The following is a 576,716-nucleotide window of genomic DNA, read 5'->3' on the forward strand; positions in this document are numbered from 1 at the left end:
CTGCACTGATTCACAGAATTGCAGGGGTTGGAAGGGACCTCAAGATCAAGTCTCACCCCCCCTGCTAAAGCAGGCTCCCTGCAGTAGCTCTCACTGGGAGGAATCCAGATGCCCAGCATGGATTGACTTCTATCTGTGAAGATTTCTTACTTGAGGCTCTTCTTTGGATCTGCACTTTCCGGTCTGTAACAGAAGGCTCAGACAGTGCATGGACTTTGGGACATAATCCTGGTTTCTGGGGACTCAGTACTGAAAATGCCTTTGTGCTGGAGGCAGCCTGTGTTTGGAGGTCAGGAACACCCAGGCCTCTTATTTCATCTGTACTGAGAACTTAAGCTCATTCAAAACTTTCTGGTCTCCTTTCTTTGCTCAAACTCAACCAGTATCTCTAGCAGGTAAATGCGTACTTACTTCTTAAACATATTTGCTTGGCCTATAATTTCTTTGTGCCCCTGCTGTTGCCTTGCTGCCAGCAGCACCCTGTGTCTTGTTGCTGGGAAGCATCAATGCAGATGGAGGGAGAATGGACTCGTGTTGAAGTTACTAAGCTGAGGTGCTTCCAAGGATGAAAAATGGTCTTTGAACAAATGTGGTTTCATCTGACCTTCAGTAAATCTTCTGACTTCAGTTTTCCTCCTGCAAATTAGGTACTGTCAGGGTAAATTTATTGACTATAGGGTGGATGGGAGGAGGGAAAATATAATTATTGAAAGAAAAACAACAAATCCTGCTTCATAGACAGCTCATTTATACTAAGTAGGTCAGGGTTGTTACAAAAACATAGCAGCAGTCACACTTGTGATAGGCTTCAGCTTGTTGAGTACTATCCATTAGCATTTAAGACATCCATCCCCTCTTAATTTTCAATTTTGAAGGCAGGTGACTCACAAAGGACACTTTTTTTTCCCTCCCAGGCTGACATGCTGACCCAGTGTCAGGCAGCAGAAGTGGGGATCCAGGTCCTCCCGTTGCTGAAGGAAGCGCCCAGGAACGAGGCTGCAGGATTAAGGAGGAAGCGGAGGTTTTAATGAAGCAGACTCCATTCTTTGGTGGGGTGAAGGAGGTAAGGGAAGCTCCTGCTGCTTATGTGATTATTGCTAATTACTGTAATTGAACATCCTCATGACAGGAATATTTGGGGCCTGAGGTAAAGCCTGTTTGCTTCCGTTCCTTTTTTCAACTGTCTCGTGGTGCCCTCTCGAGGTAGGAGAGCAGTTCGTTTCATTCACTGTTTAGAGCAGCTGGGATGCGAAGTGGAAGCACAGCCCTTGCTGAAGAAGCTGAGAAATCAGTTTGCTTTGGAAAAAAAAGCATTGCAGTAACTCCACCCAAAAGTTGGTGGGTTTTGGATTCCATTTAAAAGCGCACACTTGATCCCTTTGCCTCCAACTTTTTTGTGAAAGCCAATGTGAAGAAGGGCACAAAAAGCACAGGGGATGTTTCTTTGCAGTACCCTGAGGCCACAAAGGTGTTTCTCCCCTGTGTGAGAGCCAATCACTGCAAAGTTAAAGGCTGCCTGCTTCCATGAAAGCAGGGACACATTTCCCACAACGTGCTCATTTCCCTTGAAGTCTAGGATATGTTTAGGTAGTAAGGGGATCAGAAACCTCGACACATTAGGAAGCCCAGCCTCTGGCTTCAAGTTAAATAAAGGGCACCATGCTTGTGGGAGAAGTCCTTGCATGGCCTGGGAAGCTGAGTGGAGGGATGCAATCACTGCTGTTCGGTGAAGGACTGCAAACTGCAGGCTTCCTGTTAACAGCGATTATCAGATGATTGGGTTGGAAACATCTTTTGCCATGTGACAGCAGATTCTCCTTTCCAAAGGCCTCATCTTAAATCCAACAAGGAGTGAGGATTATCAGTGCCATAGGTCCTTTAGAGTCACTGAATGAATTACGTTTGTTTTGGACTGAGATAGAGTAGAAGCTGAGTGTTTTGGGGCAAGGACACCGTTTGACAGATGAGCATGTTATGGGTGCATGCTGTTTTATCAGTAGGGTGCCGTTCTGCTGAGTGGGATAAATTTCACCTGTGCCCCCTCTGCTGTCACCTTTTCACAGGATCTTTCTGAGTCATTCCAGGCTACTCCCATCTGATATAGATTAGACACAGGAGGTAATTGCTGGCTGTGTTTTGTCAAAGTCCTTTCAGACCTCCTGCCACACCAAATTGTCCCAACAGCAGCACTCACTGGGAAGTCTGTTATGTTCATTGGACCAAAATTGTTTCAGCTGCATCTTTCAGGCCAGATAACCACAGAGGGCTTGAGATGGCCTTGCTTTCAGAACTAGGAGGCAGTGGAGCCTGTGGCTACCAGAGAAGGCAGCTCACACAGATTAGGTGCAAGAAAGTGGGCTGATGAATGCTGCACCTTAGCAAGTGGCATGACACCTTTTCTTCCTCCTGATAGCAAGACAGCTGTGGTCTTCAGAGGCACCTGGGGAACAAGATTTCCTGAAGGGTTTTTTTTGCTCTGATTTTCTATTTTTTGCTTTTACTATAGAAGGCAGACTTCATGGACTACAGCACCTCCTCTGTCCCATCTTTTATGTGCAGCTTAGTTTTGGAGGTTGGAAGGTTTTTCATCCACTGATTTTGTTTTAAAACACGGATATGTTTTAACATTTTTTTTTTTTTTTAAATCCCTACTTCTCATGGATAAATTTTGATGGGAATGGTGGAAAATAAACAACTGCTGAATGACATGCTGAATCTGATAGTACAAATCCCCACTGCAGAGCTGTAAATTGACTCAAAGCTCCTGTTGTGTAGAAAAGAACTCTTGGGCCCAACAAGGGGTAAGATGTTAATAAAACCTTTGTTCACTGTTACAATAGGGACCAGCTAAGTGTGGTTTGGGGTTTCTGCCAAGTTGACCCTGACTTATTCCCATTGTCACAAGTACTGCTAAGAAACCCTTTAATGTGTTATTACGGGTGAAATATGAAAAACAGTTAGTATTTTTCATTTCAAATGCTCTCTTTAAAGCAAAAGTGTTCATTTTAAGAACATCCTTTATTCCCTTTCCCCACTGCTACACTTAATGCTTTAAAGAAAATTCACATTTTGTGTGGCATTAATTTTCTTCTTGTTGGAAAAAAAGTTGCTTATGTGGTCTGAAACTGCCACCATCTTTAATATTGCCAGAGTCTAATTTTCTTTAAGATGAAAGTGCAGGTGTTCTGAGCCCCTAAACACATGCTAACCTGGCTTACTTGATCGTTCCTTTGCCTATGGTCTGTTAGTCAATGCCCAACCATGGTCTCTTGCCCTGTTTTTAGCTCCTTAGGTCAGGATGTAGAGTGCATGTACAGTGTATTCAGATCCATGCACAGTGTTGCAATGGTAATTCAAATAATAATCAAGTTGTGAAAAATAAGACAGTATGCATTTCAATGAGTTAAATTTTTATTTCTCCAGTGAAGAAAGGTAAGAAAAAGAGAGCTTCTGTCTACAATCCTGCCTTTTGTTTGCAACTGCGCTGCTTGGGATTTAGAGGCTGTAGAAGGCAGTATTTAGATGCATCTCCACTAGAGCCAATAGTGGTGTGACGACTAGTGGTATCATCTTGGCAGCCAGGGAGAAAATAAGGGAGGTGGAAGGTCTAACCTGGGTACTCCCTGGTGGTGTCAAGGTGTTTTGGGAACTGAGTCCACAGAGCTCCAGTCATATGTTTAAAAGCAGCCTGATGTCATAGCCACATTTCTTCCAGCCCTCATACCTTTCCTTGCCCTCCATGCCACCCGCTCATCTAAGGAAAGGTGGCATCTAACCAAAACACACTTTTGGTGGTTTCAATTATAAACGCTTACTCCCATTCTCAAAATGTTTCCACTTGTTTTCTTGGCAGGACTTTGAGGATCTCTCTTGAGAGTTCCATTCATGTAGATATGCACAAAATGAATAGTTTATCTCCAGCTCCTGCTGATTTCCATGAATAATTTGTTGTAAAAGCTAAGTTGGACTTCTGCAGTCTTGAGTAACTTTGGAGTACTAGTTTCTAATATTCCAGCCACAGACCTAAGCAGCCTTTCTACTTTTAGAGGCCAAAGCAGCCTCTCTGATCTCCATTTATCTGTAACCACCTTGGAAATTTCTACTCCTTTTCCCTCCTTTTGGGTTCCCCATAAAACCGAAGGCTCCCAACTGGCAGAACATCTCTTCTGAATTAAAGCTTAGACAAAGAAGATTTGATGGAACATGATTTTTACTGTTTCTTCTTCATCTCTCAAAGTGTATGCCAGGAAATACTGTGCTGACATATGAAGGTGGGCAGCTGTCTTACAGGGTGTATTCATACACCCAGTGTCATTGAAGGCAAAGAGAATTGCTTATCTGAGTAATGTCACACATGTGCCTAAGTGATTGCAAAGGACTGAAAGGAGTTGGGAGTAGAAATAATAGCACTACTTCATCTCTCACAGAGCAGCGCCAACAAAATAATGAAGCTGCATGAATAAAGAACCAACATAATAATCGAGCTGTAACCATTTTTGGAAAATTAGCACTTCTTCCATAACAGTAACGGCTGCCAGGAAAATGGAACAAAATATTAACTGTCAGGTTAAGCACACCTTAATCAACATGTGCTGAGTCCCACTGATGTGTCCTCAAAACTGTTACTTAAGTACTTGTTAAAGCCAATTAAATAAACAAAATTTTAAAGCCTAATAGCATAAACCACATAAATAACATAAAAGAGCCATAATGGCTGAATGGGTGAGTGTTTAGCCCTTCCTGATTTAAAACAGTGAAGTGAAAAATGTTGGAGCCCTTGAAGGTGATTTTGAAGACGAGGAAGTGACTGTGCTACACAAACAGCAATCAGAGACAATTAAGAGAACTGGGACAAGTGCCTCATTCTCTCCACAGACTGCATGGGAAATTGCACTTTACATTTCAGTCTCGTTGCATTTAAAATAAGGCCTCCAGCTATGTCATTTTTCAAGTCCAACTCAAATCAAAAGATATTGCTTAAAATCTTCCTATTACTCCAGAAGCGAAAAGAATGATTGTCTATGCTGATGAGCCCAGAAGATTGTCTTGGAAAGACTTTGGCAGTTTTGTCTCCCAGTCCCATTATAATGTTATTACTGCCCCTGACGAAGACTGACAGAGCCTGAATGCCAGAATAAGTACTGGGGTAGTTTAAGGTAGCTGCAGATTTCATGTTGTTTCCCTGCCAGCAGAGAAACTGTGCTGTGCTGTGCATCTATTTTCTTTTGGAGCTTCATCCGATGAAGAATCTTAGACTGCACAGTAACAAAAGAACAGAAAATAAAGGCAAGCTAAAAACAGACCATAAAAAATTGAAAGAATGCAAATAGGGAATTTTGGAAATAATGAAATTAGACATGTCTATATATAATCATAACCTGTATAATTATAACCCTATCTCTAGACAGATCCCTAGCATACACAGCCCTTGGGCAATACCTTCTCAAAATCTTTCTGGTAAGCATGGAAAGATTTCAGTACAAAACGGAGAAGTGTTCTGAAGCAGTCAAGTTGCCTCACTTTGGTAATCATTTTTTTGTGAAGACAGGAGCACACTGAGCTTTCAGAGCTCATATAGCTCCTCTGATTTGTCATAAATTGTGATGCCTAGAAATGAGCACCTCAGCTTTTAAAGGTTCTTAAAGACAGATTGAAGTGACCAGCTTTCCCATGGTGCAAACCATAGAGTCATCTAGGATGTAAAGGACCTGTAAGATCATCAAGTCAAACTACCAGCCTGACCTACCAAGTTCCATCACTACACCATGTCCATCAGTGCCACATCCACACCTCTTAAATACCTCCAGGGATGGGGACTCTGCTACCTCCTTCAGCACCTCATTCCAAAGCTTAACCGCCTGCTCTATGAAGAAAATACTCTTAATGTCCAATCTAAAATTCCCTTGGTGCAACATGAGGCTGTTTCCTCACATCCTGTCACATTACCTGAGAAAAGACCAACATCCTCCTTGCTGCAAACTCCTTTCAGACAGCTCTAGAGCATGATGAGGCCTCCTGTCAACCTCCTCTTCTCCAGAATGAGCAGCCCCAGTTCCCTCAGCTGCTCTGTCTTTTGGATTTAGAGACTTGTGAGACTGAACAACACCAGAGCACAAGTATCATTTATATGTTTATTTTTTAAAGTTGTTTTTTTCCTAATGGAAAAGGCTCTAAAAATAAATTTTAATTAAAATGATAGTTAATGCCAAATATAAAAAATAGTTAATTTTAAAAAAGTTAATTACAAGATTTCTTCACTCAGATACAATCAACTGCATACACCAGGTAGTCTTATAAAACAAGAAAACAAGAACTTAAGTCAATTATTTTCTGATGAAAGATGTAACTTATGCTTTTTTCTATGTAACAATTAAATAAGAGAGAAATTATGGTTGCAGTGATGACCTGGTGCTCGCTCCCTCTGTCCAATGGGTAAGCTACCTCAATCTGAAAAAAAAAGTAATGCCTTGTTGGTCTCTGAGGACTTCAGGGCAAATAAGCTTCTTGAAACTAAGATGGGTTTGGGAAGGAAGTCACTTGTAAATTCTAACAAACCCAGCAACACAGTGGAGTGTCAGAAATCAAGTCCATCTAAATCATCAGTCGTACATGGAGCTATGGAAAAGAGAAATACTGAAAGCCACGTGTCCTGCTCCCAAAAGCATATCCTGGTACCAAGACTCACGATGGACTTCCTAGCAGAAACTTCATCCATTTCAGTGGGACTTCTTTGGAGCATTCAGTTAACAATGGCAAAGCTGAGTCCTAAACTGTTGCTTTAAAACAGCTTTAGGAAAAATATACTTAAAGGCAAATGCTGCTCTCAATAAAATCAGTGGGAGTTTTGTGACTTAATCTGTATGTTATACAATAATAAAACTTTTCTTACATTTTCAGGTACTGCAGATGCCTAACTACTAATCTAAGGAATACATTGATGCACTTAAAGATGATATGTATAAAAAACTGCAGTGTTTATTATTTTATATTCACTAGTGACTGTAGTTCTGCCAATGACTGTCTTTTTCCAAAAGCTGAAGACCATTGGTAGCATAACACCAACCTGAGGTCTCTCTAGCAAGAGGAACAATGCTGTCACGTTAGAGGGACTTGTAGCAAACACTTGCAGTTGCTAAGACTGTCAGTCCAAATCCATGCTGCTTTGTACCCAGGGTAAGGATCGGGCCAACTTAAGTGCTGGCAACACGCCATGCGGACAGATGGACAGATTGGTGAGCAACGCAGAGACCGTGCAGGAGCATCCAGTGTGGATTCTGAAGGCAGCGCTCCCAGCTGGCAGACACCAAACAGCTGGCCGGCCTGAATTTTTTAAAAACAATTTCTGTTTTCGGAAATGTTGCAGTTTGTTTGGTTCTAGGTGACGTAACGTACCAAACAGAACAGGGAGAGGAAGGGGTATTGTTAATTAATGTTGTTAGATTTGGCTTGAGCTGTACAAAAAGAAGGAAATGAAGAGTGGGCATTCCCTCTGGGCCCTGGAGAGAGTGAGAAAGAAGAACAGTAATGGATTTCCCCTTTGCTTTTCCATGTTAGTGCAAAAAAGATCCTGTGCATAGCAAAGAGAGCAGCAGCAGGAGTGCCAAAGCTTCTCGATAGAGCTGGGGAGAGCAAATCTCAGCATGGATTCAGAAGCTGGAATTTATCAGAAACTCACACTTGAGTTTTTTTCTCCAAAGAGGATCATAGTTGAGTAGGGGCACTGTGAAACAGTTTACAGTTGGACCTCTGCCTTATTGCAAGCTGGAAAAAGGAAACTCAACGGTGAAAATATAGTGCAAATGTATTTTGTTTCTGAAGAAAATATCTGAAGAGAGATTCTCTAAATTTAAAACTCTAAATTTAAGCTTTAAGCAGTTTCTTTCTTGGCACACTTAAATTTAGACAGTGAAGTTAAGTCTTTCAACCCCACATGGAAATGGGGCAGGGAGTCTGAGTGATTGGTCCTCACATGCAGAAGCATCCCTTTGTCTTACAATATTTCATCCCTTCTATTTGCAAAATCAATAGTGTCTTCCCAGGCAGATACTTTATCCTGACCACAATGTTCTCTCTTCTAATAGTCAGCCTAATCTGCATGTCAAGCCATAACCTTTAATAAATACTAGCATGGTACAGACTTATTTACTAATCTAAAGTTCATAGAGAAGAAATATGTTTCTGTTAGTGCACTTGTTGTTCTTCTCCCAGAGACTGCTGGTGCTTGTTAATTCGGTGTTGAGATGGGCATGCAGCTGCACTTTACGGGCTTCCACAGATTATGCTTACAAGCTTAATACCAATTATATGCCTACAGTACATTAAATAAAACGATTACATTGAAAGAATATAAAGGGTATGAGGCTGCCAGCCAAACACTGGATTTATACTTTAAAGTAAAACTCTCATCTGCGTACTCCAACAGCACCTCTATACTACCTGAACCAAGTGCTTCCGGTGCTGTTTTAGGACAAGACTTTAGTACATTCCTTCCATCTTCTGCCATCCCCTTATAAAGGTGACGTGCACAGTGCCTAGATGGTGGCTTTGTTGCATTCACGAGGTGTGTCTAATTTGGAACATCACAGGTCTGAGACAGTGGCTGTCAGTGCAGACATTATCTAACTGTTGGTCTCATCTTGGCTTGCAAAGATCAAGAGCCGACCATTGTGCACCACAGCAGAGAGAAACAAAACATTACCATGACCCCAGCTCTAAGCCAATGATGTTACAAAGGGATGAATCTGGGTTTAAGTCTTCCTTGTCTTGTTTAAGGTCACCGATTCTCCCTAAAGAAACAAAACAAAACACACATGCAATAATTAAAAGAATTAACACTGGACCTAGTTTGTGCTGCAAACCAGGATTCCTAAGTGGAAATTTGCCAGATGCTCTCCAACACCAGACACAAAGAAGAGGCATTTTTCTAACTTAAACCTCAGTTTTGCTGTGGGATCAAAGCGCACAATTCTGTCTGTTATTGGTTTATTTCAGAGTGTCAGTATTTGTACTACGGGTTCTGTATCAGAGTTACTTGGAAGAAGCTGTAGAAAATCCTTTTTCTTTCAGGCTGCCGGGCTTTTATTTAGTGGGGAAAGTAACACAAATAATAAAATGCTGGAAGTGCTAGTGGGCTTAGTAAAGAAGATTGAAGGGTTTATATGTCTTTTTCTTTCTTTCTTTCTTCCTTCCTTCCTTTCTTCCTTCCTTCCTTTCTTTCTTCCTTTCTTCCTTCCTTCCTTCCTTCCTTCCTTCCTTCTTTCTTTCTTTCTTTCTTTCTTTCTTTCTTTCTTTCTTTCTTTCTTTCTTTCTTTCTTTCTTTCTTTCTTTCTTTCTTTCTTTCTTTCTTTCTTTCTTTCTTTCTTTCTTCCTTTCTTTAATGGTCCAATTATGTATGACATAGCAGCAACTGGGCTAACAACAGCCATATGATGGAATAGCTTGTAATCCGGTTGTGGGTCTAGCTCCATGAGACAGACTCCAAGTAGATGAGTTTTAAATCTCCTTAGAATTAAGAAGGGTTTGGCAACCAAATTAATTGTTTTGGAAAAATCCTCCTTTATGGATTGTGAAGAGGATAAAAAGGGAAAAAACATGTCATCTGTAGTGGTTAGTCAGATGTTCTTTTGGAGTTACAGCGATTTCCTCTCTAATTCCTCTTCTTGTTGACATTCCCGTTAAAAGAATAATGAGTGCTATGTGAGTTGCCTTAGTGCTGCTCGTCGCTGTGTACATTACGAAATCTTTGCATTAAGCCACCCAAATGGATTGAATCACATTGTAAGGCAGGCATTAAAAACAATTGCACTCGACTGTAAGCACGCATAAAAGCAAAGTATAACTGATACGCTGCCGTGCAAGTGATGATCATTGCTGGTGCACTGTACAGTAGATTGTTTCAAAGAGGTGGTTGCGCCCAGACATCTGAGAGCACTGGTTTAGCAGGATTGGATTATTTTAGTCTTTGGATTTTTAATATTGATGTACTTACCCTTTTCCCAGAGAGGTTGTGATGCTTTGGAACAATGTATCAGATGTATTATTAATACCGCGTTTAAATAACGGGAGGCAATTAAATAATCACTGTGAAGAGCCTCCCAGGTGTATTTCTTTAATATACATTTTGTAGCTATATGGCCCATTCTCACAGAGGCTACGTTACTTAATTAACCAATGCTTTTAAGGTATTTTGGCAAAAATAGATGTGCAAAAAAACAAGATATTATTATTTCACAGGTGGCATAGAAGGAGCTTCATTAAGGCGGCTGGTACTAATAGTCCTTTAATACAGAAAGCCAGAAGATGGTTCTTCACATGGTAAATTAAACAGCAAAATATACCAATTTTGACTTGATTTCTGTCAAGCTAAACTACTCCATGTTCATTTGCTTCGTCTTTAAGCCCTTCCATTCTAGTATTCTCTGGCCCCGGTTACAGAATTGCAGCTTGCTTTTCACCTATCTTCTAACAGTTTAACATAGATGTCTGGGTCCAGTCCATTGTTCCAATTGTATATAGTTTAAAAAGCTCTGCAGTATTTTACTCTTTCCATTATATCTTGGCTTCCCCGAGCGCTCTGCTTGCTGCATTTTGCTTGTACTGGCTCTGTTTTCTAAACCCATTTATGCCTTTTTTTCTGTACACACTTGTTCATTGGGGAGCTTAAATTGACTTCTCTCCATTCTGTTTCCTTAACTAAAAACGCACCATTAAGGTTGATTGAAGTCTTTTGAAAACACTTCATAAAAAATGAAAGGCCATAAGAAATTAGGCTACCAGTGTTTGCAAATACCTGTTTTCAGCCAAATTGATGGAAAGGAATAAGAACTGAAATTTAAAAATGCTACCGATATATATTTGTTTGCTACTTAGTTTTATAGGAATGGAAATAGCATGTGTAAAACATGGTGAGGAATAAAATATTGAGACACGAACAAAATACGCCCTGCAGTAGGCTTTTGTCATGGAAAGCCTTTTCCCAAAAAACCTAAAGCACAGTCCCAAAGAGAGAACGTGTCAGAATTAATTCTTACAGAATCGTTTTTATTTTCAAGTACTCGTCTTTGGAGAAGACTGAAAACTGTTTATTTCTAAGAAAAACATTTGAGCCGTGTAGTAATGTCTTTATCAGCAACAGGAGTTCTTAAGAAATGGCTTTCCAAATGGGAGAGAACAAAAGGCTGATTAGATCAGCAAAACTTGGAGTCTCCTTTTGGCACAAAAACATCTGTGCAGCGCTTGAGGATATTAAGTATGTTTTACATTATGTCACGTAATAAACAAAGCAGCCTCATTTCACACGTCACCCAACAGGAATAAGACATTCCAGAAAGCATGCTGAATTGTCAGGGAAACTTTTATGGACATATGGAAATACGTCTTACTTTCAAAAGAGAAATACCAAGAGGGATTTGCACAAAGTTAAGGGCAAAACAACTGCTTCACAATCAGAAGTGATCGCATTGAAAATGGCAGCTTGCTTGTCAGAGCAGCTGAGATGGCTCCCTCAGCAAGCAAACCAGCCCAGCTGTTTCCAGACTCCCCTAATACTGCTGCTTATCATTAAAGAATGTACACTTCAGAAATTTATAAAGATGTAAAAAAATAATTATTCAATTTTAATGTAGTCTTAGATCATTTCTTTCAGACAACTGACACGCTTTATTTTCAAGATCTATTGCTTCCACGGCTCATCCTCCTTTTAGAAACATATTCGCTCTGACAGTCATCTCACTAACCGGAGATGTCTAAAATTCAGATGTTCAGTATACATCTTATCTTACAGCTTTAATTGATTTTTACCAACAGAAGTCTTAACATGGGAAAAAAACCCCAAGCCTGTAACCCCAACGTCGAACTCAGGTTTGAATTCAAGATCAAACAAACTTGTAATTGAAAGCTGCTTGCAGACCTTGCCCTTAATAGTACAATCTGTTTACGATTTTGCTTCCTTTTTATTTTATTTTCTAAAAGCAACAGAATAAATCCACCAGGCCTCAGATGCAGCCGTGTTTTATGGTGTACGTGAACACAAGTTGTAGCATACTGTATCACTTCCTTGAAGAATTCTCCCGCTAATGGAGGAAAAGAGCAGCGAGATCAACAAGAAAAGTAGCTAAGAACAAGGAGGTCATTCAGAAGCTATGAGTTCTGTAGCAGAGGTACAAGAAAACCCTGTCAGCTTCCATCCCATTAAACAAGCTATGAGCTATGTGTTAGACTCGCTGGGATTACCAGCAAACCCCTACCAAGATGTGTGCTAGCTTTTGCTCACGTCCTCTATCAATTATTTAGTTCCTTTTATGCAAATAATGTTTCATAGAAGCGGTGGAGATCCATAATGGGAAGAAGAGCAACATCCATTTAGAAGAATTAAATGGTAAATGAAAAGTATGACACTTTGCAGACAAAAGCTATTGAAATGGTGCAGCAGCATTACTTCTTAACTGTCTGCATTCATATACAGATGGGGAGATTCAAAGTTTTATTTGCTTTTTTGGTGAACTTTATACAAAATTAAATAAGAAGGCAATAGACAAAGACTCTTGCAATTGCAGTGCTGCCCAGGGGACTGCTGCAGAAGTGAGGCCTCTGTAGCAGATTGGTGTTCTTCAGGTTCTAAGTTTTCATTTTGTATTTTACAGGGAATGTTTGCAACTAGCCTGGGTGCAAATGGTGTTTCTGTGAAAGAGTCTTTACTGTTCTTTAGACTCAAGAGTCAGAAAGGACTAAGGGCTACTCCTACATCTTTCTATCAGGAAAAAACATCCAATTGATTTCAATGCATGTATGGGATGAAAACTGCTCTGCTGCAGCACTACTACAGCTTTTTGGGCCAAACTGACTAAAGGTGCTTGCAGAAGCAATCTGTTCCCATTACTGGAAGTAAACTTGCTGTATGAGACTCAGCAGAGATGCTTCGGGAAGGCTTGCTTTCTTCTGTACAGGATTCTTCCCACAGAAGAGACTGACAAGTAAATGCCGACAATCCTGGGCACATCCATCCAAAGAACTGAGTGTGTCACTACTGAGAGCCTTTAAATCCTTGTCTGGGATTTTACTTGGAAGGTTTATCCCTTTCCTTGTTAGCAACCTAATTATAGCCTTCCTGCTGAATTGTCTGTGGGCTGTGTGACCACTGACGTCTGGATCTGCCTGGTGAGCATGGTGATACCCCACTAATGTCTCTCACAGCAAAGGCTGTGGTGGGGCTGCTTGCCAGGAACATAATGTGTCAGTGGGGGTGAGGAGGGCCTCCATCATCCCGTGTACTCCAACATCATTGAGAGAACCTCATAATAACCATGAGTTTTACACCAGAAAACCAGAGATAATAAGGTTTAAAGCTATAGATGAACAGATATTGGATTGTGGTCTCAAGGCTTTTATCTCCTGCTGCATCCCCTTTGCCATCCTCTGCCACTACTAGTGGTCATTGTGTGCAAAGGAGCATGAATCAAAAGCAAACAAAATGTTATCAAATGTCACAATTTTGGGAGACAAATATAAATGTTAAACATTTCTCACTGCTCCAACCTGTGCTTCTCCCATATAGACATCTCTTCTAAAAGTTTTGTAGCATGAGTGCCCTCTACAGTTACCGTGCTTCTGCATCTCTAAATATACTGTTACTCAAAAAGGATATATATATATTTTCTAAACCAGGAGATCCTGAAAGTGTTTTTAAATGGAGAGCAGTTAGCCCCAAAACCAGAATTATGCCTCCATTATAAAGTGCTGCACTTAAAAATGCCCTGGCAAAAGACAAAAGTGAAATTTTAAATCCCTGAAAGGCATTGAAATTCAAAAGAATATTATGCACATAGATTAGTTCAGACAATGAAAACAAAGTAAAGCTAGAGGGAACACACATGTATTTCTAATTTTATGTTCACCATGTTGTGCTTTTACAGCCTACATAAAGGAGAGCTGTTCATCTCTAACAGGCTGCCAGAACAACGCTCTCCATCTTGGAAGCAGGTGGCATGCCAAAGGATACTTTTGTTCAGGAATAAACAGGGGCTTTTCTATATGGTTTGAATTTACACGGAGCGCACAAGAGCAAAAAGCTGCACTGAGTGATCTCTGAAGAGAGCAAGAAGAGCTCTTTCTCATCCTTTTCCTTCCCACTTCTCTCACTTAAGGCAACTGTTAGGTCTTGCCTTAAAATTTGTTACCGATGTGAGGCTGAGATGGATCTTGTACAGAGATCAGTAACACGAGGCTATGATACCACCACATCTGCATGAGCACCTTCGTTTTCCTTAGCACAGTACTTTTATAATCAGCTCACTGGTGGGAGACCACCTGTTCTGAGTTGTTCCTCCATCTCCATTAGCTGCACATGTGCTCTTCTCTCCTGCTGGCTCACCTTATGGGATGAACTCCTCTGGGTATGAAATGTTTTTCCCTGACAGCACTGCTGTTCCTTTCCTCTGGCTCTCAGGCAGTGACTTTCAGATGCAAGGTGATGCAAGTTGTTTGCACAAAAAATAAACCAGTCACTCTCAGATCCATTACCCAAGAAGTCAGAGCTCCAAATTATACAGAAAACAACAACTGTCTGACTCGGTGGCTGTGCTGCCCTCACAGGCCCTGCTGAGTTCTGCAACACCACCAATAATTTATTTTTGCCTTGTAAAATGCAAGGATAGGACCTACAGCTTTGGCTTATTCAGGTGCAAATCTGCCATAATCCAAACGAAGTGAGAGTCTCCGTTATGCTGAGTACTGGCCGCATATGTTAGCCGCCCTGGTCTAGAAAATCAGCGGTACGACAAAGACACCTTGTGGCTGTCCTGCAAACTACACACGAGACAAAGGAAACGGCAGCCAGACAGGGGATCCAACCACAACCTGAATGTCTACGGTCCGTTAACAGCCTTCGCGCTGCTGCCTGCCGTGTACCTGTAAGTATAACTGACACTAACTGCTCCTTCAGATCACTGAAATGTTGTTTCTGAACAGCAAGACAGTAAATTTGCCAGTATAATCCTTGATCTGATACATATTAATTTTTTTTTTTACAGTTTCCCACCTTTTCAAGAAAATCCATTATAATGTAATCCATGCTACTTTTGCAGTTTAGTAAAAACTGAGCAGTAATTACGATCATGAAGCTCTTGGAAGACAACACTTCTGCATAGTAAAGATGGAGAGAACAGACTATGCTCCATTACTCCAATGCAGATCTGCAGAAATACTGCTGAACTCAGACTTCTTGGCAACTAGATCCAGAAAACTGAATCCAGATTTATACTGGGGTGAGTTAGAACAGAACAAGACAAAGAGATCTCTGAGTCCCACAGGATCCAGACATTCTACATGTGTTTAATTGTTTGCTCCACTGAATGAAATGATTTCATTACTTAATTGCCATTTCATGTCATTCATTATACATTCACAATGACAGCCTTAAAATGGAAATACAAAATGCCACTACTGCAGCACCACTCAAGTCTGTGTAATAATACTGAAGAAAAAGAATTTCCTCTAACTTCTCACATCTTCATGGTTACTATTGACTTTTATGGCCACTTTGGCTGGGAGAGGCTTTTGGTTAATTTCCTTTAAAAAAAGGAGCAATTCAAAACCATGGAGGCTTAAAAAAACCCAAACAAACGAACAAAAAACCCCCTACAGTTTGTATATGAACATGATATCAGTCCCGTCGTGCACTCCCAGGACAATGGGTTTCTTAAGCACAACCAGAAGTTGGCTGAAGTAACTCAGAGACCAATCTCTAAATGCAGATCCAAGATTCTACTGTCTACTGCAGTACCTCCCATTACTGTACAAGTATTTGTAAATCTTGTTGATTTCTGTGGATATGGAGAAAGCTTTTAATTCCGTTCCAGTTGTGATGATGTAAAAACAATACCGACCCAATACGGGGGAGCTGAAAGAGCCCACGAGATAACAGTGTATTGTCTTGTTTTCACTCTCATCTACAAGTAGCTGATGGAGTGGCTGCCTCCTGTTTTCTGCCACCAAAGGATAAAAAGCAATAGTTCTAAAACACAGGTGTTTTCATTTGCATCCAAATGATCTTCTTTTATAATCTCTCCTTGGTGGAATTTGCCTTCTATCAAAATATAAAACTATAATATTTAAAGTCAACACAAAGAAGCCTGGGAGATTTTACTGTTCAGAAAGCTAAGCAAGTCAGATGTTCTGCTGTAAGCAGGGAACTGCAGTGGAGACTGCAATGGTAAAATAAAGTTGTTTTGCATGTTAAGCAGGGATTCAGGCTCCTTGTTTTGTACCTGCTTTCCCTTAACATTTGCAACCAGCTCTCCAAGAATGGGAAAATGCTCATGAAGCAATTCTGCAGTGCAGTGGCTCACTAGCATGACATTCCTATGGGAACATCAGCTATCCTAAAAGATCTCATGTCTGCAAGGTACCTGGAATATTGATGGAACAAAGGGCAGCGGGCTGAAGCAAGATTTATCAATATTAAAAAAATAAAAGTTAAGTAAACATCAGTATACAGTATTTGCTACAGCATTTCATGTACCCTATCTGAGAAGTGCAAAGAGAAGTGCCTGCAGAAGGATCCTAGCAAGTACACATTCAGTGTAGAATACAGTCATGGAGACGCCAGTTTCAAACAAGGCTAGGGGGAATTCTGCACTGCATGGAACAGCCATTGTAATACCATTTCCTCTGACCTGCCTTCTCATCTGTAACATCTGAGTCAGCACAGCACTACCTGATTAAATCAAGTTTATTTAAAGTGTTTCCCTCTAGAGGTTTGGTCATATTGCTCACTGAAATACATTTTCCTTTGGAAACTACTCCTATTGTGTCTGTGCCCATCCAAAAACCAACTGAAGATGGTTGTGTGACAAACATCTCTGGGAACAAGCCCTTAATTAGCTCTCTCTTTCTCAATGGCAAAATATAGCTAATGATTTTTTTTTTCTAGCAAGAAGAAACAGGACCTGTATGACAGTTTTTAGTATAAAAATATATTAAGTATGCTTAAGAAAAATGTCATTTGAGACTAATCTTGCAAAAAAAACCCACCCAAAAACAAACAGCTCACATACTGGTTACATCAAGAGTCACCTCACTCATTTACAGCTGACTTTGATGGGATTCTTTAGGCAGCAAATATTAATCATCAAGATAGAAGTGTCTTAGTGCCAGAGCTGTCCACTTTCTTATAGTGGATAAATGTTTGATATACTAAGAAATGCTGGTGTAACCTACCTGTGTCATTTCATCAGCTGGCAGCAAGTAACAGCAAGATACTGCTGTTTACATAACAATGTTCAGACAGAATTAACCACAGTAACAGCTTCACTCTTGCACTTCTGCTTCCATACTTAATATTCTTAATTACTAAACAAAACTGGGTAACAAATACAAAACAAAACAAAGTTTTGAGCTCGTGGCAGAACAGGATTAAACAGGGATTTGGTAGATACAAGCTTATTTTTATCAGAACTCCCTTTAATAGTCATTGTTTTAGTCATTGTTTAATAGTCATTAAAATAATTTTTAATTGTTTCCTAGGATGTTCTCCTAGGAACATGACAGATGCATTGCAAATTTTATCAGAAGAAAGAGATTAAACACATTTTTGGTGGATCTGGAATCAGAGAAAGAAAACTTGGCACCATTTGTAGAAAAAAGTATTGTTATCTTGTACATCAGTCAAATGAAGAAGGAAGAGAGGTACTTTGGTCCTAACCCCCTCTTAAGAAAGGAAAGAAAAATACACTGTATTTAGAGTTGGTAAGAGTTTTCACCTGCCCACATTTTCTCTGTTGTTCTTACGCAGTTGACTGGTTTGAGAAGTAACACTGTGAGGCACCAAACTGCTTCTAAGATTAGTTGTTGCTCCTTTGGCTTGCCTAAGAGCTCTTTTTACGTGGCTGCTTCGAAGACTGTGTGTTGTAATTGCTGGATTCTCAGGCACACCTGTAACACAAAATGCAGATGGATATTCTCCCTGCGCAGCCTCACTCCAGCTATCAGTCATCAGGAATGGCACTCATTCTTCTGCTTGTAATTTTCCAACCAGATCAGTGAGACATCATTTCCTAGCATAGTTAAAACTCATTTACAGACTGAAATTGATTAACAAATTAAAAGCAATAACATCAAGTCTTTTGGAAGCACTTTTGGAAGATTAGTTCTTCTGACAATGATTCAGGCTGAATCTGAAGATCCATGCTAATGTGAAGAACACCTGACACAGATGTATCACTCCAAAAAACACAAGTTCTCCCAGTTTTGGGAAGGTTATTAGAAACTCTCAGATTGCAGAAACTTTGAGAAATTTGCAAGATCCTCAGGAAAAATAGAAGTATCCATGCTAAAATGCTCTATATGGGCCATATAATATGTAGTTATGAGGGAGTAAAACCACATTAAATGTTCAGGAATGGGAAACGTATTCCTATTTGCTTATGCTTACTTTTATTTGGTTTATTCAGTAGAGGCTCTTCAACTTTATGACCAAATGTAAGATCAAATAAATGATTGATGCTTTCATTCAGATCCACCGTTGAGATCCTGAGGGGAGTGCGTCTTGTAAAATTGTCTGGCAGTGCAGGAAATCCAGAGTCCTTTGTGGAGTTTGCATCTTGGAAATCCTCCACCAGAAAAAGAAAAGAGAGATGAAATGATTAATTATTTTGGTCTTTACAGTAGAATTTCTTTTGCTGTTGTTTTGAAGTAGCATAAACCATCATGGTCAACTTTCTGTGAATAAAGAACTGTAGAATTATTTCTAAATTTACTGTAGTGAGGTTAAGATTTCAGTATTGCACTTTCTAGAAAAGCTTTCAGGTAAACACAGGAGCCATGCCAGCTGTACGCATGAAAAAGCATCTGTGGCTATGAAACCAAAATGCTTGAAACTAAATTGTAAGAACTCGAATAGCAAACCTATCAAGCCCTGAAGTTTTTAGTAAGATGGAAAATAATGCATGTTCAAATTTAAACCAATTACAGGGCATGGGCAACAGATAAAAAATTACCTTTGGAAGGTTCTATATATATATTCAGTAGTTCACAAGTCTCACTTTGTGGTCACCAATTCTTGTAGCAACTGTATGCCAGTCTATGCCAATGTGTTAATTTTGATGGGACTGTATACACCCGAATGGCAACAGCAATTGATTCCCTTCTGTAAATCATCTGTAATTCAGCAGTGAACATTTTAAAAGGAGATTTAATCAATAGCTTGAAAAGAAAAAATAATATTATGTACAGAGTGTTCTGGTGTCTACCTAAAATAGCACTAAAGGAAGTGCTAGTGTTTCTGCTGGGAAAATCTCTTTTGAAGCTTAAGATCAAGAGCGCTTTCTAAGCCTAAACAACGCCATACGGTTTCAATTCTTGCTTTCTAACAAGCACTTTAAAAAGCACAACTAAAATGCAACTGACAAACATGAAAGATCTTTTGTGTTGTTCCACTTGAATGATCTAATGAGAAAATGGCTCAGTTCTGTTGCAGCTAATGAGATATAACATCTTCACTGAACCTAAACATAAAACAGAGATTTCTCTAAAGATAGTCTTCACATTGCTCCTATTGCTTTCTCTTGCTTTGCTCATTCTGCCATGTTTTTATTTAAGTGATATCCATGAAAAGTACAGGTCAGTTTTGAAATAAAACATTTACACATGAAATTACTCAATCCAAAAGTGCTTTGAACTCTTGTATATAAGCATTGTGGCATTAAGTGGGAAAATGTGTTTCTCTGGGACAAGAAGTTACAAAGGTCCTGAGACTCCAAGCAAAGATGTAAATGTAAGCATTCAAAGATCTGTGATAACACACTTGTGACAGATTCATTTTTGAGACAGAACTGTGTACGGGGATTTTAACCTTCCTGGTTTCAGCAGTGACCTACTACCAACGTTAAGGCTGAGATGTGGCAAAATAGTGAAGATGTGACTAACATCAGTATCAAGTAATAGCTTTTACTCTGCTAGTACCTCCAAACCAGTATCATGCTAAAAGGTTCTATTTATAAATGATGTATTAATGCCAAGAAATTTCTGACAAGAGCTAAATAAAGGATAGGTGTGGTTAGACTTGGTTGAGTGTGATGAGAGTATTCTGGCAGTAACAAACTGAAGAAGATATTTGGAGTGGGACAGTTTTGTGGTGTAGGTGCCTACTGGCTGTGCTTCTTGTCTATAAAAAACTGCGCAAAGAGTTTTGAGGAAAAGCTGGCCAGGGTGATGAGAGTAAATCCAGTCTTACTGAAGCTTCTCAGCATCCTTAATAGTTGTGTTTCAAATGTGTAAAAGAATTGTTTCTGTGCTGTGTAAGTATGAAATGGATACATGGAGAGAACTGCCTTGCACAGCAGAGTGGGAACAGACTCCAGATCTCATTACTCTCAGTTGATCCTTCTGTGGAAAAGGCTGGTTAAAATGAATACTGCAGTCTTTTGAGCTGCAAGGAAAGAGTTCTGTTCATCCAACAAATCTCTAGAGAAATGTCATGCTGTGATATAGAAAACACAGATCAGTTGTGCTGACAACAAACTCTTTCAGTGAGCGGAGTTGTAGTGATAAAGAGAACCACAGAGACAAAGAACCTTCTGTTTGTAGGAGACACGTGTTGAGCTAGCCTCCTCTCTGACTCTCTGCTTTGTTATTATTATATTTGGACAACCTAACAGTGAATCCTACCAAAAATCTATGTTCCAGTGTGTTTGTATTGTAAAAGGAGATGAGGCACACCCAATGAATGCAGACAGACTGACAGATGGGTGAGCACGAGAAAATAACGAGTAATAACACTGGTCAGTGTGACAGACAATGGTCGCAGCAGATGCCCAACCGCCATCACGCCTTCTTTTGGTTTCATAGTCAGTGGCAATTTTAGGGCAAGATCTACAGGAGAATAAGTGATGTGAATATTGTCCTAAGAGTTTAAGTAACATTTACTATAAACTTGCTAAGTGCTGGTACTCAGCTTTTACCCTCTCTTCTGCATTTACTGCAATTCCATCTAACACTTGTAGTGCTGGCAGCTGGATGACAAGCAATGAACGGTAGTTCTTCTTGAGATAAACCTGTATAAAGAAAATATAATTTAACTCAGAAATGGGGTCCTCATCCAATAAGACAATCTGATAGTACCTCAGCAACATTACTAAGTGTCTGAACTAAACCTCAGACCAACATTACTCTCCTAGAAACAGAATCCAAACTGGGTATAAATGACCATACATCTCTGAACAATGGTTTTCAACTTCAAGCGACCAATGACTGCATTGGCAAAGTTGCAACCTGAGGGAATGTTTGTACCTTTGCCATCATAGTAGGCAGGACCGCAGCAACTTGTCGTAGCCTTCAGAACACACAAGAATTCAAATGCACTGTGCTCCCTGTAAAGAACTTACTAGGAAGCAGCTTTACACTTTTTTAAGAAGAGGCATTGAGATGTAGGCTGTGCTGGAGACAGAAAGTGCTAGCAATAGTGTTCTATTTTAATAAAAAAGGTTATTGAAAAGAAAAGGTTATATGCTATCTGTAGCGTGGACCATAGTGGCAGATACTGCTACTGCTACCCTGTGAAGTACTTCTCGTTAATGCCACACTGCATAGAAGAGAGCTGAGATCACCATCTCTGTCTCCTTTAGGGAAAGTCTAGATCTCAAATTCTAAAAAGTAGACTCTGGAACAGCAACTTCCCAAGTGAAATTTGTTTGGCTTTTTTCCTCAGAAGAATATAACTATTCTGGCCATTACTGGGTGACATTCAGTTTGCTTGACATGCTCCTGCCTTTTCATCACCCACTGCAGAAACCAGTTAACTTACTGCTCTATATAGCCCTTTGAAGGCTGTCCACTGAAAATAGAATCCATGACTGCACTATGTGTGTTATTCTCCAGCATATACTCTCACCTTCTCTCTTCCATATGTTTCAAGCTGTTGCTTTAGACCACGAAGTGCAGATATATGGTAAAAATACTTAAGCATTTAGAACTTGAGCTTTCAGTCTAATCTTCAAGAGCCTACTTAAGAAAACAAGCATCATGACCTATATTTTCAACTGAAGTTGAAGAACTGAAGAAAGTCACATTTGTTCTCAAACTAAGAATGAAAAATGTATTTTTGTTTCCATTTATGCTTGATGCTACTTTAAAGCTCAGCAGTGCTCAATACATCAAGCTGAGATCCTACAGATTTTCTTCATACATTTGGCCCCACTGAGATGTACTTTGGAAATGAATCCTGTTCTACAGTGTGGCAGTGTTATCTGTCTTCTGTCCCAAAGCTATCTATTCATAAAATCAGAAAGGCTAGAGTTTTCTATACTGTGTTCTAGTAGTTTGCTTTCAGAGAGAAAAAAAGGCAAACCAACAGTTCTACACAGAAGAACAGGAGCATGTCTGGAAAACAAGAAACCTCAAACTTCTTTTCAGGACTTTTTCAAGGGGTGATGTGCTCGACAGCAAAAAAGATTGCTATGGGGCCATTTTAAAAACAAAATCTAAAGTTTCAGAGATCCTTTAACATTCTATGACCTTTCTTCACAGATCTGACCTGCTTTGGAATATTGAAAAGGCAGATAATCTCTGCAATGCACTCATGCAAACACATGCATTTTAAATTTATCTTGCAGCACAATGAAGAATATGCTGAAGAATGAGTGTCTTCTGATCACACTGCTGCACTGACAGGTACCAGTCAGTACAACCATTGTGTACTCTATTAAGTTTTCAAACTTGAAACAATAATAGTAGAATGATCTGTTTAGAGAAAAAAAAATAGTTTCAATAATTGTAAAGGGTAAATACTTAGTGTTTAAGGTGAAATACATATCTCCTTCATGTAGCAGTGACAACCATCATACTCACTGGATTTCCATGCAGTGAGAGCACCTTGAGACCAGGAATAACTTGAAGCTTCTCTAATTCAGATAATTCCTGCCCAAATGTTAACAAAAAATTTTAAAGTTAAAAAATTGTTATGTCAGGAGTTCTCAGAAATCTTGCAGCTGCTGTATATATTTGGGGGAAAATACAGGTAATTTTACTGAGGCAAATCCATAGAAGAAAATGGGATTTTTGTCTGAATGAAGTCTACAACATTTAGTCCATTGAATCTACAGCATTAACAAAAATATAACCTACCTGAATTCTGTTGAATTGAAGAAAGAGTTTCTGTAATTTTACCAAGGGCTTTAAACCATTCAGTTCTCGTATGTGGTTTTTCTCTAGATCAAGCGTCTGAAGACCACTCTGTCCAGCAAGAGAGCCTTGTGAAATTCTTTTAATGCGGTTATGGTCCAGCACCAACTCTTGCAGAAACTGGAGACCTTCAAGTCCTTCAATTTGGCTGATAAAATTTCCTAATATACCAAGAGTAAATGTGTGAAATTTCGTTGCTCAGTAGCTGAGGGAGCTTACAGCCATGGTAAGAATTAAAGATAGGGCATCATTCTCATTGGGCCAAGACCAGAGAAGAGCACCACAAATTCAAGACACAGGTAAGACTGGACATAAGGGAAGTACTGTAAAACACTCGAATTAACGTAAAGAAAAATTATCATCACTTACCCTGCAAAAATAGAAACTTCAGGTTTTTTAGCCTGCTAAGCTGTAGGTAGGCCATGTCAGTAATTCCGTTATGGCCCAGATGAAGAACTTCCAAACTCTGCATTATTGGAGGCAGATTTTCTTCAAACCCTGCATCCCTAAACCAAGAAATTAAGCAAGAATATAACATCATGGTTTTCCTTGGAAAAAAGGAATATTAGCTTTTCCCACTTGAAGAAACAATTACGAAAAGCATGTATAGATGACTGCAGTTTCACTAGAACAGATTTCACAAAAATTACACCTGAACACAGAAGAGAAATCTGATAAGAAATGAAATAAGTCTTCTAGTTGGAGGTAGAACTACTGCATATACTGGGACACAAGTTTTCAGGATCAAGACCGTGGAAATAAAATTTAAAAAGCATTCATTTGTTTACATCAATCTGAGAACAGAGAAAGGAAACAGCTGTAAACTGCAGCTTAATTCATGAAAATATTCATGGTAATCACTGGGTGTATTCTCACAAAGCCGGATGACAGTAGGGCAAAATAAATGAACGGGCTCTATTCCACTCATTTGCTTGTAAAATATTCATTCCTGTTACATCTAATGTGAAAGTACACAGTATGAGCAAATAGATTGGAAAAGAGAAGGAGAAAAAGAGCTCTAATGTTAGCTTTACTACTTCCTTGCAACCCAGCTAATGACACAATGTGCTTAGCAACCTCAATTTTCATAAAAATACCAAATCTTGATAATTACTGAGGAGCTAGTGGTCATTACTTGGTTAAATTCATGCCTCACCAAAGATATGATACCCAAACTGTAGGATAGTTTGTAAAAATAATGTGTTAACATATGCAAATATGTAATATGTATATTTCATGCTTTACACAGGCTTATCCAACAGGCTACAGAAATTAAGCAGAGTGCAGGAGGTGATCCTCCCCCTCTGCTCTGCCCTGGTGGGGCCACATCTGGAGCACTGTGTCCAGTTGTGGACTCCCAGGTTCAAAAAGACAGGGAACTACTGGAGAGAGTGATGGGCTACAAAGATGGATAGGGCCTGGAGCATCTCCCTTCTGGGGAAAGGCTGAGACCTGGGATCGTTCAGCCTGGAGGAGACTGAGAGGGGATCTTATCAGTGCTTATAAATAAATGTCTAAAGTGTGGGGAGTGAAATGGCTCCTTTTTGTGGTGCCCAGGGACAGGATGAGGGGCAGTGGGCACAAACTGGAACACAGGAAGTTCCATATGAACATGAGCTCATATGAACAGAGAACTGGAACAGGCTGCGAACCAATGTTGTGGAGTCTCCTTTTCCAGAGACATTCAAAGCCCACACGGACACTTTCCTCTGCAACCAACTGTAGGGAGCCTGCTTGAGCAGGGGCTTGGACTGGATGATCTCCAGAGGTTCCTTCCAACCACTATGACACTGTGATTCTGTAATTAAGGCCCTTTCTGAGTCTCCAGTTTGTGTGAAAAACGTTCATCTCTCACAAGAGAAAAATGAGCACAAAAATTTGTCATGTTATGATGGAAACTCAAACACCCCGTATCCATGTGTTCTTCTGTCAGTGTTCCTTTCCCACAGAAAATGTGAATCAAATTCATGGTTTCCCACACCCCAGATGTTGAGCATATACAAAAATAAAGATAAGAAGAGTCTGGTGAGCTCTTGAGAAGTATGCACGTAACAAGTAGGTTTTGCAGGATTCTCTGATGCACTGTAAATGTTACTTTCATAAAATTTGACCACTGTGTAGGGGGAACTCTGCATGCTGACTTTGGAAGTCTTTTCTGATATGATAAAACTGAATTTGGCTATGGATGTTTTCTTATACGCAGGAGAAAGTAAATGAATCCTGACAGGTTTCAGAAGTTTTAGTCCTGTGTACAGATGAGAAGTGCAAACTGAAAAGTACTTTGAAAAAGCTCTTTAGAACACATGACCTAATGTAGATGGCAGAAGGAAGAAAGAAGAGGTATAACCATCTCCTTTGGAAAATGAATGACCTATTCTTACTTATGAAATAAGAGAAGGAAAGGAGAATCACAGAAGGGACACACGAGGACCATTGAGTCCAACTCCTGGCTGCACACAGGACCACACAAAATCCAAACCCTATTCAGAGACCACTCTCTGAATTTTAGCTGAACAAACAAAAGCCTTGTTTATGGTCATAAATGGTATTTTATCCTGAACTGGCTGAACAAATTGATTCTAATAAATGTTTGTGATGGCTATCAGAATAATACATAGCACAAGGCAGCCGTATTTTCAGAAATCAGGCTCAAGAGACTGCAATACTATCTATCTCACCATATTCTTCACACTGATAACATTTTGTAGTATAATGTACAAATTAACCTGAAGAATGAAGCACAGAATATCACTGATCAATCTGATAGAAGTACATGACCACGCTGTTCCAGATGAAACCAGCAGCCAGAGGAAGGCAGAAGGTTCCCTTACTCAAAACAAAATCCTTTGTAGAAAGGTGAATAAATGTCAAGGTGTGCCTAGATGTCTGTGTGATCCAAACGATGAGCAACAAAAGACTGGTATTGTTAGTTTGGTGAAGAACTGGCCTGACAACTTGTACCCAAAGAATTTAGGACAGAAAATCCAAGTAGATGATGCCAAACATGTTATAAGTGTGCAAAATGAATACAAAAACCAGTACCCACAGCAGCACAATAAAACACCCAAAACAGAACAGTAAGGAACTTCCAGCTACTGGTTGAAGATATCTCTTCCTTGCTCAGTGGGCTAAAAATGAGACACAAGCATACTTTAAAAGCTTCTGGTACCTTCTTCCTTTGGTATATTCTTGTTGTCCATAACCACTAGAGATCACCTTTCGGTGCAGTTGCTGCCTGTTTGTTAACTCATTTGCAGATTTTTGTCCAGGCAGTATTGATTCAATGTGATTGTAATTCAGACATAGTACCTTACAAAGGAAACACAGTTAATCAAATGAATGCCCCACTGTTGAGACATTAGCAAACCTGCCAATTACACTTTTCTGACTCAGAATTTTCGTTTTTGAGAAACAAAATTGGTCAGTCTAGAATGCTTTAAAATGTCTGGTGCAATTCACTGATTTTTTAGGATCAGTTTTGTGAAATAATAGTGTATACTTGAAACAGTGGTCACAATCAGCTTTTTGCCAATTGATTACTGTTGTTACAAAACCACAAACAGCATATGGAGTGAGATTAAAGATGTATTTTCAATCCGAGGAAATTAGTTTATTATTTTTTCTAAAAACAGAAAAGACTGTCATGAACTCACCTTGACATTGGGAAGGAAGATTAATCCACTGAAAGATGTGAGATTGTTGTTCTGTAAATTCACACTGTTGACACTTCTAAACTGATCTGCCGGCACCAGCTCTACAGCTCTGAATTAAGTAAAGAATATAATTATGGAATCAGAGTACAAGTAATATCAGAAAATAAGATATAAATGATGTACATAGCATGAGCAGATCCCTGATATGCTGGCTTTTTGGTAAGAAAGGTAACATGCTTCTACAAAATAAGCAATCTAATGAAAATCTCAAACGAATCCACAGTTGTCTTTCCCCAGTAGTAAGAAATTAGCTTGATTCTGACACCAAAAGCATGGGCTTGCAACAGTCTGCTCCTTTTGCCTGTACAGCTCATTACTGGAATACCAGCTCCATACCTTTAGGCTGTTTTCATTGCTTTCCAGCAGTGCTGGAGCTGCCACTGCTCAGATGAAGTATTCCCTTCTCCATTTAGCCTTAGGCTGACAGAAGGGAGTTACCAGTTGGCACATTTGGTAAACACTAGTTTTAATTTCAGATTTTCACATTCTAACTGCATCCTAATGCTACTGTTATAAACAGTGCAATTCTGAAAACCACCGCACCTTATGTCAGAGTTTGCCCAATTTAATTCTTGCATTTCTGTGAAGTCTGAATGTCCCAGCCTATCTGCAATCATGTCAGAGGTGAGTTTGCCTCCAAACAAATCTTTTGCACACTCTCCTTCTGCAGGTTCCTGTTAAATGCATTTCAAGGGAAGTCTGCTATATTAATGCAGATCTACAACTATGAGAGTAATTTAAGAAACACAAAAATATTTGCAATTGAAGTAACTTTAAAAGGTGTCATTTTGCCTTAAAAATGTGACCATTTTTCTTACACAACAGACTAGTCTGCCTTCTCTCAGCTGGTTCATAATAAAGAATTTTAAATAATATACACTGATTTCATGGTTGGAGCTGATCATGCTGATGCTCCATACTTACAGTTAAAGTCCCTAGAACTCCAGCAATGTTCTAGGACATTATAGTGGTAGGCACTTCTACAAAAAGAACAAAAAAAGCCAATTTCTATCTCAAAATGACTAAAAATAGATAGAAACAAACAATGGAACATTGCTGAGTACCTGAAAAGGTTACATATGTGATGTCAGTAAGTCCAGTCATCTGGAGCTGGTTTTATAAAAGAATGATTTTAACAAAAAATCTGGTAATAATCTGCATACAGTGTGACTTACTACAGAGATGCCATCTAAAGCATTGAGAGAGGGAAGATGGAATAATACAAATAGTCTGTAGTTATCTTGTTTCCAGACTATTCCATTTCCACTCATGTCCAGAATTATCAGATTAGTTAAACCCTGCGAAGAGCAAAACAAATCTTTTGTTAGTATTACTTTTAAACCACCAGGCTACTCTGTTTTCAGCTATCTCTTAAGTTGTCACCTGCAAGAATCAAAACCAACTGATCACTTAAGATAGTCCAGATATTTTCATTTAGATTAAAAGCATTTTGCACCACCTACAAATAGGCAAATGTACCATCTACAAACAGAGCTCTCAAAGTAAGTGAAAACTATACTAACATGCCCTAGAAAAGCCTTTGTCTTCTCACAAAGTTTTAAGAGTCTTAACATAAATAAGAACCAGGGTCTCAGGCTCCCACTAGTTAGTGTCTGACAGCAGCCAACAAAGTTTGTCATAAATATGGTAGCTGAAATGAAGTGGAACTGCTGCATGTGTGGTTGTGTGACGTGCACAATTATTCCTTGGTTTATAAGCCTTGAGGCCTATGCAGTATATGTGATATTCAACTGCAGAAAGTTTTGAGCCCAGTCTAAGTAGAGGCTTTAGTACCTCCTTCTAAGAGTAAGTGCACTCATCAAAAAAGGCTACTGTGGGGTTCTCATCACTTTAGGTCCAACTGTAAAGCTAGATGGATGCAGCACTCAAAGGCAGAACCTTGAATTGTGCTTTGAAGTATAGCTTCCTCAGTTCCAAGCAGCAAAATATTTCTAACATGCTAAAAACCAAATTAAGCTTTGAAATAGTAAATTCATATTTACCTTTAAATGATATATCTCTTGGCTCATAGAAATACAGTTATAACTTATGTATAATTCTATTAGAGAGTATGTTTTCTTTAAACCAACTAAAGATGTGATCCTGTTGTTCTCAACAGAGATGTAATGAAGATGTGAGAGATTCTCAAACACGTGTCTTCTGAGGCTGGTAAGATGGTTATTATTTACACTGAGTCTTGTAAGTTTGGTGAGCTTTGAAATTCCTTGAAAAACAAACAAGATGTACTTAATATAGTCAGGTGCAACAGAAACAGGTGGCTGATACAGATGGTAAAACAAGTTATAAGGGACACAGTTTGTGTTAATAGGTCCAACTGTAACTATGTCATGACCATTATATCAATTAAATGTAGATAAATATGCCAAATAAAAAGACCCAAAACACTACAACTTATTTTGCTGTAATGTAATTTCTCAATCCCTAACTTCAGTTCAACTAAATATACGCTCAGCAACCAGACATCAAGTTGTTCAATACTGGAAAAGCTCCCACAGTAGCTAGAAAATCAAAACTCACCCTCTATACAATATTTCACTATGACATTTCTATTGAGTCCTTGCTTATAAGCCTGAATTTCCACTACCATGGTAAATGTATTACCATCAAGTGTTGAAATGCAGTTTTCATCTAAAGTGAGTTCTTCGAGGTTAAGACAAGACTCCAGTCCTTCAACTTGTGTGAGATTGTTGTTGCTAAATGATGCCCATCTTAAGTGCTCCAGTTTTTCCAAGTTGGAAATTTTGAAGAGATGTTGGTCATCCAGATTTAAGACAGTGATCTGTAATAAAACTCATTACTAGAATTAAAAGAAACCAGTCAATCAATTTAATTCCACCTATTTATTCTGTGCTTAGGTTCAATGTGTACATTTCCTACTGATATCTATGACAATTTATTAGATGCAGGATGTGACATTTCCTCATTATGTGAAAGAACTGCTAATCTGTAATACAATTTAAAAAAACCTCAGCTTCTCCCTCATAACAGAAGTATGCCAGTTCCAAAATGTATCTTTGCTATTGAAGCAATCTGAGCATAGCCTTTTTTTTTTCCTCTTGCCTGCGTTTGCCTTTAAATAGCTTTGGGTGATTTAAGTCCTTCTGTCAATATATTATTTTAGTGCTTAAGTCTGTTTTACAGGTACTCATTCTAAACCAGGCCTGATTTAGATAGAAATGGAATCCTGATAATGGAAGCAGGATTTCAACATAACACCAGGGGATTGATATTTAAACCTGGATACATAGTCTAGCAAATGCTGAGTCCTGAATCACAGCTTTCATCCTAACTTCATAATACTTCATGCTCTTTCTATACAAAGTATTCTTTTTCTTTCCATGCCAGATTAATACCTCCATTAATTTGCTTGAAGTAGTGTATGGGAACTGCTGCATCATGGCCTGAGCCTCTGATTGATCACCTGAGGTGAGCCATGAGTCAGCCATGGGAGCACAGGTGAAGGCAATTCAAATAAATGCCGGAAGGATGCTCCTGGACCCCATTCAAGAGCTGACTACCAGTGGGGAAGGATCTCCAGAAAGAGATTCCTCCTTTTGGAGTTTTCCAGTGAGCCCAGGACAAGGGAAGCCCTCTATTCTTTTTTGGTGTAATAACCTGCTTAGCCAAACTGTCTTATATATTTCATAATTATAACATCTGTATTCTCATTGATTATACAAGTAGTCTTGGATAGAATCAAGTAAATGTAGGTAGGAATTATCTACTTTGTTGTCCAGGTTGTCAAAGGACTTACTTAAATGGGTGCTGACTTCAGGCACGTGGCATCAAGCTTCCTGTAGACAGGGCTATCAGGGCTATCCATAACCTGTTTGCGTGACTACGGCTCCCCTACTTTCTGATGACACTGCAGTGTGTTAACAAATCATTGTGCAGTGGAGAAACAAAACGACCATAGAGCCTCAATTTTAAAAATCGGATAACACTGTAGGGACCCAAAATATCCAGTGTTGTAAATACAACCTAAAACATTCAGTGTCATTTGTTAATGACTAAAGAACAATTTGGGCTACGTTATTTCCTTTCCCACAATATGTATTTTACCCACTATGAATCCTTTCTCTCTGATATCACAAAAGATAGATGATGTGCTAATGCAGTAACCTTCCCAGCAGTTTCAGTAATTGTGAGTTCCCTAATGCACACAGAATGAAATGCTATGGTTATCAACAGATATGTGCTTTCCTCTAGCTATTCTATATTGTGTTAACAAATTGAACTGACAGAGGAGCTTTTAACCTTTCATACTGAGTGGATTAGCATGATTTCATCTGATGGGTCACAACAGGTTAGGGTGACCTTGGATCTTTTTCCTCTGACTCTTGTGGCTGCCTGTTAGTTCAGTTTCCTGGAAGGAAAAAAGCCTGGTGTGATTGTGCTACCTCTACATCCATCTGTTAGCCTTATCATCACTGCCTTTCAATCTCAGCAGTGACTTTTGGCTCAATCTGTCAGACAAGCAGAACTCTGAAAGATACCAAATTCCTATAAACTCATAAACAGCCAAATAAGAGACATAAATTAATCCTTCCAATGAAGGAAAAGCTACAGTATTGGCTCTGCTACAATGCTAGACACTAGAGAATCCAGGAGAAACTTTTTTCTGAATGGCCTAAGACACTCTGAGAGCTCAGATCAAACTGGGCACTGGGTGTAACAAAACAGTCTCAGTTGTGTTGTAAATGCATCTCTTGTTTAATAGACAAATACTGGTTAGAAGATGGATCTCAAAAAGTAAAAAGTGGGATGATTTGGGCTAAATAAGGAAAAGACTTCTGGTTCTTTAGAACAGAACCTTTACAACGCCCTTTAGAACACCCTTTACAACAAAACAAGAATTACTTGGTGCTAGAAGCCAATTTTTTTTCAGAAACAGGGTAGACATGATAGAGGTAGGAGAGACCTATTTCAAGTAACAGATTCGCTGTTACTTAAAATCCTTATAGAACCACTGAGAATTTCCTGTCAGCACACTGATGTCAGCAATAGAGATAGCTCCGTCTGTGATAGCTTGTAAGTGCACTGCCCTCTAGCAGGGAGTCTTCAAACAGCCCCTCTGAACACTCACAGGACTCGCGTCCCACAGCTGTTTTTGTGTCTGCTTTGCCTATAGAAGGAACCTAGGCTTAATAGTTCAAATATGGTTATCTGTGCTGCAGATCACAAATGTTAGGTGAAATTAACCCTAGTCTGAATGGCTTTACATAAGACTTGCTGTAGCTCGGAGAGATCGTAGTGGTCTGAACGCAGAAATTACTGGTTAATACTTTTTTTTTTTTTTTTCCTGCTTTTTGCATGAAGTCACTGCTTGGTCTTAAAAATCTTTTAATGCTATAAGGAAAACGCACTGCAAAAACTGCAATTGAAATGCCCTCTTCAGGATATCTGGAACCTCCTCCTGTGAGATGTCTGGGGGTGGCTATAATCAGAAACAAGGTAAGTTCTTGTTAGACTTTCAAGTTTTCTGTAATATATTGTAATCAAACAGCATAAAATGTTTAAGATAACAAATGAAAACATAGATTAATCTAAGTGTTGATGTAAGTATATTAAACAGCATCAGCCTTACCATTGAATACCAGTTATGGTCCATCTGTAAATCCACCCTGTTCTTGCTGATTTGAGACAGAATTGTAGCACAAGAAAATACGCTGAGAATGGGGGGCTTTTCTTCATCAGTCCTAGAATATTCCAACAGTGATGTCTAGAGGAAAAAGAAGAAAATATTTTGTTGAGTACATAATAAATTATACCATACACAGTTCACCAGCAGACAGTAAAGGGCATACAAATTTTCTGCTCCTGAAAGGAACAGGTGATATATCAGCAGACATAATAAATCATAGATCTAATAAGTCTAGTGGTTTGGAATACTCCTACAGGTCTTACATATCAAATTTTTGAAGTTTTCAGTATTTATGTACTTCACAGCAGAGAAGGCAGACCTCATTAAATCCCTCTGTATTAACCTTACAGACTTTCCTGGGAAGATATCTGTCCATTTCTTTGCAGGAGGATCTTTCTTAGCTTTCACTGTGAGCAGGCAGTAGCACTCTGACTGTGCTCTGATCATATAAACATTGTGTCAGCATGATATCGAGTTCCAACTAGACAGTCCATGGTGTGTGTTACTTAAGCTCAGCCTAAGGTTCAGGAGTGCTTTGAGATACAGTCCAGAGTTCTTGTGCTCAAGGGTTGGGAGGATGTGCTTCATACCTGTTGTAAAGTACTCTGAAAATTTACCCATTGAAAAGACCTTAAAGCAAGGGATATTTAAAAGAAGCATACAGTACCATTAGCCAGCTATTTTCCCCTCCACTGCATCTATTTGGCAAACACTGTAACTTTCTTGCATCCTGTATTCAGCAGGAATCAGACATGATTGTTTCCAACCCGTGACAAAGCAAAATTCTTGGTAGCAACAGAGATCTTTGTAAGACCTACATTTATTAAGTATCTTCTGATCTACTGATAGGAGCAAAGATAAAACACCTGTCTTCAGGAAAAAAACAAAAAAAAAACAAATGCAATAGAAAACCAAGTGTTCTTTAAAGCATTATCCACAACATCAAACACAGGTGTAGAACTGTTCACATGGCTTTCCTTTTTGGTAGTACTCACTGTAAGTTATAACAAAACAAAATATCACACCTGGTTTATTACTGATGCTTCAATATAGTATAATGCTTCTGCAGCTTCTTCATCAGCAATCAGGACTCCATCTAGGTTAGTGAGAGTCTTGAGTTGGCCAATGACACTTAGCCGGATGCAGGTGGGCTTGAGGAGACAAAAAAAGGTTACTTTTCTGTCTTTTTCTTTTTTTTTTAAATACCAGTACATACCAGGAAGAGATTTCCATTTCTTTTCTGGTTTTATTTTACTGTCAGCTCAGGGACGTTGAGCTCTGCGGTGATCTTCAGCAGAGCCACCACATCATCCCCGCTAATGTAGTTTGCCAGAAACACACAGCACAAGTTACCTTTGGGCCAATTTTGATCATCCTGATTTTATGTGATGCTGATGGAAATAAACTGGTCTGGAGTCACGTGGCTTGCTCAGAATGCTACTAATCTTACAACACTTATTAATATATGAGCTGTATTTACAAGTTCCATATATCAGCTAGAAATATTACAAAGGCAAAGAAAGCTCCAGAGGACATGTGAGGGATGTTTAAAGGATTTAGAAGTGTGACTGAAGCCTCGAGATGTCAACCAAATGTATCCCATAAATAGGGAATATGTTAGACTGCCCACTAGTTTAAAATAATACATGAAACACACGTATCTCACGTGATGAATAACAATGTCTTTGTCTGTGGATGTTCTATCAATATATTCTGATTTCTAAATAACCCAAATGCAGTCTTTTATGAGCTAGCTGGTAGAATGCATCCTCTGAAATGTAATGAGGATTTTCTGCCTTGCTCTGAACTAACTAAACATTCTAGTTGGATGTTGAAGCAGGTATGTGTCAGACACAAGATTTACCACGTTGGCACAAAGTTGATGGTAAAAAAAAATTAGTGAAATTGAAAGTTTAATCTGATAAAAGCTTAAGTAATCACAACAAAGCATCACAGACTGGAACTAGTAGCTTTCACTTCTTTTTATATTTCAACAAGTATTGAAAAGCATCAGTGAAGCTTAAAGGGACCACTGGGTGTCTGAATGGAGTTCTGTTTTCTGTTGGTTTGCTATTCAAAGTATTTAAGAGAAGTATTTTACTCAGAAAGTATTCTGTTTGCCTGAATTTGAATTACAAAATACTCAACTGAGTATTTAAATGACCATTAAAAAAAAGACTAAGTGTTGTTTAGTGCCTTAGACTTGTAAGGGTTAACTGTGTTGATTCTCACTAAGCTATTTAAATAATGTTAAAATGTACTGATTTAAAAGAAATAAAGAGAAACATTTGTTTCAGAAGCTGGTTGGGCAATATCAATGTACAAGTGTCAGTAAAAGGGCTGAGTATTGGCTTTCTCTCCAAAGCTCCAGCCAGCACAGCTGTGCTGCTGCTGAGATGCACACAGTGACAGAGAGACTAAGTGTACGTTAGCTCACTTACTAGCACTTGTTCAGGCTGTGACCACAGAAAAAAAGTGAAGGCTTTGTGAGAACAAAGATGCCATAAAATGTTCACAAAGCTTCTTACACTGGAAGGACCTTGGAATCAATAAGGTGCAGGACCAAATTTTAAGCCTTTATGATGTAATTGTGGACCTGGTTAGAATACTTTCCTAGGAACTTCAAGCACTGAAATCTACCTTACACCATGGGTTGTGTCTGATGTCCAGGCTTTGTAAATTGGGAGTATGTTCACATAAGATGTTAATAACCTCCTTGGACTCTTTCAGCTGATTCCAGCTCAGGTCAAAGAATTGCAGTTTGCTTAAGCCTCTAATGCCCTCAAGAGTGATCACATGGTTATGGCTTGCATCCAAATACTCCAGGTTGGGCTGCAAAACAATACAGGTTTGAAGATAGTCGTGTTGCTAAAAGTACTGCAAAATAAACTTTGGTTAAAGTAATCAGATACTTTGAATCTTTAAATAGACTTAACTGGATCCAATATTCAGGACTTCCCTTGCTCTGTACTGTCTCTGTTGAGGGAAGTCTAGGATGTTCCAGCCGTGTTCCTGTCAAGACTGCAGAGGAGCCATCATCTGGCAGAGCACTCTGGCATGTTATGCCAGGAAGTTTTTGAAAGGGGGAGGGTGCATCTGTGTTCATATCTGGATCCTCCTAAGTGGTAGGAGGTAACCTGGGAACTGGATCCCTGATTCCACATCAGCAAGATGGGAAAGCCCAGAGGTCCTGGTTAGAACTTAAGTGTGTTTAGTTATTCCAGACTAAAGACTACAAAAGCAGCCACGCACTGTATAGCATTTTAAGGCTGAAAATGAATACCTTCCTTAGCATCTTGCTCCAAGACCATTTAGATTTGGCTCTTTCTAATCACCATTACTTTGATAGTTTTTACAATTATTTCACTTGACTTATTAGGAATGAAGAAGGAGAAAAGCAACATGACATGAATCATCAGGTAGCTCAGTGGCAAAGCTGGGGGAGAATTCAGGTACTGCATTCAGTGTTACTACTTATTAAATTGAAATGGCCACTGTGAGGACAGATGTGCGATAAAGTGATAATGCTGTAATACTGTGATTCAAACTGGAGAAAATTGCTGGCTGCTGATAGTACCAGAGCACTCGTGATCTTAGGTTAGCCCCCATTCTTTTGTGATGTACGCTTCCTGCCTCAATCCTGTCTTGTGAGTCCACCCCACATGCAAGAATATTAATGGTTAATCTTAAAACTTAGAAGTTTCTTCTTAAAGAAAAAAAAATAAAAAAACCTTAATTTCTCACCAAATCATAAATATCATTTAAAGAAGCAAAGTCATTAAAGCTGATGATAAGCTTTCGAAGTGTTTTAAATCTAGAGATGTTCTGCAGCTTCTTCAGTCTGTTTCCATGCAAATTCAAGACCTAGGCCAAAAGTACATCAGAAATTATGATTCTATCAGACACGCAGTCAAATTCTGTAGCACTCCAGAGCTGCCTTAAAAATATAAACCTTCAGCTATTGAAGTGCAAATATAAATACCATCCTACTGATAAATCATAAAAAGACTGTAAAAGGTGAATGCAAGCTGACATGTAATATTGAAAGACAACAAAAGGCTATGATTAGTCATTTTTCACTTATTTGAAGAATATTTATTTTCTTCTTCACAAAATAAAGGCAACCAGGGTAAGATGGAAAGACAGTCTACCAGCTTAAGGGAAAAGGGAACGTGAAGAAACTTCAGCAGTTCCCCCTGTTTCTTAAAGAGCAGAATGGGAAGAGTGAGGCCAAGGAGACACAAAATGCAGACCCTTAGGAAAAGGCAAATTAAGAGGACAGTTGCTGGAATTACATTGCAATAAAGGTCTCTGTAAAGTTGGCATTTTTGTTGCACAAAACCAGAACTGCTATTCTCCTTTTTCTTAACAAGTTTTAGAAAAGTATATTATAAAAATCATAAAAATGGGATTGAGAATATAAGCAACAGATTAAAAAAAAAATTACATCAGCTCAGAAACTGGAGTTAAAAATGGGACAGTTGGAAACTATTTCGTAATTAGAAGCATCAAATATTTTTCATTGTTCTTCATCAATTAGGAAGCGGCAGTTGTTCACATTGCATGAAACTGATGGGCAGAGGACCACAAGTTCTACTGATATCAGGTAAACCTAAGCAACGTCAGGATTGAGCTCAAATGGAAACATTAATTTTTAATTTACTGTCTTTGGTTTTTCTCTGGTCAACTTGAACAACAAAGTAACAATTTTGTAATATATTTATTCTACTGAAAAAAGCAAATATTAAAAAAAAAAAAAGCAGTATCTCACCTGTAGCTGACTGTAGATATTGGCCTTAGCTACTGAAAGTATTTTTACTTCATCTAAACAGGTTATCTTAGGCCTCACTTCTACTGATGGTTCCATGTTCAAAACTTCATCATCACGTTGCAAATCATGAGATGGAATAAAAACTTCTGTGCTTCTCTTTCTCTCTTCCACAAATATATTGCATGTCGAAAACAGAGACTTGTCTTTGACCTATGAAGGTACATAAAAAAAAGGCATCTAAGATTTGTAAACTGTCTGCTTTTTACTTAAGTAAGAAATCTAACATTCAGCATCAAACCAGAGAAGTTTGATCAGGGAATTCATAGCAGTGAAGTTAGGAAATCATCTTTCTGTGACACAGATCTGCTAGAAATTAGATTTAAGTTGTCTCATTGCACTACCTGATGATTTTTTATATAGGCCATTATATATCACATATATCTCTGGCTAGAGGCAAAAGAGATACAAATATGGACTGAAGAGTCACAGTAGAGCAGCCTACAACTGAAGCACGGGACCAGGCAGACCATCAGTGAATTCTGCTCTACTCCTTCCTTTCCCCAGAGCTGAATATTCTCATAAACTCTTGTTCATACTCTTTTGTTTCCACCAGACACACACAGTAGCTCAGAGTCTGAAATGACCCTTTTCACCTTGGCAGCAAGTTATGAAGTGAAAGAGCAGCATTGTATGGGTTATATGTAAAAATAAACAGAAGCAATTCTCACTTGAGGAAAACTTGCTTAGGATACCAGGCGAATGAAATATATCTCCTTTCTTCTCTCCCTAAACTTTACAACTCACAATATAAACCAAACAACTAAAAAATCATTTGCTCACTGAATATCTCTTGAAAACGTGATATTTTGCAAAGTCAGTACTGTTGGTTGCACCTTGCATGGTACCTCAGGAAAGAATTCTTACTGATAGTGGGTGTATGTTTCAAGTACATTTCCACTTACTATCAAAACTTAATTAAAGGATTTGTGCTTTCTTTGCTATGCCTTTTACAACTACAAAATAAAAGCTTCTTCCAGCTCCCCCTATGAGTAGAAAGTATCTCACTGACTTCCAAATGAGTTTTATCTGGATCTGATAGAATGGACAGGAAGAGGAGAACCAGACTTAAGCCTGAGCTTGGCAGGTCCTGTGAGCAGGGCAGGCTTTCATTTCACCTATTTGCTTTTTTTCATTTTGATATGTGAAGTTTAAAATTTAACCTCAAATATCACACTAGGAAAAACAAAGGACGTACCAGTGTAACGTACTCAAGGTCAGCGATGTATTCTGGCAGGACCAGGCCATGGTCAAACACAAACCACTCACACTGCCATCCATTGCTGTCACAATTTCTCTGTTCCCAAGAAGCCCACATTTCTAAAGTGGAGGAAATTGAAAAAAATACATTGTTCTTAAGCATTTATTTCAGAATGTTAATAAATCAAAGATATCTCCTTCCATGAAGGTACTTCAGATTTATTCCTTCCTGCTATTAGACTTTCTTTGCCATACAGACTCATAAAAGACTTTAAATTGGCTATCTAATCTCCCACACAGAATGAGTATGTGTCAAATTCCAGCATGAAGATCACTGCTTGTGGAAGACAAACTTAAATCTGGAGATCACAGACTGCTCTCCTGCAACGCTTCTGTTGCTGCACTATCCAAAAGTACTTCATTACATCATGGTGTGATCATCTTCCTAATGATGTTTGTTTTTCTTCCATTCTAAAAAACCAGAAACAAACCCAATTCCTTTATGAAGTGCTGCTCACTTTAAGAACCTGAATGTTTAGAAGGCATATCAAACAGAAGAGGTAAAATTATTGCTCAGTCCCCACTCTGTGTTCTCTTGAAAAGGAAGGGTAAAATGGAATTTATCAATGAGAGGATGCACATCATACAATACAGATTTAAGCTCATTACTCATAACATTGTTTTTCTCAGAAGCATGCTTCTCTTACTGTGGATTAATGGCTAAAATCAGTGTGGCACAGCTCATTTCCACTCTGTGCACCAAATATTTATTCAAAGAGGGATCTTCTGGCTTGTTCTTGTCTTTGAAAACATGTAGTTCAACTAAGCAGAGACTGTTCCAAGGAATGAAACATCTTGATACCCAAAGTGGAAGATGAGTTTAGAAAACAAACGTTACTTTAGCCTTAAATTTTTGCTAACAAACACCTACTAATACATACCATTATCTGAAGGAGATGCACCCCTTTCTAGGCATTTCCATGGCCTGAATACTGAATTAGCTTCTGGATAATTGTCTTGACAGATAGGATTCATTGGACAAACTGGAGCACTGTGGCCAAGGAAAACTTTTGCAATTATCACTGTCCCTAAGTGTGGAGAGAAGACACTTAATGCTTCTAGCTAAGGGAGTGAGGATGGGATAATAAAGCAGTGATGCTTAATGTAATAAGACATCTTTGACTGGTAGATGAATGGTCTAGTAAGTATGTAATACATACATATATATATACGTACACATATAAAATAAACATGGAATCATTACCAACATCTGTGTTTTTCATGAAATAAATAGACTGGCAAAAAACCAAGTATGCATTGAAATACAACTTTTCTAGCTGGCTAGTATGTAAAGTAAGTGAAATCTGAATTACAAGTGATTTAATGAACAGTAGAACCTGGGAGGCAAACTAATCTATGTTTAGCCATAATTCTACAAAATTTGTGAATGCTTGATTATCTTTGAGACTTCTAATTTATTTTTTTTTCAGATTTGGTTGAAGTTTGATCATTCCCAAGCCACGGAAATGACAGTCACACTGCATGACTGCCAAAGCCTTGTCTCTTGGAAACCATCCTACAAAGTATGTTTCCTTTTGGTACCCTGTCCTGTACACAAATTAACCCAACGTATTTGTGCCTTTCTTCACTCTGCCCTTTTCTAGAGCTTCTGGATCATGAAAAGACTAGATACAGCTAATTATTTCTCAGATGAGAACATTTCCCATGGATTCTCAAACTCCTGTCTGCGAATTACTTGCAGTAGGCCAATTCCTTTGTGGAGCTTCCTAATATGCAGAAATGCCACTGGAACAGATTTCCACAAAGTTTCAGAGCTCATTTCAAGCTTACATAAACCAGCTCTTAGCCTTGGACCTATAACATAAAATACAGCAATTATACAAGCCACTCAACATCAGTTTTACATCCTTCCAAATTTTGGATTACCGTGCCTGAATGACTCCTCAGGATCACTCCTGTTATTGCCTTCAGCCTTGGCTTGCTGTTTCAGAAACTCTATTCTGGGACATTCACATATGTTCAGACTGTTACAAAGAAGGACAGCTTCATTCTTCCCAGGCTGCTGCAAAGATTAAAGGCCCAAATATCTTTGACTTAGTCCATCCCATAGAAATGTAAACAAATTGAAGCAGCATGAAAATATACACATGAATTACAATAAGGGATGCCAGGCAGGAAAAGTGAAGAATAAAGAGTAAGAAAATGGTTTATGTTGTTATTTTAACAGAATGAGGGAAACAGACAAGATCTGATTGCTATTATGTGCAGAGCCTGTCCTCCCCTATGCATATATACATGCAATGCACAAATAAGAATCTCAGTGCAGCCTTTGTAAACTAGTACAATGCAAATGATAATAAAGCAAAAGCTGAAAATAGCAAAAAAAATCTGAAGATAAAATCTTGCTGTCCAAAAATTTGATCTTTTCTTGGAGAAAAACAAGAAAGGCAGGCATGCAAAAGGCTGGAAAGAAGAAAAAAAGAGTAACAGAGAAGAGTGATATGCTGCCATGAATTTGTTTTCCTTGAGGTGATTCCCAGAGGTCCCTCCCAACCTCAACCATTCTGTCAGCCTGTGAAAATACTTTTTCTGATCATAATTTTTTACTCATCATGAAATAATGTATTACACTTGTCTGGCTATTTTTTCAGTCTAGTGCTGAAAGGGGTCACTGGGACAGGACTAACAGTTTCAAGGGTTTACGATTGGGCAAACAGCTAGGATCCATGCCAGCAGGGACAAATGGTTAGGCTTAGGTAGCTGGAAGTACCAGAGAAAATACTAATCTTAATCTTAGTGTGTTTAAGGAGAAAAGAGGTGGTGATTTAGTTTTAGGACAAGGCTTGCAAAACAGGACACAGGATGCTGCATTACTCCAACTGAAACTGAAAGAACTGAAAATTCTTGATATGATTTAAAATAGCCCTGATAGGAAGAACAAAATAATATTGTGTTGAAACACATAAAAATGAAAATTCAAAGGTAAATGACTGAAGAAATGATTGAACCAATGTGATCCACGGGCAGCTAATAGAGGTACTGCAGCAGTGACTGTGGAGACCTTCAAGCTAGAACTGCAACAGTACCTGACAAACTAACAGGGACACAAATGAGAAGTGGTGAGTGAGAAGAGATGATGTGCAACAGCAAGAGAAAGGGCAAGGAAAGGACAAGAAGACGGTGAGGAAAAATGGGAAAGTGCTAATCATGGCTTTGCCTGAGATGGCATAAAGATGTGAAGAATGAAGCAGGAGTAAAATGAAGAAATATGATAGGGACAGGAAAGAAACAGGAAACACGAATGAATAGAAAACTGATGAAAAAAGAGGGGAGAAAAGAGCAGCACTTTTCTGACTACTCCCTTTGCTATCCTTTACTTATAGCATTCTTTGTCCATTTCATAGCATACCACACGTGTTTCCATGTCATGAAAGCCATCTTCCAGAATCTGAAGCAGCTGCTTTTCCTTAACTGACCACTCAGGATTAAATACATAAAAGAGATACTCCATCTTCTCTTTGTAGTTTCTTAAGAAGAAAAGACACAGGGAAAGGCTTCAGGTTTTCATTATGCAGTTACAAAAGTAGACAAAATACAAGTATAGCTACTCTAACCAGAGAAAGTTGATACACATTTAGACAACATTTATAAGATGGCAGACTATAACTAATGCAAATTCTATAATATTCACTGTAATCTCAAAATCACTTGCAAGAGAGAATTGTCTTTCCTGAGTCTTTACAACTGGTACAATTAGCCTCTATTTCCTTTACCATATTTTAAAAAGATGTACCTTTTTATTTGCCTCTTGTGATGGTTTTGGCTGGGATGAAGTTAATTTTCTTCATAGAGAAAGGCTGGTGTGATGCTGTGCTTTGGATTTTTGAAGAAAATAGTGGTTATAACTCACCAATGTTTTTAGTGGTTGCTGAAAAGTACTTACACAGAGCCAAGGACTTTTCTGCTTCTTGAGCTGCCCTGCCAGGAAGCAGGCTGGGGGTGCATGAGATGCTGTGAGAAAACACAGCCAGAACAGGCAACCCAGCCTGATGGAAGGGATACCTCACACCATCCGGAGTCATGCTTAGCAGTAAAAACTGGGGCAAAGAAGTGGGGGACATATGGAATGATGGCATTTGTCTTCCCAAGGAAGCGATACACACAGTAAGCCCTCCTTTCCTGGAAGCAGCTGAACTTTTGCCTGCTCATGGGTTAGTAGCAAATGAATTCCTTCTTTTACTTTGCATGTGCATTCATCTTTTGCTTTACATAGAAAACTGCCTTTATCTCAACCTGTGAGTTCTCACACTTCTATTTTTCTGATTCTCACCCTCCTCTCACTTGAGGAGAGTGAGCGAGAGCTGTGTGGAGGGGTTAAAACACAATGCTGCTGCAAGAAAAAAAGTCTTTGATTTGCTGAAGATCTCTACCAGGAAGGTAGTTATAGCATGAGAAGAAAGAAGGTAACACAACATGTGTTAACAGCAGCAAGTACTAAATTATTCCTTTGTCTCCTGACTTCACTGCCCTCCCCTTCCCCCATTTCTCCCTTCACCAAAATGAGCACTAAACCATAAGGTTTCAATCTAAGAACAGTGTTGAGCAAAAAGCATGGGCTGATTCCTACATAACTACATTTTAGGGAAGATTGATGCCACAAATTGCCTGGGATCAATTGGAACGGGCTCTTGCTCATTATGAACAGATCAAACATGGCTAATCCATTCTAGGAGCTAACATACTAGGACAGTTTTCCATGCAGCCTGCAGGATATATTGTACCACCATGATACAGAATACTCTGAGGAGCTTCCTGGAAAGTTCTGTTCTCTCCAGGTAATACGAAAAGAACTCCAAATACTATTGGCTGTACCAGTCTGAGTTCCTCAGGGTGAGAAAAAAGCACAGAAACAATCTGATACCCAGTACGAGCTTAAATAATTTGAGTGATGATCATTTTGTGTTTCCAACTTTACACAAAGGATAGTAAGGGATGAACAAATCTGCTTCACGTTGTATTGAAAAAAAAGATCAAAAGTGTATGAACAGTGGTAAAATTGTAACTTTCACAAATACAGTGACACATCAAGTCTGCAAATTTCTCAGTATTGCAAAGAAAAGAATGGATGCAAGCAGTGATTCATAGCTACAAGTGGACAACCACGTATCCTAAGACACTGAAGACACAGTTTTGGGCAGATAATTACCAATGCTTATGATGAAAACCATGTTTGCATTGTAAGTCTCACACTGATTTGTGAAAGGAAGTGAAATAAGTTAGCACAGTGACATAAATTTCAAAATGAACACTTGCATAAAAAACTGGGCTAATCTGCATGGATACAAATCAACTTTGTGACAGCCTTGACATATCCATATGTTTTCCTGTGGTACAAATGAAATGCAGATGCATATACATCCAAGTGGGCTTTGCTTTGCATTGTTCTTCTCCTTTCAGCTTTCAGGAAGCTAGCCATTCATAACATTTACTGTCCTTTCACAGCCATATTAGGAATAGATAAATTAAGACACAGATTCTAACATCATCAGTCTGAGGTACGTCTCAGGCCTAGTATTTTCTACCAAGCTACTATATGACCAGCAGGTTGAAGGAGATTATTCTTCCCCTCTACTTTTCTCTCAGGAGACCCCATCAGCATTCCCACAACATAAGAAGAACATGGACCAGTTGGAGTGACTCCAGAGGAGTCCATGAAGATGATCAGAGAGCAGAAACACTTCTACGAAGAGAGAATGGGAGAGCTAAGGTGTTCAGGTTGGAGAAGAGAAGGCTCTGTGGAGACCTTATAGCAGCCTTCCTAGCCCCCCAGTAAAGGGGCACTATAAGAAAGCTGGAGAAAGACTTTTTACAAGGGCATGTAGTGATATGACAAGGGGTAAGGGCTTCAAACTAAAAGAAGGTGGATTTAGATGTGACATAAGGAACAAATTTTTCATTGTAACGGTGGTGAGGCAGTGGCACAGGCTGCCCAGAGAAGTTGTGTGTGCTTGTCCCTGGAATTGCTCCAGGCAGTTTCATGTGCCTTTGGGCAAGCTGCTCTGCTGCGAGGTATCCCTGCTCATGACAGGGAGGTTGAAACTAAACGGTCTTTAAGGTCTTTATCTGAGGAAAACTTCTTCATAGTCCTATATTATAGTCCTATATGATGCTTTGCAAAGTCTTTTTACTCTTTGAAATCACAGATTTTAATTTGTGCACATGGCAGTGCTACACTAAATAGCACTTATGCACTTACTCTGCTACACTGAAGGTTTCTTTTTCCAGAAATGTTTGGAGCTTCTCTTCAAATTTCAGCCTTAGGATTTGATTGTGCACCCTAAATGCACGGTTTATTTTCACTCCAATGATATCATATGCTCTGAAATCCCTGCTACAAAATCGTGACTGAATTAGATCACAACAGGAACTAAACCTGAATGTGGAAATACACAGAGGAAACAGCGTTAATATTTTCTTCTTCAGTGCAACCTACATTATTTTATTCTGTTCCCTATTCAAAAGAAAGAATCACAAGCAATACATCTAGCCTGTTTCATTTCATTACAACTTCATTCTCTCAGAGATATAAATCTCTGAGAATAAAGAAATTTACCTAACTTTATTCAAACGCCACATTCAAAGTTAGGCATCAAACATCAACACCTACCCATATGTGATTCACTGTGTTCTTTTCCTCTACTTGCATTCTTGTATCTACAATCTGTTTAAATCCTACTTCACTACACAAATTAGCAGTTCTGCACTTACAAGTGAAGCCATGCATGAAGTGAGCAGTCTGCACAGTTTCCAGCTTAAAACTTGAGAAAGAAGAGGTGGTCCACTGTCTAGCTGGGAGTCTGGGGACTGGAGCTCAGAGTTCTGTTCTACCATCTACCCTGTTCTACCCTGTGCTACACAAGCCAGGTCACTTAAACACCTGGCCCTTGACTCTGCTAAGACTGGCTTCTGTAATTCCATTTGGTACAATACATTTCTTTAACAATTTCCTTGGTGATCAGACTTCTTAAGAAGAAATTCAGTCTAGAAGTGCAGTATCTTCCACAGTTTTTCAATCAGTGGAAAATTTTCTGAAGAACATAGGGCAAAGCTTTTATTATTTGCAATAATCATTCGGACTGTATTTCTCAAAAAGATTTTGTGTTAAGAATACTCATTCAAAAAACCTGAGATTCACTGACCTTCCTACAAGAGCAGTTTATTTCTAAGCAGTAATTTCTAAGCAAAAATATTTACTAATATTTTTAAACCAAAAGATCCTTGGCTTGAGAAAGTAATGCTAAAAATAATTAGAATGCTACTGATGAACAACCTCAAACTGAATCTGTAAGTACAGGGCTACCTGCAGCTCCAACAAACATCCCTGAGCACAATAGGAAGGCAGAGCTGAGGTGGACAAGCTTGGAGTACTCAAGCAGAAAACAGCCCTTGAAATACTGCCAACCTAAATCTGAATCTCTCCTCAAATGAGTTTCAAGGTTACTCATACAAAGATTATGTAAGCACCTTCTAATGCTCCTTCACAATAGAAATCTCTAGGAACATAGAATAAACAGTACTGTCAGTGTTGTTATAAGGTAATAGGGTAATTTTTTCTCTTCTTAAAAGTAATCATTCTTTTGGAGTCAAAGCTTTAGCCTAGTCCACCACTGAGAGGAGATGAAGGAATCAGCTGTCCACAAATGAAGCATAACTGGAACTTTTAGAGTATACTAAGAAGTTTACCAGAGACTATTTGATAAACCTTCTTCAACGTGAATGTTTCCCACTGTTTCCAATTCCAACAACAAGAATTGGACTAACAAGTTAAAACTCTTCTTCTTCTTCTTCATTTCTGTTTGGCAATCTTTTTCAATTCTGCAAAAAAGAAACAAATTTTTTGTCTAAAACAACATACTAAGAACGTGCATAAATTAGTATTGTAACAGAGAGGAGTTAATCTAGCTTTTTAAAAATAGAAATAAAAAGAAATCAATGATTCTACCACTACTGATTTTTAAGAAAAAAATCTAACATCACAAAGAAAATCTTACTATCACAACTGTGGATAGTAAGGTCCTGTACTGACCATGACACCAAGATTCATCAATTCCGTTGTGCTGTAATTTTATGAATTACCTCTTTCAGGGCGAGGTCTTAATTTACTCTTTATTGTTCATAATGATATCAATCCAAATTGCAGTACTAATAAAAAGATGATGGCCTTAGGTTCAGTGTGAGGCACTGGACTGAAATCTGTATGAGTAAAGGCAATATATTTCATAGTATAAGCTCTCCCACTCCATAAATTGTTCCATTCTTGACACAATCAACTGTCTCTCCATCTTTACAAGCAAGCTTTTAAGCTGTACTATCTCAATTTATTATTTTTACCCAAATGCAAAACCTAAATGATTCTTTTGGGCTAGATGCTCTATAGACTCTGTACTACTCTTGCTAATAGGAACAGTCTTGATTGGTCTTAAAAACAAAGCAAGAACTGGCCACACTGAAAGGAGCACAGTATGCCTTAAGTATCCTGCAAAACACCACATAGAGAACAGACAGCTTTCCACTCTTCAGAGAGTCACCTAATTCCTCCTTCATGAAAACTGTAGAGTGAGCTTCGGATCCACAGCGGCATTTAACACCGTGCCCAAGGTATCACTGTTATCTCCACGTGCCCTATTGTGAGAGACCTTCTGCTGGTCATTGACTTTAGAGCAATTTGACACATGAAGCACTGAGCCAGAAATAACAATGACAAGAAAAGGAAATCATTAAAATCACATTGGGATTACAAGCGGAAAGAAAACAAGAAGAAAACAAACCCCACAGTGTTTTGCTAGAAATGTCTACTGTTTAAAGGCCCAGGAATCTTTTCCAAGCACTAGTCAGTATAGATACACATTCCAGTTATTTTTGTTCAAACCTTTTTATGCACCAAGACCGTCAATAACAGAAGTGGCAAAATCTCTCTGCTAGAAATTGGCCTGAATCTAATAACTGAGAACACAAAGAATTGTCACTTTAATGGCATTTGCAATACTCCCAAGTTTGGACCTCATCCAAATTGAATGTGAGAGAGGCTTCAAGTCCTGCTGCTAACTTCCTAACCACCACCACCAACTATACCCAAATATCAATATTGAAAACATTACATTTCTTTTCCTAAAAAATTCATTAAACATACTCATCCAGTTTTCTGTTCCAGAATGTTATTCTTTCCTTCATGGCATTTATTTTTTGTACAAACGCATTTTTAAGGCATGCCTTTTCTGCATCTTCATTATCATAAACTGAATTTTCAGTTGCCAGATTCCTTCTCCTTTGAGATTCACTACTTGCTGTTTTATCCAGCATTTCCATCTTGTCCAGTTCACATTCCAGCTAATAAAAATAACACATCATGATTCTGAGGCAAGAGATTAAGTTAAAGCGTGGCATGAAAATTATCTTAAGTTTTCTTAACACATAAACACTCTAGATGTGCACTAAAATACGTATCTCAAAACATCAAACCAGAAAATTATTTCAATAAATATTAACTCCTGATTAGTGAGTAGAAAATAAATTAATTAGCCAAAGGGACAGCTTTAATCTGAGTAGATGCATATGTTTTTCTTTTGCATCCTGCCCCTACTTGTGTCAATCAGACCACTGTTTTACACAGGCAGGATGGGCTCCTCAGTGTAAGTTCATTATGATGCGTGTCTCAGGAAGGAAAAGGGTTAGGCTGCAGAGTTAGAATGGAACTGCAGCTTTTCTTAAACACTTAATGGCAGGGACCATTTATCTCTCCATGTCTGTCCACTGTATGGCATTATTATAGCAGTGATTACTCACTGCTGAGTGGAATCAAAACTCTTCTCATTATTTCCTGAAGTACATCTTCAGGATTAATCAAGCCACTACGCAGCTGAAATTATCTACAGCAAGACAATGAACTGCATTTCAGTCCTTTGGAATAACACGCAGGGATTTTGGCTTTCATAAAACAGAAAGCAACTCTGTGCATATATTTATTTTAAATAATACTCCCACTGGAGTGTTTAGACAGAGTGAACTATCTGCAGGCATTTATGCTCCAAAGTGCATTAAAAACCTACTAGGAATGTTTACAAATTGCTGTACAGATAATCTGTGATAATGTTCTTTTCTTTTAAGAATCACCATGGATGCACTGATGCAACTGGAATCTGATCCACAATGTACTTATACACTGCTGTCAAAGGAAAGGGAACAGACTAACCAGTTAGAAATCAGAAAAACAAAAATATCAACAAACAAATCCAAAAAACAAACCTAACTTGGGTAAGGGAAAAACAAAAGCAAACAAAAATACCTTTCTAAAATGCAAAAGATACAGCAAGCTGAACACAGAGCTTTCATCAGTGTTCATGGTGTCAACTAGAATAGGCAATAACTGTAATAATCTAGGAACCTGGAATGTGCCTTGCGAACTTCTGGTCTGGATGAACAAAAACAGCAACTCAAAATTCAGTTTACCACATTAAGTGTGTATCCTACCTATCCACTCTGCTGGGTTGCACTTTCATGTTGACTGTGTTCCAGCTAGAAAAGCATTGGCTAAAGCACTCATTTGAGGTTTGAGGCACCGCATTTACATAATTATGAACCTAGAAGAACTGAACTTGGAAATGGATCCCTTGCAACAACTGAAGTCCCAGACACTTTGTAGTTGGCTGCTCTGAAAAAGGACTACCTTTCAGACAGAAATGAACTCCCAGATTATGAAGATTAGTAAAAGCTGATGCACTTTCATGAAATACTTTATTGAATATCAATGAATATAACTTAATGGTGAAAACGAAACTGGAACTGCACAAATTTAAGGATGTGAAAGCCTGATTTTATTTATTTACATTAAGATGTTCCCTTAATTGACTCCATCAGGAAAAATAAAATATAAATAAAATAATTCTTCTCAACAGTCATTGCTACTTGTTTTAAACAATACATCTCTGCTGACATTTCTGGCTATTTAAACTTACTTGTTTTATGTTGGAGCTGAACAACTTTATCTTAGTTTCTGGTAAACTCTGCAGTCTGCTTTTCTTTTCTTTTAGCTCCTCAAGCTTGCCATGGAGCTGTCTCTGAACGCTTTTTACATGCATGTGATAGTATGTTATTTTTTTCATAATTGTAGTCTTTAAAAATTAAAAAAGGAAGTTGTTAATTTGTTATTAAAAAGTTTGAAGTATCACACAGCTTATTCCTGAAGAACACTGCAAAACAAGGCATTACCTTGCAAAACCTTTGCAAATACGTGCATCACATATTCCTTCTGCATTTCTAAATATAATTTTAGCATATTTGGATGTGTTTCTATTTAATCATCAGACATTGGGTGGTGTCTTGCAATGAATATGTTCTCATAACTCAGTTTTTAACAAACAATAACAGTATTTGTATGAACATCCTACAAATGTTGTGTTGTTGCTACAGATTCAACCATGGCTTCATTCCATGATCCTCACTTAGTTCTGGATCTATATCCAGAAATGTTCATAATATCATTAGGAAAATGCTCTCAGTGTTCTGGATAAGCCAAAAAACACTCTTCTCATCTGCGACCACTTGCTGCCATGAACTCTTTTTCTCATGTGGTACAAGCATATTTCCCCCAGTAAAATATTCCGAAGCAAAAGGATGAAGATTCACACACACTATGTATTCCACACTGAAATACACTGTATGACTTCCTCCACTGAGAGGTGAAATCCAGTCACAGGTTTTTTTGTATATTCTTAAGCACAGAACTTTATTTTCTATGATTTAAAGATGCTCTACATGGATAGCAAGACATTTGAAAGTATCTCAATTACAAGATAGCATTTTTTTCCCATAGTCAATTGCATACATTCAGATTTCTGTGAGACAAAAGAACTTATTTCAATACAATATCATACATAAAGAAAAGAGCCCAGAAATTTTAAGACCAAGCCAAAACTCAAAATTTTGACAACCTAATCCAGTCTCGAGCGGTAACGTAAAGCACTCCCCTTAGCTGGTTAAAGCTCAGAGACAACATAAAAATGCATCACCAGTAAAAAAGCCATTCATAAAGTCTGAATTACCTCTGCCAGACTCTTGATATGCTTTTGAGAAACATCATCCATATCCAGCCTTTGAAGCCGTGGTATGTGATACAGCACATGGATGGCATAATTAGAAAGAAGGCAAACAGGGTTGGGTCCATACAGAGGATCATTTAGGGCCAAATCTTTTAAATTAGGTAGTCTTGACAAATTAGTGAGTTCCTGAAAAACAAGGAAAACGCTGTAATAACAACATGCCACTAGGCCTTATTTAAAGAATGGGTATTTCATTACATTTTAGCACAAAGATCAGGTGGGGCTTTAATAACTAAGAGTGTAAATAGAACTAAGAATGCAGTAGGAAAAGGGAGGGAAGAAGAAAAGGAGATACCACAGATACAGTAGTATTAGTGAGGAAGGCCTCGTGCAACATTACAGAACTTTCAAGGTTCACGTAGAGTTGGAAATTCTTTTTTTCTAGGGCTTGCATGAATTTGGGGAAAAAAACAACCCATAAGCAATCAGTGAAAAGCAAAGCAAAAGTTTGAAATGAAGTTCAATCTCTGTGAAGAAGTAATTCTCAAGAAGAGATTGTTTGCTCAGTAGCCTGACTTGGCCTTGCTCGAGCTTAAAAGACAAATGTGAGGTCACTAAACAAAAATGTTTGAAATATTTTCAGTAAAGATAAGATTTAAAGGACTTTAAACATAAGAAATAATGCAAAGAGCCACAAGTCTGAATTACAAAGGGACCAGGTAAATGTCATTATGGGCAGTTCAATATTCCCAATACCCAGATCTAATATCACACAGAAAAGTCAGCTCTCTCCAAGCATCATTCAAAAACAAACAAACACACACAAAAAAACACATCTAAAAGAGATAGGAAGTGTGAACATACCTTGAAGGAAGATAATTTGTTATGAGAGAGGTTTAGTTTTTCAATTTTTGTATTGAAGTCGAAGCAACTTCCTAAAATTAAAGAAATACAAACCACAGTCAAGAAAGCGTAGTTGTCTACTAGAATATCTACATTTTCATCCTTGGGACCAGCTCAATCACAGAATGAAATAAGCACTTCTGTGGGTTTGTTGAACACAAACAAAGAAATCACACACACCTACTGTATTATTTTCCATTTCCACCCAAAGAGAGGAAATAGCATTTGGAAAATTGTTTTATTACCGATAAAGATAAATGAAGAAAAACTTATAGATTCTGTAATATTTGTTTAGAAATGCAGAAACAACTTACACTGCTACTTATAACCAAACAGATTGGATTTAAACTAGAAGCCCTTTATGCTAAAAGCAGTGAAAAAGAAAAATAAACAACATTGATGCCTATCTTCTGTCTTCTTTGACATGGGATTTTTGACATGAATTTTAGGATGTTCAGGGTTGCATATTGGGTGTGACTCTAAATCATGCAAGGTGGTAAGAATTTTTCTATTAGAATGAGAGGAAGATTAAATCAAATACAATAGCAACCAAAATTCTCACACTAGAGATGCCAGACTAAAATTACTTACCTATTTTTGTTATTAAGTTTCCAGCAAAGTTGACCTCTTGCAAATTCTGCAGAGTATGCAAGCCCTGTGAATGTTTTAAACAATACAGTTTTAATCTAATATAGCACTGCAAATGCTGAAGAGCCTGGAGGCCAAGAGGCAGATCATTCAAATGTAAAAATAAATTTGACTGGAGTCTAAACAATGCTACCCTCTGTTGTAAACTATAGCTTTCTTTTGACGTGGAAAGAGAGAATGCATTTTGCCTAGAGGGAAAGAGCTTGGAAAGCTTTGTAAATGATACTGCAATGGAAATAAACCTGGTCCTCCAGCCTTAGTTTCACAGCTGTGTATGAAAAGCTGAACAGATCATGCCTCATGCCATGAGTACTCATTAGCTTTTGGCTGCAGCCCATGTCTTGGCCTCGGGACATCACAGGAATGAATCACTGATGTCAATCATTTGTCTTCATGATGACACTGCAGTTCTTTGCAGAGAGATGCCACTAATATTTGTAGTGTACTCACTAATAAATAATTCCTACCATGTAACACCATAGTGCCTTTACACGTGCTCTCTGTCAGCTCTCCTTCCCTTCTCTATCAGCACACTCAACTTTGATTTCTATTCCTTCCTCATCCTGGCTTTAGAGATTCACAATAACTTGATCCCTGTCAGAATCTCCTTCTACTCTAACTACTTTCAGCTATTTTATCTCGCTATCACTATCTCCTTCTGCCTTGTTTTCATGAACTCTCTCGTGGTAAAGTAGACTGGGCTGTAGCATTCTGTCTTCCTGATGTGAGTCAGGTAATTCAAAATGCTATGCTGTCTTTTGCTAGAAATGAGCATTTATACATTTCTTCTCCTTTTACATGCCCCACTGCTAATGGCAGAAATCTTGCTACTTCTGGACTGAACTCCATCCCAAAGGTCAGAATGAAGAATATTAATTTTGAGGTGAGATAGAAGAAAACATTTTTTTCCTAGGAGATAATTTGACATGTGACAGTCCGAGAAAAACCCAGGATAGAAATTCTTCTGAATAAGTGTTCATCCTTCCAAGACAAGAAAACACATAAAAATTAAACGGCAATCTTTTACATAATGCTGAAATGCAGACAGAAGTCTGCAGTTGTAAGAACACACACACAAAAATCCTTTCCTCATCAGCAGTCACAGAGGTTGGAAAATGGCTCAGTAAGTTAACTCTGCATATGCAGAAAATCATGACAGTCACTCGATTCCAAATAATGTTTCAGCCTTAATTCTGAAGATTAACATTGCCCTTATTATTCTGAAAGTTAGCCTTACTTAATAACATATTTAGATTTCAAACTACTAGTATGCCACGCATTGGACAAATTAGAAGAAAAGAAACTATAACAAAAAGAGCAGACTCACCTCTATGTTTTTGATCTGGTTATTATTCAACCAAAGTACATTCAGCTTTGTTAGGGCTTCCAGATTTTCAATCTTGGAAATTTCATTGCAATAAAGGTAAAGCTTTTCTAAATTTACACATTTTTGTAGACCACTTATTCTCTAAAATAGAAGAAGATGTATTTGCAGCACCAAATAAAATGTCACTCTTTCTGTCAGTACACCACAGAGCATTGCCAAGTAGTTCTGAACAATTTGATACCACATCTTTTGAGAAGAATTATACTAATTTAGAAAGATTTCCATTAACCTAACAAAGAAAGAGTAGCAGCTCATGATAATTATGTGACTTTAAATACAGTGTTATTTTCATGGAAATGTTTATGTTCTAACCAGTTTTCTGGAAAAGGTTTCAATATACCTGCTATGGTTAAAAAATATATAGTTTGAAATAAAAAAATCCAACTGTAGGTTATTAAAAATAATTAAATAGAAATATTTAACAGATAATTAACAAATATTTCAAAAGAGGTAACTTGATCTGCACCTAAAACGTGATTTTGCATGCTTAAATTAAAAGTGCCAGATCCAAACTCCTTTTAAAAGGAGTTCTGCTTGCTCTGCCTCAAACAAACAGAAGTGCTTGAGAAACAAACTTACAGTTATTGTAAAGCTCTGGAAATTGGTTAAAGTTGGCTAGAAAGAAAGTGGATAGTTAACTTACCACTAAACAACATTCAGCAATCCACAGCTCTCTGAGCAACAAGCAGTGCTTCAGGCCTGTAACGTTTTCAATACGTTGCCCAACAAGAGTGAGAGTAGTTAGATTTGGGAAATATTTCATGCCTACAATTCTAGGGTAACCTGAGAAAAACATCTCCAGTGCTGTTGTTTTCAGTCCCTCTTGATCAATGTTCTCATAAGACAATCCATTACATACGCACTGGAAATAAAATGCAACCATTATTTGCTTTATATCCACGGTGTAAAAAATAAGTTATAAAGTACAACATCTTACTGACGTTACAGTACTGCTTAGCATCAGTTCTCTTAAAGCTTCCCATGCATCAAAATGTGTTTGCAATTTGGACCACGTTCAAACAGTTAAATAGCTTTCTTCTGTTCACAAATCACTTTCAAAGTATTCCATGAGTTCTTCTTATCAAACCTCAGAATGCACCTTCATTTTAAAACAAAGTAATTTTCAAATAGGCTAATTTTAATGAAGATTAAAATCCAGAAATCCATAAATTTATCTATAAGCTGGCATATATACACACACATTCACATACAGGTATATGGATGGTAACTTTAGCAGTTTTGTAGCTTTCTACTTCTGAAGTGGTTGCAAATGAAATAATACAAGTTTTGGCCAAAAAGTAAGAAGTTTACATGCAGTTTCATTACAGATGAGATTCAGTTTGAGATTAATGTGTAGGTATCTACATGTGTAGCTATCTACATGTGAAAGTCTTACTCTCATGTTAGTCAAGAGATTTATCCAGTATAGGCAGAGTACCCTGAAAAGTCATTCAGATCACCATGGGAAGTGTTTATATTAACTTGATTATTCTGTAAGTTTCCTTTACAGTACGTGATGTGATACAGCTGACCACACAGCATATCTAGTGCTGTTTCAGAGGACTTAAATGTATCTGGCAGCTGATGTTCAGGTACCTTAAAGCAGATAAAATGACACTAAATGGCGGTATCTATGCAAATGAATCCTATGCTTATTTCCACTGACTGTGATGAGCATATGTAGATCTTTAGACACTTTGAGTGAATGTGGACTGCGACCTCATTTAAAAATTCTAACCAGTTCATGGTGGATGAAGTTTCTAATATTTTATTGGCTGACTCTGCTCATAACAATCTACAAAAATGCATAACTTAGTCAAAGCTACTAGATTTTTTGATGAGACGTATATAACAAGATTATTTTTCTTTCTGTATAAAAATATTCCTGTATAGCACTTCTCAAGAAACAAAGCGAGGAAATGTACCTAAAAAGTAAGTTCTTTGAAGACAACCTCTTAAGAGAGGAGGTCAGACTCAGTGATCTCTAGAGATCCCTTCCAACTTCAATCCAATCCTGTGATTCTGCGAGGTTCTTATTTCTGCATCTTGAATATTAATGCTTTTACCACAGTTATGAAATGTTCAGATCACCATAAGCTCTTATTAGGACGCACCCCATACAACCTTTGGGGCATTCCAGAATGGAGGCTATGCTACAGTGGCATCTCTAGAGAAGCAAAAGTAACTGTGTGTTCCAGCAAGAACACTGATAATTACAAAAGTAGAGAGGAAGATTAAAAAAAGAAATAGAAAAATAACAACAAAACAGATGAACAAAAAGGACCAAATATCTTACCAGCTCTTTAATTATCCCCTCAGGGCTCTGGGTTTGGGTATCACTTTGCATCACTTCTTGAGTTTCCTGCAGTGATAGGTATTTCTTAGAAAAAAAAAAGATAGCAATATTATTAGCTTTGTAGCTACCCATGTAATTTACAGAGGCACGGGATTTCTAAGAAGTTTGTAAAATAATAGTGATAATAAATTGATCTAGAAGATTGCATTCCAGAATCTGTATTTCCAATGCACTCTCAATGGAGATTACAACAGCAGGAAGCTGGAAATGCTTGGAATATCTCAATTTATCACTGGTTTAATGAACATTTTTAGATTCTGTACCATAGCAGAGGGTATTCCAACCTCCATCAGGAAGGATGGGGAATTACACCACTTCTTTCTGCACTGGGCTCAGTTAGTTGCATTTGCACAAATTGTAAAGGTGAGAAAAAAATGTTACAATTACTCTCCGGCATTAATAAATGCTTGTTTGTACATAAAAATATGACTGATTGGCTTTTGTTGTTGCTGTTTTGCTTTGTTTTCTTCTTTTTTTTAGTTTTCCTTTTGAAAGCGCTTAGCACATAGCTCAGACTACATCTTTATCTATCTATATCTCCACTGCTTTTGAATTTAATGACACACAGCCCCTCTGGTGAATGCTTCAGGATAAGAACCGAGATGAAACAGCAGAGGAATTTACACCAGACCCGGATCAGACTTAGGAAGCAAACGGTTTTGTTCCACCCCGCCTACTGAGGGCACAGCTTTGCCAGCATCGCTTCTGGAGCGCTGCCTCCCCGGAGAGCGGAGCGCTTCCCGCCATCAGCGCGTCGCCTAGGAGACCGCGTCGCCCCGCCCATCAGCAGGCCGGCAGCCAATCGGAGGCGTGGGTGCGAGAGGAGGGCGGGCTTCTCTCCGCAGGGGCGTCGGCCATGTTGGTTACGTCAGGGCGCGATGCTCAGCCCGGTATTTCCAGTGACTCCAGTTGAAGAGACCTACTGGAAATGACTTGCTAAAATCAATTAGAAATGTGGGTGTGAGGCAGAATGTGCCCCTCTGACCAAAAGAACTGTGCTCATTGAGCCATTCATTCTATCAGTGTAAGAACAACATGTTGAAATCACTTTTTTTTTTCCTTTTGCATGAAGCGAGGCTGGCTGAGCGCTTTCCAGCGGTAGGATTTCTCAGTAGAAAATGGGGCCCACCGTGAAACGGAGCGAGGGGGTGAGTTTACTGCAGATTGCAAGGGTTTGTGGCAGTGTCTGCATTCACGTTTCTCTCAGTTTTTCGTGAAGAAGAAAATGGCGCAAAATGTTGTTTTGTACTTGCACTGCTGCTTCTTGCCGCAAGGTGTCGCTCCAATGCCACGTAAGCGTTATATGCGTTATAAAGGGTGTTCCCGTGAGCTTTTGGACTTCCCCTGCCTGCACGGGCTACAATTCGCTTTACCAAAGACACGCATTTAGTGGGCTTGTTCCAGCAGAAGTCTAAGGAAACAAATCTATGAGTCTCAGTATGCTCTCCCAAATGAACGTGCTGTAACAAGTGTGTATGGAAGAGCCTTAAATTAAAAAGCAGCTGGTAATGCTGTGAAAACTCTGCACACTTTTCTGTTTCAAAGAAACAACAGTTATCTACTCAGAGCTTTCTCCAAAGAAACTGCAACGTCTTTTTGCTTAAGGGAAAATGTCCTGTTCCCTTTACACTGGATCCTGCAAAGAGAGCACCTTGTTTAGCAAATGACTCCTTTTCTTCTATACTGGCAAAGAATCCAGAGACAGCCCTCTCAGTAAATTAGCTTAGGCTGCTAGGCCAGCTGTTACTATTTTGTGATCTCTCTAATATTTTTTAAATAGTGATTGAAGGATGAAACAGTAAAAGTGGGCACTGCATCCAAACCCAGATATTCACCGGTGTTATCAGTAGCAAATTGCAACAGCTTTCATTTTGGAGAGTACAAGTGAATGACTCACTGTTGGCACTGAGGAAAGCCAAATGATCTAATTTGGGTGCAGGGATTTCTGCTTTACTGGAAGATGCTCCTCTCTTACCAGAAGGGAATAATTACAGAGAATCAACATTTTTGTCCTTTCTAAGTGACTGAATGATCTCAGGGTGACCTGCTCTGGGAATCTACAGTGTGTATGTGATATCCCTAATCTCTCCAACTGCAGCAGACATGCAGGGCAGTATTCCATTATTAATCATGAACTCAGCTCATTAAGAACTAGATAATGTTGCTGCATTTGTTGCATAAAGATGGTAAAACACATATTTGCATATACAGTCCTTTAAAAATGTCTGGCAGCAGTTGTTAGATTTCTCTTTTAATCTGAGGGGTTTTCAAACCTATCATAGTCCGAATTAATCATCTCAAGTGCGTTATCCCTCACCTTCTGCTGCGGCACATTCTGCTCTAATTCTGCTAAAGCCTTTCAATATAATTTCATAGCATAATCAAAGCAAGCGTTTAATTGCTGATGGTGCCCTGCTGCTGTAAATTTACTTTGGGAATTGTCCTTGTAGTTTTGCTGACTACCACAGAAACCTTTGAAACTGATACAGTGAGCCATAAGAACCTGATGAGCGTATTATGGACACGTGTTTCAGCCTATGCCACCTTCTGGTGTTTTTTTGTAGGGTGGTGGTGATTTGAATTCACTGAAGTTGCTGAAAGCGATTTTTACATTTGTTGGTGAAAAAGTCTCTGTCCTTAAAAAAATATTGTTTGCAATCTTTGTACAGCTTTTTGGTTTCTGCTTTGTATTATTGGTATATTTCTGGATTCCATGCGTCATTTATTAATCAAAGTGCTTCCACTACTCTGCAAACCAAGGCATATTTAGATCAAATATTATATTAAGTGCCAAGAGGAAGTGATGATAATCTATATGTAAGCATTTAAAATAGCCTGTTTCTAAAATATAACCTCTACCTTATCTCTGAAGAAACTGTACACACTCTAATTAGCTTTGAGTATTAGGTGAGATAAGCAGTTTGGTTTATTTATTTATTATTTTAGCAATCTAAATATCTCGGTATAAGGCTTGGCTATGTATTTTAAAGTGTTAAAAATAATAGAATCCTTGTTAAGCCATTGGGAAATGTCACCTTTTCAGCTGTAATAGGAGGCAGGTAGATTAGTAGGATATGTGCTGACATCACTTTGAAACATGAAGCGCGTGACACTGATGTCTCCATCTCGTAATGCAGAGCTGTTATTGCTGCTGGGGGTAGAAAAATATTGCTGAAATAAGCCTGAGAAAGGCTTCTAGGATTTGACACGACACTTGTGATGCAGTCACTGTGTTTGCATCAGTGCTGTGAACAGTGAGCACAAATGTGACAGGGGGAGAAGTGCACTTGCTTTTGGCACTGTCAAAAATAGGTGTTACCTGGGGAGCGTGCATCCCAGACTAGTTCCTGTCCGACCTGCAGGATCAAATGGATGAAAGTATGTCATCTCAAGTGTTACAGATAATCCAGAATCGTGGCTTAGGTGCATAATATGGTTTAGTGTTTTACCTAAAATAATTGGCTGAACTTCAGGTGGACAAGGTCATTTCCCAACAGCTCCAGCTGCATCTCCATGTCGCACAGCACATGATGCAGAATGGATGGCCCCTGTTTCCCTGTGGTCCAAGCTTATTTCTTAGGTCAGTAAAGGATAGGAAAAAAAACCTGAGTTATTTTTGATGCCTTAGACTTGGGGATAGTTGAAAGTCTCCTGCAGGGAAGTGAAAAAATAAGGATAATAAAACATCATTAAGAGCAAACAATAGGTAAAGCATTATTTACATATAAAGTTTTATTATTGCAGCAACTTCTACAGCCAGCTCAGAATTGGGTGTTATGCTAGCAGAAGAAGTGAGCTCAGTGTTGATCTATAAAATAGCTGTTGCCTAGTGACTCGTGATCCTGGCACGCTTGCTTTATGCCAACAAAAACCAGCACTGTGCACTAGTAGATACATGCTGACTTTCGTTGTGGTCACTGTCCCAGGGCTCACAGCACCGATCCCAGCACAGACCCGTGAGGAGCACTGCTTGTCACTGATCTCCACCTGGACCTTAAACCACTGGGTATGATTTTGCAACCAGTTCCACATCCATTGGATGGTTCATCCATCAAATCCATGTATTTCCAGTTTAGAGAGGAGTGTTACGTAGGACCCTGCCAATGACTTTACTGAAGTTCAGATGGCTTACATCTCTTGGTCCACTGCTGCAGTTACAGCATCATAGGAGCCATGAGGTTGGTCAGGCAGGACTTGCCCTTGGTGAAGCTATGCTGGTCGCTCTGAACAATAAAACTGGGGCAGTTAGCTGGGTGGGCTGTCTCTACCTGGGAATGGGCTGGGCATTGGTTGGCTGATGATGTCCAATTGTGTTTTGCATTGTTTTACCCCTCTTTCTTCTTAAATGACCTTTATCTTAACCCTCACATTTCCCAGCGTCTCGCCTTCTGATTTTCTTCGCCCCATCCTGCTGGAAACAAAACTGAGTGGGGTTAAACAAATGCTAGGTTCTCATTACTGAATGTCACTGTGTAGACAAGGCAAGAAAAAATAAAAAAGGGCAAAAAAATCCAGTACAAAATACCCAAATACAAACAACATATCATGAAATTTGTACAGTACTGATTAAATAGAGTGTAAATTGGCTTAAAAGCAGACTCCAAAATGGAAAAAACATTTTTATGATTATTAATCAACTTTATGAAACTATGTAATCATTTTATTGGTCATCCAAATGTTATCATAGGTCTCTGCCAGTTATATCTGTAGACAGCACAGACTTGTTGAGTAGTAAATAATAAAATTATGCCTACATTGTGTTTTGAGTTACCTAATTAAGTGGTCACAGTCCAGCAGTGTGCACTTTAATACAGTTAAATGCGAGTGAGCTGCACTTACAGGAGAAAAAAAACCCATGTTCTGAATTAGGAAAGGAATATAGGTTCATCATAACAAGTTGTTTCAGCCTGAGCTCCCATTGTAAGCATAAATAAAGTTAACTACACGATCTGTGGATTTGTCAAAAGGTGATAACAGAAAGTGTGGCAGGGAAGGGGTTTCTCTTTTGTATGCTGTATTGATAAGACAGCTTCTACAATAGTTACATACAGTCAATAAGTATACAGAGGTTAGGATTGGTAAAATCAGTAAGTATATATACAGATGTTAGGCTTAGTAAGATTATCACAGTGGAAAGATAATCAAAAGAAATGAAAATACTCACCAGTGTTGTAGACTCACAGTAAAGTCCCCAAGGAGCAATCTCCAGGGAGAGATCCTTCCTCAGTGGCAGTCAGTCCTTAAATGGGGTGTAGGAGAGGTGCAGCCAGGCTCCACCCCTTCCTGGTAGCACAGCTGAATTGCCTTCACCTGCACTCCCACAGCTGACTCAGTGCTTGCCTCAGGTGGTCATCAGAGGTTCAGGCTGTGATCAGCAGGTCCCATACACTGTGTTATTTAATGTGGCTTTGACCTAGGGGAAGAACATACATATAAACTTGATCGTGTGCTGCCAGCAGACCCTCAGCAATGAAGGGAATGGTAAGAATTCTGGGACGTATTCTGCAGTCACACTGCAGTGCCAGTCAGCAGTCTCTAGGAAATGTGAATTCCCAAAGAACCACAAGAGTAGCACTGGAACATTTTGTCTAATATCTCAGTCAAAATAATTGCTCTAAAAAAGAGCAATAAAATGCAGTGAGGAATTTTCACTACTTTTCCCACTGTGCATCTCTTTTGTCTCTGAAGTACAGGGGAAATTGAAAACCTGTTAGACTGGAAAAAGTGAACTTTCAAGGATGAGATAGTACCTTACTTGGTCTGTCTGAGAGGGATGATGAGAGAAGCATCCTAGGTGTGATATGTGCAAGTCTGAGATAGTTGCATCTAATGACAAAGAGATCTGTTAGCTCTGTACAAGGATACTGCAACACTGATGTACAAAAACATGGATTTGAGCATGTAATGGACTTCCTACACAATCAGCATAAGGGAATCCTAAATATATATATACTTTTCTGTCTCTTATATTTTATCATCAGACTTTTTCTCCTGCATCACAGAAACAAGACTAGTCAAGCACCTTGAGCAGTCACTTACCTCAGCCCTTTGCTGCAAGGCAGGATTTACTCTTTCCAGATCTTTTCTGTGTAGTTTTTGTAACTAGTTTCTAAAAGTCTCCAGTAATGGAAATTCTAACCCCAGAGACTAATAATAAACATTGATCCCTATCAGCAGAGAAGGTTAGCGAGCGCAAGAGAAAATATCAGCATTTAGTAATAGCTCAGTAATACTTTGGTATTATATTACCTTTTAGATTTTGCTGTAGGAGATCAGAAACCTGGAATTTTCTAAAGCTCTGCTGAGTAAGGCAGGAAATTCCATAATTCCTCTTCATAAAAGTTTATATACCTTTATGTAGTGGTAATGCTATGTTACAGCTTGAAGCAGCGATGGAGCACCTGGTTGGAAAGCAGGGCCAACCTGGGGAGCTCAGGTGAGTGCAATGTAGCTCAGTGACCAGAAGGGATGGAGCCAGGATCCACCCCCCTCCCAGACCTCATGTAAGGGTTGGCAGTGGAGGTGAGGTCATCTTGTTGGAGATCCCTGTCTACCTGAGGTCTTCTGAAGGTAAATAGATGATTTATTTTGTTTCCATGCTTGTAGCTGTTGTATTTGAGCAAATCCTTGCTTGCTGCAGCCTGGGGCTTTGCTGTGATTGTACTTACACTGCAGCTGTGAGGAACTGGATGTGTCAATAGAGTCTATAAGGTCTGAGAGGGTAATGGAGCACAGTGGAGTTAAAGACTGCTGTTCTAGAGTGGTGGAGAACAGCAATGGTTGTATGGCAGTAAATGGAAGGAGAACAGAATAATAGGAATCTGGGAAGATCCACAGCAAGAGGAGAAAAGCATGAGAAAAAACAAGGATTTAATTACTTTGTCTACAACAGATGACTAAATCACAGAGAGGTGTATAACATCACAAATGGCATGAAGATGCAAATAGGATCATAGAATGGTCTGGGTTGAGGACCACAATGCTCATCCAGTTCCAACCCCCTGCTATGTGCAGGGCCAACAGAGAGGAGGGAGAAAAGTTGGTTAAGCTGAAGTACACTACTGGCACAAAAGCAAATGGATGTAAACTGTAGGCTTAAAATTAGAATAATTTGTTTCATCCTAAGAGGAGTGAAGGTTTGGAACAGTTTTCCAGTTGAAATAAAAGGGACAGAGCACTGTGTTTTAAAGTGACATTGTATAGTTTACGTGATATTGTTGCCTGAAATAGAAAAGAACTGTGCCTGGCAAGCCAAAGAGTTGGGTATATTTTTGTATTTCAAGCAATTTTATATTACAAGATAAAAATAAGTTTGAGAACATAAACATTTGAAGGGCAGAAGGAGAAAAAGTACTTTCTTGAGAAACGTGAATGTGAAGTGGTTACGTGATATTTACTTAAAAGTACCAATGGATGATTAATTATTTGGGTTGTTTAAATTAAAGCTGAATCAGTAATCAAGGTACTTTCATGATGTGCCTTGTGGCACATCACTGGCAAGTGTAAGGAGCAAATCTGTCTTCATCAGAAGTTATATAAGAAGGATCTGAATGTTCAAACCTGGAGCCCAGTGAGGAAGAAGTGATGCCCTGGAAGACAAATTCTCTTCATCAGGTGCTGTAAAGGAAGAAACAAGTGGCTGCAAGTGATGGCAACTCCTTCCTACTCACCTCACCTTGAAGGCAAGTAATGTCAGGTGCAAGTATTGGTAGGATCTGCGTTGTTGAGAAAAGCCTGCAAGGAAGTGCACATTTCAAGAGGAGCTTCAGGGTGGGCGTTTCCAGCCAGATGGTTCAAAATGTCATGAAAACCTCAGATTATGAAACCAGTTGGCTTTAGCAGAATCATGTAATTAAAGTACTAACCATGCCAGTCACTTTTTAAAAGGTCAGACCTTAGGTATAAGCATTATTCAGTGCAAACTATAACATTTTCTTCTACTTTTATTTTTAATCACCTTACTTTTTTCTCTGAGGATGACTTTTAGATATTAAGCTGTCATCTAAGCTGTGTTTCACTTTGGGCAGAGTGTGGTGTTAGAAATGCCCCATGATTTGTTCCTCTTTCTCAGGCACGTGGAGAAACCTCTTCTATTGTGCAAATGACAAGAATAGTGGAGGCTTTCTGTTAAGTGATGCTGGAACATTGTTTTCAGTGGTGAAAGTGATGGTCTGGAGGACAGAAGACGTGGAAGATGCACTATGACAGAAGAGTGGGTCAAAATATTTTCCTCTTACAAAGCAGTCACTGATGCTTAACTTCAGTGCATCTTTGAAATAGCAGACTGCTTCTTTTGTAGTGTGTTATTGTGGCACCAGGTAACATGCATGTTTTAGTGTCATTAATATACCAATAGGTAATGGGGTTTTTAGAGAAATAGAATGGCTCTTTACTGCAAGATGATGATACAGTTTCTAACTTAATTGCTTGTCTTTCCTGCTCTAGTGGAAAATAAGCTGTGGGAAAGGCACATATATGTGGGAATATAAGCCCTCGGAATGAGTTTTTCTGGTTTCAAAGCAAAGTTTTGAATCCTAACATTTTTAAGGATTAAAATTCCTGTGCATGTCACTGTTTCATTATCTTCAGATCTTCTAATCTACACATTTGACATTTACATTCCTTTTTAAAACAAATATGCAGTAGGGATGTTTAGTATCTTGCTGTGCCCGCTTAAAAATCAGATTTCAAGCTGTTATGCTGTAGTACCAAATTGCTAAAACCACTGATGTTCTGGGCTCTGTTCAAGACCTGTGTATGAATAATTAAGTTTAAAAATACAAGTTCTCATCTTTGTTTTTCATGAACTGACTTGATGTGGTTTTCAATACTGAGAATACCAGAGCTGGACAAAGCCCTGCCAGCAATACTTTCCTACTAAAAACAGAGTTTCAGAATAATGAACAATCTTGTATTGATTCTGCTAAATGTTTCATAAGTGAGCACAAAGGCAATTAAGCTAAGGGATAGCTGCAGGTACAAGATGCTTAGAAAGTTCTGAGAAACTGGAGAAAAAGAAATCACAAGTGAGTCCTCTCTGCTTCCACAAGGCAAACCTCAAGCAATCTCTTCACCTGCTAAATTTTGAAGTCTGTATTGAGCCATATAGTCATCTGTTACGTGTTCACGTCACTTTGATTTCACATTCCTGCCTGGAGAGCCTCAAAGCCATCCATCACCTTCCTCCCTCCCCCCAGTCTCTGACATCTTTCAGAAGCCTCTTTAGAAATTTCACAAGAATCGTGTATGTTAAACCGAAGAATCAATTGTGCCTTTCAGGTTAATTTAGTTGAGAATGGCGTTGTGGAGCAATCTCTCTCCTATGTGCTGTATTGATTGAGATCCCAGAACTCAGAAAGCACCTGCTGCTTGTGATAGATGATAGGATGAGGGGAGCGTGCACTCCTTCCACCACTAGAAGGCCTAGTGATCCTTATGAAGGTTAGTAAGACTTCCAAATCTAAAGCATAGGAAGTATTCAGCTAGTTTCACTTGGCTGAATTTTTCTTTCCATCTCCCTGAGCTGTGCAAAGGGCGAAAGCTCTTTTCCTCTTACAACATCCTTCACTGGCTCTTACACAGGTTTGTTTTCTTATCTATTCCACGTTTTCTTATCTTTACCACATTTGTCTGTAAAGAGCGGATTAGAATTCAGATAAGGAAATTACAATGAATGGGGTGGGTTTTTTTGTTTGTTTGTTTTCCTGTTTGAGCACAATGAGGAGAGATTCTTTATGAGCTATTCTGGGAAACTTTCCCTGTAATGTTGTTTGCAAGTGGCAAAATGCACTTTGTAATCACAAAGGTGAGTGGGAACCTGTAGTTTTCTTTACAAAAACATAACGGTGGCCAAAGCTGTATGCTGATGCGTGTTACAAACTTCTCCAATTCAGTGATTCATCTCAGCATTTTGAGGAAGGATGCGTTTTCTTCATAATCCAGCAGAGGGCCCAGGCCATGATTTCACTGTTTTGGCAGAAGATTGGAGTTACTCAGAGGGGTTGGATTATTCATGGGAAACCAGTAGAGCCCTCTTCCAGTCTGGGTTTTGATTTTTGCAGATGACGAGTTACATTGAGAAGAGAGCATACTACAGGTTCATAAAAACATGTAGTCAGACTTATTTTCCTCTCTACCCATTCCACTGTAAAATGCTGAGAATAAAACTAAGGGTTTTAAGGGTTGTTTATATCAGGGATTAATCCTGCCTGGTTTTGCTTTTTCAGCACTGACATAGGCTAGAGTTTGAGGAACATAGGTTTGTGTTGACTGCAGACATTTAATTCACAAAATAAAGGCTTGGTAAGAATTTGCAGGTTGTTCTGTCCAATTTAGTGACGAGATATACAGAATGAACTACAAAGTGGTTTTGAAATGTAAAGCAGTAATGTTCCCTTTGAAGTACTGATATCAAGTGCTAAATGATATATCAATTAGATGCAAAAACAAATCCCAATCCTGCAGATATTGTAGGAAAACAGCTTATTTGAAGTTGATGGGATTAATTACAAATATAAAATAGAGCCTGGTTCTACAACACTTCTCCTAATGGGAGTTTAATTTCATACTTTTAAATAAAGATTACATTAAAGGCCTCAGAATAGCTCTCTCTTGGCTTCATACTGGCAAGATGCAGTCTCTGCCTGACTCAGCCTTCTGGATCTGTAATGCCCAAATGCCTCAACAGTGTGTTTATCCTTGAGCCACAGGGTACTTCACTTCTCATGTCATCAGTGAGGTGTGTGGGCAGCACCCAGCAGAGGACTAAATTCAGGGTTAAGGCCTAATTGCAGTGCTGTAACACCTAATGTTTAGGTAGGTGGAGCCAGCTCAAAGGGGCAGATAAACACATGCAGCATTTGCTGTCTGTTCAGCCAGGGCAGCTCATGCTCAGGGCACCAGCCCATGAGTGAGCAAGATAACAGCATTTTGCTCGGATAACTTTGCAAGAAATATTTAAATGAGAAATGAGGAGTTCTGAGCCTGATTTTGATTTATGGGTTTGCGTCAGTAGCTGCTGTGAATGTGTTCTTGGTTCTTATTTGTATACAAAGCAAGAAAATTAGATCTGTGCTATAGAAAAATGGAAGCCCAGACAGTATGTTCTTAAATGTAAGACCCAGCCATCAGTGTTTCACTGAGACACTTACTTCAGTGTTCTGTTTGATTATGTCTGTCCTCAGACTTCTTACATTAGCCTTGGTCTCTCAGCTTATCTATTAGCATCTTACTTTTCTGTAACCCAATGGCAAACATAGGTACCATCACTGCAGCTATTATACAGCATTACTGTTTACTAACTGATGAGAACTGCTTGGAGGTTTCTCTGGGCACAAATCATTATATCTGTTAAGAATGTGTTCCCTTTCGCTGCAGTTACATCAATATCTGCATATTGCAGTAGTTCTGGGTTATAGGGGTGATGGATGCACCTATCAGTTGCACTTGAATGTGAAATCTCTGGTGTTTTAAAAGCGGCTTCAGGTTTTTTATCTCCTTTGGTTGACTCTCTGATAGTCTCCATGCCATTCTGAATGCTAAGTGAAAGCATATCTGGCCATTTCTGTTTCTTCCAGCATGCATCTTCAGCCCCTGTGAGTTTCTGGCGACTTTCAGACAGTACATAATCAACACAGTCAGATAAATGCATGTGCTATATCAGCATAAATCAGGGCACAAATGCTAACCTCTAATGGACTTACTGCAGAGCTGTGTAAATGCACAGAGCACTCTGCACAAACAGCTTCTGATGTAATGCAAAGGAACAAATTCATGAAGAAAACTGTTTCTGCTTCCCTGGTCACTGACTGAACCTTTTTTGGTACAAGTCTAAATGTTCTGTGACGGGTGCAGTTCATGGATAGACCTCTAGACCTTTGCTTCACTTTCTTTAACTTCTCCCAAAAGAAATCTGCAAATATTTTTATTTTTGCTTTACTTTTGCTGCCTTGTACTAAAATTATTCTGCACGTGAGGTTTGGGCCACCATATAACCTGTTCAGAACTTGCAGACTATCTTGTCTATCACTCTCCTTTCAGCTGGATCATTAACAGTGACATTAAATAGCATTAGACCCATCAGTGTTAGCCTTTTTTCACTGATAACTGCTCTGCTAAGGCAGCCCTGCTCCATGCAGCTGGAAATCTCTGACAGGACAAATTCTAATGCTGCTGCTTTTAATAACACTGGACTTGGCTCCCATGATGTGGGATGAGCACCATAGATAAGGATTTATGCTTTGGAGGTGCTTGAGAACAATACTTGCAAGAGCATCAGAGATCCTGATGCCACATTGGGATGTACTTCCAAAATAAATAAATAAATAAATAAAATCACCATTTAAGTTCATAGATCCCAAATCTCTTGGTCCAGTGTCCAGGGAATTGTTTCAATAGATATGTATTGTAGAGGTGAGTACGGAGCCTTTCAGATATAACTCTTGGATGGCAACTCATCTACCAAGCCATGCTGAAACCAGGCCACTACTGAACGTACCTTGCATGGCAGAGCTCCCCCTCCTACGCAGCCATCTACTCTGCTCAGCTCTCCTTCCCTGCTAAGAGGTTGGATGTGGGAAGAAAGGGGAGATGGGCTCTGTTGGTCCTCTGCTGGGTTTTCTCGTCTCTGGCACCTGATACATGCACGTGATTTGTGCCTGCTTATATGGCCAGCAACTTTGCTGTTTAAACTCATACCAGTGGATTTCTTTGTAAAATTCTCTTTTTGGTGAAACAGAGGTAATCCTCACTGCTCCCAGAGTGACTGTTGATGTGGAGGGGATGAAGGACTGAGCAGTCAGTCAGGCTTGCCAGCGGAAGGCACCACCTTTAATCACATTTCATTACAGCCAGAGGGCTAGAAACGCTGAAAGCTCTTGCATGGTGTGGGAATTAAAGGGGCAGGCAGGGGTTTGCATACTGCTGTGTGCAGATGTAGCCAGGCAGACCTCAGAGGAACAAACTGTCTGCTGAAGACGGTGAGCTTTGAACAATATGCAGGAAAAATGCTGCTGTTCAGAGTCTGGTATTTTTGACAGTGCACTTACTAGAGGCCCAGCCAAACCAATCTCCTCATTTTGCAGCACGTGGTAATAAATGGCTCTGTCCAGCTGCAGATTTGGACGGTGCACTTGTCTCATCTCTGCAGTTGTTTGTTATAAATGAGAGCATACTGTGTGCAGCAGTTTGTTCAGGAAGGCTGATGGTGTTATATCACTATGCACATTTGTCTTTCCTGGGCTTAACCAGATTTGCTGCTGCCTTGTTGGCACTGGGATGTTTGTGCTTTGAGGAGCCAAACTGCATCTAACATCTAATGCCCACTGGCTGGTGCAGGAGCTTAATTCAGGTTACAAAGCAGAGCAGAGATATGAAACTCCTGGTCTCAGGAGTGCTGTGGGGATGTGGGTGATACTTTGAAGATCTGCAGGAGACTACTGTTTCCAAATGAGCCTGAAGCATTGGCCTTGGCATTTGTAGCAATGGTAGGAGCATGTGAAAAGATCCTTGAAGATGCTGCCTTGCTTTTGCCTCATTTCCAGAGTTTGTGGAGATGGAGAGGGAGAAGGTGTGAAGACAAAAGATCCAAGGGACACCCCAGGGAGGAGAACTGTGCAAGGGCTGCTTGATGCACTGAAGGGTGACAGGTGGCCTTTGTGATGGAGAATGCTATCACCACACATCAGCTTTTCTCCCAGCCCATTTACCTCTCTGTAGTGGCAGTCTTCAGTAGGTTGGCTTGCCCAGCAGAAGTCTGTCGTCATCCTGAAAATATTATCTTGGGATTTCCAGCCTTATCTTGGGAATCCCAATAGCTCTCTGTCTCTTGTAGGATGGGATCCTGATTGTATGCTGGGGAAGGCAATCCATGTGTGCTGGCCAGAACAGCATTGTTGTGCACTCCCAGTGCTGTGCCTGTTTGGAGGCCAGGGTATGGAACATGCATGGAATCTGCAGCGTTGAATTTGAAACCATACATCAGGGGCTACAGTGCCAGAATTTTTTATATGGAATAGAAGGAGGTTGTTTTATCATTTTTTTTTTTCTTTCTTATTTGTTTCAGAAGCCTCTTTCCTTTCTCGTTTTGCTTTTTTCCACTGCAATTCATTTATTCTAAAACCTTGAGAATAATCCTCAAGGAAGGAGAGATGATATTTTCCGTTACTGCATCAGTTGATATCCCTGCCAGCCCCTATACTCTTTGGTGGTAATGTTACATCTGAGACCAAAAAATCCCCTCAAGGTTTAAAGTCACTTTGGCCAAGCAGCATACGTCGACCCCATAGCACAAAGGGCTGTAATGGAAAGAGAAGCAATTTGTGTGTATGTTTGCAGACTTCGTATATTCAAAGAGGTATAATGTTGAAAGGGAAGAGCAAGAGAATTCAGTATCAATGAGCAGAGATAGATGAGCCCTGTGCATGTCATTTTTTCAACACAGTACAGCAAAAACTACAGGGAGCTTTTCTAAATTCACTGAAAATAGAAAGGAATCAGCTTTGTTCATTTGTGCCAAGTATTACTTAACTCATGCTTCTGTTAAGCACACAATTGATCTTCCTGGGAGATCTTAAAAAAAAAAAAAAAGTCTTTAAAATGTGCAGTGACTTAACCTTACACAAGGCATCCTGAGTTATGCTGAGTTCAAGCATGCAGAATGGATCAATCAAGCTTGCAGAATGTCTGTTCAGTTGTTCCTGTTCATTTCTTTTTCATTCATCCTGGCAAAGCAGAACTTTGCCATCAGAAATTTATGTACCACATGTGGAATGGTCAGTGGGAGCCCGGGGTTTGTATCTAGGATCTGAAATTGGACTTGTAGGTTCCCACCCAATGTTACGTGGTAATGAGCAGGGCTGATTGTATTGCATGAGACTGTTCCAGGTCACCTGGGAGCTGCACGTGAGCTGGTGAAATAAAGTCCTGAGTTGTGCTACAGTCGGGATCCCTGAAGCAGAAGCCACTTTTTTGATTTATGTGCTTTTCTCTACTTGTCCCCACTTCTCTTTGATAAGCAGAGCACACAGTCCACACACTCTTCCCTCCACATCTCCTACTATAGCAACACTGTGTTCATGATGGCAGCCCACAGATCATGATAACCTTTTTGGTCTGTAGCAATGAATCATTCTGAGCGTGTGCACACAGTTCTGATGATGCTGAGTTATCAGAAGACCTTTATGACTGCAGATTGCTCACACAGCAAAGCGCTCAGGGCTCAGTGCTTCTCCTGAGCTCTCAAGTTCACTGCCAACTACCACAGAAGGCATCACAGAAACACCCCAGAAAGTGATGGACCCAAAAGAAAACCAGACATTCTGAACAAGGACGTACTTGAAACTTTATAAGAAGAGATGCTTTTGTATACATGCTACATATCATTAACATTATTAATGTTTAATGTCACCAGAATCTTGGCAGAATCACAATCAGGCAATATAACAGGCATAATAGGGTGTATGTCAAAGGGGAAACAATGGATTAGTTAAATTTATCCCTGTTGCTCAGGTGGTGAATTTGGCAGTAAGAACATGATGACTAAAATCATGCTACTGATGTGGAGCAAACGATCTTATATTAATGTAAACAAATAAAGAAAATCCAATAAGCTTGTGCGTGTAAGGCAGCTTGAGCATGGTGGTGGGACATGTTTTTCATTGCTGGCCCATGAAGATGTTGGTAATAATAAATGCTGCACTGTGGATTGCAGGTGAATCAGTGCTCCTAACGAGGGGTTTGGGAGCTGCATGGAAATCACTGGTGAAAGTCAGCAAGGGTATTGCTGAGTACTGCAGGAACACAGACAACAGTGAATCTTTGTCTGTCTTGTCATCTGTTGCATCAAGGAATTTGAAACTGGCATCAAAGATGCATTTTAGGGAATGGATTTGGTGGTGGGCAACCCTGCTCGTGGCAGGGAGTTGGATCCTTGAGGCCCTTTCCAACCGAAGCCATTCTGTGATTATTACCAGGAACTAACTCAAAGTAAAACTGAATTTGGTAGACTGTGCTGTGTGATGTATCCTGTAAATGCTTTAGCAAAGCAGTGACTGGGGAGGAGATTTGCTGATTGCCTTTACCCTCTGGATAGCTGTATTTCAGCCAAGGGGTTTGGAGCCGTTTTCTTCTTGTAGCCCAGATGGTGCTGCATGTTGTGTTAAGACATATGCTGCCCTGAAAGTAAAATGACCTATATAATAATTGCTGATCTAGAAATAGCACGCAAAGCAGACCAAGAGAAGTGGGTTTGATGTTGTCACTTTTCAGTAATTAATTGGATTAGGGAGCTCAAAATGAGAAAGAAATACCTGTACCACAAGTTTCCAAGTTTTCAGGGTAGGCAGAGCCCAGAGAGCCCCCAGGACTGTTTGTGAACAGGTACAGTTGGCAATGGTGTGTTGGCACAAGCTGTCCCACAAGGCACCAGTGTTAACAGGGCAGCTCTGAGACAATCAGCTCAGTTTAGAGCTGCTTCAGAGGTGGATTTATTATTTTTTTTTATTTTTTTTTTTCCAGGGCAATATAACAGTAACATTGTGATTTCCCTTTTTGAAGCCAAATTGTACTGATCTTAGTCTTCAGTAGCTCCACACTAGAAGTATAACATGCAACCCTATCTACAGTAGCACCCTATTATTTACAACCATGCTTTCCACTCAGAGCTCGAGACCACAGAGTTTATCTGAAGTCACAGCAGGCACCTGGCATGAGTGGTGTGGCTGATCCTGAGCATGTTGCTCACACTGACACCTCCGTGCTTTGGTTTCCAGCCTCCCCAAAGGCTGAGGAGCCCATCTGTGGAGGGCCCAGGGGAGCTGGCACTGAATAGCACTGATTCAAGCAGCAGCAGGACGACTCCCAGAAATAGATCCCGGACTGGAGTCAGGAGATTTAGATTGGATGTAAGGAGAAAGTTTTTTACAGTAAGGGTGGTGAAGCACCAGCACAGGTTGCCCAGAGAGGTGGTGGATGCCCCAATGGGGACATTCAAGGTCAAGCTGGACAAGGCTGTGAGCACTTGATGGAGCTGTAGGTGTCCGTGTTCGCTGCAGGGGGGTTGGAGCGTATAGGCTTTAAAGGTTTCTTCTAACATGAACAATTCTATGATTCCTTGAGATTCCTTGAGAAAATAACATGGATGGAGGCTGCTTCTAAGGCTCTTCATCTGGCAGTATGAGCTTACCTTGAATTTCCTCTCCCTTCATATGGAGAGAGTAGAAGCGATAGAAGTGACTTAAGTTTTCAAATCCAGGTGCAAGCATGGCTTCCTGAAGCTGGAGAGGATCTGAAGTGTGGCTGGGGATGCTGTGATGCAAAGAACACAGCAGAACATTGCTGAGGTGAAGTTGTCTGGCTGGAGCAACAGCTCCCCATGTCACAGCTTGACTTTTCATAAGAGTCAGATCCCGAGAATCCTGTTCACAAAATTCCTCTTATTTTTTGACCTGTCAGTGTCAGAGCTCTGTGCAATGCAGGAATGGTCTGATACCACCTGACTGAATCATAGAATTGTTTGAGTGGGAAGGGACCTTTGAAGGCCAACTGGTCCATCTCCCCTGCAGTGAACAGGAACACCCACAGCTCCATCAGGTGCTCAGAGTCCCACCAAGCCTGACCTTGGGTGTCCCCATGGATGAGGCACTCACTGCCTCTCTGGGCAGCCTGTGCCTTACTGCCCTTACCATAAAAGAAACCTTTTCCTTATATCAAATCTCCATCTCTTTTGATTTGAAACCACCCCTCCTTGTCCTGTCACAATTGACTGACTTTGACTTTACTTCCTCTGTAAAATGACAGCATGGGTACAGGTTCCCAGTGCACCTGGGCACAGATCCTGCCCCTGCTGCATCTCTTGCCAATGCTTCTCCCCTTAATTGCAGGGCTCCCTGAACCACCTCTGCTAGCACAGCTTGCTTATGAGAATCAGTAAGAATGAACATACAATAACGGAAAACAGAAAAAAAAAAAAAAAAAAAAAAAAAAAAAGAAGAAGAAGAAACGAGGCACACAGACACCTGCTGTGAGTTTATTTTGACAAGTGTCATTTAGATGCAAGAAGCTGTGATCGTCTCTCCCCGACGTGGCTGCAAGCAGCACGGAGCCAACTGCACAAAGCCGAGCGCCCAGTGGCGGAATGTGGCTTTTTCTGCTCGGCTGGTGGAGATCGGAGGGCATTTGGGGGCTGGTGGGATCGCGTGGCCACGGGGCTGTCTTCCTCCCGGAGGTGTGAGAGGAACCAGCGGCATCCCCGCAGTGGCTGCGCTGTTTTAGCGTGCTCTGCGGGACGCTGTCGCGGGAGGGGATTAAGAGGCGGGGGATGCGCTTGCCTGGAAGGGGTGCGTCCCCGCTGTGCGCGCAGTCCGTGCCTACCCTGCCAAAGCGGTTAAGTGGGGGAGAGCAGCAGCCAGGCTGGCAGATTCCTGCCCTGTGATATGCCAGCCACAGGGTGACGCAAGGGCTGGAAGGCTCCAACTGAACAAGCCATTTTCACCTGCGTAATACGCGCTAGTGGAGATACGGCAACAGCAGCGGCGGCTCCGAGTCCCGCAGCCGGCCAGACCCAGCGCGGCCGCGCAACAGCCAGCCCTCGGCGGCCACTTTCGGTGGCTCCCGCCGCAGCCCGAGAGCCGGAGCCAGCGGCCGCCTGGCAGCAGCATGTCAGCCCCGCCGGACCCCCAGGACCTGATGCTGGCGGGCACCGCGGAGCGCTGGGCTGCGGCCGGGGCGGAGCAGTACGCGGCCGGGGCTGCGCTGCGGGATGGAGACGGGGCTCGGCAGCGGGAGCGGCTGGCGTTCGGCTCCGCCAGGGAGCACCAGCCCGTCGCCATGGCGACCGCATCCCCAGGTAAGAGGCGAGGGGTATCCGCTGATGCTCAACAAAGGGGCCTGGCGACAGCAGCATCCCCTGCCTCTGTCCCCGTCCCTCCCCCTGCTCTTCGCCCAGCCCTGCTGCTCGAAAACACTGCTAGCGAGTTAGCGAGCGCGTAGAACGGAGCGAGCAATAGCGGCCTTTGCAAATTATTTGCTATGGTGGGGGAGGGGGACGCAGGACCCAGCCAAGTTCCCCGAAGCTTTTTACAATTTTCTGGGCAGAGGGAGTCCAGTTTTCAGTCGGACGTTGGAAAGTGTTTGGTTGCAGTTCAACTTGGTGGGGCTCTGTCCTCATTTGGCTCACACCTGTACACATCCAGAGTGATAGATTGCAAAGGAGTTACTTCACATATTCCTTATGTACCTGAAATTCCTGCATGGCCCCGTGATGTTATTTCAGCACACAAATTTTAACGGAGTGACTGTTCTGAAGTGTTATTTTCTTTTCTGCATGCTTTTGGAGATAGCATCGTAATCACAGACTTCTGGATTGCTGTGTTTTCCTCCTGTAGGTGTACCTGACCGAAGGTGCACTTAGCTGAGCCAGGCTGTGTGGGTTCATTAGTTTTCTTCAATTTACTTTGGAGATGTGTTTGATTTCTCTTGGTTTAGGGTTTGTTTCTTCAGTGGGTGTGCCAACAGCAGGTGTGCGTGCGTGAATCAAGCTCAGAGGGCTTTGGCTTCCAGTACGTCCTGATATAAATGTTTTAGGGAAAGCGGCTCTATTTCCTTCTTAGTGATATTTGCCCACTTCCTTTCCCTCTACTGCCCACCTGGGAACTCAGATAACAAATAACTCAGCCCTTGGGACCTGGTGGATCCCATCCAGATTCCTCTTCGCTGGGAAGCAGGTGTTTCCATTATGCAACCTGACAGCATTAAACTTGTGTTGAGTAAGTTGGGGGTCAGGGCTTGGGACGGGAATCGGTCTTGTTATGCAATAGCTGCAGGAGCATTAGGAACTGCGTTTTTGGGCTGAGTCCTTCCTAATCCCCTTCAGTTAATCAGCACAAAGAGTAGCTGGCCGGAATAATCAAGAGTCAGCGTGGCTATATTATTCCACTCCTACTCATCTGGATGATTTTTTCAGGGTTTGAGTGTGCATCTGTGCGCGTGTGTTCTCTTGACATGGATTTTTCCCTGCTGCTTTTCTGTCTGCTTAATGCTACCGAGTTCAGTAGTAAAATGGGATCTAACGCCCATTGGCTGCTGTGGGAAATGTTTTGCTGTTTTGTAGCTGTTTTGTTGCTTTGGGCAGGCAGAAAATCTGCTGATGTGCCGCTCATTCGCTGATCTGAGCCGTAGGTTGTGGAACGTGCCTTTTTGTTGGCAGGGGAAGCAGATGGCATTGTAAGGCTGCTCGGGGCACGAGGCATGTGCGAGGAGCAGGGCAGCGCTGGGGTCCTGAGGTTGGGCTGCTCAATGGTGCAACGACGCGAGGAAGGAGGAAGAGATCATGTGAGCTTTTGTTGCTCACTGATGGATAAAAATATGGCCATGCTGAATCTTAGCACACAGAACAAAAAAGGCTGATCTCTGAAATAGTATAAATCCTAATAAATCGAATGTAGATTCGGGCTTAGAGAATGCAGAATAGAAAGAGTGGAAGAATAAAAGAAAAAGAACAAAAAGGAAAAAATAGAAAGAAAGAGGGAAAAGGAAAAAAAAAAAATGTTCTGCTTTTGGAATCATCTGCAAAGGGACTTTGCATATATTTGTTGGCATTTGTCAAATGGTGGCAAGGTAGAAATAAAGTGAGCAATGCAGACCTTTCCTGACGTTTGCTAGCAGTCAGTCTGATTAGCAACATCTTGAGAGCAGGAATGTGTTTTAAATATTTTTCATTTTGTTTTCCCTGTTTAACAGGTATCTGGTGTGTGTTTGTGCATGTGTGTGTTGTGTGTATGTGTGCCAGACACAGCAGCATCCCAGTCAGTGCAGCCCTGTGCCTGCAGTCTCTATTTGTGGCTGCAGTGCCTACATTTCTGTTCTACGTTACCTACACAGGGAGAAGTGCAGCATTTCACGATTCTCTGTGTGACTAAATGTTCTCAAGTTGCTGAGTAAGAGTTCTGTCATATTGCTGAACGTCTGAAACTGTAAAGTATTTCAGAAAACTCCGTAATTCTGCTGCTTAGAGGGGACTGCTGCATGTTCCTAAATGTAGCATGCATGTAGTGAACCCATGAAGGATACCTGACTCCAGAAAGTACTGTGAACTTAGAACTCTTGCTACTTAGTGGAGCACCTGGGGACAATTCAGGCAAGGAACAAGAGCCAACCTGGCCTGTTTGCTTTCCAAACAACTCCCGACACATCCTATGTCTTTCTCTCCAGCTCTCAGACAAGCCCTTTTTGTAAAGATCACTGTTGTGCTCTGTGAGGCAAGAGAAGGATATGGAGACTGGGAGATTCTCCCAGCATGAGAAGAGATGATGGGAATTTATCACAAGATGCTCAGAAATTTTCGTACACAACCTAAACATTTGCAAACTTTCCCCGACCTGGGCTTTTGTTTTAAGTTTGAAAACCAGCCAGGGATTGTTGAAAGGTTCGGGAATATTTTCAAGCTGGCCTTGGGCCCAGCCTTGAGCCAAGCTGGCTTTGTGTCAAAACCTTGTGAGTGGTTTCTGAATGATGAAAAGCAATGGGTTTCACTGCGTGTTCTCTGGATCAACCAAAATCTGCAGTGATTTGAATTACAGAAGAATATTTCCCACAAAGAGTGGAAAGCTCAGAGATTTTTCAAGCAAAGTCGGGGTAATAAGGAGCTGCAGATCCCACAGCTGCTCCTCCTCCGGCAATGAAGACTGACTCCAGTAGCTTCTGGGCACGGGCAAAGCAGAATTCCTCTTGCTTTTACACTTGGCCTCTAGACTTTGCTGAAAATATTCCACTCCTTCAAACTGCTCCTTCCTGAAGATGAATTTGGTTTAGGGTGAGAGGAGCTTGCAGGCAGCTCTTGCAAGGGCTGGGGAGCTGTTTTGTGCTGATGAAGAAGAGCCCCATATCACCCAACACACCATCTGGTCACAGATTCTGTTATTTATTTTTATACATCAACAGTGATTAAAATTCCTTGAAAAGCATTATTTCCAAAAATATACACAGACTGCCAGGCATTTCCCAGAATAAATAAATAAATGTGGTTTCCTTCAGAGAGATGGCAAAAGGTAAGAAGGGACTCCACCTCCATGGTGCAGCTGCAGGGAGGTGGTGAAGTCTCCATCCCTGGAGATGTTCAAGAACTGTGGAGGTGTGGCACCAAAGGACATGGGCAGTGGGCATGGTGAGGGTGGGTTGACAGTTGGATGTGGTGATCTTAGAGGTCTTTTCCAACCTTAATGATTCTATGATTTTATCCGTGGGATGATTTCCAGGCAGTGGTGGCAGTCCCTTCATCCACATAGCTGAGGTTTGGAGCTGCCAGTGAACCCTGCTTGCTGTTGTTCACACTGGGATGCTCTTTGCCTTCAGCCTGTCACGGCGGTCAGGACGTCCCTGGCCATCGTGTCCCATTCCTCCTCCTTAGAGAAGCCACAGGTGGGATCCAGCTGTACCATGGGAGATGGCATTGAACACCAGGGCAATGCCTATGTGGATGGCAGACAGCACCTATGGGAGCCCTTCTGGAATGGTAGCCAGGGGCTGGCTGGGATCTTCAGGAGTGCCTGGCACAAAAGCCCCATGATTTTGAGACAGAATGCTGCAGATGTGGTATGTGCTAGAAAGGTGAGCTGTCCTAATTCCTGCTGCCCCTTGACAAGGACAAATTCCTCCAAGCTCAGTGTTTGTGCTAAAAGTATTTCTAAAAACCATTTCTAATTCATATCATTTGTAGGGATCAGTTTTGAAAATGTGTGCCAAGCGCATCCATCTATGGGTGGGCCACCAAAATGTGCTGCCAGCCAGGGCTGTGGTGAGCTGCCCCCAGCAGAAGCCTGTGTTCATGCTGATATCCTTCACCTATAAATGCTAATTTTTCTCTGATTTCTGGAAAGAGTGAGTTATTGGTGGCTTTACTGCTCAGCATAAAAGACGATTCTGGTCATTTTCATGCAGATTAAGAGCCCTGGTATTCACCTAAATGGGGAGAAGTGGGTGTGAGCATGAGTGTCTGCACTTCTGTGTTTAGGCACTGATGCTTTGAGCACGACCAAATGCTGAGTAGGTTGCTTTTGCTACCTTCTTTGCCTTCCTAGCCTCCCAAGTATTGCCCCCAAGATCTGCCCTGCCAAACACCCAAGCAAATGTACCGTTCATGGCTGTGTGACTTTAAAGGCTGAGATCCAAAACCCATTGTTTTTTAAAGTTGCTGTAGAAAGAGTTTTGATAGGGTGGATTCACTGACCTAAGCATTTGCCGCAGGGGAGCCTGAGGAGTTGTTCACAAATATGTCCCCAACTGCCAGGCTGTCTTGCTGTGATTTAGCCAACTGAGGATAGATTTAACCTCACTGTGGAAGGATATATATCCATGACAATTTTATTTTTGAAATTGTAGTCCTTCTTGATTCAGACAATTGAATTTCGTATTTTTTACTCTCCTCCCTGGACTGCAACGATGCTGGAATGAGAGTGATGGAGATTGTTTGGTGGAAGTCTCTGTGCAGTCCTTGTTGTTGTGTGAGTGGAAGTAATACCTTGCAGAGAGACAGAAACACTGTGCGTTTCTTCTTGGACCCTTCTTTTCCTGTCATTCTCAGAAAGTTTGACAGAGTGGCCATTTCATCACAGCTCACAGTCAATCATCTAGAAGAAATTCTTGTTGAAATACCACCTTGCTGAAGCAGGAGAGTTCCTCTTGGGCTCTGCAGCATGAGCTCTGCATCTGGGTCTGAAAAGTGCAATTGGAGGAGCATAAGATCTCCAGGCTTGAAATCTGTGCAGCCCCGTTCCCTACAGGGATGTAGGTGACTCCATCCCCATTTGACTTCAGAGCTGCAAATGTGTTGAGGAAGAGGATGAGGCAGATGAAAGAGAGAAGTAACATCAGGGAGGGTGACTCACCTGCCTTCTTTTATTCTTTTTCACTGGGTAATGAAATGTTTTATTTATAGGCTAGGACAGAGGAGGAGAGGCTGGGGAGGAGAAGAGTAGCAACAGGGAGGCTGTGGATGTTCCAGTTGAATTTTGCATGTCGTGCCTTCTGGGGGCTGCATGGCACAGGGTCTCACTGGTATAATGCTCCTTGGGGCTCTTGGGAGCGTGTTCCATGCCACCAGAGACACTGGCCCAACGTGATGCCCAGGACTCCATGATGACCCCATGATGATCAGGACCAGCGTGTGGCTCTGCATCGGGACCTGAGACCTAATAATTTTGTGCACACGTGTTTTACCTCAAATTTGCAGAAATAGCCAAGGAGTTGTGGTTTCACATCATTAACAGGGAATGGAGTTTTTTAAATTGGTCTCTTAAGAGTTTGCCTCACTTTCCCTTCTGAGCAGTCTGTACCTCCAAAATGGGCCAAGAATGCACAGAGCCTTTTCCTTCTTGACATGGCATTTATACCCTTCTGTTTGTTTTTCATGTTCTGTTCTTACTGTCAGATCGGGGCTGCTTGCAAATTTCTGGGGTTTCTTTGTTTTTAGGCTGTCTTAGCAAACTGTAGCTTCAAGTAACGAAGCATTATTTATAATTAGTTTTCCAATTTAAGGGAAGTAATGCGCTGCAGTAGACTGTGCATGATTCAGCACTGAGGAACACACTCCACATTTAGTATTCATGGTTCTGAAGTCACGTCTGCTTTATGGTCACCCCATGCTCTAAGAAACTGCACATCTTCAGCAGTAAGAAAATTTTTGGCATTCACTTGCAAAACTGAACTTGAAATAGTAATAATTGCACGTCCTTGTTTCAATAAAGTACTTAAAACCCTTATAAGATAACGTAGCTGGTTCTTCAGAGACTATTTTGACACCCCTGCCACTAACAGCTACAGCTTTCCCAGCATCTCCTTCATATAGTGGTAACTATGACTCTAAGATTCTATGATCCTGTTCTATGAATCCCAGCCTGGACGTGGTGCCACAGCAAGGAGTTTCCCTGGGTACTGCTGAGATGGAGCCCAGGAGGCTGCGCACTGAAGGATGCTTTCTGTGCTGGGGAAGCTCTGAAGGTCTGCTGAGCTATGCCAGCTGTAGGCTTTGCTGTGCCACTCAGGACATGAGTTACATTCTGGTTTTCAGCAGTGCTGAATTTATGAACTGCATCTGATTTATTGTTCGGAGCTTTGAAGTGCTTGTTAATCACAGCCAGTAAAAAACAAATGTAAGGCACAGCCTTGTCAGGCAGGGAGCCTTCCCAATGCCAGCTGCTGGGAATCTTGTGTTTCTTTCTCTTGACCCATAGGAATTTTTTCCATGCAAATGTGGGTCTGTGTCTTGGTGGCACATGCAGGCACCATCCGTGCAGAGGGGCTGTGGGCAGCCTGAGCTGTTGAAGTTCACAATGAATTTCTTCTGCTGTGCCTGACCCCTTGCATGCTGATCCCGAATGGGGTGCCATTAAAGGAATCAATGGAGAAAAACACTGCAGTCATGCCTTGCAATCAGCAGGGGGCTTTGACCATTTGCAGGTTTAATCCTGCCCCCAGCTTGGAGGTAGCAGGGCTGAAGGAAGGAGTATGTCTGAACCATCAGAGACAGCATTTTGCATACTAGGGAGGTGGGAGACCTTTGCTCCATGTATATCCAGACATGCATATAGCATGCAAAGCAGTTCAGCTTGGCAGTGTTATTATAAAAGCCAGCTGTATCTTGGGCTGCATCAAAAAAAGTATGGCCAGCAGGGCAAGGGAGGGGATCTGCTTCTCTGCTCTGTGTTGTGAGACCTCACCTGGATCACTGCGTCCTGAAGAGGAGTCTTCACTACAGAAGAGGCATGGACCTGTCGGAGTGTGTCTAGAGGAAGGCCACAAAAGTGATCCCAGGGATGGAACACCTCCTTACAAGGAAAGGCTGAGAGCTGGGGCTGTGCAGCCTGGAGAAGGGAAGGCTCCAGGGAGACCTGAGAGCAGCCCCCTGAAGGGGCTTTGAGAACGAAGGGGACAGACTCTTTAGGAGGGTCTGCTGTGACAGGACAAGGGTAAGTGGTTTCAAACTAAAAGAGGGGAGATTTAGACTGGATATAAGGAAAAAGTTTTTTACAATAAGGGTTAACAGCACTGTGGCTGGGATGGGAAGTGATAACCCAAGACATGCAGATGTAGAGAGCACAGCATCTCGTACCTCACTACTAATGTGTGAGGGTGGACTGAATTTCCATAAGCCTTAATTATGTCTTTCCCTTTACGTCCTTAATTCAGAGGCTAAAGAGATGCACTTTCTACTCACGTGTGGGAAAAGCTTTGAGTATCAGAGTATTTTCATTCCTGTTGACTTCAGCAATGAGGTGTAGCACAACGTGCTGGAAATGAAGTGGGCACTTTGGCTGAACAGACGCTGAACCTCTGTGCAGGTGTAGCTGTGGGATGTGCACTGTAACCGTGCATACTGCTGACTTACAGCAGTACGAGGAACATGTGCTCTCCAGCCCTTTTACAAAAATTGTAGAAATGTAGATCCTGATTTTGCTCATCATTTTTTCCTCTGATAGTTGATTTCTCAGGTCTTCCAGGTTATGCCTACAGAAATAATCCGTGATTCTCAGACAGGAATTAATTTGCAGGAGGGATGTTGTGCCTGCAGGAGAAGCTCCAAGGAGATGTGTGAGAGCTGGGAGAAGTCCCAGAGGAGTCAGTCTCTTCTGAACACGTTGTTTGTGAAAGAAACAGGATATGGAGCCTCCATGCAGTAGCTCTGTTTATCGTTTTCACTCATCAGAAGCCATTGTATCAAAATGGCTGGCAAATGACATCTCAGTAAAACAGATGAGATGGGATTTTTGCATACAGTTTTTGCACATTAAACAATGTGGAGTGGATCTTCAGTAGGTGTAGGTGATTCTCTAATTAAAAAGTTTTGTGTGTGTTCAGTGTGGGTACGTAGCATACAGGGCTGAGAAGTCAAGTGAGCAAATTGTTGTTTGTGTGCACAAATGTGGAGCCGTTGCCTGAAAACTGGGTTATTTCTACCTGGGTGAAGTAAGAATAAAACACACAACGGCCTCTGCTGATGCCAGGAAAAAAGGAGTGAAATTCCTGAAATTTAATTTTTTTGAGAATTCCCATCCAGCAACAGATCAGCCTGCAAGAGATATATGGATCAAAATGATAATAAATAAAAATGAGTGAAATCTTAGAAATCAAATGCATACAAATTGCAAATTCTCCCCCAGTCAATTAGTGTGTCTGACATGATAAGGCTACCAGCAGAACTCAGGAATGTATCTTGTCTTCGTTTGGTTTTATAGCAGGGTGGTTACTCCAAATAAACCTACATTATATTTTAAATGGATTAATTCTGCCCTGTAGAATTCTCTGTCCTATTTCAGAATTGCTGTGTTACGCGCTTTTTTCTTTCCCTACCTTAGAAATTAACATTACGGATTACAGAGGATGTTCTGATTAGCTATCACTGTCAGAGCCAGTTGCTGTTTTGGCATCATTTTTTCTTCGATGTCTCTCTGACATTAGCCTCTGTAATTCAGTTGCTGTGTTGCAGAAGTTCAGGTCAGAGCTAAGGAGATAGGCGTGGGGATTTACGCTGTGTGAAATGTGTGCAATCTGCTTTTTACTTTGAGCTTGCTAAACAGACCATGCATAATCCCTGGAATATTTAGTAGATCTGCCAGGCTGTGAAGATGGCATTTGTAATATCCAACTAGCTACATGCACTGTCACATGGTTGTCCATCTCTGTGCATCCAAACTCTATTCAAAAGTGGCCTGAGGACAGAGGGCTGAACTACGTGTGCAAGGAAAATATTTCTCAGTTGGAGATTTTGGAGTTTCTTCCTCTCCCTTCTCCCTCTGATGTTGCGTTATTTTTCTAACCTACTTCAGAGCATCCAGCATACTGCATGTTTTGCAGGTGAATCGTAGATGCACTTATGCATTTCTGCTGTGCAAGTACATTGTCAGCTCATATTTGATAGCCTACCAGCAAACAGGGGTATTTTCCTGGAAGCTTGGGATTCTAGCATCGTTTTCCAAGTGAGAATAATGCAGCCACTGTTAATAAATCAAGCCGGGTCTGAGGATGCCTCACCACTTTCACTGCCTCCTTGATTAGCATTATCCTCAGAGGTATAAATTAAAGAGGAAAATATATAATCTGGGAAGCTTTCCAACATCGTCTTTGAAAATGTGAGCTGTGCTTTGCAGAGATGTCTTTGGTGGAGGAATGCTAATGGCAGTGCTGAAGATGTGTGCTGATTGCACCCAGAAGAGCAGGAAAATGCACAGAATAGCTTCCTTTCTTTTCCCTTTGTCATCAGGATAATTTCTAATGCTGTCTGCACAGGATGAATCTTGTGTTTCTACGCAGTGCTGATCCCAGAAATATGACTTTAGTTGCTCCTTCTCTGCTGCTCGTTCCATTATTCTGACATCCGCATAAAATGTTACATTTTTTCCATCTCAGCCTCCAGATAATTGCCTGCAGTTGCCAGCAGTGAGTGCCCGCAGTCCCTCTGCTTTATTGGTCAAAGCCTGAGCTTCAGCAAGAAGGATTTTGGGGATTTCTTCCAACTTTTCTGTGATCGTGCATGATCAGTTCCCACGAGGTGTCATCTCAGCCAGGTGGTGCTTATGGTGCTTCCATCACCACCAAGAGAAGAGAAGTGTGCTGCAGGATGTGCTGATTGGCAAAAAATATTTCACAAGGAGGGTGTGATTCTAGCAAAGTTCCAGCTGTTCTGAATGGGCTGCAGAGGGATTTTTTAGCATATCAGCAGCATTTTGGAAATGGAAATGGAAATGACACATCTTACAATACTTCCTAAGGAGTTGGTTTTCTCCTTCCCCTAATTGTAACCTGCTTGGGTTTGTAGTATTTACTGAAACTAAGAGTTTAGCAGGTCTGTAGTACTTGGAGCTCTGCTTCATAATGTCTGTGTTTCTGTTTGCTTTCTCTCTGCCAGCTCCCTGCCAACATCATCCTTTGCTTTCCAGGAGACGGTGAAAGCACAGACAGGAGGAAGACTGAGCTAGTGTTCCCCATCCTGGGGAGGTGTGAAGAGCTGAATACCTTTAGTGCTGATTTGCAGGTGAGAAAACTGATGCACAGTGGACAGAAGGATCTGACAAACAGACCCCAGCAGCTCCATCTGAAGTAGCTGTGGGTCTGCTGAGGCTCAGGCAGTGCAGGGCTGCTCCACAGAGGTTCTGCTTCATCATCAGTGACTCGGTTTGTGAGGCTTCTCAGGTTGAGGTTCCAAAAAGTCATTCCTGTCTCCTGAAAAATGTAGGGCAGCTATTTTTACTTAGTTGCATGAAGGTATTTTTTTTTCTACCTTCTTTTCACTTTTAGATTCATGTTAAGGTTTTTTATGTTTTGCAAAGGCATTCATCCTTCCTGCTGAACAGCATAGAGGGAATCCTATAAGTGCCATGCATTATTTGTTGCCTATACCAACACTGCTGAATTATGAGAAGCAATGTATTTCAACTGTTCCAGACATTTTTCCTCTGGAGCTTTTTTTTTCCACAGAAAGGTTTGCTGTTTCCCCTTCATTTGAGATGAAAAGAAAATTGAAAATAATATGAAATATTCCCACAGGACAGAATTTATTTTTCAGTAACTCCACTTCCAGCTAATGTCAGGAAAAACACAAACAATAACAGTCAGTATGTTTAATTTCAGCCCTGCATTTATGACTTATTCTTTGCCATCACTGTCTGAAAAGCAGTACAACTGACACACTTTACTCTCAGCTTGAAAATGCCAATTAAATCTGAGAGCAAATGTTCTACCAGCTAGGATTTGTTAGGACCTAATTAATGCATTTAACAGGAGTGTGCCTTCGGTTCTCTCTTGCTGGTAACATGAAATCACCTTCTGGCCCAGCCCATCTAATGACTGCTGAACTATAATGATATAATCATAGAATCATTAAAGTTGGAAAAGACCTCTAAGATCACCCAAATCAACCCCACCATGCCCATTAAACCATACCCATCATTGCTACATCTCCATGGTTCTTGAACACTTCCAGGGATGGTGACTCCATCACCATGCAGGTTCTTCTCTCTTTATGCCAGATGTCTTTGCCACCATATGGTGCAGAATAAACGAGGCCATCAGCATTCACCAGCCCAGCAACTGCCCGGCATCCTTGGATTCAAAGTGCTTCCTCCCTTACTTGCTTAAAAGTGTGACTTGCATACTGGTGCCAAGCAATGGAAGGAAAGCCAGTGAAGGCAGAAAATCTCTCTTTCTTCTAAAACTCTATACAAACAGACAACAAAACAACTTGAAAGCTGCCTCTTCTCGTTTTGTGTTATTTGGAAAGCAGTGCAAACTCCTCAGTGAGCAGTCAGTGAAATCTTTAGGTGCCATCAGGTTCTTTTCCTAACCTACTATGTGGTGTTGCAAAGACAAATGCTTCCTCAGCTTTGCTGTGCTGTATGTTTTAATCAGTGGTTTTAGATAAAACAAAAGCAAAAACACAATGGTCTGCTGCAGAAATTTTCAACCAATTCCAGCAATTCCAGCCCCGTTTTCCATCAGTGGTTTGAGGTCTCTCTGCTGCACTACGTACAGTTCATGAGACTGTTTTACAGGAGTTGGTTTATGACCTCATCCAGCAGAAAGTTAAGAGGGAGAGGGATATTTGCTCCTGGTGCTTGGGATGAACAGCCAGAAGAAACGAGCTGTGCTGAAAGTCAGCGTAAGCACAAGGACAGAACTGTATAAATTGAACAGGAGGGTTCAAGGGAGGAAAGGAAATTAAAACAGAGAGAAAAAGGAATGTCAAGAGGAAGAAATCCAAACTACTTTCAAACTTGAGGTTTGTGGAGGAAATTAGGTAATGTGATGCTTGCATCAGTAAGGAGTTAAGCTTAGAAACTCAGCGGGTGCCTTCTGCTCTACTTAGAATCATAGAATCATAGAATCACCAAGGTTGGAAAAGACCTAAAAGATCATCCAGTCCAACCGTTCACCTATTACCGATAGCTCCCACTAAACCACGTCCCTCAACACAACATCCAGTCTTTCCTTGAACACCCCCATGGTCGGTGACTCCACCACCTCCCTGGGCAGTCCATTCCAGTGCCTGATCACCCTTTCTGAAAAGTAATACTTCCTAATGTCCAGCTTGAATCTCCCCTGCCATAGCTTGAAACCATTCCCTCTGATCCCTTCTTCCTCATTCAGGAGTTCTGGAGACTTTCCTAGCCACCCCCATCCTATACACACCCTATTGTTTACTTGGATCTATTAGCATAATTTTCCTTAAAAAAGCTTCTGAATTAATTTTACTTTTCCTGTTATTTCCTTTACTCAACTGGAAAGGCATTAAATCCCCATTATTTAATATGTTGCAGCAGGTCCTGGTCTCACTCACCAAATGCTTGGAAACTATGTGGCTTCTTCCCACTCCTACAGCTTGCACTGGAAAACTACAAGAAGACCATGAAGTCTTGGTGTGATCTTTGCCAGTTGTATAAAGGAGCTGAATAAATATGAAGAAGTTCAGCAGGCACAGAGCTTCACAGTAGGATAAACACAGAATGGCAAACCATAGATATCAAAAGGACAGAGGGTACTGAGGGTCACAGGTGTTGTAGGAAGTGATGGCTGAGCCAGCAGTGCATCTTGGTAATGTCATTCAGGTCTTTCTGGACTTTCTTTTGCAGGAGTCTGCAAGCTGTGGTGAGTGATGGCAGCAGGAAATATGGTAATTTCTCCTTTTATCTACACTAATTTCTCCTTTTATTGTCTGTGGTCCCTGTCCTGTTCAAATCAGTTACCCATTGAAAGTGCACACCAACCATGAGTCTCAGAAAAATGGGAATTGCTGATGACTCTGTATTTCAGTGTCTTTTGATGCTTTTTTTTTTTTTTTTTTTGGCTACAAAAGTAGTTTCTGTTTTGCAGGAAAGCCCTGCTTTCCCTGGGGAGTGAAGTGACACCTGTGGACAAACAGCAGTCAGTGTTTTAGGTTGGATAAGCTGAGCAATTTTTGGCTTGATATTAAAAATCTTTGTTATTTCTATAAGCTTGTAAGCAACTGTAGAAAGTGAAGCATGTAGTGCTAGCTGGAAATTAGCACCATATTGTCTGCATCCAAGGAAGCAAGAGTGGAAAAAAGATACAGCGCACTAATTTGATTTCATTAGTATTGTTAAATACATTAAGGTAGATGGAAAATGTAAAGAATAAATCATTGATTTGTAAATGCTGTATGTCAAGCCTGATGGCACCAAAAGCCAGAGCAGCCCATGGATGGAGCATCTGGGGGCAGAACTGGGCAGTTGTGAGTGATAGAAAGTTACTCCCGACACTCCCAACACTCTACAAGTGTGAAAGGAGCTGTGCTGTCATATGCTGGAGTCACCACTGCCCTCTGAAAAAATGGTGAAAATGGTAACAGTGGCAACAGAGAAAAAAATACTGAAATGCAAAATATTTGTTAGTTTCAGTGTTTTCCAAAATAAACCCCAACGTTTGCTTGAAAATAATTTGACAAAAACAGAAAAAGGTTCAGTTTTAATGAAAGGACTTTTCCCAGCCACTTCTTTAAATGAAAGTTACCCAGACCCTCCTAAGGATGAGGAAACAGTCAATGAAAGCAGTTGTGAGCAATGTGGCACCTCTTCCCAATGGTGTTAATAACAGTAAGGAAGCAGCATCTCCTCAGACTGCCTTGCTTACAAATCTGGAAGTGAGTGGTTCCATTTATATTTGGGCTCTGTGGCCTGATCATGAATATTTGAAAAGTGAGCTGTACCGTGTAATTGTAGCCTCTTACACGAGTCACATGATTATTTAATGAGGATCCTTGATTGGAAGAATGAGCAAACACATCTTTTATACATGATTGTGCCAATTTTGGTCCTTATTTTCTCTTGATGCTGATACACACACGTTTTTCATTGGCCTTGGCAGATCTTTTTTTGCTAAAAATGCACTGAAGGAAAATGAGGTATGGATTTAGGTAATATAAAATAATTTAAATGTGGGTAATATCCGCTGATTAATGCTTGTATAATCCCCTCTGTACCAAAATTAGGAAGATAAGACTAAGATTCACTTCTGAGTCAAAAGTGAGTGGCAGCTTTGTGTCCAGTTGTGGAAATGCTATTAAGTGAAGTCAACATCAGCTTCTGGAAAGACCAGTTACTTTCGTAGGCCTGCTGTAGGCTAGAGGTTGGGGGTTTGTGTTCTTTCATGTTTAGGCTTCTCCTGGATGCTAAAGTGGCCATAATTCTCTCAGTGCAAGAGTGGGTGTTGTGGCTGTGATACAGCCACTCCAGCATCACATCCTCTGCCAGTCTCTGGGTCTTATTCTGCATGCAGCTTTAATGGGGAATCACAAGGTCCACCAAACATCAGCATGTAAGGAGACTGATAGTTTTGCCATTGGTGGTACAGAGCTTGTTATGAGTTGTTCACTGAAACATTTTTCATTAGATTTGGGGAAAAAAAGCCTTTCTTTCCTGAAGATCTAATTAAAGCATTTGGTTACAACAAAGTTCCGAAGAACCTTCTCTGAAGGATGTTTTCAATTAATTTTAAGCTACGCTTCATGAATACAGAACATGACACGTGATCTTCCTTTTGTTCAGCAGTGAAGGTTGCTGCTGATGTAAAACAGAGTCAGCAAGCAGGCTGATTGAGAAATAATCTCCATTTTTCACACCGCAAATGCCACTACAGCTGCAGCAATCCAAGATATCCCATCTACTCAATCCCTGCGGCTGAGGAGTTTTTCTAATCTGGTACAAATGTGGGAGTTTATCTGCTTTGTCTGTTTGGGTAGTGACTCCATGGGTACAACACACTTGCCTTCTGTCCTGGCAGGGATTCCACCAACTTTTGATGATTATTTCCCAATTTAAATACATTTTTTACACTCATCTTGGTGACATGAATATTTCCAGAATCCCTCCGCCTATGTGTTTATTTAAATTATTAACAAGTTTCCCTTTGAAATGCTTTTGCCAAACCAGCAACAACCCCTTCAGCCACAAGCATCATGAAAGGCAAATTCTTTCATGATACACAACACTCCTGAAAACACAATGCTGTGTGTTGAATAGATCCACTCACTGACCTATTAAGTAAGAAAAAAAGGAAAGGAATAATGGCATGGAAGTCTGAAGCTGAACATTGATGAGAGAGAAAGGATTGTGGCATGCAAATAGCACACATTTGGCAGAAAAAAAAGAGAGACTGTTTAGGAGAACATCTGGAAGGAGTGGTGCCAGATGGTTTTTGGCTTTTTGATAGGACAAGTATTTTTCTTGGTAGAGTATGAAGACCCAATTTTCATGTTTGCCAATATTTACAGATCTCAGTCTTGATGTGAGGAAGAAAATAAGGTCTCAAATAGCACTCTGTGCGTGCTTAAAATAGGCCTGATATTCTGCATTTTGCTGACTCAACCCAAATAGCCTGAGATTCTGAAGTGCTGGGAACACCCAACTCCTTCTCCAGTTGGTGGCATCTGAGAATGCTACAGCACTACTCCAGAAAGGTTCTTTTTTGTAGAGGAGCAAACTCCAGGCACCCTTGATTAGAAAATTATAGTATAGCAAAGTCTTGCTGAGCAGCTAACAGGATGAAATTGCTGAGATTGCCACAGATTTGAGGCCCGGTCCGATACTGCAGGCTGGGGAGAAGCTGAGAGTAATAGAAGGGAGCAAAGGAGAGAAAAAAGAAATGAAAGTTGGTCTGTGCTGAACGTTTCATTATGAAATGATTGTGACTGCAGATGTACACTTTCCCCCTTCAACCACTATGATAAGCCCAAGACAAAGTTCATTTATTTGAACAGCTCCCTATGTCTTTGTTATGTGGCATCGTATCCATCCTTGAAAAAGTACAGTTAGCAATGAAGGTGTTTTCTGCCTGATGCTTGGGTTTTCTTTCACAAATCAATAATTTTAAACTTTTTAAAACACTCATTAGTGTTGAGCAATGGGTATTTTTCATTTCATTTTATGCAAGATGGAAAAGAACTTTTGTTCAATTTGAAATTTAAATGATGGGGCCTAGGTGAGACTAACGATTAACATTGTTATCCCATGGGGCAAAAATCTGATTTCTATGAAGTTTGCTTAAGTTCTTCTGCCATTTTCTACCTGAGTCCTTTCCCTGAGGTTGCTTCTGAGGATGCTGCAGCCAAGGCAGCACCAGGTGATGCTCCCACTTTTGCAGTGCAAGATACTCCCTCTTATCAGCAACCCTTAGGTGCACCAGTGTGTGTTGGGTAGCTGCATGTGTTCTACCCACAGCGTGTCCCTGGGGTGCCATACATATTATTAAAAAAGACCAAAAAGCTGTTATATGTTGCTGAAAGCAGATCTTTTCCTCCACAGAGCTTGAACAGGAAAAGAATTTTATTGGATTCTGAGGGCTTTAGCAGGGCTTGGGTTGAAGACCTCCAGGGGTCCCTTCCAGCCTGAAATTTTCTGTGATTTTGTGACTCTTAAAGTCTGGGTATCACTTTTTCCTCTGCTTTGCTACTATCTACTATTCTGGACCACTTCCATCTCTTTTCCCATTATAAATATAAGATAATTAGGGCTATTATAAAAGTTGGCTGCTGGCACTCCAGGCACTTCTGCAGTAAGGAAGAGCTTGAATTACAGCTCATTGGGTGTCTTGTAGCTCTGCTGGGAAGGTCTCTCCTCTCTTAATGGTCTACAGGCTGAATTAATGCATTAAAAATATGCATATTTTTGCAGATTAGCCTGATACTGCAGTGGGGCAGCTGCCCACCATCCTGAGTGCTAACGAGTTCAAGAGCTATCTGCACCTCTTTAAAATGAGCATTTGTCTTTCTCCCTCTTTTCTTTATCCTCCAAAGCAACTAGTTGTCAAAATATCTAGTTGGCAGTCTGCTGGCAGCATTTTTCACGGATGGGTGTTGATAACAGGATAAGGGCAAGGTAGTGGTAAAAGTGCTGATGTTTTCTTACACGCTGTGCCATCAGCTCACGGATGGAAAACTCCATTAACACTTGGGAAAGCTTGATTTCTCCAGGGGAAAAGGAGTCTGGCTGCGTATCTGCCTTCTCCAAGGATTCCTTCAGTTGTGCAGTGATTTTCTCCAAGTCCTCAGGGGTGCCACTTCTCTCCTGCTGTGGGTTGGCTTGTTACTTTTTTTCAGTTTAATTTCTGTGAGCATTGCATGCTTCTCCTGCAGCTCTGCTCTCTGTGGGGTTGTTACAACATTTTAGCAAGACGGAAGCGAGATGAAAAGCAATGTTATTTATCTGAGCTGGAAGCTGCTTACATGGGGGGATCTTCACGGCGGTGCGGGTCCCCAAATGTGCAGTGTGGGAACGGTGCAGTGCTGGCTGTCCTTCTGCCTTGCTGCTGTGATGATGCAATGTGTTCTGGGCAATGCAGATGTGTCCCAAGGACAGGCAGGACATTTTCCAGTATCCACTTTGCAAAGGATGACGACATCTGAGAAGGCAGCCAACCTCCAGCTTGTGACAGCAGAAGGTTTGGGAAATAAGGGGAGGCTTCTCAGGAGGTTATGGAGGACTGCACGGGAGGCTGTAGGTCAAGTGGATAATGGGAATTGCATAAAAGCATAGGACCCGGGGATGAAAGCATGGCAGAAAGCACTGCAGTGCTCTGCTACTGGTTTATAGAAGCTACAAGACGTGCAGCCCTGCTCTGTAACATTTCCCTCACGAGTACAGTTGTCCAGAAGTCAAGCTGTGCTCCTGAGCCTTAATTTCCTATGTAACCTAACGCAGTCTGCCCCAAACATAAATGTGCTGTACTGTTTGCCTGCATAAAACTGAGCGTTTTTTAACGGCAAAAACTTTGGGTGGAGTGGAAGAAAACCTATATTTGAATCCTGAGCAGAGTATGAAGACTATCGTTAATCCCCGAACATGTTTTGAAAAGGGGTTTAAATAAAGCAGAAATAGTAACCACAGATATTTACAGCCACATTTGTGTGTAAATAAATCTTTGGTTGTTTCTCCTCTGCAACTGCAGGAAGACCAAGAAATGAGACACATCTCTGCCACCGCAGCAAGTGGGTGATAGGGGTGTCAGCCCCAGACCCTCACTCCTTTAAGGCATTAACATTATTTATTTGAGCTTTCCTATCAAGATTACTCCCTGAGGTCTCCTCTCTGGTTCTTGGAGTTCAGGCTGGCCATGGACTACCCCTCAGGAGTCACCAGAGGCCTTCTGTGCTGCCTAGCCTGTCCTTGGGAAGGGTAGATCTGTTGACTTTTCCCTCCTACATTCCTACTTTGATATTTCCAGGAATTTATTTGGCAGTTGCTTAAAATGCTTTTGGTCCCTCCTTTCCTGCAACACACTATGAGAAATGCTGTTATTCATTTCATACTGTTTATGAGTTACTCTGACTGCTGACCTGTCACAGCAGCAGATTAAGCTGGGGTTGACCTTTCTCTAATCTGCAAATTGAGAAACTTGTCTGATATATCCCTTCGTTATGAAACTGGGATTATTATTCCAACAAGGATAAAATGTGAAGGCCATCAGCTGCTCTGGCTGAGATCCTTACCAGCTGGGAGGAGGAATATGTAAAATTAGCTGGGTGCATTGTAGAATGTTCACCCTCTCTTCTAAGTGCTTTGCTTAAAGCCAGGATGTTCTTTGTTTATATCCTTATGAGGAAAACAAAGCCCCTAGCACTGTGCTCTGTTACCGTAGGAGTTAATATGTGGTTTGGTATCCAGGCCATTTCCAAGGAGATGTGATGTTTACAGGTCATCTCCTATAAGCATCCGAGCTTGTCTTACTTGTAAGCAACCTTGCAGTTCTGTTTTTGTGCCTAGGGTCTGTCTGTCCCTTCATCAGGCTTGATTTTCACTCTCTTTCTTTCCTATGCATCAACTGGAGACTGCTTTATTTGCTCCTGTAGCACTGTGTGCACACAACGATGAGCTGCAGCTGGCAGAGCCCAGTGCCAGACAGCCCTCTTGTCCTCCACCAGCACATCACACCTGGCCCCTTCTGACACCGTGACAGCGTGTCTGAGATGCCTCCCTCTTCTCTCCTTTCCATCTGTCTCTTGGGGGAAAAGCACAAGGAGCTTCGTTACCCGCTGTGACAGGCCAGGGTTACACAGAGGAAAACTCCTTCCATAAAGCAGGTGGGACAAAGAGAGTGAACAAGATACCCTAAAGAGATGTGGGTCAGGCAGTGGTGGAGAGGATGTGTGCCAGGATGAAGAGGTAGCCACCCTCCACAGGCCTGATTCTCAGCTCTTATAAACTAGTAAAGCTTCCATGCAGGAGACCTGGGAACTCAGGAACATTGCTTTATGCTTTGTATTTACTGACGTGTCTACTGAGTGATAAGATATCCTACCCAGATCATGCCATACAACGCTATTTCCCCTGTGGGACTGGATTCAACTGATAGCACGTGCTGTTGAGTAGGATGTTGGGATTGCTCTGTACCAGAGGCATGGTTTGTGTGGATTAGGCTGCCCAGATTGCTGTAGATGCCCCATCCCTGGAGGTGCCCAAGGCCATGCTGAATGGTGCCCTGGGCAGCCTGAGCTGGTGGGGGGCGAGCAGCCCACATGAGGGGTTAGACCTAGATAATCTTTAAGATCTCTTCCAACCTCAGCCATTCTATGATAATTCCATGCTTCTAGCTACTGAACTGTGCAAGGGGATCGTGCTGAATATGGGGGCAAAAGCCCACTGCATCTTGGGGAAGGATGTCCCCGACCCTCTCCCCTGCTCCTGCTCTTGCACAGAGCCAAGGAGAGTTGCAGGTCGGTGCATGGCCATGCCTTGTAGCATGCATGGGGTCACTGGCCAGCTATTGCTACAGGCATCAAAAACATCCTGGTAGAAACAGCAAGAGAATGTTCCCTGCCCATAGTGGGGAAAGCTCCTGCTGGTGTTTGAAAAACACTCTGTGTTTGCCGTAACTTTGCGTTGGCATTTTTCACAACATTTTTCTTGTTGTTTGTTCATAGAAGCTCTAATCTCCAGATATTTATTGCTCAGAAAATGGAAATTCTTTGATCTAGGGCTGTTGAAATCACATGCAGAAACAGCAGAGAAAGGGAGGCTAGAAATCCCTGGAGGAATGGGGACAGACAGGCTTCCCAGGACAATTTCCATTTCATCAGATTGCAATTTTTTTTGTGCTTAGAAGGAAAAAAGCTGTTGGCTGCTAACATTTTTGGAATTCCCTGTGAGCTGCTCCTGTAAAGTTAATGGGAAGTTGCACTTAAGGAAATTTTTGGAATACCTTTTTAGAGGGAAACAATGTTAGATCTGCTGTTTTCCATTCTCTGTTGGGCTGGTTTCCTGCCATTCAGCATAATGGGGTGTAGATAGGAAGGGATGTGTCCCCACGGGCTTATAAACCCAATGACTTTAAAACATGCCCATTGTATAGTTTGCATGGAGCGGGGATTTACAGGAGAATAGGACCCCATGAAGGTCCGTATCAGAAGGCCTGATCATGAAACAAGGGGAGGAATTTTTCTCCCCATTGTTTTTAATTGAAGAATTATATTTTCCAGCGGCAGTTCTGTCAGATCCTTTGCCACTTGCAGTGCACTGGGCTGCTGTACTAAAAAAGGAGATCGGCGAAGTATGTCTTCTGTTGTGTTGTGTTGTGCACCGTACTTTTTGACCACCATTCCTGTTGTGATGGCAGCTTCACTGCAGCTCTGTGGTGCTGGCACTGCTCTCCTCCACACTTTCCACTGCACCCTGCACCTTTGCAGGTGGCAGACCCTGGCCCTGTGCAAGCTGAGGGTTTCCAGAAATGCCTGAAATATGTAGCTAGCAGCTCCTGGCACCTGGGAAATGGTTTTTGTTCTGTGTAGGTAGATGAGTGCTCCTCATCCAGAGGGCTCTGCAGCTGCTTATGGAGAGATTACATCGTTTCCCAAGCCCTGTGCATGTTAGGTAGGTCGCAGAGAGCTCTCACACAAATAATTGCTGGTTTGGAAGCACACAGGTTAGCGGTGTTGCTGACTGATAAAAGCTGCTTGGGGAAAGACAAGCAGCAGCTAAAACTGCACAAACTATTTAACAGCCAGTGCAAAGGAAACGTGAGAATGGAGGGAAGCATGTCTCTGTAAGGTCCTTTGTTGCCCATGCAGTGTGCCTTTTGCCTTTCCCCTTTGCCATCCTGCAAGGAAACCTTGGTTACATGCTAATGCTTAGTGCCAGGCTGCTTTCTGCATTGCCACCAGCAGGAAATTAATCCCTGCTCCGTGCCAACAGTGCATGTGTGGAAGAGCCCCCTGATTTGTTTACTGGGCAGAGACCAAACTGTTAATTGGGAGTCCAGGCTGTCATGGCCACCTAGAAGGGGATCTGGAGGTATGCCTCGTGTTAATTCTGGTGCTGATAGAACCAGTGGAATTACCTGAGCTTAACACAGGAGTCAGGTTGGATATTAGGAATTTTTTTTTCTCAGAAAGACTGATTAGACATTGGCTCAGGCTGCCCAGGGAGGTCGTGGATTCACCATCCCTGGAGTATTCAGGAACCAACTGTGGGGATGTGGCACTGAGGGACATGGCTTAGTGAGCATGGTCGGGGTGGACTGGCTGTTGGACTTGGTGATCTTAGCAGTCTATAAGACAAGCTCTCCATCCACAGAGCAGCTCCTGAATTTATCTGGTGGTGAACAAAACGACGCACAGAGACCATGGCCCTCCAAATGGTGTCTTTGTCTGAAGGGGAGTGCAATGAAGCATGCTGGGTTTTCACTTCTGCTTATTGCTGTCCACCCAGGGAAAGAGCAGCCATAGGTCACAAACCAGTTATGTGCATAGCATTTTCCTGTTTTTTGCAGCCCTGTTACTCATGACTGCTATAATGCAGATAATGTGGCTGCAATAACACATTGCTGGAATGTTTTGCATTTAAACTGTGTTGGTAGTGACATCCACGGGCAGAGGGAAGAGGCCCTCATCAGCAGCACATACAGAAATGAGGTTGAGTTTCTCTCCAGTGAGCAGAGCCCCTCAAACCAGAATCCTTATGCAGTTATGTGAGATTTTATATTCATTTTTACTTGAAATCTTAAGAAACTGTCTCTTGAATAGGATGTTTCGTGCTAGTTCATTCGTCTGTGCATTTCCCTGGCAGGTAGTGTATAAATAGCTCCGAGGCACACGCGATTCACGAGTTCTTTTCAAAATACATTATTGAGTCATCTTAAAGCCTCCTACTGTAGCTCTTTTAAAGATGCACTCATTATTTGAAGTGGAAGATTTATGTCCAAGAAAAAATGGCAAAATCCTGGCTAAAGTTTGTCCTTCCACCAAAGTGCTTTGTTTAAAAAGCAATAAGGAATGAAATTGCATGCGATCCTGCTGGTGAAGTGAGCAGGCAGCATCTGCACGTCCCTGCTGTGGGGATAAAGCCGGGAATAGAAAGCAGGATTCCTTGCTCCCTTGCCTTTTGCCACGTAGGGCAGAGCAAACCAGCCAGACCTCCCGGCTGTTCTCTCCACCTGACCCCGGACACCATTCAGCTCTCAGTAGGTAGGGCAGAATTAGGGCAAGATCCCCAGGGATGGCGGCTGCCAGAGCAGAGCTGGCTCAGAGGGTAGAGCTTGTCTAAATATTGAGTTGAGTGTCCTTTCTCACCTGGAAATGTGGTCCAAAAGAAACTGGGGGATTCGACAGACATGAGCATATGGAAGCCTGCAGGTTGTGACAACAGCTCTGCCATGGCACTGGAGGAATCAGATTTGTCTGCAGAGCATATTCAGATTAACACTGGCTGCCACCAATACCAAAGTAAGCAGAATACCCAAAAAGACCATTTATCTGTTCCACTGCTGTGGAGTGCAGCGTTGGCTGCCTGAGGAGCAATATAACTCAGCTATGTAGAGAAATAGCACAGTTCCTTCAAATGGTGGGAGAGCTCTAAACAGACCAAATTGTAGTTAGCTGCAGTGGGAGCCACCTGAGACACTTCTTCCCTCATCTGAAATTCCTCATGCACAAGATGATCAGGGCTGTCTCACATCTTGCTTTTTTGGTGTGGATGTATCTCTGCACAGTTTTCATAAGATAAGTCAGGGTTTACATCGCACTGAGTCACATCAACACCATATATATGTTTTTTTGGTTCCAAGGTTGTATGTCAGTCTGAAGTAGGACCTGTGACCAGGTTAAGCTCACAGAGGGAGTTTTAATAGGATACTTGGGTGGAATTTCTCTTTCTTTTGTCATCAGAACATGCCTGACTGCTCTGCCCACAGCAGCGCTCTCTTTTGCTAGATGTGTTTTCTTGTACCGTCTCTTCAGAGCATCTCCCAGCGACATGGCATCCAAATCCTGCTTTTGGTAATGACCTGTCATGCCTTTTGGTGTCAAAGGAATACAGTCAAGTCCCCATAAGCCATAAATATCTGTAACTTCCCCTAAAGTTCAGTGTGAACATGAAAAATAGCCTGTGATGTCTGTGACGTGTCATGCACTTTTAGCACACGGTTCTGCTGCCATGAGCTGTGAGTGCAGCCTGAATGAGTCACATATGCCATCAGCACCCTGCTGCTTCCCAGCACATTTTTGAGTGTCCTTGGGACACTCCTGTCACTGCTCTGTCACTGTCGGGGCTAAGCTGGGGCCATAGAGCATCAGGATGCAGCAGTGATGTCCACAGCTCTTGGACTGGGCTGATGCCATAAGTGGGATTGATCTGCTGGAAATCAGACAGCCTGTGCTGTGCTGTAGATGGACAATGACATGCTGACATCTGTTGTCTTGATGGCTGCTGATGTTATGATAAAGTAAAACAGTGTTCCTTCTTGAGAACAAAGTAAACAGACTTGAATCAACCTTTCAGGTTGGATATTAGGAAAAAACTCTTCTTGGAAAAAGTGGTGATGCATTGGAACAGGCTGCTCAGTGATGTGGTGGTCACCATCCCTGGAGGTGTTCAAGAACTGTGGAGATGTGGCACTGAGGGACGTGGTCAGTGGACATGGTGGGGGTGGGTTGGGGTTGGGCTGGATGATTTTAGTGATCTTTTCCAATCTTAATGATTCTATGACTCTGTTACTGAGAAGGCAATAACCAATGTGCTGTGGCAGGTCTCCTACTGAGATGCCCTAATGCATTAGTATACTGCGCCTTGGCTCAGAAATTTACAGAGATCCAAGACTCACCTTCCTGGTGAGTTTCAGTATCCAGGATGGATGAAAATACACTGAACTTCTATCCATGACTGTGGGGGCTCAGAGTGCAGCAGAGATGAGATGCTGATGGCCTTCTCTAGTCGTCACAGTTGGTGGGAAAAAAGAAGATGGAGCTAAAGAGCAAGTGTATTTTGTGGATGGAGATTTACTTGTGGAAGGAAATGCTCCTTCGTGGATTTATATCAGAAGAAGACTTTAGCTCATCTGGTATGGCATCCTGCAGAATTTGTGCTTAAAGATTTTACCTTAAGGTGCTATAATATCATCAAACCCAGTCTGTGGGTATCACCTTGGAAATAACTTCATGTGTTTCTGTGGATGTGCATACTTGAGAGAGATGAGAAACAGAAGAAGCCTTTACATTTCCTTTTGTTTGATGTATTTGAAATAAACAGCTTCTCATTTTGTATGGTTCTTTGGCAATGATCTGGAAGGTCTTTTCCAGCTTAATGATTCTATGATTCTCATACCGATTGCAATTCTGACCAACTTAATAAACAGATGGGGAAGTTAAGTGGGGTGCTCTGAGCTACACACCTCTCGAAACCAGGTGCAGCACGAGCAACACAGGCAGCCTGACCCTATCCCTCTCTTCTGTACCATGCATAGGAACAAAAGTTCACAGAAACTTTTCTTTATTCCCTTCTGCTCTCTGGCTCAAAGCTGGAAATGATTTCACTGCTCTCCTTTCAATGTTTCTTTGACAACTTCTGTGTTTAACAATGAATTGTTTAGGACAGTGGGATAAACCAGCACTTGCAAGGGCTTGATTGAGTTCCAGCTGAGTGCTGAGTGGGACCATCCTTGTGTGCTGGTATGAGAGCAAAGCTTCTCTTCATTTGTACAGAGACAGGCCCTGCAATAGGGATATTTGTTATTCGTAATCTGCTGCTGGTTATTCTTATCATCAGGTGAAGGAGACGACATCATGTAAGTTAATTGTTCTGTTCCACAGCAGCTAATGAATAGTGTACATATTCCCAGCTAACAATTTGCCATAGCTCCACGGGAGAGGGAGTATTAAGTGCTCAGTGACAGCATGCAAATAATGAACATATTTATAGAAAGCAGAACTGGGGGACAACAAAAAGGCCCAGGTGTCTGGATAGGATATTCTCAGTAATAATAAAGGAGATCCAGATTAAAAATGTACATACGCCATTTGGGAACTTGTGAAATTCCCTGCTAGTCAAAAATTTAAGCTTTTTGTAGGTCCTATTGAAACCAGCGGGAGGACATCCCCTGTGGAAGCCATGGCTGTTCAGTGTCTGGTTAAAAGCAATCCATCCATGCAGCTCCCTCCTAAGCAAATCAATTGCTAACAAGTTTCCAGCAAGGCAGTGCTTGATTCTTTTGTCCACCTCTCAGAAAGGCACAGATGCCAGGTGAGCTTGTTCAGAAGATTTCTGGCTTACTGTTATCATAATGAGGGTGTAACATCAGTCAAAGTCAAGGTGTAGTTGAACTTGCTACTCTACAGAGACATAGTAAGAGAGATCCTTCCTCTAAGGTGCAGGCAACTGAAATAGCAAATGGTCCCAATTACACTGGCATGGCTTTTTTGAATTCCCCATTTCTCTTCTGGTGACTGACTCTTGTCTTTGGGGCAAGACCATAGTTTGCTCAGCATTCAGCATGTAGGAGTATAAGACACCATTGGGATGCCTAGAGTTAACAGCAATTCACATAATTAGGAGTTACAATATGTGTGCTAAAATTAATGGATAGTGTGCTTCTGTGCAAGCGCTTGTGTTTTCATACACTTCAGGTCCAAGATGTGCACAAGAGTAGCAGATTACATCTTTAAGAGCATTTACCTTTGGTGACTTGAGAATCAGACTCATCTGTTTGACAAAACAAAACAGTTTGAATGTGTTTTGAACATTGCAGACTTAAAAACATACTAAGAGCATTGTTTTATGGAGATAGGTGAACCTCTCATGTCCTCTTGGCACTGCAGGGCAGAGTGAAATGGGGTGTAATGGTATCTCACCTGCATCAGCAACAATTGCTAATGCTCCATCTCTCCTAATAAACACAGCAGAGCCTTCAGAGAGCTCTTGAAATTCCCACCTTGCTTTTTAGGACATGGGCAAGTCTTTCCAGGCTGATAAAAAGATGTTCACCAAAAGAAGTTGATGGAGAATGGCAGCCATCGACTTCAAGTTGAAGGATAAATGAATTAATTTTATGATTGTTTCTTTCTTTCTAACACCCAAGCAAGAGACATTCCTTGTAGTGACAAAGCCTCGTGTGCTCAACTCTCTTGGCATTACTAACTCACTTCTTTCTATATCCTTAAAAAAAACCTGGAGCAGATATAGCTAATGCTGTGTTGCATCCCACGCACTCGTGTTGCTCCTGCAGTCTGTTGCTTTTTCAGATTCACACACATACATTTGCATTTGCAAGCACCACTATTGCTTTGCAGTAAACACTGCTCTTGCCTCTCTCCTAAGAGGATCCAGATTTCTTGTTCTCACGATGGTGCATTTATTTTTAGGTTTTTATGCTCATTGCTTGGTACACTGGATGTTCTTTGCTTCTACATATAGCTCCTGGTCCTCATCACAGACATTGCATAATAGTGTGAGGACAGTGATGGGGAATGAAGGATATTTGTCTTCTAAAAAATAAGTTTTGTTTTTATTCTCCAGACTCCATTAGTTCCCCACAGGCAGGTCTGTGCTGTGATCTCTTCTCCCATATGGCCAGCTCTGCCTCTTCAGCTCAGGGTGCACTTGTTACGTTGTAGGGATTTGCTGGCATTTGGAAACTGAATAAGAAAAGGATTTTAGTTGTTCAGTCGCTAAAATAAAATTAAAAAAAAAGGAAGAATAAAGATTTCCAGTTCACTTTTATTTAGCAAATGAAAGCACAATGTGGAAGAAGAAAGGGCTGGGAAAGAGATGGGGACATGACCTAGTGGACGTGGTGGTGAGGGGTTGATGGTTGGGCTAGATGATCTTAGTGGTCTTTCCCAACCTTAATGATTCCATGATTCTGTAAGTGGTGTGTGAGTTTCAATCAGATCCAAGACAGGTGAAGGTCTGCCACTGAGTGACACAATCAGAATATCATTCTGTGAAGTTTTACAGCAAGTTCACAGAATCACAGAATGGCCCGGGTTGGAAAGGACCTCAAGGATCATGTATCTCCAACCTCCTGCCACAGGCAGGGCCACCAACCTCCCCATTTCAGTTCAGTGAGGATTGAAAAATCATGCACAGATGAGGAAACGCTTTTATTCTTCCTTCCCCTTCAGCACAATCTTGATGTCATTATTAACACCTCATGTGTACAAACTTGGCTGTCAGAGCTATTTGCCAGAGTCATAGCAGCATTACAGCTGTGCTGGCCTGAGGACACGAGGCAGAACTGGTAAGGAAAGATAACAACTTGTAATCGACCAGCTAATATTGATAGGGAAAACAGACATGCTTCCAGGCACAAATGCCTCCACAAATATCTCCTTCTGTTTGCCAGGGGCCTGACTCCAGCAAATTGGGCATTCAGATGAGGATTTGTAACTTCAGGGCACAAAGTTCCTGCCGACCAGAATAAAAGACCAACTCCTCAAGCTCAGCAAAGGCAGAGAGTGAATGTTACAAGTGAACAGTGCTGTTACATTCCTGGGAAGTAATCCTTTTTCATGATTTTTCAAATCTGGAGCCTGCTTGGGTTCAAATGCCTACCAGAAGCAGACTCAAAAGCAGCCTTTTCCCCCTGTTTTGCTTTAGTAAAGGAAAGGACGATATTTTGGCAATCACTAGGCTTTTCTTAGTCCTGCCAGAAGAGTTGTGTGCATCTTCCATAGCCCCACTGGTATGAGATTTCATGGAGGTCAGGGGTTATCACAGAATAGCAGAAGATCTAGCAAAATACTGCAAGAGACGGCATTATTTAAAAAATAAAATAGCATTTGAATGGTGGTATTGTACATAGCCTGGTGTATACATAAATAGAGTTATAAATACATTTTATGAATGTACTAGCATAATGCCTGCTAAATGAGAGACATGAGTAAGGAGAAAACCAGGCCAAAACGTGATTGCACAGTGGAGGCACTCAAGGACACTGGTTTCAAACACAACCCAACTGCAGAAAGGGTGAGAGGCAGAAAAATGCAATGTCTCACCCTTCCTATATGATTTCTTTTGACTGCAGGTGGTCACACGTGTCTCAGTGCTGGCCACAAGGTCAGCTGTGCCATCGGTGCCTCGCTCAGACCCTTCTCCTCTACCTCTCTCCTATGACTTCTCATAGGAAGGAAGTCATATGCTGGAGCTTGGTTTTTGGTATTTTTGGATGTGGAAAGCAAGAAGGTGATTTGATTTTTGGTGGTATTTCACCCCTTTGTCTATTTTACAATGTTGACCTTCAGAAGAGGATTTTTAGTAGGAGCAGAATCATAGAATCTTAGAATGATAAAGGTTGGAAAAGACCTTTCAGATCATCTAGTGCAGCCATCAGCTCATCCCCCAGCATGTTCACTAAACCATATCCCTCAGTGCCACATCTCTGTGATTCCTGAACACCTCCAGGAATGGTGACTCCATCACTGTCCTGAGCAGCTTGTTCTGTTATTTGACCACTCTTTTGCAGAGGAAACTTTTCCTAATACCCAGCCTGAACCTCCCCTGGCACAACTGAAGGCCAGGAAGACTGAGATTTTCTGGTACTGGGGCTTTATCAGGAAAAGTGAGATCAGCTTGCAACACAGCAAGATTTTATTTGGAAAATATTTAATGTCATTACCTAAAGCCACTGTTTCCCCTCCTGTACAGATGGTGACTCAGCTGGTCTTAGCATGTTGGAGATCAGGGCCTAAATGGAAATTGGACTTAACATGTCCTGCTGTGTCATCTGTCAGCTGGAACTCATGGCTTCTGTAAGCTAACATCTTACCAAAGCATATGCTTGGAGCTGGGCAGAGAGCTCATGTCTGATCCACCACTGGTTTGTTAGGCTTCAGATCGGGATGCTGTTGAGATTGCATGGCACTGGATGATGATTTATAATAGGACAAGTGCCAAAGTCACCAAAAATAGCTAGCTGATGTTTTCAGTGCATTATCTGTGGATTTATGCTGATAGCCAAATACTTTAGCAAACATACTAGTCCCCTTCACCACCTGGCTTGTGGTAGTAAAATCAGGACTCTGGGCTGGCCCAAGCCCTGCAGAGCTGTGCTGCCTTCTGCTCTTATCAGAAGGAGCTGCTCCCTTGATACCTGAATGTCTGACTGCAGAGCTTGTTACTTCCCCACACCACTTGCAGAGCACAGAAGTTTCAAAGCTACAAATTTGGAAAGCATAAAGAGCATCTTAGATCCATTTTTTCCCTTAGTAATTTGCAACATGTAATTTGGTTACATAATAATTTCTCTCAGCCTGAGTTTTTTAGTGGTTAATTAGTCAGGGATTTGGGGGAAAGGATGTGTCTAAACTGTTGAATATGTGCTTCCTGGCCCACAAATTGTTCTATCACGTTGTAGCTGCTGTTTTTGAAAGTCTCAAGAAAGAAAGAAAAAAACTCTTAAAATACTGGAAAAACAAATTATAGTGATTTTGGCTTTAATTTTCTGTACCTTTATTTGGTGACAGAAGGCAGGGAGGGCATGAAAGGCTAATGTGGGTCAGCAAGAAGCAGGGCAGGGCTGGAGGCAACCCACTCTGCAAAGCCTCTTCCATCCAGCCAGAGGGATCTCTTGGCTCAGAGGGGAAACTCAGCTGACAGCAGAGGATATACTCTGACATTACAGCCATCTACAGACACATCTTTCAAGGGATAGCTGCACTTTCAGCCTAGCGTACATTCTGCTGAGAATCTCCCTGTCCTTTTTAAGATACTTTTAATTCTCCTTTCTCTATGCTAAAAGGAGCTATAGAGCATCTTTATCCCTAATACAGATATCACCCAAAGTGCACTTCCAACTTCCAGGCTTCCCTTCTTATTTTTGCCTTCAGACACCAGTGGCATGATGAGTGGGTGCTAATTACGGAAAACTGCATTTCAACAGCAGAGTCTTACTGCTGGTGAATACAGAAAAATTGCTCATTAGAGCAGCATGGTATTTAGTCAGATTGGCTTTCCTAGATATTAACATTCTAGCATTAATGCAGACTGGCAGTGTACTACTTGAATAAAACTATCTTGAGATAACGCACACAGAAGGACTTGTATAACTGCTGTCCATCCTTCAGAGCTTACTAGGCATGGTCCTGCACCTCCATAGCTACGTGAGCTGACACTGCAGCAGCTGTAACCATTAAGGATTCCTCTCTCCTATATGTCCTAGCTGCTTCCTAGTTGCTCCAGCAGGTAACCTAAGTAATATAAAAAGGAACCGTAAATGGTGTAACTGCTCAGGACAACAGAACTCATCAATCTGCAGAGATACCAGGATTTCCTCTGGGCTCCCCTTTGACTTGAACACCAGCTTTTGCTAATTAGCCCAGCTTTATCTAATTAGCACCAGAGTGGGAGAACCTCACTTGGCTGCCTCTCGGGATACGTGTAGGTGAGTGGGGAAGAGTTTTCCTCAACTTGGGAGGGGCTTTGCATGGGATGTCCCTCTTTGTGTCCTGAGTGTGACCTTGTGCTACTGAGCAGTGCCTGCACCAGGTCTCGTTTTGCCCCTGATGTATCTGACCTGCTTCCTTCCTTCCAGTTTATTGTGTGTGTGTGTGTATATATATATACATACACTTTAATATTGGTCATGGTATTTTGTGCCTGGTTTGCCTTGGGAAATAGACTGTGTCCTACATCTGTGTCTATTTTAAGGCTTTGCTCTGTGGTTGCTCCTAGCTGGGGACGTGCCTGGAAGAAGCACTGTTTTCATGGGCAGAGTTGTTGTAAGAGGAAATGCTGGCTGTTTCTGGGAGCCTGTAGCTGTGGCCTGGCTGAGAGATGTTGTGTGTGCAAGCGTGTTTCTAACCCAGGCTACTGTTCTGTCAGAAGTAGTACTCATCTCATCTGAGTTAAGTACTTTAATTTAATTGAACAAGGTCTATTTACAGACAATGGAGAATCAAGTATGTCCAGAAAACAAATTATTGTGTCTTAAATGTTTATGTTGCCAGGAACATTGTTTTCTCCTTCTTGCCTCTGTTCACTTATTTGGGTTTTTGGGGACCAAGAGACATTTCTGCTTATTAATTACAAGAAAAAAAATCTGTCTACAGCAAAGCCATGAGAAGGAATTGGGATTTATCCTTCCTGGTGGTTTGGGTGCTCTTCATAATGCTGCAGAAGCCAACAGAGCAGTGCTGTCTGCATGGTGGTAGATGCTTATATTTATGGATAGCAAACACTGCTGCTTCAATTCAGAATGCATCTGTGCAATTTCCATTCTACTGACGGCATACTCTGTGCAGTGGATCTGTTCTTGTTTTACTTAGTGCTATGTTCTGAGTGATCAGAGGGACTGGAGGACATAAATGAGAGGTTTTTTTTGCCCAGGAGATGGGCAGCCACTTGATGAACCAGGTGTAATCACGAGGAGTCTCTTTGTTTGGGATGACTTTCCTCTAAAATGCTTCTCTTGGTCAAAAGTTCATGGCTTTCCAAGAGCTGGCTGCTTAGTGGGTTAAACCTGACCGAGAAAATGTGCTGTGAGGTTGTTCCAGAGCCAGGTTTGAAGGCTAGAATAAATGCACCTGTAACCAAATGCTTCCTATGCCCACACTGATGCACAAGCCTGTTCTAGGTTTAAGCCAAAGCCCTGGAAATGGTAGGGAAGGATTGTGCTGGTTGTAGCAAGTTTGACCTGGAGGGTGACCAGGTAAACCTCTTGCTCTGAGTTGCACGTTGCCACACTCAGCTGTTCTTAGGCTTTCTTCCAGGGAGGTCCCAGTCCCAGTGCTTGTGAACATGAAGCTTGAGAAAGGGGAGAGTGTTCTCAGTGAAACTGAATTTCCCATTCGCTTTCATGTAATATTTAAGATTTAACCAAAGAGTTATGGTTTATGCAGTAGTAGCGGGGAGTGAATTTTGTATTGATTTAAGAATTAGGCATTTTTAGCTTACTATTTTATTCATCAGAATATGACTTAGCTTCAGTTGGGATGCTGTATACTACTCATTTGCAGTGCTGTACTCATTTTTATTCTTGGCATCGGGCTGGTGAAAGCACTTAATTCATGTCCTGTTTACTCTTCACATCCTTAAATGAGACATCTTAATAGAAGTGTGATGGGGAGCAAAGCTGTGCTCCTCACATCCCTCTCTCCTTCAGGGGTTGATGGCATCTCCAGCTGGGTCAGTACTGGTGGTAGCTCTGGAGATCTTGCACTCACTGGCTGGGAGCCACAGGTCCAATTTTTTGCTACTGAGGTGAAAAGTGTGAAGTTGAGTGAAACCAGTGCTTCAGGCAAGCCTGTGAGACAACAGAGCTGAATTTCAGTTCTGTTCTTATGCTGGTTTATTTATAAGCCATTAAAGATGCATAAAGTGTTTTTTGGAGCAGGCAATGTAGCCGTATCTCCACTTCAAGGGCACGGTCTGACTAGCTGGTTACAGATTCTGCTGGCTTTCCTGCCTACTTTTTTTTTTTTTTAACTGTTGCTGTTTCCCATGTTGGATGTTCTTCTTCCACTGACACCGGAATCAAGCCTTCATAGAGTATGGTTTAGCTAAAGTGATGAGCACCAGAATGTAGGTTTTGCTTTGCCCTAGTCTTAGCAAGGAAATGCACCATGATAAGCTCCCACTGCTCCTGTGCTGAGTGTCCTGTGTGTCATTTTGCACCAGCATTGCTGGAAGCTCTACTCACAATAGAGTTGGCTTAGTCTCCCCTGCTAGCCTTGCAGATGGCCTTGTTTGAATGGTTTGAGCAATACACTGCACGCAGTACTGATGAACCCTGAACCTTCACAAGGCACTCTGCAAATTGGCCTTTTGCAAGATCTTTCTCACCACTCACAGCCAAACGTATGGCATTGGAGAGCTGCTGCAGGGACACCACAGGCAACAGCCAGCAACGGGTCATTTTACCCTTTTAAATATATGAGGATGTGTACAGCAAGCGAAGCACATAAGGCTCTGTCTGTGTTGCAAAGCCATTGTAGTAAGTTACAACAGTGCATAGCATTCTGCTGCAAAACCCCTTGAAGTCTGTGTAATGGCTCCACTGAATTTCAGCAGCCTTTGAATGATGTTTCCCATTTAGAATGGTACTGATCAAAACCTGGTGTTCCAAAGCTATCTTCGGGGGTTGCTTTCACTGCTCTCCTCCTGGTTGTGAACACAGATGCAGCCAGTGTTTAGGTTTCCTTAGAGCTGCTGATGTAAATGAGTGCCTGAGAGCTGGTATTATTCCACTGTCATAGGTCAGGTTAGTGGGTTACCTGGAACTGTGCTGCAGTGATGCAGCCTTGGAGTCTGCATGAGCCCATTCACCCCCACTTCTAAGCTAATGTAACAAAGCTTTTCTTTCTGGAAAAAAATTGTTTTAGTGACTTGTGGCCCAAGCTCAATGCATTGCTCTCTATTGATCTGTTTCAACACAAGAGCAAAGCCCTAAAAGAAAGTTTTTAATTTTAAACCTTGCCTTTTTGAAGCCTTAGAATGGATGCAAACCCCCTACAGTGTAGCTGCAAGAAGTCCTCCCTAAATAAGTGAGCTTAGGAAAAGGGGACTCAGTCCTGCACCACTGCCTTGTAGAGCTAGACAGTGGAATCAAGTGTGCCCTCTGACTGTCTCACTGGTATTATCAGGGACTTTGTGACACCTGGAAATGCATTTGCTAGTTTTGTTGTTCAGACAAAGCCCATTGCTGGCTGATAAGGGTGCTCCTGCCCTGCATTTAACAGAGATGCAACACTGATCCAGCACAGATCATCCCAAGCTGAATTGAAAGAACAGTGCCCTGCTGTTGCTCACAAGTGGCACCTCTTCTAATAATTTCCATGGGAAAATTTTCAAATGTTGAGCATAGGCTTCCTGCCTGCCTGTGGGCTGCACAGAACATCCCAGAGGATCCTGTAGCTAGGATATCTTTGTGCCATTTTGAGGATAATTCCTGCAGAAACCTATTAATTTCTGCCCTGATTTGATCCTGTAGGGGATGGAGGTGACCTGATGAAAGCTTTAGTTAAATGGAAGCTACTCCATCCGGCTTCAGTGAATTTTCTGCTAGGTCTCAAATAGGTAAGTCCTTGCAAACCTGTGATCTCCTTCTTAAAAGTCATGTTAGCCACCACAAGCAAAGGCTGCAAGAGTTGCTTTGGAGGGTGGCGTGGATGAGACAGTGCTGTGACTGCTTTATTTACAGCTCCTCAGTCACAGCAGACAGCAGGTAATTAGAGCAATTCTCTCTGTGAGAGAGAGAGGAAAACCTTGTCAATCAGTGTGTCAGAAAGGCACGATAGGATGTGTCTGATGGGCTCTAGAGAGTGGAGGTGATGCTTTCAGAAAGGGAAGCAGGATGTGTTTGCATCTTGCTGTCATTACAGTTGGAGGAGAAAATACTGCATTACTGGGAATGTATTGAATGGCTGCTAACTGAAACTCAACTTTGTAACTTGGAAGGATGAGGAAGTGAATCAGCCAAAGACTTCTGGGAGTGGAAAAGGCTGAATTTGAACTGCTGTGAAACACAGAAGGCTGAAGGGACTGAGGAATGAAGCAAACATGGTGGTGATGCTTGTGAACAAGGCAAGTGTGGCAGAATTAGCCTACAGGCAAATGGAGGGAGTGCTCTGGCAAGCTATGGAGGAGGTCAGAAGCTTACTCTCTGCAGGTAACCTTATAGAGTTATAGCCTTGTAGAGTTATAGAATCATCAAGATTGGTAAAGACCAATAAGGCCAAGTAGTCCAACTGTCAACCTCTCACCACCATGTTCACTACATCTTTTTTCTTCAAAGAAAACAAAGGTTGCCTTGGGCCTGGAGGCAGTTTCCTTAGTCACTGCAGTGGTTGCATAGATGGTTTCTCAGCTTCTATCAGGTCTGTAGTGGACTGTTTCTGCAAGCTTTTTGCTTAGGGTCCCTCTGTGCCAGAGGTGGATGTGAGCACAGACCAATAGATGCCTCGGAGCATGAGGTACATGGAGAACAGAATTCAGTGTGCGTGGTGATCTCTGGAACAAAAGGGCAGTGAAACTCAAGGGGGAATGCTTTTGTTAAGGCTTGCTGGATGAAGAAACAGACAGAGGGGCCGAGATATCCTCAGAAGAAATGGGGTCTTCAGGATGGCTGAGAATGGACAGGGAAGAGACTGGGAGGAATGATCTATAGAGAGTAATGACCTCAGTTCAGCTGGTGGGTCACAACACTAATGAAGTGCAGGCTTGTGTTCTGGCTCCTTCTGTCTTTTATGTTTACTATGCCATTAAAAGCAGGACCTGAGTGCTCTGTAGAAGTAGTCATTACAGTGCAGATGAAGTCCAGAAAGGTGGAAACACCAACACAGAGGTTGGAAGCAAAAGCAGGGCAACAGAGATAGATGAGGTAGGTGTGTGCTGCAGCTACAGCCAAGAGTGCCACAAAGCATGGAGTGTTTCCCAACTTAGCTTTCCACTGACCTTAGGGCTGAATTTGTCCCAAGTTAGATCACTGTGAAGAAAATGCACTTCTATTCCACGGTTTGAAGTGTGGAACTGAGAGGGTGATAAAACAGCCAGCTGACTTTCTCTTCAAGAGAACTCTTATGTTTGGAGCAGCATCACGTGGCCAATAATTTGCTGCACTCAAACAGCAATACTGCAGCACTTTACAAAAATATAATAAAAAATCACCCTGATGCAGGGCTCATCTGAAGCTCAGGTTGGCGGGATATGGAGCTTGCAGGTCAGTGCAGAGCTTGGCTGCCTGGGAACTCCCTGTCCTCCATGCCTTTGAGCTCTTCAGGTTGGAAGAAGACTAGACTGCTTTGGCACCTTCTGGAGTTTGGGACATGGAAGTGAACAAGAAACACAGCGTGCAACTTGCTGGTTATGGGAGCACTTGGAGGTGGGAGATCTCAGCTAGTGCTGGGGACTTGGGGCTGGATATGGGCTGTGGGTCTTCTGCTGTGGAGGCTGGTGAAATACTTTCCAGTGTGATGGCTCATCCTATTCAACAAGATCTGTCAGTAAACATCACACTGTTCCTCTTTGCCCTCTGGTACAAATGGGATGGAAAGAAGCAGGGTTGGGAGTATGATACTGTACGGCCTCCCCAGGTTTCCAGGTATGTGGTGAAGGTGACACAAGGCAGTGTCCCCTTAGTGTCCCCCTCCAAATCCTGCAGTCTCTAGCCCAAAAGTTGGCAAAGGGGGCTCTTCTACACACCTGGGGCTGTGATGCTGAGATTGTTGGGACCTTTCCCTGAAAATTAGGCTTGTGGCTTTGCCACATCATTTATTAGGCAGTTTTCTTCATTATGAAGCTTTCTAATCTCAAACATGAGCAACTCAGAAACCCTCTGCACCACCTGAGCACTGAGAAAACTGAGCTGCACTGCCAGTCTCTGCAGTACATGGTGCTTATTTATCATTCATGGCGTCATGTTTGTTTTATGACAAATGAACCTAATCACAATCTTCATGGTAGAATACACAGGAAAACACTCAGGGTAACTATAGCTGCAGGTATAGAAAACCAAACTTAATTTAGAAAGGATATACAGGAGCACTCTAAGCAGCTGAAGAATTGAGTTAATATAATAAAAAGATGAAGCTATATATAATTTTTCATGCTGGCACTATAGTCCCATGAGATAGAATGGTGTTCAGATTCTGCAGTAAACTCTTGTTGTGTGCTTAATTCTGAACCAAATCATTATCATTATTTGTTGCTGAAAAGTGCATTCTGGTGTTGGGAATAGTTTTTTTTTTTTTCCCTGATGTTGCAAAGTGGAGGAGGGTAGGAACTGCAGATCATTTATTAATGCTCTGCTCCATTGTGTCTCTAATCTTTAACAGATGGCTGTGGATGCTCTGGCTAAAATTCAGTATGAGTGTGCTGGCTTGCACAGAGCTTCCTATTTCTGTACAGCAGGGCAAGTTCTGGGCGAGGGCACTGAATGTGGTGGTCATCATCCAGAAATGAGGTTCCAGAAACTTCAGAGGATGAGAGTTCATTGCTCCAGCTTGGGAGAAAAAGGGCTGTGCATGCACATGTGTAGAGGTGCTTTGGGTTTTGGTTAGGTTTTGATTCTTTGATGTGGCATTTGTGTGGCCATGTTCGCTGGGAAAACCAACAACTTGCTTGACCATGGCAGTGCTATGTGATTTTTGTGTCACTTTGGTGTTACTGTTTTCTTTCTAATACTAGAACAGGAATTATAATGTTTGAATCAAGAGTCACAGAATCATTGGAAAAGACCATTAAGATCAACCAGTCCAGCTGCCAATCCATCCCCACCATGCCTACTAAGCTGTGACCTTCAGTGCCACTTCTTTGCATTTCTTGAATGTTTTCAGGGATGGTGACTCCAGCACCTCCATAGGCAGCTTGTTCCAATACATCACCACTCTTTCTGAAAAGAAATGTTTGCTAATATCCAACCTGAACCTCTCCTGGTTTGACTTGAAGCCAGTTTACTTCTTGTCCTATCACTGTTATCTGAGAAGCTGACACCCATCTTGCTACAAACTCCTTTCAGGGAGCTGTAGAGTGCAATAAAATCTCCCCTGAACCTCCTCTTCTCAAGACTGAAAAATCTGATTTTTCCCTCAGCTGCTCTCTGTGAGTCTTCTGTGTTCCAGATCCTTGACAGCTTGGTTGCTCTTCTTTGTTCCAGGGCCTTCATATCTTTCTTATGGTAAGGGTCTCAAAACTGAACACAGTACTTGAGGTATGGCCCCACTTGGGCTGAATGCCTTGCTGGCCATCTGGACACACTGCTGGCTCGTGTTCAGCCAAGCGTTGACCCATACCCCCAGGTCCTTTTTTTCCACACAGCTTTTCAGGCATTCTGTCCCAAGCCTGTAGAGAGTGTTGTGGCCAAAGCGCAGGATCCAATGCTCAGTCTTGTTAAAGGTTTTACAATTGACCTGGCCCTGTTGATCTGACCTATCTAGATCCCTCTGTGGGGCCTTCCTACCCCCAGGGAGATTAACGCTTCTTCCCAACTTGGTGTCATCTGCAAACTTACTGTGGATGGGCTCAATTTCTTCATCCAGGTCATCAAGGAAGATATTTAATGGAGATGGGCCCGATATTGACCCCTGGGGATCACCACTGGTGACTGGTTGCCAGCTAGATTTAACTCCATGCACAAAAATTAACCTGCTGCTGTAAGTGTATTTTCACACACTCCCAGCCAAATGAAATAATGATCCAATTAGCCTGCCTTGTGTTGAAGTGCATCAGTGTAGCATCATGTATTCAAAATCACTGTAATGATGTTTCTAAGGAAAAAAGAGAATACGCTTCTTTGAGCGTGGCACCAGGCATCCTAGGCTCTCTGGGAGATTTATTGTAAGAGCTTGAGAGCTTTCCTGAGGAGACAGTAATTTGTTTGCCTCACTAAATGAGAGCTGCAAGGGAGTGATTGTTTCCTATAAATATTTTCAAAGGTCAAAGAGCAATGCTGACAGAAGAATTAACAGATATAGGTTGGCCACAGATAAATGTAGGCTGGAAATGTAGGAGACTCCTAAACACCATGGCATGGCAGAGTTTTCTGGTGAATGCAAGAAGTCAAATAGCCCTATAAGATAGAATTCAGTGTCCTGAAAAGGGCCCTGCAACAAAATGTTCCCCTCTGAGAGAAGGCTCTGGTGATCCAAATATTCCCCTCTTAGAGCTTTACATTTTATTGGAAATTGGCTCCTTTGCCCATGAGGCATCTTTAAAATACATTGTAAACAGCAGACTGCTTTGTGACTGAGCAGTGTGACTCCAAAAGGATCACTCTTTAATTGGAAGGTGCTGAAATAAATGGTGTGGCCTTTCGTCATTTGGTGACCCAACAAAGTGAAGCTGAGAAACACGGTTTAGCCTAGGCCATGGAGATGTATGTCACAGTGGGGCTGGAGAAAGCAAGAGCTTATGGCATGCCACCTTTTTCAATGCAAACCCCACCTTGCACATCTGGGAAGCTTCTTCCCTACTTTCATTAACCCCACTGAGCAGGCTGCTATTCCTTTCCAGCAATGCAGGGGGCTCTGGGCTCCTGCTGAACAAAGGTAGGAAATAGATTAATTTTCAAGAGTGAATAGAAGAGGCCCTCAGCCATTCCCAAGGCTGACAGCAAGCCTGGTCTGAGATATCCAGGTTTCTCCTGCAGCTGTGACATCAAGGCAGAATGTTTGAAATTCTGCAACAGAGACCTCGTTGCTGAATTGCAGTTCAGCATGAATTAGATGACATTCTACCTCCTGACATCTCCCTAAGTCTCTGGTACACAGCCCAGCCTGGTAACTTCATTAAAATATCTCTGCTGCAGTCAGACTGAGTTCTGATTCCAGAGGCTTTGGGAATGATCTGGACTGACTTGAGAAACCTTTTCTTAAGTGAGAATCTTCATCTTCTGATAGAACAGTGAAGGGATTTGGGAGCCTCATGTCACTTTAATGAGCCTCAACTGTTGAGGCACTCAGACATGTGTTGGTGCACGACTGATATTTTTTAGTGTCAGGACTATTAGGAGGATGCATCCTTGTCAGTCCAGCTGCTGTGAGAGCCAGCTGAGTGAGGTCAGATTGCAGATGGATGAGTGTCTTTTCTTCACCTCTCAGGAAAATGAAGCCCCCCATGCCACCTTATAAACTGTAAGGATATACTTCGTATGCTTTCAGGCAAATATGGTTACATGACATGCCATCAGTAAAATATGGCAGCCAAAGGGAGGGAAAAAGGTATGGGTAAACATATTCAAAAGATACTGGCATGAGGTTGTGGACAAAGCTGTTCCTCTGCCTTTTGCATCTGTGTTGCTCCTTGTGCTCTTTGCTGGTCTGGACTGGAAAAGCTTCCTCTCCCTCCGAGGTAAAATGCCTGCAGCTACGCAAGGCTGAGGCCACCACATCCTTGTTCATTTCTAAACATTCTATCTTTTGGGGGCTGTGCACACATCTGAGAATAGCTCCTCACCATAACTTCCTGCCCAGGAGCAGAGTTATTTATTCACTGGGTTTGCTCTGATAGTCTTTCTGTATTTAATCTAAAAAGAGATTTTCTTTGTGCCTGGGAAGTGCCTGGCCCATCCTCCAAAGGCTCTTCATGTGGTTTTATAGATGCTTAAAAATAGTAACCCAGAAACACATGATGGATAAATATGAATGAGGGAAACACAGATTAAATGTAGTAACAATCAGACTACGTACAGACAGGGTATGTGTGTCTTTCTGAGCACTCTTAAAGCTTCTCTTCCCCAGCTTCTTCAATCTTCTTCTTTCTCTACCTGTCTCATCCTTTGTTCTCACTGTTTTTTGTTTTCCTTCCTTTGCATCACTCTTAATTCTTATTCTGCTCTGCTTATCTCAACACATCATTGCCCTTTCCACCCTGCTCCCACACAATTCTGCCTTTTCCATCTCTCCCTGTTCCTCTACCCAGTTCTTAGCTCTGCAATTTTCTCTCTGTTCCGTTCTGCTTCCCTTCTTGGCTGCTTCATCACAAACTAGAGTCTGTACCAGGGATGCTCTGCTGTAGTTTAGCTGCTTGATGCAGAGATGACCCAAACCTACATGAGAGCAAGATGAAAGATGCAGAGACTGAATAAACCGAGCTGGGGGACAGTGTGTTATATCCAGGTGACATCCTGTGGTTAGGATGGAAAAGCCATTTTTGCTGTTCTCTTTGAAGAACTTGGGTGACTCCACTTAGGGACACCCAAAGTAGGGCCAGGAAGGGATTGGGGTCTGACCCTCCCCCAAAGGTGGGGGCCTGATCTGGGGTGCCAGCCTAGCCAGAAATCTCATTGCGATTGCTATTTACATTTGTCTTGGTCTAAAGTAGGCATTGAGTCCTTAAGCCTCTAGCTGATGTATTTAAGTGGATAAAAACCATAAAAATGAAGAGTCTGCCCATATGCCTTAGTGACAGACCTGAATATTTATCCACGTGAAGACCCTTTCACACTGCAGAACAGTGTGAAAAGGCCTCAGGGTAAGTAAAAGCTGAGCCAGCTGCGGTATAAATAGCTGGTTGGAAATACTCTCCATGCAGTTTCTTGTTCCAGACTTCCATCATCTCTTCTGCTTCCAATTTGTAAAGGAACAGAACGCTGTTCATTGTCTTTGGATTATTTCAGATCGAGCTGGGAGCTGTGCAACCCTCAGAAACCCTTTTAATGTTGCATCCCACCAGTGGCTGTGTGCCTGTCTAGTGGCCTTGGAGCAGGAGGAGATGCACCTGAGGCCTGTGCCATTTGGATAAAAAGATGTTTATAAAAGGTTGTGGTGTTGTGTTTTGTCCTTGTGCTCTGGAGCTTAGTGGAAGAATGTGGTGGTGGTGACTTGCATTCCAGAGCAAAGTACAGCCTTTTTCTTCCTCAATGCAATCCTCTTCGTCCATCCTCAGCTCTGTAATGACTTAATTTCACATCCCCTAAGGAATGTGCACTGTTCTAAACTTTAACTACAGAAGAAACATTGATGGTTCTTGTTACTGTATGGGAAATATTCAGAAAAGGTCTTTGGCGACTTTAATTTCTGCAAGGTCATACTGCAAATTCTTGTGGACAACAGTGGAAAGGCACAGATTTTCCTTGTTTGCTTGGGCTAACAAAATTACCCATTGTCTGTGTTTAAATTGGAGCATGTTTCCTTCACTCGCTTGTAGGAAATGTGTAAACCATTTTCTGTGGGGAACCAGGGCCTGTCACAAGTGGGGTGCATGCTGCTTTTTGCACCCCACAGCTCAGTGAGATTGGGAAGGAAGCAGCTTAGATCAGCTGGTGTTGGGAGCGGGGGAATGGAAAGCAGTGCAAGAGAAGATGGCTCACCCCTGCCACGCAGCTCCTTCTAATATATGGGATTTGGGGACAGTGATTTCTAATAATACTCAATACAGTGTTACTATAGCAACTATATGGGGTGGTGAATAATTGAACGGGCTCAAATCCAAAATGCTGGGAGCTAAGAGAGCTCTGAGCATGATTTAGGACTGCCTGCAAACTTGGGTTGCTTGAGTTTTACATCTAAATGGCTGGACTTGGGAAGAAGCTGGGGGAAAGCTAAGAGCTGCTTCTCTGCTCTCTGAAGAGAGCTGTAGCCTATATTATCTAGCTGGTGGTGGGTGGGGAAGATGTCAGCACCCCACAGCGTCGCCCTGCGTGCACTGCTTTGCGTGTGCTTCCATCAGGGTCCACAGTCACAGTTCTTCCCTTCGGTGTTCAAAGTGGCTGTGCTGTAAACCAGATCTATGACATTTAGCTTCAGGTCAGATTACATCGATTTGACCTAGGGTGATTTTTATTGGTTTGTTTTCTTGTTTCACTGAAAAAAATCATTAAAAAAAAAAACAAAACAAAAACAACTCTGTTATAGCTTGATTCCAAGCAGAATGACTTCCCTGTAATTTTCTCTCTTGCCAAACTGAAGTCTCTTATTTAATCAGCAGCTTTCAACTGAAGTGCTGCTGTGCAAGAGGCAGACCTTGGTAGCAGCAGTGCTGGGAGGATGCTGGGGACCTGCTGGCAGGGCAGAGCTGTATGTGCTCCCATTGACACCCATCCATCTATCCATCCCTGCTCATCCACTCCTCTCTGCCAAGAAACGCACCTTAACACGAAGCTTAATTTTATGTCTTGTCTTCAAGCCATTGCTTTCTTCCCATCCCCTAGGACAGTGACTACTTCATTCTCTTCACTTCATGCTGGTACCTGGAGAGTATTTATAGCTTAATCTTGCTCTCCCCATCCCTTCCCCTATTCTGTACAATATACATTTATCTCCTCTATTCCCTTCTCCAGATTGGTCCCTGCCTCCAGGTTCTTACGCCACCAGATTTTTATTTTTATTTTTTTTTTTACCTGCAGCTTCTCAGCATTCTTCTGTGCTTTTCCTCAGTGAAAAAAATCAGAAAATTACCTGCTTGTGGTTCATTCATGGGTTGATGGTTGGACTAGATGATCTTAGTAGTCTTTTCCAAACTTGATGATTTTATGATGTGTGCCAGAGCACACGCTATAGACAAGGATTGGGATTCTCTTCCTGCCCTGCCAATCCTCTCTCCTTTATGTTGCCCCGTTAGTCCATCAGCTCTTATTTTCTATCGTTGTCTGTTCCTGGGCTGCCTCTTTCCTACTCTGTGCCTTGATTCCCTCATTAACACTTTGGCTATTTGATACCAGCTTTCCATACATGTGTTATGAGTTGACTACCAGAGAGGGCTGAGTGCTGAAAATAGAGTGGAAACTGAATTATCCCACAATCACTGCTTTTCTGTTGCTTCTTAACACCAAGCTTGTTGGCAAGGTCAGTAGAAATTTTTTTAGCACAGCCTACTGCTTAATCTTAGCTAGTGATCATGTGCTTCTCTTCCAAATGCCCTTTGGCTCACTCACTGTGGTAGACTCTCAAAATGGGCTTTTCCCAGAAGGTGCATAATGCTTCATTTGCCCTAAAGTCTTCTGGCTTTCCCCTTCTATCTCTTTGAAAAGACAGCAAGAGAGGGGAAAAAAAAAAAAAAAAAAAAAAAAGATAAAGCCTTCTTACCGTACTAACTATTTCTCTTTATCACTGCTTGTAACTTTGACACAAATCTGCAGATGAATCAGCAATATCTGCAGAGCTGTCCTGTCCAGCATTTGATATAAAAGCTGCTTTCTTCTCAGATGAATCGTTTTACCAGGTGTATCTGCTAGAGTGGAAAGGCCCTTGTTCGTGATAGCTGTGCATCTCATGTGTAATTGTCTTCCAAAAGCAGCCGACATTAGAGATTGAAGCAGGAGAACCACTGTGAAGGTCACACATTCATTCTGTGTCATAGAATCACAGAATGGCTTAGGTTGAAACTAAGACGGGAGGTTTAGGTTGGATATTAGGAGGAAGTTTTTCAGCCAGAGGGTGGTGAGGCACTGGAACAGGTTGCCCAGGGAGGTTGTGGATGCCCCATCCCTGGAGGCATTCAAAGCCATGCTGGATGTGGCTCTGGGCAGCCTGGTCTGGTGGTTGGCCACCCTGCACATAGCAGGGGGTTGGAACTGGATGAGCATTGTGCTCCTTTTCAACCCAGGCCATTCTATGATTGGCAGGGAACTTAAAGATTGTTAAGCTGCAATGCCCTGCCATGGTCTGTTTGCCTCCCACCAGCTCAGGCTGCCCAGGGACCCATCCAGCTTGGCCTTGGGCACCTCCAGAGATGGAGCATCCCCAGCTCTCTTGGCAGCCTGTGCGCAGGACCTCATCACTCGCTGAGTAAAGAATTTCTTCCTAACATCTAACATCAATTTTCCCTCTTTTAGTTTAAAGCCATTCCCCTTTATTCTATCACTATTAAACCATGTGAGAAGTTGGTTCCCGTGCAGGAACATCCAGACTTGTAGTATCCATGAATTTTTGGTGTAGCTTCTCTTATCCCCCCAATAGACCAGGATCTGAACCCTTCTCTGCACAGGAACAGGTCAGGATGGAGGCCAAGTGGGGCATTCTCAGGCTTGGCATCTAGGAGCCTTAATGGAGGAAGGGACTCTTTGGAGGAAAACAGACTTTCCTGTGGCTGACAAAGTTAAACTTTTGTTGCGGCTTTCAGTAGAAAATTTGCAGTTGAGGTGTGCAATAACCACTGGAGCTGCTTCTGGATGAACATGTTGTTCAGAAATGGAGCCACAGAGGTGAGCAAGGGGAAAAGCCTCTGCTCCTGCCTTTCCCTGTGGCCTCTGTAGGTACCCAGCAGCCAACTCCTCCTGTGTGGCAGGGGCTTGGGAAAGCTGCACAAACCACTGTGATCTGGGAAGTTATCCCCTCTCTTCATGATGGTAGTGCCAGGACCAACATTTCCATTGAGCTCCTGCCTCCCTCCTGCTTTACCAGCACGTGTTACAGCGAATAGATGGTTTGAATTGAATTTGCTCCACCACAACCTCAGAAGCTTTCAGTAGTGCAGCCTCCACTCTTTAAATCTGTAAAAAACTCTGATTTAGCCACTAACCCTGACTGCAGGGAGCTGGCTCTCCCTGCAGAAAGCAGAGGCATGACTTTGCCAAAGAGATGAAGCTGCCACATAAAGAAAGAGAAGGAGCTTAACCTGGGCCTTCAGGGAAGTGTTCAGTCCCTCTTTGCAGTGCTCTCCAATAACACTTCCACTCTATGTAGAGACTTTAAGCTTGCTGGCTGTTCTCCTGGGTGAGCAAATGTTTTTGATGTCTCCAGTGTCATGTATCCACAGGCAGGAGATTGGGGGGGGGGGGGGGGTGTTTGTAGCTGTATCTGCTGCTCCTGAAGCAGAACAACAGATGGGATGAGACACTGACAATGTCCTTCAGGGAACTGAGATGTCTGGGGAACAGTTCTGCCTCTACTTGGCATAAACTCATCATTTGCAGGAGAAGAGACATGGTGGCAGGTAAATAAAGAAGAGACCTTGAAGGCAAGGACGTTCATAGCATTAGTTATAGCACATCTGGCCGGGTCCTCATTAAGCAGGAGCTGGAGCCAGGAGGTTGATGCTGATTTATGACTATAGTGGCTCTGTCCCATATTCTGCGCTATTGTGAGAGCTTTAACTTTTAGTGTGCTTTTGAAAACTCTTTGATTGACTTTGAGATGCACTCTTGGTGCCCTCACCTTCTAGAAATAGAGGGGAATCACTTAATGTACAAGGAAACCACATTAGTGCTTGGATCAGATCCTGCTGCCTCACCTGCCTCAGCAGAACCTCTGCAATCTGAAGCTGCTCATATATCTTCACTCCTTGATGTTATATATTCTGTGTCCTACTTGAAGCTATACTGTGTCTTTTCTCCTAACACTTCTGCCACTGCCAAAACTAGGATTCACCAAAACATACTGGTCCTCCCATATTGGCATAGGTCAAATCGCAATGGAAAAACTTTGGGTGGAAAACCAAAGATGGGGATTCTGGAGCTTCAGCTCTTCACCTCCATCAACCTCATGCTACCATGTCTTCTGATGTGGATTTCCCTGCTTTTCCTTGGGTATTAGACTTGATTGTGATTTGTGGCCAGTACCATATCATCTCTATGTGGATGACCCATCGCTGGGGGTATTCAGGGCCAGTTGAATGGGCCCTGGGCAGTTTATTCTGTGATTGGCAACAGGGGGTTGGAGCTTGATGATCTTTGAGATCTCTTCCAATGTGAGCCATGCTATGATTCTATTTGCTGGTTCCTAGGGCCTTGTACTTCTCTCCCACTCTTCTTCATGTAGGTACTGCCTTTGTGGAGTTGTTCCTGCCCTGCCCCAGACCTCAGTGGCTCGCAGCTGGTTTTCTCTCTGAATTTCTGTACCTGAGACATTGTTGTAGCTACTCTGCATTGTCACAAAATTAATTTTCCCCTTGAGAGCTCTCAGTGATTTCAGCTGAATGTTGCTGCAGTTGTCGCCCTGTCTCACTGTAAGCTTCACACTGCTGGGGTGCTCCAGGCCTGGGGCACAGTGAGCCAAGCCCAAGTGCTAGCTGATCCTCTCTTCCTTTTTTTGTTCATTTTTAACAGCTGAATTTCCATGAGATGTTGCAGTCAGGCATGTGTGGCACAGAGAGAACTCAGCAATCCTCAAAATGTGTGTATCCCTCCCTTCCTTCAGGACTGACATTTTAGCACCGTTCCTTCCCCAGCAGCAGCTCTTACCTCTTTGCCATCAAGCCCTTCCCACGCGTGAAAGAGCCTGGAGCTGTAGGGCAACGATTTCTGTCCCAGTTTTATCAGGGTGTCAGAGTTGATATTTTTCCCTTTTCCAGGCTGCAGCCATGCCACTGCAGATTGCCTTGCAGCAAGTGAGGGAAGCTGAGTTTGGGGGTGTCTAGGAGCCGGCCAAGGTGGAGCTTGGGGTACGGGGGGTCTCAAAGCAGAGCCACAGGGGGAGGCTGGCAAGGGAAAGGGGGATTCTGCAGGGACATTGAAGGACAGCCTGGACTGGGCTCGGGGAGCCACCAGCCGGTCTGATTTTTGGGTAGCCCTGTGAAAAGCCAGGAATTGGATTTGATAATCCATACAGTTCCCTTCCAACTCAGGCTATTCCATGATTTTATGATTGGGAAGTAGCAGCTGGGGGTGTAAGCAGTCAACAGCTCAAACTCCTCAGTCATGTCTGAAATGGAATTAAAATATCTGAGAATCTGAAAAGGGACTTAGCCAAACACATCCAAATTTTGAGCAACTCCTATGGGTAGGGATCTAAACAGAGTTGGGCTTCATCTCAGATCATTTGGAAAGTGTGATTTAGGTGCAGTCTCATTTAGGGCTTGGAAGATTTATCTGATAAACTCAGTGAAGTTTGATCCTTCCAGGGGAAATGTGAGTCTGGTGAAATGAGAATGGATATTTTCATAAGTGGGGCTTAATAAACCTTAGCAAAGCACATTTGATTGTGTTTTAGGCAGAACTTCAATATCACGGAACCCTACTGACCATCATGTTACCCCTGCTGATACTATCACAGCATCTCACTTTTTATTTCCCTGAAACTGATTTTTGTTAAAAATTAAAAAGGGATGTTTGTATTCTTTTCTGCCGATTATGAAGATCTGGTGCAGCTGTATTTCTAGCAGGAAATGAAATTTTGAAACTTTATGCGAGTTTTTAATTGTTTTTATACTACTCTGAGAGTTCATCTTCTGGTGTTTGTGATGTTTCATGCTGCCCAGACTACAGGGGAAGGTTGTCATGGACCTGATACTGGGTTTTGCTGCCAGGTCAGATTGGAACTCTCTGTAGCACAAAAGCACATGGGGATGGGAACTGCTGACTCACTCACTGTGAGTTCACACTGCATGCCTGCCTGTTGGCTTTGGGGCACCCATCAGATCCAGTGAGCTCTGGGGATGCTTATGGGACTAAGGATATTCAGCATCACCAAACCAAGCCCTGCTCTTCACCAGTAATGTTAGGCTTGGCTTGGTCTGGGGTGCACTGGGTACCCAGAGCAGCAATTCACCAATGTTTGAGAGATGAACTTTGTGTTTGTTTGGGGCAGTGCTGACAGGGAGATGCTTGCTGTTTCAGTGCAGAGTCTACAACAACAAAAGCTACTGTTAATAGCCTGCCAGAACGATGGGGTTGTAGCACAGCACGTCCTGCATTCCCCAGAGTGGATCTGTTTTAATGTTATTAGAAGCTCATCAGTGTTTTTCCTACACATCCCTCCCACAGGCAGGGTTGTAGCACTCAGCAGCTGAGCCAGGGCCTGATCCTCGCTCCCCTGTTCTTTTCAGAAGTCAGAGATTGCTGGGGCAGTAGGATGAGCCCCAGGGCACGGTCTGGGGAAGCTGTGCAGCAGGACCATGTTTCTATATGATACAGTGGGGACCTGATGCTGGCGGTGGAGGGGAGCATCTCAACTGGGATCCCCCAGACCAATGCTCTCCAAAATGCTGGAGGCTCTAGAGGTAGGATCCTGACAGCAATTTGCCTTCATTCCCAGCCCCTGTGCATACTGGATGGTGGGTCAGTAAAGGGTGCTCATCTTCAGCAGCCAAAGCTTTCTGGGAGTTGGGGTCCCAGCACAGAGAGAAGCCTTGGATCTGGTGGCTGGTATGATGGCTTACCAGACAGCCAAGACACTGGGGCTGGAGGCAGCAGGATCTCAAATCCTCTGTAAATTGACTCACAGGAAGAGTTTTATATGCGTCAAAGCATATCACTAATTTGTCTGAGACGGTGCAAGCAGCCCTCTTGCTGCCCTCAGTTGCCCTAGCACATTCAGGAGCCATGCAGTGAACCAGGGGAAACAGAACAGGAGCGTGTATCCTTCTGGTATATGCAGTTTTCTTGTAACATCTATTGTACAAATGAGTACCAAGATGACTTTGAGAAGTTGGCTGTTCTTTTTGCGAATGCTGTGCCCTGCAGAGCTGTATTCTTCCTGCAGCCAATATCAAAGAGAGTTTTGGAGGAAAAGAAGTTGCCAACCTATGAACTGGCTTTGAAAATCCTGAGCTAAAAGAAAGAGCACCATCTCCTGGCAGCTGGGAAGAGCTGGTCCTGCTGCCAGGGCTGCAGGCTCAGAGAAGCTGTATTACAAGCAGCCTGCTGCTCTGTGTGTCAAATATGCAGCATCTGGAGGTAGGATGGCACTGTGCATCAAACCTACAGCATCTGGAGGTAGGACAGCTTAGGGCTGATAGCTGGCTTTGGCTACCAAGAGAAGCTAATCCAGGGGAGGCTGAGAGCTGACTTACTGAAGTTAAATCACCACAGCATGGTAATGCTACACTTGGCAGGGAGATAGATGAGCTCTCAGAAGTTTGGGTTTCACTCGCCATTTAAATTTTCACTCAAGTGTTCAAGCAGTTGTGAGGTTTGCCTGGACACTGGGTTAGAAGTCATGTGTTAGAAGTTCAGGGAGCAGGGCCTTGTAAAACTGAGAGTGTGGCTCCCAAGTGGTACATTCAGATATCCCTGGGGTACCCATGATAGTCATGATCGGGCTGGACAGGACTCTGAGCAACCTGACTTAGCAGTAGATGTCCTTGTTCATTGCAGGGGGGTTGGACCAGATGGCCTTTAAAGGTTACTTCTAACTCAGACAATTCTGTGATTCTACCCAGCTGGTTTCAAGGTTTTGGATGATTTGGCATTACGCTGGGAAATGTCTGTCCCTGCTGCAAGCTACCTTCACCCCTGCTGGGAGCAGTACCAGCCAAGGATGTCTGGAAATCTCTGCAGCATCCCCAAGGTTTGAGGTTGGACTTGTAACCAAGCTCGTTACTTGTGGCTGATGTCAAAATTGCAAAGGTTGGCACAGAAGAGGCCAGGCTGCTTAATAGCTACTTTTATTGTATATGTGGAAGCAAGCAGAAAGATTATAGAATCATATAATTATTAAGGTTGGGAAAGATCTCTAAGAACACGAAGTCCAACCGTCAACCTATCCCCACCATGCCCACTGACCACGTCCTTCAGTGCCACATCTCCTTGTTTCTTGAGCACCTCCAGGGATGGTGACTCCATCACTTCCCTAGGCAGCTGTGCCAGTGTCTGATTGCTCTTTCTGAGAAGAAATTTTTCCACCTATCCAACCTAAAGCATGTATCTGAAACATAAAAATGGAGAGGCTGGAAGCTGAGCTGCTGATATGGGATTTGTAAGCACAACCTATGCAGTCTATCAGAGAGGAAGCCCCAGTGATGACTTACTCTGGTGTCTGAGAGACCCTGCAGTATCACTTAGGCCAGTCACACAGCAGTCCCCTTGTTCATGGGACTTTTTCATTGTTACCTCTGCCTTGTAAATGATCACATTTACAACCCTCACTGCATTGAGGCTGAGGTGGAGCCTTTCTCCTGCTTGCTCTCAGAGTCAACTTGTCAAAAGAATTTTCTGTCTACAGGAATTTGCTGGAGGGCTCTTCTAAATCTGCTCTGCTTTCATCTGGAAAAGGTTATGGAAACCAGGGTTCCTCAAGGTGCAGTTCTTCTCCTTCTTGGTGCAGCTCCAGGCTGTAAAAAGAGTATCATCTAATTAAAGATTAGTTCTCCCTCTTCTCTTTGGAGAAATTAATAACTCTGACCAAGGCACTGACGCACAATAAATACTGAACATCATATGGTGGGGTTGCCAGCTGTTCTACAGACCAAATTCCATGTCCTTCTGCATCCATCTGTCCGTGCCTCAGAAGGTCATCAGAGCTGTATGTGAGGGTGGAGAAAAGCAGGTTAGCATGTAACATATTCACATGACTTCAACTAAGTGAACACCATATTCTGAAGCGATCAATTTGAAGAAGATTGAGCATACTCAAAAAAAACCCATCATTTTCATTTAAATTAGCTCTTTTTCTTGTCTGTTATCCTCACTTCAACTCCTCAACTAACCTAATCCCAACTCCTTCCCATGTGCTGGAGCACTGCAGCTTTCATTGATCCAAGTTGGTCTTCAGCTGCTCGTCTTAAATTAAGAGTTACTGTGTACGAACCCATCATTTCTAACTTATTGTGCTCTGTCAGTTGCTAAACTCAAACGCTGTAGGGGAGGATCTTTGAAGCATTCAGTTACTTATTCTGAGGAAAGAAAGCAATTGTTTTCCAAAAAAAAAAAAAAAAAAAAAAGGGGGGGGGGGAATTTCTTTACAATTGATGAAATTGCATGCGACTTAGTGAGCTCTCACTGTGCTCAGAATGCTGGAATCAGACCTATTACTTCTTCGGGGGTTGCAGGAAGTGCAATGATTTCCCTAGGGCTTGTGTTACAAGCAAACATGACTGCTGTTCCCAGCTCTGAATGGCTTGGCTTTACCTGAACTGGCAGGCAGGTTTTTGGGCATATTTGAGAGACATCCAGTTTTTAAAAAACCCTTTGTAATGAGTGTAACTTCAGAGCTGATCCTGCCATCCGTTACCAGAGCTATTCAAGGCTTCTCCTTCCCACGGATATTGAACTAAATAAACTTAAAATTAGGGAAGGCATTGCTTAATCACTGGGCTCTGAATGCTCCATTCTTCAGCAAAAAACCAGCTCAGCTTCTGCAGGTTTCCATGTCTTTAATAGCCAGCCTAATAGCAATGTATTCACGTTTCCCCACTAAGAGACACTTTTAGCAATGGCTTTCAGTCATTCTCTGTGGAAATAGAGCATTAAGTCCCAGTAATTAGGTGATTTTAGCTGCCTTTGAGCTTTTGGTTCTGCAGTTGCTGTGTGAGTTAGGATCCCTCTGTCCTGCTGCTGCAAACCCTGCTTGCTCATGTGCGCCTGGACTCCAAGGAGAAACGCATGGACCGTTTCACCTTTATCTGCAAAAACACTGCAAAGAAAAAAGAACAGGCTCATGATCAATGAGTCCATTTGAAGTCAGCTCTTGTGGTTTCTGCTTGCTGCTGCTGCTGCATTTTTTGTGAGCACCCAAAGCAGCAAGGGCTGCACTGCCATCCTGAGCTCATCCGTGTTGCTGATGCACTCAGTATCAGCGGGATTTTTTTCTAGTGAATTCACTGGGCTTTGGATCAGGGCCGTGAGGCTCCTGGGGATCAGCTAATGAAAGGGCAGCTCCAAAACTCCATGATTTCGGTAGCCAAGCACAAACAGTCAATTATGAAAGTAGACGTTAGTCAGCAGTTCAACAGCCTGGAACTTGTTGGCATAAACAGTGCGTCAAATAATTTTAGCTAACCAACACATCTGTGAAAATGCAAACCTGTTCATGAGTAATTCTCAAAAAGTAAGTTAGCAGTTCAGCAAGAAAAGTTTTGCAAGAAAATTAGCCTGTCCCTTTTTCGCTTGCTGATCATTTTAGAATTTGCCTTTTTTTTCTTCTTTTTTTTAATACGGCATTCAGGCTTGGGTTCTGAGCACAAGAAAGATGTAGGGCTGTTGGAGTGAGTCCAGAGGAGAGCCGGGAGAATGCTTAGAGGGCTGGAGCACTTCTCCTATGAAGGCAGACTCAGTCCAGACTGAAGCCAGACTGCTTGTCCAGCCTGGAGAAGAGAAGGCTCTGAGAGACCTCGCTGCAGCCTTGGGAGGAGTTTATATAGCACTTTCAGGGTGCTTTTTCTCTCTGTTACCAAGTTTCCCTTTGTGAAAGAGTGCATATGCCTTTCCAGTCTGGGGAAGAGAAATTGTGTGCTGCTTGCAATGAGCAATGCAAAAAACAACAACAACAACAACAACAAAACACAAGGGAGCTGGTTGTCTGCCTTTGTGCAGGGTTTGGGCTGTGCATGTGAAATCCAACAAGTCTGTGATAAAACAGAGCCTATGGTTAGATGCTGAGGAGTGCTGAGGGGAAAAATATGTTGCTCACAGCTCAGTATACAAGCTGCATATACCTCTTGGCAGTCAGACAAAAGTGACTGCGACGTATACTTATAGATGGTGTTGTTGTGTATGTGCAAAGAGGAAAGAAAATAATTGCAAACAGCTCAGGGGCATTTCCACAGACACCTTGCAGCTTCTGACATTGTAGCTGCAGCAGTGTCCCTTTAGTTTGCCTTGTGATTGGTAGCCCAGGACACTGCACGTGTGGAGCGGATCAGGAACTGTGTATCTCTTGGAAAGTGATGAGCAGAGGTTGAAGAAAGCCAGCTGGCCTCTCCAGTGCTGTGTGCACCAGCATGTAAACAGTTAACACTAACAGGCAGCAGATCCTATAGGCATCAGCTTTGTTCCTTTACGTCCTGATCCAGCAGCCCCTATGAACACTTTTCTCCCCTCCTCCAGCTTCCACTGAGGGAATCTTCAAGTTCTGTTGCTAAACTGTGCCCTCTGTTGATGCTGCAGAGTGGCTCCCTTTTATAATTAATTTAGCCACATCCCCAGAAACTTAAAGTACAATAAGGAAATCAAAGGCAGTGCATGGAAATGATGCAGGAGTATGTGTAAAGGTTTCACTGCTTTTATGCTGCTGTGCAACATAGATGATGAACGTGGTGTGGCTTTCTGGTTTTGTTTTTTTTTCATCTGTATTCCACATCATAACATCATGTAGTCTACTGGGTGTTAAAGAATGAATGCTGCAGTTGTGTGGATTGTCAGTATTTCTGGTTTCTTGGTCTCAGAAGAATAAACTACAACTCCCAGAAGTGGTGGTTGTTTTTTTTTTTTTTTTGCAGAAAGTCTGCAAAAGTACATGCTGGTACTTGCCTTCTCACAGTGCTGTTTTATGCATTTACTGCAGGTGTCACGGCCTCATCACACCTCTTTGACTATGGCTCCAGCTCAGCCAATGGGGCTGACAGCTCCTTCTACACCTCCCTGATCTCAGATGTTCACTACACCACTCCCCGGGACAACACCTACTTCACGGGCATTTACCAGCAGGAGAACAGCCCCATCCCCTGCTCAGGCAGCACAGAAGGCTTTAATGCACTGGGGCATCCCGTTCAAGATGTGACTGGGTTTGAGTCCCGTGGCTTGTTTAGCTTGGATTCAGGAATTGAGATGACACCTGCAGAGTCTGCTGAGGTTGACAAAACCTTAGCGGATCCCATGAAAGTGGAAGGTTATAAATACATGGACATAAGTAGACCAGAAGAAATAAAGTACCAAGAAAAACACGATCCAGACTTGGAAGATGAGAGCCCAGATCTTATCGATGAGTACCGAGGATCACCCATCGGATCTGGCCATGCTGCTGAACCTCAGAGGACAGCAGTTTCAGAGGCCACAAAGGTTCCCAAAGAGCAAGACCCACTTGAAGACAAAAGGCTTAGAGACCAGCACAACGCCTCTGTGGTGACAGCTCCTGTCAAGATCACACTCACTGAGACCCCTGGGGCCAGAGAGGCCACCAGCAAAGAGGCGAGTCTCACGCAGCCCCAATCTGGCCTGAAGCCGAGCCATGAAGTGGTACCCACAGTGACAGTGTCAGAGCCAGAAGATGACAGCCCAGGCTCTGTCACACCACCATCCTCTGGCACAGGTAACGCTGTCACCATCGTCTTTTTTGCTGTTCAGCATGTGGTTGTAATGTTAGCTCTGCATTTGTGCAGTCGCTGTGGAATCACTGATGGTAACAAATCTTCGTGGTGGAGGTGTTTCTGCTCTGCTCTTGTAGCTTTTCTCATTGCTGGTGGTCAGCAGGATGCCATCAGGTGTACTGTCAGTTATTTTGGGATCTCCTAGTGATCCCGTCTGACCACACTGCCTCAAGGATGCAGGACCAGAGTGCTGTGAAGGGCTGGGTTATTTTTTTTAGATTTTAATGGATGTTTAATGCCTTTTTGCCCTTGAAAAGCATTGGGTTGAATTGTTAAAAATGAGCACTGTTTTTAGGTGAAAGTGCTGCTCTTGGAAAAAAGCTGATGAGGGAAATGCTGTCATCTCATTTACAGAGGGACGAAGGGCCAATTTCTAATAAAAGCTGCTGATTGCTGGCTTCTACTGCTGGAAGTGGGGGGTGGAGGGCACCAAAATCCCTTATGTTTTCCTATCATCTGATTACTGCAGTGTTGTATAATATCTGTTCCTCATTTCCTACATTATACACTGCCATTCACCGTTAAAACATGGAAGCAGTGTGGCATTTTAAAAAGAAATGAGATTCTCCGTCAGGAAACAGAATTTTCAAACTTGAAATTAAATTTCAGCATCCTGGATCAATATCCTGTTCATTGAAAATGAGTGTCCTCATGCCAGAATGTTCATTTCTTAATGAATTCTAGGAGCATGTCAAAGTGCAGTGGAATTCCCATAAAATGGCAGTTTGGGACTTCTACCCTCACTGACACACTGAGTGAAACTCCTCCAGAACTGTGCACGCATTTGTGCACCTTCAGAAAAGAAGAAAAAAGGAGTCCCCGTCAACTCTAACAGCCTGTGTTAGTTAGAAAATAAATTAGCTTTAAAGCATTCCATTTTTCTTCTTTTATTTGATTGGGTGATATCACACACTACATCTTCAAGTTTTTATCGATTTACGCTTTTTGTACTAAGAAGTAATTAAGAACTTCAGGCACTAATTATTATTTATGCCATCCTTGGCGGCTTTGAAAGGACTGAATGGCTCTAGGTAACTGAATCTCATCGCAGCAGGTGAACAGTATGTGGCTGAGCCTTGTAGTGGCTGAGCCTTGTAGTGGCTGCTCCTTGCCACAGAGGACTCCCTCTTATCAAGGCAAATGTCATGGCTAAGGGCTACAAACTGCCAGATATGAGATGAGTATGTTCTATGAGAGCTATTTTGTTAGAGGAGCTGCAGACACACCAGTGATGTGTTCAAGACTGCTGCTGAGGTGTGTATTGATAGATGTACAAAACAAAGCTGCTTAGGGAGCAGAGAGGGGGTTGTAATTCTTGCCCATCTCTCAGCAGGACACAGTAGAATCGTAAAACATAGAATTCCCAAGGTTGGAAAAGACCTCCAAGATCATCCAGTCCAATCATCCACCTACCACCAATATTCCCCTGCTAAGCCCTTAATACAACATTAAAGGCCAGGCTGGATGGGTCTCTGAGCACCTGCTCAAGCTGTAGGCATCCCTGTTCTTTGAAGGGGAGTTGAAGAAGATGACCTTTAGAGGGCCCTTCCAACTCAAACAATTCTATCATTCTGTGATCTCTGCATCAGTCCTATGAAATGCAAGGGGAAAGCTGCCGTGTGGCAAATGGTAGATGGATGAACCATGGAAGACTGGTGCATTAATTACCACTAATGGAACGGTCAGAAGGCTCAGGAGTCCAATGGGAAAAGCACCCTGTGGTTCATGGCCTATCTGGCCTTGTTCAAAGTTTTGTGGTCTGGGATTCCTGATGGCTGATGCTTGGTGAATGATCAGTGGAAACTTCTTTGAGAAAAGCTGCTGATGTACCTCCTGCTGCAGCCCTCACATCTCATGAACTTTATGTGCAATTTTACTTTCTTTTTAATTTAATTATGAAATTGCATTTGACAAGGAGATCTTTGGGAAAGCAGAACAGGTACAAGCCCTATATGGGATTTCCTTCTCATACGGGATGTGGGCTTTTCCCTGACCTTGGCTGACCAACCAACCTTTTTGTTTTCTTATTTTCGCCAAATATTTATTCTTCCCTGAACAGTAAGATAGAATATGCAGAGAAATGTTATTTAGCCTCAGAGAAAATTTTGTTTCAAATCTTTGGTGACAAGTTGGTCTTTCACTGTTGTGGCAAACAACAGTAATATTAGTGAATATTAATTCACTATAGTGGATCTCATTCTCAAACGTAGCTGAGATAAAAGCAAACAGAATTCACTGTCACCTCCCCAGACTCCAGAAAGTCAACCTCAGAAGTTAGCTTTACATTACTAGTAGCTACACGTAGGCCGTTACAATCATGACTATCAGAAACCTGCTGGTTCCCTGACTCCCAAGTTCCTCATGACTGGTGATTTTCCTGCTACAAATCATGCTGCTGAGCCACTGGCCAAGCTCAGATCACTGTCACCTTTGTGCCTCAGCTTTTCTCCTGCTAACTGATGATAATGATACTGCTTTTATAATATAGGAAATAACCTATGAGGACAAGCTGTGATAACTGTTAGTCACCCCAGATTAAATGGCTTTCTGCCTGTTACCAGCTCTTCTAGAGGGATCCATGCTAGTGTCAAATCTATTGTTTGTTGCCTAAGCAGCCAGAGAATACCACTTTTTATTAATTTTTTTTTTCCATTTTTTTTCTCCCTATCTTTCTGTGCACAGAACCGTCAGGCTCAGAATCACAGGGCAAAGGCAGCCTGTCAGAGGATGAGCTCATCAGTGCCATTAAGGAAGCAAAAGGCTTCTCCTTCGAGACTTCTGAGGTGCAGCAGTCACCAGCCATTTCTGCAGAGAAACAAGAGCAGAAGATGAAGCCTGGGCACCCTGCTGTCCCCTCACCCCTGGATAACGAAGCCAGCAGTGCCGAGTCTGGGGACTCAGAGATCGAACTGGTCTCGGAGGACCCACTGGCTGCCGAGGAGGTGCTGCACTCCAACTACATGACCTTCAGCCACATCGGAGGGCCCCCTCCCTCACCTGCCTCCCCATCCATCCAGTACAGCATCCTGCGAGAGGAGCGGGAGGCTGAGCTCGATAGCGAGCTCATAATTGAATCCTGTGATGCCTCATCGGCCTCTGAAGAGAGCCCAAAGAGGGAGCAGGACTCCCCTCTCATGAAGCCCATGGTAATGGACATTATCAAGGAAGAGAATAGCTCACGTGCCAGCGCCTTGGACTATGAAGCTAGTAAAACAACGGAGAGCAGGATGAACAGGGAGAACCTGGCAGACTCTGCATCCTACCTGAAATGCTCTTTTGTTGCCCCGAAAGTAAGCTCTGAGCCTCCAACATCTGCTGTCAGCACTGAGGAGCTGAAGGAAAGAATAATCCTGAAGAAACCCATTGAAGAAACTGTTGTTAACCAAAGTAAAGTGTCTTCCAAGGACTCTGGGAAAAGAAGCCCCTTGGCTTTGCCTCTACTGCCGTTTTTAAATAAGCAGAAAGGTAAATGTAGATGTTTTCGTAGATTTTTGCAATGCTACTGAGAATTATAAGTTGGAAAAGACCTTTAAGATCACCAAGTCCAATCCCTGTCCATTCCCACCATTCCCACTGACCATGTCTCTCAGTACCACATCTACCCTATTCTTGAACACCTCCAGGGACAGTGATTCCACCACATCCCTGGGCAGCCTTCTAATGCTATTTCTTTACTTCTTTACTACTCTTTCTGAGAAGAAACTTTTCCTAATATCCAACCTGAACTTTCCCTGACACAGCTTAGTGCCATTACCTCTTATCCTATCACTGTTACCTGGGAAGAAGGGGGAGGAGAGGGAAGTGTCTGCTCCTTGCAAGGGAGATATTTGCACTGTTGACCAGGAGATGCTACTGGTATTGGGTAACCACAGCTTGAAGCTGGGTATGGCTATGACAAAGCAGGTATCCCCAGATTTGCAGCAGAAAGGAACGTTGGGGCAGCTCAAGCCTGCTGTGCCCCTGGCAGAGGCTGGCATGCAGAGAGCTGCTGCTTCCCTACAAAACGCTAGATAGAGCTCAGACAACCCCAGTCTCTGCTGCTCAGTGAGCATCTTTTTTGTCCGTCCATACTTGTCTACTGACCACATGATGGCCTGGAGATGTGGCAGGCACATTTGTGGCACACTTACATCTGATTTATCTAGTACTGTGAACTAAGCATGTGAGTATGGTAAGGAAGCAGCCTGAACATGCATAATGTGCTGAGGAGCCTACTGTAAAATCTGCAGAGCAATTAGATATGTTATTACTGATATTCTTAGGGATAATGAATTAATAACATTAATAGGCTGAATAACAAACATCATTATTGCTCCTTAGTATGTTTTCCTACCAGATCTCAGAGCACACAGCATCGCACTGTGTATCTCTTAGTTCTTTTACTGCTCAGTGGGCTCCATCTTTTCTCTCCCCATTCCCAAATTCCCCTTTTGCAAGGCTTTGCCCAGGCCCTGCCCAAGCCCTCAAAACTGCAGGGCTGATTGAATTTCCCTTGCACAGCCTTCCTGCAGTATGTAGGTTGGGTATGGTTTCTGCTGATTCCTGCAATCGCATCAAATGCTCAAAGTTGCACTAGGCAGACAACTCAAGATCTTAGATTTGGGGAAGTACCTGGGCAATACCAGAAGGACAGCTTATTTCACTGTGATGTGGAGTTTTCAGGCCCCAATACAATTTGCAGGGACGTGAACCCTTGTTAACAGATCAGCTTTCCTGGAAAATCCCTCATGCTGCCTTGCAACCTCTCTTTAGAAGAGGTCTGTTTCCTCAGAGAGATTTTTTTCTTCCAGGCCATACAAGTGTCTTTGAACTCAAAGCATAACCCAACACAAAATCCAAAATGCCAAACTTCAGCTGTCTATAGTTCTGCTGAACTCAGTGCACCTACATACATTACAAATCCAGTTTCTCTTGATTTTATTTGGAGTTCTTTGGACTAACTTTTCCCTCTACTTTCTGCCGTTGCAGAAAGTTTAGATGCTAGCAGGGGCTTGTTCCCATGTGACAGTCATAGAAGATCCCTGTGTGCATGACTTTCTTTCCGTATCACAGCATGTCTGTGTTTCCTATCTACATTCCCATAGGTCTGTCGTGCCAGGAAAGTTTTCTCCAGAACAGATATGAGACAGAATCACAGAATCACAGCTAATTACTGCTTGGTGATGCGCAAGTACTGTATTTTAGTTTCTGCTTTTCTCCCTTATGATGCTCAAGGGTCAGAGACAAGGAGAACAAAAACATAAGGTCTACCAAGAAGATTATTGCTAAATCTTGTGTTATTTTTAAAGCAGGTTTCAGGGTAGGAAGAGATGGGATCAAGGTATGAAATGTGAATGATTGCAGTGTCTGGTTTACTCTGCCTTCCTGTCATGGGTATTTGCTCTACAGGTTGCTGTATCTGGGTACCAATTAAATTTATGTGTTGAATATAGAATATGGAACTCTCCTGACCTGGGAAAGAAGAATTTACCCCCTTGCTTATGAACTGACATGAATTCACATGAAACTCTTAAGCTGTTTTTCAGAGGTGAACTGAGGGGGCACATTAAGTGTCCTGGTGGAACCAGAGCATTCCTCTTGTGTCTCCCGAGGCTGCATGACCTTGAAGTGGGATTGGCTGGCAGAAAAATAGCAAGGCAGAGCACATCCAAGGGGACAGTGGATGCCTTTGTAGCACTGACCTGAGATCTTGGCAGAGCTTTTCAACAGAGGCATTAAATACACGCCATATGCCAACTTGGGTTCACACACCAGGCATTTGGCATGGACCACATTCAGCCTAGTGGTAAGAACATAGGGGTATGGCACAGTGCCACTCAATGGAAGTGCAGCAAAATGATGTCATCCAAATCATGAAGAGAATTATCTTAATTATAAGTGTCTATCATAAAGAGGATACCAACATGCAACACTATGTAGACAGAAGACAAAACCTTCCAGAGTTTATGTTACCTCCTTATTTCATGTCACCTTGGTAGTGCTGGTCCACCACCACATGGCACCATTTAGACAGAATGATTTTCGTGATGTTCCTAGAGTCCACGTGGGGACTGACCTCACTGTAGCCATCACAAAGTTCCACCTGAGCTCAGGGCAGTGCAAGCTCAGCATTTCTGAAGCTTAATGGAAAATCAGTGGATCGAATGAAGCTGTTACACTCACATAGCTGTGCTTTTGACACCCAATTTTAGGTATTTCTGTTGCCTTTGGCCTGCTCACAGCCAGGTATATGAAATTTAAAAATAGCCACCAGCTTCATGTCTAAGTATGAACTATTTTGCAGTGTGATACTGTAATTCCATCAAGGCAGAGAGCAGCAAATGGATGTGAGGTTTCTGCAGTGATAACTCAATGTCTCTGCTTAATGTCTGTTGCCATCCAGTGACAATAACAAAAATGGGCATTGACTTCCTACCTCCTTTTTACTGGAGCTGAGTATCACAGGTTGTAATAACAGAGCTAACCCCATGCTGTTAACTGCTAGTCAGATACATTTGCTTTTTTGCACGGTCAGAAAGGTTGCAGTGCTTGACACAGCCCATTCCATCAGGATTTGGAGCCCTTCTGGATGTAGTTTTGTGAGGAGGAGGTTGCCAAGACAATTTCATTTTTGTTTTAAATATTCAAACACAGAGAAGGAAGATCAGATATATTTGTGTTACCAGTAGCCAGAGCAAGGAGTCTGGATGCTCTATGCATTTTATGGCAATTCACTGCAGAAGAAGGGGGACTCCAGCCTGGGGCTGCAGTCATGCTGCAACCCACACACTAGATGGCACAGCTGGTAGGACCCAGGCTCCAAGCAAGGCCTCCAGCCAAGAAACAGAGTCTGATAAAATTCAGCATCTAAAATGCTGATGCCACCCTACTATATACATCCTGATTTCTCTGCCTTTTGAAGGACCATTGTAGTGTTAATCTGGTTAGTCACCTACAAGGGTGACCCCTCATGCCTTCCTGTGTTGTCAAGAGCTGTCACACTGTGGACATGCACAAAGCCACATGTTTTTTTCCCCCTTAATCTCTGTGTCTACCTCTGCTACTGGCTGCAGAGAAGCTGATTTTGCAGTTTCTCAAGACATTGTTTCCCAGCAGAGATCTGTGAGAGTCTTCAAGTTATTGTGAATGGTTTTTGTTCATCAGAACGTAGTCTGCATTGTGTTAGCACATCTCTGCTGTTGAGAGAGCTGCTGGGGAGGCATTTTCCTATGGGAAGGGGATGCTTGCTAGGGTGATTTAGTAATACGAGGCTTGTTTCTCATCTGTGTGCTTCACTAGGCTCTGCAATCAGCATCAATCCAGGCCACGGCTTAAGCATACGGTAATGTTAGTTTAATATTGTAGTGCCATCTGCTGTAAGTGCCTCCACACTCCAGCCCATCTGTTTTGCCTGTTTCAGTTTGCTTTCTATGGGACTCTGATAGCTTTGCATCCTTTGGAAAGTCTCCACTTAGAAAAGGTATGGAAAGAGGGGTGCCTGCCTCGAGCCAGAGCATTTTCACATGTAAAACAACCTAGAGAGGTGAAGGCATGAATCCAGGTCTGGCTTTGCTTCAAAAGCTTGGGTTACATTGGTGAACCTGTTTGTTCTTGCTTCCTCCACAAAATAATTCAGGTGGGAAAGGCACTATGGATGTCTCCAATCTCTTGCTTGAAGCAGCTTGATCACATTGCTCAGGGCCTTGTCTATCAGCCCTTCTGAGCAAAAGCAGATATTTTTGGGATTAGCTGAGACCTATGAATCTAGATTGGTCCTGGAACACTGCCTGGGTGTCAGGAGCTCTGAGCATGCTGCAGGGTGTGATAGAGGGGAGATACCATGACACATGGCTTCATGCAGGGGCTTCACTGAGACCCATCTGGCCCTCAGCCTAGAGGGAGCTCCTGGCAGATGCTTGTGGCTCATTTGGAGAGGACTCTGTTGGCAGATCCTCCACCTGTTCCCAGACACCTGCTGAAAACAGTTGTCATTCCTTTACTTCAGGCTAAACAATTCCAACTTCTTTGGTTTTATCTCTCTAGTCATATTTTTGAGCCATGGGAGCCATTTTGTTGTTCTCTTGGCCCTTTTTTGCCAAAAGTGAGATGCTTCTGAAAGCAAGCTAAAGAGGGTGGAGGCCATCCCTACACTGATAATGGGTTGCATGCCTGTTCTACAGGCTAGGGCTGGGCTTAGGTCCACTGCAACAGTCTAACACTGAGGTCCATGTTTGCAAGAATTATCTTTTCCAGTTTGCTTGGAAATGTCTCTTCAGACTTCTGTTGCGTTTTGTGCCAATCCATCTTTCCCAGCTTGGACTCATTTGAGTCTCTTAATTTTCTGCATGGAAACAATTGTTGCAGGAATTTGTGAAAGGACTGGAGAAGTCCAGTGGAAAAAGGACATTAATCTTGGAGCATTTCTAAGAAATGGAGAACTTGAATGACTTCCTGCTCAGACTGTTGAATGCATGCTTGAGGAATGCACTGCGGGTGTCTCGAGGGGGACTGACATTTTTCGAATGGGTTTTGGAACTTCAGGTCATACTGTCCCCCAAGAACCGTGAGCAGAATTGAATGAAAGAGGTCCTATGCACATGACTTGCAGCTTTTTCAGAAGTCTTCTGCATTTCTTCCCATGAACCGAGCAGCCCGTTTTTCTTTTTTCTCATGGGCTGTCTGGCCTCACAGCCCACTTAGTTCACAAATCTCCACTTACTCTGCTGAGTACAGTCTCAGCTACAGATTGGTGAAATAGCTGGATTGCTGTGCTGAGATGAATGGGATGAGGTTCAACAAGGCCAAGTGCCGGGTCCTGCACTTTGGCCACAACAACCCCATGCAGCGCTGTGGGCTTGGGGCTGAGTGACTGGATGACTGTGAAGAGGAAAGGGACCTGGAGGTGTTGGTTGATGCTCAGTTGAACATGAGCCGACAGTGTGCCCAGGTGGCCAAGAGGGCCAACGGCATCCTAGTCTGCATTAGAAACAGTGTGTCTGGCAGGAGCAGGGAGGTAATCATCGCCCTGTACTCAGCACTGGTGAGGTCGCTCCTTGAGTATTGTGTTCAGTTTTGGGGCCCTCACTGCAAGAAAGTCATGGAGGCCCTGGAATGTGTCCAGAGAAGGGCAATGAAACTGGTGAGGGGTCTGGAGCACAAATCTGAGGAGCGGCTGAAGGAGCTGGCATTGTTTAGTCTGGAGAACAGGAGGCTCAGGGGAGACCTCACTGCACTCTGCAACTGCCTGAAGGGAGGTTGTGATGAGGAAGGGTTTGGCCTCTTCTCCCAGGCAACAAACAGGACCCAAGGAAACGGCCACAAGTTGTGCCAGAGAAGATTTAGGTTAGACATAAAGAAGAACTTTTTCTCTCAGAGGGTGATCAGACACTGGAATGGCCTGCCCAGGGAGGTGGTGGAATGAGGAGCTATGAGGTACGGCTTAGTGCTTGTGGTAGCAATGGTGCTGCGAGGGTGGTTGGACGTGATGATCTTGCAGGTCCTTTCCAACTTTGTGATTCTATGATTCTATGATTCTTTGCACATACACTGCAGCAAGACCTTAGAAATGTCTCAGTAAATCTGATATCCTTCGGGTCTCCACCTTTCATCCATATCTTGAGCATTTTAAGCCATTGCATCTCTGGCATCTGTTCTCTCTTCTGACTTTTGGCTGTGCTCCCTGTATGTTGAGTAAGGCCAAACTTACAGTGTATGAGTGTCAAAGCTTTAACACAGCGGCTGGATGCTCAGAGGTGCTTTTAAAATTAGATGCAGTTTAATGTAGGCAGATAATACATCTTCTCTTGGGACTGCCATCCGCTCTACTGTCCATCTATGAGCGTTTCTATATCAAAGACATGCATGGCAATATCTAAGCCAAGAACAGAGAGTTGCTGGGTATCCGTATACAAACAGGAATCCGCTGAGGACAGATCCAAAGAGTAAAGATGTGTAACAAGTCTAGACTTCTTTCTCCGCAGTCTGGGCTGCACAAGTTCATGGCTTGCTCTGCCTGTGTCCTTGTCCAAGTCTGTGTCCACACCGTGCCAAGCCAAGCACCCAAGGATGGCTCAGTCCTGCTCCTGGGGAAGACTGTAAGGAGACAGCAACCCCGCACATAAGTGATTTTCCATTCCTATGAGGAAACCTCAGTTGCAGAGTTGATCACAGCTGAAGCAAATTTTGTAAGCTCAAATCTTGACATGGTGCCCTTTTCTGTGTCTCTTGGCATCGACAGTGACTCAGCTTTTGGGTAAGGTGATGCTGTTAAGGCCAAGTTGCTTGTTTTTTGTGACTGTACCATTGAGGATCTGATCACAGTGACAGTTCCCCAGATGCCTTGGTACAGCAATGTTTTGCTTGGTTTGGGCTTAATCCTGTAATTCTTCAGATATCAGATAATCCTGAGTAAGGATTTCCCCAGATGTTGTTTTTCAGCTAGCAGATAGCATGAGGTTAAAATTAAAGTATTTGACTATACTGAAGTTCTGGAAAGGGTGTGTGTGATGGGAGCTCTCTGCTGAAAATAAAAGCTGTAGCTGGATATTGATTTTACTGCTGTTTTCCTTTAGCTTCTGAGAGTACATTTCTGATTGGGGTATGATAACAATATTAACTGAAAAATGGATTTTATTTTCTTGGGAAGCTGTTGTGGTCATGTGAATTAGGACTACATAGAAGATATGCAGTGATCCAACAATTCAAAAGATTTGATTTATCCCCCAGAGAAACAGCATCTGGCATTTCTGTTATTTTGACTCTTAACCTTATCTTGATTACCACTTTGTTTTGTTTGTTTTATTATTTTGTTTATTACTGCAGCGATTTTTTTCTTAGCTCTCATCAGTAAAGACTCTTCCCTTCCAAACTGGACCCTAAAGAATAATTTGTCAGGGGAACAGCTCTTGGTGTTGCTGCATCTGGTTGGATGTAAACACTGCTGGGGCTACACATTTCATATAAGTGACCACAATATGGGATAATTTGAAATTGCTTCTTATCTTTTGATTAGCAGGTGCAATAAGGTTGCGGAATTTAAGGAAAAGAACAGCTGCAGGTTTCCAAGCTCTGATAACACCCAGAGCCTGGCTGCTATAAAACCCTGCCTCACGTGGAGTTACTTGGGATCCATAGCAGTGTGAGATCAAAATCCAGAGTCTGGCAGTCCCAGAGGTGCTGTTTTCACAGCAGCTCATTTCTAAGCAGCCACACTCACTGCAGCGCTGTCATCAGAGGCAGGCATTGCACAGACAGTGTTTTCTGCTCTGTCTCTTTGGTGGATAGAGACTGCTCCTTACAGATACAGGTGGAGTTATTGCATACATCCTGATGAAATGCTGATAGCATCGACCAAACACAGCCTGCATCTGGGCAGCCGGAAGGGAGCAGGGCATGAGAGCTCATAGAAAAGCCAGCAGAGATTAATAGCCACCATTTCTGAAGATTACTTTGTCAGCTAATGTACCACTGATTCAAGAGCAGCTATGCTCACTGCTTAGGTTAAGTGCAGAAGCTTTTCCAGGATATGGAAATCACTTCCAAAGAGAAAGGGATGCATTCACTACTTATTTCAGATGCCTGCACTGGAGCTTTGCTGCTGCTGAAAGAGCACACCCACGTGTAACCTCACACAAAAGAACCAAGTTTTCTCCAGCCAGGGAGTTGTAAAGAATAAGATTTAATAGTAGCAATTGTGTTTTCTGAAACAAGCAGTCACCTATACACTTTATTTGTACAGGCAGTTATTGCAGCTGGATGTTATGCGCTGACTGTGCTGCCTGGTGCTCCCAGACAGAGTAATTGCTCATACAAATTAGGTCAGAATTGCGTGGGCAATAATGTTCAACGTTCCAGAGAAACAGCCCTTGCTCCTCTCAGGGAAAGGGTCTGAGTGCTGCAATTTTGGGGAAAGAAAGATGGCTCAGTCCCAGCAATAGCACTATTAGGAGCAGCATGCCTACAGGTTTTGGCCATATTTAGAACGTTGCTTTTCTTAGAGCTGCAGATTGGCAGTGAGGGGCAGCAAAACAGATTTCCAGACAAAGCAAGAAAGGAGATGATAACATCCTCATTTTACAGATGGCTGCTGAAATACATGCATGCTCATCTTAAAGCCCCTTTGCCTGGGAAAGCTGTTGAAAAAGTGACTGTGGTTAACTAATTTATTATGTTATTAATGGATTTGTTGAGTGAGATGAACTGATTTCAGTGCAACAACACCAGGAATATACCACAGAACTGGGAAATGACCCCTCTTTATTTCTGAGTCTATTTCCTGGTTTGCAAAACTGTCTTTATAGCCTGGTTGTTGACCCTTACATCTGCTATATGCCTGTAAGAAATTAGTGGGTGTCCCCATCATTCCAAGCAGCAATGAGCAAGAGCAGCAAGGTAAGAAGAATTTTGAGTAGCACTTCATTTCTATCAAATGGTTAATTCCCACGTATACAGGTGTGTGTCCATATAGCTGTGGCAATGTGCTTTCCACTTGTAGGTTTTGCTCCTCCAGAAGCAGTGAAGGGGAGATTATGCTGGAATGAAGCTTAAAAGAAGAAAAAAGCTAAAGAGCAGTTTTGTGCTTAGTAGTGCTGAATTATTCATAAAGCTGGCCGTCCAAACTGACACTGCAAAGGGAAATAAATGAAGGTGCTGGAGGGAAAATGTCAGGTGACATGTCAGCCAAATGCCTGAGTGTCACAGGTTGCATGGAGAATCTGGCCAAGGATCCCAGCTCCTAAGCGCTGGGTTGCTATCTGCCCTTTGTAAGGGACAGTGAGCATGTTGGCCACGAATTCTGGTGTGACTTCAGTAATGCTTGTGGGCCTGAGTTAGCTCAATTTGTGACCTTTTTTTCCAGGGAAACCTTTTCTTTGAAGGGATTAGCAATGAGTAGGGAATAGTCATCTTACAGCTCTCTGGGACCACGGCTATCCAAGGCCAGAGGCACTGATGGAACAACTGCAGTACAGCAAGTAGAGCCACGAAGTCTGAAAGATTAATTCCTGTGCAACAGAATTGCCAGGTAACAGCCTGAACCAATGGTTGAATACCAGGTGAGAAGTTGTTGCTAACCCAGAGAGCTCAGGTGCAAGCAGTGCACCTGAGTGATCAGAAGGGATGGACTCTAGATCCGCTCCTCCTCACTCTCATTTAAGGGTTAGCAGCCAAGGGAGGAGTATCTCTCTGGATAGAGACTGTTTTCCTCTTGAGTTGTTGCTGGTCATCAGAAGAGATGAGTTAATTTTATTCTTTGTCATCATTTATTGCTCCTAGTGCTTGTATCCTGGTAGAAGGTACTGTCCTTGCCTTCTTTTGTCATGTGTCCTGTCAGCCATATCTCTCCAACGAATCTTTCTTTGTCCTGTTTGAAAGAGCTGCTTTCTGCTTTTCCTGTCCCCTCCTGGTTAAAAATTAACCATGAATTTTGCAGCATCTTTTCTCTGTGCTTTATCTGCAGATGAAATCTCTTAGAATCACAGAATGGCTTAAGTTGGAAGGGACCTCAAGTATCCTTCATTTCCAATCCCTATGCTGTGAATAGCATTGCCAGCCACTAGATTGAGAGATTGAGCACTAGATGAGGTTCCGAAGCTCCATCCAACCTGGCGTCCATCCTTCCTGTTTATTGCCTTACAACTCACAGCAGCAGCTAAGAGGAGTGTCTGGGGTGAGCAGAAACCATCTGACCCATATCTGATGCTACGCTGGGAAGCAGAAAAGATCAGTGTGATAACTGTGAGCTCAGAAGCCTGGCTGTGCAGTAATTAGAGCCCTGCTTGAGGAGCAGAATTTTTCCCTGGTGCTTTTCTGGCTGCCAAGACTTAGAAATCTTGCCTCAGTCACCACGCAAATGGCTCTGCTACATATAGCTGAGCTCTCCTGGGTACTCCCGAAGAAAATGTTCAATGCATTTGGTTCTGTTGTTCTGATTTGCGAATTCCAGCAACTGAGATTTTCTGCTCCAAGTCAGGAGTTATTCGGATGCTTTACTTTGCCCTGTGGGCAAGGGTGAAGTTAAAATTTGCAGTTAACACATCTGAATCAGACCTATATATATATATATATATATATACATACATATATGTGAGTATTAGATACATGTAGAATTCTCTAGATAAGAGCCTCCCATCCACTTCCAGTAAATGCCAAGAAACAGTGTTGACAGGTCTCTGTGGTTGACCCAGGCTGAGTTATCAGCTTGTCCTTGCCAACACTGGCTGGAAAAAAGAGAAGTATAGAATATAGAATCATAAATTATCCCAAGTTGGAAGGGATCCATAAAGATCATCAAGTCTAACTCCTAGAGTTGAAAACAAGGAAACATGTTCTTCCTAAAATACCAAGGTTTGTGTTTTTCTGGGATAAATGTACTCCCAAGGTAAGCTCTGTGTCTCTGTGAAGCCTCCAGAGCATCTGATGTGTGCTGTGTCCTGTTAGTTAGCCAGAGAGTCCCAGTTTTCAGTGTCCCTTCTCGTGGCTGTTTCTCCCCAGAGACTGGGAGAGACCATTTTTCTTAGCTCATTGCAGTTGATTCCCACTGAAGTGAAAGGAGACTTGAAAAATGGAATCACTGCAGAAGAATCTGCCATGCTTTGGGTTTGTGGTTTGGTTGTTGTTGTTTTCTTCTTGAACAAGATTTAACTATGATAGTTGGATCCTTTCCAGGAAGAGGAGATACAACATGCTCTCCGCTGTGGGAAATCCTGCAGGATTTCACTTTTACTGACCAGACTGAAAGGTCTCTAAAATGCCAAGGTACCCTTTGTCTATCTTTTTATCAAGCTGATACAGGAAGGGAGAGTATGTAAATATTTGCTGGAATTGTGTATTGGAGAGCACCCAGGCATCTATGTGTGGTTAATCTGCATTACAAGTGAAGTCAGAGGAATAGCAGGTGACTTTGAAAGGCTGTAGTGCTAGACACCTTTTGTAACACACACAAATCTCATCCTGGCTTCATAAGGAAAAAGAAAGCTCTGGGATGATTATTGCTTTCAGATCTTACTCCAGTGGTGCTGTCTGGAGCCACCATCAGGATCTTGTGTTGGCCAAGATGGACACGTGCAGTAAGATCCTGTCCTAGGAGAGTCTACAGAATGAATTTTGTGCTAAGGTGGATTGTTGAAGGCACAAAACCAGGAAATGGCACCATTTTGTGCTGGCTGAGGTCAGCCCTGGTTTTGATGTTGCCCGTTCTCCTTTTCACTTAGGACACAATAGCTCTGGTGGGAGATGAAGCACAGCCAGTCCATGTCAGCAGATGACACCTCCTGCCACGTACTAAAAATGCTGCTTCTGCTGTATGTTAGAGGAGTGGAAGTACGCAAGGGCTGGAGGACCAAATGGTCTGTTTTAATTATTCATCATTTGCAGTAGCTATTATTATTTAAGATATGCCCTTCTTGGCCTGAAATATTAGCTGCTGACCTATTTCTTTCCTTGGTTGCTACCACCTGACATCCTGCTGCACTCTCTCTGGTAGCAGGCCAGGCCTCCAGTCTTGTCCATCAAGTCCCAATCCACTGCCATCCTTGCAGGAACTGCAGTGACCCTCCTGTAACCATCTGGGCCATCCCTTAAGCTGTTCCTGGCTGTAATTCTACCAAGCTAGTCAGTGCTTTGCTCCTTGTGCTGATCCCAAATGGCTGCTGGGCTTCTCTTGCTCTGCTCCATTGCTTCTCCCCAAGACTGGAACAGCCAGTGTGTGTAACACGTTCAGGGGAAGAGTCCCTGTGGCTGTGCCTGCACACCCACTGTCATCCCCGTTCCTCTTTGAGAAGTGCAGGCCTTCTTTACTCTGCTTTTTAATAACATAGATGCTTTTAATAGTTTACTGCCTTCGCCTTCAGTTCCCTCTCCTTGTCTGTAGTGTGTTTAATGCTTCCTTCTAAGTGATGGCTTTGTCACTTAATCTCATTAAAACTTCTCTTCATTGAACTCCATGTGCTGCTTATCAGACTGTAAGCCTCATCTCCCATTTGTAATTAATTTGTTCTGTGCCTCATACAGTTTGGCATTGTTAGATAATGGCATCAGTCTCAAGGTCATTGACATGCAGCAGGAGGAAAGCACCAGCACTAACTGCCCTAACAGCCTCCATCCTCCTGCCTCCTCCCTTTGCCATACTGTTTGATTTTATTGACAGCTTTCTCCCTCTCCCTCAGCCAGTTTCTGATGTATTTCAGCTGTCTCCTGTCTGGCTTACTGTGACTTTATGAATCAATCTCCTGCATTGCCCAGAGGGAAATGCTTTCCTGATATCCTCCAGACTCATCTGCACTGCTTTGCCCTCTTGCCTTTCGGTTCATTCCTGTTTGGTCCAGTAATTCAGGTGTACTGCTCTTCCTTTGCTGATACATGTAAAACTGGAAGAGATTCATCTTTGTGGACTTATGGTTGGGGATGGGATACAGGAGCCTTTCACCTTTGGGCCATTAAGTGGACACTCGGTGTCTTGCCCAGTGTAGAAATCAATCAGTGCTGTAATTTGATGTCTGTATTGAAATATATTAATAAATTCTGGATCCCCAGTATAGTACAGTATGCTACCACCAGCCAGTTCCTGGTGGGTGGGATGAAAGCACTGATCAAAGGTGAAAAATGGCCCCTTAGTGCTTCTTGCAGATGGGATGTGGGTGCTTAGTGCCAGCCCGTGTAGAGCAGAGTTGGTGGGGTCCTGCCCTGGCTGGTTCTGCTGGCTTGAAACCTGCCTCTAGCAATAAATTTTAAGGTTAGAAAAGGCAAGAATGAGACCTGCAGTGGCACTGCCATTTTCTCATCAGGAATTGTTGATACAGTTATCTGGGGCCTTTGTGGGTTCTTGAAATAGGGTTAGTCTGGGCCAAGGTAAAGCACTTCATTTTCCTGACAGATTTATCTTCACCTCACATTTCATTTACTTGTTTGGATGTAGAATTCAATAGACTTGAGCTGATTTGGCTTATTCTTTCCAGTTCTGCATGTCCTGGAAGCCATCTACTGAACTTAAGTAACAGATCCACACAAAGCTGTCGTTAGGCCACAGGTATCAGTATTCAGTGCAGCACTGATCACAGTATTCAGGCAGCTACACAGAGCAGCTCCAAACCTATTTCCCGGAGTGGGGTGGAGGAAAATTTTGGACACTTAAAACTCAGAATTTGTCGTTCACTTGAGTCTGCAACTATATTTTCTGAATGATAGTTCTTGTAAGTATTTTTTTTTTTTTTGCTTGATATTTAATTAAAAAAAAAAACAAAAAAACACAACTGGTAAGAATATATTTTGGTAGAAGGTAGGCTGCTGTGAAACAGATTTTGTTTCATGGAGGGTGATGAATACCAAAAGGACATTTTGCATTTGCACATGTAATGACTGCATACATTTGGCCCCACTGCTTTCTGTGGAGTCAGTTGAAAGGAAGTAGTCAGATCTGCAGTGCTGTGGGTAAGAGACAGCTCATGGGTAAGGTTCAGCTCCATACTTGAGGATACATGGTAATTACTCCCAGTGAAATGTACCTGGCTCAGAAACAAGAAGACCTGTTTGCAGTGTGCTTGTCAGCTGTTAGGAATTGTGTTTTGTCTGAATGCAGTTATGCCTAGGGCTGCTAGCTAGGAGCAGAAGACTTTGTGGCTATAGTCACATACTCAGTGGTCAGTGGTTTCTGCTCAATGACCATGTTGATGAGACTAACAGAGTGACAGCTTCAGGAGACTTAGTCCAGTGGTCTGAACCAGGTCTACATCAGAATGTATAAACTGTTCCTTCCTAAACCGTCCTCATTTTGGACTCTCTCTGCAATACGCTCCTCCAAACCATGCTGAAAACATCTTTATAATCCATTTATATAACTCCTTTTGTGTGCTGTGCTGCCATTCTTTGGGCTCAGACAATCACTACACCAATGTGATAAACAAAAGAACAAAAATCATTTTATTCAGCACATACTCCGTTCCCTCTGAGAACAAGCTAAAGCTCGTCTTTGTTTAGCTGGAATGTGATTGGACCCCAGACTCCAAAAGCACCATTGTAGCACTAAATATCACCTATCTACTCTCAAAAGTGCTTTTTTAAATTTGGATTTTGTTTTATTTTTAATGATCCATTTGTCTCTTCAGACTCAGGAGCAGTGAAATAACAGTGATTTGCAGCCACAGACTGCCCGCTCCGTCCTCTGCTTCCATGGAAACACATGTTGGATGAGACAGAATCAGGCTTAAAGCAGATGATTTCCAAGTTGTTTGCTTTTTCTTGCAAGGATTAATGGATCTCTTGTTTGTATCAAGCTCTAGGCGAGGAAGATCCCATAAGCACAGGAGGAACTGCCTTTGGAGGGGTAACTTTCAGAGGTGCTGGGCTGGTGTTATTGCCAAGGTTAGAAGCATCCATCCTGTGCACATGGACTTGCCACTTTTCTGCTCTGGTGCTTGAAACAGAGTGAAGAGGGTGGGTTTTAAGCAGGTGTTCTTATGGCCAAGGCTATAAGATGCAATTCCTTTGCATTACCTTCACTTCCTACCCTCAGGAGAGGGAGGTCGTGCTGTTCTCTGCACTTATGCACCTCAAGGGGATCCAAATGGCTCAGTGATACCTCTGTGCACGTACTGGGTGGCCTCTCTTCTCCATTGGTCACAGTAAAACACAGATTATTTGTAATTTGAGGGCAAAATGAGAGAGGAATGGGGAAAGGGCAGGGGCTTACCCAAGTCTGCATGGCACAGGCAGTGCTGCAAGACAGCTCCCATCTCAGCTCCAGGAATCCCATCCATCCTTGGCCTCTTCACAAAACCCCACCCTCAGATGTCAAGAGGCAAAAATAAACATCACTATGTGTCGCCTGCTGGTTCCACGAAATTCCCACTAATCAGAGCCCTTCATGAATTATTTAGCTTTGGGGAAATGTGACAGAAGGATTCTGGCACTAAAGATGTGCAAAATAATGGCTGCTTTTACTTCCCAGCTAATTGGGAACCCAAAATATATTGTGGGGATGGGGGTTCTCCTGCTCTACCCATGGATTCACCACATCTGAGAAGGCTCAGGGTTGTTCCCCTGTGTGTTGGTATGGCCTGGGGGTGTCATGAGTGTTTGGTTGTGGACACTTCCATTGTCCCCTCTGTGCCTCCCTGTGAGCAACCTGTCCCTGTGCATTGTGCCTCGCCTTGCTTTCTGCATGCCCTCCTCCCAAATAAATAGGTCTCAACTGCAGGTTTGCAAGCTGGAGAAAACAAGCAGATGCAGAACAGCGTGGCTATATTTATCTGGAACTCAGAAGCTGCGGTTTGCAGGGATCTTTGATCACTTTGAATGTCAGACTACCTGGAGGGAGAGGAAAAAAAGATGAAAATAAAACAATTGAAAAGCAAGTCTTTTGGAAAAGGAAACAGCTGCTCCTTCCAAAGTGAAGTCTCAGCAGTATCAGATCATATCCACCATGCTTGTGATAGATGAGGTTCATCCAAAACCAAGCACTTGAGTTTGGGATTTGCTTTTCTTTGTTTGAATATACAAAGACTGTGGTTTTCTTGAATTTATTATGATTTCAGTCCCAATGTTTTTGTTCAGAATGAAATGTTTGGTCATTTACAAAGAGGAAGGGGTATTTGGTGGTAACTGTCTCAGCTGGAAAGTTTCATCAAACTCCCAAACTGAAATGCCTTCAAGGTGTGAAAGATGGGGAAGCAACTCAGAAATCCCAGGACACCCCATGCAATGCTCACCCAGTCCTATGTTCGTATTTCCTTTTGGAATTCCTCAGTTTCTGCCAAAGCTAAACCTGTTGCAAGGAAATCCATTATTCATGCATAAAGCACAGTACATTTTTCTTCTGCCCTGCGTTGTTCATGTGCAGTTTATTTACAGGTGTATGGTATTCCCTGAAATTGCTGCTACTCCTGCCATATCCACACAGTATTCATTATTGAAACAGAATGGTTGAACGTGCTGTGATACAAGGGAAGCATTTTTTCTTATTACATTTTGTCCAGTGAGCTTGCATGCTGCTTATTAATTGATACAGAAAGCAAAATAATTCCATTTTGCTCTTAAATATATTCAAATTCAATCTATAGTTCCTACTGCATATTCACACTAAGGTCAGGGAATTATCTTTCATTTGCAGAAGCAATGGGGAAAATGTGGCTTAAGATGTTTAACAGGCGAATCTCGATTCCTTAGCCCTTTTAGTTGGGTTTTCTAAATGTGAAATAGTTTTGCTGATCTATCTTTAATCTTTCGGCCTTGAGAATAGAAAATGAAATTGTCTTTCCTCAGATACTCGACGTCAGCATCCATATCAAGGCTTTCTCATTGTGTGCAGAGAGGGGGTGAGGATACGTGTTATTCAAGTACTTGGAGATTAAGTCTGTTTTTCTAAAAGAAGCCCATTTCCACAAGTTCAAGGGATTTCTCTGGGCTCTGCATTTCTTCCTTCTCTTTTTCCTCATTTTGCACTTCTGTATACAAAATACCTGGTTTTAGGGATGACTGATGCTAAGTCTCTCGTGAGCTGTGGCCCCAGGGTGTGATTTTTTTTCATTGTTTATTTTGCTGATGTGTTGCTAGAAGTTTGCTTCACCTTGCTTATGGGATCTGCTGACCCTGTGCACCATGTGGGGGATGTGTGGAGCAGGTCCAGCACCCCAGTACTCAACCGTGGCTGCTTTCCTCTCTCGCTGCTCTTCCAGATGATATCCTAAATTGTCCCACAAAGCCATTTTCCCTGTGCTTTTCCCCAGCAAACACAATTCTGGCCACTTTCTAGACAACGCTTATGGCACATCATTTCCTGATCTAATTCTTCTGGTTACCCTGGAGGCCTGGAGCAACATCTGAAAATCAGAGAGTTGCTTCACTGGCAAAATATTTCTCTAGCCATTGCTCTGCTGGCTCTCAGCAGAGCCCCACCATGTTCTCTCTTTGTTTCTTTCATCCCACAGCCTTGCACTGACAATTCCTGTCATACCTCTCTATTTTACATCCTCTCTCTTACTCTTTTTTCTTTTTTTTTTCCCCCTAGCACACTACTACTGCACACCTCATTCATCAGCCTTTGTCCCCATGACCAATCTCCACATCCTCTGCAACCTCAGCCAACTGTTTTTCTATGTTAACAGCTGACCCCTCTGCATCCCTCCAGCCTGATAATGGTTTTGAACAACAGCATCTGGGTGAGCACCATCCCTCCCTCTCTTCTGCAGGGTGCCACTTGGTACCCAGATGCTCATATCCACAGAGTGGGCAGCAGCAGGACTGGGAGCAGGCTACAGTGGTGAGCATTCATCAGTGGCACATCAGTGGTCTGCTGCTGTTTCCCAGGGAAAGCTGGGGTTGCCATGACAATTGCATGTTGGTTGAGCTGGTGCTTGCATGGCCACAGCATCTGCACACCTCTGTTTCTAATGCATGGGTGATTCTGTTCCCCAAAGAAAATGGCTTTTTTTGTGGGAAGAGGCTAGGATTTGTTTTGTGCCACTCTGCATCTTTGCCCACTGACTAGGGTCAGGTTCATAGGAGTGATATTGGCTACAGGAGCCAACAGAAATTCTGCAAACCCATTCACCGCCACTCCTGGGTGCCTGTGAGGATGCCAGCCTGATTTAGAGACCGAGTGTCTGACCTCAGGTTGTTGGTTTCATTTGCAGTTGTGTTTGCACAGTTTGTAGTTGTGTTTGCACTTGGATAGAGCATATCAGGCCCTGATTCCCTGGGGGAGAGCCAATGGGATGAACTCTGCTATGGCCACCCCTCTGTCACCAGCCCTGCCTCTGTGAGGAGTATGACCATGCCATACAGCCCTGAGCCTGAAGCAGCACTATTTCACCTGCAAATCATGATGGAGAGACTCCTGGGACAGGGCAGAGGTTGAGCCTAAGGGAAGGGACTTGTGTCCCCTGTGTAAGAACACATAACTTGAAATTTGGAGACAGTTAAGCTTTGGAAGTACCAATGGAGCTTTTGGAATGCCACCCAGAGAGTAAAGGATCTGCAGCTCAGTCAGACCTTGCTTCAAGAATTTGCTGTAAGCATGTTGTTCCCTTGTCTTCTGAGGCTGAAAGCTCCTCTGTCCCCCTCACCTCTACTCAGCACCAGGCAGGATTTCACCATTTCCACAAGCAATGCAATCCAAATGTGTATTCACAACCGTGCTTGACCTCCATTGGTCCAAAAGATAGCAGTAACACTTGCCTGTAACTTGTTTACAAAAATGCATGCAGTTCTTTTGCTTGAGAACAGATGTTGTGCCAGGTGTTGCAGAAAGAAAGCCTTAAAAGCAGATGCTGCCCCAAATTTAAATGAACCCAGAGACCCAAGAGAGAGGATTCCCAAGGTTACATAGGAAGCCTGTGGCAGACACGAGAGCTGAACACAGATCTCTTGAGGCCCAGCCAATGCTGTGGTCTCAGGACTGTCTTCTCTTTTGTCTTCCAGTCCATTAAGACAACCAGTTAATGAAATGGAATTAATAATGCCAGCTGCAGCACCAGCAGTGCTGTAAGGGAGACAAATTTAGAAGCACGGGTTTACAAGCACCAGGCTTGGGAGCAGGGGTAGCCTGTGAGTGGGGAAAGGAACTGCTCCAATGGGGGAATGCAGGTCAGATATAGTTTTAGGGGCTCATCAGCTTCATAATCAAATCTTGAAGGAGAAGTGAAGGCGTACAACTGCCTCCCCCGAAGGAGAGAAATGCCTAATTGTAAGGTTTCAAGCACTTGAAAAATGTAGCCCCTCTGGAAAGAAAGAAAGAGTTTTCTAGGTCAGTGGCAGGAATAGAGCCTTCATTCTTATGATCCTTGTGGTTCAAAAACATTGTTAAATAACCAAGAGAAATTATCCACTTTTGATGAGCCAGGAGTAAATCACAACTGATTCATAATTGTCAGACGTGCTGTCTCCCACATCAATCAGCAAGCTCCTGCAGAGCACCCCTAGGATGGTCAGTGAATACTCACTGAGGGACTGCACATCAGCAGTTCAAACTCCAAAATTGAAAACTTCTTCAAGGAATCATAGAATCCTTAAGGTTGGAAAGACCTCTAAGATCATCTACTCCAAACGTTGACCTATCAACACCATGCCCACTAAATCATGTCCCTCTTCTTCAGAGTTGACCCAAATTGAAGGGTTTCCCTGCAAATGCCTCCTTCACTAGGATTAAAGGAAGGCAACAAGTGCAAAGTGGATTCCACCTGATTCTTTCATTCACTCATTTGACTCATGTCACATGCCTATTGCCTAAGACCTTACAAAAAGCTCAGATTTGGAGTTTAAAAAATGGGTATGAAAAACAGTTGTGCTGAGCAGAGAGTGAAGCAGAAGTTAGAATATTATGTGACATGCTGGGACACAGCACTTCTTTTGTTATGAGTATTATTCAGCTCTAGATGTACATCGTGCCAGTTTGAGACCATGTTGCCTTTTTTACCAGCATACTGATTTCTTTCATGGTATGAAGTGCTGAGAAAAAAAAGGTAATTCATTGCTGCATTACACGTCCTAAGAGAAAACATCAAGGCCTTGGGCATGAGACACAAGGACAAAGCTGTCCAAGGCACCTAGACTGTGAGTAGCAATGGACCTGCAATAGCCATCAGCATCTCAGTGATCCCTATGGGTCCTTTCCAACTCAGGATATATCTCTCAGCTCCTGCCCTTTTCATTTGAGCTGCCTCTGAGCAATTCTGCAGCCCAGAAATGTGTTGAGCAAGAATGAGTGCAAGACAGCAGAGCCAGGATCTGGCCCATCTCATGCTATTGACAGACTCATCACTAAAATGTAATTGCTGGCTGCCCTTGGCTTGGAGTACTCAGGCAAAAATTCCCCATTGCTCTTGAGAGCTTCAAGACATATTAATGCGACTTTTAAAATAGCATCTCCTCTATTTTTGTTGCTAATGCTAAGAACAAATGAGCTAAGGAAAAAAACCCAACAGGCAGTGATCTCCCTTAATGCTATTGTTCCCCTAAGTGCCAAGTGATGGGACTCACAGCACCAGGCTGCAGATCTGGCTGCCCTCAATGTGTCCTGAGCTGCATTGATGTGGAGTGATGCAGAGCTCTGTTGTGTAGAACAGAATCAGTCCGAAGCATCTTCAAAGTCACTGCACTTAGAGCAGAACTGGTGATAATTTTAGCTCTATCTTTGAATATGTCATCGTGAACTATTCTTTGAAATAGTTACTGGTTTCCACCCCTGTCCTCCAGCAGGGTGCTTAGGGACAGCCCTGCAGTTTGGGGTTGTGCCTGATCCTTCTCATGGAAGAACACTGTGGGTGCTTCTGAGCTGTGATGGACTGATGCGTTGATTCACAGAATCACAGAATCACTGAGGTTGGAAAAGATCTACAAGTCATCCAGTGCAACCATCCGCAAATCACCAATAGTACCCACTAAACCATATCCCTCAACACAACGTCCAAAATTCAACTCTATTTACCAAAAACTCCTTAAATGTTGCTAGCTCTGACCTCAGTAGAAATGATGCAGGCAGGCTGGGTCCTGGTGGAAGTCGGGGGAGAGCAGGGTTGGAGAACAGTTCTGGTGTAAGGCTGGTTGCATCAGTGCTGGGTGAGAATGGATGGCAAGAGATGAGGCAAGCAGCAGTACATGGATTACTTGAGGATACCCTCAAGTATGTTAGGAGGACCTGGAACAAACAGGTGACTTTATTTCTGCTGAGTCCTTACACTACACTTCCTACATGGATCATCATCTCCAGCAGAGCTATATAATAGAGCTACAAATACTGCTGAGCCCACTTGGCTTGTGGCTGTACCAATTTCAGGTGACCTCACTGAAACATCTGAAGGTTTGTAATGACCTCAGCAATATCCTGCAGCTAGAGCTTTGCTGTGAACAGTGTTCTGAAGAAAGGAAATTCCACGTACTGCTTTTAATCCTGCTTCAATTCATGACTGGAGAAAAACTCTCCTCCATCTCTGCAAAGTCCTGCAGTTTGTGCCATGAGCTCTGACCTGTGCACCTCTCACTTGTTGTAGATCCAGGCAGGGCCATGTTATTTGTGCCTTCCACTCTGCTTTGCTCCACAAACATTCAGTCAGTGGCTCTGGTTTCATTCTGCTGCAATAGTCCTCACCCTCAGGCTGTTGGTGGCCAGCTGCTTAGTCCTAATGCTGGCTCACATTCCTGGATGTATAATTTAAATTCTCATTGTAGAAATGCTTTTTTAATCAATTGCTATTTTAGCCATTGCAATTTTGTTAAGCTTGATGTGCAAGTCTGGGTTGACACATGTACAGTATAACACTGGTGCCCATGGCGTGGGGCAATCTAACTACGTACAACAGCTCTGAAGAGACACTTTTTGGAAAAGGAAGCAGAAATTGAAGCAGGAAAACTGAGGATATGATTTATTTTGGTGGCTTGGGCAGGGAGGTGGGGACCTGAATTTTGGGGCAAGGAAAATCTCTGCCAGTGAAGGAGAGATCATCGTGAGACCTTCTTCTGTCCAGAGGAAACTATTATTATAGCTCATGGAGAGCTGTGGGGTACAGGTGAGATTTTGTGTCTTCTCACTGCTGTGTTGCTGATGGATCATGTGCAATAGCCCTGAGTTTCAGTGATGTGCTATTTGAGGTCTGTTTGTCTTTTTTCAGGGACTGCAGGATTTGGGAATTTCCTATGTCTGATCTTTTATATAAACTGCTTGTAAATAGCTCATGTAACATGTGTTGGTGCAGAGCTGCATTCAGTGTGCAGGGCTAAAAGCAACAAGAGAGGTATTTTCTGCTTTTGCAAAGGGTCTGAACCAACCAGACCATAGTTAGAAGCCATCCCTTGCCAAGTTGCTCCTTCTTTTCTGAGGCAGGAAGTATGCAAAATCAAGGCTTGTACATTATTGAACATTACTGTATGCAATGACAATTGAAGCCAGTTCTGCACCAATTAGTTAATTATTTCCCTGTTAGGGGACTGCAAATGCTGGATTTAAGCCGAGAGCAAAACTCTCTGTGGATTTCAGAATGATTTAGAAGCACAAACAATAGCTGCTGGCCCTGTAACCCCAGCAGAGCTTCTTAGGTAAAGGTTGAGATCTGACTGTGGTGAGCCACTCTGTAAATTCTGGCTTTCTTCTGTGAGATGAGTTACCTGAGGGAGGGCTGAATGACCTACTACTGCCAGCTGGGGAGATCTGTTAACTCAGGCGTTAAAGACTTGAGGTTTTGGAGCCAAAAAAGCAGAGAGGTTCAAACTCATTTCCCTGTGCTGATGTGTGTGTGACCTGCTGTCTCTGCTTCTGCCTGTTTTCATGTTTAAAAAGAAAAAGAGCACTCACTATAAAATTGCTAAAGGAAAAATATTTAATAAGAAATCATGATCTGAAAGGTTAAACACAGCTGAGAGGTCCCCATCTGGGTTCAGCTGATGTGCTGTACTGTGGGTCACTCTTCAGTGAAATGGAGTGGATTTGGGACAAGGTTTTTATGAGTAATAAAACCTGAAACAGATTGGATGAAGTTAAGGCACTTCATTTAGTATTTTCCACGTACCATGTGGCCATGGCTTGCTATGACATCACTGCAGTTGGGAAACTGAGGCAGGGGCAGCTTGGTTCCTGGGGCAGGAATGTTGGGGCTGGTGTTACAGTCCAGCCGTTGGTGCACTGAGTTACTGCTTTTTCACAAATTATCTCATAAAGTTGCTGTCATACATGGTGTGTGCAGCATTTTGGGCAGTGAGGGGAGGTAGTGCTTGGACCTGCACACCCCAGCAAGGGAGCAGCAGGGGTTGGTGGGAGGGGTGTGGGTGCTCTGCTGTTTTCTGCTGTTTCTAGAATAGTTTTGATGGGGGGGTTGGGGAGCAGAGGATTGCTTTGATGGGACTAGCCTTTGGTTTTCCCCTGCCTGCTCCAAGACCTCACCCAGCCAGGCATAGGGAAGGGAGGCATCAGCACCTGGGGGTGGATGGGGAAGTTTGGCTTTCCCCCCAGAAAACCCCAATAAAACACCCAATTTCATCACTCTCAAGAAATTTCTGGAACACGAATAGTCACAACCATGCAGCCACATAGAAAAACAGTGCTCCCCGCCTCCAACCGCCCCAAATTTGTTTTTATTTCTTTTGCCATCAGGTTGCTTTAACCATTTCAGCAGCTCGGAGCCGCCGAGCGCAAAAGCTTTTGATTTGAAAGGGGACCGCATCCCCTTTTGAAAGGAGCCTGCTCCCTAGGGCAACCACATCACACTGCTGATTTGCTGCAGTGGAGACTGCAGCGCGTACAATATGCCCTCCCCCCTCCGCCCGTGCTGCTTACAGCATCAGTCCGGAGCTGAGCGGGGAGACGGGCGCGATACCCCATAAACCACCCATGCTTGGGAATGCCTGAGTGCTAACGCAGCGCCTCCGACCGCAGCACCGGCCACCCCTCAGCACGCCGAGATGCAAGCCAGTGCCGACTCCACCAAGATGGACTGTCTTTGGAGCAACTGGAAATGTCAGGGTATTATGTCTGTTCGAGTGTTGCATGCTAGAAGGACTGCATGGTAAAGGCAGGATCCGTCCATTTTCGTATTGTTCACCTGCGGGCCTTTGCATGCTTTTTTATTTCCCTTCGTGCAAAGCTTTTATTTGGGGGTTATGTTAAGAAAGGGAGGAAGGACCTTTCATTGTGCTGTTTGAATGCATTTCTCCCATCTCCAGTTGCCTCGCCCTGTGAGCACCCGGGATGCAGCACCTTCATCCCACCTCCAGCCCATTCCCAAGGATCCCTTAGCAGATCACCCTCATCTCAGCATGATTTTTTCCCTTTGGGGCTGTAGGAGAGCCGGGCGATGGGGAATCCGTGCACTGACCAGGGAAAGTGGGGCTGGAGGTGGCGGTGATGTGTGCTGGGTGCATCCTGCCCTGGGCACACCCATGGCCAGGGCTGAGCTGAGCGTCGGCACAAAGAAAACGCAGCTCCGGTGACAGTTCTTTGCTGTAGAGTTGCTGTTTTTGCGTGCTTTATTGCATTTCCCAGCAATCCGCCGAGCCATTTGGGTGAAAATATTGAGGGGGTATGTGTAGGGGAACAATAGCATCTCCGTTTTGGGCTTATTTTCAGTGACATGGAGCGGGTTGGTGCCTGCGCTGGGTGGGGCTGGCACCTTCTGGGGCGCCTCGGCCGGCTCTGCAGCCATTTTTAGTTGGTTTCACCCTTCCCAGCCAGCATCCAGCCTTTGTTTTGCTAAAGGCAAAGCCTCTGTGAGGCTGTGAGCTGGGCAGATCGGGAGAAAAGCATGTGGCAGTCCTGCGGGCAGGCAGGACACATTCAGTTTGAATGTGGTTTTTAATTTTTAGGTGCATGTTTACATTGAATAGAGCGTACATGGTGCTCACAGCGGGGTCCTGGGAGAGAGATTAGAGCATCATCTTGTTAAAGGGACCGGGATGCTGGCAGACAGCTCTGTAAAGGGAGCTGCATGTAACAGGAGCCAGCAGTCCATCCTGAAGTGCTTTTGGGGAGGGCAGGAGGAGACTGACAGACATACAGACGCTGGTTTTCAGGGGCATTTCTGCAGTCTTAATTCGGCACCTTGTATCTGTGGTTTTGAGGGTTTTTTTCATCAGGAATCTGGGAAGTAAACAGATGCACCTGTTCAGTGCCAGCCTGCAGCAGCTAGGGCTTTTCATTCCTTAACACAAGGCTTTCTATAGGATTGTTTTATTCCTTCGGCTCTTATGGGAGAGCCTCACCTAAACCCGAGTCTTTTCATATGAGATTTAAACGTGAGCATCCTTGCGAGGTAGGACTGGGGTTTTTGTTTTTTTGTTTGCTTCATTTCCTAAAAGGTGAAGGATTCTGCTGATATTCCTAAAAACGCTGATGTGCTGAGTCAGGTTGTTGAACCACCTGTATTTAGAGACAGCCAAATTTTTAACCCTTTTTTAGCAGGAAAAAAAAAAAAAAGAATATTTGTTCATAAAGTTGAAAAAGGGGTGACAACAAAAGGCACGCTGCTGTTGTTTAATCAATAATTAATCATGAGTAACAACTGCAGGCTTTCTCTGTTTCTGTGCTTTCCTTTTTGAAATCAAGGGGCAGAAAATTAAATGGCACAACATGACCCATGCTGGTCTGAAACAAAAAGGATCGGAACAAAATTGACGCAGCTGAAATAAATCACTTGCCTCAGTGCCACATCATCTGCATATCTTTCTTGTTCTTGGTTGGTGCTCTCTGCTTTAGAAATGATCCTGCAGAAAACATGAAGTACAGAGCATTATTTCTGCCAGCAAAATTCTTTGATCGCTCCCAGATAAAATAAAAGGAATTTAAAATTCAGAGGAATAAAGACTAAAGACTGATTCAACGATTCTTCTGGTATCTATTATTCATGTACCCTCCGTCTCAACCCAGAACATCAGTTTCATGAAGATCTGGGATTGTATAATTTTGCCAAGTTCATTCTCCATAGAATTATGGTTCCTCCTGAAATCTCTGGAATGTGACTGTGAATGTAATGGATGCAGTCACAGATTTCAATAAATTCTGAGCATCTTTTTACTGAAATTGTGGAAATGAAATGCTGAGGTTAACCTAAGTTTTAATTAATAAAGAGTCAAGCAGCTATATCATTGGTTTGCCCTTACAGAGCTTTAAATTGGTGTAAAATTTCACAGGGGTCTGGAGGAGCTGCAGGGATGCTTGGTGAAGCTTGGCTTTGCCCCACTGAATCTGCGTACTTTCCTTTGGAGGACTGCTGCTAAACACATTTAGAAATATTGCAATAAGTTTTACCAACCCATCCTGCAGGTAAAGCATGCTTGTGTCAATGGTAGATCCTGATACAGCCTTTGAAAAGAGCAAAAGAGCATATCAACCCTGCCAGGCACGTGCTTCTTGCGAAATATTGTCGTGGGTAGGTGGTGCATTGGAAGCAGGCTGGGATTAGCCATCCATAATGCGTGAGTGTGTGGAGAAAGACCTCCAGCTGGGCATGCTGGTGGCTGGTGTCCATGCTGGGGACTCATCCCCACACTGCTCCTCACATGTTTCTCTGGGTTAGGAAGGTCTTGGCAGCTCAGCCTGTTGGGCTCCTTGGTGGTAGCACACTGTTTCTTCTGCATGGCAGCTCCCAGCTGGCCATAAGTGACATGCCTGTTCATTATAAACCAGTGTGGAAAAGGACTGCAGATTTCATCAAATCTGTCCAGCTGCCATAATTCCACTAGAACTGGAGTTAGTGGTTTCTTGACAGCTGTTTCCAGAGAACTAGCTTCCCTTCTTGCCTAATACATCAGCTGGCTTGGTAAGGGTGCTGAGAAGCTGCACTAGCCATTCATGCCAACATTCCCCACTTTAAGAGGGATAAAGAAGTTCAGTGACAGTTATAAGGATGCATGCTATTAACATATAATCTTATTGACAGTTCCGAAGCCTGTCCTGTTACCTCTATTACCATGAAAGCTCATGACAGCCTATCAGTACATTCAGTGCTTTCCTGAAAATATGTGTGTGGAACAGTTGGAATCACCTTGCCTGGCTCAAATGAGCTCTCCGCCAGACCTGTCCCAGATGTTGGATTTTACACTGGACCTTGGTAGAGCTAAAATCTTGGAAATCATCATCTAATGTAACCTCTTTAGCTAATATCTTCAAGAAACTATACTAACTGATGGCGAATTGACATCCTGATTTTGCAGCTGATTTCCTGTGAAATTTGAATTAGGTTTGTCAAAATGTTTTGCCACTTCCAGATTTGCTTTTATTTTTTGTTGCCGCTACATAAATCCAATCAATCCTTCTTCAGGCTCATCCCTTGTTGATGGCAACAGGACTGCAAGATCAAGAGTTTAAAATCAGAGGACAAGCTGTCTTGGGCATGAGCTTCATACTGTTTGGTTGCCAGCTTTCTCAGCAAACGCAGTGATCTAGATGGTATCAAAAGGGAGATTTCAGTAGCTCTATCAAAACAGGAGGCATAAAGAGCATGTTTCATATCTCAATGTAAATCTCTTTTTTTTTTTTTTTTTAGAACAGATAAACAATATTTATTTATTGCCAGAACAAAGAAAATATTCCCCCACGTTAAGATTAAGGTATCCCTTATTATGGAGTAATTTAATCTCCAGCAAGAGGGTGATGATGTGGCAATAGCTGAAGGCAACACTGGAGGACCTTCATCAGGTCTCTGGGAAGATTAACTGTGAGTTTGATGGGGCAGTTTTGATATCAAAGGGGTAATCTCTCCATGTCATATTCTCATAACTAAAATAGATCTGAGACTTAATTTTGAAAATCTGCAGATTTTCAGATGTTTGGATACAGTTAGGAAGGGTCTGGATCTGTTAATTTGGTCCAGGAGCATCTCAGAACAATCTATAGATTTCCATAGCATCATGTGCTTTCAGGAACTGCACTCAGAGACTCTGGTTGGTCCCTTTGTTCTCTGCTCTCTTAAGATTAGAACAACACCACCTTCATAGAAGCTGATAAAGGCAGAGAGTGATGTGGTCTGATGGGCAGGGGATGTGTGGAAGGATGCTTCTTTCTACCTCTAGATCAAATATTGGTCTCAGCTCTCTCATGTAAAAATATAACTACAAAAACAGTAACAACCACAGGAGGCTGAAGGGCTGATTTCTTTATTGTCAACCTTGTTGTGCTTCTGTCTACCCAGACCCAGACTGGTGTCTTACATAAGGCCTTTTTGAGCTCACATAAGGCAATCCTGAGTTTGCAGATGGAGGAGGAGGTGGGCTGGAGAGCATTCCATATCTTTTTCTTTGGTCCTGTTCCTGCTCCAGGTTTCTTCTCAACAGGGTTCAGATTGAGCATTGGAGCTGAGAGATGATAAAGAAGTTAGACTGAGGACAGGAATGTCATGGACTAGGTGTGTAGAAGAGGGTAAGTGTGGAGAGATTCCTCAAGACTGGAGATGAAGAAGGAGGAGAAATGCCTCGTAAAACAACACAAATGCTCTGCCTTGGCTCTGCTGTTGATCACAGCAGTCTTCTGAAGACACCAGACTGCTCATTAAATGTTGTATCCATCTGTATTCTGTTTTAATCAGATCTGTTGTGGGAAGGGGAGCAAAGGCTATGGATCCTCCCCTAGAGAGAGGAGGGAAATCATGTCCCCACACCCTGTGGTTAAAACTGAGAAGTGGCATTTCTTTGAGCAAAAGCAGTATTTACTTCTTTTTGAGGACTCATCTCTAGTAGTCATACTTGTTGACAGATATTGTTGCAGCAATGCTATAAACAAGACTTCCCTTCTTAAATTGGATTTCCTAAGCCTTTCACTGCCAGTAGGCCTGGGAAATGTATTATGAAGTCTCTATTGTATTGCACTGTATACAGAATAAAAGACTTTTTCTCAGTTCTCATTAATAATAATATTGCACAGGGAGTGAAGCTGTACAATCCATTGATTTTACCTCCTAAAAAGGCCCAATGGGACCTCCACTGTTGGGAGGGCAGCTTGATCACATCCATGGGTTTATTAGTATGCTGAAAACATATAACCTTTATTTGATCCTCAAGGTCCATGGCTCTCATCTGAAGGCTGCACACAAGGTTTTTGTGCACACTTTTTGTGCTAACTAAATTCTGCTTGATGGATGCTCATTTTTCACACAGTTTTTGCAGTAGAGGAATAACGTGCAGTATCAGGAGAGAACAGAGATCTTCAGAGAAAGGCAGGGAGAACCTGTGGAAGATGTGTATTAATCAGTGTACACAGCTGATCTTCATTAATTTTCATCTTAAAATGCTTGCTTTGAGGCATGGAATGGGAAGGTCCCATTTTTTAAGTCATGCAGAAATCTGAAGGCAAGAACACATCTCAGCCACAGGTTGGTCAGAATCCCCCATTCTTTCTGTGGAATCTTCTCCCAGGAGCTTTGGGCTGCAGCTGCCCCATATCACAATGTTTCTGGCAACTACAGAAACCACCAGAGCTCAGTTCTCATGGTTTCCACCTGGACTTGAGGAAAAGAGAATCAGGAGCATCATTTCTTGGTCCACCTCAGCCATCTTGAGCTTTACACTGTCTTGTACTGCCCTTCCCAGCCCCAGGTCTTTCTTCTGGCTTTTGTGATGCCACATATCCAGGAGCAGAAACATTTTCTGCTGAAAGTGAGGTGAGTGAGCTTTCAGGCACTGTGCTTAGGAGCAGTTTCTTGCTGTCACAAGCATTGCATGCTGCTGCTGCTGTTATTCATATCTGGGAGGTTACTTTTAATTTACCTTGTAAGCGTTGGTATTTCCTGGCTGTTGATATCGACAGGTAATTGCTTAAATCAGAAAATATACCTTTGTACATCGTTAGTCTGGCAGATGGCCCCAAACAAAGAACTCACATTCATTTAATAAGATGAGATTATACTATGAATTGTAGCTGAGGAACTGCTTGGCACCACTGAAAGCTTTTTCTTTCAATTCATGCTACTTGAGTAAAATTTTACAAGTTCTGCTGTGAGTTAAAAAATACAGACAGGCAACTCTTTCACATAAATAGCTCATCAAATGTGTTTCTGCAAAAAAAACTCTTCAAAGACAGTAGCAGTGACCTGCAGCAGTCTGCAACACTGCTTTCTTAGAGATTGCTGGCGAGTCCCCCATAATAAATACAAAGTCTTTGGAGACTGAGAGTGTTCTGGCAAAACCCAGAGCCCTTTTATAACTTCACAATTGAGCCAGAGCTCTGCTGTGTCGTACTGGAAAGGGCACAAAGTGACTGAGGGAGGGACTCTGCTTGCTCCTTCCAGGAGGCTGAAGGGAGATCATGAAAAGCTGCAGCTGAACTGCTGCTGCATGTTAATGGGCATGGTCAGGACTTAGAGTTGGGGTTTTCAAAACAGAAGAGTTTTGAATGAAACTGAGGCTGATTTCAGCGCCTGTTCTCCAGGACTGTGTTTGCAAATTCTTGCTGAAAAATGTCAGTGCTCTGAAGTTATCATTTCAGCACGCACAAATATACGTTCCTTAGCCAGACAGATTGACCTGCTGTCCGGCTGCATGCACATCACATAGCCACGGGCTCACGTGGCACCAGCCTCCTGCTTCATGCATATTCAGTATGCATTGCTCAGAATCATGCCATTGTCGTGGGTCTGGGCAGTATCACATGTGCCCACACAGCCTACAACAAGCCCAGGTCTTGCAGGACCCTTGCCTGCACCGGGATCCTATGGTGTGATTTTTCACTAAGAATTGACCAAACCATCTAATGGTGATGTCAGGTGTACAGCTTTAGCTCAGCTTGTGCTCGCTGTGTTCCTGCGCACTGGGGATGCTTGTGTGAGCCTGGCGTGTGCAAGGATCGACAGGCAGGGCAGTAAAGTCATGGGGCCAGCAGGTGCTGGAGTGAGCCATGAGGTTCACCTCCCTACACCACTGCCTGCTTGCCTGGAGGCAGGAGTGATGGCTGCTGGACCTGGGCACCATGCAAGGACCTCCACCTGCCTCCTCCTTGCTGAGATTTTCCACCTTTCAGCTGGCATGTATTTTTTCCACGCACATGGGAGAATTTGTGTCAAGTCTAAAAGACACAGGATCCCTCCCTCTCAGGTCTCATTTAGCTGGTGAAAGAGGCCAGCTGCCTCTCATCTCCTTTCTCACATATGCACACAGCCCCAAAACTGTGTCATTTGGCCTCTCTCCATCCCATGGCTGTGCCAAGGCTTTCCTTACCTGATACACCTTAGTAAACCTCATAGCTATCTCAGTAAGGGGCAGCTCGCAAGATACGCACACAAAAACAAATCTCTCTTCAGCCATTCAGCATCTTCCTTGTTGAGAGGAATCAGAAAATGCAGTTTGGCAAATCAACATCTATGCAGCCACCTTCAGTCTTGCAGGAATTGAGGCAGAATATCATAGAAAGAAAGAACTGCTGCTTTTGAGTCTTATCAGCGATCGATATTAATCCAGGGAGCTCCACAGAAATGGGCAGCTGTGGTTTTTGCTCAGCTCTGTTTGCCTATCTACTGCCTACTTGCTAGGTAACATTTTTCACTGGTACTTGGCCTTTTTGTTTCATCTGCAGGTGATAATCCACATACAGCACCCTTGGCCAGTTTACCTATCCATTTAATATCAAGATATTTTGTAACACAGAATTTAAGTATCTCAAAAAGTGAGATTTACATAAATTTCCAAAAGTGTCCTCTGACAGAGAAATTTTTAAGCAGAAAAAGGACAGAGCTGTGAATGAAGCTGCCTGTCCAAATGCTCACTGGTGAAAGCACACCAGTTGCTGTGCTGTGCTGCAGGATTTTGCACTGCCTTCACTGAAAAAACAGAATGAAAAGAAGTAAACACTGTTAAACTTATCTTCTGGATGCCATTTTGTAAGGATGCATTGCAAGATGCACATTCCAACCCTGAGACACTGCAAGCAGCCTTGTGGAGTTCCAGCTGCACGGACACAGCTGTGTCTGCTGCCAACCTCCCTGATGGGAGTGCAAGCCCTGTGCTGTAAGTGCATCTTCAGAGTATCCACCAGTCCATGGTGTTCCTGCAGGAAGGAGATGTGGCCATACAACTGGAGAGCCTCTGCCAGGTCCCCAGTTTACATGCTCACACTCAGCACGTGCCACTGAGTTCCCTGGTCCCTTGATGCAGTCTTTGGATCTCATCACACATGCTCCCAATCATAGATCTGGTGCTCAGGGCTGGCACTTAGAAATATGTAAGAGTCATTATGTTGTGTATATTGACAGATATTATAGTAGGATGGGAATGTTGCATTCAGTAATCCAACAGCAGTTTTGCACTCAAGCCCATTACTTTGAAAAGCAACGCTAATGTGTGTAATAGTAATGAGTAATGGCTCATTGACTCAAGGGAAACATGCAGTGGTGACTCACAGTGTTTTGAGATTAGATGATAAGAACTACAATGTTGGATTAATATGGTTTCTTTTTGCATTTGTGAATTTTCTTTTGACAGATTGGATTTTCCCAGAATTTACTCTTTGTTCAGGTTATTTGACAAATGGCATCTAAGAAATATGCTTGGCTTGTGTTGTGCTCAAGCTGTTCATGAGGACAGTGTGTGAAATTGGAGCTGCTTTGTTTAGATTGTCATGGGCCTGTTCTTTGGCTAGAAGAGTCCTCTTAGAAAGGATTCTCAGTGTAAATAAATTAAATTCACTGTTGTGGACTGAATTCAGTGATCATTTCTTAAAATTTTGATCCTATATTGTCTATTTCTGTTGGTAAGATTGCCTGCTGGAGTACCTAGGATAAATGATGTAAACTGAGTGAAAAGCACCATGCAAAAAAGCCTCCTTTATAAATGTAAAAATATATTGTTGGCAGATGTTTTTTTCCCACTGTTTTATCCTAATACCTCCCATGTATCTAGGCAAGGAAAGAAGAAAGTTTTGTTTTTTTTTTAAATAGTTCTGAGATGATCAGATTTGTAGTAGCAAGAGGAATTACTCTGCATTTTCTGCTTCCATTTGTTTTCTGCCCATGTAAGTGAATGGTTTCCTACCCATGTAATTATTAAGCAGTGGCAAAACCAGGAGTTTTGTTACTTCAGAAGTAACAAAATGACATTGTCAAAACTTTGAATAGTTGAATAGGATATTGGTTTATTGTGGCTAAGCCCAAACTTTCTCATTTGTTTATCAGCAGCCAAAACTTGAAGGCGTTTTGGTCCAGAAGTGGAAAAACAACTAGTTTGGACTAGTTGTTGGACTAGTGATTAAAAAAAAATAAAAATCTAGAGTTTCAGTGTAAAATAGGAACTTCTATTAGCTTTTGTCCTTAACTTTTCTCTGCAAAGTTGTGGCTGAGGACAGACATCCAGCCGCATAAAGTGCAAGGATTCCAGCTAGGCGATCAGTAGCACCACCTCTGAAGTCACTGAGCTGCTTTCAACCAACGAACTTCCCGATGATGTTGGTGTGAAGAGGGGCACCTCTTCTCCCTTCATCCTCCAGTGAAAACCCCAAGCATGGCAGTGGTCTTGAGGCCCTCTTAGCTCCTGCCATTAACACGCTGTTCTTCTCTCCCCAGCTATCAACCTGTTGTACTGGCGCGACATCAAGCAGACAGGGATCGTGTTTGGCAGCCTCCTGTTGCTGCTCTTCTCCCTGACCCAGTTCAGCGTCGTCAGTGTTGTGGCCTACCTGGCCCTCGCCGGCCTCTCGGCCACCATTAGCTTCAGAATCTACAAATCAGTCCTACAGGCCGTGCAGAAGACTGACGAGGGCCATCCCTTCAAGTGAGTGCTTTGTGGTCATGGCTGGGGATCGGGTGTCTTGTGGAAGATCCATTCCTAGTGCCAAGTCACATTTCTTCAGCTGCTGCTCTATAAAATTCTTGCTCACAACAGGGGTTTCCATTGTCCAGAGTCTTGAGAGTCATATTGGCTTAGATTCTAAAGGGGGGTTGGGAGGAGGGGGGATAAAAGTCTGTCAATGCACTTGTCCTCTGAAACGTGGACATTTTTTCCTGGGATGTTTGTTCCAGCTGATCAGGGAAGCTTCATCCTCTGCTGTGCCAATGAGCCCATGAACCAGTTTAGGGAACTGATGTGGCTTCCCAACACACCCTGAAAGATGTTAGTTGGGTTGCTGCTCCCTTGTTTTTACTTGGGACTGAAGATCTGAGCATAGCTTAGTGGGAGTTGTAGGGTAGGCAGAGGGTTGGAGGAGCAAGAAGGGGATGAGTTTGCCTTGGCAGCAATGGTCCCAAAGATGACACATGGCTAGGCAGCAGCACTTGTTCCTCCAGAGGCTGCTAGCTGGAGGAGCCCCCTTCTGCAACAGTAGTGTTGCACAGAAGTTTGTGAGGAACCCTGCCAGTGAGGATTTGCACCCTACTTTAGGAGGCATAGAGAGCCCATCCAGACCAGGATCTGCGTGGGCACAAGGCAAAGCTGTAGTAGGCAGTCCCACTGCAGCACACAGTTGCACAGGCAGACAGGTAATGCAAGGCGAAGGCAGTGTGTGCTGGTGGCTATGTGCCTGCAGGAGGGGGTTACATTGCTCCTGCTACAGAAAAGTGAGGGCTGGGGAGGAGGGGGTGATGGGAATATAGGCATGAGTGTGCATGGTGGTGAACCTGGCCGGATTTCTAACTGCCCTGTGTTTCTGGCAGAGCCTACTTGGATATGGAAATGAATCTCTCACAGGACCAGATTCAGAAATACACAGACTGTCTCCAGCTATACGTCAACAGCACAGTCAAAGAGCTGAGGAGACTCTTTCTCGTTCAGGACCTTGTGGATTCTTTAAAAGTAGGATTGCTTCAAATATTTTTAACCCCTCTCTAGAGGACCAATTTACATTTCAAAGTGCTGTTTCCCATGTTGACACTGTCCTTATAAAACTGAGTTTTGTGCAGCTCCAGATATCAAAGATGCTCTGCTATTTGATTTCCAATCTGCTTCCTTCCAGTAGCTTAGTTAGGGACTCTGCACTTGAAGCTGTTTATCTGTAATACAGGAGTTACAAAAGATGAGGACCAGCTTAGCTCCTGCAGGTCTGGAAGCATCTCTTGTGCTCTCTGTGACCTTGTCACAAAATGGTGTCCTTTCCTTTAATCTTTCTGGTGATCAGGTTTTCCTTACTGTGGACTTTCCTTCTGTGGGGGATTGTCCTCTTTCTTTTCCTGCTGAGACAGATACTTATTTTCAACCTTCACCCAAGTTGATGTTCTCTAGAGCAAAGGGAAGATCATTAAGAGAGCAGACATGGGTTATACTTCTAAATTACTACAGGTTTTTAGAAGAACTTAACCTTCTCCAAGCTCTCAATAGTTTTCAGTCATTGGAATTATCACTTTGCTGTTAGCCACAGGCAGGGGTTTGAATGACCCCTGCCTTCATCAAAACTGGATGCAGAAATCTACCTCTGCCATGCTCAATGTGGGGTCCTAAATGAATGCAGTTAAGCCCAAAATATGCATGAAAGTTCAGGTAGGAGTGTGAGAAGTGGTAAAACTGCAGAAAGGAAAATGGGTTTATACACCCAGAAAAAATACCTAGTTTCTGATCTGCCTTACTTAACAGGTCCCTTTACACATTAAAAAAGGCTAATGTGCCATTATATTAGCTACTTAAGTGAACTCATTTCTTCTTAGCTGACACTGGAGAATGATGTAATGATCTGTTTTTCATTTAGTTTGCAGTACTAATGTGGCTGCTGACTTATGTGGGAGCCCTCTTCAATGGCCTGACTCTTCTGATAATGGGTAAAAATCATCATTTCTTTTAAAATCTATTTTTAATTTCGATTCCCTGGTGATTTCTACTTAGGCAAAATAGCCTCTCTTCATTGTGCCTTCTCCTCACTGTGCCTTCTTCATAGTTAAACCACCAATTTTTATTTTGCCTTGTTCATTATTCCTGTTCCATTATCCATACTGCTAGAATCAATGTGTGTTTTACAGTTTTGCAGCTGCTACGGAAAACCCATATTTGGGAGATTTGAGCAAAGTTAATTTTTAATACAAAGATCCCTGGTGGATCAGCTGACCAAGTGGCACGATACATGTTTGTCGCTGTTTGAAGTAGGTCTCTTCTCTGGAGGAATCTGATCAGCAGGCATTTAACACTGTGCTCTTTTTCTCCTCAGCTGTGGTGTCTATGTTTACTCTCCCTGTTGTATATGACAAGTATCAGGTACGTCTGTGCAGCTCTGCCATGTCAATCTGGTTCTGCCTTGTTAATGCCTCACTGACTTTGTCTCCTCTTGGTCTTTGCAGGCACAGATTGATCAATACTTGGGGCTTGTGCGGACCCACATAAACACTGTTGTGGCAAAGTGAGTTCAGTAGCACACTTGACCTTGCTGTGAGGCTGTGGTATTCTGGGGTGGCTGAGAGCTGGGTGTTCCTGGGGACAACGTGCCCTATCAGTGATGCCCAGATGGTAACATGAAGGAGCTTGCAGTCCTTCCTAGATGAGCATAGGCTGAGGCAGAGCTGTGATCCCGTGTCCTCCTCTCCTTGTTGCAAGGAGCAACACACAAATCTACCTTAAGATGTTGATGCTGGATATTGGGAAAAAAATTTCTCTAGGAGATTAGTACAGCACTGGAGCAGGCTGCCCGGGGAGGTACCAGCACCTCCTTCCTTAGAGGTTTCCAAGGTGCAGCAGGACAGAACTATGGTCAGCCTGACCTGGCGTTGGCAATAGTCCTGCTGCAGTTAGGAGGAGGCTGACTGAAGGCTTCCAGGAGACATTTCCAGCCAGTAGTTCTGCGATTTTGAAAACGCATAGCTTTGGGCAACACTAAAAGGCTATACTTTTTTTTTTTCTGTTTAAGCTTCATTCCTGGCTTCCAGTACACTGTAGCCCACGGTAGGATAACAAAGGGCAGGAGAATATCACTGAGCATGTCCTGTGGTTACATAATCATTGACAACCAGGACATTTACAGTGTGGGGCCTGTAGGAGCGCATGGGCAGGAATCACCTCTATTTCTTGTTAGACTGTAGTCCACCCATCGCCACAACACACTGATCACAACTGCCCCTGGCTAGGACACCAGCTGAGGATCTGCTGGAAAGGAGTTACTGCCTGAACATGCAATTCTTTTTCTTTATTTCTAGGATTCAGGCTAAAATCCCAGGTGCTAAGAGAAAGGCAGAGTAAAGCAGACATCAAGAATCCATCGACTACAGTAATGAATAACTGGGGAATCTGGAGTGAAACAGCTCTGTTCTTACACTTTACTGCAAAATTATCGTTCTTTTATTTCTCAACACCATGATATTAGAAACGTGAAACTCGGAAGCAGTGCTTTTCCCCTGCTGCTTCTGCACTTAGAATATTTGCAATCACTTGTGTCAAGCACTAAAGTATAGCAAAGAGAAAAGTGTACTAGATGTGGTTTTTTGTGTTGCTTATAAAGTGCATGATGGTGAGCGCCTAAATAATATTGACCTTTTTTATTTTATTTTTTTAGTGTTTTTCCTTCTTCTATTGGCATTGCTTCTATAACTTTCAATGTTACATGTGGCTAGGGGCTTTCCTGCTTAGCGCACTGATGCAATAGTTAAAATTGCTTCTACGTCACTGGGTTGCTGGTTGGATTCATCTTTATTAACTATATAGATAGTAGACTGATGTTTTAGTGTTTTCCAGCACAAATAAAATAAACAGTAATCGGTACTTATGGTAATCAGTTTTGTATAACTCCAAAAATACAAAAACAAAACCCAGTACTTTTGTCGTAAGGGATTGACAGGCTGATTTACATGTATGGCAACTGGAAAGTTCCAGCTTGTTAAATTTATTACAATTTGTATTACATTCTCTGTAGTTCCTAATGGACTTAATTATGGACTCTGAATATTTGCACTTATGTACTTGATACCGAATGCAGAAATAAATGTTACTAAATGTAAAAACTCCTCCCTCTCGTTGCCATTGGAATTACTGTGACATCTGCAGTCTGGACAGATACATTCCCTCTCCCTTCCCTTGTGATCCACACGTGCTTTACTTCACAAAATGATGCGTCCCATACAACCACCTGCAGTATGTAGCCTGTCCAGCAGTTTCTCTAGGTCCTTAAACGCTTATCTGAACTTCCTGAATTGAAATCTCTCCTTTGATTTGTTCACTAAGTTCATCTTCACCTCTTACACACAGACACAGTGACATTTGTCCTAGGTCAGGCCGCAGTGGTGGTTGGCTGCGTACAAACTATAACACAAATGTATGGGAGGAGATGGCAGAAAACTGGGCCAGTTATTTCTTGGGAGGGGTCTCAGCTGCCATTATTTTCATTTAAGGTTTATATTTAAATTTTCTTCTTTGCTCTCTTTTAAAAGTACTGGAGCATTTTGAATTGTCACCTGCATAGAGGCACAAACATCTTTTCTCAAGGACAAAAGCAAAAACCTCAGTGTGACATGTGTTGCTTTTGATCAAATGGAATATGTTTGTTTCAGCGTGTGTAGTTTGCAGCCAGGAGTTAAAATTCAACACCTACCCCAGCTTTAGCTGCCTCTTAGGCTTTCCTACAAGTGCATTAAATGGCCAGTCCTGTATTTCTCAGGAGAGTAATATTGACAATTGACCTCATTTACTGTCCCATCCCACTGGTCCAATCACCATGTTCTCTCCAAGCACCAAATGCGTAGTCACACACAAGGCTAACTTCTTTAGTATTGAACTCTAAGCGGGATTTAAATTTGGAAATAAGATAAAAAGAAAACCTTCTAGCGGACACCAAATATTCTTAAGAGTCTAAATCAAGAAAGCCCAACACCCCCATTTTTGTCCCTTCCCTCTCCAGGCCCTATCACTCCAACTGTACCCCTGCAAGCCACGTCTCCCACCCACACTTCTTTACTTTCCCCTCGTCACTGGGCCTTTCCAAACCAGCACCCAAGCTTCCTCGAAGCCCCCCAGCTTCCAATATATGTGTCAGTATCAGTCTGCATGTGAACAAGATGGGATGGGTTCATGTTGTGGGTAGAAACAATTTAGAGGACACTGGATTTCACGTGTTCCATGCTGGAGCTGCCCACAGCCACTGTCACCTTGCTGGGATCACAGCAGGACTTCCCACCATAGCCTTGAAGATGCAAGTATGCAGAAAGCCATCATGCCTGACGCTTCTATAATCCTTGTTAGCAAACCCCTGCTGCATGGTCCTGCTGCACAGCTTGCTGTGGCAGAGGCCCTGTGCACGTTGGGAGTGAAGGCTCGTGAAGATTTCACCTGTATCTTCCATCAACTTTTTCTCCTAAGTTACTGCCTATGAAGAAGGTGTTCAATAGCTGAAGAAGTGCTCTGCTGATGCTTTACGTCACCTGAATACCTGGCTGGGTGCCTTGAAATGAATTCTCCATTGGTGGTTTCACGCAGAACGGGAATGCTCTTGCCTTTAGAATCATGGAATATCCCAAGTTAGAAGGGGACCATAGGGATGATCAGGTCCAACTCCTGGCTCCATGCAGCACCACCCCTGCCTCTCAGTGTACAGCAGTATTTTACTCTTCCTCTAGCCTATGTATTTACCTCTGAGCTGCTGCTGATCTCTTTTACGCTTCCTCTGCTCTTTAATATTAATCTAGTCGGAGTAAGATCCTAAACACATTAGTGTCAGGAAAGCCCTGCAATTTGGAGGAGAGAAGAAAGATACAATATTCTGTGAGCAGCTAATCCAGATAAAGAGAGGCTGTCTTTTTCCCCACAGCCTTTGCCATCTCCCTGCACACGTTCAGATGGCGGCTGGCTCCCATCCCCATCCTGCTGGGTCACAGGCAGGTCGGCTCTTAGCCTGTAAGCTTTTCCTTCTCCATATGGGCACAGGGAAATGCGTGGCAAGCTCCTGTGTTTACCCAGTGCAGCTTTGCAAACAGCAAGTGCTCTGTTTCTCTTCCCAGATCTTAATATTGTCTTTTCTCAGGCAGAGAATTAAAGGCTGCTTCATCAATAATTGTGCATATGAGCTTCCTGGGAAGAAGGGAATGATTGGAGCGAGGCTGCTGGCATGGAGGAAGCTGGTGAGACCGGCTGCTACTGTGGGACATATGGCATTTGGGTGAGGGAGAGATGTTTGCTGATAAGAGTCAATAGCTGCAATGCCTCACAAAATAGGGGAGCAGCCTCTTTCTGCTGGGCTTTCTTGCTGCTCAGCACCTTTACAGGAGAGAGGGGCAAAACCCTGCCCTGCACCAGGACAGGGGAAAGATACGGAGGCTTTGTGGGCAGGCAGACCTTACAACACTCGGGCAAGCCCCTACTGATTGAGATCTGCTCATTTCTGAGTTCCCATCACCTCATTATCCCTTTCATATCTGCTCTGCCTCAGCCCACACGCTTGGGGATGCAGAAGAGACCATGAAAATAAGAGGACAGAAAAGAACTGCAGGAGGAGTCTGTCCACAAGAGCCAAAAGATGAAGTGTGCCTAACATACTTTTATTGCTTTACCCTCCTGTCTGCAGTTGAACGAGCAGCTCAGACTCATTTCTTGTGTTCACTGAATACCAAAGTGATTCACCCTCAAGGCTGCAATTTATGCAGCCTCGTGGCTCTCTTTGTTTAAGCTGTGAAATAATTCAGACCAGTGAAGCTAATCGTTGTTCACTGCAAGGCCATTTTGCACATATTTTCCTTTATGAGGCAGCTGTAAAGAAAAGATTAGTTATGTTTTTATTCTTTTTACAGCCCTGTAATTTAGCCAAAGTGATGTAAAGTAGCCCATAACAATCCGAAAATGTTTATGTTTAATAGATGTGATTTTTACTGATAAAGGGGAAGGGGAAGGGAGGGGAAAAGGGAAGGGAAAGAAATAGGAAAAGGAAGTGGAAAAGGAAAATGAAGAGAAACATCCAGGCAGTGGGATGACTTGAACAGCAGATGTCTTCATACAAAATACTCTTCGCTTGCCAAATTAGACATGAGGCCCACTTTCATTCCTCCTAATTCCACTGATGCTTGTTGGGGAAGGAACATCCACAGCTTTATTAGCTTTTCCAGTTGAAATACAGATCTGTGATGAACTGAGGAAATCAAAACTACCAAAAATTGCACTTTAGGTTTTCATTCCAGCTTAAAAAACATAAGGAGTACAAAATCCTGATGGTTGTAGTGTCACTTCTGAACGCTTTCAGAAATATGTTCAAATTTAAATTCTGACATCAGGATTTAACCAAGATTCTCCCGTAGTCTCAAGTGTTTTACTTCGCCCACTTTGGAACAGCAATCACAAGTCTGTGACTCACATACTGTATCAATAATGCAAATTAAAAGAAAATATTGTGTCTACTGCCATTTAGCCAGAGGTACTCCCACAGCTCTCCAGTCACAAGAGACTTGAGTAAATCTTCCTTTCTCTACAGTGAAATGCTGTGGACTCTGTTGTGCAGGTTGAGCTGAGCTGTTGTAACCCACGTTTTGCGAAAGAAATTGTATGGGAACTGTTGAGTCACAGCCTGAACCACTGATTGAGCACCTGGGGAAAGGACTGGGTCAGCCCTGAGAGCACAAGTGAAGGCAATTCAGCTGTGCGACCAGAAGGAGTGGAGCCTGGCTGCACCTCTCTTAGACCCCATTTAAGGGTTGACTGCCCCTGGGGAAGGATCTCTGGTTGGAGATCTCTCCTTTTGGAGTTTTCTACTGTGAGCTTAGGACACAGGTGAGCATTTCATTTTTGATTGTCTCTTTCCACCGTGATTATCCTTCTAACTGTTAACCACCATCCTAACCGCACCACTCTTCTAACAAACTGTACGTTTGTTAATTGTACAGAAATAAACAAAGTACTACAGTCATGTACCTGGAGTCTCTGATACGGTGCCATGCAAGAAATTACAAGCAAACCACATTAAATGGTGATTAATAGAAGATTTTAAGGAGTTTTTCTGGAGCAGATGGCAACTTATACTGCTAGAGATCAGCAGTGAAGTTTCCCAAATATGAGCAATATTTTGAGTGAAATGACTGAAAAATAAATAAAATACCCTAGATGCAAAGGATGCTAATGAGTATTGGTAAAGATTAAAAGTAATGAAGTATCAGAGGGGACAAATGGGATTCCATGTGGAAAGAACTCAGTAGTCTTGAAGCCCAATAAAAAATGGATGATATTTTGCATCAGAAGTGCAAGAACATGCCGTTGGTTGAGAATAGACAATTCTCTTGTAGGCTAGAAGGTCAGTGGTTGGAAACTGATGAGAAAAACCTAAATGTCCTAATAAAGGGCCAAACAGAGGATGGCTGTAGTGGGGCAGAGAAGTGCTAGTGGGTATCCAAAGGAATTAGGGCCCATCGCAGGAAAGGAGGCTGGAGGAATTTGTTTTTGTTAAATGAAGGCTGGGAAGGGGGATATCCTCGCTCTTTGTATGGTCACTGGGGCTGGACACTGGGAAGGCTGAAATATGTTTAGGCTAGTGCTTAATTAAGATGCTTAATGCTGATGTAGGAAAATAATGATTCTCCAACACTATTCTTATTCTGCTTATTCAGACCTGGTAGCTTTTGCAAGCTGGTGCTGCTTTGTCTGACAACTCTTACCAAAGGGCTGGTCAGGGGTCTGACTTTCCCCATTCAGTGATCAACACAAGAGCTGAATTTATTTCCAACACAAGGCAGCGATAAGTTCCTAGAAGTCTAGGGCTAGAAATCAAAGTACCTTGTAGTTTAAATGCCCCGCTGCAGTTGTAAAACCACCCTAGTTTATGACCTCTCCTTTGCTCACGCTTGTGCTTTTTATGTGCGCGTTTAGCCCCCCCAGTCTTTATTAGGAGTTTGAAAGCAACATCTGCAGATAAAGTCTGACTGAACTAATACCAAACAGACAGAAAGAACAGCTAAAATAATACCTACGAGTGCATAATCGCTTGAAAAGAAATTAATTTCTAGCTTTTCCTCAAGTATAATTTCCAGTTCATGAGTTAAATTCACTGAAAAAATTGAAAACTTGCCCCCAGGACTTTGGCATTATAGAAATCAATTTGTTTACTTGGCCCAGAGGTGCCTGAATTTCAACTGCTGGCCAAGTATCAAACTGCCTTCTCTCTGGAACCATTAAGTTCAGTGAAGCCTGATTCCTGCCCTAAGACTACAAAGGATTTCCAGAAAAAGAAGGCCTTTCCTTTCTTTCTAATGAGGCCTTATTTTGCAATTAGCAATCATAAAACACAGGTGGCTTTTTATTAAGCCAGACACCATAGGTCTTCTAGAAGTCCAAGTCTATAGCTTGGAGTTCTACTAGTCCAAGGAGCACTAAGCTCACCCAGATACTGTTTTTCTGCCTGAAGTGGAATAAAGACGTGGGTCTGCTGATTCTAGGAGATAACTGAGGTACTTGGGAAAAATTTCTTCTTTGAAAGGTGAAGTATTGGCACAGTATTGCCCAAGGAGGTGATGAAGTCACTGTCCCTGGAGGTGTTCAAGAAGAAGGTATGTGTGGTACTGAGGGACATGGTAAGTGGGCACAGTGGGGATGTGTTGATGGTTGGGCTGGATGATCTTCATGGTCTTTTCCAGCATCAGTGATTCTATGATTCTACTTAGTATATTCAACCTGCAGAAGAGCATTACCAGAAGTTTGCTACAGCCTACAAGGTAGCAACAGTGACATACAGAGTTAACAGCAAGTCACTTAATACAGGGTAGCACCTGGCAATTTCCAGAGCAGTTTCTTACTGACCCAGAGGTGAAGGATGCCACTACCTTTGCTGATTGTCCCTTGCTGAGCCATAAATCAATACTGAGCATGAATGAAGAAGGTCTCCAGTAATAGCCTGGCAAGGTGACAGCAGCCATAAATATGCAGGGAAGAAGGGGCCATCTCTTAACAAGCTGGTTATCTCCAGAGGAAAACCACAGCACTGTGCATTTGAATTCTGTAGATAACTAAAGAGTGATGTTGTCCTGCTGATTATTTATATCTTTGAGCTCAGTTTGTGTGGAAATAAACACAGAATCATAGAATGGAATCACAGAATCATTAATGTTGTAGAAGATCTCTAAGATCATCTTGTCCAAATGTCCACCTACCACCAATTTTGCCCACTGAGCAAAGTCCCCCCAGTGCCATATCTGTATACCTCCAGGGACAAATCAGTAGTTTTACCTGATATTCCCACATTCACTCATAACTTTATCTTAAATTTTGAGTGGAAGATATTTGTTCTTAGAGCCCCCATTTTTAAGGTGGTTAGGCCAACACAAGTGATTGCGTTTAAAAGATAGATGTTAGCTGCCACAGCTGCATGGGAAAGCTTCAACATGTAACTCAGCTGTAACCTGCAGGTTCAGAGCAGCAAAAAAAGAATCTACACTTTATTATTTCAAAACCTTGCAACTTTTGAAAGGTTGGGGTACCAGCATAGCCTCCAAGGCCAGAAATTATCATGTTTAAATGTTAGTGTCTGAGAGTACTTCATGCGCTGTGCTTGCAAGAATCCCGTTTCATATGTGGTCCTAGATACTTGTAGGTATATAGCAATACTTTGGTCTCTCTGGAGGCAGACACAGTGTGCTCTCCTTGGAGCTGAGGTGACAGAGTGGCTGTTGGTCTGCAGTGCCTGGTGTCCTAGCAACAGCATGGCCTGGCGCAGCTGCCATGTTGAGGCCTGAGCCAGGCACTGTGGCATTGCCACCCTCTGCGGTAGCCCTGGCTGCCATCCATCGCCTGCAGAGCCTGGGTGAGCATGTACAGGGCTTGGGGGGTGCTGAGGCACCTCCTGTTCCCCATGGCAAGATGAGGCTGTGCCACATGTGGGAGGCTGGGCTGCTCTCCCTCTGATATGACCCCACAGACTGGCATGAATGGGAGAAGGGGAAGCCCCAACCTGGAGCAGTGCTATATTTTGTACTGTATATACTATAAAGATAGGGAGGTCACAGCTTAATAGGGAAAAGAAGTATTTCTTTAGCCTCAGAGTTGTTTGTCATAAATATCCTCAGAAAACATTGCTGATGTTATTCCCATGGCTGCTCTGGCCATTCCTCGGCTGTTCCTTCCTGCAGCCCAGTTTGTTGGGTTAATGTGGGAGACATAAAATGCGAAGGAGTCACTGCAAGTGCTTGGTGGAGACGAGCTGTCTGTAGGCTGCATATTTCAAAATGAAATGGCTGCCGTGGTTATTAAAGCATTTCCTCCTTTTCTTTTTGGTTTTGTTATCACATATGTGGCCATCTGGTTCCTCTGTGGGACTCTCAAGGCTTTTTGGCAAGCATGAATGTGAAGATGTCTAGGGCTTTTCTTCAAGGCTTTCCACTGCATCTTATTTCTAGAAACACGGCTTAAAACGGTGTTTTCACTGACAGCTGCAGTTTATACCTGCATCACAAACCTCCTCGTGACGGTGACATTGTGGGGCATTGCTTCAATCAGAAATCTGGTGGTACGTTAAGAAAGCAAATGTGCCTTGCTCTGTGGTCATGGCAGGTGGTGTGAGGCAGGTGCTTGTGGTCCCCACAGCCTCTAAAGCGAGCACATGGCATGGTATGTGAAAGAAGGACATTTTAAATAAGCTGAAAGCACAGATTCAATCCTTTTAGGCATTGAGAAGTTACAAGGTCTGGAATTGTCTTCAACGCTTTTTTTTTTTTTTTTTTTTTTTTTCCTGGGCTGTATCAGACAAAAATCTGCTTATGGAGCTTTTGGGCCTTCTTGGAAGATAAATGTGACCAATAGAATCACATTTATCACTGCCTCCTGTGAAAAATACACTCTGCTTTTAGGGTAGCTGAGTGGATTACAGAGATGCAAAATTGGAACAATTCAGCAATCAGTAATTTGGTGCGAAGGCCTTTATGAAGGAGACGGAGCAATGACTAAAAGCAGAATAAATTTGCTTTAAAAGGAAAGATTAATCATCTCGCAAAAGGATTGCTCCAAGTGTAAGCAAGGAGATTGAGCTAAGAGTAATAAAGTTTTCTAGAGAAAAAGCACCAAATAATCTAAATAGCAAGAGATAAATTTCAAACAAGCTTTATCTAGCTCTGGAGTGTTCCTTTGAGAAGTAGGGGCAGGCAAGTATTAAGGCTGAGCAGTCCCAAAGGATGGATTGCACACAGAGGGACGTTGCCTCTGGTAATCATTTCAAATTTTCCAATTTCGGAACATTCAAAACTTTCCATTGCAGTCAAATCTGTTTAACTCCGATGGAGAGTTATTCTTGTCAAACAAAACTGGTTTCTTATACATTGCCAGGATTGGGCACAGCCTGTGGTTAGAGATGTGTCGCAAAATATTCACTTCTAAAGGCTTCAGCTGTCAAATGGAGGACTGTGTTTTTCCTGTGGAACAAGGATCTGAGCTCCCCCATTCCTTCTGAGATTTGTTGCAGGGCATCATCTCAACAGCTTAGTTTCAAAGACTGTACAAATATAAAGTCCCTTAATAGAGCTTAAAACCTAGAGGTCAGAAAAAATCATGCACAGATGAGATGAATGTTTTGGGGTGACATAAACTGTAGTATGAGATCTGATTTGATGTAGAAATATCCCACCAGTGAATGTCTGTCGTCACAGAGCTCTGCCCTGCTGGCCACTGTCAGGTGCTGTGCATCATGTGCCATAAGGAGCGAGCAGTTTGGAGGAAGGATTGGAGGTGTGAAGGAACACTGGCTTGATAGTCTTTAAGAATGTGGTATGCAAGTGATGTTCTGCTGTATGGAGGGGATAATCTGTGACTGGTGCTGTTTTTGGAGCAGGAAGTTTGTGCTTGCGGCTCTGAATGGGAGAGGCCAGGAAGTGGATAGCTGGTGTGTTCTGCGTGTCACTTTGATTTCTGTGCTACTTTTAAAAAGCTTAAGGGTTTGATAAAGAGAAGAGTTTTGACAGTGATGGAAGTGGGATCAAACAATGAATCTTGGAGCATAGTGTAAGAAAAAAATAGAAAAGTTTTACAAAAGGATCAAACATACAAAGAAATGAAGAGGGGCTCTGAAAGGGAGACGACTTAAAAGACTGGAAAAATAAGGCTTCACAAGCAGAACTTACATTTCAACATGGATTTTTATTTATGTGCAATGCACCCTACCTTTTGTTGTGTTTCTCTAGAAAACAGCACATTGTTGTGTTGAATTTAAGGCTTGCAAATGCTGCTCAGCAGGCCTGAAGCTGGGCAGGCAGAGCAGTGTGCCTCTGCTCCCACTGCTTCCAGGATAAGGTGAAATCCACTTATTCGTAGATTAAGAATTCACTCTTTTCCCCCTGTGAGTGTTTTAGTCTCTGTTACAAAAGCAGGGTATCAAAAAATGTCATGCCACTGTAACAGGTACAGTAATCTTTTGGATGAATTCAAATCCCAGCAATTCTTATTCTAGCTCGAGCTAAATTAAATTTAACAATACAAAGAACAGCTTCTGCAGTAACATAAATCTCACTTCAGGCTTTGATGAATCCAGATTAGTATTTCTGTTGGAAGGAGACATAATGAAGTCATTACTATTTGTGAAGATTAGCTGCACCCTCCTGAAAGGGAAATTATTTTGATCCGGAGCTTCTACTTCAGTTAATAACCTCTGCAAACTTCTCTCTATGACTTCTTAAAAGGATGGTTTCCACAGAATTTAACTTGGAGCCATTTTAGGACTGAGAGCTTGATCGGGACCCATGGACCTCATATGCCCCACACACATCTGCCTTTTCCATGCACCAGGAGGAGTGTGAAAGATGCTGACCTACTTTAGAACATGCAGAAGAGATTTAGCAAATAATTTTTGAGCAAGTCTTCTTTTGTTTTTCAGAACTATCTTTGCAGAGCAGAAAAGCAGTATTTAAAGATCCATTTTTATTTTACTGTCTTTTTTACTTCAGAAAAACACATGAAAAATGAAGACTGTGCATTCAGTGAGGAAATTGTGCAGCACCTTGAAGACACTATTGCTGCTATTGAGAAATTGGTAAGAAAAATTAGTACTTAGTTTGGGATTTATAGCAGAAAGTTGGCTGGTAACCACAAAACCAGTCTCCAACAGTTGTAATTTTATGTATGTTCTCTTGTGTACATTACATTCTACCCAAGAGAGAAGCAGGTTGGGTGATGTTTGTATGCAGCTTGCTGCCTGCAGAGGTTTGGCTACGATGGTACAAACCAACCTAAGTAGAGTAGACCACACAGCTGATCCCAGCTCATCTGCTGGTGTTCTGATGTGGGAGCAGTGGATGCCTTCTTTCACTGCAGGTTAGTGGAACTTGGGGCTTGCTCACACTTCTCTTGAGTCAAGAAAGGAAGAGTCTTATGTTAGCAAATTGGAACTGAGGGTGTAAGCTCTGTTCCCAACCCTGTCTTGTCTTTATAGTTTGCTTTTTCTCGAGAGATGTAAGCTCCAGACCTACAGTGACTTAGTGGTAGCATCACAGAAACCACCAGAAGGCAGCAGCCTATACTTGCCTGGAACTTTTTTCATCAGAAGGGCCTTGACACCCTTTATGTGAGGGAGAAACATAAAATCATAGAATGGCTGGGGTTGGAGGGGACCTTAAAGTTCATCCAGTTCCAACCCCTGCTGTGGGCTGACTGCCCTCCACCAGATGAGGCTGCCCAGGGCCCCATCCTGCATGGCCTTGGGCACCTCCAGGGTTGGGACAGCGTGGGTGCAGAAAATGCATTCTTCTCTCTTGGATTTGCAGGGTGGATGCCCCACTGATGTCAGTGAACACAGCAGGTGGTAGAGTTCAGCAAGGAGGTGCTTTGCCCTTCAGCTCAGTGCAAAGGGGTTGGTTTGGGATAATTTGTCTTTACTTGAAAGAACTATATTGCATGTGGTGATGGAAGGTAATACCTCAACTACCGGCTGAGAAGGGCTGTTCATAGGTAACTGACTTCTGTTGTAAGACCTCAGAGGTCACTGAAGTCAGAATGGCTTCAAGCAGAAGCACTTGTCTAAGTAGGTGTAAGTCTTGTAAAAACTGTCTCCATCAGTAGGCTTCTGAATCAGCTATTTAGACCAGCTCTGCATTAGCCTGATGAGACGAGTGGTTTTATATAACATGCTGAACTTATGAAGCTGTTTTCTTTTTCACTGCTTCAGCTAATTGAGGATGTAATTCATATGAAATTAAGAACCTCTTACACATTTGTTTTACATATCTAAATATTTCATCTTCTCAAGGAAAGGCAAATAATTTATATCGTGCATATAGAATTTGCTCCGTAGACAGCAAAATTTAACAGCATATTTTCTGCACTGTCTTTGCTGGTGATTGTAACAGCTAGCAAAAATGAAGGAGAAAAATGGGCTTGGTATGCCCACAAGCATAACTTGTGATGTGAGAATCTGTATTAAGAACTGGCTTATTTTCCTGGAGACTGGAGGAGTCTTGTCAATCCACCTGAAATTCTCAGTCACATGATTTTTAGGATTCAGTTGCTTCCCACCAATGGTTACTGCCATTGGTTACCTCAATTTTCTCTCACTCTACCATCACCCTAAAGGTGACCCTTTTCATACCACCAACTGTGAGCCAGAAGATGACTTTCTGGTGTATCTGAAGGCCAGCTGCAGGCTCTGTTCAGCTTTGGGCTATGAGGAAATTAGGTTTTTCTGCTGCTAAAGTGACACCCTGTAAAGCAAGTTATTGTTATTTTGAAGACTGGAAGAAAGGAAGAACAAGTATGAGCAAGGATGATAAGAGGTTTGTAAGGAAGAAGTGCTTTTCCACCTGTTGTATTTGTTCTCACTTGTGGATTTGTTAATTGACAGGAAGAAATGCGAAGGAATACCATTGAATGCCTAGAAGAAGAGACTATAAAAAACAGCAAGCTTCGCTTCAGAATGCACAATTTTCCAGGAGAGATTGCTGCGGAGATGACAGGTAGTACCAACCTCACTGGCTCTGGAAAGACAAGAAAATTGAATTTTCCATGCACGTAAATGATTTGAAGAATTCTGTGAAATAGAAAATAGAAATGGTAAATGGTTGTCAATAACTTATTAATGAATGAAGATGGATGTTTGCTGACGTGTGACTCTGTGAGGGATTATTCTCTTGTGTAACAGTGAGACATCTTCACTGAAGACTGTGCACAAGCACTAGAAGAACAATGGGAGAACTGCAGCATTAGTTCTGGTTGCAGCAGTGCCACAGCTGTTCTCTGATGTTTGTGATGGGGCACTTGAGTGCTCTGTGCTGCAAGTTCCTTTCTTGTGAAGTAGGATTAATAATGATGAAATAATAAACATTACTTTGGGTGGGGTTCATCTGACCAAATGTCAATCAGGTGCCTCCTACAGCTGATGAAGAGAGAGAGAAGCACTTCTTAGACATGATTCATCTCACGTGGAATAGATGTTTAAAGCAAGCCAGAAGAATCACAGGCTTGAAGTACCTCAATCTTCGGCTATGAAGGGATGAAAATAGATGAAAATAAAGATTGAGATCTTTTTTTTCTATTTTCACTTTCAAGATGCCCAAGGCATACTCTGCTGCCTCATCTCCCTTGATTTAGTGGGCATGGGTGAGGGGTTGGTGGTTGGGCTAGATTATTTTGGTGGTCTTTTCCAACCTTAATGATGCTATGACTCTAACCACAAAGGACAGCTGTCAAGTAGCTGATCTAGATGAGCACTGGGATTTTTTGATTTACAGGAGAAGCAGTGGAGTTGAATTTGTTTATCAGAGTAACCATGAGGCTGCACGGTTCTAAGTGTGGGGCTCGTAAGGAAGGCAGCACTGCAGGGACACCGATGGAGCAGGGCTTTGCCTGCAGTACAGTAGAATTAATCAGCTTTAGGCTCACTGGAAAACAACAGTTTTTTAGTGGAGTTAGGAGAGTTTTCTCCAGCTGCATTCTCTGTTTGTTGACTCATTTCTTACAGCAAGATCCCCCCTCACCTTCTCTCTGCCTATAGCATGGTTGCTGTGCAGCTAGCTGGCTGTTTATACTAGCTGCTGCCATTCTGCTCTAAGTGTTTTTGGGTGGGTGGTTGTACACTCATGTGGCTTATCTCAGAAGCTGAAAAGATGCTCTAGTGCAATGCCCATGCACAAAAGAGCTTTATCCACGCAGCCTCTTCACGTGGGCTCTTCAGTTTCACACAGCTATGGCTCTTCAGGGAGAAATGCTGTTGAATTCAAGCGAGGTGATCCTGCTCCTTCTCCATGGCTTCCAGAGCTGCTGGTGCAGATGTTTTTCAGTGAATGTTTATCATTTCACTGTATGCCTAGGGGATTTTGTAGGCATTTAGTTTGGAGAAGAGCAATGGCTCTCTAAGAACAGTCTAAGCAGACTTTTCCTTGTTGATAAATGATGATGACTCAGGGAAATTGTGATAAGACTGAAATGCTGAAATAAAGCATCAGATTCAGGGGATGTTAGTTAGTTAGTACCTCAGAATCACAGCTATTCCTTGCCAAGTGACAGTACTTACAGCAGTAGGTCCAAGATTATGAATCAATCCCTTTATGCATTATCTCAGCTATGCCTTTTTGCAGCTAAGAGGCTTCTGTGCGTTTTGTATTTATTTTGTAGCTCTTGTTGCTGCGTCACGTGAATCTAGTGCTGCTAAGATGAATCAGCTGCAGTCTGCATTGAAAAACATTGCTTATGAAATTGAATTATTGGATGAGAAGCAAACCCTTTGTGAAAGGCAGAATGCTGCACTGTGGTATGTATTTATCTGAGAGAGGAAAAACATACTGACAAGGTGATTAAGGCGAACTGAAATGTTATGAAAACATGGTGAGCAGTGCTTGTCCCTCACCCCTGCAGCTAGCTGCAGTGTTTCTAGGCAACTCCGTGCTGCAGCATCAAGCCTGCTTCTCCAGATCTGGTTTCTTGAACATCAGAGCTTGCTTGCTGCTGCCTGTCCCCCTGGAAACCCTGATAAGCTTGGCTGGGGAAAGCTGGCTGCTGCCTGGCTCCTCACTTTGTCAAGGGAGAGTTTTCTCTTTTGATGATTTATGTTAAGGAACAACTGCAAAGATCATAACTCTCAGTTTAGAAAAAAAAAAACAAAACAAAACAACAACAACAAAAAAAAAACGCCAGGAACCCTGAAACTAGATGATCATTATGGCCTTTTTCAACCCAGGCTATTCTATAAACTAGTAACTGTGATAGTGATCCCTCTTCAAAAGTTACCCAAAGATACGGAGATGATTCTTGTTTTCTCACTGACAGATTTTGTGTTACTGTCACCCCCTGGCAAGCTGATAGAGAGCTGTTCAAAAATAAATTAAATGCATTTTCTTAGGGGAAGTCTTCTTTCTCCATTTGTTTGGTGCTTGAAGGCAGTCCTTCCATTTTTAATGACTCTTTTGGAAAATAATCCCACTGGAGTCCCAGGCTGGATGGGGCTGTGAGCAACCTAGAGGGAGGTGTACCTGCCTATAACAGGGGGGCTGGAACTGAATGATCTTAAAGATCCCTTCCAACCCAAACCATTCTGTGATTCTATGAAAAAGTAGAACTTTAAGAAGGTAATAATATAAAGAACAGAAAGCTGTTCCATTAGAGTGAAGTGTCTTAAATGGTCTTAATCACACGTGCTGGTGAATGTTGTGCCTTACAGTAGAGATTGAGTTGACAAGATATGAATAAGCAAGTATTTATTTCAATGAACATTTGAAGCAACAGAAGTAACAACATCTGAAGTAACAGAAGACATTTATTTGGGTTTGGGTTTTTTTCAGTGAGGAACAAAAGCGCCTGCAGACACAGCATAAAGAAAAAGTGGACTTACTGAACGAAAGGATGGCAACAAAAATTAGCACAAATGTGCTCTTACTTGAGATTGATCGTAAAACAAGAGCTACAGAAAGAGAGATAATCAGAACAAAGGCAGCATTAGAAGAACTACAAGAAAAAATAGCTGAAAAAATGAGTCAGCTTGAGAAAGAGATGGAAGAGTGTGATAGAAAGGTAAAGGTTTTGAAATGCCCTGAGAAATTGTGCCTAATGCCGTGTTTGGCTTTTTGTTTGCAGCTAATTTAGGTCCCCATAGCAGCCAAGCACAGAACTGGCTCTTGTTGTAGATACATGTGCTTTGTCTGTGTGTGGAGGGTTCTTATGTACACACACACCCCAAAACTGCATTTTGGGATTTATAAAATCCATTTTCTATCAGCTCATCTCATGATGTGTCTGTATCGGTCCTTCTTGCTGTGTGGGACAAATGATTGCATTCCTCCAGACACACTGCTTAAAATAAAAGAGCCTATATTTACCACCAAACTGTGAGATAGGGTTTTACTGGTTTTTATATCCTGCCCTACTTTCAGTTGCATACATTTGGTATCCTTTCTGAATGGCAACATAAAAACAAGCAAATAGATTAAATGAAAGCTTCCTCATAGAGAATATGTCTCCTCAGAACAGAACTGTAGCTGCGTTCCTGGGAAGGTATAATCAGGTTCTTCTACTGAAATGCAATCACATGAGATTCTGAGAGATCACAGAATGGCCTGGGTTGCAAAGGAGCACAATGCTCATCCAGTTCCAACCCCCTGCTATGTGCAGGTCGCCAACCAGCAGCCCAGGCTGCCCAGAGCCACATCCAGCCTGGCCTTGAATGCCTGCAGGGATGGGGCATCCACAGCCTCCTTGGGCAACCTGTTCCAGTGCCTCACCACCCCGAGTGGAAAAACTTCCTCCTGATATCTAACCTAAACCTCCCCTGCCTCGGTTTAAAACCATTTCCCTTTGTCTTATCACTATCCGCTCTCATAAACAGTCATATCCCCTCCTGTTCTGATCCTCATTTGCTCATTTATTATTTCTTTCTTTTTCATATAGAATTTATTCCTTTGGGTACATAGCTGTGGTTTTGGCAGAAGTTTATTTTCTGCCAACGTAGATGTTGTACTCATTTAATTTTGAAAGGCTCCAGATGCTTTAATATAAATTTTTAAACAATGTGTAGTGTGTTACTCGGAGTGAATTAATTGTGTTATTTTTAATGCAGAACAGAGAAATGAAAAAAATCCTTGATGCCCAAAAGGAAAAAACTTTGGCAAAAAAGCACATGTTTGAAAACCTGAATATAAAATTATTGGACCTGCAACATCTGATAAACCTGAATTCCACAGTAAGTTCAATGCAGAGTCGTGGTTCGTTGTTAGTGCAAAGATCAACATTTACTTTCAAAATTGGTCAAAGCGAGGGGAACTTAGAGGGAAATGCTACCTTTTAAGAAGGATAGTAAGCTTACCTGTTAGCTAATTGATTGGCATTGTTGATTAATTTCTGAATTGTGAATCTTTTTTGAGAACAGAGATATAGTAGATATAGATATAATGAATACAGCCTTAACTACTGCTTCCACAGCATTCTTTCTTTGCAGACAGTTGTTGTTTTGATTCTGAAATCTCAAACTTTTTAGAAAACGTTAGAGGAAAATCCCATTCAGATGTTATAAAAACTTAAAGATCAGTGGCAGGAAAGGGATTCGTTGTCTGCTTTTTTTTTTTTTTTAGTGTATTTTATTTTGGTATAATGTTTTGTTTTTTTTTTTTAATAGGCAATACATGATGAGGAAATTCTCATCACAAAACTGAAAGAAAAGAGGGAACATTTGGAAAAAAAGATGGAGCTCAAACAGGCAGACATGGCAGCAGCCTTGGAAAAAAAGTAAGAATTCATGAATCCTTTGAACTGATCTTTCTGCTAAAACTGCATCAGTGTTTTCATTGGAAAAGGTGACAGCAACTTTTGGTTTATGAAGAACCAGCCAAGTTCTACGGAGCCTGTGAATTGCTTAACACTGTAAAATAGTTAAAATTCTCTTTATAAGTAGGAGTCTTTCTATTGGCTTCAATGGGTACACAGAGAAGATTTTGGATTAAGCTGGACTTAATCCGAATTAGCTATCAGTAAAAGTTCCTTTTGGACTAGAGCTACACCCAGTTAAACAGCACGGGCTGGTTCTATCAGCTGTTACTCTCTGCACTTGTTACCACCTTCATGTCACCCAGTATAGTTATTTGCTATATGTTCCCTGAGGTACAAAATGTAGCAAATGATGCGAATAAGCAAAAATAAATAAATAAATAAATAAAAAATCTAATGTCCTTCTGTGGGCTTGTTTGCTACACGCAGTAGAGCTCAACGTGGAGATCCTCAATGTAACATCACCAAGGGTAGATCTGTGCTGCTTCCCCTCTGTCTCTGCCATTGGTCGTGTGAAGGTTTATACGACTAAAGGGGTTGGGGAAAAATGAGATTTTCTGATGGTTCAGATTTCCTGTTTGAACCCCTTTTGCTCGATGAGTTAAGAACCCATACAAAGAAGAAAATAAGAGTTCTGTGAAACATGGGTAAAAGTATCATTCATAAGTCTAATATTTTTCTTGATGGCAGAACAAATCCATTAATGTCTTCATGAAATGAGTACTGCCATTAATTAACAGTGTAATTACTGGAAAGAAATGAGCTGCAGCCACCATCTGGTCACGGCTCTTGCTTTTGTAGACAGTTATAAATTGCTTATCTTTACTCTCTAGAGAATAGGATCTGTGCTAGGGAGCTTGTTTATGCTCACATTTAAAGGGCTAAAAGTAGTTGCAACTTGGTGAATGACCATGGACCACTGACTGTGGTGAATTTTATAGTCTCACTGTAACAGTATTGTCCTTCTGTTCTCATTCTACTGAATTTCTGAAGCTGTTAGATGTTATGAATGTCTTTATTTCCTTCACAGTGTTTTTCCTTCATAGCTCATTCTATTACTTGATCAAGCAGACGAGTTAAGCAGCTGAGTTAAAGAGAGAATCTGGCCAGTGTATTTTTTCCTTCACAGTATTTGGCACAGTATCTCAAAGCCTGCTCAGTTTGGGTTTTGCCTTTTATACAAAAGGACATTCTTGTGATATCTGTTCTTCCTTCGCATCGTATTTCTTTCCTGAGGCGCTTCTTTAGGTGGACTCTTGTTTCTTCCATGATTCCCAGTTTGTTTAGAAGATAGTCAAAGGAAGTGAGTATCTCTTGTGCTGACTGCATCCTGTAAAACATACAATTGCACAATGTCCATCAGAAGCAAAAAGGATAAATTCATACTCAAATGCTACCATTTTAACCAGTAGACCTCTTGCTGGTAGGGTTTATTTACCTGAAGGCCTGTCTGCTTGCTGTTTGAATAATTATTCTATCAGTTTGTCTATAGAAAATACTGCCTGCAAGCCTTCCTTGACTTGTATTTGAAGATCTAGCAGTAGAAAGTCTGGTAGTTCTGTATGTCTTTAACTTTTTTGCAGGTTTTATTCTCACCAGATATATTAGGGGGGAGTAATGAATAAGAATATCTGAATGAAATAGATCTCAAATGCATGCAGACATTCACATATCTTACATTTATATCAAAGGGCATGAAAATAAGAATGCATTTCACTGGGAGAGTGGTGAGGTGCAGGGGCAGGCTGCGCAGAGAGGTTGTGGATGCCCCATCCCTGGAGGTATTAAAGGTTAGGTCGTATGGGGCCCCTGGCAGCCTGGTTTACTTGATCTATGGTTGGCAACCCAGCCTGCAGCAGGGGAGCTGGAACTTGATGATCACCAAGTTCCCTTCCAACCCAAGCTATTATATGGTAGCTTTTAATGATCTTGTGTTAATGCTCACCTAATATGTCCAAATTGACTTTGTACAATAGAAATCAGATTGATTCTGAGTTACTGCTTTCACAATCAAAAATTGCGCAAGAAAAAGAGGATTTTGATCAGGAACTTGAAAAGGTAAGAGATTTTTGTTCTGGTCGGAGTTTTTACTAAGCCAGGTCTTGATGGAAACAGTCCATCACAGACCTGTCCAAAGTGGGACATGAAATGTTTTAGGTGCTTTGATTTGCCCATGCCTCTACGTTTGGTGGGTACAACCATGTAGAAGATGCACAGACATTTGCCTCCTACTCTGCTTAGGCTCTGAAGGCAGTGGTGAGATCTCTTTAGGACCACAGGCAAGTGTTATGATACTGAAGGGGGTACTGAGAGGTGGTGTAAACCTGAGGCTATGGTCTTGTGAGCTGGGATGCAAGACACTAAGAGAGTTTTGAGACTAGGGTGTTGATTTAGGAGGGAATCCGTATGCAATAAAGGAATGGGGCACACTGGTGTATATACGAAGATTGTGGTGAGATTCGTTTACAAGGGTGAGGTTGGTATCCTGACTTGGAAATCTGTGTGTGGAATTTTCATAGTGATTCTTGATGATTGGCTTCATGCTTCTTTATATTATTAGTTTATATTGCCTGTGTGGAAAAGATAACTAGCTGTGGCACTCCATCTGCTGATTCTGTTAAGGAAATCCTAGTACCTGAGATTATTGTTATGCAGACTACATACATCCACCTGGGGGATGGTTTCTAAGTTAAGTTAATGACTTCTCTCCATATTTATGCATATCAAGCAAGGTATCCACTCATTAAAAAGTTGGGGCTCTTAACCTGGAGAAGAGAAGGCTCTGGGGAGACCTTATAGTGGCCTTCCAGTACCTGAAGGGAGCCTACAGGAAAGCTGAGGAAGGACTTTTATAAAGGCAGGTATGACAGGATGAGGGGAAATAGCTTTAAACTGGAAGAGGGTAGATTTAGACTAGATATCAGGAAGAAATTATTTACTGTGAGGATGGTGAGGCACTGGAACAGGTTGCCCAGAGAGGTTGTAGATGCTCCCTGCTCCCTCTGCGGAGGCATTTAAGGCCAGGCTGGATGGGGCTGTGAGCAATCTGGGCTACAGGGAGGTGTCCCTGCCTATAGAAGGGGATTAGAACTAAATGATTTTAAAGGTCCCTTCCTACCCATATCATTCTGTGATTCAGTGATTCTAAAAACTTGGACATATTGGTATTAGGAAGTAACAAGTTTTCTCCATTAAATGCACACTTCACTTGCAGTTCTACTGCACTCCCACAATCACAAGCCAGGACCCCATTCCTACTTCCTTTCTCTCTTCCAACTTCCTGCCCCTGTCTCCCTCAGCCATGACACGTGACTTCCCTCCATTTTAGTACTGCATGCCTACCTCCCCAGTGCTCCTTCATAGCCAGCCCTTCCCCATTCCCATTTCATCAGTCTTGTAGCTCACACAGTAGGAGTCCCTGCCTCCAGGTGGAGCAAAGCACCATGTGTCTGGGAGCAGCACGCAGCCTGCAGGTTGTTTCAGACCAATTGGTTTGAATGGGGGCATGGAAATGAAAATCCAGAGATGCGATCTTGATGTGACATTTGTGTATGTCGATTACATATCTGAAGTCAAGCTCGATTTATTTAAAAGTTCTCAGATTTTTTGATGAAAAGCATTGTAGCAGCATAGAACATTATTACAAGGTGAAAGAGAAGATATTCAGCTAACATCTGCAGACCTAATTTGTAGGCTAATGAATATCTACAAAATGCCGAATGCCTGAACGACAAACTTAAATTGGAAAACAAAGCTGTGCACCAGAAGTTTGAGCAAGCACTGGAAGAAGAAAAACACTGGGCCAGAAGAAGAGATGAGATGGAGGCAAAGTAGGTTTTACCTATCAGCTTTGGGATCCAGATATTTTAATTTTGGCATTTTATGACTAATGCTCTTCTTGTTACATATTGAGACCACATTTCTACATCTTTTTCTTCTGTTAGATCGAGGAGGGTATCTGTTCTGTTACATGAGAAGAATGAATTTCTGGAAAAACTTGTGATGAAAACGAAAAACATGGAGAAGGAAACTGAACGTCTTGAAGGCAGCCTATTGTATGTAATCTTTCAAAATCAGTAGTAAATAATTTCAGTCCCCTTCTTCCTGGTTTGAGATATTCTGAAATGGAACATTGGATAAATCAAAGCAAACTTAAGAGGGTTTATGATCTTTACCAGTAGGATGGAATTAAACCTCATACAACAAAGAGGTCAGCTGCCCATTACCCTAATTCAGTCTGCAGTTTCTTATCATGAGATGAGAAATATTCAAATAACAAAGAATGTTGTAGCAGTGCAAAATGTAAAAATTCACAAACATTGGTTTTGACTGCAAGCTCCATACAGTAGTATGAGGTCTTGGACCAAACCATCATCCTTTTATGGTGGTATCTGAGAAAATCTGCTTTTGCTCAGATAAAGCAAAGTAAAAACAGGTTAGTCTTGTGCACAAAAATGCCCTCAAAATACCAAATCTTTGGGCTGTGTAGTCAGTGGGATGGGAGCAGCATCGCTGAGGCACTGCAGCTTTTTCTGAACATGCAGCTGGTGGAAGAGATTTTGGGATTTTGTTGCCACAGATGAGGAACTGGCCATGTGTACTCACCCCAGATATCCTGCCCCAGTTTACCTGTTTACTGGAGAATCAGGACAGGAATGCTAAATGTTGTACTCTAAAAATAAAATTATCTCAAGTAAAGAGGGTAATCCTGGCAAGGGGAAGAGCTTTTTCTCTCAGTTGGAGGGTCATTCTTTGCAAGAGAAAGTGAAAAGGATCAGCCAGTTACGTCCTCCAAACCTATCAGAGCCAAATATTGCATACAGTGTGTTTTCTTTGCTGCCAATTGTCCTCATTCCGCGCAGCTTTTCTTGTGGTGTGGCTCCAAACGGCCGTGTTAACGTGGCTCCCTTGTTCTCTCTCTAAATCCAACTGAAGAATGTTTTGTTAATATGGTGCTGTTCAGCTTATGGATATAATTATAGATAAAATGTAAGAAAATATTCACTTGCCTCCCTTTTCATACTGAACGTGAAAACATACAATACATTCATCCTGCTTTGTAGGGAAAGAAGTACCTTTCTATCTAATACGAACGGTGTATTTGTTATTCTTGACAAAAGAAATACTGCTGCCATGTAAAGATGGAGTGCAAATACACTGATAAAGAGGAGGTCTTACTTGTAGAGCAATGTAAATAATATCTACCGTGTAAAACTAAATTAACAAGATACAGAGGTGAAATAGTCATCAGATAGTATCTTGACTAGTTTGGTGTCTAAAGTAATGAGAGGAAGGGCTGTTAGAAGTTTCTCAGACTTGTAAACCAGACTACATCAGACAATGCAAAACCTCTTAGAAAAATTGTTTGAAAGATCACCCTTTCCCAGTCTCTATCATTCCACTTTTTATTTTGTTTGTACATAGTAACATTGTTCTTTGAATCTTCGCTGGTCTCCTGAGAAGCAGCATCCTTGTCCATTTAGCCCAAATCATTTAATTTCAGTGAATGATGCACAGGCTTCCCAGTCAATTTAACAGGGTCACCAAAGTGGGAACCAAAATTAGGATCTCTTGTTAATTTTTCTTTTCTCTAGAAATGAGGAGTAATACATTCAGAATGCCACCATTCGCCTCACAAGATTGATTTTCATTTTTTTCATATGACATTTCAAATCTAGTCTGTCAGGTTTCATTTAAAGAGGCAATCTTTGACTGATAAAACCCACCAAAATGGGAAACCCACCAACTTTACAATTATGAACATAATTTTGCTGAGTATGGAATAGAAACAAATAGGAATTTTTCATTGTTTTGCAAGAATTACTTAAGACTACAGTGCACTACTACTAAAATGTCTCAGAGCGCTGGTTTGATCAATTTTGCATTTGGAACAATAAAACCTTTGGAAGAAACTCTCATCCTACGTCTTTGTGAATCCTTCTGGATTTGGAGCAGGTGCTTCCCATTGTCTTTGTATCTTGAAGAAGTGAGAATCACTGGTTTCACACCACCAACCTTTTTTCATTTATTGAGCTCCCCTAGAATATACCGAATACACGTAAGAATCATGCACTTTGATATCAACTCTCTTAATTTTAAATGGATGTTTTGAAGCTGGGGAAACTCTGCAATACACCGTTTGGCTGAACACTACAGAATGTGTATTTCTGAGATGTGATCCACAGGTACCACATTGCCTCTGTCCATCTAGTAAATGTTTAATGAAAGGAATATTTTGAGAAGCTCTGCTAAAAATTTGAGGGGAAATGTTTGCAAATATTCAGCATTGTTTCTGAAAGTTTCTTTCTTTTTTTTTTTTTTTCCCCCACAGAATATCCAAGGAAAGTAATGCAAAGGAACTGGCATCTTTAGAGCAAAAATTGAAGGCAGAAAATAAGATGAGGTAAGATGAGAGAGTGCATGTATTGTATCTTTAAAAACAAAGCAGTAAATTAATGCATTACTGCACTTAGTTGCTATTACATCAGAGATATAAAACTAAAGCCTTCCTAAGTAAATACCCAGTGATAGAAAGGCAGCTGAAGAACATTTCCTCAAATATATCCATGGTTTCACTTGATTAGGACCACTATGCTGCTAAGTGGTGAGAATCATTGAACTTAGGATATAAGTTGGTCTTCATCATTATGGCAGTAAATATTCTCTATAATTTATAAGGTACTTGATATTTACCAGGATAGAAAGCTGTGAAACCGTTGGTTATTTATTTTCATTAATTTTAAATTTAATTAATGTCCATTGGTCACTGAATTGAATATTTATGTTGTACTTTTGTCTCCAAGATGCAATTGTACTCAATCCAATAAGCTGTTTTTGCTTTTCCCCTCATTAAAATGCCATTCTAAATTCTAACTCTTTTGATAAATAAGAATCTTTCATCTGACTTCCAGTATGCACTTTCATGTCAACAGCTGTTCTTGTATCAATGCTATGCTCTGTCCTTCTTGTAGTTTACAAGCCTCAGGGATTTATGAACACAAAATCATGTCCCTTTTAGCTTTTCAATTTGCTAAGGTAAATTAACCAAATTATTTAGTCCAGACCTAAGAGAAGACTGGTTGCCTTTAGAGTCCTTCCCTGTGTTCAGTTCAGAGACACTTTTAAATAGAAACTCATAGGGTTTTTTCTGTCTTTCTATGCATCTTTTTTAGATTCTGTCAGGATCCCAGCCTTCTAGCTGAACCCCTTTGATTGTAGTCCTGAAGATACAGAAGATATCATAGAATCACAGAGGGTTGGAGGGGACCTTAAAGACCATTGAGTTCCAGTGCCATGGACTGTTTGCTCCCCCCTCCACCCAGCTCAGGCTGCCCAGTGCCCATCCAAGGCCTTGGGTACCTCTGGGGATGGGACACCCACAGCTCTGGGCAGCAGTGCCAGGACCTCACCATCCCCTGAGTAAAAAATTTCTTTCTAACATGCAACCTAATTCTCCCCTCAATAATATAGATGAATATTCCAAATTCTCAAATTAAGCTTGCTCCAGTAATGCTGTGTCCAATCATGTTGTGTCTCCCTTCACTTTTTTTTCTCCCAATTTCGACTTATTTCTGCTTATGATCTATCACTAGAGTGATGCTTCAGTGGAAGCTACTGTACTTAGCAAAGCAAAGCAAACTCTTTTTTTTGGAGGAGGAGAATATAAGCAGAAGAATGAATAAAAGGATAGAGACTGGTGAGAAAAGGCATGCTGAGCTACTTCTGGAGGTATGTTAAACAGCAGGTATTACAAGTGAAAACATTCAATGGTACAATATGTTGATGCTATACATTCAGAGTAAATTGGTAAGTAGGTAGCCTCCAAGGGCTAACTCATTGCAAGTTAATAAGCGTGTTATCAAGTGTAAAGTTTCCAGTATCTAAAAGTCTTAACTTCTCCATCCTTAGAGATATTCAGTAGCCATTTGGACACAGTCCTGGGCAACTGGCTGTAGGTGGCCCTGTTTGAGTAGATGGGATTGGACAGGATGACCTCCAGAGGTCCCTTCCCACGATAAGTTATCAATGATTCTATGATATCTTATCCTCATTAATAATTTAAAAGCAATTCTTTATCTCAGCAGATGTGTTTTCAATGCAGATTACTCACCTTTTGTTCTGATTGCTTATTTCCTAGTGGTTCAGGTAGGCACTGTGTATTTCAGAAATCCCTGTCCTTTGTTCTGTTTTCCATTATGAGACCAAAGAGCTTGAAAAAGAACTTCTTCAGTCTGAAAACCAAATCAAAGTGCTGACTGAAGAAGCAATAAAGAGAAAAAATGATTACAAGAGTTATAATGAAGATTTTACTAATAAAATAAAATATCTGGAGGTAAGCTTTGTGTTTGTTTGTTTGTTTTGATGTTTTGTTGTTGTTTTTAATTAACCCCGGGTCAATTTCTGGTGGATGAATTGATCTCATTCCATACAGAATTGGCAGTGTTTGCTGCATCACACTGGAGGTAGGCTCAGTAATTATTTCAAGACATTTCTCTCTCTCTGTTGTTTGTTTTTTTTTCTTCTGTTGATAGTGGGATTTTTTGTTTGTTTCTTTAGTGCTCAAAAAGTCTTATGAAGAGACCCTCGGATCATTGAGACACTGCAAGCAGTACACACCCAAACATGTATTAATGTACATAAGGGCATCTCTGTCAATAAAATGCCATGCAGGGAAGGTTTTTCTCAGAAGAGATGCCTCCCGTTTTAAAATAAAAAGCCAGCACAAACTAAGTTACAGGATGCATCCATTTAACTGTACCGTGAGCTACCCAATGTGTAACTTGTTAACATACAATTTGTTCCACTGTTTTTGGGTAAACAAGCCAGCATTCAATGAAATGCGACAGCTTGGTTTTAGACATTGTTCAAACTCTCCTCTGAATTGTGGCTTTTGCAAATCTATTTGAGTGATGAGTGGTCTGCAGTGTATAACTCAAGGCAACTCGGTGTCAGTGTTCGTTAAAACACTGATAGGTTTTCTTTCCCAAAGGAAGGAAGACAGAGAAAGACTGCGTATGAACCACGCAGAGCTTTGGGAAATTTCAAGCACTTCACCAATCTTTGGTATACAGCATATGCCCTGTTCCCAGGCTCTTGGTCAACATTCTGATTGGAAATGGGGTAAATCAGATGCCAGGACTGTAGGAAGTGTCTATAATTTATGACCTTAGAAAAGTATGTTAGGAGAAGGCATTAAGGATCTTCCTCATTTTTCTGGTGGAGAGGTTATTATTGAAGGTTCGGTTCCCAAAAGAGCCCTATTGGGTAAGGCACAAAGATGATCCTCCCAGGAGCCTGTCTTCTGCAGTGATCAGATCAATAGTCCTGCTTGGAAAAGCAGTGTAAGAGCAGTCAAATATAGAACGAAATCAAATATAGAACAACCCTACTTTATTATCTTCATGATAAATGACAAGTCAAAAACTTCTTTGGATGGAGACGGCATGTACATTAAGTAGCTTTTGATGGAATTTTATGCTATGCTGGAAAGAAGAATAGAAATTCTTCTATTACTGATTAATAATTTCAGTTCACGTATATACTTATCCTTTGTAACAACCTACAACATATAATTCATACAAGCCCGTCGTTGGCCAAGTAGAAAAGTGCTCCCAGATGTTTTGAGGGAGGCCTGCTCTCACATTGAAATTAATCTGTATTTTCTTTAATGACTCAGGTGTTAAAACAGTGTGACTATTAATCACATCTGCAGAAGACGGTCGTGATAAGAGTGGGAGCACCCTCTACAGTGCAGAACTGGAATTCAGAATGTTTTTTAACAAATTGGAAAAATAATTTAGGGGAGAAAAAAGGAATTCTTTTGGCTTATTTGTGGGTTTAGATGCAAATCTGTTATAAGCCCATCATGGGGAAGGTATGTAGGTCTAGAAGTGAGAAATAGGACTAAAGCTGGCAAGTTAAACGTATGCCAACAAAGAAATGTAGTGATGAAAAAGGCACATATCAAACCAGTCTGTATAAGGAGGCACAAAGGCTGGCAGGGCACATGATGCAGGTTTTCTACTCCTCCTGGTTTGTCAGGACACAGGTGGAGCATTGTGCTGAGTAGTGATCACCTCAGTTAAAGAAGGATTTAAGTTTCTTAGAGATCCGAGAGGAGTACAACAAAAATGGAAAGAAGGAAAAAAAAAAAAAAAAAAAGTTGAAGAAACGTGCAGCTTTTCTAGTTGAAATACGTAATTCTAAGAAAAATGGTAACTGACAAATAAATAAAAATGGATAGGTAGGTGTCAAACTTTTCTCCTTGTTCACTTGTTGAGACAAATAACAGGCAACAGAGTAGATTTAACTTAAGAAAAAGTTGGGACCTAAGAAAACACTGACAGCACAAACTGTGAAACCCTGCAATCAGTTGTCTGAGACGTGGCATCCTCTACTACTACAGATTCAAGGACAAATCAAACATCTATCATGGGTACTTAGGTCTAATTGATTCTGCCGTAGAGCAGAGAAAGATGGACTAAGATGAACTCTTGAGATCACTTCCAGTATTATTTCCTCTGGTTTTTTGCTTTTTGTTTTTTCTCCCGTCTGGTTATGTTGAATTATTTATGCATTAAATGCTGCTTAGATTATCAATTAGTATTTCTTTTCATTAAAGGATGACATCAAAACTGCAAGTGAAAATCTTCTTACAATAGAACACAAGTTTAAGGTGAGCAGGCTAACTTTGGAAGAAACCCAGAAGGAAAGAGAAGAGAAGCATGCAGAATACGAAGAGTTGAGGAAATCATTTTTGAGTAAGTGTGAAGTAGCTCCTTGACATAGTAGGACTTCTTGCTATTTCTGAGAACAGTATGCTATAGCCCTTTGTCTGCCTGTAGTTCAGATAAATTATTAAACAAGTTTAAACTGAGCTCTGCGCAACAACTAGAATCCATAGACATAGCTGTAGCATAAATATGGAGTACTTTTAAATGCCAGACCAGTTAAACAGCTCACTTACTGACAGAATCTAGTTTACAGTAGCTTTACTTAAAGTTCATTACGCTGCCTTAAAAACCCTTTCTCTGCTTTGTAGAAAAGAAAGATGAAGAGTTACAAATCCAAAGAGCCATTCGGAAATCAATCAAGACTACTGAGATGCTCAAGAAGGAAATTGTAAAAGTTTAAAACTTAATCGTACTACTTCTGTAACATTTCCATCTCCAGCTCTACTTTCTCACGGGGACTGTGAGGCTGGGGCTGGGGAAGACAGGCTGTGGCTCAGGGTGTGCCATCATCTCTATTGCTGTGTTTCTGTCTGGTGGGTGCCTCAGATCTCTGCTCAGCTTATAGCCCAGCTCATATTGAGTTGCCTTTAAGCCTTATTTTTGTATTGCCTAGGCACATGGGCAGGCCAAAAAAGGGCTGGTGAGCTAAGGCCATTGTGAATCTGCTCTTATTCAGATGCTTGCTACTGCTAGGGCAGCGTCCTGTAAGTGGGAAAATCTCTCTGGTGACTCTTCTACATCAATACAGAAACCAACAGTTCTGTATGCTGGAAAATCCAGTGACAATACTGTGACATCTCTGTCATTGGGTGGCCCTACAGAGGGAAGACCACTTTTGTGTCTGAGCTGGTTCCTTCCTTGTGGACCATGAGCATCCCTCTCTGTATTTCTGCCTCTTTCCTGGTAAGAGAGTATAGATACCTGTCTCAGATGTTACTTTGTAATTATTGAATGAAAGGTGCCGTGTTGTAAAAATCTCTTTTCACTTTATTTGAGTACAAAACTCCTTTTGTTATTTACAGCTGGAGCTACAGAAGCAACTGTGCATCAAGCGTGATGCTGCAGTCAGCCAGCTGAAGCATCAAACTGAGAGTATGAAGTTGCTGGAAAGAGACATCTATGAGATCAACAGAAAGCTTGACATAGTGAACACCGAGAACTGCAGATTCAAAGTAGTGAGTATATTGAAGATTAAGAGTGCTCGTTCTCAATCAGAACTTATCTGTTCATTTCCGATTTCTGAGGGAGCTACCATGGAAATGCTGAAACACAGACACCACACCACAGGGCAGACTTTGTCTTTTAAAGGGATGTGTGAATCTGTGTTTTCATTAGAAGGAAACAAAGAAGAATATCCAAGTGCTGTGCATCTCCCTAAGGCATATTGTCACGTAGCTGCTGCGTTTAGTGAGGAACTGCAGCAAAAGGCCTTCCTGCCATGTGAAGGGGGCTGAAGTGAGATGTCAAGTATGCCTATGCTGTTTGGAATATGTGCTTTTGGGCATAGTCTGTATACCTTTCAAGACCTGGGCTATCAGAATAGTAGAGCCTCCTTCCACACAAAGGATTGTAAATGTGGTTTTATTGCCAGCTGCTTTCAGGCTGCCATCCAAACCTTAACCCACATCTGTGCAGTTGTGTGCACACAGCTTCTGTGCACTGCTGGTGCCTCCAAGCAGAGTGCTCCACTGCTGCAGGTAGGGAATGTGTGCCTGCTGACATTGTGGATGCTAGATACTAGCTACTGTGCCCTCATGGGCATTTTATCCTCATGGACACACAAAGGTTTCCCTTGGCTGCAGGGAGTTGGAGCTCAATGATCGTTAAGGTCCCTTTCAACCTAAGCCATTCTATAATCCTATGATCCTATTTTGAGGAAGAGAGGAAGAAGGAAGATTCTGTTTGGATGTGCTGCTGTGGCTGATCTCAGTTGACCCCGTTCTACTTGGTACGATGGATGTAATCATATTGTGTTGACTTTGGCAACTGTTAAACTTTGTTTAGCAAGAGGAAATGGATGCTGTTGTCAAAAGAAAGCTCATCCAGAGGGTTACAATTAACCTTCACATATCTGCAAGTCAAAACTCAGCTTCTTCTAGATGTTAGGAAGAAATCCTTTCCAGTGAGGGTGGTGAGGAATTGAAACAGGTTCCTCACCAGTGAGGCTGCGGATGCCCCTTCCCTAGAAGGAGGGGGGGCCAGGGTGGATGGGGCTGTGAGCAACCTGGGCTACAGGGAGGTGTCCCTGCCTATAGCAGGAGGTTGGAACTGAATGGTCTTAAAGGTCCCTTCCAACCCAAACAATTTTGTGATTCTTCTTGCTGATATCTTTAGAAACATTGAAACTGCTTGAAATTTATTTAGAAAAGTTACAAACTGTGGCAAGTATTCGGTCATATTTATTTTTCTCTTACAGTGCAATGCACAGATGAAAGAAGATATCTTGGCAATGAATTCTGAGGCAGAAGGCCACCAGTCAGCAATAGTGAAAATTGGGAATGACCTGGCAGTGCTTCATGGTAACATTAATTACAGCTTCCAAACAAAAAGTGGTATTTCAGTCCTTGCATCTTCTTCACAGAACAACCTACCATAGCTTAACTGTTATCTCTGTTGCAGGTTTTCTTCTGGAGAGATGGTCAGAGGACAGCTCTATTCAGAAGGTGAAGTTCAATTTTGTATCATACAATTTTGCATAAATATTTCACTTATGATGAAAAATAACACTTCATATTACAAATATGGTACTGCCTTTTTTATTTCATATAGGGGCACAGTATTAAACCTGTGTTTTCCAATGATATGTATTTTTTTCCTGGTGTTAATCCTTTTGCTCATTCTGTGTTCAACCTTATACCTCTCTCTTTATCTGCTAATATTCTGTTATTCATTCAGATCATCAACCTTGGAATATTTTTCCAGTTGGGAATGTCCTTCATTTTCAACAGGAATTAAACCAAACTGTAAGGAAGTTTTTACAAAATATTCCACTAGAACAGGAAAACCTTCCTGTTTTTAATGCAAGGATTGGGTCATCAGTGGAAAACTTCCTGCAGAGCTATTAGTTGGGTGGTTGGTAAAGCTATGGGAAAAGAAGATGAAAAAAGCTTTCTCATCATAGTTTTGAGGGAAAGAAACATTCTACCCCATGTCATTGCAGGAATTTCTAGAGAATGAGCAGGAAATTCTGAATGCAGTGACAGCCCTACTAAGAAAAATCCAGCATCGAGAGGAAAAGATTGGTGACATTAACAGCAGGCTACAAAATAGTCTGGAAGAAATGGATTCTCTGCTTGAAAAAAAATCTAGAATGGATGATGATGGTAAGATGCACCAGAACTTTTTCACTCTTTGTTTTTTCAGTCCTAGAGGAGTTCCATTCAATTTGTTCTTGGCAGTCTGTGATAAAGCACACACAGTACAGCTGTGTTAAGTCACCCTACTGCAGATTTAGGCTTTGTGGTAGAGCTAGTGCATTTTTTAAAGAACTGGGCCTGGATATTAAATTAATAGTAGCTTAAGTGCTATTATCATCTTTAATTTCCACTTTTTAAAGGCTTGTGATAATAACTGTTACTACACTGGGGCATTAGCTTGCTTCAGTTCCTCTTTGTAGCTCTAAGCCTATAGATTTCTGCTTTCCTTCTTAGTTCACAGGGACCTTGTTTGTAATGAGTCACAGGTTTGTCACTGTATGACTGCTGCCTCGTTACAGAAAGCGGTTTCTAATTGTGTTGTGGAGCTGATAAAGCTGTGCTATTGAGGCTGCTTTGAAATCCTTGGGTCTGGGTTACAAGCCAGGAAGAGAGAATTAACAGAGGAAGGGAATGTCCCAAGGAGAAAGCCAGGCAGAGGAGGGAAGGATGGTGTATGTATAGCAGAAGAGCTCCCTGCTTCATCTGAAGGCCAATGTCAGTATTGCTTCCTGGGCAGAACACGCAGAGCAGGCTTTTCATAACACACGAAATCCATACATGGAAATAAATGTACATAAACACACGCAGTTCTCAGTACTGCACCTCTGCAAAAGCCTTTTCCTGCCTGTTGCTGCCCTGTCTGCTCACTTTCCTACAGAGAGTATATTGATGTGGCAAATGTGCAAACATAGACACAAACCTGTATTTGGGTATTTTAAAGAAAAATTTATCAATGAATCTGTCAGTTTTGTAAATGATATTTTAACACATGGGGTATAAGACCATACTTTCAGAACTCTGTATTCATGTGTCTGCAAATGGCATTTTCTTTGTAGCAGTATACAAAACATAAACTCCAGAAACTTACACAGCGTTTCCTCTCCTTTGTCCTAGAATCAGATGCAGTGAAGAATAAGTGAGGAAATAATCAAGATATTTTTTGGAAGACAGAAGCTAAGATATGGGATGAGAAAACCAATGCTGTGTTTTATTCAAGCCCTCCTCACTGAAATTCTATTCCAAAGGCTGTCTTGTTTTATTCAAACACTGCCTAAAATATTATATTAGTAAATAAACAAATACAAGCAAAATACTGTACAAGTGTCTGAAGCTTTTATGCAGATTCACGATGATAAATACAGACAATTCCCTTCATCTACACTAGATACTGTCTTCTTCATAGAAGCAAAGGTTTTTAATACTACAGTCTTATTCAAAAATGTTTCACCTGTAAGCCCTGTACACAGATAACTTCTTTTAAAACAGAAGCTTTCAAATGCAAAACAAGCACTCAACCTGCTTAATCCAGATCATTAGGACAGCACTGTTGGCACAAAATCCTTTTAATGTCCTTTAATGTCCGTTTCCACCTTCTGAGAGTATGCGGGATGGCTCAGTGTACTTGGCTGTCATCAAGTAGAAGATGGCAGGTGCAGGTACCAAGGCAAGCAATGGCAGATCCTGCTCAAGCTTGTCCAGTTTGGGAATGGAGATGATTCCATAGGCATGAAGCAACCAGTGACTGAAGAGGACAACAAGCCTTTTCTTCCTGACAAGAAGATCCTTGAAAGACTGGCAAAATACAGACAATATTCTGTTAGCGTGATGTACCTGAGATTTAAGATCATCACAGGTCACACACAGATCATCACAGGTCACACACAGAGACACTGCATGAGGCTTTCTGGATTTAAGGCCCTCCAGCACATAGCAGTTCCTCAGTACACCACAAGAGGGAACACTCATAGTAACCTCTTCCAGCTAAGAGAAATCAAAGGAAGAAGCTTGTAACACACTGCTGAGAAAATCCAAGAGGCAGTAGCCTTTAATCCTTCAAATATTTTATGATGAGTTTCAGCATAGAAAACAAGTTTACCTACCTCCACTTCCGAAGCAGACAAGTACACAGCCAACGTAACCAGAGACAACACCAGAATGATGTATGGAAAGGCATAATCTAAAGGCAAGCAGTAACCAGTTAGTTAGTAGGAAAAAATGCATTGTTATACATTTCAGCAGAGATTCTTCCACATTACCAAGGGTGCTCACCTACTACCATCACCTCCAATGCCTACAGCAATAGAGATCAGCCATGCACAACTATTTGGTGCTTCCACCTAAGGTTTTCAAATTCTACGTTTGTCAAATGCAGCAGGCACTAAGGTTTCAAGGTGAAGTTACTGTACATATAAATCACTAACTGGGAAAGGAAGGTAAAGAGAAAAGCACTCAGGTTAAGTGGGAATTTTGTTATGCCATCCCCTGCCTGTGAGAATTGTGCTTGGAGCTAAACCAATGTGCAGCTGAGCACCACAAACTTACTTACACTTACATCCAATTCTGAAATCAACTGTGCCCTCACTCCGAATTAATTTCCCCTCACACCCCAATCTATGCCTGTTTTAATAAAGGGACAGCCTCTAGCAGCACAGGCAGAAGGTAAACCAGTTTTGGGCTACTGACAATGAACTCGTTCAAGTGACACTTCTCATAAACAAAAAAACCTTAAGCAATATCCTCATTTGTGAAGCAAAAAGTATTGTGTTCCTCCCCTCTCTGCCATACATCATTTGTTAGTTTGTTTATTGGTAGATTTCTTAGTGTTAATAGGAGAGAACTCACAGAGCAGGCCTCCTCCAACTGCCTGAAGCACGGTGAGGACTGGGAAGAAGTAAAGTGCCGCGTAAATGCTTTTAAATCGATCAGATTTTCCTAAGCCACAGGCAATTTTCTTAACCAGAAAAGGTCGAAGTAGCATCATTAGCACAAGGCAGAAGGCATAATATATAAACACAATCGTGTACCTGCAAATAAGAGAGAAAAATTCCTTAAAACGTACAATCTTGTTTGTGCTGCAGAACAAGTTGTGTTCTCAACTGAGAACAAGGAGGTTTGGTGTCAGCTGAAATGTACAGTTGTCAGGAGAGGTATATAGAGACAGAACAATGGAGCGACTTTTCCTACAGAAAACGGTCAAGATTCAGCAAATGGGAATAAAAAAGGAAGTCCTACATGCTCCACAGTGGAATATCCTAGAATATGCCACCTTCTTAGTGATTCTGTCCTGCTTCACAGGGAGGTTGGACTCAATTATCTCCGGAGGTCCCTTCCAACCCCTAAAATTCTGTGATTCTATGATTTTTTGGTGGCAAGAAGGAAGCTGATCACAAACTGCTCTCTGGAATACTTCTCTGTCAAGTTTCCCTGCTGCATGCTGAGGATGCAGCAAGAGGAAAACACAGAAATAGAGACTCTATGCTCACCAATTCAGAAAAGTCACTAAGTATTACGTGTTTGACACAAAGAACAGCTCAGAACATGAAAAGACTTGAGGGGATTTGATACCCATGGATCCAAGCTAGCTATACAGGAACATGTTCTACAGCTTTGAGAAGAGGCACTGACAGAAACAAACGTACAAAAGCTCTGAGTACAAAAGCATTTATACTCACAGAGGATAGACTGCTTCATGAGTGCAGTGCACTGTGGTGATGTAATCAGGACTTGGGTTGTAGAGCATCGTATACCAGTCTGACAGCTTCTTCACCTTGCAGGAACGGATGTGCAGAGAGCCAGCGGGGTCACTCACTAGCAGTGTAACAATTGCTGCAATGCTGCACTCAAACAAGGCAGTGATGTGCTGCAACAGTGCACTGGAACTGCAGAAGAAGAAGACATTTATTGCTGCTGTGTGACCACTAAAGTAAATCTAAATGCTGACTCTGAAGCATAAGTACAAAGAGCTTCGGCAGTTATGATTCACTGTGACCAAGGATAGGAGAAAGTATGAATGAATATATATATTCATACAAAGTATGTATGAATAAATAAATTAAAAACATTAAGTAGTTTAAGCTGAATGTGAAAATTTTCCATATATTGGATGCCTTAGTATGTAAAGTAACTGGAAATCATTCCAGTTTCTAAAGTGAACACTTACTTTAATGTGGGCAGAATAAAATAGTATCAAACCATCACAAGAAGCATTCTCCTAGTATGTGACCTGATGCAGGAATGCTGCAAAAAAGAATTGCCTTCCTGGAAGGCACAGGCAGTTGCTTCCAATTGGAAGCATGAGAAGTAAATATCCATGGTCAAAATAAATCACTGCTTTCCTCATTGCATCCAATACTTCACAAGCTGAACTACTTCCTGCTGGAATAGCACAGCTTCTTTGTGCTCAGCCCTGAGACGCTCACAAGTAAATACAGCACAGGCACAAACACCCCATCAGAGGAAGACTAACAGTGCTCACACTGTTGCCCTTTCAAAGAAAGCAGGAGTGATAACAGTGCATCTGAGAGCTGAGACAGGCAAGAAGGACCCAGGTCTCTCTCAGAAATAAAAACCCCATCCAACTGCCCTGCTACTGCATTGGCTCAACCAGCAGGTGCTCTGCAGGACTGCTCAGTCCATTATGCTCATGGTTACAAGATATTCTTTTTAAGTAACATAACTGAAGGAAGGGTACACTGACCTCTTTTTGCCCGAATACCACTCAATAAAGAACCAGTGCAGAACGAGGGGCAGCATGGCCATGAAACCCAGGTACAGCCAGTCATAGCGGTCTGGGGATCCCACACACTCCCGGCAGATTTTGTTGTCGTCGGTTCGTTGCCCTCTGGGGCACACCTACAGAAAGCATGTGATGGATTGACAGAGCTGCTGTGTTCCACTAGGAACTCTTCACAAACCATTCGGGCTGTTCAGCCCGGAGAACCAATAGCGGCCCTTAAATGTTTAAAGGGAGGAGGTAAGAAAGAAGGGCACAGATTCTTCAGCAGGGCCTGCCGTTCTAGGACAAGGGGAAATGGTTTTAAATCAGAAGAAGTGAGATTTACGCTGTAGATAAGGAGAAAAACACAAAGTATTAACAGGACAGAAAATTTATTGTATTTTTAAAGAGATAGGACAGCAACCTCAGCAATCTGTCAGCTGGCACTCGCTGTGCTCTCCCCATCTCTCACTTCTGCACAAAACACGGGATGAGAGCACGGTCAGCGGGGGGCCTCCCGCCCCGCAGGACTTACCCCGCAGTCCCCGTAGACCTCCACGGAGCCATTGACGGCCAGGACGACCCTGCCGCAGTACAGCCCCAGGCAGGCGGGCTGGATGTCAACAGCTGCGGAGAGAGAGCAGCCCCGTTACCGCGGCGCTCCGGCCCGACCCCACCGCCGTGCCCGACCCCGGCCCCGCGGCCTACCGGAGCGGATCATCCCGGTATCCAGGCAACACAGTCCCCCCCCCGCAACAGCAGCCTTCCGTTACGTCACTTCCGCTTCCGGACAAGCCTCGCCTCCTTTGGGCGGGGCGCTCCGCATGGTGGGCGGGGACTCACGCGGTGGGCGGGGATTGGAGTACATGGGCGCGGCTACACGCAAGGGGCGGGGTTGCTCCTCCCTGTGGGCGTGGCCTGTAGGGAGCGCGTCCCGCGCTGTCCCCGCCCTCCCAGGACGAGAGAGATGGCGGCGGCTGCAGCGGCCGGTTGTGGTGACGGCGAGGGCCGCCGGTTGCCGCCCCGCTCGCTTACAGAGCCGACGCTGCACACCGTGGAGATGCACACGGGCGGCGAACCGCTGCGGGTCATCCCGCGGTTGGAGGCGATGGAAGAAGCGGCGGCAGCCGGGCTGTCACTGCTGGCGCTGCGGCGGCACATGGCGGCCACGCAGGACCACGTGCGGCGGGCGCTGATGCACGAGCCGCGGGGCCACGGCGGCATGTACGGGGCCGTGGTGGTGCGCGGCGGGGCGGCCGCCGACGGTGCCGACTTGGCGGTGCTCTTCCTCCACGGCTCCGGCTACAGCGCCATGTGCGGCCATGCCGTGCTGGCCCTCGGCCGCTTCGCCCTCGACTTCGGGTTGGTGGCAGCCCCGCAGCGCCCAGAGACCGCCGTGCGCCTGCGCTGCCCCTGCGGCCCCGTCACCGCCTTCGTGCCCTGGGATGGGTGTCACAGCGGTAACCCCGTCCGCTTCCACAGCGTGCCCGCCTTCGCCGCTGCCACCGGTGGGGCCCGAGCTGGTGGTACCGCGTTCTGTGGGGGCTGGGGGGTTGTGCCGGGGTGCTGGGCAAAGCTCTCCCCAGTACCCGTAGCCCTCAGGATGGGGATATGGCATGAAGCATCGGGTGCCGTGTTGGGTATGGGAGTGTTCGTGGAGCTGACGGCTTCTGTCAGCTCAGTACTGTGATCCCTCCTCACCGCCCTCTGTTTCCCCGCTCAGACGTGGCCATCGATGTCCCAGGTCGTGGCAAGGTGGTGGTTGACATCAGCTACGGTGGCACTTTCTATGCCTTTCTCAGCGCGGAGCAGCTGGGCCTCGATGTGTGCTCCTCAAAGACAAGAGACCTCGTTAGCGCAGCCAGCGCGGTGACGGAGGCAGTGAAGGAGCAGGTAGGGCCCCGTGCCTTCCCTTCAGGGTAATGGCGACTGAGGCCCTTCATCACCCACAGCGCTCAGATCCGCAGGCTGAATGTACTGCGATTGTTGCTGATGGCCCAAGTGTTGTACCTGTCCTGAACCCTTTGTGCTCTCCCAGTTCAAGCTGCATCACCCTGAGAGTGAAGACCTGGCTTTCATCTATGGCACCATTCTGACAGATGGGAAGGATGCCTTCAGCGAGGAGCCCACCACCAACATCTGTGTGTTTGCAGATGAACAGGTACAGAACGGGCTGTTCTGGAATCCTGGAATCACACAATGTCCTGAGTTGGAGGAGACCCATAAGGAACATTGAGTCCAAGCCGTGGCTCCACACAGGAGCCAGACCACCTTTTTCCTCCCATACCTCAAACCTGCTTATATGCTGGGCTTGATCTTACAGGTCTTTTCCAACTGAAATGATTCCATGATTCTACTTTATCTTTCCATTTGTGATGTATCCTGATGCTGTCCAAACCCCTGGGCTAGGAGCACTTCTTCCACGCAGGGAGAATTCAGGGGACCAGTATTCATTTCTGTTTAAAACCAGAATACGTGCTGGCTCGTGTTCTCTTCTGACTGTAGGTGGACCGAAGCCCAACAGGCTCTGGTGTGACGGCTCGCATTGCCCTGCAGTACCATAAGGGACTCATCCAGCTGAACCAGAGCAGAACCTTTCGGAGCAGCACCACTGGGTCCTTGTTCACGGGGAAGGCAGTGAAGGCAAGTGGAGCTTCACTCTGTTGAGGAGTGCTGTAGAAGTGTTCTTGCTTTCCCACAAGCCTCATGCATGGCTTATTGCGGCTGGGTGTGGAGAATGTCCCGTCAGCTCTGTCCTGATCCAAACCTCTCTGCAGGAAGCCAGGTTCGGGGACTACAACGCCGTTGTGGTGGAAGTGGCAGGGGAAGCCTTTTACACTGGCACGGCCACCTTCACTGTGGAAGAGGAGGACCCGCTGAAGCACGGGTTCTCCTTCAAGTGACCCGAGGCACTGCGCTGTGTCAGTCACCGATGCTCCTCCTGCCCGTGCACTGCTCTGCTTCTCCCCGTGGCCTGGCGCAGTGTGCAAAGCAGCAGGACTGAGCTCGGCTGCTGCTGTAACAGCTACTGCTGTGCTTCAGGATGACACCTGCCCCTCTGCAGTCCTTGCTGGGAGCTTGCTTAGGAGAGCTGTCTTCAAATTTCTGTGCCTTATTTACATTTTCAGATTATTCAGATTCCTATTAAATGCCAGCTGAAAACACTGCTGTCCTCTTGTTTTCACCTCCCAGCTGCTGCTGCGTGTCCTCATCACACTGCTTCCCAAACCCTCCTCTCTTGCTTCTCTCAAACCGTGGGCTAACTTTGGGTTAACTTTCAGCAATAGTAACCGAACTGGAAGGTTGGAACCACTCTGACCTTTGATTGCAAACTTGTTTACTTGTGATTCTGCTCAAGCAGCAGTGCAGAGCTCAGGGCCTGTGGTTTCCGCTTTGCCTCTGGACAAAATGGTGTTCAGTTATTGGGGGCACTCGTGGGAATTTGCCTTGTGAAAGTGTTTTGAGAGCACTTGTCTCTGGGTGGTTCCTGGAGGGAGCAATGTGGGAGAAACAGAAGTTCCCGAAGAATCAGTCAGGGTCCAGTTTAACGGGGTCTTCTGTGACAGGACGAGGGGAAATGGCTTCCCACTAAAAAGGGGTTTAGACTGGATGTAAGGAAGATTTTTTACAGTAAGGGTCGGGGAGGAGATGAGGGTAGGAGGCGGTGGGGATGTGAGGAGATGGGGGAAGGAGGCTGTTCTGGTGGAGGAGTGAGGTGATGCAAGGAAAGAGCCGTGAGGATCTGCGAGGGGATGGGGTCTGTGAGGAGAACGGAGCTATGAGGGAGGAGAGGTCGCGACAGAACCTCCGCGAGCAGAAAGGCGACGCCGCGCAAAGGCGCCAGGCGCCGAGGGGGCACCGCGCCGCCGCTGTTCCCGCCCCGTGTGGCCGTGGGGGCGGCGGGGCGGTTCCCCGGGCGACGGCGGCGGGGCGACGTCAGCGGCGGCAGCGCGGGGCGGGCGCGGCGCGGTCCGGGCCGTGGGGCTGCGCATGGAGCCGGCGGCGGCCGTGCCGGGAAACCTCTCCGGCGGCGGCGGCGGCAACGAGAGCGGCGCGGCGGCGGCGGGGCCGGGCTGGTCGGCGGCGGCTCTGGCTTCGCAGGCGCTGGCTCTGCTGCTCATTTTCGCCCTGTCGGCGCTGGGCAACGGCGCGGTGGTGCTGGTGATCGCCCGGCACCGGCAGCTCCGCACGGTCACCAACGCCTTCGTGCTGTCGCTGTCGCTATCGGAGCTGCTGGGCGCGCTACTCTGCCTGCCCCTCGCCTTTCTCAGCCTGCTGGGTCGCCCGCCCGGCGCGTGGCTCTTCGGCCATCGCCTGTGCCTGGCCAGCGCCGCGCTGCACGCCGGGCTGGGCATCGCCGCCACCCTCACCATGGCCCTGCTCTCCTTCGACCGCTACTGCGCCATCGTCCGCCAACCTCGCCACAAGATGGGCCGCCGTCGCGCCGCGCAGCTGCTGGCCGCCGTCTGGCTGGCGGCGCTGGGGCTGGCCGGGCCGTGGTACGGGCTGGCGGGCGAAGGGCGGCGGGAGGCCCGGCACGGCGCGTACCGCTGCGTCTACGTGCTGCCGTGGGGCTCGTCGCGGCTGGGCCCGCCTTACGGCGCGGCGCTCATCGTGCTCTGCTACCTCCTGCCCTTCGCCCTCATGTGCTTCTGCCACTACAACATCTGCCGGGCGGTGCGGCTGGCCGAGAGCCGCGTTAGGCCCCTGGCCACCTACGGGAATCTGCTGCGTGCCTACGGGGAGATGCGCACGGCCACCACCGTCCTCATCATGATCGTCTCCATCATCTGCTGCTGGGGGCCTTACTGCATCCTGGGGCTGGCAGCCGCTGCTGGCCGCCTGCCCTTCTCGCCCACCATGGACGCGGTGGCCAGCGGAATGGCCTGGGCCAACGGGGCCATCAACCCACTCATCTACGCCGCCCGCAACCCCAACATCTCCGTGCTGCTGCGACGCAGCCGCGAGGGCGGCTACAGGACTAGGAACAACGTGGCCGCCTACCTCTCGGCCTCGGGCCGCCGGCCAGTGCCCCGCAATCGGGCCGAGCGCGTACGGGAGCGCTATGTCAACCGGCACGGCGGGCCCCCGGGGAGTGCCCCGTCCTCATCCGGCCCGGCGAACGGAGGAGAGGTGGCCATGTGGGCCTGCAAGAACCCGGCTGTGCTCTTCTGTCGGGATGGACAGCCTGACGCCGTCTCCGAGGCTGCTTTGCAGGGCAGAGTAGACACCGTCAACACCAGCCTCTAATGGGGTTGAGGGCTGGGATAGCGGCATCGGGCCCTGGGGCAGTCTCCCTGAGGAACCGTTGGTAGCCGCGGATCTCTTGGAAATCAGGGAGATGGGCCTGCATGAGCCATAGTGTGATTTCTTCTCCATCATGCAAGCTCTGATTCGGCAGTCTGCTCTGTAAGCAGAGAGAGATGCCAGGGAAAGGATGTGCCCCTTTCATCAGGCTTGGTGCAGTGGTGACGGCCACTGAGCATCAAGAGTTTGACCGCATGAGCGATTGCTCCAGTCCTGCAGAAAGTGCCCAACTGGAGCTGCGGGGCAAACACACAAACAGCCTGAGGCTGTGTGAGCTGTTTGCTAAGTGCCAGCACAGCCACCGAGAGCTGAGCACTGGCAGCTGGAGCACACTCAGAGAACACCACACTGTGAAAACCGCATCACGGCAGGAAAATGTTGCTTTAACCCATTGTATGTGGCAGTGCAGAATGTCATAGGGTATGGGACAGGCTAAAAAGTGATTTGTGAAGATGATTATTTAAATTTCTAAGCAAAACAAAGCAGTGATTGTTGTGACAGATGCCTGCGGAGAAGGAAGATGTGTGGCGCTGGGAGGGAGGGAAAGGAAGATGAAATATGTCAGAATTTCAACAGCCTTTTATTTATGGGTACAGTCAGTATAAAATACTGTGAGTGTGGGAAACTGAGAGCTCTGCAGGCAGAGGAAAAGGAGTGGGTGTAGTGCGTTGTATTAAATGGGCACAAGGTGTACTCTGAGCTCAGCAGATGTGTCTCACATCTCCGATGATTTAACTGTGCTTAGAGAAGCCATGCAAGAGTGGTGAGTGTCTGAAAGGAGAGGCACAACAGTGCCATGTGTGCTTGCTGTGCTTAAGCATGTGAAGATGTGCATATGCAGAGAACAGACTGTGTTGTATCAGTGGCAAGCATCTGTAACTGGAATCTGATATTCAAAAACTAGCTCTGTTTATTTGCCACTGGATAAAATGAAGGTAACACCAGGAAATCGAAGTGCATTTGCAAAGTGCAAATTCATGAGAGCTTATCTGTATGATATTTTTGCCCACAGGCTCAGAGTCCTAACGCCTTAATCAGTGTTCAAACTCAGAGATTGTTTTAAATGTGAGAGGCAGGCAGTATTTTTCTTGTATGGTCTTCAGAAATATAGTGCTGCTGTTCTATGGCTTTTTCACCTGATTGTGACTCAAGTGAACGTACCGTCATTATTTTGCAGTGAGACAAGAAATAAATTATCTTTTATGCAGGAGATCTCAGTGTCTCAGCCTGGCGTTATTCTCAGAACAGCCTTGAGAAGGGAACTTCTGTAAAAAAAAATTGCCATGGAATGGTCACAGAGACCTGAATATTGTGAAGTCAGGCGTTGCAAAGTCAATGGTTGGACAAGATGATTGTAGCAGCCTTTCCCAGAATTAATGATTCTATCAGTCTGTCATTCTATGAAGTGTGACCTGACTGAGATTTGAATGCAGCCATTTTTCATGCTGTAAGAATTACTGTAATTCTGTGATGCTTCTGAAGTCCACAAGGAAAAGATGTGACCCTTGGATAGAATCATACAATGAGCTGGAAGGGACCCTTAAAGGCCATCAGGAAATCTGCCCCGACTCCACAGTCATCAACCTTAGGTGTCGTTCAGTGTTATGGCTGCATTGATCTCACTGGTAAAAGCCCTGCAAAAGGTGGTCGCAGCCACATCCCCAGCCTCTTCCAGCACCGATCTCCACTTGTTTTTAACAAGTACTTGCAAGTGGCTGAGCATTAAGAATGCACAGAGCTGAATGGGGGCAGCTGGCTGTGCTCTTTGAGCTTCCCAAACAGCCCTCTTCTGTTAAACACTAACTTGGCGTGCAGCAAGGGAAGATTCTTGACCAGAGCCTTTCTGCAGTGAACCTGCTGCAGCTTTGCTAAAGCAGGACCTGCTCTGTGCCAGCCACTCAACTACATGTCTCTAACTGCCCCCTTTTTCAAAGCGTGCTTTACAAAACACAAATAAAGGGCAAAGTGTCTTAAACCACAAGCAGCAGAGAGCAAGAGAAACACAGAAGGCACACGCCAAGCTTGCAGGCTGCCTGCCAGAGCGTGCTGCTGGCTCCCAGCTGTGGTGTGGGTCGCTGCCTCTCAGCAGCGGTGCAGTGGAAGCTCTCAGTCACGCTCAGATCCCCCTTTGCTGGGCTGAAGCGAGGGGATTTGGCCATGTGCAGTCCTTGCATGGTCATGCTCTAAGAGAGCCATGCTATTTGGCAGTGCTATACGAGCTGCTGATACAGCTTATGAGTTATTTCTTAGAAGGGAAGCACTAAGTCTTTAGGAGTGAGGAGTGTTTCTAAAGCATTGTTCCAGATAGAGTCTGGCCGTATCACATTCATTTAAGTCATTACCTTCATCCCTCCCTAATGCCCAAGTGAAGGCTTGGTTCAAAGTGACTGCTTTGTGTACAATTTACAAACTACAAATAAGTCGTTTCTAAGTGGCAGCCTGATGGGATGCAATAGATGACAGCCATCAGCAGAATGGGCGCAAGATCCGACATCTTCACTTCTTTCACACTGGTGTTAGTGTGTGGCTCCAGCAGATGCCAGCAGAGATCTGAGCAGCTAGCACAACCCTTCTGCTAACAAGCAGCAGAAAAGCTTCAGCTCATGAGATTGTGAGATCAAGAGCTCTGCCTGGCACTGGACTCCTCCAGGCATTGGCAGAAACTCACAAAACATTGGGGACTGACTTCCAAATACTGAGGATACTAAATTTTATGATCCTGCTGCTTTTATAAACCACGGGAAAGGAGGGAACTGCAGCCAGGTGCACCCAGACAGTGCTGTGACAAAGTGTGATTTTGGGGAGGTTATTTGGGGAGATGACGCTCAGCTTGCTGAGTGCAGACCAGGAGGGGGAATGTCCAGCACCGTGGGCATATTCCTGTTTCTTAGAAGGGCTGAAGCAAGCCTTGGTTAAGGCAGCAGGGTGAGAGTCATAGAATCATAAAGGTTGGAAAAGACCACAAAACATCCATCAAGTCTAAATGTCAACCCATCACCCATGCCCTCTAACCATGCCCCACCACTGCTCCTGCACACGGGGAGCTGCCTGTGCTATGAGAAGCAGAACCCTCAGCTCAGTCCTACAGGTTAAAACCCCTCAGCGTGATGGGCACACACAAAAGCACTTGGTAGATTTCTCTTAAATCCTTCACCAGCCATTCCTGAACACCCAGGTGGAATTTGCTTACCTGACTCAGTGGAGGAAAAGCACTGGAGTAACCAGGTCGCATTTCTCTGTGATCCCCAACACAGCCATGCACAGAATACGTCACCACTCGTGGCTGTTTGATTCCATGATGATAGATAGAATTAAAATTATCCTTCTTCCTGTTCCAAGCCTAGAGGATGCTGTACTTCTCAGCACAAGGCAGAAAGGTGCCCATTTAGCCCCCAAATCCCAAATATCCCATTTTCCTCCCACCAACAGCGGCTGCTGTGTGTGCTGCTTTGCACAATGACTAGTGGCTCCGTGCTGCACACTCACCGGAATCGCTTTTCTTTATTGCATGTTGCCATCTTAGAAAATGTACAGTCTCATGACATTACACAGCATTTCCTGCTAGCTACGACTAATAACATTCTTGCACCTAACACACTACCTTGGTCACTACGAAGCTAATAAAGTCCAAGACATATAACTTCAGTTTACAAATTGTTATGAATTTTTTTTTTCCCCTTTTTTGGCATTATTAAAAAAAACAAACCAAACCAAACTGTCTTTAAAATACACACCCAAGAGAAAAGAGTGGCTACTTACACCAGCACCGATCTAAAAGTAGTTTTCGACAATGGCACATGGAATTACCTGCACGCAGCCTTTGCAGTTATTTATATAGACATCTTTTGTTCTTTTTGGGGGGGGAAAAGAAAAACAAAGACATGGCAACAACTCAGCCCAACCACAAGGCTGCCATAAAACCAAACAACAAAAACCGGGTCTGGGAAGGCAGGAGGGAATCTGTCAGGAAAGGTCCTGACGTGGCACTGGGGACCTGCAGGCGGCCGCCCCTTCCCATTCAACCGCCGTGCAGATCTGACATGAACAACCATTCCTTAAACCATCAGAGGCCATAGGTTTCTATTTTCAACCTTTTTTTTATCTTTTTCTTTGTTCTTTTTTTTTAATCCCACCCCCCGAAGTCCATTCCCTCAATTTTATCAGCCCCGTTGTTTGCTTTTCTTTTTTTTTTTCAGCCATAAATAAAAAATATAAACAGAGGCACTTTAGTTAAGGAATAGTATTATCATTACCTTTTTTGTCTTTATTTCCCTCTCCTTCTGAAAGCAAAGTGCTCAACTCCACCTATGAACAGAACCCGCAGGTTGCACAGCTGCTTGGATACGAGGTGCTGGACTCTCATTTGGCGCTTACCTGCTTTATGCTACTCGGAAAGTCTTTTTTTTTGTCTTTTTTTGTCTTTTTTTTTTTTTTTTTAATCTACAGTGCGTCCAAAGTTGCAATGAAGAAAAGAACAAAATGGTAAAACCACAGCTCTTGACGACTCCGTTCAGAGTGATATTTCACAGCTTTCACACAGCACGCAGACCCGGCGGCCTTCAGGTGCTTAGAACCATATCTTTATACAAATCAGTTTAAACAGCACTTTTGCTATACAGTACATATCGTTAACTGACATCCCACACCCCATCAGCAATACCAATTAATCTGACCAAAAAGAAAAAAAAAAACAAAAACAACCTTAGTTCAAATAGTGTTCATATGTAGTGCAACAGGGACAAACTCATCTCTCCACAGGAAAAAGAACAAACGAACAAACAAAAGATCACAAAAGTATCGGTGGTATCAAAAGGTTTCATCTCGTTTCCTTAAAAAACATACCACAAATAAATAAGAGCAAAAAGTAACAGTCCTTTATATACTCAGCATAATTTAAGAATAGAAATGTTAATGTGTTTACCTTTTATTCTCCAATTTTTTAATTTTCTAAACCTTTAAATTATTACTCCCTGAGAGCTTTGAATTCTTTTTATTCTTTTTTTTTTTTTCCTTTTTTCCTTTTTTTCTTTTTTTTCTTTTTTTTTTTTTCCGGACCAACATTTTACAGGTAGTTCTGCTTACAAATTGGCAAGGACGTAGTAGAACAGCAAAGCATTGCTAACAGACAGCACTTTGTGGCGTCGTTGCTTCTGCGTGCCCATTAAAAGAAAAAACAACAAACCCAAACTGGACAAGAAGGTGGGTGCAGGTTTGGCCCTGGCCCCGCTGCACACCGAGTGACCTTCTGTCCTGACCGACATCTACGGAGGATACAGTTTGTCCCATTGAACAGAAAGCGAGAATAAAAATTACAACACGAAAGTTTATGCCCTTCGTCGCCTCCGAGAACCGACCCTTCCCGTCGCCTCGGGCCAGGAAGCGTTATAAAAGTATAAATACATCTGGGTGCCACGTGAGCAAGAAGCACACTCGGGTAAACTCTTCCCTTAGCAAGGCATGAGGAAAAAAAGGGCATTTCCCAAAAACAACTAGAAGAAGAGCATCGCCGGGAGTGCTTGTGGCACCGAGCTTGGGGACCAGCACACAAGTGCAAGTTTGGGGAAAAACCACGACAACAAAAAGAACGCATCAAGTTCAGTCCGCTTGGTTTTCTCCTCTTTTGCCTTCCAGCAAACGGCCCTGTACGGCTCCCGGGGTCAGGAGAGCGATGCCAAGCAGCTCTCCGTCACCAACGTGGATCATGTCTCTGTGCCCAAGTCGTCTCTTTCTTCATGGACATGACATTGTGCTTGTGCATCGGGAGAGCCACTTGTCAAGGGGACGGAGGGGAGGGGACGAGCACCCACAGGACACACAGCTCCACCCGGCCCGGCCACGCTCATGGCACATACACACACGCTCACCCGTGGGGAGAAAGAATGTGCCACTGTTTCGCTTGGAATCACAAGGCAGTATAATGAAAAAAAAAAAAAAATCCTAGCCACTTCAAAAAAAGACCACTAACCAGGTTTCGAAACTCTCGGTTTTCGCCGTTGTCCTTCTGTTTCACTGCTCAGAAGTTAAGCTTGGTGATGGGCCGCTCACGGCCACTGTCGGCCAGCTGGTTGGCGATGCGCTTGCGGTTGCGCTTCAGCTTGGAGAGGTCCTTGTCAAAGACCTCGCCCGAGCGCAGGGCTGAGACAAGGTCATCGAACTCACCACCTTCCTCACCGCTCTCCTTCGCCTTCCTCGCCTTGCGCTCCCGTTCCCGCTGCTCCTTCAGCTGGTGGAGGGGAACATCGCACTGTCATGAAGGCACCCATAGCCCCAAAGTGTGAACAACAGCAGCTTCCTACCCCTCACTGAGCAAGTGAGAGCTGGTCAGGGTTACTGACAGAACCACAGCCCTGGGAAGTGTTGGCCACCCGCAGAGAGTCACCTCAAGGATGGGCATGGGGTGAGCAGCCTTTAGGGTTAGGGAGCCTCAGGGCATCTGCTGATGCAGCCAGAGAGCACCAGAAAAGCTGAGAAAGCAAAGCCCAACTCTTTTCCAATGCAGTTATGTATCAGTGTCTTAGATGTAAGATCTCACCAACCTCTAAGTGATTAGTTAAATAATGAACAAACAGTGAAAGACGGGGATCTAATTGCAGAAGCACCCTGACTGCCCTACATATGCTTCCCATGCCACCAGGGTCCCCAGGCAGATGCTGCCAGACCTGCCCTGGCCTGCTTACCTGGGCCTCCATGCGCGCCCGGCGCTCCTCCTCCTCCTTCCTTCTCCTCATGTTCTCGTTCTCCTGCTTGGCCTCCGTCACAGCCTGAAGGAACTGATCGAAGATGCCGAAGAACTCATCAGGCTGCATTTTGTCTGTGTCTTCTCCAAAGTGTTTCACAGCCTTGGAAAACTGGGAGAGAATCACAAAATTGTAGGGGTTGGAAGAAATCTCTAGAGATCGTCCAGTCCAACTCCCTGCTAAAGAAGGTTCCCTACAGTAGTTCCAGGGGAAAGCATCCACATGAGTCTTGAACATCTTCAAAGGGGACTCCACAACCCACAAGCAATCTGGGCAGCCTCTTCAAGGACTCTGCCACCCTCTCAAAGTGAAAAAGTTTTTTGCCACATTCATGTGGAACTTTGTAGCCCTTTGGAGAGAGAGCAGACAGGAAGCTGTCAGGCTGTGGGGATACTGTGCTGGTGAGACCCCAACAGAAAGCCTTAGGCCTGATGGAACAGTCGTGGCAGAGAACAGAGTTAACAGCAGGGCTTTGATTAGCCAGGCCTTAACTTAAACATGACATAAATCATCTGCCATCTGATTTTCTGAGCGTTAGCTGCCCTGTCAGCTTTCCAGGAGAGGTCCCATAGCCCCCTCTCCCAAAACACCCCACCAAGCCTTGGCACCTCTGGTTCTGCTCAGCCTCCAGCTCGACTTCATTAACCAAGCAGTAGTAAAAACAAGGAAGCAAAATATTGTGGAACTGAAGACTGAAGACATAAAACTAATAGTAAACACGGCAGGGGAAGGGAAACTCGCACTTTTAAGTTTTCTTTGAAGTATTTTTGGGGTATTCTTTATCATTGCCACATGCTCTACTATTGAAACCAAATGTGTTGGTAAGACTTCTAAAAGATGTTTGTGCCCAGGCTCAAGCACAGCACTGGGTAGGGAAATGGGAAGTTTTCCGGTCTTTTGTGCTATTTGCACACCATTAGTGTGAGTGAATCCAATAAGGCTGTAGCAAAGGTCAGGACAGGACACCCAGTCTCTGCTGATGGATCCTGGTCCCCAAGGAGACACAAGATTTATGAGTTCCTTTGATTTTGCTTTGTGGAGTGAGAGGAACATTTTTAAAGCCTGCCAATATGATCAAGTCGTATTTTCTGGGGTGTCTCAGCCTCTTCAAAAGACATTTAGGGCACTTTTATTTCTTTGTTTATTTATGAGACTTAGCATTTCAGGATGCAGAGAAGGATCTAAAAGGTGCCACTGTATCAGTCGAAAACACTGAGGTTAATCTTGTTGATTTTCATTAAGATGCTGATGTTTCTGCCACCTTTCAGGAGATTCAGGTGAGTGAAAAGGCTAAAAATGTTATCCCCACAGGATATGAAGTTTATGAGGTAATTATGTTTCTGCTTTCCTAAGAGAAAAGGGTCACATGATTTGAACACGTGCTTAAAAACTGAAGAGCTTGTGCACTTTCCCTAGCCTATCCTATTCAATAACCATGGGAAGCATTTGCTTCAAAGTAGGCTTTAATGGGTTGTGAGGACTACAATGAGAGCTCCTGCAGATGTGGGCACATCTGTCTCCGCAGTCCACTGCAGGCAAGATCTGCCTGATTAGTACTGATAGTTTCAAAGGTTTAGGCATGGCTTCAGGAGGACACTGGTCACTTGTAATACCCCAGCACAGGTGGATGAACTGGAGGACATTGTCAGATTGACATCGGTATAACCAGGGAAAAGGAGGTGGTGGCATTTGGTAAGTTCAGCCTTTGGAGAGATAGCTTATGCAATGGGATAAGGATGGGATCTCTGTGTGTTTGATTCTGATCTCAACTATCTCCCTGCCAGTATGGAAATCAGCTATATGTGCCTTTGCTAAAAGAAAGGAAGCAAAGTGTACTTGGGTATCACAGATGTCAGCCAACTGCTATCTGCTCAGATTTAAGCCAGCCTCTTGGGAAGAGTTCTCTCTAACACAAGAAGTCATGTGGCTGTTGGTGGCTGCACAGCACTCATAAAGGCACTGCTCTGGGGAAACTAAGCCTTTTAAGCAGCATCTCTAAGCAGGTCTGAAGTTGGCTTCAATCTCATCCCCTCCTGATGCACACAACTCTCCCAAGGCTAGCCCCTACCTTGCCCTTCCAGTAAACAGACAGGTACCATGTCTCATGTTTGTTGGCCTGATCTGTGATCCCGTGGTACGTTGGGTTACGGAGCAGGAATAAAGCCCTGGGGACAGACAGGGATGTGCCATCTATCCACCCATCCACACCCACTCTGAATAAACCACAAGGAGCAATGCAGAGCCTTCCTCATGTCAGGGTCTCAGCAGAACACTCACTCTACATCCCATATGTGTGATCTCTTGGGAGATATTTGGGATGTCAGCACACATGGCACATACCCTGGGAAGGCCAGGGTTGTTCCTCCTCTGCTGGCTGGAGGAGGGGATGAGACATGGCCCAGATCAGATCTCAAGGGCATTGGTGACCTTACCAGTTCTTTTGCTTCTGCCAGAAGATCTTCAACATCTGAGAAGCTGAAGCTGGCTAGTGTGATGAACTGGCTGACAACAGACACAAACTTGTCTCCTGTTTGCTGAACTTGAGACTTCTGGAAGTCCAGCTCCTTTGGGAAAAACAGAAACAAAAACATAAATCTAGTCAGGCCCTGGCTGATGAGGGACACAAACATGACTGGTCTCTGTCAGTGCTGCCAGGTGCACTGCTCCCTCCTGCAATGCATGAGAGCTTGGATTACCCCATTAAATGATATCATGGCCACACTATGCTTTTGAAACCAAACCATCTGGGAAAAATGCTGAAAGCAGCAATTAGCAAGACAGAGTCCTTCACTTTTTCACCACTCCAGATGAGCTGCCCAACCTGAGCCTCTGTCCTCAGGTTTTACAGCCAAGTAGACACCGCAGCACATTACAGGTCCTGCTCCATGGGCACTACACTTAGCTTCTCCTAATGTGTCAGATACAAACCATGCGTGTGCCCAACCAACATACAGTAGCTTCAGTGCCCCAAGAGCCCTAGGAGGACAGGCACACGTACAGGACAGGAAAGGAAGAGCAGATGATCTCTGGGAAATACAGTAATGCAGCTTTTCTGGGAGGTCCCTCACCTCCATCCCCACAGAGGGATGCCCTGGTGCAGGGAGCCAGGCTGGACTATATTTGATTTAAGTAATACTTACAGTCTCCACCGCTCTCAGGCCACTCCTCAGTGTGTTTATTTCTTTCTCCAGCTCAGTCATGCTGTTGGAAATGGCAGGATGTCAGTTTTCAACTTCTCCAGCACATTCTCCAGCACTCCTACCAACACAACTGTGCTTTTCCACTGAACAGACCCCAGTGCTGCATACACTGCCTCCTGTTTGCAGGCTGGTTTGTGTTGAACAGCAAATCTTCCTGACAGCCTCTAAACAAAGGCAGCTGCCTATCTGAAAGCGGCTGCTGCTGCTGCTTGCTTGAAAGCAGAGCACTTCTCTGTGCTTGTAATCAAAGGGAATGTGCTAAAAATCCCAGAGCAGGCAGCAGTGGGATGAAGGAAGGGGCACTCCTTATCCCTGTCCTTGGTGGTAATAAGATAGTAAGGTCTCTGTATCAGCAGAAGGTATCTGTCCCACTGCACTGTGGACAGTTTCTGGGGGAACCACCATGAGGTGAATTCCACACAAAGCATCCTTCCCACCCTATAGACTGGAGCAGCACTCCTTAACAGAATAGCTTTCCTAAGAGGAGGCAACCCAAATATAGAGAAATAAAAATAAATGAGCATGGTTGGCGCTGAGGCTGTTTACACAAGGCTCGAGTCCCCAGTGCACCGAGATTGTGCACTTATGGGTTTCTTTCATAGAGCTGATTGAGAGCTTTCTCACAAAGACTCGATGACCACAGGCTTGATGCTTTTCCAGGGGTGCCTTCCCTATGTCATGGGGCAAGCGTTCCTGGCAGGTCTAAGTCTGGGAAAATGAAGTTCTGGGAGCCCCGTGCTCTAGCAGTTCATTAGTAGTGGTGGGGTTGACAGAGGCGGCAATTTTCCTTCACAGCTGCAGGGCTGGGGGGAATTTAGGGTTTTCCAGAGATTTAGAAACTTTTTGGTTTTGCTCTAGATTGGACTGAACCCAAACATTACATGTGGACTGAACCCAAACATTACATGTGGTGTCCAGTTTAGCACAAAACTGATAAAGTTCAGGGAAAAAAGCTTCTCTGTAGACGCTTTCTTTCCCATACGTGTATCTGTACAACAGCTGCAGAGCATGAGAAAGAAGCCTGCAGGCAGCAGGCAGGGAGCAATGCCTGTATCACAGCAGCCACCCACTCACTGCCCAGGTGTTCACCCAACCCCTGCAACGGAAAATTATTTTGTGCTTTAAATGCGAGGATGCTTACCATCCAAAATGCTTTGCATGTTCTTCTATAGGGAGTCCACTCTTAAAAGCACTAAAACTTAAAGAGACCTGCGAGTTCCACCTGTATTTGTTATCTCCTCTCTAAAAAGGGACACTTTAAGGCCCTCTCTATGTCCACGGATTATTTAGGCAAATGCTCTCAGCCTCACGAGTGCTGCTTGCAGAAATGTATAATCTCTGACTCCCTGTCACAGGCTCAGATCCCTACAGCAGCACAGCACGTAAGCTCCTGCTCAATTTTAAGACCAAAACAGAGCCCCATTGATTTCAGATGGACTTAAGCGCATACTTGAGGGCTTTGCAGAGCAACAGCAGATTCCTCGTGCGCTTAACGCTAAGCACGTGCTTAAAGGCTTTGCTGGATGGGGCCTCTCCAGATTGCAGCAGCCCACTCCATGAGTGTGCAGGGTCCCCATGCGCATTATAGGCATCAAAAGCTCCATGCTGGTGGCAGAAGGAGTGCTGGACCCACAGGGCACCAAGCCTCTCGAGCCGGTGCCCCACACAGCAAAGCCTCCCCGCTGCACCCAGATAAAGAGCTGCCTTTTATCTGCAGCCACACCGCAACCGCTTCCTACCAGATTACTTGATGTACCATTAGAAATTAATTAAATGCTTCTGTGGTGAGATAACAGCAGGAAACGGCTGCCGTAAGCAGCTCTCCTCCCTCGCAGCCAGAGGCTCACCGCCCTTTAGCTGCAGGGGCTGGGATTTAAAGCCACAAGGTAATGCTTGCTGCAGCACCGACTTTGTGCTTCTGTCCCCACGGGTGCAGGGCTACGGGGGTGCGATGCAGAAAGGCAGGCTGAAGCAAGAGGAGACACAACCCCACAGACCCACGTCACCACCCTAATCCCTGCTTACTTGACTTTGGCTGCCTGCGGGATGTCTCGCAGCTCCTCATGCAGGCGGAGGACTTTGGGATATTTCTTTTCAACAATAGTGATGAGATAGTGCAGAAGAGTAATGTTCCTAGGAGAAAGGAACAGCGAGGTTAGTGTGGTGCTGGTGAAATCCCAACCCTCATAACTGTTTTGGGATTCCCGCAACGACACTCCCCACTGTCTGGATCACAGAGCAGGGATTCACTGGAGGTGCCTGAATGCCACCACCCCTTCCTCCATCATCTCTGCTGCTTGGTGAAGGCTGGGCAGGTTTGGGATCTGACCCAGCTCCTCTCTCTCTGCACACAAAGCTCAGTGAGGGTGAGTGAACACCACGAGGGCTGCCTCAGTTTGGGGTGGCTGCACAGGAATTCCCTGTCTAAAAATCCCTCCTCTGGTTTCTCAAAGGGGAAAAGAGCATTTGGAGAATGATCCTCCACACCAGCCTTGACTGCCATTGAGTAGGCCAGAAAGGAAATCCCTCACCCATTTCCATGCTGACTGCAACTCAGTTCCCTCTAAACCTTATGTGATCCAGGATGCTTGTGCCATGGGATGTGCCAGGCAGGAGGGACAGGACCACTGTCACCCACCCGTGTGCTTGGAGCAGTGCTAACAACCTCTCAATTCCTCCAGCAATGCTGGAGCCCATAGAAAATACTGAGGAAGAGGGCAGGGGATGCTCACTTGTCAATGCTGGATTTTGTGTCCGCGATTTTGTTCAGGCTGGAGATCTTAAACCCGAAGGCGTTTCCCCTCTGTCCTTTGTTCATGTAGTTCCCGAAGGCCAGGACCACCTCCAGCAGCTGCTGCAGGCTGCTGCTCTGCAGCACCGCCTTAGAGCCAGCACGGATGGCTGCAGGGAGAGAGGTGCAGGATGTCATCTGCAAGCCACAGCACCTGCACTGCATCAGTCCCCTGCCCTGCAGTGCTCTCATGGCCAGAATGTGGCCACCAGCTCCCTCCATCCCTGCCATCTCCACCAGAAGCAGTCAGCAGATGCGGTCACTTGCCTTCCACCTTGGGTTTGACTTCTGCAACTCTCTCTGCAAACTTCTTCTTGAAGTAGAGGGACTGCAGCCTTTGCTGATAATGGTTTATCCTGCCAGAAAAAAAAGAGAGGTGCAGGCTGAGCTTTGCTTGCTCCAGGCAGAGCTCTGCTGCCCAGCTGTTCACAGCCAGGCTTACAAAGCACGCCTGAGCCACGGTGATTAAAAAGTAATGACTGCATTTCCCTTGGAACCTATTTTGATTGGGAAAAAAAATGACAACTGAAGCTACAGCCATCACTGGGCAGATCCTGATGGGTTCTTAATCGCATGTGTGAGCTATCCTGAACACAGCAGGTTCAACAAGTGCATTTTTACACTCTATTGCTATGAATAATCAGTTCATTTATGACCACTCCTGAGCAGAGATGTTGATGAGATCTGAGTTCCCAGCGGCTTTGCAGTGAGCTGTGGCTGGAGGGAGACAAATCAGCTACCAGTGCTAATGAGACCTGATTCAGATGCTCCAAGTGACAGTGTCCCACTGGACCTGGGCAGCACAGCCACCAATACATCTCAACCCAGCCCTTTACTGAGCAATTTAGGGGATGGCTCTGCCCATGTCAGTTGTGTTTAGGCTAAACAAGATCTCACTTGTATGCAAATGACAGCCTGACTTGAGTCACTTGGACCAGGACCCATGGGAGTTGTGCTCACAGCCAAGGCCACAGGGTAGGCTGATGTACTAATCAGAAGTGACAAAGACATCACACTTGGTTACAGACTGCAGGACAAATTAAACAGCTACGCATGAAATCAAGGAAAATATTTACATCAGCACATTGTGCTTCTAAAAGATGAAGGCATGGGAGCAACATTTTACCATGAGAAAGAAAGGTAACCTGCAAGAGAAAGGCTAATTCCATCTTTCAGCCCTGAGGGCTTGGTTCTGAACTTCACAGCTCTGTCCTGCCTGCCTTTGACACTCAGCAAGCCCACAGTGCATTGCTGTGGTGTTCGTTAGTGCATTTCTCAGGGAGAACAGGAGCGTTTCTATTTTTGATCTGCTGGAATGAAGTCGTATTGCAAAACTCTCTGACTTTTCAAACAAGTGACTTGCTCGAAGTTCAGAGAGTACATAAGAAATTCCTCAGAGAAAATTTCAAAGAGCTCAATACTCAGTAGGAGTTAAATAACGAGCTTCAAGATTTTAAACCAGTACCCCTGAAGGATGTGCACGCAAAAGATAAGGTTATTCGTCCCTCAAGACCTGCAAGGCATAAATGATTGCTGCCAGGATCAGGAAGAAATGACATTTCTTCTCTGTCTCATATATTCTCAGGAGCCTTGGGGACGAGTCATTCCTGAAGGTGACGAGTGGAACCTATCTATACAGCAGGGCAAAATTTACATATATCAGTCTTCAGTATTCATTAGGATATATTAGTGCAAAGGGGAAAGGAGCATTGCAATGGCACTGTTACCATTTAAGCAGCACTTCCCACCTGGACCATGATGCATACGATGAACCCTTCTGCACAGTTGTGCCACACTGAGCTTTTCTTCCCCAGGTAAGAGGGGAAGGTGTTGGGAGATGCTCAGTGAGACTCATCTCCCCATCCCCTGCTCTGTCTGCTGCTGCTTTCTGGGATTCACAGCCCTGATCTGGAGCATGCAGCATCATGAGTGATCCTTATGGATAGGAGCACCTTGCTTGCCCTCCCATCCATCTACCCACATGTTTCTTGATGTGAAAAACAGCAAACGGGGCATATTGTCCATCCAGGCTCCTTGGCATCCCATGGGTCAGCCCACCTGCTCATTTCGAAGAGAAACCGGTCAGCCTTGGCCATGCGGTCCAGTTCGTGCTTATGCTCTTCCAGCAGGTCAATGTCACCCTTTTCTGGAACAAACTTCAGGAGCTAAAGGGAAACACATTTATAGATGTGAGATCCATGCACAGTTCTGAAGTTTTTCATGAACAAAGCAGTGATTTAGTCACTTGAATCTCCTGCCTTTTCAATCTGTATGGTGACCTCGGTGTACCTATGAAATAAGTGCAGCTGTCACTTTGTCCTTCCTCTCTCTGCCACATCACATTGGCATCTCTTGCATCTGCCCTGCCACCACTCTGACTTTACAACAGATATGCTAGGTCTACATCAGGATCTCCACATCAGATCTGCCAAACTAGATATGAGAGGCTCTCACTGCAACTTCTCATTACTGCAGGCAGAAAGTTTGGACAGGTGAATAAAATGCTTATAAAGGCACCCAGAGGGGGGTGAAAAGCTGAATTCAGAAAGCTTTTGAAAATAACCCCCATCAAGCACAAATGTCAATCTTTGGCCACCAAATGGCTCAGCATTGGGTCCCAGGGCAGACCCAGGTACCAGCACATAATACAGGGGCCATTCTGCCTTCAGTGCTGATGCTACAGCCTAGCTGCCTGCATTCCTGATTCTTCAACTACCCTTCAGATGATTCTCAATATGAAGATGGCAAATAATTTGAGGCCCAAAACGTGTCTCAGAGCCACACTTTGATCCCAAACACTATGTGTGGCCTCATTCTAAGGCATGATGCCAACCAGGAGGAGGGCAGGATGCACTGCCCACCTGCTCCAACATGTCTTTCGGGAGGTCCTCCTGCTCGTCCATCGTCAAAATGGCTCGTTTGATCTCCTCATTTGAGAGCTTCAGCCTAGGGGAAAGAGGGAGGAGGAGGATTAATTGCACCCTGCAATGGGACAGATTGAGGAGTGTGTCCTCAGCTACCCATCAACATGGTCAGGGTCATGTGGTCCACCACCCCTCCCAACCTCTTTCACATGGAGTCTCCCTCTAGGAAGAAAGAGAAAGGAACCTAAAATCTGGAGAAGCAAGCTGAGGCAATAGAAGAACACCCACAGTTCCTCCTGAGCTGACCATCCATCATTCACAGTTTAATAGATCTGCAACAATCTGTGTGACCACTCCCTGCAAGGACTGGGATTGCAATAGCACAAATACTTTTCTTCACACTTTTGCAATGCAGTTGATTAAACAATCTCAGTGCAAAAGAAAGTGAGCCCCTTCTTCCTCCTGCCCTTTGCAGGAGCTTTGGGCCAAGCATTACCATCACAGACGTGGCTATCTTCTGAGGCTCTGTCCAAGCCCTTGGTAATTTTCCTTCATTTTCAGAGTGTTGCTGCTGTTTGCAAATACTCACACATATAGGACAAAAGGCTTTCTGAAGCCTGATGGATATTCTCAATCAAGAGGTATGAGCAACAGGCATTAGGCATGGCCACTTTTGGATGCCAGTCTTAAACCCAGCCCCTGAACTGAGTGAGGATGCAGGAGGAGCAGAAGTTAGTGTATTTTCCATCCTGACATTGCTTGGGTAGCAGACCAAGACCTTAGAGCCAGCTCTTGGAACACAAAGCTAAATAGCAAAGATGCAGGACCCTTTAGGCTAGTGAGAGCTTGGCTTAGCTTGAAAGCTTTTGTTCAAGACTGGAAATGAAGGATTACCTTCCCTGAGCCATACATGTGGATGAGCAGTGGCAAGTAAACTTTCATCCCTTAAAAGCTCAGATTTCTCATCTTGGTCCTCCCTCCCCTTTTGCCACAGTATCCAGTACTTGAGGAAATCTCAATAGAGGGGTTTGTTAAAAGAGAAATGAGTTAAAATCTCACCTGAACCAGGGAAGAAAGCACAAAGACTGTACTGAGCAGTGGCCAGGATAATTGGTAGGGTCACAGCACAAGCAGAATAGATCCAGGATGATGGATCCCTATGCTGCTTGCAGAGATAAGCAGCCATGTCCTGAGGACACTCTACCTGTCCCATAAGATCAGAAACAGTACAACCAGCAGGAGGTGATGGTCCCTCTGTATCCTGCATTGGTGAGGCTGCACCTTGAGTGCTGTGTTCAGTGTTGGGCCCCTCACTATAAGAAAGTCATTGAGGCCTGGGAATGTGTCCGGAGAAGGGCAATGAAGCTGTGAGGGGGTCAGGAGCACAAGTCTTACAGTGAGTAGCTGAGGGAACTGGGATTGTTCAGTCTGGAGGAGGCTCAGAGGAGACCTTATCACTCTCTACAACTCCCTGAAAGGAGGTGGTGGCAAGATGAGGGTCAGCCTTTGCTCTCAGGTAACAGAGATAGTATGAGAGGTGATGGCCTCAAGCTGCACTGGGGGATGTTCGGGTTGGATGTTAGGAAACATTTCTTCTCAAAAAGAGTGGTGATGCACTGACATAGGCTGCCCAGGGAGGTGGTGGAGTCACAATCCCTGGAGGTGATCCAGAGCCATGGAGATGTGGCACTGAGGGACGTGGGGATGGGCTAGGCTTGGACTTGAGGATCTTGGAGGTCTTTTCCAGCCTGAATGATTCTATGATCCTATAAGATGGCAGTGGCCTGGAAGGACAAGACCTCTGATGCTGGGTATGAAGGCTGCACCCAAGCAGTCGTGCTAACGCTGAGGCCACCACCAAGCGTCACATCAGCCCCCACCCAGTAAAAACTGGACACTTGCTCATTTGAGAAATTTGGAGGATCCCTGGGTGGAAGAAATGCTCCCAAGAGAAGGCAGCTGGTGGGCAGTTATCTCTCACACAGCGCACACCTGAAGCTCCACTGTGACTACCTCTGGGTGTGCTGAATGGCGAGCGTGCCTTTTTAAGCCCTGCTCATTAAAAGCAAACCCAATATTAAAATAGAGACACACAATAAAAGAGCTGAACAAACTTTTCTCAGAAATCATCAAAACACCATGCCAAGAACAAGAGGCTGCTTCAGGATCGGCAGAGAGCAATCACAGGGCGCCAGAAGAGAACAGCTTCTCAGACAATGTGATGGGAAAGGGGCCAGGGAAAGCTAGAAGCTTATCTATAACCACAATAATTATCATTGTTGGCAGCAGCTGTCGAACGCGAGCCGTCTGAGAGGAACGGGGTCACGGTGCTTGCTGTCACAGGGATTTAAGGCCAGCAGCTCGGCGATGCAAAGTGACAGCCTGCCGGCCCGGGCTTGCTTGCGTGGCTTTTGTAGGGTCCGGCGAAGGATGTAATAAGTGTGAAGGGGAAAAACAAATTCCGCCTGGAAGGGGACGCGCCTTCTTGAAAAGCCACATTCATTTGAGAAAAATGCTCGACACTGCCTCGCTGGAGAGAGGAATCAAACGAGCCATTCACTGCCAGCACGCTCAGAAAGGGATGGAGCAAAGCCCTGATTTGCATCTTGCAGAAGGCAGCACGCTAAAAATACACACATGTACACCCAGAGCAAAAGCAAAGGCAGGGTTTCATTGAGCAAGATGCAGCAATGCACCGACGTCGGCATTGCTGGAGCGTTCTTAAAAAAGAGGAAAAAAGCAAATGTTAAAAATATTCTTGTGCTGCATTACAAGCTGAAGGAAAATTCAGTGATCTCACTGTGCAGTAATTTCTCCCAAAGCAAGGGAAGCAGGCAAAAAAATAAATCTACAGAGAGAGATAAAGTATCTCACTGGCCGTAATCTTTCCACGCTGCAAGCCAGACAATAGCTGTTTAGCTTACAAATGTCTGGGTTAAACAAGGGGCCAAGCCTACAGGTCCTTTCACATGTGAAAGTCAGCTTGCTTCTACAACACCCAGCCCTCTGCAGCAGCAGATCTGTGCTCTGCTCAGAGATGGGCACAGGGCTTGGTACAGAGTTTTCTGAAGATGCAGGGGCTGAGCTGAGCCTGCAGAGGTCCCTGGGTGCAGGCAGCACAGGATGGACCCCACAGCATCAGCTCACGCTGGGTTGATGTCTCCTCTGGGGCAGGAAAGAGCCCAGGTGGGTGCCAACTGCTGGAGGAGAGCAGGCCTAGATCTGCTGAAAGTCAGGGCTCACTCCTCCTTGGCATGTTACATATTTATGTTGCTAAATATATCAGTGCCTAGAAATCACGATGGGAAAAATCATACAGCCCCACGTCCCACTTGCTGGTCTTCTAGGAAGGAACTCAAAGGGCACGGCAGACAGGCAGTGCTCATTCCTGTTGGATTAATTCATGACAACTCATTTCCAGCCATCACTAGGAGAGAAAAACCTGCTGGTGATGGCATATGAAGAACTTTACCCAGAGAGGCATCTCCAATGCCCCTGTAGTTAAGTGCTTGAGTAGCTCCCCTTCATGCCAAAGGCGCTGTTTGTGTGTTTGTGTGCACAAACATCTTGCTGAATTCATCTGAACCTGCTCTGATTGCATGCATTGCAGGGGAGCTACCCAGATGGTGCCCTGGTCCTGTTGCTTTGCTCTTTAGCAGCTTGCTGACGCAGACGCACTCATCCACATGCTGCTCTAAGCTCCACTTTCACTGTAATCCCTGTCATTCTGACTACTGCATTTGAGGAAATAAGGAAATCCCTAGAAGCAATGCAGAGCAGAAACCAGGCACTGTTCCCCACCCGGAGGTTTTGTTTGCAGTGTGCCAGGGAAGGAAGCCACGCGGGCTGCCCATACTGGCCCTGCTGTCCTGCAGTTGGACAAGGCAGGATTTGGGCAATGCATCCACAAACCCACCCTATGACTGCACTGCTTGGGGCAGCTGGCCTTTGTGCCAAAAAGCAGAAGAGCAGCTTGGTGCAGCAGTGACCCTGCAATGGAAGGTGTAAGGCTACGGCTTACAGGGTGCAGCTGCCCCGCCATGGATGAGCAGCACCCCCAGGTTGGAGCACGACACCCCTGTCCCCCAAATCAGCCATACCTGGAGAGAAGGATGTTGCAGTTCTGAGCTCTCCGGCCATCTATGACTGAAAGCTCCTTGACTTTGTGCCGGGAACTCAGTGTGTCATCGATAGCATCTTCCTTCTGAAAAAATAATAGGGAGAAAAAAGAAAAAAGCATGGAGAAAAGCCATGAAGAAGGCATTTAGTACTCTCAGCACATACCACTGCAATGCACAGTGGGCCCCCATTAATCAGGAGTGTCACCACGGGTTACGGGTAAAACCCATAGCCTGCAACTGAAACACAGTAAGTCACTTCATAAACCAGAACGGGCTTTGAAGCCACTGGTTAGAAATGTAAATATTTTCTCAGACAGGGAAAATTTAAGAATCTGCAAACGCACAAGCATTGCTGAATAAATAAAGCAGAGCTTTCTTAGCATACATATTTGTGATACTTTGTTCAGTCCTCACATGAAATACTTCATTACGGGTGGCTGCACACAGTCATGACTGCTGTTGTCCTGTTCTCCAGCCATTTGCAGCCACCCTTCACGCATCAGTCCCAACAGCAAATCCACCAACAAAAGCTACCAGACTTCTAAATGCAACCTGCACTGTTTGAGGCTCTTTCAGGGAAATGCTTCCAAAACAAGGGATTTGAAAGCACAAATCCCTGCGCCATGAACACCTAAATCTCCTCAGCAGCTGCTACCTTCCAATGAACAGCAATATAGAGTGCTGTGGCCGCACACGGATGGATAGATGTAAGTGATCTGACAGGGTTGCCTGAGAAGCTCAGATTGAGCAGTTTTAATTGACCACGTTACATGTTTTAGTAAGGTTAAGAAACTAAAACCTGGCTATTCAACCCTACTGGGAGGAACATAACCCAGAGCTGCGAGGTCCCACGTGCTGCAGATGAGCGCTGAATGTTTCAGAGATAGAACCACCATTCTATGGATAGAAAACAAGCAAAGAAGGTTCCACTTTTTACTCTTTTTCTTGCATGAATTAAAAGAACACCTATAAGGAATGGGAAACTGCTGGGATAAGCAGTGCAGAACTCTGCTGAGCTCCTCCTGTAGGTACAAGCTTGTTTATCTCAATCTTTAAGGGAACCTCCAGGCAGGGTCTCCCAGCAGTGCTCGGCTCCCCTGCATAAAGGTCAGGCTGGATGGGACTCTGAGCACCTGATGGAACTGTAGGTGCCACTGTTCATGGCCATGGACCAGATGGCCGTTAGAGGTCCCATCCAACTCCAGTGATTCCATGACTCTACGATACAACTGTGACCCATTACATACGTCCCCGTGTCCCCAGCCCTGCCCTCACCGCTCCGACACTGCAGATGCTCACTTACCTGCCGGGAGTTACTGCTCACAAAGAAGTCCTACAGCCATAGCAGAAGCATGAAAAAAGGCAGTAAAAACACATGCAATTCAGTGATCTCGGCAAAATCCAAAGGAATCAAAGCACGGTCAAGGGAAAGGCATCACACAGTGGGGTGGGAAGAAAGGGAGAAAGCGCTCGGGGTCGGCCAGTGCCAAAAAGGGAGGGTGGGAGAGTGGTGGGATGAAGGGATGCAGAGGAGGAGGAGGAGGAGGAGGAGGAGGAGGGAAGGAAGGGAGGATGCTGCATGGATGGGTCACACCAAGGTGCTTTGGTGCTAGGGTGCCGGGGACACGTAGGGGACCCTGCCAAGCCCTGTCACCAGCGCCGGCCCCATGCAGCACCGCTCAGCCTGCTGCGCCAGGGAAGAAAATTGCTGGGTTTTGTGAATCTGAGAGGATAAAGTGTCACCACGACTGCCAGGAAAAACAGGGCTTTCAAGTGGAAATAACGAGATTCTCATCCCGGAGCAAATCTAGCCACAGCAAAACTTTACCATTCACCATGGCAACGCATTTCACCTCGACTTGTCCTCCTGCAGGGATGCTCCCCCAGTGCCCAGCCTGCACTTCGTCCTTCCCAGGACCCCACAGCCCCACTCAGCAGGCTAGAAGCATGCGCAGCAAATAACCTCTACCATGAGACCACACACACACACAAGGGAGTTTTCCTTCCTTGTTTGCTGGGCTGCATCATTTTTTCTACGAGTGCATTTTGTTGTTTTTCATTTTGACTTGGCTCAAGGTCCAGCAGAACTGCGATGGGGAGGGAGACTGTAAAGGTGCATAAGTAGTTTGTTGCGTGTTGTTGTTTTTTTTTAAAGAAAAAGAAAGCACGTAGTGGCCAGAGGTCAGCTGGAGGGAGGGAGCCTCCAAATGCAGTTCATTTACAAGAGCTCTTCCTCCCACCCCTCCGCTCGGAGGTGACGCAGGTTTTCCCTTGACTGGCTGCCAGCAGTTTATCAGCCCAGGAACCTGTGTGTGGGTTTGGTTTGGTGGGAGAATGGGAAATGGCTTTGTTGACGACACAAAACATCCCAGGTTTGGCCACGGGTACCTGGCAGGGGGTTGAGCCTGAACCTGAGCCCTCTCTCTGCGTGGCTAGCAGTAAGCGAATGGTTCTCAGCAAAGGTTCAAGACATACAACAACGATGTGTGAAGCTTTCCTGAAGCGTGGAAAAATAACGCTGCGGCCGAGAAGCAGAACAAAACGTGCTGGGAGACAAGGAAACATCAGCCAAGAAAAGAAGGAACCAACCCTTTGCTGAGCATCCCAGCCACTCAGTGGAGGTGCCAGGGCTTCCTTCAGCAGCGGCTTTGCAAGGAAAGGGGGACCGACAGCCCTAAATAAAGATACCCAAGCTGCTATTGCTGTATTTCAGAGAGATGTGATGAAAAATGCAGCCCTATGAGTGAGCCAGACCTGAGGCTGGCTGCCAGCAGAATTGGACTCCACAGATCAACAGAGGTGGTAAAGATGCTTGACAAAACGATTTGCAATGGCCCTGTGTGTTTTCCTTCTGTATCTAGCAAGGTTGGTAAGTGTTGATACACAGTCCCAGGGACAGGGGATGTTCCCAGAGCTCCACGACAGGAGGATGCAGGCCAGAGGCTGCCACAGAGATGGGAGGGAGCTACTTTCCTGGTAGCCCTGAACACCTGACACTGTTCTGCCAGCATAGGGTGGGGATGCTCCCAGGGGTGGATCCCAAGGTGTTCAGTGGGGAAGGGTTTTTTTCCCAAGAGCTGCAGAATTCACTGCAAAGCCTACATGTACCTCCCAGTCTGGGATGTGGGAAAAGCACTGAAGGAGATGCTTAAAACTAAGAATGTAACTAAGTCTGTGTGCTACTCAGATGGGGATTTCCAGGCACTACAGCAACACAAGCAGCCAAGTCTCATCTGCAACAGAGCCGCCTCACCTACAACAAAGGGTAAGGGATGTTTCTGCCCTACAGATAACTCCAAAGTTGCCTCCAACCTGCTGGGGGCATCAACTGCACCTAGCAATGACACTCTTCAGCGTGAATAAATGAGCAAACCCTGATGCCTGAAGCCCTACAGACGTCATGTCTCAGAAGAAATGGTCACTGAGTATGTGACTTTCAGCATAGGGCTCAAGACAGGAGAAATGCCTGCTGTGAGCTATCAATTTAGTTTTTATCATCCTTCCCCCAAAGGATAGGCAGTTCTCACTGCACTTATTGGCCACAGTGATGGGGCACACTCACAGCTCCTATCCATAGAATCACAGAATGCCTGGGTTGGAAAGGATGTTCAAGTTCATATAGTTCTGATCCCCTTCTGTGGGATGGTTGCCCCCCACCAGATAGACTAAGCTGCCCAGGGCCCCATCCATGGCCTTGGGCACCTCCAGGGACAGAGGCACTCAGCTCTCTGGGTAACCAGTTCCAATGCCAACCAGCAGAGACCCTCCAGACACCAAAACTTTGTAGCAGTGGCAAAAGGAGTATTTACAATTTTTGTCTACCTCCTCACTGTAACCATTCCAGGGTACGCAACCTAATAAGAGAAGAATGAAACTGCCTCAGAGAGCTGCATTTTTCATCTCAACAGCACAGCTTTGCATGCTCAGGAGGTGCTGCAATGAACAAGACCCTGTCATCGTGGAAAACTGGTGACTTTCATGGACCCCACCTGTCCCATGAGCACCCTGGGGACTCACAGGTGGGTGAGGACGTATGTTTGGTACCAGGGACATTGTCAGAGAGCTCCACTTGCACAAGGCAATGATACCAAGAGGCTTTATTTGGCCATGATGAATTTGTGTGTCGTGCTCCCATGGATGGGGCTGTCAGCAGCCCAGCTTGATTCCAGCCACAGCAGCACCTCACAGGTAACACCTCCCCTCCTCTTTCCCCATCTCCTTTCTAGATGCTCTCACATATGGGAACATCTTTTGCCAGTACTACCCCATCTCTGGCTCCCGTGTTCAGCTCCTTTTCAGTGCTTATCCCACCTGGGACAGAAACCCATGCCACAGCCCTCCCTGCAGCATCTCCCCCTCCTTGCTGAGCACAAACTAACCAGCCACCTCATCTCACTCAGCAGGACCTCAGTCAAGCCAAATAATGTTCAGATTTCTGCTGGGCAGTAATTAGCAGCACATCAGATGACTCTGACTCTGGCCAAGGGCAAACCATCCACTGACATGCTAAGTTTCCATTCTCACTTCCTTTGAATTTCCATCTCATCTTTTCCACCTTCAGAAGGCGCTGGTTATGCTCCAAAAATGTGGGGAGCAAGAGCCAGCGCTGTATCACCTACTCCCAAAACACACCAGGGCAGCACCTACTCCTGGTTTGTTACTCTTGATATTTGTTCTGCTCTAATCCACCCTGATCTTGCCCTCCATTAGCCTCCAGAACAGATTAAGCTCTCACACTAAGGAGATTACGTTTGGGTCTGCTCCTTCCCAGCCCCATCCCTGTGTCTGAGCCTGGCCACAGCAGGACAGCCTGGCCTCTCCTGCCTACCCTGCAGCCAGGTGAGCGTAACATTTTCAGCCTCTCTCTCACTTTTTCTCTTGCATTCCTGAAAAGCCTCATAGCTTGTCAGCACTAATACTCCTGTCAGGGGTGAAACAAGTGTCTTATTTTCTTCATGTGCTTTGATGCCTTCCAAACTGGGGCCATATTGCTTGAGAAGGAGATTAAAAAGCGAAGTCTTTTGTCTGCAGTGTCATTCCTTTGGTTTGGGACTTGCATTTTGTTCAAAGCTCACATACTGCTCTGGGCTCACTACAAAAATAAAAGAAGAGATCCACCCATGGTAGATGTGGGTAAAGCTTAGTCCTTCTTGGCCAGAGAGGGATATAAATTTTCCACCCAATACAGAGACATGAAGCAGTGGCTGTTAAGAGCGATCCAAAAACATTACCCAACCATGGCCACATCTGGGGGCTATTTTCATACATTCCCTGTCATTTTTGTTTGTTTTGTGATCCATCATTATGACACAGGCATGCCCGTGCCATGGCACACGCGGTCAGGTACATGGGCTGGGGTAAATTCAGTCACATCTAGCTTTAAGCTACCATTTCAAGGCAAAGGCACCAGCAGGCAAATGAGAGAATAAACCAGATCGATTCAATCTGACAAATAAAGCACTAGAATGAAATAATGGCAGGAAGAGTGTGTTGTCACACCACGTGACAACAAGCAACTTCATAATCACGGCATCTGTCCCAGATGCCTGTGCACAGCCCCAGCCAGATGTTACCTGCTGTCTTTGGTAGGCAGAGAATGTCCTTTCCAGGTCTTCGAGATCCAGGATTTTAAACACTTTTGCGTCATCTATATCGGTCCACACAGTGCCTGCCAGCTTATTCTGAAAGACAGAGGGAGCACTGCACATTGGAGTGCCCTACTGCAGAGCAGTATGGCCCTCTGAAAGTGCAAATGAAGAATCTCTGGCTTACCTCAGGCAGCTTGGACCAGTTGAAGGACTTCAGGGCATTTGTTGGTTGTGGGATGCTCTTCTTCTTGAAGGCAAAGCCCAGCGGTGCTCCTGGAGGAGGCATCACCCCATCCAGGGGTGGGGGACCAGGAGGTGGCGGGGGGCCACCTGGAGGAGGTGGGGTGGGGGTGGCGGTGGGGGACATCCCCCTGGGAGTGGGGGTGGCGGCGGAGGGGGAAGGAGGGATCCTGGAGCTGGAGGTGGTAAAGGACCACCAGGAGCTCCTGGTGGCAAAGGAGGTCCTCCAGGGCCGGCAGCACAGATCACCCTCTGAGAGAGAAAGAGAGGAGGGACTGGTCACACAGAGGGAGGGCACCATCCAAAAAACACCTTTGTTTCTGGCCAAAATTTAAGCACCAGAGGGAGTACACAGAGGCTTCAGCACTCTTGACTGAGGTCAAATGCAGATAAAGAGGTGAGATAGCTCCCTCCCCAGGGATGGTCATCTTCGTGGCCCTACAAACAAGCAACTTTCTTAGCTCCCTTTGTAGCTTGGCTTCCTGAAATCACTCCACAGCAACTCTGGGGGATTTGGGATGAGGTAGCAAAGGGGAGGAGGTTTGGGGCCTCACCCTGCTCATCTCGTGGAGCTGCGCTGTGAGATCTGCCACCTGCTGCTTGACCTGTTTGTGCTCACTGGACTCCTTCTCCAGCTTCTCCTTCATCTTGTTCAGCGTCTGCATCATTTCTTCCTTCTCCTGGGCCTTTGCATCACACTCCCGCTCCTTCTTCTCCAACTTCTGCTGAAGCTCGGAGTGCTCTGAAACAGCCCCCCACACCAGCCTATGAATCCATTTTAATGTGATGAACACTCCAGTACAGCAAACAGCAGCGTGTGGGGTTATAAAACCCATGTGCACACTTTCCTCATATACAGCTGAGGGAAGGGAGTGTGTGCGATACCCTGACCAAAGCTGCCTCTGTGCTGCAGACCCCATGAAGAAACAAGAATCTATTTCCTTGGTAAGCCCCATAGCATAATACAAACCCAGTATTCACACAGAGCCCATTCAGTGCAATATGTAAATGCTATCTGCCTAGCTTACTATGCACGCTTAGAGTTAACACACTTAGAGTTAATGCCTTTCATTTTTCCATCACTCACCTTTCCGCATTTTTTCTGCTTGCTCTTTCCACTGTTTAACTTCATTTTCGTTGACTAACCTAAAAGCAGGAGACAAGCAGCGCTGTGAGACATCCCTCATGCGGTCAGCAAACACTGCCAGTAAAAAACGTGACTGAGAAGCAGTGTGCAGAGGAGCTGGGGCTGTGCAGGGTGCAGCTCCCATGCTGGTATTTCAGACACTTCAGCTGTGCCTTCCCACGGCTCCTGGCTGCACGGTTTGCACACTGGCATGTTCTGCTCCCCTCCAGGGACTGTGGCTTGTCCAGCCAAGGAGCAGAAACATCACTGTGAGAGCAGTGAGTGATGAGTAAGGCATAGTGACAATGACAGTCAAGAGAAACAGCTCACTGAGGACACAGTGGTTGAGCTTAATTTGTATGCACATCTTGCTGAGTAGATCTAAATGATCCAACTCTGCCAGGGATGAATCCCAAACCTTGCCGCCCTGCCTGCTATCCCTCTTGAACAGCTGAACTCACGCAGCAAACCCGAAGAATGGTGGATGAGCACTTACATTCGGACAACATTTTTGATATTGAAGTTTTCCAGGGGAGTGGCGTCGGGGTCCTGCCCTTTGTCACTCTGAATGACGATTTGCTGTATGATCCTGTCCAGCAGCAGCCAGTACTGAACAGTGTTGCCGCTTCTTTTATCTGGATAGGAGGAAGGGGAGAGGCTGAGAGAAGCAGCAGGGATGTGGCTGCCCCCCTTGGACAGGGGAGTTGTGCTCTGAAGCCTCTGGAAGCGTGTGGTTTTGCTCCCCACACCATACTCACAAGGCATTTGGAGACAGTGGTGCAGGATGGACATAAAGTGCGGATATGCCTCTGTGTGAGTAAGCCTCTTTCTCGTCAGCTCAAACATCTGAGTTGCACTTTTGGTGTCTATGTGAACCTGCAGAAGAGAGCAAAGTGTCATCTGGCCTACGGACCAAAGTGAGCAACCAATCCTACAAGCCATCCGCATCCAGTGAGAAGAAAAATCACAAGAGCCCAGTGAAAGTTGAACAGCACTGGTCCGCAGCCAGGAGAGAAGAGACATGAAGCAACGGAGCAGGGCAACAGGAGGCAGATTTACAGCCACCAAATTTGATTCAAAAGCCAGAACTTTGCTCCAGTCTACAGAGGTGACTTTAAAAAGATCTGTAAGATCAAACGCCAGTCTCTGCACCAGTAACTTTGACACTCACCAGCTCAAATCTTTTTGCAAATTCCAGTTCATCTTCATTTCTAAGCATTTCAAAAAAATCTAAATGCCTGAGGAAAGAAAGGAAAGAGAAAAAGCCTATTAAAAGTGGATATGTGCATGACAGTAAATAAAAGGCAGCCAGTTTGGAACAGCTTCCAGAACAGCTTGCTAACAGGCAGTGGTCCAGAGACAAGTGGGACTTGAAACACCAATGAGAACTTCAGTCTAGAGCTCCCACAGCTCCACATGTTTGTCTTCACTCTTGCCAGCTTGAAAAACCAATTCAGAAAGATAGAGGGCAAAGTAATTGCAGCCTTTCCAAGGAGCCTCTTGGAAGAGAAGAAGAGGACTGACAGCATCCCACCAGGGTGGTACAACCCTCCCAGCTCAATTCTATGCGGGAGTGCAGCAGAGATGGGGTTTCTTCTACTCTGAATTTGGTGATACCAAAGCATTTCCTAAAGAGGAGCCAGATCCCAAAGGCCAACTCCAAAAACCAGAAATCGTGCATGTAAGGAAAGGGAAAAAATAACAGTGGGCTGTGTGTCCCCACTTACCGGTCTAGGGTTGAATTTTCATGCTCTCTTAGTTTGTCAATGACTGGCTGGATTCCAAGCATGAGAAATTCATATCTCAGGTGAAGTCTGAAATCCAGGCTTTCCTGTGAGGGACAATTGTAGGGTTAACACAGCAAGGTGCACTTCCTCAAAAAGCTTCCTGAAAACCCCAAGCCCACCGAAAGACCACCCTGTGCAAGAGAGCCCCAGAGCTCACCACGCCTGCCCCCTGGCTCAGGACTGCATTGATGAAGGACATGATTGCTGTCTTGAGGCTTACTTCATCCCGATACCTTCCTGTGCTCTTGTCCAGGTCATTGATCAGCGTCTGTCAAATGTACAGTGTAAGTTAACAGCCCAGGAGCTGCAGGATCTACTCCTGGTGGTCCCAAAGCCCCCACAGAGTTCACTGGTGACACTTTCTGAACCAACAGCTGCTGCTTGCTGTAGCACAACTCATACAGAACCTGTGCCTGCAAACATCTGCCCATCCAGATGTACTGCAGCTTTACTTTCATTCCTGACAACTCTATAAAAGCAAGCATTGTTGGGGGGAACTGCCTTAAATAACTTTTCCCATTCTTTGCTCAGCTGTGGCTCTCAACAGATACAGCATTGGTCTGGCGTAATTCATAGACTATCAAAATTCACATGGCCATAGCAAATCATGCATACATGGCATTCACATACCCAGAAGAAGAAAAGAACAAGAATACTGATTTGGGCTCTCTGGAGAGGCTCCCTCTTCCCCCAGCACCGGTGATGGTTTGGCCAGACCCAGATCCAAATTTTGGAAGTGTAAAAGTGAGTTGAGAGGCACCCACCTGAAAACGAGTCCGTTCGCTGGCGTATTTCTGGTAGTGCAGCATAGCCTCCAGTACCTTTTTGTGGCCGCCAGGAACCAGGCACACGGCGCCCATGATTTCCAGCACTGCCACCTTTGTCTTAATATTCTCTGTGCTCAGACTCTGAGCGATTACGTTAATGCTCTCCGAATGGGCCAGGACGTGAGCCCGGCCCAGGGAGTTGTTCATTAGTGCTTTTATACATCCAATGAGCGAGGTATGTATTCGAGACTCTGCTGTCTCATAGTCCATGCTTTTGAGAAAGTTCAGAATACATGACAAGCCATCCAGGTCGATGAATCGGGTTACAAACCTGTCAGGAAGAGGGATGTTTTAAAATCAAATGCTAAACGACTGCTCAACTCACCAATAGGGCTGACTTGTCTGTTCTTGTAAATCCAGAATGCCTTTCTGTAAATTTTCCTGCAATGGTCTTTGGATATAGCAGAAAGCCAGCAGGACTCCTACAGCCCAGAGCACAGCAACAGAGTTGCAAAATTCCATCCTTCCAATCAGAGGTGAAGAACTCGCTATGGTGCAGCCACTCTGCTGCAAAGTCTCCCCTATCCCCACCCCGAGATTTAGATCAGCCTCCTTTAGGACCAGTTTTGGAGAGGATGGGAAGAAGCTTCCCAGCTGTGAAACTGTCTTCTCACCAGCTGCAGCCAACCCACAGAAACCCCAATGACAACCAAGCCCACTCCCTCAATGCCTGCTGGACCTTCTGCCTCCTGCTGCCTCTCCATCCACATCCTCCTCAGCTGTGCACCTCTCACACATTTTTAAGCAGAGATTTTAGATTTTGGTGATGATTTCTAATGCTGCTAAATAGCAAGCAGACTCAACAAAACATGCAGACATAACCCACCCAAATTGCACATGTGTTTCCAAAAACACCTCTTTCCCTGATGCCATGTGGCCGGGTACATTCTGTTTTGGCAAAAGGGGTGGGCTTGCACAGTAAGTGAGCCAAAAAACATCCCAGCACTGGGATGAGTTTAATTTACAACCACTAGTGTTCATATGCAGCAACAAAAGTGTTATTGTGGCTTGAGTGAAAACTGATTTCTCTGCTTGAAAGGCCAATCTTATTTCAGGAAAGTCAATAGGAAATTTGTTGTTCACTTCTCTGAAAGCCAAAATACATCCAGCAGGTAAAGTTTTCTACATAGCCTTCTGCATCCCTCTGAATTTCACAGAATCATTAAGGTTGGAAAAGATCACTAAGATCATCTAGTCAAACCATCGACCCACGATTTCAGTGTGATGGACTCACAAAGCACTTTCAAGCACTCTTGAAAGTTTCACTGCAGACTACCACCTGGGAATGGTAGGAGCCAGCACCAACAGTGCTGGATTTCATGGAAACCAGCTGCTAAGCCAACCTTGGGAACTCCTTGCCAATTACTACCACCAGAACCATTGCAGAAGACAAATGGAAATGGAGTGTAATGCATTTGCAAACAAGAGCTGTGTCTTCTACAACCACAATGGGCAGTGCAATTATAATGAAACACTTCCCCATTAGAACTCAACCTGAGGCATCTGAAAGATTTTGTGCTGATGGTTCTCTGCAACTAAAAAGACTGAAGAAAAGGAACAAAATGACAAGAGCTGATTCAAAAAAGCAAATGTAATTTCAGAGCCTTTGTGTCCCAAGTCTCTTCCCCATCCTGCACTACTCCCATTTCCATTTCTATTCTAAAACTCTTCTGCCAAAGAACACAAATCAAAAGCTATAACCAGAGCAATAAAGCAAGGAAATGAAGAGAATTGCCTCATTGGTTTCGTCCTCAGTGCAGTCTTCAAACTTTCTATTGTTTTATTTCTCTCCTCCTCATCTTCTTTTTCCAAAGCAATTAGCGATTTCCTCTGCAAAAGGAAAGATGTAAAGGAAATGAGGTGCAGGCACAAGCAGAAGGGCCACGAGCCACTCCAGTGTGCCAAACCACAGTGCAGGAGATGGAGCTAGGACCTGAAACCAACTCTGAAAGCAGAGACACTTATGGGGAGGATACAGGAGGCTAAGGCAATGCTAACAGAGACTCCACAGGGAAAAGGTGCTAAACTGTGATGGGGGTGAGAGAGGTGGGGTCTTTTAGCTGGTAATTGCGCATCTCATGTGCACCTGTGTAGGTGGGGGGGCTGCAGGGATGTCCTGCAGCCCAAATGGGACAGGATCTTGTATTCACATTTGGGGTCAACAGGGCATCTCCCAGGTCTCCCAGTGCAGCCTTGCCTTACAGGAACTGTATTTCCCACAGTGCTATTTCATTTTTACCCAGCACAACCACCACCAGTTCAGCAAGGAACAGAATGGTAGCAGAGATCTCACTTTCCTTGCAGCAGCAACTTGGTGCCTCTCTGCCACTGAATGATCAGACAGCTTCCTTAAAAACCAGCCTGAAAATCCCTGTTTACCCTCAGTTTTGCAGCCTTCTGGCTTGGAGCTAGATGAAAGACCCCTGTGCCTTGGAGAACTTTGTACTCCAGAGCAGCATCCAATGAACAATGAAACCTCTTCCTGCATTTCTCCTGGCTTAAATCACTGCCATCAGTGCTGTAGCACTGCAGAAATACTTACAGCAGCCATTGAGTTCAGCTGATCGATGTAAAACTCAGGCCAGCTAGTGGCCCCTTTATTTTCTTCTTGGTCCTGCAGAGAGTGGGGAAAAGCAAGACAAAGAGAGTTGATCAGAAAAAAATGGCATTAATGTCTCCTGCCCTTTAGAGCCAACCATCTATGACGTTCCATCGTGCTCTCACATTACTTGATATCAATACAGGCTCAATTTTCTGTGTTCTGAACTCACTGCTGATAGTTCCAGAACATTACCTGATCTATTGAATACACACTTTTTTATATACAATTTTCTTTATGCCATCTATCTGTGACTAAGCTCTGCCCCAGTGATGCTGCATCAGTCTGGAATCTTACACTCAGATTTCTCTTGTACTAACTCTACCGTGCCCTTGAAGTTTTGGCTGTACAGCCTCAGTGAATGTGCTTTAAGGAAAAAAAAGGAGTTTTTACAAGCTACGAAGGCTACATAAATGTGACAAGAACAAGATTTCACACCTGGAGGAAGGCTGTGACATACCAATAGGAGAATCTCTTGGCACAAAACAGACAGCTCCCCTGGGGATTCATTAGTTATTAGGAGGGAACAAGCACATGGCAATGTCCCCTGTCAAAGGATGTCCCCCTGAGCCCATGACCTATGGCAATGATTGATGCAGAGCCCTATTTGGTCATCCCAGTTACAATGCTCTGCACCTGGTGAGACCCAGCAGAGGTTTTCAAGGTCTGCCATGTTCCTGTAGGACATCACCAACAGACTACTGAGCCATGCTCAGATAAATAACACCGCATGTATAGATGTTCTGAAGGAACAGCTCAAGACCAACTCTTTTCTCCACTCTATTTCCCCTACATTTCTACCAAAAGAAGAAAAAGGATACAAAAAATGCATCTCCTTCCGGTTGGACCAGAAGAAACAATCCAGCCCTAAATTTAAGATGGAGCTTGAGGTATTTATGAGGGTTAACCCACACTGCAATTCCTTGCTAGGGAAGGAACTGGACAAGGCACTCTCGTACTCCCACATCTGTGCGTGCAGACAACTACTGATAGTCCAGTTGATTTCTGCAAGTTAACAGAGTCCAAAATATTTACTTTGGTTCAAGAGGCATAAATGTTTGTGCATCCAAATTTCTCAAGGTACAGCTTGCCAAGAGGACAAAATAGAGAATTAGTGAGCCTTTGTGGTGCGTGGCTATGGGATGGGGACAGGAGAAGTTCAAGAGTGAGCAGGTGGCAGCCCTTCAGGCATTTCCCCCAGCATGCCAAAGGTGAGAGAAACTGCTTATCCACAGATCTGGTCAAGTTTAAAGCAAATGAAAAGACTTTTCTGAACAAGAAGACTGTATTTACGCCTCCGTGCCCTCTGCTTTATTAGTTTGGGCTGCTTGCCCTTCCTTCTCCTGCCAAGAACCCAAGTTTTGAATGAAACACTTGATTCACCTTCTCTCAACTTTTTTTTTTTTTTAATCCAAATGGGAATCAGCAGAATTTTTTTTCCAAAGATGTTAGAAAAACAACTAAAAAATCTGTCCTACCCACTGCCAAGCCTAATAAGCCTGCAGGAGGTCCCAGTGCCTGCCTGTGTTGGTGGGAGAACCATTAAGACCTGTGCTTTGCCAAAAAGTTTTTGCCAGCTACAGGTGTCCCAAAATCCCCATAAAATCCCACAGGTCATGTCACCTGCCATCACATCCCCAGCCACTGTGGGGACCAGTGTGGTGCCCAAATCCAGCAGAGGAGAAAATCATTCCCATCTTGTCCAAATACTGCTGCCAACATGAAAAATGCTCATCTGCTGGTTGAGAGAGAAACACTGATTCTGAAGGGGAGAGATAGATATGCTCTGGTCTTTCCACAAGCAGGGAAAATGGAAGGCATGGGCTTCTCTCTGCTTCCTCTGCTTGGAAAAGTTGCCCTGAGTAGAAAAGAAGAGGATGGAGGGGCAGAGGTGAGACCTGAGACCTCTTGCTGTCCCTTGTCAAACAGACCAGCTGAAACAACTGTCCCTAAACAACCCATCTGGCTGCTAATCTTGCTACATTTTTGGCCACATTTGGGATTATCATCCCAACTGGCTGTTTAAAGTGATGGCTGTGGGGCAGGGACCATTCCCACCTCCCAGCTATCTCCAGGCAGGAGGAATGCCCTCAGTGCATCAATTTTCAGCTACCTGCAGCTGCCTATGATCAGGGCTTCCCACCGTGAGATTTGGCAGAGCAGTGCCCGCAGCAGTCCCATAATTAGCATGCCAGGCTATAGGGAAGTCACAGTTACCCTACAGCTGCTCAGGATCATGGAGAAAGCACTTAGGTGCTGAGAGATGGGTGTAATTTATGTCTAACAGAAAGACAAAAAGTCATACTGTGATTTCTCCCACACAGCTGGGGAAACCCACAGAGCATCCCTTGTGCTCTGCCTGCAGCCAAAGGGCAACTTGCCTCTGCCATCCCAATGCAGTGTTCCCCTGGGCTGCTGTAGGACCCCACTCCCCCATGCACTCAGCCTAGCTGCATAGTGCAGGAGCAAGGAGCAAACCAAGGCTCCTTTTGGCTTCTCACTTCACCTGGATCTGCTAATGGGTGCCAACATAACCCAGTTCACTGATCCAAACCTGCCTTGAGACATTGCATTGGAACACAGGCACCAGGCTGGGACCACAAAACCCTGCCAGCTTCGACACAGCTGCTACAAGATGCAGAGGGTGAGCCCCCAGCACCTGCTGGTGCACATGTGCATGCAGCAGACATGGGGGAGAGCATGTATGTGTGCCCAAGGCAATTAAAAAGAGGGAAGGGGGACAGGGATGCTGCAAGCCTGTGCACATCTGTCAGCCCATCCCTCTGAGCAGTCCTGCTGCAGGAAGGCTCAGCACCAGCCCTGCAAAGTCTGTGGGTAAAGATTTCCATTGTGCCAGCTTTCTTCCTCCCTTTAGAGGTTGGCACGCTCACTTGGTCCCAGAGGATGGTGCAGCCAGAGTGCACACATGTGCCTTGAATGCTGTTCACAATGGGATCAGTTCCTGTTCCCTCCTGCAGGAATCACTGAAGGTTCCATCAGCAGTACACCAGCCCCTTCCAGCAGCAACACCAAGCTTTGGGAAGGGGGTGGGATCCCACCACAGCACAGCATGGAACCATGAGATGACTGCTGCCCCAGTGTGAACACAGACCTGCTGCTGCCTTAGGACTGAAAGGGAGCTGTGAAGCACAAAACACCAAGGTCTCCAGGGGGTGGGAAGGAGGCTGAACAACAAAATTGGCTAAATTGCTCATTTATAATTAACTTGCTGCATTATAAATATTTCCTTTTGCTTCGGCTCCCTCGGGCTCTTGCATTTCCTCCCTGAAACCCCCAATTTAAAGAGTGCTCTCAATTAAGTGTGGCAGAACCTCATTAATTCACATGAGCAGCCGGGCAGGCTCGTCGGAAGGCAGCCTCCCATGCAAAAGGGGAAAGCACAATAAAGCAGCCAAAGATCAGGGCAGGAGCTTCCTTTAGCTCACTGCAGGATGCTGAGCAATGGTAATTATTGTGGCTAATGGTCTACAGCACACCAATAAGTGTCCTTCAGTGCATTTGGTGGCAATAAAGGAGCCTCCTGACAAAGTGAGGAGCCTGGAGGGAAGTGACTCACATGGCTTTGCTCGGAGGCAGGATGAGGGAGGAAGCTTTCCAGGCACCAAGGTTTGATGAGGTGAATTCACCCAGGCAGGTTTTTGGAGGCATGTGGGATGTAACAAATTCAGCTCTCCAGGATGGTCCACCACATCCAGGGACAGAAGCATTTCTCAATTTCTTCCTCTAGTCACCAAAACCTTCCACTTCCTCTCTCATTCGGAAGCTTGGCCAGGGAAGGGAAGGTGCTGTGAGCAGGTAAGAAGTCAGTGGGGAAGGAGCAAAGCAGCTGGGGACACAGTGGTTGCACACAGTGTGGTTTTCCTTCCTCCTTTCCACATGTATGGGTCTGAATACTCATCAGGGCAGCTCAGTGCATGGCATTCTAAGAACAGCCACCAATGAGTCCAATGGCCTTAGGAGAAGCAAAAATCCCCAAAGCCCAGTTCTGCAGCCTGCCCAACACTCTTCTGCGTTACAAACCATCACTACCAGCTTGTTAGGCAAGAACACATCAGGCAAGCCCAAGGCTTTGGGGAAAACCTCCAAATGCATTTCCTTCGCTTGCTGACTCCTTAAGAAGCACAAAAGTGAGGACTGACAGCCAGCTCCACGCCAACCCCAGAGATCTGACCACTAGAAACTATGGTAGACACCCCCTCTTGGGACAAGCTGCTGAGCTGGCTTGTCCCAGGAGGACTTCCCTGCAGGACAGCCACAAGGAAGGTTAAGAAACCTAAAAGAGGCAGGAGCCAGATCGTCAAGTGTCCGGGATAAGCAGGTAGCCCCTGTTTGACCTGGAGATTTGTGTGGGAATACAGCTGCCAGACTCACCAGGGCTGAATCTTCCTTCTAAAAACTTTGTTCCAGTTGCAAAAATGGAAGCAAATGCTTTGTTTTTATGCAAGCTCCAAAGAAGAGCAAGGTAAAGCTCAGTACTGCCAGCAGCCCACCCAGTTTTGGCATCTCCAAGGCCAAGAGAGGAACAGTCCAGGATGATCAACCTGGGTGCTGTTTGCAAGGTAGAAAAAGAAGCAGGCAGTAGCACAAGTAGATTTAAGCTGCCAGGTTTGCAGTTTCAAGCCAGCACACCTCGGCCAACGTGGATGAACCCTTGCCAGGTGTGCACAAGCAGTGGCATCCATACACCAAAAAAATGAATAATGCAAACAATGTCATTTCCCTATGCTCTGCCAAATGCTCGCAGAGTGACCCTGCCAGCCTCACAGCTGCTGAGAAGGGCTGTTATTTAATATGAATCTCCCAAAGTTGCTATCTCAGATCTGAACCATCCCATTAAACCACAGGCTATGCAGTTCTTCTTTAATACTTCCTACACTCTCCTTTCTACAAATGCACACAGGCCCTTGTATGCTTTTCCCAGGGTTTAAAAATTATGCTAACAATAAGCAAATATACCATGACCAGATGCCTTTCATAGTCAGATGGTTCATTGTTTAAAAAGCTTCAGTTTAAAATCCAAAAAGATTGCTAACAGATGCATTTTTTGGCTGGAGACAGAGAAAATCCTCGCTTTAACAAAAGTGTGTTGTGATTGGAACTAAAAAGGGAATTACCTTGAAAGATAAAAACCATAAACATTTCCTATTGAGAAATACCCCCAGCCATGTATACACAGCCGTGTTCTCCGGCTGTGGGAGAGGGAAGGGGAGGAGTGTCAGTGAGAAGAATTACACCCGAGATGGTGTTCAACCTGCTGCAGCCACAACTGCAGGTATCTCCCGGCTGCAGCACTCCTCATTCAACCCAGGTGGCTTAGCAGGCAAAGTGCCGGGCTATTTTTTCCTCTTCTTCTGCCAGATTTTGCTCTAAGCTACTGCAGGGAAAAAAAAAAAAAAAAAAAAAAAAAAAAAGGGGGGGGGGGAAATGGTTTTAAATGGAGGAAATTTACATCAACACAAGTCCCATGGTCAAGCTCCAGGACAAAGATGCACGTGGAGCAGAAAGCTGGAAAGCAGAGCTCTCTGGAGGCTGGAAGGCACAGTCAGACAGGAAAGAGGCCATCTGGTTGGGAAAAACAATATCATTGGAGAGTCATCACTCACTTCCCTATTTATCATGTTTTTTCCCTGTTCTCCCTGCAAACACACCATTGTTGCCTTTTCCTAACGCAAAGGGACTGTGATGTTACGTCTGACAGCTGAGGAAATGTTAGATGTAAAGGTAACTCTTGCTTGCCCGAGGACAGCTTCGTACTGAAGAGCTATGCGCCCAGCATCACCACGCTAACAGCTTTTCAGCACAGGTTTAAAGCATGCAGCATCGTTTGTCATCTTCACAGGTCATTTGTCATCCCTGCACAACCTCTGCTCGGGTTCTACAGATGCTGTAGAGAGATAGGTCTAAATGAAAGAAGGGGCCAGAGCCAGAACCCACATATTTTCAGACTGATTTTAGCTACCAATCCTTTCCATGCACCTTTTTATGGTGCACTTCTGCCTGAATACCCCCGAATCTACATTCATTCTGAGGATCTTAAAGATGACCCAGTGACTTGCTCCAGCAGCACGACGGCTGGGGCTGGCAGGAGTCAACCTCCTGCAAGGAAGAGGTGCTGCAGAGTAAGAGCAAAATGTTATTTATTAGCTCCCTTTGGAGCCTGTCCTCTGCTTGAGAAAGGCCATCCCGAGTCCCTCTTTGTTTTCACTGCCTCAAACCCACAGCCAAAGAAACGTTAAACCTGGAAACCCTCCGGCTTCCTCCCTGTGCTTCCGAGCAATATCCTCTCCTGGAGAGCAGGACCAGCAGGGAATAAAATGCTTTGAGATGAGGTATGAAACGAGTCATCATCCAGAAATACCACTTCTAAAATGAGACCTTATCCTGCTGTTAATGCACCTCCACTTTCACATTTCCTTGCTTTATCTCGGCTGAAGAAAGAATTGACAACTTCAAAGGGGGTCCAGTACTCTTTAAATCCTCCCTCCTGATTTGAGTGTGGATTTAATGCAGACTTCAGCTCCTGCCTGAGTGGCTGCCTCCAGTCTGGCCAGCCTCGATCACAAGCTGCTTTTTCTCTCTCTGCCCTCAGAGCATCAGAGGGCAGTGAGGCCCTGGCACTGCTGCCTAAAAAGCTGGGGGTGCCCCATCCCTGGAGATGTTCAGGGCCAGGTTGGATGGGGTTCTGGGCAGCCTGATCTATTATCTGATCTAGTGTCTGACTTAGTGATTGGCAACCCTGCGCATGGCAGGGGGGTTGGAACCTTTATGGTCTCTTAAAAACTGCTCTTGGGAAAGTTTTGGACCCTTGGCAAGTCACTCAGCTGCCTATGACTGATGTCAGCCTTTGCCAACTCCCCCAAGGACCCATCAGGTGTTACAAGTTCTCATGTATTTCAAGCAATGACTTGCTATTAACCATTGACAAGACAAAATATTTCAGTGTGTCCTGAATTTCCCAAATCACAGCCACTGGGGCTGTGGCTGAGGCAGCTAGGTAGGACCCCAGCCTCATATCCAGCACCAGCAGTGCTGCCTAATCCCAATAATTACTCTCAGTTGGAGAAGTCCAACCCTCAGTGCCAGATATTACGAGCTACCCTGAAGATATAGCCAGATAAAAACAAAGATGTACACAAGTATGAGTTCTGTAAGGTGCTGTGAGAGCCACAAATGTTTCTTCATGTTGTCCTCAAGCCATGTTCATCACAGGGAAGCAGAACTGCCTAGAGCATGCCATGCACATGGAAATGTTTTCCAGCACACCTGATTCCTGGCTCTTCACGCTTCCCACCTGCTGAAGGCTCTGCTGATATGGTTTTGCTCATTTTTAATTAAAAAGCAGGACAAAAGCACTTGTCTTTCTTGCAAACCAGCCACCAGCACACCTCCTGCATAAGCCCTGCAGGTTGCCCAGATGGTTTCTTGAGCAGGGCAGCGCTCTGGAGGATGGCACAGGGCACCTCTGCAGCTCTTTCCTTCACACCCACCAAGGAGCAGTGACTTTCTCCAGCACCATTTTCAAAAAACATCACAGTGCCTGTGTGAGTGCTGGAATGGGGGAACATCAGTCCCATCTAAACCCTACCCAGGAGATTAGATACCACGTAATCTTCACACACAATAATAATTACATGGAGCTGTTTGATTTAAGTTCCTAATGTCTCTGATTATCCAGACACACTGGACTATGGCTAGCTTTATCCCAGAGGCAGTAACAAGTGAGTATCTTCTGCTCATTTCCTTGTTGATTAGGAAGCACCTGTAATTTGTTAACATCATCTCCCCTCCAATTTAAATCTCGGGTATGCCAGGCCTCTGTATAACAATAATACATGAATTTTAGGGGTATTTATGAGAGGCTTAAAACTTAATCCTACATGAGCAAGGTAAGCTGTCTCTTGGCCTGAAATGAGGCTAGAAAATCTGGTGCCATTGCTAGAGCTGAAGAAAACATGCATTAGCAGTGACAAGTACCATCTGAGCACAGCCAGGCCTCTATGAGCATTTCAGAGCCAACTTCTGCAGCAAAGTGGAAACGTTATGGGATGTGGTAGCAAATTTGAGAATGATGGGCATTTGCTCCCCACTGAGAGATGATGCTGCAAAACTGAGCTCCTGGAATCACCTTGTTCTTACCATGCTTCAATCAGTTTCTGAAATTTAATATTTTTCATAGAATCATAGAATGGCCTGAGTTGGAAAGGATCTTAAAGAACATCTAGCTCCAACCCCCTGCTGTAGGCAGGGTTTGCAACTTCTAAATCAGGCACCAGATGAGGCCCAGGGCTCCTTCCAACCTGGCCAGGGATGGGGCACCCACAGCTCTGAGCAGCAGTGTAAGGGCCTCACCTCCCTGTAAATGAAAAACTTCCCCCTAACATCTAATCTAAATCTCTCCTCTTTTAGTTTAAAACCATTTCCACTTGTCCTGTCACTATCAGTCTATGTCAAAAGTTGGTCTCCCTCCTAATTATGAGCCCTTCTAAATACTGGAAGGACTTTTTGCCCCATTTCTCCCCAGTGCAGTAACTCCTGCAGGATCTCTACTTTAGGCAATACACGGAAAGAAGTGAATCTCAACGCAGTCAGCTGGGGGGCTCTGCAACTCCCAGGGCATGAACTGGTTTGCAAAAATACAGGAGCAAAAATCTTTGTTATAGAGGGGAAAAAATACTATTGGAGTACAGGAAGTCCAGACCTTGAGTGACCACAAGGCTTGCAGTGGTCAGTCTGTCCCCAGCTTTGGGACTTGGAGAAATTGCAAGGAAACCAAGTGCCTTGCACAGACCCAGCTCATATCCAAGAGGGCTCAGCAGAAAGGGTTCTGCATTTTGAAGATGTGGGTCTGAGGTCCTTGCCGGCCACCTAACTTTCCCAGGACCACCTCAGAGAACAGACGGGTTTCTGTGATGCCCCAAATACTACTTTGCACAAAGAGCACACAAAGTTGTTGCTTCTCCTTCACATGCCCCCCTCCCAGGTACAGGGAAGGGAAATGGTCAGCTGTAGTAGAACGCAGACATGTCTCTTACTTTTTTCTTGCTGCAGTAGATCTGCCATTTCTTCTCCGCCGGCAGGGCAAACATAGCTTCTCTGTGCTTGTCGGTGAGGTCAAGTTCATCCTGACAAGGGGAAAAAACAAGCCATGTGAGTACACAGCACAGTGATCACACAGACACAACCCCCCAGGCGAGCGATGCAGACCAGTGGCAGTCCCAGCACATCGCCCCGTGTCCTGCACCTATTGATTTGCCAGGTCAATTCACTAATTATCATCCTGTGATTGCTGACCTCTCCATGACTCCTGGGTGGCAGCCGGCTTCTGGGAGGAAGCAGCTGTAAAACTCTGCCTGGCCCCTTCCAAACATCACCTATATTGCTTCTAAGGCAGCAGCAGCTCGGAAGGACATCAATACACCAAGAGCCCAGCAGTTACATCTTCACACAGAGAGCTGAAGCTCCAAGGGTCTTGAGTTGACAGGTTTTTTGACTGTTGGTATGTTTGCTAATAATTTTAAAAAGCACTTTTTCCTAATAACTACACTTGAAAAAGAGATACACCCTCTCCATCAAAAGTGCATATGTACTACATACTGCCTCCTGGAGATCAAGCCATTTCCTGACTGAGATCATCTTAGTTTATGTGGTTTTATTTTAAAGGATACATCCATTTTTGACTTTGAGGCCTCAGTTAGCAGTGTGCCCTCCGCTGGGATGCCCAAGTACTATCAAAGCCTCGTCGCTTCCTGCTGCTAGATGTAGGTCAGAGCTTTTATCAGAGAATGAACTAAATAAAGCATTCTGGCAGAGCTGCGAGGCTCATTTCTAAAGCCAACATTGATCCTACAGCTGTGGATGTCTCTGAAAGCCACCCCCATCGATGACAAGCCTTTTGCTGGAGGGGTGCTGGCACGGTGGTGGGAACACTGGGGATGCTGCACAAGGTCACAGGAGAGGCGTACTGTGGCCTGCAGCCAACTCATCCCACCCAATCTGTGGATTTAACTAAGAGGATCCCCATTAAAATTACACACTTAATTCCAGCAACTAAAAAGCAATTGGAAAAAAAAAAAACAAAGCCGCACAAAGACTCTTAAATTGTTCCTGCCTGAATAATAACACTTACAAACTAATTATTTTCTCCACGCTGGTAGACACGGGTACCCCAACCAAAGGTAAAAGCCCCACTGGGTGAAGGCTGAACAAGGAGCCTATGGGTAGAAGTGGTCCCTACATGAGCAAGCCCACATGAAGAAATCTAGCTGATTTAATTAAAGCTTATGTTGCATCCAGTACTCGAGGAAGGGAGCCTTCAGCTATCTTGTAATCCAAACAGCATGGCATGCCACATCCTGAGCATCTCCGAGAGGAGAGGCAGCTGCAGTTTCACCTATACATCCACTGCAGGTAAAGATTTCACTTCCCAATAAACTGCTTCTCAAAAGGAAAGGCATGATGGAGCTTTATTGGTTATATATATATATATATGGAGAAGCTTTGCCTCTGCCTTGACTCTTTCTTCCACATCAACTGACCCTTCAAACCAATGCTCAAGTGGGCATCCCCCCACTGAGCCCAGCTGATGCATGGGGAGCTGTGGAAGGAGACTTGCAAAATGCCCTTACAAGGGAAACACCTAGCAGCAATTCATCCTGTTCAAACACAATTCTTTGGAGAAGGATGTTGGGGTGGGTGAGAGAAGATGAGGGTTCTGTGATGGATATCCACTCTGTGGTGAGGGTCACCTGAGTGCGACACAACGCCTCCCTGCCACCTGAACCCCAGGCACAGCTGTGCTGAGAGGCTCAGAAAAAATATTCATTGAAACGTTTCAAATACCCAAACCCTAAAAATAAGACTTGTGCAAACATGAAGATTTATTAACCAAGAGAAAATATAAACTGAGCTAAAGCTTCAGCAGTAGTAAGAAGGAATAAAGCAGAAGAACATTTAAGGTGCTGGGATATGACAATATGCAAACACATCCAAATAAGGTGCAGAAATACTGCTGAGCCTCACACAGTACATTCCATTGTGCCCAAGCTCTAACAGTAATCTAACAAGTTATCACAGCCCTGCATCCCTCAGAAACACCTACCTAATGATGTCTTGAAGGATGCTTGGGAGAAGTGTTTAAATAAATAATAAGTGGCAAGCAGTGAATACAAAACCCCTCATAATCACACAGTGACTAATAACTGTTATTCTGAGCTGTAACAACGACTTAACCATGAAGAATGAGATCTCTGCTGTTAGGATATGCTGGGAATCCCTACTCCTGCCCTCAGCCTTGCAGGGTCTGAAGCATCACAGTGCTCACAGATGAGTTTCTCAGGACTCCTTGGCCCCAACAGGCTGCTCAGAAACCATCCTTTCGACTCCAGATGATCAACAGAGGAGACAAAACCCAACCATCTTCCAGTTGTTCACAGGCAACCGTACCAAGTCTGGGCTGAGAAAATCATCTGCAACTGCACTGCTGAGTTATGACAGAGTAGTTGGGCACAACCTCAAACCCATCCACACCTTCAATTAATAATCATGAACTCAATAATTAGATGATTCTAACCGGCAATTAATTATATAGGCCATTTGCAAGCCATACACTGCAACTCTAGCACGTGATGTTGGCAATGGTTGAAGAAGACAGCCCCAGGTTAGTGCTCATCCCCACCCACCACTTTCACCTCTTTGCCTCTACCAGCTCGGCCCCTTTGCACCTGGCTGTCTCCCACAGCCAGAGCTGCCAACTTTGCTATTTTAAAGATTCATTTGGAATCAGGTCAAAGGCACGTAAAATAACAGCCTCATTTTGCTACCAAAAGGAAGTCTCTGCCCAGAGTGTTTTTACTGGAAAGAGATATGCTGCTTTTAAATATTTATCCCGTACAGTTAAACTCTTCACCTTTAGATCAGGAAACATGTTTCCACATTAAATCTGCATTTGAATATGACTTTAAAACAAAACAAAAAAACCTCATAGGGGAGATGTGACTGAGTTTATGCTATTTCTAGGATGTAAAATACGACCATACTGCTTGCCTTGCTGATGGCTCAAGGTTCCCCCTCGCATCAAGCAAACCTCTCTGCGCACAACATGAGTGTATAGCAAAAGTAGTTCCACACTGTTCTCCTAAAGCTACCTTAGCTACATACGGACCAAACTGGAGTTTTCATCCCTCCCTCCACTTGTCCCTGGCAGGTTGCACAGTGGTGCTAAGGGGAAAGGTGCCCACGGTCCTGACATTGCCAAGCCAGCAATTGGACAGTATGGGGAACCCAGGCAGTAAGGATGCACCTGTAGATGGAAGTATCAGGGCTGGGGAGCAAATATCAAAAAGGAGTTCTGCTGAGAGGTGCAGGGACAGGAGAAGCCGTGAGGTTTCAAGCTGTCTATGGTGCCTATGGAAGGGAGATCTGGGTCCATCTGTTCCAATGCCCTGCTCAAGCATGGACACTGAGCTGTTGCTCAGTACCATGTCCACATGGCTTTTGACTATCTATAAGGTGTGAACTTCACAGCCTCTCTGGTTTGCAGCCAGTGCAGGCTCTGAGCATGGCTTAAACGCAAACCCAGATTCGAGCAAAGGAAGGCACTGCTGCTGAAATAAGCAGCTAACTCTCCAAGCAGACAGGGCATTAAAGTGCAACCCCAAACTGCTGCAGACACTTGTGCCATGCTGGAAATTTGAACGAGCATCTTCCAAGGGCTGAGAGCCATTGGCTTTCACTGGGGAAGTGGCAGGAAGTGAGGAGGTGGCTAGGGCTGCCAGCTCAACGACACAAGGTCAGCAGAGGGAGGGGGGCAGCGGGGCAGAATGACTTTAGGTCACATTGAAGCACAGGGGATATATATAAAGAGTGGTTTGAATGCTAAGGTTAGGCAGGACAGCCCAGGCGTGAAATTGCAGAGCTGGAGACTGAAGCACCTGCATTCCTCCCTTTTGCTATTCCCTATTCCATGGGGTGGCAGAGATGGGACACAATGCCGTGTGCACCATCTGCTACGTCAGCAGAGTACCATGTAACCACCACTGGGTTTTCCTTTACAGCTCATAAACCTCCCATCCAAAAAAAAAACTCCACAAAAAGTAGGGAGGAGAGATTAAAAAACAGATAATTAAATAACCAGAGAGGGTTTGCCACCCCCGGAATATTTTCAGAGGTGGTAGGAAACATGATGAAAAATTTATCAACATTCTAATGTACCTTTCAGGCTGATTAATTGTGCAACTGCAACAAGTGGAGGAGATGGGGAGAGAGGAGGCTATTTGGAGTCAGAGTTGAAATAAAAATTCATGAAGAGGTTTGTTTGGGGTTGATATATACAAGTGTGCCTGCATACATATATATGCATATATAGGAGGAAGTTTTTCACTGAAAGGGTGGTGAGGCACTGGAACCCAAGTTGCCCAAGGAGGCTGTGGATGCCCCATCCCTGGAGGCTTCAAGGCCTCGCTAGATGTGGCTCTGGGCAGCCTGGGCTGCTGGTTGGCGACCCTGCACATAGCAGGGGGGTTGAAACTGGATGAGCATTGTGCTCTTTTTCAACCCAGGCCATTCTAGGATTCTATGATATAGAAAGACATCCTAGACCAATAAAAGAACAGCATAACAAACAAGTGAATGAACTCCTGATGGACGGGCTCACAGAGTTTTGAAGCTTCTGTGTAAGGCTGCAAGGACACCAGTGGGACTGCAGCACACAGCCAAGATCCCTATCCTCAAATATATACAGAAAGATCCAAGATTGTCTAAAAAATAACAATAACAACAAAAACCAAGAGAAAAAAGAAACAAGTGGAACTTGTGGTGCCAACTGGTACAGCATGGGAAATAAAAAAAAAAAAAAAATTGCCTGTTGAAGTCTGCGTCGGCTTCCTTTCTCAGGGGTCATATCGCTTTTTCACTCTCTTCCAGGCATTCTTCTCCAAGTTCACCAGTGTGATTTATCCAAGAATGTTGCAGTGTCAAGGGAAACAGCAATCAGCATTTTTCCTCCAGTACCTCATCTAATCTTCTTCCTCCAAACTAACGTGCTGCCTTGCTGGGAGGCTGCTGCACTCACTGTTGCTCCTGGCCATGATTTATAATGGCACACAGCAAAATTTCAGTTGTCTTCTTCAAGAAACAGATGTATTAATCAGTGGCCACTACAGCTGTATGCAAACAAATCATCACCTTCAAACACAGTCTGAAGATAATGCATCCTGCTGTGCCACTCCTCCGTCTTTCTAATGCTTATTTAAGCGATTCCAACTCTCAGTGTAGGCAGATTTAGCTTAGTTTTCTATTTTAAACATGGAGGCCTTTCGATTTTAGTACAAGTAATAAAAATACCTCCTCTCTAGCACACATTTTTCCAGCCGCAGTGCTCTGAGGACTCAAACAAGCCCCCAGACAGACTGACCCCAGCCAGTGTTATCATATTTATCAATTTATTCACGACAACTGGCACCCTGAAATATGAACCATGACCAAAAACCAACTGTTTATGTTTATTAATGAATAAGCATAAGGGATAGAAGATTCATATTCATTTTGCCTTTATCATTTAATGAATGCTTTGAAGAAAGGAAATTGCCTACAGCAAGGCAATGAGCAGCAACAAGGCCTCCTCCCACATTTAATTTGAAGTCCTAAATTAGAAAGAAGAGACCCCAATCCATCCTGCTTTGCAGCTTTCAGTTACTGACCTGAACACATTGGACAGACATAAACAAAATATATATTCCTCTCCTTTCCTGCAGGAAAGATTATTATGGCCATCAATATCTCACTTAGTGTTTGATAAACTACTGCAGCCGCTTTGTGTTCCATCAGTTCAGACACCTAACTGAGGCAGACTGCTTTATTGTTATTTCATCTAATTAACTACTTCAATCACCTATAAGTTCAGATTTTAAAGGTGTTCACATTCCAACACTGATGCATTTTAAAAAAGAAGTATCAATGTAGGTTACTCCATCATTTTGTAGCCATGTGAAAACACATATATGCATATTTTTAATTTACTGAGCTCAGCCTTCCATGACCTTTTCACCAACATCATCTGGAAAACCTTTCTCCCATTTTAATTAAACTCTTCTGCAGCCTGAATTATTGTGCACAGCACCCTAAAGCAAGGACTGCATTGATCTAAGCAGTTTTACCCAGATCTAAAGCCCTGCAGGTGGATGGCCAGAGAGCTTTTTCCACACAATTGAACCTAAACACTGAAAGCAACAAAATACAATGTATCGGCCCATTATCTGTTACTGAGATAGCTAAAATGGATGAAATTTAAGTTAACCTCAGCTGAACATAACTGCCTTTCAGCTGGTGCAGCTCATAGCATAATAAATAATGGTGTTGGTAAATAAATAACAAAGAGGTTTCAGATGTGCATTTCCTGCCTATTTCTGGATGCAAAGAAGCAACTCCCTTTTCAATCACTTTTTAGATACCCCTTCTGCTGATGAAATCTGTCAGACTGCTAAAGTTGGAAGACAAGCCAATGGGTCAACCATCCCATGCCCAAAACAGATGCTCACTTATCATAGAATCATAGAACTCTTAGAGTTGGAAGGGACCTAAAAAGGCCATTTAGTCCAACTCCACTGCAATAAGCAGAGACATATGCAGCTTGATCAGGGTTCTCAGAGCACCATGCATGGTTTATCTGGGGCTGAACCACTCCAGGACTCCCCCAGCCTGAGGAAGGGCATCAAAAAGGGATCATAAGGGAGTCTCATACTACCTCAGTCTTGAAAGCTCACCAAGATTTACCGCTATGCACGCAGGGCCTGAAGGGTGTAGCTGAGGAAAGCAGGACTCAGCCACAGCCAGATGCTGACAGGCACTGTAAGGTGGAAATAGGCTCCTTGCATATCCGTGTCTTAGAGATCACATAAAAATAAATGAACGAATACACACATATATGTACATTTGCACAAGGTGGATCTCATCAGCAGTCCGGCTCAGACACCTGTCCTGCCCAGTGGCTGCCCCTGGATCTCAGGGGGGCGGGGGGGAGCTGGTGGCCCCCATGTTATTTGGGATGCCCCTCCCACCACTGTCCCTCTGAGCTTCTCTGCAGGTATGTGGATGAGCTTTAAAACACAATCTAACAACAAACCTACTCATTTTTCTCTTGCTTAACCAATACCTTTTGTAAGTTAAGCTCCAAGCCAAGCCTGGGATGCTTCATAGGAAAGAAATGTTGTCACACCACTCTGTACTGCTGATTTGCTATTTGCCTCCCCTGCAAAGCTCTGCTTCCAAGGAAACATGTGAAACAGTACCTATATTTGAGGGGTTTGGTTTTACGTGTTTTTAGGGAAGCCAAACCCCTCAAATATAGGTATTGTTTCACATGTTGGGAAGCCTCAAAGGCACAATCTGATCTTGGCTGTGGCTGTGCACCAGGGAAGGAAGAGATCCTGCTTTCAGCAGATACTGCAGCAGCACAGACAGCTTTCCTACTGCTTCCTACTAAGGTTGGCAACAAAGTAAAATCCACACAGCTCAATCCTGCCTTTGGCTCTTGCAACACCACAGTGTGAGCAGGGGGGAGCAAAACAGGGCTGGAGCAGATGCCTGACCAACTAGGCCAGTACCTCTGTAGTGACTCCCAAGGTGAGCTGGTGCAAGCTGAAACCCAGAATGCTCCAGTAAACATCACCAAAGCATTACCAAATGAGCTACACGGGCATCTCCCAGTGATGTGGCCTCCTCTTTTATGAAGTGCAAAGAGGAAAGCACTTAGCAGGTAGACCATATAATTTTTTCCACTTCAGCTGTACTTCTCACGGAGACAAAGGGCTTTTCTTATTCATGCTACGGGTTTGTGTTGTGCTGTAACACAGCTCCTTCTTAATGTTACTGCTTGGGAACAGCGAGCCCTTCAGAGCCAGGTGAGCCCCCGTAGTGGTTTGTAGCTGTAACAGACTCTGCAGTTTCACGGATGCTTCAGTCAGGATACAGCACTCCTTGGTGGATTACTTTGTTCAAGTGTATAAGGCATGTGTGGGCAGAAAATCCTTATTTCCTCACTGAGGAGGTGTGCAATGCCTGTAGCAGATGCTAACCTGTCAAAACACAGCCTGAAGGCACTGTGCCCAAAGGCATCATGCCACAAGGCACCAAGAGCCAGCAGGTGTCCTGAGGAGGCCCCGCGGCCCAGCCTGCTCTGCCACGGCACTGGAAGATGGAAGATGGCTTCAGCACTGCGGAGCAGTTCTCAAGATCCTGAAGTTCCTAGCAGAGCCAAAAGGCAGCAGAAAAGGACAGCTGACCTGCGACCATGAAATGCAATGCCCTGCTTTGCAGTTGATCCCTCAGCTGTTCCTTAAAAGCCATGTTGTTTTGCAAGGCCAAAAACCTCATGCATTCTCCTTACCGGATTAGAAACTGGGGGAAAGCACATTACTGAAGTTCCTGAGTAAAACCTGGTGATGAATTCACAGAATACAGGGTCTGGAGGAGACCTCTGGGGATCATCCAGTCCAACTCCTGCTCATGCAGCTCCCTACAGTAGGTTGCACAGGAAAGGTTCACGTGGGCTTTGAACATCGCGGGAGAAGGGGACTCCACAACCTCTCTAGGTAACCTATTCCAGTGCTCTGTCACTAACACAGTAAAGTTGTTTCTCATCTTCACGTGGAACTTTCTATCTTCCAATTTGTGCCCTTGTCCTCTTGCTGGGAACCACAGAAAAGAGCCTAGCCCCATCCATTTGACTTCCACCCTTTAGATATTTATAAACAGCAATGAGATCCTCTCTCAGTCTCCTCTCCTCCAGGAGAAGAGCCCCAGGTCTCTCAGCCTTTCCTCAGAAAGGAGATGCTCCAGGCCCCTATTCATCTTTGTAGCCCTACACTACAGAGGAGGAAGAGTACCACTCTTGTGAAAGCATTTTACTTCCACGCTAATTCTACTCAAGATGTATTTATAGGCTCATACAGGCAGAATTTCTCAAGTTGTGCCAGAGTCCAGGTTCAATACAAAGAGAACATACATGTGTTCCTCTGAAAGAAGCAATAAAACCACACACAGATCATCTCAGCCAAGCATAAAACATCATCAGCCACAGACAAATCCCTCATCTTGAAGCATTTCAAAGGCAATGCAGGGTTAATCTCCGTGCCCAGGGATGCTGTTGCACCCAAAGAGCAGCTCTGTCACCTCTGATAAAATACATCAGTTGCCATGAGTACAGCAGAATGCAAATGCTGTAAGAAATATTGTATACTAAGCAACTTTTGCTTTGTTCCTCAGTCTCCCAAGTTTCCAACACTTCACAAAATGGCAGAGAGCAATGTAGCAGACCTCCACACCTCTATGTGCATCACAGCATATCAACCCTCCAGAGATCCCTGTGATGGCAGTGACAAATACCCTACAGCATCAACAACCTGATGTGTCCCAGGGGCTGGGATCACTGCACAGCCACTCCTGATGTCATATTCACCAGACTCTGAAACCTGCTGGCTGCTGGAAGTGGGGAGGAGGGACCTGGAGAAGGATATGTGCTCTGGTTTTATAGGCCATGTCTGAAGACAGGGCTGCTGCGCATCATGGATGGGATGCAGGGCTAGATGGAGGCTGCACAAATTTATTTTGCATTGTTAACAATGAGTAAAAAGTGAAAAGGCTGGGAACAAAATACTAGAATTTTCTAATAGCCCTGGTGTTTGGGAGGACAAGTCTCCAAGGATGGCCAAAGCAGCATCTTCCATGAGCCCTTTCCTCCACCCACACAGATGCCAGGTGGGAGAGAGGCATAAGACCCGCAAGAGGTGGAGCCAGGTGTTCCAGAGGCAAGCAAAACTCTGGCCTGAGGAGCCACCAGAGCACTGCCAGGATGATGACACCACCGCAACCTGCCCTTACTAGGCTATGGGGCAGGGAGATGAGACACAGCAATGTGTAACTCAGCATCGAAACTGCTTACAAACCAGCTGCTTTGTCCAACAAGAGTAATTTAAAGCGCATGTAGAAAGGTGCCCTGCTCTTCCCACCCCCTCAATCCCCTCCAAACAAACTCCAGGGGTCCTGGGACCTGCTGGGGATTGCCCACACTCGTGCTGACTTCCCTGCCTGAGCTGTTCGGCCCTCCACCCAGTCATGAAGTGCATATCTCACAGGGCTGAAGCACATCACCACACACAGCGCTTCATTAAAAGCCTCAGAGTGACAAGGAGTGTTAAGCAGATATAAAGGACATCAGTCATTTACCCATCTGGTGGAAAGTCTAGTTGCTGGCAGAAAATAGACAAGATTGTTATGGCGAGATTCACCATATGGCACCATTATGCAGAGCTTTGCAAGTGCTTTCTCTGAGCGTGCAAGCAAGATTTTAGCCTTTGAAGAAACGCTGTATTGTTAGCCTAGATACACAGGAGCCTCTTGAAAGAAGCTGTGGCAGATGGCTCAGCTTTGTTCCCTGTGTTCGAAGGCAGCTCATCAGGACGCGGACGTCCCCCATCATGGGCACAAGGGACAGGCAGCCCCAGCACTGCCTCCCAGGGCTGGTGTTAGCGTCACTCTGAGGACGCAAGCATGCCACCACATGCCATGGCACGCTGAACATCCTGACGGAGGACCAGAGGCTGCTGAAGGGGTAGAAATGGCCTAAACCCAGCGGGTGCCGCCGGAGGTACCTCACTGCTGTGAGAACTCTGCAAGCTCTGCCGAATCTTGGTGGGATGCAGTGGTGGCAATGAAAGAACCGCACAAAACCACCAAGTCTCATCCCAGCAAAAAGAGCTGCAAAATGCTAAATTTTGCTGGAATACTCTGCTTTTGTCAGTGAATTCATACCAGCACCTGCTCCTCCCTGGGTGGCTGAGCCTGGCCAGAGCCCCAGCAGGACACAGGACAAAGGAAAGCCTTTCAAATGGGGCCGGTGCCCGCTTGAGCGACATCCCAACAATACCCCCACGAAAGCCCATTCAACTCTGGGGAGGGGGAAGGAAGGGAAAGGGGAAAAGTTGCTCTGGGAGGAAGCAGTAATCATTCACTGACCGCAGCAACAGCATTTCCATGTGCTCGGAGCAAAGGCAAGCCACTGCCTGCTCCTGTTGCTGGCTGGGATGGGATGCATCGTACCCACAGCCCAGGCTGCAAATGGGGCACATTCCCTGCTGGAAAAGCACCTGCACAGCCATAACATGAAAACAAGGCTATTCTGCAGAAGTTGAAAAGCAGTCAAAATCCAAAGTGTCTACGTACAGGGCAAGCTGTACAACACATGGCAGGAAAACAAAACAAGTTAACCTTGGAGATACAACAGCTGGCTTAAACCTCTCAGCAGTATAAGCCCTTGTGTTCTGCCACTGGCCCAATCACAGTTTCTCTCCAGAAGTTGTTACTAGACTCAGATGAGCAGGCACATTAAGAACACCCAGAGTCCTAAAGATTTTTGGCAGGATTGCTCCAAAAAGAAAGAGGTGTTGCCCTTTGATGCTCACAGCAACTCAGGGTCTGCAGAGTAGGGACCTTATGCATTATTTATCTTTGTGGGAGAACTGTCCCAATGGGTGGCCAAATCCAGGACCAAAATCCTCCCTGTGCGCCACTCCAAGCCTGGGCCGAAGGGAACAATGGTGCAGAAAAGCTGCTATGAAGCCACAAGAGAAGAGTTGGCAGAGCACCAACCTGAACTGGCAAAGCCTCCAGGTTCCCTCCAGCCCCTCTGACTTCTCTCAACCCAATGACCAAGTACACTGAGCCCTTTGGAGGCAGCCCTGGTCCCACAGTGTGGGCACATGCTGCCCTGTGGCAGACACTCAAGTGTGACCCGGCAGAGTTGGGGCCACGGTGCTGAGCAGCAACATGGAGCTCGACAAGCGTAAAGCTCAGCCCAGAGCCTCTGAGCGCTTTCTCTGTCTCTCTTCCAAATGTTACACAGTGGGTTTATACAGAAACAGTGGGATAGTTTCCAAACCATTTAGCTAATGCTGAAATTTAATACCCAGCACCAACAGGTTATGGAGAATAAGAAGGAGCTAGCTGTAACTGGGGTGGAGAGGGGAGGCTGCATCTTCACTCCTCAAAATGCCTTTTGGGGGAATGTGCCCTCATGCACCCGTGGAGATCAGATCAGCTCTCCTTTCCTTTCCAGCTCAGGTAAATCACATTTCTGCGGACAAACCAAGGGACTGCAGCTGCTTGCATAGGAGCACAGCAGGGGCATGCTGCCTGCCCTCCCCAAATGGCTCCAGGCCTCAAGGGAGCCAGCACAGCTTCCACCGACCCCACTCCTGGTGCAGCAGCTGCCTCCCAGCTTTCTTTCAGCAGCAGCTGGGGAAAAAAGCAAAACCTTGGCAGCACGGAGTAAGGGAAACACCAGAGCATGCCTGGGTCCGGCTGGTCCCCAGCAGCTCCTGCCTTGCTGCACGTGCAGCAATCTCCACAGTGCATCCTGTGCTGGAAGCATCCACCCAAATCTGGGGGGAGATGCTTTGAAAATCAAATGCAGAATGTGCTGTGGCTGCAGGGAAGTCCTGTCCCCATTATGGCATACTGTGCATCCCAGCCCATTCTGTCCTATTGCTCATGGAGAAAGTCCTCAGGGATAAACCTGCTCTGGAGTGGCCTGGATCACCAAACCCATGCTGCCAGTGACTGATGGGACACGCTTATCATGAGGTGTGACCAGGCAGCATCACAGCATGACCTTTCTGCTCCTGCTATACAACAAAACACCACAAAGAAATTCCATTTCAGTGCTGAACCAACTCAAATTGGAGCATTTCTCGTCCATCCAACAAGCCATAGAGAAATGCAAGGAAATCAAAGCTTCTTTTTGCTGACATTTTTTATTCTTCTTTTTCATCTTTTTCAGAGTTTTGAGTACTGAGGGACAAAGAAACAGCATCTTGACTCTGAACATCAATTTAGACTGTTACCAAGGAATCCTGCAAAGCAGAGTGCGCAGCAAGGAAAACTGCTTTGCAACTACAGGGGATGAGCTGCTTTTTCAGCTCCAACATCACTATACCGCCCCACACTCCAGGGGTGTGCAAAGCAATATATGACCCCTGCTGCTACCTGCCCTCAGAAATCAATACTTTCCAACAAGAAAGGGAAACCACCCCCAACTGGCAGTACTGCATGGAGGAGCAGAGCTCGAGGTTCAGCACTAAACCACTTGCAAGAGCAGCCCCTGATGCACCCCTTCGCATCAAAGCCTGCCTGAAGACACAAACCCAAGCATGTCCTCCTTGGACAGACTAGAAGGAGGGAGGGGGTGGGAAGGGAAAAGAAAATATAAAAAGCGCTCTACTTACCACCAGCTCAGTGAACATGACATCCAGCTCCTCCACTGGTGGCATGGGCAGCGCGGGCTCCATGGTCTGCAGGGCGAAGCTGCTGTCATTGCGCAGCCGGTACGTGATCTCGGGATGGTCGCTGCTGCGAAAGCAGCAGAAGATGAAGGAGATCCCCCGACCGCTCCTCTTCCTCGGGGCCATGGCCAAAACGCTCCGCGTCCCTCCCTGCTGGGCGCTAGATCCTGGGGAGAGAGGAGAGAGAAGGCTCTGGCAGCCGCCCCGCAGAACTGCACTCCCGTCCTGCAGAGAGGAGGAATCAGAGCCACCCACGCGCTCGGCAAGGAGGGGAAGAAGGGAGACTGTTTACGTGCCAAATATTTCTGCTCAGATTTGACATTTATGGTCCGGGCAACCTTGAGGACCGTGCTAATTCAAAAGACGCCTTTACTTGCCTTGTGCGGATGCCATCAGAACAGGAGGTGACCCCAGACTCACAGCTCTGCAGTGGAGCAGGTCCTGCCCCCTGCAATCACTGCAAATCCCAGTGCAAATCCTGCTGACATCCCCACGCCGTGCTGCTCCTGTGGGCCCAGAAGCCAGCCCAGCCCGGTGACAGCGTATGGTATAGCCGGGATGCTGTGACCAGAAGCAGCTGGATGCACACTGCGTCCCCAGTACATCAAGACCTCATACAGATCAAGGAGCCCTGAGCTGCAGAGAACAGAAATATCCTATATAACCCCACTGCACTCTTAAAAGCACTCCTAAACATTCAACTTCAGCCACCAGTTGGGAGGCTCTTTTTCACGGAAAGTTTTACTTGGTTTTAATTAGATAAACCCTACTTGGAATTCCAGTAAATATTTACAAGACGTGAATTCAGCTGATAAAAATCACACGGTGCTGGTAACTCAGACTTTCCTACGCAGTGCTTACGTGGGGCATTACTCACGTTGTCAGTCTGTTCAGTTCTGTTGATTTCTCAAGCTCACATCAGGACTGACATTTGTGGCAGGAGGGTAAACATGCAGCAACCAGCATGACAGAAATGCCACTCGGTGCTTGGCCCAACAGATTATGGCAAGGACCAGCCAAACACTGCACAAAAAGCGTGACTGTCAAGGATAAGAGTCAGCAACACAAGGGGAGAGCTTGCTAAGAGGAGTGAGGATAGCAAAGGAGCACCCCAATGAGAAAAGGCAGACAGATTTTTTATAAAGCTTACACATTTGAATTCTAAATGCACACTAATTGTACGCCCACTTGTCTCACCTCTGCAAAACACGACACTGAGATGTTTAGAAAGAGGGCAAGTAGCCACGCACTACCAACATTAATGCAGAAGGTTGAAATATTGAGGACTTGGATTTACCAACAAAGTTAAGAAGAGACTTGGAGAAAAGGTCAACAATTGGACAGAAGTCCAATTTCTCTGGAGCCAGCCATTGCCATCTCACCATGTTTGTATGCCCAAAAAAACCAGCTGCTGGACACCACAGAGAGCCAGTGGTGGAGGTGGGTTGGTGGCAGACCTGCAGTGGGACCCTGCACCACCACTTGCTTGCCCTGAGCAGCAAACACTGCTTTCCCAAAACAAGGACCTTGCAGAAAACTTAGGCTTACTCAGATAGCTTTAACTGAGGATCTGAGCCTTGAAATTCTTTTCAACTGTATACTTTCAGCACGCAGTGTAAACATCTGCCACACCAAGAGCCATGGGAAACAGTTACTCAGTCTTCATACAAAATAATCCCAAACTGTGCAACTGCTCTATGCCCAATCTGGATGATGCTCCTCTCACAGAGCCCAAAACTCATTTCACATTCAGCATCTTGGATTTGGAAAAATGCAGCCATAGGAGGAATTTCAGCTGCCACGAATCTCTCAACTCAGCTCCCAGACAGCCTGCACCAGAGCAAATCCATTAGCAGCCTGCTGGCACTCATTGCGCTTTAGGAGGGTTTGGGACCCAGAGGACAGCTTCTTTCCTAAGGTTAATGGGGAAGGAAACAAAAAAACAACACACAGACCCATTCTTCCAACACAGAGAAAACAAGCAATGCATTGCAGGCTTGGTTTTGCAGGACCATGTAACATTGAGGAATGAAGGCAGGGGAGGTTGTAGTGATACCCCAATTCCACTTGGGGTGACTTCCCAATTCCAAGGCACAACAGTTCATGCCTTGCATGGAAGCTTGGTTCCAATCCACATCCGCTCAGATGTGCAAAGTTTGGCCACTTGGTCTTCCTCCTGAATCGGGGCAAGATCCTGCTCCCATAGCCAGCATGCTTCGTGGACAAGCAACCATGCTACTGGAGCAAACCAAGCTGCTCTCCACTTCCACAGGGTGTTTGCCAGCCCCTTTTCAACACTGCATCAACTTTGTCCTTGAAACCTGCTGCTACATTGCTACATACAAGCTCTGATTTGGGCTTGCAAAAATGGAGAGAAAGCTTTTATTAGAACAACACCTGCTCTTCAGAGACTCTTGCTCCTGTTGGTGTCTTAAGAGAAATCTGAACAGACCAAAATCACAGAGTCTTAGAATGGCCTGGGTTGCAAAGGACCACAATGCTCACCCAGTTCCAACCCCCTGCTATGTGCAGGGTCACCAACCAGCAGCCCAGGCTGCCCAGAGCCACATCCAGCCTGGCCTTGAATGCCTCCAGGGATGGGGCATCCACAGCCTCCTTGGGCAACCTGTTCCAGTGCCTCACCACCCTTTGAGTGAAAAGCTTCCTCCTGAAGGAAGGCAGGATTTTATTTTGGGCTTTAAAGCAGGCAGTCATGTAGTAACCAAGACAAGGTATTTTTGAGTTTCTTCCAGCTCAGGAGCTATTGAGGTTACTAATTTTCATTTATAAACAATTAGAAAAAGAAACACCTTATAATGCAGGCTGAGTGGGCTGTGGGTTATTAGCAACAAAGGCTAAAAATGGTTAGAGAAAGAATATGTTAGCTACCAGGCAAATAGCATTAAACCTTGAAAACACTGATGAATATTCATTAACGTGATGGATAAAAATCAAAACACTGCTTCCTGGCAGGTCATGGGGAGTGCTGCAGACAACACAGACTGCCCTTGTCGGAATGCAGACCAGATACACAGCCTCCTCTTTTCCCTGTAAATTCTACAGAAATCACTTATTCATGAAGAAAAAAAAAGAAAAAAAAAAAACCACAACTATTGCAATCCAGAGGCTTGGACTAAGGAAAATAAAAGGGACCGCTGGTTTCATGCAGTGTCACTCATTAAAAGTCCCGCTTCCACCTCCCATCTACACATTGGAGCACTAATTACATCAATAAATTCAAGTCAGATTGTGATCTAATGGTGCCTTCTGGCCTTCACTATTGAGCAGGCCAGAATAAATTAAATTTAATTGCCACTGTATATACTGAGCCAAGGAAGATAGGCTGGGAAGGGTCATTTAGGGAACTTATCGCCAAAGCCCTTAATCCCAAGCCAGGACTGATGGGGCTGAGTCATTTCCAAAACTGCTTTGATTTCACAGAAAAAGGGGTAGAATTGTGCATGGGATGAGCTCAGCTGGGACGAGCCAGGAGCAGAGAATGTAGCATGGAGACCTGTCGTGCAACCTGGCTCTCACACACCACATCTGGCCACGGTCTTCTCTGCTGACTTGTGTCAGGTGGGCCCTCCTGTAGGTTTACAAAAGGTAAGCCTTATCTCCATTGCAAATCGACAAGTGATGGCAATCGCCTTGGCTCATCGAGAGCTCCAAAGGACTTCTACTACAGTAACATGGCAAAATAGGAGAAATGATGGCCACCACTCTCACGGATGACTCTCTCCATCTCTCACCTGGGCACATTCAGAGTCATCTCAACTAGACCCTTTCCCAGCAATGCAGTATATAGGATTTAAAGAGCAGCTGTGCTCGTGATCTCCCAGGGCTGACAGCAGTGTTTGTATGCCACAGCTGAAGCTGGCTTCCTGCAAGCTCCTGCCTTCCACGGGAACCACCCAATGCATTTCTTCTGCCTGCTCGCTCCGTCACATATCCATGTCTGGTTTTGTCCCCCAAGGGAAGTCAGATGAGGATTGGGAATGATACAGATAGGAGCTAATTAATTCCGAGACATTTGCCCTTGGCAAGCTGGACGAGATAAAGGGAATTTGTCTTCTCTGAGCTACAATAATGAACCACTCGAGCAACCAGACAAGGGAAAAAAGTCACTGTCCCTATTACAGGCACTAATGGCAGACAGAAGAGTACCTGTGGCTACACCTTTGTCTAGCACACAGAAGGTCCTCTTGGAAGAAGCAGTAAGTTGTAACCTATTTCCAGCATGGGGGAAATGAAAGAGTCAGAAAAGCTAGGAAAGCTATTTTCTTGTCAATCTCTTTCTGCATTTCTGATGGGGGCTGCAATCTGGGTGATGTCCCACTGGTCTCTGTCACCAGTACTGGTGCCACCAATCCCCTCTCCAGCCAACTCCACCTACACAAAGGCCCACCTACCCAGCTCAGGTGCACCTGCTCCAATTACTGCCAAAGCAAGGGCTGGGAGGTTCTGAAGATGGACACATACTGAAACAAGTGGAACTGGGGCATCGTTGTTCACAGATGCGAGCTGAGAATTGGAGATGCCCATGAGATCCCATGAGATTAGCTCATACGAGCTGCGGGGTGGGGAGCAGGAGGCAAACATGGCCCAGGATGAGAGCCAGAGGACAGCAGAGGAGACCAGGGGTGTCTGATCTTTCAGCAGGTATTACCCAGGTAAAAACATAGCAGCTGCCAAAAGTTAAATTTGAAGCTGATGCTGGACAAAAGGAGATGTTTTGCCATGACACAGCAGGCTACACAATAGAGATGTTTCAAGCTGAGACTATTTTTTGAAATAGAGCTTTTGGCTGTGGGGTTGTAAAGCACTGACTACAATAAGGATCTGATCCATGGAGTCTCTAAGCAACTCAATAAAATGACAACTTCAGAAGCATCTCTCTTTGGTTTGTAGCATCCCTATTAACTGGTTGCCTCTTACTTAGAAAGGGTAGGGGTCTCTGATCCCAAGGAGGCTGTCACAGGGTCTGCAACTACCAAAGGTCCCAGCAAGGCTCCCTGCAGCTGGGCTGGGAGGCACTGCACCACCACAGCCACATCTTGCAGCAACAGGGCAGATATGGCAATGGCTTCCACGTGCCCTGCATAGGTTTTCTGCTTCAGCCAGCTGCTTGGGAGCCACATCCCTGAAGAACTAAGAGAGAGCAGGGCAGGGCACTTCCTGGAAGTTGGCACTTTATCCTGGTAAATTGTGCCAAACCCTGCACGAGTGTCATGATGGCATTTCAACTGATAATAGGACAAGCAGGGCAGCAGGGTCATGTCCCTGGCTGCGACAGATGCCAGCCCTCCTCTTCTGACCCTTGCTTTGTCCTCCCCAGCAGTGACCTTGTCTACTCCTCTGCACTGCCATGCTACCACGGCTGCAGTGGTACAAAACAACAGAGAGGTGCTTTAATCTCAACACCTTCTCCTCCTGTCCGTGTTGTTCAGCTGGATTTTTGCAGCTTGTTCTAAAAAGCCACAAAGGGCGAAATGAAGCTTTGGGTAGGAGTTAATCCAAGCGCTCCTCGCAGCCACTCCCTGCTTTGCCAAACAGCCATAAGACACAGATGAGGGAGGGTGTGGGGAGGCGATGCTCCTTTGGAAATCCAGTGCAAAATCAAAAAAGAAAAAAAGATCAGCAACCACAGCTGGGATGGGATGCGTTCACATCTCCCAGCTCCTCGAAGCCCATGTTTGAGACCTGGCTGATGCGTGCCCTGATGCGGGACCCACCATAACCAACAAGGGACACCACACGGGCTACAGTGAAAGGACACAGAGAGAAAAAATGAGCTGAAGTTTGGCCCCACCCCCCTAAAAAAAAAAAAAAAAAAAAAGCCACCAACCCAACATCACCCAGAGCAGTGTTTAAATGAAATCAGTCATTAGGAGAAAATTGGACCCTGGTGTCGCTTCCGCCTTTGCTTTAAGGAAAGAAGAGCAGCAATTACTGCTTGCATATTCAGCAGCCTCCTTGGCAAGCTGAACTAGACTGCATGGAGCAACGTGCCTGCAACTGATGCCCCAGTGAGCTGGTTTGGAGCCAGTACTGGTATTGCAACGCTGCGGTCTGCAGCACCAAAATACCCAGAGAGGGCACAAATGCATGCAAAGAAGCGTGCACACTCCTCTTCACACCCGCCTCCAAACCCACACAGGAGCTAGGAGCTAAATCATCAAATATGAATATTAGCTTGTTGTTTTTCTGGCTCCTCTCCCATCCCCTCCCCAGACAAGAATATAAGATCCCGAGCAAGCTCTTTCCCAACAGGGAGCTTTATTTCAGCGTGTTTCACAAGGTGAAACTGTTTTTGTGCAAGTGTGGTGACACTCACTGACCAGCTCTGCCTACCCTGACCGATTTCAGCATTTCTGCCATGCCAAGCCCTGGAGTTTTGGTGAAGTGTGGGATGCTCTGACACTTCTCCATTGCTGCAAAGCAGCCTTTCTTCTGCCAGTAATCAGGATGGGCTCCCAGGGTGTCCTCAACCCTGTACCACTTGTGACAGCACATCCAAAGCAGAAGTTTGGCACCTAGCACGTTGCTCCTGTAGATTAACCCATCCCACTGCTAAGCAATGCAGCAGCTTTCCTCTGTGCACTTCCCCACGCACGCACAGCCCATCCAATCAGACAGCACAAGTGCTACGTTTTAATTATTGGTTTTAATTATTCTTTCTTTAAACTTTGTAATCAAGCCCTTCTTTGGATGAGCAACTCAAGAAACAGGACTGCATCGGTGGAAGCCACCTCTGCTCCCAGCCCAGCAGATCAGAACCCGTCCCCAGGACACAGCCTGGCACTGCCCTAGTGGTTTCTATTAAAAGTAACCAGGCAGACTCCTTGGCCACAAACTCCCACGCAGACCCCCTTCGCAGACATAAGGCTGTTTCCACGCACAGACCGCATAGGAGACGAATGTTTATGTTTGGCTGAAATACGTGCGCGTCGGCAGGACTGCAGTTTTGACGTTGGAGGAGGGAGAAAAAAAAAGAAAGAAAAAAAAAAAAAAAACCATAAAACACTTGGCCAAAAAGCGCTGAACCGTTCGACGATGGGTTTTTCCCATGAACCCACCTGTGAGATGCAATGAGGCAGAGCTTGGGAGCTCCCCTGCCCCGTGGTGCTACTGCCACACCTCTGGGTACTGTATTGCTGCAGTGGACCAGCTGTACATCAACCACATGGGGACGTGGCCTTAATGCTATCAGGGAACACCAGCTGCCAGCAGGAGCCTGACTCACTGCAAAAAATCACAAGAGCTGTAATTCCCAGCATAAGCGAATCTCAAATTCTTCAGTTTCATAGATTTATATACATAAATATAGCTGCCAAATCCTAAACTACCCCAGATCTTCCTCTCTCTTTCCAGAGATCCTCTTGTACTCCACAAACCCAAAAAAAGAGGGTTTTGCATCTCCGAATTGCACTCATGCTGCACAACCCCAACGTGATAGCTGTGCCATGCCCTGATTTTGGTAGGAGCCTGCTGCAGTTGAAAGCCTCATCCACCACCAGCACCACTAAAACGACAGCGCTCACATAAAACATGTTCACTGCTTTCTGTATTCTTTCCTCTTATTGTGGCATTCATCATAAAATGAGGCATACATCTGGGCCTGCTGTCTTGCAAGAAGATGTTTTATTCTACTCCTGGCCAAGTGAGTTTGCAGAGGCATTTTGGAGACTTGATAGTGAAATTCAGATTGCAGCATGAAATATTAAAGCAGTTTTTTCACTAAGATGGTACACAGTTATGTACAGGGATTTATAATATGCCAAAAAGAGCCTGCTTTATTCTGGCTGTACACAATTTGACAATGCTATTCACAGAAAAGAACAGCAGCTCCCATGCAAGCACTCATCCAGCAACAACACAGCACAGATCACAAGTCTCTTCTCCAGTACATGAGCAAGGAGCACTCAGCCCAGGAAAGCACAATGCTGCAATCTGCTTTTCTGGGGAAAAGCATCCACATGGCAGAGCGAGACATGATCTGACTTAAAACTCTCCAACCTCAGAGCAGCAGCATCTGCTTTGGCAGCCCAGCAGAAATGCAGAGCAGGGGATGGATGCAGGCTCTTATGGGACCACCTCTGCCCCTGAGGCAAGGTTGGGTGCAAGGAGAAGATGTCTGTTGGGTGCTCATACAGCCCCTCACCCCACCACCACTGCAGGGATTGATGCTGCTCAATGCACAGATGTACTCGACTGGGGAAGGAGCTGCTGGAGCAAACCTTTGCTTAATTTTGGAGGATTAAAACCACACCTTGTTGAGACTTTCCCAGTCAACAAGACAGCAAGAGGTACAGCAACACCAGAAGTTCACCATTAAAAAGGTAAATCTAACCAGTGGTGAGCTCAGTATTGATGCCAGATCCTCTCGATGGATCACAGACCACCCCCCACTGAAACTCCATCAGATCAAATGTCACTTATTTCAGAAACAAGGACAACAGACAGGTAACCACAGACAAGACCCAGTTTGGGAACCTAAATAAATGTATATATACATTTCCTAATACTCACTTAGGTGCTAAGTGACCCAATTCTACAAAGCACACACGTGCCTTTTTCCAGCAGATGGGCAGATTCGTGGTCCTCCTTTTGCAAAAGCAAACACTAAAACACACGGGTTGGTGGTGGGAGGAAGAAATATTTTTCCCACTACAACTCTACAGTGTTCTGGGGCAAGAGGAAGCCCTCACCTCCCCTCTTCTTCCTCCATCCCAGCTCCATTCTCAGCACCCAGTGCTGCCACAAGCTGACATCCAGTCCTGCTCCATTTCCACCCCTGGTTTTGTCCAAATTGGGAAGAAATACACACACTAAGCTAAAAACCATCACCACGAGGCTAATAACATGGAGACATGAAAGCCCACCTTAGCGTACCAGGTTTCAGAAGCCTCCCAACACAGCAGGACTGCGTTCCAGCCAGCCAAAGCCTTGTCTGCCAGAAGGAAAGCTCCTATCTCAGTATTGCTCTGTTTACCCCAAAGGATGTGGATTTAAGTCATTGCATTTCTGAGATCACTGCAGGCTCCAAGCACTTACTTTGATGATGCAAAGCTTTTGTCAATAAAAGCTCAGCAGTCTTGCAAGTGGGGAGAGAGTAGAGCTGCATTTCCCACTGTTGGAGGACATTTGTTTGCCAATTAGCCTTTTTCTGGAGAACAAACAGTTCAATAAAAGCTTTGCTTTATTTTAATTTCTTCCCTCACCCCCCTCCACCTCCTGCTTCTCCAATGAGTATCTGGACTCTCACTTTGATTTATCATATGCAAAGCCTCACTGCTGAACTTTCCATTTCACTGCTCCCTATTTCAGTGATAATCCCTGGGGTGAGATGGGCTCTCCTGCTGTAGAACCGGGGAGGAAGGAAGGCAGGTTTTTCCTCTCTTAAACTCCTTAATTAATCTGGCATCGCACACAGGGTTTTTGAAGCTGTTCAGCAGCAAACACCTGCAGTACAGCAGCTCAGCAATGTCTGGGGCCACCAGCACAGCATGGCATCAAGGAGCTACCAGCTGAATCCCTAATGGCCAATCTAGGGCTTGGGGATTTTTGGATTATCCACGCTTAAGGTAAGGCTACTAGAGCTGCTGGTATTTACACAACTTGTGGTGTGCAGCAAGCTTCTGTTTATTCTTTCAAAATGGAACTGGTTGAAGCTGCCATAAACAGGAGACCACACTGGAAGAGGCCCTGAAGGACAGATCTCTGAGTAGATTATTAAACTTCTGGTCCAGAAAGTCCCCAAAGCCAATGAAACAGATTCATTGGGTTTATCAATAGCCCTACACGCCAGAAGCCACGCGAAATGCTTATTTCCCTTTAAAGATTTTATAACACTGATATTAATCCAGAATGACTTTTGCCCCTGAAGTATGAATCTGGGGTCGAGAATTCCTTGATAAAAATGTCTGATAGCAGAAATTCCCCACCGGCAACTCACAGCACTAATACCTCCCACTGCTTCAGCAGATGAAGGCCAAGAAATAATAAACGTGAACTCACATCATGATGCTCACGCATCACGACATGATGCTGCACAATTGCACCAAGATGGCTTGAGGAAATGAGAAGAGCTCCAGCACTGTGTCTGCTCCTCGCCAGGCTGGTAAAAGCAGCAATTTTTATCACATTACACTGAAGGACTGTTTGCATTTGAACATAAGAAAGAAAAAATAAAAGCAGGTAACTATAGTGGATGAGTCTAATTGGAGAGCTTGGGTGTATTTTTTTTAGCACAACATGATCTAGATAATGGCAAAACCTCTGCTTTGGAAAGGATGGATGCTCAAGCCCACTTCCTTATAATTCAGTGCTGGCCTAATCAAGGCACATCACTTTCATTGCCTATCTTCCTGCTGGCTGGGAAGTGCAAGGGCTAGCTTTGAGCCTGGCCAACACATCTGCTGCCAGGGATGAGTTGAGCAATGGCCTTTCTCCAGCACAGTATCCAGACAGAATCATCCACCCAGTGAAAATCCCAAGGGGATGCATTTAAAAATCAATATCGGCCATTTAGGTGCTTAATCCAGGAAAGTATCAGCATCAGCAGCATCGATATAAACCAAATTTAAGCATAGTGAGTACACGTACAGGCTTTGTTTTTTTGTGCATTGATTTAGCCTAATCTGTCTTTTCCCCAACATTTTCAAGTCCAAATGGGGTATCAGTAGCACTGCTGATGCTTCAGACACCCTGTCTGCCTCATCTCTGGAGCCTTTTTGATGCAGTGCTGCTGTTTAAAAGCCAAACCTCCTCCCTCCAGGGAGCAAACACTTCCAGCAAGGAAACCCCCCTTGAAGGTGCAAAATTGCAGTGACAGCAGCCATCTCCCCACCAAGGTTACATAGCAAAGTCTTGGGTTCGTTTGTTTTTGCAGGTATGGGGTTGCACTCACCATAAGTCACAATACTAAAGTTCCCATTCTCTGTTGATATTTACATAACAATCTCCCTTTTCATTAAAGCTGGGAAACAAGCAGCCTTACAATTGCAGGGAAATGCTTGAAAAAGTGACCCAAGGGTACCCTAAGAGGCTCAGACACTCCAAGAGAAGATAAAATTAAAAGCTTCAAACACAGTTATCTCATCTTTTGGAGATAAGACAGCAGAATTGGGCGTTCCTCTATTTGGGACCTGCCACCCCACAAGCACAGACACCTCCCCAGCCACAGCTACAAGCACAAGAAAGCCACATCAACAGTTTCTGCAGGGATACAGCACTGAGCTCTGCCCTCCCCCATCACCCAGTCTTCAGCTCTATGGAGGGACCTTAACATCACCACTTTGTTCATCTCCACTTTGTTCTTCTCAGCCACTTCCAAACTCCTAGTGCAGATACCTAAACGCTTGGGGTGAGAGGCCAACACTTCTCTCTGTCAACACCAGCTCAATCAGCTCACAACCCAAGGCAACAAAGCCTTCAGCTGTGGTGTCCCTGCTTATTGCAGGGAGTTGGACTAGAAGGCCTTTAAAGGTCTTTTCCAATTCAAACAATTCTATATTCTGTTATTCTCTGTGAAGGTTTCCAAGCCCTGGTGGGGAGGAGGCTTTCACTTCTGCCCCCGTAAACCTCGTGCTACCACTGGTGATCAGCAGTTTGGGGACAATCCCTGAAATCTCACGTCCCCTCTTAGTTTCAGGGTGACTTACTGATTGCTCCACAATGAAAAAGGGAAAAAAACACCCCAAAACACTCCTCACACATTTCTTTAGCAGCTCTTACAGAGAAGGCCATGACTGAGTTTCTGGCTGCAGCTTTCCACAGACCCCAGACAACGCAGGCCCAGCAGGTCTAACCAAGCCTGAAACCCAGTGAACTGAGTTTTATTCCTCGATTTGTGCTTCATCGTACCCGTGATACGATGGAGGGTCAGGAGCCGGCCAAGCAAACGCCGCAAGCGGGGAGAGAGGCGTTCACTCAGCTCACAAAGCGGTTAATGGCCGTAATAATACAAAAAATAAAAAAAAATAAAACAGCAAAGCCAGCGGAGACACTGCCTTCTGGCTCGAGGGCTGCAATGGAGCCAGATCATCTGTGCTCTGACGCCCACCAGTAACGTTTTCAACACTCAGCCATGAGGCGGAGGTGCCATGAGGGCTGGCTGGGGGAAGCTGCTCTGGGTCTGGCTCCCACCGCCAGGCTGTGCTGGGAAGACCTGCAGGGTCTCTGTCCCACCCTCTGCTGCCAAACAGGCTGGCATCTACCTCTGCCTCAAAGGGCTTTCGTCTGTGTCCAGCCTAAGTAGCCCGCTGCTCCACATTAACACCATGGTTTGGATGTCCTACACATACACTTGGAGAGGAATTACACTGAGATCATTTGTGAATTTGTGGCTGACCAAGAGAGAAGGAAATTCAGAGGCTCTGGGACAACAAATCTACGGAGCGTATTCCAGCACAGGAGCTGTAATGTCACCACAGGAGCTTGCAGAAGCTGCACACTAGGTTTGGGTACCTGAAAGCTCCCAATTCACCACAACCAGAGATCACAACAGGAACACAGCACACTCTGAAATAATTGCCTCTAATGACAAAATCTTTCCAAATCCCATTAGCGCAGATTTTTTGAACTAGCAAGAGCTACCTGTCCCCATCAACTGCAACACTGCAGCTGCAAGAGTGGGGAGAGGAGGAAAAGCACCTTCCAGACAACCACAGGCAACTATGTGGAGCTGAGTGCCTCATGGGGGGGAAGGAGCAACCCCTCATCACCAGAAGCACCTGAAGCACACCAACACCTTATAAATTAGATTTCAGTAGTGCTATCAACATGTCACATGGGTGAGGAATGCATGCTATGCAAATCCAGCCTGAGACTGCTCCCTGTCTAATCTAGCTTTAGATTCAAATACTTATTACCATGGCGTCTAATTGGGTAACACACAACAGCGAGTTTTAGTTTGGGCTCTCAGTCCTTCGTCTTTGTTCTTATTAGGGTAAATAAGGCACCATATTTAAAATGTAAACAGAATAAAACATAAAAATATATTGACATCTACCAGTAAAAACCAAGCAGATACACAAACATTTGGCAGCTCACCAACGCACAATGAGCAATGATTCCTGTTCACATTCCACTGTATCCCCCCGGCTGGTCTTGGGGGTTTCTCCATTTCCCCTGTGAGACATAAGGCAATGCAAAGGTCTCACACATCCATGTACGACTTATCTGCTAGCAGACTGCACCCAGGAGCACCAAGCTTGGCTAGTTCCGGGGTAGCAAAGCACTTTACAGATTCTCTGGGGATCCATGCCAGAGCCACTAGAGCCACCAGAGCCTAGGTAACATGCTCCATTCTGGAGACATATGCTGGTCTGGGGAGGGTGGGGGTGCTTTGCTGCATTGGGGTTTGCAGGAGGATGCAGGGACCACATGGATGTCATTCCCAGAGGTCATCTCCTGTCTGTTTGCTGGCAACAACACGCCGTGATGAACAACCTCTCTGTCCCTACTTGCACCAGGCATCATGATTCATTTCACTTCCAAGTCCGTTGAATACAGTTGGTCTGTCTGAGCCATATGCCATCTTCAGTACCTCCAGGATACAACCAATACCCCAACTCTCTTCCCCATCACGTAGCCATGACTCAGCCATCATGAAACAACAGCTGCTCAACCTGTCATGACAAATGGCACACTGACCTGCAACTAGCTCCAGCAAAAACTCAAGAAATGCAAATATTGTTACCAGCCTCTGAAGTCACATACAAGACTGCAATGACCTTGCTACATTAAAGAAATCACACCTGGTGGGGGAAGCAGTACCATGAACACCAGAACTAACAAAGAGGAGGTTTGTGCCGGTGAACCTATGCCATATAAACTATGTTTATATTAAGGCTGCAAGATGAACTCAGATTTATTAGGCAGCAGAGAATACACATGGGCAAGCATTTTCCCCCTGCAACACCTATGTGTCTGTGTAGAGTCCTGCAGCGTGGGCTCTCCAGTGTACCGTAATGCATTAAACCCAACTAAAGCACTCTTTATGGCTTGGACGTTCATAACATTTGTGCTTGTTCCCTGGCGCCTAGTACAGACTGAGTTTTCATTGCATCCTTCCCTTAATAGAAACCTCCACAACACCCTTCTAACACGATGCCTGTTTTGACAAAACTTGTAGCAGCTCCCCATATTGGAGACGAAAATCAATCTGGAAGAGAGGACAAAATCAGCCAATGGAGTTAATGAATTGTCAGTGGAGGAAGAGGAGGCGCAGATGTACAGAGCAACATCAAGGCTTCCTTTCATTAGGAAACTGCTAAAAACCATAGGTTAACTTTAAAATATGCACATTATTACTGTGAAAAGCAAAGCAGCTGATATTCTGCCTCTCGGACACGTGCTCCATGCTTCATAACTCACTGATCAAACATTCTAATGCTCTGGAAAGAGAAGAAAAATAAGCCCAAAGGAATTGAAGGCTGCAGCTTAGAGTGTTTTTACAAGCCTTTACAGAGACCAAGCTGGATGGTGAGGCCTGGCAGGGCTGTTCCTCTGACCTGCACCTCATCACCTCCTCCAGCTCACGACAGCACCTAGAGCAAATCTGGGGGACTTTTCTTCCATGCTCCGGCAGCTGAGGTGACAGCAAGGAAGGTCAGATGTGGTGGAAAGATCCCCTAATACAGGGCACAGAGGGAAGAAAGTCTTAGCAAGACTCCCCATCCAAGGTCATGGATGGAGGTACTGGTAGGGATTCCTTCCCAAACAAATCAGAGAAATACACCTGCTTGTCCTTAGGATCTGAGCATCCCAACAAAGTCATACTCATCTGTGAGCCTAAAAAGAAAAAGCTGACATTTCCATATTGATAGTCATTATCACTTCTGAGTCCAGTTCCTTCCTCAAGATGACTGCCTCAGAGAGGATCCTTCATCCCCCTACAGCACAGAAAACCACAGACAGTCCACATACACATACATTTGCAAGGGAAAAAAAAATTACTCAAAGCATCCAGTGCTGCATTTTTGATCATTTATTGTGACGCTGTGATATGTAACATGATAACATACATGTTACATTGCACACATTGCTCACAGAGAAACAGAATGGCAACCTATTTGAGATGTAAAAATAATTTAATGAATAAGTATATTTAGATTTATAACCCCACAGCAGCTTTATTTATAGGGATGCCAATCACTTTTATACAGATATAAAACAGGCTGGCAGAATGCCTTCCACTATATCCAGAAACCCATCTGTAACAAATCTAAGCCGTGATATCTCTGCATACATTTGGCCAAACAATAATGCTGCCTGCCATCTTGACATCAAATGTACAGATGGGCTGGGGGAGCTCTCCAGACCTGCCACACAGCCATAGATGGACACTTTTCACTTTTACCTATTATAAACCACTTGGAGAAAGTAGGAGACGAAGGAAAACCAGTCTCCATCTGGGCTGTGTGAATGCTAATATTAATGCAATGCCAATTGGAGAGCAAGCCAGCCTCCAGCTGGGGACAGGTGAACCGCTTTCAGAACCTCTCACCAGTGAAATTGGAAGCAATTCCAAACAAAAAAATAGACCCACTGGAGCTTTGCAGCACCTTTGAAAGGCGAGGGATTAAGCTATGGCTCTTCTGTACCGCCTTCTAAATCCACACTTGAGACACAAAGTTAGGACAGAGAAAGATGCACAAGAAATTAATTGAAAGCCATCACTCAGCTCTCAATCTTAAAGCAGACAAGACTTCTCCTGCTACTCCTCCTCTACCACCACTGCCCAGCATCTTGCAGCTTTATCTAAAGCCTGCAGACGTTGAGGAGAGAGGTTGCCATTTACGTCTAGGAGTTTAGCATTGCAGCTAGCTGAGGATGCAAGCCCAGCACACACAAACTAACTGTGTTGTCAGATGCGTTTGGGGGATTTGATTCTTTTTACCATCTGGAGAAGAGCTTTAATTCTGAAAATACAAATCTACTTCACAAGAAACAAGGCAAAACCATACTGCATCCCAGCAGGGCTTCTGGGGTCCAGTCGGTTCAGGCATTGGGTGACACGGGGACAACTCCACATCAGATACAGGCTGTAGGTAAAAGCACCTTCATCTGTGGAAGTCAAAGCATTCTGGCAAGTGCTAAGGCCAAAAATATTACTCTGGAATATCATTCTGAGTGGCTCTGGGAACAAACCCAGCATTCATTTTCACACTTATTCAGCAAATGATTTGAATAAGCTGAGAAGGGCTCTATCACACAGCCTGACAGCATTATTTGATAGATTTCTGCCCTTGCTCCTTACATTATTTATGAGAAAACAACTCTCAACAAATGTGATCGCCTTCCAGTTCAGTGAGTAGATATACCTGTCCCTGCCTTGGGGACAAAGCAACACCTCACAGTCCCTTCTGTCCTGATTCCACTACAGTGTTATGCTACAAACTGTTTACAGGCTGGCATTCGCTCTGATTCATGCTTGGAAATAAATATGTCTAAAAAAGTAATTGATGGCAACAAAAAACAGAAACACAACAGCAGTTTTCTCACTCTCACAAAGAAAAAGCAAGGGAAAACAACCAGACATGGAGCCACGACATCCTCAATTCAAATGTTTTCCAAAACATTTCCAAATGTTTTCCAAAATTCCCAGTCGAAGCTTTTCACAGCTAAGCTGCAACACCATGAGAGCCTGGGGCAACGTTTGCAGCTCAGGATGTATTTCAGCATAGTGCTGCAGTGCTTCGGGGCCATGCGCTGGGATGGCTGGCAGTGCCTTTCTGGCAACACGTTTGCCAAAGAACACCCAAAACTCTTGGGTAGAGAACACAAGCCTGAGTTGGATGGGGCCCCAGGAAACCTGATCTAGTGCCCGATTTAGTGGCTGGCAATCCTGCCCTCAACAGGGAAGCTGGAACTACATGATCTTCAACCCAAGGATCTTTCCAACCCAAGCCATTCCATGATTCTACAATGAAAACATGGCATTTCAAAGGAAAATTGTCACAGCTTCCTCAGTAGGGCATCTTCCAGCATGATGGAGCTTGACTGCCACATGGATACTGAAGATGTCAGTGAACGCGCTTCTTTCAGCTCACTTCTGGACGCAATCAAACCCCAAAGCAGGCTGCTTTCCGAAGGGACCCTATCAACTGTACTTGGGCTTTGGATTAGATCTTCTGTAGAATAGAAAAAAAGCCTTGGTCGAGGATGATAAAGTCTAAACACCACAATATATTTTCCATCTGATGCAGCAAACCTTAAAAGCCCCCCCTTGATCTCAGACTGCCACGATCAAAGCCGTTATCCCATTCAGAGCCCTTCTGAAACTAGCTTCCAAATGTGCAAGTTATTTTTAAAATCTAAACCAGGCCAAGCCTCTCGTTTGGAGTTTTATGAGGAAAACGGGGTGTGCATGTCCCAGTCCTTCCCCCCACATCTGGGAGTGGCTGGCGGTCAGCCTGCACATGGGGAGGCTACATGGGAGGATATGGTCTGTTCTCCCAGTGACGGCCATAAGGCATGGGGATATTCTCCATCCTCGACTGAATGGAGGATTTTGGAAGACAAACATCCTCTGCATCCTCATCCTGCAATCAATGTTTGCCTTCAGCAACCTCCATCACATCTTCCATTCTCCCCAGTGAATGTTTCACTCGGCTAAGCAGCTTCTACAGCAGTTACACAAGATAAGTTGCCTCTTTTTGATCCCAGTATCAGCCTGGCCTCTTTCCAAATGTCATCAGAGCAGACCTGGGTTAGCCACAGGCAGGCATGGAGAGTATGGTGCTTAAAGACTCTTCATCCTCACTGACTTCTGGGGAGCCAACAGCAGCACTACACAATGAACATCACAGGTGCTTTGGGAGGTGTCATCTGAAATCACAGAATGGTTTAGGTGGGAAGGGACCTTAAAGTCCCTTAAACCCATCCAACCTGGCCATGAGCACTGACAGGGATGGCGCACTCACAGCTTCTCTGGGTAGCAGTGCCAGCGTCTCACCACTACTAACTGTGACAATTTTCTTCCTTATATTCAAAGGATTAGCATGGAAAGGAGATAGATTTCGAGCTCTGACCCCCCATGTGCAAGTTTTGCTTGATCTCCTGAAGCTGGGTAGATGCTGATGGCCCCAATTCACACTTGCATCAGCCCCTTCCTTTCATGGGAAGGCAGTGAGCACAGCCATGCCGCACATCCATAATGCTTGACAAGAGCTAATTAAAGCGCAGTTACTGACCTCAGGACAGAAGCCAGCCAGAGAAAATTTATGGTGTGCATCACACGGGCAAACGGAGGAGCTGACCGTAATGGCGGCTCCTGGCTTTAGAAGGCTGCAGGAGCACATCCATCACCAGCAGCAGCGTGCCCACACCCCAAAGGTTCGCACACGGGCTATCTGATGCGATAAATTACGCGGCCGATGAGCCAGCACTGCAGCCCCTGACCGCTGGCACAATCTCCCAAGAAAGTAAAACTAAGAGTAAAAGGCAAATTACTGACCCCAATCCGTTGTCCTCTGGGCTGCTGCCAGCCCTGTCTGCCCCACATCACTCTGGCCCCTCTGCACAAGCTGCTCTTGGGACCATAGTGATAAACATTAAAGGAAAAAAGTCACGTTATTGATTTAGGCTCCCTGCATGAATGAGGCGAGGCTCCAGCATCATACCTGTCTCGTGGCCAGGTTTTCTTGCCCTTTTCCTGTTTGGTAGTGTTTTTCCATGCCCCTCTTGCATTATGGAGGGGGGAAATTGATACACTGTCCTCCCTTCCAAAACCCAACATGCAAAGAAAAACCAACTTTACTATGAGTCCTGGCAAACTTAGAGCAGTAATTTCTGTCCAAGTAGAACTCTGTTTTTTATAAGGAATACCACTGAATTAAGGAGTCAAAGGTGGAACTGTACAAGGGAAAGCAAAAGCCCTTTATTTCTCCAAAACGACACCGAGTAACAGATCCTGCCAGTTAACCGGGGTATACATGAAGGCTTGGCTGAAAGCAAGCTCATTAAGCTGGCTGGTTCGTTAAGCGCCAATCAAAACAGGCAGTGCTCTGATCATTGCACAAGGGGCTGGGAAGCAAACACAGCACTCACTTAAACTGGTGATAACCAAGGAAAATCCTTCCATCTCACTCGCCCCCCGGCGCAGCATCCACCCCCAATATTTTTTATGATTTACTTACACAAGCAGCATGACAGATAACTTGGAGGAAATCAGATGCTTAATGATTAAGCGACACTTAGGCAGTGCTCAGAAAGATAAATACGCCCTTTGGAAACCCTGCAACAAAAACAGAAGGTATAAACAGACAGTAACTAATTATTCTGATTAAATCTTGGAAGACCTGAAATAACCGACCCAGCCAGACTGCAGCAGAACAAAGCCAGTGTGTGCCCAGGCTGCTCACAAAAATAAGTCACACCCTTTCCAAAAGAATTCACCAGAATAAACGCAAGTGTTTTTTGTTTGTATGCGTGTTTCTTGAAGTCCACGCCGATAGGAAACCTCTATACCCTGGAGGGATCCATCACCATCAGCTAAAATTAGACATCAATGAAAGCAAAGCAGGTAAACACGGGTTGCCCCAAAGTGTGCTTGCACAATGACAATTCCACTACTTGCTTTGGAGTGGTACATCGGGCTTTTTATTTCCTAAAGGCTACTGAAACTGAAAATAGAGCTTTCCTGAATTAAAAGAACTTAAAAGGGTAATAACTGAGGCGTGTTGCTGGGGAAAAGGGAGGGGATGGGAGCTCCGTCTTGCTGCCGAGCCGCCTGGATGGGATGTGCTGTGATGAGGTGCGATGGGATGCTCAGTACAACAGGGAGAAGAAGCAGCACATCCCACCAGCAGCTCCTCTGCCACCACGGGCCTGATTTATCCTGGTCCCAGGTGCTGGGAGCCTCTGCTACAGCAGATACCGCACCCAGAACAAGGCAAGGGGATGCTCACAGCAGATGTTGCTCTGCTCTCCTCGCCTTGGTGGAAAAACATCGCTTTCCTCCCCCCTTCCTCTCTGCCCTCCTCCTACCGCATTAAATACCAGCAGACCTCAGGGGAATATTTAATCTCAAACCTCAGTAATCAATCAGTTCACCCTAACGCATGAGAAAGAGTCACAGCAGTAAGCATCAAATCCCATTTCTACCCAGCAATAGCACGTTTTAATTACGCACATAAAATGAGCCTTTTAACATAAATCCCAATCAGATCCCCCCCAGCCTTGGGTTGGTGGGTGGGGAGGGACACGGTGCTAGGGGAAGAACATGGGGACAGGGGGAGGAAGAGGAGGAGAAACCACTGTGGCATTTATTTGCAATGACAATTTCATAGGGCCGCTCTGGTTTGCAGGGGGCACGGTAATGCTTCGCCCCTACCCAGCACCGCTGGGCCACAGTGGTCCCAAGTGGCACAGCTCACAAACAGTGATGCGAAGCACACATCTATTTTAAATATAAACACACGCACAGGCTTTTCTAATATGGAAGAACAAAAGAGGGGACGTCCTGCTGAAACATCGTGTGTCGCTCAGCTGCTCTCTGCAGCAACGAGGGAAATCAGAGCCAGAGCCCATGTGCACACCCATTCACCACGGTGAGTTTTGGCTCTGGGAACATCTCTGGATCCCAAACACTAGTGCCAAGGAGCTCTAACAACCACAAGGATAGGGCAGAAGACACCTCCTTGGGGATCACGGAGATCTTTTCCAACCTTAGTGATTCCACAATTCTAGCCGCTGCTCCATCCCTGCTGGATCACAGTGCTCAGATAACACCAGACAAGCTCGGGTTTGGAGATGGCGGTGTTATCTTTGACTTCTTCACACGTAGCAAAGCTGTGTTTTCAAACCCTCTTTTTCCAGGCAGGTCCCACACGGCAGGCTCCTTATGCAAACATGCACATATCGCTTTCAAAAGACGCACACTCCTCAATTTGCAGGAGCGGTTTTCGGAAGGGGATGTGGTGTGGTGCAACAGCAATTTTCCAATTCCTCCCAACAGGAAATGCCAAGTTGAGATCCGAAAGTCAGATCTACCTGTAACTGAGATTCCTGCTCCCAGTTCCCTTCAAAAAGCAACCGCTCCCTCCCCCCTTTATTTTTGGCATCAGTTTCCCCGAGACTTGTAACATCAGGAATTGCTTGGCATGGGGACAAATTCCTCAAGCTCCACACGCATACCTAGAACAGCTATTTCACCCTGGAGAGCAGGGCTTTGCAAGGCTGTTTGGGATGGAGATGCTCAGTATCTAGAGCAAAGCAAACCTCCCAGGCACAGAAGCAAGGATGGATTTATTGATTCGTGGAAAACATCCTTATGAATTATTTCATTCAGATCAACAGGACAAAACAAAATGAGGGCTATCTAACAGGCACTGCAAGAGCTTCAGTCCCAATTTCAGTCCACTCCTGCAGGGGAAAACATGCTTTAAAACAAGATGTTGCTATCAGGACTCAATGAGCAGCCAGGCTGGACCCAGGACATCGACATGAGGATGAGGCAGACACAGCAAGATGAAGCCGCCTTTTGTAGGAGCGAGCACAGTTTATTAAGACTCAAATTGCTGCCCATGGCTTCAAATCACCTTCTGGAACCATTTACCAAGCTCCCTATTTTCAGATCATCTGCCAGTTTGTAAATCAGCATCCATTTGAGATCTATTGTTGAAACAAGCAGCAAAAAGGGGAAGGAATGATGGATGTCACCCTGCAGGATCATACCTCCACAAGCGTCACAGGAAAACCTCTCCCTCTAACAAATTTCCTTTCTGGGGATATTAAAACTGCAATTATCTGTGCGCATTTAACACAGAGCAGTGAATTCTGCAGTGAAGCATCCTGCATGCACAGGAGACCAGTGCTGGGATGTCCACACCATCCTGCCCACATGCCAGCCAGCATGAGATGACAAGGCTGTGGGGCAACCCCTCATCTCATGGCATCTTGGCCTCGAGCTGCTCTACTCTTGAGGCACCTGCAAGGCACAAACCATGCTGCACTCAGAAAGCTGTCCTCTGGTTCTCCTAACTAACGAAAATGCACAACCAAAGAACTCAAGAACTGCCTTTCAAGAGGAAAGCCCATCTCCTTGCTTATATCTAAAATCTACCTCCCCTACCTGTATGTGAGCCAAGTCAAGGATAACACCCTCTCCTCCATTCAGGTCACCAGCTGGTTCATGTAAGTACCATTACATACATATATTTCTTCTATTTATATATGTTTATATTCCTTATATCAGCCCATGTTGCTCAAAGGCCAGCATTTATGCAGATAAGGGCTGGCTCTGGCTGCCCAAGGATAAGCATGGTCACAGACTGTAGATAACAAATGGCAAACTGCATTGCAAAGAGAAGCACCAACACACAGCAAATACGGGCACAAATCACACACAGCACTCTCATTGGCCTCCATCTCACAAGGTGCCTCCACCATTTAAAGAGGGAAGATTTAGACTGGATACATGGAAGATGCTTTGTTTTGTTTTTAAAATAAAGGTAGTGCAGCTCTGGCACAGGTTGCCCAGAGGGCTGGTGGGTTCCCCATCCCTGCAGACACCCAAGGTCAGGCTGGATGGGGCTCTGAGCACCTGATGGAGCTGTGGGTGTCCCTGTTTACTGCAGGGGAATTGGTCCAGGTGGCCATTAAAGCCCCTTCCAACTCAAACAATTCTGTGATTATCTGATCAGGGATCCTGAAGCTACTGTTTCATTACAGCTCTCCTGATGAGTGGTTTGCTTGGCTATTCTGAAGACTGCAACAGCTTATGGCTGTGCTACAAGATTAATCCTTCTAAAACCCACCTCACTCAAAGCTAGAGGTGGCCTTGCAGTGACCATCCCACATTTTGATCACCAGCACAGGCCAGACATGGGCTAAGAAGAGATAATAATCCAGGACTTGACCATGGGGTGCCCTGACCCTTGGATGGGCATGAGGCCTTCCTCCTGGGTAGGTTTGGAGCTGCATTTGCCTGTTTTGCATAACCAAAATTGAAGCTAGCCTCAGTTACCATGCTTTCAAGGGTATATTTAACTGAAATGGAAGACAAAGTTTGGGTCAGCAGCAGCTTAGCACTCAGCCTGGTTACAGCACTAGCTCACATCCATACCCTACACAAATGTTCCTTTGTAGCTCTGCAATTCTGGCCCTAGGAGGAGGGAGAGAACAGCTCCTGCAAAGCTTTGGAAGAGGAAACACAGGAGGAGATGGTGAAGTTGGCCCAATGGGTTCTCCACACCTCAGGCATGGCACAGCCTCACAAGGGTTTGTGTCACCCTTCTGGATGCTGGGATGAGGGACACTGAACTCCATAGCTCTTCAGCTTTGAGGAAGAAAGAGCAGGGGGCCAGGACAGCAGGATAACATACAAACAAGGCTGATGACAGGCTTATTTTTACATCTTCCTCCCAGGAAACCACATCACCTGTCACATCACATCACGTCACCATGCAGCACCTGCAAGGTCCCACCTCATGCCCTATCAGAGAACACGTAAGAAACAAAACCACCATACATCTTACACTTTATGTTGTTTGTTTTTTTTCATGAGGTTTTTGAGTTCGGTCACACTGAGAGTGCCACGCCAAAGAGGATGGCTGTCACCTCATTGAGACAATTGTCCTCTTCGATATGGTGCCAGGGGCTTCGGTATGCCGGGCTGGTAATTTGGTTGGGTGGCAATCAGGAGGCTTGTGATAGGGAAAAATTAAAGGGAGCACAGTTAACACAAAGTTTTAGTTCCCTCCTTCCCTCTGGGCAGTGCTTCTTACTGTTTGAGCACATCAGAGAAACCCGGTGGTCACCAGAGAACATACTGGGTTTCACACTGCTTCTCTGCAGCTGCTTTACAAATAAACAAAGAAAGAATGAATGTCTGCACCCTGAAAACAGCCCACAGCCCTTCATCCAAGCAGAGTACAAATGCAGCTGCTCCACAATCTTATCTTAACACAGAAACAGCCTGGGATGAGATACAAGGGTTCCCTGAAGGCACAGCTTATTAAAGGCATCTTTATTTAGCCGGTTTTCTTCAAAAACAGTGCACTAAAGTGCCATTCCCGGCTGGGTTTTCACTGCAGCAGCTTAGGTAAACCCAATGGAAGCTGCAGGGACATGTCAGCTGCCACTCATAATTGGAAAGCCAAGGTGATTCTTCCCAGCTAAAAAAAAACAACCCTGGGACCTGGGAGCACCAAAGCACCTGCAGGGACCTGAAGGCAGCAGAATCTCATTGTCACCCAGAGCGATGGGGACACTCATGGAAAGCTTCCTATTTATTCACCACACATCTGCCCCTGCACTGCATCCCCTACCAACAGGCTCTGCACGCCCGCAGCCAGACGTACTTCACGCCAGGTTTCGACAAGCAGAGCTACAAAAGCACGGAACAAAGAGGCGCCGGTTTGCACACATCCCCGGGAACTTCCCTGCAACCAACGCTTTCTGTTTATCCAACACGCGATCTCTACACGTTCAGCTATTTTAATCCCACCCGCTATTAATGGATGTAAAAGGCGGTTGGGTAAGATGTTCAACAAAAATCTCATTTAGAGATCAAGACAAGCTTAATTGGTTTCTAGCCAGACCTGCACAAAGATGGGTTACTCCACAAATACAGTTGCTAATCTGTGCATTATACTCCATAAGCCCCCACTGACAAAGAAAAAGGGGGGGGGGGAAAAGACAAGATGCACAAAGGAATGCGGGATTTGGGGCACTACTTCTAACAAGGAGCAAATTAGAAGCTATGAATTCTGCAGGAACAAGGGCTTTGCTCTCCACTGAAGCAAAGGAATAACCAAGTAGTAAACAAGACAACAAATAAAGACGTAACGCAGATCAAATGCGCGTTCTCCCTCTTGCTGCACACACCAGCACCATCCATTTCAGTTTCTTGAAGAGCATTTCCAGGCGCTATTGTTTCTGCAGGTCTGCAGTAGCAAAGGGAAAAGCAGCTGAGGACACGTCATTTCAAGAGCAACGGAGTCGAAAGAATGAAGAACCTTGTGATTAAAAAGCACAGGACTGAAACCCTGGAGAGCTGAATTCACTTCCTAACCCTGCTGCAAAAAAAATAAATAAATAAATAAATAAAAATTAAAAAAAAAAATTAAAAAAGCAGGTTTCCTGTGTGATCACATCCTCGATGACTTATTCAAGTATCTAGTGTTGAAAACCAAGAGAAGGGGGGGAAAGGAAGTGGGAGGAGGAAGGGGAAGAGTCGATCCCATGGGCTTTCAGTAGGCTTGGGGCGAGCCGAGCAGCATTGGCAGCAGTGCAGGTAGCAAAGCGCTGAAAGGATCTGTGCCGAAAACCTTCCCTTGTGCAGCAGCCCAGCATAGGAGGCCTGTTTGTTTTTTGGGATCCTGGCCAGTTTTGCTGGGTGGGCAGAGCTGTACCCAAGGCAGATGGGAGGTCACAACGCCGCAGTTGTGGGGGCCTGGCACCCACCAGAAAGGTGTTTGCAGGCTTTTTCTCCCCTTGGAAAAAATGAGCACCCATTTTTTCATAGATCCATTTCCCTGCTCACGACAGCCCATCGCCACAGGGTCCCCAGCACCCCAATTGCTCCACACCCCACGGCATAGGGATTGCAGACCCCACAGATGCTTTATCTCTCACCAAGGTCACAGTGAAACGAAACAGAACAAGAGGCAACCAAGTTACACAGGTTAAGGCCCTCTGTCCTCTTCTTCTCATGCTGAGACCTGTCAGGCTGTAGGATAGCTTCAAAAACAGGCAAACTGTATTTCATGGACCCCGCAGTGTCTTGCCTGTACAATCCACAGTGCAGCCCATGGCACATCGCTGCAGCCTGAACTAACACCATGATTAGAAATGTCAGAACATTGACCTCAGTGAGCAGAAGAGCAGCACTCAGTACAAAAGTAAACGTGAGAAAACCACGAGTGTAAAGACTCCCTTCCAAATCCAGAACCCAAAGTAAACTGTCTGTAGGAATAAGGACATTTAGCACGCTCCAAAAATTTTCCTTGACATCTTTTTTGCTCTGTGTGATGGGTAGAGACTTCCCAGGGCTCCGGAGCCAGCGGCGATTTCACGTGCGATGTGCCAGACAGCGGTCTCCATGGGAGATAAAAGGAGCTGTAGTCTGAAAATGGAACCGAGGTGTCCCCAGAGAGCCTCCAGCCGCTCTGCAGGATGTGTCCACAACAAGGGGGTGGTGAGGAAGGAGCGCAGTATCAGCTCTCCCAGCTAACCTCCTGCAGCAACGGAGTTTCACTAAGCAAACGAGTGACGTACAGCCCAGGACAGGGGTTGGAAGCACCACCCCTTGTAAACAGGGTTGCTCAGGAGGCACTGGGGATTACAGCAGTTCAAACAGTCCTTGGCGTGACTTACCGGAGTGGATTTGCAAGTTCAGCTTTTCTGCTGCCCAACTGGAACTGCCAAGCATCATACGGGATCATGCCCTGAGAGCCTGGCCCCATCAACACCTCCATGCTCAAGCAGGGATGGCAATGGGAGAAGCCCCAAAGCCAGCTGCAAAACCCAAGTCCAGCCAACCTCAAGCAGCACAGGGGCACAGCAGCCAGGCACCAAGAGGCCAACCCCACAGGGCAGCTGGAAACACCAAATATCCAAAGGGCTCTCAGCAGGGAAAGAGCTTTACACAAACAGCTTCACAGCCACTTACAGGCGTCCTCGAAGGAAACAGCTGCACCGGACCTCAGCTACCACAGCTCTCCAGGACGGCACGCAAGAGTCCACAGCTTGGCTCACTTAGAAGATGCTGAGGCCAAGCAAGGAGAAGGCATCCAGAAAAAGCTAAAAAGCGCATGGCCATGCTGCATTAGGAGTCCAGTTCACAGTGTTGCTTTGGGGTACAGTAAACTGACTCCTGCACCCCCTGATCTCATGCTGCAGCTTTTTAGGACAAGCATTGTCCCAGCCTCCCGGCCCAAGCAGTACAAAGACGGGTGCAGAGCACAGCCCTGGAGCTCCAGCAGTGCCAGCTCCCCAGACCTGAGACGTGCAGCCAAGCGAGGTTGTAGTTTTGCTCCTCTCCAAGAACTGTGTGGGCGTTTTTCCTGCTTGTTGACAGCCCACTCGCTAAAGCTCAGCACTGCTGATCTCCATGTGGCCACAAGACCTGCCCTGGGCCAGCAATCCCATCTCCTCTAATGCAGTGAAGGAATCCACCCTCTACCAATGACTTCCCAAAAAATGTCAAACACAGCTCAGCTCTGCATACTGGTAGGAAAGCCAGCTGCTAATATTCCATGCAAAACCCCCCGACATCAACCTGTGAGCAGCACAGCAGATGTACCCAAACCCAATCCACACTGTGAGAAGAGAACAGGAAAGTGGCACTGGGAGCACCCAAAGTCCCACTGTGCCATGCACATCCCCAAGGGCGGGCATACGTCTAAGGAGTTAATTGGGTCTTTCTGCTCTCTTCATGTCACCGCTATGCATGTACATGCACACACGGGTTTTGAGCTTTGCATGACAAATTTCCAGCTGGGGCTTTGCCAGTGCAATGAGGAACAAGGAATCCCAGTCTGGAACATCCCAAGCCCTGGGGAATGGGTGGCTTGGGCCAACTCTTGCAGATGAATCTGATGGCAAGATGTCAGCCTGAGAGCTCAGGAGCAGCTCCTGCACCGAGTCACTCCTGCTGCTCTCCCACCATGCCCTTTGAGCACTATTTCATTCACCCTCTTGTAAAAATGCCTGAACTTGACCAGAGCAGACCAGAGAGGCACAGCCTGGGCTTTTGGGTGATGAAGCTGTGCACACACATGTAGACATGATTCAGGTGAGCAGCACGTAGCTGGGAGTGCATAGCTGAGCAATGCTTGCTGCAGGAATGCAGGAGGAGCAACATGAAGCCACTTGTCTGGCACAGCAAGGAGCCCTGCAGGAGACACGCACAGCCCTGGCGCTCAGCAGGGTGCTGCCGTGGTGAGGGCAGGCTCAGGGAGATGAAGATGTGTCCAACCAACAACTTTCACCCCTTGTTCAGCATTTTACGGATGCTCTACTGTATGTCCTCAGTGCCAAGTTGGGAAGGGTTCAGACTGAGAGCTCCAAAATGACTTAAAAAACCATCCAGATGGCAGCAAACCAACCAAGCCAGCCTTCAGGAAGACACAAATGAGCACCAGAACTGAGCTCCGATGGGCTAACTAATGCTTGCCACCAGCTCTGTCACAGTGGCAAGGTCCATGCCACTCCACCTCCAGCAACAATGTTTTGCACTGATTGTCAATGCAACTCAGTCAAAAGGCAGTAATTTATGAGTTACTGAGTGACTCACAACAGTGACTCATCGGTGAGCACCACCAGGTTGGGCCACCCCATCCACTTTGCTGATATAGGAAGTGACTTTCTGGTGCAGGTGCTCCCAGCAGCACACAGCTCTTCCATTTTGCAAATTGGGAACAAAAGGCGGAGGCTGGGGGGCCCAGCATTGGAGGAAGCATTAACAAAGCATGGCAATGGGTGATTCATGTGGGATGGGGCATCACAGAGGACAACCCCACCTGGCTTCACCAATAGGAACGCACTCATAATGTCGTGCATTATTTTGCTTTGCTGCAATTTCAGGGGCTTGTTTTCAGGCCACACCGCTCACAGAACAAATCCTGTCAGCTCAAATCACCAAAGTCTCCACTCAACCAACTAAGTAGCTATGGGGTGCCAAGCTGCTCCTCATCCCCACCTCCTTTGCTTTTTTTTTTTTTTTAATTTCCTCAGAGGCCACACAAAGATTTGAAAGTTTTATGACTCACTGAGCTGACATTTTCCACGCCACCCCAGAACTTCTGGTTCTTCAACATATTCCAAAAGGCTGCAATGCACAGGGACAGGAGGGACGGAGCACAGCTCATCTCCCAATGGGACAGGGGTAAGGCAGCACCAGCACAGCTTCCTTCCCAGCCCGGCTCAGACAGAGGGCAGCAGGGGAAAAAAGAAAACAACAAAACACAAGGGTAAATCACAGCAGGCTAAAAACTTTCTATTTCCAACTTCCTACTTAATGCAAGAAATAAGTCATTTGGGGCTGACGTGCAGAGCAGAGCTCATGCAATATGCAAAAAAGGCACTGCTGGCACATGGAACTGCCTTCCAAACCTTCATTAGTTGTTTCTCCCATCCCTTAGTATGGGAAGCATGTAGAGTAAGCAATCTACATGCTAAGCCATATAGATTTAACCAATGCAGAAGATAGGGTCAGACGCTCAGTATTTCTTCTCTAACTTTCAGGTCTTCATTCAGATCAGCTCTTTCTCAGCACAGCGCCGATGTCTGTCTTTGTGCAGAGGTGAAAAGTACACATATTGTTATCTCAAAGGGAGGAAAAAGAAATCAATACCGACACAATTTGAATTTTACAGCACTCCGCTATCACAACTTGCAACAGAACAGCTGTCCTGGCAGGTCGATGCACGCTTAGTAGGACAGCAGCAAAATGCAAAATTTTTTGCTCCTTTTTCAAAGAATTGCTGATAGAAAGATATGCATTTAAAACAAAAAGAAAATGCAGGCTGAAGCACCAACATTGAGCCCCACTCAATTACAGCACAACAAGCTCGCCCTGCTCTGCACGGCCTCACCACTCAATCTGCAGCAGCCTTCCGAAGCCAAGTTGAGATATTTGATTACCAGCATCGAGTCAGAAACTGAAGCACCCAACAAAATCCTCGTTTGTGAGAGAAGCCTGCAGAAATCCCGTTGAGCAGGCTTTGGCAATCTCCGAAGCTGACAGCTGGATGCCCTTGCTTATCTACTGCTGAAGCACGCACAAAAAGCCCCGAATGCTTGCAGTGCCGCGCGAGCCTTCCAGACAGCCCCGCCAGGCTCTTAAAAAGGCCCATATAAATAGCGAGCCACATTTATTAATACTTCAGAGATAAAAGCAGCTGTGCAGCAGCAGCTCGGCACGTATCGGTACAGAAGACCACCCGCCCTACGTGGTGTGTCCGCCTGCATCACCAGCAGCTACCTTTGGGTTGTAAATGCAGTACGTATGTTGCTTTTTGTGTTGCTATAAACCCAGCAAGCAGGGTCAGTGCAAGCGCTGCTCCCTTAGAATCATAGAATTATTCAGGTTGGAAAAGAACCGCGAGGTCCCCAAGCCCACCCCCACCATGCCCACTGACCGTGTCTCTCAGTGCCACATCGCTGTGGTTGCTGAGCACCTCCAAGGACAGCCATCCCACCACCTCTCTGGCAGCCTTAGTTCGGGTGGGATCCCCCAAAACAACTCTTTTAAAAAGAAAGCTGGTGGCTGCTGGTTATCTAAAGGCGTTGTTGCACTGACATTTGCTTGGCTTGCTGCTGCCTGCCCCTTGCACTGGATTTCAGTGGCACTGAGGCTGGCAGTGAAGCAGGGGTGTCTCCGGTGGAGACCATGGAATGGAATGAGGGGACCTGGGGACAGCAGGTACATGACGCCCACAAAGGAGTGCATGATGCAGCTCAGGAGGAGATGGGCAAGAAGCCAAAACAAAGAACAGAAGCAGGAGTAGATAACCATGACCCGGTCCTAGCGGCCATCCCATCTACAGAGCCCTTCCTGCTGCCTCCCAGAAACAAAGGGTCAGATAAGGCGCTGGCTCAGCTCAGGACTGGTCCGACTCTACTTCCAGCCCAGGGCAGCAGATTTGGTGCTACTCTTACACCTCATCCATCTTGTTTGCCAGCTCGGGGCGGAGGCCAGGCAGTGAAGCAGCCAGCCTCAAACACCACAGGGCTGCATGCAGTGACCCTGCTGGAGGAGGATGAGGAGGAAGAGGAGGAGGATGAAGAGGAGGAAGCCTCCCTGTTCCCTGCTGCCTTGCAGTCTCACCTTGCTCCATCAGGGATCCTGGACTTTGGCTCTCGCTCCCTGAGCACAGGATACTATGGGCCACGCTGGGCCAGCCCCAAGGACCTGAGTCACTCATTAACCAAGGGGATGTCAGCGGGGAAAGGAGGCCAATGGCAAAGGGGCCAGCAGGACCTTCAGCTACTCCAAACAGGGGACGCCAAGTGCTTCAGGATGCCCATGGCTGGGCTGAGGGAGTAAAATGAAGCGGTGTCATGGCTCACAGAGGTGGCCTCAGCAGGGAACGCCGCTGGGTTGTGTGCAGTATCAAGATCAACCTCTAGAGAGGGAAAAAAAGCTTCATCCGTGCAGCAGAAAGAAGCCGGCTGGTGGCACGGCATTGAGATCCGCAGTACCCAGCCTGGATGAGCCCAGCAGGGTTCCGGCACCCTCCCACCCCCACCTCTACGTTCCGTAGCATTGGGGTAGGCACACGCTGCTCGGCTTTAGCCAGGAGGACTCCGGCTTGGCTTTGCCTTCAATTAACCTTGACGCAAAAGAGATGCAAAAAGCCCCTTCCACACGAGCACGCGAGGCAGCACAGCTGCCTGCGAGCAGCGCAGCTCCCACGGGTGGAACCCGATGCAGCCGGCTGTCCCACGGGGACGGCAGCGATGGCATCGTCCTCATCCACCGCACCGCTGACCCCATTCTCCCAGATCCTCCGCCCGGTAAAGACGCTGCCAGAGCCAACCTGCTGCTGTACGGCCGGTGCCGGAGCCCCAAAGCCCCACCCGCCCTCCGACACGGCCATCCCCACCACGAGACACCCCACATCCCCGCTCCCACGTCGCGGCGCGGCCGTTTTTACCCCGCCACAGCCCGGCACCGCGGGGCAGGGACCCCCAGCGCTCCCATCCCCCACCGCGGGCACGGGGCTCGCCCCCCGCCGGGCTCCCTCCGACCGAACGGGGCGGCGTCGCCATGGCGAAGGCAGCGCCGCATCCCGCAGCCCCCCGCCCCGCTCCCACCGCCGCGCCTCCGCCCGAGCCCCGCTGCCCGCAGCCCCGCAGCGCCGACGCGGGACCCCACACCCCGCGTGCCTCGGGCGGAGGCCTGGGAGGCTACGGCCGGGATAGCCGGCAGGCTCGACCCCCGCGGAACGGACAAAGCGACCCCGATCCCCCGCCGAGCGGCACGACGCGCCTCACTCACCGAGCGGACCCGGACCCGGGACCTGCCGGCGCTGCGCGGAGCGGAGCCCGACCGGCCCCTGCCCGAAAACGGACGCGCCCGCCCCGCCCGGCCCCGCTCCTCCGCCCCGCCCGGCTCGGCGCGATGACGTCAGCGGGCCGCGCCCGCCCCGCCCGGAGCCGCCGGGCGCCCTCGTCCGTGGGGCGCCCGCCCCGTGGGGTGAATGGGGTGAAAGCGGCGCGGAGCGAGGCTGGGAAGGGGAGGGTTGAGAAATGCTTCACTGGGGGGGTAGTGAAACGCCACAACGGGATGTTCTGTTCTATTCCATCCCATCCCATTTTATCCCATTCCGTCCCATCCCATGCTATCCCATCCCATCCCTTTCCATTCCATCCCTTTCCATCCTATCCCATTCCATCCAATTCCATTACATTCTGTTCCATCTCATGCCATTCCACTCTATTCCATCTTATCCCACTCTCATTTCATCCCATCTCATTTCATCCCATTCCATCCTATCCTATCCCATCCTATCCTATCCTATCCTATCCTATCCTATCCTATCCTATCCTATCCCATCCCATCCCATCCCATCCCATCCCATCCCATCCCATCCCATTCCCTCCCATCCATTCCCATCCCATCCCATCCCATCCCATCCCATCCCATCCCATCCCATCCTTTTCCATCCAACTCTATCACATTCTGATCCATCCCATACCATCCCACCCTATTCCACTCCATCTTATCCCATGCCATTCCACTCTGTTCCATCCCATCCTGTTTCATCCCATTCAGCCCCATCCCATCCCATCCCATCCCATCCCATCCCATCCCATCCCATCCCATCCCATCCCATTGCAGTCCATTCTGTCCCATCCCATCTTGTCCCACCCTATTCCATCCCTTCTCCTTCCCCACCAGCTGATGAGCACTGCAGATAACATGTCACCAGGCCAGTGACACAGGTGAGGACAGGCACACAAGATCCATACCCCAGTTGCTTTCACAGTGCATGACAACATTCTCCCAAGCAGTGCAAATCTCTGCCTGCCAGCTGGAAAGTCATAAATCACTTTTCCAAAGGTCCCTGTTTCCCTGATGGCTGTGCATGGCATTGCCATCACCTCTCTGCAGGACCATGCTGTGCATTCCCACTGCCTTCATGCCAGGGGATCTGCTATTGCTTTTGGTGCAGATCAAAACTCAAGATTGAATTAACAGTGTGTAACATTATAGCTTAAATAAATATTTCTTTTCTGGATAAGAAGTCAAGCTATTTATATATCATATTGTTTTGTTTTTTTTCTCAGCGACAACCCTTCAGACCAATGGAAAGATCTGAAGGCCGCGAGGGATTACAGAGGTTGGTTTCACATGGGCCCTAAGAGACATTAAGACAAAGGAAGGGCCAACGAGGGGAACCTAAATGTGGAGCAAAATGCTTTTGCCACCAGCAGCTTGCTTTTGCACAGGGCTGCTGCAGGAACCCAAAGTGCTAACACTGATGTGCTTGTTGCAGTGTGCTGGGGCTCTCTGACCTCCAACTCTTGGTGCTAAAGGAATAGGACGTAGCAATTCTAGGGGCATTTTGGGGGAAAGGTGTTGAGGGCTGGAGCAGCAAGTCTGATGGTAGTGCTGGGAGGCTGGGTAAACTGAGTGTGTTGAGGAAGAGTCAGCACAGTTTTTGGAGAGGGAAATTATGGCTCACAAAATCTGTTGCAGTCCTTGGAAGCAAAGAACTGAAGGACAGCAGAGATCTGGAAATGGATATAATGCATATGGATTTTAGAAAGACTCCTTCAAAACCCTTCATCCACCCCCTCTTGGAGAGGGTAAGAAGCATGAAGAATTAAGGACAGTAGCCATAAGGAACAGACAGAGGTGAAGGGGTACCCAGGGGAGCAGAGGGGAAATCTGTGCAGGATCTGTGCTGCTCCACATCTCCGCTCACGCTGGGGACACCTTGGGATGCTCAGGGAGAAAATGGCAGCTGACATTCAGCAGAGATAGATGTGAGTGATGCGCTGTGGGGGAAACAGTCCTAACCTCATGCTCATGACAATGGGCTCTGAGTCACCACCACTTTGTGGCAACGGGGTCCTGTGGTTTGGCATAGGCAACCCGGGGAAAGCAATGAACTCTTTGCTCAGCAGCAGACGAGAAAGCAAATGAGTTAATGAGAAAAGAGGAAAAACGACTACACAAGTTCTTGGTTTGAATAAGATGAACAGTTCTGATCTCTGTTCTCATCACAGAGCTAACAATCAAAGAGAGGGAGCATTTTTCATCCAGGTGACTGGATCGGCCTATTCAATACAACGCTGCAATACAAGTTCAAGGAAGTTGTGGAGCTGCAGGCTGCTGTAGCCCTGGAGATTTTACTGGAAAACATCCCTGTACCCTTCCCATACCATTTGTTATTGAAGAACCATGATGCTCATCCTGCATGCTATGGACAGGATGCTGGTGGGACAGTCCCCATATCCAGCTCAGCACAGCTGTCCTTATGCTCCTGCATTCACCTTTCTCTTGCACAAAATCAGAGAACTGTAGAATCATTAAGGTTGGAAGAGAGCTCTAAGATCCCCAAGCAAAACCTCAGCCCACCCCCACCATGCTCACTGACCACATCCCTCAGTGCCACATCCCCATGGTTCTCAAACACCTCCAGGGATGACGACTCCACCACCTCCCTGGGCAGCTGTGCCACCACATCATCACTCCTTCTGAGAAGAAATCCTCGCTAATATCCTACCTGTTCTCCCAGTGCCCACCCCTGCCCACCCACCTCTTCCAGTACACACACTACCCACACAGTGCTGGTGGTGAAACACATAGCCAGGGTTTGCCAGCTGTGGAACAGCCAGCACCTGGACATGCTTCCACATGGCAGCAGCTTGGCCATTTTCCTGTAATTGCCTCCTTGGAGCTTGTTGGGAGGCTGCTTATCAAGTCCCACTGTGTTGCTTTCTTGCTTGTTTTTCCAACAGCTGCCTATTAAATTAAGCTCCTATATTCAGACACAAAGCCCAATCATCAGCTGCCCGCAGCCTCACTGGGTATGTAGGACACATGCAGCAGCAAGGCAGATGAGCATCCAGCCCTCAAAAAGGGACACTGTGAGTCTGGAGAATAATCCTGCAATGCCTGGTAACAGGAGGGTCTCAGTGCAAGTGGTTCTTTGGGTGCAAAACAGAACGAAGACATTCAGCTGAGGGAAGGAGAGAGAATTCCTTGCAGGAATATAACTGGTATTGTTTGTACTAACTGTTCACTGAACCTGTACATGTTCTCAGAGCTCAATCTGTATAAGATCAATACCGTACTGTCCCCAGGGGAGAGCTGTTGTCTGTCTGCACCAGTGAAACTTGGAAGGACATCCTTGGCTCTGTTGGCAGCAGAGGAATGTGGAATCTACCCTATCATAAAAGTGAAATAGAATCATAGAATCAGAGAGTCATTAAAGTTGGAAAAGACCTCCAAGATCCCCAACCCACCCCCACCGTACCCACTGCCCACGTCCCTCAGTCACATCTCCACCGTTCTGGAACACCTCCAAAGATGGTGACCCCACCACTCCCTGGGCAACCAACAGCTAACATCCAACCTGAACGGAATGGCCTAGCACCAAGCAAGCAGAGCCTTACTAGAGGGTTCCCATCAGCTGCAGCCAGGGCTGGCTTCAGCTCAGAGATAGGAGACTGCACTGTGCTTTGGCCCTCTTTGATCCGAGGCTTTTAGAGAACATAGAGGCCCTTTTGTGGCTTAATATTGGCATGGGGAGGAACTGCTTGGAGACCTTATCTCCAGCTGCACCAAGGAGATGGCTCAGCCCAGACCCCAGTGGCTGCTGGCTGCTGGCAGGGAAGGCACAGCTCTGGCATGATGCTGTGCAGCCTCCAAAAGGAAAATAAACGCATTCCCAAGGCAGGGCTGGGCTGTGCTGCTGCTGGGATTTAGGTCTGATTCTGCAAAGTCCTTAAGCTTGTAAAGAATTTGTAATTTGCTTGTAAGCAAATTCCCTTTTGCGTCAATGACCACGTGCAAATGCATGCTGTACGGAGTACAAGGAGGTCCCACTTTGGGGATGCTGCTCCACAGCCCCCACCGCCCACAGGCCCTGTCCTTGAAAGTTACTTTTCTTGCACTGAATTGCCACAAAAGATGCCAGACCAAAAACAAATCCCTGTTTCAAAGCAGACAGGGAAAATATAATAGGAGCTGAATTCGTTGCCTTTGCAGAGTGGGTTGATGAAAAAGAGGGCATCACTTAAATCCCATGAAAAACCTCAGTTTGGGGCAAGGAAGTGTAAATGGGGGGTGGAAGTGATCTGCAGGGCTGGGAGAGTGCTGTGCCCCAGAGATGGAGTGAGGAAGGGTCCATGTCACCTTAGGCTTGCAATGAGCCTCCATCACCTTGCTGGGGCACAAGGCAGCTCACTCCCAGGTCTTCATCCGGTGGGGAAAGGAGCTTGTTGGACAGGAATTAAGAGCCCTCATCAAGGGTACAGATGCACTAGAAATATTTAAATACCCCCCAGTGTTCGATATGATTCAGTCTTCTAAGTGCCTATGTTATTTTGCAAAATGAGGACTTGGCTGGCTGAGCCAACTCTTGGAAGTCTGTCCTCAGTGACCCAGACAGGGTCACCCAGAGCCTGCAGCACCCTGAGATCTGTCTGGGCACCCTGCATCACGAGACCATTTGTGTTTGCTGGCTATTTTGGTTCCCCTGATTTCTCCTGCATCATTACATTTTTGTAGCGCCTGACTCCAGACAACTTCAAGTTCGTCTCCGGTAAGTGCAGAGCTAAGAGGTTTTGTTCCTCTGAGCTGGAATGTGAAGACTCAGCGACCAGCACCTGCAGGAACATTTCCCTGCCCTCTGATGGCTGTGTAAACAGACTGAGTGCTCCCAGTATCTTTCAAAATATCTCTGTGGCTTTCTCAGGTCCAGGTAATGGATTTCTTTATGAGAACAGGACTTGGGATGGATCTGATATGTTGGTACAGCATCACCCCTAGCATGAAGGGATGTTCTGGGATTGGTATCAGGGTTCTGTCCCCATACTGGTGGCACCAGGGAGTCTCCATGCCAGCAGACAGGGAAATCCTGGCCACAATGGCAGCAGCGGAGACCTTCCCAGTTGCATTCTCCTTAGTCACAGCTGCATTACTAACCCCATTCTTATATTTTCCACGGAGGCAGCATGAGTAAGAGCTGACTCCTAGGGCTGCTTGTTGCCTCCAGAAGCCCTGAAGCATAGAGGCGCTGATGGGACTATTGGGCTGTTCAAGTTTCAGGGCAGATCATGGTTGTGCAAGAAGTGGGACAGGGACAGGGACAGGGACTCTGGCATAGAATGGTGGGAGATGCAATATCCCCCAGGCTGGCGTCACTCCATGAGGTCACCTTTTCTGCCATCTCTGACACACCTCCATCTCTCCAAAGGACACGTTCAGGGCACACTCAGCCCCCTGGAGAAGAACCTCCAGCTCCCTCTGAGCAACTTCCCTCCCTGCGCAGGGCTGGGAAGTGTGGGCAGGGGGAACAGGAATTTTCCCACTTGGGTGAGGCGATGGGAACAGAAGGCGCTCCCCCTGCACCAACCGCCCAGGCGGTGGGAACGTGAGCTCAGCCCCGAGGCGACTTAATGGGCTTTAAAAAAAACCCCTTTGTATCCGACCCATTCTTCTTCCCAAAGCCGGCTGGCATTGCTCCAAGGGGAAACCTTTGAGTCTGCAAAAGCAGCACAGCGATCACCCCGAGGAAGCTCGCCTATCGGGGCTCCCCCCGGCCCCTCTGGAAGATCAGCTGGATGCCGGAGAGGTGCTCAAATCACTGCACCCGAAAAAAAGCCGTAGGCTGCAGCAGCTCCATCGCTGCTCAAACAAACCTCCCCCCTCCACCCCCCCACCATTCCTCCCCACGGTGCTGGAGGCAGGGCTGGGAGCCGCGCTGGGGCTCACTGGGATTTATGAGTTCACAAGAATCTCTCCACCGATTTATCTCCCCCTCCCTGCTTTTTATGGCTGTGCAGATAGGGATACGGCGATAGGCTCAGCAAGTTCAGCTTGTTTGTCGGTTGCAAGCAGTTCTCCAGCTCTGCCCAGGTCTGTGCACAGACATTGCAGCTGCCCCGCACGGAGCAGCTCTCCCTGACCCCTGCATCCCCACAAGCACAGTACCAAAGGCCTGCCAAGCTCAGCTCCTTAATCCCATCGCTCACTCACACATCCCCTACTCCATCCCTATCTCCATAACGTAGGTTTCTATTGCTTTTTAATTGCTGGCGATTTTTTTTCCAGAGATATTTTTATTTTCTTCAGACTGTTCAAACACTGCTCTTCTGTGATGCTCTCCAGCTCAAGACTGGAATTTTCTACAAGGATTTAGGGAGTGATGTGTAGCACTTTGCTCCTTCTCAAAATCCCACTTTCAAGCAAGTCACCAGAATTTCTGAGTAGCTGTTTTCTTAGCAGTCCAAATAAAGCATTCAAGTTACAATTTATTGATGCGAGGCCAGATTCAGAGGCTGTCAGCTCCTTTGTGTATCCTCAATCTGTCTGGGGGTGTTTGGTTTTATCTGGGGATCGCTGGCTGTTCATGGAGATGGCTGCAAAGCTATGCATTTAGCAGCCCCCTCCTGCCAGCAGTGTGAGCTGGCAGCACTGACAAATCCCTTTGGTGACATACAGCTATTGCCATGGCTCAGCTTATCCAGCAGAGTCTGGAATGGCTCAGCATCCCCATTTCCACTTCCATTTCCGCTACCATTTCCATTTCCATTTCCACTTCCATTTCCATCTTCATTCCCATTCCCACCCCCACCCCACCCCTACCCTACCCCATCCCCATCCCCATCCCCATCCCCATCCCTACCCCCACCCCTATCCCTATCCCTATCCCTATCCCTATCCCTATCCCTATCCCTATCCCTATCCTTATCCCTATCCCTATCCCTATCCCTACCCCTACCCCTACCCCTATCCCTATCCCTACCCCATGCCCATCCCCATCCCTATCACACTGGTGCAACCAAGCCAGATGGTTCCCTGATCAGCTCAAGGTGAAGGTGATGAGAACATGAGGCTGAGCCAGCTCTGCTGGTGACCCGCACCATAGGGACACAATGCTCCCCAGAAACCTACAGGCAAACAGTAGGGTCACAGCCAAAATCTGCTGCTATTCTCTATCAAAACCACTGCCACTTAGTTTGGGTGCTCCAGGCATGATTCAACACTCATTATCTTCACTGCACTGGAGATTAGGCTGCAATCTTCTCAGATAATAGCTTTATTAGCTCAATATTATGCTTTCTACATTATTTATTTACTCTAAGTCCAGAGCACTCAAAGCTTCCACTGGAACAGTAATATTGGTTCAGCAGGCAATATATGCTGCTTTTAGCCCTGGCAAAGACAAGATTCCATGTAAGAACAATCTCAGAAATGTGTTCTTGCTGATGAGCTGCAAGAAGGTGCGTGTTTCTATGGTCACCTCCTCAGGTGCTGATAGTGAGAGATGGTGGTCCTAGGGCTTTGGCAAGGGGTTGTTGAGCTCTAGGGTTGAGAATGGGAATGAGGTTGAGAATGGAGATGAGGTTGGGAATGGGATAGGAAAGAAGATAGGGATGAGGATGGAGATGGGAATGGGGATGGGTAGGGGGTGGGGATGTTGAGCCATTCCAGCCTCTAGTGGGCAGATTGTTCTGCTCCTGGCCTAGTGACAGTCAGCACCTAGGGCATAGCTCACTGCATTAAAAATAAATTAGACACCACTAATTACTCATTTAACAATAATTGCATGGCCTCTTGACTTTGGCCTTGCTCATCAGCAAGTACAGGGAGCTCTTGGTCACAACTGGGCATGGGGCATTGCAACACCCTGGCAGCCCAGCAAGCCAGGCTGGTTACAAGAGCTGGTTTGTATCAGCCTTGTAAGGGCTGCCCAAGAGTATCTGTGATGAAATCACTTAGCCATGACCTTCCTCTGAGTAGGCATCACGGCAGAGGATGGTTGTGAATGAGTTCCCTTTCCTTGACCTCGGCATGCAAGCCAGGAGCTGACCCTCCCTACATCCAGCTCTTCTCAGCAAATGCAGTGCTCTCTTTCCTCCGTGGCACAGGGCTCTCCTCTCCCTTTGCTCCTTCCACTCCTTCCTTGGCAATCAGGTGTCCACAATGCAATCAGCACACCTCCAAGTTGGGACTGGAGGCACCAACATGGGGCTGGCTCTTTTGGCTCACTCTGCCCACAGGCTCCTGGAACCCGTGGCCTCTGGCAGTGAGCGCTTCCTTGTGTTACCCCCTGCTGCTCCAGGAACATCAGAGGAGCCCCAAGCAGCCCCAAACAGGAGAGGTTCCTCCTCTAGGAGCAGCACCTGTGATGTGTCTGTGACACCCCAAAAACACAAGCAGATGCTGTGGGCTACCTTTGATGTGTGTTTCTTTGCTGTTCAAAACAGCCTTCTTTGGAAGGGCTAGGGCTGGAGGCTGTCTATAAACACTGGTGCTGTTGTTAGGTTCCGTCCATCTCTTTGAAATGGGGGTGCCCATCATTCTGCAGTTGGGGAGCAGAGGTTGGAGACTCCTTTGGATGCACTCAGAAATGTTCCATGTATCCAGGCCTGGATGTTTACAACCATCCATCTTTCAAAACTCTCAAAGCACAGCCTCATCCCTGGGGTTTGGTATAAACACTGGGTTCCGGAGATGGAGGGAGCGATCTGGCAGTGCCATCAAGAGCTGCCCTGCGTCAGCAGTGCTGCAATCTGCAGCTGCCTGGAAAAACCCCAGTGGAGAAGCTGTGGGTCTGGCCACACATCCCGGCACGCCCAGCCCAGCCCAGGAGCAGCCAGGGATGGAGTATATCAGAGAATGTGCATCTATTTGTCTGCTTGCTGTCTGTGTCCACATCAAGCAGAGATGCCTGGAAACAGCTCTGGAGAACACTTCCTGGACTGCTGCACTTAAGGCAGACCAGCTCCAGCTTTCTGGAGCTGTCAGCAGCCTGCCATCCAGCACTGCCCCTAAGTGATGCTCTGGTGAGCCAAGGAGGGGCAAGCTGGCTGACACCAACCATACACTTGCACCCCCTACTGACCACAGGAGGGGCATCCCCATCTCTCTTCTCTCCTGTGGTACATTCCCTCATATCCTACCTGGGCTCTGCCATCCAAGAGTTGGCTGCCATCACCCAACTTGGTGGTCTAGGAATTGGCTCCAGCTATGCCATTGAGATATCTATGGAGAACACAGCAGCACAAAACCCTCCTGTGACTCAGGCTGCTCCCCAGTGACTTGCCCCAGACCAGAGTGTGGGTCGGTGGTGGAGCAGGGATGTGTGCTCAGCCTTCTTCTGTATGAAAAGCAGCCAGACTGGCCATGTAGCTCACCCTGCTCGGGGCTGCCCATAGCTGGCGCTGCCAGGATGCTATCAGCCACTCCTGTGGCTCTGCAGAGAAGCCATGAGTCTAAGTGCAGGGTTTGCTGACTGCATCTTGGCCCGGGGAGCTGTGCTGGACGAATTGCTGTATAATCACAGCACAGCACAGCCTGCAGAACAGCATTGTAATACTTCTTTCCTCTTATCATCATGCAGCTTTGCAGGCTCTCATTTGATCTTCTTTATCCATGTGAACGTGGCCAAGAACAGAGCAGCCTCTGCCTGCAGAACAGCTCCTTTTGTTCCCTTTGTTCGGGGGCTCCAGGCTGCTTCTCTGTCTCCTCTCTCCATTTCTGGTAGCTGCGTGGGAAAAAGCACCTTTCCAGCTCGATGTCACTATGAGCTTGGCTATAGAAAAGGGCATCATGTACTGAATATTACAGATATTCTGTGAGCCGGAGCACAGTGTGGTAAAGAGCAATCTGAGCTAAAGAGGGGCTGTAAGTAAGAAGGGGACAGACTTTTCAGCTGGCTGTGTTGTGACAGGACAAGGGGAAATGGCTTCCAACCGAAAGAAGGGAGATTTAGACTGGATATAAGGAAAAAGTTTTTTACACTAAGGGCAGTGGGCACTGGCACAGGTTGCCCAGAGGAGTGGTGGGCTCCCTGTCCCTGCAGACACCCAAGGTCAGGCTGGATGGGGCTCTGAGCACCTGATGGAGCTGTGGGTGTCCCTGCTCATTGCAGGGGGGTTGGACTAAATGGCCTTTAAGGGTCCCTTCCAACTCAAATCAGTCTATGATTCTATAATTCTCACGGGGTGGATCCTTCACCCAGGATCTGCCCCCCATTGCCCACAGTGAGCTGCCCTGAGCCAACGCTGAAAACAGGCAGTGTTGGCTCATTTTGGCTGATCTATCTGCTCCTTCTGAAGAGCTGACCCTTTTTGTTGAAATAAATCCACAGCAAATCAGCTTGGGAGAAAAACAAAGAATGTGAGGGACGTGAGAAATACAGCTCCGCGTTTCACTCTGCTGCTGCTCCTGATGTGAAAGCTTCCACATGACTTCAGGCTGAAAGCGGGTTGCAGTCAGCTTAGATTTTACAAATGTTTAATTCAGAGGTGTTGTGAGCATGGAAGAGAACTCAGAGCTGTTCTGAGCCAGGCATCCTGCCTTGCACAAAGCCTCTTACAGCCGATGAGCCCATTTCTAGCCCAGCCCTTCCCACTTCTGGTTTCGGACAGGTGTGCAGCAATCACTCCTAATGCAATTTTGCACGCCCTTTTACACCCAATTGACTGAGTACTTTCAAAACAAACCCCAGACGGATCTCAGCTCCCTTGTCATCATCTCCCTTGAGGAGAACCCGTAGGAAGACGTAGAATTACCCAAATGAGGACTTTGGCAGGGCTGGGGCACAGCAGGCCGTGTTACTCATCACAGCTCCAGCTGCAGGCTGGTGATCCGCTGGCGACTTGCAAGCAAATTATTTTTATTCTGTGTTTACAAAATAAGAGAAGGAGGTTATTGGGGAGGGCTTGGGGCGGGATGCATCACTGGTGGTGGTAAAACTGAGATGACACAGCTCGCTTGCACCAGATGAAGGAGTGCTCCCTCATTAAGCCTGACTCATCCGAGGGCGCGGGGGCAGCTCATGGCCCCGAGCTGCTGCTGCTGCCAGGGGCTGGCAGAGCCCTGATCCCTGCTGCAGGGCTCCAGTGCCACACGCACAACTGGTGGGACTGGTTGGTAATGGTTGGCTTTGGCTTTCTCATCTTCCTTGCTGGGAACTGCTCTTTACACTGAGCTTGTGTGGGCTGGAAGATGGAGATATTTTTTTAACTTTTTTTTTTTTTTTTTTAAATAAAATTAAGAGGGGGGAATAATTTACTGCTGTTTGAGAATCCTGGATAAACAGCACTGTTAATCTCAGACTTCTCGAATTGTAAATTAAGCCTCCCCAAATCATGAAATTGTTTTCTTTTCATAGGTCACTCCTAAGTAATGCCTTCTACATACTTCCATAGAAACGACAACAGATACAAAGAGCACGATAACACTATTTGACAGAGCAAATTCTCACCTTTCAAACACTACTTTCCAACATAGTCACTACCATTAGCTCTGCATCTTTGTCAGCAATGAACAAGAGCCTGCATGCCCCACTCACTAAAATCTGCACCAGAGGAGGTGACCCACTGTTGTTGTCACCATTGCTGAAATCTACCATGCAGATTGTAACAGGACAAGGGGGAATGGCTTTAAACTAAAAGAGAGGAGATTGAGGTTAGATGTTAGGCAGAAATCCTTTACTCAGAGGGCGGTGAGGCTCTGGCACTGCTGCCCAGAGCTGTGGGTGCCCCATCCCTGGAGGTGCCCAAGACCATTAATGGGGCGCTGCAGTCTGAGCTGGAGGACACCCAGCCCACGGCAGTGGTTGGGGCTGGATGGGCTTTAAGAACCCCTCCTACCCAAGCCATTCCACGATTCCATGATACACCAAAATTGCTACTTGAGTGGGACAAAGGAGCAAATGACCATCACCCTGCCAAGGCCTGAGTGACTCTTTCCTCGGCTCAACTCGCAAAGCAAGAGAGAGGAACAAATCTCCTTCCTCATCCCTCCTACTTCCCAGTTCCCTAATCATTAGGGAATGAAAAAGTCAATATTGAACGTGTTGAAATGAAGCACAAGGAATGAAATTCCTCCCTGGCTTGCCAGAGGGTGCTGAAAGAGCCACGCGTAAACCTACATTTTCCAGAGTCTCAGTCAGCACAGGGTGACTATTTTGGCTGGCCAATATGCAGTGAAGGAGCCTGATTTCAGGATGTAATTTGAAATTGAAAGGGGAAAAAGCACCTTCAAGTGCCTCATAACTTGGCCTCCCCTGACAGAGTTTCAGAAAGTGTCTGGCCATTTGGGAAATTCAAGAGGTGGGAATAAAGAGAATTTCCCACTTGGGAAACTCAAGAACAAGGGCCAAGGGACACAAACTGGAACACAGGAAGTTCCATGTGAACGTGAAAAAAACTTCTCTGCTGTGTGGGTGGCAGAGCGCTGGAACACGTTACCCAGAGAGGTGGTGGAGTTCCCTTCTCTAGAGATATTCCAAGTCCACCTGCATGCTTTCTCTGCAACATTTAATCTGTTTTAGAAGTAACCTTTTTATTTTTAATTCAGTTAAAACAGGCATAATCAATAGGCACTCAAACACTCCTTTCTTGTGTACCAACAACACAAGACAGTTACCTTGGTCTACCAGGTACAGTGGTGCCTGAGGGAGGCTGAATTAAGCCCTAGTGATGAGTTATGGTGCACAGTGCTTCCCAAGCACAACCACTGAGATTACAAAGATTTTGTTGGGTAGCGAAGAGTGATGGTTGATGTCCCGCTAAATGCTTATCATCTCTGGCAGCTTAATTGAATCCCGTTAACAGATGCAATGGAACTTGGAAACATTTCTCTTGCTAGCGGTCCTCAGTGAAGCAGAGAAGCCCAGCCTTGCTGTTATTTCTCTGTTTTCAAGTATTTCCCTTTGAAGGCAGAGGGTGCAGAAATGACCTTCCTGAAAGAAATACGCTACAAAAGGAGCATACGATTCAGGCATCGGATGGTTGCACTGTGCACACAAAGAGAATCTTTAACACGGTTCATCTCCAGCAGCTATGGATGTCCATGGCCTCGAGTGACTTTTAGGAAAGATTAAGGCACACATGCAGCAGCAGGTCCTCTTGCAGCAGCTGAACTGGGTTAGCCCCTCATCAAGCTCCACGCTCCACGGTGTTATCTTTTTCTTGGGAAAGCCACGGTGCTGGGTAGAACTTAAATTATACCCTATGGAAGCTGGCTTGCTCCTCTGATGGAGGTTGTAATGAGGGAGTCGGGATTCCAGTTATAGCTTGGCACAGCAGATGCAGCTGGGTTTGCAGATGATAAAAACACAGCCTTGTCTCAGGAATGCTGCAGAAGTGAGGCACGCAGGCAATTTTTTTTTTTTTTTCTTTCAGAGCAGTCCTTTGACTCTGGCTGTACTGTGCAACAGTTGTTCCCATTGGGAAATCAATATTTACAGAGTAAGCAGTGAGGGGATGTGGGCTGGGTGCCATCCCAGCAGGTAACAGACCTGCTCTGTTCACTCCTGCACCTCAACCCCTGGAAAACGTTACTCTTTTCTCCTCTGGGGTTGCAGTAGTTTTTCATTACCAGTGATGAATACTAATGTATATGTACTCTGGTCTGTGTGTTTCTCAAGGCCTATTTGTGAGAAAGAAGGCGGCGACTGGAATATAGGATGTTACAGTATATGCATTCCAATAGTACTCACAGCTCACCTCTTCCAGTCAGAACCTCGTGCACAGAATTAGCCATCCCCTCAAACAGAACAAGTTCTCATGGAAGGTAATCACAGAATCATAGATCATTAGGGCTGGAAAAGACCACTAAGATCATCTAGTCCAACTAACAACCAAACCCCAACATACATATGGAGCCAGCACTCCATATATACCAAGCTTCCAATACAACCTACAAACTGGGGACCTCCCCAGGCTCCTGTAACCCTGATGCTTGCAGAGACCTTCATAGAGGAGACAAATGCAAGAAGCTGCAGCCCAGCAGAGATCAGCAACCCAGCCAGGAAGCACCGTGCCCACCAGGCACTGCTGATGGAGATGGCTGTGGGTGCAACAGGACTCCCTGCTCGCATTTGCCTGAGTCCATCTTTGACTTTGCAGCAACACTCAGCTCTGGCTGTGCAACATTGCCCAGCACCCTGTTTCCTCTCATTTGCAGAAGCAACTTGCAGCTGTAAGAAAAATGTTTTCTCTCTAATCTGTATTTATGCAGGATGGAGATAAAGACATTCCTCTACAATCATTTAATCTCTCTTTGTGCTGACACCACTAGCTTTGCTCAACCCAGCTCTGAAGCAGCCATATGTGCTGTGTTCGCAAACAACCCCCAACACAGGCAGATGAAGGGCAGCCCCTTCTTCTGGAAGCTCTGGAAGTTTCAGGCATGTGATGTGAAGCACGAAGCCTGCCCACAGCTCGGCTCCCGTTCCCAAGGCAGCTGCGTGCAGACATGCCATCCCTGCCACAAGCCCAACTCATGCAAGCAAGCTCCCAGCAAGCTCCGAACCCCGCCTAGCCCTAAAGGGTTGAAAAAACAGGAAACCGTTTCAAAGGTGTCTGAGGATTTGATGTTGATGTTTGAATTTCCCTTTTGCATCACTGTTTTTTTTTTTTTTATGTTTTGTTTTGTTTTGTTTTGTTTTTTAGCACTGCGAAGTGCTGCGAAGCCAATGGTTATTTCTAGTTGGAGATATTGTGCTTTTGGAAGTAAAGGCAAGGAGGACAGGAAATAAAAATGTTTGAAAGCACTTCAGTGCACTAGACAAGCATTCAGTGTGAGAAGCTGAGCCCTGAGGGGAAAGCATATCTCATGTACCAATGGATAGCAAAGGCAAAGCTGTTCTGCCTACCAACAGTTTTGGTGCTATGTAGTTGCAGGAAATAATATAATGTACTCATCAATAGAAACAGAGTTCTAACGCTGTGACGATGATGTGGAAGGAGCTGGAAGGACAAAACAGACTGCACTGCTGGGCATGTGGCATCGCTGCTCAGCCAGGCCTAAGAGCAAGCAGAGGGGTTGCTCAGCATGGCTACAGGAGCTGCAGGAACAGGAGCAGGCTGAGAACATCCTGTAGGTGGGAAGCAGCCCTTGGAGAAGCAACTGGCAATGAGTTTGTCAACAGTGCTGCATCTGGAACTGGACACTGGAAAAATAACCTCAGGTAGTCTACTAGTAGAATGCACCTGGTGAAACTCCATCCTGCTTGTCACCCAGTGCAGCACATGTCAGTGCCCTGTCCCTGTGTTCTCATTCCTATCAGAACCAACTTCCTGAGACAGTGGCAACCTTTGGCCTGATGGACACAGAAAGGAGGCATTTCCTCAGGGGAAGTTCATTTAGAATTTTGGACACACACAACAAAGTAGGAAGAGTGGGAAACCTTTTCAGTAATCTGGGAAAGTATTATGGGGCAAGACCTGTCCTGCTGAAGGGAAGCACTTTCCCTAGGCCGCTGCCCTGCATTTGTTTGGCCAGAGCTCTGCAAGCAGAGGCAATGCGAGAGTCAGGACTGGGTCTCTGGAGCTCTTTTTTTAGAGGGTAGAGTCTGGGGAATGAACATTACAGTTTGTTAGAAAACCACTAGCATTTCTACAGCACATATTTAATAAAGATAACTTACGTCTGGCTGAAAGTTAAATACCTTATAACTCTGCACTTAGTGTTTGGTGGAATATATTGTGTGGTCTGTGCCTGACCTACACCTGAATTTAGAATGTGCCTACAAAGACTTGTGCCTCTGAGACATGGAGAAACATAAGGCAGTCAGAGAAGCAAACTCCCGGCCAGTGTAGCTTGGCAGGCACCAGTGAAACCATCAGAGGTGTACCAAACTTAGGCTAATGGGAATTAGCTGGTGTAGTTCAGGGGTTAGCTAAAATTTGTGTGAAGGTCAGAGTAAGAAGCAAATGCTGAACTCAGGTAGTGATGCTTCAGATCACTGCTGCTGTGCAAAGATCGCCCTGTCCTCAGGGAGGGATTTCTCCATGGAAACAGTGCACAGAGCACTTCTACCCCAGCTCTGCAGCTGCACTGCCAACATGGCGCAGAAAGAGGAGGGAGACAGACAAAATCAGAGCCATGCAGAATTAAGCCAAGGGCATCTCATCCAGATGGGCTTTCTGTGGAAAGTGCAGCCCAGTCATCACAGAGAAGGTGAAGGCGATGTTCTTGGGCTACTTGACCCCTGCAAAATGGGGAGGAGCTAGGAAGAGATTCAGGTTGACAGAAAGCGTTCCCAATCTTTTTATTAAACACATGAAAAATGGGCATACATCATGATGAAAACAGAAGGAAAGTGTGAATTTTCCTTGTACGGGATTTTAGGGATTGGCATGAAAGGAAGTACTGTGTTGTCCCAGGGAAGGTGACGTCCCTCCATCTAAGGAATCTCCAGTTGCCCTTTGTCGCGTGCTCATCTGTGGGACAAGAGCACATCTCTCATCTCCCATAGAGCAGCATGGTTGTGAACCGCTCATGCAGCTCCTCCAAATCCAGCTGCGCCTGCTCGTATTTGTCCGGTTCCTCCTCCAGGTGCTGGAACATGTTGAGCGGTGGGGACGCTCGGAACTCTTGCAGCAAGATGATCTCCTCGGGCATCATGTCATTTCCTATGATGAAGTGGTCCAGACGTTTCTCCTCCACACAGCAGTGCAGGTAGTTCAAGATGTCATCCATCCGCAGCAGGAAATCCTTCCCATGCCACCTTTCCAAAGGGATGGTAGTCAGGAGGTGCATGATCACTGTCTTCAGGTCATAGATGGTAAACTTGAGGCCCGCCATGAGATAGGCACACAGTTGCAGATATCTGAGGTAGAAATTGCCCCCCTGGGCATGGTTGGCTATATACTGGAAGAACTTTTTCTCTGCCACAACGCAGCTCTGTGGCCAGACCGTGCTGGGGGTATGACGAAACACTATCTCATGGCTGCTCAGAAAGATGTCCGTATCATCTTGCTGCACGCCAAACACAAACTCAACGTAGAAGATTCTTTTGTTGAGATCTCTCACATGAAGCCTGCAGGAGCGCCTGGACTTCACCGTGTCTATCTCCATGGTAAACTCTGAGACATGCATGCATTTCCAGGCATTTTTGATCAGCTCCCGGAAGCAGCGGGCAGTCTTCTCCGCGTCTAGGTAGGAGTTAGTGCAGAGGCTGTGGAGGAGGCTGGGGCACTGCCTTTTCAGCTGTTTTGCGGAGGTGTGGAGGAAGCACAGCATGCTCATTTCCTGCTCCCTCCCGCACGTGCATTCCAGCTCTACACGGATACAGGAGTCCGTTGCTGGTACCTCCCCTGTGCTGCCCAGATCCAGGTGGAAAATGTGCCCACGGGGGGCCAACAGGGGCACAAGCAGGCAAAAGACAGGTACGTTTCTAACGGGACACCAGCCTTCGAAGGTACTGCCCACCTCGATGAGACGCTCTGGCACTGGATAGAAAGTATCTGACATCATATTTTGGCATATATCCATGACGCCACGCATCAGCGAGTACATCTGTTCACAGTCCCCTTCATGGCTTCGGAGTCCAGAACACATCGAGAGAAAAAACACTGTCATCCTCCTCTACCTCCTCCTGCTGCTTTTGCTCCTGCTCTTGCTGCTCCTGCTGCTTCTCCTCACTGCTGGAGCTCTCCTCAGCACTGCTGTCTTCAACTCTCTGGACCTTTTTATAGATCTTCCACGTGAACCAAACCAGAAGTACAAAAAGACAAGGAACGTACCAATAAGGCAACACAGCAAAGAGCATCCTTTTCTGCGCCATGTTCCTCTCTTCTAGCTGCAGCAGCTTTGTCATCTGCTCTCGCAGATACACCTCACACTGCCGCATGCGGTCAAGTGTGTCCGCATCCAAATCATCACCAACACCAGGTATTCTCTGCGCCAACAAGGCGAAGAGAAACGCCAAAGCCATGATCTGGAAGAGGTGAGAGAGGGGAGGTCAGTGGGGCTGGGTGGGAGCTCGCGCACGGCTGGGGGAGCTGGGCCAGGAGCCACAGCCCCTGGGGTCAGGTAGGAGCGGGGGTGAGGGAGCTGGGAGGCAGCAGGGGCTGAGGCCGGCGCTGATGCTGACTGCCCGGAGAGCCGATCGCAGGCTCCCTGAGCGCTCGCTGCCGTCACTGCAGGCTCCTAAACCCCTCGTGGGCCAGCGTTTGCGCCCAGCCCAGCACAGCCCTCCCCGTGCTGCTGCACTCACCGCTGGCCCAGGCTGAAGTGGAGCGGTGCTGCCTGCTGACATCTAGGTAGATACATCAACAGCCTTTCCCTTGTCTACCAGTCTGGTCACCCAATCATAGAAGATGAGCTTGGTCAAGCACGACCTGCCCTTCATGAACTCGTGCTGGCTGGGCCTGATCCCCTGGATGCCACTCACGTGCTGTGTGATCTCACCCAAGATGATTTGCTCCATAACTTTCTTTGGTATCGAGGTCACGCTGACAGGCCTGTAGTTCCCCTGGCAGTGTTCAAGTGGCATCTGGAAGAGGAGCTACGAGATATGGCTTAGTAGCTTGTGGTAGCAATGGTGATGGGAGGATGGTTGGACTAGGTGATCTTGCAGGTCCTTTTCAACCTTGTGATTCTATGATTCACAAGTGAGAGCCCTTCTCTGGCTTTTGCTTTCAGCAAGGACCCAGTCTGGGCATACCTTGAATTCCCTATGGAAGTGTGTTAGATTTACACTGGCACAAACAATGAGGACAGAAGGCTGGCAAGCTCAATGAGCTGCTGATGTAGTACAGTTTAGATTTCAGCTTTCTGCCTTTGTATCACTGGAGCCTTGCAGTGGAAGACTGGCTCACATGTGGGGCAGACTGACTTATCAGCTAAATGCTAACAGGCTGTTCAGAAGGCCTTTTGTCCCACCTAGTGTCTTCCTGTGGACAGGAGACTAAATGCAGAAGCAGCTTTCCCATTGCTGGCATGGGAGCACGGATCAGAGCAGTGCCAGCAGAAGTAGCCATGAACAGCAGCGGATGTTCTGCCCAGTTTAAGCTATGTGCCTGTGAGAAGTGACCATACGAGATCCCCACAACCACCCTACTGTGTAGATTTACCCCCTGGCCTCAACATGCCCATTTTCTCCAGCTGAGGATCATTCAGGGGAAAAGTCCTCCTCTGGTGACCCAGGAAGGCCCACAGCTGAACTAACCAGAAATCTTCACCCAAGTCTTACACTCAGGCACCACCAAACAGTTCTGAAATCACTCAGCAAACAGTCCTCTGTGTTAGAAACTGTGAATACGGAGACACATCAGAGCAACAGCAATGTGCAATGTGTGCTGTGGGACCAGCTCAGACCTGTAGCTGGGGAGACAAGAGAAATGAGAGATATTATTTATTATGGACGGAGCCAAAAACAACATCCTCCAGGCCTAAGTGTTTCACTTGTTTCACTGCTAAAGACAAGTCACCACTAATGACAGGATGAACAACTCCACAAAGCACATACTATGGAGTCAAAGGTCCTCATTACAGTGAATGATGTGCGGAATCAAACTCTATAACCACAAAGTAGTTATATAGCAGGTATGATTTATTCAATGCTACGCAGACACCGGATGCAAGGGGGATAGATCCACCTAACTTGCACACCTTCTGGAAAAATCGTGCTACAGACATAGGCGAAACTAATACATAATCAATAGTTTTCCTGGAATTCGGATACATATTCATTACACCCCCAAGAGTTCATTAGCATGCAGACCCTCCACTCTTGTGCGTGTGTAGTGGGTCATGGGATGAAGATTTGTCGTCTTCCTTGCAAAGGCCTCTGACCGTTTTCGCTGTAAACTTCTGAGCTTTTGGGGGGGCATCCCCTGTGGACATCTAATCACCTCCCTGCCAAATATCCTCGGGCTGTTCTCAAACCCTTATCTTTATGGCCTTCATCACCCTCACTATCCCAGATACACAGTCTTCCATCCCTTATTTTCTAACAAGCTCTACATTCCTGCTTCTATAAACTATCTCTAACTATTCCCCTTCACCCCCCCCTTATTCTCAATCACTGTGAAGCCTTCTTGCCTTTTTACTTTCACTTATGGAGCCCGTCTCACCTTACAGTGAAAGCTGAGTCCCCCATTGCAGAGCGGGGCCTGAACCAACATTACCTGTGCTGCTGCAGGTGCTGCATGCTTTCCCCAGCCTCCTGCCTGCCTGGCCATGCGAGGAAGCACAATGTGCAGGGAAAAGGCCATCAGCAGCATGCAACAGCCATACATCTCAGAAACAACAAGCATTTATTATTGGTTCATTTTGACAGAAGGACTTGGGTTGGACTTTGCCTCTCCCAGTCTCTGCCTAGATTCAGTCTCAAAAAGGCACCTCAGCCCCTCTCTTTCCACTGCTTTGATGTGTGATTTTAAGGGTTTTAATGGGACACCCACTCTCTCTCCCCAGCCTACCTCTGGGGCTGGAAGAGCAGCTGATCCCCCATAGCTTTAACCGGAAAGCAGGCAGGGTTGTGCAATAGGGTAATGCTCTGTGCCATCCTGCCCATAGGTTAGCTGCCAGCATCGTTCCCAAGGCCGTGTCCTAACCTAGCAGGAACTCTCATCTGTATGGCTGCAGTCAACTCAGCTGCCAGCAGCCGGGCTGTGTCCTGCCCTGGATTCATCTTGCCATCAGTTCAGAGAGCAGCAGTAGAACGCAGAGTGGAAACTGGAAGGGACTTCAGCCATTCAAGTCGTCTTCGTGATGGGGTTTCTCTGCCTTTTTCGGCTCCCATGGCCAGCTTAAACCTTAACCTATACAAGCAAAAGTGATAAAATAATAGTAAAATCATAGTACTACACCTTTTTCAATAACATGTATTAGTATACAATAATAGTATTGTAACAGTACTGTTGTTTAACAAGAAATACTGAAACAATACAGGGTCATAACACTTGCACAGCCGTTTCCATTAATTGCTACACAAAACATGCATGATTCCAGGAAGCACTCTGCTTGGAAATAGCAAGTTTTCCACCATTCCCCACCCCTGTTTTGTGTACGTGTTCTTTTAACCTGCTTGCAAATGCGGGCTGTGATTGATGTGGCTAGGAGTGCTGTCACTTCTCCATTCACTGGCTCACCCTGATTTAGATCTGTGCATTCCGTGATCTGCCTTCAGCTGACCAAACACCTCTAGCAGCTCATAACTCTTAACTCGGAGCAGGCAAAGCGTGTGAACTACAGGGATCACGGGATTTTCTGGAGGAACGTTTAGCCCTGGCCCAAACAAACCCACCCAAACGTCTGCAGGCCTCTATCGGGTTCAAGCTTATCCTGCAGAGCTGCCACTCACGCCTTTGGTGATGCTGGGAGCTCTTGTGTCTGCCCGGCAACTTGCCTGCTCTGGGCCAGCCAGGTCTTTCACTGCATGGGCATTTCACTCAGTTCTGCCTTTTGCAATGGATTAATGGATGAACCCCTAATCTTTGCAGTGACCTAACTTGTAGCCTGACTGATGGCTCCACTTGTTTTCTTGCAACACAAGAGAAGGGATCACCATACCAAACTAACAACTGCTGGAGAGAAGGAAAGAAACTCATCAAGTATTTTAAGGGCTGCTTCCATCTGTCCATCGGTCCCAGCAGAAAGCTGTTCCTCCTTGTCTTTCAAGTGCTGAGACAGGATGCTGCTCCCCTCTCTCCATCAGTGTTATCAAGTCAGTGAGTCTTGTAATGTATTAACCCTACTTGACATTGTGAAACAAGACCTCAGTTTGACTGAACTATTACCCCGAGGTTGAGTGCAAAGCCTGGCTGCTCTGTTAGAGGTAAAGCTGAGTCAGTGCAGTGCCTGCCTTCTCCAGCTGGGCAGGGAAGGAATCAGCTTGGCTGTGATTGCAGGGCCAGACTTCTGCTTCACTGCATGGAGTGAGTGGACTGCCTCAACAGAGACCAGCATCCTTATAGAGGGCTGATGGCCAGCCAGTTCAGCTCTCTTTCTGTCTTCCGGTGGGTGAAGCAGTGCTTGCGCAAGGGGATGTGTGATGGGATGCTGGCACACAAAGTCACGCAGTAGGGAGCAGTGGCAATGCAAGGCAATATATCAGTGAGCCCATCTGGCAGAGACTCACCCTGATGGGGCATCACCACTGCTAGAAGCCAGCTCAGATGAAATTCACAGAGAATGCTCAGACACTGGAGGAGGCAGGCTGCATTCCTCCATCCGTTCACAATGAGAGACCAGAGAAGTCCAGACAGCAGACGCAGGGTTGCCCACATCAGTCTCCTCGGGCTCAATCTCATCTCATAAGAGGAAGGGGTTGAGACGTTTTTCCTCCACGTAGCAGCGTAGGTGCTGCGGAATGCAGACCAGGTCCCTGCGCGGCACCACAGCGACTCCTAGCGGCAGAGAGAATCAGAATCACAAGGTTGGAAAAGGACCTGCAAGATCATCACGTCCAACCGCCCTCCCATCACCATTGCTACCACAAGCACTAAGCCGTACCTCATAGCTCCTCATCCAGACGCCTCTTGAACACTGCCAGGGACGGCGACTCCTCCAGCTCCCTGGGCAGGGCATACCAGCGTCTGACAGCTCTCTAAGAGAAAAAGCTTTTCCTTATGTCTAACCTAAATGGTACAACTTGTGGCCATTTCCTCAGGTCCTGTTTGTTGCCTGGGAGATGAGGAAGGGTTTGGCCTCTTCACAACCTCCCTTCAGGCAGTTGCAGAGTGCAATGAGGTCTCCCCTGAGCCTCCTGTTCTCCAGACTAAACAATGCCAGCTCCCTCAGCCGCTCCTCAGAAGATTTGTGCTCCAGACCCCTCACCAGTTTCGCTGCCCTTCTCTGGACACGTTCCAGGGCCTCCATGTCCTTCTTGCAGTGAGGGCCCCAAAACTGAACACAATACTCGAGGAGCGACCTCACCAGTGCTGAGTACAGGGCGATGATTACCTCCCTGCTCCTGCCAGACACACTGTTTCTAATGCAGGCCAGGATGCCTTTGGCCCTCTTGGCCACCTGGGCACACTTTTCTGCACATGTTCAGCCAAGCACCAACCAACACCCCCAGGTCCCTTTCCTCTTCACAGTCATCCAGCCACTCAGCCCCAAGCCCACAGCGCTGCATGGGGTTGTTGTGGCCAAAGTGCAGGACCTGGCACTCGGCCTTGTTGAACCTCATCCCATTCATCTCAGCCCAGCGACCCAGTTTATCTAGAGCCCTCTGAAGGGCCTCCCTACCCTCAGGCAGATCCACACTACCTCCCAGCCTGGTGTCACCTGCAAACTTACTGAGCTATACTCAATCCCCTCATCTAGGACATCAGTAAAGATATTAAAAAAGGTGGACTCCAGTACCGAGCCCTGGGAGACACCACTTGAAACAGGTCACCAGCTGGACTTAACTCTATTAACCACTACCCGTTGGGCATGGCCCTCTAGCCAGTTCCTTACCCAAAGAAGGGTACACCTGTCCAGGCCACCCGCTGCCAGTTTCCCTACGAGAATACTGTGTCGAAGGCTTTGCTGAAGTCTAGGTAGACTACATCAGCAGCCTTTCCTTTGTCTACCAGTCTGGTCACCCAGTCGTAGAAGGAGATGAGCTTGGTCAAGCACGACCTGCCCTTCATGAACCCATGCTGGCTGGGCCTGATCCCCCGGATGCCACTCACGTGCCGTGTGATCTCACCCAAGATGATTTGCTGCATAACTTTCCCTGGTACTGAGGTCAGGCTGCCAGGCCTGAAGTTCCCCGGATCCTCCTTGCGGCCCTTCTTGTAGATGGCAGTCACATCAGCAAGCCTCCAATCCTCTGAGACCTCTCCAGATAACCAGGAGCGCTGATAGATGGCGGAGAGCAGCTTGGCAATCACCCCCGCTAAAATGGCTGCATTCTGCAGTCCAACGGCAGCAGAAAGAAGCTTTGGCTTCTGCAGCACTCAGACATGTACCGCTCATTTGATGGATGATTACTGAAGCTTGAAGTTCTTCACCCATATATCGCAGGGTCTTGAAAACAGCCAAAGCTGCCAGAGTGAGGAAGAGCAGTCAGCACCCTGTCCCTGCTTCCTTTGACAAGGAGTTACGGGCAGAGGGTTTTGATGTGCAGAATCAAACTCCATAATCCACATGTATAGTCAGTGAATATAAAGATGTTATAATTGTGAAATAAACAAGAGTGGTTGGCAGAGCACATTATAATAACAAAAAGAATAGAAGGAAAGCTTACCCATGTCCTGGGCTCACTGCAAAACTCCAGAGGAGGGATCTCCAGAAGAGATCCTTCCCCACTGGTAGTCAGCTCTTACATGGGTCTAGAAGAGGTGGAGCCAAGCTCCACACCTTCTGGCAGCACAGGGGAATTGCCTTCACCTGTGCTCCCAGGGCTGACTCATTGCTTGCCTCAGGTGATCCATCAGAGGTTCAGGCCATGATTCAGCAGTTCCTATACACTTCACCCCTTCATGGCATGAACCAATGATCAGGTTGACTAAAGGGTAAGCTTTTTCCTAATACAGAGATCTGCTATATTGCAACGCATGTTGGTACAATTCAAGATGAGTTACAATCGGTGAACGTCCATATTCTTTTATGGGCCAGTGCTCGATGATGTTACTGGAGGCATGCGGTCGTGAGGTGCAGGTCTATCCTGTGCTCCATCAGTCCCATGTGGACCATCACCGGGTGTTACACGTGATCTGCCAGTAACACTGGAACACTCTGATGGCATTTCGTTCCTTATGGTGATCCTGAAGGCTCAAAGACTCAAGGGGTCCACAGATGTTTCAGGGGTACTAGGAGGGGAAGGTCTGCCTCCAGGGCAAGATACAGGCCGTATTTCTATCCTGGGTCAACACTGCCACTTATACTGGGGCATATACCCAATGCCTGGGCTTGTTTAACTGCCGGTTTTGCCTGTTGGAAAGCGACCTGTTCTGTTTTCCCCCAATCCCATAGCTGCCCCTTTTTTGTGAGTCTGTACAGTGGCCTTAGAGGCTGCGCTAGGTGAAGTATAAAGGAAAGCCAGTAACCCAATATACCTAGAAACTCTTGCAGCTGCTTCGATGTTGTAGGGACTGGGAACGCCTGAACCTTATCTGTGACAGCACTGGGTAGTACTTTGGTCTTTCCTGACCAAACCACCCCAGGAATTTTACGGACAGGCCTGGACCTTGCACCTTTTGGGGATTTATAGCCCATCTCCTTAATTGTAAATAGGTGGTTAATGAATCTGCCACCTGCCCTACTGCCTCCAGTGAGTTGGATGTCAGCAGGAAATCATCAATAGAATGATACAGGTTAACATCATCAGGTTTTTTCCAATCAGCCAGGTCACGCGCCACTACATTGTGACAATATGTTGGTGAATGCATGTACCCCTGTAGCAGGACCTGAAAGGTCCACTGCCTGCCTCCCCACATAAGCGCAAACTCATCTTGCGATTCCTCAGCAATTGGAATACTGAAGAATGCATTTGCTAAATCTAGGATACAATGATAGGTTTTTATGTCTCTACTCAATGTGTCCATTGGGGAGGCAATATTGGGTACGGCTGCATGAATAGGTGTCGTGACCTTTTTTAATTCCCTGTAATCCACTGTCATTCTCCACGTGCCATCTGACTTTTGCACTGGTCACATGGGGGAATTATATGGGCTGTGTGCAGTTCTTATAATGCCCACTTTTTCTAATTCCTGCACCATTTTTGATATTTCATCCTGCCCACCCGGGAGTCTATACTGTCTCACATTAGTAATCCGGCACGGTTTCAGCAGGCAAATAGGCCCATGTTTCACATGGCCTCCTAATATTGCCTACACTGCCCGGATACTGATACATCTCTGTCGAAGTCTCCCACAGTCGTCTGGAGAGCCAGATCCCATGGAGTATCTACGCCCAAGATGTATTCCTGAAGTGGGGTAATAGATACCTTATACTTCCGGGCTGGGAGACGCTCAAACCCCCATTTCAACTATGTTTGGGTGACAGGAATAGTCTGTCCCCCAAAACCACCAATCATCACTCTGTCTCCATCAGATTTGGTCGGATCTCCGTAGATCATTGATGTTTCTGCTCCAGTGTCCACTAATGCCATAACTCTCTGAATATTTTTTCGGGACCAATAAATCATTAATTGTACATAGGGCCTCCGGTCCTGTCTGGAGGCCTTAGAGGGACTAGCATCCCTCATCACACCATAAATTGTGCTATGGCCAATTCTTTTGCTTCTGGTGGCTCAAGCATCATGGCCCAAGACACCTGAGGCAGCTTTTTTTTTTTTTTTCTATTAGGAACAATGAAATCTTCTAGGTTCCATGTCGTTGCTGTTATTCTCTCTATAACCCTTACCCTAGGTTTCTTAGGGTAGTTCTGAAATTTCTGATTGTCCTTTAGTTGTCTCCAAAGCTGGAGAAGGACATGGTTGGGCTGGCGGTCAATCTTAGCAAACTGGAACCCAGCCCGAATTAAATCATTAAACATTTGTTTTTGGGAGACCCTTACAGGTTCCGATTGAGGAGCTCGAGCAGCCAGCACCTTGGTTTTAGTCAGCGGCAGGACCTCGGCTTCTTCTGTTGTCCGAATGTTGTGCCTGGACCGCAGGCGTTCTGTTTCTCCCAGGTTAGCCACTAACTGGGCAGCCTGCTGGACTATCGCTTCTGAGGCCACCAGGGGATTTAATACAGAGACCAAAGTACCATATAGATGGGAGGGGGCTTGCTGTAGAATCAAGTCTCTCATCCCCACTGAGAATTTGACCATATCAACGCCATCAAATGTATCTTCATAAATTGCTTCCCTTACGCCTAGTTCCCAGATATAATTTTGAAGGTCCTCCATGGAGGACCACATCCCTGTATGTAGAGGTATATCGGATTTATCGGCCATAGCATATGGCAGGCCACCATTAACCATTCTATTATAGAATGGTTTTCGTTAAGATATTGAACACCTGCATATAACCTCTGCCTGAGGACAGGATGGTCAGTCATGGTGGCCAACTTGGCTATTTCTGAGCCATTCACCAAAACACTTTCTGCCCCAGAATAATAACCAGTCTTAATAACCAGGCTGGCACATTTTCTCTAGGCTCCTGCCAAGATCTGGCTGTACTAAATCCATCAATTCCGTTGCTGTGTAGGGCCGGGCTGTTACGTGCAAATGAGTCTGGGCAGGGGGCCACTGAGCAGGCAGCACCCCTGCTGGTCTGTCCTCTACTTTTTTGTTGTTTTCTGAGTTATGCCAGGACAGACCACTAGTGGATCTGTCAAAATCGGAGATTCGAGATCTAATTTACATTTTTTATTTGCCTGATCAGTGAAGTCTGTTGATTCAGGAGTTGGGTCACTGTCTATTGAAAGGTTACAAACTTGACCTATTGGAAGATGCAGGATTGGTTTCGCCCCTGCTAAAATGCCAAGTTCTTGCTCTAACTTTTCAATACGGTCTCTCAAAGGTTGGTTTGCATTCTCTAAAGTATTATTCCTCGCTTCAGCATGATTTAAAGCATTTAATAGCGGCCACACCACTGTGGAGGCAGCTGATTGTCTTTCTTTTGTGATCACTATATCATTGCTAAGTCCCTGAAAGTACTCTACCATGCGGTACGGGGAGATATTTCCCAAAACACGTAGGGGACCCCACTTTCCAATGATAACTGCTAGTTCATAATAGGGAGATCTCACAAATCCTGGGATCTGCCCTGGAATCCTTTTATCTAGAGGGGTAACGTTCTCCCCCCTGACCCATTGACAGAAATTCCACAGAAAGGACATAATGTGAATTTTAGTATATTTGGCCTGTCTGGCTCACCAAGCGTATAGTCAGTGAACAGAAAGAAGTTATAATTATGAAATAAACAAGAGTGGTTGGCAGAGCACATTATAATAACAAAAAGAAAATAGACAGAAAGCTTACCCACATCCTGGGCTCACCACAAAACTCCAGAGGAGGGATCTCCAGAAGAGATCCTTACCCTCTGGTGGTCTGCCCTTACATGGGTCTAGGAGAGGTGCAGCCAGGCTTCACACCTTTCAGCAGCACAAGGGAACTGACTTCACCTGTGCTCCCAGGGCTGACTCATTGCTCGCCTCAGGTGGTCAATCAGAGGTTCAGGCCGCGATTCAGCAGTTCCCATACACCACGTAAGATTATAAAATAGGTATGTTTATTATGATTACTATCCAAACAGAATAGCCTTGTAACATGCTTTCTTGTCTACAATACTATACCCATACTATTTGCGACACTTAATAACGATTACAGTTTGAAAAGTGAGAATTAATCACCTAATTCAGCAACTCTTTTTCTAAAGTATGCTACTTCAACATGTGGTATTTCTTCTTTTTCACAACAGCTATTTCTAAGGACAAGTTACAAAATACATTGTGCTCTACTCCTTCAAGTCAGTTTCTTCAAGCAAGCCTTTCACTGTCCATTTTGGTAGAGGAAACTGCTCCCAAAGCAAACAGATGCTCTCGGAGATCACACGGCCTCTGGGACCTCTCCAGATAACCAGGAGCGCTGGTAGATGCCGGGCTGCCTGGTTACTGTAGATGAGTTACAAAGCTTATCTGATGGATGTATATGCTTTCTTAAAAGGTAAAAAATAGCAACAAAAACATAAAACGAGTGGTATATTTGGCTTTGTTCTGATGAAACTGATGCATCAACTACTGGTCGAACAGCAGTGGCTGCAGTTCTTAGTGAGTTTCAAGGGCTTTGACAGAGATTGTAAAAAAGAGTTGGCTCGCTCCGTGGGAGCTCAGTCCGGCCACGTGCCTCAGAACAGGGCTGACGGCAGGGCCATAGCGGCCGAGGGAGCTGAGAGGGGCCGAAGGGTGGGGCTGGGGCGTCTGTAACATCACAGTGCGTCACAGTGCGGGACTGGGATTGAGGCCATCAGCAGGCAGCGCCGCTCCACTTTGGCCTGGGCCAGCGGCGAGTGCAGCAGCAGGGGGAGGGCGGTGCTGGGCCGGGCGCAAACGCCGGCCCGCGAGGGGTTTGGGAGCCTGCAGTGACGGCAGTGAGCGCTCAGGGAGCCTGCGAGCGGCTCTCCGGGCAGTCAGCACCAGCGCCGGCCTCGGGCCCTGCTGCCTCCCAGCTCCCTCGCCCCCGCTCCTACCTGACCCCAGGGGCTGTGGCTCCTGGCCCCGGTCCACCAGCCGTGCGCGAGCTCCCACCCAGCCCCACTGACCTCCCCTCTCTCAACTCTTCCAGATCATGGCTTTGGCGTTTCTCTTCGCCTTGCTGGTGCAGAGAATACCTGGTGTTGGTGATGATTTGGATGCGGACATGCTCATGCGTGTGCAGGAGTATGAGGCATACGTGGCAGAGCAGATGAAAAAGCTGCTGCAGCTAGAAGAGAGGAACATGGCACAGAAAAGGATGGGCATTCAAGCCCTGCTCTTTGCTGTGCTGCCTTACTGGTATGTTCCTTGTCTTTTCGTACTTCTGGTTTGGTTCACGTGGAAGATCTATAAAAAGGTCCAGAGAGTTGAAGACAGCAGTGCTGAGGAGAGCTCCAGCAGTGAGGAGAAGCAGGAGGAAAAGCTGCAGGAGGAGGTAGAGGAGGATGACGGTGTTTTTTCTCTCGATGTGTTCTGGACAGTCCAAAGCCATGAAGGGGACTGTGAACAGATGTACTCGCTGATGTGTGGCGTCATGGATATATGCCAAATTATGATGTCAGATACTTTCTATCCAGTGCCAGAGTGTCTCATCGAGGTGGGCAGTACCTTCGAAGGCTGGTGTCCCGTTAGAAACGTACCTGTCTTTTGCCTGCTTGTGCCCCTGTTGGCCCCCCGTGGGCACACTTTCCACCTGGATCTGGGCAGCACAGAGAAGGTACCAGCAACGGACTCCTGTATCCGTGTAGAGCTGGAATGCACGTGCGGGAGGGAGCAGGAAATGAGCATGCTGTGCTTCCTCCACACCTCCGCAAAACAGCTGAAAAGGCAGTGCCCCAGCCTCCTCCACAGCCTCTGCACTAACTCCTACCTAGACGCGGAGAAGACTGCCCGCTGCTTCCGGGAGCTGATCAAAAATGCCTGGAAATGCATGCATGTCTCAGAGTTTACCATGGAGATAGACACGGTGAAGTCCAGGCGCTCCTGCAGGCTTCATGTGAGAGATCTCAACAAAAGAATCTTCTACGTTGAGTTTGTGTTTGGCGTGCAGCAAGATGATACGGACATCTTTCTGAGCAGCCATGAGATAGTGTTTCGTCATACCCCCAGCACGGCCTGGCCACAGAGCTGCGTTGTGGCAGAGAAAAAGTTCTTCCAGTATATAGCCAACCATGCCCAGGGGGGCAATTTCTACCTCAGATATCTGCAACTGTGTGCCTATCTCATGGCGGGCCTCAAGTTTACCATCTATGACCTGAAGACAGTGATCATGCACCTCCTGACTACCATCCCTTTGGAAAGGTGGCATGGGAAGGATTTCCTGCTGCGGATGGATGACATCTTGAACTACCTGCACTGCTGTGTGGAGGAGAAACGTCTGGACCACTTCATCGTAGGAAATGACATGATGCCCGAGGAGATCATCTTGCCGCAAGAGTTCCGAGCGTCCCCACCGCTCAACATGTTCCAGCACCTGGAGGAGGAACCGGACAAATACGAGCAGGCGCAGCTGGATTTGGAGGAGCTGCATGAGCGGTTCACAACCATGCTGCTCTATGGGAGATGAGAGATGTGCTCTTGTCCCACAGATGAGCACGCGACAAAGGGCAACTGGAGATTCCTTAGATGGAGGGACGTCACCTTCCCTGGGACAACACAGTACTTCCTTTCATGCCAATCCCTAAAATCCCGTACAAGGAAAATTCACACTTTCCTTCTGTTTTCATCATGATGTATGCCCATTTTTCATGTGTTTAATAAAAAGATTGGGAACGCTTTCTGTCAACCTGAATCTCTTCCTAGCTCCTCCCCATTTTGCAGGGGTCAAGTAGCCCAAGAACATCGCCTTCACCTTCTCTGTGACGACTGGGCTGCACTTTCCACAGAAAGCCCATCTGGATGAGATGCCCTTGGCTTAATTCTGCATGGCTCTGATTTTGTCTGTCTCCCTCCTCTTTCTGCGCCATGTTGGCAGTGCAGCTGCAGAGCTGGGGTAGAAGTGCTCTGTGCACTGTTTCCATGGAGAAATCCCTCCCTGAGACAGGGCGATCTTTGCACAGCAGCAGTGATCTGAAGCATCACTACCTGAGTTCAGCATTTGCTTCTTACTCTGACCTTCACACAAATTTTAGCTAACCCCTGAACTACACCAGCTAATTCCCATTAGCCTAAGTTTGGTACACCTCTGATGGTTTCACTGGTGCCTGCCAAGCTACACTGGCCGGGAGTTTGCTTCTCTGACTGCCTTATGTTTCTCCATGTCTCAGAGGCACAAGTCTTTGTAGGCACATTCTAAATTCAGGTGTAGGTCAGGCACAGACCACACAGTATATTCCACCGAACACTAAGTGCAGAGTTATAAGGTATTTAACTTTCAGCCAGACGTAAGTTATCTTTATTAAATATGTGCTGTAGAAATGCTAGTGGTTTTCTAACAAACTGTAATGTTCATTCCCCAGACTCTACCCTCTTAAAAAAGAGCTCCAGAGACCCAGTCCTGACTCTCGCATTGCCTCTGCTTGCAGAGCTCTGGCCAAACAAATGCAGGGCAGCGGCCTAGGGAAAGTGCTTCCCTTCAGCAGGACAGGTCTTGCCCCATAATACTTTCCCAGATTACTGAAAAGGTTTCCCACTCTTCCTACTTTGTTGTGTGTGTCCAAAATTCTAAATGAACTTCCCCTGAGGAAATGCCTCCTTTCTGTGTCCGCCAGGCCAAAGGATGCCACTGTCTCAGGAAGTTGGTTCTGATAGGAATGAGAACACAGGGACAGGGCACTGACATGTGCTGCACTGGGTGACAAGCAGGAGGGAGTTTCACCAGGTGCATTCTACTAGTAGACTACCTGAGGTTATTTTTCCAGTGTCCAGCTCCAGATGCAGCACTGTTGACAAACTCATTGCCAGTTGCTTCTCCAAGGGCTGCTTCCCACCTACAGGATGTTCTCAGCCTGCTCCTGTTCCTGCAGCTCCTGTAGCCATGCTGAGCAACCCCTCTGCTTGCTCTTAGGCCTGGCTGAGCAGCGATGCCGCGTGCCCAGCAGTGCAGTCTGTTTTGTCCTTCCAGCTCCTTCCACATCATCGTCACAGCGTTAGAACTCTGTTTCTATTGATGAGTACATTATATTATTTCCTGCAACTACATAGCACCAAAACTGTTGGTAGGCAGAACAGCTTTGCCTTTGCTATCCATTGGTACATGAGATATGCTTTCCCCTCGGGGCTCAGCTTCTCACACTGAGTGCTTGTCTAGTGCACTGAAGTGCTTTCAAACATTTTTATTTCCTGTCCTCCTTGCCTTTACTTCCAAAAGCACAATATCTCCAACTAGAAATAACCATTGGCTTCACAGGACTTCGCAGTGCTCAAAAAAAAAAAAAAAAAAAAAAAAAGAAACAGTGATGTTTCACCTCTTACTGCCCTGAGCACAAGGAGGCTGGGGTGCACAAGATGTGAGGACTTCACATCTGTCAGCCTGACAGTACTGGGGAAGGTCCTGGAGCAGATCATCTTGAGTGTGATCACAGAGCACGTTGAAGACAACGGAGATCAGGTCTAGCCAACATGAATCCATGTTCCTCTTTGTCCAGCCTTGACTTCTACAACTAGGTGACTCACCTCGTGGATGAGGGAAATGTTGTGGATACAGTCTACCTGGACTTCAGTATAGTTTTCAACTCCACCCTCTTGCCCTGGAGAAGCTGACAGTCTGTGGCTTGAATGGTTGTACTATTCACTGGCTGGACAGCTGGGCCCAGAGAGTGGTGATGAGGAGAGCTAAATCCAGCTGGCAATCAGTCACTAGCTGTGCTCTGCTCAGAGGTCAGTATTGGGGCCACCCCTTTTTATTGATGATCTGGATGAGCATCCTCAGTACGATGACCTCAAGTTGGGAGGACATAGTAATCCACCTGAGGGTAGGGAGGCACTACAGAGGGATCTGTAGAGGGTGAATCGATGGGCTCAGGCCAATTGCATGAGGTTCAACAAGACCATGTGCCAGGTCCTGCACTTTGGTCATAAAAACTCCAGGCAACACTACAGGCTTGGAGCAGAATGGCTAGAAAGCTGTGCAGAAGAAAAGGATCTGGAGGTGTTAGTCAACAGCCAGCTGAACATTAGCCAGTAATATGCCCAGGTGGCCAAGAAGGCCAATGGCTTTCTGACTGATATTAGAAACAGTGTAGACAGAAGGGCTAGGGAGGTGATTGTCCCTCTGTACTCAGCACTGGGGAGGCTGCACCTTGAGTATTGTGTTCAGTTTTGGACCCCTCACTACAAGAACAATATTGAGCCACTGAACCGTGTCCAAAGACGGGCACCAAATCCCTGCATCCAGAGCTCTCTACATCTACCTGACTGTAGGTTGCGATGAGGTGGGAGTCTGCCTCTTCCTCCAGATAACTAGTAATAGAACAAGAGGCAATGGCCTTAAGTTGTGCCAGGGGATGTTCAAGTTGGATATTAGGATAAATTTCTCCTCAGAAGGGATGGTAATGCATTAGAACAGACTGTCTGGGGAGGTGGTGGAGTCATCGTCCTTTGAGTATTTCAAAGAAAAGATTCACGTAGCACTGAAGGATGTGATGTAGTGGGCATGATGAGAATGGGTTGCCGATTGGACTAGGTGATCTTAGAGGTTTTTTCCAGACTTAATGATTCTATGATAAGAAGCTGGAAGGAGGGGTCTGTGGGAATACAAGAAAAACTGTTCAGAGCAGAAGCTGTGGAGCAAGATAAACAGCATGAGAACCAAGGACACCTCTAGAAGAAGAAAGAACGTCTCTCGGCTCTGACTGGATAAGCGGCTGTGTGAATGGTTGAAGAGTGTTTTGTAGAACGCCCTGTTGACATGTAAAGGTGGATGGGAAAGTTGTAGAGGTGGACGGGACAGCTAGAAAAAGAAAACTTGTGAAGGTATATAAGTGATGTGAGAACTTGTACTAAACGATTTGGATCATTCACATCTGAGTCTGTGCATCAGACGCCGCAAGGGTCAGAACCAGGACAACTGACCCAAACTTGCCAAAGGGATATCCCATGTCATGACAATATGCTGAACAATAAAACTAGGGGAGTTGGCTGGCGATCAGTCAACTGGTGATGAGCAGTTGTGTTGTGCACCACTCATTCTGTATATTCTTTTATCATTGCTATTCTCATTTTCTCTTTCTTTTCTGTCCTATTAAATTGTCTTTATATTTGCCCACAAGTGATGTGGTTAGTGATGGCAGATGTTTTACCAAGTAAAGTAGAGGTACTGTTTACAATTGCCCAAACCTGTCACCAGCATTCCCCACCCTCTTTGGTAGTTTCCCATGCTGACATGCCTGGCACAGCAGTTATTACCTCCTGCATACTAGAGCTCAGTGACTGCTCAGTGACAGCCAGCAAAGGCAAATGACCAGTTGCAGTATTGTGACAGTGTGACTGCCCACCACTTTCTCCACTTCCTCATTCAGCCTGGCTTTGCAAACAAGGCCTTGCACAGGAAGACAGTGAGAAACAGAACTTTGAGCTGATCAGGACATTGGCTGGGAGAATCCATCCTGAAGTGCAAGTGCAAAGGGGTCCAGGAATACTAGACATTCCTCTAGAAAGAAATCTTTAAGACATAGGAGCAGACTGTCATCCTGTGCCATAAGATAAGCCAGTGGGAATAATAGCTGAATAGGGAGCTTTTCCTAGGACTCTGAGGAAAAAAAAGCAGTTTACCATTTTTGGAAGGTGGGTCAGGCAACTTGGGAATAGTACAAGGAATTTGTTAGGGTATGTAGAGGAAAATGAAAATGGTGAAAGCCCAGCATGAACTTAATCTGGCCACCATTGTTAATAACAAATGTTTTTATATTAACAAGAGGAGGGCCAAGGAGAATCTCCCACCTTTGTTGAATGCGGTGGTGATGGGTCTGATGGTTGAACTAGGTGATCTTAATGATCTTTTCCAATTTTTATGATTCTATGATTCTATGATACTAATAATATTCTCGGTAAGTGAGATTAACAATGAAAAATCTGTCTCAAACTGGGGGGCTGAAAGAACTGATAGCAGACAGCTGGTTCAACTGTTGAGGGCCAGTTGAACATATGAACATGGGGGGGTTGGACTCGATGATCTCTGGAGGTCCCTTCCAATCCCTACGATTCTGTGATGTGCCTAAAAGCAAATAGTGAACAGCCCAAGAGCTCCTCAAGACTGCACAGCAGCAAGCTGCATGACAGGATCTCCCCTTAAGGCAGAGTTGCCTCTCGATGTTATGCCTGTGATCTTTGGGAAGTGAGTTCTAGGTTTTGTTAGTTTTGCTAACTAGATGCATAATCTTAGATGATTATGCACATGTGATCCCTTACACATAAACTGTTAACCAAATCTGGGGCTAGGAATGGAGTCAGCCCCACCTGGGCTCCTTACTTCCATGGTTCAAGGAGTTTAGAAAGCAAGGGTGTCCACTCTGAACTTTGTGAGTCAATGGGAGAACATCCTGTATGAATGTGTTTAACCCTACCCTCTACACAGTAAATAACCATGTGTACCCAGTCATCTCAAATCTTGTGAACTTGCTGTTAAATCACTACATTATGTCTTTATTAAATCAATAAAAACATTCATGATTCTCTCTCATGTGTGAAATGTGTAGCAGAGTTGTCTCTATCCCTGATGTTTTCTTCATTCATGGAAATCCTTGACAGTTGATAGCTATCCACAGGAATTTGGCTTTGCAGTTCTAAACAGCGAACTAGGAAATCAGAAGAGCTCTGCTGAAGAAAGCTTTAGCGTAAGCATGTAATAACCTGGTATAAGATCGCAGAATAAAAAACATAGTGAGTCATGTTAGGAGACTGAATGTACTGACCACAGATATGAGTAAGAGGTATTTATAGGAGAACTGTAAGAAAGTGTAAAAATTAAGGTCATCTAAGAGTTTTAGTTCTAAGCACAATAGGAAGTACAACTGCTACCACATGACAAGGTATTTCCATGGCAACTGATAGCATTTTCCATTAATCTAGAGTTCATTTCAGGCTATAATCAGCCTGAGGACACTGAATGCACGAGGCTGCAGCAAGATAACGAATGCCACGTGTAGAAAAAGAATATGGTTGTACCGTGGGTATGATGGGATCAGAAGGGAGCAAGAACAGGGCTGCAGCTGGGTTGTCCCAGCACGTTGTGTCCCAGACAGGAAATGCTCCCTGCCCTCCATTACCGGATCCCGCTGCATGGATTTCCCTGCAATAGACTGTAAATAATGCAGTTGTGAGAAGTCTGCATCACTTCTCTTTCACTGGTCCCATAACTGCGTCACTGGTTGTGTCCTGGTATTGGAACAAAAGATATTAACTACCTTACCAGACATGCAGCCTTCATAATTACCAGGGCCCTGGACAGTCCCTCCAAGGCTTCCGCTCACCCTGCCAATAGCCCAAGAATCCATTTCAGCCTACCTGTACTTAAGCTCAGTCCAAGGCTGTCAGTCAGCCTGCATAAATAGTAAACATGCTATATTCTCCAAGGCAGTCAGCTCCAACGCAGGAGCATTCTGAAATGGAGCAGCACAACACCCTAATGTGTACAAAGGCAGCCTCAGGGATGGAGAGTGACCAAGAATGTGGCAATCAGAACGTGGCATATCAGTTTGGCCTTGTTGTGGTAGTTCGTGCAGGAAGGGCTAAAGGCCTGAAGGCAGAGAGGGGTATTATGAGTGCAATGTGCTTTGCTTGATGAACTTTTCGAGCAAGTGGCTGAATTGCATGAGGAAATCACCTGGATGCATGGTATTCAGAAATCAGATAGGTAGAGATTGATGCCTGGTATTGCTCAGTGACATGGGCAGACTGCCAGCCCTGTCTTAAATGCCTGCAAGATGAGGAAACTAAACTAGATTCTAACTTTGAGAAGACAGACCACAGAAATACACAAGACAAGGGAAACTGGACCTTTGTCTCTGCTCAGAGCACAAGTTGTCTCCTCCTGTAGTGCCCCTAAGCAACAGATACAAGGGCCTGGGGTTGGAAAGTGGTGAGGGCATGGGTAATGATTCAGACTCAGAAAGAGACAACTGCACTAAATTGCTCCAACCAAAGATCCAATTTAGAATCAATGCCACCAAAAACAGGCAAAGGATGTTAGTAACTGAGGACTCCTCGCTGAGAAGTGCCTATTTGTCAATCGCCCAGACATTAAGAGGCTACTGAGTCTTATAAAGCCAGAGGAATACTATCCACTCCTGCTTCTTCAAGTTGGGTCAGCTGAGGCTGCAACAAAGAAATTTCAAATATTAAAATAGACTTTATGTTCCTTGGAAGGATGTTGAAGGGATTGGGAGTATGGGGAGTGTTCCCTGTCCTCCCAGTTGGAGACTGGGACCCAAGTAGAAGGAGGAGAACAGATCAGTTGAATGACTGGTGTGTGGGTGGTGTCACACTCAAAGTCTTGGGTTCCATGGTTGAGGATGCACCTTTGAGAGACCAGGCACGTTGACACTGGATGGGATGCAACTGACCAGTGGAGCAAAAACATCCTAGGCTGAAAGCTGGTTGGACCAATCAGCAGAGCTTTAATGTAGATTCAGTGAGGGAAGGGGATGTACTTCTGAGTGACAGGGAAGAGCCAGGGAACACTGTGACGTTAGAAAGCAGAAGGGGAAAACCTCAGATTTTTCCCTGAGGAATTTGGAAGGGCTCCTCCAAGAACACAACATGGCTGATAGCCCAGCTGAAGTGCCTTTACATTAATGCAAGCTGACTTGGAAATAAGCAAGAGGATCTGGAAGTCACTGTGCAATTAGAAAACTGTGACCTAATTGGTATCATGAAAACATGGTGGGACAAATTACACAACTGGGACACTAAAATTGAGGGTTAAGAGCTTTTTAGATGAGATAGGCAGAGCAGAGGGGCAGAGGAATTGCCTCTATGCTAGGAGATGAATAGATTGTGAAGAGCTGTCTCTAAAAAACAGCCATGATTATATTGAGAGTCCAAAATAAAAATGAGGAAATACCAAGCCAATAAAGGGAAAAAAAAAAAAAAAGCTTGAGAACATGGCTCCCTTGCCCACCGTGGTTAAACAACTGCAAGTGAATTCAAAACTCTCAGCATCTTCTATGAGATTCATGTTTTTCCTTCCATCATATTGAGGAAAGAATCCTTCTCTGTTATCTGCATGCCTGCAGTCTGTAGATGAGGAAATACTGTATTTGCATACCTAATGGCATTTCTCTCATCTCACAGAGCTGGGAGTCTGAGAGACACAAAAAGGTAAAGCTGCAGGTGCTCCTATCTGTACAGAAGCAGATGAGATCTGAGGAAGAAACACACCTTCCACGCTCCGTAGCTTCAAAAGAAGTGAAAGGAAGTGCGACGGATCCGGTTTCTACAAGCCCTTTTCCAGTAACTTTAATGAAAATCTTTTCATTTTAAAGGTGTTGCAGAGCTACTTACTTTCATTCATAGTTTTCCTGTTTTCCTCTGAGGTAAAACAGATTTATGTGTGAAAGGACAACCTGCACTTTGACAGAGTGGAGCCATCTGCCGTTTCTTGTTAACATCAGCTCCATGAAACCAGCCTCCAAGCCTCTGCATTTTTTTCTATGTGCTGATTCCAGTATGACTTTTCTGTAATTAATTCTTTCCTGACATTGCAGGATCACAGGATAATTCAGGTGAGAAGTGACCTCGGCAGGTCCAACCTTTTCCTCAAAATTATATCATCTCTACGGTCAGACCAGGCGTTCAGGACTTTATCCAACTGGGTCATAGAAAACACAGAAATGGAGATTGCACAGCCTCTCTGGATCCTCACGTCCTTTTCCTCAGAGTTGCTCCACAGTTCGTCAGCCCTTGCAAGGGGTTCTGCTTTCCTTGGGGCAGGACTTGGCGCTGATCTTTGCTGAATTTCATGAAAGGGGGTATAAGAAAGAAGGGATCAGACTCTTCAGCAGGGTCTGTTAGGACAGGACAAAGGGAAATGGTTTCAAGCTAAAAGAGAAGAGATTTAGATTGGATATAAGGAATAATTTTTTTTCAAAAAGTGTGGTGAGGCACTGGCACAGGTTGCCCAGGGAGATGGGGGATGCCTCATCCACGGAGACACTCAAGATCAAACTGGACGGGGCTCTGAGAATCTGATAAGGCTATAGGTGACCCTGCTTGCAGAGTGGGACATGATGGGTTTTTAGGGCCCCTTCCAACTCAAATGTTTCTGTGATTCTGTGCTCCTCTTGGCTCTTCCCAGTGACAGTCCTGACCTTAAGCACATTGACTGGTTCTCCTAGTTTGCTCTTTGCAGGTCTTCATGATCTTTCTCCGTCTGACAAGCAGATTAGTGAACTGCAGGAGAGCAGTCCAACTGCATTTGCCCAATGCTGCCCCTGAACACAGAGCAAGAAGGGTCTTTGTGGGCATTGGGGCTTGGCCTGGGATACGGTTCTAGGCGTTAGTTGGATGCAGAGAAGGGAAAACGATGTTTTTTTTCCAAGAAAGCTCCACTATGGGCCCTTTGAGGACTGTCCTGACCTGTTACTAGAGCCTCTGGTGAGTGTTCCTTGAGCAGGAGGAGATGGCCACCGGCCAGCTCCTAACATCCTGACTCATTTTTCCTGAGAACTCAGCAAGTCAGAGTTTCACAGACAAGAGGAAATCCCTACACAGCATGCAGCCCAGAGAGTGGAAGGGTTTTTGTTTGTTTGTTTTTGCTGTTGTTGTCTTTGTTTTATTTTGTTCATTTGTTTTTCTTTTTTTCTTATTTCTTTTTTTTTTTTTTAAACTCCCAGCCTCCCCTTGAGTGTATTTGACAGCTCGCTGTCCCTGTCAGCGTGAGATCCCAGTGGAAATAGCAGTTGGGAGGGCTCTTCCTGCCTAGGGGAGGCTCCTCAGGATTTACCAATCTCCACCTCTGTCCCTCTGTCCCTTACCGAGGGCCATGTGCAGTGGCAAGCTGCAGACAGGTTTGCTGGTGGGCAGCTACTTTGTCTACTTGCTGGTGGGTGCAGCTGTGTTCCAGGCGCTGGAGAGGACTGCCGAAAAGCAGCAGAAAATGGCAGCTGCCCAGATGAAGGAGGCTTTTCTGCAGAATTTCACTCACCTCACAGTGGCAGAGATGGAGCAGTTTATGAAGGTGGGTGCCAGCCCCTTGCAAGACCTTTCTCCTGCCCATTTCCCCCTCAGATGCTATTTCCTATTCATCCGTGCTGCAAAGCTAACTCTGTGTTCTTGCTGGTGTGTTCATGTGGATTATTTTTGCAAACCCCAAACCCGTTCCCTGGTTTAAGGAGGCAGATCATAGTGATCTGTACACAAATACAAGTTGATGTGGTATGATAAAATGTTGTGTGTCAGCTATTAACACTCCCTTCTCTAAGATGGCCCAGTTCTTTGGGTTTGTGCCTCCTGCTGGTACATCTTTCAGTGGGGCTATGCTCATCTCCAGTGGGTGGTACAGCAGGAAGAATGAGGCTGTCTGAAAATAATGGAAACGGTTGCCACACACAGTGGTGCCACAGACAGCACAAGAGAACAATATAGCGAACTCTGAAATAATCTGTTGGAGGAAAATAAAGATGCTTAAATTACTACAGGAAGCATAATTAAGTCAGGGTTTATTGCTAGAAAATGCTGGGGGTTGGAATTTGGTGATCCTTGAGGTCCCTTCCATCTCAAGCCATTCTATGATTCTATGCTACAGAAGTCAAATAGGCAGCATAGTCAAGAGAAAAAAGCATCTGGCCACAGCATGGGAAACTGAGATTGACTACATTTCTCATTCCATCATAGATATTTCCTAGCTGCATTTGCTACAGTGCAAAGAAAACAGGATTGCAAATAGCCTTGCCAGGAAGCATGTCTGCATGGGAAAGTAATGGAGCTCTTAATGAGCGTATTTTGAGGATAAGGAGAGAAGGGAGGGAACCACTATTTCTAAAAATGCAAACAGTGGCTCAGCATCCCCTTCATGTGGATTTTTTTATTATTTTTTTTTCTTTTGGAGGGGGGGAATGGGTGGGAGAGAATAAAAAAAATAAAAGAACTTCTTTAGGACAATGAAATTCTTGTGCAAGGGCTGCCAGGATTTATGTTAGCCTTGACTTTCTGGGACTGTAGTAAAATGAGGGAAGAGGAGTTAAAGCCTTCCTGGTGCAGTTTATTCCATCTAATGCCTTGTCTTTGCTTGGGCTCAGCCTTGGATTTTGTTTCTGCTGCTTCTGTAGAAATCAGTCTGCATCCCAGATGAATGTCCTGCTTGCTGAGGCAGTTGGATACTAGGGTATCCAACTGTATTTTCTTGTTGTTATTTTTGTTTTTTAAGCCTCAGAAAAACCAGCATCATTTAGAATGAAATCCACAGTAGGAAAGGGACCGAAAATGCATGGAGTTATAGATGATAGGGCTGGAAGGGCTTGGGAGATAACGCCCTGCCACAGGACAGTCTCAGTTCAACCCACGCCTTCTCTAACAGATGCTCACTGAACCTCATCTCGAAGGCTGCATTGTCAATATTGTCCGTGTGGTTCATGCATGTCCCTTGCAGAATGGTGTACATGTCAGGCTGGATTCCGATTGTAGTTGCATCAGTATTAATGCTTTGCAAACCAGTGACTTTATAAATATGTAGCTGCAATGAGACCACAGCCTTAAAACTACATTTTGTGTGTGTCACCCAGCTGTAACTCACTAATGCCTGCATACAGGTGAGCAACTAGATCCCAGCTGCACAACTAAAATCTCAAGGGCAAGCTCAAAACCAGGCACCCCATTTAGTGGGCTGCTTTGTTCTGCTATGTCTTCTGTAGTTCTTTTTTTTTGTTGTTCTTTTTTTTTTTTTTTTTCCCTCAAGTACTTAGCCTGCAAGAATCAAGGTCTTTAGGGGTGAACTTCACATTGAAACAAACAAGTTCTCCTAAAAGCCATAAGAGCACTCAACATAACAGCAGGGCAAAAGGCAAACTTTGAAAACCTGCCAGCTAACCTTGGCTGCAAAGGTGTGAATGGTGTTAGAGCATTAATGAAAACAAAGTGAGTGGTGTTCACAAGAAAGGAGCAGCAGTTGTCTTAATCTGTAGAACTCATTCAGCAAAGACTTGAGAAAAGCAGTTGCGTTGATTAAAAAAAAATAATAATGCCTTCCCTTCCAGAACCTGACTGAAGCAATTCAGAATGGAGTATACCCTATTGGAAATGAGTCACAGACTGAAAACAGCAACTGGGATTTCAGTAACTCCTTCTTCTTTGCAGGCACAGTGGTCTCCACAATAGGTCTGTTCTGTGATTTCCGTGTTTGTGTGTGTGTGTGTGTGTGTGTGATGCTTATGCCTGCTTACTAGGACCTAAACTTTCAAGGATAGAAAGTCCAGTCCTTTATTGGCTTGGATGTGATGTAGCTACTGACATGGTCCTGAGCTCTCACTGATGCCCAGATCTTTGTGTATTACTTTGAGTTTTAAAATACCAATAGTCTTTCATTTTGATCTTTTTTCTTTTCTTTTTTTTTCCTCACTTGTTTCTCCTTTTCAAGCCATCTATTAAAATCTTGTTCTGCTTCCAGTTGTGGGTAGAAGATTTGACTTTCCAACATCTGACTTTTATTCTATGGTCAAACAGGCTTTAAATCTGGGTGTGGAGTAAAGCATAAAAGAATGGTATGAAAAAATGTGAACTGTGCTGGAAGGAAGAAATGAGAAGAGGACAAGGCAATTTCTAAGACTTTTACACTGCTTCTTCATGCTGTTCTGACCATCCCAGGGGCTGCTTGCCCCTGCCTGTCTCTCCCTTTCCCTCAAATATGCATCCCAAAAAGCAAAGGCCTGCAGAATTTGAGCATGCTTATGGCTGTTGCTTCACGCTGTCATGCAATGAGGGTTAAATGTATGTTTTCACAAGCCGAGGCCTCTCCCACTGCACCCTAAGCACAGCTGTGCTTGTGACTTGTCAGTGTGACGTGTCTTGGGTCCCTGTGGTGCCCCAGCATCATGGCAGGTGTGTTGCTGTGGCATGAACCCACATGGAGACTTCTTGCCATAGATGAAAGAGGATGTAGAGACTTCAGCAAAGTGTTTTCCAGCAGTCTGCACTCATCTGCTAGAACCCTTTTAAGTATAACACAGAAAAATTCTTAAGGAGGATTTGGAGAGGAGAAAGAAGAATTGCTTTCCCCTGTTGATAAAATTGTCCAAATACCACCAAAGAACTTGAAAATCAAATCTTACTGATTTTTTTTATTTTTCTGCTCCTCAGCACTGCAGTTATAAGTCAGACTCCCATCAATGTTGAAGAGGTCATTTTATTATAGAAAACTGCTGAATACTCTGAAAGTCTCCTGACCCATCAGGATCAAGACAAACATTTCATGGAAACAGCAATATTTACATATTAATAGCCAATCCATTCCTTGCCATTACCTGTATTATTGTAGTTTTTTCATTGTGGCATTTCTCTCCCAAGCAAAAGGGTTTCTTCCCATCAAATTTGTTTCCCCACTGAGCGAGAAAGGCTGTCCCAGGAAAAGTACCATTTGCTTGTTTTTCTGCCCCCTTACTGCATAGGTCTGCTAGTGAGGTACTTTTACCCATCTTGGCTTTGCTGCCATGAAAATGCAATATTTGTGCAACAGGAAGCACAAAACAGCTCAAGCATCTTACAGCCAATTAATCACTCTGTTGTTTTATTTGTCTTCTCCCCAAAGGAAAACATGCAGTTTTCCAAGTAATGGATGTCTTGAGTTGAACTGTGCACTGGAAAGTGCTTTTTCTCATGGTATAAAATAAGGACATACACAAAGTACAGAACTCTTGCACTTAAAGATGTACCTCATGGGGTCTAAGAGCAGCAAAGTCTACAGTCCATTAAAGGACATGTTTGGAGTTCTGCAGCTGTTGTTCCATTACTTATCTAAATCCTCTTTTAATAGAATTTTAAGAAAATTATCTCTCTGGCATGAATGAACTGACTACCAGTAAGGTCTGGGTTAATTAGTGCAAGATACTGTAATGCACCCTATACTGTCTCCAGGGCTGGAGCCAGTATCTGGATGTACCAACCTACTGGCATTCAGCCACAGAGGTCACTAACACACAGGCATATCTACAAGAAGGCAGATTGTTTGATTCTGACGAGAAACAGCCTGAGACTCTAGACTTGACATCTTCCAGGTCCCCAGCCTTCTGGTTTTTGTCTTCCTGTGTATTTCTCACAGGAAATGCGTATTTTCCATAACTGCTTTTAGATGATGCTTTCATTCCCATTAAAGCTTGGTTGTGAGAACAGCACTCTGCATCCCACAGAACATCCAGGATGAATCACTTCTGCTTACTAGTCTTGTCAGAGAAAAGTGAGTATGTGGGCTAGGAAGTGATAGCCACATTTTCTGGAAACAAAGGCAGGCCAGGATGGTTATATGTGAATGTGATCATGGATTGCTCCAGCTCTCTGGAACATCCCCTCTGACATATCTTTTTTTTCATAGGTTATGGCACACTACGTCCTAAAACTGTTGGGGGCCAGATCTTCTGTGTCTTTTTTGCTCTCTTTGGAATCCCTCTGAATATTGTTTTTCTGCACCGTGTTGGTAAGATCCTCTCACTGCTGTGTAAAAAGCTGGGGAAATTCCTGTACGAAAAAGGAATGAGAAAGGTAATTGGTTTTACTTAGGCACAGTGGCATGCTAGTTTCTAGGCTTTTTTTCAAGATACATCCTGGCATTATCCTCTATTACGTCCGTTCTCTTGCTGTGTTGGGCATTATGCTAGGAGAGGGAAAGAAATATTCTTCCCCTGCAGAGCTAAGCAGAGGAGGCAACTAGAGGAGGTTTTCAGAGAGGGGAAGACATTTTGCCTGTTCATCTAAATAGCATGTCTTAAGCCCACTTCAGCAATCAAAGGAGAGAGAGAGAGAGATAGAGAGTGCTTCCTTCCACTTCTCTAGATACTTATCTCAGAAGGTAACACTCTAGGGAAGTACCTGCCCCTCTTTATTGGCAGCTCAGAGATGGATGATTAAGCATCTCACCTTGAGAGAAGAGAGTTGTAAAGTAGCTGAGCTGTAGGAGTTTCAGTAGATGCTGGCTCAATGCTTAACGTGTCACCTCTCCTTATTCATTATGCAGTCCTTTAATCCCTTTCTGCCTTTAACTTCTACAGCAAGGAAAATTCAGGCTTAAGTTGCCCATTTGAGTTCAATTGCTGAAAGGTGAGGAGGCACTGGTAGGGGGCTGGAGGCACGGTATCTCTTGTCTGGTTATGCCCCAGGTTATTTGGAGCTTCTCACATTCTCTCAATGCTTCTGATGAAGTGAGAATAGCTCTTCTGTGTCTCCTGCTGTAATTCCCTTCATTAAGATTAGGTATGAATGCTACAGACAACTCTGATCAAACTGTTCAGCATCCTCCTATGTCTGGCAAACTTAAGTAGCATGTAAGGCTAGATTAGATGTAGAATCTAGCACAAGCACAACACATGAAGGCATGAGAAAATACCCAGCAGTTGCCATTCATTTCCAGACAATCTGGACTTAAAAAATCTACATGTAAGATATATGTATCTGGTTGAAAAATCTTAATGTCTGACAAGTCTTTTTATCCAACCACGGTTGCTTCATAGCTGCTTGGTGGTAGGATGGTTCAAAAGTCACTGGCTAGACACTTCTTCATCAGGAGTTTGTTTGTTAAAGGTCTCCTTGTAGTCACTTATCCACTGGGTAGGATTTAAGTTGTGGTACTGACGCAATGATAAATAAAGTTAACAGTCAAGCCTCTGTAAGATACTGCAAGTAATATTGGAAACAATGTAAATTATTTCTTTAAATATCTATTTTCCAAGGCAAATTTGAGTGTTCTTGGGAATACCTGAATATCTGAAAACTAACTAAAAGTGATGTCGTTTGGTGAAAACTGGAAATGGTCTAATTCTGGTAAAAGTCATTGGGAATTCCTTCCATATGGCTAACAGAATAAATAAATTAAAAAAAAAAAAAAAAGACTATATCTCTCAGGTTTATTATGGATATGGAACACCTTTAATGTATAGATTCCCCCTGCTTCAGGGCAAGACACGGTGATTATAGAAGGTATTCCTAGGTGGTCACCCATTTTGAATACCAAACATTATATATGGCCTGCTAGTGTGTCAAATCATGATTGTAATTTAGTTGTTTCTTTTTCAGAAGAAGATCAAATTTCTGACCCTTCTGTTCTTCCTTGTGACTGGGATCCTAGTGTTCCTGTGCTTGCCGTCACTATTCTTCCAGATCACAGAGGGCTGGTCCTACAGTGAAGGAATTTACTTTGCATTTATCACCCTCAGCACCATTGGCTTTGGAGATTACGTAGTAGGTAAGATTGATTTCAGAGAGGAGGTGCAGCAAAGCACCAGGGTTGCAACTTTAATTACTGTGGGTTGACTGCACAGATCACCAATGTACTGTAGAGACAAATCTCCTGTCTAGTCTTTGACCAGTCTTTGCTTTGTAAGATTTTGGGGGAAATACTTGTCTTTCTAGGATTTCTGAGCTGATGAAAGCACAGAGTTGTATAAATGTAATGAGATGGGGTGCTTTGTGGTGCAAAGAAGCCAAATATTCTGGGGAGGGAAGCAGAGAATTCAGCAAGCCTAGGAATTTGCATATACGAAAAGGAAATAGTTGTGACTGCCATATAAGATACATATCCCTGCTGTAGCCACCTAAGACTTACATTTCAGATATACAGTAAAAAAATAAGTGGTCGTGTTTCAGAAGACATGATTTTACACAAGTCCAAGAAGTAGAAACTGTAGTCACAGGGCAGTGGGAAAATCTACTCATAAAAATCTATGAGAAGTGGATCTTAAATAGATACATCACTTTAAGAGCAGCTTTCTTTAGTATCCTCATGCACTACTGCATGTGCTGTGTCTTCCCAAGTTAGAGCTTAGGAGGTTCCTCTGATGTCACACTGTTGAAACGACACTCCAGCTTGTTGGTGTGCTTCTCAGAACACTTCTGTGACTCTGCTGGTCAAAATACACTCTGAACAGAGTCAGCTTCTAGAGGAAATACACAGTGAAAACCAGGAATCAAGTTCATGTCCATAGGAGAAGCAACTGAACACCTGGATTCCTTGAAGAATCAAGAATTTCTTTACAACAACCAGTTCTGCCAGCATCTCTCCAATACAAAGTTTTCCTCGGCACTGGTACAAGAAGGAAGCTTTGGAGCTAATACTTGAGTGTTTTGCAATTACAAGAGCAATAGCCCCAGAACAGCTACTTCAGTAGCACTTTCCTCATCTGTAAACATGTTATTTTACAAACACAGTTAAAAGAATTAGACGAGCCTCCTGGCTCTATGATTTCTTCTTTAAGATGACTTAACTGGAGCTGCGGTATTTTTTTCCTGCATTGTTATCTCAATTGGTGTCAAACAATGGCAGTAAAATGCCTCAAGTTGTGCCAGGGTAAGTTTAGGTTGGATATCAGGAAAAACTTCTTTACAGAAAGGGTTGTTAAGCACTGCAATAGGCTCCCCAGGGAGGTGGTTGAGTCACCAGCCCTGAATGTGTTTGAAAACAGTTTGGATGTGGTGCTCAGGGACATGATTTAGCAGAGGGTGGTTAGAGTTAGGGTAGTATGGTTAGCTTGTGGTTGGACTTGATGATCCTGAAGGTCTTTTCCCACCTGAGCAATTCTATGATAAGTTTTAATGCCACACACAGCTTCTGAACAAAACAATCAGAATGAATGTTCTTCATCTTATGTGTTTAGAATTGATTACAAATGACAAATGGTTTTGTGCTGGCCAAATGGAAGAGAATAGGCATGAGTTTATTTGCATCTTAGTCATTCTAATTTTTGTAGCTGCTGTACTTCAAGGATGAGATAAAGCATGTTTTGTATGGGGAGAAATCCTAGGAAGATGACAGTCCTGATTCAGCTGTTCACAGCACGTGTACACATGGGTGACATTCTAGGGTGAAACTCCCCTTGGTCTGTGAACCAGCTTTATGCCTTACTGAAGTTCAGCTTTGAGTTAATGTTATGTAGATATTATTAGCTGCTTTGCAAACAATGTTGAAGTCCTAACCCCACACAATGAGCTTCACACAGAACAGAAAAAGAGATGCTTTACAGGAAGCCTGACAGCTTCTCTACTAACTCAGTCCCAGCAAAAGAAATAAAACCAGCTGTTGGTTATCTATCCATGATTACAAATCAGCTCACTGCTGCCCCATTTCCAAAGCTTTGCATGATGAAGTACAAAAATTCCACTAGTTGATTTATTTAATGCAAAGTGCTGCTGGACATGAAATGGGATGCCAGCATCCTGATCTCTTCTGGGCAGCTTCAGAATGTGAAATACTCCACAAGAGTTGTGGTGATCTCCCTGTCCATGCATGTTGCTGTTATCTCTGCTATATGGATTCACCCTTGACAATGACTTGCAACACTCACCAAGCAGTATTACCAAGTTTTCATGCTGATGCCAGCATCGTTTCAACAGTGTGGAACTAGATGCAGTAGGAACAAATGCTTTCTGAACATTGCTTGTGGATTGCTGACATCTGAGCAAACAAATGAAGTGACCCATGCAGAAAAGTGGGTGTGTAAGGCTAGGTGATGCTAAGTGGTACAGACTGCATGAAATAAGCTCCAGTCCACTAGTTTCCAACACAGAAACCTGCGTTCTTGGCAAGTAGTGAGTTCTCATCAGTCATCTACTTTTTTAATGGAAAATGCTCCTGAATCCATTCGAAAGTAAAGTAGGAATTGCAATTTCAATTAAGCATATCTATAATTTAGAGCAATTACCTATCAGGTCATAATCACATTTTACAGAATCACAATAACTTGCTTGGAGGCCAATCCACACCAATCACAGTATATCTTTTTGAGAGACCATCATGTGTGCTAACGTATATAAAAGAAGCCACAAGAGACTGACTCAGCCTGAACCTAGAACACGTTTTCCTCTGACCTGGAGTACTGCTGTAGTATTGCATATTGTGTATTCCATCACAATGAAAGTCACCTTGAAGCATTCAGAGTAAAATGCATTAATGAGTCCATTAGGCTTGCCTGTTTTACACAGGCAAGGCCAGTTTAATTTGTTAATTTTCTCCTCCTTTCTCTCCCCGTACCTGCAGGTAAACAACCTGGCAGGATTTATTTTTCCTACTACCGAACACTTGTGGCCATTTGGATTCTTTTTGGACTTGCCTGGATTGCTCTCCTATTTAACTTATTGACAACGGTTCTAGAAGATACTGAGAAAATAATTGTCAAGGATCTTCATCAAATTGGAAAGGTGGGTGAGGATAATGCAGCAAGCCAACCAAGAAGGTGCTGGCCTGCTCAGTTTATTCCAGAAGAAGAACTGATATCACCTTGTGCTGAAGGGGATGCCCAGAAAATGGAGTCATTAGCAGCAGAGGGTGCACAGGAAAATGGAGTTAGTAGCAGCAGGTTCTGAACAAACAAAAAATGAAAAAAAATGTGTTTTCTGATAGCCAAAAATACTGGCCATATACTGTAGCATGGACATTTAATTCTTCATTGAAAATTTGCTAGTGCATTAGTCTAAAGAAATTCCCATGGAAATTAAATTTATCCCACCTTTTGCTGGAGTGTGGCCATTCAGAGCTCAAGACTTTTAGTTACACAGAAACACAATATTAATGATATGAAATTTGCTCTACAGTTTGCAGCCATAGTGTGCTAAAACATTACAAGTGCACCCATTTTGTGAGGCTTTTTTAAGATGCTTCCATGAAAACGCAAAGGAGGGGTGTGGTAGAGCTTGCTTACTGTATTTGGATTTTGCTGCTTGTAATAAAAAAAATCACATCTCTTCTTGGAACTGACAAGCTTTTCTGAGTTTCTGCATAATACCAGCACCTTTGGAAGAAGAAGAAATAAGGGTGTATAACATGCCTTGATTTGAGACATCATATAGGATGAACTGGCATGATCTGAAAGCCGTGTTTGAAGGAGAAGACCTGGGCTCAGTGCAGAGATGGATGATCAAGGTTAGAAAAAGGATACCTGTATTAGAAATGATTAATTCTACATATTCCTGATTTATGTTAAGATGAATAAAAGCAACTTCACTTCTTATCCCTGCAGCTTTGAGAAACCTTTCTGATAAACATACAAATTCAGATTTTATAGTGATTATATTTCATAAGGATTTTACAAGATCAGAAACTTGTTTGAATGGAGGAGTCCTCACTGCATCAAAGCCCTGCTTCTATGTTTGTGCTCCACAGATGCTATGATGTCATTTAAAAGCAATCCTACTGTGCTGTGCTGAAGTACCTTTCCAAGTGCTAGTGCTGTCTAGACACTGCCTTCAACCAGGGAGAAAAGGATGACAAACTTGAGAATGATGTTTTAGATGTACTGACATTCAGGCTATCCCTAAGTGAAGATCCTGGCATTCAAATAGGTTGATCAGGTGCCTTGTGTATGTCAAGAGTACAGGAAAACCCTACCATGAATTTCTTGCAGTATCTCTTCCAGAAGCTGGTGGCTCCCCTGCTGTCCGAGCAAGAGGTGGGGTAACGCGTACTTCAAAGTCTACAAACCTGCCCAACTCTCATGAGCATCCACAAGACCCTCTCAAGGCAGTCCATACATTCAGCAAGTGGAGTGCTTCCTTTCGGTGCTGAACCTGTTGCTTCACAGGTTTTCACGATCCTGAGTTTCTGTTTTGTCAGGCAGTGAATAATTGTACTCAGCTAACCCTCCGGGTGTTAGTTATAGCAAAACCAACTCTTGCCAGAGCTATTCCTGTACAAAAGGGAGAATAAATTACAGCTGTAAAGCAATTCTAGGCCATAAAGATGCAATCAGCCTTGAACTCATATCTTTTTCAGTCAAACAAACCCACAGTTCTTGCCAAAACAGCCCCGCTGGTTCAAGATCTGGCATGTAGACCCGACCAAATATGTACTTTCTTTCCCCCCACAAATTATTTCCCAGTGTTAGCCTCAAGGCTAACTTCTAATCTAACATCTCTTCTTCTCAGGAAGCCTTTCTGAGGCAGCAGGAACAAGAACTGCCCAAAGTCAGGGCAGGGTGTCACAGCACGCAGCAGTCCCTTTGTATGTCCCTTGCAATCCCTATGCAAGCTGTTGCTGTCACAGCACAACACCCTGGCCAGGCAGAGAAAACAGACAGATGCTCCCAGTCAGGGATCTTGTCACTTCCTCATGTTCTTTCAACAAGCCTTGGCTCATGTTATTATTTTCAAAGCGTGTTTTTTTCTCTACTGCCTTTGCCCAATCCTTCCCATGGGGACCATTAACCCCATCCTCAATCTAACAGAGAAACCATGAGGGCTGGTTTAGAGAGAGGTGATCCTGCCTTGAGCTGCGATGGCCACATTGCATGGCCTCTTGTTGTCCCTTCCAGGATGGTTCCTGGTGTTTGATGTCCCCCAACCTCAAGGTGTGTGTGTCTGTTTCATAGAATCATAGAATGATAGAACGGCCTGGGTTGAAAAGGACCACAAGGATCATCTAGTTGCTATGTGCAGGGTTGCCAACCAGCAGACCAGGCTGCCCAGAGCCACATCCAGCCTGGCCTTGAATGCCTCCAAGGATGGGGCATCCACAGCCTCCTTGGGCAACCTGTTCCACCCTCTGTGTGAAAAACTTCCTCCTAATATCTAACCTAGACCCCCTCGTCTCAGTTCGCCATTCCCCCTTGTCCTATCACTATCAACCCATATAAACAGCCGTTCCCCCTCCTGTTTATATGCTCCCTTCAAGCCGTTCCCCCTCCTGTTTATATGCTCCCTTCAAGTACTGGAAGGCCACAATGAGGTCTCCCTGGAGCCTTCTCCAAGCTAAACAAGCCCAGTTCCCTCAACCTTTCTTCATGTTGCTGGAGAGAAAGAAGAACAGGGAGGGAAACATTCCTCCTAGAAATATTTTTAAGTCAACACACCTTCTTCAGCATGTTTCCAGTGTCCTGCTTGTGCCCTGTCATGACAAATCACAGAATCATAGAATAACCCAAGTTGGAACAGGTTGCCCAGAGAGGATGTAGATGCCCCCTCTCTGGAAGCATTCAAGGCCAGGCTGGATGGGGCTGTGAGCAACCTGGTCTAGAAGGAGGTGTCCCTGCCTATAGCAGGGAGTGGAACTGGATAATCTTAAAGGTCTCTTCCAACCCAAACCATTCTGTGATTTTATGATTCCATTCTGAGTTGGAGGGGACCCACAAGGATCATCGAGTCTAACTCCTGGTTCCACACAGCACCGCCCAAACTCTATGTCAGAGCAACGTCCAGACTGATAACGTCCCACTGCATCACAGAGCAATCAAGGGTGTTTGTTCAGGCAGCTCAGGAAGGGCAAAAGGACCAGGGAACGTGGGACACAAAGCAGAAACTGCTGTCACAGAGCTGCCCTCTTTCAGACACGATGTAGTGAAGTGTCACTCCAGTGGGACTGCGTATGGAGAAAACACATACACAAGCATTAAAAAAAAAAAAAAAGCACAAAAGCTTTCCCTCAGGAGAAATTCAAGTGGCTGCTCTAAGAAAGCAATCAGCATGCTCCCAAATCCTCGCAGATGCAGAAAGGCCTTTTGAGGAAGGGTTTCAGCTTGGTTTCTTGTGCCCTCTCGTGGCTGTGTGCTGCAAACTCTTTTCTTTGCGTTTCTCTGTGCTGGTAGAGGGGAGAAGCCCAAGAAAGCTGCAAGCCAGGGTGGGAGAAGAACATTTTTCGATACAGTGTTGTTTCTCCCTCATGTTTCTGCTGAAGAATGAAGCCATCTCCAGAAGGGTTTAGGCACAGCAACAAACCTCTCTGTGCTGGAGCACGCACCCTCCTCCCTTCCAGCATTATCACCCTCCCAACGCTGCACAACCACGGCAGATTGTCCTCGCATCACCCCTGGAAGAGGGAGCTGTTGATTTCTGTGCAAATAGTAAGGCCTCAGAGAAAATCTAGTGTGTTGCCTGAGCTCAGACACAAAGCCTTTAACAAACACCTGGGCTGGTGCCCTCTCAACCCCAGGTGTCCTGGGATTGCCTACTGATAAATCTGACCCAGCCAGGGTTCCTGTAGTTGCTAGAATTAAGATAATCTTGAGTTGACAGCAAAGTTAGAACAGAGTTTCTCCCCCACAGCCAGAGATTCAAAATGATTGCAAGGCTTTTGAGTATAAGCCGAGCTCTGGCTCTTCTGCATGTTGCCGATGCCCAAAGCAGAGAAAGCAGGAGTCAAATCCAGCCTCAGCTCGTCCTGTGCCAGAAGCCACCCTCCAGAGGGACTTTTCCCTCAGCACTCTGTGCATCCTGCAGCTTTTCCTGGCTGTAAAAGAGCCCTCACAGCCACCCAGCCCTGCTGTGCCATGTGGGGAAATCCAGCTTTCACAGACCACCGCTGCCAGCTCTCCCACTGCAGCTCTTTTTCAAAGCGAGGAACGTTTCCAAGGCAGGCCAAATGCTTTCCCATACATTTAACAAGTTGCTGAAAAATTCCAGGGGTAGGATCGTGAAATATATTATCTTGGATTAAATGGCAGCAGCATGTTCCTGCATTCAGGCCGAGCTGCTCCTCATACATCACCCACAGCTTTGCTGCCAGCTAGCAAACAGTGTGCATTTCTGCACTTGAAACCGAGGAAAATGCCATGAGAAATTATCTTTCTCTCAGAAAGAAGCCCCTGAGAAATCCGTTTGCCTCCAGAGAGAATAAGAGAAACTGCTCTTTGATCTGTCTTTAATTAGTATATGGGATTGTTTAGGGAACTTTTGAGGTCTCCTTCAATTAATAGTCTGTTCGTTTGGAGAGATTGGTTGTGTTGGGGTTTTTTTTCTTTCTTTTTTTCTTTTTTTTTCTGGAAGCAGAGAGACTACTCAAATGGAACTGCTTGGCTAATGTAATATCATATAGCCAGCGGGATCTTTTCTTTTTTACAGAAATCACTAAAATTGGGCCACACACATATTATTTTCCATTCCGTCATACTTGGAGATGTGAATTCTCTCCTGACTTGAGCCCAAAAGGCTCTGCATCCAGCTCAGAAATGGTTCAACAAACAGAACTCCTCACTCTCCAGAAGCCTGTTCTCCATCCCTCATGATTGCACCCAAGGAAACAACAACAACAACAAACAACAACCACAAAAGCCAGAGTTTCTTTGCATCAGCTAAATCCCCTTGTACCGTTTCAGAAGGACTTAAAGTGGCCTTGAAAATCATAGAATGGGTTGGATTGGAAAGGATCTTGAAGATCATCTAGTTCTGCTGCCCCTGCAGTGGGCTGGCTGCTCCCCCAGCTCAGGCTGTGCAGGGCCTTGTCCATGGCCTTGGGCACCTGCAGGGATGGGGCACCCACAGCTCTGGGCAGCAGTGCCAGGGCCTCACCGCCCTCTGAATGAGGAATTTCCCCCTGACATCCAACATAAATCTCCCTTCTTTTAGTTCAAAGCCATTCACCCTTGCCCTATCACTACCTGTACATATAAAAAATTGCTCTCCCTTCCGTTTAAAAGGTCCATTCAAGTGCTGAAAGGCTGCAATGAGGTCTCCTAAGAGTCTTCTCTTCTTCAGCCCTCAGCCTTTCCTTGTAGGAAAGATGCTCCAGCCTTCTGACTATCTTTGTGCCCTTTTCTGGACCACTTCAATAGCAGGTCCAACATAATGTCCTGCAAGGTTTTATGTCAGCTCTCATACTGTAAGGAAAGGAGAACCCGTGGGGGCTCCAGCATCTGTGGCTGAGGACTGGCCTGGGGTAGCACTACTGGTTCAATGCTAGCAAAGCCAACACTGAGTTATTCTTGAGATAACAAGCTTTGGGGATAGTCAGAGCACCCATCCTTGCCTCTACTGACCTGCAGCCAGCCTCACCTCCACCGTGGGACATGAGCTCAAGCAGCACCGAAGCTGCTAAGAAAATACAGCCGTTTCTATCTTGAGGGGTTCTGGACTTGATTAGGATAATTCTCCACCAGAGGTTTGGAAAAGCTCATTTTGCTGAGTTAAAGTTAGGGCAATTATCGAATCCATTTAATTGCTGGTTCAAAATGATTTAGGAGACATGTCTCCTGAACAAATACTTTCCCAAATTTCTCTTTCAATTATTCTCACATATGTAGTTGGAAACGATAGCTGTATTTTTGTGGTAAGATGCCAAAGCATGAAATAATACATCCCCAGAAAGAGAAATATGCTGATAAGCAGAAGGATAATAATAACAACCACACGTCATTGAAAAATGAAGGGAGGTAACAATTTAAGCTAATGGCTTCCTTGAGAGGCACTAGCCAGAAAGACATTGCTATTCTTAAAGAACAAATGTGATTTGAGTTAAATCCAGTTTCTCAAAGACAACTGTTTATCTTAGCAAGGCACAGGGAAAATCATGTCTCAAAACCAGACAAGAACTTGTCAGAACTTCTGCTGAAAATCCCGCAATTCATTGTTCCTTTCCATTTAAATGACTCACCGAGTGCCTTAAAAACAAGGTACAGGTCTTAAACTTAAAAGGGCATCAGACATTCACTAGAAATCAAGGATGAAACCTGAGCAGAGACCTGTCTATTCTTAACTTCAGAAGTCCAGGCATTTGTCTCAAAGTACAGTACATGCTTTCTCAGGACAGATGCAGAAAGAAAAGTGCAGGCACCTTCCTTGGTGTCTCCTGCTGGATGGTGACTTCTCCTATTCAAGAAGTCTATCTCCTCACAAAACAGGATGCTTTGTTCAGCATCTCTACTGTGAAAGTTTGTTGCAAACACTGGGGTCAGGGCATATACATTTCCTAAAAGTAGATAGAAATCAATAGGAGGTTATTTTACTGTGTCTGTAGAACTTTGGCCAGTTTCCCAATGTTTCTTTGCTTTATGGATCTTTTTTCTTTCTTCCTTTCTTTCCTCCCAGCCACCAACTTGGTGATGGAACAAAGAGTGGATCAATCAGAGCTCACCACTATTACCAGAATCTGTGGGTAGCTCCTAGAGAACCCCTGCCCAGTAGCAAGGTCTACCCTGAGCTTAAGAAGCCAGTGCAATAGCAGTGATGGTAACACAGTTTGGTGATGCCAAACAGCCAGAAACTGCCCAGAGGAAACCAAGAAGAGGAGTTCCTAGCAGTGGTTGTGAAAGTGCAACTTTGCTTGCAGTAGGTCTGCAAAAACCTGCCTATAAGTGGTCTGGGCTCCATGCTCTAACGTAGCTCAGTTGTAGGGCTGGTGTTTGGCAATGACACCTCCTGTCACCGTCCCATGGCCCTTTGGGGCCTCAGTCAGTAAAGGTGGGAAACCTCCTCAGTGGAGGAAAATGCTCATGTTAAGGGAGAAGCATGGCTTCTGGTGCATGACAATTTGCATACTGGTATTTGCAGTAATGAGCAGAGATAAACCATACCAAAGCAGGCATGGCTTTGATGTCGTGGCCAGGGTGCCTTTCAGCTATATTTCTGGGAAGTTAAAAGCAGGGCTGCAAATTTCCATATGAAAAGCTTTGCTTTGGCAGATAGTTTCCTCAGAGTTCATGAGCAAAAGGAGGGGAAGGTGGCCTCATGCTATAAACCCCAAAGCTCAGAGATGCCAAAAAGCAGAGAAGTGAGTTGCAGAAACGTTGTCATTCCACATCCAGAGCCATCCATCACAGGCAGTGACAGCACAGCACAGAGAGATGGAGTAGACAAACTCTTCCCTATGGGATTAGGGGTATGGGCTCATTTTTGGAGTCAGCAGTGTAAGACAGCCTGCACTGCAGGTTGAACCACCCCTGCAGATTTCAGTAATGCTCCAAATGTCCATCAGCTGAAGCAGTAAGTTCTTTTTCCATAATGAAAATCCTACTTCAGTTCTCCCTATCTATCTCTTTAACTTGGTCAGATCAAGGCTTGCTTTGTATCCAGACTTGCCTTATTCCAGTTTGGGCTTGTGTTTGCTGTCCAGGTCATGAGCAGGTGTTAATGAACAGGGAACCAGTACAAACATGCTAAACTCTACCTAAATACATCCAAATGCCAGGCACACCCAGGGTCAACTCACCCTGGCATAGCAGAATAGATGAACGATGCTTCTTATAAAGCATGACCATGAAAATGAACAAAAATCTACATAGAAAGAACTGCACATGGCTGCAAAGATGTTCACAAAGCCAGAAGTCAATGTGCACACACTGCTGCAGTGCAGCCTCCAGATGTCAGCATCAACCCAAACAAAAGACAGGCACAATGTCAGAGAAGCAGAAAAACCCAATTGCAGGCTTTGACTTCCAGGGATATGCTCATACATTCCCCTCCTGTCTGGGACAGACAGACAAGGGGAAGGGTTTCTGATTCACCCAGAAAAAGTGCTCAGTTCCCAGAAAAAGGAGATAGCACTTGCATGTAGTCATGCACGCAAACATTTTACATGCACTTTATGCTAATGTGAGAGCGCATGTACTTGTGTGCATGTGGATGTAAGCTCATCACATAGATTTACATTTATATTTTTAATATTTTAATGTATATATATTTAATCTTTACAGAATTTAGGAATAACAAGTTCTTTGCCAACAGCTGTACATGAAGGCAAAAGCAAGGTATGTCCTCCACTACCTCATCTACCAATATGTATATTCATTTCTGCAGTGTACAGATGTGTGTACAATCTGCCTGCTGAGCTGAGGAACGCAGCAGCCAGCCCTGGAAAAGGGATGGAAGGGATCTGAGCAGATAACCCTTGAGTGGATGCCTGTGTGGTGTAAGGCAGCATAGCTTTTAGCCTGTGCAGTAAGGTCAGTGTTATCTGATCAAGAAATTCCTCTCCTCTTTTCCCCTTGGGCTAGCAAGTTCACTTCCAGTCTTTTAGCAATGTACATTTGCCCAGCAGCAAAAGTACAGATTCTGCAGGTATTTCCATCATCCCTATCCCAGAGTAGCTATGAAACAGAACAAAGTCACCAGTGCTGTGGCTCTGTCCTGATGCTGAGCTTTGGTGGGTCACCTTGGGCAGGCTGCAGTGCCGGGTTCCCCAGCTCCTTTAGGCTCAGAGATGGTGTTTTTGCACAAAAAGATGCTCAAGAACCTTCCACATCTCACTGCTCATCCTGATAAGCGTACAGAACCAAGCTGAAGCAGGTGGGGGTATGACACAGAAGATTAATGGATCTCTTCCAACCAAAGGTTGACATTTCAGTCAAGCACTGCTAATGTAGGATGCTGATCTGAGACCCCTCTTAGCCCAATGACGAAGCTTTTTTTTAAGTCTTCTGTGTAAAAAGTGTAATCGTCGTATGCCAATGGATCATATCCTGGAGATCCCTGGAGAGCAGGGCAAATGCAGAAAGAAAGGAAAAGGAAATCCCTTATTTCATAATGGTGCAAACGGACGTGTCAGGAGAATTACATCAACATGCAGCACGTGAAATATAATACTCCTCCTAATGCATTTAGATGAGGCAAAATGCAAAGTCTATACTGCCTCTGGGAATAATTCTGGTAGGAAGCTTTCACCACCAGGAACCAAGGACTTTCTACTTACTCTGGAATGTGAGCTTTTTTTTTGCAAAGCCTTCCTTGAGAGACTTCAAAATCAAGTTTGTGAAGTGTGCATTCCCCTTTGAAGAAGCCTTCCAGAATGAAACACCAGTGCTCTTCCCAGTAGAGCTTGTGTAAGTTGGGATTAGCATGCTTAGAAACTAGCAAGCCTTCAAAGACAAGAGAGGAGATCCTGGTCCTTCACATTACAGAAAGCCAAGATATGCACACTCATCCCTCACCCCCTACCTAGTATTGCTATAGGGGCGCATCAGAGTTGTGTGAGTTTCTACAAGGGTAGAGGGTTATAAACCCAAGCAGTATTTCCACTGGAGACTTTGCAGCCAGGAGGAGCCTGAGATCTTCCGGTTGTTTTACTTTCCCCCTATCAGACGACACGGATGAGATTCACTAAACGATAGAGCTCAGATGTGGCTTGAATTCAGACAAGTGACTTGAAGTGATGATTTCCCCACCACCACGCTGCAGATGATTGATGTATTATGCATGAAAATAGTGCCAGGCACAGATGGGATGGGAGTAGAAGGTGTGAGCTGAAAATGACAGCAGCCAAGCTCTGCTAGAAAATGCTCTACAACATGCTTGCAGACTCGGCAGAAAAAAAGGATGCAGTGTGCATGAGACTCACCGTGGTTTAAAGGCCAAACAGTTCAAATACCGTCAAAACTGAGGTTTATCAAGGATTTGAGTGGCATGGTTGCCAGAGGGAGCAGGGGATTAGCCTTGAGGATTTGAGGAAGTGTCTATCCAGTATTCTTGAATAGCCACATGAAGATGAGAGCACCATCATCACTGTTTCTCTGAGGACAGGGAATCCAACATGGTGACACGGTGCTGCATTGGATATTGCCTCCAGCAGGATCCTGGCTCATACCCAGTGTAGCACTAAGAACCTGGCACCAGACCCAAAGCTGAAACAAACCAGGATTTCTCCATGGACAGACATGACAGCCTGGCCCTCGTAAAATGTTGACCTTGAATTGACAATGCACTGACAGTGTCCCTAAATCACATCGTCACTGCCTTTAGGAGGACCTAAAGGGCTTCAGCAGAGCCAGCTTCACTACAGCTTTAAAACCAGCCCAACTCCCCCCAAACCTGTAAGTTCTCCTTCATTCCCACTCAAGGTAACTCCAAAGTTAGATTTTGTGCTGCAGCAGTCAGGATCCAGGCCCAGCTGAAGCTGCACAGTTTGTCTCATGCATTTTCAAGGAGCTCCACAGCAATTTTATAGATCAAAGCAAATCAATAATATCAGAGCCCTTCCACCATACTGCTTTCACTAAATTACTGCATCCCTTAAAAAAAGAAATTGTAGCAGCACAATGCCAGACAGACTGTCACTACCAAATTATGTTTATTTATTCTCTCCCTGGCTCTTGGCTGGCCCCATTACCAGCATATCTCAGTGTCTCTCAGCCATCAGCATATTTGCCTCCCTCCCTCCCTCCCCCTACCCACGGTACGTGTCTCCTCTCAAGTACAAAGCGGACTGACACGGCAAGTTTTTGAGCCTATTTAACACCAGCTTTATCTGAAGAGAACTAGATCCAGTGACAGAACCTCAGAATTAATTACATGAAGGTGAATTCCTGTCACAGAGCCCGGCACAGTGTCACACAAACACTTTAACAGCCAGCCTCTGGCCCTGGGCTGCCTTTGTGCACTGTAAAGCAATTATTTGTACCTGCTTGCAAGGGTTGGTGCCATTGGTGAGCAGGGCAAAGAAAAGAGTGCATGGTTCAGGTGGAAATCTGCACAACAAATTTGCCCAGAGATGAGCAGGACTATCCCATGAGGTTCAGAGGAGATGATCACATGAGAGCAGAGAGTGCAAACCAGCAAAGCTGCATTTCAACATGAAGCAAGGAAAAGAAACTGTGTCCATTCCTGCTATGGCATACCACAATTCGGCTGCAATGTGCAGTGTTCCTTCATCTTAAGGTCATGGAATCAGTTGAGTTGGAAGGGACCTTTAAAGGCCATCTGGTCCAACTCCCCTGCACTGAACAGAAACACCCACAGCTCCATCAGGTGCTCAGAGCCCATCCAGCCTCACCTTGAGGTGTCTCCAAGGATGGGGCACCCACCACCTCTCTGGTCTTCCTCAACAGCTACCAGACCTTGGGCAAGGAAAGAGGGACAGAGGTTGAATACCGTGGAGAGTGAAGAGAGCTGAGGGACATGACACTAAGAGACATGGTTTAATGATGGGACTCTGTAGGCTGATGTTTGGACTTGGTGACCTCAAAGGTCTCTTCCAATCAAGATGATTCAATGATTCTAATGAGTACCAGAGCATTCAACAAGCAGTGTTGGAGACATATTTGCATTTCCTGGAGGAAAAGAGCTTCCTTCAGGTCCTAACTTCTCCCTCCACTGGGGCAGCTGGGGCTGTAAGGCTCTTTAAAGAAATTCTAGAGCCAGATCAGATTAACCCACAGATTAATCCATCTTTGGGACTCAGGCAGAGCTCCTGGACCTCCCTGAATGGACTGCCAGCTGTGAAAGACCTCAGGGTCACCAGAAGTGCTGAAGAGACCAAGCTATTCTCTTGCAGAAAGACCCATAGGCTGGCATGTAGAGGCTGAGCTATTGGCCAGAGGAGGCCAGGGGAACCCCGAGGGAGGAAGTTTTCCAGTGCATTGGCAGGAAAAAGGGGCAATTCTCCATGAACTCAGCCCCGGTGAAAAAACAATGTCCTTCCTCATTAGGGAAGAATTCAGCAGGCCTCACTGGGATCGGGTGCCACGGCACGCGAAAGGTCAGGTCTCACTCTGAAAGCCTTTTCTCATTTTCTGTCATCAGGAAAAAACATTGTTTTTAAAATGTCCAAAAGAAGCCCTACCTCATCCAATTCCCCCCTCACTCCCTCCTGGCCAAGTAGAAAAGAGAAAGCAAATCATCTTAACGTGGGGAAAGTGCTGCAGTGTGGATGGCCAACATTACTACCCAGCCCACTAGCCCAAAGATCCCTTTGTATCTGACAGCCTCATCATTAAAAGCCCACATTTAATTGGGAGGGGAAGGAACAATGAGTCCATCCTATTCCCACAATGTTACTCTGCAGAGATCGCAACCCAAGGCAAGCTTAACCATCAACACGTCTCACATTGCATATAGGATCTTCTTAGAGGAAAATCAGAATAATCAGATTTACCCTGATACATGGAGGATCATCTCAGAATCAGAGAATCATAGAATTCTTAGAGTTGGACGGAACCTTTAAAGGTCATCCAGTCCAACTCCTCTGCAATAAGCAGGAACACCACAGCTCCATCAGGTTGCCCAGGGCTGATCCAGCCTCACCTTCAATGTCTCCAGGGACAAAAGCATCTACCCCATCACTGGGCAGCATGTATCAGTACCTTACCACCCTTCCCTTCCCATCCCATAGCACAGCACATCTAACACTTCCTCAAAACCATTTTGTGTCCTTGACATGTGGGAAAACAGACAACTGCCTGTGGTCTATTGTAATCTTTCTGCACCATCTCCTGCCTCTCAAATTGTGAGTATGAATTCCCCTTCTACCATCAGGGCTCTTTGCTTAAGATTATTTATTATTATACAGAAATCAGTATATTTAGGTGTTCCTCTTGCATCCTCTGCTACTTACATGGATTTTAGGATGGATTTGTAGTGGTCACACATAGTCCAAATTTTAGAACCCAAACTGAATAAGCTTTGTTTCAGCTACCATCAACTGCAGAGGTCACTGCTAAGTAAAATCAGCTTTAACTCAGATTGGAAAACTGCATCTGCTACATTAGCAGAGAGATCAGGTGACAGATTTGGTCTTGCCTTATTATCTAGCCATAAAAATGTAAGGGTCTGAAGTATTTGGAGAACGGGAATGCAGAAAGCAGGAGGGATTTCTGGAGGATCTCTATGCAGTGTTTGCTGTCTGAGCAGAGGAGACCAAAGGTCCCTGCCCCAAGTCTGTCTGATGGGAGCTCTTATCTCCAACGACAAACTGAAACCAGGAGAATCAGTCTCTTCCTTTTGCAAACAGTGGGGGGAACAGGGGCTCCTGTGTGTCTGCAACATCTTGCATTTATTTTTAGCTTCTTCTATTTGGTTAGTGAGGTCACTGGAGCCCAGGCTTAAACATGTTTTAAGCAAATGTTACCCTGACCTGCCAAAGCTCTGCACTGCCTGTAGCTACGCACACCCCAAAGAAGCAGAGCAAATGGTGCACGGGAATGTTGTGCTAGTGCTTTATGCTAGAGTTCAAATAACAATGTGTCCTCATTTACTGCAGCACTTCACTTTTTTTTTTTTTCTTTTAAGGGGGGGGGGGGAGGATATGAAAAGCGTAAAACACACTTTGAGCAGTTTTGATCCAAAAAACATTTCACGAAGTTATTTCCTGGCTGATGCAGCCCCTGTGCCTTTTCCAGTAATTCTGCATTTAGGATTTTATTTACACAGCGCAGGGATTAAATCACAATTTCCAGTCGTTAGTATAAAAACAACAACAAAAAAAAAACCCAAACCTTCCTTTCTGCCAGAGCTGAAACATCCAAATCACTGGGAGGAAACAACAGTCACTGTACCTTGAGAGCACCCATCACTTTCAGCTTTGTGCAAACTAGAAATGGGGGCTGCAGGGGAAACCTCACAGAGCTGCAGGCAGATTAGCAAATAAGTGCTTTTCGTGAGGAGAGCCTTTTCTGTGAATGCAATAAGCTCCTATGGAGTCCTCAAGCCCAGTGCTGGAGGCATGCCAGGACAGAGGGGCAGGGGAGCCAGCAGCACTCATTGCTGTTCCAGATGTGGGACGGGGCTGGGGGGGCTGCGGGGAGATTGAGGGGTGTTAGGCAAGGCTGCAGGATCTTGCAGGAGGAACAAACACCTTCAGAAGCCTGCATGTACCCTTATTTTTAGGCTTTGAGTCATTCAGGAAAAAGCCCTGTTCTGAGCGCTGATAAAAACCATCTCTTCCCTAGGGATATATTCATGTAGCTGCAGGTGACCAAATTAGGGAAGCTCAGCACAAGTTACCACTAACGAAAGAAGCTACGGTGACTATTCATGTGCAGACTTTTAGCCTCCCATGAACGCAAAGCAAAATATCCCTGCAGGGTGACTGGAACTAATGCGCTTTACTTTACATTTGCAATTGGCTCAAAGCTGCACATGGCTCCTTGCCGAGGCTCAAGTGATAACGAATTGAGCTCCTGTAACACAATTGCCTGCGAGCACTTGCTGTGTCACTGGTGGAAAAACAATGTAGAACCAGAACTATTACCAGAATAGTGAATATTTCTACAAGTACCTCTCTTGATCTGGAAAAGCCAAAGTCACCGCATTGACAGGCTACAGGAATTCCAGAAATTCATGTATTTCTAGATTTTCTAGAGAATCTAGAAAAGCATTTGTGAGATGCTGTTCTTTCATTGTCAAAGAATCAAATCATTAAAGTTGGTGATACCACTAAGATCATCTAGTTTAACCATCAACCCATGCCTGCGACCGCTCTATACTGTGTGCCACATCCACCCTCCTCTGGAACACCTTCAGGGATGGTGAGTCCTTTCCAAAATGGATATGAAAAGTCCTCCCTTCCCAGAATGCAACAGCTGCATTTGCTTGATTTGCAGGCAAACATATCCCCATATGTCCCTACCTATTTCCTAAAGACTGGTCAAGATTACAAACCAATTACAATTTATTTAATTGTTCCAAAGATCTGATAATCAAATCAGAGGGGGAAACGATTATTTATACGGGTTGATAGTGATCGGACAAGGGCCTTAAACTGAGACAGGAGAGGTTTAAGTTAGATATTAGGAGGAAGTTTTTCCACTCAGAGGGTGGTGAGGCAGTGGAACAGGTTGCCCAAGGAGGCTGTGGATGCCCCATCCCTGCAGGCATTCAAGGCCAGGCTGGATGTGACTCTGGGCAGCCTGGGCTGCTGGTTGGCGACCCTGCAAATAGCAGGGGGTTGGAACTGGATGAGCACTGTGGTCCTTTTCAACCCAGGACATTCTATGATTCTATGAACCCACTGGGTGGTACCACAACTGACATGTACACAATGAGCAGTCATCCAGGAAACCTCACTGTAAACTGCTTAGAGACCTGTGCTGTGGAAAAGGAGTCATTTAAGCTATCCAGACATACAGTAATGAACCTGGGCTTATTCTGAGTGCTTTGGGAACAAGCAGAAAAAAAAAAAAAAAATCCCCCCAATAACTCATCTGCAGAGGGTAATTTCCTAGGTCTAATCAGAGCAAACATCTCTGTGACTGGAACGATGAAATAAATTAAACACAAAGCCTTCAAGGTCATAGTTTCTACTAATGGAGCCCTGCTGCAGTCAGGTGGATGTGCTGAGGGCAACCCCCACCACTTTGCTGTGAGAGATCTTCATCACTTGGATGGAACAGCGATATTTCAAGCAGCAATTAGGCCTGCCTGAAGGACAATGGAGTAAATAAGGGATAGAGGGAATTCAAGCTTCAAATGAGAAAACGTGATATTCAAAAGAGGGTAGATGCTCAGACTGGATAGAAAATATATGAAAGAGGCATTTGTACTGGAGGGTGTGGGAGCTAAAAGCTTATGGAGGGTGTTGCTAGCAAGAGAAGCCGTCCCTCTCCAAAGCCTGGTTTATTCTTACTATCTTTATTATTATTGTTATATTTTATTTTAACTAGATTTACATTTCACAGTCATCCTCAACTCCTGCACACTCCTTGCAGAAGCTTTTCCTGCAAATTTTCTATCACCTTAACAGTTAATTTAGGATTAGATCCAGTATGTATACATACACACATGCATACCCATGTGCCAGCTTTGATTTAGCCTCCTCTGTACATGCTATATACGTCTAGAAAGATGCGATTCTCATCCTGTCATCCTGTCCTCCACCGGTCCCCTGCTTTGTTCCCTTCAAAGTGATCCACATCCCCAAACGAGGTTGTTGGTGCCTCTTCCTCTCCGTGTTCAGACAGCCTCCTGTTCTCCCTCGCATATCTCGAAAGTGCTCTTCCCTTGAGCCTGAAAATCAGCCAGCACTAATGGATGCATCTTCAGCGGAGCCCTGTGCCACAAAATGATACTATTATCCCTATTTTCAGAGATGGGGAATGGAATCGCAGAGCTAGGAAGGTCAACACTGTAAAAGCATCTGCTAATTTGAAGGAGCACAAGGCTTGATTTTTCAGAGCACTTTTTCCATAGCACTTTGTGTGGTCACAGCACAGTTCCCCTTTGACTGTGTTTGCAGCAGTGAGAGCTTCACCCCTGTGTCTGGCAGAAGTGAGCAGCATGTAATTAGTGCCCATCACTGAGGAGCTTGACCTGATCAGAGGCACACATGGAAACTCCCATCTGAAGCAGCTCAGGCTGGAACATCTTTAAAAAACTGACTGTTGAGTCTCCTGACGGAAAATATCCCCTCAGCTATCAGCGGTGGTCTATTGCTTTTAGCTGGTGGCCCGTCATACAGAGTTCTCAGGGGCTCCACTAAAAACAAGCAATGTTTTTCTATGAATTCAAGCCTACTAAAAAGGAGCTTAGATTACTGCAGAGGAACTTGGTCCTCCACTGGAAAAATCTGAGTGTGAAAATCAAAGCTGTGGGAAACATCAGGTGCCACATGGGAAGCAGCTCTCCGATGAAGCTCAAGATGTTTAGACAGCCATGCAGTGCACCAGCAGTCTGAGTCTTCAGACTTTCCCCAAAGTGTGGACTAGACTTGCGAGTGCCTTGTTCACATAGGAGAACGTTTTCTTCACCCTGAGTTTTGGCATGGCCTGGGTTGGGGTCTTAACCCAGCAAATCCACCATTTTCAGCACAGCTGTAGGTATCCTCAGTACCTGAATGTCCCATCAGAAAAGCCTGAGTTGCCTTACATATTAAAAAAAAAAAAAAAAAGGCAATAAGAACATAACAATTTGGAATTCAGGGGACAGGAGTGCAACCTTTCCCCTCTGCTTCTCATGGTCTCTAAAATCCAAGAATTTCTTAAAAAAAAAAAGTCTATATTTTCTGCCAATCTTCCTGGTGTTTCTTTAGGCTGGGATAAAATTCCATCTCTTTTTTTTTTTTTTTTTTCCCTTCTCTTTTTGTGCATTTCTTTTGTGTCTCTACTTGGCAATAGTTGCACCCACACAGGTTTCAGCTGGTGCTAGCACAAGCTGCCATCTGATCAAATTTATGATCCGGGACTGTTAAATAAAACTAGTCTCATCAGGCTCCACGTTAGATAAGAGCATATGCTCACACAAATCTGAAACCTTGCTAAAGAATTTCATTTGCAGGCTTTCCAGCTGGTTGCCATTCCATCCAAATTCGGTGGAAATGGAACAAAAGCCACAGAAAGAAAACTGGTTTCAATATTCCCTAAAACTCACACTCTTTCCTTGGAAAAGATGTGTTGGCTTTTTCTCCCCCAAATTGAAACAAGGGGAACAAGTTGGAATTAAACAATCCATGAATGGCATGGAGTTCTGATTGCGGATGTGGTTTTTCCTGCTCTTGTTCCATTTGGGGCAGAGATTCTCCTTGCACGATGCTGAGTCTTTGGGGAACACGCTCCTGAACTGCAGATATTTTTGTGAGGTATCAGCTGCGTTTGGTTGGTTTGGCTGGTTGGTGCTTGGCTTTCAAAGCTTGGTAGTGCCAACTGTGGAATTCAGGTTGGGTACTGGGAAAAACTCCTCTCAGAAAGAGTGGTGATGCAAAGGCACAGGCTGCACAGGGAGATTTTGGAGTCACTGTCCCTGGAGGTGTTCAAGGACCGTGGAGATGTGGCACTGAGGGACGTGGTCAGTGGGCACGGTGAGGGTGTGTTGAGCTTGGACTAGATGATCTTAATAGTCTTTTCCAACCTTAATGCTTCTATGCTTTCTTACCAACTTGACGAGCTATATGTGTAGATACCAGCTTAAAAAGCCCTGGTGGAGAAGAGAGGTGCTAAGGGAGATGGAGGGAGACCCAGTCTGATACTCTGATATGGCATAAAGTGCTGGAAGTTGAGACAAGTGTCTCCAAAAGCATCCAGTGAGGTCAAAACAAAGGGGTGGTGTAGCTGCACCCACTGGGAACTAACCTGCACCTATGGAGCTTGGAAATGCAGGGTTTGGGAGCTGTCCTCAGTGTGAAATCAAGCAGGTGAGGAACATCTCCCCCAGGGGAGATCCTCTCTTATGTTTCATTGATCCTCGGTACAATCCGACAGATGCAGCAGATTGACCAGTTTTTGCCCATTTCTAGCAATAAACATCAGTCTGGTCCCAAAGAAAGAAGTCTGATGAGGCAGCGAGCTGGAACCAACAATAAAAAACCTGCTTTCAAGCAACTAATGAGAAAAACACCTATTTGACTTTGGCACACACAGCACTTAAGCCACCTGAAAAGAGTAAGGACTTTCTTCTGCTCTCTTCATCACTCATATCTAGTAAACTTGCAAGCATTTAAAGCACTGCCAGTATTTCCACACATGCAAAAAAAAAAAAAAAAAAAAAAAACGCCTAGCCTTCAAAAAACAAAACAAAAAACCAACAACCCTGCAGCCTATTACTCACATCCCCAGAGAAATCATAATAAGAGACACAGAGTTTACCACCTTCAAGCAGGAAATAGCTGCCTTTCTAATGCTTGCTAATTGCTTCACTTAAAACTGGGTTGATTACTTGGCACCGAGACAGTATTTTAAACCTGAGTTATTGCTTGGAACTTTCCTTTCACCTACCAAGAGCCCAGGTCATTAAAAATATGTAGCAAAGGTCTCCCAGAGAGGTGCAGGACTGCCTGTTAACTCTTTTATGAAACATAAGAGATGTTTGCTTCTGGGATAACTTCTCGTTGACTCGCCATGTGTGCCATGAAACAAAGGCATTATTTATTAATGCCACAGACCCGAGAGAGCACATGGAGAAACCCAGCCAGTAATGCTGTGGATATATCAGAAACATTCCTAAAAACTGTCACCTGCAGTGGGAACACATCCTTGCTTTCTGAAACCAATAGACCTGATCTATCGCTCTAGGGTTCCAACAAAAACAAATTATTTCTTCACTTGGCTTGGCTTTTCCCAAAAAGGGCATTACAGTGCTGTTTGGGAAGGAGTGAAGGACATCAAGACAGTACATAGAGGACAGGAATCGTCCACAGTGACCTGAAGGAACAGACTGGTCAGGAGCTTGGCTCTGCCTAACACTGTCATTACAACTGTCTTTGTCACAGCGCTTCTTTGGGATCAGAAATTGACTTGCATTTTGTACTTGACAGGAAGTTATTAAGAGATCTCTACAGCTACAATAAAACTGATGATTAAATTGTAATCTTTCAAAAAGAATTTGAATCTGAATATGAAGCATCAAAAAAAGTAAGCAGTAGCTATGCAATTGGCACATTCCTGATGCGTCTGTTCCTGAAACTCTCCACCAGATGTGACTTGGAACTGGAGATGAGCCATATATCATGGTCAGGGATGTGCAGGGCACAGCGATTTACCTCTCCTGAACTTGTAGGAAGAGCTGCAGGGAGATTTTGCTGCATTAACCAGTAACATTGCCCACCAAATTTAATACAATATTTACAAAGCTTTTTATGGCTACAGAGAAGTTGATCTGTAGTATGGGGAACACTTGGGGCTTTCTCCTTGTCACCCTTTAGGACAAGAGGCAGTGGCCTTAAGCTGTGCCAGAGGAGGATCAGGTTGGATGTTAGGAAAAAAAATCTTCCTTAATAAGAATGATAATGCATTAGCACAGCTGCCCAGAGAGTAGGTTCACCATCCCTAAAGGTGCTCGAGAGTCATGGAAATGTGGAACTGAGGGACACGGTCAAGGTATGGTGGGGGTCAGCTAGGAATCTTAGAAATCTTTTCCAACCTTAACAACTCCATCAATCCATAGTTAAACAAAATATGTGGAAGAAGATAGGCTATGCTATAGTAACATCATTTTTCTAAGCAGTAGCAGTATGCATCCAAAATAAAACTTACATGTGAAGAAGTCTCAAGTTGCAGCTCCAACACAAAGAGAAAGCCTTCTGCTTCAGGAGGATTGCATGTAGGGCTCCATCCAGCAAAGCTTTATGAAATCACCCAGCTGTAGCTGCTTAGTGCTATCAGCTGAGCAATGGCTCCAAAGGTGTCTGTAATTGGTGTTTAATAGCATCTGTGACAAGCAGGGGGAAGATGAAGCTCTGGGCTAGTGTTTTGATAGGTGACTAAATGTTATTGATAACAGAGATTCCCAGTTGGACACTTGTGCAAAAGCTGAAGGTAGGAAATGAAGATTAGCCCCAAATAACACTCTCTATGAGATAATACTAGCATAAATCTCTGGAAAAAGTTCTTGGTAACCCTATTCTGGGTTCATCCCACAGGATGGTTGAGAGAAGGGCATGAGACACTACTCACTGGTGTCTCATCACAGAATGGCGTGGATTGGAAGGGACCTCAAGGATCATGAAGCTCCAACCCCCCTGCCACAGGTGGGGCTACCAACTTTCACATTTAATGCTAGACCAGGTTGCTTAGGGCCCTATCCAACCTGGCCTTAAATATCTCCAGGGACGGGACATCCACAACCTCTCTGGGCAGCTGTTCCAGCACCTCACCATTCTCATAATAAAGAACTTCCCCCTGATATGCAACGTAAATCTTCCTTCCTTCAACTTAAAACCATTTCACCTTGTCCTGCTGTTATCTACCCTTTCAAAGAGTTGACTCCCCTCCTGTTTATAGGCTCCTTTTAGATACGGAAAGGCTGCAATTAGGTCACCCTGCAGCTTTTTTTCTCCGGGAAAACCACCATCCCCTTCCTGCTCTGACCCTAGCAATGCTTGTGGTGGTGGTACCCCAAATACATCTTGCATACCTCAAACCCTGAGAAATGCTATTTTCTACAGAAAGGTAGACTGAGGCATGCTTTAGCAAGGCAAGAAGAAAGAAGGGAGCTTCTAGAAAAACACCAAAACTGGGCTTCTGCTTTACATGAGCAAATGAAATCCAGGCAGAAAGTACAGACCTGAAGAAGTTCCTGTTACCAGATGTAGCATGGGCTGGGATGTCTCATCTGGTCTCCTGAATTTTGGTGAGAAAGGATGCTGGTCGTACTGAAGGTGACACAAGTGTCACCTGTGACATGGTGGTGACCCAAGCTTGGAAAGCACCAGTTTCAGCTTCCTGAATATTAATTTTGGCACCCAGCATGACTGTGACATGTGCAGGATTGGCTGAGTACACCAGGATATGAGAGGAGCCATTTGCCAGCTATGTATAAAAAGAATTGTAGAATCATAGAATCCCCAAGGTTGGAAAAGACCTCTAAAAACATCCAGTTCAACCATGCACCTACCACCAATATCTCCCTGCTAAACCATGTTTCTCAGTGCCACATCTCCATGGTTCTTGATCACCTCCAGGGATGGTGACCCCACCACCTCTCTGGGCAGCCTTTGTCAAAGCCTGACTGCTCTTTTGGTGAAGAAATTTTTCTTAATATCCAACCTGAAGCCACCCTATGCCTCCCAGATAAGCGTTCATGGATTTATGATCTTTTCTCTTCTTCAGCCCACTTCCCACACCCTTTACCAGTCCCCCAAAGTCTAGATGAAAGACAAGTAAAGATCACAGCAAGAGCTGAAACTTAACATTTTTGTTTTCAAACTTCAGAAGTATTTTCCAACCCTCTCTTATTCCTCTCCAGGAAATCCCTTTAAAAACATTCTCCACCAAGCAGTAAAGCAGTTGAAGCGACACACATCCCATCTTAAGTTTCAGCTGGTAATTAATAAACGGTCAGAATCTCTGACAGGAGGGTAACTTTTATCATTTCTAGATAAATGCTAATGCATCTGGTTATTTCCAGACCTTCACTGATGCGATCAGAAAAGCAAATTAGACAGTGTTGTTGCAGTCTGCTTAACATTCCTTCTTTTGTGCTCTTACTGTTAATTTATTGCTTTAAGCCAATTTTTGCACTGTCACTACTGTGAAGATTTGCTCAACATTTTAATTAGAAAAAAAAAAAAAAAAAGAACCCTCCAACATGAAATTGCTACGGGATAAAAATCGATATTTAAAGTGTCGGCTTAAAAGCAACTTACATCTTTTGTGTGCGTGAGAGGGAGCGTGCGCACACACCCATCCAGCCTATTTGAACATGTGAATTTATAAACTCTCAATTTTTGTAAGAAAAACATTTGCCTTGATGTTCTATAGTTCTCGGGACTAAATGTTTCTCAGTTAATTGAATAAACATTTCTACATAGGAGAAAAGAAAGGGAGCATACATCTGAGGAGGTCCAGACTTCCTGAGAACCCAACATTTTATAAAGATATTTGAGCGTGCATAATTTTTTGCCCATAAATTCCACCCACTCAGAAACAAAGGAACAAAAGTAAGCTGTAATTACTTCCCTCCACAATGGATTCCAATTGCTCCTATCAAGAAATATTACATAATTATTATAACTAAGGGCTGTGATTACATATTTGCTCAAAAGAGAATCATACATAATGGAATGCAGTAGGACTCATGGCTCTTCATCTATTGTGTCTACTTATACATTTACATTATTTGATTAGAAAACTTGAGTCTTAAGCAACACTTCCACTTCAGTTGCTGGGATTAAAGGAAGTGATAAATGAAAGGGCAAAAAACTGGAGATAAAAAGAAACTGATAAGAGATTTCCTGTGTCCTGTGTCTGCTTACGTCCATCCATCCATCCATCCATTGGACGCTTGGTCCTCCTCTCTGTCTGCATCTCGAAAGGAATGTGCAAGTTGCTAATAAAAACATCGATATCTTCTCTCCATAGAAGATGAAGGTCAGCCCATGGAAGATGCCAAGACAAATCAGCTCCTCCTCATTTTCTTTTCCACACTCCCAGAAGCTCACCCTGTCCCCTCCCTCACACTGCTGCATTCCCAGCTACTTGAGCCATTTTCCATCAGCACAGGAGCTACAAGCACTGGGACATAGGAGGATAAGGAGGAGGCAAGGCTTCACAGGAGCTTACCACATTTCTTGACAACTTTGCACGTCTGATTTAAACCAACCGTTCTTCACCCTCACAACTTGTGCCTCAGATAACTCGCTTGTCTTTGATGCTACCAGCACTTGGGATACGTCCTCCTGCTTCGTATCCTCGGGTAACCCGCACAAAACAAGATGCAGATGGCTATCAAAGTAGGGACAACCTACTAGCTAGAGGCTCTGAAGGCCAGATATAGGGCCGTTGCAGATGGAAAATGTTGGAAGATGACTTTCTATCTATGGTCCATGTCCCAGTGGGGCACTGAGTCAAATGTTGGCATCAAATCCGGCCGTCTTTGTTAGCAGCCATGGTCCAGCAGTGTGGAGAACTGCACTGCTGACATGCCGGGCTCTGAGCCAGCGCCACTTCAAAGAGGAACGCCACGAGAAGCTGATCTGTCATGGGCATGCTCTTCTATTAGGGATTTTTATATTTCTGCCTAGTAATAACAGAAGCAATATCACGATTTCCCAAAGTGTAACAAATCGAATGTGTCGCACATATTGGATGGAAGTAATTTAACATGAGCGCTCTTTAATTTCATAGATCTCTGCTGCAAGGGTAATGATCAGGGTTTTGCTGTTTTGCCTGTTCAAAGTTAAATATTTAAAGTCCAGATGGAGAGGGTTTCTTACAGCTGTGCAGAACACAGACACTAATACATGCTGAACTCTGCAGGCGGTATTAACATTCTGACATCGACTTTAAAAGGATTTTTGAAAGTCATTTTAAAGGGACATCGTCAACGTGAAAATCACTTTGGATCTCATAATAGTACAAGTAATATTTCAGATTACCATACGAAGCCAGCTGGCAGGGGGGGAAATAAATGCTTCATTCTGCTCCTCCAAATAAGCCTGTTCGCTTTGCATTTTGACAACATTTTACGCTAAATCTGTAGGAGCTTCTGGGAGGGCTGCTGCCCTGTGAGTTGTTCTTGTTGCTATCAATGGCCGTGAAAACCCCAGTGCTGGGCTCCTGCACCAAACCCTGCACCTCCAGCAGCAGCCAAGGACGCGGGTTGGGCTCTCCTGTGTTGATGGAGATCTTTTTGATGTTGGAGACAATGCTGGTGCTGATTCTCCCCCAGGTCCTCTAGAAATGTCTATTTTGCAGTGACTGTGCATTTCCCTTTTTACACCCTTTCTCATCAGAAGGGCAATTCAATTGCATTTGTAGCCCTTCCCTTTCTGTTTTTCAAAAGCATTGATTTTTCCCCCTTGTACCTGTGCATGCAAGGCAATGTTAAGATGTGCCTTCCAGTGAAGCCAAATTTCAGCACCTGCAGAAGAGGAGCATCACCCACTGGTGAGGAATGGACCTTTCTCCTACTACTCCCTTGGATGTGGGACATGCTGAGGACCACACTACCTGCCTGCAGCTGTTTGCTTCCTCCGGTTAGCACAGGGAAGAGATCACTGTCCTTTACAGCATTAAGGGAACATGAAAAGCCTTCTGGTTCCAGCTGCTTTTGCTCCCACCGTGACCTCTTTCAATTTTTATTAAATCTTGATCAGGAGTGCTCACTGTTCAACCTACAGACCTCCAATTTGTGCAGGATTGGGGCTGCACTTTATCCTCTGGGAGAAAAAATGCTTTGGAAATGGAAAGTTCTCCCCTTCAGAACAGCTCCTGGAGTGGAAACAATGAGCAAATCATCTGGAAAGGGAAAACCCAGAGCAGAGAAATGCAAGCCAGGTTGCGGCTTAGAAAGGGGTTGAAGAAACAAAACACTCTGTGACTGAAAGTGTATTTTAAGGCAGGGAGGGTCAACATAATTTAAGCTCCTTTTCACAATCACCTCACCTGCTGGGCTTCATTTCCAAGCCCAGCGGTTTTATGAGACGAATCCTTCTCATCCGTCCCCATTAATTCACACATCAGCTTGCAGGAGAAAGGAGGCTCCTCTGGGCACGGTGGGATGGGGACAGCCTGGGACAGGGCTTCCTTGGCACCCTCTCTGCAATCAAGCCCCTGGAGGTCTGTGTTGTTTTGTCTTCCCAATATACACTCTGGTACATGCACACACACACATATCTATATATTCTTAAGGACGATGGGCTTGAGCTACCAAGACTTAGTTCCTCAGGTGGGTATTGCTACAGACGTGATGAGACCAAGTTGATGAGGAGGCTGGGGAGCTCAGAGGTACCACAGGATTTAGCGTGATTATGAAAATCCCTAATCATCATTTTCTGCCCCCTTCTGGTCTCGCAGGGAGATTGGATCCTGGAGACCGATAGCCAGTTCTCGATATTTCCTTTAGCATTGCTTTATAATTTGCATTTTAAAATACTTTTATACATATTTAAATCTCTTAATGTGAATTTCAGTAACCAGATTTCATTTGGATTTCATTGTGGTTGGCAAGCTGGACATTCAGTATCTAAAGGGGGGCTATGAGAAAGAAGGAGACAGGCACTTTAACAGGGGCTGTTGTGATGGGACAAGGGGAAATGGTTTCCAACTAAAAGAGGGGAGATTTAGATTGGATATAGGGGAAAAGTTGTTTACACTAAGGGCAGTAAGGCATTGCCCAGAGGGCTGGTGGGTGTCCCATCCCTGCAGACACCCAAGGTCAGGCTGGAGGGGCTTAGAGTTCCTGATGGAACTGTGGGTGTCCCTGTTCATTGCAGGGAGTGGGGCCAGAGGGCCTTTTAGGGCCCCTTCCAACTCATTCTATGATTTTCATTGGAAAATTCTATGATTTCACCGGAGCTCTTCACCCCAGCAGCCTGGAGCAGCAGGAGGTGGGGATGGATGCTAATTCCCAATTAGGACAGAGTGGGAGGGGGCATCAGCAGAAGGCTTTGTGTGCTCAGAGCTCCCTCTCCTGATAGCTCCACACCAGACCCTTTGGGATACAGCCACCCCCTCACCCCACATCTCCCTGCAGGTTCTGAGCAGTGGGAGCAGCACCAGCTCTCCTCGACCATCTCTGTGCCATCTCCTGGGCTGGAAGGGAAAGTCTTCACACGTGCAGAGCTGCTTCTGAGGAACAGCCAAACATCTCCCCCAGCATCTTGGCATATGCAGGCTTTCTAATTTGGCTGTACATTTCCCAGCCTTTTTTTAAGAAAAATGTGCGTCGGTGGGGCCGCAGCCCCAGAGGGAGCACCCAGCTTGTCACCATTTATTTTATCCTCCGATTGCATTTGGATTTCAATTAGATTCATCATGGGGGTATAGAAACAAACAAACAAAAAAAATCCCTCTCAATAACAAAAGCCATAAATGCATTCTAGAGCCACGGCGTTTTGCAATCTAATTGCTTTAACATGTCAGGATGGGGGAGGAGGGGTTTATTACTCATAACACCGGAAAGCTTTCCCCGAATAGCAGAGAATTATTAAACTTTTCAGGAAGAATCCGGCTTGCACGTTTACCTGGGCGATTTTCCCTTTTCCTGTGGCCGAGAATCACTTTGTATTACACTTTCCCATCTGTGAAAGCAGCCCTTGTTCACAGCTGCCCTGCGGTGCTGGGGATGTTATTGGGTCTGTGAGGAGCAACCGGGGCTGCTGTGAATTCCTGCCTTGTGGCTCTCTGCTTCACATAAGTAAATACCTTTGCAGAGCTAGCTCAGGCCTCGCTGTGCCCGAAATCCCATGGGAAAATGAGGCGTCCTATTGGAGGGAGCTTTGAAACCCTAGTTGCCTTACCACACTTTTCTCAGGCAGAACGCACAAAGCCTGCTTCTGTGCCGGGTTTGCTGCTTTTCGCAGATGCTGTGCATCATAAGAGCTGCATTGAAGCCTTTGCAGAGGGCAGAGCTCTCCCCTTGGAAACGTGCAGGATGTGATGGGGGAAAAATTGGTGCTTAAGCTCTGTGCTGCGTCCTCTGTGCCCCATATGCAGGTGGCTGCCCGAGGACGGGAAAACGCTGATGAGAAAGGAGAACAGTCAAAACAAGAGCGTTCCTGGCTCAGAGGTACTCACTTAAGAATAAATCATAGAATTGTGGAATCATTTGATTTGGAAGGGACATTTCAAGGTCATCTGGTCCAGCTCCCCTGCAGTGGTCAGGGACAACTACCATCAAGTGCTCAGAGCCCCATCCAACTTGAGTGTCTCTACGAATGGGGCATCCTCCGCATCAGATGTCCCCCTCTCCCACATTGCTCAGTGGCTGAGTTCTCTGAGGACTTACTGCAATGCTTACAGCTGGAGGTGTGTTCCCTGCCTTGGCTTTCTACAGCCAATATCAATAGGCAAAAGAGCCTTTGAGAAATGCCTGTGCTGATAACACTTCCCCAATGGGCTTTGTTCATTTTCTTCTATTGCTAATTACAGGCTGATGAGAGGTAAGAGCTAATGGAGCCCAGTCAAGGGATTGGTGTGGGGATATTCCTGAAGAAAATCCCTTTCTGAGAGGACATTCCTCTGCCCTGAAGCCCTCTACCCATTGAAAATACACAGGACAACTTCCTGGGGTAGAGAGAACCAGAAAGGACATTGATCCCCAGAGACATGGACAAGTTGACAGCATCCTAAACTGCAATCTGGTACCTCAAATGCTGCACTGTCTTTCCCTTTTAAATTGGATATAAGGAAAAAAAAATTACGATAAGGATAGTGCAGCACTGGCACAGGTTGCCCAGAGGTGCTGGTGCCTCTTCCTGCAGACACACAAGGTCAGGCTGGATGGAGCTCTGAGCACCTGATGGAGCTGTGGGTGTCTCTGTTTACTGTGGGGGAGTGGGACCAGATGGCCCTTAAGGGTCCCTTCCAACTCAAATCATTCTATGATTCTATGATTCTGTGATCCTTTTTTGCACAACATTGACTGGGGAGTAGTGTGAACAGCTGGCATGGGCCTGTCTCGGGGAGAAGGGCGTTCCCAGTACTGTTTTCACGCCATCCCTGTGTGGGAAAGCAGTGCCATGCCTGACAGCTTGCCATGCCCCAGAAATCATGCATGTGTTCAGGACACATCCCTGCTGCTCATCATTTCCAACTGTGCAGCATCGCTGTTTTGCTTGCGCACTTGCACATGCAAAGCACATGCAAGAAGGCAACAGAACCAGCATGCTATTTCCTCACTTATAATGAAAAGTCTGTGCTGCCTTAGACTTCTTAATCTGAAATTAAATTCTATATCATCTGCAGCAGAGAGCAGAGCAGGGCACAAGGTGGCTGCACAGCAAATCCCAGCTCAGCACTCCAGGCTCTTGCACTCACTCCCCAGTGTCGTGTTGCCACCAGACACATTCCAGAAATCCTCATTTTTTAGGCAGGAAAACATTTTAACAATAAACAGAAATTCTCCCGATTACATGGTTATGTTGGGCTGCTGAAAACAGACTCTTATTAAGTGAGGCAGAGAGCAATTAATGTCATGAAGAAAGCAGTCCTCCACATGGCAAAAAGCTGAGCTAATGCATCTTTCCCACTTCCAGCAGCTGGGACTATGAGTCAAGGTTCTAAGTTTGCAAAAGTTAATTGAGATGCTTGGTGTAAGCACGTGAGCAGATCCACTCAGTTTGGGGCCTGGTGAAAATCTGGCTGTCATTGAGATCCGCAATGGTTTTAGCACTGAATTTAGTGGGAACAGCATTTTATCTCAAAGCTACGTTTTCAAAGATGCTTATCTGCCTTTCGGTCCTTCCCACCATTGCCTACTATGATGGATGTTATTTCAGTGGTACCTTGGATGCTGAATGAATACAGAACTTCATTTCAAAGCTGACTGAGCTGGAAGATCTCCATCAACTGAAATTGTTGAGTTCTTTATTCCTACTTTTGCTGTAGAATCACAGAATCACTGAGGACCACTAAGATCCCCAAGCCCAACCCCAGCCCACCCCCACCATGCCTACTGCCCACATCCCTCAGTGCCACATCTCCATGGTTCTTGAACACCTCCAAGGACGGTGACCCCACCATTCCCTGGGCAGCTCATTTGATGCACGAGGCTGGAAGCTTATTCTCTGAGCACTGCAATTCTTCTTCAAACTCAGGAGCAGCCCAGAAGGCTGCAGGATGGATGAAATATTCATTGTCATCTCTCTGGTGCTGCAGCTGTGACAGAGGCCCTGGAGAATTTGCCCAGCATGACATTTGCTTGCCTCTGTGTTGTCTGCCTGGAGAACTGCTGCTGAGGATGACGTTCCTCCCACCCAACAAGCACAGCCGTGCCACCTGGATGCTGCAATCTGGAGCGATTTGCTCCATCCTGGCTTGCTGTCAGCACACTTGGGACGTGAAGCAATGCTCCCACGAATCAGGCTGGAGCCGCTCACCCTCAGCAAGTCAAAGGTTCAGGATGTTCCAGGATTTATAGGTTTTGTTGTTTTTTGTTTTTTTGTTTTTTTTTTTCGGAGAATTGTGGTGTTCATTGGTAAGACAGGGAAGTTACAGTAAAACTACTAACTCCACAATGAAAAGGCTTTTATATGCTCTACTGCAGTGGTGGTTATGGCTGCCAATTTTGCACAATTCACTTTCAAGCACAAGAGCAGCACAAACTGGTTTAAGACGATTTCTGAATGATGAATGCTGACTTGAAAGGTTTCCAGTACGACATAATTACTGTGCATTAATGTACAATACACAATGGTCTATATGTATCTCAATGGGAATCTCAGTGGGGCTGCATGGGCTCTGTTCCAAGCAAGCTCTGCCGGGAGTCACGCTTAGAGTCCCACAGGCTGAAATGCAAATAGATCCCATATTCATCCCTGAATTATTTCTGTGCAGAATCAGACGTGGAGGATCCCGGCCACATTCACTGGTGTGTGGCAGCACACAATTGCACGCAGCTGTGGTGAATACAGCCTATTTTATTTCCTCTCCTTGGCTTGGTGCGTTTGGCTTTGGCCAATGCATGCACACCTCAATCCTTGGTTGCCCAGAGACAGGCACCTCTAATGAACTCACTGAGGCTTTAAACAAAGAGATGTTCTCTGAAAGTGAGGTCAGGGAGGGGAGACACCACCATTTGTCTTGAGCAAAGGCCAAACTGAACGAAGAATCTATGTACTGATTCCCAGCTGAGCACCATTCACTTTGAGATGAGCCTGTGATGATGACTGTCCTTCTGCAAAGGCAGTCCCGGTTGTTGGGGGGATAAAAAAACTCACTCACATCATCCTGATCAACTTTTGAAGAGCTCAGCATTTGGCAGGTATTGCTTTTGTCACCGCTGCAGGACTTTGGGGTGCCACTGAGGAGAGGATACATACACTGAAGGGAAAAAGACTTTGATAATTAGTTCTTGGTCTTGAGCTAAAACTTCTTTCCAAAGCTCAGAGCTACCTGAAGCAGGGATTTTAACCTGGGCGCATTTCCAGTCTATGATATGGTAGCTGTACTCACGTTGCTGCACTCTGCTGCTCTTGGCCATGGCAGACTGATGCATGGGAAAGCAAACTGGTGAGACACCATGAGATGAAAACAGCCCTCATTGCAGCCAGCAAGTCATCCATCCAGAGCCGGCATCTCCAGCCGATGGGATGGAGGGGGAATAGTTCATTAACAGCATGGGCATCTCTGCTTCCCTGTTTGGCTTTGTGCTGCCAAGTGCCTGGGGTGGAGGCAAAGGCAGCTGTGAAGGGGCTGTTAAAAGGACTAAAAACAACGGTGCAGAGAAGAGCACTGCAGATAGGCAGCTTCAAAGGCAGGAAGATAACAATGGCTGGACACATCCCAGGTGGAGAGATCTGTTCTTCCCTTAGGGAAGCCTTGGATCAAAGGAGAACTCCAGCCTCCAAGGCCCTGAAAGGCAGAGCGGGTTCGGGTGGGTGGTGGTGAGGGGCAGCAAAAAAGAAATGGAGAGCGGAGGAAGATTCCCTTTGACATAGTCAGGGCAGGCTGTGAACAGAGGAGTTCGTTACTTGCTGCAAGCAAATAGCTGCCTGGTAGATGCTAAGAGAAGGCCAAGTTAATACCAAAGGTGTACGACTCATTTTTAGCTCCGGAAGCAAGGTTTATATGAGGATAAGGCCTCTCCACCCTCAAACTTTTGAACTAGCTTGCCAATATTAACCACATTCAGAAGAGAGGTAGATGCCTCCAAGATAACTTTCCTGCTGATTTGTTTCTCACTGAACAGACAAAGAAAAAATCATCATCTGCATAATGAGGAGGCAAACCCAATCAAGCAACTCTGCAGAGGAAAAAAGGAGTAACATCTCTATCTGCTCCCATTGGCCTGTGGCTGGCTGCTAGCTCAGCATGCCCTTATCTCCCATCCAGCCAGGGCATGTAGGGGAGAAGAGTTATGAGCCGCAGTGATTTCTGAGTCACTTTTCATCAGTTGGTGCCGTAGGCTTCAGTGCAACACTTTTCCCAATGTCAAAACCCACCAAATTCACAGGAAGAGCACAAGGGGGTAGGGATCTTGGCCTAGTGTGAAGGATGGGGTGAGGGAGAGGAAAGATCGAAACCAAAGTACCAGAGGACAGCTCTTAAGTGAGACCTTGAGGATGGTTCATCCCACAATGAGGCAGCAAACCACTTAAAATAAGTCAATATAATTTGATAAGTAATGGGTAGATCTGAACATCTCCCTACTCTAAAACCATCAGTAAACCACTTATGATCTGCTTGTGACCTTTAGGTTGTTTCTGTGAAGGGAACAAACTGGCAGGTACATTAATGCAGTGGTGCTCTTACCAAAACTGTGCAGTTGTGATCCCAAAACTGAAGCACTCTTTGCTCAGAGCTCTCTCCCTTGGTTGATTTTCAGAGCTGTGGAGCCAATGTTCTTTCATCTGCCTCCTTGGCTTCCTCTGTATCTGCTTTCAGGTTTTTGTTTTAATTGCTCCTTCCTTATCTGCCCTGTTCCCAATGGTCATACGTCACCATGCCATCACCAGAACTCTATTTAAGCAAACAGCACCTGGTAAAAGCCCTTCTCACGGGCAGGGTACACGTGGGGAGAGGTCAGGACCTTCTTAAATAGCCCTGTCCTTTGGGGACTGGTTACTGCTTCCAGGCCAGGTCTTTAGGAAGGGATAACATCACAGTGGAGCAACTGATACAATTTGAAAGGCATCGCTCATTGTCTCAGGAACAAACCCTTCCTCAGATTTGAAATATTAGCATTGCAAACCACAACAGCTGAGCACTTTGTGATTTTTCCACTGACGGGGAGACTGCCTGGGAAACTGAGAGCTAGGGTCCTGTCTCCCTATCGTGTCAGAGACAAATATTTTGGTGTTCAGCCCAGTTTCTCACCGTGACATGTGGTACAGGGCTGAATCCCGGACACTCACTAAGGATCTGCAAAAGGAGCAGCCCTGCAAAGCTCTGTTCACAGTGAATAAGATGGGTGGGAGCCTTCTCTCCAGACCCTCTTGAGAGCACAGCAACACCAGCGCCAAACCCCACTCCTCCTGAGATGCCTGAGGACCCTGCTAATTGGGCAGGATTGTTTGTGCAGACAAGCGGGAAATAGCCTTTGGCCAGGAAGAGGAATTATTGCTGCTCCCCAAGGACCTCTGCAGTGTGGTTTCTGGCCTGTCTCCACTCTGCCTTTTGTTTAAAATAATCTCCATCGGCACTTGCTTTCCATCCGCCCACCAAGCCCCACAGCCCCACGGCCAGCACTCGAAGAGGTGCTAACGGCCCCATCCTTGACCCCATCCCTATCCCTCTGAATGCAAAGCAAAGCAGTAAAACCCCACTCATGCTTGCTTTAAAATGAAGCCACTCAATAGAAATAATCAAAAGAATTGGTAATGCCATTGTTACCAACTCTAGGGCCAGAAGAAAATGAGAGCAGATGTTCTCTGCTTTCTTTGCAGAAGAACTGGTTGAGTTTGATCCTGTTAAGACTTGCAGTTCTGTTCACAAGCCCAAAGGACTGACATCTTTGTGGGTGTTAATGCTATATCCCAGCCCCTCACCCTACTACCAAAAAGAAACCTTCCAGTTTGACTCAACTTGGGATGGTTCTTCTTGATAATGTAAAAATTCAATGGCCTGCCAGTGGACTTTAAGCCTTCCTGCTCCAGGATGAGATCCACCCGAGAACTGGATATAAGGAAAAAGTTTTTTACACTAAGGATTTTGAGGCACTGGCACAGGTTACCCAGAGAGGTGGTGGTGCCCCATCCCTGCAGACATCCAAGGTCAGGCTGGATGGGCTCTGAGCACCTGATGGAGCTGTGGGTGTCCCTGTGCATTGCAGGGAGTGGGACCAGATGGTCTTTAAGGGTTCCTTCCAACTCAAACTGTTTTATGATTCTATGAACGTCCTCAAGGCAATGTGGCAATGTGTGGCAGAGAAACAGCACATTTAACCAAGTGTTGCGTGCTCTCCCAAATACATTTCTCCTGAAGTCACACTCAGAAGTTGAAGTTCTGATGAGGAACCTCAACACTGCGGTTTTGTCAGATCTCCAGTGACTTGTCTTCACTACTGAACTAAGCAGCTATATTTCTTTTCACTAGAAGCTAACTAATGGCCGGCAGTTCTTTGGAGGTAAACAACTCAATTGAAATGGAGGACATGGGTTTTATTCTGAGTAACCACACCAAGGTCAGTGCTGTGGCCCTGCTCAAAGCTGACCCCTGCACATTTTTCACACAGTTCTGCTGTCTCATTTCTGTTTTTGCTTCAGGATATTGGATGAGCACTTGTTCCCCTGGGGCTGAGAAAAAGATAAACATTTTAGCAGTAAGGACAAGACCAAACAATTCTCTTTCAAGGGGAAAATACCTCTTTGGGGCAAAAACAGCTGTTCTTTGCATAGGCTGACCAACACAGATGTACGTTCTTTTCCCACTGGCAGAAAATAGCATCAGCCGAAGAGATAAGCCTGCACCCCTAGGGGATGACTCTATGATTCTATGATCCTATGTCCCTCTGAAATGCTGTCACCTGAAAAATTGTGTCAGTAGGAAAATGTGTTTGGCTCATACAAATCTACCAAGTCCTGTCACAGCAAAACTGCAGAGGAGGGAACGCTTAGAATGCCAATAAGTTATCAACGCTTTTATAGGAGGCATTCTACTGCTGGTAAAATCCCACATACAAAAGCATAGTTCTGGATTTGGGGCCAGTAAAATTAATGTGACACTGGGGGAAAAAAACCAACAAAGTGCTGGCTGTTTGCAAAAACATGTTGTGCTTTACTATGAGTGATCACAAAAGGATATATATACATATATATTTTTTAAGAAACCTGTCTCCAACACAAAGCTGTTTAAAATCATTAACTGCTATATCTTAAAAACTCACACATGGTTGAAAAGGGAACTAAATCGTATTTTGCCCTCTGCCATGCACTTGTATAAAGCAAAAAATAAAGCTGAAATCAGAGAGTTGTTGGCTACTTCCCAAGGTAGTTGTGGAGATTTTGGCCTAGCAGTATCTCAAGGCGGACTAGAAGGAATGTGGATGTCCAGGCTGTGAGTCCTGGATTTTTGAAATGCATTTGATGAATTCTGTAGTTATAGCATCACAGAATTGTTCCTGTGAGAAGGGACCCTTAAGGGCCACCTGGTGCCACTCTCCCGCAGTGAACAGGGACACCCACAGCTCCATCAGGTGCTCAGAGACCCACCCAGCCTGACCTTGGGTGTCTGCAGGGATGGAGGGAACATCCACCACCCCTAGGGGCAATCTGAAAGAGTTGGTAGGGTGTTCTTTGCCATCATCCTTACACCTTTTCTTCCAAGCAAACCAGAAGTTTTCCCTACTGGTTGTTGGTTGTCATCGGGAGTTTTCCTATTTAAAATACTGTGTTAATTTGAATCTGAATCTCTAATGTAGGTGGGGCAGGAACTTCTATTATCTCCTTCTATTATTGAGCATGAAATAACAGCAGTCTTTGGATGTGCGTAGCTACGTATCTACTCCCTGACCATTCATGCCCTCATCTCTGCCTGGAAAATCCCCTTGGGCTTTGAATATACATCATGAAGAAAGAGAGAAGACGGCACAAGCCTATTATTTTAGCTTGCATGACACTTAAGGAATGAGCATATTTTCTTCCATAGGGTGTTTGCTGCTGTTTACTGAAGGAATTGTCTCTTGCTGCAGATCATTTTCAATGGCACTGCAAGATCTGCGTTACTGAAGCAGGACCCAGGCTGGATGTGGCTCTGGGCAGCCTGGTCCGGTGGTTGACACACAGCAGGGGGGTTGAAACTGGATGATCATTGTGGTCCTTTTCAACCCATGCCATTCTAGGATTCTATGACGCTGCTCCATGCAAATAAAGCAGCGTCAGAAAGGTCTGAATTATCAACACTCCAAAGTTTTTTTCTTCCACAGAGGAAGTTGCTTTAACATAAATATCTACTCAGAAAATATATTTTCTGTTCCTAGGTTACATGACTTTAGGAGAACAATAAATTCCCAAGAGTTCTTGCAAAGATCAGTCATGCCTCGTTGTTTTAATACCATATTTTGAAGTTTTGCCTCCAGAATATTGATAAGAATCAAAGCAACTTTTGATATATGGTGTTAGATACGCTCCAGAAATAAGATCTCTCTCAAGTGAGACTGTCTGCAGACAACTCAGACCACCCACTTTCAGCTTAAACACAGCCCGTTCAAAGTCTGCGGCAGCTCAGATCAGAGCAGTAGCTGTCTGCTCCAGCTGTGAGATCTTGGCATTCATCAGACATGTCCAGCACACATCTGATAACTCTGCTTAAACTGCCCAGAGCCATTCCAAGGCAGGTGAGGGAGAGCTAGGTAATATCAAAGGTGGAAACAGTCAAATCTTCAACTCGGCGCACTACACATTTTGAATTTCACATGCATTCCACAAAATTCCCCAAGTCCCAAAAGCTTTAATCCAGTCACTTTGTAACATGTGTGCGTTTTATTTAAAAATATATTATTCAGTATTACTTTTCCTTTCTTGTATCCAGCTGGCAACATTTTTGGTTAGTTCTACTGGAGCCAGCATAACCTCCTATTAGTTACGGCATTGTCCGTTTGTCTACATCTTCAACTCATTTTGGGCAATGCTCACAGTTGACTTCCCAGTACTGCAGGGACTCCCATGACACTACTACGCCTTTTGCCATGTGTCTCTTTGGCTCTTTGCCACTGGATGGGTAAAAAACCCAGATGGACCCGGTTGCTCCAGCACGGAACTACTGCTCAGTAGCTGAGCTGGGGGATGTCTGCATTCTGCATGGGGAGACTCTCTTGTAAAGACAGAAGAAATACCTAAAAGTCACTGTGAGCTAAGGCAGCTGGTGTAGGCTAGGATCAGACACATAAGGTAGCTGCTGAAGTGCCATTGAGGAATGGTAACTTCCCGCCCAGTGGTAGATCAGTTAAATCCCTGTAAAATCTGCATTAAGTTAACTTGTAAGTGACACCACCAGGGGAAACAGGCAACTACAAGAGACAGCACTGTGGAAATGTCAGTGCAGATCTGGGTCTGTCAGAAACCCCCTGGCAAAGGGAGTACTAAAAAATGTTTGATCAGGAGTACAGTCAGCCAGAAATCCTCAACGGGAAGCTATGTAAGTCTGTGACCTCCACCCTGAATGTTGCATTTGTTGATATTTCACCATCTCAGCAAGGTGACTGGACACGGCATGGATGAGGGTGACCGTGATGTTTGGAGATACAGACGCTACTCAGTACAGGGAGACACAGCCTTGTTAGGCTCAGAAGAAGAAAATGAATGAAGAGAAGCTCGTGAATGACCCAAGGGGAGTTGAGTGGGTAGGTCTTTTTCACAACCTCACATTTAGCAAAACTTCAGGAGCCGGCTATGGGATTGCCAGCAGCAGGTTAAAACAACAGCAAGTAGGCAACTAGTAACAGGAAAAAAATCCACACTAAACACAATGCATAGTAGAAAATACCTTGAAGAGGGGGAGAAGAGGTATTTCTGGTGATGGCATCTCCCCTTTCTTGATGTCTCCTTCTCTGGTCTTCTCAGGAAGGAGCTGGAGCACTGGCTGACAGCATGCTGAGAGGTGATGCTTTGCCATGTCCTGCAAGGAGAGGTATGCCTGGAGAACAATTTCTCCCCCATTTCAGTGCTTTGTTTTCCCTGTGCACACATCCTGGCTGCTCTGGGCTCCCTTTTCACGCTTTCCATGAAAATCTGCATGCTGCTTCTATAAATGGGGGAGAAGAACGGCGGCATGTGGTGATGAAATGGCTGTTTCATGAGAGTTATTGCAGCTCTTGCTCATTTATTTTCTACGGCTTCACATATTTTCAATAGCTGCTCAGCCACATCCTTACCTATAACACAGGGATCCTTTCAGCAGTGCCCAGGGGAGGGAGAGCTTGCAAATCAGATGTTTTTGAGGGAGCTCTCATTGCTCCAGGGTGACCCAGCTTTTACATCTAACAAGTTTTCTGAGTGTTTCCAGCTGTGCACAGCAGGAGCTGCGGAGCCTGCCTGCGGAGAGGGGTTAATGCCTCTAACTGCTGCCAGTCATGTGTCCATCTCTACCAAATCCAGTGGCTTTGGGGATTGGTGGGAACTGGAGGGCTGCAGGTTGCCATCATAATCTGTGGCCATCACCAATGGAGGACAGGTTGCAAAAAAAGTTGCACCCTGGGACGTGGAAGGGAAAGGCTCTGTAGGTCCTGCTCTCAAATTTCTTTGGGCTGTACCAGGAGAGCATCCAAGAGGTTCCTTCCTCATTATCTCAGTTTTTGTTGATGAAGCTGGGCAGGAGTCCCAGCTGCCCAAGGAAAGCCAATGAGAGACAAAGTCACTTTTTGCTTTTTTTTTCTAAATAGTTAAACCCATAGAAACATGGCCTGGCTGCACCCAAGCATGTAGAGAAGGAGGCCCGAAGATTACAACTTCCCAAAGTGCATTACACTGAGGGGGTTCATTCCCAAGCTTTTGACTTTCTGGCCTCAAAACCATGTTTTGAGAGTCCTTCATACACAACAAGTGTGCCAGCTGGAATACAGGCTTCAACAAAAAGGTAACAAGGTGGACAGATGTCATGGTGGATGCAGAAGTCCCTGGAGCTGCCCATCTCCAGCACTGACTCTGGACTGGGCCTTGGTCCCAGTACTCAGAACTCACTGCGTCCTTCATCACTCCTCACACCAACATCTCCTCTGCTCTCCACCATCTTGTTCTCCCCAGCATAAAGCAATAGAGAACCGCTGTTTTTTCATGGGAGGCCACAGCAGAGGATACCCCTGTGCTGGACTCTGTTGTTGTGCTGAAATTAGAGAAATACCCAGCACCAATATTAAGCAGATGATTGAATATGAAAACAAGATTAAAAATATATGTATATAATTGATCTCTCATAATGGAAAGTAGTTTCCATGCTCCAGTTAAAAAGAAAAAATCCAAATTAGGCAGCCCCTTATTAAAAACCTTCTACTCCATTTCTAGGTCTAGTGAAATTCCCACATGCATTTTTTATTCTGCACTCTTAAACGATCGTCTCCTTTTAATCATCAGCTAGAGAATTAACCTGCTGAACAAAGGCACTTTCAGCATTTTACATATTCAGCAGCATAATAAAAGACAAACTTATGATAAAACATCGAAATTTCTGTGAAACCAAAGGAGAGACAAAGAAATTCTTGGGATGGGGGGGGGGAGGGGGGGGGAGAAATGTTGCTGTGAAATGCAGCAATGCACAAAACTTTGGGTGCCCACCTGCGCCATGTCCCATCCACACCTCAACCAGAACAGCAATTTATCACTGCATCACTTCGTTGCTTTATTAGCCATAAACACAGCAAAGGCCCACGCCTATAAAAAGCAGGTCGAAAGGAGGTAATTAAAGCAGAATAATTGACCAGCTTCAGGCTGCAGCAGGGAGTGGAGTGTCAATCTGGTATTTTTATTAATGTGAGCGCCCTGTGACAATGAAGGCAGTGGTTGGATTTGGAGGGGGGCTCGGTACAAATCCACTGCAGAGCCAAATCCAGGAGCCTGAGCTCTTTAATCTCACCCTGCTTGGTTGTGAAGGTCCCTGGAGAGGTCGGTGTTTGTAGATTAATCAGCAGCATCTATTCGGTGAGGGCTCCCTTCTCTGCACGCCTGAGCAAGGTCACCGTGCAGTGCTGGTAATGCACCAATGCTCCACGGCAGCCTCAGCTTGCTCATTAGTATTCTGCACGTTGCATGGGTTAAATTTGCTGTTTCATTAAGAAGGCTCCTGTTTGCATTTTTCTTCCGTATCATGGGCCTCATCAGAAGAAACAGGTGCTACTTGTAGAGATCCAATAAGCACTTATACATATTTACAGCAAATACTGGACACAGCCCTGTGCTTAAAATCCTGAATATTCAATGAGCAGCTATTTCTTTGCATTACAAAAGGAAGAAAGAGGAAAGAAAGGCTAATTTGGAATTAGGGCTGTAAATATTTGCAGAAAATGAGAGGTAGAAATCACACTGTGAATGGATAGAGGAGAGTGGCACAGATGCACTCCAAGCCTGGACCCGGGGCAGGCTCCCAGTGTCTGGGTAAATATGAAGCCCAGTCACTACCTTCATTTATTCCAGTTGCCCAATATATAAGACTCAACGCACCTGATGATGTCCAGAGCACCCCACAAGCTTGCTTTCCTCCATGGCTTCTACTCCACAAACCCAAGGTGTAGACAAAGCTAGCTCCATGATGGGAACAACCCACCCTAAGTCCTGCAGCACAGGGTACAGCCAAAGATCTTCCTCTTTTTATTTTTGTTAATAATTACAAAGGTCCTTCTTTTTTATGTCAGTTTCCAGGTCTAATTCATCTTGAGCCCAGTCCTGTGCCATCGAGGCCATTAGCCATTTTTGCTTTTAATTGCCTATTCCAAGCATTAATGTGTGGCCATGTTCTAATGGAGGCTATTAAAAGGTAAACTCTTGAAGTTCCCAGACTCTCATAATAACACAGAAAATGTCATTCTTTACACCAGCTACGCTGGTGCCACAATTACCCATTGACTGGCTTGGATCGCTACCCGGTATTTGAAATATTCAGTTAAAAACACATATAAATAAATAAATAATCTGCTCCCATCAGGAAACAGAGAGAGAGAAAACCCCAGAGTCCCCAAGCACTCCTTACAAAGAGTCCCTTAAAATCGTTCAATGAAAAAAAAAAAAAGAAAGAAAAAAAAAAAAGAAAGAAAATAAAGGAAACTCAGCTAATAACACTTTTCCACATAAATAATGTAGATTGTAGTTGGCCTTTGCAGAAGCCTGAGCCCACAGAGGTCCCTTTGTAAGGCTGAGTGCTGATTGCATACTGCTGGGCACTTTCAGGATGATAGCTTTTCAGACGACGGCATTGCAGCACACTTAAAATTAATAAGCCAGGCTGCCTGCTCCCAGCAGCCCTGCCCAGAGGTGGACATCACTTCAGCAGATGTCAAGCAGAAGAGTCTTTCCCAGGAGAAGGGTCCCTCCTCAGCAACATTTCTGGGGCTTGCAGGCTACCTGCACCAGTTCAAGTGTGTGCTGATGTTTGCCCCTATAACAATAATAAGGGATTAGATGGCACAGCTACCTGCAGTGGGAGGAGAAGGGATTTGCCATCCCTGCTCCCATCCTTAACGAAGCACTTCGATAAGACCTAATGCATACATATCCTTGGGAGAGGGGATTGCTGTAAAGCCTCTTGCAAGGTCTGTAGTGCCGAGGGCAGCTGTGTCAGGCTGCAGAATGCTTGGAAAAAACTCCCTTCCAAATATAACAGTGCCCCCTGTTCTCTCTCCTCATACATTAACACTTGCAAATAGTCCATAAATAATCCTTTTCCTTTTCTCAGTGGGAAAATGTGGATGCAAACCAGCACCTCTCAGTCTTGCTGGGCACCCAAGCCTCTCCTGCTACATCTTCCAGTCTGGTCATCTGGTATTTGGGGGTGCTGGGATTCTCTGCAAGAAAGACACTGAGGCCCTGGAGTGTATCTAAAGAAGGGCAATGAAGCTGTGAAGAGCCAGGAATACAAGTCTTATGGGGAGCAGCGAGGAAACTGGGAGTGTTCCATTTGGAGAAAAGGAGGCTTAGAGGATACCTTATTGTTCTCTACAACTCCCTGAAAGGAGGTTGTGAGAAGATGGGGTTGGCTTCTTCTCCCAAATAACAGTGATAGGACAAGAGAAAATGACCTTAAGCTGTGTCAGGGGAGGTTCAGGTCAGATATTAGCAAACGTTTCTTCTTGGTGAGAGTGTTAATGCAGTGGTACAGCTGCCCAGGAGTGGTGGGGTCACCGTCCCTGGAGGTGTTCCAGAACCATGGAGATGAGGCACTGAGGGACGTGGGCAGTGGGCATGGTGGGGGTGGGCTGGGGTTGGACTTGAGGATCTTGGAGATGTTTTCCAATCTTAATGATTCTGTGATTCTGTTGTTCAATGCTCTTATGGGAGTTCAAAGCAGACAGCACAGCTTGGTGGTACAACACACTCCCAATGCATGAGCCTTAGAGAGCAAATAGTGCTGGTGCTTGCCCACCTGGTTGCGATGCTCAATTCAGGCATTACCCTTGATGAGACACCTTGGTGCTCTTGGCTCACTGTGCAGTATGGTGACAAAGGGCATGCCAGGAAGACCAAGTTTCAAAGCCTGAATGGAAGCATAGTGTCTAAAGCAGAAGTTGGGGGCTGAAAGGCACACAGAAATCACAGATTTGGGTGTTTGGCTTAAAACTGCGTTTTCAAAGGGAGAAAATGAAAACATGCATGTTGTTTGTTATCCTTGGCAAAAATCGTGGTAGTCTGCAAGAGGAGGCAGATCAGACCCTTAGATATGTGTTGAGTGTGTGATAGGTTATTGTTATGGAGAAGCTGCACATCTAAAAGCTGAGAATATCTCACTTTTAAATGAGAGAGTGAACCTTGACAACAAGCGCAATATTGCTTTACCGAGAAACCTCTCACAAAAGAGCTCTATTTTCTGACAGCCAACATGCTAAATTAAACAGCTTCCACGTGTGTCAATAAAAGGAATTGGCTTCGTTATTTGCAGTCCCCCAGTGATAATTTCTAGTCTCCTTTGGTAAATGTCATTATACTTCCAGACAGCCATCTGCACATGGGCAAATGGATTGGTGAGTTCTTCCTGCTGGGCAATGGAGCACAGTGGGACTGGAGATGAGGGGGCAGGAGGTTGGGCAACGTCTGGGGGACCCTCGTGGTCTGAGGAGGCATGGAGAGCCCATTGGATCAGCACAGGGCACTGACTGTGTCTGGTGTGGCAGTATGACCTGGTCCAAAGCACATTGCAGGAAATGGGGAGAGGACCTGGGCTCCTAGCTCCAGTTCTCAATCCTGCTCACTTTCCCAATCCATTTCTAGGCCTTTTCCTCACTCTGTCCACAGCTTCCTCAACCCTGCACATAGCTCTTCTCTTTTCCATCAAGATGAAAGAATCAATGAAAAACCTTGGAAGTCACTCAGTGCAGGAGGCAAACAGGTGCAAATATGTTGGGACCTTGCTGTAATTACAAGCCAAGCTCCCAAATGCATTCTCTTGAGGAAACCAAACCCATCAGCTGCAGCTTGGGGCTCTGCTGGTGGAGTTGGGAAACCTGCAGCCCTACTGAATACTAGCAGCCATGCAGACCATGAATGGAGGGATGCTCTTGACTTACCCACCAACCTGCTCATGACCTCATCTGCAGCACTGTGCAGTATCTCATGGATAAAAGGTGCAAGGCAGGAGAGGGAGAAGGTATGATTCTGGCCCAGAATGGTTGGAAAGTTTTTTCCACATATTATGAATGCGTATCGTGTCAAACAGAATGCTTGCTCCTGCTCAAACAGCCCTGCGGTCAGTAAATCAACTGGATAGTGAGCAAAGAAAAAAAGAATTGCGTTCATTTTCCAAAAGGACAAACATTGATTTAGAAAAATTAATTGCAGGGCAGTTGGTTGGAGTTGCATACTAACAGCAGAGCTGTTGCTACCTGGACAAGTGGTGGGACCACCTCTGACCCTGCTTTCTCCCCTGGCCCAGGCCTGCTTCCCAAATCCCCCTCTGTAACTAACTGCAAAAGCAGGCATAGCATTTTCTGTAGCAAAACTGTCTCTGCATTGAAAAATTACCAGTTAGCTCTGCTTTCCACTAAATGCCAGACTGCTTTTCATTCACTCCGGCACAGCAGCTTTTCTTAGTTTATTATTTATGTCTTCTCTCTGAGTTTCCCACCTGCACCACCTCCATCAATGGGCATGAAATAGAAATCAATAGCAGCTGTGGGTCCAGCAGCGCTGTTGTCAGATCCTGGCAAGGAACTGATGGGCGATGCTGCTGCAAAAACAGGACTGCTTTGTGCATGGCTGGAGGTGAACCCCAGCTTCCTCAACTCAGTGTGGACCAAGGGAGCTCTCTCTGTTTGCATCCTTTGTATTGATCCCCCATGGCACAGGAAGGCTGGATCTGGAGGTTGATGGCTAAACCTATGTGAAATTACAATTTGACTTTGCCGAAGTATTTTTGCTGTCACTTGGTTGATAATGTTTATATAGCATACAGGAGGGATGAGATTAACTCATCAAAAGCAGTGATAATTGAGGGGTGCATATCCTGCACAAAATAAGAAAGGGCAGAAGGAAAATTTGGCTCCTATTCATAGAATCAAAAAACCATTAAGGTTGGTGCACCTCTGGTGCCTCCAATGCAGTATCCAACTCATCGTCTCCAGAATAAAGGTAAGGGTTTGGCTCTCTATGCGTTTAAATTTTGCACTCACCAGCTTCACCTCTTCTCCCTCGGTAGACTCAAGAACAACCCTGTGGGTCTGACAGCTGGTAATAGAAATTGACTGCCCCAAATAAACAGAAGGCAGTTTTGACTCCTAGAGTATTTTCATGGGATGACGCGTCAGCATTGTCCCTGCACATCTCTGCAGGGAGCATCTTGCTGATACACAGCACCTCTGGTATTCACTGTGTTTCTGGAAGACTGTGAGATTGTGTTAAATTGTATCCACATCCTGATAACTCCTCTGTATCAGAGAGGAGTGTTAAGAGTGAAGGTAACCCATGGCTCCTGTACTGCATCCATGAGGTTGTATGTTCCCTGTCTCCCACCTATGGAAATATTTATATATCCTATATATTTGTGTAGATATATATATAAAATATCCTGAATTATTCATATATGCTACATTTGCAAGAATTCTTCTGCAGTCATAAGGAGGATAGGAGGGAAGGGTTGCCATAAAACTTCACACTTTCCACACAAATAGCTCAGGTAGGTGCAAGAGCTCAATGGGAGAAGTACAGCTCCAGTGCCTTCAGGAGCAGCACAGAAGCAGACTGACCATGCTCAGAACAGCCAAATCAGCAGCACCCTCATGTCCATGTGCAAAGCTCATGAATTACACCAAGAGTTTGGTTACACACCAGGGAGACCCACTTGTCCTTGCTGGGCCACCTCCTCTAACCAGCCCTTTAGGGAATAGCCCCAGTGCCAATGCAGGGCCCAGCTGGTGCTGGAGTGCTTACAACCTCCCCAAACCACACATCTGGAGTGGGGTCACACCTCTGTGGCCATCACTCACTATGCATAGCAAGCATCTAAACACCAAAGCTTGCATCCAGCCTTTGCCAGGCAGAACAGGATAAAAGAGGTGTCAAGTCAGCGTGTGATGGATGTTAGCTCTGCCAATGAGCTCTCAGCACCCTCAATAATGTAGGAGGAGAAAAACATACACAGAGAACATCCATCTTGTCAAACCTTGAGGTGGGGACATGCTGGCTGGGTTATATGCTTTGGACGCTGGCTTGAAACAGCTTTCCCCTTATGGCTTTAGTTTTCTGGCTTCAGTCCATTCCTGACCTCCCAGCCCATTTCCAGCATCTCCAGACCTGAGGTAAGGTGTACAGGGGAAGTTTTACGTCACCCCTAATGTTTTTGCCTGGAGTACACCCAGGAGCACCTCCCTGATTCCTGGGTGGTGGAGGCCCATGCCAAGAGCAGGTCCTCAGTTTTGGGCTCAGAAGAATTTTGGGGAGGGAGCAGGGTGGATAGCAGATCGAAGGGAACATGACAAAGCCAATTACACCGCACAGCTGGTAAGGAGATTATAAATCAGGAATAAAATATGTAGCATACATGAGTGCAGGCCCTGCTGCCAATTATTTCCACTCGACTCAATTACCGTTGCTCTTTTTGCAGCTGTACAGCATTTTGGCTAAACACATTTTGTCTTCTTTTTGTGTCTGCCAGCTGAATCAAAGGTCTCCATGCAAGTAGTGTGCTCCATGACACAATCCATCACACTTTCCTGGGGAGATCTGGGTCACATACAGCAGTAAATTGATTACAGAAAGGAAAGACATGTGAGATCCTTGTCTGCCTCTGATGGAACAGAGGAATAAATGTTGTCCTCAGGAAAGGCTACACCACCTCTGAGTAGGAATCAACTAAGTCACTGTGGTGTACTAGAGTCATAGTTAAAAACTACATTCGCTCTGCAATAATTATTTTATCTGAGTACAGACCTTACACATATCCTGATGTGTGCCATGCACGTATGTTGTCACACAACACGGGACCTTTGCTGTGCCAAAGCCCAAGTGTGGGAGGAAGACTGCTCCCTGACAGCCCATGAAAGTGACCACAAATCAATGTAATCCATATCATGTCCTGCATGCAAAGATAGGATGATGAGGAAAAAGTTTAAACTCAGGGAAGCAAAGGCTGATATTTCCCCAGCTCCTACTCATTTTCAGTGCAGGGGATTCCCAAGACAGATGTGGTACCTGTGCACTTATCAGCCCAGTGTGGTTGTCCCTTGAATAAACTTGATTAGTATTCCTTGGAGCCCACATTAATTTTTTAGCATCTACATCCACACTTGGTCAAGGGGCTGTGGTTGTTCTACAGGCAACAACACAAACTGTGAGAAGATGCATCTTCTCGTGTTTGCTCTGTGCTTCTCTCATCTTCTTTGGGTGCTCTTCTCCCTGTTTCTTTGGGTGCCTTCTAGACTTTGTAGTGAGAAAGGGAGTGAAAAATCAGTTGCAGTCCATCCTGATAATGCCAATACATTGCTGGTCAGCCTTCATGGCACACTGAGCACTCATGAGGTTTAAGGTCCAAGCTCTTCCTTCTGTCAGTAAGTCTTCCAAAGTCATTGTCTTAGGTTATCCAGCTAATAGAGCTATGGAACATAATTGTCCTGACACTGATAAACACATTTGTAACCCTAATCCTAATTATTCTGTGACTCCTGAGTTATTTAGTCATGGGAAGTCTCACTGTTTTAGAGTTCCCTTGGTAAATCCATGCCAAACTTCTGGTGAATTACTGTCAGATCACATTAAGTTTTCCTCGTGGACCTGCTATGTCACCAACAATAAATCTCAAACAATCTCAAAATAAAGCTCAAATAGAAGAATTCAGTCGAAACCTTGGTCCTTGTGACACTGAGGAAACAGAGTATTGGCAGTCATTTTAAGCAGAAAGCTTCAAAATTGCCTGTCAGTCCTGAAGGAAGATTTGATCTCTCACCTTCGCTCCCTGACTCTCAGATGTCAGGAAGGGCTGGTGACTGGCTGGGGAATCATTTAGACACATGAAATCCCTCCAGGTGCCAAACCAGTCTCACTCAAACCCGGAACTTAAAACGAATGGTAATGCAGCTATCAATCTTATCCACCATTATCCCGATCGGTGATAAGGATTTTCAAGGGGACTTTTACACCCAAAAGCTTAACCTAGTCTCAAAGTTACAAAGGCAGAGGGAAGCAAACAGCAGGATGCCAAATCAGGGCTACCTACTCATAAGTGTGCATGTTGTGCACTGGCAACAGTGGCTCTTCGGGGCCTCTGCTGTATTTGTTTTGTCTTGCATTGGCTCAGTGGGAGCCATTATTTTGTTGTTGGGTTGTGGGTTTTTTTTTGCTTTCTCCCTCGTTCTGCAATGGCACATTTCATCTTTGGGTCATTCTGAAGAAATACTGTGCTGCTTCCAGACTTGTCTCCAAGCTCCTTGCTGTGCTCCCTTTATCCTCTGCCTTCTTATCCATTTTCCAAGCCTACAAAGAATCCGTTGCAAAGAAATCATATTCTTCCTGATTGTTTGCAGCACAGCTCGTCTCAAGGTCACTCTCATACATAAATTTCAAGTATCATCATATTAACACCATTATTCAGGCATTCAAAAACAATTCTAAATGGGAGAGCTCATCAATTTAGCTGTCTCATGGCTAAACCTCACCATTACACATGGCTTCCTTTCCTTACTGATTACATGACAGTAGATTCATTACTATTTTTTTTTTAATTTGGTTAAATACAACAATGTGGTATCATTTAATTGCCTTTTGTTTTGTTTTGTTTTTTTTCAACTGAGCTGCCAAGGGACGTAAGCAAATTATATGGCTTTACAATTCTGCTTGCTGCACTCAGACTTGTGTGGCCAGTGTACCAAAGACACTGTGAAAACACTACCTTTTACTGGAAGTGTAAACTCAATAAACCCCCAGGAGAGCAATAAAAATGCAGTAGCCAGCAGATTTAACAAGGACATGCTCAGTGCACAGTGTAATCTTATTATGTGCTTAATGCCCAGTGGAATTACAGGAATTTGATTTAGCAACATCAGATTTCAGTTTCTCAAATTATACTGACTGCTTATAAATTAAGACTGCGATTTGGGATAATTGCTTTTCATTTGCATTGCCGAAGCCCATCTATTATATTTATTCTCACCACACTGTTTTTATTTTTGAAGTGTCATGGAGTATTGCCTTTGGGACATAAAGTGATGTGATGGAGAGCTTTCCTTTGCATCAGTGACACTCAAGTTCCTTCTCCATTAAACCTGGGTAAACGTTCTACCTGAGCGATCTTTATATGCTTAAATTGTCTATTTTATGGTTTTCCAAAGCTGACTGAACACAGTGAGATATGAGTGGTGAAAGACTCTGTCTTATCCATCATTTTGAGCTGGGACAGCATTGCCGAACTGCCCGTGATCTACAGAAGGTCAGTGCAACAGTCTCCTCACAACCATAACTCTGTGCCCTGCAGTGGTTTTGCTTCACGTGATCCATTTTTGGAGCTATGCCACAGCTGCGTGTAAATGAACAGAGGAGAATTAGGCAGTGAGTGATTAATTACCTCTAGGGAGGCAGTCATGATGTCAGACCTGACCTAGCAGGTAGCAGCAATGCTGGAAGACTACAAAGCAGATCAATGAATGGCTATCAAGCTGCGTGAGGACATGGTGAGCACTTGAGCCTTGGGACAAACCATTTCATCTCCAGAGTAATGAATGAAATAATTACATCTAGTGGAATGGCCTAAAGGGCACAGAAATACCTCCGGAGGAAGACAGGAAATACCTTTGCTGATGACTTTGGCTTCCGTGTCTGAAAGATCTGTATAATCTTCATAAGCCACCGTGCAAACTACAGCACACAGTAGCATCATTTGAACCACTGAGGACATTCACATCAGCTCATACAGCAGTACTTCTTTGGGATATTGACATATCCTGGGCTGGAAAACCTTTACTGCTCCAAAGTCACTAATAGGTCCTAATGAGTTGATTAAAAACATTATCAAGGTAATAATTCAATCGAGTACTGTACCATTGGGCAATACATACAACTGCAATTGGCAAGCACATCAATGGGCTGCTGAACAGTGATTTCAATGGCTCTTGCCCAAAGCTAGAGGCAAAAGTGTCTTTTAAACATTTTGCAATGGCCAAGGATATTTGCTGTGATACGCAAATACCATTCTTGTTTTGATTAAGTAAAACTGAACCAGCAAATCTTTTAGTCTGTGATCAAGGCATTAGGTGGCAAGTCATCTGGAGGGAACTCACAGACAGCTACAGAATTTCCCTTACTCCACACTTATTTGGAAATTTAACTCATTCCTTAATACTAAAAAAAATGAGGCCTTCTTGCATTTGTTCTGGATTCAACTCATGCTAGCTATGTGAACAAAAATATTTGAGCACAATCCTAGTAGTGCCCAGGATTCTCCTGCAATGCAGGGAGTTTTTTCCAAGTTGGGTTGTGCGCTTTGAATATCACTTCTGCAGCCCTCTGTTCCTCCATGGGTGCTGTGGGGCAGTTTATCAGTGGTTAGCAACAGCCTCAGTGCCATCACATAGCTCATGATGGGATCAGACCACAATACCCTCATCATCCCCAGGGCCCTGCAGAGGAAGAATTTTTCCAGGAATGGAAAGAGTTCCCCATGACCATGCAGAGCATGGAGCCATGGAGAACCCAGACACGCATGTTCACAGAAATGCCTGCTCTGGAGCTGGTCTTTCAAAGTACTGAAGGGTTTAACCAGCATAGAATCATTAAGGTTGGAAAAATCATTAAGATGCCCAAGCCCAACCCTATCCCACCCCCACCATACCAACTGCCCATGTCCCTCAGTGCCACATCTCCACCATTCTTGAACACCTCCAGGCACAGTGACCCCACCATTCCCGTGCAGCTGTGCCACTGCATCACCACCAAAACACCATGCTGATGTTCTGCACTTGCCAGCAACTGAAACCATAGAATCGTTGAAAAAGATCTCTAAGATCGACTAGTCCAACCATTCATTTACCACCAAAGAGCTGTCATGGCCCTCTTTATATTTCTCCAGCTCTGGTTCCCAGAAGGATTTGTTCTGAGCTGTGCTCCTGGCACTGTTTTCCCAACCCATCTGCACTTCAGGAAGTGCAGCTCAGTCACCTTTTCCTACATCACACCTGGCAGATTTATGTGTGTTGGCTCTGCATGACCGCGCGGCTCCACGCTGTTAACCTTCATTAAGACATTTTAATAATTGAATAAATGATGCACCAGGCATGTAACTGAGTCTCAGAGTGTGACAAAACAGAGGACAATAACATGAACCACAGTCTTGGAATAAATACCACCATAAATATCACTAAGCAGGTATCACACAAAAGCACCTGCCCTTGACATTAGACAACAAGCTCAACCACACAGAGAGGGGAAAACAATGTATAATACATTGCATCTTATCTGCATTTCAATGCCATTAAATGAGTGGGGATAATGCTTAAATAATCTGCCAAGAAACACAACAAGTGCTGCTTCTGCTATAAGGAAATGCTTTGCTGGAGCTCTGCACCTCCCTGACACAGGAAGGGCTGGGCTTTAGGAGGGAGCTCAGCTCCACAGATCTCCTCAAATCCCTTTCCCAGACCTCCACCGGGGCAGTTTGTAGCAAACATTATTCTGCCAATGAATGAGACTGAATCTCTCAGAGGCTTCCAGAGCCTTCTCGCTTACCCACATCCAGACGTACAGTGGGATGGGTAGAAATGACACTTAGGGCTGGGGTGACCAGCAGGACAGAACCAGGTGATCCTTGAGATCCCTTCCAACCCAAGCCACTCTATGATTCTGTGACAGGGCAGGAGGACGTTCTGCCTGACATTGCTCACAGATTCGTTTCCCAGATTTTAATATATCCATCTCACCCAGGACGTCAGTGTTTTCCCTCTAAAATAAATATTTTTTTCTTGTGCTTATAATTTCAGTGCTGTAATAAAACAGCTTCAGAGATCAAAAGCTCTTGGGGGGTCTTTCGGCACCTTCAAGGAATTAAAAAAAATAAGAGAGCTAGGTTAGAGGGGCAGCTCTGCTTCCTAGCAGGCTTGCACACACACATGTTTCCAACTGATGCTTTAATCTTGAAAGAAAGCAAGAAAAGCAAGTTGAAAGTCAGTAATTTTCTAATTCTCTTCTATGGGGGAAGAAAATCCCACTAATGAGGAATTTGAGTTAGAAGATTTGGGGAGGCAAGACCCAGGGCCAAGGCCCAGGTAAGATGCTTTCTTCATTTGCATTTGCACCTGCAAACAATCAGACTGGAATTTACTGGTATCTAATGCTTCCTGATCTCAATCAATTTGCTGTAAAAGAAACTCCAGATGTAGGCATTAAATCGTTTCTTTGCCTGTCCCTGTTGACAGCAAGATTTGGGGACCATTTCTCTTTATTTGCCCATTGCTGGGGCTACTTGTCCCAGGAAGGAAATCAACAAAACCAGCAGAAACTAACCGGAAGATTGAGCTGGAAAGAAATCCAGGGTCCCTTTGGGGAAAAAAAAAAAAAGAAAAAAGAAAGAAAGAAAAAAAAAAGTGGCTGGTGCCATTGAAATCCACATCAAAACTTTCAGTGAGTTTAATAAATGCATGTTCAGGCTCTGTGCCCAGTTCTGCTGGCAAAGGAGCATTATCAGTAAAACGTTAAATACTCTCAGTGGGGCCTGATTTCAGCAAGAAATGAACATGCAAAGGTCTCTGGTCTCACTCTAATTTTTGTACTGCAGCCTGTGATCCCAATCCAAGCTGGGAAGAGAACTCCAGAAGTACAAAATCCATTTTCCTCTCTCTTTAGAAGGAAGCTGGCATGCCCACAGCATAGATCCAGACTGAGCTGTGCTTATCCAAAGCAGTTTTTTCGCCTTTGATGAACCACAGCATATTTTCTGCTGGGACAGTCACTTTCTACACAATCTTTGGCCAGTGTTGGAAGCAAAAATCCCTCCAGTACTTCTGGCTCAGGGAACAGCCAGTCCCAGTTCAGTTTTGGCTGTCATAGGCTGCATTTTGGGGGAAAAAAAATAATTATTCTCCAAAAGAGTGGTCAGGCATTGGAATGGGCTGCCTAGGGAGGTGGTGGGGTCACCATCCCTGGAGGTGCTTGAGAACAGTGGAGATGTGGCACTGAGGGATGTGGTTGGTGGGCATGGGGGGGGGAGGGGCTGGGGTTGGGCTTGAGGATCTTAGTGATCTTTTCTAACCTTACTGATTCTATGATTCCTTCTGTTCCTATGCCATTTCTTCATTACTTACCATTTGGAAATCAGGCTCAGCACCGTGCCAGCCTTCCCCTATGGCCAGAGAAGGGATGGCTGGAGCAGGCACGTTGCTGAGGACCGCTGCAGGAGGTGCAGAAAATGGAAGAGATGGCTGTCTCCTTGCTCTGGTGGGCAACCAGCCCCTCCATTGTCTCTGTGAGGGGCTCCAGCTCTGAGGGGGGAAAGAAGAGAAAACAAACCACCCTGTCTCCAGGGGGCTTAACATGAGGTTGGGAATAAACAAACCTCGCAGTGAAATGTCTTACATCTCCATTAACAGAAATTAGAGATGCAATCAGGAAGGAGAAAACACGGGGTCATCTTTCACCCTCCAGCACCATCTCTCTCCCTTGTACCCACCCCTGTGCAGCTCACACACACAACCACAGCACTGTCTCCTGGCACACTCCATCACATGCTTAGAGATGAGATGCTCTCCTTGAGCAGCCACCCACTGCACTACAGAAGCATGGGAGAGAGCGAAGCAGATGTAGAGGTGGAAATCCAAGTGAAAATGTTACATTTGCTGGTTCTACAAACTACCATCCGCAGTGAGCTCCTGCTGTAACTCACCCTTTTGTCTAAGCCCACAGGTTCCGTCTAGCAAAGCTAGAGCAACACTCATGAAGTAGAGAAGATTCAGCAGAAGAGAGGCTAACATGTGGCTCTGCTGACCTCTGACCCACTGGTCATTTGGGATGCCCATGTTTTTACCACTTCTCTTTCCACCTGAAATGCAAGAGGCTGCCTACCCACATCAGGTACAAGCAGGATGCCATCTCCAACACTGCCATGAGTGCAGAGAAACCAGGAGACACCAATATTGATAGAGTGAGTGAACTCCCAACTTCCCTACACCCAGTTCTTCTGTGAGAGTGTAACCCTCATCACAAATAGGACACCTGTGAGACTCAGATGGATGAATGATGAATTGAAGAGCTGCTCAGATATCATGTAGCCAACTAGCCACATATCCCCTGGGAAAAAATGACCATATTCTCCAAAGACAAAGGAGCCCAGCTTTTACTAGTGATTGTTTATCTGGAGCACAAATTCCCAACCAGATTCCCAAGAGAGACCTAGATATCTCACTTCTGTTGAAAAACAAATACCCCTTAAAAATCCAGAGGAGTCCTTGTGTTTTACAGTAATACAAACCCAAAAAGCAATATTAGCACAGAAATTGGAAGGCTGTCCCGATCCTGCCCTCCTTCACCAGCAGTGCTTTATTTCTTTGCACTGCAGCAGCCCATAGCATCTAAGTTCGAGTAGAGCTGTCAGCCCCAAATCACCCACTACAGTCACTTCTCCCACTCTATTCAGACTTCCCTCTGACTGAGGAGAGGACAGGAGATACAGTACTTGTCCTGCCATGCACTAACCACTGCAGATTTTGGATTCAAGTGCTTGGCACAACTGCTCTTCAGCTTTACTGGACTTGACAGGTTTCCATTTTCACCACAAACACAAATGCACTCAAACACAAAGATATCATTTCCCAGGCCTGCCTCTTTTGAGCTATGAAAGTCCAAGGGGAAGGCAGGATCCAGTGTGGCAAGCAGCTCCTTTTAATCACCCAATATTGCATTTCCAAAGCAATCGACAGTGCTGTCACCCATCAGTAGCAGATCTGTTGGGCTGGGGTTACAGGAAGGTGGTTGCTTTCAGGGTACAAGGGCCCTTCTGCTTCCCAGCCAAATCACTCTAGTTAACAAAAACACTGCTGGTGAACAGCAGTGTTAGCAACATATTCCTGACGTAGTCCAACCAAATCTTGTGTTGGCAGCACGAACATTTCAGCAATATGATTCTTTAAGAAGACCACACCTAATTAGCTGCAGTTAAAGCAGTGTTCATTAGTTCTTCCTCTACAGCTAAAACAAAACAAATGCGCACACCAAGCAAGCAGAAATGAGATTTTTTCCTCTTTGTTTCCTTTCTGTACTCAAGCAGCAGAGTTTTGCCTTTTGTTATGAGTAAGCTGACATTTGCAAGCTGTGGCAATCCTTTTTTGACTTTGCATCTCCTCCAAAGGATTCCCATATAGAAGCTCTCCACTGCTTCCTGAGGGAGCTCTTCCTGATAACAACATGCAAATGCTGAGGTTACAGGCCTAGAATTCAAACCATGTACTCTAATATAGAGAGCATGGAAGCAAAGCACCTCTGCAACCCACCTCTTGGTACCTGTCCTGCTATACTGGGGTTCATAGAATCATAGAATGGCCTAGGTTGAAAAGGACCACAATATTCATCCAGTTCCAATCCCCTGCTATGTGCAGGGTCACAACCAGCAGACCAGGCTGCCCGGAGCCACATCCAACCTGGCCTTGAATGCCTCCAGGGATGGGGCATCCACAGCCTCCTTGGGCAACCTGTCCCAGTGCCTCACCACCCTTTGAGTGAAAAACTTCCTCCTAATATCCAACCTAAACCTCTCCTGTCTCAATTTAAAACCATTCCCCCTTGTCCTATTGCTATCCACTCTCTTAAGGGTGGATAACTCCCACAAGGGGTTAGTCCCTTGTGGCAAAGAAGTGTTTTGTTAATTGCCCTGCTGGTAATCTGCAAGGCTAATGCTTTTCTTGGTAGGGAACTGCATCTTATCTGAGCACAGTCTTTCTCCAGAGAATCCAACGTTGCATCTTAGTGGGAAACGCTCCATCTGCATGCTTTAGTTGCTTCACAAGAAGCATCACCTCGTAGAGATGATTTACTTAGTCCTAGATAACAAACAGACACCTCCCTGCTAACATGTCTTATAACATGTTCATCCTCCAGTACGTTATCAAGGAAACACTTGCAGATCATTGCTCCTGTCTGAATCTCCTTGCTTAGTAGCTCCACTGTTCTCTCTACCAAAAAACCCTAGAGGATCTTTAAAATGCTAATTAGACTGTAAATGGCTTTTTTTTTTTTTTTTTTTTTACCTCAAATCACTGTATATTCCTTCTACTTATTCTCCTACAAACAGGAGAAAGCTATGCTCCCGACAGGTAAATGGAGAAGAGCTACTAAGCATGGCCATCTCTGCCATCCCTTCTCCAGGTTGGTGTTGCACTGAGGTGCTGGCACAGAACCCAGACACTTGGCTGCTGGGCTGGGCAGCCCCTTGGTGCAACGAGCCATTGGCTTCACCAAAAGCTGTAGGAAAAGTCCTCCTGGCACTGATTATGAGGAGGTCCCATGGGATGGAAGCGTAGCAGCGTAACTGTAGTTATTCAGATGCAGCGCAGATGTCTGGAACGGTTGGGGATGTTGATTGCTGTGACTCAGAGCAAGGTCCTCAGCCAACTGATAGCATCATAGTACAAAGAGGATAATCATTTCTGATTGTTACAAGGTACTGCAACAAAAGCTGTCTCAGGGCTCCTGTTCCATTTTGGCATCTGCTCCGTGCAACATTACTCATCATCTACAGAGACCTCGTGGACTGTTCAGTGAGGAAGTTGAAGATCATCTTTTCTAATCACTGTTCCACCAGTGAGGCCTGAAGAATGAACACAGCCCATCTCCCCTGTCCCCACCCAGCCTGTTTTCCCGTCTTCATGCTGAATACATTAACCCTACCAGAAAACACTTACATGTGTCAAATTTGATGGGGGCAGAATTCCAAGCCCCTAAATAAGAAATATATATACATTTATGTACATTAAACAATAGAGACAATCAAGTATTCTGCAGCTCGGAGGCGTATAACATTCTCTCATTGAAACTTAAACATCAAATAAATTAATTATATATGGCAACAATAGGAAATAAAACTGATCTGTGTATATAAGGCATCCCTAATTGAAACCAGGCCTGGGCTCTCACTTCCTTTGTGGTCCAGGTGGACGCTTGTTGTCCTATGAACATAACGAGGGTGCAACAAAGGCTTTTCACGAGCCCTGCAGCCCCTGCTCAAGATCAGAGAGGCTTGCTCAGTTTGAGAGCTTTCTTCCTCCTGTTATACAATGCAGGAAGAGGAAGTAGGGGTTGTTATTGCTGCAGTGAGCTTGGCTTTTGATAATATTAAATTGTTTAGGTTGGATGTGAAACCTGACTTTGTCGAGAACCATATGGTGCTTAAATGATGTCGCTGCCTTGCAATTCTGCAAAGTGGAAAGCAGGGCCAGATTCCACAATATCTGTAAATTACCAAAGCTGTGAATGTAATGAAGAAGGAAGAAAGATTAAGGTAGCTCTGTTTTGATGGCAAAGGTATAACAGAGTATGGGAATACCCAAAGGGAGAGAGGAGGTTACCCACAGTAAATTACAGTGCGCTTAGATATGGATTTAACCATCAGCATTAAGGATGGAGACTTGGAGAGGCTGAGAGCCCACAAGCCTTAAACAGACACACTCATCTTTCTCAGATTATGGGGAACAACATCACCATCAATTTTCCAACATCAATAACGATATTTTAAAGCTTCCTTCTGCACTCATCTGCTGCATCGTGACTCAGTTCTTTGTAGGTGACACTCCATCCAGAGAGTGTACTACACCATAAGGGTCTCTGCTGGGAAAAGGGAGATGATGTCTTGGAGCACTCAGCATTTTTTGCCTCTTGAGCAGTACCGTACAGAGTTGATGAAGTGCTCCAGCATCCTTCAGAATGAAAAGTGTCATATAAGTGTGAAATAATACTGATAAATCTGAGAGAAAAATAAGCACTTGTAACCTGAAAGCATTCTCTGCAATGGCAGGAATCATCAATCCAGACTTCCTGAGAGAAAATGAAAATCATGGGGCTGTTTTTTGCCAGAGTGTCCAAAATTGTATATTACATTTCTGCCACATCAGGGACATAAAAAAAAAAAAAAAAAAAAAAAAAAAAAAGATTTGTTGAAAAGTTCTTTAAAAATCCTCTTCTAATTTATTCTGTCCACCTCAGGAAAGGCAGAACTACTGTAATAAGCACTTTTGATGTAAGCAAGTCTCTATAGCAGAATGAGGGCTGGCAGCTGAACTCATTGCCTTCCATGCTTGGGACACTGAGAAAGACATCAGAGCTGATACTGTAGGCCAGAGATCAATCCTTAGGGCCCAGCCTTCAAGAGGTGGTATGAAAATCAGACCTTGCATCTCACTGAAGACAAACTGGAGCTTGTTCAAGGACATCACTAAAGAACTTCCCAGAAATTTCTCCCAACCCCAAAATTCTCCTTTTGGCAAAATCCACTAATTCTCTCCTACAGACACTTTAATACCCTGTGTTACTTCAATTCTTGTATTATTCTCTCCATCAGCTCACCTAGTCGTTTTTCATTAGGCACTATAGCAATTACTTAACTGAACTCAGCTAGGAAATGCCACAGATCTAATCTATGTCTGGAAAAATCCGTTATTTTATCAAAAATATCAGATCCACACAACACAATCTGCCTTTGCTAGACACAGGCTGCCTTCCCTCCAATTTCCAATTTACCACATTTTATTTTCTCCCAAACAGTCATTTATATCCACATAATTGGGGTCAGACCGATAGGCTCCAACCCTTCCTTCTCTCCTTCCTACCCACCAGCCTTTCTAAAAAACCTTCATCACAGCTTACTTCCTGTGGTTTGATCTTGATCCACTCAAGAGCCACCATTGCTACTGGATTTGCAATCCAGCATTTTCTCTGTTCTGGTCTAGAGAGTTTCTGCCTTGCTTCCATCCCCTCACCACCAGCCTGAGTGCACTCAACTCTGAAATTAGCTTCATTCCTGAATGTGGTAATTTCTGCACCTTCACCCTCATTATCACTCTCCCACCTGGCTTTGCTTTAATAACATTCACCGCTTTGCTCAAACTGGGACAAGCAAGCTGATTTGCTTTCAGGCTGCATTTCAGGTTATCTGTAATATCAGCATCAACCTCATTACGTAGGAAAGCACTTTCTTCCATTTAAAATAAAGCCCTTGAACTGTGCTGTACTTAAGTTTTCTCGATGAGCTCGTTGCTGTCCCATTGCTAGCAATGCCTGCTTGTTTTTGTTCAGAATTTCAGCATACAGGCTGCCTTGCTGATGATCCTCACCTCCAGGAGAGGGCCAGGTACTCATTTCCTTGCAGACATCTCCTGGAAGGGAACACCAATGGAGGATGGTTTCAATCTCCAACTCTATCAAGAGCTTGAGTCAAGCCCCATCCACCCAGCCTTTGGGACACACTCCCTACTTGTTCTAATCACAGAACTTCTATTTCCAATTTCTACTTCCAAATCCAATTTACAACAACAAAGCCCTGAGGAGGGCAGAGTGAGCAGAGCCTGAGGGTAGAGTAGTAGGTAATGAGGAGTGGTGACGAAAGGACAAATTAAAGAAAGATGGCTCAAAATGACAGTGTAGGAAAAGGCTTGAGGATCCCTCAAGCAGCCAAAGAGAAGCAGAGGGCATCAGTCCATGCCCCAGGCACCACCCTTGTGAAATGGTGAGCTCCCAAAACACATGAGGTCATCACAGCCCTTCTATGTGCCTGTGAACGCTGCAGGGAAGGAAAAAAAGAAATGCTTCTGCTAGCACTGAAGAGGTTTGCCAAGGAAAGAAAGAACTGCTGGCAGCCTAAACTCCTGAACACGTTAAAATGAGCGTTCAAATCTTGTCAGAAAGACAAGTTAACGTCCAGATGGGCTGAATCTGGTCCATCCAAATGAATGAAGCTGTTAGTGATTGATACCAGTTATGAATATGGCCTGCTGCCGAGTACTTGAGGAAGCACGGGCATTCACAGCTTCTAGGAACCAAACACTGCAAGATGAATAATCTGGAAAATCTCCTTCAGTTTCAGAGCTGTTACATTTTTATTTCTGTCTGATGAGGACGCAAGCTGTGTATTCTCCCCACTCTCTGTTAGCTGCAGATTAAGGCATGGAAGCAGTGTTTTATTTCCACATGTAGATCTAAAACTTTGCTTTTGCATCTGTAATGCTGGAGGCTATTTATTTCATCCATTTTCAGTTTATCTTCTGGGTCTTTTCGAATTCAGATGGGCAGAGCTGTGTCTGACAGCAGTCATAGAACAGAGCTTCAGGCAATGCTAACACTCTCTACCCTGCAAACTCTTTTGACTTCTGTTTCAGCAACGTTTCTGAAACCATACAGGAAGCTCTTAAGTGGGGATCTATAACCATAACTTTGGTCAGCCTCATTTGAAATGACACTGCACAGTGTGAAAGGCACCAGAGGAAAACGTGAAGCTCCATCTCTGACTTCTGAAGTCACCCATGTGCTGGGAAAAAGTGAATTAATTTCACATCACAACCACAAAGGCTGAACCTCCATGCTTCATGCAGGAAAGAAACTCCCAGCAGTGATTCCTACCCCACTTCCCTGACAGAACACCTCTGATAGCTATTATCAGTTATTATTTATAGCGACCAGTTTTTATCAGCATCTTTCACTGCTTTCCCATTGTTCCTAAAGGCTTGCAAATGCTGTGGAAATTGCTGGCATTTCAATTTGACCACAAACCTTTACTGAAGAGACTCTCTCACAGCTTGTATGAGACTATTTTATAAAACTTGTTGGTAGTCTACTAATAAATATCTGGCAGGAATTAAATCAGAGCAACTGCTAAGGCCACTGCCTCCCTGGCTGGTCAATTCTTTCAGTCTTCTGCTCATTCAAAACTGAGCAGCAAAAAAGTTTGATAAAAAGATGTATCAAGCCAAGATGTTGGTCTGGATAGTAGAAGAAAAGCAGAGGAAAGGCAGGAGATGCTGACAGGACAAACAAGTGGCCCTCCCAAAGGCTCTTCTGAGAGCTTTACTCAGCTGAACATTTGGAGCATTTACTGGCTCATATTATGCATTTTCTAAGCTATCAGAATAAAAAATAGATGGGAGTATGGAGAGTTAAATAGCAGCCACTGAAAGAAACAAAATCTGGCCTTTCTTACTTCCTTTACTTTTTTTCCTACCCATTTTTTCTTTTTCATTCTTTTGGCAGATGAACTTGATGTGTTAAATCCATCCCTTGTTGGACAACACCAAAACCAGAGCAAATTTTGACAGTAAAACTCCAGCTACAGCCCACAGTGCCATTATGTCTTTTCCTGTCCTACTTCACCATCCAGTGAAGACTTGCTTGGAAAAGTGGATATAATCAATGAAGTGAGAGAGTTCAAATAGGTATTTACGCTGTGGAAATCAGGATGGCTTCTCTAAATAGCATTTCTTGCACCCACTGAAGAAGTGCCTGTTGTCTTCGTGGTCTGATTTTTGGGTGCTGTGTGGAGCCAGGAGCTGGACTTGATGATCCTCATGGGTCCCTTCCAATTTGGGATATTCTGTGATTTGATGATTCATGAGAAAGCAACATCAAAAACAGCATCTTATCTTATACAAAACACCATTGCGGCTGATTAGATGAGCTAACTACTTTGATTCATGTTCAGCTCAGATTTTTGCCTTAAGCCCCTGACCTTTTTAATCCATGACAATATTTATATAAACACAATTCTGCTCCTAATGGGTATTTGTGAGACTGATTATCCAACAGTAAGTGTGTGTTAGGACCGAGCTAACTTCACTTTGCATGGAAATAGCTTGCTAAGTGTTAGAGACTCAATTACACATCTCATCAGGCATTGAAATTCTGGTAGTTTCTGAACAATCCCAATGGAGGGCTGGATCTCACACAGTGCTTTCTTTCCTCCAAGCATGCTCTTGGGTGGGTTGTTTTCTTTATCCTCCCTCCCCACTCCCTTTCCCCGGGCCTCCACTGCCATAAGGGCCATGTCACGTCTCTTGGCTGGCAGGATGCTATTTCTGGAAACATCGCCTAGCAGAAAGAAAGCTGTGGCATGGAAGCTATGATTCATACATTTTGTAGGAGCAGAAGTGTTAGTGAATTTGGGCAGGTGGTGGGGTGGGACCGTGAGCGTGAGGTGGCATGACAGATGTCAGCAACCAGGAACGTGTGCTCCAGAGGTGCAAGAAAGGAAGAGTTACAAGGCTCTAGGGAATTACATCAAAGCCATAGAGCCCCCCACTTACTTCAGGCCTGGGGAATAGGGCACTGTAAGCGTGCTGACATGTACTGTACGGTCTTCCACTTCTGCAGCCTATGTCACAAGAAATCATCATGCCCTCATCATCTTCTGTGTCTGAAACTTCTCCTTTCTCGGCTTCTGACTGCCTGTTTGCACTCTGCTGCTGTCACCACCACCACTTCTCTCCCTCCTTCCCATCTCATGGCTCCATGGGGTTGAGACATTACAGCATTTCCTTCACAGCTTTCCCCTCACCACACAGCCATCTCCCGTGACAGCTATCATGCTTTCTCCCATCCCTCCTGCCAACACTATCACTCTCTCGAATTCAGCTCCTTCCCCAGCTCTACTGCTTTCTCCCACTCCAAGTCCAGTCAATTTTGACTGATTTAGTATAAAGATGCTTAAGTGGGCATTCCCAGCAAAACAGCAGCAAGAAATGCTTTGCCACTCTGTATGGCAAATACAGATACTGCCCACTGCCCACGTCCCTCAGTGCCACATCTCCACAGTTCTTCAACATCTCCAGGGATGGTGACTCCACCACCAACCAGGGCAGCACGTGCCCAACTACTCTTTTGGAGAAGTTTTTCCTAATATCCAACCTGAACCTTCCCTGGCGCAACCTGAGCCAGCGATAAGCTTAAGTGATAAACTCCTCAGCAGCCCTTGCTTAGTCCTTGTATTGCAAGCTGTTGAGGTTTGTAATAAATCACAACTCCCACTAAAGCTGGAGCATGGCTCAACTCCATGGCCACTTTCCAAGGCATCCATCTTCCCCTCATACTTTGGGCTGCAAGCAGGGCTTTCAAACTTCTTTTTCACACTGCTACAAAAGGTCTCTTTTATTCAGAGGAACAGCTGTAATGGGGAACTTTGCTTATATGGAGGAAAGAATAGATGCTCCTCTGAGGGCCAGGGGAAAGAAAATAGCTGCACTTGTGGCAATAGCCCCCATCCAAGGTGCATGACCACACATGGAGAGGGAACTCGGAGGAAGAGGCAGAAATTCAGTGGTACAAAGGGCATTGGTAAACCTACAAGAAAATCCCAGCACTGGATGGAGAGCAGCATCAGCCATGAAAATTGGTGAACGCCTTTTTTAAGAAGAGGGGCTTCCACTATGGACTGCAATGCCCCATAGGAAATAAGGCTGCAATGAATTATGTTCCATCATGCCAGCAGCGTCCCAGGCATGGTGTGATGGAGAGCCCTGGGGATAAAAGGCCAGCTGGACCCCATTTTCTGGTGACAATCCACGAATCCTTCCCCTTCACATGTATAAGCCTATTCATCTCACCGTTCCTCGCAGCACTGGCCGTCTCTCATATAAACACTGCATAGTGTGTGTGGTGCGCTGCAATACTTTAAGGACATTGGAATGCACTTTATCAGCACTTTTAAACACTGCAGCTTTATGAGGGGAGTCTGAAAATGTATTTACCATTCCAGACTTTGCACAGATGTGCATTTAATATAACATCCTGATGTTTTTCTTCTCTTCTCGTGACCCCTTGCTGTCCAGACAAGGGTGCTCACCCTTCTTTATGCCACCAGATGCTCCAGAAGCTCTCCTCAGAGCACTAACCACAAGAAGTTTATTCAGCTCCTGCTGGTGCTTTCCTATTGGTGCTCTGGTGTTGCTTCGTGGGGAACAACACCAACTGCATGCACTTTGCCACGAGGCTGTTTCTGAGCAGATGTCACCAGTATCTGCATATCCCCAGGGAGCTTCTTCCTCTGCACCAAGCATATACACACAAATTGCCACTGACAGATAGCCAGACTGGAGCACCTTCAAGCTGAAGGAGTGTGGAAATCACTCCTGTGGTGCCTAAGTGCTTTGAGGCAGCAGGGGCATGTTCCTTGTCTCCAGATCACATTTAGCCCCAGCCCTGCAGTAATGAAGGTGAAAAAAAATTCTTCTCAACTCTACTGATTTCAGTGGGCCAAGGGTAAGAAACCATCTCCAATTGAAGGATAAGAAGAAAAACCTCTAAACAGACAGAAAACATGAAGAAATAGGATGAAAAAGAACCTGCAGTAAGGACATCCCTGGGGAAAAACAAGTAGCACTCAAGTCCATTTTCTCTAATAGCAGCTCTTGCTTTTACATCTCCATTTGACAGGAGCTATTTCCTAGCTACATTCAACCCACATCTGTGACGACTCTCACTGACATTTTCTATTTATATAGAGTATCCTAGGTAGACTCAGCACGGGCAGAAAAAAAAAAGCAAAAGCTCTGATCCCTCTTGAGCACCAGCTCTCACAGAAAGCTGCTCAAAAAGAATTGGTTCTTCCAGCCAGAATCTTCTGCAACACACAGAAAAACCCATTACCTCAACCATAGGTTGGTCCCTTACCTCTTGGTTATGGGATCGATGGTTGGACTAGATGATCTTAGTAGTCTTTTCCAACCTTAACGATTCTGATTCCATGATTCTGTATGTCCTAAGGGGTTGCCTTCTCTGTTTCAGGAACAAGGTTCACTCACATCCCCATAAAGTTGCAACTGGTGACCCAAGAGCTCAGCACACATTTGGAGATGCAGCCAGTGACAGGATGGGGCCCAGAGTAGCAATTGGAGATGACCAGAGATACACAGCCCATGATGACACACAAAACCCATGAAGTCAACAAATGACAAGAATTTTAAGTAATCTCAGCAGAGAAGATCCAGGTGAAGATCCACTTGAGCCCTGTATGTGATTTAAGCAAGCCCTGGGCTGAGGCCAGCTCCCATTTGTGCCAAGTGAAGATTTTCCATTTACTTCATTTCATTTACTTCCATTTACTGGAACAGGCCCAAGCAGAATGGTATAACAAGTAGTAGTTTTATTCAACAAGAGAAATAGCCTTTTCCCTGACTCCCTCCTACTCCCTTCCACCAGCTGCAGGTCTGATCAGCATTCCTGCTTTTCAAGCTGAGTCTTCCACTGTGTGGCATTTTGTTGGCCAACCACAGTGGCATTTTTAAAGAGGAAAAAGATTTGTTCCATTGCCAAGGGTGACAGCTTCACATTATGAGTTGGACTATGTCTGACTCAAGCATCCCCTCATTTTCTGAAGAACACTGTGTTGATTTTATATCCCCTTAGTTTCTAAACAGGGAGAATCATACTTTTGTTGTGGTTACATTTTTCTTTAAAAACATATTTTATCTTGGAGTGGTGGTAGGAGCCCAGAGAAATACACAAGTTGAAAAGACAACAGAAACATTTTTGCCAAGGAAGGATGGATGTAAGCAAACCTGGCTCTAATAACCATGGAAACAAAACACGCATGGCAAAAAAATTATTCACGCTGTTTGGAAGACTGCTCTGGAAGGCAATAACTTACAGCCTTTGAGGCAACACAGGAAAACATCACAACAAAAAAGAAAGGAGAGATGGGTCAACTTGTCCTTGTTTCTCCAAGGACATAATTCAGATTCCATCTCCCAGGAACTCACAGTACATATGCCTCACATCTCACCACTAAAACCATTGTCACCCTTGCAGCCACCCTGTGCCCATGTAAGTGTGCAGCTAGTGGGGATGAGCTCCTTCCCTTAAGGCTGCCTTCAATCTGCACTGAAGGCAGCAGCTCTGAGTTAAAGCCCGATGCAGTGTCAAAGCCCCCACAGCCTGCAAGCTTTGGCAGAAAGATAATACATAAAATAGATACTGTGCCATGCTTGGCTCACTTCAGTTTTCCCAGTTCACTGTCAGCCCATTGCTCCCAGAGCTGCTGTACACATGTGGAACTTCTCTCTGTGTGTCTGAGCAACCAAACTCCTCACCAACCCACCAAAGAGAAACCACACGTACCCCCTGGCACACTGCACAGTGCCTGAAAAACAGCGATAGGATTTAATCCTCTTGGCAGCACATTACAGCAGCTTTCAGACTCCAAACAAGCTGTACACCGCCGCAGCCTCCCTTGTAAAATTATTTATCATGGGTTGGTTTATAGAGTCTTTTATTAGCTTCATATTGGCTAATAATGGCCTGGAGGTCTTGCATCCATCGGCTTGATGGATTCCGTGTTTATGAGGCAGGGAGCTTGACTCCTGGAGGAGATTTGCCGTCTGGAGTCACACTGTCTGCTGGACCTGGATTCAGGGGATATGCTGCAGTGAGGCATACGTGGCACTGGGTTGGAGGAACTGTGGTGGGTGCCTGTGTGCTTGTGTTCTTGCTCTGGTGAGGACTTTTCCAGCAGGAATGAGATGTGCTTGAATCTGACAGTGTCCCCAAATGAAGCCATGTAAAGTACTGTGAAGCAGTGTTATCTTAAGCTTTGGATGGTAGCCACCCCTTTGTGGGTATTCAGGAGTTTGCCAGTTGTGATCTGTCCTGGATTCCCAGCCCTGAGAGCATTCCTTTCCTCCATTGTCCATGAGTGTTATGGGTACACTCTCCTTTCTTCAAATCCCCAGGAAATGGAGATAAAGCCAGGCCAAAGAAAAAAACACAATTTGTTAATTATAGCAGTGAGTTCTCAGCAGATACTAACAGGTGGGAAGCAATGCAGAACAAAAACATCTTTGCCAGGTAACGACAGGCCAGTGGCTTTTCACTCAGTGACCTGAAATACAGGTGTGTTTAATGGTGTTAGAGTAAATATACAGGGATTTCAGCATATAAAATAATACTCATCTACAAATTACACAGCAGCTGTAAGATGAAAAGTCCAGAGATGCAGGTAACGTCCTCTTTAGAGACTTTCTGAGTGCTTGTTTTCACATGCTCATATAGAAATGCAGAACAAAAACGGTGTAGAAGAGGAGAAAGCTTTTCTACAATTTCATTTTTATTGGCCTTAATAGGGAAGAGCCATAAGGGAAAAGGTAAAAGCGTTTGTTTTGGAAAATGACTGCCAGCTTTGGAGAGACGTAGCAGGCAGGGATCAGCACTAAGTGCATTGGAAGAACCTCCTGTTTCCAAATAAATCTTCAAAATAAAAAGTAAATATAAGAAGCAAAGAGGCACTCCATAAGAGTGCCATCTTTTTCTCCTTTCTAACTTTCTTTTAATTTATGGCGAGCTCTTTCCAGGCGGCAATGTCAGGAGACTAATTGATCCTATTGATTCAGTGTCAAGAAACAATTCTATTGGGATTAAGCAACAACAGTGGTGACCCAAACACAGGGATTTTTTTCCTCTCATTGCAGGAAGGGCAGGAGGCAGCATTCAGGATTTCTGACAGCTCAGCAGCCCACAGAAAGAGGCAAGGGAACTCAAACACAGAGACAAGCACAGGCACTGTGGGTCAGCTCCGGTAGCCCAGACCCATCCCATAGGCATGTCCAAGGGTTTTATGGCCCTTACACTCTCCTGGGCTGGCACAAGAGCACAAGGCATTTTTTGGGGGTTGCTTGCCCACTTGAGGCACCCTCCTCGTGTTCACCTCCTGCCCAACACTGGGAGCCAAAGGAACTCGCTGACACAGGGCAGGCACTGGTGAGGTTTTTCAGTCCTCTCTCCTTGCCTCATGCTTTCAGTAGCATTTTGCGTGAGCCATAGAAACCAGATGGCCCCAACATGAAGTCAGAGCATGGCAATCTCTGTTCTTTACATTTTCCCAACTTCCCCTCAAATCCATTAGTCACACAGGTCATTCTCCTGCAAGGTTAAATGAAAACCTCAGCATGTTCCCTACCTGCCAGATAAAATTAGAACTTTCATTGCACAGCAAGCAGACACCCTTCCCTTTCTCCACGGGAAGTCACAAAATTATCACCAAGCTGCTTAAGTGTGACAGCAGAAAAGGTTTGGAGGAGAAGTTTAGAAGCAGGAGAGCAAGATGTGTTTACTATTAGCTCACTGCAATGAGAAAATGTAAAATGGTTTAAACCGCTACGTAAGAAGTGCTGGTTTAACATCATAACCAGGATGGCATTTTGTAGGAGCCTGGAAAATACTTTGGAGCCAGGTGGCTCAGCACATGAGAAAAAGATTCAGTCAGATTCAGTCCAGGAGATTTAGGGACTCTTGAAATACCACTTGGGTCAAATATCTTCACTCTTAGTTGGCAACCAGACTGCATTGAAGGCTGCACTTTTACTGAACTGGGAGGTTTGAAGGATGCAAAAGACAATCAATCAGGTGAAAGAGTCCTTCACTTTACATAGCTTCTGAATGCATGGAAGACTTCTCCAAATGCAGAGCTCTGCCACTGGCCTCCTTCCAGCTCTGTCCAGAACCATGTCATTCCTCTAACACCCAGCAGTGCTCAGTACACTTTCCATTTCCAGAAACAGCATTTCTCCAGGTCACACTCTATAGACATCAGTTCCAGGCTCTATTTTGGGGACAATTGGCACACTGCTTAGGGAAGTGTCCTGGCACCCCCATCACAGTCCATGGGCAGAGGAGACAGCTAAGACACAAATTTCCTTATTTTGTGTATTTATGTGAAAGTCAGACTCAAGTCAAACATCTGTCATGTACTATTTCCCCCTCTCCTTTGCAGGCAGCTCCTTCAACTCCCTCCTTTGGCTGTAGATCCCAAGAAAGATGCTTTTGACTACTTTTCCTCTGCTAATCTCTTCTGTGCAAACAACAAGTACCTAGGTTATTTTCTTGCAAAGCTCCCAAAGCCTTGGAGGAGCACAAAGGGTCTGAGATGATGAAAATGGTCATTGACTGCTTATGCATAGTGAGAGGTATAAAACAGACACTGACTTGAGCAGGAGAGGGATTTGCAGAAGGACATCTCCTGTGCATGGAGCAAACCCCCACAGCAGGACAGCACTGCTGCTTCCAAGCAGGTTGAGCTCACAAAAAGGAGCCCAAGGGCTGATGTGCATCTATGCATGAAGACACAAGACTCCTGTTCAAATAGTTAGGTCGTGACCACAGTATGCTGTGGTCTTTGGCCTCACATTGGCTGTCCAGAGTCTGGAAACATACCTGAAAGCCAGTGAAAGTTAGCCTTACTGTCCATCTTTTGGCCAGCTTTCTAGGAAACATTTACTACTGATTTCACAATTCTAAGCTCAGGCTGTTGCCAGTGCACAGCTTGCTGTAAAAGAAGAACAGAGGTTCTTATTATTATCAAAATCCTTTAGGGAGGGGTGGAAATGAAAGACTGCTCTTTGATTAGGTACAAATACTCCAACAGCTGAATGATGAGCCTGGCATCCCCCCAGTCTCTCATTCTCCCACCTGTGATGGGAGAAGAATTTGCTCTCCAAAACCTGCATCAGCCTGAGGGCTCTGCAGAAGGGAGGAAAAGGTGGCCCTGGGGTCAGTGGTTGCAGCTTGAGTGTTTTTCCAGTTATACTAACACCACGAATGAACATTTCCTTTGCCAAAGAGGCTACAAGACAGGAAATACCCCCTCATGAACAAACCCCAGCTGTGCCATCACAGCTGGCACACACAAAACACTTGATACATACATGAAACCCCAGGGGCTCGATATCTGCTTTTATCCCAGATGGAAGGATGATGCCTCCCCTATAGCCCTCCCCTCCTCCAGCCACTACTTCCTTCTCCATACCTTCACAGGAACACATTTCGAGTCAAATCTGCTCTCAGGGTCCACAGTGATGCATGGCAAGGAGCCCTGGGGGTGTGCAATAGATGTACCCAGTGCTGGTAATGAGGGTTCTGGGGGAGCAGGAGAGGGAGGAAGCCAACGCCAGCTAAACACACAGAAACAAAACTAAAGACAGTTTTGCTGCAGGGATTTAAGAGCTAGGAGTGAATCAGCTGGCTGCTGGACGAGACGTTACCATGCAACAGTGGTCCACATGCTTTTGGTCCCCCACTGATAGAAGTGTGGCAAATTGCTCTTCTGTCAAAAGCTGAGGATCTCATGCTGAGGCTTACTGGAGTTCACCTGCCTGAGAAGGAGAAGAGGCTTTTTAGTAGCCTGTCCTATAATGAACTGTCAGAGAAAGGGTCACACCTGAAACAGTAGAATGAATTCAGTAGAAACAGCAGCACTGAATTCAGACACACCTGACTAAAAATAAGGCAGATGTTCCAAATGAAGGCAATTAAGCTTTTGACTCAATCAACAAAGGAAGAGGTGAACTTTGCGGGAGTTTCCAAAAGAACATTTTTAATGTGAGGTATGCAATGGCCAAACTTGCTCTCAACATGAGCGTGGTGACAGGTGAGTAACTTTCACAGTCCCTGATGAGCAGACAACTAAACAGTAGGGTCTTTCAATTGGATCTTGCAGAAAATAAGGGGGTGACATTTGACCAGACCTTTTCTGGAACTGTCCATGACCATGCTGCACCGCAGCCACCTGATGAAGGCACGAGAATGACAGAATAATTGGGGCTGGTGAAGGCTTTTGGAGGTGTCAGAGCAAAGCTAGCTCTCAGGAGGTTGCTCAGGGCATTTTTCTACTTGAGTTTTTAATATCTCCAAGGTCAGAAGTTTCACAGCACCTCTCAGCGTTTGCTTCAGTGTTCGACCATAGAATCATCTGAGCTGGAAGGGACTCTTAAAGGCCATCTGGTCCATCTCCCCTGCAATGAACAGGGACACCCACAGCTCCATCAGGTGCTCAAAGCCCCATCCAGCCTGACCTTGGGTGTCAGCAGGGATGAGGCACCACCACCTCTCTAAGCAACCTCAGCCAGGGCTTCATTATCCATACTGTAAAACACTTTCTTACCATGACAAAATTTCCCTAATGTTAAAATGGAATTTTCTTTAAGGAAACGTGCACTCAGAGGAAGTATGGGCATTGCTAAAAATGAGCTTAGAGGTGGGAAACATCTTCCCAGCCCCAGTGCAGATTGCTCTCCAGGGTGGGTGAGAGAAAGCCTTGCAGGACAGTGCCAGCATCCCCCTGTTGGGCCCTTCCTGCTGATCTCAGCAAGCTGCTGTGTGGTCTGTGTGGAGAGGTTGCAGCCTGCCAATACTTTGCTCTTTTCAGCTGCTTTAATTATTCTCTTGTAATAACTCTTCCCCTTCTCCTATGAAGAACAGATGATGGACACTGATCACAGGGTGTTTCAAACACTGCTGTGTCTATCAAGAGAACACTTCCCAACCACCTTCCCCACCTCCTTAGATCAGTGGGGGATGAGCTTGCAGCACCGACTCCAGAGCCCTAACTTCAGTGGTGACAGCACTGCTAACAGTGATATTAAAATAAATGCTTTCCATGTTGGGGCATGAGTAACAATAGTCAATATTTTGGTGAGGCTGAATTACAGGCAGCAGTTGCAACAGCTGCCTTCAGTTTTGGCTCTAACACCCTGCTCCCCAGTGAGGTACAACACACCATTTGATGAATTCCACACTCTATTCTTCGGTTACAGTTTATTAAAAGATGGATTAAAACATTGGCACAACAGTGGCCACAAGAATATTTTTCCAGCAACATCATCCCAGAAGGCTTTACAGACGTAAAATTGTGTCTAATTTGGGGCACCATTTATATGCAGTTTGAACCGGTGTTCAGAAAACCAATGCTCACTGTTAAAGCAATATTTTAAAAAGTAAGAAACACAACCATGTCCTCCTTTGACTCAAGGGATATACATTATTGCAAGTGTGATAAAATCTGAGAAGCACCTTTTGGGCTTTAAAGTCAAAGGAAATACACCAGAAAAACACTGGAAAGACTTTGTTTGCCAGCAGCTGGCACAAGTGAGCAGTAAGCTCAGTACCAAGTTCAACAAGTTGCCGTTTCCACTGTGCTGCCTAGATCCAGAATTTAACCCAAGTTGTACAACAGGGTCATAAGATTCCTTCTGGCTTTCAGAGAAAAAGTGAGACTGACTGCAATCCAGGGCTTAACATCATGGAAAAATCATCATGGATAATTGAGTTAGTTCCACACAAGTTATAACTCAGGAGGAGACGGGGAGATGGTGGGAGCTGAAGTCAACACAAGCCAAAAAACAGCAACCTGCCCCATGTGCTGTCAGCTGAATTCCCCCTGCTCACCCCTTTGCTTCTCCTGCCAAGCATGCAAACAATCCAGGAAAGCTTAGCCAAATGCTTTGGTGTGAATGAAGGCAGGGCAGAGAGCAAGGCCTCAGAGAGGGATTGATCTCTGCTGCATTGGGAAGCAGAATGCAGCTGTCTGCTGTATGCCAAGCTGATAATTCAACCACCATCAAGGAGATGAGAGGAAATACTGCCCTGCTCAGCTCAGCATTTCCCTTCAGATGAGATGCCCCATCCTTCAGACCACACCAACAGAAAGTGAACAGATACACTTCTATGCTGGCTTTCATCAACATCTCCTCTCCTTTTGTAGGTGAGCTTCATGCATGAACCATGAGCTTTGTGCCATGAACCATTCAACCCCAGTCAGGGACTGAAGACTCAAGCATTGCCCCAAATATTTGCCAGATCTCACGCTGACTGACCTGTGTGAGAAGGAACGTCCCAAAGATCATTTGCTGTTTCTTTTTCCCTAGGTGTGACTCCTAGCCTGGCACTGAGAAAGTGAAAAAAATGAATACAACATTTCACAGGATCACAGTAAGACAGAGAGATGGCAAGGAGGCATTCCGAAGTTGCAGGGCTGCCATTTGCTGGCATCAACCAGGAATGTGCTGCAGCCAGCCATGGAAATCTGGGCACTAATTATATGATAGCAACAAAGAGATGATTTATGGAGTTCTGTGCGTGCTGCAGGGATGGGGACCCCAGCAGGCTTGGTTCAGATGTTCCTTTGTGGGACTCACAGCTTCATCCATGAAACTCTGGAAGATGCCTTCAGCAACTCTTTTTACCTGTACTTGGTTTCACACAAGCTCCCAACCCACTCTCCAGTATTTCTTTGGAAATCATCTTGCATACAAGGGAGCTTAACTCTGGAACAGTGCATATTGTGTCTCAGAGTTGGGCTGACAAAAGGATGCTGCCTGCAGAGATGAGTAAATGCTGTCTCCAAATGGGTACCACTGGAGTCCTTTTCACATCTCCTCCCCAAACCAGACAGATTTCCATACAGCTGCTCATTACCAACAGTATCAAACTACAGATTTTAAGATCTGCTACTGAATACTGAAGACAAGACAACTTGAATGCAACCAAGAAAAAAATGAAGGTAACAACACTAACAACCTTCATAAGACTGACACCATCCTATGCAAGCCAACCACAGGCTGTATTCATAGCCCATCCCTCCCACCTGAAATAACTCCCCTTTCCTACAGATGCACCCAGCCCAGACTTGCAGATGTCAAGCACAGCTCCATCATATGGGCTTCCTGCAATTGGAACAAGGGCTTTTCATTAACATACGAGGGGAGAAGCAATTTGCTTTGCTTGCAGCTTCAGCCAAATTGGGCCACACATGCAGAAGCCCAGGGTTTACATTAGCACAGCTCCAATGGCTTTTGCCAGACCATAACAGCTGTCCCCCATGTCTGTGGCAGGTTGAGTTCAAGTTGAACCCCAGAATAGCAGTCAGAAGACAAAAATTAACTCTTCCAGTCTATTTCCCACATGTTCTATTTTGGTGCACAGCTTCTTGCAGTAGAGCAAAAAAAACCCTTATATGCTGACATAAGCATTCACTATAAACATTTCAGGGCTACCAGTCAACACTCCTTTCATCTCACCACTTAATGGAGCTGTCATCTGCACAGGGGACCTCACTCAGAGCCTCATGCAAGTGTTAGGTCATCAGAATGAAAACATCCACAAGTGTTCACACCTTTACATGTCCTCTTCTCAGAAAGGAGAGTGTATGCTTAAAGGCACAGCCATTGAGAGCTGCCACATGCTTCTCAAAGAGAGTAAAGCTTAAGGGAAGGGTAATTTCCACCCTTCACTTCAGATATTTGTACATCTGCAGTGATAGCAGTTTCTCTGAGGAAAGGACAGGATAACTAGACAATCCCCATCATGGCTTTCATCTATAAACATAGCAACAAACATCCTATGAAGAGAGGATCTTCTCCTCATCCAGGGTGCTGCACCTTCCCCAAACAGGGTCACTCTCACCAAATGCATGGTGGCATGCAAAACTACCAGAAGGTGAAGTGGTTTCCCTGGGAACTGAAGCATCATGCAAGCAAATAGGAGCTCTTCCATATGCCAGCCCCAGTATGTACTGCTGTGCTGATTACAGCCATAGCAATGATGGCACCAGGGTATAATGAACATCTTCTAGCAAGACAAGGTAAATGCGTGCCACAGTAGGCCACTGAATAGCTTTAAATACAGTTGGGGCTGGCTTTCTGCCAAAGCCATGCTCAGCTGACAGTGATTTGTGACGAGAAATGAGTCTCAGCTTTGTTCTAAGTGCTGGAGCTGCATCCCCAGGGCTATCGAGGGTTTTTCTGACAGTGGCATCATTTAAACTAAGAATGGAGTTCATGCAGTGTAGTTCGGAGGTTGGGTTAGACGATTGTTTTTTTGGCTATATGAACCTATAACTGAAGTACTAAAGGCTCATGCAAATAGCTCTCATGTAATAAGAATAGAATTTTATTTTCTAGGAATATGTTCCTCATCCGCAGAGCCAAACACCAGAGGAGACTAGATGGGAGCTGTGGAAGTGGTCTTCCTCCCTGGGGGTTTTGTGTTGTTTCCAGGAGGAGAAAGGAGCTCCCAGTTCTATTGCTAAGGGATAGAGTCATGCTACTAAGAGGTCTTGCAGGTGGGCTATACAGAGTGTCCCAAAGCTTCATGTTAGGATTTATGCCAAGAGCAGAGAGGCAGGGAGGAAGAAGTGAATGTGCATTGACCCTCTAAGTCCAAAGTCACTTCGCACCAGTCCCAGTTGAGACCACACTGTAGCATGCACACATCTAATCTCCAAGAGGCCACTCCAGTGCCTCCCATTTAACATAAAAAGTTGTTTCTCTTCTCAGCTCCAGGTCTCCGGAGTGTTCATGTCTCACAGCACAACCAACCACATCCACATTTTTCAGATGTGTATGAACATTAAAAATAACCCCCGGGCTTCTCTTCAAACAGGGATGAGATCAAGCCTTCAAACAGCCCCATTGTGATTCCGTGTCAATTTGCAGTGATCCTTGGGGGAGAAGAGAAGGGTCGGGATAAGAGGGAAAGGTAATTTGTAATGGAAAAAGTGATGAAACATCTGATCCTCTCCACACTGTGTAGCACAACCACTCCTCACCTTCCGGAGAGCTGCCTTGCAGGAGGGTGTCTGCAAAAGAGTCGAGAAAATTCCAAGCATGGCTGAGGAGGATGGCTGGACACAAGAGGCAGAGCATGTCCAGGCTGCATGGCTTCAGAGGTGGGACCTTGGGACCTGATGCAGAGCAGCCAGTTGGGGCCTCTTGCTCAGCATCATTCCTTTAGCTGATAGGGCAGGAATGCAGCAGGAGAGCCACGCCTGCAGTCCTGGGGAATCCAAAAGGGAGGGGGAAAGAGGAAGAAGATGTTGTGCTGCTTGAAGAGACAACAGGGAGAGGTGTTCCTGATGAGTGGGTTTAATTATGGCTCTATCTGTGCACTTGGAAAGACAAAGGCAGGCACAAGGGTGCAAGAGGAGAAAGCTGTGGTGTCCTTGAGAAGGTGACCTTGCACCATGCCTTGGGTCTGGGGGGAAGCAGGGGCTCCTGGCTTTGCACACACCATGGGGCAAGGGGAGCTGCTGAGCTGCTCAGGGAATACTACCTTGCAGGGTTATTCAGCTTGCATTTTTTGGAGTCTCATTTTGCTATATTGCCACGATAAATGAGAGGGGGATGGCTGCTGCCCCTCCCGGTACCAAGGGATTTGCAAGTGGATTTCTGGAAGTCAAAAGGAGTTCAAGACCTGGGGTTGTTGTCCAGGTTGGGAAAGATTTCCGATGGGAGCTCACCTTTCACAGTTTACATACAGCTATTTTTTCAATAATGCTCATTGCCAGATGGATCAGGCTTGAGGAAACCAAACAAAAGCCATTTCTTTATCGGGAGCTGACTCCAGGGCCATGTGAGAGAAGGGAAGAACGGCTGGGCAACACCACAGGGACTCACGCAAACAGTGGGGAAAGCGAAGGGGCTACATTTCCCAGTGTCACCCATGCTCACTTTGGGGTTGCCTGTGCATCTCAGAGAGCAGCCCTGGAGGAAGCACTGCACAGCCCTGCGCTGCTTGTTTGTTTAACACAGCGCTCTGCTCGCCAAGGGAAGGCTTAGAGGGAGTTTGGCCAAGAGGAAGGGGAATTTTTGGAAGATCCAGAAAGAGGCAGGAAGCTTTCTGGTTTGTTTTTCTTCTTCTTTTTTTTTTTTTTTTTTCTTTTTTTCCCCCCATAATTCTTTTTTCATTGATTTTGGCCTGTTAAGTATTCCCTCTCCTCCCACTCTCGGATATAGATAGCAGAAGCAGAGGACAGCAGACGAGAGGGGAAATGTCTCTTGACAAGAGAGACAGGGGCAGATCAGCCTCAAAAATCCCCATTTATCCTGCAAACCAGAAAGAAACCATCCTCTCCTCCACCATCACCTCCTCAGCAAACCCCGTCCCAAAATGTGACATTCAGCAGTGAGCAGGGGGAAGGCAGATCCATCTCTCTGCATTGCACATACCCTCTGCAGCCCTGGCTCCAGCACCTCCAGCTGCTGGCACTATGCATGGATGGGTGCCTGGAGACAGAAGGGGACCTGGGTGATGCAAGGAAGCTCTCAGGAGAAGGGCAGGGGAGGACTGCTGCAACAATTGGATGAGCTCTACCCATCCTCCCCGGCTTCTTCAACTCTTCCCAGTTCTGCCTCCCTTCTGCATGGGGTGAGAGGGTTGTGTACTCAGGGAGAAGGCACAGGGGATGAGGAAAACCCAAAAAAGTTTGTGTAGTGACACAGGAACATGCACAGACACAAAGAAGTGGAATGTGTGCTCAATTGCTTTTGGCCAGGGGACTCCTCATGATAGATCCTACTGACAGGGCAAAGCTGTGCAGTCCCTCATGCTGTACAGGAGACTATTGGGACACTTCTGCCATCTGGTGCTGACACAGGTGGCAGTGATAAATGCAGGAACAAGGCTGAATATGGCAAATTTATAGGGATAGCTCAAGCTAGTAGGAACATCATCTTTCTTCTGGCTCCTGAAAAGACATTCCATCCTTTTCCCTTCATATCCTTCTCTTTGTTCTCCATCCTGCCTCCCTTCCAGCCATCCAGCCACCATTTCTTTCATCTCTCAAGGGCCCTCCAGCTGCAATCACTACCAGAGTCCTTCTCCTCCAGCTCCCACCCTGTTGTCTCCATTCCCAGAGCCAGTTCCCTTCCTTGCAGGCTCTCAGGACCAGTTTTCCAGCTGTATCCTCCTGGTTGCTCCACATTGACCAGCTGTGCTCCGCATTTCCAAGTTTTTGTTCCTTTGCCCTCATAATTCAGATCTCTCCCTATTTTTTCCATCTTCTCAGCCACTCCTTGCACTCCCTGCAGCACCCAGAATTATGCTATGAGCAGCATCAGCTCCCTTCTGAAGCCACCCTTTACCAAGGTGCCTACAAAAGGCATGAATAAGGCTAGTCATGTGCTAAGACCTCTGGCCACACAATTGTTTCTCATTATTTCTTAGCTCTCCTCATTGTGTCTGTCATCGTCTGACGGCTCTTGTCTTCAGCTGCGATGGGGCTGCTTGCTGACACACAAATATCCTTTCATTTGGAGCAGCCCGTGACGGGGCCTCTTCAGCGTTAGAAAAACTGTATATAAATAGCTCACAATGCACCTCACCCTTGTGATCACTGCAGGAACACAACTAATTAACTAGCCCATGGCATTCAGATTGTGAATATCGCCAGCTTTAGCAAAACATTCTGTTATCCCAGCACCATAGCCAGGTGGGATTTACCTCCTCAGGCTCTTTCCAGCAACACATAGAAAAAAACATGGCCCTCCAAACAGCCATCAGCTGCCTATGGTCCTCTTGGTTGCTATTACAGAGGACGGAGGACAATATGGGCAACACTGGATTCAGCAGTAATTTTGATGGATGTGGAGCAATGAAGGTTAATTAGAAGAAAGAGACAGAGGAAAAAATGAGCAGGTTGCATCAGCTGTGTGTCAGAGTACATTTGGCATCAGTTCTCCCTGCCCCATGGCATCTGCAGAGGAGGTAGAATAAAGCCTCTTTCCTAAAATAGCTGAACCACCACGCACAAGACTTATCCAAGTCAGGATCATAGCAAGCGCAAATTATTGCACATTGCAAAATATTTTACATTTCATTCTAGGGAGAGGGGGTCAGCCTCCCATTGCTTGATGAGCCATCATGTGCGCCCTGCCAGCAGCTGGAGAGCTAATTACAGCCCCACGCCTGCCCCATGGGTCCTCATTCCTTTTCCCAGGAATGGGAAGAGAGGTCCCTGCTCACACCACTCTCCCAGTTTAAGAATTAGGCTTGGCTGTTCTGTTTTGTTTTTCCTTTCTACATGTACGCAAACAGAGAATTAAAACCTGGGAGTCCATCTGCCAAAAAACAGTTGGAAGTGGTCACTCTATATAAACTCCATTAAAAAGTTAATGGAGTTTACTCCAGTAAAAATGTGTGCTGCCTCTTTGTTAGCTTTTTTTTCCAGTTTTGTTTCTTAATTGATTTTCTCCTGGTTTTAAAACCGTGTTCTCTGGGACAAGGATAGAAGAGCTTTTAGGCAGGCTTAAGTGGTGCCTCAGGAATGTGTTAAGGACTATGTAGCAGGGACTCAGGCAAGCAGAAGTGGGTTTTGAGATCCAGAGGGAAACTGAGAACCCCCTCAGAGAAGTCTGGAGCAGATAGCTTAGGAGAAGAGTAAGCAATGTGGGTGGGGTTCTTTCAGAGGTCCTCAACTTGACAAAAATGTGATAGGTTTCTACAGAATGATAATTGCTGTCCCTTTTGAGACCTGTCACCTCCTGGTGCACCTTCAAGTGCTGCCTCCTGGCATTGTGCCATGCTATCAGCACTCAAGTCCCTATTCACACAACCCTACAATGTGAGGTTTCCACAATTCTGTCACACAAACTTCTTGACAACAAGTTGCAGTGGACAAGTAATCTCATATATCAGCATTGCAGATGGAGAAAATGGAGTGCTGGGTGTGTAAGGATTCCAGTTCCTGCAATATGGCTCAACAGCCCTGATCCCATATTGCCACAGTGTGAGGGTTTGGACTACCCAGCAGGTCACATCCTCCTACCCTGAAGGGCATGCAGAGGCAGCATGGAGGACTGCAGCATGGCAGACAAATTTCAGCCTCAGTCAAAAATGCAGTTGTCCTCCCTAAGAACAAGCCAAGGATCTTGCCTTCCTAGATGGCATCTATAGATGGCAATCAGAATGTGGTTCATCCCATGGGACCAGCCCCAGGCGAGGTGGGGCCTCCAGGTGCCACAGCCCTCCTGCAGACCTGTGGGTCCAATGCTGCCATTGTGTCTTGATCACCTCCACCATGCAGAGCAGAAGGGTCCTTCTCTGAGACTTGGTGTATGATAAGAGGCCCTTGGCAATGGATGGTGGAGACCAGGACCAAGCTGTCCCACCTCCCTCCAGGGTCCCAACACAGCTGTTACCTTTTCCCTTGTGCTCAGGGCACAGATGAGAGCTCCTGGGATTTCAGACAGGGACCAGCAAGGCGCTCTGTTTAGCTCAGCCACCCTTCAGTACCACCTCTGAAATACTGGCTCTGTGCATCAGCACACAGGGTTTTATTTGTGCTAGATGACTGACTCTGAGCCCACCATCCAGAAGGGATGGCTAATGTTATTGTTCTGCCTCAGCAGCGTGAGATTGAATTTCTGCACCTCTGTTTCTCTAAGTGTTGCCCATGCTCAGATGCAGAGAGGCCTTTTCCCGTACTCATTACACGCACTTGCAGCCTGCGGTGGCTGCAATCAGAGCAGGTTAAAAGCAATCCCAGCCCCGCTTTCCAAGCCTGTACTTTAGGAATCAGAAAGTATTTAGCCTCAGTGGCTATTTCACGCCAGCACCAGAAGCTCACATAGTAGCTATTGATAAAATATTCTGTTAGCACTACAGGGAGCTTTCTCTGATGGCCCAGCTGTGAGAACGTTTTCCAATGTTATGCACCGTGTGCCTATTAGAAATAAATGTGTTTGCTGAATTCTCAAAGAGCTGGCTCAACAATGTTGAGTATGGAATGGAGAGATGCCAACATGACACAACTACTGCATTGCTACTTAAGATTTTGAGCACATCGGCTTAAAAGCATAAGCACTGTTCATCCAGGTTTATGAAGGTGATGAAATCCAATTCACATCACTCTTTCCAGTAGTAGAAGACCAGGATATTATCAGGTGACTTGACTGCATCCAACTCTCACATTTCCTCCTGGTCTCACTGTGTGCCCCGTGCCTTGTGTTCACTGTTTCCTTGGTTGTATGCTCCAGTGGCTAATCGCTTTACTGTGATAAATGTGCTGCTTAATTCTGTCTTGTGCCTGTCTGCCATCAGCCATAGGTCCTTGCTCTGTCCTTCCTGTTCACAGGGCAGTGACAAAGGACAGCAGGGCCATCTCTTACTTCCCATGTCCTGGGGTATGTCACAGTGTCTCAAGGAGGTGATGTACCATCCAACACAAATGACCTCTGCTTTTCTCTGAATATGTAATGTGACATTCTAATGTACCTTGTAGGATCAGGCCCAGCTTACCAAGCAACCTGGGTCACTATTATTATCTTAACTTCCTCTTATCTAACCCCACATTCCTCTCTCTAATGAAAAAGATGTTTTAAATATCACAGATCAGATGGAGTAAGGCATCAGGGTTACAGTTTTAAAAACATGTCCAGAAGATTTTCCCCTGCTATTCATCTCTTCCCTTTATCTCCCTTTGCCACTGACATTCATCAGTTCTCACAGCCTCTCAGATCTTTCCTGAAAGAGGAAAAATAGGCAAGGAGTGAAGTAGAGTGGGTGAGAAATGCTGGGAATACACATCATCCAACTGTGCTGCAGATCCACTGAGTCTCAGGTACATCCCCACTGCTAGCTATAGAATTTTAAATGCAGTGAGTATCATAGAATCATAGAATCATGGAATGGCTTGGGTTGCAAGAGACCTCAAGGATCATGAAACTCCAACACCCCCGACACAGGCAGGGCCACCAACCTCCACATTTAATACTAGACCAGGCTGCCCAGGGCCCCATCCAACCTAGCCTTGAACACCTCAAGGGACAGGGCAGGGATGGGTAACTCACAGCCTCTAAGTCCTGTAGCAATTGGGTATACCTAGCCAGGTAGGATAGGTGGTAGCTTGTCGTGTGGTCCATGGAGTCTTTGAGATTAGCTCCTGCAGGTATCCATCCATCCATGATGGATATCTGTCCTTACCTCCTTCCATGACAGATATCTGTCCCTCCTTCCATTTGTCCAAGCCTCCCTCTGTCCACAATGGATGTCTAACTCTCTGTCCACTCATGATGGATGCCCATCCCTCCACCCATGACAGGTGGCCATAAGGGTGCAAACACAGACAAAGGCACAGGAGGACCTGGGACATGGTGCAGTTGCACTCAGCCCACGCAATAGCAGCTGACACCCAGTGCAGCAGCAGCTGAGCTTCCACATTGCTGCAGCTCTGCTGTGCTCCTCCGTGCGCACAGGCACGCTCTGTTGGAGGCATGAGAGAGAGTGTCCTTTCAGCCCTATTGCTTCAAAGTGGAGGGATGTTTTTCTGCAAGACTGCCGCAGGGACTTTCAGACAGGCGTTCCATTCATCCGGAGGTCAATTAATGTAGGCACCTTTGGTGGTATTTTCAGAAGCCCCCAGATACCAGAGGGCTTTGAAACACTGCCTTGCAAGCACAGAGCCAGGCTCTGTGAATACCTGGACCCACACAGCAGCACTGAAAGCCAACTAGCTTATGAGCCCCTGGTTTTGACAAACACTCATTTTGCTCTGCTCTCCATATACCACCGCCCTGAAAGAAAGAAGGGCTGGTATAATTGAGGTGCCCTAATTTGCTGGTTGCTCTACTACCCATATGCAAAAACTCTACTTTTCTCACAGCCATGGTGTTGAAAGAGCAACACTGTGCAAGAGAGCAGTGGTAGCTGGGGGAGACAAGGACACACTGTAAGGTAAAACCTATTTTTTCTCGCAGCCCAACCCCATTCCTCTGTCCTTTGAAACATCCCTGCTCAGAGTAACAAAGAGATAGCATCAGAAGAAAACAACTGTCACTTGAATCTCCCGGAGAAAAGGCCAAACCTCCCGCACTCTCTGTACAGTTTACATAGGGGAAAAATGAAATGAAATGAAATGAAATGAAATAAAAACATGCCTTGACTTGGCAGGTCTGCTCCTATGAACCCAGAAGGATGTTTGACCTTCCAGACGAGCACAGCATTCTCCTGGCACTTCCAGAGAAAAGCTTTGCAGTTCTGGGAAGTCTGGGGAGGGATTCAGAGAGGGCATTGGGCTCTCTCAACAAGCAAACAGGAGGCCAGACTGGGAGACCAGAGGATCCTAGATAGGGAGAAATGAAACAAGAGGTTTTTACCACCGTGGGACAAACCATGGCTATCAGTGTTTCCTGACAATAACTTGTTTGGACAAGGCTCGTGGTTGGGTTGTGTCAGGAGAAGAAGGAAGAGCAGCTGAAGCATTAACACTGTCCTCTTGCCGTGCTGGTCCCTTGGAAAGTGCAGACTTGGCAGCAGCTAGCAGGATGCTGAATGAAAGGGACATTTAGAGCTCAGGCACGGGACAAACGATGCTAATGATAAATCCATCCCCCGACGCTGCGCGGACACGGATGTCCACAGCTAAAATAAACAAATGGTCCGGGCGAGCTGACAGGCTTGTTTAGATTCTGCTCGGGATAAATCGCAGTGCCCTTTGATCCCGTGATGTTTTTGGCGCCTGTGTTGCTGTCTAGCAGCAGGGTATATTTTTCTGTCCCGAGAAGCAAGTGGATGCAGCTGCCTATAGCTGATTTATAGTAGGAAGCGATTCACAGGAAATCAAAGCTTCTCACACAGTCAGAATCGCTGTCTTTTCACCTCCACCATCTATGCAATGATTAGAGCTCTAGGGACTTTGGTGGGGAAGATCAGCAAAGCGTTCTGTGCTTAGCATAAATCATTTTCTGCTGTAACTCATGAAGGTTGCTCGCAATGGGCTGCACCTGCCTGTACATCCTGGTGCACAAGCACTGACAGCGTGTTTGTTCAATCTCAATCCAGAGGTTTGAAATCCACATTTCTGTGCTCGTTGCAGCAATGTGCTGGGCAGCAAAATGAAGGCAATATGCAAGAATACCAAATACCATATCAAAATGTGCTTATCACACACGCACTGCATTACCAGACGTAATTTAGGAGCTGGTTACTGCTTGCAGTTTCTGATAACTGCTCACATCAGCTCAGAAGTCGATGAAGCACGTGTTTATTACTGCAAAAACTTGAGACCCCATGGGACGTTCAGCAAATATCTCTGTGCCTCTAAGAGAAGATTTGGCTCCTGTTGCATCCACTGTGAGTGCAAAGCTGAGTGAAACGAGGAGGATTTGCCATCAGCATAATCAGAAACATGGTGAAAGGGAAGGATGGGATTAAGGCTTGGCTGCTGGTAAGCATATGTCAGTTCAATTAATTGTGCGGAAATTTCTATGCTTGAGATAGCGATAAAAATCAAATAAAAGAAGTGTGAAAACTCAGCTCTGGAGTACACGCCTGGCTAGTTAAATATAGAGGTGTTTGTATGCATACACACAGGTCCACGCTGAATGATTATTAATATAAATAAAGGTTCAGGTCTTCGGGTTAGAAAAGCCAATTAAAGCCCCTGGCTCCTCCTTGCTTTCCCAAGATCTGGCTCCTGGGGTGAGTTTTCAGCCACTCTGACATCTCCACACTCCTCGAGCTTGAACAGTGCCAGTGTTCAGGCATTTATCTCTATTAACCCATGACCTTGCACAGCTCACTTCTGCACAGCATGACCCATGCATAGCTGCTGACCTGCTGTTCTCGGATCACTTTGGGTTTTCCCCTCTGTTTCACCCCCCTGGTTCAGGAGGGGTGGCTAAAACCTGGGGAGAAGCTCTGTTTGGAGGAGCTGTTCCTAAAAATTGCATTCTGAGACCTACAGTACTCTGGGCCCATGATAGACTGCAAAGGAGGGACTTGCAGAAGCTGAGAGGTTGCAGAACTCTCTTGAGTTCTTCTCATGAAGAGAAAGGGCCAGGTAGGCCACAAGAATGCCAAGAATGCCAAGGCTGCAGCAAATGCATTGTCGGGGGCATGGGAGCACACACAGAGGCATCAGAGAAAGGAGCATTTATAGCCATGTCCCTCGCATGGACTTGATGCCTCTGAAAAACAGGAAATTACTTAACTGGTCAAGCTGCACCACCACCATTTTATTCTGTGGATCAGGCATAAGCCAAACCCCCACCCAACAGGATCGCAAGACATTCACAAGGCCAAAAACAGGCCCAAGCCACACCAGCTGTGTGGGCAGACTGGGACATGGCATACAGCAGTCCATTGCTCTGCACCCATTGGTCCTACGTGCACACTCAGAAGAACTCCTTGTAGATCTAGGAGAAGAATCCAATGATCTAAGCACAGGGAAACAAAAGCAGCCGGTTTAATCTTTTTGCAGAGAAGGCAGGATCTGACCATACCTGAAAGCAGAGGAGGCTGTGGGAAGTTCGAAGAACTGCAATGTGCTTAGAGGATGGAGCACAACCACTCTCTTTGTAGTGGATATTTGCAGCAAGGATTCAAACTAACCCAGCAAGCCAGGATATTTCTCCAGCAAAAGAATGACAGTGATATAAGAAATCTTACCCCTGTGCTTTGCCTTTCATCAATGTGAGGCCAAAATTCTTTCACCCTGGGCTAATTCCAGAAGAGAAAATTGCAGCAGAATGACTTTTTCATAATTTGGAAGAACTGCACGTAAAAAGATTCACTTGCCTTCCTACCCTGGGATGCCTTCCTATTCAGAGTGGTTAGCAGGAAGTCTTTCCTCTAGAAAGATCAGTTGGTCTTTTTCCCCCAGTCCATTTCCCTCCCATTGGCAATATTGTCTTTCAAAACATATGGCATGTTTATTTGATTTTCCTTTATTTTAACTGGAAATTTGATCTCTTTCATGATTGGGTGGGATGCATTTAATTAATTAACACACACACACACAAACAAAAAAACTTATTCATTCTTTTGCCTTTTTAAACAATGCTATAGTGGTGAGATCAGAAAAGCAGGAGCCATGAGCCAACAGTGTGCCTTGTGGCCAAGAAGGCCAATGGGATCTTGGAATACATTATAAAGAGCATGGCCAGCAGGGCAAGGGAGATACGGAGATTACCCAGAGAGGCTGTGGAGTCTCCTTGACTGGTAGGTAACTGCATCAGCAGGAGTTTGGACTGGATGATCTCCAGAGGTCCCTTCCAGTCCTTGTGATTCTGTGATTTTTTAGGGTAGAAAAAAGTATGGATTTTGTTTTTATACATCAACACATATTTCTCTTCTGAAATTCAGGGTAAGGTTGCCAGCATGAGCCTAGAATGGGGATAGGAAGCTGCTCTTCCAGAACTCTTCTGGCCTCGTTCTGATCAGCAGATGTGGATCCCTTTAGCCTCTGGAGCATTGCTGAAGAGTTAAAGAGTACATAACAACTACAGAATATAGCCCTGAGACTCCACCCAGTTCTCACAAACATGCCCAAGTACACGTATTTACCGAATAACAGTTCAAGTACTATATTTTATAGTTATATTTTATATTTATATAGTTATACTTTATATTTACTATATTTTACAGCTCTCTTCCATGCCAGTACTGAAGCAGACGTGCATGTCAGGTCAGCCTCCATAGGAAAAACTCCCTAAAACCTACCCAGTCAAAAACATGGTATCCCATTTGAGACTACGTGAAATAAATTTAGGTGTCTGCATGTGAGCTAGGTCTCTAAACTTCTGTTATCACATCTGAAATATTAGAAAAACCTATAATAGATTGATATATATAAAAATATAAGGTAACATTGCCAAGTGAGACAAGGATAAGGACAACAGATCATCCATTGTCGTCTCCAAATAGTGGAAGGGCATCAGGGTAAACACCAATAATTTAAAAAATTCAAGACAGAACACCAAATAATAACTAGAATTGTTGAAACAGAAGGATTTCCTCTACTTTGTCTACTATTTTGAGAGGTTTTAATTCACATTTCAGGAAGAAAAAAAAAAAAAACTCTCCAATATTTGGAAGATTTTAAGAGACCTTATATTGCAACCTGAAATCCTTCAGCTGTACCTAAGAGACAAAACTATTGAAGAGGTTAAGTTCTTGGTGAGTAAAGTTCTTAGCAAGCAATCTTTTCCCACTGAGTTGGCCTCTTCAGGTTTCTATTTGTGCTGCTAATGAGGTTCCCACAATCTCCAGGAAGCTGGTCTGAGTTCTAATTAAACAAGACTTGAGGAACTGTTCTGCCAAAGTAAGCGCTGGATCTGCCCACCCCGTTGACTGAGTAATGCAGCCTGGATACATGCAGGCTGAAAATGTAAATCCTATATTGACATGGAGAGTCATATTCTCCAGTGAGGGTGCTCTCTACAGCTGCAGCATTTATTAAACTTTTGCCATCATCCAAAAACAACACTCATAACTTGAAAAGTCCCCAAGGCTGGCGAGTCTTCCAGGACTCTTCTGGCCATGTTCTGATCAGAGATCTGGGCTCATTTGACCTCTTGAACATGGTCCCAGTCATTAAGGAACAGGACCCTGAAAAATACAGCCTTGGATTCCATCCAGTCCTTTACATAAAGTACGCATGCACTTAGGTTTACTGGTATTAGAACATCCTCACGAAGCTGCAGAATTCTAGAAGCAGCCATGGCATAAGAATGAGGACTGAAAATGCCTTTTTGGCCTTAGGTACAACATGCCTCCATGAATTTTCCAGTTCTATTTAATACTTAGTATACGCATTTAGTTATTATCAAAACTTTAATAGGTGAATTCCTAAATGCTTTCATTTGCTCTAAATCAAAATGTCAAGCTATCCATTTGATGGAAGTTGAAATTGTGCCTTCCCTGTGAGTATCACTGTAAGAAAAGGAGATTATTAAAAAATACAAAACCAGCTTCTGTTGGATTCCCATCGCACACAGATTTTTATCTTTTTTTTTTTTTTTTTTTTTTTTTTTTTTTTTTTTTGTGCCAGGTCCTGAGGAGGGCCAGCAAAGAGCAGTGGTGTAAATCTCCAAGGACGTAGCAGAGACAAGATAAGTGCCTGTCCCCAGCCAATACAAACCATGCAGTCTGCGAGCACTCAGGCATGTAACAGTGCATGCAGACCCTGGCCAGACAAAGGATTCCCAGCCAGCGCTCTCAGACGATCCCATAGTCCCCAACCACTCTCTCCAAACAGAGGAGAAGTAATCTCCGCACAGCCTGAGACGTAAGAAAACAGCCTGTGTGTGTATATTGAAGGAATATGTTCATATTCAAGCCAGCCAACACCAATGATGGTGGAGAACATTCAACTTCCTTGTGCTCTTCCATGGAACACATCACTTGCCCATGGTACATGGCTGGGAGCATGTTTGTCCCAGATGGGGCTGACACAGGGTAAGACAGGAGAAAGTTCATGTTCTCTTCTCTGCCTCAGAGAATGTTTTCTCATGAAGGGGACTCTTCTCTGCCTCAGTTTATGTTTTCTCATGAAGGGGATTGCCAGATGGCTTGCGCTTATATAGGCCTGCATGAGCTGATAACAGGAGAGGACTTTCAGGCTCAAATCAGGAGCTATGCATAGCAAACTGGAATAAATCTGGAAATATTCCTTTTCCTAGCAAAATATTTTAAAGGCTTTTTGGTGATAAAGCAGTGTTATCACAGGAACTGAGAGCCTGTGAGGAAATATTAACAGTATATATGGTCAGATCAGCAAGATGGTGTGAGCAAGGAGCTGCTGCACTACATGGCTTGCTGCTTGCTCCTAATGCACATCAAAGCAGCTGCACAGAATGGGACCAGGGAAGCAAATTGATGACAAATGTTAGCAAGATGCAGGTCTGGAAATACCCTGCTCCAAACCAGCAGCAATCAGGGAACCAAGAGGCACAACACTGAATTTGGAGAAAGGCAGACTGCTAACCCAGTCTCTCCACAGCCTTCATAGTCCCAATCCAAGCTCCTCCGGCATAGGTGGATGGACTCCCATCGACTTTTTCAGGGCTTGAATTCAGCCTTTTAGGAACCAAGACAAAAGAGCAAGAGCTGGTCTTTAATTGATGACTCATCCATCACCACAGCTCAAACTCATTTTGACAAGTAGAGGGAAAAAAAACACAAATTAAGTGACCATCGCCTGCTTTCCCCTTTCTTGCTGATTGTAAAGGAGAACTTTTGACCTTTCTGGCTTATACACCATGGCTTGGCAGGAGCCGGTTGCTCACCCCAGCTGAACCATGCCATGCATGTATCCCCATACAAGAGGTGCCTTTCACGTGCTAAATGATCCTTCTCCCTCTGCTTTGCTCCATCACAGCCCTATAGGGACAGACAATGGTACAGCTCCATGGTGGAGACTCTCATTAGGAGCCTCTCCTTAGGGATGAAAGACTGGCTAGATCATCCTGCTGTCATTTGGGCTTCATGCTGATTTCCAGAAGAGGCTCGGGTGGGAAACATGAGTGTTCTCCCGTGGGGATTTTTACCTCCAGGTGAGATAACCAGCAGCAGATACACTTGAATAGGTCATGGTTAGGATGCTGGCAGTGGGGTCTGAGAGCAATAAAAGACTGCATGGGATTGCATCTTTAGCGGGAGTCCAGCAGAGTCCTGCAGACAGGTCAGGAATTTTGAGAGCACTTCAAGGTCTCGGGGCACACTTTGAAAACTTCAAGCCCTTCCTAAATTAGGATTAATTGAATGCAAGGATAGGCCCTCTGCAAACCTCCTCAGCAGCATGAAGGGTGACAGTTTCTGGGTTAAGGGGTTTGGGTTGCAAACCACTGGGTACCTTTGGGATACATGTGTGGGGACATGGTTCCTTGGTACAGGAGTGGGCTCTTCCTCCAGTAGAGTCTATCACTAAGTCGGCATTCCTCCAACCCTACACCAAAGTATTGTCCAGAGGTGGCATTTCCTGCCCTGATATATAATCCCCTTGCCTCAACAGGAGCATATAAATTGTTGAATAGAGGCTGCTAACCATGTGCAGTTATTGTGCCTGGTTTTAATTCAGGGATGAGCCATAGAAAGGGGCAAATACCATCACAAAACCCATAGATTTAACACCTTGGTCTGGTTCAGGGACTGCCTTTCAGCCAAATCTGGAAAAAGAATAAGCTGCAGGTGATGCTGAACAAGCATTTTGCTCAACAAGCATTACAAGTTTTCCCATAGGGTATACATTGCAGGTCCCTTTGAGACCAGTGCCACGCTCCTGCCTTGGAGGGGGGAGATGCTGACAAGTCCTTGCTCGTGAAAAGATGGAACTGCCCAAGCACTCAGCCTTCTGTATCTGTGGACATGTCATTGTAGCTCAATAATTAAAACAAAGTCCTGCGCTACTATATTCAGTTCTATTTTCTAACAACTTCCAGGGGTTAGGATTTACTGACAGCTCACCACTATCATCAAGAACAGCTTCCACCATTGATTTTAAGCGCCAGAGAGGTATTTGATACCTTGTTTGAGGTTCTCTCCTGGAACCCCATGCACCTAGAAAGAGAAATATCTGTGCCTCAGGACTTTCCCTGCTGTCATATGGTCCTTGCTAAGTGCCTGTCCCCAGGCACAGCCAGGGATCCATACTGATAAAAAGGAGAGGGGTGGGAGCCCAGCTGGGCAGCAAGCCTGGCCAGCTGCAGGCACCAGGAGATGAAAGGCACATGTATTTTGCCAGGTGATCCCAATAGCATCTCAAAGCCCAGGCTCTCTCACTCTGGCTTTAGACCCAAACCAAACAAACTGGTGCCAGTTTGAGAGCTGACTGATTTGCGCCTCTTGTTGTGTTTTCACAGTTAGCAGTCGACAGGAATTCAAAGGGAAAGGAAAAAAAAAATAGTAATAGCAAATTGATAAGATTCCTGACAGCTTTCTGGGGCTTGAGTCCCAGGGAAAGCAGGGCTGATCCAGCACCAGAACATCAAAGTGAAGAGCGAGGGGAGCCATCCCAGCTGGAGCCAGTGAGATAGCTGCCTGCTTGTTCTGTTTGCCTGTGGATAAGGGCACATCTGGGGACATTTGGAACCCCTGGGGCTGGAGCATCATCCAGCAACCCCCAGGTCAGCAGCAAAGGGGCCTGAGGTCAAGAGGATTAGTGTGTATGCTGGGTGTGGGTTGATGGTTGGACTAGGTGATCTTAGCGTTTTTTTCCGACCCTAATGGTTCTATGATTCTCTGTGCATTTGCTCCAGGAGATTTTCTCCCCATCCGACCCTGTAGTTCCATAGCCAGGAGATTAATCTTCCTGCGTCAGACCTAAGGAAAGACTTATATTCTCAAACACTTGTCTCTGCTCCAGCCCCCACACAGTTACATGATCTGAGCAAAATCCAGGCTTCTCTGGCAAGCCTCGTCTCAATCACAGTTTTTGAGAACAGGAGAAAAGCGAGATTAAGGAGAGCATCCGCCACACAGCTTGGCAGGGTCACTCAGTGCTGGAGGCAGCAGGGCTCTGGCACCTGCCAGGTGCCCAGGGGGAACAGACAAGTGGATGGATAGACAGAAAAGGGGCAAGGAGCAAGACAAGGATCTCTGAAGCTGGCTACCTGCAAAGGCTGAGATGCACACAGCACATCACTTCCCTGTGATGGCAAAGTGTTGGCTGCAGTACAGGGGTTAATACTGGCATTGAACTCTGGAAATCCCTTTGGGTGTTCTGGCTGATGGCGGTCATTCTGACAAGTTGTGAAGAGGTCTGCTGAGCAGATGGGCTCTTACCATCTCCTGCCCTGTCTTCAAGGTAGATCAGCTTCAATAGCATCTTTAGGATGAGGAATTCTGCCTGTCCCTTCCTTGCCTGTCCCTCCTGCCCAATATAGTTTGGGCAGAAGAAGGATTCACTGTATAGTTTAAATAGCTTAATCCTGAAGCTTCATGAGTTGTTAAGAGAAGAAAGCGGTCAGAAAGAAAATTGGGAAAGCTGAACCAAATCGACCTCAGATAACAGAGGGGAGTAAAAATCTGTGTTACAAAAGGACACTTTGTGTGACTCCTAAGCCCAGCTTCCTCAGGATGCTGCAGGGTTGTGGCCTCACATACATTCATGGCACCACACCCAGGCAGCCTCTTGTTCAGACCAGGGCTGAGCCAAGCTCCATTGGACACAAGCTGGTAGCATGTCTGAGCCCTGGAGATCCACAAGACCTACAAGGATGGCCAAGGGTCACCAGCTCTGCTCTAAGTAGGAAGAGAAAAAGGAAAGATGTTCTCGAACATCTCCAGGGACAGTGACACCATCACCCCCCTGGGCAGCCTGTGCCAGTGCATCAGCACTCCTGGGAATAAATGTTTCCTGAAGTCCAGCCTGAACCTCTTCTGGTTCAACTTGAAGTTGTACCGCTTGCCCTACTCTCTCATTCTCAGCTGAAGGGGATGTGTCCTTTTGTGGCAGTTTGTTGCCCATCAAGAACGGAGGACATCTCTCCCCTCAACGCTAGCGAGGTGTGGAGGTTTCTGGTGTGTTCCTGCAGCATGTCCCCAGCCTGTCTCCCTGTCAATCTGCACAGACACAACCAGAGTCTGGGGATGCATGCCACCCACAGCAGAACAGCACGTTTCAGACCATGCCCTACTAAAAAGATCAGCAGAACAACGTAGAAAACAATTAAAAACTGACAATGACAGATGAGTTCATTCCACCCAGGCTGGAAACGCTGCTCATGCTTCCCAGGGCTGATGTCTGCCCTAGGGACCTCACCGCTCACTCCCAGAGTACTCATGTTGTGCTCTTTGTCCATCCTATGGGACGGCACGCCTGCATTCAGGAGTGCAGTCAGCATGGAGCAGAATTGCTTTGACTTTGCTGAAAGGGAGCACAAACATGACCTGCTTGTGCAGCCAGCAGGAAAGCATCCCTTTTTGTTTCCTAAAGATTATCATCATCCTGCACCATCTGATTGCAAGTGTTGTTCCGCATGGAGAGCCAGCCCAAATCCAACTGTTAGCCCCGTAAATATTCCTGATGTGTTGCTTCAGTGCAAACCTCCTCAAGCCATTGCCCTCCCCAGCAGCAGACTCGGTGGCGACGTGCAGGGCAGCCTGAGCCAGAGCCGCCTGCCACAGTCAGCAAACAAGCGTGTTTTATATTAGGCACATTAAGAGGGAACAGTCCTGTTGCAAGGAATATTAAATTAAAGGAAAACAGCCAGGAGAAGGATTCAGCTCTAGTTATACACAGAGGAACACAGGACCAGCTCTAGATTTGAAGCATGTGGCGGCCCATTGTAATTTCCTCGGTCCGTTTGAGCTGTCTAAAATTACAGTCACAGTTACGGTCGTGTTTCAGAACTCCAAACTCACTCTTATGTTATCTCCTCCACCACTCGGGGCAGTCGTGTTATGACATAAAGTCCTTTATGCTGTGACGGTGAAAAGGAAAATCCTCTGTGTTCCCAGGCAGTTTGAAGGAACAGCACAGCCACCGAGGTCTGTAAGTTTCCTTGCTTATGGCACAGCATCAGCAATGCAAACCTTGCATCCCAGTACACTTGCCCTACTTCCTCACCTGGGCAGACCCTGATAGCATCACAGTCATTCTCCTGCCCCAGTTAATCCTCCCCAACCTCACAGGCCTTTTACAACACATTTTTTCCTTCCCTCCAGTCCCTATCCTCCTTCTATCATCCTGGAGCACTCATGTAAAGTATGAAATTCCCCAGCTAGGATTCAGAAATACCAATAGGAAATGCACAGACATCAGCCCTTCTGCATCCTTCCCTCACTCTGTGGGATAGCTCAGTCATAAGCAGTGCTCAGGACTTGTGCAGAGCCTCTTGTAGTGTGAGCAACAACCCCTGGCAACAGCAAGGGAACCAAAAAGCTGAAAGCAACACTGAGAAAATTGACGGAAAAAAAGATTTTCAGCATATTGTAAGGCTGATTCCATGGCAAGAGTGGATCCACCAGCAGAACAAGCTGCATGAAAGATGTAACTCATCACATCCAGCATGCAGATTTCCAGATGAAAACTTCCAGGGCTCATGATACATGCAAACACCATAGAGATTTTGATGGAGAAAACAGAATTGTTTGAGTTGGAAGGAACCCTTAAAGGCCATCAGGTCCAACCACCCTGCAATGAACATGGATACCCACAGCTCCATCGGGTGCTCAGAGCCCATCCAGCCTGACCTTGGGTGTCTGCAGGGATGGGACATCTACCACCTCTCTAGGAAACGTTGCAAATTAAAATTACTCTTGAACACTTTTCAGGTCCTTTCAGCTGACACAGGAAAGGAGATGGTGATAAAAAGAGCAGTGCACTGTTGGGGTGAGGGCTCAAGAGATGCTGCCCTTTGGCTGAGCACTGGTCTTGTGCTTGTAGAGTTCCTGCCTGTAAAATAAGTTCATGATGACAGCTTAAATAAAGGTTTTTACTTGTGCTGGGACAGGTGAACAATTACTGTCACTCTGCTGAATGATGGTGCTCAGTTAAGCCAAAGCAACACAGCACTACTTGGTCAGGTCGCCATTCCACACATGCAGTGTCTCTCAAAGCAGACTCTAACACTTCCGGAGCCTTTCTGCCTGCTTATGTCTACTTGTGGGCATCTTAAACCAGGTCTGTTCTGTAAACGTAACCTAGGTCTATCTCAAGGCCACACATATAACTTCCTGTTTAACCCAAGACTGCTCTACAGAACATTCAGAAGCTAAGGTCAAGGAAATTCTGTACACTTTGTGTTGTCTGAACAGAGAGAAACTAGAATGACTCCTCTGGACCTTGTCTGAATGTGAGGTGAGCCCAGGTCTGCAGAAGCTAGATCTAAACCATAATCACTGAGAGGCTTAGCAGCTCTGGATGGAGTAGTTGGCTCCCTGTAAAGATAGAGCCAGAGGAACACTTCAGATCTTCCTCCAGGTTTTTGTTTTGTTTTCAAAACTGATGTTTAGATCCAAAGAACTGGCTTGGCCTTTAATCTGCTGCTAACAGCATTCACTGTGAGATGTACAGCATGCCAGAGAGCTCTAATGCCTTGCAGATCTGGGTTGTGTCATTCTGCATTGTTATTTATACAAAACTATTTAAAAATGCAGGGTAGAAGTGTGGAAGACTCATTTTACCTAATTTTATTCACCTTAAAGTAGGCACTCAGATTAGAGATTACTCTCTTCATGGTTCTTCTGTAGTCCACAGCAGAGTCTATCATCTCTAGGAGGTAATGTGCCCCTCCTACTCTGGACATTCATCCTGGGAAGAGGAAAATCAACTTCTAGAGGTGTATTCCTCTCCACCAATCACAAAAACAGCTCTTAAAAGTTGCTTAGAATAGAATAAAAGGATCATTAAGGTTGGAAAGATCCTTGAGATCATCCAGTCCAATCCAAACCATCCTCACCATGCCCCTCAGTACCACATCTTCACAGTTCTTGAATACTTCCAGGGACTGTGACCCCATCACTTCCCCAGGCAGCTGTGCTAATTCCTCACCTCTCTTTCTCAGAAGAAATTCTTCCTAATATCCAGCCTGAATGTGTCTCACACTGAGAAAGCCTTGCCCAAAACCCTGCATGCATTTCCTCTACGCATGGCAAGAGTTAAGCTCTTTGGGGCAGAGTTGTTGGTCTCACTAAGCTGAGCCAGGCAGGACACACCATCTCTCAGATCTGGGCTTTGATCAGATACCACAATATCAAGACTGGAAAGAAGTCACAAGCCTCACATCTGGCAATGGAGACCTCAGCACTGAACATACATCACTTCCTTTTCAGTTATATCCACCATATCTGCACACACCTGAGTAAATTCATGGCTGGAAACTAAGAGAGTCCTGTCTCTTGATTTCATAGAATCATAAAATCATTAGGGTTGGAAAAGATCTCTAAGATCACATACAATTGTCAACTATCACCACCATGCCCACAGACTTGCCTCCAGGCCTCCCCATAAGAGCTCAGGAGTTACTCCTCTCTCCTCATCTGGTGTCTCTGTGGAAAAGAAATTCCACAAAAAGCAAGAGAAAGCTGTCAAGAGGCTTTCAAGAAGTTCCTCACCCTCCACAGGATGAACAGTGGCATCCTTGACAGAAATAAGCTGAAAATGAAGTGAAAGCAGCACACCAGGAAATCACCGCAGTGGTGCCTGATGCCATACAACAGCTCCAAATACCTGGCCTCATTAGCATCAAAGACCACACGCCCAGAGGCAGATCATCTGCCCTTCATTAGGGCTGGGATTACACCAAGACTGCCTCGTTAGATCTCAAACTCCACCAGATCAAGCTGGCCTGCCTGCCCCTGCACAGCAGTGAAAGTGTCCTCTTCATCTTCAGAGCTGGCTGTGCAAGATCCACAGTGGCCTGACAGTAGTTTCCTCTGTCAGCAAAATCCCAAGAAAAAAAAAAAAATAGCAAAAGAAAACAAGAAAGCTGCAGGGGGAGCAAACAGAAACAAGCTGGATAATCAGCTGCAATTCAAAGCAGGGAGGAGATCTGCTTTATAACTCTGATTTACCCACTGCATCGCAGAGCTTTCCGCTCTGCAAATCCCATCCTGATGCACAACGAGTAAATAAATAGACCCTAAGATGACCCCCAAAAAATTAGTCTCTGCTGAACACTCTTGTTTTCTGCAAAGTTTTTTAAATCATCCCAGTAAAGCTGAAATTATCTTTGTTAGGAACAGGTTGCCCAGTGAAGCTGTGGACGCCCCCTCCCTGGAGGGGCTCAAGGCCAGGCTGGATGAGCTGTGAGCATCCTGGTCTAGAGGGAGATATCCCTGCCTATAGCAAGGGGCTGGAACTGGTGATCTTAAAGATCCCTTCCAGCCCAAACCATTTGCAGCAATTGGACAGATCGATATGATGGGAAAGGCATTACCACAAAGGTGTGACAAGGGAAGGACCAGCGCAATAGAAAGGTGCTATAAGAGAAGGGAAGAAGATTGCTTACCTGTATCAGAAGATTCCAAGTTTGCAGGGGAAAACTTCACCAAGGAAGGATCTCCAGAAAGAGATTCTTCCCTGGGGCAGGCAGCCCTTAAATGGGGTCTAAGAGAGATGCAGCCAGGCTGCACTCTTTCTGGTCGCACAGCTGAATTGCCTTCACCTGTGCTCTTAGGTCTGACCCAGTCCTTTCCCCAGGTGCTTAATCAGTGGTTCAGGCCATGACTCAACAATTCCCATACACCATTCTATGATCATTAGGATAATGGCCTGGCTGTAGACTGTTTGTCATCTGCAAAATGAAGAATGACCAGTGGAGATGAACCTACCCAATGTCCATCCGTGAGCCAGGTGGGAGCCCTCTCAGCCACATGCTGCCCAAAAAGGCTGACAACATCTCTACAAGAAGCTGCTCTCAGTACCCCAAACCTTTCCCTTCCCACAGCCCCCCAACCCAGAAGAAAGTATGCAGTGTGAATTAAAATCACAGAATCATTCCAATTGGAAAGGACCACTAAGATCATCTAGAACAACCATTGACCCATTATCACATTACTGCAAACCAAAGAAAATCTCACTTTAAAGGCAACCTGCTTGGAGAAAGGGATACAAATAATAATCAAGGGGCAGAGCTTGCAAAACAGTCTTGAAAGGCTGCACTGCTTGCTAATGCTGAGCATTTCTACCTCTCCGTCAGAGCAGGGAGGGAGGGAGCAGCTGAAGGTCAGTGCTGAGTCGAGGAGCAGCAGCCAGAGCTCTTTGTACTTGAAAAAAGGCTTGGCAAATGTTTGGGAAATCAAGATTTTTGTCAGGCTTTGCAAACTATTTTTGTCCCTCTTGTTGCTGGGCATTATGGAGACAAAATAATAGAGGCTGTGGGGAGAGGGACGGCTATAATATAACCCCGGGACTTATGTCCTCTCCAAGGCTCAGATGGATGGATGACCTGCAGATATGGCTCGCTGGCTTGTACACTGTGTGACATACCATCCACTGCTTTCCATTTCCTTTCTGCCTTTTGTTTGTTTTTAAAGCAGGCTCCTTGGGCTATGTTTTTGCTCTTTTTTCCCTATTTCAAAGATTTTCAGTCTGTTGGATTTTTTGTCTCTGCTCTGAAGACCTGTACTGTACTGAGGGGGAGCCAAAGGCACAGGAGCTGTTGACATGATGTGAAGCAATCTGGAAAATCTCCCATCTACACTTGTTACTTTCAAATCATGGAATCATAGAATCACTAAGGTTGGAAATGACCTCTAAGATCCCCAAGTCCAACCACAGCCCACCCCCACCATGCCCACTGACCACATCCCTCATTGCCACATCTCCTCCATTCTTGAACATCTCCAAGGGACGGTGAACCCACCACTCCCTGGGCAGCCTGTGCCAATACTGCTTGCTCATCAAAATGGTCCAGAGGGTTGTTCTGCATCCCTCCCTTAGGCTGAGCAGTTCATGCCATGATCCTAATCCCACTGCAGAAACAGCAAGGCAGCTTGGGTTAAATGGTTTGAAGATCTGATGATTGCAAACCTGATGGCCTAAGAGGAGGGTACCAAGAGGCCGTGCTCAGCATGAGCCCGGTGTTCTCCATCTGCTCCAGGTGAAGCTGCACAAGGGCTGGTGGCATTCTTTAAAACACCATTGTGTTGCACCCTCACAGATCTACAAGCTCTGATCTGCTAGGATCAAGTGAGAGTGGCTTCGTCTGGTGACATTTGTCCCTTTTTCTGCTCTTATGCCTGATGACCACATGGGAACAGGCAGAACTGACCAGGGCAGTGCTGATCTACAGACCCTGAGCTGAAAGCAAAAGGAATGAGAAGATCTTGCTGCAACATGCATCCACTGTTTCCAGACCATCTCCTCTGCTGGCTTGACATTACCCACAAGAATTGCTCATCATTAAATAGAGATGAATAATCACTGGTTGGGTGGGTCTTTTTGTCATTTTTTTCCTTTTTAATCCATTGCACAAGCACAGTCTGCGCAATGTGTGCCTGTGTGCCTGTGTCACCCATCCATTTTCTTGGGGGAAACAATGCAAACAATGGGGGATGGCATTTGCCACACCATCTGTTTGGGGCTGCGGGACAGCCAGGCTGTTCTCCTCCTACCTGGTACTCGTGGTAGTGACTGAAACCCACCAGGGTCTGCTTTCCAAGGCTTCAACACGAGGCTTCATCAGGGAGCTAATAAAATAATCGATGCTGTGGAGAACGCCCTTAAGTAACTGATAACAAGGGTCCTCCAGGTGGCAGCTGGTCCTGACAAGTAATAATCGCCTGGCCGAGAGAAAATTGCCGCAGTGCAGATCACTGTCAAAGATGTCTGCTGTGTGTGATGGATATCACGGGGATGTCTCTCTCCATCTCCTGCTTTCCAGTAGGGAGTGTATCCACTCTATTGGAGAGTCTCTCTGCTCCCCAATTACATCCACCCCAACTAAATAATTTCAGAGATTGCTCCCCAGCTGCTACCTACCCTGAGCTCTACAAACAAAAGTAATGATCGCTGCGCCTTGTTTTATTACGGGTCTGCTGAGCTCAGAGATCTCAAAATGCCACCTTGCAAATATTAATTCATGACGCTCTGCATTTGCCTCTGGTGTCAAGGAAACATTTGCAACCATTTTCAGCTAATCATAAAAACAGAGGCTGTTCTTCACTATTGCCCTCATAAAAAGCGCTCGGAAAAAGTTGGCTACGTCATGGGCTGCATTCATCGCAAATGTTGTCTTTAATTTATTTTTATTTTTTTTTCAAGCATAACAATTCCCTCCTATTTTTGTGCCACTATAAATCAACTCTTTTTGGAAACCAGACAAAAAGCCATCACACTGGTTTAGCCTCCAGGGTTTTCTTTTGTTTATCCACAGGTCTAGATAAACCATCGGTATCAGTGAAGGCTAAACACAACAAACTAGAGCAAAGCAGTTCACCTGTTTAAATTAATTTACCCCTGAACGCTGTTTGTGGCTCCCACAGTTGCAGGGCACCTCTGCACAATAACCTTCAGTCTGCATGCTGCACCTGCCCCAGTGTCCAACACCTTGGGCAACCCTGACCCCAAAGATTTAACCCAAATTCCGAGGGCAAAGGGGACAATTTCACCCTTAGCCGAAACATCTGGAATGCATCAAGCTGCCAGTGGTCCCCTTGCACTTTTAGCCCAAAGTGCTACATGTGAGCGTGGAGTTAGAGACCAGCTCAAGAAAACCTCTTAAACTTGAGCTTAATTTTAAGTTAACTTTCTGCCAAGTATTGTGCTGAGGAGGGGTGGGTGCTTGCATGCCCTGCTAATAGGAACCACGTGTGTGCAGGCAGCCAGGACTGTGACTTGCTTATTTTTCTAGACCCTTGTCAATCAAGTATTTCTCCCTATGCAAATTCCCCACAGAAAAGACAGCACCCAAAACACACATCTACCAGTCACATCTTCATGGGGCAAAGGCTTTAAATTGGTACTTGGTGAATCTCCTTTGCAGGGGAGCTGGGTTAGCACTGCCAATATTATAATACAGCATAATCATTTATCAGCTCTTCTCTTCATGCCATTATTCCTCGTCTCACAGCTCTGGCTTTGGGCACAGAATACTAATGTCACGAGCTCATCAGTATGCTGGAGGGCTGCGTGTGCATCTCAGCCACGCATGCTGATAGCATGAAATCCATGGAGGGCATAATGGAAATTCACACGCTGCTCCATTAGCATACTGCAGAGCCTCTTACCTATCGCTCGTGTGAAGAGCTGGCCCCACATGTCCCATGGATTTGGCCCTGCCATACTCATCACTGCAGACATAGCCAAGTCTCCTTTATGAAATGGGAGTGAGGTGCTCAGGAATAGAATGCTTTTTCTGGACTGGCTCTACCTTTAGTGTTTTGTATGCAAACCTTTAACTTACATAGCTTCTCCTGCTGTTGTGCTAGAAGAATGACCTTGAGCAAAGTGCTTTGTTCTTTCTAAGGGATCTGGCAGAGTTCTGAAAACACAGAGAAGTCATCTAGCAGCTCTCCAGGGTGCAGATGGGTTACAAAGCAAGGCAGCCATCACTTTCTCTGAATGAGTGAGGTCCACCACTCACTCCACCAAGGATGGCATTTATCTCAATTGCATATTTTTAATTTCTACGTTTCCATACCTTATGATATCTTCCTGACCAGGCAAAATGGTTGCTCTGTAGAGACGGCAGAAGGTAACACCCATCATCTCCACTCATAAGATCTGCACCTGGCAGGCATGTTCCCTCTGCTGAATTTCCAGGTTGGCTCCATACACCAAGTACCAATAGCATCCCTGACACAAATGGCAAACCAGTATCTGCCAGACCCTCTGTTGAAGGGTTGAATTTTGACTGCATCAATGAGATGTCCAAAATCACCGGAACCAGTAGAATTATAGAATCATTTGAGGTGGAAAGGACCTTGAAATACTATCTAGTCCAACCACCCACAGCAGGTGTCTGCAGGGACAGGGCAACACCACCTCCCTGGGGAACCTGTATCACTGCCTCACCACCCTTAGTGTAAAAAACTTTTTCCTTATATCTAATCTAAATCTCCCCTCTCTTAGTTTGAAACCATTTCCCTTTATCCTATCACAACAGACACTGCTAAAGATTCTGTCTCTTTCCAATCCCATAGTACAAAGTGAATGTGGCTTAGAGCTGAGAGGCAGTCTTGAGTATGCGAGGAAAGACACCTGAGAGTCCCATCCCATTTCTTTCTTAATCAGCTCCACCAATCTTAACTGCATCCACCTGATTCATCACGTATGAGTCAGGGCTCTGAAAACATGATAGAAAGAATGGAGAGGAGAGCAAAATCACACGGTTCCAGCACAGACCAGCTGCAGAGGGACAACTGATCCTGGACTCTTGCAAAACATCTGGGCAAGAGAGAAAATCTGGGAGGGAAACAAAGTCCTTGAGAGGGGAAAAGATGTGCCTAAAATCGCCCAGCAAGGTAGCAACAGCACCGAGAACAGATTCAGCTCCTGGCACAGTAGGGCCACAGTAGGGCTTAGCACCCTACTGACCTGCACATGTCACCTCACATGTCACCTATTGCAGGGGCTTTTGGAAAAGAAACCAAATGTGTGCAGGTGTCAGGAATAAAACATACGAGGCTAGTTAGCCTTCTCCTTATTATATCGCTCTGTAATAAGGGTCTGCGCCAGAGTCAGGACTCTCTTTTCATCCATTCATACAATGTGCCCACTGTTATCCCCCCTGACTCCCGAGTCGCATGACCCAGCCATGAAAAATGGTTCTAATTCATTTACATTAAAGATGTGGATATTTTAAGGGGCATAGAAGACCTTCTCTTGTGATTGTTAAATGTCCACAGTGAAGCACACAGAATATAAGCCACTGGGTCATGAAATGTAGCATTTCTTTCATTCTTATCTCCCTTCTCCAGCTTGCCAGAGCACTGCAAGCCATCATATTGATGTATAAGCAGCAAAATCTCTCTCACAGGATGGAGAAAAATATTCACCTTTAAACAATATTGGCTTTGGCTGGTGAAATGCATGGCTACAACCGCAGGAAACACGACATAGGTTATTACAAATATTAAATACAAGCAACCAAAGGGTAACAAGAAAGCACAGCCGTGAGCATCGTCTTGATAATTTGCAGCAAGCTGTGTGCTGCCATAGGGAAGTGAATGAATGTAGCTGGCACACGGATGTACAGATCTGAGTTTTCCGGGCAAGCTGAAATAAAATCAAATAGGAGGCAGAAAACAGGTTGTTCTGTGACCAGATTTCAGGCTCAGTTCCTCAATTAGCTTTCTGATGAAGCATTGCCTTTACTTTGAACCCACTCCTGGGGGAACCGGCATACAGCGGATGTATCCAATGCACAGACTGCTTCACACACTGGAAATGCCTATTTACAAGCAGAGCACATCAGAGGAAGAAAATTACAATCTCAGCCTCCCACTCCCATCCTGTCAGCTCTCTTCACACTGTGCTCCCCTCGAATCTACATGAATGTCCTATAGACTCCCAGAAAACAGGAATCTGCTCTTGAAAATCAATGCCAGACACAAAAGTGCCCTTCGGGACAGGTCTCTGAGTGTTGGCAGGGCCATTGGCTGCAGGGTGCACAGCAAATCATGGCAGCCCAGGGAGCTGTCCTCAGGCTGGGACATACGGGACCTCAGGGACCCATTACCAAGACCTATTAGACATAATATTCATGCAGAGAGCAATCAGTCATATGTTCTGCCAGCCATCACGTACTGCAGTCTATCTTTATAAATTAGCCTCTATTTCCCCTTCTGTAAGAGAAAATGAGGAGGTGGATAGTCCCTATAGCCCATTCCCACAACTCAGGGAAGAAATCCTATATTATTAATACGGTTATCTGTCATGCTGCCTGCTCCCTAAGAAATGCACTCCTTTTAACACAGAAATCCATCCTTTCCTATGGAAAGGAAGCAATTGTAATCACCACTAAGTATCACTAGTCCTTCTAGGCTTTTGTGCCTGGGGCCCTGCACATGTTGGTAACCTTCATGGGTTTTCAGCGCTGATCAAAAGTTCAACTCGCTGCAAGTGAAATTTCTGGAGGAAGCAGGGAGTGTCCCATCTGAAAGCTATAAAGAGCTCTCTGAAAAACAACAGAAAACACTTATAGGTCTGCAACAGATTTATTTGTTGGATTAGAAAGCCTTCCCTAAAGTTGCATTTTACGTCCCAAACTCAGGGAAGTATCCCCAGTCAGGATATCACTCAACTGCACAATTAATTTTAAAGCAGGCATGCCAAACACGCGATCTGTTGGCCAGATCCAACCTGTGCAATACATTCACCATGCACTATGTGTCATAGTCAGATTCTCCAGGACTATATTTGCATTCTATAAATCATGTCTCCTGCATTTCTGATGCAATCAGTGAAGCAGCATCTGTCTGGATGCGTGGATAACTAGCAGTGACTCAGAGGGGCAAATACCAGAACCACTGCTTTCAGATGGAAGTCAGAAGACATCTTTCCCATATCACACAGTGAACTTAGGCTATCTTTCCCAAATTTCTGCTTTTTCCCCGCTTATCCTCTCCAGACCATGCATCTCAAACCCAGGGTATTGCTGTTACCAACCTCAGCAGAGCATCCTGCAAGCATCCCAGTCCATGCACCATGCTCACAGGGAAGTTTCATTGGAAATACTCCATTTGCAGCATAGCCCCTATTTCTTTGATGAAAGAAACCTTCCCCCCTTCCCCCCCAAAAAAAAAAGAAAAAAAGGAGAAGAATTTAAGCAGTTATCCAAAGAAAGAAGAAAGGAATGCAGAGAAAGAATCCACCAACATAAAAACCCAGGAAGCTCCCTTTTAGCCACCAAGAGAATCTCACTGATAGACTTGATTTTTCTCACCCCAGTTGGAAGTTATGTTTTCTTTTTTTTTTTTTTTTTTTCCCCATTTGCTGAATGTGTTCATTCTACAGAGGGCTTGATTTTTTCTTTTTCTTTTTTTATTTAAAAAAGGACAACAGACATTCATGGCTCCCAGCTGTCAAAAGCCACAAAATGCCTGAGGCTGTCTGTCTTCTTGCAAATGCTCTGTTTTCCTGTAGACTATGTTCTCATTAATCAAGTTTCAGACTTAGCTTAGCCTCTATTACTTCTCATAAACCAAGGGAGACACATCAGGGTCAGAATGTAACGCAGCATCACTGACTTACCATGAAATTGTTGAAAACAAACGTGTCAGCTGAGCTTTTCTCCCACTGCAGTCAGTTGGAGGTGTTTCGTTTATTTTCTTTTAATGTGGCTCAATTCAAAGCCAGCACCAAGGATCAAGGAATAGAAGTAATCTCACAGATTTGAAGACTGTATCCTTCAACATCACCCAAAAAAAGCAAAGCCCAGACTCAAAGTTAAATATCGTTTAATTTCCATTGGACCACTAGACCTGGGATTGGCTGGTGACCAGTGATGACCCCAAGATGCAGTTGCTGAAGTCCAGAGAGCAAGCACGGCCCTGAGATGTGGGCATCTGTGGGCTGGAAGGAGTAAGAACAGCACAGTCACCATTTGTTGTTGGAAAAATACATGTTTGCCGGGGGTTCTCACTACAGAAAGAAAAATGAGAAGATGTAAATGGTTCTGGAAAGAACTCTAGTAAAGAGGGGAGAAGGAGGGGGGGGGGGGGGATTGATCTTGAGTGAGAGGTTGGAAAGCTGATCTACTCCCATAAAGTAAGAGATAGTTCAAGGGGGCTGAGGTACGTAAGAACTGCAAGAGAAAATTTCCAGTATTGGAACTTCTCCTGACCAGCAAATACACCATGTGGTTGTAGGTTAGGCTAAAGATATTCAACTGGAAGCGAGGACCTTCACCAACTGCATGGTGGCCCCTCCAGCAAGTGAAAGGCTTGGTTGACATCACCACCCTCTGCAGGGCCTGGCAGAGCGGTGCAGCGTGCACCATGCCCACAAAACCTCAATCTTGCTTGCAGCCATGGGAATTCAACAAGTTAAAACCAAGGCAAGCAGCGACTTGACCCACTGGTTCTGCAGCATTGCCCCTGGCACAACCCAGCCAACGCAGGCTGCAGCAATTGGGCATAATTGCCCCTTCTTGACACTCTCGCCTCTAGAGAAGCCACAGTGAGGCCCTCCAGCCCTCCAGTAGCAGCGGAGGCTCTGACCTTGCAAGGCTCATTTTGGCCTGCGTGAAGGCTCGACTTCGCTCAGGTAATGAGATATTTTCACATCTTATGCTGCTCTGCTCTGAGCCAGGACGAGTGTTGCAGCAGGGAGACCTCACCGTGAAGCATTTGCTACACATCGATATTCAATTAATGGCTGTGAAAATGGCTGCTGGGAGCTAAGTGACGTGAGGGTCACCACAAGGATACCACCAAAAGGAAGAAGCAAAAGGTACGGTGCGGAGTCACTGGGATCACTGATGCTCCAGCCCCTTTTAGCTCTTAGTCCGATTTCTGACATTCAGTCCTTTGATTTTTGCCTTTTTGTCTCATTTCTTAAGACCTGTGCAAAGATTTCTCTTCTCCAAGCCAGTCTGAAGACAGATTCTTTCATTCTCCACATGTAGTGTTAGGCAGGGAGCACAGCCCCTATAGTCATAAGTCAGTTTGTAGACTGCTCACCCTACCTCTGGTGGCACACTGGGCTGCTTGGGAAATGGCACAAGTATGGCAATATCTGTGTCTTCTCTCCATGACTGGCAGAATACTGAAAGATGGGAAGAGAAGCAATCTGGGAGAAAAATGAGACCTTTCTCCATCTTGTTTCATTCACAATTTCTTAATTTTCTTAGAAGGTTTGTGCCTTGTCTTATCATTCAGGTCATCTTTTAACTGCTGTTAATTTTAATTCCAGCAGGCACTTAATGTGCTAATCAAACCTGATGGCTTCTCAGCAGGATGGAAAATCCCAAGTGTAGATGTGATTACTGGGTTTCTAGAGAAAAATGCTGGCATGCAAAAAACAAAAAAAAACAAAAAAAAACCAACATATTTTCATAGGATTATATCCGTTGTCTTCAATCCATGTGCTAATTCACCACATTGGTCTGTTCTATACCTGTGGTTATCCCAGAACATGCTACTTCATCTGTTCCATCCTAGACTAGAGAACTAGCATGGAGTAAATGGTAATAGGAACTCCCCTTTTCTTGTGCTATTAACCGCAGCTTTTTTGCTATTGAGAAGTGCACAGCCAGGCCAAAATCCCACATCTGCAACCCAAATAAGTTTCCACAAGGACTGCACACCTGTTGCCTACAGCAGCAGGTCTTAACAGCATGTATGGGTACAGATGTGGCCCAGAGGTTCAGGATGGTGCAGACACGTAGGACACAGATTTGCTTTCCTCATATCCCTGTGCCAGCACAGGGGATGGTGTCCCAGCTGAGGATGTACCTTGGGTACAGAACACAGCTCTCCTGCTCCTGCCCTGCTGCAGGTTTGTGTGTGGTCTTACAACTAGGGAGAAGATAAACTTCTCCTCCCTTTGCCCTGACTCAGACTGTAAAATACAGCCTCTCTGAGAGACCAGCAGGCTAATAAATCCTAACCTGCCTCGGTGATGTATGGAGACTTGATGTGATTGTGCAGCATTCTCTGTGTCAATGCAGCATGGAATCCAGGACCTGCTCCACAATCACCCAGGGTGGTTTAGATAAGAGAAGTACAGAGGTAAGTAGAATGATTTCTTCTAAATCCCAGGCTAGCTCTTGCACTAATGGTGATTCTACACTGTTCTGAGGTGGAGCATTCCCAAAGCAGACAGCAGAGCCAGACACCCCACAGCCAGTTTCACTCTGAACCACTCTGGATCCCAACAGGACTGTGCAAAATCAGTGTTGGAGCCAGCTCAGAAGATTCACAGCCCAAACCATACATTTGTGCAGGACTGGAGAGGCACAGCTTGAGCAATCAGGTCTAGTGGCCCAAGATGTGGTAACACAGAGTGGACAGCAATAATCCAAGTGGCATTGCCTTGGATTAATACCTGCCAAACTCCACACAGTCCAGCAGAACTGATCAACTCACTGCAATGGTAAACACATAGGGGTACAAACGTCAGTCAATCTCTTACTCCAGTTCATGCAGCATCTCTGCCTGCGTGTGCTCAGCCTCAGACACGCAGCCATCTGAGCCATCTTTGGGAAGTACAACCAACCACTCTGAGACAATGTTCATGGAGATACGCAGAGAAAAACAACCATTTCTGCAGCATTTTCTTCTTCTCTGTCTGCCCGCCAAGAGTAAGTTGGGAACTCCATTCTCAGGCAAAGGTACAGGAGGGCATATGTGGTATAAGTGGGTGTTGAGATGCTCAGCTGGCAACCTCTTTGTGGAAACATTACAATTTCTTATCAGTAGGGCTTCTTTTGTATTCCACCTTTCAAAGAAACCCAATTAACCTGTTCCCCTTTGTGCTTAGTACTTCTAACATCAATGAAAATGAGCATCACCTGGAAGACCTTTTATAGGCTCAATAAATGCCATGAAAACTGCAAAGATATTTCCAAGAAATCCCAGCTGTGGCCTTCTGACCATAAATCCAGGAGACATTTTCCACATCATAATTTCTCTTTCAGTATTCTCCGTTCATGGGGAGGTACTGATGAAGCGTTAAGCTTCCAGACTGAATATCTGATTCAACCCCTCAAAAAAGAACCCATCCTTTCAATTTATCTGAAAACACTCGTACAGAAACACTGATCGCTGTGATTAATTGTCACATATGTGGGAGCATCCTGTTCAGGGAAAATGCAGGCTCGATTCTACGGGTTATTTACGAGCCAGCTGCTCCAGCCATTAAAATATCTGCCCTGAATATCTGCTTCCACGCCACAGTTTGAACAAGCAGATTAGTCTCTGAATCACAGGCCCCCATGTTTTCCAGCTCAGTACCGCTCTCTGCAAAATGAAGACTTCAATAAATAGCACTCTTAAGGGCACTCCTGCTGGAACGAGCCTTCTCTAACAATGTTTCAACTCTGGAAAGAGCCTGTTTTGAGCCCCAAAGAAATCCACCGGAAATAACCTTGGAATTTTTATGTTTATATCTGCGTAGCTGTGGAAACACTGTGGGAAAGAGTTGTTTTTGTTTTGCGAGGCAAATAGAAAATCCATGATTTTCTTCGATATTCCAAGGCCTCCCTCCCCTCCTGCAGCAAGAAAAGGGCTCTTGTCCAAGCTGTATTTTTTTATGAACGCCTCCCCTGCCCCAGCATAGAGCAATCCAGTGTCGAGCACATTCCTTGGCGTCCTCACCCCTAATTGCTCTCAGGCTGTTGCAACACTTCTTGTGTTCCTGGCTCAACCCAAGGTCTGACTTAGCTTTGGAGGAGGCTGGGCTGATCCCAGTCCTGCTGAATCCATGAACCAGTGGGGTGTCTGGCAGACACATAAGAAGCCCGCTTGAGAGATGGATCATCATCACGCTTGGGAGGAAGGAGGATCTCTGCTCTGCAACTTGCAGGAGACCCTGCTGGGACTGGAGAGCATGCTACAGAGCATCTGGGATGAGGATACTCACTCAAAAAAGTGCCCTCAGACCATCCACAAGAATTACCTAGTTTACCTTTCCCACTTTCACTGTTTCCCTCATTTCTCCCTGCTGCTCCCACTCTACCTTCCACTTCCTTTGCAGCCCTGATGGATGGGCAGCCTGCTACCTCCTTCTACTTGATTCCCATGCAAACCTGGAGCCCCAAGCTACAGAATCATAGAATCACAGAATGGATGGACTGGAAGGGACATAAAAGCTCATCCAGCCCCACTCCCAGCTGTGGGCTGGTTGCCCCCCATCAGCTCAGGCTGCCCAGGGCCCATAGCCTTGGCCACCTCCAGGGATGAGGCACCCACAGCTCTCTGGGCAGAAGTACCAGGGCCTCATCTCCCTCTAAGAGTTTCTTCCCAACATCTAACCTAAATTTCCCCTTTTTCAGTTTAAAGCCATTCCCCCTTGTCCTATCACTATCAGACTCTGTAAGAAGTCAGCCCCCTCCTGCTGATAAGCTCCCTTCAAGTACTGGAAGGCTACAATGAGCTCTCCCCAGGGCTTTCTTTTTTCCGAGATAAACAAGCCCAGAAACACTACTTCAGGGTAGTGAAGTCTCAGATGCATTGGCTGAGCTGTTCTGCCCAACAATCACCGTACCGCCCTGTCACCTTGGCATCTCTGCTTTCTCCATCTTTCCCAACCTACTGAAGAGATCCATGACGGCAGCAATTTGGTACTGCTGCCAATCCAAGTGCCACAATGCCACAAAAATCCTTGAGCCAAATCTCTGCAGAACAGTGACCAGCTCACAGACGCCTACGCCGTAAGTCCATCACAAAACCCCAATGCAAACTGCTTACTGCTTATATCGCATCAAAACTTCTTTCCCAAGTACCCACATGGCACCACACACATCAATTCCAGATGAAGCAAGTGACTCTATAATAGAATAATTCTTTTTGAAGGAAGCTACAAAGTTCATCAAGACCAACTGCAATGCTACAAGGTACAACTTATTAGTCCAACTCAGCTCTTGCACGTTGCAACATACTCAAGATTGCCCTTTGTCACACCATGTCCATGAGGTGGTCTTCTCTTCAGCAAACCCCGTGAACAAAGCGTCCCTGGGGTAGCATAGCATGTTAGTCCAGGGAAGAATCAAGTAGTCAATGATAAACTATCATCACCATAATTGAAACCCACGCAGGAAGCGCCAGATGTATTCAGCATCCTGCAAACAAAGGCTCTAGGCCAGCACATAGCAATGTGTGAGCCAAAGGGTTTTCCCAGAGCAAAGCTGTGCCTGGCATAAGGTTGGGAAGGGAACTGCTCCTTGTTGCAGGACTGCCCTTGATGGAAGCGTGTGGTGCACCAGTGGGAAAGGGGCATGGGATTGGCACCATCCTCCAGCCGTAATGAAGGAGCAGAAGATTGCATTGTGGGGAGAAGTTGTTCCAGAGCATCAGTCATAGCCACACAGTCAGCCTCATCTGTGAAGGAGGCCTGGGGCTGGAGGCTTTCCACTGCTGACATGTTCATTTAGAGGAAAAGTGCCTTTCAGTGCTAGTTAACTCAGCTGAGAGACAAGGGACTGCCAGAGGGAGCCTTCTCCAATGCCCCTATCACACTGAGTGGCTCTGGATTCCTGAAATCCTAGAGTTGTTTTTTTTTTTTGGTTGGTGCTCCCTCCATGGGACATCTACTTAAGAATGGATGGTTACTGCAGACAATGATTCACTTACTTTTAGACTGTCTGGTCTGACCCACCTGGAAGCAGTCTGGTGTCCTTTCCTTTAGTCTTTCCCATTGCAGGAAGGAGGTGAGAAATGAGTCTTTTTGGCAGGACTCAGACCTTTGCCCAAATCTGAAGACCTTTTTCTATTTTTAGCTCAGCTTAGGAGATCACAAGCATTGAGAGGAAAGGAAAACTTGGATTTGGATGGAGTGTAGTGGCAGGATCCAGGCAAGGAAACCATGAGCAGGAAACATTTTCCCCAGGCAGACCAAGGGGAAAAGCATGGGCAGGGAGAGATGGAGTGCTGCCCAAGGAGGTAGTGGGGTTACCATCCCTGGAGTTGTTCAAGTACTGTGGAGATGTGGCACTGAGGGACGTGGGCAGTGGGCACGGTGGGGGTGGGCTGGGGTTGGAATTGGTGATCTTGAAGGTGTTTTCCAACCTGAATGATTCTATGATTCTATGAGATCAGTTTGTTCAAGCAAAGTCACTTCCAGTCTTCCCCAACTTTGCAGTCCTTTGTTGGACTGGCAATCATGTGGGCATGGGAACTTTTCTGCAGCAAAATATTTGGAGCAGGACACCAGGGAGGGGTTCGGGAATCAACCAAATCACGTAAATCACTGGGATTTCAGAGCCTGATCTCAAGGCTTTGGGAGGGACTTATGTGCTGTTTGCAGATGTGGGATCCACCCTTCTGCTCCTTTGTTCAGTTCAGGGCCAGCAGCATTTCCTTGACGCGTAATGAGTTGATTAATTCCAGCTTCTTAGCAGAGATAATGTGCTATTGATGTTCCTAGGTTTGGGTACCTTCACAAACGTTTAACATGCACCCTTCTTTCTGCATTAAAAAAGAAAGAAAATAAAGAAAATCTCTACCAGAGCCATAAGACCAGAGTTCCCTGAACACTACGCTCCTTTGGAGTCATACATTTTATCCCCCTTCCCAGCTCCAATTGGTAAACTATTCGAGTGCTGATGGTTTTTAAATAGCTCCCAATGAGGCTTTTACATACGAGGAATGGCACGGCAAAACAATCAAACGAAACAAAACAAAAAAATCTGTGGGCTGGCAATTAATGTAAACACAAATTCCCCGGAACAGCAACAGCAAGTTCCTCACTGCACATCACTTCTCTCATACAAACACACCATCAGATAAAGGAATGCACGTGATTCATTCACTGCTCTCTGATGTGGCGGAGCCCTTGAATGGAAGATTTAAGCGATCCTGCTGGATTATGCAGCTTATGATCAGACTGTAGGACTTATAGGCTGCTGTGCCATGGCTAGAGGCAGGCTGGGCTCCCAGCCGACACAGGGTTGTGCAGAACAAATCAATCCATGGGTGCTAAACACTCTTATGGGGACTGGAAAAGAGGTTTTGTTTGGCTGTACTGAGCTGTTGGTGTGTGGAAACAAGGAAATCATATTTAGATCTGTTGGCCCGCTCTGGAAGCTTGCTACAAGCTCAGCTTTCATTGCCAGTGGATGCTTTATCTTTCCATTCTTGTGCTGGAAATATCATGGGACCACAATGATGGCAGGCTGCTAGATAGTGCAGTCATTATTAGACCAAAATAGATGGTGCCTGTCATTCAATACTGCTGCTGATGCTGTTGAGTTCTCAGTCACATTTGCTTCTGTTTTTTTTCCAGGAAATGGTCCAGAGCTGGTAAAACTGTTAAGCACTTCGGATGAGAGATGTGGACACACATGCTTCATGAGGTCAGGGGGGGCACACATGGCTCTCTCAGACCTGAGCTGAAAAGTGATTCAGTGGCAGAGATCCAGGTCCTTCTACATGAGAACAGGTATCTTCTATTGGCTCCAAATCCTGTATAGAAAATATGAATAACTGCTCAGTTCCTCCTTCCCAATACCAGCAGCCCTTCTATGCATGCAGCAGAGAACTCTTCTCATACCAAGAGATCTTGCTCTCTGTAAGGTGATAAAACAGATTTGTGCCAAGAAAGAAAACCCAACTCTTGGTCTACCCTCAGTAAAACTCTTTCATCCTCCCAGAAACCCAATCCAGCCCTTCTGGTCACAGCAATCGGGCACCAACTGACCCTATTCTCTCTGCTGCATTTTGGACATCTCAGGTGAAAGCAATCTCCAAACATGGGACAGAGAATTTTTGATGATGTTAGTGGGCAGGTGTGAGATCAGGCTGAGGCTGGTGTATGGGGCAGATGAGCCCTTCTACCTTCCTCTGAATATGGAGGATCATCCCTCTAGACAAGGGACTTGCCTCCTAGGCCAGCACTTGGTCACATCTTCCCCAGGGTTTCTGCAGGCAGAGGGGGATGGTAATAGAACAAAGCTGCGCTCTTCAGCAGCCCCCACAAGCGGTTGCCAAGGGAGCTGAAAACCAGACATTTCAGAAGAAAACACAAAAAACAAGGTTTAAATGGTCCCCAGTCCTGGCATTGCCTCCACAAGCCATCTGTTGAGAGCATCCTCTCCTTTCCCTTAGGACATGTTATTCCCAGCTGTTTCCCAAGGACAAGTGAGGAAATTCCCCAGTTTGAACATGACAGTCCCAGTTCGCACACGATGTCACACAATGCTGGAGTTTCCCTACAGAAGCCTGCCTCCATTTTTCTCCTGACCACAAAGCATTTGCTTAGCATTAAGCAGGAACAACCAGTTTAGTGGTTGAATGAACGATCGGTGTTAATTAGTAGCATTCAAAATTAAAATAAAGGTCAAAAGAGGGTAGGCATTATCAAAGAGCCTTGTTTGCTCAAAGGAAACATTAATGACATTTGTTCAGTGCTTCAAGATAAACTTGTCCAGGCACCAAGTTAATGAAGAAATAAATCCTCCTCTCCAAGGAACTTCTCTACTTCTCAAATGCAAACCACATGTCTTTCATCTCAAGGCGTGCCCTGCCCTATCTCTCATCTTTTCTCATTGTTTCATTTCTCCTCAGCCTCAAGATGCCATCTCCACGTGAGACAGGCCCACCACCAGCTGGTTGGACTTGGGCTGACATCTTCCTGTCACCCCAGAGCCATCAGTGGAGGCGTCACACTGCCCTCCTCTCAAATCTCCTTTGCTGTGGAGCAAAGAACAAAGAGAGTGTCACAGGGCTGTGGTGCACATGGAGTGTGGGCTGTGTGCTTTCGGGACTTCATCTGGTTGCAGAGTACTGGAGGAGTTGCTGAGAGGTAAGACAGACCTGATGGGCACCATGGTAATCCTATACCTGCACTCTCAGGCCACATGGAAATGTGAGAGCAGATAGGCACAGGGTGATGGGACTCCTGCCCTTCTGCTAACATCATCCCGCCTGGCTGCCTGAGGGCATTTGGCTGGTGAAGAACTAGCCAGGAGCCAAGTAAGTGAATATCTCACCTGAGAGGTGGGTGCAACTTCTGCAGGTGCTTCACTCCATTGACAACAGAGGGAGACCGAGGATGTCTGTGCTCCACACTCAGGCACCTCAGGCAAGTTTAGGATGGGATAAATCCAGGGCTAAACATCCCTTCATACATTCAGAAGCCCACAAGAGCAAGCACTGGGATATATTTCGAGAGAAAGAGAGAGAGAGAAAGAGGGAGTGAATGTGCATGCACACACTTTGGCTCTGCCATGACCCACAAAACTCCATAAAACACTCATAAGAACAATGCAGCAGGACTTGCCTCCTGCCAAACAGCCACGCTGCTGCAATCCCATCACAGCCTGCCTGGTCATGGCAGTGTGGGCGATGGGCAATGGGGTGGGGGCACGAGGGACTTTCAGCAGCCATGCTCCAGCTCAAACTGCTCTGGAGGCTGTGGAAGATGGTATTTCCATCTTTTGGAAACCAAATCCTGGGAACACGCCCACACAGGCTTTGTCATAATCTCCTGAATTCAGTTAGAAGTAAAGAACAGGCAGAGGTCAACCTTTTCCTGGCTTAATAGACATGCTATCAAAACTTAACCTCTTCCATGCTGCCGGCTCACAGATGTGTTCCCAACATAAAATAGCCCAAAGTGTCCAAGCACACAATGAACACATGCTTATCTTTGCGGCAGAATCATTTTTCTTCTCCCCTTTCTTCACAGTTTCCGACACCGGAAGGATGAGCAGACAATATTGCATGACAGCCATCTGCAGAGCGATGCAGTCCTGCATTGCACGTCCTGTTCAGCTGGAAATGGGCACACGTGCCATCCCACTGCCACTTCACCCCATCTCACACGCTGAGGCATGAAAGATGGGCTTCCAGGAGAGCAGATGGGCACCTGTCAGCAGCCACACATCAAAGGATCGTTGCTTTGGGTTGTGCAATAAAGAAAAAAAAAAAAGAAAAAGAAAGGAAGAAAAAAAAAACCACCTTCTGCAAGATTTTCTAACATGTGATTCTCAGAGCAGTGTGAAAAAAACAAATTGGCAGCTGTCTCCTGTTTCTCTGAGTGAGCAGAAGTCAAATAAAGCCAGCCTCCCACATTTATCAGTTCTCCCTTCACCACTCGGGCAAAGCAGCAAAGAGTGGTGCATTTCTCTGAGCTATCTCCCCCTGGCATCGCAGGGAGCTGTGGGTGACTATCAGGATCCCAAGCCCCAGGAACTGATAGTAGGCTCCAAATGTGACACATTAGACAGCCATGGGGAGAGGATGCTCAAGTAACTTCATCCTGCCTCACATATCTCTGGGTCAGGGCTGCTTGCTCCAGCCCAGCTGTCTCAGAGTTCAGAGCTCGGAGCCATACGGCTGGTAGGACATCAGAGGCAGAGATCAAATTCGGAGACTGAAAAGCATGTGGTTGTTTGCTCTCCATGCCTGGCTCAACTTTTGGCCTCCTACTTCCATCCTGAATTTCTAAGAGGTTCTCAGCATTGCTTGCTCATTTACAGACTGCACTTCCAGCTACAAAAAATAGCACAGACACTAAAACAATCTTTGGGAATCAGATAAGAGCTCCTCCCAAGAGGAAGAAAAAGATTCCTTTCTTCCCTTTTCTTTTTTTTTCTCTCTGTACTTAAGAAGGCTGATGTGCTACAATGGTAGATTTCCATTCCAAAATCCCTCTCAGCACCCTTGAGCAGAGTTGGCTAACACGTTCATTCCTCCCCACGCTCAGATGCTCACCACAAAATCATGTAGAATCAGAGGATGATTTGAGTCGGAAGGGATGCAAAAGCCCCCCCAGCCCCACTCCCTGTCATGGGCTGGGTGCCCCCCAGCTCAGGCTGCCCAGGGTCCCATCCATGGCCTCAGGCATCTCCAGGGATGGGGCACTCACAGCTCTGGGCAGCAGTACCAGGGCCTCACTGCCCTCTCTGTAAGGTCACCAGACCCTTAATCAAGCTGCACCAGCCCATTAATCAAGACCTTTGTTAGCCCTTGCTGGTTGCTTTTCTCTCATCCTTGTGGCTTAAATAAGCTCTCAAAGGGGTCCCACTGGTCCTGGAGATGGGCAAGATAGCCCCTGGGAAAACACAGATGGGAGATGGGAGGAAACATGGGACTTAGTCCAGTTCTTCTTCCCTCTCTCTTTTTCTCAAAGAAACAAATTTTAAACCATTCTCTTTTCTAAAAGTGGAGTTTCATAACTCCTTTATCTGCGTTCACCGACAGATAAGGGCTCTGTATGTATGTCTGGTCACACTGTGAACTCACTGTCCCTCGCTCCATGTATCTGCACAGAAACAGACACTTGCATGCCAAAAAAAGAATCTTTAAATCCTACCTAAGCACAAGTAAATAACTACAACATAACAAATGGTGCTATAGAGCCCCTCAAGTGGTCTCCCTGTTCATCCCCCAAAGCAGGGTCAAATTACAGTGCATTGCCCAAGTCAATGCTAAAAATATCCGTTGGCTGAAATTCCAGTCTTCCTGGGCATCTGCTTCCCTCTGCTCTCACCTTTTCACCCTTCAAAACTTTTCTTGGCCTTGCATGTCCCTCTCTGTAGTTGAAGCCCAGGGAACAGCTCGTTCCCATCCCACTCACAGTGCACATCTGGAGATGGTTACCTCTCCCACTCCAGCTCTACTACGTTTGGATCTCTGTTCCAGGCAGACACTGGCAATCTGTTTGAGGGGGCAAAAAAAAAAAAAAAAAAAAAAAAACAACACAAGGAAACAGTGGCTGGAAAATGCACAAAGTGGCTATGAAGGCGGTGCTGGAGGGAGGAGGATGTGGCTCATGTTGGTGACAGAGTGACAGGACGAGGGAATGGCCTTAAGTTATGCCAGGGGAGGTTCAGGTTGGATATTAGGAAAAACTTCTTCTCAGGAAGAGTGATGATGCAGTTGCACAGCTGCCCAAGGAGCGGTGGGGTCACTGTCCCTGGAGGTGTTCAGGAATTGTGGAATGTGGCACAGAGGGATGTGGGCAGTGGGTGTGGTGGTAGTTGGGGGGTGGGTTGGAGATCTTGGAGATTTTTCCCAACCTTAATGATTTTATGATTCTATGAATGGGCAGCAGTGTAGACACAGGACAGGTCAACATCAGTCTGAAGCTGATATAGCTGGTCTGAGTATGGCATTTGTCATACTGTCCCCAAGCAACACTCCCATCTCCAGCACAGAGCATGGCCTCTGCCTACAACAGCACCTTGCCATGTGACTCACTTCCACCGAGCAAAGCACATTTCCATCCAATTAAGTCACCAAGACATCTACAGACAGGAGCATGCATCTGTCTTGCAGCATAAATGTGCCCCATCAGCAGTAATGCCACAGCATCATGCACAGGTTTGCTCATGTTTCCGTTCTCACAGAGCCTCTAAAATGCAAGGGAAGAACAGAAGTATGCAAGAAGCCATAGAATCATAGAATAATAGAATGACCTGGGCTGAAGCTGCTGGGATTCAGCTGGGTTGGCGGAAGACAAAATATGCTGCTTAAATTCCTGAATGTAATTCACCAGCGACTCTTTTCCCTTTATTACCAGCAAGGACTCATTGAGACTTAGCTGTAAAGCTGAAGTTATCGACATGGGAGAATTTCTTGAGTCTTGGTTGGAAGGAAAATAACATATACTTGAAAATCACATACAATCATAGAATCATTAAAGTTGGGAAAGACCTTCAAGATCCCCATGTCCAACCCAACCCCACCCCCACCATGCTCACTGACCACATCTCTCAGTGCCACACCTCCACATTCCTTGAACACCTCCAAGGACAGTGACCCCACCACCTCCCTGGGCAACCTATCTCATAACAAAGCTGCATGAGTTTTGCTCAGCTTGGTGAAGAGGGCTGATGCAATCCCACCTCAAGGTGTCAGAGCCCCAGGTCAGTCTAAACACTTCCCCCAGCCCCAGAGATACTGCTTCACATTTTTGCTGTACTGTTTTCCTTGGCAGCTGTTTTCTTTCAAGTCAAGCTACGGCTGTGCTGCTTTGAGGTACTTACATTCATATTCTTGATTCATTTCTTCCCTAATCACTTGGGATACTGCATTTTACAAAAGGGAGTATAATTAATCTTCCAGGTTTGTGCATGTGTGATGAAAAAGATGTGATCCGTGACAATTTAATGCCCCAGCTAGCTGCTAGACAATGGAAAGCTCTGAGTTATACCCCAAAAAAGCCACACCCAGGATCACAAAGACTGCAGCAGCTGACAAGCATCTTGTCCAAACTCATTTTTGGAACATTTTTGGAGGGTTTTTTTTTTTTTTTTCTTTAATTGCTGTCATTTTTAAACTTGGCCTCAAAAATCAGTTGCAAAAGAACAAAGCTGGACATTTATTCGCTGGGTCGAGGAGCTGCAGAAGCTGCTGCAATTCTCACGAGATTATCAGTCATCTGGGAGAGCCACTGAGATGCATTTTGGAGGGTGATTTCCATTAACATCACCCTGCTCCCTTCTTACATGCATTCCTGGCAGCTTCCATCTGACCTTCAGCATTGCTCGCAAACAGCTCCATCCCATCTCAATCACTCTCTTAGATGTTAACAGCCCTGCAATGGCCAACATCGATATTGGCTGCCCATAACAAAGCTATTACAGTGACATTTTGGTAGGAAATGGTGGGAAAGCTGCAGCAATCAGACAAAGCTATAAAAGGTTAATGAAGATGAAAGGACATTAAAAGCAGAGAAAAAGCGCAGGCAGCCAGAGAGATTTTGGCAAGATTTGCTAAGCTGCTGCCTAGCCACATGCTAATACATTTCCTGCATTTCCCAATCGTTTCCAGTAGCCTCAGCAAATCTGTATCTCGGGGTGAATCAGGAGGAATGCAGAGCTACTGTGTGGCTGGTAGCATTTGCAGCGATATTCATCCATTACTGAGCAGAATGTTCTTTTCTGAATGAAGTTTGGGAATAAAGATCATTTTGGCTGGGCATTGTGTCAACAGGGAGCTGAAGTCATGAGTCCTCGGGCTCAGCCAGGGAGAACTCATGGAAATGAGGGGTTAACGCTGTGCTGCTCACCCGGAGGAGATCTCTTCCCAAGTCCCTCTGTATTTTTGGAAGGAAGATGTTTCTCTCCATACTGTCAGGGCTGCTAAGAATAAGCAGTCCTCCAGTATCGCTGGGTAGGGCAGGATGGTGCAGGGCAGTTTCCAAAGCAGAGTGGAGGAAGCTGCTAAATTTCTCCCCATTCTCATCCCCGGACAATACCTGACACCACATTTGCAGTGTAATGTTTAAATTTTGTGTTTATGGAACTTCAGTCATTCCCCTTGGAAAGCCATTAAATGCTGTGTTAGATATCCTCATTGCACTTTTCTTTTTTGGTTGCCACGCTATTATTTCCCTCATTATCTCTCTCACCAATTAAAATACCCCCCCTTCCTCACCAGCACTTCAGGCTTTCAAATGACTGCGTGCTCTTACCTAATCTCTCTCCTCCTCTCCTCCAGTGTCAGACCGGTGCTTAGCTAAGCTATGCACACATCTCCTTGTCAGCACTGCCACATAAATCATCTTCTCCAGCACAGCATGCTGCCGGTGCTATTCTCCAAATTCCTGCCACTCATCACCACCATGTTGTAGGCAGGTGCCAAGGAGGGGACAAAGTGCCACCCGGAGGGGTCAGAAAGTCAATGGATTTGCAGCCCATGTTTTCCCCAGCACTGAGCATGTACATCCCAGCCCGTCACCCAGCAGTTGTTCTGTCATCTCCTAGGACTCATCCTTCATATGGTCAGCCACCAAAGCTTCACCACGCTTTTTCCAGCTTTCCCATCTCACTAAAGAGCAGATTAGTTTTAGCTGTGTTTACTTAGCTGAAATATTTCCAAAGCAAGCCTAGCTTTGTTCTGTTGCACGTTTCTCCCTGTTTCTTCCAGTTCCGTAGGTTTGATTATGCTGCTCAAAGTGCTGACATCATTTATGGAGGCGTGGTGTTTGACCTGCTCTGCCACCAGCACTCTCTGTAATCCAGAAGACACCTCTTTCATCCCAATCACTCATCCTTTTGCAACTATTAATGACTAAATGGCTTAGGTTGGTAATGGGGCATCCACAGCTCTGGGCAGAAGTGCCAGAGCCTAACCATCCTCTGAGTAAAAAACTTTTTCTAACATTTAACATAAATCTTCCCTTATAAAGCCATTCCCTCTATCCTATCACTATCAGACTGTGTAAAAAGCCAATCTCCCTCCTGATAATAATCTCCTATCAAGTACTGCAAGGCCACAGTAAGGTCTCCCTGGAGCCTTCTCTTCTCCAGGCTGAACAAGCCCAATTCCCTTAACCTTTCTTCATGGGAGAGGTGCTTAATCCCTCAGAGCATCTTTGTGGAATCCTCTGGACCTGTTCTTACAGTTCCTCATCCTTTCTGTGCTGGAGCCCCCAGGCCTGGATGCAGTACTCCAGATGGGGCCTCACAAAAGCAGATCAGAGGGGACAATCCCCTCCTTGTCCCAGTGTCATCCCTCTGTTGACACAGCCCAGGACACAGTTGGCCTTCTGGGCTGCAAGCACACACTGTTGGCTCATGTCCAGCTTCTCATTCACCAGAACCCCCACATCCTTGTCGGCAGGGCTGCTCACAATGAGTTCTTCTCCCAGTCTGCACCCACAGCTGGGATTGCCCTGATCCAAGAGTAGTACCTTGAACTTGGCCTTGTTGAACCTCATTGGTTTCATGTGGGCACACTTTTAAAGCCTGTCCAGGTCCTTCTGGGTGCCATCCTTTCCTTCTGATCTATCAGCTGCACTGCTCAGTTAGGTGTTAATGTCAAGAGTACACGTGGACAAACAAACTTTACACCTGACTAACGGTCAATACAGTTGACTTTGGAGAATTTGGGCAGCTACTTTGACCTTTGCCACTGCCACCCTAAGTGGGGATCTGTGTGGCAAATACCCCAAGACCAGCCAGCCCCGGCAGCAGAGCCCTGGTGCATGACAATCCCCACGCTGACACCAGTCACAGCCTCAGGATTTCTGTGGCCGTGACAAACGTGGAGCTGGCATTCAATTTATGCGAGCTGCTGCGTCTGCACTGCTTTCAACCAGCTCTGTGAGCAAGTCACCCTGACCAGCTGGATTCATGGGGATTGCAGCCGGTCCTACTGCACACCATGTCAGATTAAACTGCAGATTAGAAACACCATAGCAGAAATATTAAAAAGAGACCTAACGCCCTAATTGTTTTCTGTAATAAGTACGATCTCAATTTAATTTTTAAACTCCTGAGTGCTGACAGCCAATATTTTGGTGTAAAAAAGGTAAAGAAGCAACTGCTACTTCACCGTGAACAGGTAGCAACATCCAGAGTTTAATCTTACACCTTAATTTGTTCTTAATATTCACATTGTGGCAGCAGGCAGGAGGCATTATCAAGCTAAGTGCTCCTTTGTGTCAATACACAGCAGCAGAAAAATCCCTCACCCAAATGAGCTGTGATTGTTGGATCTGCTGGAAGAAAGCCACACTCTCTCTTGTGTTGTATTAATGCACTTTTAGCAACAGAACTGATTAGGATTCCTGGTTTGGATTTGCTCAGATGGAGCTTGGTTGGATTTTTAATCCTCGAGATAAGCTGGGGATAGAGAATTGGCCCTTTAGGTGTCAGCGCATCTTTGGGAAACAGTTTGCACCCACAAAGTGAGGCTGGTGCTTGATCTGGGAGTGGCAGCTGATAATGAAGAGCTGCTCAGGAGACAGGGGGGATTTTTGGCTTTCAAGAAGCATCAGACATCTCTGCCTGATTCTGTCCCCACAGAATCGGAGCACGGAAACCGAGTGCTGAGGAGTCTCAGTTTCAAAATGGCGCCTGAAGTCAATGTCCTTTCTAATTCTCATGGGTGTCAGTAAGATTTATCCAGAGAGATCTTATTTTACAGCCTGTCTCCTGGTTGTTTGCTCATTCTGCACTCTGGGTTCAGGAGCTGCCCTCCCCCAAAACTCTCCCGCTCGTACTGGAGGGCTATAAATCCTAATGGGCTGCAGCCCTGTCCATCATCCATGCTCTGTATTAACCCTGTGAAACTTGGTCACCCAGATCTGCGTTTCCCAAGCTTTGAATCCTTATCCACTGCTAAAACCCTTCAGACAGCCAAAGAATGATATGTGTGCAGCAGCAGGCATTTCTAAAGAAAACTTGATGGCTTTCTGACACCCGACACATGCAATTCCCAACAGAGTTAATTGAAGCTAATTCCTCAAAGGCTGAGATGAGAATATCCCCATAAATTATGTTCCTGCTTCATTCCAGACAAGAACGGCATGAATGCATTACACGCAATCCCTCAATTTACAGAATTAAAACTGGCAAGTCAATCAAGGAGACAGCATTAAGTCACTTGAAAGCTGAAATTCATGTTCAGCCCTACTCTGTCTCTACTGCAACCTGAAGGGTTTGTTTCTTTTCCAGGGCAACTTTCATAGTTCCACACACAGCAGGTCCCCCTTAGGAAGAAAAAGCCTTGTCCTCGGATGCAACATGGGTCTTCAATGAAGAGCCCCAGCCTGGGGCTTTTGCTGGGGTGGAGATTTTCAGAGCCTTTTACAGAAGCAGCTTTCAAAGATTGCACCAGAGACTTTTGGGCTTTCCAAGCCACAGTGAAAACAATGTGGGACAAGCAGAACCACGTCTCTGCTGCTGGTCGCTGGAGAGGGGACAAAGACACACGCTCAGCTCTAACCTATAGCACTGCTACTGCCAATTCGCTCTCATTAACACAGAGTTATTTTTAAATCCTGTGTTTTTTGGACACTGTCCTAACGACAAGTTATTTTTAAATGGCAGTCTAAAGAAATGAGCACATTTTGTGTGCCATTCATGTCACTCTTTTAGGGACTGAAATATCACTGAATTGTACTGTGGGGATTATGCATATTAAAGCCAGATTCCATAAAAACTGCCCAGCTTCTGTGCTGCTCAAAATCAGAAGACCCAAAAATACATTTCTGGGAACTTGCACGAGCTCTGGGGATGTAAAAGTTGCAAATGGTTTGAGCTATGGTCCACAACCAGTTGGCATCTGACCCAAGTGAGTGCTTTGGATATATAAGGAAGAGGCTTTTTACAGTAAGGGTGAGGGAACACTGGCACAGGTTGCCCAGAAGTGGTGGTGCCCCGTCCCTGCAGACACCCAAGGTCAGGCTGGATGGGGCGCTGAGCACTGATGGAGCTGTGGGGGTCCCTGTTCACTGCAGAGAGTTAGGCCAGATGGCCTTTAAGAGTCCCTTCCAGTTCAAACCATTCTGTGATTCTACTTCGTGTTGGGTTGTGGAAAAATAAATACCCACATGGAGAAAACACGGAAGGATCTTCTAAGTCCCACCATGGTTGAGCCCCAAAGATACACTCTAACTTGACGGAGATTAGTGAATAAGACTTTGGCATCATATGCCACATGATAAATGACCCACAAGGCAACAGTGCTATCTTCTTTTTTTTCATTCATAAGGAGTCTTTGACATGCATTATTTGGCAATTAACATTTGCCCCACGTTCAAGGCCAGTCATGGCAAATGAGCAATAATTCTTGCTGGAATTAGTAGGCTTTGGGGGCCCAGAGAGACCTTGCAGCTGCCTCTCCTGACCTTCTGCACAGCACATAACCCAGTCTCTACCTCCAGCCCATAACTCCTGACTGAGCTACGACCCATCCTCTGGGAAATATGCAGACTCAACATCCAGAGGATGAAAAATCCAACTTGTCCTTGAAAGGCTGTTGCAAGGTTAGCTGCTTTCCTTCTTCAGTCCTCCAGCTCTAATTAAGCCTGTTTCCATCGCAATCTTTTCTGCTAGAATGAAGCACTGCCTCTTATTAGAAATGTCTCCCCTACACAGGTGCTCCAAGATGGCAATCAGGTCACTTCCTAACCTCTCTGATCAGGGGGTACCATCTCATCCTGATGAGATTCACCGCTGAGGGTCTGCATATGCAGTAATGTTACTGATCTCTAATGAGCAGCAGTTGCCACAGGTCAGCCGAGGTTTGGTACACGTCCACATGGATGCCGTTCACTTTGAGTTAATGGAGGATTATCCTTTAAACTCATATCTTTTTTCTTCACTTTCGTCTGTTTTGGTCAAAGTAATTTGTGAATGAAACATTCAGCTTGAGATGCCTTAAACGCATTGACACAGCAACCTGAGTATATTTAAATAGAGAAATACTTATCTATAGGAAAATATAACGGTGATTTAAACACTTTTTTTAATGACTATATGGTAAAAATTGCATTAGCACTTCAAACTCACATGAAAAAAAGCACCATTTTAGGAAACTCAGTGAAATTTCTACAAATAAAAGGCTGGAAAAAAAACCTGAGCATCAGTGATACGTGAGCAATATAATGTTCTGCTCCTCTATTCTACCCAAGAGATAATGTTAATCCTTTGGATTTATTCACAGCGCCTTAACTAATACTGTAATAAATGGTATTGACAATTGAACTGACTTCTGTAAGAAATTCATTGTGTTTGCTGCACAGACAGTAAGAAATGCCTTTGCACTCCTGACAGGAGATCTAAATAAAATTAAAGAACAGAGAACAAAGGCTGTAGGAAAATCAGATAGGCATAGCTGATTGGGGAGTGTGACTTGCTTGTACTGGGATCATTTCTTGTATATATCTAAAGCAGCAAAATGCAAATAAAAAAATAACACAGGAGGTTTTTTCAGTTTAAACACAAGAAATTTCCGTTCTTTGTTTCCCTGCGTAGACACAGCTAAACCACTGACCACCACACAGCATTGGCTTTGAAAAGGCTAGCCAAACTCTGAATCAGTGTAATCTTATTAAAATACAGAGCAGTTTAAATGTATTATCCCCAGTGACTTACTGATGGCTCAATTGCTGCTATAGTCTATGCATGGCTTCAAGTGATGAAACTGTATTTGTTTCTGCCTTGTCTCTCCTTTTCAAAACGGTCTCAGAGGTTATTGCTATCGCTGCCTCATCAGCACTCAAAGGAAATAGCTTCAGAAGCAGAACTCGAAATGTCTCCTCCTGCATTACCAGTATATAATTAGGGGAAAGCTGCATTCCTTTCAGCTGTGCACACAAAGTCACACAAAGCGTTTTCTAGAAATGCTCTTAACTAGGGTCAGACAAGACCCTATAAGAATCATCTATAAGACCATTCAAAGGAATTAATAGAGGTTATGAGCTAATTTAGTCATTCTTCTTTAAAAAATAAAACCAACAAAATACACACTCTCGTTAAAAAGAGAGCACCTGGCACAGCTGAGCTGCCAGCCTGCCACAAAGAGCAGCCGATTACACCCCTGTGGTGTGCATGCAGCAAATTCACAGAATCAGCAATAGCTCAGGATGAGGCACCAACCCAGAACCAAATCCGTACCACTTAAATACCGACCTATGATTATTCCTAGGGAATGGTAGAAAAAAGCAGCCCAAGGTTTGATTACAAAAAGAACATGTTACATGAGTGCTTGGCAATAATTATAATGGTCTTGCATTGCCAAGGCTATGGCATGTTCATAGAAGCACAGAATCATAGAAGCATAGACTCAGAGAAGCATAGGATCACTGAGGTTGGAAAAGGCCACTAAGATCACCAAGCCCAACCCCAGCTCACCCCCACCATGCACACTGACCACATCACTCAGTGCCACATCTCCGTGGCACTGGGACACCTCCAGGGATGTTGCTTGGGTACCTTTTGCTCCACCCAGCCACATTCGTGTTGGATGTTAGGAAGAATTTCTTCTCCAAAAGAATGGTCAGGCACAGGCTGCCTAGGTGGTGCAGTCATCTTCCCCAGAAGTGTTTAAGGAAAGAGTAGATGTAGTACCTTGAGAAATGGTTTAGTTGGCAACACTGATGGTAAGCGGACAGCTGGACTAGATGGTCTTAGAGGTCTTTTCCAATTATAATGATCCTATGATTCCGTGATCCAGGTGAGGTACTGTCAGCTCAGCTCATTCCATCAGCACAGTAAATGGTCTGCTGCAATGATTTTGAAGCATCTCTCAGGCAAACCACCTTGTAGCAAACCTGCATCTGTCCTCCTCTAGCTCCCATTCATTGGGATCACCTGGACCTAAGATCAAATAAAAAGCCATGCTGGAGGCTTGGCTTTTTAAAGCAAGATGGGGGTTAGCTTCTTCTCACAGATAACGGTGATAGGATTAGAGGTTGTGCTAGGGGAGGTCCAGGTTGGATATTAGGAAAAGTTTTTTCTCTGAAAGAATGGTGATGCAGTGGCATAGACTGCCCAGGGAGGTGGTCACCATCACTTGGAGGCCACCATCCCTGGAGATGTTCCAGAACCTTGGAGATGTGGCACTGAGGGATGTGGTCAGTGGGTGGGCTGGGGTTGGACTAGATCATGGGTGTCCAACCTTTTGGCTTGTCTGGGTCATACTGGGTGAAGAGGAATTATCCAGAGCTGTGTCTACAATGGTTGTTCCAAAAGTAATGCCTTCTTTTTATTTCTGTGGAAACTACAGCAGACACAAAGAGCACAATAACAGTATTTGATAGAGCAAATTCTCAGCTACAAAACATTCTTTTTCAACGCAGTCACCACTATTTGCTATCCATCTTTATCAACAATGAACAAGAGCCTCCATGCCATGCTCGTAACAATCTGTACTAGCAGAAGTGACCCTCTGTTGCTGTCACAACATCACTCACTGCCTCACTGTGCTCACATCTGCTGTTTGGTCTCCATAAATGTTCAGCAAGCGTTGATGAATGTCAATGGGTGCCATTTTTTTCCACACAGAGGAATTCAGTGACAGACCTTTGCTTCATATGCTCTTCCATCTTCTTCAGGTGCCAGACTGTCAGTCTGCTCCTCTTGCTGCCATTGGTCACACGGCAACAACATGTAATGGAATATTGGTGGGAAGGTTCAAGCTCTACTGTCATACCACCAACACCCACCTCTGACTTTGTAGGTTGACATCAAAAAATGGGAGGCATTACTTTTGGAGCAACTCTCATACTACATATAATATAGTTACTGCATATAAGTAATATAGTATTCTTCATAAGTGTTGCTGTTTCCAAGGGACGCTACCCATTCTGCACAGATGAAATGTAAATCAAAAGTAAGAAGGGGGATGCTGAAACATTTTTAGCTACCTGTGGGGTTTCTCCCACCAGCAATCCTCAGAGCTCAACAGATTTCCTTGCCTCATTAGAGACAGAGGAGGAGCAAATGTGGACAGAGAAGTTGGGGATGTGCTTTGGCAGGAAAGGGAAGCAAGAGAAGCATATGTTGGGGAAGGTGTGAAAGACATTGCTGTGAAGCTAAAGACCTCTGTGCTAGGGCCTGAGGATGTGACACCCCAGAGTGAGGGGAAATGGCAGGAACACAAGCACAGAATGTGTCCTGGCCAAATCTCTGTCACCTGCATAATCAAAGCATGACCAGCCCCAGGTGTGGTTAGTCACCCTGGGAGAACACTGAGAGTTACCAGCCATATGCAACAGCAGGCAAAGCTATTCCCATGGTTTGTGAGATTATAAAAAGGGGAATTAGAAGGACATGAAGATCATTGTACTTAGGTGAACATCATGGAACTTCAGAAAAAGGAGCTGATCCGTATATCGACTTCACTGTGCTCATCTCCCCTTTCCCTCAATACCTTAACTCACCTTCATTGGCTTTCATTCACATCTCAAGCCAGAGCCAACCTGCCCCAGCCCTCTGCTGCACCATGTCGCATAACACTAACATCCTCACCCCCTATTCTTTCAGGCTTAAAACCCCCTCGCCTCCTTCTTTGTTGAGGGGCTAATTTTGCAGCCAGCTATTCTGACTGCTTCGCAACGCCTAACAAGATTTAGATCATTCCCTGCTCTACCTCTGTGATGACGCGGCAGGTTCTGCCAAGAGGAAATCTTCAAAGGACTTTGCATAATGCCATAACAAAACTGCTGCAACCAGCCAGATCTGGACTTGAGATCTCCCTCGGTGAGATCCGCTGTGTGAGCAGACCCCAGTCCTTCCTCCCCTCTGCTGGCTGCCCAAAGAAGGCCTTCCACTCCTGGTATTATTTTTGCTACAGAAGAGTGCTTGAAAAAACAAGCAGTGGGATGTCCCAGACCTCCCAGCTCCGGAACCCAATGCCTTCCACAAAAATCTGGAATTTCCAGATGTGCAGCGAAGATGCAGCATCCTTTTGCAAGACGGACTCAAATCTGAGGCAGATCAAGGGATCGCTGAGCACAGATGCCTCTTTCCAAATACACAGTCTTTTAACTGAGTCCAGCGTCCTCTTGGTGATTACCTAAAGCTTTGTTAGACATGCAAATGAGACACTCATCTAGGATCTCCTTAGATGAGGACTTCGTGATGTATTGCTGCCTTACAGTGACAATGGAAGAGGCTTTTCGCTCCTACTGGAGACTTGCTGAGTGTGCACAGGAGAGCCAGCCCTCACAAACCAAGGTTTGGAGGAGCTGCTGGCATTCCAGACTGACAGCACACCAGTTCACCTGTTTAGCGAAACCACCGGGAACAGAGCATGGAGCAGGAAGGCAGCCAGCAGAGATCATTGCTTTCCGTGCTCATCTTCACCTTCCCATTGTTCTGCAGCCTCATATACCCTTCTAATCAAATTGCCTGCCCATTTGTACAATATTACTCTGGCCTCACCCAAAAAGGGGCTTTGGGTGCTGGTCCGGAGTAAGAGAAATTGTGCTGACACCATTTCAGCATGTAGCAGATCCAGCAGCATCTGAAACTCTGGGTTTTCTCAACACTCATGTTAAGAACTGCAGAGAAATGTTGACATTTTGAAACACGTCCCCAGTGGATTACTGCAATCAAGTTACGGGCATGGCACTATTTAGTAGCACGTATTAGATGCTGCAATTTCAGAGAGTTCACATGTTATGAAAGAATGAAGCAGGCAGTTATTAAGTATGGACACAGTAGATATTCACTCTCTCCTGTTATTCGTTCCCCACTCCATTATTTGTGATTCTAAAGCACTTTGTTAGGACAAGAGTATTCTGCAGTGGTAGTAATGGAAAGAGCATGGATGAGGAGGTGGAGAAGGTGGTAGAAAAGGAGGAGTGAGAAGGTGGGGCAACTCACGGGCAAGCAGCAGCTCAAAGGTGGAAACTGCCAGACCGATTTTGGAAGGGAACTAATACAAAACAGCATCCCAGGATAGTGCCTTCACAAGGGCAGATTGCACAGGAGAACACACTAAGAGGGCTGGACAAGATGATTCCTTGAAGTCGCTTCCACCTCCTATGATTCTGTGATTTGTTGAAATCCAGTGGCCTGCTGGCATAAGGAGATCCTCCTTTGATCCAGGGTGATGAAAGAGCCTGAAATCCCAGTTGGTCTGCACACACGGTGTTGTGTAGAGCTGGTCTCTGAAGCAGCACAGCCCGCCCGTCAGAGTACTATACCCAAACTAATAAGTTTTGCCTCAGGTACCTGAATTCTGCTCATCCCGGGCCAACTTCAGCTCCCCACCACAAGAGCAGCAACTTGTTTCTAAAGGCCAGGACTTAAGTGCCAACCTAAGACTCGAGGATGGGCTCCCTCATACTGCATTGGAGCATTAATTCCACATGCTGCTGTGTTTTGCTAAGCTATTCTGCTCATTTCTAGGAGGATCCCACAGGGCTAAGGAATTAGCCTGGGGCATGGGAAAGCTGAGCTTCATTCCTTGATCTGCCACAGAAACCCCAAGTGCCATTGGGCATATCACTCAGCGCCTGCACAGGGGTCTCCTAACTAAAATAGGGATAGGAACCCTGTGAGGGTGTTGGCAAGAAGATAAACGTCTTACCATCCGGGAGGTGCTGCCATGCTGCGATAAGAGGGGGCATGCAAGAAACTTAGATAAACAGTTTTTGGTGCTTTCCCTTCTGCACCTGACATATTCAGTGATTTCACACAGCCAGCTTTGGTGTTGTTTACTCACAGCTTCCGAAGTATTGGAAGCTTCCAGTCCAAATAACAGGTCTTCCCTCAAAGGCTGTGATCTTTGCAACAGCAATTTGCACTCTATGTTTTAAAGGGAGAAAGTAGAATTCTCTGGAGTACTTTGAGGCCAGTGGACACACAGCTTTGCACGGTGAGCTCCAGAATGTCTGTGTCTTTTCCCAACACCATCCCATCGACCTCAACAGTTCCTTTGGAGCACACTGCCAGTGCTACATCTATAGTGGTTACAAGTTTTGCTTTGCCCATCAGCACCCCAGACACAATTTTTAGGAGCAGGGGAAGAATTACAGATAAATCATTCCCCAAATGCTTAAGAAAAAAAAAAAACAAAATCCCGCACGTATTTTCTAGGATCAATAGTTTAATCTTTCATAGACACTGAAGAGCTAACAGATGACATGAAGTCACTGCAGGAAGATGTAAACAACTCATGAAAAAAAAAAAAAGCAACACTGCATTTCAAAAGATAGGATACTTCTGAGGCTTTGGCATTCTAAACAGAATTATCTGATGCTAGCACTGTTTATTTGGTGTCTGAGGTCTCACAGGCAGGGCTGCCACAGCTTATCAGGGAAGAGTTGTCACCCATTTATAGAGAAGCTTTAAGCTAACAAATTCCTGCACTGTGGAGATACCAACCACACGTGAGAATAGGGATGGTCGGGTTCCTTTTCCACTAGGGAAAACAGCAGCTGGCACTGCTACCTCTTCCCTCATGATCAGCCCCAATCAAGCAGCACAAGGAAGTAACAGCTGAGTCAATTAGAAATCCTAAATTCAGTATTCCAGTTATCCAAGGTATCCAATGTGAATATGCTAAATACCTAATAGAATCATTAACTTCAAAGCTCTGCATTACCTGGCTGAATTATCCTACATCCATCCTATTAGAGGATGCTTAAGAGAGGAAGAAGCTTTCAGTCATGCTCAGCAATATAGCTTTCATGCATGTTTATGCACACTGCACCTCAATCCAGCAACAAAATGGTGCAAACGACTTTTTTGTCAGTTTCTGGAATGGCTGTGCTGATGGGTCAGGGTCATTCTGCAGGTCTGTACAACATCAAATACCCTTCTGGCCCTTTGAGAAACTGTGAATTACAGTTAAGTGTGCTCCTTGTTCCTTGACATTAACTGTGGAATTGTGTTGACATAAGAAGAGCTGATTCCCGTTGTGTTGCTCAGCGTTTACCCCATGCCAGCCTGGAGCATGCTTGGATAATTCCATCTAAGTAGTTACAAAAACAGCAGAACTCAAGAGAAAAGGCTCCTGTAAAATCTGGCACCATTCCAGCTCACCAGCTAAACACTTCCATCTGATATGCAAAACAGACAGGTGGAAAATTATCCAGAGACACACCATCGTGTTCAGCCTGAACAAATGCAAGAGAGACTAAAATGCCACACTGGACAGTAATTCACTTCAAAAATAACTGTTTTACCACCAATCCTCTATTCTTTCAAGAAGATGTGCAGGCTGTCCTGCTGTGGAAGAGGTTCACGTGTTTGAGGGGGAGCTGTAATTTATGTTTTCATCCTACCTTGCTTGGTAGGATTCAAAGGGAGTCCAGCTTCACTTCCACATTAGTCCATCACTTTGTTCCACCAGGACTCCTAGGCAAATAGAGTCATGGAATCATAGAACCATTAAAGTTGAAAAAGACCACTAAGATCATCTAGTCCAATAGTCAACCCATCATCACTATATCCACTAAGCCACGTCCCACAAAAAAAAAAAATTGCCCAGTGGGTTTGTAAGTTCTGCTCACAGCAGTGCTGCAACTAATTACCCACAAAAGCCAGGATGCAGAGCAGGCTCAGAACTGTAACTCCCCTGCCATCAAAAAACTAACACACATTACAAACAGTGATGCCCAAGGTCAGCTCTTCCAGCAACAAGATGGGTTTTGTCCTCACCTAACAAGAGAGGCATCCAGTGTAGCTGTGACATGGTATGACCTCCACACTCAGTACGCTACTAACCTCACAGGTTGCAGAGTCAGCAGTCAGTGCTTCTGACACTGCAACATCCATTAGAAAGACATATTAGGGCTTATTATAAACAAACAGGCTTTAGTACAAGGAGCCGTATTTCAATTAGTTAAGCCCTAATGCCAAACTTGGTCTGTTTCAGAAGCAAGATAATGCAGCGCTCACACAGTATGTTATCCTTGCTTTTCAGTAGCTATAGATAAGTATCATTAAGTCACTGTGAAAAAATGCACTCAATTATCCTACGCTGTTATTACTTAATCTGCGTTTCAAAAAAAGCTTTACACTGAAAAGATGGTAGATAAAGACTAAGTATTGCAGATAAAGGCATTGCTTCACTGAATATATGCTGTAAAAGCATGAGCTGTGGTTGTACACATTTGGATGAACTGGGCTCCTCTCAACATTCTCATACTTTCAGAACCACAGCCACAGCGGGCCGTTGGAGAGCTAAAAGCCAAATTCAGAGGTAGGCTGGGGAAGGAGCCTGTTTCACAGAGAGAGGCTTTGCAAAGACTTCTGTAACGCCTAGCAATGAATCTCCTCCCTGCTAAGGTCTATCCAAGCATTACACATATAGCCAAGTGCATATGGCACAGCTGGAGGTGACAGTCCAATTTGCAGTTGGCTCAAGTGGGAAGAGAAGCTGTATTCAGAAGACCAGGGCCACCAGGTTCTTGTTCTCTACAGTCATAGTGAGAGGTAGCACTACTCATTCTCTGAATACCCATGTTTGCACTACAGCTGCAGCCTCACACAAGTGCTGTGTACTTTAATGGCCCCAGAAAATGGATCTGGCACTCTGAATTTACGACTAATTGATTGAATACAGATGTCACAAAAAAATGCCTCTTCCAAGTTCAACGGCATATGAATGGTCTTAGCGTGGCCCCGGATAATCTGACTTCTGTGCCCTAGTTTGCTGCAATAAACCAATTGGAAGGATAATATGCTGTCTCTGTGTCGTGAACCCCTTGGGGAAAGGAGCTTTTAAATTGCGTGCACAGCCCATGACCTGGTAGGCTCTAAATCTCAGTGGATGGTGTGCAAAGTTATAGTGGGACCTCAGTTGAACACCCTGAGCTCATGTTACTGTCTGGATTAGCAAAACTTCAGACTATTAAACCGTCTGCATTCTACAGGCGTTGCTGGGAGTTTTGTTTCCCTGCTAAGCTAAGCTCTTTTTTGTCATAGCCAAAAGGAGACAAAAACACTCCACAAGTACAAAAGCACATCAGTAAAAGCAGCATCAAGCTGTTGTTTGGCCAATCCAGCAGATGCAGTACAGCAATATTGACATGGCTTAGTGGGCATGGTGGTGACTAGATGATTTTAGTGGTCTTTTCCAACCTTAATGATTCAATGACTCTATATCAGCTTTGTAGGAGAGCAGAGATGGCCAGAGCTCACACACTCAGGTGTCATCCTCTTGCAGAGCCCACCAAAACAGATATATTTACATTGGCTCCACCTAATTAATGCACCCTGCCAGACCATGCCTTGCACTCTTCAGCCTGCACATGCAGAGCAAGACCCCAATTTGGTCGGCTTGTACAGCTCAGGGCAGATAAAGTGACCTCAAAGCCAAGCTTGATTCATGGGCTGCCATCAGACCATCCCCAGGAGGATGACTGATTGATCCTGTTTACCTTTGGCACTGCAAAGCACTTAACATCAGGTTGAGAGAATCACAGCTTTGTAGTTGTTATTCTTATGGTCTTTAAGACAGAACTATTTGTTTAGGAGCACGATAAGAGTTTTCAGACCACTGGCTCCTGGGCAAGGCTCTGAAAGTCCACCACAACAAACAAAGCCATGGCACTACATTTGTTCTGCAGAGTATTACCGAATCAACTTGTTCCTGAATAGTCCCCCACCAAAATTACAGAAAGCTCAATGAATCCCGCACTGTTTAGCCCACAGCTGTCCCAAAAACTGGGGGAAGAAGCCTGCAGCGAAGGTACAGAAGAGAAAATGCTGGGAGCAGACTCTCCTGGTGACTAATGCAGCCGAGATAAACATCTCGATGCTCGCTAAAACATACAGTATCACGCACAGATTAAAGGCTGGTTCAGAGATTTTGCAAGCAGCCAGTGACTCCTACCCAGCCATCTGCCCAACAAGGGCCTCTGACTTGTCAACCAATCCATTTCCCGCCAGTGCCACAGGCTGGGTGATACGGATCTCTGCTGTGTTTTTTTTAGGAGAGCTTTGATGTAGGAGCTCTGCCGCAGCAGCAGCCCCCTTTGGGGAACAAAGCTGCAGTCTAGCCAGGCTCTTCACCAGTTGGCCAGGTATTAGGTTCTTTTTCCCAGCTTCGGGGCAGCCCTATCGCTAACCTTTTCCTCTGACCTTTTGCAGGGAGCCTTCTGCTCAGGGCCATCTGCGTCTTTTAAAGCATTTTCTTTTAAAGCGTTCACCTGAGCGTTTGCAGCCAGCAATTACTCACACACTGGTTTGCATCAGTCACAAAAGCTGTAAGCCTCCAATTAACCACCTCATGCCTTTTAATGATACAACGCTAAACAAGGAAGAGAATTAGAAGGAACATCCTTAGAAGTGGTTTGCAGCAGGACAGAGCTGTCTTTATTACTGTTTATATTAGGGTAGCACGTAGGAAACTCAGCTAGAGGCTGTGAAAACAAATAGAGAACTTGGGGAGTTAATTTAATATGGAGAATTTATAGTCTACGGGACAAGACAGAGTCGGTGGATGAGGTGTAGAGTAATGGGGAGAAGACAATGATTTTCCAAGGGCCAGAATAACCTGCCAGCACCCTTCACCCATCTCTGCCAATTTCCCATACCCTCCTCCTTCAACACCACTTCAAGAGCATGCAGGCTGGCAGAGGGCTCAGCAGTGCTTCCTTGTCTCCCAGAAGACCCATGCAGCAAAACGCAGGGGAATGCATTGTCATCATCTCCAAGAGATAGCTGAAGATACTGCACCTGCTTGGAAGGTTTCAGGCAAAACTGCATTTTGGAGGAATTCACCAATTCAGCAAAATCTCAACAAGGTGAGTCAATTTTGCCCAGGTTCCCATGAAACTCACACAGGGCTCCAGATGTCAGAAACCTGCTGAGTTTCCTGCCTGGCCACCCATCTGGTTCCTTCACCATTCAGGTTTACAGGGCCGTAGGGCAGCCTGCTGCCAGACAAGCTGTTTTGCAGGAGGGGACCTCAGTGCTCCCACAGCTCTCGGTTTGGGATGTCTATGGTATTAGACCATCTCAGGGGCAAACACAAGAGATGGACAGATGAGAGGCCTGGTGCTCCAAAGAGCATCTCTTCTGCGAGAGAGTGCAAGCTGGCACATAATTTCTTCTGCAAAATTTCTACTGTTTTGGAAGGAATTCAACCTAATTTCACCCAGAACCATCACTTTAAGCTCATTTCCAACAGCCAACCTCAGCAGGGCAGCAGTAGCCAATAGCTTCTGAACCTCAGTTCTGTTCCTTTTTCTGTTGGGGAGTTAGGGAGCTGCGAGTCCCTGCACAGCCCACCAAAAACACTGCAAATCAGTCACATTAAGTCTCCTAATCTGAAGGACAGGTGATAGAAACTACAACACAGAGCTCCCCAAGACAGCAGAACACAGTGACATTTCTCTACTAACTCCTAGTGGAAATGTTCACTCTGTGGAGGGGTACATTTCTGATCTGAGTGACTGCAGGGTCCCAGGGCTCAGACCAGCTCATAAGACTCACAAACAGAGGAAATAGGGAAGAGACTCGTTCATAAGAATCATTGGCTAAATCATTTTTTCTATAATTTGCTAGAAAACATAGGGAAAGGAGGACAGATGTTTCAAAGACTGAAACAAGATAATACCAAAACAAAAAGGACTGAGGGTTACCTAAAGTATACAAAAGGTTTCTTGTTCTGCTTCACGTGGCACTGGATGTTTCTCCCTGCTCCTGAACCAAGTGATAGCAGCAGCTGCTATGCACAGTCTCCCTTGCTTACCCTGCTTAGTCACCAACAGGCTCCATCAGGAGCATGATTTTATCAATGCTATGAGAAACACGTTTCCGGAATCTGTTGCTCCCAAAGACATCCCTGCAATGTGTTGAGCAAGCACCGGGGCTTCTCCTCGGGATGCAGCCAGGCGTGCTGTGAAAGATGAGAGCTCCTGAGCATGCTGCTGGGAGGTTCTCCAGGGAAACATCTGGTGGAGACACTGACACAAGCTGTAGGTTTGTGTGGGGCTCGAGCAACAAACCATCTGTCAAGACCTGCTTATTAGGATGTTTACTCACAAAATTGGCCTTTTCATCAGTACACCATGAGTGGTTTCTGAATGCAGCCCTGACCACCAAGGAAATGGTCTTGCAGAATCAGTCAACAAGAACAATAGTGAAGTCAGCACGTGGAGGCATCATTTTTTAGCACAAGGACCAGCTACATTCTGCCCAGCATCACATTTCACATTTTGCTACCCCCAGTAACTGCATACCAGTCAAATCTTTGGGGTTTTATTTTGATATCAATGTGTTCTTTGGCAGGACAAAGAGCCTTTTGTTTTCTTCCCCTGTGCTAAAGCATTGATTCTGTGATATCCTGTAGGGATGGTGATTTATTTTCATCTATTAAATTGTCTTTCCTGTTGTCTTTCCTGCCCATATTATGATGCTTTTGTTAAGAAATGAAAAAAGAACAGAAAGAACAAACCAGAATAAAAGAAAAGCTCAGCTCTCTGCTCATCATTTTCCAAACATTAAATTCGTTTTCTAGTTCATACATTTGCAAGGGATCCACAGAGTTCATTTAGACCAAAGACAAAAGTGCTATGAAGTCGTAAGGAACACCTCCACAGCTGCATGACTTCACAGAATCACAGAATCATTAAGGTTGGAAAAGACTTTCAAGATTCCCAATCATTCAGTCTGGAAAAGACCTTCATGATTCCCAGTTATCTAGTCCAACCATCAACCCACCCCACCACGCTCACCAAGCCATGTCCTTCAGTGCCACATCTCCATGGTTCTTCAATACCTCCAGGAACGCTGACCCCACCACCTCCCTGGGCAGCTGTGCCAATACCTCACCACTTTTTCTGAGAATAAATGTTTCCTAATATTCAATCTGAACATCCCCTGGTGCAGCTTAAGGCCATTCCCTCTCGTCCTGTCACTGGTTGCCTGAAGAGGCCAGCTTCAGACAAGAAAGGACCAAGGAGGAAAGCTGAACAATTCAGCTTTGCTAGGAGAGAGAAGGGAAGAGAGGAAGGCTCAGAGCATCACAGTGCCATATGTCTAAGCAACCCACCCAGGAGCATAGTAGGTCTTTGTAACTGGACCATGAGGGAAATGCATGCCTGAAATAAAATGTCAGCAGTGAAAGCCTCTTCCATGGCTAAGACCGTCTTTCAAGAGGTGTGTCAGAACTCAATACAGGAAAAAGGAAGTTGTGGGGACCACAGCAGAGATCAATATCTCCAGGGTAGAAAGGAAACTTATCATTTGACAACAATAATAAACATTTCTGAGTGTGCTTCCTCTTGAGGCTCCTGCAGCACTTGGTCTCAGACAAAAAGGGCCTCAGCAGAGCAGCAGGGCTGGGCAGTGACAAATCAGTCAGAGAATCTCAGAACGGTTTGGGTTGGAAAAGAACCCTAAAGATTCTCTGGTTCCAACCCCTGCTGTGGGCAGGGGCACTTCCCACTGCATCAGACTGCCCAAAGCCTCACTCAGGCTGGCCTTGGGCACCTCCAGGGATGGGGCATCCCACAGCTTCTCTGGGCAGCCTGTGCCAGCACCTCACCATTGTCATCGTGACAAATTTCTTCCTCTTATCCAACCTACCCTCGTTTAGTTTAAAGCCATTACCTCTTCTCTTGTCATTACTCCTGACAAAGGTTGTCCTGACAACCCGTGACAGAGTCTCCCCAACTTTTCTGTAGCCCCCTCTTTGGGAAGCCACAATGAAATTCCCCTGGAGCCTTCCGGTCATCCTTGAGGCCCAGCTCTTCTCTGTTTGCAACCATGTAACAGGGATTTAGCCTCAAATACCATGAGTGAGAGTCCAAAATCTGGATGCAGGAGAGGGGGAACAGTGTGGCTCCACTGTCCCCAGCAAATCCCCTTCCGATCCTCTCGTTCCAGGCTCTCTCTGCCCATGAGCTTCCCTTTCCCCAGCACCTGCTCTCCTTGGGCACCACCCAAGGCCTCTGCAGTGGCAAGGAGAAAATCACAGAGCTCACATGGAACCTAGAAAAGAACTGGTAATTAGGAAGAAGAGACAAGGACAAGACAGGAGCCATCCATGGCAGAAGCACCAACCACCATCATTTATCAGCCATGGTGAGGTAACCTTTGAACAGCACTTGTATTCCTCTCATCCAGATCCACCCATGGCCACCAAATCTCTCTGCAGGAGCATCTTCAGTTGAAGCACTGATGGGTGATCGGCCTTGGGTGGGATGAGTTAGATCCAAACCTCCCAGTCCTGATACCAGAAAAAATATCTCGGGGTATCGGTGAATTATGCAGATACAGGGTTGCTTTGGAGTGTTCTACACAGTGCCATAAGACAGTAACATGTTGACTGTATGTGTTGTTCCATAGTTGAATCTCAGAAGATACCTGGAAAAAACAGACATGTTGCAAACGAAAAGGGGATAGCTTCCTTTTCTTCCAAACAACTGAACGTCTAGGAAAACACTACCATGTCTGACAAGAGGGAAAAGACAGAAATTTCACACAGTGTTTGCACTTTAATGACAAGCCACAGTTTATATAATTAAGAATAAAAGAAAAACAGCAGAGGAAACACCAGAGTGAACATGGTGTCTGCAGTAGCCTGGAGGCAAGATGGTGGCTTAAGCAATAGCAGTGATTTGGATACCCAGGTCAACAGCCAGCACTGCCCTTGACCTCATTGGCCACCGGGTGAGACAGCTGCTCGCGTGATGCAGTCAGGTGCTGCTGCTGTGCTTGGTGCCATAGCCTCTGCAAGGTGATCCAACTGGATTTACAGAGTGCTCTCTTATCAAATCTGATGCATTTCCTCTCCCACTCCTTTCCCAGACCTTGCCCTGCACTAGGAGACATAGAGCATGACACAGCACAGAGGACTCACCTTATTTCTAGAAAGAAAAGGACATCACTGCATTTCTTCCTTCCAAGGCTCTGGATTTTCAGCAAACTCCTACTTGTTCCTGAATTTGCCTTCCTGAGAGAGGAGAACCTCAGGAAATGGTGTCAGTCAAGAGTCAAGGAAAGAAAACTGTAATGTGATACAGGTCTAACCCACTGAAACACTGAGAATGTCTCATTTTACAGTGGTCCCTTCCAAAAGGAAACCAACCAACTGTAAATAATGTGTCTGGGAGGAGAAGACAAACTTTTAACCCTTCCTTTACTTTTACTGTTTGCTCAATCAAAGAATAGCTTTCCTTGAAGCCCAGCAGAATCCACGTCTCTGTGCTTTATGGCTCTCTTCTTCAGACTGGGTTACCCTGAGACCCTACTCTTTTGCTAGTTCCAGAGCCCAAAACTGACACTCAACTATGATTAGCTAAGCACAAAAATGGATGTTGACTAGAGATTAGAAAAAAATCTCTGAAAGATTGGTGAGATACTGGAACAAGCTGCCCAGGGAAGTGGTGGGGTCAGTGTTCCTGGAGGTGTTCAAGAACTATGGAGATGTAGTACTGATGGACATAGCTTAGTGGGCATGATACCGGTGGGTTGATGGTTGGACTGAATAATCTTAGTAGTCCTTTCCTTAATAATTCTGTGATCTCAGAAGCCTTTTTGTGTGTATGTGCCTGGCCCTTCCTATCAGCATCAATCTTCCAGCTTCAGCTAGACATCTGAGAGAAGTGAACACATGTAGAAAGGGTTGCCTTTTCCCGAATCCCACTTCTGGGACTTTCAGAAAATCCTGCTATCAATATAGAGCACAAGCACATTCACTCTTACATATTTCTCCGTGTTTTACCTCAATCACCTCAAATAAACAAATTACAAGTGTATCTGTTCCTGTAAAAGCACTTCCAGACTCAGGATACTGCTCCTACCCAGTTCAGGTGAACAGTTTGAAGCAAGTCTGGCTCTGAAGGGAGAGCAGAAAGCCAGCAGGGAGTCCCTCCAACATAAGCCAAGAGAAGTCACCAGGACATCTGGCACAGACACATTTCATTGGAACATTTGCAAATTCGAGTTTAGAGACCTTGATCCACCAGCACTCCTGAGCATGCGCTAAATTCACCCCTAACCATGAAGTATACACAGAGCATGTGCTGAAATGCTTCACTGAGTAAGAATGAGCTTAATCACATGCTTAAACGCTTACTGCATGAGCACTTCAGAGATGAAGATTGATTATATCATTCTCCCAGTAGCTCAAGCTTGCCCTCCAGAAAAGCCCACATCTAAAGACACAAGGCTCACGGAGTGCAAGGAGACATGGGGAACATATATTTCAGTGGGTTGCAGTCTTTCCACCTCCCTTCCCTTGGCCCCAGAAGAACCTTTTTGGGGGAGAAAACACTTAATTTGCTTGCAAAGCCATTACGTCATGAGGACAGAGTCCAAATCATATACATTTTCCTTTGGGTTTATCATGAAAATCTTAGTTCTCAGGACTACAACTTCTTTAAAAAGAATAAAAGCCAGATTTTCAGGGCTTGGCTCATTGAAACCAAGTTACTAATGTTAATATACTTTATTGATCTTAAAGGAATACAGCATGGAAACAAAGGCCATTAATTGAGAAAGAGGCTCTGTTTACATTAATAAGTCATTCCACACAAAAAGAGCATATCCAAACTGAGGTTCCCACAGGTACAGTATATACAGTTTAGGTGTTTACTTTAGACTAGAATTAGCATGGTTTCCAATATCATTTGGGCCAAATTTGCCCACATTTTTGAACCAGAGGCTGTTCAAGGGAGCCAACACTGATTCAGGTGCCACGTCCCTATCCGGATAGAAACATATTTGTTGTGCTCCTGGAGTGAAGCATCTGTGTAGAAGCAACCATAGAAAGAACAAAATTCTCCAAGGAGGGCAGAGTCCCAATGCAAGGTGCAGTAAATGCCCAGTACTCTGCCACTAGGACAGTTTGTTAGAGTTGGAAGTCGTCAACTTTTTCTACAGTTTAGGAGCAACTATAAAAGGATGTAAAATTGCTGCCCAACAATGAAACCTACTGTAGGCTTGTATATCAACTATGTCCATAGCTGTGTTTGCATTACAAGAGGAGGATGTTCAATATAATAGAATGATAGAAATATCTTGGTTGGAAACTACCTTCAAGATCATCGAGTTCAACCGTCACTCTGACCTACCAAGTCCCATCACTAAACCGAATCTCTTAATGCCACATCCATCTTAAATACCTATAGGGATTGTGACTCGATCACTTCCCTGGGCAGCCCATTCCAATAACTGACCATCATCTACACAAGGAAATTCTTCCTCATACCAATCTAAACATCCCCCTGTACAACTTGAGGCCATTTCCTCACATCCTATCACCATTCATCCTTGCTTCAGCTTACTTTGAGACAGTTACGAGATCTCCCCTCAGCCTCCTCTTCTCCAGACTGAGTAGCTCCAGTCTCCTCAGTTGCTCCTTAACACCCTTTTTCTAGCCCCTTCACCATCTCCATTGCTCTTCTCTGCACACATTTGAGCAACTCAATACCCTTCTTTTATACTCTTGAGAACTGAATACAGTATTTGAGGTGCCAGTGCCATGTACAACAGGACAGTCCCTTCCACAGTTCTGCTGACCCATACTGCAGTTGCAGGTCATGATGACATGACCACATGGGCTGGCTCATGTTAATCTGGCTGTCAACCAGCACCCCCAAGTCCCTTTCTGGCAGCTCTTCAGCCACTCTTCCCCAAGCCTTTATCACTGCGTGAAGATTTTGTGACCCTGGTGCAGCACCCATATTTCGTTGCAACAATCTTCAGAGAGAGCAGGCAAGCCTGGCCACTCTCTGAAGTCCATTCACCCCACAGCCCTCCCAGCTTTCATGGTCATTAACTGGGGATGGTAGAGCACATATCCTTCCCTCCTTACTGTAATACCTTGTCTACCTCCTTTGAACTCGCTGACATTACATCTGTGCCGCTATTGCCTGTGGCAGCAAATTCCTTGCTGAGCAAAAGAAGAAAAAAAGCACTTTCTATTATCCCTTTTAACTGATCTCCCACTTGTTTCCATATGTCTCCCCTTATTCCAGCATTGTGGGATTTTTAAGTCCCAGAGCAATTGTTTCTTACTGCAGCGATCTATCTATTCTATTTTGCCAGAGAAATAAAACACCATTCTGTGCAAGGCGCCTCGACACAATCCCTTTGGAGGTTTAGAGCAAATCAAGGGAAAAGCAGATTTGAAAGATAGATTTGGGCTTTACAAATTGTTTCTATTGGTTTGCAGTCTCTGTATCCTCTTGGAACTGTGCACAGGAACCGTCAATGTGAGCATTACATTGCAAAGAGTTGAGAATGGTTCATTTTCTCATGCTAGCTCAGTTGTATGCGTGATTGTTGGTCCCTCCAAAGACACAGGCGAGATGCTTGATGCAGCTATTAAAAATGCCTTTATCACATGCTGCAGGAGAGCCAAGCTCAGCATGGTGAGCGGCCATCACAGCTAATAAAAACCTTCTTGCTCTCTGTGGCAAAAAAGGATTTAGGTTCCTCAGGGATGGCTTTGCTGGCTGCCACCTGAAGAGCTCTGACCTTCCTCAGAGCCAACAAACAGATTGGGGCTAGGGAAGGTGCAGGACTCTGTTGTGGGGAATCTGTTGTCAGTCCTTATCCGGGATGAACCCCATGCCAGGACAAAAACTAGACAGCTTGTATGGGTTGGATAGACTCTGTCTGAAGCACCTCATCAGGGAACGGCTGGGAGATGTACAGCAACACTACATAACCTAAATCACAAGGTACCCAGACAAAGGGGTCTGCTCTTGCTAAGAGTTTGCTGTGCTTATGAAGCATAGGAGTATAAACCCAACCATTCTCACAACTATTCCTCCCCTTGAAACAGGCCCCAGGGCACTGAAGACAAACTTCACAGCTTCTGACTTCCAAAGACTGCCATAAGCACCGGGCATAATTAAAACATGAATATTATAAAAAATGCATTGGTAAGGGCTCAAGGCTGCAGAGCTGGAAAGCCAGGTAGCTTAAAGAAGTGCCAGATATTTAACTGGTCTCCAAGATTTGCAGATGTTTTTCAACCTAGTATTGCAAAAACTTACTAACAGAGGTGTGTTTCCTAAATTGGAACCAGAGAAGAGAATGTGCTGCTATATCCAGTACTTTTCCAGCACTGTAAGATCTTTTATTAAAAAAAAAAAAAAAAAAGAGGAAAGTGAGGGATAGAAAAAAAGTCAAGGGCTGTTTAAATGATTTGGGATGCTTACCTAAATCATGTAGGAAAAGGAAAATTCCTTCTGCAAACTGAAAGGAGTCAGATGCAACTGAAAGAGATACCATCAGCACATTTTCCCCTCTGGTATTAAGCTATTCCATGAGAGTGCTACAGAAGGCACTGGTTGCAGCTGATACAACCTTAGTGATATTTAGGTGTTTATTTTCTTATTCTTTTACTCAATTATCAAAACAGAAACTATTCAGTAGCTTGCTTTTGGAAACCAGCCTCCTTCAGCTGGTAAGAGACAATGTATTACAGCACTTACATCAATGAATTAAAACTTGCCTTTCCAAAGCCACTGGTCAGGTTGTCTTTCCACCAGCATCTCCTTTACAGTCAGAGACACAGAATGCATGTCTGCAGCTCCTCTCTGCTCTCTGCTGCACCTTTGAGGAGATTTATAGGGATTTGCACGTGGTTTTCTTGCTTGAAGAGAGATTATGTGGCATGATTAAGAGATATTCTAGGAAAGAAACCACTAGGTTTGATAAGCTTCTTGACATTCCCTTTGTTTGATATAACACCCATCAGTTATTAACAGGTTGTATTGAGCTGCTCTCAGCTTCAGCAGAACTGTGTTGAGTAACAAACATTTCTCCTCTCCCCTCTCTGTAGCGGCAGCCATTGTCCCGCAATTTCTGGAATAACTATTCTATATTAAAATATAAAATGTATATATTTATATAAAACATTTTATGTTTTCTGTATGTATGCTGGCTGCCCTTCCACATGTAAAGCTACAGGAGGGTTAAGACCAGCTGAGTTACAGCTTCTCCTATATCATGGGAGATGGAAATGAAAGGACTTTTGAGGTTCCTGCACTCAAAAACTTGTGACCATACTGCATGGCCCCTTACAGAAAGTAACAGAAAGTATGTAATATGAGAGACATCTAACAGCAGGGATTCACTGCAGCCTGCAAGTTAAGAAGATGAAATCTACCACTTAGAAAAACTGTTACCACTGTCTAAGAAGCTGTTCACAGAGACATGTAATTCTTGGTGAATCTCTCCTTCCCACATTTGCTACACAAGGAAACCTGAGAAAGTACTGTTCTGCCTTACAGCGGGTGACAGCAGGAAGGACACAGAGGAACCACGGAAGAATGCATCTCTCTGCTGATCTTGCTAGGGATCAAACGGGCTGCACACACACCCCACAAATTCCTACCAGGTACACCAAGCTCACGCTCTCCTTGGCTGGGCAGAGCACCCTGAACACACAACTTTGGGCAATCCATTCACCGATCACTTCAGAGGCACACCTGCTGCATTACACAGATCCATCTGGTTACAGCACCCTACCATCTGCCCTTTGGTTGTACCAACCAAGGTCTTCAAGCACCCTGAAGCGAGGAGGATTAATATTACATTTCCATCTGCTCCACAATGCAAGCTGCTCATAAGCAACACCCTGAAGAACTGCAGAATTGCAGAAGTTGGAAGGATCCTCTGGGATCATCCAGTCCAACACCCTGATAAACTGGGCTCCCTACAGTAGGTTTCAGAAGTGTCCTCAGTCCCATCCTGCCCTTAAAAAATGCAAGTCACTGGAAGAACAAGAAGAGCCATGGCTATGCAGTTCTCTCAAAGCACAGATCACACACGCAGCAACATTTTAAACTTGCTCCATTTCCTGCACGACTGAATTCCAGGGAATGTTAACAGGCCACATTAAAGAGACACTGAGGTGGTGACAACGCCAATACAAAACCATAGATTGAGTCTGTCCCAATGTAACAAACTTAAAAAATATATTAAAACAGACTGTTTATTACAGCATATGATGTGTTATATTAATTTACACAATGATATATATATAAAAACAGCCATTGATGATGTACAGTAAATTGGACATCAACAGGAATATTAAAACTACTGATAATCATGCACGTGACATGCATATGGTTTGTTTTTTCTTTTCAAAAGCAGTTTTACACAATATACTGAAGTTACTAAGCCTTGGTCAGCTGCTCCAACAGTTTATTCCGAACAACACTACAGTCCACACTGGGACTCCCAGGAAATCAGAGCAGAGTGCGCTCCTGAGAAGGCAACTTAACCTTGGAGATGGATTTAACAGGAGCCCTTTCCTCATGGGAGAAGGTTGGGGGAGGACAGGGCCAGCTTCAAGAAGAAAATCAATGAGAAAAATAAACAGAACAGGCTGGACTGTCAGTAGGAACAAGTTCAAGATGTGGCACCAGGAGCAGCAGAAAGGGACAAGCAAAAACATTAAGACCACCCACACTCCCTCCCCCTCTTCCCCTAAAAATTTATGACCTTAAGCTGTTGATACCCTGTATAAGACCCAGAATTGGAAAAATCTAGGCAAGGATGATCCATTCCCAAAAACATGAGCCTTTTTTTCCAAGCCTTCTGATACTATGCACTGGAGGCTGTTCACCACTGAAATGGCAGTGTTACGGTTTTTTAAACAAGTGTAATGGTCTTTTATTTCCATTTGAAAGGCACTAGTATCCACCCAAGTTCAGAAGACAAGTGACATAATTTACCTTAAGTTTTAAATATTTGTATAAAAAAAAAAAAAAATCTGTGGTAATATGTACACAAAAGCACCTTGCTTCCAAAAGCAGAAACAGATACATTCCACCAAGTCACTTCACTAGACGGTCGTCATGAGCTTCAGGGAGCCTGACCGAAAGCGCAGGATTTTCTTCTTGAGGTTATGGGAGGCTTTGATTTTGACAAAGGCCTTTGCCGCATTTTCATGCAGCTCTGGAGCGGTGACGGTCTGGATGGGGAGCGTCTGGACAAACTGGGACCAGATGAGACCCCCGCTCTCATCAGAGTCGCTGGTGGTGGTGCTCTCCCCGACGAACTCCACCTCGCTCAGACTGGACTCGCTATCTCCGAAGCAGTTCGTTGTGTAGTTGCTCTGCTCATCCTCACTCGTGTCCACCACGGTGGAGTGGAACAGAGACTCGCACTCTGCCGAGTACTCTGAGTCACTGGCCACATAGGCGTAAGGGCTGACATATGGCAGAGGAACTTGAGCGTAGACTCCTACGCCATCTCGTCGGTTCCTCCTTGCCCTCCGCAGGGCCTCCTCATAGGAGATCTCCGCTGAAGACTTCCACCGCCGGTAGTCGGCCCGCTTGTGTTTTGGTTTGGCCACCACCACCTCCCGGCCATGTCCGTGAGACCTGACCACAGATTTATGCAGACTGGTTGGCCGCCCCTGAAGGCCTGACTCTAGCTGCAGACCGCCGCCGCGCTTCCCCCTTGAGGAGGGCTTTTTCAGTTTCTTATTTGTATCCAACTCATCGGGAAAGCGGCACTTCTTGCCGGTTGGCTTGCCTTTCTCCCGCAAGGCCTGAGCACTGTTCTCGAGCCCATTGGCGAGGTGTGGTCTGTGCTTCAGCGCAGAGCTTTTCAAAATCTTGACGTTCCTGGTGCCTTTGTGGAGCTTAACGCTTTGCTGCTGGGCTGGGATGTACTGGGCGTTCACCAGCAATCCGTCATCGAGGCTCTGAGAGGAAGAGCCCTCGCTTTTGAAGTCCAGTGCGGGCCTCTCCTCCACAGGAGGCGATGATGAGTGAGCCGCCTGAGAGCTGCCCTTCAGCAGGACCTTTTTGGGAGGCTGGCTGACCCTGGTCTCTGGCTGCAGCACCACCGGCTTCCCTGGGCTCTCTTTGGGAGATGCAGCGAAGTGCTGGCTGCCTTCCTTGGGGACATCCCCCGTGGCAGCCACCGCGTGTCGGCTGAGCTCTGCAGGCACCGCCTTGGCACCCCGTGGCTGCTGCTTGTTCTGGAGTTCGCTGGGTGGAAAAGCCGCTGGCAAAAGCACCTTTCTGCTCTCCACCTGCTCGCCACCTGCTTCCCTTGGCCTCTGCTTGAGCGGGGAGGGAGCCGTGTTCTCTGAAGCAGTTGCCCCGCTGGATGGCAAGCTCACTTGCTTCGCGCTCTTCAGGTTCACGACGTTGCTGTGTGAAACCGGTGCGGCAGCCTGCCTGACACACATGCTGCCATGTCGCAAGATCCCTTTGGTGGGATCGGCGTTGAGACTTGTCCTTGGTTTGTTAGTCCTTACAGAGTGAGTCTTTCTCTGAACCAGGCTTAAGATGTAGCCATCTATCCTCTTGCTGGCAGATGGGCACGAGGCAGGCCAGGAGCCCGGCGGGAGAAAGGCATCGGTTGCTTTTCCTGAGTCTGTTTCAGATCCGGCGCAAACATCGGTAATGTCACAGCCAAGCCTCTCCTCTTCTCGCTGGGGGTTCTCAGTCACAGGGAGAAGGAACATGGGACTCTGCACAGCTACCGCGTGGAGTGGGCTGGGGTACCGGTAGACGTCACTCCCGTTTTTAGACACCAGATCACACTGGTACTTTGGGTGGACATCTGCAACGACATCGAGGGAATTTGAGTGCGGTGTGGACAAAGAGCGACAGACAGAGCCCGCGGTCTGGTCCTCATGTTGGCTTTCTTTATTATAATCCATCCAGCCTATGAGATCTGAAAGGCATTTAGAAGAGTTTAGAGCTTGCCAGTGACAGTTCTGCTGCTTTTCACATGCTGTCAGGAGCACCGGACTCATCTACACAAACGCTTTCACTACAGTACTGCTGTTCAAACAAGAGAAACCTCACACTCAGGGATGCTGTTCAACAGCTATAAAAGGGTCTGAGGGTTTCTTCCTAACTGCATCTATGGAAGGTTTGTGCCAACATGACTTCTTCACTGAAAAAATAAAACCCAGAGCCCTCTTGGGTCCAGGCTGCTGAGAGCTTCTTGTTCTACATCCAAGCCACTCAGAAACCATGTTTCTGTGCTACACAGTCATTTGTGTAACTCACTGTGGGCCTCAGCATGCATGAGTTTTATATTTTACTTGTAAATGCAAAGGGAAACATGAAAACATGGACAAGAGACCAATAAATTGCTTCTAGCTTATGACAAGCTTCACTTCCATATTTTTTCAAGTATATCTTGGAATATAAAAGAAAATTCAGATTATGAATATGAGCATCCTACCTGTTTTATAATTATAATAATGTCAATTCACTTTGATCAATAAAGAATTAAAGAATGGGAAACAGACTAATATTTCCACATAAGTACAAGGAGTGCAGGTCAATACAGCCAGTATACCCAGGCCTTGGCTCTGCAAAGAGAGTTCTTTAAGAGAAATCCAGTGCCTTTCAAGATGCATGAGTCAGATTTAATAACTAAGGCACTTATGTTGGATATAAGCAACCTTAGCAGCAAGGCTTCAATCCAAGCACCTACGATCATGATTTTATTAAGGTCTAGTTCGCTTGGTCTTCTTGGTTAGAGAGACAACCTAAATGATCCTGGCAGACCACTGTCAGTCCTGTTTTCTACCCTTGGGCTAGAAACTTCAGCCAGAGTGCTCAAATTTGAAAGCTCAGTGCTTGCTACTTATCTTAGGCTTATTTCAAAAGAGGTCTCACATACTTTGATGAAATTAGCTGATAGCGATGATGCTCCTGTGTGGGCAGGAGAAAAAGAATAGGGAAGTCAAGAACAGGAACTTCCTCCAGATCACCTCCCAGTTTTCCCACATTTCCTAAATTCTATGTCAGAGTCAGGAAATGTTGCCAAAAAGACTTCTTTGAAACACGCCAGACTGAGAAATTTCATTCCTATAAGTGAGACAGCATGATTAACAAGAGCTTTAGATTTTTGTGTTGCATACAGAAAAAAAAAAAGAAAAAAAACAAAACAGCAAAGTAATCTGCTGGAAAGCCCTGTGCATGTTTTTATGTTTGGCTGATATACCTTTCAACAGGGAACATTAAATTACCTCAAGCTGCTCAAAGGATAACTTAGAGGAGTTCTCAGCATCTCAGAATCAATGTATCCCAGGCTGAATTTTCCCGTTTCTGAGTCAGAAGAGCTTGAAGTATTTTATCCTCGATTCACAAAATTTCACTATAAGTTAACCTTAAGGAGCAGAATGGAAATTGGAAATACTATGGTTAGGAGCATCCTCCACAACCCAGACTGGACAAAGGCTTCTGAATGAGTGTGGCTGCGATGTCAACCAGTAATGCTCAATCACAGAAGTCCTACTGAAGTGTCCTTCCTGGACAATAGACAGAGGTGGCCTTCCTATTTTACTGTCATACATGTTAAAAATTTCAACTTCAGCCTAATGTCAAAGGAAATTCGACAGCTCTCTGCCAAAGAGATAAAGTACTTTTACTCTGTTCATGATGTCTTCGTCTCTAATGTATAAATGGAGAACAAAGCTCAGTATGGTCACCTGGGTGTTGAGGACCATCAGAACTGAACAAAAGACTGCTGCAAACAGAATGACTTGCAACCTGCAGCTAGCTCCCTTCTCAGCCACTTTCAATAATGACAATGGTACATCTATATTGCGTGGCTTCAGAGTACCTGTAATTATTGCTATTTAGTAAAAATGCTTTTCTTAAAGAAATCACGAGAAATTAGCCAACTAATGTGTTTTTGTGCATATGTACCACTGCCCTCTGCTGGGTAGAGCAGCTGCCATATTTTCACATGTTATTTTCATGTGCTTAGAGGGGCAGATTCACAAGCAAAGATGGAGCAGTGGAGAAGAAATGGTCCTTCTTTGCAATACATGTACATGATAGGCACTGGAATCTTTTCAGAGCACAGCACGTCAAATGGAAAGAAGAAGGGTTAATCCAACCCAGATACTCCTGAGGCAATATTTCCAAAGCCAAAGCCACCTCCTGGAGCATGATGTATTCGACCTGCTTTTACTATACCTGCAGATTTAGGGCGTCCATCTGAGATATTCAGTGTTGCCTCCAAAGGGCTGCAAAAGCAAGTGCTAGAATGGCAACTGGATAAACACTCACTGAAGACAGAGTTAGACGAATTGGAGAGCGATCCAGAAGCTCCATCACTCAGCTCATAAAACCCTACAAAAATAAGAGTTTGCATTTATATTAGTTATGTCTACATAAAGTTACCATTCGTGCCCCTAAAAAAGCAGTGCAGCTCATGTTTATGTTGGCTTACTCTTGCAATTAGTATGGGGATTTCATTCAGTCGTCCAAAAAAACAGCGCACAATTTAGTAATATCCTTACTGCTACAAAGAATTCCGTTTAACAGTAAAGCACTTAAAAGAACACAACTTTGCTCGGCATATGAAATCTTAAACTATTTTTTTTTAAGCTCTTATAGGGGTTGAGGTTTTAACTTTAACAGGGGACTACAGATTTTAGCAAGAAAGCTCAAGGCTGTGTTGGCCAGCCCACTCATGTAACAGTGCATTCTACCTTCCAACGCAAACTCCCCAGCTATCACTTGACTATAGATCTCTGCCAAGAGTTGGGCCCAATGCTATCCATTATTTTCATAAAAGTTCTGGACAAACATGTAGTATTTAAGATGACAAGAAAGGAGTGCAGGCAGAAAAACTTCTAGGTAAACGGGGTCTACTTAAGAAAAATGCAACACACTACAAACAAGATTTAAATTGTACATTTAGGAAAAAGGAATTCTGGGCATGTCTACAGAATGAGGATGCATTCTGGAAAATTATACTCCTGGAAAGGACTTAGTCAGCACGGAAAAGTAGCTCAATCAAGCTTAATGGTATGGCCAAAAAAAGGCTAACGAGATTGTTGGATGTACAAAGAGACTAATGAATAGCAGGTGGGAAATGACTTCACCAGCCTACATGGCAGTGGTAAGAAAGACATTAGAACAGTGTGCCTAGTCCTCAAATCTAGCAAGCTTAAAACAAAGCTAAAAAACTGGAATGGAGCCATAAAACTATTTAAGAGCTTGGAAAAATGCCTTGAAACAAATGACTTAATGAACTGACCTGTTTAGCTCATCAAAAAAGCCTGGGAATTAAAATATATAGCACCTCCAAGAGGAGAAAAGGCTTGGCAGTAGAAAGACCTTAGTCTACAGGGAAAAAGCATTTGAAAAATCAGTATGGGAACGAGTCAAATTCAAATTAGAACTAAGCAATGGTTTTAACAGTGCAAGTGATTGGTTGGTAGGTCCTCCTACCTCCTCAATGCTGTCAGAACAAGCCTAGATCCTCTATGTTCTTCAAAGTTAAATACCATTTACTGGCTCAAACACAGTAAGAACAGAATGAAATTCAATACAACAGGGATTAAATTATTAGATTCAGCACTCCATCTGGTTACAAGATCAACTCTGACATCTTTCCTCTGCCGTTGGTGCTTCCTTTTGCCATTTTTCCTGCAATCTCCTTCCTAATATGCAGGAGGATTGGAAGTTTTGTGGGTGGCCTTGAGAAAAAAATTGACCCAAACACTGAAAATCTAATTAAGCCTGAAACATTTCTCTGCCGAAAAACAGCAGCCCTTCCAGCAGCAGGTGAACTTCCCCAGTTGGCACTAATTATCAGAGCGTGAACGTGCTATCGACATTCGTGGTGGCAACACTAAGAACTGCAGGCAGCTTAATTCCAGGTACCATGGGAGGCTCCATCACGCTGACCATTGGCCTCACCTGAACTTGGACGACTGTCTGTCTCAAGGTGTTCATCTGTCGTTTTTTCCACATCCAGGCGGAGGTCACTAATTTGCTTATCTAGCTCTTGCAACTGATTTAATAGGCCAGCATCCCTCCTCCTCAAGCAGTTCTGGAAAACAAGACGGCAAACATCAGCTACTTCAGTGGGGCAGGCATGAAGGGGTTCCGAGGACAATCAGCCTTCTGCATTCAAGGCCATGTGAATCCCTCTTTCTTTAAAAAATAATAATAAAAACAGGAGAAAGTCCTGACATTCTAGATAGGCCCTCTGGATAAATACTTAACTGAAGAATTACGCAGGCACTCCACTCCAGCCTCTTCCAGCCAGTTCTACATAAGGAGCATGCCCCACAATACACTGTGCTGGCAAAGCACTCTGTTGCAAGAACACAGCTGTAACAACAAAGCTGTTCTCTATGATATGGTACAACCAGACCTGCGCATACTAAATGGGTTCCTTCAGTGAAAATACAGCCTTGCCAATGTAACAGGGGACGTTCACCAGCACAGTGATCTAGTCAGAGCGCACATCTGTTCACACAATGGGATGGAACAGCTCTGCCAACAAGTGTCTGTCATGAGGGAACCGCCTCATTCTGCAGCAGTGTAAGGCCATGTTCCACCATATAGGCAGCAGGATTCCCAGAGCTGGGACTGCAGCCCTTTTATTAGTTTAGCAGTGCAACAGGAAGGGTCATTCTTCCTCTACTCCCATTATAATTGTACAAAATTGCTGGGAGATGAACTTTAGGGCTATTTATGAAGGTAATTTGATGGCATAAAATAAGTAAGAGATGATTTTGCAAAGCAGTCATTAACCCACGGTCAATGCAATCAGTTTCCCTGTGTGTATTACAGTGTTGCTTATCCATCACCTGTTCTGCTTCATACTCTTTAATTGCTCTGACTTTGGGGAAAGCAGGAGGGAGGTTTCTCTTTTTTTCCTAAGTGCATCATTTGATCTGAGCCCAGCGGTGCTCTGATACGCTCAGAGCAAAGAGTTTTGATGCTCCAAACCCATTAAATCAAGGACAACCTTTCCCCGGGGCTGGGCCAATCCTCAAGCAAAGGGAAAGCGAACGCTGCCAGTATTAACAAGGCCATTTGAAGCTGTGCTGGCATTGAACACCATCCTTGGAGAACCAAAGGGGCGAGCCAACCTTTGCCCACCTTTCAGAGCAGAGGGGTTTGGGTGGTGACTCTGCGCCACCTACTGCCACCAGCATCCCCAGTCAGCAGTGTGGCTGGTCCCAGTCTGCAATGTCAAGTGCATGAATGGATCACTATCAAGGATCCCTTTTTTTTGGAGGGGGGAGGTGGGGGCAGTGAATCCCTGGTACTTCAATACAGCTCTTTGGTATCCCTTACTGTGCAAGCAGCAAGATCGTTTCACTGGCATTTTGTAGAGGGAAACCATTCTTGAAATGGCACAGTGAATGTGCCAAAGCCAAACGAAGCCAAAAAAAAAAAATAATAATAAAAAAAAAAAGGAGGGAGGGGGGAAACAAGCAAATAAATCACGCAGTCCTGCTTCTCCCTCGGTGAAAGCAAATGCTGAGCCGTGCACAAAAGGCCAGGCACAGCTGTACGCTATTTTCATTGAAAAATGATCTGCCGTTTCTTGCCGCCTTCCATCTCTTCCCACACCAGCGACAAAGCGCCTTCCCAACAAAAGCATCTCTTCTTTTAAGGCGCCCGATCCTGGCCGTGCCAGAGCGCTCGTTACCTCCTCTCGGGGTTCCAACCCAGGAGCTCGCTTCTAACTTCCATTCAAGGCAACGGGAGCGCATCTCTTGCCTTGAATGGAAGTCGGGTCAGGCAGCCTCCAGCCCGGCTCAGGGAACCAAACCGAAACGAGGAAGGAACCTCCGCCAGAGCCGGGGCCGCCGCCGTGCTCCGCTCGAACGCCGGCTCTCCCGTCCCGCACCGTGCCGTGCCGGCGTCCTCCGCCCGTTTGTCGCCGTGCGCGTCTCCGAAGGATGCTGCGGGCAGCGGGCACGGCTGGGACGGGCAGGCGGCGGGATAACGGAGCCCGGCACGCGCTCCCCGGGGAGCACCGCAGCATCCCCCGGACCGGCTCGGTGCCGCGGGACACGGCGACGTTCCCCGCCCCAGCCCCCCGTGCCCGGCTCACCAGCTGCCGCCGCAGCAGGAGGATGTTCTCCTCCAGGAACTTCTCCTCCAGACTGCGCGGCGGCGGCCCCTCGCCCTGCTGCTCCCCGCGGCCGCCCTGCGCTCCCGGGGCTCTCCGCAGCAGGAGGCTCTTCACCAGCAGCTCCTGCCGCTGCCTCAGGTACTCCAGCTCGCCCAGCCCGGCCAGCGTAGCCTCCAGCCGCTCGCGGGTTCGCTGCCTCTCCGCCTCCGCTTCGCCCTTCTCCCTCCAGCGAGCATCGGGTCCCCCCGCCGCCTGCCCCAACCCCGGCCCCGCCGCGGCGGCGGCCGCTGCCGGGCTCGGCTTCATCGCGGCTCCGCCGCTCCGCTCCGCCGCCGCTACGGCTCGCGAATGGGCCGCGGGGCGCCCGGCTCCCTCCCCGGCTGCCACCGCCCCGCGCCCGCCCACTGCCGCTCCGCCCTCCTCGGGCTCCCCGGGCTCCACGCCCGCTTCCTCGTCCTCCTCCACCTCCTGCGGCCGCAGCGCTCCGCCTCCCCGCCCGAGCCCCCGCCGGGGTCCGTCTTGCCCGCTGTGAGCTCTGGAAGTAGATGGAGCCCATCTGCTCCTCCGAAAGGTCCTCGCTGTGTTCCCCAAAATCTTAGCTCTGGATCACGCCCCAGCAGCAGCCCGATGGGTTTGAAACAGAAATCTTCAGTGGGGGCTGTTGCGATGGGACAAGGGGAAATGGTTTCAAACCAAAAGAGGAGATTTAGATTGGATATAAGGAATAAGTTTTTCATAAGAAGGGTGGTGAGGCACAGGTTACCCAGAGAGGTGGTGGTGCCCCAATACCTGCAGACACTCAAGGTCAGGTTGGATGGGCTCTGAATACTTGATGTAGCTGCGGGTGTTCCTGTTCAATGCAAGGGAGTGGAACCAGACGTCCTTTAAGGGTCCTTTCCAACTCAAACAATTCCATGATGCCGATATCTCACCTGAATGAGTAACGGGATGAGGAGAAATACTGAAGCTGGAAAACAAAGGGCAGAATGGTATCATGTCAGGCTGCTGGCTGCAGCATGGGCACAGGGATCAAAGCACGGAGAGGTGTTTGCTGCACAGCTCAAAAAGCCATAATGAAGCGAACTTCATAGGGCACATAAACTAATTGCAGGCTGGGATGTGCAGTTAGGTTTGCAATGGGCAGGCGGTGGAAAGAGGGAGGGAGAAAAATGCAGATAGTGAAGATAAAAAAAAGGAAAATGTTCCACTGCAAATAGCACAAAAACTGAATTCCGGGCTTGTTCTGAGGCCTAGAGAATGGAAGGGGAGAGAAGGAAGCATTCAGGGAGCCCTTCACAATATGGGGTTTGTTTGGAAGCACACTAGTCTGCCATAGGGCAGCTCTCAGCCATTATGGGCGTAGCGAAATGCTCACCCTGTGCTGCTCAGGCTGTGGCTGTGGTGTGCTGGCTCTGAGAGCTCTCAGATGAGGTTATCCTCCTGCTGCCATGCTGCTGCAGCACATGGGTACATTGTGAGGTGCGAGGCACCTGCTTCATCCATTGTAGGTGGTGGTCCTTGTCACAAAGAGCCTGCAGTAAATCCAGATCATTATTTCACAGTCATTTCAAACCAATGCAAACTGCTTTCTAAAAAGGCCATCCACAGCCAGCCCTTGGTCCTCCCAAATGTTTGAGGCCATGCACATCAGATCAGAGGATGGTTGAGGCTAAAAACAACTCCAGCATACAATCAGCCCAATGAAACACCTCTGAGATACACCTGGCATGGACAGCAGGTGCTCAGCACAGCGATGTGGGTGGGTAGATCCTGTCCTGCTGCTGATGTAGGTGGAGCTGCATGTGGCAGCAGAAACAGGGGAGCAGTATCGCTCCAGATTCAAGAGACCATGAAATTGCAGCCTTGGAGAGAACCGACTAAAAGGACAAGGGGATACCCCAAGGGCTTGACTGAGGTTGCTGAATAAAACTGGAAACAAAAACGCCTCTGCTCCTCTATTTATGCTACCTCTCCCTGCCCACAAACAGCAGCCTCAGTGCCAGCCCCAGTGTCAGCCCCACAACATATAGGGCACCACTGCTGACCTTAAAGCATGCTCCGTGGCTTTATCTCCTCCATGGCGCTTGGCACACAGCACCCTCTGAACATGTTTCTGCTGAAAGCTGTGTTGCAATGCCAGTTACCTCCCCAGGCCAGTACCAGCAGCTCTCCTGATAGGGAACCACAGTGTCCACATTTTCCTTCATGCTTTTCAGCCGGATTTTGCAGGTAGCTCTGTGCTTTGTATACATTTGCGCATAAGGCTTCATAAGGCTTCATGCAATATTTATGCAGAGCTATTTCAGCTCTTTCTGTGCTACTGTGCACTGTGCAAGGTAGACATAACTTCAAATATAAAATGCAACGCTAGCTAGCTGCTGCCTTAATGCTTACATTTATTTATTTTGCCACTTATTGCAGATTTCTGTCCGATTCCTCCTTCCCAAGCCACTCTGAAGAGGACAGGACGCTGCCAGTCTCCTGTTCTCCCTGCTTACGTTTCCATGTTCATCCTTCGCAGCGCATCAGTTGCAGGAAGGAAAAGCAACATGAGGACTGCCAAACCTGTCAGCTTCATGCATCACATGGAGAGCAGAATGCAGCGTGGCTCTACTAAACCAAACTCACTGCTTGGCTGGGAGCATCAAAGAGGAAGGGAATGGCAACCTGTAGCAGAGATGCTCAGGTTTCACCACACGGACAGGAGAATAATAAAGTGCCAGAGAAGCAGTGGGACTTAAAAGGCTGGACAGCAGTGCAAGAGGTGTATGATGAGCAGCCAGCAAGAAATGTCAAAATGATGAGAACACCAGAAAGAAAAGATGTGATCTAAGACACTGGGAATGATGGAAGAGTCATAGAAGATTGTGCAAGAACAAGGATGAAGCTCAGCAAAGCGTGGGTCATGGAGAGGAGCAGAGGGAAAACCCAGAAAGACAGAATTTGAAGGCAGCAGGAAGACCAAAGAGAATGAGCATGAAATGCAGTCCCTCTTAATTTGGTTAGGGAAGATACTGTGCAGAAAGCAACTTTAAGATGAGAAGTAATGGCCTCAAGTTGCTCCAGGGGAGGTTCAGGTTGGATTTCAGGAAACATTTCTTTTCTGAAAGAGTGGTGATGCAGTGGCAGAACTGCCCAGGGAGTGGTGGGGTCACCACCCTGGAGGTGTTCCAGAACCATGGAAATGTGGCACTGAGAGACGTGGGCATGAGATGGGGGGGAGGGCGGTGGGCTGAGGTTGGGCGTGGGGATCTTGGAGGTCTTTTCCAACCTTAATGATTGTATGTTCCTGTGATTCTAAATAAAGAGTCTGTAAGCAGCAGGACAGGTAGTGGAATATAGATGAAAAATGGAAGCAGAGGAGGGAAGTGAGAACAGAGGCTGGACAAAAGGTTGCCTTTGCTAGGTATCATCCTCATGTAAAGCATTTGCTGTAATCAAAGTAGGAACAAGGGGACTGGGAAGACTGGCTCCTTCCCTGCCAGTTACATTGCAGTCATTTGTTCCAGAGAAAAGACAGCATGAAGCAAGAGGGAGGTTCCAAGTCCTCAGTGAGCTACAACTGGCTGATCCTTGGAGGCCTCTATCTCAGCAAACGAAACATCCCAAAACTCTTATTAAGGACTAACAACAGAGCTCTTATGAATAAAAGTCTCCGAATCAGGAAGCATTTCCTCTCCTGGCCTAGTGAATGCCTGAAGGACTTACTCTTACACTTCACTGTCCAGTGGCTGTGCCTTCACTGGGTTAATCAACTGAAAATCCCCAAAGAAAAAACTTAGAAATATAGAATGGTTTGGGTTGGAAGGGATCATCTAGTTCCCTCCCATAGGTTGGGTTGTGCCTCACCAGCTCAAGCTGCCCATGGCCCCATCCATGGCCTTGGGCACCTCCAGGGATGGGGCACCCACAGCTCCAGGCAGCAGTGCCAGGGCCTCCCAGTCTCTCTGTCTTAAATTTGCACGTGGAAACTGCACGGATGGAGTCAGTGAGTTATTTGCAAAGAAAGAGGGAATGTGAAGGAAGAGCTCTGTTGCTAGGATGTGTTGAGAGGTGTAATTCTGCCTGGTGCAGAGGCGGTTATGAAAATGCTTGTCTTCTTTGATTATCCTAGCTCACCTCTTAGATTATATTGCCAGGTGGGAGCAATGCTGCAAATAAAAGAAATGGCTCTGCCCCACAAGGCTTATGAGATGAGAAACAGCAGATGGCTGCCACTGGTCATATAACAGTGGTCCCAAGAAAGCAGTAGTCATGTGATGGGCAGTGAGACTAAAACACATAGATTCAGCTCCAGGGTTTTGCTAGAGTTGCCATCTCTGTGCATTTTGCCAACAGAGAAGCTGAGGCACCAAAGAGGCAAGAGTTCCAGATGCCCATCTCACTGCTGATTGCCTGAGGTAGCAAGCAAAGCCCACACCCTGATGCACGCAGTTGTCTTTTCATCCTCCAGCCCTCCTGACCATTCAGTTCCTTTTAGATGAAATGAGAGCAGATACCACCTGTTGTTTTTCCTAGGTTAATTTCTGACTGGCCACACTGAAATGAGTGCAGGAAATTGCAGAAATTAAGAGGAACATTACAATTCCCTGTTTGTAAAATGAAGGCAATTGCTTTCCTTGCTGTAATGCAGCACGTCTGGGGCAGGGTGATACATTATCCAGAAACAACCACTTGGGGACTGTGCTTAAGACCCACAGCTGCCACGAGACCTCTAATACTTTATTTTAATCTATTCTAATGTTAATTTTCTAATCATTTCTTAATTGCCTTGGATTGTATATTAGTACATAAATCTTATCAGCAAATCAGACTGACATCAGCTTGTGTTACATATTGCCATGGTTACATTATTATTACAAGTGAACCTTGCGCTCATTCCTAACCACAAACAATTCTAGCAAATAACCTAAACTGAAGCAAAATGTCCTGGCAGTATTTCCTTTTTTTTTTTTTTTTTTTTTTTTTTTGGTCAAACAAAACCAGTTTTGCTGGGTGATGGGTAACTACAGCAAGCCTGTGATACATTCATTCTGCTCTTCTCAGGCTTCTTCATCCTGTGTTCATTTCCTTGCATTTGTACAGCACTGACACATTGTCACGCTGTCAACAAGATGCACAGGCCAAATTTATCAAGCATGAATTAGGATCTTTAACACAAAAGTTAAAATATTCAGATGATAGAACTCTTCCAGCGTGTCAAAACGTGACCATCTTTGTATTGTTATGGCAAAATCTGAGACTTCAGGAACCATCAACACCTCGAGCATGTCCCTCAAGGGTCTAGTTCCTCCTTGCTCAAACCTGGTCTGACTTTGGAATCCCATGAGAAGACACAACCTTACTTTCTCTCACACCAGTGCCACCTCCCATCCATCAGGTGAAGGGGCAGGCACTTCCCATGGAGTCACCACAATGATTTGACTCCCTGATGCAAAGTGAGAGAGGAGAAAAAGTGCTGGAAACAAGGGGACAATAACTGCATCCCTCCCACTGCAGTGTGTTGGGCATCCCTACACTTAGAATCATAGAATCATTAAGTTTGGAAAGATCCCTAGATCATCTAGTCCAGCAATCAGCCCATGCCTGTGCCCTCTCTAGACCACGTCCCTCAGTGCCACATCTACCATTTTCTTCAACACCTCCATGGACAGTTGATCCCACCACTCCCTGGGCAGCTGTGCCACTGCATCACCACTTTGTCTTTAAAGAACTGTTTCCTAATATCCAACCTCATCTCCCCTGGTGCAACTGAAGGCTGTTAACCTCTTGTCCCATCACTAGTTACCTGCTGCAGATCATCCCACCAGCTGTGCAGGGACTGTGGCTGGAAAACAGATCATTGCTCTGGTATGGGTTAAAAAAATAGCCTCTTTTTTCCTCTTTCTTTAAAACTCTGCTATTCCAGTGTGAACAGTTGCACTGCTGTGTCTGAGAAGGCAGAGTTCTGTGTGAGTGAAGGGAAAGGAGCAGGAAACCCTTCAGCAAAAATCTCCATGCAGAGGGAACGGGGAAGGAAGGACAGACTGTTCACAAAGCAAGAAGTCCCCCAGGATGCCATGGAAGAGGATGCAGAAGACAGCTGCTTGTGGGGAAGTGACATTAGAGCTTCTCCAGACACTCCTGTCAGACTGCGAGCTTCACAAAGACATTTGTTTCCTTTTCACAGGCAGCAGCCCATCTGGCTAGCCAGGAAGAGGGCTCACTTTGAACCACCCATTGCTGCCTCAAGTGCCTTGGTGCTAACCCAGACATTAAAGGATATGCTTGTGCTTAGCAAAGGAGCCTAAGCAGTGCAGATCCTGGTGAGCTGGTGAGCCCAGAGCCCAGCAAGGTGTCACGTGCTGCTCCAGGAATGCCTCTGGTCCTTAGGTTAGGGAACATGTGCAAGAAAATTGGATGGGAAGGGTGAAAAGAGAGGTAATAGCATCTCAATTCTTACCTTTTTTTCCTTCCTTTTTTTTCTTTTTCTTTTTTTTTTTTTCTTTTTAAGGATGAGAGACTGGTAAGGATGGCGTGGTGAGGAGAAAAGTGGAGTTAAACCAGGATCACTCACAATATTCACAGCTGACAAGAAGCAGAGCTTGAAGCCACCCCCTTGCTGTTCAGTACAAAGAAACCTTAGCAGCGTTTTAGCAAGGCACCTCGTACATCATGTCCCAGCACTAAGCAGAGGGGCTGCCTTCTCTCCCCAGGCTTACAAACAGATACAGTCAGAGCTCAGCCACTCCACTGAAATGTTCTTTCTCACTTTTTTCCCTTTTTCTCTCATCACCAAACAGATGATATCTGTTCGGTTCTGCTGCAGTTACTTTCGACTCATCCTTCACAGCATCTTTTTTGATCTTTTTGTGCTTTGATTCCCCTTCCTCTCCTGGTTTGGGTTTCATATATACATTTCAAAATGCCCACCCTTTGGTGACACAGGCATCTGCTAGTTCACTGTCTTCTTTCCATGCTGCCAATGTTCATCTCAGCACATCTGGCTGCCAACAGCCCTCACCAGCATGACCTTTGTGAGGGGATATCTGTTAAACTGTGAATAATCAGCCACCAGGAATGGAAGAAGAGAATGACGGGTTAAATTACAGTTTGGGGTTTAGAGAGCCTGGGAAAAACTTCTCAACAGAAGGAACCGGGACAACCTGAGGAGGAGAAATTTTCTCCATCATGGAGCATCTTGGACAGAAGTTTAAACAAATATTTGTCAGGGTTGATAAAGACTCCTCGAGGGCCAACAGCACAGCAAGCAGGAACTCACATTCTTTATGCACCACATTAACGTGGGCTGCAGTGACAGCCAGGTAAAGCAAGTCCATTCAAAAGCCAAACCCAGCCCTGCTACTCTCCGGCTTCTCTTCTCCACTCCCTGCTTTAAGCCCTCAATCTGCCCTGGAGAACCACGCATCTTTACTTACCAGGAATGGGAGTTCTACCAAAACTGAGCTTGGCCTCACAGACACCTTGCCATCACCAGTAGCCCTAACCCTAGCTTTCAGGAACCTACATATGGTGGCCAAGCAAAGGACTACCAGCACTGCTGAGCTCTCCCTGACTCCTTACATTGCTACGCACCTTCACTCACCCAGCAAAACCCATCTGCCTTCCCCTCTCAGCCCACATCAGGACAGAAGCAGTCTCTATAGGGGCTCACCTGGCCAGCTAATGCACAGTGGTGAAGCTATTGCAGTAGTGACAGCAGCATGGCCCAAATGTTTTGACACAAACAAGCTGCTGCAGTTCATACTTTCCCTGCCTTTAAAGGAGCTCAGCCAGCCTCAGCTGATGCCCACTTGAACAAAAGCCCCTTCATATCCTATCCCCTTTCAGCATACAATGGCCCTTGAGTACGAACAAGAGGCAGCCTGCTTGTACCTCACACCAAGTAGCACACTTTATGGGCTGGCCACCACTTTTAATCTCCTTTTTGGATATGGGTAAGCTGAGGTGGGCTAAATTAGTCAACTAAGGTCAGCAGGCTTCAGTGTCAGAGGAGCTCAGGTGTAGCATCCCCATACGATTCTACGATTCATAGAGTCACAGAATCACTAAGGTTGAAAAAGACCACTGAAATCATCTATTCCATCAGCCCATCACACCACACCCACTAAACCATGCCACAGGTATGGGTAACACCTCTGCTAGGCAGTCTCCAGTACATCACTTCACTCCCACTTCTCACCTTTCCCTTCTTTGCACCCAGGAACTTTGCATTGAAGAACTTTGCCTGAGATTCTCAGCTTCATCTCCACTCACTGTCTCCCTGCTGATTTCCCATGCTCTGTGAGTTAACAGGAGCAGGTCTAATTCAGTGTACAACAAAAACAGGTCAAGAAACCATTAAACAACAACAACCAACCAACCAAAAAGAAGAAGAAGAAATCATAAATCTCTTTCCCTAAACCATTCTGCTTCCTGGGGAGAACAACCACAGCCCTCTTGCTGCTGCTGCAGTCTCGTGCAGGGAGGAAGGGAGGCGTCACTGGCTTTGCATCAGTGAGTCCCATAAAACTTGCAAGGTCAGGTGTGCAGTCAGAGAGCTGCCACACGTGCAGGGCGTGAGCTGAATCGGAACAGACAGCGATTGGGAGGGAGCTGCTGTCAGCCTCCCATCCTTGCGGTGAACCTGAGCTGCTGCGCACAAAAGGCAGCTCTGAATCAGGTGCAAGCTGACCTGCTGCACAAGCTGAATCTCTGCTGTTTCCATTGTTCTGTCTTTTTCTTTTTGAATATTAATCAATGTTCTCAATGTTGGCTACAGAGGAAATATCATTTTTAATCTTCTCTAATGAAGAATTTGCTCTGGAAGAGCACATTTCTATTGGTGCAGGTATCTGCAAACATGCAAGGGGAAAGAATGACATTTCAATTTCCTGATGTTATTGGCCCAAAACTTTAACCTGAATCTTTGCAGCTGAACTGTTGACTCAGGGCATGCTGCTTCTGTGCATTATCATCTGCTGTATGAGCATCAGATGTGCAGATGGGAACAATTCTCAGGAAAAGAGCTGGCAATGGCAAGGCAGCACAGGGAAATTATTTCATTCCAAGCATTGCAAATCAAAGCCCTTCTTTCAAATAGCACCAGCGGTGCTGGGACGGCCCTGCCAACCCCTCCACCATGGCAGCCCTGTCCTGGGCCAGCAGCAGCCCACCTGTCCTCTGCACTTTAAGAGCACCAAGCATAGGGAGCACAGGGTCTGGTACGTCCACAGAACACCGCTCTCATCCTTCATTCTAACTTCAGCTTCAGTTTAAAAGGAACTCTCATTTCTGGGAACTGTTTTGGTGCCTCTGCTATAGGCACCATTCCTGCTTTTCCGATGATTACCTCCAAGTGGCTCTCAGATTCCAACTGCTAGTCTCATGCATAATGTATTTCATTTCAAGCCTTTCATCTGTGCATAAGTTTTCCATCCATTTCCACTCTGCTCTCAGCCACTCATCTACCAGTAAAGCACCAAAAGTTGCTTTTTTCCCCACTCCCTCCTGCACGCATTGCTTTCAGGCACCACTCACTGCTTCTACTTCGTGGGCCACTAAAAAAGGGCTCAAATTCACCCTCTTGTTGCAGAGTTCTGGGGGCATCTCCTTTCCAGCAGCATCTGTTTCAGCTGAAAAGTTCACTGCCTTCAGCTGCTCTGTATTCCCTACACTTGGTAATGGGCCAGCCAGGCGTGTTTGGGTGGTCACTCCCAACTCCATCACCCACGGGGAGCCAGCTTAGCTCACTCTCACCCACTCCTCTTGAGTAAATTGGATGCAGGGGCCATCCCCTGGTTCTCAGAGGCAGAAGGTGCCCATCAGAAAAGGATCTTCCTCAGCTGGGCCAGAAAAGCAGCATCCCATACCGGTATCCTGCTTTTACCATGCTGCCCTGAGGTCACCGACACAAATTACAGGCAGCTGAACTTCTCTAGCGCTGAGTATCTGTAACACCCTGGGCTCTCTTGCATAATCACCTGGTGGCCAGGTACAAGTCATTTGGATGGCTTGGAATAGCAATGGGAGCAGATCTAGAGGTACAAGCCTTCAAAGCAGGAATGTGGAGCTCAGCAGACAAACACCCCTCAGTATCTGGATGCCACTTCTTTTCCAAACCCTTTCAGATGCAGCCTAAGGGGTTCCTATTGACTTTAAAAGCCAGGGGCCCTGATTCAACAAAAACAGCTAAGCACTTAATAACATTAAGCACATGCTCAAGTCTCTTCCTATTCAACAAAGCACTTAAGCACATACTTCACCCTTCTTAGATGGCCCAGAACCAAAACACTGAGTTCCCAGAATTTCTTCAACCTTTTCTTTGAAATTTTGCAGGGAGGACAGGAATTCGAACCTTTTGCAAAGGGTCCCTATTTGCAAGTGAGTCAGACTCCAGCTCCAGACCTACACACCCAAACGCTGGCACGTTCATGCTTTGGATTGGAATCTGAATTTTTCAGCTTGCACCTCACTGATGCTCGTGTTTATTAAAGAACTGCAGGCGGGAAGCTGTTCAACTCTTAGGGTATGAGCTTTAAAGTGATGAGATTGATGACGCTTTCCCCTGCTCCACCTAACTGGGATGCAAACCTGAGCCTCGCTGTGCACTGTGCAGGTGCTCAGCGGAGGATTTGCGGAGCTCCCCCACTTTGGCTGCTCTTTCTTAACCCCACCACAGCACGGCTCTGCAGCCCAGCTCCCAGAATCCTGTGAAATCCTCCGATTTTGGTTACTATTAAAATTCCATCCGGCATTTATGCAGCAATTGCAGAGGGAGAGTGCGGTGGGAACAGGGAGCGCTGCATGCCTGGGGGACGCAGCCAAGAGAAGCACCCAGCCCAGCAGTCGGAGCCTCCCAGCTGTTGTTTCAAGCTTTCAGTAGGCTGAAGCAAGCGTCACCACATTGCTTTGAGCACATTTCCAAATGTCACTGCTTCCTCAACACCTTCTTTTCCTTTTTTTTTTTTTTTTTGTTTTGCTTTGTTTTGTATTGGTGTGTTGTTTGCTTATAACAAAAGCTTACATCCTCCAGAGTGAAGCAGCGATGGGAAAAGGAGAAAACAAACGAAGAAACACAAATAAAACCATCTGACCACGTGGCCAAATCTGAGCCTTGCTTCCCATTCCACCCAGTGCCAGTCATATCTCAGCGCTCGGCTTCTTGTTTTTGCTTTGGCAAAGGGCTGCTGGCAGGGCAGGATAAAGCTGCAGAGTGAAGGGCCAGATTCATTGCAGGGAGGCTGAAAACAAATAGAGTGCCAGTTGTCTGGGGGAGCAGGGGAAGTGGTACTCAGCCATCTGAGGCAGCAGGAGGCTGTGAGCCCTCCCGGAGACATCGCCCATCACCTGGAGGAGAAAGGAAGCAGAGGTGGTTAAAAAGAAAAGAGCTCAACTAGCTGCATCGCAGACCTGCCCAGAAGAGCATCACCAGAGGATCTGGTTATTAAATGGTTGCCAGAAGGATAAGAGGAGAAAGGAGCATCCAGCTAAGTGTACAGGCACATCTGGATGCAGGACTACCACACTGCCTTGTCTTTCCCAAGCAGCTCATCCAGGGGACTTCATTTCCTAAAATGACCTAAAACATTATGCCCTCCTGCCTCCTGGTACATCTGCTGGCTTATTATCCACCCCGCAGCTAGAGAGGCCATTGGAAATGTGGAGAGCACAGAGAGCACACGATGCCTGGCTGATTGATGAGGGCAGCAAGCTCTTGATTTCCTTGGCCACCCTCCAAGGATTTACAGCCCCGTACGCTGGGGGCAAACAAAGACCTCATGATTCCATCTATGGGGAGCAGGCTTGGAGCACAGATAACCTCTGAGAGGAGAAAGAGCCTCACCTGAGTGTAACACAAAAGACAGGCCAAATGAAAAGCACCCACAGAGCTCAGGGGAATCTCAGATAGTGGAGCTGGGAGCTTGCGTTGTTTGTAAGGGTGGAGAAGGAAGGTTAGCTGTGGGGCAGCAGGAGGAGGAAAGGAGGTTCCAGCTGTGCTTGTAAATTTGGCTTCTGGGCTGATTTTCTCCTGGGTATGCTACAGTTGAAAGCTCTTTATGAACAGGACTCGAGTTCCAGCTTCAAGCTTAAGGAGCAGCAGTCTTGAACTCCAGCTATGCATGTGGACATACAGCTCCAAGACATCTGCGAGCAATTTTCAGAGCACAAGGGCTAGCAAATATTGAAAGGCTTCGCTGCAGCGTTTTACCCCTACATCAGCACTGGGGCTCTGATCTCCTGGCAATCATAAAGAACACTGCCAACAACTCTTCCTAAAAGACTTTGCTACACAGTGGTGACCCATGTGGTGTTTACAGAATCATAGAATTATTCAGGTTGGAAAAGATCTCCAAGATCCCCACACCCAACTCAAGCCCAACCCCCATGCCCACTGCCCACATCTCTCAGTGCCACATCTCCATGGTTCTTGAACGTCTCCAGGGACAGTGACCCCACCACTCCATGAGCAGAGAAGTCATGTATCCGAATATCCAACCTGAACCTCTTCTGGCACAACTTGAAGCCATTCCCTCTCATCTTGTCTCAGTTACCAAGGAGAAGAGGACAGCCCCATCTCACCACAACCTCCTTTCAGGGAGCTGTAGAGAGCTTGTTATCCAGTCTCAACCAGTGTGAGACTTGCCTGTCGGTGAGAGAGGTGATTCCACTAATGGATCTGACCATGAATCCCACCCAGCTGTTTACTGTACCCTTTGTATCGGAGCCATCAATGAAGGGGAAGGACTGTAAACACTAATTACTATGCAGATTTCAAAGAGGAGCGCATCTGTGTGTTTGGGTTCTGCTGTGTTTGCTGACACTTTCACGGGACAAAGCGGAGATTTGTCCTTAACCCTTCAGTTAGCAGGGGAGGTTGGAATTTGTTGTCATACGAACTGCTATAGATGGCTTAACAGCAACAATTCCCTGGGACTGGAGATGCTGTATCTCAGTGTGTGGCTTCCTGGAGGAATACACCCGGAAAACAGCAAATTCCCACTCTAATTAAAAGGAAATCTCTGAGACAAGCTTTTCCATGAAGGCAACAAGAAGGCAGAGCTGACACGTCTGATGCATATATTAACACTAAAGACATGGAAATTAATTGGATTTATTACCAGTCACAGCTGCAAAGATGGCTCATTTCTAAGTTTATTTTACAGAAAGTGGCGGGAGGAGTGGGATTTAATAGTCATCTCGGTTTAGCTAATGAGCCAAAACTAATGGCCTCTTCTCGTGTAGAGAGTCCCCGGTTCTGCAGAACACCTCAGTGTGTGTGCAGCTCTCACAGCAGTTTCCAAGGGATGCTTTGCATCTGCTGGAGTGTTTGGTGATGAATAGGATGCTCGCAGATGCTTGTGGTCTGGGAGGGAGAGGAAGCATTTTTCTGAACGGGAGTCAAAATCAATGGGATAAATCCAGTGAAATTAATTGCCTTTCAAATATAAACTGAAATTAAGTCAATCTGGTTTGCCAGCAAAGAGAGCAGCCCCAGCAGGATGTCTGGGTGCTGCAGGGGGGCTGCTGGGGCACCCATTGGGCTTCCCTTTTATTTTTTCTGTTCTTCCCTTTGTTCGTTCTCTGCTATTTTACCAAGCTGAACCAGCTTTCCAAAGGATCGAACCCATTAAAAAAGAAAGCCACATTTACCCTGTAGTGGCTCTGGGCAGGCACATCACTGAAACAGACACCAGTGCCCCTGAATCACAGCTTATCTTGTTTTCTAGGCCACCATCACTCCTAAGGATGATGAAAAAAAAGTGCCCCAAAAGCTTTAAGATTCCGCTTCTCCTGTAAGTGAAGAAAAACAGAAGATCTTTGGTGGGAAAGCTGACCATTGAAGTGGCAAGATAGGTGTCATTTGCAAAGCACTCCAAGAGAGGGTTTGGAGGATTTTGGATGCTTCCTTCCCAAATTGGAAACTGATTTGCTGAGGGAAAGACAGGCTGCCTCGGGCAGGGAGGTGTTAGACAAACAACAAAAGGGAAAGGTGCAAAGAGGGAACAAATGGAAATTCATTTAGCACATAATGAAGGTGCTGAGAAGAAAATTAATCAAAGCTCTGAAGGAAAGGGAGAGAAACTCTTTCATCTCCTCCTCCACCAAAGGTAGGTCCTGGCTGATAAACAGAGGGAATGGCTTTTGTGCAGGGAGAAATTCAGCATAGCTGGAATGGTGGAAACCTGGTGGGAAGCTGATTGGAGTGTTACAAGCAGGGCTTCTGGGAAGGCTGAAGTGGGAAAAAAGAAGGGGTTAGAAATAGGATTGTGAGCATCCAGGTCATTAGACTCGGTAGTGAATTAATCTGAAAATTGATGGCTCCATCATCTACAAGAGAAAGCACAAAACAGAGCAATTGGTATCGGCAGCGGAGCACAAAATCCAACCTGCAAACCAGCCCAACGTCTCCCGAGCGCCTGCCAAAGGCAAGGGGGGAAAGGGGCCAGGCTGTCACCAGGAGACTTCACAGGCAGTGAATTCTGCAGGAAAGCTGCAGGAAAGCTGAAACAGCCTCTGTGTTTGTAAAGATGATGGTGATTGTTCCCCATCTCAAAAGAACTCTCACATCCAACAGGGGGAATTGTATAGTAGACCTTTTTTTTCTCTTGTCAGATACAGAGAATTTGATCACAGGACTAAAAACACACAGTAGCTTAGGTAGGAAGTGATTGCCACTTGAAAACGTTTGTTATGTGCAGACAGAATAAAATCAAACCCAGGAAGATATTGCTTTGCTGCTCTCCCAGGCTGCTGTTACAAACCTGAAAATGCTCGTGAGGCAAATCACATCAGAGAAGGAATTTAAAAAGAAAAGGGGAAAAAAAAAAAAGAAGAAGAAGAAGAAGAAAAACCACAAAAATGAAAATTAGTCAGTGTTTAAGAACGTTTCTCTATACTCACTAAAAGCTGCAGTCTCAGAACTGGAAGAGACTATCACAGTGGTTCAGTCAGCAAGCCCTTCTTCACCAAACAGAGAATCCAAGGGTCCTTTTGGAGCCAGGTGGGGAAAGGGGAGCTAAGAGTAGTGAATACAAATCAGAAGGTAGGAGCTATCGATCATCCATATGGGAAACAAAAGGGCACAAGAGAAAGGAGACAGCCAAAAGAATTGGCTTTTTTATTTTTATTTTTTATATATTTTTTAATTACAGGGGAACCTCTTGTTTTCTATGCAAGGGGGGCAAAACAACCCTGCACAGAAGGCACCATTTCCAGTCTGTATCTTTTGAGAGCGGCCAGATGGCATGGAGACATCATATGGGGCTGATGACATATTTTTCACTCCAGTGGTAGCTAAGGTAATCATTAGACAGAAGCTAGTTATTTTTAAATAAATGGGTTTGTCCAACCTGCAGTATTGCCCATACTGGGCTTTTACCTTGAAATTTCCCATTCCTACTCTGTTGATGCGAGCAACGCTGGGTTCTCTCATGCAGAGACATAGCCAAGTTGTTTGATGGGCAAGATAATAAACTGGGAGTAGCCCTCATGAAGCAGTGGGATCCTGTAGATGAAATCTGATGAGGAACTTGTGCTGCTGCTGCCTATGGGATGTGAGAGCCACAGCCCCTCAGAGCAGGAAACAGGTCCAGGCGCTGGGTGGGTCAGAATCTATGAACATAACACCCCTATGGATCCTGGGCTTGGGCTTGCTGTGGGATCAAGTGCTCGCCCTTCCAGCTGGACACTCCCAGACCCACCTCATCCGGATTTGTTAACCAAGATTGCTTATTGCAAAGCTGGTTTAGAAATTCCATAATCCTCAGCCTCTTCCCTGCTCTTTAGCAGAGCTCCAGCCCTCCTGGGAGCTCCAAAAACATCCTCAGAGTTGCCTGGAAAGGTAGAGTTAGTCACCTAAACCTTTTACTGATGGAAAGAGATCCAGAGGAAGGGTGATCTTGGGACAGCTCAACGAGCGTGTGGTTGGACTCTCTTCCATCCCTTTGTTGTCCATCTTCCTGACTGAGCCTGGGCTGACCACACACCCATGTGAGTAGGCAGATCCCATTTTAAGGGTGAACAGTCAAACAAACATATCTTACTGGCCACTCTTGGCTCAAGGGTCAATAGCCAAGCCACCCTGCTCATCTGTGGTATGCATGTGGAGGCATGTGCCAACCGGTACCTTCAACTTGCAGTGCCTCACTAGGGAAGCAAATCTACAGCACTGATCTGACGTACTTGTGGCAAGTCAAGTCTCCAAGCAATGTCCATACACACCCACCTCCAGTTTCCCAGAAAACGCCTGTTGCACCACCACAGAAATAAAACCCTCAATTATTAACAGTGAACAAAAACATTCTCCCGAGAGGTGGGAGAGAACAGGAAAGCCTCTGAGCCCAGCCCAGCTCACCAGAGCCAGAGATGCGGGGCGTGCAGTGCCAAGCTGTGATTGATGCAACATGAGCAGTCCCGAGCCAGGAAATAGCAGAGACTTGGCCTGATGAGAGAGGATCCTAAATCCCATTAGTTTATAGGACAGCCTGGCTGAAAAGCTTAGGACAAGAGGCAAAGAGCAAAGCCACCCATCTTGAGTCCACCATGAAACTCCTGGGTGCTGCCAGCTACATCAGCTCTTATTAATACAGACTATTATTTAGGAAGGGAATGAGTCAATGCAATAATATACTCCAGATTCATTACTGTCAGCTCCCTCAGAATTATGTGTATTAATGACCAGATTATATCTGTTTATATAAAACAAATTACCATAGAGCGACTGCAGGCATTGAAACGCTCCTTGTCTGTTTGACACACATAAATAATGGAGGAGCTCACACTGCATTTGGTACACATGACTAACCTTTTATCCCTGGCACCCTGGTGCAGGCTGGAGAAATGACTCGGGTTTCAGATTCCTCGCTCCAGCTGTCATTAGCCTCGCAAAGCGTTAGCGAATCGGTGGCTAATTGATGTCCTTGTTGGACATTATTTTATTAGTCAGGCCTGGTGAGCATCAAGTGGAATTTTAATGCCCTTCCTTCCTTGGGTCCACATGGCTGTAAGAGTTAAGGCTTATAAATGATTAACTGTGCTCTGAGAGCAATTTTAGGAAGAGGTAAGTTAGTTATTCCATGGATTTGGACCGCTCTAGTTGGACCAGTGCTGTGGTCAGCATAGGCTGCTGAAGGAGGATCCCAGCTCTCTGTCCCACAGTGATAGTGGTTTGTAAGGCAGTTGGGTGAACAGTTTCGGGGATGACATTGTCCTTGAGAGTAGATGGTCCTCAAGGAAATTGTCCAGGTGAAAAAGGAGCAGCAGAATGCAAAGAGCCTCAAATAGCCTTGGGGAAGGGTCCGGACAAAAGGGTTCAACAAAAGCCCAATGGATAAGGGACTGATTGGGCAATGGATGGTTTGCAGAGATATTGCCCAATGGGGCAGGCTTAATGCAACAGGACAACTGGAGTATACTGGTTGGTATACTGGTCCAGCATACTGGTGCCTGTGGCAGGGACCTGGCAGCAGCATGCTGACAGCACGCAGTCCCCAGGATGGAGCAAGGAACAGAGGATGCCCACCACCTGCTGTGAGCTTCTGTCCTATCCAAAACCCACGTGCTGGGTCACAGCGGGGTTGGGGTTTTGCAGCCGTGTTGCCCATCAGTCAGAGCACCAAACGCAGCCCCGCTCTGGTCCTGAGCACCTCTCGACAGCAGCTCACAGCTGGAGCACCACGTCAAATCAACCCCCTGTGAAGGAGGGGGGAGGTTTTGCTTTGATCTGCATGCAGAGCATGTGGCATGGAAAGCATTCGCCTGTTTCCTTCTGCTTCTTGCTTTAAATCTGGCTAAGTAACCTGGAAATGAGCACAGATTCATCATTCAAGGACAAAACAAAACATTTTTTACTTAGATTGAAGTGAAATTTGGGGAATGCTGTTCTTCCTAAAATTTCTTTATATATAATTTTTTTTTCTTCGTAACAGCAAAGAGATGCCCCCTACAAACCCAGGCCCCCAAGCTCACAGCTGAGGATGTCCCTGGCACCATCCTTGTGACTTCTCTCCATCCTTTCCATCCTCTGCCCATGTTTCTACAGCCTCTCCCAGGCTGGAGCAGTCCCTTGCTCTGCATGTACTCTCAAATAGGTGAGAGCTCACTGCAACAAAAAAAAAAGTAAAACAAAACCCTCATCAATCTTAGGAGATCCCTACTCCTGCCCTTTTACGTAGCACACCAGCTTTCTGGGAGCCAAGGAAAAATGAGCAGAGAACTCGGGCGCACCAGGCTCTTCATACATTAGGCAATAATTATAATGTATATTAACTGCCTGGGTGTTGAAAGAGTCCCAGCACGAGATTGCTTCTCTAATAGGAGACAGAAGTGATAAAAGACAGTAGTAGATTGCCTTTCAGATGTGGAATTAAAAGCAGCAACTCATTAGATTATTTTTTTTTTCACAGCCTCTAATCGCAAGTAGTCTCTTTTCAAGTCGGATTTCCATTTCCAAGGTGAAGCTCAGCAACACAAACAGAAATGAAAGTGGGGCCCTATCCCACCTCCACTGCATGGCAGGAGTGGGGGGAGCCACGCTCCAACCAGCAGCGCTGCCCTCAGAGCGCAGCCCAGGAGCCAGCCCACCTAGGCAGCCCTCTGAAGAGCAGCCATCAAAAGAGCATGATTTGGTTGGCTTTCCTTTTATTTTAATCCTGGTTGCAGCCACTAGATTTTTTTTTTTTTTTTTTTTTTTTTTTTTTAAGAGATAACTCAGAAGATAAAGCTTTTGAGGCAGGGCAATCAAACAAAAAGTGAAGTTACTTCAAAGCAGCGGCAGAGATTCTTAAAAACTGATATTTCCACTTATGGATCCAGTTTGTCTCTCTCAAGGAATGCTTTCCAGACAATTTTGGCTGCTGTTTTTAAAAAGGAAAGTATAGAAAGCAGGCAAAGAAAAGGCTAGATTTCGGCTGAGCTGGGAAGCACAGTAAATAACAGCCATTAGGTTCTCCTGGACAGTTTTAATGACTAAGAGTTTTAAATCGTTCATTCAACATCTTTATGTGCCGAGCTATGGTGCAGTTTCAAACTTAAAACCTTTGGCAGGAGCTGCATAATCCATAAAACAGTTGAAGGGGGAGGGGGAAAGAGATACAGAACCAAGCTGGGAGTGATGTTGCTGGTCAGTTTCAGCTAAATCAGCTGCAAGATGTGGTTTATCTGTACAACTAACATCTCCATTAGCACCAAGCAGCTCCATCTCCCCACGCCCAGACCCAGCACCAGCCCACTGTTTGCACATTTGGGATGCTAGCACTCTGGACACCCCAGGCACAGGCCAGCCAGGTCTCTCTCTGGCTGCATTTAGAGCTCTGGGCTCCTAAATATCAGTGGCAATTTGGATCCAGTGGCACAAAAGTTGTATTTTTCTCTCTGTGCTGTTCACCCTGAATGGGAAAGAAGCTTTTGGCCAGATATGGATTCATGCATAAAGGCACACCCAAGGGTTAAGGGTAATTTAAACCTCCCAGGGCAGTATAATCCATGTTCTCCATCCTCCCAGGTGGGCCAGGTGCAAACACCAGGGCTCAGACAGCTGGAGGGCGGGAGGAATTTAAGGCAAAGCCCCACAGCTCATTCATGGTGCTCAGAGAGCATGTGGGAGAGGGAAGCATCTAGGAGCTTTTCTGCAAGATATGGGTATAGCCAGCTTAGTGTCTGAATGGACAGAAATGCAAAACTGAGACCCTTTTGCATATAAGAAAGAAATTTTTTGACATCAGGGCAGTAAGGCCCTGACACTTCTGCCCAGAGCTGTGGGTGCCCCATCCCTGGAGGTGCCCAAGGCCATGGATGGGGCCATGTGCAGACTGAGCTGGGGAGGGCACCCTTCCAAACCAACCCATTCTGTGACTGTACCTTGGTAAGAAAGTGTTTGCAGGAAGAGGCTGGGGCATAGGCAGGAAAGGGATTTCAGGTTGCCAGCCATGTCTCCGTGCAGAAGCATCCTGGCCATGTGCTACCAAAGAGGTCACCAGCTGGTCCCATCCGTAGCCAAAACCCACAGCCACAGAGCCACCACTATGCTTTGGCTTGGTTCCATTCACCCTCTCCATTCATCCCTCTGGAAGAAAAAGTCTCAAATCTCATGATTATTGAATTCACAGAAAGAGGATCAGGACCTACAAATACCAATTAACCCCACCCTTCAAAAAAAAGTCCCCATGGATCCATTGTCTTCCCTAAACCCACTCTTTTCCTCCCAGCATCCAGTTGCATGGAGAGTGCTAGTACAAAAAAGGCACAGCTGAAAATGATGCATCCCCCAGAGAAACCAAGGAAACAGCAGTGAGCCCTTCCCATGTGCTAAAAGCATCGGAGATGAGTGGAGCAGACTCAGAAACCTTAAGACTTCCCTCCTGCTTTTTTATGACTATGCATCCCTGCTATGAGCAGGCAATGAAATCCTGCAGCCACATCAACAAAATCAGATCAATGCCACGGCTACAAATCCCCATTTCAACCTGATCAAATAACTCCTTGTCCTAAGGAACCGGGGGAATAGCTCTTTATAGGGAGGGCATGAAAGGAGACAGAGCCGAATTAAAGATTCATTCAAATTAAAAGGTTCAATTTTAAAAGAGGCAGGGCCAGGCGAGAAGGAGCTGGGGAACGCATTTCTTAATGAGCTCAGTGCCAGGAGCATCATTAATAATAGATCAGATGGGGGAAGCAGGCAGTCCAGCAGCACAGAGGCATTTCCCTCTGCACTGCAAAAATGGGAGCCCCGCACAGGTGGCTGCCAAAGCTCCCTCTGCACCCAGGATGTAATTTCAGTGGTGGCAGTGGTACCAATAGGCCCGAGGACACCCACAGCATGTGGAGAAAGTGCCCTAAAAACATGGAAGATAATGAATAGTTATGAAAGGTAATGAAGAATTCCATAGTAGTTCACATAGCAGGACGAAGTCCCTTGCTGATACAGCCACATCCCAGTTTGAAAACCCAGCCTGGTCCCAGTTTGAAAATGAACCCTCTTGGAGAAATTACAGATATTACCTTCTTTTTAAGCAATAACGCATCTATTGCAAGGAAAACACAAGTTGCAAACAAACGTTGCAGTCCAAGCTCCTTTGTGAGGGGTATCAGAGCCAACAGTGGGGTGCTGCCCCTTCCTGCCCCAGCACAGCTTCCAGTTTTAAGGATGCTCTTTCTGTTCCTGTGGAGGAGAGGCACGGGCTCTGTGATAAGGAGGTAAGATTTATGGGAGCTCTTGTGGGAGGGAAGAGAGGAAGGGCTTATGGGGCTCAAAAAAATCTGCAACTGGTTTTTTCCATGCCGGCTTGCTGGCTGGCAGAGCTGCTTTGTAGCCCTCACCAAACCATCACCCTCCTGCCATGGCCATGCAGGGGCTGCAGGGAAACATGGAAGCAGCAAGAAGGGGGCTGCAAGAGGGGGACCATCCGGGTGGGAAGGGGCCATGGCGGGGTGAGGTGGGAGAAGGGCAAAGCAATTCATGCCTCCACGTCCCCAGCTTGACAATCTGTGCATCTATCCTTTTTTTTTTTTTTTTTTTTTAACCCTTTCTTAATTTTCTTAATTGACTTGATTATTCCTCTCTCTTTTCTCAGCAGAGCCTGGTTCAGCATGGTGACCCGTCCGGGAGCAGGGCTGCAAGGAGCTGCTGTATGAGGGTGGTAAATCAGGGCCCGGCAGGGGAAGTTCTCAATGGTGGTAACTGAATTCAGCTTAGAAAAAGCTTAGAAAAAGGAGGCACTGTGCCACGTTATAACTGGTATTCTTCAACTAATAGCAGTCCTCCCATGTATCCTCCTAAGAGAATTTTGAAAATCCAGTTTTACTTCTACAGCACCAAGACAGTGCCGGAGTAAAGGTTTTAAGACTTTCATTAAACCCTTCAAAACTAAATGGCTTTACCACACCATTAGCAACGTGCCCTGACCCAGGACCACCTTGTCACCACATCCTATTGCATTACTGCTGCACCATGATGTGCTGCTGCAGAGCATCGCAGAGCATCAGACAACTTCACTGCAGCTCCTGCCAACAGAAGGCAGTGTGAGTTTGCTCTCAGGACTGTGGGGTGAACACTTTTAGTATCTAAAGGAAGACTCTAAGAAAAATGGGGGCAGACTCCTCAGCAGGGCTGTTGTGACAGGACAAGGCAAAATGGTTTCCAACTAAAAGAGATTTAGATGGGATATAAGGAAGAAGCTGCATGCAGTAAGGTTGGTGAGGCACTGGCACAGGTTGCCCAGAGGTCGTACCCCATCCCTGCAGACACCCAAGGTCAGGCTGGATGGGGCTCTGAGCACCTAATGGAGCTGTGGGTGTCCCTGCTCATTGCAGAGGGATTGGTCAGTATATGCTTTACACAACAGCCCAGCACTTCCCATGCTCCCAAAGGTGGGAAATCGGCTTGTTGGTTGTTGTTGGTTCACACCAAGAACGAGACGTCTCAGTGTCTTGTGGGAAAATGACAGGGACGTCGAGGACTTGCACAAAAGCAATAAACATCAACTCCAGCACTGAGCTCATCAGTAAGACTGTATTTCATCAGTAAGAAAGTATTTCAGCCTTCAGTTCCCACCTACAGGCAGCAACACTGCGGCTGCAGCCAGGGAAGTGAGCGAGCACCCGCAGCTCTGTGAATTCAGCAGGAAAATGGGAAATACATTCGTACCTTCAGCAAAGCTGCAAAAGTGGCTGGAGTGGAGTCTGCAGGGAGATTAATGTGGATATTGACAAAGCAACCAGCTCAGCCCAAAGAGCCCTGCTGGACATGTGAGTGGATCGATAGAGCTCCGTGAGCAGCCCCCAGCCCAGCTGGTTAGTGTGAGCTCTGGGAACAGCAGGTGTCCAGGTGTGATGCAGTGCTGGAGCCACGGCTCTTCTGAAGCCCTCGTTGGGAAAACAAGGTGCTTCTGCTGCTGCTGCATGCACCAGGGCTCCCTGCTCACTTTCCTCCAGTGGCTCACAAAAAGCCTGCTTGTGATGGGAACATCAAGCCCAGAAAATAAAAAATAAATGCATCTGGGTTTTAGTACATACAGATATTGAGGAATTGTGGCCAGTATTCACCAGTAACAGCGACCGTAGTTCTGATGACTTAACCACATCACAGTGAAGAATGGGCATCAAATTCCCCCAACACTGTTGTCCGTGCACTCATCACCCTCAAAAGTGAGAATATTTGGGAGTGAAGTGAGATGAGGAGAAATGCTCCATGTGTACCAACCCAAATCCTGCATGCTTCAGCCTGTCTGAAGGATTTAGGGTAGGTATTAGGGAACATTTCTTCTCAGAGAGTGGTGATGCAGTGCCACAGCTGCCCAGGGAGCGGTGGGCTGCTCGAGAACTGTGGAGATGTGGCACTAAGGGATGTGGGCAGTGGGCATGGTGGGGGGGTAGGGGTTGGAGATCATGGTGATCTTTTCCAACCTTAATGGTTGTGTGATTTTAAGGAGAAGCAGTTATTGTGCTGTCAGTCGGTGAGATCTAAGACCTGGTTTAGCATTTATCAGAGTTTTTGCATCATCTGCTCTATGTACTCAGCTGGGGTCTACTCTATGTTTGCATTGTGACTATGTGTGAGCCAAGGAGGAAGTACGTGGATTATTTCTACATTTCTCATTCAGTGAGACAAGTTAACCTATGCCTGCATTCACCCTGGTGAAGGATCTCATTGAGTCAGTGCAAGTATTCATATGCGTAAATGTAGGCATGTGTTTTAAATATCTTGTAAATTTGAGGCTTGGGCACAGTAATCCAAAATACTTCCACATTTCTGAGCTTGTCCCAGGCCCTGCCCCTTTCTGAGCCTCTTTCAAGTTGCTCAGAATCTTTGCACGTGAAATTTTTCCATTTTGTGCAGACACTGTGTCAGTTTTACAAGCAGCAGCAGAAGCCCCAACAACTCAAACACTCCCAGGAACAAGGTCAGGGAAAAGCAGCATTTGATCAGGTTCTCGGATTGTGTCAGAAATGTCTGCAGCACCTTTATTCTTCTTAAATCCTTGCCTCAAGATCTCAGCTTTGCATGTCTTTATTCAGTTTCTGAGCACTGTTCTCTTCAGATGTTTCATTTGTCATGCAAAAACTAAGTATCACAGCAAAAGTTCCCATTACTCCAAATATATATTGGAAAAACAAGGGGGGGAGGGGAACAAAAGCCTTTTTGCTGCCAAGGATACCTAACAAGATGCAGAAATAGCTATAAAAATAACAGATTGGAGAAGCGTAAGAGCTATGCTCGATCCACTGAGCTTCATGTTGTGCTTCTGGTGGTGGAAGCCCGCAGCAAGAAAAACAAATCTGTAACAACTGTCCCATGTTTGCTGAAAATTAGTTGAATTTCCAACTCATTATCCCATTTGAAATTTTCATTCAAAGCAATGGTTCTGCAGGAGGGTCACAATTCCTGACTGCACTGCATGGAAACTGAGCTCCATCTTTCTCCCATCCCTTTCAGCAGTGACATTCCCAGCCTGCAGCTTCAAGAGGTTTGGGTTTCACAGCCTCAGTGGCAGCAGTTTTCTCATGTTTGCAGGGTTCCCTGACATCCTGCTGGAAGGGGTTTATCCCTGCTCAAGACGTTGCTTCTCCACAGAACAGATGTTGTGGCCAACCCTGTAGCGCAGGGCCCAGCAGTGATGTGGCCCATTTTGAAATGATTAGCTGAAAGAAACCTAATCATTGGGTGCTTGCATGTTCTCGAAACAAGGAAAAAGGAGAGAAAGAAATCAGAAGGAACTCTGATTTATGTTTTTTTTTTTTTTTTCCCAAGTGTGCTAAGATGCTCTGAGTTTATAGTTCATTAAAATGGCAGCATGTGCTGGTTCAACTGCCGGTCCTGAGATTTGTTATCTGAAGAAGTGAATCTCCAGGCAAAGCTGCCAGCACTGGCACAGAGCTCCCCCAGTCCCACAGGTGGCAAATTACACAAATCTGTAGGAATTCGAAGCAAATGGGTTAGTAAGAAGTGCTTAGAGCAGTGGCAGCCTTAGCTTTAGGATCAGAGGCTGCTGTCAGCACACCAAATGTACTGAGGAATATGAGGTGGTCTTCTAACCTCACCTTGAGCTCTGGGTGAAGTTGGGCACTGCCAGAATGCTGTTAGAGAGTGGCCAAAGGAGGGTTACGGGGATGGGGAAGGGTTTGAGGGCAAGAGTGTGAGGAGTTTGTTGAGCCCAGAGGGGAGGCCTCAAGGAGGCCTGCAGCTCCTTGCAGGGAGTGAATGGCAGCACTGAGCTCTGCTCTTTGAGGAAATGCATGGAGGGTTGGGGTGGTTAGAGAAAGATCCGTGTGGGCCCCCTCCAAGTTGAGGTGTTCTGTAATTTAGGATTCTTTTTCAGTTTAAAGTCATTGCCCCTTGCTCTGTCACTGCACTCCCTGAGAAAGAGTCCCCCCCAACATTCATCAGCCCCTATAGATACTGGAAGGACACAAGGAAGTCTTTCCAGAGCCTTCTTTCTCCAGACAGGACACTGCCTGACTCTATAGCAGAGGTGTTCCAGCCCCCTGCGCCTCCTCTGGATTATTCCAACAGCTCCATGTTCTCCTTGTGCTGGAGGCCCAAAGCAGAGCATAGTACTGCAGGCAGGGGCTCATGAGAGCAATGCAGAGGGGGAAATCACCTCCCATGCTCATGCAGATCCAGACCAAGCAAAGAGCACTCATCCATGCTTGTCCCCGTCTTCCTTCTAGGTTTGGTATCATTTATAACTTCCCTTTTACCCTATGTTGCCTTTTTTAGCATACATTTGAAAGCTGTGTTTCTTCGGGGCACACGCACGAGGCACAGCAGGCACTGGACAGGCACAGCAGTGAGCAGGCGGTGACATCTGAGTCCCCAGCAGGGCCCATGTATCCCCCCTGTGGGCACAGTCTGCCAGGACCAGGCTGAGAGCCCAGGCAGGAAGAGCAACTCCGGTGACATCACACTATCTGCAGATGGAAGTAGGGGACGAGCTGAGGGTCAGGAGGGGACTTGCAACCACCATGAACTTCAATAAAGGAAAACAACAGTGCAGGATGACTGAAATAAAGCTCCCTTTCCTATCAGCTGACACTCAAGGCAATTGCATTTTTGTCCATCAAAGCAAAACGGAAAGGCTTTGCTGTCTGCAATTGCTCACAGACCTCAGCAGGGATGAGATCCTGGCACTCAGCGTTTCATCAAGAGAAATGGTTTCTTTGACTCCTGGAAGGACCGCACAGGACAGACATGCAGAGACATTCCCAGGTATCTGATGTATAACTTGCTTCATAAGGATGTCTTATCTCAAGCAGAGAGGCCCTAAAACAAGAGCTGAAGGGCAGGAGTGGAACGGTCAGACATCCATCCAGCACTCACAGCAACAAGAACTCTACACGCTGCCTTGTGCAGACACAAAACCAGTTGGTTTGTAATGAAAGGCAAAACATATCCCCAGCACTCGCTCTCCCTGGATTATCCCCACAAGGTTCATCACTGATTAAAGCAATTTTGGCTTCCACCCCTCCTCCAACCCTGGGCTTCCTACCCGAGAGTCTTGCAGTGCAGCAGGCAGGGACAGAACCAGCACCGGTACGGCTCTTGGCTGCACACCCTTAGCTGCAGCGAGGCATTGGCAGAGCTCGGCGCACTAATTCACCTCCATGTAAACATGATTATTTTAAATGAATTCCAGACGAGGTTTAACTGTAAAAACATCTCCAGTTTTTGAAGTGTTTTTAAGTGCTCAGCTCGGAGTTGTTTCTGTTAAGGCAAGGACTTACCCTTTCCTTGGTTTACAAAGAATATTTTCAGAATTAATGATGTCCCAGCACCCTCCCCCCACCCCACCACCATAAAACGGTGCTCATAAGAAAGTCACAGGTCTGACAATTAAGCTGCACCAGGATTTCACGGTTCGGATTTTCTCTTTCTTAGCTGGACTGTTCATTTCCTTACAAGCAGGAATGCTCTTTGCTCTCAAAGCCAAGACGAAGAAGAGAAGCGAGAACAGTAAGAGGTATTCATTTGGCTGCATTACTTTAAATGCTTCTGGCACAGAGCTCCCATTAGAGCTTGCAAGGAAAAGTGGCAGAAGAACATTGTGTATACATTGTAGTGATTGTACTTTCTCTGAGCAGACATGCTTGCAGGAGGCGGCAGATTAAAGAGCCGGTGTTACTTCAGACGGAGAAAAATAACATCTTGCCAGTTGTGTTTATTTGCAGGGACACATGATTTATGCTTTCCCATTTGTAGAGAGGTTGAGAGCAATGGATCACGTGGCACTGTTTAGATAATTCCTGAGGAAATCTGGGCTGCATCGGGCAGGGAGAGATAGGGTTTGTTCTCCAAGATGAGCAATGCTGGGAAATGGCAGGGAGATTTCCTCAAGTTCTAGGAATGAAGTTGAAGGCTCTGATTTTCTGAAAAGATTGAGTGTGCAGTTGTGAGAATGAAGCAATTAAGATAACAACAAGGAGGGCCAGGTATGTGGGGATGAGCAGTCCCATTATTTACTACCCAGAGCAGAGAAAAAACTGCTTCCCTAAGGGACCTTTACTCCTCAAACAGTGCAGCAAGAAGATGCAGATCTGCTGCTACAAGCATGAGAGAGGGGTTTGTCACCCTTTTGTCAACGCTTTTTTTTGTACAGACTCCTTGTGGTGAGGTCCCTGTCACATCCCGTGCCCTCCTGGCTTTAGAAAGACTTGCAACAACCAGCCAGCACTGTCCCCTAAAAGTGTACAAGAATCTGAACAAACCTGGAGAAAGATGTCCTGAAAACCATGCTCACAACATTAGGGAGGTAACAGCGTGACTACTTACTAAAAGAGGGCATGATTGCAAAAACGGCTGTAGTTAATTGATCCCCTCTCTCTGGGAGAAATAATACTGGGGAAATAGAAGAAAATCAGATGCTCATAGAGTAACACGGAGAGAGGCACAGAACTGGACATCCTCTTTGGCCTTGAGGTGCAAAATCTGTGGGCCAGAGGAATCCCTTCCTGCACAGTACATGGCACTGTACCACTGAAAGCTGCATCAAACAATGGGCACTAGCAGACCTAAAGGCAGTGCAGGCAGGCACTGAGTCTCCATTTATTGCCATGTCTCATCATACCTCAGTGCCACAGGTGCTGATTAATGAAACACAGTGGAGAAGGAGTGCAGCTTTGCAGCACAGAAGGGAAGACAGCATTTATGTGACAGATGCGGGGTGCTGGGTACTCTTCTCCAAGGCTACAATTCCCAAAGCTGTCAAAATAAAAATAAGGGGGGAAAAAATGATAGGCTGCCACTCAGCCTGCAAAATTCCCACTCGCTGCAATGAGCATCTCCCAGAACCCATTAAAAATAAGCTATAAATCATGGTTGCAGTGGCAAGATCGTCATAGGGTGATCAGACAGTGGGCTATCCAAGTGATAAAGGCTGTAGGATAAGGACAACATATATATATATTTTAGTTATATATATATATATGCATAAAGGAACAGGTGTCAATCAAGGGAACATCTTTCAGCTGCCAATATGAAATCAGTGCGCTGAGATGGCAGAGCAGGGAATAAGCCCACAGATGCAACAGCAGCACATCCCCACAAAGGGGGCACTGCCTGTGGCCAGTCCAAGGCAATGTGAAACATCTTTGTTCTGCATTCACTCAACTCTTCAGATGACTGATTTTTTGTATTTCTCTTTACCCAACTATTTTTTGAAACCATCCTAGACCTGCAATGGGAACTACAGAGACAAGAAACATTCTGGCTTTTAGTTCAAGTTATTTCAGGGGCCTTGTGTATCCCTTCTCAACAGCTTTGGTGCAGCACTGTCAGCCTATGGACCTTGGGAGTGAAGACCAACTGGAATGATGCTTCCCTGCCCCAAGCAGGCTCTACGGAGGGGTGAGTGTCATGGTTTCATGATTTTTCATTATCGGTATTCCACATCATAACATCATGCAATGTACTGGGGGTTTGACTGCTGATGCTCAAGTTCCGGGTGCCTGTCCAGCGGAGAAGAGCAGCTACGTTTCCCCAGGGGGCTTTGCGGTCAGCGAGGAGATATAACTCCCGGCAAGGTCACCTGATGCTCTCTTCTCTGCCTGCGCTGCTTCGCTTGCGCTTCTCTGCCTGCGCTGCTTCGCTTGCGCTTCTCTGCCTGCGCTTCTCGCCTGCGCTTCTCTGCCTGCGCTTCTCATCTCAGCGTTGTGGTAAGGCCGATCCACCATCAATTTCACATTCTCTCTCCTTATAAAATTCTGTTGATACCATATTTAGTAAATTACTTTGTTTTACCTCAGATTGTTGCCACTGTTTTCAATTATTTCGGGGTCCCTTATTTTCTTTTTTTTTCCGGGGGCGCGGATCCGCGGATCCCTCCGCCCTTCTAGTCACGGAACCGGGCCGAACCAGCCCGTAAACCGTTGACATTCTTGGTGGAGAATGCGGGCAACAGTTGCTTTTTAGCTTTTTGAACAAATCTCTCTCTCCGCTCTCAGACAGCTTCATTGGGAAAGTTTATCTGTTTCACCAGTACTGTCTGAAAGCGTGACCTTGAAAAGTCCAGGCGGACGGCCAATACTCTAGGATATTTGTAAACTTTGAGCCTTGCTATCTTGTTTCTGTAAAAGAAAAAAAAAAAAAAAAAAAGAGAAAAAATGCTTTCTCTACTGAAACTGCCTTTTAAGGGGCTGCATGCCACTGTCTCTTCTTTCTTAATGCTAAAAACATACTGGGCCTTAATTAAGTTCACCACTTTGCTCTATGGAGCAATAGGTATATATAGCCAATTGAAAACATGGATGGAAATAACTATGTGGCATCTGCATATTATGTGGCATACCATTCCAGAGGGAGCTGCTAATTTTACAGGGTTGGGGATTTTTAAGCAGGTTTCCAGCCTCTCCTTTGAATTCTTTATGCGGATTTTCAATGCTCACCTGATCACGTTATTAATCTCTGTGAATGTACTGCTCACCATTTCACTTATTATTAGTATTTATTATATTTTGAGGAAGTCTGCCCCAAAACCAGTAAATACTGAGTGGCAGGGAATGTGGAGAGGCCTGGGTGAGACTTTAGAGAGATGGAAATCTTCGGTGTCATGGAACTTTACTCCAGAACACCTGAAAGACCCTGAAAATTTAAACAGATATTTGAGACAGGAATGTCGCGGCTCAGGAAGATCTGAGGAGGCCCAAATTATTTGGGGCCTGGCTAATGCTTACCGGGCCTTATTCAATACTATCCTGGAGAGGGAGAGAGTTTGTGAAATTGAAAAGGAGAGTCTCAGGGAAACAGTGCAAAATGAGCGAGAGAGTCTCCTGGTCGAGAGAAACAGCCTCCAATCTGAGAGAGATGCCCTCCGAATTGAGAGAGACTCCCTGCAATCCAAACTCAACAGTCTTCAATCTCAACAAGACACCCTCCAATCTGAGCTAGATACTCTCATAATCGAACGAGACAGGCTCCGAGCTGAACTGGAGGATGAGAGCATTGGAACTGACCAACCTGATCAACTACAAGAAGCACCACAATTGATGTCACTTGCCCCTGTAAGAGGACGGAAAATGAAACGAATCTCGACTCAGTTAGAAGAGAAGAAAGAAGAGGAGAGAGGTCCAGAGGAGTGGCTCCAAGATCCACAAGAAGCACCCCTAAGTCCAGGGGAGGGGCCCTCAGTAAGACCACGGTCACCGGCGCCAATGAGGGCAACAAGAAGTCCCGAAAGAGTAAGAGGTGAGCAAGATATCGTTACTATTGTTGATCGATCTCTGAAAATGAATGAAATTCGAAGTCTGAGAAAAGACTTTTCACGTCACCCAAATGAGCCTATTGCCACTTGGTTACTTCGATGTTGGGACAATGGGGCCAACAGTGTGTGGCTGGATAGTAGAGAAGCTCGCCAACTGGGTGGCATTGCCAGGGACTCAGCCATTGACAGAGGTATTAGTACATGCCAGAACCAGGCCTTTACCCTCTGGAAGCGGATGTTGTTAGCTGTAAAAGAAAGATACCCCTTCAAAGATGATCTGATGCCTGAGAAAAAGAAATGGGCTGATATGGAAGAAGGCATCTGTTATTTAAGAGAATATGCTGTGGTGGAAATGCTACATAGCCCCGATTTCATTCCTGACGAGCCAGACCAAGAGCATGATCCCGAGAGAGTCAGGTGTACACCAAACATGTGGCGTACATTCACAAAGACCGCACCAGAAAGGTACGCCAGCACATTTGCAGCAATGTATGGCAGAGGGGAAAGAAGACCCCTTATAAGTGAATTGGTTAATAAACTTCAAGACTTTGAGTTACATTTAAGCCCTCTGCGAGCTTGTGTTTCAGCCATTACAAAGGTAGCTGAAAAGCTGGACAGAATGGAAAACAAACAAGAAGATATAATAGACAAACTATCAACTGTGCCTGAAGCTGATAAATCCATGGAGGTAACGGATACATCAAATGGGGACCAGAATTCCCAAAACAGCCTATTGGAGGGGCTCATCAACTTGATTTCCTCCCAGCCGGTGGCATCTAATGTCTCAGCCATCAAAAGAAGACGTTCTCCTGCTCGAGCAAGTGACAACAGTAAGACCACATCACGTTTTGCCTTGTGGCATTACCTACGTGACCACGGAGAAGATATGAAGGAGTGGCATAAACAACCTACTCCTGTACTTCAAGCACGGGTAAGAGAGTTACAAGACAAATCAACCACCAAGGTGAACTTCTCCAAAAAGGTGATTGCTCCAGTTGCTGCAGACAATGAAGGTAACAAATAGAGGGGCCCTGCCCCCAGCCAGGGGGGGAAAGGGATAATAGAGTTTATTGGACTGTGTGGATTAGATGGCCTGGCACATCAGAATCACGAAAATATAAGGCCCTGGTGGATACTGGTGCACAGTGCACTCTAATGCCCTCGAGTCACCAAGGGACAAAATCAATTTATATTCATGGGGTGACTGGAGGTTCCCAAGAGCTGACTATGTTGGAGGCCGAAATCAGCCTCACTGGTAAAGACTGGCAAAAGCACCCTATTGTGACTGGCCCAGGGGCTCCATGCATACTTGGTATTGATTACCTCAGAAGGGGATATTTTAAGGATCCCAAAGGGTATCGATGGGCCTTTGGAATAGCTGCTGTAGACACAGAAGGTGTTAAGCAGTTGTCTATTTTGCCTGGCCTGTCAGAAGATCCATCTGCCGTGGGGTTGCTACGAGTGAAAGAGCAACAAGTACCGATTGCTACAAAAACGGTGCACAGACGGCAGTACCGCACCAACAGGGATTCCTTGCTCCCCATTCAGAAGCTGATTCACCAACTAGAGAATCAGGGAGTGATTAGCAAGACTCACTCACCTTTTAACAGCCCCATATGGCCAGTGCGTAAAGCCAGTGGAGAATGGAGGCTGACGGTGGACTACCGTGGCCTGAATGAAGTCACACCCCCATTGAGTGCTGCTGTGCCAGATATGTTAGAACTCCAATATGAATTGGAGTCAAAGGCAGCCAAATGGTACGCCACCATTGATATTGCTAACGCCTTTTTCTCCATTCCTTTGACCAAAGAATCTAGGCCACAGTTTGCTTTCACCTGGAGGGGCATTCAGTATACCTGGAATCGTTTGCCCCAGGGGTGGAAACATAGCCCAACCATTTGCCATGGATTGATCCAAGCTGCACTGGAACAGGGAGGTGCTCCTGAGCACTTACAGTATATTGATGACATCATCGTGTGGGGCAACACAGCAAAGGAAGTTTTTGAGAAAGGAGAGCAAATAATCCAGATCCTTCTGCGTGCTGGTTTCGCTATTAAGCGAAGCAAAGTGAAAGGGCCTGCCCAGGAAATTCAGTTCCTAGGTATAAAGTGGCAAGATGGCCGTCGTCACATCCCAACAGATGTGATCAACAAAATCAGTGCCATGTCTCCACCCACTAATAAGAAAGAGACACAATCGTTCCTGGGTGTAGTGGGTTTTTGGAGAATGCATGTTCCAAACTACAGCCTCATTGTAAGCCCCCTTTATCAGGTGACACGGAAGAAGAATGATTTTATGTGGGGTCCTGAGCAGCAGCAGGCTTTTGAGCAGATTAAACAAGAGATAGCCCGTGCCGTGGCCCTGGGGCCAGTACGGATGGAACAGGATGCGAAGAACATCCTCTACACTGCTGCTGGAGAGAAAGGTCCCACTTGGAGTTTGTGGCAAAGAGCCTCAGGAGAGACCCGAGGCCGACCCCTGGGATTCTGGAGTCGGGCGTACAGAGGGTCTGAAGAGTGCTACACTCCAACTGAGAAGGAGATCTTAGCCGCGTATGAGGGGGTTCGGGCTGCTTCCGAAGTAATCGGTACAGAAACACAGCTCCTTCTGGCACCTCGACTGCCAGTGCTGAACTGGATGTTCAAGGGAAAGGGTCCCTCCACCCATCATGCTACTGATGCCACTTGGAGTAAGTGGATTGCGCTGATTACGCAGCGAGCGCGGATGGGGAATCTCAACCGTCCAGGAATCCTAGAGGTGATCATGGACTGGCCTGAAGGCAAAAAGTTTGGAACACCGCCAGCAGAAGAGATATCACGTGCTAAAGAGGCCCCACCATATAATGAACTACCCGAAAATGAGAAGACATATGCCCTATTCACAGATGGATCGTGTTGTATTGTGGGGAAACACCGCAGATGGAAAGCCGCTGTGTGGAGCCCCACACGACAAGTTGCAGAGGCCACTGAAGGAAAAGGAGAATCGAGCCAATTTGCAGAGGTAAAGGCTGTCCAACTGGCCTTGGATGTTGCTGAACGGGAGAGGTGGCCAATGCTTTATGTTTACACTGACTCGTGGATGGTGGCAAATGCTCTATGGGGGTGGTTACAGCAGTGGGAGCAAAACAACTGGCAAAGAAAGGGTAAACCTATTTGGGCTGCTGACCTGTGGAAAGATATTGCTGCCCGAATAAAGAATATGGTTATAAAGGTGCGTCACGTAGATGCCCATGTGCCCAAGAATAGGGCTACTGAAGAGCAGCAAAATAACCATCAGGTAGACAGAGCTGCCAGAATTGAGGTGGCCCAAATAGATCTGGACTGGCAGAACAAGGGTGAATTATTTCTAGCCCGATGGGCCCATGAGACCTCAGGCCATCAAGGGAGAGATGCGACATATAAGTGGGCTAGAGACCGAGGGGTGGATTTAACTATGGATGCTATTGCGCAAATCATTCATGACTGTGACACGTGTGCCACAATTAAACAAGCCAAGAGAATGAAACCTCTCTGGGAGGAAGGGCGATGGCAAAAGTACAAATATGGGGAGGCATGGCAGGTTGATTATATCACCTTGCCACGATCTCGTAATGGTAAGCGTTATGTGCTCACCATGGTGGAGGCAACAACTGGGTGGCTTGAAACCTATGCAGTACCCCACGCTACCGCCCGAAATACCATACTAGGTCTTGAGACACAAGTCCTGTGGCGACATGGTACCCCAGAAAGAATTGAGTCAGATAATGGGACTCATTTTAAAAATTCTCTTGTAGGTACCTGGGCTAAAGGTCATGGTATTGAGTGGATTTACCATATTCCCTACCATGCACCGGCCTCAGGTAAGATTGAACGATACAATGGGTTGTTAAAAACTATGCTGAAAGCAATGGGAGGCGGTACATTTAAGCACTGGGAGAAGCATTTGGCAGAAGCCACCTGGTTAGTCAATACCAGAGGATCTATCAATCGTGGTGGTCCAACCCAGTCCAGCTCCCTACATACCGTAGAGGGAGATAAAGTCCCTGTTGTACATGTAAAGAATATGTTGGGAAAGGCAGTTTGGGTTATTCCAGCCTCTGAGAAGGACAAACCTCTTCGTGGAACTGTTTTTGCCCAGGGACCTGGGTCCACTTGGTGGGTGATGCAGGAAAACGGGGATGTTCAATGTGTACCGCAAGGGAACTTGATGTTGAGGGAGTACAGTCAGTAATTCCTAGTGCGTGTGTTTATATTTTGTTTGTCTATATTAAGCATGATGTAGTGATGTGGAATAAGGGGTGGAATGTCATGGTTTCATGATTTTTCATTATCGGTATTCCACATCATAACATCATGCAATGTACTGGGGGTTTGACTGCTGATGCTCAAGTTCCGGGTGCCTGTCCAGCGGAGAAGAGCAGCTACGTTTCCCCAGGGGGCTTTGCGGTCAGCGAGGAGATATAACTCCCGGCAAGGTCACCTGATGCTCTCTTCTCTGCCTGCGCTGCTTCGCTTGCGCTTCTCTGCCTGCGCTGCTTCGCTTGCGCTTCTCTGCCTGCGCTTCTCGCCTGCGCTTCTCTGCCTGCGCTTCTCATCTCAGCGTTGTGGTAAGGCCGATCCACCATCAATTTCACATTCTCTCTCCTTATAAAATTCTGTTGATACCATATTTAGTAAATTACTTTGTTTTACCTCAGATTGTTGCCACTGTTTTCAATTATTTCGGGGTCCCTTATTTTCTTTTTTTTTCCGGGGGCGCGGATCCGCGGATCCCTCCGCCCTTCTAGTCACGGAACCGGGCCGAACCAGCCCGTAAACCGTTGACAGTGAGGAAGGGCCAAGCCAGCCCCATATGGTGCTGAGAGCACTGGGAAATGATCCTCCATGAACAAAGCACCCCCGCAGTCTCTGGATTATGCTTCTGATTTTATTTTTTCTCTTACTTTTTGGTTTCTACCTTAAATATGTAGATGTTTTGAATGCCCCCTTCCTGAAAGCATTCAAGGCCAGGCTGGATGGGGCTTTGAGCAGCCTGGTCTAGGGGGTCTATAGCAGGGGGTTGGAACTAGATGATCTTAAAGGTCCCTTCCAACCCAAACCATTCTATAATTCTATGAAATATGAAGCCATTGCTGCTATAATGAGAAGGCAAAAGAAGGACAAGCCTGGAGAGGCAGACTAGAGCCCTGTCCATCTGAAGAAGTCATAGAAAAGTGGCCAAAATTCCTTCTAGCTTAGTGGTATCTCCTCATTTTAAAAATGATGGTGCCACTGGTCTTGACAGAAACAAGAGAATGCTGAAACACAACGGTGTGGCTCAAAGACACCACAGCATCAAGATTCGGGTCACATATGGTCACACTTCTGGGACCAAAGAGGCAATATCTCATCCAAGTCCTGGAAGGTGGGGAAGGCATAGACACATGATCATAACAAGGAGTATTTTAGAGGCAACCTATGAAAGATATATGTTTAAATCAGGAGTGCACCAAAAGAATGGATAAAAAAATGAGAAAATCATAGAAACATACCTGCTGGCCAGTATAAAAATCACAAGCTTATGAAGTAGTTTTCAGTCCCATCTATAAAACTCTGTTGGACCTGTACAGAGAAGATGAACTTCTCATGTCATTTCAATACAGTAGGATGCAACCCTCTTGCCCTTCTGTCTATTCATGTCTAGTGTTAACAGGGAGCTGTTAAATAGCTGCAGGGTTCCAGCTCTGAAGCAGATACATTTCAGAGTGGGATCCAGCAATTTTTTGCACGTGTGTAATTTCAAACATTTGAGTACTTAATTCACAGGGAGAAGGCTGGCATGTACATCTTTACCAAGGCAGGACAGAAACGTTATCCTATATTGATCTTAAAGCACCTTGGAAGGTTAGCACCACGTTTTCAGCAGCTAATTTTGACAACTTCAACCTCTCAGCTCTGAAGGTGAACAGCAGTAATAAAAGCCTCACTTTATCCAATTTCCCCCAATTCAGATAAGATTAATCGCGTGCATTAAATGCTCTGCTTCCTACACTGAAAACCAAGATAGATCAGCTGAACAGGGAGAGGTGACGCTGGCATCAGACAAACCAGCCATCAGCTTATGGATCCACCCATTCTCCTCACTGCTACCACCCTAATCACACATCAACTCTTTTTACTTAGAGCAAGAGAAAGAAATTGGTTTCTGAGCACCTCACCTCCAAGCTGCCAGATTTTTACCAAAGCTTGAAAATGACTTCAGCAAGTAAACACTTCTGACATTTCATTTTTGCACTTTCATATACTGTGAGTTCAATCTGTGAATAAACGCCCTGGTCCCAATGCTTTCCTAATGTTAAGAGTCCAGTGAGCTTCACCAGGAATTCAGCTGAACCAAAATATAAAGCCAGGGTTTTGGTTTCCACGCTGCAATCCTGAAATCCAATAACAACCTCCTCCCCCCACCCCTCTGCTGCTGAGAATTAACTGAAAAATATAGCTGTGTAGAGGTGGGTTTTTAATACTTTTCCTGGATGGAATTCTATTTGATGCTGCTAAGCTTTGATGACATACCCCAATGACTTGCTTGGAAGAAATCCATTTAGCGAGCTTGCAAATCATGCTGTTTCAGTTCTGTGAGTGCCCATGAGAAATGTGCATTTTCAATCATAAAAGCTGCAGAAACAAAATGGAACTTGAAGAGGCAGACAGATGAATTCCTTATCACGGCTTGGCTGTGTTCACAGAACATGTGCTTACCATTTCAAACTCCGGAAAACTATTTACAGGGATCTGAAATACAAGACTGAATCCAAAAGTAAGAAATAGATACATTTCTAGAAGATGCATTTTATTTTCCCATTTCAAAGGAAAAAATGAGAGCCTGATTAAAAACAAAGCAAAGCCCCCAACCCCCACACAGCCTTTAGTTTGTTCCTAGGGATTATAAATAGTCCCTTGTAATACGATCTATGCACGGGTGCCAGATTTACAGAGGTTCCCTTATGTTTATTTGGCAGGATACGTTGTTTTGGGTAAGTTTGGGGGAAAGAAAAGCACATACTTTGCGCTTTCTCCACCTCTCACAGTTCACTGTGAGTGGTAAATGGGGATTGCTGTGGGCGAACAATTAGCACATCCCAGTGCCACAGTGTCATCCCACCAGCACCACCTAAATCACACTGCCAGGCACACAGGGGCTTCCAGAGATACTTATCAGTCATGCTGAAGTGAGACAGTTCATAACTCTAGATGGAATTTTCAAAACCAGTTGAAATCGGTCTTCAGTGGGCATTTTCTTGCATATTCACCTAAAAACACAGCTTGTTTCTGCACATCCCAGTCAATGACAATACCTTTGACTCAAATGCATTTGTTTCCAAGAAGAGGAAAAAGAAGAGAATTAGAAAAACATGTGCAATGCTCAGCACTGCAGCCAGCAAAACCTGACACAGTTGTTATCGTGGTATGGGACAACTGCCTTTCCCCCCAGCCAGGGCTGTCTCACCACTTTGTGTGCTCTGCTCGCCTGGAGATCCATCTGCTGTCTTCTGTCTCACCCCTGGTTTGTCAGCTGTCTGTGTGTTCTTGATTCACGACACTGTACTTTGTTTGGTGAAACACAGTTCTGATCCAGGCCGACAGCTCCGGGCACAAGAGCAGTGCGGCTCATTTCACACATTTCCCATTTATGCTGCAACAAAGGGAATCTAAATTATATATTAGTGTTTTCAAAAACATAGCAGCTCAACAGGGAACTTGGAACATAATTTCATCAAAGATTTTCTCTTGTAGGAAAGGTGGGTTAAGGAGCTCTTGCCATCCCCACTGCATCCCCATACCTCATAGGTAGTTCCAGTGCAACTCAGTGGTCACAGTGGTGATGGGTTGATGGTTGGACCAGATGAGCTTAGAGGTCGTTTCCAGCATTAACGATTCTATGATTCACGACACTGTATGGTGAAAACCAACCCCCAGTAATGCTGTCACTCTGGTATCTTTTCATTTCTTAAAGTGATGTTACATGAAGCCTGCCACGCTTTTACCCCCAAACCAAATCTGCTAGTTACATGTCTGTCAAGACAGACAAGAACATAACTCTATAATGTGCTCAAAGGACTTCCTTCAAAATTGAATCATCTGGATATTACTGACCTTGAATGGTTGAAGCTCTCTCTTTTTCCATTTCCCTTTGCAGGTTTTGCAGCAAATCAACCAAACCTTTTGTCAATGAGATCAAAATAGAGCCAACAGGAACTTTAATCTGTCTCTGCTACAGAGAGATGAAATCAGTGCAGGCTCCATAAAATAAGAGTAATGGAAACTGTTCACGGTTATGAGTATCTGCAACAACAAAGTGTCTCCCATTAAGTGATGCACTGAAGCTGTGCAGATGAAGTTATATGCTCTGGTACCACAATGAGGTACAAGTCAACCAAAAAGGAGTCTTTTTTCATAGCTTTTGAGAGCCGAGTTCTGAAGATATCTATAAACACAATATTGATACAAAGACTTCGGTTTCATGTACGTTTTCCTCTGTCTCCCCATTTCAACTGTACTGATACTGTACTGAGCCAATTGTTTTTTTCCACCATTGAGAGAGACCTTTGCCATGGATTTTAATACTGATCTTTTTCACGTTCATCCGTGCATACAATAAATATTTAAAGGACCTTCATATTCATTGACTCAAACACAACGATTCCAAAAGAACAGCATTTTATTTGCTTAAAAGCATTTGTTATATTCACAAACAGAGCCATTGCCTAAATTTACAGCTGTAACAAAATTTTTAGAAAAATGGTAGAAAACAAACAGTTCTGAAAGACCACTATTTGGATAAAACATCCAGACTATGACACGAGGCTGACAAATATACTGAAGACAAAACCTTCAGACAGTGACTGTCATAAAAAGCCATACGCTTTAAAATGTATCTGCCCCTGAAGAATCTGAATCCCCATGAATGCTACTTATACTTTGTGTCTGGTCATCTATATTCATGGAAGGCAGCTTCACTGACATCCTTTCTGCAGAAACGTGTGAATGTAAATGTGGGACAACACTTTCTCCTAGGAAAAAGAAAAAAAAAAGCAGAACAAAACCACGTTATTTGCAGCCTACAACGTATACAACTTAACTGTACTGAATTCATCTCCATATCACATCACCTCATGGGAATACAAGGACACAGACATGCTCACTGTCCACAGTTTTGAGGCATTTCAGAGTACGCTGATTTAGCCATCACAGTTTTCTTGATAAGACAACAAAGGGATGAATATCTGTGCATACAAAGGATGGACTGTATTTACATACATCTACCTACTGTATTTACATACATCTACCTACACATGTATACATGCTGTGAAAAGTCACAGCAGTGCTCAGTCCCCATCTGGGAAGCACTGTAGGGAGAGAAAACAACATGCAGGCAGGTACCAGAGGTAGGAAGGAGGGTGATGGGCAGAAGTTACTGGATTTAGCCCCAGGAAGGAGACAAGATGCATCAGTTTGTGGAGCTGAGGGAGCAAGACATGAATCAGGCTCCAGACAGGAAAAATAGCATTGATGAGTGGTATAGCATTCGCAGAACCAGAAAGAGTGTTTTGAGATTGCAGTTGTCCTTGGGATATTTATTTTAAATGCAGCAGCTACAAGCAAAACAAACATACATGAGTCTGTGCTCAACAGCAAAAGCCCTTCTGGAGTTTGTTCTTATTCCAATGAGCTGTAACAATTCTCCCTTCCTCTATCACAGGCTAGGTAATTAAAACACTATTTTCTCAATGAAAAAAAAAGAAAGCTAGGCTTCCTTTCACCCCACTTAATTATCTACTATGTCACTGTAGTGGTAATCTGCTTTCATCTGCCTCGTAGCAAAGCACGCTCCTAACGACTAATTAAAATAACAAAAACCCACTGCTAAAATAAAATTTCATGTTGGAGCAGCTGCCAACAGCCTAGGAAGTCAAACACAAATGAAGCCAGAGATGGTAAAGCCAGTTCATGGAGCAGCCTGTGCCGGCTGAGCCTCCTGCACCTCGGGATGGCAGCAATAGCACAAGAGCACACGTGTGACCCCTGGGAACCAATGTCACCTGCCTGCCACAGCTGCTCACATGCTCTGACCACCTCACTTTTTGGATTGCCTTCTTCACTCCCTGAAACCCTCAGCACAGTGCAGATGCCAAGGCTTGTGTTGGCGAGGGCCCAAGCAAATCTAACACAGGAGCAGTAAGATGGCATGAGAAATTCAACATGTTCTGAACGTGATTCCAAAGCACATTACAGTAACACCACAAGGATGTGCAAGTAGCATATGCGTTTTGTTCTTCCAGAAGTACTTCCATGAGCTTAGTCTGTAACCACGTTCGCATGACAAAAATAGGTTATTCAGAAGGGGAACAGAAGAAAAGCAAAAGCTTTTATTTGGTTAGACGTGAAGCTGACACACAGTAAAGACATGGATGTGTAATGCCCAAGGAAGTCCTGTAAATCATCCGAGACACCAAAGCAGCACTTCAATTCTGCGTGTAGGTTGATGCTTTCAAAGCTTGACTTTGTTAATAATTTCCACAGCCATGTCATATTCCATGAGGTCATTGTTTCAACAGCTGTTTTCAGGTTTGTTAAAAAAAAAAAAAAAAGGGGGAAAAAGAAAAGAATATTCCCTTATCCCAAAGGCTCTGTAGTAACTTTGCAAGCATTTGACTCCGGGGTGCTGAAAGACCCTATGATATCAGTCTACATTCTTCTTAACGCATACTCTAATATATTTTACAGACATACTGAAGTTCAATTTTATGACAGATGTAAAATGCTAAAAGGACAGAGAAATCAACAGAATAATTCCATCTGCTTGCTCAGCTGAGAAATTAGCAGGTCCTGAGTTATCCAAATACCCCTAAAGAAAAGTGTAAGAAATAACCAAAGCAAACGCTTCTTGAAATCTGAAGTCTTTGACTGTGTTAAATTACAAGAAAATACAGAACCTAGATTTTCAGCACTTTAACTATAAAATATGATGGATATCCTGTTTCACCCACTCAATAAGCTCGGCTCCATGACTGTAACTTTCCACGACACAAGACTGCTAGTCCTACCACTATGTGGGCCCAAAGATGAAACTGTTCTGTTACTCCCAACACGTGCTTTATCATTATCACCTCTCACTTAATCTAACCTCTGGAATGCACTGTGCACACATACAGAGATGTCTATGTGGATAAATACACAAACACAAGCATGCAGGCTTAAATGCTTGTTTCTATGCTCACATACAAGCTTTTAAGCATACACATTTTCCAGTGTTTATACTGAGCTTTTGCTGTCCATCAGTGACGGAGCTTGGACAGTCCTTGTCCAGGTCCTTAACACGATACTCCATTTTATTTCTTCCCCCCCATCAGAGAACAGCTCACAACCAGGCCTAAGATGCTTTCCTATTACACACCAAACCCTTCACAGTTCTAAATATGCACACAGCATTGGTGCTTAGAACCTTCTGATACGCTATAAAATAAATATGGAAAATTCCTCCATTTACAAAGCAGGGTAGGGCAGGGCAGGACGATTGGTGATCTTCACAGCTTTTTCTCTTTAGAAGTTCTGGAAGCACTCAAAACAATTTTGTAATCATGTACTTAGATGTATTTATAAAACTTTTCCTTCTTAAAATCCAATAAATGGAATGAGTGATCCCAGGTGACCTCCACTTCTCCGAATTCACTGTCACCATCTAAAAGAATACTTTCATATAAACTGTGAAAACTGACACCCTTCCTACGTGTGTTTAAGGGACTCTGACTGGTAGAAACTCAACGGTGACTGAAAACATCTTGATGACCCACTGATGGAAAATGTCAGATCTGCGATTAGGGATTTTGCCTGTGCTTGGCAATCTATAACAAATTCGTGTACAGTACTAAATTTCCAGATCTTTGTTTAACAGAAACATAAAAATTAATGGTGTGTCAACCATCCAGTGACCTGTGAAGGGAGTTTTTCTCTAAGACATACCGTCACACAGAGAGTATGCTATATACAAGTGTATCGTGAATGTATGCCAAATGGAAAAGGAATTAAACATGCTGAAGGGAGGTTTTGTTACTCATACCATATGGCAACAATAAGAACAAAGAAAAATGTTTAAATCTTTCCTTTTAAATTTTTAGATTTGGCAAAATAAAAAGACTAAACAAGTCTGACTTTTAAGCCAAATAAAAACCATGTGCTTTAACTCCCTACGGTTGGTGTCCATACATTAAATAAAGTTTCCATTTTTAATTTATCAGGAGGTAAATCAGACCCTTATCGAGAAAAGGATTTGTCTTCATAGACAATTAATAGGGAGGACTGGGACCCAGGTTATTGTTGTAGTTTATAACTGGGGCCATAATTACTTTAATTAACTGCATATTACTTCCTGAGGTTTATAAACAACCATCACCCTCCAGAACACCTTCCTCTACTCTTTTTCCGATGTAAAAACTGAAGCAGCTAACTTCTAGAGCAAGAATAACTTTCCAAGCATATGAAAAAAAACAAGTCCACTGCAGAACTCCCATTCCTTTAATAGCACGGGTTGATACGAATGGCTTGTTTCTTCTCCTGCCAGGTTCCAGCTGCTTCACTTTGTTTATTACTGACTTCAAAGATGAAAATGCTGTCCTGTCCCAACAAATAACTTCCTCCAGATGGCATTATCTCAAGTGTTCAGAGCACTGGGGATAGCACAGCACCTGCAAATCTGTAACTCGGCATCTTAAAATCCCCAACGAAAGGGCCTTAATTGTTTTTCCTCCATCCTTCCCCCATTTTGTCCACTCATTTTCATACCTAGTTGTACAGTTATTAAGCACAGCAAGGCAAGAAGCAGTATTTTCTGCAAAGTCAAGATTATTCCAGACTTAATGGGTTGATATATATCAATAAGAAACAGGCATATTTTGATGTAAGCAGTCCTGAAGGCTAAACTGAAAAGAGAAAATATACTGCAATGTCAGTCATGTTGCTAATTACATTATAAGAAACAGTATTTCCAGTCAAATCTCATGTCAAGCTATACTCTGCATACTGAATACATAACTCAATGTTTCTAGAATTTAATGGCTTTTACAGTTTAAAGTTGGTATGGTAAGGAACTGGTCAGATGGCATCAAGATGGCAAAGAGTACAACATTCTCAGAAGGGAGCTCAGCTATCAGTGGTTTCTGAAATAACCCAGCCATTTGGACAAGATTATTCTCCCCTCATTAGAAACCACAGGTCCTCCACTCTTCTAGCCCTGGCCCACTTCCACCTTGAATTCATATGCACATTTATGCTAGTACGGAGAAGATGTCCTTTCCCAGCTCAGCCAAAAACGAAGCAAAAATGTTTAAGCACGTGTGACTGTGATCTCATTGCGTGAATGCATTGCTTACCACAGGGCTCTTGAAGGCAGGTCAGATCTCTGGCTTCCATGGAGTTAGAAACACAAAAGCAAGAGAACAAGATGCTCTGCAAATGCAAGCAGTTTTGTTCTCTAGCTCAAAAACAGATCATCCATAACTTAAATGCTTTCATGACAAACAGAAAATTTTCTAGGCAAACTGAGGCCAAATTTCCAGGGCTGAGTTACACGAAAGGGATAGATTTACAATTAAAACACATCAGATATTCTACAGAAATGGACTGATATCTGCAGGATTTGAGCCAAAAAATGTCTGGATCTAAAAGCATGAGTCTACTGCTTGAGCTGGAAACACAGTTTCATTCTCGAAAACTTCAGCCAACTCATAAAATCAAATAAGTGGGCTACAGCCACCAGAGGAGATAGAAAACTCAATACTGTGAGTTCAGCTGAAGGTTTGACCTAAACTTGGCAAATTCCATCTTCACATGGTGTAGTGTACTTATGGAAATTGTGTGTACATATACACAGAAAATAAACATGCAGACACACACACTCTTTTCTCTTTTTTGTTTGTTTGCTTAAACTCCAATGTATATCCTGCTTATAAACATTTGGGAAAAGGAAATAAATCAGATCCTGAGTCAGTACAGGAGGGTGGGGTCCGGGCGAAGCAGGGAACACGTTTTACAAAGCAGAATATTTGAAAATGATTTTTCCTCCTCTCAAGTCTGAGTTCAAGGTTCAGCGGTTTTCCAAAACATGTTATATTCCCACCAATAGTAACACTAAACAGAACAAAAACTAGAAATACATAAAATAAACTAGAACCAGATTGCTCAAAATCCTAACGGAGTTGTTGGAGACCGGTAGGGAAGGGCAGACAGAAAGCAGCTCCAAAAACATCTAGGAATGAGATTGCAGAGTTTACTAAATAAATATTTCCTTTTGGTGACTAAATTCTACTCTCCTCCCTTCGATCTGACATACTTTGTGCTGTACAATATCTCACTGTTCAACAATGAAGTTCCCTGGCTGCAACTCTTGCTGTTGTTTCCCAGCAACTCACTTCCAGAAGATGTGCAATGATCTTTCCACATAACTGCAGTAATTATTAATACAAAGAAGAAATAGAAAAGTCAGCTCCAATTTTCCTTGCAGAAGCCTGTGATTTTTGGGACATGAAAATGAATACTCATTTTGTAACTTGTATGCATTGCTTGTTTCTTGATTGCAACCATTTTGTTGCAAAACAGGGAGAGGAGGGGTCATCTGCAGTAGACCTGCAGCAACAGCAAATTTTATTCAGAGGTAAGAGACAGTGAACAAACATACAGCAGAAGGAGGAGGTCCACTGTTGGTACAGAAACACCACGAAAACAAGTATCTTGTGCATGGCTTTCGGGGAGCAATCTCTCAGTCCACAAAAAACCCCAGGTAAACACCTGGTGGGATTGGAAAAATCTGACAAGTGATCATTAAAAACCATATATTAATCTTTTTTCTTTTTTTTCATTTTCTGCAAAATCTAAAGGTGAGTGGATGGGAAAGTAATCATATAAAACCAAAATATACAGCTCTGTTACTCACACCTTCATGTTTGGGGATCCAAAAGACATTTTCCTGCCAGCTGTCAAAGCAAAGCAAAACAAAGCTCAAGGAGGAGGAACTTTTTATTGGGAAGGTTGAGCAGGTAGCACGAGAATGAGGGGAAATGGTTATAAACTAGAAGAGAGTAGTTTTAGGCTAGATATTAGGAAGAAATTCTTATGGTGAGGGTGATGAGACATTGGAACAGATTGCCCAGAGAAGCTGTGGATGCACCCTCACTGGAAGCACTCAAGGTCAGGCTGGATTGGGCTGTGAGCAGCCTGGTCTAGAGGGAGATATCCCTGCCTTTAGCAGGGAGGTTGGAACTGGGTGGCCTTAAAGGTCCCTTCCAACCCAAACCATTCTATGATTCTATAAGAAAATGGACTCACACAATCAATAGCATGAATTCACATTAATACTGAAATGAAGTTACACAGACCTCCCTCAGGATGCAGAGTCATTCAGTACAACCTAGCAGTAAGCTTGGCTCCTCTGAGATGCCATATCTGTACATATTAATTGCAGTACTACTGCCTGCAGCTTATCTACATCGTACCACAGTGCTAGACATAATAGTGTTTGTAGCCTACATGAGGAGTGTCAAGTTAAAAAATCAAAGCACCTTCATAAAAGTTCCATGACTTGTTTTTATTTTGAAATAACTAAACAATAATTTACACAAGCTGTTAAGAGTTGGACAAACAAATTCTATAATGCCTCACAGCAAATCAGGCTTGCGGTGGGTTTGAAAATGAGCATCTTCCCAAGTTGTGGTGAAATGAAGATGGGTGTCCCAGTGAGGGAATTCCAGAAGTGACATTCTTTACAAGTAAGCACACCTGCTAGAAGACCTACTGGGTTACTCTAGAATCCGTTCCTGCCTCAGAATTTTTGTTTGTGGCCCATACACTCAAGTACGATGGCTTTCATGCAGCCTTTGATGTGCAGTTGTCCATGTGCAGTTGGGATGGGTGCACACATAGTTCAAGACAAACAGCGATCTGTACTTATCAGACAAGTTCTGTGTGTTGCAGGTCAAGACTGAGCACGTTCTCTGCAGTGATGTTCGCACTGCATATGCTTAGTAAACATTGTGTGCTATCCAGCTCTATTAACTCAGCTGATCTATTAAGGCCAGCTAGGAGACTTTTAAAAACAATTGTTAGGAACGTAAGACAACAAACTGCAGTGCATGGGCAAGAAGCCAAGAGCTACTTTCTATCACTTAAAAACGTGACAAGATTCCTTGATGCTCTCTCTCTCAACCAGACAAGAGGGTTTCCTGGCCAAAGGGTTACATTCCCTCCAGTCATGGCAGCAATCAGGTCAGAATGAAGGCTCTGGGATGGACATCAGGAAGAAAAGAGAAAACCTTCTGTACCACACAGCTCCTCCAGCAGTGCTGCAGGGCAGAATTTTCTCACTGTGAGTCACTCATCACCTGTACTAAAGTCACTACTTGCATTCTTTTAACAAAAATCTATACAAGATCTACTAAGAATAAAAAGCTGTTCAAATGACAAGTGTTTTCATCTAGATGATCACTGTCACCTAGCTGTAATCCTCCATTCTACAGATATAAATATTCACAGGACCTTATGCATTTGTTTTGATCATTTTTCACTTTTAAAGTCATGGGATTCTGCATATGGAAACGGTTTGCCAAGACTGCCATTACTGTACCAACACTACAAAAATTTGGCATATTAAAAAGCCTTTAGCTACAGCACAATTACTCAATTTTTGTAATTGCACCCTTTAAAAAGATTATGAATTTTTTTTTTTCCCAAAGCAAAACAAGACAGAACAGATCCAGCCCTTTGCATTTTGCAACTCTGCACAGACATTTCTAGCACGTGTGCCCACAGACTTGTTAGAAAGATCTCCCTTCAAGACTTCTGTTGAACAGCAGAAGGTGGCCATTGAAGATCTTAACATTTGTGCAAATCAATTAACTCTGAGAAATGTGTGAGGAATAAGTAATTCTAGGAAATTTTAAGTGGCAAATAATTTTTCCATTAGGTCAGAAAGAATACCACAGTAGTCTACATAAGCATTATGTTAAAATAAGGAATACATTCAATGTCTTTACTAGTAGATGTGTTGGGAGAGAGTTAACGTGCAAAAGTTCAGACCCTATCCTGCCAAAGGGCATCCAATCCTTCCCTTGTAATGAGCACCCAGCGTAATAACAAGTAATGTTGTCTACAATCTAATACTCTGGACCAGAAAGTTGGAAATGTCTGACAGCAATTTTTTTTTCTTTCTCGTGCTATTTTAACATTTGTACACATCAAGAATGTTTAAACTTTGTAACAATAAGCATTCCTCCTTGGAAAACAAAACAAAAACCAAAGGCTGTTACACGGGAAAGAATAAAACAAGATTCTTTTGCAATACTCTGTAAAAGAACTCACAAATAGCTTTAAATCAATAGACTCAATGAACTGCAGAAACACGTTGCTCTACAGCTATGCTACCAGTTTAGCACACTACACCCCCTTCCTAACTTCCCACATTGCTGCTTATTGCAATGGCTCGTGCATCCACTCCTGCCAGTTGAACAAAGCAAAGAAAGCACTGCAGACTGCTCCCACTAACACTGTGCTTCTGGAAGATGGAGTGACCAATGGCTCCCCACCAGCACCAGTAAAACCAACAAACTCCTAGCAACCCTGGAGCTGCTCTGCAGTCTTCAAGCAGCAGCCAGGCAGTGCCTTCTGGGACACAAACATAACCACTTAGAATCACAGAATCATTTGAGTTGGAAGGGACCCTTAAAGGCCATCTGCTCCAACTCCCTGCTACATGCAGGGTCACCTACAGCTCAGTCAAGAGCCCGGAGGCTGGTCCAACCTGAAATGTAAGCCCCATTCACATCGGGTTCTCATTTGGGCAGATGTTCTTCTGAAACTACACACATATACGAAAGTTGAAGCATTAATTGATGGTGATAATTCTTTGTAGTCCCCAGTGCCAACTTGCTTTAGAAAGCCTTGCAGCTCTTTGACAGTCACTCTTCCCAGCCCAAAGTGTTGGTGCCAATCTTGGCTTGTACTCCGTTTGCCAGTAGGTTTCTTCATTGCTTTGGGCCACATGATTAATAGAGCTCGTAAACTGTCTGAATGAAATTCATTTATCACTTGTCTAGGTTTAAATATTCCTAGCCGCAGTATGGGGAAATCTGTACTGGAAAGGAAAGCAAGAGGAGCTCAAATAGGCATGCATGGGAGCAGCTGCTTGCAGTGGTGTGAGTGCTGCGTGCCAACTTGTTGTGACTCAGTTAGGTGAATGGAGCAGATCTGTGGGGCTGCACACTCTGCAGCTCCTGAATTCAGCTAGTTACAGTTTGTAGGAACAGCAATTACAGAAAGCTTCTTAAGAAAGCACCTTTGCAAACCCTCTATAGAACTGACAACGACATAAAGCCAATTGTTTACAACAATCCTAATCTGTTGCAATCACACCCAGTGTGCAACACTACAAAAAGCACAGAGGTAAACCATTCCTATCTAACAAGTTCTGCAGTCCTGAAGTTGAGGTGAGCTTGCACCAAGCACACAGTTGTGCAAAGGCAGCAGCTGAAGTCCTGGGCTTACAAAATTTGCAAGTGAAGAATTAGGATCTAACTTAGCTACGTAGGTACCACAGGTGTATGGGAGTCTATACGAAACCTTAATGCTGAATAAAATCACCTATGAGTCATTCTGGTCCATAAGTAATTACAATTTACTGTTATAAGCCAAGGGTATTTCAATAATTAGATTTTAAAGCAGCTCATGGAATTTAGTGGCTCCCTGGTAACTTACTTGAAGCAAATTTATTTCCATTACGTATATATTCTATACATTTCTCTGCACTCCCAAGTTTAGGAACATTCAGATAAATCAATCTGCTTTCATGCCCTGTCTATACACACTCACAGAAGAAGGAAAAATTTAAAATGCATTCTTTGTTACCTTTTTTCCTTCTGTCCCTCTTTGTTTCCCTCTCTTCAATACAGACTATCATGAAAGAAGTGATTCCAGAATATAGTTACAAATTCAATACGTACACTCATTTGGGAACATATTTCCCCTCACTAAGACTTATGCCACACTACAGCCTATGCAAGAGCAGAGAAAACCAAATGCTTGAAGATCATCACATCTGAATGGCATTGTTATTTGATGCAATTAGGTTGTTTTTAACCATCTTTAAGGGAGAGAATGCATGTGCTGCAAGGCCTCTCAGAACAGAATTGTCTCCTAGGATGAGAAAAGCCTGGGTCATGCCTGGGGCCCCTCGGGGGTTCTGTAATACAATCTGTAATACAGTTTTACTGCCCAGGTTAGAGAGAGTTGTCCAATCCCTGTTCCACCAGGAGAGAAATAAGTTCATGCAGACTTGCTGCTCTGTATTTTCAGAGAGCTACTTTGAAAGCAAGCAGAGTCATAGCCGAGGTGTAGTGTGATTCACACAGCCCACGTTTATCACACTCAGAAAGCTTCCTGACCACTGCTGGCAATATATTCTCAATCTGATAAGAAAAGTCCCTATTAAGAATCATTTGCTTGTTTAATTTTCACTTATTGAGCTTTAATGTACCATAAAAGTAAGTAATAACAACTGTACCTTAAATAAATATTGCTTGTCTTGTACTCATTAATGTTTTAGAAGAACACGTAACTACCTCTAGATACAGGAAACTGCTGGAAAATAAAAACTGACCGATCACATAAACTCAAGTAAGAGCTTTAAAGAATTCTTGCTGAGGACGGAGTTCAACAAAAAATGTATTCTGTTCACTGTACACACGACACCAATGGGAATAAGGGCCAGTTCAAGTTCTAAGTTACCATTACTTGGGTAATAGTTTCAAGCTGCAAGGCACAGCTGTATAGGCCCAGCCAGACAGGCTATCACAGCAATGCTTTGATAGCATGGGGCCCTTAAGTGTCAGGATATAGAAAAGGCAGCAGTTGTTGGCTGTGAAAACAGTCTGATACAAACCAGATGGGGACTTACTTGATGGGCAACACAAAGGAAAACAATTGGCTCATTCAACAAAGTCAGGCCACTGCCCCAGAGAATTAACAGAAGACAATAACAGTCAACCAGAGTTGATGCAAACAAGAAACAGCCATGTGGTTATGATTTAAGGAATTGTTTCTCCTCAGACTAAACATAAAGTTTTGATTTCTAATTCTTATATTCATTAATTTCAGTCTAGTTTACAAGCACCCTCTTCCTCCAAAGCCTTCCGTGTAATTCATTTATGCAGCACCAGCCTTCGTGCACCTACTTAACCCCCCCCAAAAAAATCACACGACAAGGCAGGCTGCATTAATCTAACATTCCCTGAAGAATGCCAAGACCACAGACAACTTTCAGAGCTCTGTCAGAACGACCCTGCAGATGCGCAGCACACAGCGTGCTATCAGGCACACTCACTCTGAAGCATCTGCATGAATATGGATGCATATTTACCAATTCATTCTGATTTTAAGCCCAGTGGGTCATGTGCTGGGTAACTGGAGCACAGCTGTTCTCCCAGTTTTGTGAAGAGTTCTGTGGTGTTATTTATTTTACTTTCTCAGAAGTAAACACCAGATCAGTTATGTTACCACATAACAGCTTTGTTTGTCAGGCTACAGTTGGAAGTCTGTTAAAATAGTTATTATTAAACTTTTTTTTGAAGTAATCAGAAATCCTAAAATTGGTTATTTCAGTCATAGCTGAAAAAATCCCCAAGCCAACCCCTTTTAGAAGCACACTCGTAGAAGATTATGGTCCAAAATCTTAATTGCTCTTGCTGTTTTATTACAGGAAATATAAAAGTGACATGTGCAAAGGTATTTTGATTACAAATTACTTACAGAGATTGCACAATAAGTCAGACCGCTGAGGGCCTTCTGCAATTTCACTCTCAGACTGAAAACATCTGAACTTTCTTTGCTTACGCTCCAGAATATTCTCTCTGGTGAGCTCTGCACTGCGGTGCTCTGTGCGTGCACAAAGTCGGATGGCACACACTGAAGGACAAACACACACTGAAGGACAAACACACACTGAAGGACAAACACACACTTGGGATGCCCAACTCGGTGCACCTACAAATCGCAGTGACACACAGACGTCCTGGATGCCTTCTGAAATCACATCATCCCGGGGTCTGTCAGCTCCAGCACACATCCCCCGAGCTTCACTGCTGCTGCTGGCTGCTCAATTGCTGGTTGACAGATTGCCAAGCAGGGCTGCATGATGTAAACTTCTCCTAAAGATACCGCTCTGACCTACAGAATCGTCTGGTTGGAAAAGACCTTCAAGATCGCCAAGTCCAACCACCAACCAATTGTGGGTATGCATGGAGTCTACTCTTTGTAAGTACTTCGCTTTCCATGCAGGCTTGCAAAAAGCAGCTGAATTAAAGAGTTGAATGGATGGCTCTCATTTAACAGCCTGTCATAGGGTAGACAGAGCGAGAGGGTTTGTCCTAAAAAAAGAGCTGGTGAAGTAATAAAATACAAAGTCAGGGGCTAACTGCTCTCTTAACTGCTTCTATCTCCTAGCTGCAGGGGTGCTCATGCCTGTGAGCATGGACTAAAATGCTGCCTTGGCTGCATTCAAAACAACCAGCGCAGATCGTAGGTAGAAAAGTACGTTTTTGCTTCAGTTTCCTGCCATAAGCACAGAGCCAATGCTTTAACAAAGCCGTTGTGTGCTGTGCTCTGTCTGAGCTAAAACATCTCTCCAGCAGAATTGTGAGGCTTATTTCCAAGAGCACAGCCAAATTCTTGAAACCTCCAATGAAGGGGAGGGTTGTCACATCATAGCAGAGAAGGTTTTGCCTGCAGTGCTGCTATTATTCATTTTTCACATCATCTATATCGAGGTCAGAACACATTTTTTACATAGAGCTGCAACTTTGCTCGGAATCTCTTCGTCAGGCTGCTGCTAGATTACAGACCTCAGGAACAGAACAGCCTTTATCAGACTCTACCCACAGAGATACCGCCTGTCTTAGCCCTGCATTTAAAAGCAGATGGGAGAGGAGCAAAAATCTCTTTAAACCCTACATCTGCCTGCACAGACAGACCCCAATGCTTCTAGCTCTTGTAAAAATGAGTTTGGTAAAAGTGGATTTAGACAGCATTCAGCAGAGACTGCCTCCACAAAGGCTGCATGTAAAGGCAGCTGGGGCAGGAGAGCATGGCCGCCTGGCCATTAAGTAAGGACTCTCAACAGGAAACTCTTTCCATTTCTTTTCTTTCTGTTTTTTTGGTTTTTTTTTGTTTTTTTTTTTTTTTGTTTTTTTTACTCAGGAAGGAAGCTCCCTCTCCAGAAACAAGCATTCCCTGTGTAATCTCGCTGCTCGCATGTCTCCAGGATCGCTTCCAATTACTCAAACGAGCAACATGCACTCTAAAGAAGCTAATGGTGTATTTACGCTGTAACACAAGCTAGTAAATATTTCCCATTTATTAATTGTGATTTACATAACAGCGCACAATGGCAGCTGCTAAGTAAATAAAATAATTTTCTCAAGATCTGTAATTATGGTTTTACGATTATAAAAACAAACTAAATAACAGCAATGGAGCAAGCGCCAGCAAATTCCATGCCTTCTATTTCTACTGAAGATCCAGTGGCCTGACAAGGGACAGAAACTGCAGCTCTTTTTCTGCCTTTAAAACAAACACAGCCCTGCCTACTCTTCATGATAGGTACAGTGCATAAAATGAGGCCACGATGCACAACCCTGAGATTATTACTTTACTGTAACAAGCAGGATGGAGGTCAGCAGGTCAAACCATATTAAGTCTAACCTGCTTTCAGTGCGTCATTTTGACCCAAAACATAAATGAAGTTCTCCCAGACTCTGGGTGGCCTGCGAGATGCATGTTTCCATTGTTTGTGCATGGCTGATTATTATTTTGCACTGAAGATATGTACCTGTCCTACCCTAAAACAGAAAGCATTAACAGAGAGTCAAAGTTGTGCTGTACACAAAGAGAAACAGCAACCTTCCTGCAGCCAAGGCACTGGGAAATAAATGCTTCTCACTGACCTGCTGTGTATTTTGTGTCACACTCTGCAACTTTCACTTAAGTTGCTTAGAACTGTCCATAAGAACAGCTATTCCTGCTCTAAAAGTAAAAGAAAAGTTTTAGATTAGAGGAGTAAAGCAGTCTCTATACAACAAGAGATGCGAAGGTTCTCAATCTGAATTAATTTTTTCTAGGTATACTTCTATTTCCTTCCCCTGAGTGACAGCACTCCTGATGAAAACCAGAGCACAGTAGTCTGCAGACAAAACAGAACCCACCTCCATTATTTATCACTGCTCCTTGCAAACGCAGCCACCAGAAGCATATTTTCAACAGGTATTTCAGAGAAGAGCATCTGCAGCATTTAACAGTATTTAATTAGAGGCAGCCTTTGTATTGCTGCAGCAAGAAGAAGGTACCAGAAAAACTTGGCCGTTGTTCAACGCATAAAGCAGGAGGGCTGCTTAGTCCTGGAGGATTCAGAAAAACAAGTGAATAAAATACCCAGCCAACCGCACTGCTCATGAGCATGAGAACTGCCATCAAGTCAGGCACTCTTACAATATAATCAGCAATAAAATTAAAAAAAAAACCCTAATGTTGCAATTTGACACTGATTTGACAATTTGTGGATACCGATCAACTAAGTATCCATATTATTGGCTCGGTAGGTTTTATTAAGAACAACTTTACAGCTATGCCTCTGCTCTGTTAGCAGTGCAAAAACTGACAAAGCATTAAGTAAGAAAACGAAACAAATTTAATGGTTGAGAATGATAGCATTTGTAAATCTCCTTTCTCCTTCATAAAAGAGGTTTGCAAGCAAAGGCTGCGGATTATTCATCGCTCACATTAAGCTGCCTCCACATGGCACATACTCTGTCGCCCTGGTAATTTCTCTTCTACCCAGGCACTACACAAACAGCTGGCTCCTTTGGATTTTTATGTAGTGCTTTAAAAAGCTAAAACGAGAGCCCTCCACAAACAGGTAAAGCTGAAGGGTGTCCAGCTGCCTCTGCCAGAGATCAGCACAGCCAGTGCAACCAGGACAGCAGAAGCTGTTCATTCTGTTGCTTTGCCCTCAGCCACGCACAAGCTACTAAATTATAAAGGGCAACATCTGCTTTCCCTGCCAACCAGCAAAATAAAACAAACACAGTGTGTGCTGAGGACAGAAAGCCTACATTTCTCCTATTGCCGTGCTGTAAATGTTTCTTCAAGTTGAAATATGTGTTTGTAATACTCCTTGTCTTCATCTGTCACCATATGGTATCCATGCAATTTGTCACCGGCCTCAAAGACTTCCTGGTCTGATACCGAAGCTTTTTATAAAAGAAATGCAATTTTCACACTGAAAAAGAAATGTGAGATAAGAGGCCTTCTTAAATGACTGTCTTAAATGCCTGTTAACCCCATCCAGGAAGGCAGTCTTTAGAGATACTACAGTGTATCTGCCGAGCCAGCAGCGGGTCCAGCTGACACAGCTGGCACTGATGTACCAGGCTGCAAACTGCAGGGATTGAGGGTGCAGTCACCTTGTTCAGAACGTTACCTTTCCAGGCTGTGATCTCTACCAGAGGCTGTTGCATACATAGCAACCCCAAGCAAATGCTTTGCTGAGTAAAAAGCAGCACTATTCACAGAATCACAGAATGCCTTGGATTGGAAGGGATCTTAGAGATCACGGAGTTCCAACTTCCTGCTGTGGGCTGGGAGCTTAGGCTGCCCAGGGCCCATCGATGGGCTTGGCTACCACCAGGGATGGGGCACCCACAGCTCTGGGCAGCAGTGCCAGGACCTCGCCACCCTCCAAGTAAAGGATTTCTGCCTAACATCTAACCTCACTCTCCCTCTTTATTTTTAATGTCATTCTTCAGAAAGTATTTTGTTGTAAAAACACACTGAGGTGCATCTTTAGACGCAGTAGAAATCTGACTTCAAATTTGTCATTCCTGCTGAAGAAGAGGCATGTGAATTAAAGCATTGCAAGACCATGCAAATCTAATGCTTCTCTGCAACATAAAGACAGTAGAAGGTGGTGTGTTAAGGGACTTCATGCTCTGTATTCAACTGAGCAGCAAGTTCAGGAGAGACTCTTCTGATTATCCGCTGTGACCTATTGCAACACACAGGCCACACAGCAGCTCAGGGTGCTTACTTTCTAGATGCACATCAGTTCCTTCTTATTAAACGATGGCACAGAGCTGTGGAACCACTAATTTGTGAGAAACTTCTCCCTCCAGAGCAGAGCTAACTGGAAACAGCCCTCAGGCTGACGTAAGCGTTGAGTACATGGGGAGTCTCTGTCCTTAGGTGGCTTGCCCGAGCCCATTAATTTGTGTGTGTGTGTCCCCCATTTATACAAGCAATGTTTGTATGAAAGGGGAAAGCAGGTCAGCCCAGTCGGCTTGCTACCATCTGCTTTTATTCAGAGTTACTCAAGATCAGTGCCAGTGGGATCAGTGCCCATTTAGGGGGTTTATTGTGTGTATTTATTTTTTGCTCTTTACAATGAAGGCAACAGCAATTACTGTAAGTTTGTAAAAGTGCACACAAATCATAATACACAATACAAAGCTGCTTCAGTCAGATCCTAGCGTGTTTACAAATCCTCCACAGGCTGTGAGAAAGACTGTTTTGGCACAACAACTTGGATAGCCTGGTGAGGAGCCCAGTAGAGCCTGGTGGTAGTGCCCAGGAGATCTCAGACTGTATCTGATACTTGCTGTCAGGAGCACACCTTGCCTGGCGTGCATGGCATCTCCAACAGATCCACCACCACATGAGAACCGTGCACAAAAGAAGTGGATGAGCACCAGGGAAATTAGCAAAGCTGCTGTAACCTACTTATATGAAATCCCTCTTTGCTCCTAGACTGGCTTACCAAAGGTGGATTTATACTACTGGAAAGTGGAGCTGGTAAAAAAATAAAAATAAAAATAAAAATAAAAAATCAGAGGTAAAAAGCCAGAATGGAAATAGAAATTTTGGGCCCTCAGATAGAAACGCATAGGAGTGGATATACAGCACCAAGTGATACTTTTCATTTATAGAGAATTCTGCCTAGAATCTGCCTCATCAACGAGAGTAAAAGATAAAAAAAAAAAACAAAACAAAGAAATAACAAAGCTTGTTATTGATAGGGACAGCACATTTCTCAGGTGCCACACTGGGTACCATGTGATACTTTGAGGCAAAAAGGACATACAAAATCTGGAAGGGGCATTGGATGATTGATGCAGCAGCTCCATGGATTTCCAGCTTCCCAGTATGAAATGTCCATTATTACCAGCACATTACAACCCCATGCACAAATGAAACACCACTCTTACTTGATTTTGCTAGTGCCCTAAACTTTCAGTTCATGATACATAAAATGTACTCGTAGGGTTACCACAGGATGAGATCACCCACAATCTTTTAAAATCTAAGCTTAAGGAGAGGATCAGATGAAAATAACAAATATTTACATTGAGCACCAGTAAATCTGAAAAAAGACAAGTAAAAGTCCAAGTGTTTCACAGGCTCCAGAGGAAGTGATGATGTGAGTTTGAATAAGTTTTTCTTTCCCTTTCGCCAGAAAAGCCCCATCTGGTGCTGGAATTTTGGTGAATACCCCTTCTGCTGCATACAGACTAAAGGAGGTTCTTGGTTACAGGAACACATCCCAAACCTCAACAAAATGTGCACAGTTCAAGCATAAATATCCCTTCAAAAGTGAGAAATAAGCAAATCTGAACTTGAACATACACAAGGCTGTGCAGAGCACTTGATGGATATAAGGCATCCTCTGCACAAACACCGAAGACTGAAAAGGCTCTGCCTTTGCATGCGCTTCCCACTGCAAAAAACCTCAGCACAAGGTCAGAAGAAGTGACCTGGCACCTCTGTGCCTTTTAAGGAGGCACGCAGTAAGAGAAGAACTCTCAGAAGCTGGAGAAAATCCCAAAGTGACCAAAAAATCTAATGCATGTAAATCAAAGTGAGAAGGGAAAGATAATATGTTGTGGGGAAATGAACTTCAGAGGAGAGCATCTTCTTTAGTCAGCCAGTAACAAACCCTCACGCTGCAAAGCAATAGAAGCTTACTTGGTCATTTTCCAGTATAAACTGTATATATTTTTTAATTTTCTATTTCTCTTCTAATTATTTGTATTAATTAAAGTGCCTTTTGCCTGAAAAATAATTGAGACAGCTCAGTGGGGAAAAAAAACCAACGTAGATATAAATGGCACTTAACAGCTAGGTAATATTTACAAAAGCAAAGCCATTCAAAGTTACTGTCCTCCATGTCCTGTAACACAGCCACATACCTACTCACAGCAATTCAAAATAGCAACTCTGACGTGTGGCTGTTGAGGATTTTATGTGCAGATATTATGCCAAGTGCTTTCTTACTACGGAGCTGCTTGTTCTGTAATGTTGTGTAACTACTGTAGTCACACATGCAGAAAAAGCAAATGAATCCTGTTTGAGAAATGGTGTTCTAAGCCACGTGGATTACCCAAAAGCCAATGGTTACGTACAGAAAAGGCAGATTTTCCATGGGAAACGCAGCTTTGCATTTCCTGACTCGCCTGAATATAAAATATATTAACTGAATTAATGCAGTGAGCTACCCGATATCACGGGGAGGTAGTTGTATAGGAAAAACAGGAATGTAACTAGGCCAGAAACAAAGAGTTCTGAAGAGCTACATGAAAAAAAAACAACAAAAAAACAAAAAAAACACACAAAACTCCACAGAACAAACATTGTCAAATGCCATAATTATACCTAATTGGTTTCATAACTGTAATTTCCAGGATTTTATCTCAGAAATTAGTCGAATTCAAGGAACAATGTAGGCTATGCAAACTACTCCTACTTCTTGGGTTGTGGTGGTACTCTGCCTACAGCATGAAAGAACAGCTCTGTTATGCTTCACTAGCTGCTATTTTCAGGGTGGTTTGGACAGTCTTGAGCAAAAATCTTGAGAGATTTTCAGTCCAAAAAAAGAAACATCAGGGTATTAAAGAGAAAGTAAACTTTCAGTAGAACTGTTGTGGAGTTTGACCAAAAGAGTTCCAGTTTCAAGAAAACAATTAAGACCTTTGGCCTTATCCTCATCTTCTTCCTTCTTATTGAAGCATCTGTTGGAGATTTGCCTCACACCACAGTAGTTTTAAGAAGAAATAGCCCCAAACCTAACTCAAAGCCATTTCAGGCCGACGAGGAGAGACAAGAAACTATTTAGTTGACAATTTTCAACTGGAATAGTGACAATTTTCAGTGCAGCACAATGGCAGCGTGAACAAAGTAGAAGGCCATGTTTAGAACTGAGCAGTGACTCTGGAAGTTTGTTTGTTGTTTTGTTTGTTTTTAAATCATTGTTTAATGACTTCTTGCCCCCTTAATTCCTTTATTGCACAGATCATCTCCTCCACAACAGTTATGCAATCCTTCTGTGGCAACAGCGCCAATTGCTTTGTTTTCCAATATTACTTTCCCATGTACTTATGGCTGCCTGACTATAATTCACTAGCTGGAGATAAAAAGGAATTATTATCATGAAGTTATGCTCTCTAGATTGCATTCTGTGACTGTGCTGCAGAAAAATTATTAAGAAACATTTACCTCTTCGTTCTGAGCTGCTCAAGTGTTAAAACGCTCTGCAGCCAAGCATTGCCACCTGTTCTTTCATTTTAATTTAAGAACTCTCAATTATGTTAATGCAAACCCAAAAAATGCTTGTATTCTGGAAATATGTGCATTTGCTAACCACGACAATTATTATCATATTAAATTCATGGAGATATATGAAAGACTGGTATAAAGATTAAAGGTTATTATAAAGCCAGAAATACATATGCATGTATATTATATGCTACAAATATATGTTTTCAAACCACTGTCTCCACTATGTCTAGAGAAGGCACACATTTCAATTAATAATGCATTCTGGCTTTATTTTCAATTGTAACTTTCAGGAGACGTTATCCTTTCAGGCATGATATTTTAACAGTCCTACTGAACTTCAACTTTCATTAAAGGACATCAATCAACTTTCTTTCAGTACAAACACATGCTCGCTGTAGACCACAGAACATTTTTGAACAACAAAAGAAAGTTCTATTCTGCATGTACTTGTGACCACACGCAGAAGATAAATCAGATCTCGTCACGTATTTATCAGTTACGTAAAACAAATTTTAAGTCCACAACAAATTCTCTTTTCTCGTCACACTCTGAATTCACACTTCATCTCAGGGCTCTGGATTTTCTGAACTCCAATACTGATATGACCACTTATCCTTTAAACTTTAAACAAGACCCAAATGATTTTGCTTCTGGAATGCTTCTCCACTTGCAAGCAGATACTCACTGTCCCTTGCTATCTCAGTAAAGGCAACTGTTTGACATGAAGTTTAGCAAACAGGGGGCTTTGATCTTACAGTAACAGATGTGCTTAATTTTAAGATCTTGTATTTACTTAAACCTATGTATACTTATCAAGTTGCAAGTTTTCTTTTTTCTTTCAAATGATTCTTATTAATTTTGCCCTCGAATTTTTTACTGATCAAGTTCAACGTGGTAAAGATTGCACAGACAAGACCTTCTGTGCTTACAACTGACAGACAGTTGCTTCCACTTGCAAATCCTCTAGATTTTTTTATGGGCTCATTAAATATGTATATTACAAACGAGATTTAAATTATCCTTGTATATAAATCAACTTCTTCGGTGCGTTCCTTGCGAAGAAAATTGACTACTGCCATCCTGTGGTTAAATGCTTTCATCTGACAGCTAAACTTGGACTGGGTCCAAATAATTTCTATTATTATAGTACAGGTAATTTTCTTTATTATTTCTTAAAGATAAGTATTTCAGGAAACAACAGATGTGATAAAAATATTTTACTCCATTTCCAGCTGCCTCCAATGCTCGACTCAAAGATACGGACCAGAAGTGCTGCCTTGGTAGGGCTTTAAGCCAAAGCTGGGTGTAAAGGCATGAAGTACAGTGTTTAGGAAAACCACCCAACCCTTCCCTCCTCCTCCTCTCTGATGCTTAACAGGAAGTGGTGGAGAAGAAGAAGGAAAAAAAAAAAAAAGACATAACTGTAACCACTAGCAAGAAAGACTGCTTTTGAAGCTGGGAAAGGAATTCATCCAGGAAGGCAGATGTGCTACACGATTTCCTTTTCTGCAATTTAGAGGTTTATTGGAAATTCACTTTCCTCAAACAATTCTGAATTTCTGAGAGGCTGAGGAAAAGTACAGTTCTTCCTATTAGAAAAAGTCATTGTCACATTTTCCATCAATATTAAAAAGAGGAGGTTAACTCTTTTATTTAGTAAATAAAATCTATTTACCCACTAGCTTAAAAACATATGCTTATAAATGTCCCATATACACCCACCAAGGTGTGCCACTGCAGTTCTGGGAGCTTTCCCCCTAATTGTGCATAGAAGCCAAGTTTCACATTACTCATACCTTTCTTCTTTATATGTAATCCACAGTTTTGCAATTAGGTTCCAAGTCCCATGACCATAACGCTGGCTGAGGGCTTTTCTTCCCACTTACAAACAGTTGAAGCATAACAATTCCATCAGAATTATACTTCTCTTGGATGTTTTTTTTTTATTTTTTTTTTTAAATAACTAAACGAAAGAAGTTCAAAGAATGATTTTACAAAGGCTTGCAGGAAGAATTTGTCTACACAAGGGTAATTATAATTGCATGTGCAGCAAACCTGCAGGTTTTTAGATTCCTGCTCTCAGCACTTAAGATTAAAACTGCTACATCTCATTTTACCACCTCCACAAACTTATTATCTGCTAAAATAATGAAGTATTTCAGAGGTATGCACAGTTCATGTTATTCCAACACTGTCTCGAACAACAGTAAGTAAGAAACATTCCCATGTGATGTCAATAATACTTTTAACAAACACTGTCAAATAATCTCTAGAAATAGAAGGGTTATGCATTGATAATAGCATCCCTCAGAAAAGAAAGTCACTATCTGTTACATGCTAGCTTGAAACTCATTTTAAATCAGGCCATTTTAACACTGAAAATATCTATTTTTTCCACATTTGCATGACCCTAACACTTTGCATTCATTTTCAGTTTGCCTCCAGTACCTCTGCATTTTCACACATGTGAACTGTTGCCATCCATCACTGCATTATGAGTACTTTGTTTACTAAGAGCAATTAACGATTCAGTTGACAACATCATATGCACATTGTAAAGCCCTTGGCAAATAGAAGTTTAAATAAAGACTTAATGTCAAGGATTCATAGCATCACAGAATGCCTTGGGTTGAAAGGGACCTCAAGGATCATGAAGCTCCAACCCCCTGCCACAGGCAGGGCCACCAACCAATTTAATCCAGACCAGGCTGCCCTTGAACACCTCCAGGGATGGGGCATCCATTGATGACATTACAGACAGCTGCCTTTCCAACCTTTTCAGAGCACCCCAGCAATTACCAAAACTATGAATACGGAACTGCATACAAACCTGTAGAAATTTGGGAATTTCACAGTAACAAAAACAACTTTTAAAACGTCAGATCCTCATTACACATGAGTATACAACATTTAAAAGCAGCGTGTTTAACTGAAAGAACTGTGCTTGCTTATGCACAACTTACCTTCTTCTTGCATCTCTTCAGACTTCCTTCTCACATGAACAACTCGAGGTCGCACAACTCGTGCATCTCCTTGGCTTTCTTCCTATGTAGCATACATTAAAATCGTATTAGAAAACTGACTTTTCATTTAAAAGCACAGTAAAATTATGCGGAGCTTCAAGAAATATCCAGAGAGGTTTTTAAAGATTCATTAAAGGTTATGCACTTGTTCTACTTCCTTTCAGCTTCAAAAGAATTCAGATCTGAATTAGCTGACTGCAACTCTAATTTCTCCGGAAAGATGATGGCAAAGTGCCAGTTAGACCTGCAGACATAGGAGAGTCCTTTAACTCCTACTCAAAGAATGTGGCTGAGAGAACTTAGGATTTCTCTGGCTTTCTTCCATACCCAAGACTTCACTGTGGGTATTAACCTACTGGATAAAAAGGGGAAGTTGAAAGAGAAAAGAAAACTAAAGATTTCAGTACATGGCTGCAAAACATGTGTTAAGTATGAAACATACTTCTTTGACACTGTTTTAAAAATTATTTTACTGCCTTCTTTCCTTACATTCTTTTGAGGATGTATGTCTGCAACAATGCCCATGGGAAAACAGCAACAAACACTGCATGTGCCAAGAAGGAAAAATCACACTGGTCAAATACGCTTCTTGTGTGTTATGTATCTGGAACAGAAAGTGCATCCCAAAAACATTCCATTACACATACACAGGAAACATGAGAAATACAAAGAAAGTTACCCTGATTTTGGCTGGGATAGAGATCATGTTCTTTGCAGGGACTGAGGCTGTCAAAACGGTGCACAGAGGCTTAGAAGACTTAAGCCTTCTTTAGGACAGTCAAAATTGATTTATTCTGTTATTCTATTCCTATTAGAGATTAATATGAATTTTTAAATGAAGATTCTTAAAGAAGGATGAACATGAGAAAGATCATAATTTCTGCATATTGGATTGAGCACTTGGATCCTTTGGATAGGACAGAATTGCTGCTTGACTTCTGAGAAGCAAGAGCATGGGCATTATCTTGAAGACCTGATAACCAAGTACTAGTAGTATTCTTCTCCCCAAAAGCTAAAAAGGAGGAAAAGTATACTTCAGTTCCCTAAGAGAAACTTTGTATAGTGTAAGCCAAAAGGGAGAGAGCCAAAAACATAGATGAAAATATGAAAATATTTGTCTGGCAAACAATAAGCATGATGTCTCCATGCAATCAAGGTTTTCCATTCCTTTCAGCCAAAACCAATCTCCTATGATAAAGAGAATATCAGCAGTAATGATACTAGTTGTCACGTATTTAATGACCATGTAAGCCAGTGTTGCAGGAATCAGAAGGAATAGAAGAAGAAGCATTCAGTCACTCTCTGTTCCTCACTGGCTGTGTGAACACGTTTACACTCCTCAGAGAACAGAAGTTGGAGAATCCTACATTAGTGGATAGCACATCATCTCTGTAACAGTCACAGAATCAGAGAATCACAGAATGGCCTGGGTTGAAAAGGACCACAGTGCTCATCCAGTCCCAACCCCCTGCTATGTGCAGGTCGCCAACCAGCAGACCAGGCTGCCCAGAGCCACATCCAGCCTGGCCTTGAATGCCTGCAGGGATGGGGCATCCACAGCCTCCTTGGGCAACCTGTTCCAGTGCCTCACCACCCTTTGGCTGAAAAACTTCCTCCTAAAACAAGCACAAATGCATCCTCACCAGCACAAAGGTGAGCTGAAGTCAATAAAAATAAATATACTTGTGTCTGAGATCAAGCTAGTATTCCTCAAGCTTTGGCATGAACTCAGGCACCTCTACACACCATGACCTCCTCTGCTCACAATTTAAAGCAGACAAGGGAAGAAAACATCATTTTCTGAAAGCAGGAAGGTCCACCTTAAAGTTGCATGGAAATGTGATTGAAGGCTACCAATGTTACAGAACATTAAATGTAGATATTAAAATATATTTGCAAGTGTCCATTTGAAGTGGTTTTGTTTTAGTTTAATGTTTGCTTTGTTTTAAAAACTTATAAACTGAGCCGAGGTGCAAGTAGAAGTTGAGAATCGTAACCTACAATTATGAATTCCTGGAATGTTTAAAAAAAAAAAAAAAAAAAGCTATTTATTTTGAAATACTAAAAATGAAAGCTACTGAGAATACAAAGGTGATAATCCCACTCACCTAGTTTGCATAAAAACATATCCACTTACATTAAAAACTTATGGAAGTATTTTGCAATTGACTTTCTAACAACAAATTGGGGATTTGGAATGATTTAGGTTTATAATTTTTGAAATGTTTAGCCATACAAATATAATTTTCAATGCTCATGTCCCTCCCATGAGCACAAAATGATTTATCTAGAACAGGAGGAGCCCATTTTCATCTTAGTCATTCTGTTGCTTCTTAGAGTAGGAACGTGGGGGTAAAGTGGCCACAAACAGCAGTTAATTCCTGTAATGTTACAAAGGAATGGCCAGAAGGGGTCAAACTGAAGACGCATTTAGACTGACATCCTGTCTAACAGTGGCTAAAAGCACATATAAATCTCACAAAAGTCCAGCACCAGAATGGAAGAGCAGCCAAGGAATTTGGGATGATAAGAAAATTCCTGTGTGACTTAAGCCATTTATTTTGGAGTGACCATGTAGATTTCACTTTTCATGACTGAAAGACATTGCTGTTCCACATGAAAAATATAACGCTCTTTCTGTTGGTCAGAATCTGACCCAGACACCTGTGACAGGTAGCAAAGAAGTGGCAAGTGTATGGCAGCTCCACACTGCTGTCCTTTCTGAAACAAAGATCCTGTTCAGACAGATTACAAAAACAGCCCAAGTTTTGCCACTGTAAGTCCTAGCATCAAGGAGGAACATTCCAAGTTAAATCAGAATAAAGTTCTACTAACTCCAGGCCCAGGTGGATGGCACCTGAAATACGTATTTTCTGAAGCCAATCACAAACATTATGAAAAACCTCATTTTGTTTCTAAACAGATCGTTCTTCTTGCTTCAAACATAGCTAATACAGTTTTATTTAAAAAGCAAACAAACAACAACAACAACAAAAAAACCACCCCACTGCTTAGAGATGAAAAACAAACCTATTTCTTACAGGCTGGGAACAAAGCAGATCCAGTCATAGATCTGATACATCCCTAAGAGAAACCAGGCAAGAGGTTCATCACTGTTACGTGGTTATATAAGAGATGTTGAAACAAGCTTTTCTACTACCTAGAGTAGAGAAGGATGCACAAATCTAGTGAAGTTCTCACAGAGCATGGTTTTGCCCCACGCAGGGCAGATGTGTACACCTAGAATTGATAACCAGAGTAAACATCATAGAAAAGCTAGAAACGTAGCCCATGAGAAAATTGAGTTAGAGCCTTTTATCAGGAACACCCACATCTAGGAAGATAGTATTTTATTTGGGAGAGAACAAGACCAACAAAACCACACACACAAACTGTGGATTTGTTTGCTTGGTTTGGAGGGAGGGTGGGTTTTATATGCCAGCAGGCAAGAAAAACCACAACAGCCTGAGGGTTCAGATGCAAAACGAAGTTTCTAAAGATGAGATAATATACAAATGTATGTACATTTTCTCTCTATGAAAGAGACTAGGTCAGATCACCTTACATTTCTTGCACATGTGAGACTACGCAACGTGGGTCTTCTTACTCATGGTACTTCCATTTGACTGTACCCAGGAAAACAAAAATCCATCACATCAGCTAATTCTTCAGTGTAAGAGAAGCAGATATCACTGGTATCCTTATCTGGTACTAAAAAGAAGGAAACATACTCCTTACAATCTCTGCCTGTTATTTTTGGCTAGCCAAAGGATAACAAAGATACAAACTTCACCCCAGCAGACACTGCTGCTTAACAGAATTCAGTCTTGCCTGTGAACGTTTATTCAAAAAAAATAATATGTTCTGGTGATCTCAAAGTGAAGGTCATATACCATGCCAAATCCTCTTTGAAGATGCAACACATCACATCAGATGACATATTTAAGAACTGCTTGGATGCCAACGGCATAATACAGATCAAGACTCAAAAAAATAAAACCAGGGGTGTTAAATATAAGATATTTTTGGCTGTTTTAAGTATAGAATATCAGGAATGGACAGAGTGCATCCATAAACACATCAACCATAGTAAGTATATTATTACTTTCAAGCACACTGTGAAGCTTAATATATTAAAGAGCAATCTGCCACAACATTTTTGGCTTTTGTCACATGCTATTTAAATTTACATTCACTTAGCAAGAAAACCACCATCTCTAAGTAACAGCTCATATTAATGAGTAGCGAAGGATTAACTCTATAGGTCTCAAGCAGAGATCAATAGAATCTTTCTCTACCTTCCAGTATTGTAAAGTACATTATCATTACTGCCTTTCCAATCCTCCCCCTGCTATGACAGCCAAAGCTCCTGAAACGCTAAATCACTGGTTTACAATGAGAAGGACCAAACCCTTACTATTACTTCCTTTCCCATGAATTTCCCACATTATTTTCCTGTAATTGAAGTACTGTACCATTAGAATACCCATCTTAACTGAGTTTGTATACTGTTAGGTCCTGTGAGACTTGCAAAGCAGAGAGGAGGTATCGAAAAGGAAAAAGCGGGCTGAGCCTAACAGAAAGTAAATTGTTGGATTCCGATGCAGTAAAAACCACAGAATCATTTTTTATTACACATGTATACTTTTGACTTCAGCTTCTCACTTGAGTGTGTCACTTCAAACACATCAGTTCTGTGACAGTCTTCACATTAAACATGAACATTTATTTTCCTAGGCTCTGTTTTGCACTTTCTGACCAGTGACAGAAAAGCTTCCTTGAGTTTACCTGAGAGGGACCCTTTGGGAGAGATGCCACTCTGCTGGCTGGCTGGGCAGCTTGCAGAACAGGATTTGAAATGGGTTGTGATTCCAGTTCAGCCACAAGCATTGGACCATGACTTGTATCGGCATCTCCAAGAATTTCTGCTGAGGGAGAAAAAGAAAGAGGGGAAAAAAAGGTTTGTCATCTGTTCTAACATGGCCATAACCATGAGATGCTCAATGAACTTTGCCACAAGTATGGGGAAGAGTGTGTAAAGGTGTCTTTGTGAAAATGTTTCACTATTTTTCGTGAATGAAAAGAAACCTGTATATATTCTATCTTCAACTGATAATTTGCTATATAATGCAGCACTTACCATTTTTTGCAGTCTGAAAGTATGAAAAGCATCTTCATGAAAAATATACTGATAGATCATGAACTAATTTTAGCCTTCTGCTATCATACAGAGCCAAAAAAAGAATTTTAAGTCTAACTACAATTACTGCTTAAGTAACTGTAGCTATTGTTCACTTTAAGACTACGTGTCACATTTCATTTGCATGTTGGTTTTCATATCCATAACTTCAGGCACTGAAAACAAAGATTTATAAAGGCAAGACTGATAATCAAGATGCTGCTATACACCTAATACACAATACCTTAAACATCCCCAAAATTGACATTGTTACCATAATAAAAAAGTCATAAAACTGAAGATGATGATACACACACAGTCCCCAGCATTCCTGCAAGACGTATCAGCAAGTGACTCATTCTGACAGAGCAATCCACTAAAAGGTTACATGTACAGAGACACTGGTGAAAAACATGAAATGTTATACCCAGTGGTATAACAATTACTTCATTTTATCCCTGAACATCATTCTGAAATAAAATGTTGGACTCTCATTGTGGCTATCGGGATATAGTTCCTAGTCCTGACTTTTGTTAGACTGAAGGATGTGGAATCCTGCAAACCAGAGGGCAGATACAGAAAATTTGGAAGAAAAGTGGAAATAATCACAGATCTTCCCATTAAGGATCGATTATTTCTTATGCAGCATCAACTTTAAACAAAATTTTACAGGACAGACAGCAGGCAGGGTGAATTAAATTACACAGCTATTAAAAAAACCAAATACACGTTGCATAGATACAAACACGTTATGCCAGATGTAGCCACGAACTACCTGGATAAGAAAGAAATATCCCCAATAGACAGGTGTCTATTGGTGTCTGCCAGCTACCCATACAATCCTAAGCACTATCAGAAAATCACAGAAGGTTGATTTTGATCACTAATGATGACTGTACTCTACCATTGTTAAACAGGTGAGTTGGAGGAAGGGATGGCAACATCGCCTCATCTTTTTCCAAGGAGTACCATGTAATAAATATCCAAAAAGCATTCAACAAACTACTTTCAAGTAAAAGTTTGGCAGTGTATAACATTCCAGAATATATTTTCCAGGCTGACAGTGATGTAGCTGGTCCAAAATATCAGGTATCAGCTAGCTTAACACTCTCTATAAGCAGATAAAATGTTAACCCATTCAGTGCTAAACAAACACTCTTACTGCTCTGAGATCATTTTGGCTATTTGTTCAACACATTCAGTTTCAATCTATTCCTAGTGGTGAAGGGTTAATAGTGTGAGATACATTTCTCTTGTCAAATTCATAGATGTGGAAATTAAAGAAGAAAAATAACTGTTTGAACGATTCAGTTTATGAAACTTTTGATGCATCAGTGCAATCATATCTGTGATATTACAGCTTAATAATGATTTCAGTTTAGTTTGTTTGTAAATCCATTTTCAACAACATTGTTTCTACAGGTTTGCAGCAGGTTAACTAAGCAAGTACAGAATATTCCAGGTATTTTCAGATAACAATGCAGAATCTAGGATAGAAGGATAAAGGAGAGGAAGGATTAATCACTGCTTATTAGCATTAGTTTCAACTGGAAATAAGTGAATTACTTTCCCTGCTTTATCATAGCAAAGTATCTCCATGCTACCTCGAACAATCCACTATGCCTGCTTCAGTTACCCACCTGGGAAAAAAAGAATTTCTATACTGTAATAGGAAAGCTACAAATTTAAATTTATTACAGGTTATGAGACACTGCAAGATCACCCTGATGGTGTGATAAAAGCAGTGAGGAGGAGTGTCATGTAACAGGACAGAGAGAAATCACTTCACCTGCCAGCCTTCATACCTACCCTGGAGAGCAACTTCAGGAATGCTCAAACTAAGTGTTTTTGAGATCTGAATTTGACTTCAGAGAATAAAATACATATTTTGATGGTCAACTTTTTTGTAGGCAAGTACTTAGTGTCATATTTCTTTCCAACTGTAGACTAGTACAGACTGAGAAGAGCAGAGACAAATCTTGATTTAAACCAATCCAATTCTCTGAATAAAAATGCTAATCCTCTCCCCACAGCAATTGCTATTAAGTTTTCATGCTGTATTTTGAGCACACTCTCTAAAATTACTTCAGACATTGTTACAGGAATCCACGTAGTATCTCAGAGAATAAATAGCAGTCAAATTGTACCTGCAGTCTGGATAAGCTGCCCTGGTGATGGAGAACGTGAACCCTGGTACAGTCTGTCCTCAGAAGTTCGAGCAGTTGCGTGGTCCATATCTACTGGGTATCCCATGAGGATTCTCTCTGCTGCTCTGCTCAGCTGAGGTCTCTGACCTTCACTGAGCTCCCCAACACTATCGTCAGAATCCTACACGGAACAGCAACATCAGAACAGCAGGTTTAAAAACTGCATTAACCCTTAAAGCACGCAAACTCAAGTCTCAACTAGCAATGAATAAAGGTAGCTAAAACTATCATCTCACTGGATCTGAAAACAAGATTTATGTTGATCAGTACTGGACTGAAAATAATCACAGGTGAAGAACATCACTTATTTTGTTAGCTGTGTTCCAGCGTGGCAAGAACCTGAGTTATATTTTGGCACAGAAGTTACAGATATGTCCATAGTCAACTGTCAGATCTCATAACTCTGGAAGCACCTAAAAGCTATTGCATGTTAGATAAAAAATTTAGATTTTAAATGGGTTTGGATGGGTGGTTCTCTGGTTTCTGACGTGCAAAACTGCAGAGAGAAAAGAGTTAACTTGCTTCTATGCAGGAGAACAAACAGGCTGAATGTACATACACACACATGCACAGACTCATTTTAAGGCAATACTTGCAACATCAATGAGAAAATTCTTCTCTGATACACAGGGAGGTATGTGTGCTTGCACACTGCTTGCCAGAATCTGCAGAGAAATTTATTAGCTTCTTGTGTGGACAGACTGAGTATTCTGTAGCTATGGGAAAGCCAGCAAGCAAATTAGAGATGCATTTTTAATTGGCAGTGCTGATGAGAAAATGTCATTGCAATTAGTCAGACTCAGAGCTGACACTGTAGAAAGCCATTCTTTAAGTTCATCCATCAGAGCTCATTAAACAAAAAAAAGACAGACAAAGGAGCAGTTACAGAGGTGAGTGAAAGTATTAATTATTTAGACTAAACTGACCAAGACAGAGGAAAGAAACTGCAGATGCATCACTAAAATGAAGAAGAAAGATCTGTCCTAAACAAAGGTGTTCATCGACTATGTTGCCATATTCAAAGTTCACTTCCTTTAAATATTCCTCCAGGTAGGTCAGTTAGACACTCAATCCAAAGTACTATTTTCCATAAAGAAAATGCCCAGATGTGTTACAACAAATGACTTTTGCTCTTTGTGATGCAATTATATTTTTCTGTTAGTCTGCTTTTTCTGCCAAGCAAATATGAATATGTTGAGGTTTTGTTCCAAGATCAGTATCAACAACATATGCAAGAGTGCATGAAAGCATTTGTTGACATTCTTCATAGCAGCCACTTGAATGTTTTAGGCAGGTATGTGCAATGAATCTGTAATGCTAAACATACCAGCTACATTGCTGAAGTGACAGAAAACTTCCCTGATGTTCAAAAGGACGAATCTGATGCAGTTAAACAGGCAAACGTGCATCTTGCAAATTAGGTATGTGTGATACTCTGCACAGCTAACTTACAAAGACAAGTAACCTTCAGTGGTTTTAAAAGTTTTACATGAAAACAGAGACTCAAGTGGAGCGGGATCACGTCCAGCAAGGATCAAAGTGTATGAATTTGTTCTATAGCCAACAGTAAAGATAAACTTGAGATTTCATAAGCTTGACATTTTATTTACTTTTGAGTCAAAGTATGCCTTCAAAACTCATATGCTTGTTGCAAGGAAAAAGACAGTAAGTTACCTCCAAATGGTACCTTCTCTCTTGTACAGCAACAGGTGCTTGATTTAATTTGGCTAAAAGAGCCAGCACAGGATCCCTGTTATAGCCTTTATGGCTTCTTCTCACCACCTGCCCTTCACTGGGAGGATCATAATCCTAAAACAAAGGAACAAAATCCACATCATACACGATCCAGAACTATTTTCGTGTGAACCTGAATCATTCTTAAGCTGACAATTAACTTCCTTTGTAAAAGAAAAAAGCTTATTACGGTTTCCACATTCAGAACTTTTGTCTGAAAATAACTGACAAACTGCTTTCTCCTTTTTTATACTCAGAGACGTGCACAGTCTTTGAAAATGCTTGATGCATATGATTGGCATACTTTGAGAAGGGCAGAGTCTACTTTTAAGTTTTCATGTCCAGAGAACAGCCAAGGAAGTGGAGAATGCCTTAACTTCAGAAGCTTCCACGTCAGAAAAAAAACACTACTGATCCTTTAAGCAGCTTTAACTAATTCCAGTCTCAATTAACCTACTTTAATAAACTAAGCACACAAGCAATTAAAAGATAGCTTAGAGCATAGCAATGTTCCCCTCTGTTTAAGATGTCTCAAAGTTAAAAAAGCATAGAAATGAAAATGCATATTATCCATCTCTCACCTGCTGGCAGGAGGTATAGAAACTGTATTTTATTTTTAATTTATTTTTAATATAAATTAGTTTGTACACTGTGCTTTTTTCTTAGAAGCTCTGAAATTCCAAGCATATTTGTAAGTATACAGTTTTAAAAGTGTAAATTTTAAAGTGAAAATTTATAAGTGAAAATGCCTAAAGACATCCAATTTACCATTCTGCTCAAAGCAGATTATCACTCTAAATCAGTTTCCTTGTTAAACACTTCCTTACCATGTCATTGGCATCCTGTAAAGTACTTGTTAAGCTTTCAGTGAGATTTGGGAAAGACAGTCCTCCTTCTGTTAAGGTTAAAAAATGTTTTAAGTTATAAATACTAAAAAGCATAGCATTTATATAAAAGCAAAGGTCACATTCTTCAATAATTGCAACACTGTGCTTAAGTAAATTGGGAAATTCTCACTTCTGGATGTGAAGTGTAAAACAGATATCCAACTTCCAGAAAATCACTCTTACACCTTGCTTTCAGTAAAAACTTAGTACCACATTGGACTCATGCAAGACAGTCTAAAATTATTTACCAAATTGATTTTATGATTGAATAGCAGATTTTTGTTTTCTCTTCTTACTAAGTAGGTTCATTTCATGACAAGAAGAACAAAGATGTCTATCAAAGAAATCCATAAGCATGAAGTGAAATTTAAAGGTCAGCCTCGCAGTTTTATCTGACAGAGCATGAAATGTAGTTTCAGTTGACTGGAAGAGAATTCTATAAAGGAAAAAGAAAATCCAAATTCTAATTTCCACAGCTTTGTTTCATTAGTTACCTCTCGCAGCCAGCATCTGGTCACAGCTGAAGAGAACTTCCCCTTCTGAGATGGGTCTGTCTACAGTTTCTGTTTCTGTGAGGGTTGGACTGCTTTCCTGTGTGGACTGCTCAGAACTGTCTGTAGGTGCAGGTGATGGAACCTGTGGTTCACAAGGAAGCGACTGAAAGGGCCTTGGTGACAACTGCCAAGATGGTGAAATCAAAGCCTCTGGTTCCTCATCATTAGCCACTGACATCTCACTAAAATGTAAGAATATGTTCTGTGAATATACCAAAATGCATTTAATAAAATAAAATAAAGTATTAAATCAATACTGAAAGGAATTTCCAAGTAATTTTTCAAGTGGAAGTACAGCATTTTACTGATTAGTCCAAGAATAAACATATAAGTAACATTAATGAATTTCTACCTATTAATAAAAATGACCACATGTATTCTCACTGCGACAACAGAGAAAATAAAATGCTAAGATTAGAGTATTTCATTGTCACTACATTGACAGTAACACTATTGATTTCATGTTTTTCATGGCAACAAATAAGGACATGAGAAATGTCCATATTTTGCACTTGCCCTCAAAATGTAAGTCAAGCAATTCAGAAAAAAAGAATCCTGGTTTATTTCAATACCTCCAGGCATATACTGGAAGCAGTTCTCTCTACAGACTTTTTGAGGACATATTTATTTATAAAGAATTGAGAAAACCATATAGCCTGGTAAACTCACACAGCTTTGGGATTGAATGTTTCTTCAGCTAACAGACTGGGTTTCTCCTCTTCCAGAGGAAGTTCTGCATCATCCCATGGGTTTGGAGGTGCTGGATTTTCCGTTTTTGCAGCTTCAGAGGCAGGAGGGCTTGGTGTGATTATTTCAGGAGGCGTACTGATAGGGGTAATCACAGGTGTACCAACACGACTAACAGCAGCTGGAATATCAGAGCCTGCAGATGGGAAGACAAATCTCAGATCAGAAAGGAAAACAGGAAGACAGGCAGCTACTCAGTTCCCAGAAAGCACTTGTAATGTTTGTGATACCTTTCTGATGGTCGTGATGAGACTAGGTGAGGATGAGTTTCTTTTAAGAATGGTGTAGGCATTTGAAGGAGATAAAATAAAATTTCAATTCCTTACCTCCTTCAGTAAGGGATGCTACTCTGCATTTTAAAAACTATGCTGCTTTACCTGGGGAGTGTAAATTTGGTTCACTTAACACCGGGAACACAGGAAGAAGCAAAAGACAGTTATTTTTCTGATGTGAAAAGTGGAAGGACTAGGAGGGGTGGAAATCACACAGGCCATAGCAATGTGCATTAAGAAAACAGAACACTGAGCAGATAGATGTTTGCTTTTTTATATAAATTAGCTCATAATTCTTGTATTACATGAGTCCTCACTTGAATCGTAGCCTCAAGAATGTTTATCCTGAGATAACATGTCTTTGAAGAAGAAAATTAAAGACAGTAGATTAAAGCATATTTGTTCCTTCTTAAGTTCAACTGTTATTTTCACTACCTGCTTCTTTCATTTTTTCTTGTTCGTGAGCATCCTTGCTCAGTTCTGTGATAGATGGGGAGGACTCTGGAGTTTTGACTGGAGGCATTTCTTTTTCTGAAGGTGGTGTTTGTGGTGGTGTGGCCTGAGGTGTTGGCAATGGAGTAGGCACAAGAGGCTCCTGAGGAAAAAAATTGTAACCACAGTTCTTATCTCAATGCAAAACTCCTATCTTCCAAAGTTAGGGTTGAGAGGGAGGAGGTTGGGAAGAGGGGGGTTATCACAAAACAGGAACAGTTGTTACTGAGATGACTCTAACTCCTCCACCTAAACATAAAGATGTACCAGCCTAAATAGTCTGCTTGGACAAAACAAACAAGCAAAACACAAAACAATAGATGTTTTCTGACATTTTGTTAAGAAAATTATATAACCAGGCTGAGGAAGGCCTCCAGGCTCTTTTCCAAAGAATAAATCCTAGACTGATCGTTTGTATTATCAGCTCTTATGGGAAGTTGAGCACGTGAGCACATTCAGTAGTTCAACATGAGATCATGAACACTGAAGAACTTGGTAACTGGGCTGCTGAAATTCAGATAAACTTCACAGAAAAACAAAAAACAAAAAATACAACAGAAGCCATCTACGGGTAACACAAAATTCAGTTCTTTCCCTTAGAAACAAGCTCTGTGCTCAGCCTTGAAATAAATAAATAAATATATAGACAGATAAATATAGCATGCTGCATAGAGCACAAAGGAACTGTATAAAAAGAAAAAAAAAAGTGAAATAGGTTTTATCTTGTTTCTTGCTTAGATATAATAAAGAATAATAAAAACATGAAGACCATATACATTCAATTCTTTTTTTTCTGACATCTTTGCCTTGCATGTATTTGAACCACAGTGCTACCAAGAAATTATCCCTTAGAGCTTCACTAGGAAAGCTTAAATAATTTTACCATCACAGCTGTTGTACTTGGAAGAACATTTGTAGCAGGAACTGCTTCCTGAGCCTGCCTGTTACCCAGCATGGTTGCAATTGTCTCGCTGAGCACTTCGTTGACTAGATGACTAATCATTTCTGAGTCCACTGGTACACCAGCATCAATAAAGAGCTGAAATCCTCCCCCACCTGCAGCTTCAACTGAAAATGAAGGAACACAAAGCACACATCCAGGCTTCAGTTCTTAAACACATCTACTGTACTGCAGCTGTGCATTTTACCCTGTATGAACCTTTTCACGTTCATTTGTAGAAAGTGATTTTTGTAGATTATATATAAAAAATATGTATATATGCAAAGAATAAATGATTCCAGGAAAGAACATAGATAAGCAATTCTGGATCACAAAAGAGGACAGAGAAGTGCAGTGACATCACAGGAGAGATCTGTTTGTCTCCCATTCTCACAGATTTATAAGGGAATTTTTTTACACATCTATTAACAAAAGATAAGCAAATAAACATTATCACCTTAGCAAAATGCCACATGCATCCAAAATTTCATATACAAAATTCAATAACAAAATTTGATTTGCATAATGGTGCCTTTTATGTGTTTTCTTTTCTTTTTTTGAATATTTATTTCAACGATCTTATAATGCCTGCTCAGCCTCAGCATAAATTAAAGCATCCATTTTTGCATACTAAAATTTCACTGGTTCAGCATTATCTGCTCTTAGGCACAGCCAAAACAGCTATCTACACAACTTGTTAAAATTAGCCTATATTTGAAACAACCTATCTGCTGAAAACAGCACCTTTTACTTACCAATGTCAGAGGATACAGCCTCACTGTCTTCTCCCTCTGATGAGCTAACACTGGGCACAGCTTCTCTCTGAACTGGGTACATCTCACTGATAATTTTTGCCATTATTTCTTGTTCCACCCTAGCAAAAGAGAATGTGTGTGGCTATCAGAAAGCACCAAGACACCTACGAGTGTGCAAGGGAGCATTCTTGAAAATAAAATGTAAGGAAGCTTAAAGGAAAAGAGAAGAGAGGGGAGGGGAGACGAAGTGAGGAAAGGTATTCTTCAGATTCATTCCTTCTTTCATATACATTCTCCTGCTATTTTGTGACACCTTAACTCACCAACTTATCAATCTGTTTTCTATAGTTTCTCTCCTTTCAATCCATTCATCCAAAACATCAGAAGACTGCTGAGGAGCAGAAGCCACTGGAGGAAATGAAGGACCATTGTATGTTGGTACAGCAACTTTAAAATGCCCGTTAATCTCTAGAAGAGGCTCTGTAAATTCTGGAATTTCATCCCTCTCCTCTTCCTGATCCTAATAAATAATTAGTAAATTAAGTTATAGTGTATTTTTGGAAAATGACATAACTGAGGTAACTGTTAGATATTTTACTTCAAGAAATTATGGCACACAAACATCATGGCTCACAAACAACATTCTCCTTTCTTATTATGTTACAGCTAATTGACACAATTCTAAACCAAGCAAACCATAAATTTGCAGATGTATAAGAGTAGCAGAACAGCTGGGTAAAACATGACTTATATTACTTGCACAGGGCAGGGAGCCAATGGTAATACTATTACATGAGACATTTACTTGTGACATCACTCTGGTTTCATTAAACATACACTCAAGAAATAAATCTCAAAAAAAAAAAAAAGTTTAAGAAACTTTTCACATTTACTTCCTGGTTTAGCAGATATTTTGCTTTTCTTTATTGTTCCTTTTCTTTTAAAAATTGAAATTGTATTTTAAAAAGCAATCTGGTTGAAATACACATTCCCAGAAGTGTGCAGGATGAGTGTGCAGTCAGTCCAGACTCTAAGAAAATTCCCATCACTGAAGCCCAGACTTTAATAATTTACACACGTGTTACATGTACACTTAGACTTCAGCTAACTTTGATTGGCTTTGTATTAGAAATGGAGGTTAGTGGCCCTGCCTGCAGCAGAGGGGTTGGAGCTTCATGATCCTCGAGGTGCCTTCCAACCCAAGCCATCCTATGATTCCATGAGTCTACGATTGCTGGAAAGTTGGAAGCCAGTTTTGGACGATCAGTTTACAAAAGATACCTGGAGAAACACTTTGAATTTCATCTTAATGCACTATTTCTGGAAGAACTATAAGTTACTCTGCGTGCTTTACAATGTTTGTTTCTGAAGATGTCATGCTCTTTTTTCCTCAGCATTCAGGACGAGAGGTGATGACCTTAAATTGCAGAAAGGGAGGTTCAAGTTGGATTTTAGGAAACATTTCTCCTCAGGAAGAGTGGTGATGCAGTGGCATAGCTTCCCAGGGAGTGGTGGGGTCACTGTCCCTGGAAGAGTTCCAGAACCAAGGAGATATGGCACTCAGAGACATGGTTTAGTGGACATTTTGGTGATGAGTTGAAGGTTGGACTGATGATTTTAGAAGTCTTTTCTAACC

General features: G+C 44.8%; 13 protein-coding genes and 1 long non-coding RNA gene across 21 annotated transcripts in view; 6 read left to right on the top strand and 8 right to left on the bottom strand.

Annotated features, from left to right (window-relative positions):
* Positions 1 to 13,394: 13,394 nt before the first annotated feature.
* On the bottom strand, positions 13,395 to 61,146 carry LRRC9 (leucine rich repeat containing 9). Its single transcript, XM_085225831.1, has 32 exons — positions 59,438 to 61,146; positions 55,929 to 59,344; positions 54,276 to 54,494; positions 53,573 to 53,713; positions 52,189 to 52,252; positions 51,559 to 51,629; positions 50,698 to 50,880; positions 49,612 to 49,767; positions 47,790 to 47,986; positions 46,343 to 46,474; positions 44,856 to 45,032; positions 42,009 to 42,126; positions 40,526 to 40,661; positions 39,520 to 39,666; positions 38,577 to 38,698; positions 37,322 to 37,531; positions 36,295 to 36,414; positions 35,191 to 35,382; positions 33,576 to 33,701; positions 32,494 to 32,628; positions 29,508 to 29,685; positions 28,889 to 29,109; positions 28,061 to 28,183; positions 27,429 to 27,559; positions 26,826 to 26,934; positions 26,342 to 26,481; positions 23,542 to 23,678; positions 23,116 to 23,333; positions 22,840 to 22,908; positions 20,955 to 21,047; positions 18,428 to 18,605; positions 13,395 to 17,928 (listed from the first exon to the last, which is right to left on the bottom strand). Exons 2-32 carry the CDS (start codon positions 56,058 to 56,060, stop codon positions 17,753 to 17,755), a joined length of 4,551 nt encoding a protein of 1,516 aa, XP_085081957.1. The 5' UTR covers positions 56,061 to 59,344; positions 59,438 to 61,146; the 3' UTR covers positions 13,395 to 17,752.
* On the top strand, positions 56,799 to 170,853 carry RTN1 (reticulon 1). Of its 4 annotated transcripts, XM_085225829.1 has the most exons (10): positions 56,799 to 56,942; positions 57,061 to 57,136; positions 128,776 to 129,519; positions 132,260 to 133,042; positions 166,510 to 166,717; positions 167,596 to 167,734; positions 168,621 to 168,690; positions 169,074 to 169,120; positions 169,204 to 169,262; positions 170,053 to 170,853. In XM_085225829.1, the coding sequence occupies exons 3-10, from the start codon at positions 129,039 to 129,041 to the stop codon at positions 170,093 to 170,095; spliced, it is 1,830 nt and encodes a 609-aa protein (XP_085081955.1). In that variant the 5' UTR covers positions 56,799 to 56,942; positions 57,061 to 57,136; positions 128,776 to 129,038; the 3' UTR covers positions 170,096 to 170,853. The 4 variants fall into 4 exon arrangements, with proteins under 4 accessions (XP_085081955.1, XP_085081953.1, XP_085081954.1 ...); XM_085225827.1 differs by lacking the exons at positions 56,799 to 56,942; positions 57,061 to 57,136 and adding an exon at positions 74,263 to 74,832; XM_085225828.1 differs by lacking the exons at positions 56,799 to 56,942; positions 57,061 to 57,136 and adding an exon at positions 75,706 to 75,751.
* Positions 170,854 to 177,532: 6,679 nt separating this feature from the next.
* Positions 177,533 to 202,603, top strand: CCDC175 (coiled-coil domain containing 175). The gene is made up of 20 exons (XM_085225832.1): positions 177,533 to 177,614; positions 180,739 to 180,824; positions 182,628 to 182,739; positions 184,397 to 184,532; positions 185,560 to 185,788; positions 186,831 to 186,953; positions 187,386 to 187,495; positions 189,487 to 189,592; positions 191,228 to 191,364; positions 191,479 to 191,589; positions 193,866 to 193,937; positions 195,127 to 195,262; positions 195,735 to 195,866; positions 198,156 to 198,294; positions 198,576 to 198,655; positions 199,290 to 199,442; positions 200,684 to 200,786; positions 200,887 to 200,930; positions 201,428 to 201,590; positions 202,578 to 202,603. Exons 1-20 carry the CDS (start codon positions 177,533 to 177,535, stop codon positions 202,601 to 202,603), a joined length of 2,280 nt encoding a protein of 759 aa, XP_085081958.1.
* Positions 202,604 to 202,774: 171 nt separating this feature from the next.
* Positions 202,775 to 207,019, bottom strand: JKAMP (JNK1/MAPK8 associated membrane protein). Its single transcript, XM_003206789.5, has 7 exons — positions 206,887 to 207,019; positions 206,714 to 206,805; positions 206,161 to 206,315; positions 205,136 to 205,342; positions 204,306 to 204,487; positions 203,564 to 203,640; positions 202,775 to 203,255 (listed from the first exon to the last, which is right to left on the bottom strand). The coding sequence occupies exons 1-7, from the start codon at positions 206,897 to 206,899 to the stop codon at positions 203,037 to 203,039; spliced, it is 945 nt and encodes a 314-aa protein (XP_003206837.1). The 5' UTR covers positions 206,900 to 207,019; the 3' UTR covers positions 202,775 to 203,036.
* Positions 207,020 to 207,098: 79 nt separating this feature from the next.
* Positions 207,099 to 209,342, top strand: L3HYPDH (trans-L-3-hydroxyproline dehydratase). Its single transcript, XM_085225835.1, has 5 exons — positions 207,099 to 207,686; positions 207,902 to 208,071; positions 208,217 to 208,339; positions 208,684 to 208,825; positions 208,960 to 209,342. The coding sequence occupies exons 1-5, from the start codon at positions 207,146 to 207,148 to the stop codon at positions 209,079 to 209,081; spliced, it is 1,098 nt and encodes a 365-aa protein (XP_085081961.1). The 5' UTR covers positions 207,099 to 207,145; the 3' UTR covers positions 209,082 to 209,342.
* Positions 209,343 to 209,495: 153 nt separating this feature from the next.
* On the top strand, positions 209,496 to 212,695 carry GPR135 (G protein-coupled receptor 135). Its single transcript, XM_085225834.1, has one exon. It carries the CDS (start codon positions 210,169 to 210,171, stop codon positions 211,426 to 211,428), a length of 1,260 nt encoding a protein of 419 aa, XP_085081960.1. The 5' UTR covers positions 209,496 to 210,168; the 3' UTR covers positions 211,429 to 212,695.
* Positions 212,696 to 214,967: 2,272 nt separating this feature from the next.
* On the bottom strand, positions 214,968 to 297,748 carry DAAM1 (dishevelled associated activator of morphogenesis 1). Its single transcript, XM_085225833.1, is given in 26 exon segments — positions 214,968 to 217,708; positions 218,163 to 218,333; positions 220,655 to 220,786; positions 221,363 to 221,423; positions 223,448 to 223,555; positions 224,155 to 224,323; positions 224,481 to 224,569; positions 226,272 to 226,378; positions 227,075 to 227,159; positions 231,178 to 231,281; positions 236,772 to 236,879; positions 236,971 to 237,131; positions 237,134 to 237,278; positions 237,581 to 237,768; positions 238,114 to 238,172; positions 238,649 to 238,787; positions 238,911 to 239,028; positions 239,324 to 239,390; positions 239,880 to 239,983; positions 240,097 to 240,207; positions 240,704 to 241,037; positions 242,502 to 242,596; positions 243,309 to 243,380; positions 252,419 to 252,508; positions 265,661 to 265,884; positions 297,678 to 297,748. Coding segments are annotated over 25 exon segments (3,210 nt in total). The 5' UTR covers positions 265,844 to 265,884; positions 297,678 to 297,748; the 3' UTR covers positions 214,968 to 217,498.
* A 16,375-nt stretch (positions 297,749 to 314,123) lies between these two features.
* Positions 314,124 to 316,158, bottom strand: LOC104911288 (inositol 1,4,5-trisphosphate receptor-interacting protein-like 1). Its single transcript, XM_085225599.1, has 3 exons — positions 316,057 to 316,158; positions 315,407 to 315,600; positions 314,124 to 315,201 (listed from the first exon to the last, which is right to left on the bottom strand). The coding sequence occupies exons 1-3, from the start codon at positions 316,156 to 316,158 to the stop codon at positions 314,124 to 314,126; spliced, it is 1,374 nt and encodes a 457-aa protein (XP_085081725.1).
* A 7,652-nt stretch (positions 316,159 to 323,810) lies between these two features.
* On the bottom strand, positions 323,811 to 324,533 carry LOC146544367 (uncharacterized). The gene has a single exon (XM_085225600.1). The coding sequence runs from the start codon at positions 324,531 to 324,533 to the stop codon at positions 323,811 to 323,813; it is 723 nt and encodes a 240-aa protein (XP_085081726.1).
* Positions 324,534 to 326,840: 2,307 nt separating this feature from the next.
* On the top strand, positions 326,841 to 328,313 carry LOC104915458 (inositol 1,4,5-trisphosphate receptor-interacting protein-like 1). Its single transcript, XM_085223824.1, has one exon. The coding sequence runs from the start codon at positions 326,841 to 326,843 to the stop codon at positions 328,311 to 328,313; it is 1,473 nt and encodes a 490-aa protein (XP_085079950.1).
* A 9,030-nt stretch (positions 328,314 to 337,343) lies between these two features.
* On the top strand, positions 337,344 to 347,823 carry LOC100546802 (potassium channel, subfamily K, member 16-like). Of its 2 annotated transcripts, none has more exons than XM_085225836.1 (5): positions 337,344 to 337,862; positions 339,877 to 339,997; positions 342,204 to 342,370; positions 343,901 to 344,066; positions 346,854 to 347,823. In XM_085225836.1, the coding sequence occupies exons 1-5, from the start codon at positions 337,668 to 337,670 to the stop codon at positions 347,177 to 347,179; spliced, it is 975 nt and encodes a 324-aa protein (XP_085081962.1). In that variant the 5' UTR covers positions 337,344 to 337,667; the 3' UTR covers positions 347,180 to 347,823. The 2 variants fall into 2 exon arrangements, with proteins under 2 accessions (XP_085081962.1, XP_010710379.1); XM_010712077.4 differs by having other exon boundaries at positions 337,346 to 337,862; positions 343,898 to 344,066.
* A 135,348-nt stretch (positions 347,824 to 483,171) lies between these two features.
* On the bottom strand, positions 483,172 to 484,199 carry LOC146544368 (uncharacterized). Its single transcript, XR_014883796.1, has 2 exons — positions 483,987 to 484,199; positions 483,172 to 483,490 (listed from the first exon to the last, which is right to left on the bottom strand). It is a non-coding gene; the product is annotated as an uncharacterized LOC146544368 (long non-coding RNA).
* Positions 484,200 to 490,061: 5,862 nt separating this feature from the next.
* DACT1 (dishevelled binding antagonist of beta catenin 1) lies at positions 490,062 to 499,352 on the bottom strand. Of its 4 annotated transcripts, none has more exons than XM_085225838.1 (4): positions 498,944 to 499,352; positions 496,786 to 496,918; positions 495,145 to 495,207; positions 490,062 to 492,784 (listed from the first exon to the last, which is right to left on the bottom strand). In XM_085225838.1, exons 1-4 carry the CDS (start codon positions 499,268 to 499,270, stop codon positions 490,935 to 490,937), a joined length of 2,373 nt encoding a protein of 790 aa, XP_085081964.1. In that variant the 5' UTR covers positions 499,271 to 499,352; the 3' UTR covers positions 490,062 to 490,934. The 4 variants fall into 4 exon arrangements, with proteins under 4 accessions (XP_085081964.1, XP_085081966.1, XP_085081963.1 ...); XM_085225840.1 differs by having other exon boundaries at positions 490,062 to 492,670; positions 498,944 to 499,351; XM_085225837.1 differs by having other exon boundaries at positions 495,052 to 495,207; positions 498,944 to 499,351.
* Positions 499,353 to 538,293: 38,941 nt separating this feature from the next.
* The window catches only part of KIAA0586 (KIAA0586 ortholog), a 50,515-nt gene continuing 12,092 nt past the window's right edge, over positions 538,294 to 576,716 (bottom strand). The window contains exons 5-16 of the mRNA XM_085225601.1: positions 575,404 to 575,600; positions 575,081 to 575,199; positions 574,269 to 574,453; positions 573,329 to 573,488; positions 572,544 to 572,757; positions 571,815 to 572,056; positions 571,261 to 571,328; positions 570,374 to 570,508; positions 568,640 to 568,820; positions 566,102 to 566,241; positions 561,254 to 561,335; positions 538,294 to 538,663 (exon numbers count right to left, since the gene is read on the bottom strand). Of these exons, the coding sequence (XP_085081727.1) occupies positions 538,518 to 538,663; positions 561,254 to 561,335; positions 566,102 to 566,241; positions 568,640 to 568,820; positions 570,374 to 570,508; positions 571,261 to 571,328; positions 571,815 to 572,056; positions 572,544 to 572,757; positions 573,329 to 573,488; positions 574,269 to 574,453; positions 575,081 to 575,199; positions 575,404 to 575,600 (1,869 nt within the window). The 3' untranslated portion in view covers positions 538,294 to 538,517. The remainder of the gene's footprint in view (positions 538,664 to 561,253; positions 561,336 to 566,101; positions 566,242 to 568,639; positions 568,821 to 570,373; positions 570,509 to 571,260; positions 571,329 to 571,814; positions 572,057 to 572,543; positions 572,758 to 573,328; positions 573,489 to 574,268; positions 574,454 to 575,080; positions 575,200 to 575,403; positions 575,601 to 576,716) is intronic.

The sequence above is a fragment of the Meleagris gallopavo genome, chromosome 5 (assembly GCF_905368555.1).
Source record: "Meleagris gallopavo chromosome 5, MGAL_WU_HG_1.1, whole genome shotgun sequence".
Lineage (NCBI taxonomy): Eukaryota > Metazoa > Chordata > Aves > Galliformes > Phasianidae > Meleagris > Meleagris gallopavo.

Bases quoted from the DNA above. Each gene is read 5' to 3' on its own strand.
- CCDC175 (XM_085225832.1), top strand. From the start codon at position 177,533: ATGTTGAGGCCTGAGCCAGGCACTGTGGCATTGCCACCCTCTGCGGTA. The intron at 195,867-198,155 runs GTAAGCTTTGTG...TTTTCATTAAAG, and splicing joins ATAAAATAAAATATCTGGAG to GATGACATCAAAACTGCAAG. The intron at 200,931-201,427 runs GTGAAGTTCAAT...ATGTCATTGCAG, and splicing joins AGGACAGCTCTATTCAGAAG to GAATTTCTAGAGAATGAGCA.
- LRRC9 (XM_085225831.1), bottom strand. From the start codon at position 56,060: ATGGGTAGCTACAAAGCTAATAATATTGCTATCTTTTTTTTTTCTAAG. The intron at 53,714-54,275 runs GTAAGTTAACTA...CTTCTATTTTAG, and splicing joins TTGCTGAATGTTGTTTAGTG to AGAATAAGTGGTCTACAAAA. The intron at 26,935-27,428 runs GTGCGGTGGTTT...TACTTAATTCAG, and splicing joins TGGGCAAACTCTGACATAAG to AGCTGTAGAGCTGGTGCCGG.
- RTN1 (XM_085225827.1), top strand. From the start codon at position 74,643: ATGTCAGCCCCGCCGGACCCCCAGGACCTGATGCTGGCGGGCACCGCG. The intron at 166,718-167,595 runs GTGAGTGCTTTG...TGTTTCTGGCAG, and splicing joins GACGAGGGCCATCCCTTCAA to AGCCTACTTGGATATGGAAA. The intron at 169,263-170,052 runs GTGAGTTCAGTA...CTTTATTTCTAG, and splicing joins ATAAACACTGTTGTGGCAAA to GATTCAGGCTAAAATCCCAG.
- L3HYPDH (XM_085225835.1), top strand. From the start codon at position 207,146: ATGGCGGCGGCTGCAGCGGCCGGTTGTGGTGACGGCGAGGGCCGCCGG. The intron at 208,072-208,216 runs GTAGGGCCCCGT...GTGCTCTCCCAG, and splicing joins CGGAGGCAGTGAAGGAGCAG to TTCAAGCTGCATCACCCTGA. The intron at 208,826-208,959 runs GTGGAGCTTCAC...CTCTGCAGGAAG, and splicing joins GGGGAAGGCAGTGAAGGCAA to CCAGGTTCGGGGACTACAAC.
- GPR135 (XM_085225834.1), top strand. From the start codon at position 210,169: ATGGAGCCGGCGGCGGCCGTGCCGGGAAACCTCTCCGGCGGCGGCGGC.
- LOC104911288 (XM_085225599.1), bottom strand. From the start codon at position 316,158: ATGCCACTTGAACACTGCCAGGGGAACTACAGGCCTGTCAGCGTGACC. The intron at 315,601-316,056 runs GTGAGTGGCATC...CACCTCTTCCAG, and splicing joins TGGGTGAGATCACACAGCAC to ATCATGGCTTTGGCGTTTCT. The intron at 315,202-315,406 runs GTACGTTCCTTG...TGGACTCCGAAG, and splicing joins TTTGCTGTGTTGCCTTATTG to CCATGAAGGGGACTGTGAAC.
- LOC100546802 (XM_010712077.4), top strand. From the start codon at position 337,668: ATGTGCAGTGGCAAGCTGCAGACAGGTTTGCTGGTGGGCAGCTACTTT. The intron at 337,863-339,876 runs GTGGGTGCCAGC...CTTCCCTTCCAG, and splicing joins AGATGGAGCAGTTTATGAAG to AACCTGACTGAAGCAATTCA. The intron at 339,998-342,203 runs GTCTGTTCTGTG...TTTTTTTCATAG, and splicing joins CACAGTGGTCTCCACAATAG to GTTATGGCACACTACGTCCT.
- LOC146544367 (XM_085225600.1), bottom strand. From the start codon at position 324,533: ATGGTTAATGGTGGCCTGCCATATGCTATGGCCGATAAATCCGATATA.
- LOC104915458 (XM_085223824.1), top strand. From the start codon at position 326,841: ATGGCTTTGGCGTTTCTCTTCGCCTTGCTGGTGCAGAGAATACCTGGT.
- JKAMP (XM_003206789.5), bottom strand. The intron at 205,343-206,160 runs GTCAGTGTACCC...CTTCTTCTGCAG, and splicing joins TGGTATTCGGGCAAAAAGAG to TTCCAGTGCACTGTTGCAGC. The intron at 204,488-205,135 runs GTGAGTATAAAT...TCTTATTTGCAG, and splicing joins CATGAAGCAGTCTATCCTCT to GTACACGATTGTGTTTATAT.
- DACT1 (XM_085225837.1), bottom strand. From the start codon at position 499,270: ATGAAGCCGAGCCCGGCAGCGGCCGCCGCCGCGGCGGGGCCGGGGTTG. The intron at 496,919-498,943 runs GTGAGCCGGGCA...CTTGTTTTCCAG, and splicing joins TCCTGCTGCGGCGGCAGCTG to AACTGCTTGAGGAGGAGGGA. The intron at 495,208-496,785 runs GTGAGGCCAATG...TTATTTTTGTAG, and splicing joins AGACAGTCGTCCAAGTTCAG to GGTTTTATGAGCTGAGTGAT.